Below are 576,716 nucleotides of genomic sequence, written 5' to 3' on the forward strand. Positions count from 1 at the left end.
CCAAATACACCGTGTTTACATTTTGGCACCTGGAAAAAATTCAATTAATGAGCCTTAGTGACATTTTGGTTTGCCAGGGAGAGAGGAGTAACATCACTGTCTAGAAAAAACTTAAAAACTGCGGATAGTCCTGCAGCATCTTAGGGTATGTCTAGACTACATGGCTCCATCGATGGAGCCATGTAGATGAGTTTACTAGACATAGGAAAATGAAGCGGCGATTTAAATAATTGCTGCTTCATTTCCATCAAAATGGCCGCTGGGCTGTGCCGATCAGCTGTTTGGAAGCGTAGCGCCGCAGTCTGGATGTGCCACGGTCGACAAGGGAAATGAGGTTTACTGAAGCGGTCAACAAGGGCTTGCCTTGACCACCGTGGAGCGTCCAGATTGCCCCGCCGCGCTGCCAAACAGCTGATCAGCACAGCGCGGCGGCTATTTCGATATAAATGAAGCGGCGATTATTTAAATCGCTGCTTCATTTTCCTATGTCTAGTAAACTCATCTACATGGCTCTGTCGATGGAGCCATGTAGTCTAGACATACCCTTAGAGACTAACAAAAATATAGATGGTCTCATAGGCTTTCATGGGCACAACCTAGGTGCTTAAACACACCTGAGCATCTTATGATCCTTCCCAAAGGTCCTATGACGTATGAGACTCCATTTACCTGTGGGGAAGTAAGACTTGCCCATGTTCCTATGCGGTTTGTGGTACATTAGGAACTGACCCCCAGTTTCCTGGGTCACAGGATTTGGAGTAGACCAGAAACAGAATTCCCCGTTTCCTGGATCACGAGTGCAAAGGGGTGCTGTGCCTTTAAAGGTAGCACAAGTGTTAGAGTGAACTGGGTTGTGATTAGTAGAATGGATTGGGGGCAGTTCAGAGTCTGCGTCCCAGATAGTCGGTCTGGAGCACATAACTCTGCTTTGTGTCATGGAACTCTGGTTTAGTTCTAATAATCCCCTACTTCTAAGGCTATGTGTAGACTGCATCCCTCTGTCAACAGAGGGATGCAAATCAAGCACATTGAAATTGCTAATGAAGCCAGGATTTAAATATCCCATGCCTCATTAGCATAAACTTTTTTTTCAAAACGGAGCTTTTTCGAAAAAAAATGGCAGTCTAGATGCGTATCTGTCAACAATAAACCTTTTTTCGACAGATCCGGTATTCCTCAAAAAATGAGGTTTACAGGATCTGTCGAAAAAGGGTTTATTGTTGACAGATCCACGCCTAGACAGCCATTTTTTTTCTGAAAAAGCTCCGTTTTGGAAAAAAGAGGCCACCATGTTTATGCTAATGAGGCGTGGGAATATTTAAATCCCAATTCCAATAGCAATTTCAACGTGGATAATCTACATCTCTCTGTCGACAGAGATGTGTAGTCGAGACACACCCCAAGAGTCAGGTCTGCGCCTCCTTCTTGTGAATCTACAACACCTGGTATCTGACAGGGCCAGCATGAGGCGTCTGCAGTCGGTCCCCCCACACATGGCCCCATACTTTACTATTGGCCCAGCCTGCCCGGCTGGTGTAACCTATCTGAGGTGCATCCCGAAGCCATGCGCTGCACAAGGTGGCAATGGGCCCCCCTCACCCAATGGGGGCCCCCAGCCCATGGGAGAAAGTTGAAGGCTGCCACGAGTGCTGGCGGTAAGGGCACCCCTGGCAGCCTAGCCCCCCACGCTGCCAGCCTGGGAGCTTTTGCCTTGCTGGGGGAGGAGCTGCAGCAGCCCCATGTGGACAGAGCTGGAGCTCTGGGCCCGGTGTGCGGCTACTGATGGTCCAGGCCACAGTGTCCCATTCAAACTAGGCTGCATAAATAATCCCGTCAGCCCTCGGACTGAGGTAGAAGTGGAAAAGGAGTCATCTGGCAGATGGAACAATTCAAAGCCTCCAAGGAGTAAAAGCTCTCAGGTAATGAATGTATCAGACCCCTGGGAGAGATTCAAACAGTTGGCTGCGGTGAGAAGAGAGATAAAAAAGACTGGGACTTTTCAGCTTAAAAAAGAGGAGACTAAGGGGGGGATAGGATAGAGGTCTATAAAATCAGGACTGGTGTGGAGAAAGTGAAAAAGGAAAAGTTATTTCTTTGTTCCCATAACCTAAGTCCTAGGGGTCACCAAATGAAATTAATAGGTAGCAGTTGTAAAACAAACAAAAGGAAGTTTTTCTTCATGAAATGCAGTCAACCTGTGGAACTCCTTGCTACAGTATGTTGTGAAGATCAGGACTTTAGCAGTGTTCAAAAAAAAGATCTAGATAAGTTCATGGAGGCCCATCAGTACTTGTTAACAGGATGGGTAAAATGATATCCCTAGCCATGTTTGTCAGAGGCTGGAAACGGATGACACAAGAGGGATCACTTGATGATTCCCTATTTTCTTCACTTCTTCTGGGGTTTGTGTGCTTCAGCCCCATGGTGGGGTGGGAAGCTGGAGCTCCAGCATGGGTTCCTCAAAGATGCAGGGGGAGCTCTGAGCCCCAGGGGCCAGATCCAGGCAAGCTGGGGGTCACATTGAGCCCCTGGGTCTGAGGTTCCCCACTCCTGGTTTAAACAAACTATCATTAGTATCTCTAATAACAAATGAATGAGTAAGGACTGAGGGATACACAGCTTGACTAGAGGATGTCCTGCTTCTATAGCTCTGAGCTGAAGCAATAATAGTCTGAGACCAACGTTTTATTGCCTATCGTGTTAGGGATAGAGGGTAGGGGTCACTGTTGGAAAACAGGTTACAGGGCTAGATGGACCTTTGGTCTGACCCAGTATGGCCATTCTTATGAGAAATAAGACCAGCAGAAAACAATTATCTGAAGCAATATAGGACTCAATAGCTTTAAGCTTAGTCAGGCAGAGAGAGATCAAGTGAAAACAAAATTTTGTAGAAATCTGAAGAGCGAAACTTCTGAAAGGTACAAGTTTCACCTTAGAAGACAAAAAGAAAGTGAGTCCTTGGAAGAATTTCTAGCTGAACTGGAGCTAAGGCAAATCTGCATCTATGGCAAGTTAACAGAGTCAGGTACACAGAATCAAACTTAAACTGGAATCAGAGATCCAAAGCTGCAAAAAAGGCTTTTGCAAGCAGTAGTAAGGCAAGGCTCTCACTTTGGAGAAAGCAGTGAGACTGTACAAGAGAGCAGAAGTCACTCTGAGCAGAATAAAAGCGAGGGAAGGAAACCAGAGCATTGCTACTCCAATGACAAGAGAAAAAAAAAAAACACAAACCAGTGGCAAGCAATATATCAATACAGCCCAAATGCCTCTGGGAAACATGAAAAAAGCAAAGCACGAGGGATTGCAAAGGACAGCTTCATGAACTGCACAAGATGTGGACCCAAAACCAGACCTCAACAGTGCCCAGATTTTGGTAAGTGCCATAATAGCTGTAAGAAACGCAGACATTGTGCCAAAGTCTGCAACCAGCATCAACAATGACAGGAGAGGAACCAGAAGAGGTATGCAGATGCAATAATCCAGGAAGAAAACACAAACGCAATGCAGATAAAAGTTCTACCTAGGTGCTGTGTTTGAAGAGGAAGGCACAGATGAAAGGACTATTTCTTAGTAGACTAATGGGACTCTTATAACTACACCCCAGACACTGGTGCTCAAGAAATGTTGTTCCCGATATTAGGTTAAAAGGCTCAAGAAGAAAGCAAGGAGCGTGATGAGCAAAAAGTTCAAAGTGAAAGCTTATAATGGGGAATACATTCCTGCTGGAGAGCCGGGTGTACCATAAGTGGAAGCAAAAAATCAAATAGCATGGTTACCTTCTGGGATAGCGAATGGAAACAAAGCACCTATATTAGGCTTAAAAAGATGTCAAGCCGTTTGTAGAAGACAGGGGGACTCTGGCATGCAGGCCTGGTGCAAGACCTAAGACTTGAATTAGAAGCTGTGAATTGAAGTTAGGCCGTGGATTATAATTTATAAATTCATGCTCCAATATATGACCTCTGCAGAAGTATTCCCAGTGATGCTAAAACACAGGCACTCCTAAGAAGCAATCTATACGAGGGAGGCTTGAGAGCACATTCCAAAAGATTAGCTCAAGAACATCTACACGCAACTACCTGACAGTACCCGTGAGCTGCTACAAAGAGAGCACATGGAAGAGGATGCAAGAGACACATTGCCCAGAGCATTAGATAAAACTGTAGTAGCAACAGAGGTGGGCCAGACATGGTGAACGTCAACCTGATACAACGGAATTGTTCAGCCTCAGAAAGGAGGCGAAATGAATTTGCTAAGGCTACCACTAAGTATGGGACTTTACAGAGGGCAGTTAATTCTATTACTACAGGGTGGCTAGGATATTACACTCCAAGCCCATGTTTCCAGTTCCAAGCAGAACGGTTGGTTATTGAGGGCCTATTGCTGAGAAGAAACAGAATGGTCGTGCTAAGATGTTGCCAGCTGAAATGCACCCAAAAAGAGATGAAAGGCACTTGGGCATAGAGCAATGGAAACGTGGAGCCAGAGAGATAGTGTATTGGCCACAAATGAACAGGAGAGAGAAAAATGTTTAAATGTGTGAAACGTCAAAAATAGCAACCTAAACAGAAAAGGGTGTATACTGATAAACCACGAAGAGTTTACATGGGTGTGGATTGATTTACATATGGAGGTAAAGGCTATGTTTTGATTTTGGTTTATTATTCTCATTCTCCAGACGTGGTTTTATTTACTAGACAATCACCTGGATCACCTGGATCGATCGGTCTTCAGCTATCGTTAAGATTGCGCCGATCACAACACGTCTACCATTCTTCTCACACTCTTTCCTTTCTACGCCACGTTCGTCAAAATACCACCTCCAAACCTGTTATCATGCACAGAAAATCCATACTTTCCAGGCATGGACTCCCCAAAGTTACCATGGCTGATAATGGTCCATAATTTGATGGATTTGGGTGAGAACCACCAGCCAACCATGCATGAAAAAATCCTCTGCATTAACTCATGTTGTAACTCGTTACTGACCAATGGGGACATTTTCTATTAGAAGTAACAGATCGACTATATGCCATTGCAGGCAGTCTCATCATACCATCCCCTCCATAAATCTATCTATCTCACTCTTGAAGCCAGTTAGATTTTTTGCCCTCACTGCTCTCCTTTGCTGGCTGTTCCAGATCTTCACTCCTCTGACACTTAGAAACCTTCATCTAATTCCAAGTCTAAACTTGTTGAGGGCCCATTTGTATCTATTTGTCTTGTGTCCCTATTGGTGTTTCACTGAAATAATTCCAGAGCCAGCTTTCCCAGTGACATAGATAGAAGCACCAGGCTCACCTTTGCCTTAGGTTCCTTTGTTTTAGTTCTAATAAAGCTTTCTTCTAAGAGTCTTCCTTGTGAATCCAGACGGCAACTCAACTGTCTAGTGTCTTTGCTGCAAAATAATCCTTCCGTTTGGTCACCCACTCTTAGACTACGTCTACACTACATGCTTCTTGTGCAAGAAGCCTTTTGTGCAAGAGTTCTCGTGCAAAAACTTCTTGAGCAAGAGCACGTCCACACCTCAAAGTGCATCGCAAAAGTGATGTGCTTTTGCGCAAGAGAGCATCCATACTGCATGGACTCTCTTGCACAAGAAAGCTCTGATGGCCATTCTGTGAATGGCCATCTGTGAATGGCCATCAGAGCACCTGTGCTTTTTCCCATAGGGATTTCTTGTGCAAGAAACCCCTCTAGAGCATCCACACTTGCCTTTTTGCACAATAGTTGTAGTGCAAAAGGGAGTTATGCCTCATAGAAGGAGGTTTATCTGCACCGGCAAAAGCCTTCTGTGCTGCCGTTTTACTACTGATTTACTTGTGCAAAAGCACATTTGAGGTGTGGATGCTCCACAGGTTTTTGCGCAAAAATGGCTATTTTTGTACAAAAACCTTGCAGTGTAGGTGTATCTACACTGCAGTGTTTTTCCGGAAAAACAGCCGTTTTTTCAAGAGAAACAATATTTGTGTCTACACTGCCATTGAGTTCTTTCGACAGAGAGTCAAAAAAACAGAGGGGTTTTTCCGATGATGGTAAACCTCATTCTACAAGGAAGAAGCCTTTTTTTTCGCAAAAGCTTTTTCAGAACAAGGCATGTGTGGACACAGAAGAGGGAGTTCTTTCAAAAGAAGAGGTCTCCAGGAAATAACACAGGTGCCCTGGTGGCCACTCCATCCAGACTAATCACAACTTAAATGCGAGAAAGCATTCAATCAATGTGGACGCTATCTTTTGAAAAAACACATCACGTTTTCATTGCACTTTTGCTGTGTGGACGCTCTTTCAAACTAAGCTTTTCCGGAAGATGCAAAAAAACAAACTCTCTACGCATGGTAGCTATTTAAGACATAATGTGGATAAATAGGAAAGTCAGAGCGGAAATGTGTCTTATTCTGGGAGCAAATACTGTGTCACACCAAAAAGCATTGAGGTAAGTGAATCCACTTATGGGGTATATCTAGACTACATGCCTCTGACGACAGAGGCATGTAGATTAGGCTACCCAGCATAGGGAAATGAAGCCGCGGTTTAAATAATCGTGGCTTCATTTAAATTTAAATGGCTGCCCCTCTCTGCTTCCTTGTCAACCTCGGCGTGTCTAGACTGCCCTGATCTGCCGACAAACAGCTGATCATCAGCTGGTCGGCAAAGCGCGGCAGCCATTTAAATTTAAATGAAGCCGCGATTATTTAAATCGCGGCTTCATTTCCCTATGCCGGGTAGCCTAATCTACATGCCTCTGTCACCAGAGGCATGTAGTCTAGACATATCCATGCTGTCTAGTCTCTGAGATGTAGCTTTTGACTTTTTTAAAGCAGCCAGTTAGATGTGGCATTTGTTGGGATTCCGGTGGAAGCCGGCATGACATTGTGGAGACTTGGAGGTAGCAACCAAAATGAATTTCAGGTAAAGGAGTATGGTCTGTTAGGGGCAATGGTGTTATCTTGTGAGCTAGCCCTTTGCCATTCACGTGGATCTATCGGTTAGCTCCGCTATTAGAGAGGCAAGATGGGTGAGGTAACACTCGTATTGAACCAGCTCCGGTTGGTGAGAGAGGAGCTTTCTCCTGGGGCCCACCCAGCCACAATAACACTGCATTCAGCACGGGTAGGCAATGAAATGGCAGTGGTTCACTAAGGTTAGCCCCTGCTATATTTATCTGAGCCTCTGCAGGTTTGGAGATTTCAGCTTCTGTTGGCCTCAGACCGTCACTCCCGGCCAATGGAATGGCACAGACTGGGAATGGCATTGCTTTCTGCAGCTCCCATTGGCCAGAAACAACGACCCACAGCCAACGGGAACTGCGATCATCCGTAGCTGCGGAGTCACAGATAATACAGTAGCCCGGCCCACCAGGGACTAACCCTGGCAAACCAGATCCGTCCCGCTGTTGGTATTTGCCTACCTCTGGCTGCTGATTCAGCAGCACTGATTCAGGACAGGCCTTTGAACAGAAGTGTCATGCTCTCTTGGATTTATTCCAACTCTTCCACCTTGTAGCTTGCAGAGGGATTATCTTTAAGATATATATATTTATATCCATTCCATAGAAAATGTCATATTTCATATTGCGTCTCATATTTCTGGTTTGGAATGAAAAATAATTTGGAAATGCAGAAAGTTTCCACCCTTCCAGTGACTGCTCAGCTCTAGAATCAACGTGTGAAGCGCTTTGATATTTTCAATGGTACCGGGATGCAAAGCGTCCCTGCTTTTTAGACTAGCTTGCCACGCCCCCGGGCTAGGCGTTAGCATCACACCTACCCAGCCAATCAATGGAAAGCCGTGCCCATCAGTTCTCCAGAAAGCAATTGAAATGAGAAGGAATGAATCCAAAGGCAGATCCCATCCTTGCTGATTCGACACCCAACTGGTCCCCAAACAAGGGGATTTGCCAGACCAGGGAAGGTCCCTCCCATAATGCCACCAGGCTAAGACTCCATCTTGCTCCCACTGCTGCCCCAGCCCCGCTGGGGTTCTCTAGATGCCTCCAGCTAGGAGGCAGAGGCCAGAGAGCTTCTCTGGGGCCAGAACTCCCAGCCATGCTGCTTATCCTGCACCCTCCCCACTGGGTTCCCAGCTGAGTCACCTGTGCCCCCTACTGTATTCCTGCCCAGCCGCCAGACCACCCCCTTCCTGGGCTCTGTGGTCCAGGAACATCCGTGGTCCATGCTAGACCACGGATGTTGCCAGACAAGGGACTCCCGGTTAAGGGAGGAACCAACCTGTATATTATTAATGACAGAGTGCCTTTCATCCCATTGATCACATGTTAAAGGAGAATGCTTTGCTCCTCCCACACTGCTGCTGCTAACACACAGCCAGCTTTGCAGAAGCAGGGGCTTCTTCCAAAAGACCTTTGCCCAAAGTGTAAAGATAATGCTGAATCCCATCAAAGAACCTCTTTATGTTCAAGGGAGAGATCCCCAGCACTCTACAGAGATCAAATAGTTTAATAGTCATATCTTGCTGTTAGAAATGGGGAGATGGGAGCAGGGAAGCTTAAACTGCAGCAAGGGAGGATAAGGTCGGACATTAAGAAAAACTTCCTCATTGTCAGGGTGGTGAAACACTGGAATAAATTGCCAAGGAAGGATGTGGACTATCCAACCATCAGGTTAGATAGACACCCATCAAGAATGACCTGGATGGTGCTTGGTCCGGCCGGGAGGGCAGGGGACAGGACTTGATGATTTCTCGAGGTCCCTTCCAGTTGTTGCATTCTATGGGCACAGCTACACAGCAAGGGCACAAGCCAAATTAACTTCAGCTACATCCACTGCGTAGCTGAGGTTGAAATGGCTTAATTCGGCTTTTGGTGCAGTCTACACAGCAGGAAGTCGAAAGAAGAACACTTCCTTCGACTTCCCTTAGGCTGTGTCCAGACTCAGGGGTTTTTTCGAAAAAAGTAGCCTTTTTTCGAAAAAACTTCACCTGCGTCTAGACTGCAGCCGCGTTCTTTCGAAATTAAATCGAAAGAATGCGGCTTTTCTTTCGACGGTGGTAAACCTAATTCCACGAGGAAGAACGCCTTCTTTCGAAAGTGCTCTTTTGAAAGAAGGCGTTCTTGAAAGCAAACAGGCTTTTTAGAAAAAGAGAATCCAGACTCACTGGGTGCTTTCTTTCGAAAAAGCGGCTTGCTTTTTCGAAAGTTCCGCGTGCAGTCTAGACGCGCTTTTTCGAAAGAGGCTTGCAGTCTAGACATAGCCTTACTCCTCATGAAATGAGGGCCACAGGAGTCAGAATAAGAAGTCCTCCAGCTCAACATAGTTTTGAAAAAACAGCTTGCTGTGTAGACACGCTCTTTGTTATTTCAAAATAACATAATCTATTCTAAAATAACGCTGCTTTGTAGATGTACCCTGTGATTTAAGCTAATGCTCAGATTTATTGTTGTTTAGGGACATAATGACTCTTTGTGTTCCATGCCAAGAGGTGTTGCTACATGTGCAAATCCAGTGGCCTAATGGATAAGGCATCAGCCTCCGGAGCTGGGGATTGTGGGTTCAAGTCCCACCTGGATTTAGCATATATCTCTTTAATGAGTTACATTTTCAGGTTTGGGAAAAAAGACAACTAAGGGGGGGATATGATAAAGGCCTATAAAATCATGATTGGTGTGGAGAAAGTGTATAAGGAAACAAAAGGAAGTATTTCTTGATACAATGCACAACTTGTGGAACTCCTTGCCAGAGGATGTTGTGAATAGGATTTTAACAGGGTTAAAAAAAGAGCTAGATAAATTTGTGGCGGTTAGGTCCATCAATGCCTATTAGCCTGGATGGGTAGGAATGGTGTCCCTAGCCTCAGAAGCTGGAAATGGGCGACAGGGGATGGATCACTTGATTCCCTCCGGGGGCACCTAGCATCGGCCACTGTCGGCAGACAGGACACTGGGCTAGATGGACCTTTGGTCTGGCCTGGTGTGGCCGTTCTTATGTCTCTGCCCTTAATAGGCAGCACTTCCCCTTTAGGGCTAGATGGGTGAAGAATAAGCAGATAGAGCAGTATCAGGTTGGTCTTACAAGTGGACTGGGATACCGTAGACCAGCTCGTGCATCTCTTCCACATTTTTAGAACCTCAAGCAGTGCCTGTGACCTGCAGGGGAGTTTCCAAACGTGTGTATCCCAACAATTGTGGGGCTCTGTGTTCGCATTAAAAATAGATACAGCCTACCATATGCCGCAAAACCAGATTGAGGTCACATGCCCCGTTTCCACCATACCTGAGCATCTCCCCATCTTTAATAGATTTGTCCCCACAATGGCCCGGTCGTTGCCTCTCTCTTCTCTAAAAGCACAGACCAAAGCAGCGTCCCCACTCACTGTTAATAGCATATGTCCTCGGCAGTCCTTCCACTCCGGGCAGTAGTATCAATACACACCCGGCTGCTCTTCTGTCGAGTTTCATAAAGGTACAAGCGCGTCTTGTTGAACAGAAATGTTGTCCAGGTAAAAAGAAACAGTTTATGCATGCTGGGCCCAGCACAGCTCTGAGTGAGCCAATTAGAGCTAAATGTCAGATCGATCGTTGTCCTTTCCAGGGATAGGGTGTTCGGAACGGCGCAGGTGTGTGCGCATTTCCCAGTCATTTGGCATCTGTGTTTGTGAGTCAGTGGCCTGACCCGGTTTCGATCAGGCGTGGAGGGATACAAATATCCCTGTTTGGTGGGCAATGATTAATTGGTTTCAGAGAGAGGTGGGAACCATCAGCTGCTCTCCTCCGTGGGGTGTGTGATGAGACCATGTGATTCAAGTGGCCAGCCAAATGCAGCCTGTCTTCCTGCTGAATTCTCTGCCAATTTGCTCCCCTGGAGGGGGTAGGGGGAGATTAGTGGAAATTAGTGTAAGATCTAACCAGTTTATGCTAATGTAGGGGCCAAATATACCACAAAATCAAACCGCCTAGAAAGTGAATAAGGACAATTTATTTACTTGTTCCCATAATATAAGAACTAGGGGCCACCAAATGAAACTAATGGGCAGCAGGTTTAAAACAAGTAAAAGGAAGTTCTTCACACAGCGCATAGTCAACCTGTGGAACTCCTTGCCTCAGGAGGCTGTGAAGGCTAGAACTATAACAGGGTTTAAAAGAGAACTAGATCAATTCATGGAGGTTAAGTCCATCAATGGCTATTAGCCAGGGAGTGGTGTCCCCAGCCTCTGTTTGTCAGAGGGTGGAGATGGATGGCAGGAGAGAGATCGCTTGATCATAACATGCCGCTGCTATATACCAGGCAGAACACATGTGAGTTATGTAAGAATTGTCATTAGTGAGCAGGGATAGGAGGTGATTTCGCCTGTCAATGGCATTTATGAGGCTGATACTAGACACTGCCCCGAGGACACCGAGCAATTGGAAAAGGCCCAGAAAAAAGCTAGAAAAATAATTCGAGACCTGGAGGAACCCTGAGTGACAGCGATAGACATAAAGAGCCTCAGTCTGGTTATCTTATTATGTAGTAAAGAAAACTTTTCCTGCGGCACGACAGAGTGACGTCATGCATCTCTCTGCATCCTGCAGCCTGTCCCTCCACCCTCAGGGTATGTCTACACTACAAAGTTAGTTCGAACTAACGGACGTTAGTTCGAACTAACTTTAATAGGTGCTACACTAGCGCTCCGCTAGTTCGAATTTGAATCGAACTAGCGGAGCGCTTAGTTCGAACTAGGTAAACCTCATTTTACGAGGACTAACGCCTAGTTCGAACTAGCTAGTTCGAACTAAGGGCTGTGTAGCCCTTTAGTTCGAACTAGTGGGAGGCTAGCCCTCCCCAGGTTTCCCTGGTGGCCACTCTGGCCAACACCAGGGAAACTCTATGCCCCCCTCCCAGCCCCGGACCCCTTAAAGGGGCACGGGCTGGCTACGGTGCCCGTGCCAGGTGCAAGCCTGCCAGCACCCAGCTAGCAGACCCTGCACCTGGCACGGCACAGAGCCACCCACCCGATGCCCCCCAGCCCACCCCCTCTTGCCGGGACCAGGCTGGCGGCTCCCGGGAGCTTGCCCTGGACCGCAAGAGGCGGGCACCTTCCTGGGCTAGTGCGGACATCGTGGACCTCGTCCACGATCTCCGCACTAGGCACAGGAAAGTGGCCGTCTAGGGCAGGAGAGCTGCCAGCCTGGCCACCCAGGACCAGGTGTGCATGAAAATCAAGGGGGTCCACTGAGACCCCCAACACTGAGCCCTGAGCTTACAATGGCCGTACTGGGTCAGACCAAAGGTCCATCTAGCCCAGTAGCCTGTCTGCCGACAGCGGCCAACCCTAGGGACCCTGGAGGGGATGGACCGAAGACAGTGACCAAGCCATTTGTCTCGTGCCATCCCTCTCCAGCCTTCCACAAACTTTGGGCAGGGACACCACTCCTACCCTCTGGCTAATAGGACTCCATTGACCCAACCTCCATCACTTTATCTCACTTCCCTTTAAACTCTGTTCTAGTTGTAGCCTTCACAGCCTCCTGCAGCAAGGAGTTCCACAGGTTAACTATTTGCTTTGTCAAGAACAACAACTTTCTCTTACTAGTTTCAAGCCTGCTACCCATTCCTTTCCTTTGGTGTCCTCTAGTCCTTCTTTATGGGAACTCAGGAAGAACTTTTCTGAATGCACACTCTCCACCCAACCCCTGCTTTTAGAGACCTCTATCCTGTCCCCCCTCCGTCTCCTCTTTTCTAAGCTGAACAGTCCCAGTCTCTGTAGCTTTTCTTCATCTGGGACCTGTTCCCAACCCCTGATCATGTTAGTTGCCCTCCCCTCTCCCAGCCTTTCTCTTCCCCTCTCCCACCTCCTTTTCCCAGTCTCCCCCAGTTTTTTTCAATAAAGACAGAGTCAATGTTGGAAGAAACGTTATCTTTATTTTGTACATCAATAAGAAGGGGGGCTAGGGAAGGGTAAGTGGAAGGAGGTGAGGGAGGAATGGGGTACGAGCCCCCAATGGGGAGGACTGGGCTGGCTCTGTGGGCTTCTGAGGGTGGAAGCTCTCCTGCAGCCCCCCAATTACTCCCTCTCCCCAGATGGCAGCCTGCGGCAAGTGCAGCCGGGCTGATGGCCGAGTGGTGTGATGTGCCCAGTGTGGGCACTCAGGGCACTCCAAGCCAGAACTTCTTTGCAAGCGGGGCACCCCTGAGAACTGTGTGTCCGGGGTGGGGGTCGGGACCCTTTAAGCGCAGCCCTCGGCTAGCCTGAGACAGCATCTCCACGCTCTAAGTCCTCCTTTTATGCCCTGCCAGCACTGCTTGCGGCCATCCTTAAGCCCTGTTCAGAGTCCACTCAATGTGGACTTACTAGTTCGAACTAGCAAAACGCTAGTTCGAACTAGTTTTTAGTTCTAGATGCGTTAGTTCGAACTAGCTTAGTTCGAATTAACTAATTCGAACTAAGTTAGTTCGAACTAACTTTGTAGTGTAGACATACCCTCAGTCCCTCCCTCCACGCTCCCCTGTGCTCACAGGGAGCCACGAGCCATGCCGCTTGTGGCCTACCCTTCTTTCCGCCCCCGTGCTCGGAGGCTGGGCCCAATCCCCCAGAGGCCGGGGTGGAGAGGACTGGGTCTGGCCACATGTGGTTTCGCACCGAGCCAACTATCTGGCAGCTGGGGGGACAGGGCCGGGCCTGGCTGCATGCTGCGGCCGGGAGCAAGGGGGGGAAGGGGTTAGGGTTGAGGGGGAGTAAGGTCCTGGACTGGTGGGGGGAAAAGGGGTCCAGGCTGGCAGGGGGAGAGGGAGGAAGAGGGGGGTTGGCAAGTGCAGCAAGCAGGGGGTGTAGCCCCCTAGTGCTTCCTAAAAAGACGATTCAGAGGTGAGCTGATTATGGGCTAAAAGCTCCCTCAGCCAGGAAAAACACCAGGTCCTAGAGAGCCCTTTAAGCAGGCAGAGCAAGGCGTGACAAGAACCGGCAGCTGGAACTTAAAACCAGACACTCAGGTTAGAAATCCGGCCTGGGTCTGAGGGTGATTCACTCCCGGAAGTGGCGGATTCTCCATCTCTTGAAGTCTTCGGATATGGACACAAGGACAAAGGGGTATCCTTTGGCCATCAGAAGGGTTTTAACGATCAGAGGAGTGACGTTCTAGAACCGCTTTCCAGGGGGAGGGCAAAAAACCTGACTGGCGTCAAGACTGAGCTTGATCGGGGCTGATGGGGGGATGGTCTGAAGGGACTGCCTACAACGGCATGTCGTCGACCTGTCCCCACTGGCAGCAAACATCTCCCTGACCAGCGATGGGACCTTAGCGGGGGAGGGCTCTGAGTTACTACAGAGGATTCTGTCCCACATGGCTGGCTGGTGGGTCTGGCCCACACGCTCAGGCTCTGACTCAGGGGTCCTCAACCTTTTCCTTTCCGAGGCTCCCCCGCCATACTATGAAAACACCAGTGCCCAGCGGGGCGTCCTCAGAGTTCCCGACTTCAGCCCTGCGGGTTGGGGAGGAGGCAGGATGAAAGGATTCAAGGCTTTAGCTTCTACATGGAGCAGAGGGGATGCTCAGGACTCCACATGTCTACACTGAAGGGTCCCTGTGCCTCAGGTCATTTGACGGGCAGAACACTCTGGCTCGGGGCTCCTCAGGGCTCTGCTCTGACGTCAGCCCTTCAGGGACACCAGAATTCAGGGCATGAGGCTTCACCCTGGAGGTTCTGCTCCTGGTTTCAGCTGAATGGGGGTGCTGGGGCTGAGGGCCCGGTGACCACCTGAAACAAGCTGACAGACACTCCTCCGCCTCCCCCACCCCCAACCCAGAGGACCTCAGGCAGCTGGTTGAGAACTCCTGATCTAATTTAGGTTTGGGAAGGAATTTTCTCCTGGGTCAGCCTGGCAGAGAGCCTGCAAGTGTTTTGCCTTCCTATGCAGCGTGGGGCACAGGTCCCTCGCAGGGGCATACGAGTGTACCTGGCAGATTCCCTGACATCTCTAAATCACGAGTTGAGCGCCTCAGTAGCTCCGCCAGAGGCTACTAGGCCAGAAATGGGGTGATGAGATTTTGCGACTGGCAATGCATCATAGCTGACTAGCTGGTCACGACAGCCACTTCTAGCCTGGAATGTATGAGTCGGAGATGTGCTTTAGCCTAGGGGTGATGTGTGGGGGAGAGGTGGGGGAACATCATATGCCCCAAATGCCCTGGGCAAAAAGGACCGGCCAGCAGCGGGCGGGGGATTAGTGTGTGTTGGGGGGGGGGGCTGACACCCACAGGAAGGGGCTGGCCCTCCTGTACTCACTGGCAAGCAGAGCAAGGGGGCCTTGCTGCTCTCTTGGCCGCCTTGCTGTGGGGGAGGCAAGAGGACCACCCCCGCGCTCCCCAGAGTGACACGGCCAGAGAAGCAAAGCAGCGGGGGCCCCCTTGCTCCCCTTACCTCGCCTCCGCTGGGGAGTGCGGGAGGGAGACAGCAGACCCCTGCTGCTGGGGGCAACTCAGTTGGGGAAAGAGGTGGGGCGGAGCAAGGACAGAAAAGAGGCGGGGAGAGGGCGGAGCAAGGGAAGGGAGGGGTGGACAGATGTGGGGCCCAGGCTGGGGGGGGGGGTAGGTCACATGACCTGCGTGGAATCTCCATCCCTAGAGATTTTGGAGTCCTGGATTGACAAAGCCCTGGCTGGGATGATTGAGTTGGGATTGGTCCTGCTTTGGGCAGGGGGTTGGATTCAATGATTCCTGAGGTCTCTTCCAGCCCTCAGGAGCCAGTCCCCTCTGCTTAACCAAACACACATCACTGGGCTCAGGGTAGGGTCAATGAGTACAATTCTGTGGCTTGTAATCCAGAGGAAATCCAGTTCAGTGGAGCTTCTGACCTCAGAATCCATGAACCTATGAACGAGTCGGTGCCAACGGTGCCAACGTTACCTTCCTGGGTAAATTGAGCTCTGCTGGGGAAGAGCTAGCCATTGTGGAGCACATGACCTATGAGGCGAGGCTGAGGGATTTGGGCTTATTTAGTCTACAGAAGAGAAGAGTGAGGGGGGATTTGAGAGCAGCCTTCAACTACCTGAAGGGAGGTTCCAGAAAGGATGGAGAGAGGCTATTCTCAGCAGTGACAGATGGCAGAACGAGAAGCAAAGGTCTCAATTTGCAGTGGGGGAGGTCTAAGTTGGATATTAGGAAAAACTATTTCCCTACGAGGGTGGGGAAACACTAGGATGGGTTCCCTAGGGACAGGGTGGAATCTCCATCCCTAGAGATTTTGGAGTCCTGGCTTGACAAAGCCCTGGATGGGATAATTTAGCTGGGATTGGTCCTGCTTTGGGCAAGGGGCTGGATTCAATGATTCCTGAGGTCTCTTTCAGCCCTATGAATCTAATTTTCTATCATTGTGGCTACGTCTAGTCTGCAGGCTTCTTTTGGAAGAAGCTTTTCCGGAAGAGATCTTCTGAAAAAACTTCTTCCGAAAGAGAGCGTCCGCACAGCAAAAGTGCATCGAAAAAACGATCTGCTTTTTTGAAAGATAGTGTCTATTCAAGGTGGACTCTATCTCACATTTAAGCTGTGATTACTATGGATGGAGTGGCCACCAGGGAACCTGTGCTTTTTCCTCTTTCCTCTTCTTTCGAAGAAACTCCCTCTTTCCCATCCACACACATCTTCTTGTGAAAGAGCTCTTTCAGAAAAAGGCTTCTTCCTCGTACAAAGAGGTTTACCAATGTTGGAAAACCCCCTCTGTTCTTTCAATTTTTTTTTCAAAAGAACACGATTGCAGAACGGATGTGAGTGAAGTTGTTTTTTTTTAAAGGGTCGTTTTTCCTAAAAAACTTTGCTGTTTATTCTCTGTTAGCATCTCTGTATTTGTCTTGCTGTTACACCTGGGAACTCAAGTCACTGGTCATTGTGCTAAATCCTGTTCAACCCTTGTACAAAGAGACGGGTCCCACACAGCTTACAGTTGAAGTATAAATCAAGAGATGATGGGTGGATACAAGCGGAGGGGGAAGTGCAAGAGATGCAAGGAGAAAATATGAGCCAGCATGACCAGCAGTGGTTTGATCAATATCAAATATCAGTTTATTTCCTGCTAGGTAAGGTCACCTTCAAAGGCTCCTTCCTCAATTTAGCCGACTCTTATCCATTATGTCTAGACCACTTTGTATCAATGTGAATAATGACCAAAAAACGAAACAGTCCATTTTTACTGGACACAGCACAAAAACTTCAGAAGAGCAGCCACAAATCACAGACCTGTGCAATTAATTCAGGAGCGATCATGCATGTCGTAAAAAGAGTTTAAAAAAAACCACCTCAAAATCCAACAGCTTCTTTTATGCCCGTCCAATAAGGCAGCATAAACAATTTTTATCTTGCCAATTATCAGGGAAAAAAACTAATAGAAATTCCTCCACCACCCAACGAAAGACATAAAAAAGTAGAAGAAAGGAAGATCATAAAACAATAAAAAGTAAATATCCATCCATAAAAAAACAAGCTGAGACTCATAAAAAGGGTGAATCTAAATGTAAAGTCCTTTCAATAAAAGAAGAGAAAGTAAACATTGCATTTAATTATGACCACATCTCTTTCTTGTTTCACACAACAGTTACTATGTATCCATCTATCCGTATCCACCTCTGTCTGCATCTATCTCGTAGCTCTTTTATTTCCATCAGCCACACGTTTCTATAGAGTTCCACAAATTGCACAGTTGAGATGCCACTTTGGACAGTCCATGTTCCAACATTTTTTTAAGTTAAACTAAAGTCTAATTGCCAACTCACAGAATATTAGAACTGGAAGAGGACATCAAGTTCAGTCCCCTGCCCTCCTGGCAGGACCAAGCACCATCTAGATCATCCCTGATGCATGTCTAACCAACCTGCTCTTAAATATCTCCAGTGATGGAGATTCCACAGCTTCCCTAGATAATTTATTTCAGTGTTTAACCACCCTGACAAGTAGGAGGTTTTTCCTAATTTTCAACCTAAACCTCCCTTGCTGCAATTTAAGTCCATTGCTTCTTGTCCTACTATCAGAGGTTAAGGAAAATATTTGTTCTCCCTCCTCCTTCTAACACCATTTTAGGTACTTGCAAACTTCTCTCAAGTCCCCTCTCAGTCTTCACTTCTCCAAACTAAACAAATCCAATTCTCTCAGTCTCCCCTCACAGACGATGTTTTTTTACACCGTTAATCTTTTTTTGTTTTGTTTTTGCTTTTCTCTGGACCTTCTCCACTTTCTCCATATATTTCCTCAAATGTGGTGCCCAGAATTGGACACCATGGCTGTGTCTACATTGGCACCCCTTTCCGGAAAAGGGATGCTAATGAGACACTTCGGAATTGCAAATCCGCGGGGGATTTAAATATCCCCCGCAGCATTTGTATTTACATGGCTGCCGCTTTTTTCCGGCTCGGGGTTTTTGCCAGAGAAAAACGCCAGTGTAGACGCGATTTTCCGGAAAATAAACCCTTTTCTGGAAGATCCCTTATTCCTACTTTCAGTCTACACTGGCGCTTTTCTCCGGCAAAAACCCCAAGCCGGAAAAAAGCGGCAGCCATGTAAATGAAAATGCCGAGGGGGATATTTAAATCCCCCGTGGATTTGCAATTCTGAAGTGTCTCATTAGCATCCCTTTTCCGGAAAGGGATGCCAATGTAGACACAGCCCATAGTTGAGACCTAATCAGCGCAGAGTAGAGCGGAAGAATGACTTCTCTCGTGTCTTGCTCACAACACTCTTGTGAATGCATTCCAGAATGAAGTTTGGTTTTTTATTTGTAACTGTCACACCACTGACTCATATTTAGTTTGTGGTCCACTCTGACCCCTAGATCCCTTTCTGCAGTGCTCCTTGCTAGACAGTCATTGTCAACGACGTAAAAAGCTAACTGGAGCATTTGTGTCCACGTGGAATTGACTATAGATGGCTTATTAAACAGTTCTAACTTGTCAATGACGTGTTCTTGTAGCTGCATTGGTCCCAAGATATGAGAGAGACAAGTTGGGGAAGGTAAAATCTTTTATTGGCGAGAGATACAAGCTTTTGAGCTTTAGCTTATCTCTCGCCAGCAGAAGTTAGTCCAATAAAAGACATTACCTCCTCCACCTTGTCTCACTAACAAGTTGTCAATGTCGGGTCCGTTTATGTTGTCTTCTTTTTTCTCAAACGCTGCTCATTTCATTAGGAGCCAGCAGTTTTTTATATGGAAGCTTTTTATAATGAAAAGGGCAACCTAGGTGGAAGTGAATGCATTACTGAAGCATCCTAGTGCGTTCTATTATGTTACAGGCCACGGGTGTGTTGTAAATTCTGTGTCAGGTATTTATACAAGCTTGGCAAAAAGCAGAGAGGATGTTTTTAATGCTGTTAAGTGAGTTTGGGGGGGAAGAGAAGTTAAGAACGGACATGCTGGGTCAGACTAATGGTCCATCTAGTTCAGTGTCCTGTCATCTGACAGTGGTCAATGCCAGATGCTTCAGAGGGAATGAACAGAGCAGGCAATTATCAAATGACCCATTCCCAGCTTCTGACAGAGGCTAGAGACACTCACAGCATGGGTTGACTTCTCTGACCATCTTGGCTAATAGCCACTGACAGACCTATGCACTTATCTAATTATTTTTAACCCTGTTATACTTTTGACTTCCCAGCATCCTGTGGCAAGGAGTTCCACAGGCTGACAGTGCCATATGTGAAGTACTTCTTTTTGTATGTTTTAAACATCTGGCCTTTTTATTATTAAGGGATCCCTACTTGTTGTGTTAGGCAAATAGATAAATAACACTTCCATGTTGACTTTCGCCACATCAAGCATGCTTTTAGAGACCTGTTTCATATCCCTCCTTTAGTTGTTCTCTTTTTAAAAATGAACAGTCCCTGTCCTTTTAATCTCACTTCATGAGGAAGCCATTCCATGCCCATAATACATTTTGTAGACCTTCCCTTTTCCCATTCTAATAGATTTTTTGAAATGGGGCAACCTGAACAGCACTCAGTATTCAAGGGGAGGGAATACCAAGGAGTTATACAGTAGCATTACAATATTTTCTCTTTCATTGTCTACCAAATTCCTCAGTGCTCCTAACCTTTGATTAGCTTTTTTGACTGCCGCTGCACATTGAGTGAAAGTTCCCATTGTTTTAGTGTAGGTCTGAGCCAGAAATCCCGGGAATAGCACACAAAGGGGAAGGGAACTCCAGTACCATACCCACCCATGGATCCTTTCTAGAGACAGTTAAGAATGGACAGGAAGCTTGTTGCTAGCACACGGCTGGATAATCCTTAGAGGGGCAAATGGAGGAGAGAAAAGCTTCCACCATTTTGTAGGCCTAACAGCTGGAAGGTGCATGTGGTAAGAGGCACTTCTCGTGCAGAATAAATGTCAACATGGATTTGAATATAAACCGGCACGATGTGGCCTTGGGTTTGGGTGTGGCACTCCCAGCAATAGTTCCACTCTCTAAGTCGGGGAGGGCGGAGCAAGATGCATCCCATACGCTATATCCCATCCACCAAGCCACTGGATTCGGCCCTCAGGCCCACACCCTCAGGCACCAAATCAGCCTCACACTGCTTTAAAGCGGTTGGCTGTTCCCTGGGGCTCTGCTACAGGGGAAACCGGACACTGGGAGCTGAGAAGCTTCTCCCTTCCCTTGTTCTCCCCGCCCCTGGCGCCCAGAGCAGACAGCCACAGGGAGCAGCTAGTCATTTTGAGCAGCCTGGAGCTGCGGCAGACAGAGACTGCCTCGGGGTCCTGTGGGGAAGCTGACTGAAAACCACCTAGGTAAGTGCCTCCCGGCCAGACCCTACCTCTAGCACCCCAGCCCCTACTGCACCCCAACTCCCTGCCCCAGGTCAACACCCAAACCCTGTGCACCCCCCACTCCCTGGTCACAACTTCCTCCTGGGCCCTGCACCCCCTCTTGCACCCCTCCTCCAGGCCAGAATCCTCCACTGCACCCATAGCCTCTCCCTGACCCTGCACCGCAAGCCCTTACTCCAGATCACAACCCCCTCCTTCACCCAAACTCCCCCCCAGACCCCACACTGTCTTCTGCACCCCAGTCCCCTACCCCAAGCTCCCTTCTGCACCCCACCTCCATCCCAGATCCCACAACCCCTCCATAGAAAAGTGCGGCCCTTGACCACTTACCAAAATCTTGGCGTATCCTCCTCATCAAAAATTATTGCCCATCCCTAGCCCATTCCCATGGGGGCAGGGGACTGGACTCGATAACCTCTCGAGGTCCCTTCCAGTCCTAGTATTCTATGATTCTGTGATCCCTGATCTAAACTGAACAGTTCCTTGGTGGCCTCTGGCCCACATCTCTTAAAGGGTTATTGCACTAGGGCTAGTGTAACCCGCACATCTGATGGGGGTGGTTCACTGGCCCATGGAGTGGCATTTGGACCACTTGAGAGAGAGAACAAGAGTGCTCTATTGCCTTAGCTGAGAGCCAGCTGGCTTTTAGATCAAGTGGTAGCGGCTCCTATGCTAAGCTCCAGTGGTCCCAGGTTCTAGTCCACCTGTGGATGTGACACTCGGGCATGCAAACTAAGCAGCTTTGGCTGCTGCTTAGTTTGGTGTGCTAATGCTCCTGTAGCTAGCTGTCGAGATAAGCTCTTATTCTGTGTTGAGATACAGCTGTAGGGGATCGTATGCAGCTGACACAAACAAGGGCTCTTAGTGTGAATGCCGATGGGGGTCAACCATCCTACCTACCTTTCACAAACCCAGAGGTGTGAGCCTCGTTCTAAGGTGGGTAGTGAGTCCAACCTTGTGAACTGTCATAGAATACTAGGACTGGAAGGGACCTCGAGAGGTCATCGAGTCCAGCCCCCTGCCCTCAAGGCAGGACCCAGCACTGTCTAGACCATCCCTGATAGACATTTATCTAACCTACTCTTAAATATCTCCAAAGACGGAGATTCCACAATCTCTCTGGGCAATTGATTCCAGTGTTTAACCACTCTGACAGGTAGGAACTTTTTCCTAATGTCCAACCTAAACCTCCCTTGCTGCAGTTTAAGCCCATTGCTTCTTGTTCTATCCTCAGAGGCCAGGAAGAACAAGTTTTTTCCCTCCTCCTTGTGACACCCTTTTAGATGCCTGAAAACCGCTATCATGTCCCCTCTCCATCTTCTCTTTTCCAAACTAAACCAGCCCAATTCTTTTAGTCTTCCTTCATAGGTCATGTTCTCTAGCCCTTTAACCATTCTTGTTGCTCTTCTCAGGACCCCCTCCAATTTCTCCACATCTTTCTTGAAATGTGGTGCCCAGAGCTGGACACAATACTCCATCAGAGGCCTAATCAGCGCAGAGTAGAGTGGAAGAATGAATTCTCGTGTCTTGCTCACAACACACCTGTTAATGCATCCTAGACTCTCGTTTGCTTTTTTTGCAACAGCGTCACACTGTTGACTCATATTTAGCTTGTGATCCACTATGACCCCAGATCCCTTTCTGCATTACTTCTTCCTAGACAGTTGCTTCCCATTCTGCATGTGTGAAACTGATTGTTCCATCCTAAGTGGAGCACTTTGCATTTGTCCTTATTAAACTTTATCCTGTTTACCTCAAACCATTTCTCCAGTTTGTCCAGGTCACTTTGAATCATGACCCTATTCTCCAAAGCAGTTGCAACCCCTCCCAGCTTGGTATCATCTGCAAACTTAATGGCTGTGTCTACACTGCACCCGTTTTCCGGAAAAGGGATGCAGATTAGACACTTTGGAATAGGAAAATCCGCGGGGGATTTAAATATCCCCCGCGGTATTTGCATTAACATGGCTGCCGCTTTTTTCCGGCTTGGGGATAAGCCGGAGGAAAGCGCCAGTCTAGACGTGATTCTCCGGAAAATAAACCCTTTTCCGGAGGATCTTTTACTCCTACTTTCAATAAAAGATCATCCAGAAAAGGGTTTATTTTCCGGAGAATCACGTCTAGACTGGCGCTTTTCTCCGGCTTATCCCCAAGCCGGAAAAAAGCGGCAGCCATGTTAATGCAAATACCGCGGGGGATATTTAAATCCCCCGTGGATTTTGCTATTCCAAACTGTCTAATCTGCATCCCTTTTCCGGAAAAGGGGTGCAGTGTAGACACAGCCAATATGTGTACTCACTATGCTGATATCTAAATCATTGATGAACAGAACCGGTCCCAAAACAGACCCCCGTGGAACCCCACTTGTTATACCCTTCCAGCAGGATTGTGAACCGTTAATAACTACTCTCTAAAAACGGTTATCCAGCCAGTTATGCACCCACCTTATAGTAGCCCCATCTAAGTTGTATTTGCCTAGTTTATTGATAAGAATATCATGTGAGACCGTATCAAATGCCTTACTAAAGTCTAGGTATACCATGTCCACTGCTTCTCCCTTATCCACAAGACTCGTTATCCTATCAAAGAAAGCTATCAGATTGATTTGACATGATTTGTTCTTTACAAATCCATGCTTCATGTAAGTATAGTGCACCTTCCCCAAACTCCCCAAGATTTCATTAGGAGGCATCAATCTTCATAACAGGTCTGCAAAGCACCACATTTTGAAATAAAATGCTATTCCGACAAGTCCCTTAACCGTCGTGGAACGAAGGTTTCAGAGATGCCGGAATAGTGCTCCCATTATTTAGAAATCTATTTTGAAATAACGGGCACATTTAAGGATGCAAAATAGCTATTTGGGGATACTTGCGGTATCCCGAAATAGCGCCGCTGTCTATCCGTAGCCTTAGTGGGTTTATCATCCTGCTGAAAATCACATGTATGTTTTGTTGCTATCATCCCTGATTTGTGATACGGCTAGTAAGGGACCTGGAACTTTTTTCCACCTGGTTGTGCTACATAGATAACTACCAGACGGAGAGCTGTAATGTGACCTGAGGCAAACTGGTTAAATGGCGCTCTTTGTGAGAGTGCATCTCCTTACCGATACAATGCGGACTGGGACTTCTGATTCCCCTAAACATTCCCCAAGTGTCCTTATTAGCAGCTTTCTGCTGAATCCTGAATCCCGGCGTCTTTCCAAGGGGAGGGAAGGGAGTAGAGAGAACGGTGTCCAGTAATGAGACCTTCTGGGAGAGGTTACTTCACAGTTTAAACACAGGTTGCCCATAATGGCTAGCCATCAAATTTAGCAGCATCGGTGTCAATCCGTGGAAAACCCAGCTGCTCACGCTCCGTCCATTGCGTTCATGTTTCAGTCCTCAAAGGGTCCAGGGAATTTCCCCGTCCCTGAGGAGGAAAGCAAGCTCTGGCCTGGCTACTCAGAGGATGCAAATGTTGGGGTACACACAGAATCTCTGTGAGCCTCAGTTACTTCTGACTATTGAAATCACAGGGGGGGAAATCTATTATGTAAGTATAAGCTAAGGACAGTAAAGTGCTTTTCGGCATTGTTCATCATTACAACCTCACGTTGTGTCCACTCCCAACCTTATGGGAACCACCACAAGCAAGGCTAGAAGAAAACGTATAAATAATGTTTATTCAGTGTTCAGAATGATGGAATTGCGGTGTAAACCCTTGCATTGTTATTTTGGAATAACGGCCATTATTGTGAAATAACACTGCTCTATAGACACACCCTAAGGTGCCACAGGACTACTCATTGTTTTTAAAGTTACAGACGAACACGGCTCCCCTCTTAGAGGTTGTCTCAGTAGAACATCGTTGTTATAGTTAATGGAGGGAAACGTGGTCTATGGTGGGGTTGGAGCTCGATTCACTAGTAGAGCATTGTTTAGCGCATTGTTCCATAGTGGATTTTTAAGCACGATGCTAATACATGGTGTAGTCCCCTTACTAAAGGGGCCTCTGTTTTAAGGGGTCGTACAGGTGAGGCCTTCCCCCTGCTGAAATCACAAAACTGTTTTCTGCCTCTCTGGAATATCAGACCCACAGACATTTCTTCACTATTTAATAGGTTTTGCTCAACAGGGGTTTCCCGGTTTTATGAATTATGGGAATATAATTCTCTACCCATCTTGAATGAAGTTGTTTTTTTCTGGAATAAGTCTGTTCCCTTGCTATATTTTGGACTGCAGTTTAGCATTGGGTAACCTAGTCTCCTGAGGGTGTGGAATCTCCATCAATGGAGATGTTTCAGAGCAGGTTAGACAGACATTTATCAGGGATGATCTAGATGGTGCTTGGTCCTGCCAGGACGGCAGGACACTAGACTTGATGACCTCTCGAGGTCCCTTCCAGTTCTAATGTTTCTATGATTCTATGAATCTTATGGGCATGTTTATTGTGAGTTTCGCTTCCTTTCCCTCAACATCTCAGGTTCTGTTTTGTTGTGACTTTGGAATGGAATCATGCTCCCCAGTAGTGCAGATGTTTCTGTGCTAATCTGAGGAGGCTACGTCTACACTGGCACCCTTTTCCGGAAATGCTTAAAACAGAACAGTTTTCCGTTATAAGTATTTCCGGAAAAAGAGCGTCTACATTTGCAGGATGCTTTTCCGGAAAAGCCCTTTTTCTGGAAAAGCGTCCATAGCCGATGTAGACTTGCTTTTCTGGAAAAAAGCCCCGATTGTCATTTTCGCGATCAGGGCTTTTTTCCGGAAAAGACTACTGTGCTGTCTACACTGGCCCTTTTCTGGAACAGTTTTCCGGAAAAAGGACTTTTGCCCGAGCGGGAGCAGCATAGTTTTTCCGGAAAAACACTGACAATTTTACAGTAGATCGTCAGTGCTTTTCCGGAAATTCAAGGGGCCAGTGTAGACAGCTCGCAGCTTATTCTGGAAAAGCGGCTGCTTTTCCAGAATAAGTGGCCCAGTGTAGACACAGCCAGGAGTGTTTATCTCCAAGCCACACATCTTGGGCACCATAAGGAGGCTTCTTTCCCTGCAACGTCACGAGTTCACTCAATTATCAGGCCAGTTCCCTTCCTGGGATCATTACCCATTGTCAGCTGCTCCTTCACATGGTTTGGATCAGCTGGGTTAAAAGAATATTGAAAGCTTCCTTCTCTTGCTTTGTGTTTTGGCATAAGCCACAGAAATTCTCGGGAGGCTGGACAGAGGCGCATCAATATGAGGCATAAGAAAGGCTGCACTTTCTTCCATCAGCTGTTGCTTTTTTTAATTCCGCATTTCCCGGAAGACCATGTTGAATTGCCTCTCCAAGAACCTGGCTCCTCTTTGCATAAGTGGCTGGGCCCAAGCGGCCACTTCCGATGACATTTATTTTTCACATTCTTTATCTCTCTTTGGAGAATCCTTTTTTTCATTCCCACTCTGGCGGGCTCATCCTGTATCAGCCTGATGAATGCAACTGGGCCTGGCTATATTTCAAAGCTCTCTTCACAAATGCCTCCCTCCATCTCCAGATTATGGACATAAGAACCTAAGAACAGAAGAACGGCCACACTGAGTTAGACCAAAGGCCCATCTAGTCCAGTGTCCTGTCTTCTGACAGTGGCCAATGCCCGGTGCACAAACAGAGGCGAGGGACACCATTCCTACCCACCCTGGCTAATAGCCATTGATGGACCTAACCTCCATGAATTTATCTAGCTCTTTTTTGAACCTGTTAAAGTCCTGGCCTTCATAACTTCCTCTGGCAAGGAGTTCCACAGGTTGACTGTGTATTGCGGGAAGTAGCATTTCCTTTTGTTTGTTTTAAACTTGATCACCTGGATCGAACAGGCTTCAGCTATCATTAAGACCATGCCGATCACAACACGTCCACCATGCTTCTCGCAGTCTTGCCTTTCTTCTCCACGTTCGTCCAAAACGTTTAACAATGGCATCTTCCCATCTTCTTGGAGGCCGACTGGGTGGTCTTTTCTGTTCTTGCGGGTACCACTCAGCAATAATTGCGGTCCACCTATTGTCCGTGAGCCATGCTGTGTGGCCTGCCCATCATATTTAAACCTGATACCTATTGATTTCATTTGGTGACCCTTGTCCTTATGTAAATTTACACCTTGGCCAGAAATGTCACAGGAGCCGTGGAGGTCCCCTGAACTTTTCATCCCCTCACTGCATTACTTGTAAGATGCTGCAGTCAATCATACATTAGTGCTGTGTCTACACTGGGCTTTTCCGGAATAAGCTGTGAGCTGTCTACATTGGCCCCTTGAATTTCCGGAAAAGCATTGACAATCTACTGTAAGAAATCAGCTGCTTTTCCGGAAAAACTATGCTACTTCCGCTTGGGCAAAAGTCCTTTTTCCGGAAAACTGTTCCAGAAAAGGGCCAGTGTAGACAGCACAGTAGTCTTTTCCGGAAAAAAGCCCCGATTGCGAAAATGACGATCGGGGCTTTTTTCCGGAAAAGCGCGTCTCCATTGGCCACGGACGCTTTTCCGGAAAAAGGGCTTTTCCGGAAAAGCATCCAGCCAATGTAGACGCTCCTTTTCCGGAAATACTTATAATGGAAAACTGTTCCGTTTTAAGCATTTCCGGAAAAAGGTGCCAGCGTAGACGTAGCCTGGTTATGGGATTGCCATGTAAATAATTCAGCAAATTATTCAAGACGGGGTTGGTGGGAGACGAGCAAATTGGAAAGGAGGCAACCTAACCTCATTAAGGCCCCCCACCCCATGTTCATGTAGCCAATGGCGGGGCTGACCTTACCATGAGGCGATCAGATGCCAGACTGTGTAGAAAATTGTGTAGAACATTGTGTCTGCTGCTGGTGCAGATGTGTTCTCTCTGCTCTAGATGAGCAGAGATGGTGGAGTGCTGTGCTGGAGGAAGGAGGGCACAAGAGACATAACAGGCAGGCAGGAGAAAAGGGGGCATGGAGGCATCATTTGAGCTCCCCGCCTCAAGTGGTGTATTCGAATTACCGGTACCTGAGAGAAGCTCTGAGATAAAAGCCACCAGTGACGGCTCAGATAGTCTCACGTTAGCTGTGATATGCTCCAGTGGCTTTTTATTTGCTCAGAGCAGTGTCTAACGATCCCACCCAAGCGTCAGAAGCCTGTTGGCATTGGCGTGACAAATAGGGCGAGGTGTTCGTGCGTGAGAGCCTAAACTCTTCAGGGCAAAGTCCAGCTTTTGATACCTCCTTGTGCAGCAGGTAGAACGGCGAGACCCTGACTGGGGTCCCTAGATGCTGTCACATTCCAGACAATAAATATTAAGGGACCTACGGGTCAGGGCCTGGTTTTTTGTTGCTGTTGTGCTGTATTTGTATAGGACCTACCACAATGTGGTGCTAGACCATGAGCACCCCAGCTCCGACACTCTACAATAACATAAATAACAGTGCTTAAGTGGCCTAGCTTTCACACGACCTGAGCATCTGTAAGCGGTCTCGCTTAATCCTGGGCCCCTGACTGGTCCTCAGGCCTCTAACTACTAGTCCACCGTCCCCTTTAAGATGGTGGGGCCAGAGGGCGGGGCAAGCTACAACACTGGCACCAGTCCACTGTCAATACAGCCCAGGCCCTGGTTCAGGGCGGGGCAGGCATGTAAACAGCGTCCCGGCACAAGTGGGGAGGGAGAGACTGCCACCCGATATATACGGGGGAAGGGGGGAGGTGGGCCCTCCCTACTCCACCACGTCCTGGCCAATGGGGAATCCACTCTGAAACACACCGACACACGTCAACTGGCTGTCAGATCCACCTGACCATCCTCTGCTTCCCCTGGTCCACTTCCGAACTCCCCCTGTGTCTGTCCCTGGCTCACGGTCAGCAGCGGGTTTGCAGGGTCCAGATACGCTGCATGTGGGGCAGAGCACAGAAAGTCTCCTCTTCGGTGCCTGGGCCTGGCAGTCCGGGCCAGTCATCCACCTCTTCCAGAGGCCTAAGAATGAGAGCTCAGCATAGGCCTCTGCTCCCTCCAGCAGCTCGGGCCTTTCTGAGCTCCTGGGCTGGGCTTTTATACTTCCTGCCCCGTCCCTAGGCCTCTGCGAACTTAAAGGGGCAGTGTCTGTCTCAGCCCACCCGGCCTCAGAGAGGGGTTCTTCCTCCTCGGGGTCAGTGAGCGGCCACCCCTGCTCGCTACAGCGTCCCAACGAGGGAACCAAGTATTATGACAAGAGGCAAGAAATGAGACTATTACAGAACCCGCTTACTAGACCCACTGAATCGAACTCCAGAAAATCAGTCTCCGGCGCGGTAAGTACAGACCTGGCCTCAGATCTGAATTTTCCTTCGGAAGTGAGTAAATTGCCCAAGAAAGAAACTTGCAGCTCAAGAGCAGACAATAAAATCTAGGTAGTTCCACTTATACAATGCCCATAAACACTCTGCTGTATTATGCAGCCGCTCCAGCCCATATGGGGCCATTCATAGCACTCGTTTTTATTTACACTTCCATTACTGTCTCCGTTGTTAAAACCTGGTTGCAATTGAAGCCTATTTCTTTTCATGCTTCTTTTCTTATCACAGCCTCTGCAAAAGTCTTTGCAAGGCGAGCACTCCTTCTCCAGCGGAGCCCGGGAACTAAAGCTTGCAGCTGAGAGAGTGAATCTTAGTAGCTCCTGAAAGAAATGGCCCCCTACTAAGGTAAAGTAGCTTAAAAGAAAATCAGAAATGGGGCGGGCGGGGAGAGGAGGTTGTGGGTTCCTTTTTTTTTGACAAAGGATACCTCCGCCAAAATTAGGGAAAGATGACAAACGTTGGTACTCCGCCGATAATGCTACCGTTGTTCTTAGTAGATGGGGAGAAGAGTAATTCACAATCTGTAAAAGGAGGCTTAATAACGCTTTGGTAATCAAGCCAATGAGGCTGAACTCTGCACTTGTGCTGGCATGCCAGCTGCAATGGAGTTCTGAGCACACAGATGGTCAAATTCTCCTTCACAATGGCAGAAACCCATCATGGACCTGTCTATAGTTCCTGAGGCTTTAGGATTAGCAATGAATTTAACAGTGCACAGCTGTTCCCCGCTCTGGTACTTCAAGTGCAGAAGGTGGGGCCCGCAAGGGTACATCTACACTGCACACTTGGGGTGTGTCTAGACTCCAGGGTTTTGTCGACAAAAGTCCACTTTTGTCGACAAAGCTATACCTGCATCTACACTGCCGCTGAGTTCTGGCAACAAAACGTTGACAGAACTCAGCAGTTTTGTCAACGGCAGTAAACCTCATTCTACGAGGAATAACGCCTTTTGCCGACAGAGTTCTGTCGATAGAAGCCGTTATTGCATCTACGCTGTCCTTTGCGTCTACACTCTCATGTCGACAAAGCGGCTTGCTTTCTCGACAGAACTGGAGGTAGTCTAGATGCTCTTTATCGACAGAAGCTTTGTCAACAGTGTCTGTCGACAAAACTTCTGTCGACAAAAGCCTGTAGTCTAAACCGACTATTTCCGTTATTTCGGAATAAGCTATTCCGGAAGATATATTCCGAAACAGCTTATTTTGAAATAGCGCATCTACACTGCAGGGAAGCCTTAACGTTAACACCCAATCCAACATACTTTCCCGTGCCCAAGATTTAACTTTGGCAAGCTGCAACCTCTGCCGAAATATCAATTAGAGCTCACTAGCATGTATCAGAGTATGCTCAGTGATGGATAACCTAATGGCTCCTCCCTTCTCTTTATAGTCCAGGAAGCCTTTTTGACATCCAGCCATGCAGCCCTATAAACCTATAAACGCCTCTGATTTTACAGGCTGCAAGCTCTGCGTTGATTGCAACCAAGATGCAACGTGCCTCCGCTCCCACCAAGCGCCAAGGTCATGGGGGCACCCTACTCCACACCAGGTCCTCCAGTCGGTACGGCGAGTGCTCCACACTCACTGTTCTTTTGGCCCGCCCGGAGCTCGCATCCTCTGCATCTTCAAATTGCGATGTAAATGTCAGCTGATTTGTTGTCATATTGACACCCCAGTCACATTGTAAGGCTCGGCGGTAACATCTCTGATTGTTTTTTCTTGCACATCAGTATTTCTGCTTCAGCTGGTTTGGGTCAAGGAGGTGCATTTCAGGATGAGTAATTATCCCAGGGACGATGCACATAGTGAAAAATTAATGAAAGCAGCCACCGGTTCATTGGTTTGATCTTCTCACCTTCAGAAGAAAAATCCCATCCACGCTGATAAGGAAAATACTTAGGGTTTTTTTTAAATCTTTAATTAAAGTTGTAAGGGGAGAAGCATAACTGAGAGCAGTTGGATTGAGTGTGCAGCTTCATCTTGCTAATACTTTGTTTTTCTCTCATTCCCTCCAGCTAAGCTCCTCCAACAGATTTATAAGCATTGCCTAGCAAAGTCCGGCAGGTTAAGTAGGTATTACTCTCTTCAGTTTATAAATGTGAAAATCAAGAGGAGAGAAAGGGGAGAAACATGCTCAACACCCCCAAATCCCACAGCTGGTCAGTCACGGAACATAGGTGGCTCCAACCAATAGATGGAATTCCGCCTTTCACTCTGGGTTGCTAAAGAATTCTTTGTGTTGGTTTTCTTGCTAATATTTTCATGCACCAGACAAAAGCCATCCTGGGCTAAGTTGTTTGATTTAGATTGGCGAGGTAAGAGACAGTTCCTAACTCAGTTTTCTCGTCTTGCCCTGAGACACGCAGCAAGGCTGAGAACATTTCGAAACTGAAACCACAGTTTAGATGCGGTTTTGCCAACAGTGGGGTGATTTTTCGACAGATGTTGTACTCAAAAAACGAGGAGTACGGGATCTGTCAAAAAATCACCCCACTGTCAAAAAAACCACGTCTAAACTGTGGTTTCAGTTTTGAAATGGCGCTAGTTCGAAACAGCGCCAGAACTCGATTATGCAAATGAAGCATGGGATATTTAAATCCCTGCTTCATTTGCACTTTCAAAACATCTACTTTACATCCCTTTGGTGACAGAGGGGTGTAGTTTAGACGTAGCCACATACAGATCTTTGGAACCTCACGTTAGGCTTTCACCAGCCAACCCTGCTGTCTCTCAGGGTACGTCTACACAGCAGCATTATTTCGGAATAACATCAGTTATTCCATAATAATGTATTGTGCGTCTACATAGCAAGCCCATTATTTTGAAATACATTTGAAATGACGGGTTTCTCACTCCGACTTCGGTAAACCTCATTGGATGAGGAGTAAGGGAAGTCGGAGGAAGATGCTCTATTTCGCAATACGTGCTGCGTAGACGTGCCCAAATTTGAAATAAGCTATATTGACTTAAGCGACGCAATTAGTGTTGCTCAAGTTGCGTAGGTCATTTAGAGTTTAGCCTTGTTGTGTAGATGTGCCCTCAGGGGCCATGGGGAAGCAGAACAAGGAGTAACATACTTCCTGTCTCAGAGAAGAGTTAGAGAGGATGCACTTCAGTTGTCCACCCACCCACCTGAGAGCCATAGTAGCCACTCTCTGCTTCAGATCCCCTGGGTGCTCTTAAGGCAAGTGTGGGCAATAATTTTTGATGGGGGGCCACTCCAAGAATTTGGAAAGAGGTTGAGGGCTGCCCTCTTACATGATATTAATGGAGGCGGTGCGGGTTCTGGGATGGAGGTTGGGTGCAGAAGGGAGCTTGGAGTTTAGGTGAAGGAGGCAGTTGTGACCTAGGGCACTGGACTGGGGTGCAGGGGGTTGAACTGTGACCTAGGGCAGTGAATTGGGGTACAGGAGGGGCTGCAGAGATTCAGGTTGTGAGCTAGGGCAGAGGGGGACTGTGATCTGGTATAGGGGATTGAGGTGCTGGATCTAGGAGGGGCTATGGGTACAGGAAGGGGGCAGAAGATTTGGGTATGTGGAGTAGGGGGCAGGAGTGGGGGGCAGAGGATTGGGGAAGGGAGGGACTGGGGTGCCAGAAGTAGGATCTTCCAGGAGACTTACCAGCCAGCAGCGGTTCCTGAATCAGCCTCCCTGCCTGCCCTGCCCCCGCAAAGGCTGCAGCCGTGTGCTCTGGAGCTCCTTGTGTTTTATGGCTGCCTGTTATTAGAGACCAGCACCCTCTCCTCGCCATGAGTCTTTGGCATGACCTACAGGAGAAGACCTAATGGAGATTCCCTAATGTTAGCAAGAGCCTGCAGTGAAAGGCTTTGTGCTCAGGTTTCCACCCGACAGAGCACATGTTAGGAGTGGTCCCTGCAGGAGTGCCAAGCTAATGTGATACGGGCTCGAAGCCAGGCAGGAAGCACTGGAGAAAGCTGCTAGCTTGGCATTTGTAATGAGTCTTGGTATTGTAGCAATTCAGGCCAGTGAAACAGTCAATTCAGGATTTACCGATGTGGAGTTCTGACAGGTCTCCTGCTCCGTCAGTGATGATAAACATTTAGCGGCGTGCGTTTTCATATGCTCCCTCAGTATACCATGCCAGCGCTGCGCAGAGAGCTAGTATCATAGACTTTACAAGAGCCCTCAAAGACCACAGACTCAAATAAAATACAAAGGCACCTGCGTCAGGGTTATTATTGAATGAAGTACATTCATAGGTGTCGGTAGCCAGATGGCCTGCGAGCCCCTACAAATTTGTACCCGGAACAATGGACCCGGCTCAATCAATAATATGAATTTCACTATCACCCCTTAGGCCGGCCAAAATATTAAGTTAAGGTGCTCTAATATTTATAGATAAAAATAAACACTCTATGATACATACCGTACGTATCATCCTATGCACTGATGACATGGTTGGTGCTTCCCCTTGTACTTTTCTCCAAAGCATTCACTGCCCACTGTTATGCTTTCACTCTTGTTTTCAACTATTTTATCACGTACTCAGCTGGGTGTCCCTGTACTGCCCTGATGGCGCGTAGTTACATACTTCATGTGCTTTTATCAGTGCTAGCAGTTCTAGTGCCAAGAGACACTAACTTAAAGGCAAACATTTGCTTTTAACACAGCCTGTCTATTCCTCATAGTATAACCTTTGCTTACTTTAGTTCATGTATCCAAAGGAAATTTTGCTTACCAGGCCCACGCGTTCTTTCTCCTACAGGCAGGGCTCGACAATTTAGGTAATCTACTTGCCCCGGGTGAGTAGAGTATAGTCCGGCACGGCACCACAGCACGATCAGCACATGCACAGCGTGCTGAACCACGCGGATGGTGAGTTCTGCCTGCAGGTATATTTAATCAAGGCTTCCACCTCAGGAGTCTAGCTGGTCCAAGAAGCCATCGTTGGGTAGCACGTTAGCTCTCTCCCCCCTGCGCTAATGAAGGGGGGTCTGTGGCAACAGATAACGGGACACGCCATGGGAACAGTCTGCACTGAGTAGGACACATTTCTGTTGTGTGATAGTGTCATGAGCTGAGGATCCCTAGGATGGGAATTATAGAAGATGAGATCTTCCTACATATAAATGAGACCAATTATTCACCCCTCATGTTTCTGAGGGTGTGTCTAAACTACATGGCTCCATCGATGGAGCCATGTAGATTAGGCTGATCGGCAGAGGGCAATGAAGCCACGATTTAAATAATCGTGGCTTCATTTAAATTTAAATGGCTGCCGCGCTGAGCCGACAAACAGCTGATCAGCTGTTTGTCGGCTCAGCGCACTAGTCTGGACGCTCCCGCGCCAACCTGAAAGCCCTTTATCGACCTCCCCGTTATGCCTTGTAGGATGAGGTTTACCAGGGAGGTCGATAAAGGGCTTTCATGTCGGCAGGGGAGTGTCCAGACTGCCCCGATCTGCCAACAAACAGCTGATCGGCAGAGCGGGGCAGCCATTTAAATTTAAATGAAGCCGCGATTATTTAAATCGCGGCTTCATTTCCCTTTGCCGAACAAACAAATCTACATGGCTCCGTTGACGGAGCCATGTAGTTTAGACGTACCTTGAATGGGCTTGCAAACAAGCATTTGGCCCATTAAGAGGACCACCTTGTGGGATGAGTCCTCAGAGGCCTACTTACCTCAGGTGAGCCTGACAGAAAGCTCTCTCATCTCAGCCTCCCTCCCCGCCCCCACAGCATGCAGCAATCCCCTCCCCGAAATATCCCCCCACAGCATCATGCTTTCAGCTCTAATGCTTTCAGGCAAAGCTGTGTGAAGGGCAACTTCCACTGGACGGCCGATGTGAGGAGCAACTTAAATCTCTTTCATAGAATCATAGAACACTAGAACTGGAAGGGACCTCAAGAGGTCATTGAGTCCAGTCCCCTGCCCTCACAACAGTCCCAAGCACCGTCTAGATCATCTCTGACAGATATCTGTCTAACCTCCTCTTAAACATCTCTTAAACAGATCTTCCATTGAGGCCTAATTAGCACAGAGTAGAGCGGAAGAATGGCTTTACGTGTCTTGCTCCTGTGTTTAAGCTCTGTTTGAGTATTGAGTTCTGGGCACCACATTTCAAGAAAGATGTGGAGAAATTGGAGAAGGTCCAGAGAAGAGAAACAAGAATGATTAAAGGTCTAGAGAACATGAGCTATGAGGGAAGACTGAAAGAACTGGGCTTGTTTAGTTTGGAAGGGAGAAGACTGAGAGATGATAGCCGTTTTCAAATATCTAAAAGAGTGTCACAAGGAGGAGGGAGAAAAATTGTTGTCCTTGGCCTCTGAGGATAGGACAAGAAGCAATGGGCTTAAACTGCAGCAAGGGAGGTTTAGGTTGGACATTAGGAAAATTTTCTTCACTGTCAGGATGGTGAAACACTGGAATAAGTTGCCTAGGGAGGTTGTGGAACCTCCATCTGTGGAGATATTTAAGAGCAGTTTAGATAGACGTCTATCAGGGATGGTCTAGACAGTATTTGGTCCTGCCGTGAGGGCAGGGGACTGGACTCGATGACCTCTTGACGTCCCTTCCAGTTCTAGTGTACTAGGATTCTATGATCGCCAGCGACGGCGATTCCACAACCTCCCTAGGCAATTTATCCCAGTGTGTCACACCCTGACAGTTTTCTTGCTTTGTATTTTGCTTCTCTCCCTGATTTTCACTCATTGCTTTGTCCTCGCATCTCGCACCAGCCTACAGCTCATGCCGAGTGCACGTGCCGCTTCTTGGGAACCCTCTGCCCAGGTCGCATGATATGATTGAGGGGGTTGCCAGGGTGCGCCTGGGATAGTTCTCCACCCTTCCCTCCACACCTTTCTTTCTCTGCTCTGCAAGCAATTGGTTTAGGAGCCCCTCAGCCCAGACGACATATTCCAGGGCCGTGTTTTGTGCATCTGCTGCTGCCACTTTCGCAGGCCGATCCAGCTGACTGCGTCAGAAGAATTTCAATTTCCCACTGCCCAGTGGGACGCAAATGTGTCCTCCGGGCTTGCTGAGTGCTAGGCAGGTGTACAAGGAGAGGTGCTGCCTGTAGCAGGATCACTGTTATCAGTCAACATCCAGGGGGCTGGTGAATGGAAAGTGCCCTTTGTTCGGATTGGGGGGGCGGGGATAAGGGTAGTGGGAAACCTTTACCCAAGTCAAACTGCCATTAACTTCAACCCTGATCTCGCAAGATCCAGTCCAGAGTTGCAACTACAAGAAAATGCTGCCTCTCATGGAATTCTAGGGTTGGACGAGACCTCAGGAGTCATCGAGTCCAGCCCCGGCCCAAATCAGGACCAAACCCAACTCAATCAACCCAGCCAGGGCTTGGCCAAGCTGGGACGTAAACACCTCTAGGGATGGAGAGTCCACCCCACCCTAGGGAACCCATTCCAGTGCTTCCCCACCCTCCTCGGGAAATGTTTTTTCCTAATGTCCAACCTAGACCTCCCTCTCTTAAGGCAGAGAGCGAGCGAGTTTTACCAAAGTCCTGAGCTTGTGACATGCCCTCCAGCTCCCCTTTGCTGGGTGACCCACAAAAACTGGGCCGGAGCAGCACCTCTCAGTGTCCAGTGTCCATCTGGTCACTAATGGCATTGAGGCCTCGAGCTCGGTCATGAAGGGCCCAGGCTCCGCCCTCCCCACGGTCCGTGTGGGTCACCTAAGGACTCCCGGATTAGCTGGGTCGATGCCGAGGAAGTGAGTCACGCAGGGCTGGTGCTAAGGAGGGTCGTGTTTACTTTCTCTTTCCTCTCAGTTCCAGCATCTGTGGTTCCCTCACTTGTCAGGTGCTTCTGCCACTCCCTGCTGGTATTTCTGGCCCACCGATGTATTCACCCAGCTCCTGTCACATCCCAGCACCTCAACCTCTGACACCTTTATTCCTCCACCTGCCCCTGCGGGAAGCCCGTTGCTATGGCAATGAAGCTCAGGTCACACAAGAGAAGAGATGCCGGGCGTTGTAACCAGGCTCTCTGACTAGCCGCCCGACCGCTCGGCCACCCCCATCACTTACTGCTGCCTGCTGGGTCTATCTGGCAGGGCCTGTCCCTTACAATGTGTTTTCCCAGCACCCGGCATGATCCTGACCAGGGATCTGAGGTGAAACCTCAATCCAGATCCACAGTAAAAGGCAGGGAGAGGCAGGGCCGACTTATCTTTAGGCACAGAGCCTAGGGCCCACGGTACTTTTAGGGGGCCCACGAAAACGTTTTAATTTCTTTTAAAATCAGAAGAAAAGAATGAACGTTTAGGGTCGAAGACAATGTTCTCATTGTTTTCTCACGGCAGAAAAAAAAATGAAACTTTTAGGGCCCACGAAAATCTATGACATGTTGCCTAAAACAGAAACAAATAAAATGTTGACGCATTTAAAGTTGTAGCAAACATCATTTTTAATATTTTTTTTTTATGGCGGAAGGGGCCCACGAAGGCAAAGGGCCTAGGGCCCACAAAAGTCATCCTGTGGCCCTGGGGAGAGGACTCCCTACCACTGGCGATACTGAAGAGCAGGTGAGACAGACACCTGTCAGGGATGGTCTAGACGGTGTTTAGTCCGGCCGTGAGGGAAGGGGCTGGACCTGATGACCTCTCACGGTCCCTTCCAGTCCTACAATGCCTATGAATGGGGCAAGCAATAGGAACGTGAAGGGCAAAGGAGCAGAAGAAGAGAAGGGAACATGCGAAAGCAAGAGACAAAGGAGGAGGAGGAAAGGGGAGGGGATGTAATAAAGATGCCCTGAAGGCCTGTCAGGATTTCACGATTGCTATCCCGCGGAAGGGGCCTAGGAAAGGACAGTGGCCCTTGGCGGTACAAAGCAGAAGGCGAGAGGAAAGAGAAGGGCTTGAGAAAAGGAGGGACCGAGAAAGACGGAGAATTTTAAGCAGGCAGGAGCTAAAAATAACCGCAAATAAATAAAGCTGGGAAAAAACGACTTTGATTTTCCCGACTTTGATTTTCTCCAGCATTCGAAGGCGAGCGCAAGGCTTTAATTTGCCTCCTTCCCGTGGCATAACCCCGCCTGATTCATTCAGCTCCGGGACGCTACCTGGCTGGCTAACCTACAGTATCAATTTATATGCTAATGGTCTTCGTTTGTAAATCAAGGCAGCCCTGGCCAAGGCCTCCTTTCCACGCCCCCTCCCTCACAAAAAACATTCCCTCCGCGCCAAAGGATGCTCAGCTCTGAATACAGGGCCGGGAAGAGCAGACACCGAGACAGAGAACAGCCTCCCCTCTGAAATTGGATCCTTGATGGCGCCCATCCCTGCAAGTTAAGCCCCTCACCTGCTTGAGAGGAGCCTCGTAATTATAGTTAGCCAAGCTCAGGAAGGAAAACAAATCCACCCCGGATACTAGCTCTCCCTCACTGTCGTCTGTGCGCCTGGGGTAGGGGCACTGGTCCTGTTGGTTTCTAGGTCACGGGCTCCCGGCCGGGGCAGGACGGGACGACAGTTACCAGTCAGTGGCTTCTCTAGGCCGCGTCAGTTGCTACCCGTCCAGTGGCAGGTAAACAGGTACCCCGTCCGCTGGGGCACCCAATGGCCGTTCGATAGAACAGTGGCGCTCTGTCATGGGGACAGATGTTCAGGGGAACATGGCAGCTCCCTGCATGTGGCGTTCAAAGCCAGTACATGTTGAGGTACGACACGGCGTCACCCGGATACCGGCGCCTCAGAACCGCAAGGACTCGACGTGAAATCCCATTTACTTAGCAGCAAGCGAGAGAAAGACAAAGCAACCACCTGCCCTGATTTTAACGGGATAAGAGCAGAAAGACGATCACACTGGGTCAGACCAAAGGTCCAGCTAGCCCAGTGCCCCACTTCTGACAGTGGCCCATGCCAGGTGCCCCAGACGGAGTGAACAGGACAGGGAATCATCAAGTGATCCCTCTCCTGTCACCCATTTCCAGATAAACAGAGGCTAGGGATACCATTCCTACCCATCCTGGCTGATAAGTATTGATGGATCTATCCTCCATGAATATATATAGTTCTTTTTTGAACCCTGCTAAAGCCCTGGTCTTCACAACATCCTCTGGCAAGGAGTTCCACAGGTTAACTGTGCATTGCATGAAGAAAAACTTCCTTTATTTTGTTTTAAACCTGCTACTTATTAGTGGGGTGTTTCTCAATGACCAATCCATGGATTGGCACCAGTCCCTGACATCTCCCAGGAAAGCAGCAAGCCTGAGACATGCGGGGCTAGGGAACTAGCCAGGGAGTGTGGTGACCGGTGGCTTTTCCCGGCTCTACTCTAGTGCGGGCCCTCCTGGCACTCCTGCCCCCACCCTCCACAGCCCATCTTGTGCCTTTTTCTCTTGGGTTCTGTTATTCTCACTCCAACTCATCGGAAGACATGGCTCTTCCCCACACAAGCGCATGCTCCTATAGAGTTGTATCTCTATGGTTCCCCAGGGCCGCTCATTTTTAAAGTTACAGATGCACACGGCTCCCCCTCTGAGACTTTTCTGATCATACATCCCCTGAGGAAGAGGCTGCTTTGTGTGGCATCCCCCCCCACCCCGCCAGCTCCCAGCCCGAGGGAGCGCTGATGTTAGCCTGGGCCTCTGGGCCCCTTCACGAGGCGACACCGCCTCCGTGAACAGCACACAACTGCCCGTGACATTTGCACGGTGGCCAAGGGCTGATCAAAGCCGCTGCACTCGAACGAGCCATACGGCCCAGCTGCTGGGACCGCCCATCCCCAGGGCCAAACCGCGGCCTACAAGACATCGATTTGCCTTGTAATCGACCGAGTCCCGCTGCCTCGCCTCTGCACGTCGCTTTTCTACCTCCCTCGCTGCCTGCAGCCGCCGCCTCTCTCACGACCTCCCAGCCCGGCACAGGCAAAGCTCTCCCCTCCTTTGCATGGCCAGGGCGGGCCCTTGTTCCCTCGCCACAGAGCTGGCTGGGTTTAGGGCAGGGCTGTGGCTACCTGGCAATTCCCATGGCTTTGAAGCTGGCCTTTCGGCACTGAGTCAGCCACCTAGGGTGGCCCCGCCCTGGCCCCGCCTCCTTCCCACCCCTTCTCAGAGGCCCCGCCCCTGCTCCCTCCATCCTCCCGCCCTCCCGCATCCTTCCCTCACTTTCACCAGGCTGGGCAAGAGGGTTGGGGTGCAGGCTCTGGTCTTGGGCTAAGGGAGTTGGAGCATGAAGGGGGGATGCTGAGCAAAGCCTGGGAAAGAGGGTTGGGGTGCAGGAGGGGGGTTCTGGGCAGGGCTATGTAAGGGAGTTTGGGTCCAGGGGGCTTGGGCTGGGGCAGGGGGCGTGGGGTGCAGGAGGGGGTTCATGACTGGGGTAGGGTTTCGGGATGCGGACTCTGACTGGACACTTCTTACCTCAGATGGCTCACCCCTTCCCTGGTCAGCAAACTCCTTCCCAAGTCCTGTTGAGCCCCCGCTCTGCTCTGTGGCGATAGGATACAGGTGGGAAGGGGAGCAGCTTGCCATCAGCACCATCCTCTCCCTCCCCTGCCTTGCCCAGAAAGCAGGAGGTTCCCGGGAGGGGAGAGGCAACTTCAAAGGCAGAGGGCAGGAGATGCACAGCAGTGGGGGGATGGGCAGATGAAGCCCTGGCACTTGATAACCACTTGGCCAAACCAGTCCGGATCCCCTGTCAGAGGCTCCAAGATCTACCGGGAGCTCCCGATCGATGGCGAGTGACCACGGACCTATGCTTTGGGCTGGGTGGGAGAATTCCAGCGCATTGCAGGGAGTGGTGGGTTCGAGTCTAGGCCCCCCGACCTGCCTGCACCAGGGATCTCAAAGCCCCTGCAGGCCTGACCGACAGTCACACCCCTGCCCCCACATCCTGCCCTGCCCCCCCGCTCTGTGCCCCACATCCATCCCTGCCCCCACTGTGTCCCTACAGCCAGCCCCAGCCTCCTCCGCCGTGCTCCTTACTGACCCCTGCTGGCTCCAGGGCTCCTAGCGTGCAGAGGAGTCACCTTGGATTCCAGCAGAAGGGCCTCGCTATCAGGGCAGGGCCATGCTCCCCTCCGTGTGCAGAGGTTCCTGGTGCACGGGGGTGCCACCTAAAGAGAACACTGGTTGTGTGCTTCTGGCCTAGCCTCCCGCCTGGGACATTACGGAAGGGCGGCTGGGCCCAATTCCCATGGCATTAGGACTCGTGGCTGTGTCAGATGCCCACACCAGCCTGGATTTCAGGTGCTGGAGCGCGGCCCAGGACAAAGCCAGCAGCACTGTGCCCCTGGCACCCTGCGTATCAGCCGTTCCTCCATCCGTACCTGATTCTGGGGTGTCACTGTGGTGAACCCCAAGCAAAGGGAGGTGTTGCCCTCTGGTCTGGAGTTAGTTGCCCAGTTATCTTCGAAGCTGGAGCCTTAGGCATTTCTTATTGGCTCATTTAGACAGCTGCCTGCTCAGCATGCCAGCTTCCGTCATTCTTGGGCTGCTGGCTTTTCCCATGCAGCGTAGCGGGAGCCTAGCTCACGCCAGGCAGCAGGACTCCTTAAGTCAGGCACTCAACCGCATGACCTAAGTCTCCTTTGAGGTCACCACAGCAACATGGTGGAAAAGCTAAGAACAGAATCCAGATCTTCTGGGTCTCTGACCAGTGCCGTCGCCGTAATGTCATCCTTCCCCAAAGGGATCTGGTTTCTTACCGGTGGAACCTCTCCAGTCCAGAATGCTCTGGTCCGGAAACATTCCGTGGTCCGGGATGATTTTAGGTTTGCCGGATGCCCACTTATCATGGGTGTGGCCACGTTTCCCACGGTTCCATAAAGTTTGTTGACAGCCGCCCTCCTGGCTCTCAGTGTTCTGTGCTGTGATTTAATTTGCCCCTACTTGACGTTTAACAGCCCAGTAAGCAGTGGCAGTGCTGGATGGTAATGCTGCTAGACACTATTAACCTCCCGTGGTCCAGACAATTCTCTTGTTCAGAACCAGTCAAGGGTGCCAGACTAGACAGGTTCCAGCTGTACCATGGTCAAACAAGAACCCCAGGACTTGCTCTGTCTCCCCCCGGCTATGTGAATGATCTCTGTACTCACAACCCAGCTCACATGATTTGTGAACTGCTGGCAAGCTACTGGGTATTACCAGCCGGCTCTTGCCCCTGCCCTGGAATGTAAATTTCAAACTCAGTGGAGGGGCCTAACTTCATACTTGCTAAGTGCCTGATTCTGCTCCCCCTCCCAAGAAAACAAAACCCAGGGAGACAGCCTTTGGTGTGGCAGGTGACAACTGCGTTCTCTAAGAACCATTTTTTTCTTCTGTCTGTTCAGTTCTCTCGGACCATCCTGCGGCAATTCTAGTCATTGGGATTTGGGTGTTTTTTTCACAATCATTGATGTACGACGCCCCCTCGATCTCTTTTGGTGGAGAAATCCACATACCAATGTCTTCCCATCTGTGGAAGAGGAAAAACACTTTAGCCGTGTGGCATGAACAAAACCGGCAGTGCAATCAATTGATTGCTGAGGCCTAGTTTACAGGAATGCGTCTTCCACTGCAGAACTGATTTCTGTTAGTGGTGACTTCCATGGAGGTTCATATGCCATGCTTAACTCTGCACAGTCCAGCTGTTTTTAAAGTCAGGGCTCGAATGAGCTTGGAAAATGAACTTGTTAGATTTATATGTTCCAGCAGTTCTAGGACCTGGGGGCTAGACCAAAGGTGGGCAATAATTTTTGATGGGGGGGGGGGGCACAGCAAGATTTTGGTAAATGGCCAAGGACTGCACTTTTTTATGGAGGGGGCGTGGGGTTTGGGTGCAGAAGGGAGCTTGGGGTAAGGGATTGGGGTGCAGGAGATGGAGTGAGGTCTGAGAGGGAGTTTGGGTGAAGGAGGGGGTTGTGATCTGGGGCAGGGGATTGGGGTGCAGGGTCCAGGAGGGCGTGTGGCATGGGGGAAGGGTATAGGAGATGGTGCAGGGTCTGGGAAGGAGTTGTGACCAGGGGGAACACAGAAAGAAGGTGCAGAGAATTTGGGTGGTGAGCTGAGGCAGGGAAATGGGGGAGAGAGGGGCTGGGGTTTTTCCGTTAAAAGCATTTGCAGAAAAGAGTGTCTAGATTGGCACGGAAAAGCGGAAAAGCGTCCATGCCAAACTAGACGCGGTTTTGCGCAAGAAAGCCCCGATCGCCATTTTCGCCATCGGGGCTTTTTTGCGCAAACCAGTTTTTAGCTGTCTACACTGGCCCGCGTGTGCAAATACATGTGCGCAAGAGGGCTTTTTCCCAAACGGGAGCAGCATAGTATTTGCGCAAGAACCCTGACAATCTTACGTTAGATCGTCAGTGTTCTTCCGCAAATTCAAGCGGCCAGTGTAGACAGCTGGCAAGTTTTTCCGCAAAAGCAAAAACTTGCCAGTCTAGATGCAGCCCCAGGCTGCGTCTAGACTGGCATGATTTTGCACAAAATCTTGCTGCCTGTCTACACTGGCGACAAGTATTTGCACAAGAACACTGACTTTGTAATATACAAAATCAGTGGTTCTTGTGCAAAATACTCTGACGCTCTCGCTCAGGGACAAGCCCTTTTACGCAAGTATTCTTGCACAAGAGGGCCAGTGTAGACAGCCACGTTAATTTCTTGCACAAGAAAGCCCGATGGCTAAAATGGCCATCGGAGCTTTCTTGCGCAAGAGAGCGTCTACACTGGCACGGATGCTTTTGTGCAAAAGCAAATCTTTTGTGCAAAGGCACATGCCAGTATAGATGCTCTCTTGCGCAAATACGTTTAACGGAAAAACTTTTCCGTTAAAAGTATTTGCGCAAAATCATGCCAGTCTAGACGCAGCCCCAGTATTTAACCACCCCGACAGTTAGGAAGTTTTCCCTAATGTCCAACCTAAACCTCCCTTGCTGCAGTTTAAGCCCATTGCTTCTTGTCCTATCCTCAGAGGCCAAGGAGAACCATTTTTCTCTCTCCTCCTTGTGACACCCTTTTAGATACCTGAGATCTGGTATCATGTCCTCCTTCAGTCTTCGCCTTTCCAAACTAAACAAGCCCAATTCTTTCAGTCTTCCTTCATAGCTCATGTTCTCTAGACATTTCATCATTTTTGTTGCTCTTCTCTGGACTCTCTCCAACTTCTCCACAGCTCTCCTGAAATGTGGTGCCCAGAACTGGACACAATACTCCAGTCGAGGCCTAACCAGCACAGAGTAGAGCGGAAGAATGACTTCTCGTGTCTTGCTCACAACACTCCTGTCAATGCCTCCCAGAATCATGTTTGCTTTTTTGCAACAGTGTCCCATGGTTGACTCCTATTTAGATTGTGGCCCACTATGACCCCTAGATCCTCTCTCCTACTCTGTCCTTCACCTATGATGAAATTTTAGGTACATCCTTTTGTAGGGCCTTAACTTTCCCATGAGTAAAATGGGATTTGATACAAGGTGCTTTGAAGTCTGTTGATGAAATGCATGCTGTCATTAAGCATTCGCATGGCTGAAGACATATACTTGGGGTCAAAAATACTCAACACTGCTGCATTTCTCTGCTACTGCTTTTTTCCATGACAAGAACCCAGTTTTACTGAGCTCCGAATGCTGAAGATCTCTGACATGCTGATGACCGGCTTTGTCCTTCTGTTCATCATTTGCAGTTGAAACTAACAAAGTTTCCTGCTTATATCACAACAGAGACATTTTTAATTCCTTTTATTCCAAGTGGGGCCAATAGGTCTTCTCTAGTCCAGAGATGAAAGACTCCCCAGAGTTTCCTTTCCAACCAGATGCCATGCTGTTGATTGGTCATTCATGAGTCCAGTAGTTGGGATTGGTCCTGCCTAGAGCAGGGGGCTGGACTTGATGACCTTCTGAGGTCTCTTCCAGCTCTGTGGTTCTATGAGTCTATGACAATGATGAAAGTCAGTGCAAAGATGCTTTGGCTTAACTGGGTGTCACCTGGAGGATACTCCTCTTTCTGAGTTCATCTTAACTTTAGGAAGACACCTTCAGGTTTAAGGTGCTTTCTGAAGCACGTGTTAGTCTAAAATGTGCGTGCGCATGCGTGCATGCCTGTGTTCCTTACCCCACGTTTCAGTGCGTGTTTCACAAGTGATGGGATCTTTCTGTGATTGGCTGGCGAGCATGATAAAACTCCCACAGATGGAACATGACCCTTCTGCCCCTCCTTCTTTTGGGGAGAAAAGGGGCAGTGAGAGACACTCCCAGGCTCCTCCATTCAAAAATAACTGTAATCGAAACTCTCCCCGCTTCTGTTATAAAGCAGATTGTGTAGGAGAGCTCACAGAAGAAAAAAACGCACAGGAACGTAAAATCCCTCGTCCAAGCGCACAAGTGAGGCTGAACTGTGTACATTATGGCTTCTTCTGGTCCATTCAGTACGTACATTTCCCTTGTCCCTTCCTCACCTAACCTGACACATACCAAGCTTCAGCGTACATGCCTGATTTACACGTCAGGGACACTAAGGTGGAGAGGCCGAGGTAGGGAAATCTCTAGCATTTTGTTCTCATCATGGTTAACCTTGCCATCAGCCTAGGGTTTAATGCAAGCTAGTAAACTGATCCTCTAATGATCCCTGTTCAGACTCCATTCGCTCTTGGCTGGCTCTTTCCAAGAACCCGGCATCCCTCGCTTCATTCTTAACCACCATCCAAACCATAATTGAACCAGACAGAGTACTTCTGCCCCTGAAGCATCCGCAACTCAATAGACAAGTCTGATCTTCGTGATGGCTACATCTGAGGCTATGACCCGCCCCTGGAGGAAGCCTGAGTATTTTTGCTTCAAGTGGGTTGGTGACGTTATCTCCTTCCTTAATGTGAGCTTTCATAGTTGGGTTACAACATGGCAACTACATTCCTTCCCGCCATGTTTGCTTGGTGCTGTCCCTATAGCAACCAGGCAGACTGCAGCTCAGGGCTAGGGCAGCGACGGTACGAAAGGGATGAGCCCTAACCCTTCCCCTCAGGGTACGTCTAAACTACACCCTTCTGTCGGCAGAGGGGTGTAAATTAAACACATCAATGGTGTAAATGAAGCTGGGATTTAAATATCCTGCGATTCATTTGCATAATGGCGGACGCCGTTTTTTTTTTTTTTTAAACGGGGCATTTCTGTCCTCAAAAAATGAGGAGTACAGGATGTTTTGACACAGGGCATTTCTGTCAAAAATGCCCCGTCTAAACTGCCAAGTTTTTTTTAAAAGCTCTGTTTCGAAAAAAGTGGCGGCTGCCATTATGCAAATGAAGCACAGGATATTTAAATCTCAGCTTCATTTGTACTTTTGATGTGTCTAGTTTACATCCCTCTGCCGACAGTGGAGTGTAGTTTATATGTACAGAGTGCCACAATCTTTAAATTTGGACAATCTCACACTTGGGCCACCTTTGGACAATCATCCTGGCACTCTTCCAACAATCTGCCAATAACTACGCCATTTGAATACAGATGTCACCAATGTCTAGTATCATTGTTCCTCATGCCAACCACAGCTGGGCTGGAGTCGAGTGTTCAGAGGACAGCTGAAGGGTGGAGGTGATATGACCTTAGGTCACAAAGACCTTTGAAGGGACTACATGCTTTTTGAAGATGATAGGATGAGGTGCAATGGCTGGAAGTTAAGGAAGGAGAAGTTCAAACTGAACGCTAGGACAACTATCTCAATGCTAATACAGGTTGAACCTCGCTAGTCTGGTTCTCTGTGGTCTGGCAACATCCAAGGTCCGGCATGATTTCAGTTAGCCTAATGTCCACTTATCATGGGTGTAGCCAAATTTCCTGCAGTCCCATAAAGTTTGTTTACAGCCTCCAATCCTGGCTCTCAGTGTTCTGTGCTCTTGTTTAGTTCTAATTTACCCCTAAATGTCTTCTAAGGCTGTGTCTACACTGCGGCGCTATTTCGGGATACCGCTGGTATCCCGAAATAGCTATTCCATGGGTTTGAGTGTGCCTATTATTTCAAAATATAACAGGCTGACCATGCCAATGTCCCTGTAAACCTCATTCCAGGAGTAAGGGACATTTCGGAATAGCGATTTATGTAAAAATTAGTGCGGTGTAGACATTTGAAATAAGCTACTTCAAAATAACATCGAAATAAGACACGCAATTTGCGTAGCTCAGTGTAGATACACCCTAAGAGCCAACTAGGCAGTGGAAGTGTTGGTGATGCTGCTAGACCATTTTGGCCTCCTCTGGTCTGGTAAATTCTCTGGTTTGACACCAATCAGGTCCCGAGGGTGCCAGACTAGAGAGGTTCAGCCTATAGATACTGGACAGTAGCTTTGATTCCCAGGAAAAATGGTTGATGCAACATATGTCAAGATAGGAAGAAACCAGAAGTGGGAGAACATGTGACATTATCCTACAGAGAGCCGGTCCTAGAGGAGATTTAACTGCTTGAGCACAGCAAACTCTGTGGCCCTTAAAGTCTATAGGGGTATGTCTACACTACCACCCTAGTTCGAACTAGGGTGGTTAATGTAGTCATACGAACTTGCAAATGAAGCCTGGGATTTGAATTTCCCGGGCTTCATTTGCATGTTGCCGGGTGCCACCATTTTTAAATGTCCGCTAGTGCGGACTCCGTGCCCGCGGCTACACGCGGCACGAACTAGATAGTTCGGACTAGAATTCCTTTCCGAACTATTGTTACACCTCGTTCCACGAGAAGTAACGATAGTTCGGAAAAGGAATCCTAGTCCAAACTATCTAGTTCGTGCCGCGTGTAGCCGCGAGCACAGAGTCCGCACTAGCGGACATTTAAAAATGGCGGCACCCGGCAACATGCAAATGAAGCCCAGGAAACTCAAACCCTGGGCTTCATTTGCAAGTTCGTATGACTACATTAACCACCCTAGTTCGAACTAGGGTGGTAGTGTAGACATACCCTAGGTGAAATTCTGCAATCTTAAACTCCACTGGGAAGCCAGCGGGCGTTTTACCTACAAAGAACAGCAGGATTTCTCCCTGCACCTCTCTGTTTACCACCAGTCCATGACTAACCCTCATATGCCACACACCCTTGGTACAAGAGATGGAAAAGGGCCTTTAAAAAGCAGACATGACTTGAGTTTACACTTTTTTTATTAGAAATAAGACACATTCATTTGTGCTCTGAAAACTGTACAGAAAAAACTGATGAACACAGAAATAAGGGACATGGAAATGGGAGGGGCAGGGGAGGGTGAAGAGAAACCAGAATTAACCAGAGAAACTGAGCAGAAAAAGTAGAATATCAACAGTTATTAAACAAACATTTATTTCTTCAATTACATAACACTGTTAATGTCCTGCAGCTTGACTGGAATGAGAGGCGTAGATGGGAAAGGGCTGGAAGAAAGAGGGGAGATTGGTTGGGCAGGGAAGGGCAAAAAGAATTAAAACACAGTAGAAAGATATTTGTATGCTAAAATTCATTATGTGTAATTATAATAATTACAATATTATACAACCCGGCATTTATGGGAGGCCTTTGTGCTTTCCTGTTTCATAGAATAATCTAAAATCTGACAGTTACATCACAGTTTTTATAAGTATCTTTTTTTTTTACTATTTGGATTTTCTAATTTTTTAAAATTTTATTTTATTTTTAATATTATACAGCTAATGACAAGATACGTGCCATTATACTTAAAAAAATAAACCATGTGGCCTGAAAGTAAATTTTAAAAAACTGCTTGCATATCAAGCAACCGCTCTTGGCGGGGGAGCACAATTTGATTTCATTGATTGTTTTAAATGTTATTCCTGTCGTTAGCTTTTTCCTAAAAAAAGAAACACACACACGCGCGCACACACACACACACACACACACACACGCATAAATCAAACCCTGATCTAGATTAGCTGCTGTTTTGGCTCAATGTGATTTTTCACAAATAGATGGTTAGCGATAGCCATTTTAGAGCTGGTGGAAATTGGTCAGAATTGGAATGAACATTTTTGGTGAAACAAGTATGGTGGAAAAAGAAGCGGTGAAAATTGGGTTATGTAAGAAATTCTGATTAAAGTCTTTCATAAAAAATGACAATTGATCATGTTAAAATACTGATGGAAATTATTTTGCTTAAAAATTTTGGACTTTTGGGGGGGACAAAATGTTTTGTGCAAACAACACTGGGCTTTTTCGTGTGTAAAAATGCAAATTAACGTTTTCATGAAAAAATTGAGGAAAATTTGTCATAAAAAACACCCCAACATTGAAGCCCAATTTTTGATGAAAAAATATCCCCAATTTTGTGGCCAGCTCTACCCACGTCCTTTTCTTCCACTAGTACCAGAAACCTGGTCTCTAGCTCTGTGAAATAGTGAAGGCAGGGTAGGGTGTAAGGAAAATAACCAGCCATAAAACAGAACATTCCAACCTACTGTACACAAGGGCCCGTGCGTTTCTCACCATCCTATTTTTTCCACAAGTGACTCCCACTCAACCTTGGGGCATTGGCATCCTTGCCCCTCAGGTGCACGGAACCAAGCTACAGAAAGATATTTGAAATGACAGGAGCCAAAGAAAGGAAAGGTCTTGGGTTTCAAGTTCTGTTTTTATTGAAGAAAAGAAAAGAAGAAGAAAAAATAGATTTTTTTTTCCAAGTGTATGTTACTCATTTATCAGTTCGTCTCAATGTCCTACAGCAATATTCTCCATGTCTTGAATGTCTCCAAGGTCATGGAAGCAGGTCATTGTGGCTTCCAGGGGAGGTGGCTGGAAATACGTCGAATCTCAAAACAAAACAAAACAAAACAAAAAAAGGGAAAAGACAATGAGGCCATCAGAACCTTTGTGCAAGGTTCGCGCTGAGTTTATCGCTTTGTTTTTAACAGTCAATTAAATGACCTACATTCTTTTTGTTGGTTGTGAAACGTCTCAATCTGGAGACTGGATGAATGGGTTTGTTGTTGATTTAAGAGACAGTCTCTTCCCACTCTGCGTGTCTCGCTCTTCAGAGAGTTCAGCAAGTCCTCAGCAGAGGAATGGGGAGAAAAAACCCAACATGCTTCTCTCAGTAGCCATATGCTACAACCAATATCTCTGGCATTTCCCCTAGAACATCCTCTGAGTTGGCTTGTGTCGGTCCATAGCTGAGGACCTAATTTTTCAGATTGGCGTGGGGTGGTCTTCTCAACCACAAGATGCAACAGCTTGGTAGCTCCAATTCTCTTCTTCTCCAAGATGCTGGGCCGGTGGGGGGAGAGGGGGGCGGACTGAAGTAAGCAGAATGGTTCTTTCCCCCTCCCATCATAGGCCAGCCAATACTTAGCTTTCCCCCAAAGTCCTTGGCCAGCTAGCATCCTGGCTGGTTTCCCCCTGAATTAATCCCTGTTCATTGTTTCCTGAAGATAACCCCACTCCTCTTGGCCCTTCTGCTGCCATATTTGCTCCCAGTGTCCTTTTGTAGCTCCCAGTTCCAGAGCAGGAAGACTCAACGTATCTGGCAATGGCTCCCCATCATCCTCTCACCACTAAAGTGTCGTGTTGGTTTTGTTCCCCACCCTCCCCCTCCCATTCTCCCTCCATTAATTTTCCAGGCTCGTGTCCTCTTTGGGCCCACCCAGGGAAGATCGCGTTGTTCTGTACCTACCGCTACTAAGTTCTATAAAGTAATATTTCCCTCTCTGCTGAGAACGATACAAAAGTTACTTCTTTTTTTACCAAAGGTTTCAAAAGAAACCAAACACTCTTCCTCATTCGCTTCCGATGGAATTTAATCCGCTTTTTAAAAATGTGTTTGTTTTTCTGGAAAAAAAGTCCCCTTTTTTCTTTCCTCTCAGACCTCCGTCTGAAGGTCTATAATGTCTTGTCCCACCAGAGGTATGGTGGCACCAGTTTTCTCCCACTCTACAGTTTTTAGTTCTAAGGGAGATTGTGGTAAAGGTTCCATGTCCTTTTTAACCCATGATGGTGGTGACTGGACCTTCCGGATTCCTTCCCAGGGTCTCTTGTTTGGTGTCTGCTGTTTTTCTTGCTAAAAAGCAAAGGAGAGAAAAACAGAACGAAATTACTGCCACTCTTGCAAACACCGTTCTTCAACCTGCTAGACTTCTTCTTTTGACCTTTTATTTTAAAAATAGGGTTGGGTGAAGATTTTCTATTACAAATCTTTCTTGAAAGAAAATTAGTTTTTCAAATAAACAGATTTTGATTTTTGTGTGTGACAAGTGGCTGCTGGCCATGGAAAATGTCAGTTTTTCCACAAAATGCTGAACCCTAAACATTTCAGCTTTCAGACCAATAATTTCAGTATTTGAATTCCCATGAAACAAAATCCAACATTTCCATGGAAGTTTTAGAAGAATGTTCTTTAGTTTAATCTTTCATAGAAATTTGTTGCTTAAAATCATTTGTCACCAGCTATATTTATCCTTATCCTTTCATCTATATCTATAGATACACCCAGAAAATGTCTCATAAATGTAATTGCTTCTTTTACTAACACAAAATCAATACGAGTTTCACTGATTTCAACTGACCCGTCAGAGTGAAAGAAGCTATTTGCATATGTATTTGCATGTATATGCAACCACACTTAAGTTACGGCCCTCGGCATGTGCTGTGAGTATCATTGAGGCTCCCGGGACTTCCAAAATTGAGCAGCCCTGCTTTATATGGCTTCGAAAATCCAGCCAGAATGTATTCTCCTCCCTCTAATTCCCTTCAATTTGGGGGCCTCTCTCTGCAGAGATGTTCAAAAGAGAGGCTCAAAGTGGCTGGTTGTTTTTTGGAACTGGTCTGAGAGGTATCTAACTCAGACTGCAGCTCTTAGCCGCTCTGATCCTCCTTGGTACGTCTCAGTTCATGCCGACTTTGCGAATCCCCCAGCGCATTGTTGTACTCAGGACAATTGGAACACCAGCATAGCTTTGGCATGAAAAGTACGATATAAATGAAAGACAATAAGCTAAGGTGTTTAACGTGGGTGCCTCATATTAGGCTCCTAGGATCATATTTTGACACCTCAATAAATTGCTTGATTTTAAAAAGTGCTCCCAATGACGTCAGCCGTTGAACAAAACTGAACATTTTAGCGATATCCTTTTGATGTCAATGAAAATATGTTTGAAAGAAACTGAATCCCTTTTGAATCAAAGCCTCTTGATTTTTTCCCTCAACTAATTTTCATTTCTAATTGTATATTTTTTCTTATTTTGAAAAATTACAAAAGATCGAAATCCAAGCAGAAATGTTTCCCGGGTTTAGAAAGAAAATGGGTCAGCTGACCCCAAACAGGTTTCTTTTAGAATATTTTTCATCGGATAATTTTAGATGCTGGGGGGGGGGTTTGAAAAATATTTCATCCCAACTTGGGACATAGTCCCAACATTTTTCGTGATACAGAAAATCTATTTTCGAACCAACTCTATGACTGCTTCCTCTTCCACTGCATGTGGCGTAATCTACCAGCCTCACTGCATCCCACATGCTAGGTCTGGTCAGACTGTACAGAACCAAAGAAAGGTCGGCACCATTGATGCAATTGGCCCATCATACACACTCATCATGAAGGAAGGAAGTCTAGAATACCCAGCAGCAAACCCTGATGTGCTAGCACTAAGAGGAACACTAGCAATTGGGCGCCAGCACTCTGGTGGAACAATGGAAACTCTCTCGTTGTTTTGGTTAGTATTTCATCCACCTGCACAGCCTAGTGATCCAGCACCTGCCCCCAGCCCGCTGCCTGGTTTTCACTATGCTGCATTTGACTGAGGCCCGAACCATGCAAGGCCCGATTTTGGGTGCTTTGGTTTCATGGGTGCACAACCCCAGACATCCTGGGCCTGATTATGAATGCTGAGCACCCGCAGGCCCTCTTTGGACTTCATCTGAAAACGTATGGATCCATGTTGTATCTCCCAAAGTTACACAGGAAGTCAACAGCCCAGTCAGAATTAGTACCCAGAATCCTCCAGCCTACTGCATCTTTGCTCCACCTACTCGATAAGTCAGCCCCTCGTCTTTGAAAAGGCACCTGCTATAAGATTAGCCGGGGGACAATGGGCCGAGGTTGCACCCTCGATTTCTGGAAACCATGTGAGGTGTGTGTGGGATGGTATATGGGCAACAGGGTAACTGATGGAGGATACAGGGGATGGTGAGTAGCAGGTGAGCTAGGTTGGATGCAGGATTGCTGATGGATAGTATGTGGAACATTGAATAGCTTAGAGATGTTTTAAGCCAGAATTAATTAAGGTTCTTTGCAATTTTCATAACAAAATTTATTGTAGCAATTATTACACTTTATGTAGCGTTCCCTGTAAAAGACACTCTAATTTTCCTTTTAATAGTTGCTAATTATCCTTTCATCAAAGCCTTTAAGAAGTGCAGAGAGCATTAAACATGAACTGTAGCAGGGGTGTCCTGCCTGGAAGTGGGGGGGAGGTGACTGCGGAGGGACTCAAAATGATTAGAACTAGAGTCCTAGAAACCAACTCTGTATTTTTCAAATTTGATGCAAAGACCAGCCTTGTAGCCCTGTGTGCTCAGCCGGAACTCTGCACTCTGTTCTGGCTGATGGGGAATGGAAAATATCTCCAGCTACCAAGCCAGCTAACAGAAAGACAGGTAGCCAGCAAATGAGTGAATTCGCTCTGCTGTGCACTGGTGTATGCCAGGTGCACACATGGCCCAGATTACTAATTACCTACAACAGAATGCTCTTTGAAAGATCTGAAAGCTCAGGCTGGCAGTGGGGAGATGAGCGAGACAGAGGAGAGTTTCTCCTAAAGAGCCTGTGATGAGCCTCTGCACCGTATGGTACATTTCTGACTCCATCAAGGAGCAGTGTTTCTAGCAGAAGATGTATAGACACAAAGCAGAGCTCTTGAACTTTCTCCAGAACAGGAGTCCCACATGCAGGCCCGGTTGCCGGGAGGTGTGATTTGTAATCCTTTCTTCCAGTCCGGGATATGTCGAGGAAAGCTTGTCTCCTGGTGACTGAGAGGGAGGATTGGTTGCAAAGTGGGTGGTTCAAATCATGTCTGGAGAAGGCCACACGAGGCCAGGGCCTACCCATCTCATGAACAGAGCTGAAATTTTTCAGATTAATGATTCACTTACGGTATGGCTAGACTGCGGTGTGTGTGTGTGTGTGGAGGGGTGTTCTAGATACCGGAGGTATCCCAAAAAACTACACTGCATCCAGGGAATGCGTTTGCTCTTCCACTTTTCTTTGCAGAAGAACAAACGCACTCTTTCGGAAGCTCCCATATTCCTCATTCTACGAGGAAGAAGGGGGCTTCCGAAAGAGGGGTTTTTTTCCGAAATTTGACCTAGTCTAGATGGGCCAAATGTCGGAAAAGCCTCTTCCGACAAAAGAATCGGAAAAAGGTACACAAAATGCGCTGCGCATTTTGCGTACCTTTTTCCGACAAAAGCTTGTATTCTAGACCTACCCTTACCAACAAAGTTGTTTCTGCTCAACCCAAGCTACCCATGAATTTGGATTGAATTCAATGAATAGTTTCAGCCAGGAAAAAAAAAAGACAAAATTAAAGCAAAACTTTTTTGTTTCAACCTTTTCTAAGCTACGTGTTTCAACTTCTGGTTTCTTAATAATTTTGCTAGATTATTTGCCAAAGCAAACACAAACAAAGGGGAATCCCTACCCCAGATAAGTAACATGGAAAAATATATGCATATTAAAAATCATTTCAGGCTGAACACAACTTTTCATTCAGCCTAAACAAATTCCTCTCACCTACATTTTTCTGATTTGGCCACTGAACCAAAATAAATCAATTATTCACTGAGCTCTGCTTAAAACACCCCGTCAGGAACCTGCCAGGGGTCAAGACTAGAGCTGGACAAAGCTTTAACTCTTGCTTCTATAATTTATTTGTGATGAGGCGCCTGCCCCACACTGGGCTATAAATGGTTAATAGAGCCTTAGAGAGTCTCTGCAGGAGGTAGTCAATCAGAGAAGGGGTGAGAGGAGCAGCCAATCAGGGCCTGGCAGGCCCATAAAAGATTAGCTGCAGGGCAAAGCAGCTCCAGTCATGCCTGGAGCTCAAGGAGGGTGAACTGGCTGCCTTACATTAGGGTTACATCTAAACTACACCCCTCTGTCGGCAGAGGGATGTAAATTAGACACCTCAAAAGTGCAAATCAAGCGGGGTGCTAGCATTTGAAAGAAAAGCTAAGTTACAGCAAAGTTTTGGTTCAGGCTGGGCTAGGATTCATTGCCTGAGCTCCAATCCAAACGCCACTTCAAACCATTGTTCCCCCAGCTATTTTTAGAGCATCTGCAGGAGTCCTGCTAGCTTGAGTCTATCAACCCAAGCTGGAAGGCTCACCTCTGCAGGCTCCAAAATGCTGTGTGGACGTACCCAAAGGGACCTGAGGCCCATTTCTGGTTCTGACAGGGAACATGGCCAGCTCAGACTTTATGGCAGACTGGCCCTTGGGACTTCCTTCAAATCCAAAACTCAGACCAAGGCTCAGGTGGGCTCCCATGCCTTGGGAGCTAAAATCAAAGGTGTGCACGAACTCCTGGCACAAGGAATCCACAGAACTTTACGTGGCTGCGTTGGGGGTCACATTGGCTGGTCTCAACACATTTAAAGAGCCAGAAAAACTAGACTCTGAGAGAATGAGAGAGGCCTTTTGTGTTACTGAACAAACTCTCCCAATGGTGCCAGATCAAAGACTCACCCAGGGAGAGGAACTGCAGGAGAGTCACTTCAATCGCTTTCAGAGCAGGCACTGAGCACAGAAGAACCAAAGACGACCCTTCCCTTGAAGCCTGCAGAGGCGCATCTTCTATAGCATGCTCTTGCTGAGTGTACTGCTTTCCAACACCACCCAGTGCAAACCCTAGAACCTCCGCTTAATTTACTAGGAGGAGCAGCTTAGAAAGTGACTCTGCGTGGTTCTCCTACCAGCTGTGCTTTCATGTTCACAGCGCCTGGCTGGAGAGAGACACTGCTTGGAGGAGGGGGTATCATCTATCTGGCCCCGTAGTTTGCGGCGGGCAGGCACCGATTAGCATTTGAACACAGAAATGCATTAGCAACAAAGTTTCCAGCAGCCTTATTGGGTTATTTTTAGCAGACAAGATCTCGGCAATGATTTGTATCAGCCAAAGAACGACCCAACGGGAGGGGCCCAAAGTCATGCTTTAGAACGCCACCTTCTGAGCCAGTGATAGACCAGCACGGAACAGCCAAGCAGCGCAAGTGCTCTTAACTTGCCTGACAGACACTGTACGGTCCCCTTGGCTGGGCATGAAGGTAAGGAGGAAACTGGAGGGACTGGGGGAAGGCATCAGCTGCCTCCGCTGAGGGAATATGCCCATTTCTCCCAGGCTAGAGCCCGTTGGATGCTCCCATGGCAGCCGTAGCCATGAATGCTTTTAACTTGTGTTTGCTCAAGAGGTGGCAACCACTTCCTTTGGGTGCAGATGTGGCTCTGGTTCTGTGAGCCTTTGTCCTCGCCTGGTCGGACTGCCACAATGCGCCACAATGGCCTGAGAGACATGGCAGGTTCTGTTGGGCCTGCTCATTGGTACCAGCGCGTTGCTTGCAGAGAGCGTGTTATCCCTTCGCTCTGTGCGCTGGGCTCTTTTGGTTGCAACGTAGGAGTCCTTCAACGGGCTGGATCCGCGTTACTTTAGAAAACGCGCTTCCCCATCTGCTATCATGCCAGGCAGCATCTTCTAAGGGCCCTAGGTTAAAAGTGCATCCCAGCTGAGCCATGCCAAGGGAGGTGGTGGAATCTCCCTCTCTGGAGATATTTAAGAACAGGTTAGATAGACGTCTGTCAGGGATGGTGTAGGTGGAGCTTGGTCCTGCCTTGAGGGCGGGGGGCTGGACTCGATGACCTCTTGAGGTCCCTTCCAATCCTATTATTCTATGATTCTATGATCTATACTGGCACCCTTTTCCGGAAATGCTTAAAACGGAACAGTTTTCCGTTATAAGCATTTTCGGAAAAAGCGTGTCTACATTGGCAGGATGAGGCACCCATCTTCCTCATCTACGTCAAGAGCGTAGCAAAAACATTTCCCTTCTCATAGAAACACCACAATGAGAGGGAGCTCCTAAGCCATCATGATTAGTCCACGGGCATCATGTGCAACCCATTCATGAATTTATCAAGGCCGTGTGGAACGACTTAAGTGTACAAAGTGCTTTCAGGGTTCCTAAGGAAAAGTACCCCCTACATGCAGAGGGTTCCTGTTACTAAATTGTAGCTCTTTGCTCTTATTTGGAGAAGGTTGTTTTACTAGCAAATATGAACAACTTATGTAGAGGAACCACTTGTCTTGGCTGCATTCAAAGGCCACCTTCCTAAGCCCCACCTGAGAGACCCCAAACCAGTTCCTCCCAACCCTTTCTGATAGAGGCTGCAAAATGGTTCAACTGAGAGAATCCAGCCAGATGTGAGGGTGTGCTAATCATTTTCAGACCAGTGCAAAGGAGCCCGATGGAACCCAAGAGGGATGGCCATTTAAATTCAAAACAATAGAGCTAGCGCCAATCCTAGACTTCAGCAAAGGCGTCTTCTCTCAAGTAGAGATTTGCCCTGAATTTCAGCGTCAAGTTTCTGATCTGAGCGTGATGGGGAGGAGTTGTGGAAGGATTAGGAGAAGCTTCATCACTAGGAGAGGAGCAAAGGCAATGAAACATGCTGCCCAGAAGGAGTTGGAAAATTGTCATTGCTGGAGATGGTCAAGGCAAGACTAGATCACCGCACCAAGAGGTGCTTAGGGAGAAGGAAATTGAAGCTTTAGCAATGCAGATGGAAGAGCAAGAAGCCCGATATCCCTTCTCCTTCCTGATACTGTGGAAGTTACGCAGCATTCCATGATGCTTGTGATATAATTTGTGTCCAAAAACCAAGGAGCTTTCTACCAGTGAGGACATGTGTCTGGAATCATGCATCGTGGCAGGAATTGGTACGTGTCTACAAGGCTCTCTGATGAGAAGCAGAATGCTAATGTTAGTTTTATCACCTCCACCAGAAGAAACACTCCATCGTTGTATAACCTAATCACACACAGAAAAGAAACAGGGGGATGTTTAATGGAGGTATTTGTGATGTCTGGAAGGTTGCCTTCTTTGATATGAGTCCCACCTTCTAGTGCAGACAACAGCCAATGCGAGGGAATGACAGGGATGCAGGATGAAAATGATAAGTTTTTTTGTACTAGTTTAGGATCTTGCAAAACCATATCCCACTTATGATCACTGAATACCAATGCTTAGAAGGCACCTTGTTTAATGCACGTAAGGAAGGGAAAATCATGGCAGAATGTGAATCAGGCTGCCCTGATTATATATCTCCTCAATTCGACTTCAGCACAGGTTGCTACGGCAATAAACAGCAGAAAGCTGTTATCATCCAAAAACCTTTTGATGGTGCGTCTGGAACTAAATCTTCTAACATGAGGCTACCAAATATGCTGAAATATTTATCCAAAATGTTGGAACAACCTGGATTTGTAAAGCTGGCCTGGGACTATTTCATGGAAAAGCTTTAGGCCCTTCTGCTTCCAGTCCTGGGCCAAACTGGGAAATAGGGAGGTGCATAGACAGTGTTAAGAGAAAACTGACTGGTGTTCAGTCTCAAGGCACAATCAATTCGGAGCCTGGGCAAAGATTAGGGTTGGTTCTTGTAGAAGCTGAACCTGCTTGCCAACCCGAGGGCCCTCGTCAGTGTGAACAGCGAAACTCCACATGCAGAGAATTTGCACTAAACCACCATGTGCTGTAAAACTAGGGATTTCGTGGAGCAAAACCCTGAGTCCCAGCACCATCGACTGTAAAATCCTAACCCAGATCTCAGCATTGTAGCCTGGCCATGTGTTTATAACGGACCAAACCAAAAGCTGTCACCTTATCTCTCCCTGAACGTTGGGCTTATCTGTACTTAAATCCTATCAAAATAAGACTCAGAAGTTGCTCACTGGCTAGTCCTCTTTAAAGCAACCGTCCACAGATGGCCATGAATGCCAACTCTGCCTTCTCTTGGGGAACTTTCCAACCAACGGTGGGAACTCCCACCTTAGAGCAATCCCCAAGGGTCTCATAGACAACCCATTGGCCAGCCAGCTTTTCTTTATTGGGGCCGCCAAAGTTCTTTCATGCTGGAGCCAGTTTGGCCACAGTGCATGGCCTGCCCATACTAGTCCTCCCTGGTAGTTTGCTCATTCTCTGGAAGGGGCATCTCTGAGGGAGGAGTGACGCGGAAGTGCAAGGTTTCGCTAAAAGCCCCTGATGCCTTAGAACTTGACATGGATGCATCCCCTGGAATTGACAGCAATGGCATAATTCACAACTGCGTGGGGCTGGAAGCAGCCCGTGGGCCGTCCATGTTTCCAGCTCTTATTCTTTGGCCCTGCACAAAGGGCCATGGCTTTCCCCTGTAGTCTTCCCATAACATCACCTCCCTGCCATGGAAGGTCACTCAGGAAAACTTCCCGACTGCTAGAACAGTAGGACAATGGGGCAGGCTCTCTAGGGGAGGTGTTCACTGCATATACACCTGTCTGGGATGGTTTAAACACAGGGGATGCGTCTAGACTGGCAAGCTTTTCCGCAAAAGCAGCTGCTTTTGCGGAAAAACTTGCCAGCTGTCTACACTGGCCGCTTGAATTTCTGCAAGAACACTGACGATCTCATGTAAGATTGTCAGTGTTCTTGAAGAAATGCTATGCTGCTCCCGTTCAGGCAAAAGCCCTCTTGTGCAAATGCTTTTGTGCAAGAGGGCCAGTGTAGACAACGCGGTATTGTTTTGCGCAAAAAAGCCCCGATGGTGAAAATGGCGATCGGGGCTTTCTTGCGCAAAACCGTGTCTAGATTGGCATGGATGCTTTTCCACAAAAAGTGCTTTTGCGGAAAAGTGTCCGTGCCAATCTAGACGCTCTTTTCCGCAAATACTTTTAACGGAAAAACTTTTCCGTTAAAAGCATTTGCGGAAAATCATGCCAGCCTAGATGTAGCCAGGGTGTTAGGCCGGCTGACCATTGCACCCTTCTACGCCTATGATTCTACACCACTGCACGACAGGTCGCTGCCACGAGGGACTTTAATGGAGCCTCTATCCTGAGGTCAGAGTCCTTCAGCACCATCAATGTCCCATGCCGTCTGGGGGTGCCACGGCCGCCACGGCGTAAGTCCAAACGTCACAACTTGTGGTCTCCGCTCCTGCCTTAGGACCGGGGATCTGACCCACCCCACTGCACCCTCTCTCTGTGCCCCGGCCCTTGCTGTAAAGGTGTTAGAGGTTCTATTTACTAGGCACAGACCGAGGGACACCTCAGATACACACTGAACCACGCACCCTCCCAAGCCACGGGGAACAGAATGTGGAACCTCAGCACCACAGACTGTCGCCAAATGCAGTAGAGGAGAGTGACTATTCCACAGGCAACATGCATGTGCACGCATGCACGCGTGCACACCAGTATAGCGAGTTTGAGGGAGGAGTGACACAGAAGTGCAAGGTTTCGCTAAAAGCCCCTACGTTTTCCTCCACCCCCGACCTCATCATAGTGCTTGGAGCAGGAAGCCAGGAGCTCCCAAGGCTGAACGACTAACCTTGCTCTCCATTGGTGGAGGCTCCTTCTCCTTCTCCGCGTGCTGCAGCTTCCTGTTCAGGTCCTGGAACATGTCCTGGTGACGCTTTCTCGTGTGCATGATTTTCTGAAGCAAAGACGCGTGCGACAGGTCAGCAAACCTTTCTCCCCTGAAGGTAGAGTCCGTACTGCCCTCACCAATTAGGAAACTGCCGAAGTGGGCACGTTAGGTGCCCAAATCCCTTTGAGGATCTGGGCCCCAGGGAGTATAAATCTAGATCTGGCTCCAGGAAAAATCCAGCCTATACAACGTCAGCTGAGTCTTGCGTGGTTACAGGATTTGTGACAAATCTAAATCTCAGCCTCAAAGCTCACCCAGGGTAGCCAAGCTGTGGATAAAGTGTGAGACCTAACTCCAAATCTAGCCCTAAATGTGAGGGTCAGAATTTGGGGCTACACAGTGTCCCAATTTCACACTGAGCCCAGGGTCCTAAGTCTTGGAGCAAACCTCATAGCCCAAGGTTTGAGGCAGAGAGGGGGTTGTGGGGCTGACGCCTGATTTTGGAACGAAGTGGCTCACTGTGAAGGAAAAGGATGGTTTCAACGGTCCTTCCTCTTCAAAGTGACTGCTTCGTGGCATTGCTGTAGGATGCAGGCAACCTGGTTCTGCCAGACCTTCCTCTTTAAAGCAACAGCTTCCCCCTTCTGTGCCTCAGTTTCCCCCCGCTGTACAACGTGGAGGATAATTCCTCATCTCCGAGGGGCTTTGGTGAAGGGACCCCACAGAATGGTGAGGGGGGGGCCATGGGAGCAGGTTTCCTGTTTGGGGGCCGAGCAGCTGTGCTGCTGTAGGGTTTTATCCAGGACGCTCCTAGCTTCTCCTGTCGTCATCATTAACCCACCTCCTTGAGAGATGAGAAACTCTCCTGCCGACGCAGCACCATGTACCCCAGGGTGAGGTCATGAGAACTACGTCGCTCAGGGGTGTGGACTTTTCATGCCCCTCCGTGAAGTAGCCAGCCCATGGAAGTGTATAGTGTAAACTGGGCCTAAAACTGAGGACATTGGAATCCTTCTCCCACGGGCTGGAAAGTGGGCCAGACTCCAGATGCTGCTATACGGTAGGATCGGCTTTCTATTAGCCTCTCCCGGGCCGAGGAGACTGTGTACGGGCCTTGTGCAAGCTGACTTAAAACTTTGATTGACAAACATTTCCTCAGCCGCTGCTGCCCGCTGAATGAAGCCGTGCCAAACAAGCGTCAACCCATCTATTAGGTACACAGGGAGAATATCCTTGTTCAGCCAGGCTGGCTCCAGCCACCTGTCCGTTTCTAGCCCTTTTCCCCCGCTTCTTTGGTCTCCTGCAGCAGCTGCAGCCAGGGGAGCTGCCCCCGGAAAAGCAGAGCCCAGTCCTCTCCCCGCCCTGTCACCCCTCCGTACCAGGGTCTAAAGGAGGAAACGCTCACCTCAAAATCTAGCTCTGCGTACCGGGATTTCCGTCGCTGCAGATTCAAAGGGAAAGAGAGATCGGTAAGCCACGGTCGGGGCTGATCACACGCCGGCATAATGGCTAGAGAGAGGGAGCCGGCCCTGCCTCGTCCCCCCACCCTGCCCTGCCTGCCTCGGATTCAAAGGAGACAGCTGAGGCGACAGAGGTCACTGCCCCCGGGGAGAGAACCGGCCTGTGCGCCAGAGCACGAGACGGCCAGGCCTGAAGGACGCACAGGGGAGGTTGAGAGCCACATCCTGTCACGGGACAAAGGAGACAGATGCTGCAAGCCGGTTAGAATTGGGGCCGAGCGTAAGAACCAAGAGGGACTGAGCTTCTACTAAGGAAGCGCCTGGCTGAGTGGGAATTCTGTCCTGGGGAGAGCTGTTAAAAGATGAAACCAGCTGCCAAAATACTAAATCCAGCACCCAGGTGCCCCTCTGCAATGCTACCAGCGTGAGCCGGGTTGCAGCGGATGTCTGCAAGAGAGAGCTGTAGCTTATCTCTGCAGTCATGGACATTTTCCTGCAGCTTCCCATGCCTGTATCTACCGATCTCGTCCCAGAAGGGCTGAAATCATCAAAGCCCAGCCAGGGACGTAGCCACATGCCTCCCATGAAATGAACAGAAGCGGTCTGGCTAAAACCTCATGAATTATCTGTGAATACTCTTACTATGGCCAGTTTCCATAGGGCTAACGGGAGTTGGCTAAAAAATTGAGATAAAGAGAGCACTGTGGCTTGTATCTGCTGGACTTTTTTTAAAAAGGGTGTTAGAAACTCTTTGTCTCTCTCTCATCCTCAAGCTTTGGACCACAATACCCGGTGCTGGAGCTAGGAGAGAGGAAAAGCTCTAAATGGAGATTAGACATGTGCGGGCAGGTGGTGCGGCGCTCGTGGAAAGGGTGGGGCCTCAAGTGGAATGGGTGTGGCCTCCAGCAGAAGGGGCGGGGCCTCACATAGAAGGGGTATGGCCTCACGCATAAAGGGTGTGGCCTCCAGCGGAAGGGGCGGGGCCTCATGTGGAAGGGGTATGGCCTCAAGCAGAAAGGGTGTGGCCTCCAGCGGAAGGGGCGGGGCCTCATGTGGAAGGGGTATGGCCTCAAACAGAAAGGGTGTGGCCTCCAGCGGAAGGGGCGGGGCCTCATGTGGAAGGGGTATGGCCTCAAACAGAAAGGGTGTGGCCTCCAGCGGAAGGGGCGGGGCCTCATGTGGAAGGGGTATGGCCTCAAACAGAAAGGGTGTGGCCTCCAGCGGAAGGGGCGGGGCCTCACATCGAAGGGGTATGGCCTCAAGCAGAAAGGGTGTGGCCTCCAGCAGAAGGGGCGGGGCCTCACATCGAAGGGGTATGGCCTCAAGCAGAAAGGGTGTGGCCTCCAGCGGAAGGGGCAGGGCCTCATGTGGAAGGGGTATGGCCTCAAGCAGAAAGGGTGTGGCCTCCAGGGGAAGGGGCGGGGTCAACCGGCCCTCCGCGCCACCCCTCCAGCCCTAAGCTCTGCCTGGAGCACACTGTGCCACGCCCCATCTTCCCAGGCAGCCTAAGAACCGTCCAGAGGGCACCATGGTAACGGAGGCAGCCTCTGGGATCCCTGGGCCCTTTTGAGTCGCCAGGCCCTGGGGCAGCTGCTCTCTTTACCACCCTGAGGTCGGCGGCACGAACACTGTGACAAACCGGTGTGGAAGCAGCCCCAGGTCGCCTGCTCACCTCCAAGGAGCTCATGGAGAGGGTGGAGACCGTCTCGCTCTTGGGCACCATGCCCAAGTTCCCTGAGTCGCCCGGGTCGCACAGGCTGTTGGGGAGCTGCGCCTCGCCGGAGATGTGCTGCTGCTGCTGCTGCAACATGGGGGAGCCCTGCACCTCGGCGCAGGTCATCGCCCTGGGCTCCCTGGGCGGGCTCTTGACGATGAAGCCCGGGTCGGTCGCCATGCTGAGGTGAATGAGCCGGGTCTGGGGCATCTGGTCTATGTTGATGCTGTATTTGCTGTCGTCCTTGGGGGGCTTGGCCCGCAGGGTGGCGGTACTGTTGCTGGGCAGGATGACGTAGCTGGTGTCCAGGGCTTGCTCCTGCGCCCGCGAGAGCTCCGTGTCCAGCTTCTTGAAGATGTCCCCGTCGCAGATGTAGATCGACTTGGGCGGCTGGTTCTTCTCCTTCTTCAGGGTGAGGGTGTGGTTGCTGAAGTCGTTCAGGTTGATGGCCCCCAGGTAGTGCGGGGAGCCCTGCAGGTGCATCTTGGAGACGTTGGCTGGAAGACTGTTAAAGTTCGAGGACCCCTTCTGGTGGTTGAGCTTCAGCTTCTCCTCGTCCTGCAGCGAGGGGCGCTTCAGCGTCCCCGTGATGGTCGAGGTCCTGCACGTGCTGATGTCTTTATTCAGCACTGCGGGAGAGACAGAGGGGCCTCCTTAGCATCTCAGATTCACCTCGCCTCAGCTCACTCGAACTCCATCCACATCTCACTGCACTCACACTGCCTTGGCATGGTCCCTCCACTCTCAGACAGAGGCTACCATGGCGGATCAATGCTTCCGGCTCACGGACCCGATGCGCGTGCCATCCCACGATGGCGACTGGGCCAGTGCTTACATTAGAGGATAATTATACTGGGGATGGGGGGACTTTGAAGGCCTCACTCACTGCCTTCAAGATAAAGGGCGCTAAATGAGCTCTTGTTAGTTTCACCTAGGGAAGAACCTTAATCGGAGGGTGGGGCAATCATGCCAATGCGGAGCTATATACAGCGCGCGCACACACACACACACACACACACACAGCATCATCGTTTGCAACAAACACAGCTGTTCCTGTCTCGTTACAATCTGCCTTGATCAGCTGGGTCTAGGCTGCGACCGAAACGTTAAGACGCTCGTCACATCAGCCTTGACGTCTTTGGAGGTAAAAGTGGCAGGATTCTGGGGTGGGGCTGAATGCTACTTACCCAGCATTTCAGTGTGGAAAAGAGGAAACAATTCTAGCCAGAAAGAAGCCAAAAACGAGACTCTTTCTACATAGCTTTTTTTCCCCAATGCAGCACACAGAAGAGGAGACAAAGCAGGAGCTGTGTTGTAACCTGGCACCATTCAGCCATTCTCGTTCATGGGCAAAGAACTCTACGGCACCTTGGAGGATTTCTGGTGCCAGGTAAAACACGGTGCTGCGGTTTCACTACTGACTTGTGCCAGGCGGGGTGGGTGTTGAACCAATGTGTTTCCAATTGGAGCGGGGTAGGCAGGGTCAAATCAAAGGGAAGCCAGGAGAAACCAACCAGGAAATGATGTTGAAGGCCAGACCTGCTGCGTGGAGACAGTCTTAGCCAATGTGGCTTGGCCAGAGGACAGCACTAGGATAGAACTTTGCTTGCGTGCAGGTTCATGGGCCAATTTCTGCCACTTGCTGTAAGTGAAAAGGCCACATGTCGCCCTGGACTGAACTCATCCCTGTTAGGGAACCAGGACTTTCAGCAGCAGCCACAGCCAGTGGGCTGTTGGGTGTGTTTCTACAGTATGGTTTGGATTCAGAGAAGAGCTTGGGTCATGCACGGGGCATGGGAGCTCCCTGCATGCCCCGGCTCTGGCGGAGGTCTTGTCTCACGGCAGGGTGGGATTATTTCATCTCTAGTTTGCAGGGCTTTGAAGATTTGTACTGCTGGGTGTCCGCAAAGGAAACCAGGCCAGGTTAGGGAGCTGGGGTAGAGATCAGGGGTCTTCTTTTCTGGAGTCACCTGAAATCCCATTGCTCAGGGCAGCCTATTCTGGATGCGGGAGAGATTACACATCGCAAGCAAGTCTCCTGCATGGGAAGAGCCTGTCTAGGGCTCACCACTGATTTTCTGAGCCTGCTTCTCAAAATTATACAGCTTTGCACCCCCACTGGGCCTGAGCAGCTAGCACATGTCCGATTCTCCAGCTGCACATGGAATGGGGGCCTGCTGGGCACATCTGTGGCCATCACATGCATCCCTCAGGCACAATTTTTGGACCTGCCTTTTTTTGAAAGTCAGGTCCCCAGCATCAAAAAGGAAGGGGAGAGAGAGTGGAAGAGAGCCTATTAGACATATGAGAAAGAGAGAGAGAGAGAGAGAGAGAGAGAGAGGGAGAGAGAGAGAGAGAGAGAGAGACTGACTGAACAAGGTAAAGACAGAAAGTGATTGTGGAATTGCATACCCTGAGGATAAGGGCTATAGTCAGAGTGATAATGATACAGAGAATGTCATTAGAGAGAGAGAAAGATGGGTATGTAAATGGAGAGAGATGGGTGCATAGATTATAAATATGGGTGTGTAGAGAGAGAGAGAGAGATGGGTGTGTAAAGAGAGAGATGGGTATGTAGAGAGAGAGCGAGATGGGTGTGTAGAGAGAGAGAGAGATGGGTGTGTAAAGAGAGAGATGGGTGTGTAGAGAGAGAGATGGGTGTGTAAAGAGAGAGATGGGTATGTAGAGAGAGATGGGTGCATAGATAGATGATAACGATGGGTGTGTAGAGAGAGACAGAGAGAGATGGGTGGGTAGATAGATATAGAGAGATGGATGAACTCCTCTGTAATGCGCCTAAGGAGCACACAGGATGCAAAATCCATGGCAGCGAGAGGTAGATCCTGGTTTGGAAGATGTGAGTTATACACCAGGGCCAAATGAGCTGGGAAAACTCTTGCTTGGGACAGGGGAGGCATTGAGGAGAGCCAATGGGCACTGGGCATTCTGCAAAAGGTTAGGTCATAAGCAGCCGACTGGTCAGGCGTGCCAAGGGCAGGAGGGAACAGAACCTGCAAAGAGGAACAGGCAGCACAGCAGACTGGACAGCACTTTACGACACAGCACGGTGGGCACAAGACACATGGGAGTGGGTGAGGAGGGGCTATTGCAGCAGGGACTGCTGGTCCATGCAGATCTACAGGTCAGCAGTGAATGGTTGTGTGTGGGAAGGGGTGGGACAGCATGGTCTGATCGGTGACTTCCTGCTGTGGATGGACCCGGGAGGGCAGTTGTCCATTCCAATTGCGGGGAGGATGCGCTAGATTGACACCCATTTCTCAGGGCACCTGAGGGGCGTGAGGCCAGCCCTAGAGATGACACTGATCAAAGAGAAAATAGGATCCCCTCTAGTGATAGACAGAAGATCTTGGCATCCCACCACCCCTGCCCGAGAAGGGCAGAGCCCCCGGATAAAAGGTGTTCAATTGAGGCAAGGGTTGGGCTGGGGCAAGAGGCCGAGCAAGGCGAGGTTGTGGGAGGCGATAAGCCGAGCGCAAGGGCGGGGGTAGGAATTCTCTGGAGGCGAGGGTGGGAGCGAGGGCAGCCCATACACATATCACAAGCCACCTGGGGGACGCAGACACACACAAATAGTAAGGAAAAAAATGGCCAAGTTCAATCCCCAAACCAGGTCACTTGTTGATTTCTCACCTGTGATGTGCTCACCTGATCTACAAGCCATATCCACATCCTTCTCAAAATCGGTCTGAAAGACAGAGAAAGCAGAGGGCGTGGTCAACGGGGCGGGGGGGGGAGGGGATGGGAAGTGGGACGGGAAGGAAACCTGAAGTCCAATGAACCGTTCTACTACGGATCACACTCAAAGCAACGGAAATCCAGATAGAGAGGGGCCAACAAGGGATCTGTTCACAGCCCTGGAATGAGACTCTGCCTAATGGCCCTGACATAGGAAACACAGGCCTCTGAAAGAGGAGAGTGGGGCATGGGAACCCCAAGAGAGGGTTGCCCAAAGCAGCTGTGTGCAGCCCCCCTCTTCCTAAACTAGTCTCTGCCTTGAAACACTTGGTTGCCACCATCCCAGAGAATGGGGGAAATGGAGTCACACCAGCACTTGGGCTTCCAAGTAATAATGTCAAAAAACAACGAGGAAAAGGCAGAAGTGGTCGATAAATATTTCCATTTTCCATTTGCTAAGAAGCTGGAGGATGTGCTTCTGTCACAGGAGATGCTGTAGTGCTTTCCCGTCCATTAATAACTAAGGGGGAATTTAATCAACATCTCCTAGGGATAAACATTTTGAACCCAGCAGGCCTGGGTAATCCGCACAATTAAAAGAGTCGGCCGAGGCATTTTCTAGCCTGCTGATGTTAATTGTCCATAAATCTTGAAATATTGGGCAAACTCCAGAAGACGGGAAGAACATTAATGATATTGGCAAGACGGATGACTTTGGTATCACACACTGGTTAGTCTGACATTAATGGAATGGAAAAGTTGATATGGGATTCAACTGATAACGAGTTGATAGGAGTTGCTATAGGGAACTTTCTGGGTGTCTGGCTGGTGAGTCTTGCCCACATGCTCAGGGTTTAGCTGATCGCCATATTTGGGGTCAGGAAGGAATTTTCCTCCAGGGTAGATTGGCAGAGGCCCTGGAGGTTTTTCGCCTTCCTCTGTAGCATTGGGCACAGATCACAGCTGAAGGACTCTCTGCATGTTGGGGCCTTCAAAGTATTGGAAGGCTTCAATATCTGAGACATAGGTGAGAGGATTATTCTAAGAGGGGTGGGTGAGATTCTGTGGCCTGCACTGTGCAGGGGGTCAGACTAGATGATCATAATGGTCCCTTCTGACCTTAAAGTCTATGAGTCTATGAGTTAAAGGCGAGGATTACAATTAGCACCAATCAACATGCTTTTATGGGAAATAGGTCTTATCAAACACACTTGATTTCATTCTTTGATGAGATGACAAGGTTGGTTGATAAGTAAGACATTTAGATGCCGCTCAATGATATCGCTCAATGTTCTGATTAAAAAATGAGCATTATAAAATATGAATAGAGCACACATTAAATGGATTAAGGACTGGCGAAGTGACAGATCCCAAACAGGAACTGTCAATGGGGAATCAGCACTGAATGGATGTGTTTCTAGTGGGGTTCTGGAGGAGTTAGTCCTGGAGTTGATGCGATTCAATAGTTTCATTCATGATCTGGAAATGCATATAACATCCGTGATGGTAACATTTGCAGATGAAACAAGATAGGTGGAGCGATAAGTAAGGATGAGAACACTCCAATCACACAGAGTGATCAGAACTGCTTGGTCAATGGGGCCTTTGCAAACAGAACATATCTTAATGCAGCCAAGGGCAAAGTGTCACATCTCAGAACAAGGAGTGCAGGCCAGGCCTACAGAAACGGGGACTGAATGACTGTGGAAAGGATCTTGGTGTGGAAAGGAGCTCTCATGTGATGCCTTGGCCAAGAGGGATAGTGTAACCTTTGGCTGATAGAGGAACAGGGACTATGAACAGAAAGGTGATTTTCCCTCAATAGAAGACACCACTGAGACCAACACTGTAGCCTCTTCTGGCCACATTTTTCACAGGGCACTGAAACAGTGGAGAGAGGGCAAAAACAAGCCTGCAATGCTGGAGAGGAGGTCTTAGAATGAGAAACTTGAAGCGCTCCATCTGTAAAACAGATCATAACAAGGACTAAGAAATGACTTACTGACAGTGTGTAAGTACCTCCATGAGGGCAAAGGAGAGGATAATATGGAGCGCCTTCATCTAGTTGGGAACGACGCCAAAGGGACAAAAGGTTGGAAGCTAAAGCCAGACAAACCAAATTAGAAAGAAGGCACAAATATTTAACAGTGAGCGTGCTCAACCTGCAAAGGGAAATGGTCGATTCTTTCTCTCTTGATGTCTTCAACTTAAGACTGGATGCCTCTCTGGACAATTAGCTTCAGTTATAGGGCTCAATATTAGGCGAGTTGGATGAAATTTTATGCCTTATGATCTACAGGAGGTCAGACTAGATGATTTAATAGCCCGTCTGGCCTCGAGCTTTATGACTCTATGAATATGTTGCATCTTTGGGCCTGGTTGGCTGGACACTCAGGCAGAAAGATAGAGGGAAGCCCCAACAAGCCTGTTTTGGAGCTCAGGAAAATCTTGTAAACTGTGTGATTGGCCTACTTACCCAACGCGTAAATATCAGAGACAAGAAAGAATTCTTAGGACATCCATTCCATCATGGAAGGGCCAATGTAGGGCAGTTCCCTACTGCATATTCTCCAGGACTTTATCTGGTCCAGTTCTGGAGGACTCATGTAACAGGATGAAGTTTGCAGAAAATAAGCTTAAAATAAGCACTGAAAAAGGTATGTTACGGAAAGAGGGAAGACAAGTACTTTGGAGAGACAAAGTCTCCTCCTAAAGGATGTCCTGAAAATCGTGACCATGATGTGACATGCTCCGAGAGAACAGATATTAAATTGCTTGTCTCCTTGAACCAGGCTGGACAAAACATGCAGCCTGTCCGAGGCAGAAAGGCCTGGGAAATGTCTTTTGTAGGAAAGCCGCGGCATGTGAGTTGTGTTATCCTTAGACAGAAAGGATTCGGCCTCGCAGAACAACAAGAAAGCTGTTTGCACAGGCCTAGTGGGTGGGTTATTGAGACCTCATAGTTGTCAAATGGGAGCTATATATGGGTGGAGCTGAGGCTCACTCAAGCCCCAGGATGTAAAAGAATCTTAGTGTGATGATTGCTAAGCCTAAATTGTTGAAATAGAGCCCTCTGTGCACTGGATCCAGGCTAAATACGCCTGGTCCCTTTGCAACCGGGCAGGAGGCACTTTATCCTACCATTAGCTGAGCATGTCCATTCTGGAATGACCCTCCTGAGTCTCCGTTCCCCTCTTCTTGACGATCCACCACGCGGCACTTCACTGCATCCTGGACCTGCAGGGGGAAACGGATTAGCGCAAGACTGAGTCAGACAGAGGCACCGTTTATAGCCAAGCAGCATCTACCCTGCTGGGGATAGATTGTGATGCTCATGCGGTCCCATGGTTCCTGTTTGCACAGGGCTTGACTTCACTACATGGAAGATCACCGCTGCCGCGATCGATCTTCCGGAGATCAATGTAGCGAGTCTAGTTAAGACTTGCTAAATCAAACTCAGAGGGCACCCCTGCCTGCATCTGGTACTCCTGCTCTTGCGAGGACTAAGGGAAGCTGACGGGAGCATTTGCTCCCATCATCCTCACACTGTGGGGATGCTGCCAAGCTCAGCTTAAGGTAAACTGACTCCAGCTATGTATTCTGCAGAGGTGGTGTTGTGTACCTTAAGCCAAGCTGCTAGTGTAACCCAGACACCTCGTGTGGTTATTAAGCAATGCAAGTGGAGCCTAGACCACAGCAACACTTCAGATCAAGAGACCTTACAGCATAAGCTGGGAGGCAGCTGGCTTTTAGCTCAGAGGGTAGAGGCTCCTATACTCTGCTCCAGAGGTCCCAGGTTCAAGTCCACCTGGGGGGCAGTTACACTGGGTCTAGTGTAGACCTGGCCACAGGGACTTCAGAGGGGCTGAGAGGATACATATCCAACACACTACCTCCACGGCCCTGAATGCTTACAGTATTATTACTTGGGGTAGCTCCCAAAGTAGCTAGCTGCTGGATTTGCGTAGGCAGGAATAGCCATGAATTTATTCTGTAACCCATGATATATAAGGTCAGATCAAGAGTCTATACAGTCTGCATTATGTGTCCAATCATAAGCTTGCTGAACTCAATGGAAATAATCCCAATGAGACGGCCAAAAGGGGTAATGAAATTAATTAAAACACTTTGGCCTAGGTCAATACCTGGTGTAATTCCACTAATTTCAGTGGTCTGACACTAGGAACAGATCAGGCCCACTTCCGGTAAAGGCATGACAGCGAGGTAACACGCACAGATGTAACTAAAAAGATCCTTGTCGGTGTTATTAATGACACCTCATTTTATTGCAATAGAAAATAAAGTTCCACCATCGATGGAGTTCACTAGTTTAAAGTAAAAGAAACTTTCAGTTTCTGCTCAGAGTCAATTTTAATTTATGGCACTGTTTATGCTGTGTTTGGGTTTCCAACACTGTTAGGGATTATTTCGATACAACCCCTCAAACCATATATTTGTTTTTTGGTGATATTGTCTTTAAACATGGATGAAACCTTTTCTGCAAATCCAAGGATTTTATTTTAAACCAAACTTAGATTTTGCACCAGTGATAAACTGAGGCTTGTCACCCAAACTCTGCTGCACGGTATGTTTTCAGCACGAAATCTACCTTGCTAAGCACTAAGGATCTTAAATTTAGATTAATCAGCTAATTGAATAGTCAATGCAATTTGCATCGACTGTTCAATCAGTCGATAAGGGCACCTCTGCTTTTGAAATGTGGCAATTTCAAAGGTGGAAATGCTGCCCGTTCCCCGCTGTGCTCCTGCCCCTCAACAGTGCTGGGGGAAACTGGCTTTTAAGATGACTCCTCCCAGTACCAGCTCCTGCTCCCCCCCCCCCCCGCTGCCTCTCTCTGATAGAGACAGCGAGGTGGGGGAGCGACTAGTCGAGTCGATGATCCAATGAGCATATGCTTCTCGGCTATTCTGACAAACAGAGGCTAGAGACACTATTCCTTACCCATACTGGCTAATAGCCATCTATGGACTTAACCTCCATGAATTTATCTAGTTCTCTTTTAAACCCTGTTATAGTCCTAGCCTTCACAACCTCCTGAGGCAAGGAGTTCCACAGATTGACAATGCACTGTGTGAAGAAGAGCTTCCTTTTATTTGTTTTAAACTTGCTGCCCATTAGTTTCATTTGGTGGCTCCTAGTTCTTATATTATGGGAACAAGTAAATAACTTTTCCTTATTCACTTTCTTCACACCACTCACCGAGGTCATACTCATCAGTGGGACGTCTGTCTAGCTGAATGTCATACCCCACTGCTCAAGGGCACTCCCTCGCCACACTGGGGGCAAGTTGCAATTCCCAATCCAGCCTGCAGGAGGTGGCTCACCCGCGGCTCTCTGGGCTGTGCCGTAGGAATCACCAGCCAGGCTCACCTCTCGTCTCAGGATGCAATGAACCATCACGATAACAAAACCCTCCAGGGAGTCAAAGACCGCAAAGAGGATCTGGAAGAGCGCTGACCGCCGGTCCGTGATTGCCAGAACCGCAGACATCCAGGTGAGTGCCAGGAGAGGTAGGACCACACAGGAGCTCCAAAGGGAAGCCCTGTCAGGGAAGAGAAAGCAAATCCAAGGTCAGCATCATCCCCAGCCTGTTAAATGTTGTGATCACTCGTGGGAGCCAATTCAGTGTCCTGATCCCATAGGGCAGCAGAAGAACTTTCCACAGCAACAGTGGACTTGTTCTGGGGGCATTTCTGAGCTCCTGGAGGGATGCAGGAGGCTGCTTGGTTCATCCCACTCATGCCGTCGGAGCCGGCGGCAGGCACTTTGAAGGGACTACTGCTTAGTGGTGCGAGCATGCACAGAAACTTGGGGTGAGGAGGAAGGAGGCAGGCGTATCATGTCCCCCTCATGCCCCTCCCACTCCACACTGCTAATCACATTGGGTGGCATTGTCCAAGGAAAGGAGAGAAGATGTAGCCACTGTGTGTTGCAAGAGAGACGTGGAACATCAACAGCAGAGTCCAGATTGCCTTGATAGACTTTGACACTTAGCTCATAGCTTCTGCTGCCTGGCACTTGGTAAATCAGTAGCACGTGGTGGTTTTTTTTCGGAAGGTTCAGGTGGCTAAGCTAACAAGGACAGAGTGGAGCCTGGACACTAAGGCTATGTCTACATTGCGCTCTCTTGTGCAAGAACATATGCAAATGAGCGGCGGCAATTTTCTTCGCCACACCTCATTTGCATATGTTTTTGAGCAAGAGAGCGCAATGTAGATATAGCCTAGGGCTGCTGCAAGCTCATTTGCATAGGTCGCACTCTCATTTGCATTTCCTCTTCGGATCCCTTTTGCGCAAGAGGCTGTTGCGCGAAAAGGAGCTGTGTGGATGGCTCCTTTTTGTGCAAAAAAACCCTTTTGCGCAAGAGCCGTTCTTCCTCATTGCAACGTGACGTGCTGATGTTGCTAATGGCGCCGTGATGCAGTAAGGTTATAGAATCGGCCTCTTCCATGGGTTGTCAGGGGGGCATTAAACCCAAGATCTTTGTGGCCTGACATCAAGAAATAAGGCTTTTTCCCTGCAGCTGAGGTAGACATTTATCCCCTTATGTATGTATCCCGTGCACTAGAAAGGGAAAGAGAGCAACATTCTCTTGTTTGTGGCCTGCCACTGCTATATGACTGGACAGAGACAGTATGTCATGGCATTACGCTGGTGCAGCCTCGAATGATCCCAAGTAATGGCATCACAACATGAGGTGCGGATGTCACAACGCAGCGTGATGATGTAACGTTATGATGTCATGGGACAACAACAGTCCTCGTGTTTCTTCCACAGGACAGAGAGGGCATGTCTACACTAGGAAATTATTTTGAAATAACTAAATTCTAAATAATAACTCCCGAAATAACGATTTCAAAATATGCTTATTCCCCAAGGAAAGCAGGAGTTATTCTTTCGAAATAACCAGCCCTTTATTTCTAACTCACGAGCTTGGTAGTATGGACGCTCTGCTTGTTATTTCAAAAGAAGGGGAGTTATTTCCAGATAACTCCCTGGTGTAGACCAAGGCAGTGAAAACCTAGCAAACTTAGTATGGCAGCACATGTGAAGCCATATTCAGCCTTGTCAAAAGCAAGTACAGGTTGAACTTCTCTAGTCTGTTCCAGCAACAACCATAGTCCAGAATGCTTTGAGTTAGCCAGATGTCCGCTTGGCATGGCCAAGTTTCCTGGGGTCCCATAAAGTTTGTTGACATCCATCAGTCCTGGCTCTTAGTATTCTGTGCTGTTATTTCGCTATAATTTACTCCTAAATGTCTCCTAAGAGCCTAGTAAGCCGTGGAAGTGTTGGTAATACTGCTAGACAATATTAACCTCCTGTGATTCAGCGAATTCTCTGGTTTGGAACTGGTCAGGTCCTGAGGGTGTTGGACTAGAGAGGATCCACCTGTATATGTCAAGGCCTTTAAACAGAGTATATTCACCAACAGTAGACCCAGAAGATGGCCTGTTTCATTCTTTATTATTGAAAGCTCTCAGCATTCCATTTTTGCCACAGGACAATGGAAAACTAGAGGGAACTCAGAGGACCATGGCACAAATGATACAAAGATTTGGGGAACCAAAGACCTACATTGATGAAAGTTTTAGAGGATGGGGCCTGGAGAAAAGAAGACTTAGGTGAGGAGACACTGTGATTGACTGCCGCGATGTAAAGACACGCTACAAAGAGGATTGAGATCAGTTATTCTTATTGCTCCAGGATGACAGAACAAGCATTAATGGGATAAAGATGCAGCAGGAAATAAACTTAATAACTCAAAGAGCAGCTGAGGCTATGGAAAAAGCTGCCAGAAGAGGCGGAACTGCCAAAGCTGGAGACGGGTAAGGGTCAGACTCGTCACACATCCATCAGAGAAAATGTAGGGATTGTTATGTTGGGTATACCCTGATGCAGAAAGCAGGGATTCACTGATATTCTGGAAGTCGGTCCTAACCCAAATGCTTCTTTAGTTCTACGGCTGCCCTGTGGTAGGAAGAGTGGTTCACAAACTATTAGCACCGTGACTCCCCCGGCTCAGCCCAGGTTGCGAACGTACTTACTGCACCAGGGCAATAAGTTGTTGTCTCTGTTTTAGGGACCCTCTTCAGGGAAATCTATGAGCATCACAACAGCATGACACTTTCCAAGTTGCCTTCCATGAGGGTGACTCAGAGTCCCCCAAGAATGGCCGAAAAAAAGCCAATGCTTGAGTCTGCAACCAACACGTTCTAAGGGAACCATCTGGAGACGACTGCCCATCATCCCACAATTGCTACTAGGGACTGCACTTCCCCCAGTGGTTGGTGAATGGAAGATCACAAGACCTGGCATCTCAGGACCATCAAACAGCTTCTATGGAGTCACTTTGGGAGACAATGGCTTAGCGGCTGGAGGACTGCCATTTGTAGACAGTGTGTTATAGAACGGATAGCTATGGCCATCTCTACAAATCAATCAGAAATATACCCACCAAAAGGTTGCAGGACTAGATCCAGCTAAGTGGGACAGGATTGGGATAACTAAACACCGAAGCAACAGCTAAACAGGGGCCTGAAGGGGCAAAGAAGCATTTTCATATTGAGGTCCATTCCAGATATCCTTGCTCGTGGTGCACAGCACTTAGCTCGGTGAGCAGTCCCACTGATGGTGCTAACAAAGCAGGGACGAGATAGTTAGGGTTAGTAAGAGCCACAGAGTCAGGGCCGGCAGGTTCATCACCTAGAATTTTGTGGCAGCAACCGCAAGCCAAGAAACAACTGCAAATGCTTCTGAGATCAAGAAGCAGATTGGGGCATCTCTGGTGGAGAGAGAAACAGCAACCCAGCCCCCTGATCGATGAAAAATAGCCATGGAATTCCCAGCACCGGGAACACTGTTCAAGGAGAGCATCCGAGGAAGGCCTGGCAGCCAAAGCAAGGTATGTTAGGGTCTTGGTGGGACTAGTGGACACTCATTAAGAAGAAGAAAGGCTAGGACGGAAGCAGCCATGAAGAACCATGGCATGGTACAACTCATAGAATAAGTCATACCCAAAGACAGGCTGCGACCTCACCCTTCTACATCCTACGGCCAGGGAAATCTTACAAACAAGGCAACCTCCAAAGCATGCACACATGGCTCCCTTTCGGTTATGACTGTTTTAACTGTTAATTCCTCCATCCCTTTGATAGTCCAGCAAGAGCCATCCTGGAGATGGGCGTGGGGAGGGGGGTAGCGGTAAGGGGTGGTAGCCCTTTTTAATCCTAAACAGGGACTCGCATAATGGGGGAAACTTTTAACTATACTGGGCTTGGGGTGTGGCTTTCAAATGACAGTGCCTAGACTTCGGCATCTGAACAAGTAGCCCGATTCTAGGAAATTGGGACTGGATAGGAAGAGATTCTCCCCCAGGGCAGCAAGTTATCCCATAACTGCTTATTCCAGCGTTTCTTGTACATTTCTCTGGAGCAGTCGGGACTGTGCACTATGGGAAACAAGAAACTGGAATAAATAGACCATTTGGTCTGATCTGCTCTGGCTGTTCCTAAATTCTAGGCATCCCCGGATCCCACTGCAATGAACAGAAGCTGCAAGTGTTCCTCCACAAGCAAGCTGGGAAATAAGGAGCTGATCCGAGGACCAGTGTAATCAATGGGAGGCCTCACATGGGTGGACTTTGAAATCTCCTGTCAAAGTTTCCAGCACAAGGTAAGAACAGCCTTCCCTAAAGGAATCCCCCCAAATAATCATTTGTTTAATACAAGTAGTGTGGATGAGTAGATGAGTTTACTAGACATAGGAAAATGAAGCGGCGATTTAAATAATTGCTGCTTCATTTCCATCAAAATGGCCACCGCACCGTGCCGATCAGCTGTTTGGTCGCACAGCGGGGCAGTCTGGATGCGTGAAATGAGGTTTACCGGAGCGGTCAACAAAGGCTTCCCTTGTTGACCGCTGCGCGTCCAGACTACCCCGCTGTGTCACCAAACAGCAGATTGGCACAGCGCAGCAGCTATTTGGATGTAAATGAAGCGGTGATTATTTAAATCGCCACTTCATTTTCTTATGTCTAGTAAACTCATCTACATGGCTCCGTCGACAGAGCCATGTAATCTAGACACACCCCAATGGACAACAAGGTCCAAAGCTTTCCACCTTCTCAACTCTTTCAATATTTCCCTGGCAAAGGAATCTGGCGGCTTCCGGTACCTCTGAACTTTGCCTTGCTCTCTCTTCTCTCCCTGCCAGTGGTCTGGTTTGATTCCAGCTAGTCTGAGAACAACGGGAGCTAAATTTCTCTTTCTCTGCCTCTTCATCGCTCTGATGCACCAGCGTTTTCATGAGCTAGCTGTCAGAGAGCGCTGGGATTTCCAAAAGCCAAGCAAATGGAGGCCCTGCTGTGTATTTTCATGCACCATCATCCCAGATGTGCTGTGCTACCCAGGGGACCTTTGTGTGTGGCAGGTGATGCCTGTGGCAGACAGGAAGATGTAAAAAGCAGGTACTGTACCTGCTGTTCCCTCTCTGCCTTTCTCCACCCACCACTACAGTCACTGCTAGTGTCCAGTGTGAGCCAAATTTTCATCCAAAGGCCTCAATATCAAAGGCCAATGTTGGACCCAAACCTAGCATCAATGATTTGAATGCCTAGCGTAATGGGACATAGATATTAAAAAGAGGCATGGTCAGATATTCCAGAATTTTGCCCCATTAACAACCTTTTTTGCAGGAGGCTTAGAGAGGGTAAAATGATAATCATGAACCTCAGAACCAAGTGGATAGTGGGAGTAGGTTTGGGGCCGACTGCACAAATTCTTCTTCCGGAGCTCAGACATTCTTTCTCATAGGCAAGATCACCAGCAAACAAAAACTTACACTGAAATCTGCTGATTTTGTAACTGTTGCAAGGAAAACAAGGCATATATACATCCCTTTTCTAAGACCCTTCTGATCTTTATCAGATCCTCTAAGTAAAAAAGAGCAGCTACCAGCATGGTGACATCTGACTGCCCTGTACATCCACATTTTTATATTCAATTTGAAAATGAACTCGATCACGTATCTTGTAAAGGAACAACGTCAAGTCGAACCGGACACTCTATCTGAATTTGTTTCACAAAAGAGCAAGGCTTACAACACTTTATATGAATGACATTTTTAAGCGACCAAATGCGTCATTTTTATTAATGACCAAGTTTTTGCCGGAGTTAAACATTCCTCCTCAGTGATAGGAAACTCAAATGCAACAATGTGATGCTAATTCACAAGAACTGGCACGTGACACTCACGAAAAACATGCAAGGGTCACACGCAGTGTAGTTTCACCATCCAAGCGGACGAACAGAGTAACACGGGCTCAATAATGAAAAGCAAATATGAAGGTTTTTAATCCTTGCAGTTTCAAAAAAATCTAAACCTTCTTCCTTTGGAGAGGTTGCTTTGTTTTGTTGTTCTTTCTATTGCAAATTTTGATTGGTTAGATTACTCAAATCTTGGGGATATTTTAGAACCAAACACATTCATCTTTGAAAAAAAAAATCAAAATCAAAACATTTCACTTTTGACAATTACAATCAAAATGAAAAACAAAGCAAAACAAAACCAGTGATGCAAAGTAGCTGTCCACAGAAACATTCAAAAAGCAAAACCCTGAGCCACTTAAAAAAAAAGGCAGAACAAAAGCATCCCTAACTTCATGATTTTTTAAAATTTTCAACCAGCTGCAGTTAGTACCAACATCACAACATTTAACCTTATTTTATTTTTTTCACTTGACAGTGTCCCTTGATCAAAGGCATCTAAATCCAATTCAAACTGCTCCCTGCATCCTTAAGACTCTCTGTGCCAAGGAACACACTGTGAATCAGGCTCTGTCCTTTAAAGTGATGAGCACTCTTGCATGATCCAGAAAAACACTTGGTCTTGATTCAAAAAAGCTTCAGTACATGCTTAGTTTTAAGCTGTCTGTTGTACTGAAATCAATAGGACTGAAGCACCTGCTTAAATGCTTTGCTAACCTGGGGCTCAAGCCTGGCAAACCCTGGCAAAGCCTATGCCCAGTGATAAAAAGGGGACCAGGTTGCATGATTCCAATGATCCCATCTCTCTTTAGTTTGTGCATCTATGGCCTATGAAAGTCAACGGGACTGTTACCATCAGAAGCCCAACCCCAGGTGCTTATGCTGAATTTGGGGCTGTAAATATAAGCGCACTTTTAAGCACATGAATAGTCCCATTTATTTCAGTAGAACTAGTCACCTGCTTAACTTTAAGCACATACTGAAGTGTTTTGCTGGAGTGCTTATCACGCTGCTGGGCTGAGTCTAACCCAGGCTTTTAACTTTCGTATGTCTTGCTCCAGGTATATTTTAGGAAGCCTCACTTCTAACATGGCCCAAAGGGATGGGTGGGCAGGCAGGAGGGGGAGTGGGACATGGGGAGAGAAAACAAACGGGGAATAAAACGAAAGAGGGAAATCAAATAAAGAAGGCGAGAAAGAAAGAAAGAAAAGAAGTTGAAATTAGAGGAACTAACATGGCGTTACTGGTGGCTGTGGCCGAAACTTCCGCGGAAGAAACTACTCCACACTTGGAACATTTGAGCGTCATGCCGTAAAGAGGCACTGCCATCTGACTGCAATTAAAATCAAAAGACTGAAACAAAACAAAACACTTTGCTTGTGAACACAAACGAAGGAAGGAACAGAAAAGGAAAGGAAAAAAAGGGGGAGGGGGAACCAACCAACCAACCATACCGCACCCAGTTTGAGCAAAGAGAGCAAAAGCCAGGAAGGGATCAAACTCTCCTCTGTTTCATTTCAGAGGCAGGAAGCCAAGTCGAGAACTGTGCTGGTGCCACTGGATGGGATGGAACCGTGTTGGGAAAGGGTTCGTCGGACTCAGGACAACTTCCTGGTGCTTCCCTTGGCGCTAAATTTTTACAGCAGGTTTGTGTTTCCCTCCTACTCCTGCTTTGCACGTTTTGGATGCTGAGAATATTTTCTCTACCCATTTTCCCTTTTCTTGTGTTGGTTTTGCATCTGGGACCTGCTGTGGAGTGTTGCAGCTGAAAGGCAAGAAATAAGGCTGACGGGAGCAGCGCTGGGTTGGCTGATTTTGTTTGATGAAGCAGAATGAGGTATAGATTACCTGCTTTCCCCCCTGCCCTTCCAGCCAGTAGGCACAATACCTTCCTAGTAGAATGGGGGCAGGAAAAAAACAAATCACTAGTGACAAAGAGCTAGGTTTTAACTATATTCAGGGCCTAACAATGCCTGGCCGAATTTTCAAAAGCACGTCGGCGCGCCGTTTTCCTGCTGAAATCAATGCTGTAGAACCACTTCTAAAAATTCCATTAGGCGCCTATTCGCATTTTTAGATACCTACATACCTTTAAAAATCTGGGCTGTACTCCTATGGTTATAAGCTGCAGGGGGTAGCCAAGTTAGTCTGTACAGGATGAACTTAATTTGTTGTTTTTGAAGTTTATCCCATGGTTGTTTGACACGCCTTAAGCACGTCCTTCACATTCAGCAAGTGTTTCGATGCTTTGCTGAATGTGGATCGGATGCTTCAGTGCTTGGCCGATCCAGGGCCTTCATCCTCCCATAAAAGAAGCGGGAACCTCAGGTGTTAGCAGGTTATTTTTCTGTTTCCAGCAAGTAGGGATCCTCTTTTAGGAGTCAGCCACACCTAACTCTGGGCCTTGCTCGTGAAGATACGTGTGCACAGAAGCTAGGCGGGAGAGGGAAATTCCCAGCAAGACATAGACTTGCTAGCTCACAACAAGTTAGTGCGCTAAATGTAGCAATCATAGTATAGAAGGTGGTAGCTCCGGATAGTGCTGAGTACATAATTAGGTCTTGGATGGTGATTGTACTTGGGTGGCTAGCCTGAGCCATTGGGCCCATGTTGTGATTTTTAGTGCACCAACTCAATCCCATAGGCTATGTCTACACTCGCAGCTTCTTGCATGAGAAATATGCAAATGAGGCTAAGCATGGACTATCGCCGAGCCTCATTTGCATACCTAATGAGCCGCCGTTTTGCAGAAGAGGCTCTTGTGCCAGAAGGAGCATCTACACTGCCCCTTATTGCACAAGAAAAACCCTCTTGTGCAATGCCGCTACGCCGATCATTTTCAGGAATAATGGCATTGCGCAAGAGGGTTTTTCTTCAGTAAGAAGGGGCAGTGTAGACAGCTCCTTCTGGCGCAAGAGCCTCTTCTGCAAAATGGCGGCTCATTAGGTATGCAAATGAGGCTCGGCGATAGTCCATGCTTAGCCTCATTTGCATATTTCTCATGCAAGGAGCCGCGAGTGTAGACATAGCCATACTGCGCGAACTTCTACCCAGGTTGGGAATTCGGCCTCCCCGCTGCTGTGCAGATATGCCATAGAGCAGTGTTTTCCAATTTTATTTGGCCACGGAACCCTTTTAAACTCGGAAGAATTTCAAGGAACCCCTACAGCTGGGGGAGGGTGGGGAATTTGTTGAGCAAAAAAAAAAAAACCACTACTGGGGAGTGGACCAGAGAGACTAAAATGTGGTCACGCATGTCCCGAGCAGGCTTTGGAAACACAGAGTGGCAGCAGGGGAGGGGATGCGTCTGAAAGCCGACGGGAAACCAGAGAAGGAAACGGCATCTTTGCACTGTCTCCTCTCGGTCCCTTTAAGTGGGGGAAGGGCAGAGTGATCGACTTCTCGCGGAACCCTCACTTTCATTTCGCGGAAGCCCGGGGTTCGGCAGAGCATCTTTTGTGAAACATGGCCCCAGAGTGTAGGCAATGACACATCCCAGCTGCTCTGTCCACGGAGGCCTTGAGTGACGAGTCTGTTTTCACGGTGGCACTAGTCTGAGAGACTGAGGGCACACAGGTTTTGGACACAACCCTTGCATTTTATAACGCCAGTAAAAAAGCTTAGCGGCACAGAGGGTGTTATCCCGGGAGAAAAAGCAGCATAATGTCTTTGGTGGGTGTGGCTGGCACCACTAGTGAGAAGCACTTAGCTAATACCAAATACCAGGTGTTTACAACCCTGCTCTGCCTTGAAGGTGGACTAGACCAACTTCTTTCCCTAGCATTTATAGCTCTGCATTCAGTCTCAAATCCAACGAAGCACATCCCTGTGAAAAGCAGCTCAGTATTTATGATGTGTCCAGGGGCCACATGGGCATATTATTTCAGTGGCTACTGGATCACTTTTAATTAGCTGGCATAACAGAAGCCATTACTTCCGTCAGAAATAATGACCTGTAGCTAAGATATCTCACAGCTATCACAGCCTGGAGAGAGAAAATTAGCCCTTGGCATCATTGTTTGTAGTTGTATAAATCTTCGAGGAGTGTGCTCCAAATTCATGGATAGTGTAAATCCAGTGAAATCAATGGAGTCACACCACGCATGAAATAGACATTGTATGTGCCTCTGAATGACCCCTGAAAAGGTGATTTCTCCCCAGATGTCCACTGTGGGCCACAAGGAACAGGGAATTGTGAAGAACAAAAAACCGCAGCTCTAACAAGATATGATGGGCACCCCTGCTAGGAAGGGCATAAAAGGAAGAGCCAACACATCACCAAGAAGTGGGAAGAGGTCTGCTGTCACGCACACACAGATGGGGCAAGTAAGCACAGATAGGGGTGGTTCATATTCTGATGTGTGTTTTGTGTGGGGAGGGTTGACTCCATCTATGACGGGGGGCGGTATGTGCGGTACAGTGAAGGAATAACCATAGGGAATAGTGTATTCCGAGATTTTAGTTCCCTTTTCTGCTTGCTAAAAGACCACAAATGGTCTTTGATTGATCCCAGGGCCACTACTTGTGGGGGAGGGTACTACTCAGGATACAGGGATCAGAATCTGACCCTGTTTGAATGTATCTGGCATCTTTGCAATTGCTTTCCTTAATACACTGACAGCAGATATTCACAATCCAAGCTGTGTTGCGCCTGGACGCATAGGACTGGGCCTAGGGAACGGATTTACAGGTTGGCGTGAGTATTCCAAGAGACCGTGATACACTGTTTTCTTCAGCTCTCGTTTACAGTGTGTTCGTGTACCTGGGCAGACCTTGATCTAGCTATTGATAGATCTGGATTCATCACTGTGCTATCAGACCCTGATCCTCAAAGGTACACTGGTGCCTAACTCACCATTGAAATCAGTGGGAGTTAGATGCTTACAAACCTTTGCAGACTTCAGCCTCAGTGCCAACAGGTCTGGGATGCATGTGAGGTCATTACCATTAGAAAGTCAACATTTGCCAACAATACTGACACAATAATCACAGTTATTTCCTCTTCTTAGTACAGGGGGGAACTGCTGCATCTCAGATATCATTGTGTGGTGACTGTTGACGGGTTAATGAGAAATACTGTAGGTGAGGGATTATTTTGTGCTTATTACTGTGTCACATAGCTCTCTCTCCTGCCGTGAGCTGTAATTCTTGCCTCTGCTACAGGAGAAACAAAATATACTGGTGATTCCAGTCCCTCTCCTGTGCCCAAATCCAAAAATTTTGCTGGTCTCCAGAAGTACCTTCCAACACGGCTCCCAAGCCCAGACGTTAAGTGGCAGGCTAAGATGCGACACAGTTCTCGGAGGCATTTCAAGGTTCTCAACGGGTGGGTTTCAAAAGGAGCGTGAAATTGGCAAAATCATTAAACACAGAGAACATTTAAAATCATTGCACACGCACACGCACGCATGGAAACGAAAGAGGAGAAAAGAAGAGAAAAATGGGGAAGGGGTACAACAAAGAACATCAGAAAAAAAATGGGCTTTTTCCTTAGTCAGTTTTGTTTTCATAGTATAACATTCAGTATGATCAATAACCAGCCGGCCTCTTTTAAACAAAGACTTCGGAGGGTTTCTTCGCAGAGAGCCTGGGAGACAATCACTCCTCTACTAATCCAATCAATGACTTCTCCCAACATTCACTTTCAAGTGTAATTATCTTGCAACAGACTCTTGTTCTGGGTTAAAGTATTTTCTCTAGTTCTCTCTTTGGAGAGCAGGCAATAAAGCCATCGCTCTTAGCAGCAGCAGTGTGCAGCAATGCTCTGAAGGTCACTCTCTCTGTTCTCCAGCAGTAAGGGACGGTGCCTTTGCAATCTTTACCACTGTTATACAGGTGTAAAGTCACTGAAGTCAACAATTCATGCTGGCGCAAGAGACCAGGCAGAGGCCTGAACCTCAGCTATCCTAGCATCAGGCTTGCTCTGAATAACGCTATTTTTAGACGAACGCGCTGACTCCCCGCTCGAAGGAATTATCTTGTGGCAGACAGGGCACTGGAGGGTTTAACATCTGCGATCTTTGCCTTTCTTCTCTGCAGCCTCACTTCCCAAAGTCAAGCCACAGAAAAACGTGCTTATGCGAATGTTGCAACAAGGTTGTCTAACTAGAAAGGCTCTCCTTCCAGGCAGACTGCCAGAGAACGCCTCACCTCGTTTCACTGATGACCTGTTCCATTTGGGAGCCATGATAGCTTGAATCAAAAACTCAATTGTTTTGAAATCCTCTTATTTCTTAGTGCGGATTAGGCACACCAGCAGGAATCAAGCGTATCGCCATCAGCCGAGTTACAAGAGTAGACTCTGGATTCTCGCTGTATTTTTCACCACTGCAACACCTCTGACATTTTAAGGCCTCTTCAGACCCAAGAAAACTATAAAATCCTTGGACTTAGAAGGGAACTAACTGCACAGTGAATCGATGGCAAAGATCATGGAACTTAGCAGCAATTCCACTGAAATGATCACAGGGGCTACGTCTACACTGGCATGATTTTCCGGAAATGCTTTTAACGGAAAAGTTTTCCATTAAAAGCATTTTCGGAAAAGCGCATCTAGATTGGCAGGATGCTTTTCCGCAAAAGCACTTTTTCCGGAAAAGTGTCCGTGGCCAATCTAGACGCGCTTTTCCGCAAAAAAGCCCCGATCGTCATTTGCGATCGGGGCTTTTTTGCGGAAAACACTACTGTGCTGTCTACACTGGCCCTTTTCCGGAACAGTTTTCCGGAAAAAGACTTTTGCCCGAACGGGAGCAGCATAGTTTTTTCCGGAAAAGCACTGATGATTTTACATGAGATCGTCAGTGCTTTTCCGGAAATTCAAGCGGCCAGTGTAGACAGCTGGCAAGTTTTTCTGGAAAAGCGACTGATTTTCCGGAATAACTTACCAGTGTAGACACAGTGTCTACACAGCAACATTATTTCAAAATAACTTAGTTCATGTCTACACAGCAGGCAGTTATTTCAAAATAATGTCTAATCCCCGATCCCAGTGGCTCCTGGACAAGACTCATCATTCACGAGCCCAAGTTTATCCATCTGTATAATGGGTATGCTAAGATGGGCTGCAGATATAATCAATCTCATCCCTTTGGGAATCCAGTTGCCCCCTCTCTCAATGGGCCATGGGCCGACTTTCCTGGTGTTAGAATAGGCCCAACACTGGGGTATGTGGGCACCAGCGCTCGCCTCCCCGCAGCAAGGTACATTTTCAAAATTTGTGCTCCTTATCGCAAGCGCTGGAGGGACAGGGGCTGGGCAGTCTGTATGGGAAGCGGCACAGAGAGAGCTGCAAGGCTCCATGTGCTAACGCTGACAGAGGTGCTGCACTGAACTGCCTTTGCTCTGATCTGGTTTGAAACACACCCCTGGTGACTACGGGCCGTTTCCAGCCTCTTCCTTGAAGTCACACAGGCGGCACCGGCGGCAAGTCTGGCCTGGATTCAGCCTGGCCTGTAGGGTTGCCAGGTGTCCGGTATTCACCCGGACAGTCTGGTATTTTCGAATCCCGTCTGGTAAAAAAATTCAGAAAATACCAGACACCTAAAATGTCCAGTATTTTCTGAATTTTTCCCCGGCCACAAAGCAAAAATGCCGGGCACCTGGCAACCCTACACACACTTAGCGCCCGGCCTCCCCCACGGCTCCCAACACCTCCAGCCCCCCAACCCCAGCCCCCATGCTTACCTGGTTTCCCAAGGTTGCCGGCACAAAATGGCTGCCGGCCAAAAGACCTAGGGGAAGCAATGGGTCTTAGTGCTCAACCGTTCCCCTGTTCCTAACTCTTAAAAGGGACATGCTGTTTTAATGATGTTTTATTTTAATTTTTTTTTGGCTTACTTGGAGTCCTTTTTTTTTTCTTTGCTCAATAACTTTGGTCCCCCCCCCTCCTTTTCTCCCCTCAACAGAATTTTTTTTGGGGGGGGGTTCGGTATTTTAGTTTCAACCATCTGGCAACCCTATGTCTGTGAACAAACTCATCCCAAGGCAAAGTCTGACCAAAGAGAATGGGAAAAAGCCAAGCCACTTCAGTGGAAGCAGGTTTGGGTTTGAAGCCAGCCAAGCCCTTGGCCTGGTATGTGGGGCTCAATCTGACACCCCACGGTGTTGCCCCTGGAAATCAAATTGGTAAGAGCGGTGGCTTCTGAATCACAAGGAAATTGAAATGTGTTTAAAGCATTTATTCTCTTGCCTTTATTCTCTCTGCCTCTCTCCCCAGCATGTGGCCACGGTCCACCCACTCGTGTCCCTCTGCTAGCCAGCTGCTGTCCCAGGGAGCTAGCATTAAGCAAGGCTTTTCCTAATCGCTGCTGGGTTATCAGCCTGGGCTGAGGCCATCTGAACGCCTGACCCCTGTGCATGCTAACACAGTGCTGTGCCTCGCATCTTTTGTTTCTGCTGCACCCAGCCGCAAGGAGATTAAGCTTCCACTGCTGTTTGAAATCGGTCTTTTTCTGCATGTGGGTGTTTTCCTGTCTGTCTTTCTGGCTCTGCCTGGTTATTGATCATGGCATTGTTTTTCACTCTTTGCGTAGATGTATTGGTAAGGCATACCCTGCCCGTTCCTTCAGTTTCTTATCTGTTATCCCATCTTTGGATACAAGTTTGTTAAAAACCAGAATGCCAATAACCATGTTCACCTGTTGAAAGAAAAACAACAGACAGGTTTGTTTTGAAATGGCTCAGGTCAGACTCTGTCACACAAAACCCTTGGGGAAGGCTGGCACGTGCACATCTCTTCCAGCTGGCCAGCAGAATTAACCCCCTACGCAGACTCTCTCTCACCCCTCCTCCACACCCCCACTGAATCCAGGCCAGAGGGCCTAGCAACACCCCTGGAGCTGCTAGCTGATCTGTGAGGTCCTTGTGACTCAGGACAAGGTTGCCAAGTGGTCGGATCTTTGCCTGAGCCAGGTGGGCTTTGGGGGATGCATGCCGGGTGTCTAGAAAGGCAACCATGGGGAGCTGGCCACGTTTCCAGGGCAGTCCTGGGGAACTCAAGCAGAAAATGGCCAATGGGAGAGGAGACAGGGGCTGGGTTTCAAATGCTTTTTGGCATCTCTGGCCCATGCTAAAGGAGCGGCAGCTGCAACAGTGCAATGAGACCATGCAACGCTGAGAGTCCGCCAATTGCACTGCCCTGTGGACAGCCACGGCCCACTCCTACGAACCCAGAGAAGGGATGAATGCAGCCCCGTTCAGGGCATGCGGACGCACCAGCGATCTAGCGCCCGTAGCCTGGTGTGGGCCCTGAGGCACCGTGCAGTTGCCATGGGTGCAGCCTGGGCTAGCTGTCTATTTCCAAGCGGGTTAGAGGATCAGCCCTGCGGTGAATGCAGCGGACAGGACTAGATGACCTACTGTGGTTCCTTCCAGTCCTACACTCCCAGGGGAGGGAACCACACAGTTACGTGGCATGTCCGGTTGAGCTGAGCGCCAAACTTTGTTGACCATATTCATAGCGGAGTACAGACAGCATGGGTGGGGCAAGCATTTCCAGCTTCTATGGAGCCTTTCTTCTGGAGAGCTCCGGCTGTCTGCAAAAGCATGAATTCACTCGGGGGCCGACCAGACGTATGGGGAACCAGGACTGGGCAACAAGGACCTCATCGAGTTCAGATGTCACAAGGCGAAGCCAAGTCCCTCCATGCCCGGCAGGCTCACTGCCACAAGCTGCCTTTCTGCAACCACCCCGGGCTTGCAGCATGCACTCTGGAGATGTGAACGTGCCGCCGCTGTGCAGGGTCCTCTCAGGCCACAAGAAAAGGCATTAAGGGGACAGGAAGGGCGCAGCAGCCATGGTGGGAAGATGACACCGTCCAGGTTTTGTTGCCATGAAGTTGTTGCAGTATTCTGCACTCCTCACACGCTCAGGTGAGAAATCCCAGGCATGGGGCTTGGGAGGAGCCAGGTGGGGTCAAATCCAGAGGAGACCTGAAAAGGGTGTTAGTTCCGCATTGGTCTGTGAGGGGGAATCTGAGGGTGCGTCTATGCAGCAGGGCTTAATTCAAAATAAGCTACGCAAATTGAACTACATCAATTGCCTAGCTTATTTCGAAATTGGGAGAATCTACACAGCACTTATTTCAAAATACAATACAACCCTCGTACAATGAGGGTTACAGGAGTCGGAGTAAGCAGTCCTCCACCTGGACAGTATTTTGACACTATTTCGAAATAACAGCCTGCTGTGTAGACACGGACTAAGTTATTTGGAAATAATGGCACTGTGTGGATGTACCCTAAGTGACTAAGTCTAGTGGCATCTGAGGGGACGCTTACCCTGTAGTTAGGAGATGTGGTTGCAACCAGCTTGAATACTAACAGCAGTGAGGCTCAGGCACCAGGAGCGGCAGCTACCCACATACACACCTGGCGCTGGGTGAAATCTAGCCCAGGTATGTTTGCCTGTGCAGCAATCAGACCTCCGGACTGCAACGCAGCAGTCTCCTGAGCACCTGTCCAAAGGCAGGCTCTGCTGATGTACAAGACACCCAGCAGGGCAGGAGGATGATGTACGTCACTGAGACTCACCCTCCCTCTAGTCTCCTTGAGACTTTCTGCCGTTTCAGATCACCTCTGTCTTTGACCCCTTGGCTCCAGCAAGATGAAACTCTCTGGTGTGGCGTCGCCATTGGGAGTGAACCAAGAAGTGCTGAGGGCATGCGATCCTGAAAAGTCCCACCCTCCTGCTCCGGCCAACGGGAGCGCTCAGCGCCAGGTGGTCTCCAGCACTGGGTTATTTCCTAGAGACCCTATTCATGACATCGGAGGCCACAGGAGGTGCTTGGCGCTTTCTAGGGTAAATTCTATAGGGAGATTGAAAACCAAGCATCAAAGCTGTTCGCCTCAGTGCAGCCTCCACCCAAGGGCACCAAAACCCTCACAGGTTTTCATTTAAAAGGAGCGGGGGAAGGAGGTGGACAGCCTGTACTTGCATAAATTAGCAAAGAAAAGACGGGCTGTTTTCACTGATTTCAGGTTGACCCAACAGTACCATTCAATGAACAAAAGCCTGTTTCGGTTCCCGAGGCAATCAGTCCCATTCACAGCAGCTACTCTGCCCCGTCAATAAAAGAGGCAGAATTTGGACTTGCAGGACCGGAGCCTGCCCTGCCCAGAGCCTTGTATTTAAATGACATGGGGCAAGCTTGTGCGGGTGTTCTGGCATGGTAGCTCCTAACATCCACATGGCATGGGGGTAAACGAGAGCCCCAGGGGTAGTGAAGAGGAGAATCCGGAGTATCTTTTTCTATCCAAAAGCCCAGAAAAAGTCGACCTCGGGGTGAGTTAGCTGCATCCCAAGAACCTAAACCAAGCTGGGGCTATGCTCCCACATGTTGCTAAGAATGGGAAATTGTATTTGGGTCTGGAACTGGTTTGGCTGGTTTCCACCAGGAGCTAGTTTAAATGGGGGGTGGGGCGAGGGACAGGGGAGACTAGGCCTCAGTAAAGCTACAACAGCTCCGGCTTTAGTGCTGCAAGCAGGGACCCAGCCCAAATGAGAATGTGGGTGCACCTCAATCCGATCTCGTTTTCTATGGGTTAGACATTTTTGCTTCCTTCCTTCTATCGGGCTGGGAACAGCTTCTGGGTCACAGGATTGTCTTCCACAGAGATATGAAAAACAAATCCAAAGCCACAGCGGGTGAGCGGCTCCGTGAAAACATGGGGTTTGCAATGACATGGAGCTACTCTGAGCAGCACAGCCAAAGATACCTGCAGGAAATCGATTGTGGGCTGATCCAACACAAAGGCTGTGTTCTGTTGGGGGTGCATTGTTGGTCTACTACTGAGAGTCCCTAGCATGTTAATAGGTGCCCATTTCTTGGTACATTTAAGAGTTTAACAAGTGTGTTTTGCCTGAAACACAGCTGGTAAATCCAGGGCTTATCTCTGCAGGCGGCTGGTAAATACAGCAGCATAACAGGCACATTTCACTGGGTCGCTGATAGAATTTTTAGCCGCAACTCAGAGGCGCGTATGTAATCTCACGGTAAATCATTTCTAATCGTTTATCTCCAGAAACGCGCTTGTAATTTAGTGGGACTCAATAATTGAATCAATAAAAGATATTTCGGCAAATAAAAATCACGACCGTGCTCCTTTGCAAAACAAGCATTGGAGTAAATCAGGAACCTGCTTACAAAGACAGCCGCTCTTAATTACGTGCATCATAGCTTCCCCTCTTTATCTCAGAGATGATGCCAAGAAATGAATGTGCAAGTCTGAGATCCAGCCCTTGCGATAACCAGAGGAAAGAAGCTGATAATTATTCTCTGTCTAATAGTCTCCAGGCAGAAATCTGCCACCATACTTTCACGCAGGGAAGTGTTATCCCTGGGGATATCCTAGCCAGGATCGGGTGAGTACAGCCAGAACTCAGCTTTGGGAGCACAGCCAAATTTTAGTCCTGTCAGGCCTTCTTCCATTGCTGGCATTAGTGAGAGATGCACATGCTGCTGGAGATGGGAAGATGGCCCCCTAAAGACATTTCTGAGCGTGAACATCAAGTTTGATCAAAGGAAGGATGGTCTTGTGGCCAAGGCACAGAGGTGGGGCTGAGAATTCTTGATTCAATTCCTCGTATATGAATGGAGATGCCTATCACCTAGAACTGAAAAGGGCATCATGTGCAGTCCCCTGCCTTCACAGCAGGACCAAGTACCATCCCAGACAGATTTTGCCCCAGATTCCTAAATGGCTTCTTCAAGGATTGATCTCACAACCCTGAGGTTAACAGGCCAGGGCTCAAACCACTGAGCTCTCTCTCCTGAACCAGCAACAATGACCTAACCAAGCCACTTACTCTCTCTAAGTCTCTGTTCCCCATTGATAGAACAGGGAGAACGCCACTTCCTCTTTCTCCCACCCCTTGTCGGCCTCCTTAAGCTGTAAGTTCTTTGGGGCAGAGACTGTGTCTCATGACTGGTGTGGAGAAAGAGAGTAAGGAAAAGTTATTTACTTGTTCTCATAACATAAGAACAAGGGGTCACCAAATGAAATGAATAGGTAGCAGGTTTAAAACAAACAAAAGGAAGTTTTTTTCCATGCAGCGCACAGTCAACCTGTGGAACTCCCTGCCGTAGGAGGTCGTGAAAGACAAGACTTGAACAGGGTTCAAAACGGAACTAGAAAAATTCATGGAGGTTAGGTCCATGGCTATTAGCCATATTAACCCATCAAGGGCTATTAGCCAGGTTGGGTAGGAATGACGTCCCTAGCCTCTGTTTGTCAGAGGCTGGAAATGGATAACAAGAGAAGGATCCCTTAATGATTACTAGTTTTCTTCGATCTCCCTTGGGCACCTGGCATTGGTCACTGTTGGAAGACAGGACACTGGACTAGATGGATCTTTGGTCTGACCCAGTATGGCCCTTATTATGTTCTTATGTTCTCAGTGGCTACGTGTAGGCTGGCATGATTTTCTGCAAATGCTTTTAACGGAAAAGTTTTCCGTTAAAAGCATTTGTGGAAAAAAGCGTCTAGATTGGCACAGACACTTTTGCGCAAAAGCACTTTTTGTGGACACAGCCAGTGTGAGTGTACAGCACAATGGGTTCCTGCATGAGGCTTTTGGATGCTACTTTAACACCAATAGTGATAACTGGTGTGTGCACATGGGGATAAAAAACCTGTCGCTCCCCAGGTCAGCTGGCTGGAGGTCACGGGGGTTAGACTCCAAGGCTGGAAAATCTGGGGCTCGGCAAAGCCCTAACTGAAATGTTAGCTCCACGGCCCAAGCCTTGTGAGCATAAGTCAGCTGACTTGTGCCAGCTGTGGCTGGGTTGCAGGTCATTTCTCTCTCTGTAGATAAAGCCCAAGAGAGAAACCGCCTTGAGTGGCCAGAAAAGAATAAACCAGATAAAAGGGAATGTGAAATAATGGAAGAGCTATCCAGCTAGAGAGAAGCCTGGAGAAATAGTGATATCTGTCGTGTGAGCTGTCCTGAGCTTTGCAATAGGTCGTGCTTTGCCTAAAGCCTCCTCTCCTGAAGTCACAGAATTGCACGAGAGCAGCAGCTTTGACTCGCAAGAAAGTAAATTTCTACGTGCCATGTCCACGGGGAAAAAGTCTGAAAGCATGAACCCTCCAGGCTCGAGAACTCCAAGGTGACTAAAAAGAACCTGACTTCCGGAGAGGGGGTGTCTTCCTGAGGTTATTACATTCAATGCATTCTCTCTGCTGGGCAGCAAGAAGTTCGAAGAACCAGCCCTACGGATTCAGCTTCCTCCCTGTCCCTGGGATGTAGAGAGGCCCGTTCGATTTACCTCAGCATGGACAACCCAATGCATTCAGAAATCATGAGCTTCTCTCGCAGAAACAAGGGGTACGTCTAGACTACATCCCTCTGTCGCCAGAGGGATGTAAATTAGACATACCGAAATTGTTAATGAAGCAGGGATTTAAATATCCCGCACTTCATTAGAATAAAAATGGCCGACGCTTTTTGCCGACGTGGCAATTTGCTGGCAAAAAGCAGCAGTCTAGACGGGGATTGGTCGGTAAGGAAAACTTTTTTTGACCGATCCTGAAACCTTGTTGCACGAGGCATAAGGGATTGGTCGGAAAAGGCTTTCCTTGCTGACTGAGCCCCTTCTAGACTGCCGCTTTTTGCTGGCAAATTGCCGCGTCGGCAAAAAGTGGCGGCCATTTTTATTCTAATGACGTGCGAGATATTTAAATCCCCGCTTCATTAGCAATGTTGGTATGTCTAATTTACATCCCTCTGGCAATAGAGGGACGTAGTCTAGACATACCCAAGAAGTCAGTGCAGGTGGCTGGACAGGTTCCTAAAGGATATGTACAGGGTGAGAAGCACCATGCTTCTGTTTTCAAGTCCAAGAGATTCCCATTCTAAGACAAACTGAAGGATTAAGTCCCCTCCCTCCCTTGTGTCTTGTTCAATACCACAGCAAAAGCAACAACGACTCCAGTTTCTCTGGACATCCCCAAAAATCACTTTCCACGCCCTATGCTACGGTGGGATTGTCACGCAGAGCCCATGCAGTGAAAAAAGCATCAGCTTATCAGTTTCCATTAAGGTTAAACTCTTCTGTCCTACTACAAGCTGGCTCCCGGCACACACTGGCTCCTGGCTGCCAGCCCTGCTCCTGGGAAGCCGGCTGCTGCGCCGTGCTGCAGTCACTGCAGTAGTAGACATACAGCAGACCCTGCAGCTTGGGGTGACAACCGGCTGCTTGGGAGCCACCTCAGATCCCCCAAAACAGTTAACCAAGCATTGTTACAGGCTAGGGACCGACTGGCTAAGTAGCAGTTCTGGAGAAAAGGACCTGGGGATCACAGTGGATGAGAAATTGGATACGAGTCAAAAGCGTGCCCTTGTAGCCAAGATGGCTAATGGCATATTAGGTTGCATTAGGAGGAGCGTTGCCAGCAGATCTAGAGAATGATTATTCCCCTTTATTTGGCTCTGGTGAGGCCACATCTGGAGTATTGTGTCCAGTTCTGGGCCCCTCACTATAGAAAGGATGTGGACACACTGGAGAAGGTCCAGTGGAGGGCGACCAAAATGATTAGGGGGCTGGAGCTCATGACCCATGAGGAGAGACTGAAAGATTTGGGTTTGTTTAGTCTGCAGAAGAGTGAGGGGGGATTTGATAGCAGCTTTCAACTTCCTGAAGGGAGGTTCCAAAGAGGCTGGAGAGAGGCTGTTCTCAGTGGTGGCAGATGGCAGAACAAGGAGCAATGGTCTCAAGCTGCAGTGGGGAGGTCTAGGTTGGCTATTAGGAAAAGCTATTTCCCTGGGAAGGTAGGGAAGCACTGGGATGGGTTCCCTAGGGAGGGGGTGGAATCTCCATCCCTAGAGGTTTTTACGTCTTTGCTTGACAAAGCCCTGGCTGGGATGATTTTGTTGGGATTGGTCCTGCCTTGGGCAGGGGGCTGGACTTGATGACCTTCTGAGGTCTCTTCCAGCCCTAGAATTCTATGATTGTATGATTTTTAAGCACTGACTCGGTTACTGGTTTGAAGCCTTTTTTCCATCCCTATCACGGATCCTTATTAGAGATGGGATCTAGGTTCATCTCCTCTCCTTTTGTCCCCATCTATGTGCCCTCGATTATACTGAGCCATTCTCCCGTGGGAGCTGAAAGCCGAGGGGTCTAGCCAATTCACCAAGACAGGATCCGCTCAGCTCTATTTGACCACTGATTTCAGAGCTTCACTGAGCCCCTGAAAAAGAAATTCTCCCACAGGCCCTTCCAGACTGGAAGAGCGATCGCATCCCCGCTGGCTGTACTGGCCTAGCTTGATCCAATCTCAATGGGAAATGGCAACTTTGAAACGAGGCTGTGTCAGGGTTTCCCACCATGGCCCTGCAATTCCATTCAGTTTGGGCAGCAAGGTGGCAGCTTTAACTGGCTTGGTTTAGGACAGAGGATCAGAGTGGAGATGTTACATTTCCAAGCCAAATCCTGCCCTAGGAGAGTCAGAGGGTGCATGTGGCATTTTGGGGGGGCTAGTGACACCAGCACCTTTCTGGCCTCTGCTCCTTTTGCTTTTTCCTACAAGGCTGTTTTTCCTGGAGTGGAGACAAAAAGGAATTTGGGTGGGGGAGGGGGAGGGAGATTCTTGGGGTGGAGAGAGGGAGAGGAAGGCACATAAGGGGATAAGAAGAAAACTTTCAAGTGACATTGAATACCAAAACAACTGCAGCCGCTGGTCCCACAAAGGCATAGAGAAGGCCTCCTTCTAGTGACAGCCAACAGCTGGAAAACAAGAAGAGAGAAAAGAAGTCAGCCCCAATGTTGGAAGGTGTAACACCATACGGACAGTGCTAGTACTGGACAAATAACTGATTTTGTGGCATGCTGGCAATTCTAAATATCCAGGGGAAATCAGTTCAGGTGGAGCTGAACATGAAAAAAAAAAGGCAAATCATTAAATCTAAAAAATGTGGTTGGGGGGGGGACACATGTTTTGTTTGGCCTGGACTGTAATGTCTGAAGGCTTTTTTTTTTTACACATTCTTTAATTTTTTAAAAAGGAATTTTGAACCAAAAAGTCATTTTGAATTGAAAAAAGAGATGATCCATTTAAAAATGTCAATATGAAACATGCTGATTCTTTTCAGATTCCTTTTCTTTTTGCTTTTCTCAATGCAAACAGTTCGACAGGAATTGCTAAATATTTCGGGGATTGTCGAATCTGCGCTTTTAAGGGCAAAATAGTTTCAGCCAGAAAATGGCACCCAGCCCTTGTCGGTATCGTGTTTATATACTGTCAGTTTCATTTCTGGCTTCTCAGGACTTGCACAAAGTGATCTAAGCTCTTTGGATTTGTCCGCAAAAAGGAGTCAAAAAATGCTCACATTGAAATAAAAGAAAATCTGTGTCAATTTGTACCCCCTTCTGCAAAACCCATTTCAACATGTACAAGTCATTGTTCTGCTCAGCCACGCAGGGGGAGCAAAAAGGAGAAAGCTGTTTTCACCTCACTTCTTTGCCAGAGAAGGACCTGTATGTATCCTGATCCTCGGATCGGCACACAGTGCAACCTCTTGCTCTCCAAGTTGGAGCAGAAGGGGCTGGTGTGGGGAATCTTGTCAGTGTCCCCAATATTGGTCTGTAAGCAAGGGTGCCGTTTCGGGAAGGTATGGGGGGCAGCTGCTGTGCGCTCTAGGATGCAGCTTGCTTTTCATTTGGTTCCCCATTTGCTAAGGGAGTGAGGGGAAGGTGCTTGCAATCCATGCATGCCTCTCGCAGCTGGCTGGGTGTGAAGGGAGCTCACCAGCCAGGTATGAGAAGCATGCACTGATTGCAAGCACTTTCCCCTCACTCCCTTAGCGCCCGGGGAACCGGATGAAAAGCAAGCCGCGTCCCAGAGCGCACTTCTGCTGCCCGACTCTCCCAAAACGGCGCCCTTGTCCATAAGAGACCAGCACAACAGGGCCTGTATGCTTGATTAGGGTTACCAAATGCCCCAATACTATAAGGAATGAACAGTAACAACTGGAGTGGTACATGTACCAGAATTTCAGTTCACAGGGAAATTTCACGATTGCAGAATGACTTTTCTTTTCTGAATTGGGAGGAAACTTTGGCCTTTGGAATGTCCCAGGAAAATTCCATTTCAGGTCCATCAAAACTTCTGGACCATTTCCCCCTTCTCAAAATGCTTCACCCCACTGTCTATTTAAAAACGAAATGTGGCTGGAATCGATGCATTCCCACAAGGACTTTCCATGCCATCAAACCAGCATTTTCCAAGGGGAGACTGGGCTTTGGGACATTGTGTAACCGGCTCTAACCACAACAGAGGTACAAAGGGACAGCAAGCACCTCTCCAGCAAGGGCTGCGGTAACTGACTTCCCTGACACGTGCAAGAGAGAGGCAGGGGATAATTGTGACCCAGGGATGCCTGACTCCTCCCGCCTCCCAGAACCCTACGTTGGAACGTGTTGCCTACATCCTACACCCAGCTCCGTGCTGTGCCTACGACTCAGTGCAGCCCTACCTTTGGGAGCTGCTCCCCTGTGTCACCTTTCAACAGCGGGGAGAGCGGTGGCTGAAGGGAGCTGGGAGGAGGAGGCAGGCAGTGATGTGCTACCCCGCCAGCCTGCACGGAAAAGCTTTGAGTGATGGAACTGACAGCGCTCCGTCCCGCGCTGCAATTAGCTGGGAGGATTCAGATTGACAAGGGCTTTTGTTCCCTCCACATCCCTGGCAGCCCCTCTCCTCCCTTCGAATGTCAGGCTTTCTGAAGGGGAATTCACACATCGCCAAGCATTGTCCCTCATCCTTTCTGACTGCCTGGACCGCTGTATAACAGCGCTTAATTGAAGCGCTTTCATGCAAAGCTGTCAGATGGGATGGCTGGTGGCAGAGATGTGGAGAGGGCGAGGCTGGCTTCTACAGTGGTTCCAGGCAGGAAACTCCAGAGACAGTTGTTAGCCAACTGCAGCGATTCTCAGCTGCTTGCGTATCAGGATCTTGGGATGCTACAAACCCCGTGAAATTAATGCAAATACAGCTAACGTTTCCAGAACACCTTCCACTGACGGGTCCTAAAGGGCTTTACGGATGGCATGCGCAGGGGATCCTGTCAGCACCACTGAAATGCAGCCGTATCTGGGGTGGAACATACCAGCTGTTTAGCCGCACACCACAACATCGTGACAGTTTCTAGGCCAGAAGTGAAAAATATCCTTTGGCGTTAGACATAGATAACCAATCACGAGCCACAGACCGACTGAGAGCAGCTGCTCCTGGCATTCCTGGAGCCCCCTTTGTGATCTGTTCTGTGTCCAATCCTTTTCTGAATTCCCCAGGAGCTGAACTGGTACTGTGATCTTGTACTGGCCCATTGTACAGCAGTGGATTTAACCAGTAAGTCATTTTCAGAGGCAAGTCTTCTTGCCCAGAATATGAATCTTGTGCCAGCATCTGGCAGCTGATATATTTGTAATAGAGGGGCCAGAGCTGGGGACTCAGAGCTCTGTGGCAAAGATTAATGTGGAGTGCTCCCCACCTGCATCATGGCTTCTTGGTCATGAAAAGAGGTGACTAAGAGGGGATAGGATAGAGGTTTATAAAACTTTGACTGGTGTGGAGAAAGTGAATAAAGAAGTGATTTACTCCTTCTCATAACACAAAAACTAGGGGGTCATGAAATAAATTTAATAGGTAGCAGGTTTAAAACAAACAAAAGGAAGTACTTCTTCCCACAACAAGTAGTTAATCTGTGGAACTCCTTGCCAGAGGATGTTGTGAAGTCCAATTCTATAACACGGTTCAAGAAAGAACTAGATAAATTCATGGAGGACAGGTCCATCAATGACTAATAGCCAGGATGGGCAGGAATGGTGTCTCTAGCCTCTGATTGTCAGAAGCAGGGAATGGGTGATGGGATGGATCGTCTGATGATTAACTGTTCTTTTCATTCTCTCTGGGGCACCTGGCATTGGCCAAGGTTGGGAGACAGGACACTGGGCTGGATGGGCCCTTGGTCTGACCTAGTGTGGCCCTTCTTATGACTGACACAGTATCTAGAGATGGGTCTGCACCCACACAACCCCTCTAGACACCAGCTCCAAATCTCATCAATGACTCACATGTCTCTGTAGTGGGCACGAACAAAACCCACGGCTGTACCGTGGCACCACATGGCGTGAAGCAGACCACTGCTTGACTCTCCTCACCCAGAGGGGCCCTGGGACGCCTCTGGGGTGGGGGTCCTCTCTGGGATACGTGGGGAAGTGTTCTCAAAGCTTGTCAGTTGCACTGCTCTAAGCCATAGGCATGGATGTGAACCCTCCAGTGAGAGTGTGGGGCCCTGTCTTGCTGAGCCACAGAGGCGATGAGTTGTTGCAGCCCGCATCAACAGAGTTTTGTTGCTTTCGCTCACACCCTAGCCGCTCCTGCTTTTAGCTCTGGCGGTTCCCCAGTTCAATCCCCTGTACGCTGGCTAAGAGGGTGGCTGTCACACATGCACTCAACAGAACAGGGTAAATGGCCGCTAGGCAGACGGAGGGTTTATTGCACTTGGGACACCCACGCGGTGCAGGGGAAGGATGGCAAGTGGGTTTCCCGGTAACCGGAAGGCTTTTCTATCAAACGTTGTTAAAAACAAGTCAGAAGGTTTTTTTCCCTTTTACATGGATGTTGGGAAGCACCCCAAAAGCAGAGCACTGAGCAATGAAGGAGATACGCTGGCACAGGGAAAGATGCGCCCAAGAAAACGGCCCATCAATGAGCCTCAGAAACATAAATAAGGACAAACTCTGAAGTCCTTCGTTTTTTATGCAGAACAAATTCTCTGGGATCTCAGGATGATCACATGGCTCCGTCCTGCCAGCTGAAAGAGCCCCTCAAAAATGACCTCAGGCCCTGTTCTCTCCCAGCAATATGTTGATTACATTAGCTCCCCAAACGAGGAGGTGTAGGGCCATGCACTGATTCCAAGTGCGACTGGATGATGCAGACACGGCAGCTCATTCCCACAGCACCCAGATACAAAAATGTTGCTTTGTAAGACATTTACAGATACCTGGCAGCACTAAGCCGACTCCGCTGGATGTTTCCCTTGCAGGCGAGATCAAAAGACAAGCTGCTGCCGAATGCAAGGGTGAGAACCAAAGTCTACACTCAGATGAGTTGTGTCTGCCTTACACACACAGCTCCAGGAGCATGCCCGGCTCCCTGATCTAACGCACTTACTGTTCTGGTCAGAATCGCAGCGTTAAAAAAAGCTTAGAGGGACATTGTCAAGTCCCTTACAGTTCAGATGTCAGCTCTTATCCCCTTCCGCGGTTCTTCCCTGCAAACCGGCATTTCGGAAAGCCGACCAAGGGAGTGCAGGACAAGCTATTTCATGGCATCCCATTAAAAGCTGTGATGGGCTGTCAGGTTGTGCACAGTTTAAACCAATGGGATGGCACTTCGGGGAGCATGGCTAAAGGTCCTGTCCCTTCCATTCCTTCAAGACGGCACGGGCTCAAGATGAAACATCAGGCTGACGAGACCAGAAAGGCTCCCCGAAGATCAGAACGCAGAGCATTTCACAACGACTCGGTGTCTAGCGATGGGTCTGAACCAACCCGACCCATCTAGACACCAGCTCCAAATCTTGCTGCTGACTCTCACGTCTCTATAGTGGTCACAAACCAACATCCAAAGATCCAAGCCCCCGCACGGCTCGGGGAAGCGCAGATCCAGAGCTACACTCTGAGAATTAGCTCCGTTGAGAGGAAAGGGCCAGTCAAAACCCCAAGTCTGAACAACCCTAGACCTTGCGGAAGTTTACCTTGGGATTCAAGCATTGTTGAGTCTCCAGCCCAGTGCTGATTTTATCCCCTGGATGAAAAGCAAGGGCCTCACCCTGCAGGGAGACGTGCATTTGTGCAAGAATGGGGACTCTTATTCTCTTGACCATTCGGACCACGCTCCAGGGAGGTAAGGGCTTCAGTCCGCTGTACACGTCACTTCCTGACTCTAACTGGTGTCATGCTGATGTGTCCCATCCCACTCCAGAAGTGACTGTTTTCCAGAAGTGGGCATAAAGAAGCCCATAGAGGGAGAGTTTCATAGGGTGCGTTAATGTCATATGGAAGAAAGGCACCAATCTATCAATGGGTTAGCCGAGAGAACAGGAAGTTAGGAGACCTTGACTCTGTTCCCAACTCTGCCACTGACATCTGCGGCCTTAGGGCAGTCACTTATCTCCTCTGGGTCTCGGTTTTCCTTTCTGTACAATGGGGATAATCCTGAGCCAATGCTCTGAGATCCCTGGTGAAAAGGGGGATGTTTAAATGCCAGGTATTTGCCACTCCTCAGAACTATGACCAAATGAAAGGCCGAATGGATCACTAATGACATTCGCCAAGCTCTGAGCTGCTCAGGGGAGACAGGGGCACCTGCTAGCACAGCTCTGTTCTTCTCACTGACCGTGCCCGCTGGGGCACCTCATGCCGTGTCCATCCTTGGGCACCGAGAGCAGGTCTTTAACGGTGCATGGCAGTGCCACACGAAAACAGAACTTCCTGCTCTGTTGGAGTCAAAGGGAGACAGCTGCAGGCTCAGTCCCTGGGAGGGTTTTGCCGGGGTACAGGTCACTCTCACAGGCAAGCCGTGCTGCCCAAGAGGGAGCTAGCGAGGTGCTAATGCGATGGGCCCTACAGGGACATGCCCCACTCTCTCCCCTCCTCTTCCAGAGCCACCTGTGGATTGCACATCCCTGCCTCCACTCAGCCACGCTCTCAGAGCTCCGCTAGCCTTTGCTGCCTACCAATTACAGCGAGCTCAGAGCAACTCCCAACTGGTCCTTCCTGTACCATGCTCTGGCCTGCCTCGTGTCCTGCCGCCACGCTGCGCACAGCCAGGCCCGCGCTGCGGGATGTGTCTATAGCCCCCGAGGGGTTAAACTAAGCCTGAGTCCCCCGGCACCGTGGCTGATCGGTTCTCTCTCCCGTTAACTGACGGCAGCAGATGTTTGCAGGGGACGGGCTCTTTGCAAATGATCTCCGTGCGCTTCCCTGAGCGACTCGCGAAAACAGCTGCAGTAGGCGTCACCGCAGAGGCGGGACCAGAACAGTGGTGAGGACTGCACACACACACACACACACACGAATGCAAAGCCCTCAGTGGCTTTGCAGAGCGGTGCTTTTTTTTTTAAATGGAAATGTCAGATGGATGGATGGTTTCTTCTGCCCACAGCCCTCTCCCCACGTGCACTGACCAAGATGTGCCCCTCACCCAGGCAGGACTGGTGCAGTCATCACCCACAGGGGGCTCCGAGGCCGCTCTGCCTCACGCCGGGAAGTCTGATCTCCTCTAACTCGAGCAAGGAGTGGCAGCCGGACGGCAGCGTTCCACATGGCTGACAGGCTGATGTCACAGCAGCCTGTTGGGCCCTTTGCAAGCACAGAGCCCTGATGACAGAGGAGCCGGGTGGGTGTCTCCGTTCACGGCCCCCCGTTTGTGCTGGGGCGGGAGGGCAAGGGAAGCCGGTCACTGATTCCCTTGGGGTCGAGCTCCCTTTGCACGAGCTGCAGTGTCTCTGGAGCGGTCTGTGAGGCAGCGCTCCCTTTTTCCCCACTCCCCCCCCCCCCCCGGCTCTATGTCAGGGGGAGTATCTCCCATCTCCGCCCAGGCTCCTACCGTAACCCTGCGCTCCGGAGCCGGCGCTCTCCCTTAGCCCTGGGCGGTGTCACCAGGAGCTAAGCACAGCGCGCCCATTCGCAGCTTCATTCCCTGCACTCCAGGCAGCGGCCGATGCTGAGCAGAGGCGGGGGGTGGGGTGGGGCGTGCAGGTCTGGCGAAACAATTCTGACACAAATGTCAGAGACTGCGTCTTATAACCCCTTCATTTCCAGGGCCTGCTTCCCCGTGGCCCTGCATGGGGCCGACCCGAGGAGGGCGCAGGGACTGGGGCAACACCCCTCCCCACCATAGACCCCACCCACCCCGTCTGTGCTCCACTCCCACCCCATCCCCGCTGCTGTGGGGCTGGGAGAGGGAAATGGGGAGGAGAGGAGCAGGCTGCTGGGTCTCTCCAGCTCCCACTGCTGTGACGAGTGTGTGTGTGTGTGGGGGGGGGAGCCCTGCTGCTGCTCCCTACCAGGCCCCCAGGGAACCCCACAGGCCACCCTGGCCACCATCCATAGGACAGTTCAGGCGGCCGCCACAGGGCTCCCAAAAGTGCGGGGCTTCGGGTCACTGCCCCAAACCGTCCTATGGACGGGACAGCTCAGCCCCGCACCTCAAACCCCGTGAGGGAGCTGCGCTTTGCCCTCACTTTGGACGCCCTGTGCTACCCAGGGCACAGCACCCTGGAGGACCAGGCAATGGGTCTCAGAATATGGCCGCTCCCCCTGCCCCGGCGGTGGCTGCACACGCCAACTTCCCCACGCGGATGCACCGGAGCTCGGCAGGCCCCTCTGGCGCTGCTTCTGCTGGCTGGATCTCCAGCATCTCTCCCTGAGGGCACAGGATCGCGAGGGCTTTGGGGACAGGGTGGGACGAGGGTGGGGAGCAGACAGGCGTATCGCTGCGGCAGTTGCTGTCCTCGGGGTGCAATGTGTCTATATGGCAATGGCCCCCTTCCTTTGGACGCCCTCTGACTGCTACACCTTCCTCCGTGCACTAAGCAGAGTGATTCCGCCTGGGCTATTCCCCCTTATTCTCCCCTCTCCGTTGCATTAGGCCGTTTTCCCTGCTCTCCTAGTCTCCAGAGCACATCTGGAAGGGGAGGTGTGCTGCGGCGCCCACGCCAGGCTTGGCGAGCAGGCGATTTTGCCCATTTCCAAGCGAATAAACAACATGTGGCCCAAAACGTGGAAGGGGAAATCATGACGCTTCAGGGGCCAAATGAATCGGCGGGAATCTTCGAGAACATTTTGTGAAAAAATTAGTTGCCCATGTAAGCTGGCGCGGGATCCCTGTCACAAGCCAGTCCTGACTGCATCTCCGGTTCCCAGGCCTGCAAGGACTCCTGGTCCACAGCTTTCCCCGGTCACAGCAGGACTCAGGCTCTGACCTACACCTTTAGCAGGGTCCTAGATCCGCCTGTCCCCGCTCCGCCTGTCACCTTTCCTTCCAACAGTCTCCCATAGCCTCCCGGGGGAGAACAAAGAAGTCACACAAGCTCCAGACCCCAACAGGTGACGCAACAGGTTGACGTGATGAAGCAGTGTGAAGGCTGCTTCCTTTCTCACCGTCCCCATAGTGCACACCGCAGTTGGTGTGATGGGTACCTTAAAGGTCGCGCTTCCGACAGGTGCCCCGCGAGGGAGCTCCTGCTTGGAGAAAGGGATGGTGGGTAGAAAAGGAAGACTATGGAAGAGCCGGCCTGGTACTCACTAGTTCACGGTGCCGTAGCCCTTGGCTTTCGTAAATCCCACGGAAATGGCAACCACCAAGGCGGGCAGCCCTACGGAAAGGAAACAAAACAGAGCATCGATCATTTTAGCGAATACGCTGGTTGTCCCTCACTCAACATGTGGATCCTTCTCCCTCCGCCTGGATCCGCAGCAATGACTTGAGGGTAACTCCACTGGCTGGCAGCAGCGGTTAGCTCCTATCCAGTGTGGCGGGGGAACCTGTCCCTAGAGGGGTACATACTGCACTGTTTGTTTCAGAGGGATTCGCTCCCTTCCAGGGTCTCAGAGGGGAAGTGGGTCGGGGACGTTCCGTTGCTCTCATGGCTAGTAGGGGAAGGTTTCCACCAGGAAAGCTCCTTTCTATTCATGCGCTAGCTGGTTATTGTGATGCGGGGTGGTAACAGCTTAGGTCATGACACACCCAGGCCCAGGCTGAGCCAGTAACACCAGGCCCTGCATCCCCTTAACACTCTCCTGAACCTTCCAGTCCCTCCAACAGAAAGCTACTCCAGGAGCTATGAAGGCCCCTGCCTGGCTCTCCTTTTCCCCTGCGAAAATTCCTGAATGCCAGACAGTACCACCTGCCTGCTCAGCGAGAGAGGTCTCCATGCGGCTTTTTATAGCCTGCTCCGCATGACATGGTGAAGTAAGCCAGCTAAGTGCTAAAGACGGGCAAATCCCATTAGGGCTCAGAGAGCTGCCTAGCGAGCAAGGATTAGCTCTGCTCTGACAAAGCCCCCCGACTTGTGCACCAGAGTTCATGTCAGGCGGTGGAAAAAGTGTCACAGCTTTGGCAGGTGTCCACTGGCCTTGGTGATGGCTATCCACAACGGCCATGTGTAGCCTCCAAGGATGCAGATCACTTAAAGAGTCGTCACACGTCAGGACAACCAACCCGTCTTCAGTCATAGTACCCTCCTGGCAAATCGGGGCAGGTTCTGGGAGCAGCAATATGATCGTGGGTTTCTCTTCCCACCTGACTTCTCCAGGTGAAATTCACTAGAATTGCCTGAGCCCCTGTAAATATACAAGTGGCTTGGAGAGGCTTTGCTACTTTCTCCCTTCTACTCTTGTGTCTTTTTCCTTCCACGTCCCATTGCCTATGCCAGGGAGCCCAAAAAGCTACGGGTATGTCTAGACTGCATCCTTCTGTCGACAGAGGGATGCAGATTAGGCAGGTCGACATTGCAAATGAGGCAGGGATTTAAATATCACATGCCTAATTTGCATAAAAATGGCCTTGCAGGAGGCATAAGGGTTCTGTCGAGAAAGGCTTTCTTTCTCGACAGAACCCCCTCTAGACTGCTGCTTTTTGATGACAAATTGCTGAGTCGGCAAAACTCAGAGGCCATTTTTATGCAAATTAGGCACAGGATATTTAAATCCCTGCCTCATTTGCAATGTCGACCTGCCTAATCTGCATCCTTCTGCCGACAGAGGGATGCAGTCTAGACATACCCTACGGCTGTGTCTACACTGGCAAGTTTTTCCAGAAAATCAGCCGCTTTTCCGGAAAAACTTGCCAACTGTCTACAGTGGCCGCTTAAATTTCCGGAAAAGCACTAACGATCTAATGTAAAATCATCAGTGCTTTTCCGGAAAAACTATGCTGCTCCCGTTTGGGCAAAAGTCTCTTTCCGGAAAACTGTTCTGGAAAAGGGTCAGTGTAGACAGCACAGTACTGTTTTCCGCAAAAAAGCCCCGATCGCAAAAATGATGATCGGGGCTTTTTTGCAGAAAAGCGCGTCTAGATTGGCCACGGACTCTTTTCCGGAAAAAGTGCTTTTGCAGAAAAGCATCCTGCCAATCTAGGTGCACTTTTCCGAAAATGCTTTTAACAGAAAACTTTTCCGTTAAAAGCATTTCCGGAAAATCATGCCAATGTAGACGTAGCCTACATGTGACAAGCCTTTGCCCAAGAAGGTAGCATGAGGCCAGAGGCTGCAGCACTGGTGATGGTCGAGATAGGGCTTTCCTGAAAATACAACTTTGTTCTTGTCAGAGTCCTTCTCCTATACAGCCTGCACTGAGTATACTTGTATGTGATCGTCAGGGAGCCACACAATCTGGACAGGGATTTTGTCCATTCTCAACAGCTTATACAATCCCTGGATGGGTGCTTCAGGTAGTACAGAGAATGGCGCTCATTATTCAGAAGTTCACACGCTTCTAAGCCAACATTTAACCGGTACCCAGCATGATTCTAAGGGGGTGCTGTCATAACACCAACAGGCGGAACCAAGGCTGGGATCTCTGGGCATGAGCCTGTACTGCAGGAGCTAAAAGCCGGCTGGCTCGCAGCTAAGGCTGTACAGAAGGCTCGTTATTCTTTCTGTAAGTGGTCTTGGTACACCCAGTGCATCACACCCAGGAGAAGTGTGGGTTACACTGTGCTCCCCCATGTGCCACCTTTAAAATCTACTAATCAGAGCAGGGTGACAACTAGGGTTGCCAGGTATCCGGTTTTGAACCGGACAGTCCAGTATCTGAGCTTTCTGTTCGGGAAACAAATCGAGAAAATAGAAATGAGAAAATAGAAATGTCCGGTATTTTCTAAATAAGATGTAATGTAGATTGTGATGTCATGTCCAATGTGTCCGGTATTTTTGTTGAAACCATCTGGCAACCCTAGTGATAACTTTGAAAAAATTATTTGCAAACATCTGTTTGAATATGTAAACAAATTAATCGAAAGCATAGAAACGTAGAGCTGGCAGAAGGCAGGTAGCCCCTCCTAAGCGGCGGAAGGAGTAAGTGTGTAAATTGGTAGTGCTAGCTGACATTTTTCTAAACGTAAAATGCCCATGCTTTTTTTAAACTGACCGTTTGAATTTCCACACAAACATAAGGTAAAATGCAATAATTAGACAAATAAAAATACGGAGGAACTTTTTGCAAAAAATCACAGCTATATTTTTCAAGCAGAGTCATGAAATCCACTTTTACTGTGTTCATGTCTCCCATTACATCTACTTTCCACAAACATCCTAGTATGTGAGTTTGCGGCCGGGAAAGACCATAGTAACAACAAATCCCAAGGGAATACTGAACAATGTTTGGCAGAAAGTGAATTTTGAATTTATAATTCCAAGTGTTTATGCAAAAACTTGACTCTGAGAGCTTTGCTCATCCAATCAGGCCAGAATATATTAACATGTGGCCATCACCCCAAATCAATAAGTTCAGTGTGCATATTGCTAATATAAAATGCTCAAAGCAAAGCGTGAAATGAACAAGCTTTCATTTCATGAAGGCTAGGACTATAATAGAGTTTAAAGAGAAGCTAGATAATTTCATGGAGGTTAGGTCCATAAAAGGCTATTAGCCAGGGGATAAAATGGTGTCCTTGGCCTCTGTTTGTCAGAGGCTGGAGAGGGATGGCAGGAGACAAATCGCTTGATCACTGTCTTCGGTCCACCCTCTCTGGGGCACCTGGTGCTGGCCACTGTCGGCAGACAGGATACTGGGGTAGATGGAGCTTTGGTCTGACCTAGTACGGCCGTTCTTATGTTCTTATGTTCTAACAACCCAGAGGCTGAACTATAATAGCATCAAACATTTGATGAACAACAGTGGAAACTAAGATATGGTCACAAAAAACTTGTCAGTATTAAATAGGGATATATTTGATTAAGAAATTGTTTTCTGGGAACAGTTCATCTCTCCATGTCTTAAGTGGCCTTAGTCCTTACTGGTTGCTAAAGATCCTATGGGTTTTTTTTTCTGGACAAGCAGCAGGTTTAAATCCAAGGGCATGTCTACACTAGGAAACTATTTTGAAATTACTTATGTCGATTTAATAACTCACGAAATAACAAAATCAAAATAGCGTGCCCTCACTATGGGGTAGCATCAAAATTAGACCGAGGCAGGCTCCGTTAATGTGGACAAGCCAACTTGGCTTAGAGTCCCAGGAAGTACCGGGGAGTAATTAGTTTGAATTACTCTGGGGAGTCATTATTTAGAAATGAAGCCCTACTGTGGACCAGAGCCAAGTGAGAAACAACAAGAAAGCAGAGGACCAAACTTACTACTGGTAGAAACTGATGCAACTTCATTGAAGTTGGCGGAGCTGCAACAATTGACACCAGGAGAGAATCTAACAAGGAATTCTAAATAGCAAATTCATAATTCCAACTGAAAAAGATCATGGCTATGATGAGAACCAAGTGTCTCTGGAGCCAAAAGTATGCTTTAAAAATGTTTCTATGTTTTCGTTTCATTATAAGTGTTATTTGTCCCAATATTGTGACCAAAGTCTAACTACCTTTTACACATCTAAAATTCCCTGCTGCATTCATGGGACATGGCATTCTTCTTCACTTCTCGCCCTAATCTGTTGGACAGTTCATAGTAGCAATTCACATCAGCTAATGTGATCTGGCCCAGAGGTGGCTGCATTGCAGCAGTAAGTGGAATGACACCTATTGTCAAATGAACACAGCCATATGAGGCTTGTGAAAGTTGTTTGCTCCAAAACTTTAATCTAAATGGTCAAAAATGACATTGAAACCTTTCCCTGATTACCTGAACACCTGATTATCTCAATTCATTCAAGGTCCCTCATCGGGCTTTAGTGATAAAATTGTGTGTGTGTTCGTGTGTGCACACATTCCCTTTAGCTTGTGGGGTGTATTCTATTGTTCACTTACAATATTTATTTTAAAGGTCCCGTTTTAAACTATTTTAGTTCAGAAACACAATGACAAATTGAATTGAAAACGAGTGCTTTACACTATGAATCTGTTCTGTAAATTTGAGGAAGATACGTATCAGTCCAATCTTTCAATGCCCAGTTGAGTCCAGCCTTACTTGGAGAGATGCAGTCACATTAATGGATGTACAGAAATAGCTATTAAATAGTGTAAAATAATACAACTCGGATTCTGCTTCTGCGCATATGCAGGCTTCCATTCCTGACCAATGGTATAGTGTAAAGCAGTGTTTCTCAACCTTTTTTCTATAAAGTACCCCCTTTTAAAAAAAATTATAAGTACCCCAGTACCCACAGTTTTCAGATACACAATTTTTTTTCTACCATTGCAACACATTTGTTTAAACAACTTAATTGTAGCCAGGCAGGTGATGACATTTTGGGGTGTAAAAAGTACAAAAATAATGAAAATTTAAAACAAAAAATCAGTTTTCTCCAAATTTCAGTTGTGTTGACATATCCCCCCCCCTCCCCCGATGTCTCTCGAGTTCCCCTAAGGGGACTCGTACCACTGGTTGAGAAACACTGCTATAGAGTGCACCCAAGGGCCGGATTTGGCCTTAAATGCCCTACTTCTAATCTTAACACCTTGCATTGGTCAGCTTTGACAAATCCCTTTAGCTTGTGGGGCGTATTCTACTCACAACTCTATCACTAGGAAATCTCAAGAGCTAAGAGCTCAGGTCAGGTTAGCCAGGTCAGGCAAAAGGAGGTTAGCTGCAGATTGATCATGTGGACAGGGAATCTGCTTACTCCAGAGTTGAGATGCTGGCATGAGACTGCTTCTTGGTCTGTATCACACCAAGTGATTTATAAGCATCGCATTTATAAGCATCAAATCTCCTCCCTGGGGAAAAGTGTTGGACATCTGGTTGCGTCTAGACTGGCAAGTTTTTCTGCAAAAACAGCCGCTTTTGCGGAAAAACTTGCCAGCTGTCTACACTGGCCGCTTTGAATTTGCGCAAGAGCACTGACTATCTAATGTAAGATTGTCAGTGTTCTTCCGCAAATACAATGACTCTCCCATTCAGGAAAAAGCCCTCTTGTGCAAATGTTTTTGCGCAAGAGGGCCAGTGTAGACAACTGAGAACCATTTTGCTCAAAAAAGCCCTGATGGCGAAAATGGCGATCGGAGCTTTCTTGCGCAAAACCGCGTCTAGATTGGCACGGACGCTTTTCTGCAAAAAGTGCTTTTGTGCAAAAGCGTCCGTGCCTATCTAGATGCTCTTTTCCACAAATGCTTTTAATGAAAAAACTTTTCCGTTAAAAGTATTTGCGGAAAATCATGCCAGTCTGGACGCAGCCCTGTAGTAAAATGACTCACTGGCACAGTGCAATGATTTCTCTGTCTGCATGTATTTTTTTTCACTCGCTATTGGATACACTTTTTGTAATTTTGCTCTTTCCAAACTCCAGCTTACAACATCTTTGGGTACCTCTACACTGCACACTTATTCCAAAATAAACTATTCCAGAATAGTTATTCTGAAATAGCCTATATTGAAACAGCACATCTACACTGCAGGGAAGCCTCAAAATGAGTCAGAGGCCGGCTTTCCTAATGTAGACGTGCTATCTCGATTTAGAGCCCCAGGAGGCACTGGGAAGGGGCTACTTCAAAATAGCAGCAGCGGAGCGTCTGCACACGCTTTATTTCGAAATAGCTATTTTGGAATAGGCGTTATTCCTCATAGAATGAGGTTTGCCGATTTCGGAATAAGCCGCCCATTTCGAAATAACGGAATGGCTGTGTAGATGCTCGCATTGTTATTTCGAAATAACGCCAGAGATCTCGAAATGACGGTGCAGTGTAGGCGCTCCATTTGAAAGCTGGTGCCACATGATTGCATTTGTTCTCTATGCCAAAACGCCTCATGGAAGGCTAATAAATTAAACGTATGGGGGGGAAAAGAACAGAGGGAGAAAAATTAGCTGCAAACATCTGCATGAGCCTGATAATTGATTTGCCTATGGAAAACGCTGCTGCCATGGAGACATAATTTCAGAGCTTGTTTCACTAGGAGGGCGAAAGAGTGTGAGAGAGAATATGAAGGGATGGAGGGAGAATGAGACAGAGCAGAAGGAAGAGGAAAATGCAGGGAGAATGGAAGGTGGAGAAAGAGATCCAATCCCCCAACACACACTTTCATAGGTAGATGTTTCCAGAACTGCCTTCTTCCCCTCCCTGGCTAAGCACAAAGATACATTAAGGTTCAGAGGATAAACAGGCCCCCATGTTCCCACTCTAGGCTAGATTCCTGTATGCTGTGGAGTCACAGACCCATAATTCTCACCCCATCCAAGACACAGGAAGCGCTTGCGAATGATGCGGTTCCGTAACCTGCCCGTCACGGCCATGTAGGACTGCCAGGCCTCGGTCAGCACCCAACAGAAAGAGGAGAGGAAGAAGAAATGCAGGAAAGCCGCCACCAGGGTGCATATCACCTGGAGAGGGGAGGAAAGGTATACAGGTGAGATTAGCAGCTGGGAAGGGGAGCCGCTTCCAAACTGCATTCTAGTGGGACGCACGCAGGAGTCAGATAATGAAAAGACATGTATCCTTCAAGGCCCCAATTCAGCAAACCACTCAAGCACATGCTTAAACTTTAAGCATCTCATTGAAGTCACTGGGGGGGGGAGTGTCTAGACTACAGGGTTTTGTCGACAAAAGTTGGCTTTTGTCGACAAAACTCTACCTGCGTCTACACTACCTCCGCGTTCTGTCGACAGTAAGTCGGCAGAACGCGGCAGTTTTGTTGACAGCGGTAAACCTCATTTTATGAGGAATAATGCCTTTTTTCGAAAGTACTCTTTCGAAAAAAGGTGCTATTGCACACAAACTGTGCTTTTTCAAAAGAGAGTGTCTAAACTCTCTTTCAAAAAAGCAGCTTGCTTTGTTGACAATACTGTTTGTAGTCTAGATGCTCTTTTTCGACAGAGGCTTTGTCGACAGTATCTGTCGACAAAGCCTCTGTCAAAAAGGCATACAGTCTAGTCGGAGCCTGGGACTTGAGTATATGCTTAAAGTTAGGCACATGTATAAGGGTTTTGCTGAAACACGGCCCAAGCGCCTGGGGGGAAATTATTGTCCTATCCAAGTCAACAGGATTTTTGTCCTTGAATTCAGTAGGAACAGTATTTTAGTTTATTTTTGAAATAGCCAAAAAAGTATGGGATGAGACTGTTAAAGTATTTGTAGGAGAGGTCGGCTCAGACCTTAAACTGGCATGGCACCATCTCTACCCAAAGGAACATACAGGCGATAGTACTAGCAGCAAAATCACAGAGGTGAGATCTGGAAAAAGGCTATTTACTTCACGTCCCAGCCAATCCAGGACTGAAGGAATGGATCATTCAGAGCACTGTGGGGTGGGAGAAGGAGAGGAGTTGTCTAATGGCTGTAACGAGGAGTAATGGGACGGCATAGAAAAGGTAATTTTGGAAGGAGAAATTTCATAACAGTGAGAGCAGTTTCCCACGGGAATGGGAAGAATCATGAAACAGTTAAAGCTAAACTGGAAAAAAAACCCACACCAGAAAATGTGCTACAGGGAATAATCCCACACTGACTGGGAGATTCACTGTATGACTGAAAAAAACATTCTCCAGCTTTCATTCCTGTGCAGGGGAGCTGACAGCAGGCGGTGGTGGGGCTGACACCATGCTCCTGGGAGGGGTGGAGCTTTGGGCAGAAGGGGTAGGGGTATCCAGCCCTCAATGCCACTGGGAGCGTGCCACGTTGGCCCCCTCAGCCCTCAGAGACACCCAGAGCAGGCTGTGTGGGGCTCCGGCGGCAATTTAAAGGGCCCCAGGTTCCAGGTGCTGCCACTGTTTCAGTAGTGTTGGTAGCTGGGGGCCCTGGGCCCTTTAGAATCACCGGGCCCTAAAGCAATTGCCCACCAATAGGGGGTGCAAAGGGGGGCCTGTTCCTGGATCTTTAGCTGGTAGAAAATATATAAATGTAGCACCATTAACGTTGACAGAGAATCAAGCCCTAGGATTCGAATTCAAGAAAAAGATGAAGGCAACACATTCTAGTGGCGCCCAAGGAGAAGCACTGGCAGTAATCAGAATCCGGGTACGTCTACACAGAGACATTATTTTGAAATAACTTAGTCCACGTCGACACAGCAGGCAGTTATTTTGAAATAATGTCGAAATACTGTCGAGCTGGAGGACTTCTTATTCCGACTCCTGTAACCTTCATTGTACGAGGAGTAAGAGGAAGGAAGAGTGCTCTATTTTGAAATAAGTGCTATGTAGACACTCCCAATTTTGAAATAATCTACACAATTGACGTAGCTCAATTTGTGTAGTTTATTTCGAGTTAAGCCCTGCTGTGTAGACACCCCCTGGGTGACAAATTTGCTTACAGAATTCAGGCAGGCACAAGGGGTCTAAAATAGGTGGTAAAGAGTTTCTCTTTATGGAGAAAAAGCTGTGAATAGAGCTGGAAACAAATGTACTGCTAGTGTGTAGTCACTCAGCCCTCATCTACACTAAAGGGCTACGTCTACACTGGCATGATTTTCCGAAAATGCTTTTAACGGAAAAGTTTTCCGTTAAAAGCATTTTCGGAAAAGCGCGTCTAGATTGGCAGGATGCTTTTCCGCAAAAGCATTTTTTGCGGAAAAACGTGTCCGTGGCCAATCTAGACTTGGTTTTCCGCAAAAAAGCCCCAATCGCCTTTTTCACGATCGGGGCTTTTTTGCAGAAAACAGTTCTATGCTGTCTACACTGGCCCTTTTGCGCAAAAGTCTTTCGGAAAAAGACTTTTGCCCGAACGGGAGCAGCATAGTTTTTCCGGAAAAGCACTGATGATTTTACATGAGATCGTCAGTGCTTTTCCGGAAATTCAAGCGGCCAGTGTGGACAGCTGGCAAGTTTTTCCGCAAAAGCAGATGATTTTGCAGAAAAACTTGCCAGTCTAAACACAGCCTAGGTGTGTCTAGACTACATGGCTCCGTCGATGGAGCCATGTAGATTAGGCAGGACGGCAAAGGGAAATGAAGCGGCGATTTAAATAATCGCCGCTTCATTTAAATCAAAATGGCCACCGTGCTGTGCCGATCAGCTGATTGTCAGCACAGCGCGGCAGTCTAGACGGGGATAGAACCCTTCGTCGGCAGGTCCTTTATGCTTCGTGACCCAATCAGCTGATTGGCACAGCGCGGTGGCCATTTTGATTTAAATGAAGTGGCGATTATTTAAATCACAGCTTCATTTCCCTTTTTTGTGCAAACTAATCTACATAGCTCCGTTGACGGAGCCATGTAGGTTAGACATACCCTAAGGCTTTATTTTGAAATAACCACTCTTGGGTCAAATTAATAAGAGGCGCATCCACACTACCAAGGCAGTTATTTCAATATAACGGGCTGCTTATTTTGAAATCTGTACTCCTGTTTCCCTTAGGGAATAATGCTAATTTCAAAATAGTTATTTTGAAACAGTGATAGTATGGACGCTCCGGTGCCGCTATTTCGAAATAACTACTCCCTAGAGCAGTGGTCCCCAACCATTTGGGGTTGCCGGGCGCCAGGGGGCGTGGCCGTTTGCCCCCATAGCCGCATTCCCGGGGCCGGCGCTGGCGCTCTCTCCCCCCCTCCCCTAAGCGCCGCGCGCCCAGGGCCGGCGCTGGCGCTCTCCACCCCCCCCAAGTGCAGCGCGCCCGGGGCCGGCGCTGGCGCTCTCCACCCCCCCCAAGTGCAGCGCGCCCGGGGCCGGCGCTGGCGCTCTCTCCCCCCCCCTCCACCATGTGCCGCGGGGGGTCAATCCGCGGCGCCCCCGGGGCCGGTGCTCACCATGCACCACATGCCCGGGGCCAGGCCAGCCCTGAGCACTTGACGGGCGCAGACAAATGACCGTGTTGGGGACCACGGCCCTAGAGTAATTCAAACTAATTTTTCCCCAGTGCTTCCTGGGGCTCTAAGTCAAGGTAGCTCGTCCACATTAACAAAGCCTGCCTTGGACTAATTTCGAGGGTTTCCCATAGTGAGGACACGCTATTTCCATTTTATTAAATCAGGAGTTGAGTCAATTTAAGTGATTTCAAAATAGTTTTCTAGTGCAGACATGCCCTGAATCTTCTTTTTTCTTTACCCACCAATGTCCTTTGCACCCAGAAGCTATTCGATGTACTATAACCATTATCGGAATCTGCCCAGATCAATTTCAATGGGCACAATGATGTGAACTGAGGCCATCAGACGCTGCATGCAAGATGTTAAATTCCTTTGCAGCAGAGACCATACTTTTGTTCTTCGTATGTACAGCACTACGCACAACAAGGTCCTGGTGCCGGCTTCTTTTTTATTTTTTTAAACCAGCCTGTAGCTCTGGGTGAAATTTTCACAAATTCAAAAACGTGACTCAACATTTTCAAGAAAAAATGCCAAATGATTTCCATGAAAAAGTCACTGTTTTCCTACACATTCCCCATGTTACTGATTTTATCCTATGCTAGTATGATTTTGCCAAGTTGGCCAACAATCTGTCTGGCATTTTGCTTTCTGGTTTTCTAGCATGCCAAAGAGGTGCACTGCATTTTCCAGGCACTTTTACCTTTGTCGGAGATTAGGAAAAATTCTGAGTGGGTGAGGGCAACAGTGAGGAGGTGAGTGGGTTAGAATTTTATGCTTCCAACGAATATGAAGTCTTGCATTTATCTACAAAACAGGGAGCCATAGAGGAATTGTCTCCCATGCTGAGTCATGGCTACACCCCTCCCCCCCCAGCCTAGCATGGAAAGGCCAAGCTAAGTCTGAGAAAGTGAAGGTGATTCTCTATGGTCAACTCAGCCTTCTGGTGAGGGTACCAAAAGGGCTTCAGATGGGATCATCCTTGGGGTGCCTGTCCTGCTGCTCATCCATGGTAGCTACACTTCTATTTATAGCACACAAGCATGATCAAAACTAGGGCAGACAAGTCTGCCAAAGCCAGACATTACACTTTCTGGTTGTCACAGAGGCATGTCCGTTATTCACCGAGAATTTTCAAGACCGCAGGCATCGTTTTCCCCTGCTACACTATGCTAAGTTCCAACCAGCAACTTCCTGCTCAAGCCAATTTATCCAACTGCTGTATTAGGCCACAGAAGTTCTTACATTTCTTATTTTTAAGAAACCTTTTTCCTATGCAGGACATAGACTCAGAGCGCTCAAGACCAGAAGAGACAGGTATGATCAAAGAAATGCCCCAAAATAATTCCTACGGAAGGTCTTTTAGAAAAAAAATAAATCAAGCCCCAATTTCCAAGTTGTCAGTGATGAAAAATCCACCAAGCTTTGGTAAGATGTCCCCATGTCCCTGTTATCCTCCTTATCAAAAAATGACGTCTTATTTCCCATCTGAATTTGTCTAGTTTCAAATTCTAGTCATTTGAGGATGTTATTTCTTTCCCTGCTAGACTGAAGAGCCCCTTAGTAAACATTTTCTCCACATGGAGATGCCGATTGACTGTAATCAAGTCATCCCTTAACCTTCTCTTAGTTAAGCTACCGCAGTGTTTCTTAGACTTTTTAAGACCAAGGAACACCAAACAATATTTTTTTCTTATCCAGAACACCAAGGATTTTTTTGTTGAGCAAAAAAAAAAAGTCGCCTGCCCCTTTAAGGGTGGCCATTTTGAACTCTGTTCTCCATGGCACACCTCCGACTGCCTCACGGCACACCAGTGTGCAGCGGAAGACAGTTTAAGAAACACTGATCTACATAGACTGAGCACTTTAGATTTGTCACTCTACAGCTGGTTTTCTAACCCTTTAACCATTCCCATAGTTCTTCCCTGAGCTCTCCCCAATTCATCATCATCTTTCTTGAGTTGTGGGCACCAGAAGTGGACATGGGATTCCAGCAGCAGTCGCACCAGGGCCAAATCCAGAGGGGGAAAAGAACCGCTCTACTCTTACAAGAGATTCCTTTGTTTATGCAGCCCAAGAGTTCATTTGCTCTCTTGGCCACAGCCTCACACTGGAAACTCAAGTTTGGCTGATCCACCGTGACCGACATATTCTTCTTCAGAGTCACTGCTTCCCAGGATGTAATCCCGCATCCTGTAAGACTAGCCTACTTTCTTTGTTCCCAGATGCCTACAGTTACATTTGGCCATGTTCACATGGATATTTTTTGCAGGTGCCCAGCTTACCAAGTGATCTAGATCATTACGAACCGGTGACCTGTCCCCTTCAGTTATCACCACGACTCCAATTTTGAGTCAGCTGCAAACTTTATCAGTTCTGATTTGATGGTTTCTCTGTGTCATTAATAAAGATGTAAAATCATGTAGAGTCAAGAACCAAGGCCTGCAGAACCCCACTGGAAACACAACTGATCCAGGAAAATTCCCTGTCTATAATTATACTTTGAGATCAATCAGTTAATTTTTAATCCATTTAACGTGTGCCATGCTAACCTTGTCTCATTCTAATTTTTTTTTATCAAAATACGATGCAGGATTAAGTCAAATGCTTCATAGAAATCTAACTATATTCTGTCACTACTATTACATTTATCTGCCAAGTTTGTAAGCTCAATCGTAGTTTGACAGAATATATTTTCCATAAACCTCTGTCAATTTGCAATTTGCCCTCCTTTCATTCTCTATTAATCAAATCCTAATTGATACCACATAATTGTGCCTGCAATATATTAATAAACTCACAGAAATGAATGTGTCACTGGATAACGCCGGGCTCACTGCTTTTGTACTGCCTTACAACTAGTTAGCCCTTATCCAGCGCTTTCATCTTCAAGTTTTGCAAATAGAATCAGATTCTGGCTTTGAGGTTCCACAGGTGGAAATGAAGGCAGGAAGAATTCACAATATTGAAGCTAATTGATACCAAAGAAACCCAGAGAGAAACATATAGCTACAAACCCTCGCCAAATTTATAAAGCTCCATCATCAATAATTTAGCGTTTATAAATTCCTAATTTAGACTCCGGGGAGCCCCTGCTTTTCTTCTGTCTGGTTTCTTTCTCTGTTCCCTACTGGAGACTGTTTACTAGACGGCTGAGCGGAAATCCAAGAATAACCTTTCTATTTATGGCGTTTCGTGCATATTTATGGGCAAAGAACTAATCTGCCTCTTGTGATCACACTCAGAAGCTTTGAGTCCCCACAAAAGGCTCTGATGATGGAGATCTATAAAATGGGGAGCAAACACATCAAGAGCAAACTAGCCCCTAACTTTGCACCAAAGAGGGACAGAAATTAATAAAGGCCCAGGAGCGACTCCATCAAAACTGTGGACTTTTTTTTCCCCAAGACGATCTTGATTGTTTAGCAATCAGAGCCAACCACAGCCGCGGTGGTCCAGCTTTAAATGGGAAGGAACTTGGAGAGATGAAGTTTTTCACAACCCTGGCACACCCCCCTCTTGGCTTCAGATGGAGTTCCCAGCGAAAGGCCCGGCAAAGCTATTCTCTCCACCCTCCGCGCTCCACTCCACCACTGAACAGACCAGGCACGATGCACAAAGGGGGCAAGCTCATTGCTTTGTGGAGTTTACTTTCGAAGCACAAGCTGTACTAGGGAGAGAAGCCAGGCTTGCAGGTCTCCTGAGGTTGAGCCTCTCCATTGATCCACAGACAGTGCAACCTGGGCAGCAGGGAAAAGTCTTCCACACTGCCCCCCCCCCCCCCAGAGGCACCCTAGGGATCAAAAGGCTAGGGATCAAAAGGCTAGTCAGTCACCAGCCTCATTCAGTTTTGGGGCTTCTCTATAAGAAAGAGGCAGGAAGAGGCAGCATAGCCCTGTGGGTTTGTGTCCAGGTTTTGCTCTCATAAGACCCACGTTGTAGTGCTGATTCTGGCACTAGTCCACTCCGCGACTTTGGAGCAGTTGCTATGGGACTTAATTTCCCAATCTGTAAAATGGGGATAATGCCCTATCCTCTGTCAAGTGCCTTCAGAGTGATAGATGTTGAGTGGGGTTGGTATTATAAAAGGTGCCCACCCGAGAATGAAAGTGCTAGGAAAGAGAGTTACAGAGGCATTATGATATTCTGTGGGGTAATACAGAGAAGGCGTATACCTTAGAGGTTCCATCAGGTCCCTGGCTCTTCCTAGATTTGTAACCTGGGGTAAGTCACTTAAGCTCTAAGACTTGGATGTCCAAACCAATGGGAGTTAGGCACCTCAATACCATGGAGGAGCTGGGCTCTCACTTTATAAACCTTTGCAATGTGGACAATGGGACTCGCAACACTTTCCAGTACAAGAGAGAGGTGTCATGAGAGACTTTTCATGAACACTTGCAACGCACACTGAGCATCGAGGGTGGAAGCCGCTTGAGAAGTGCAAGGCATTTACAGTGCTGAGCGGCTGGGGATTCCCCTCCTCCACAACCTGTCTTTGTGACTTTCTGGAAGATAAAATAGCTCAAGTCTTACAAAAAACCCTTCTCCTTTTCTGCACCACATGCCTGCTAACTCTAGGCAAAATATCACATTGGTGTTTCGCGAAAGCCCTGAGGATGCTCCCAAATTATCCAGGAGCGAGCACGAGAGAGAATTGAAATCTGCCATTTGGGGGGTGAGTCTCTGACATGGAGCTATTTAACAGAGGGAGGCAAAGAGGGAGGAAGGCAAAAGCTGCCTGCACAAATCATCTCAGTCCTAAATCAGAGAACAACAAATTTGTCTCCTACCTTATTCCGAGTCTGGGTTTGTCCAATCAGAATGAGAGCATTGGAGGAAATGATGGAGAGGCAGAAGTTGATGAGAATAACAGAGCGTTCTGAGCGGATGTATCTGCAAAGAGAAAAGGGGGGGGACTACTGTATTTTAAATTTGTATTACAGTAGCTCCTAAAGGATGCAACCAAATCAGGGCCCCCCTTGTGCTAGGCACTGTACATACACCTAGTAAGAGATCATTTCTGCCCTAAAGATTTCATAATCTCAATAGACAAAGGAAGGGGGAAGGGAAAGAGATACAGTGACTTTCCCAAGAAGCCACACAGCAGGTCAGCGGCAGAGCCAGTAATAGATCCTAGGACTCGGGCCACTGCTCTAGCCACTAGACAATGCTACCTTCCTAGATGAGACAGCACTATAAGTATTTAAAGCGCACAAGCTGACAAACGAATGGACTCAGCTGGTAGCCAAAGGAGGATGCTTTAGGGGAAAGCATGGGACCCCTGTTGCACAATACCATGCGAAGAGGCGCTTTCTTCCTTACCCCAGAGAATGCCCTGAAGGGCCAAGATTAGAAGACCTTGTAATTTGTACCCCAGCTCCTGTCAGCACAGATGCTATTCTAATTCATGGCACCTTTTCTGAAACTTAAAAGTTCTCCTCCGTTCAAATGACTTGAAAGAGGTCTTGAAAAGCAGCTTTAAGCCACCACCCCGACGTGCTCAGACTTACAAATCAGTGACAGAGCAGCAGGCATGCAAGCGGGAAAGGGGAGATTACGAGTAAATGCATTTTCTCAGCAAGTTGCTTGACAGCAAGCGCCTCCCCTTTTGCTTAACCTGACAAGACGTCCCTCGAGTGGAAAACAGCCGTCGCTTGGTTTCGAAAGGTGCTGCTCCCTTCCTTTCCACGGGGCATTAGGGGGCACAAATGCCTTCCAAAACCAGGCCATTCCTCTAGGTGTCTAAATAAAGATTCCGGCACTGGATTCTAGGAACCCAAAGTAGCAATTCGGTTTGGGCACCTCCCCAGTTGCTACTCCGTTCTGATTCTCACTGCAGAGCACAGCAACGCCTTGCTCCTGAATTGCATGTGTGCTGTCTAATTCAACTCACTCGTTATTTAGGGAGATTTCTAAGTGCAATTTTAATTACTTAATAAAGACAACCGTACGTGCAAAAAAATAAAGTGCTGCATTACTCAGCAATTGATTCATGGCCCCCGTCCCACGCTCACAAGCACGAGTAACTTTACTCATCTACGTACTCCCACTGGCATGGGTGGGCGTTAGCCTGAGTAGAAACGGGGCCTTAGGCAGGGAGTAAAATATAGTAGCACCCCCGGAGCTTACGGCAGGATTTCTCTCCTCGGCGTATTGCCTAGTAATTTGGTCTCAGTGACCTATTTTAGGGAACAGTAAACATGCTAGGCGTTGAGTACTAAGTTTTGGACGCCTTGCTGGCCCAGCCAAAGCAGCCATCCCTGCTCAGTGCTCTGGGTGCCTAGGCTGTGTGGAGTGGGACTGCGTGCTAGTGGTACACGGGCGGACCTCCATCCTTCCACTCCACTTCCACTTCCCTTTCCGTTTTGCAAATGTAAATGCTCAGCGGTGACACCGAGAGTCGCTAGGTTTGTGCCCAAAAGACGGAATCGGCCCAAACTTCCCTGAGACACGCAGGGGTCAGGCTGTCCCTGAAACTAAGCCCCCCATCGGCACTCTCCATAACTCATTTCCACCCCAGAAAGCCATTCTTAGAAACTTCATCCTGCGGCCAGCTTGTTCAGAAATTCAGCGCCGGTTTCCCTTCGGAAACGTTCCCAACCTTTCCATGAGCTTGCCCCAATATCCACCTCAGACTCACCTCAGCTCTGTTTCCAGGCTCTCTCTAATTCCCCATTGTACTAATCTAGGCCTGATGTTCAGGCATTGGGCCTCCGCTCGCTGACAGGTGAATGCTGCCTGTCGCAATGCAGATATTCTGGAAGTATCTGCTCCACAAGTCTCTCCTTCTTTCAGCACAGGGATACCCATGCCAAGAAACCACCACTGCAGCTTTCAGTAACCCCCCTACTCTCTGCGGCTGCCACACAGGAAGCACAAGGCAAACCCTTGCAACGGAGGGTGGTGAAGCAAGGAGCCAACATGAGCAGGGGTGGATAGGGAGCCTTGGCAAGGGGGTGAGGGTGGCAATTGAGCCTAGCCTGGCTTTGCCTACAAACCTCAGTCTGGTTCCTCCACGTTGCAGCTTCAGACCCTACCTGCCCCAACACACTGCTTCCTGGAGACTACCTTGAACCCAGGTCACTGGCCACTCCAGAAGGCATGAGACACCCCGGGGCTTGCTTGGTGTCTGACAGGTTCAATATTGTTCGAACAGTCAGAAAACCTTCGCAGTTCGGCTTTCCGTGTTATCTCCGCCTTTGCCAAGGCTGAGCAGGAAATGCAGAGCTGGGGGAGACCAGATAATTTTCACCACAGAAGGGACGTATGCATGGGAGAAAGAAAGGGGAGCGACGGGGGGACTGGAGGAGAACATCTATGCCACCTGGAAACAGTAGACAGCGGGGACCGCTGAGGCCAATTGCCTTGGCTCCACCATTTCCTATGAGTGTGCGCCAAGCACCAATGCTGGAAGAACGCCCACGTCTCCCTAGGTCTGACACAAATTAGCCATAAGACGTAGGGGGGTAAGCGTGTCAAGCTCGCTGCTGGCCACGAGCCCAGTGGAAGCTGCTCCGTGGCAGCTGACACAGTTGCTAAGATTAAGCAGGCACTTGCCGACGCAATCCAATAACCCAGCCCTGACTGGGCGAGGCAGAGGTGCCAGCAGCAAGCTGTGTACTCTGGAGAGGCCCATCTCTGCCACTTCCCAGTGCTTGGGCCTAGCAGCCCTGTCCTCCCTGGGGCAGGGCGGTGTGTTTGCAGAAGGCAACAGGAAAGCTGTGACCATCTGGGGAGTGAACTCTGATTCCCCGGGGGAGTGAGAGAGACAGCACACAGAGAAAGACTCAGCGTTTCAAGTCACAGTGACGAGCACACAGAGAGCGCATGAGAATGCAAACCGTGGTTGGGGGGAAAACACATGCTCCGGGTGGGAAGTTGTCTGGATGTTCACAGCCTAGGGAAAGAGAACTGGAGGTGAGCGGGCAGGAGGAAATTCCCTTCTTTTTGTGGCAGAGGGTTAGAGATAAGCACTCTTTCTTCTTGGTTTTCCAGCGAGGGAGGCAATGCGCAATGACCAGAGCAGGCAGACAGACCTGCGGGCTCCCTTCTGATTGGGGTGTGATACTGGGTGGTTCATTTAATATAGGCTCACAGTTGTGATCCAGATTCTTGCGTCCCTAGAGTTCAGGGCTTTTTGGATTCAGGCTGCTGGACAGATCTCTTCCGTTGCTGTCATTAACATCGACAGCATAATCGTCTTGTCAACCTCAGGGCCTGACACAACCCCCGGAGAACGGCCCTGGTTCCCCAAGGCCTGTGCCGCCTGCAGACAACTACACCCATGCAAATGGGCTAGAAATGTTCCTGTTCCCGTTACAGCTATTCTGCGCTGGTGGTAAGTGGCAGCACAAAATACAGGGCAATGGACAATGGGGCCCAGCTAGCCACGGCAAATGCCCATTTGTCCTGCATTGCCCAAGGCAGTCAGCCCTAGCCAAGTGTTGGCCAACGGTTTGTCATGGAACGAGCAACTTATCCATAATGAAGCACTGGCTGGTTCTGCACCAGCAGCGGCTACCTCTACCGTACTCCAGTATCCAGGCTACCCTAGTTTCATCCTGACAGAAACAAAACACCCTGCTTTCACCCCTCGCCCTGGTCCTAGAGTAACCCGTCAGGCAGCTGTTGTCCTCGGACTCACTCTCTGCTGGACTCTAGCTCTGACAATTCCGAGATGAGGGGACACTTGGGGCAGGGCCTCTTCTACCTACTCTGCATGCACACCACGTCCAAGGGGTGTCGCTGCCCAGCACCCTCACCACCATGTGAGGGTCACTGCACGTTCCCCTGCGCGATGGTAAACGCTTCTGCATTCACCCACCAACGTGCAGAAGATCACCCATCATGATGCTCCAGAATACTTCTGATGGGACAAAGCCCCTTCACAACTGAGGCAGAGGGAAGCATAGCTCCAGCTTCTCCAAACTGCAGGGAGAGTCCTTCCTCCCTCCCTTCCTCTCTCCCTCCCGCCTTCTTTTCCTTCCTTCTTCCCTCTCTTCCTTCCTCTCTTCTTCTTTACCTCCTTCTCTCCCTCCCTTCCTTCTTCCCTCCCTCTCTGCTTCCTTCTTTTCCTTTCTTCCTCCCTCCCTCTCTCCCTCCCGCCTTCTTTTCCTTCCTTCTTCCCTCTCTTCCTTCCTCTCTTCCTCTTTACCTCCTTCTCTCCCTCCCTTCCTTCTTCCCTCCCTCTCTGCTTCCCTCTTTTCCTTTCTTCCTCCCTCCCTCTCTCCCTCCCGCCTTCTTTTCCTTCCTTCTTCCCTCTCTTCCTTCCTCTCTTCCTCTTTACCTCCTTCTCTCCCTCCCTTCTTTCTTCCCTCCCTCTCTGCTTCCCTCTTTTCCTTCCTTCCTCTCTTCTTCCCTCCCTCTCTTCCTTCCTTCTTCCCTCTCTTTCTCCCCACTTTCCTCCTTGCTGCCTCCACTCCCTGTCTCCCTCTCTTTCTCACTTCCTTCCTCACTTCTTCCCTCACTCTTTTCCTTCCTTCCTCTCTTCTTCCCTCCTTCCCTCTTTTCCTTCCTTCCTCCCCGCCCCCGCCCCACTCCAGCATCTGAGAACCTCTAGTGAAGGGAAGCCCCCTGGATTTAAAGCCAAGCCAGCATGCAACAGGAAGCAGCAGCCCTTTGGCAGTTCACAGATAGCTACTAAAACGACACTCAGCTGTGAGGGACAAGGAGGGAGACAAACTCATGCTGGTATCTTGCAGAAAGACAAGGGACGTATCTTTCACACAACCGTCCACAGCCAGCCAGAGAACTAGCTTGTTAACTGGCTGACGAGAGAAGCAGTGGGAGAACTAATCAATAGGGAACATTGATCATGGTGGTATGGAAAGGTCACTCCAGCTCGGGGAGCTGCCGCACAACAGCGAGGCCACGGATGGGAAACACATTCGCACACTCAGGGATGCTCCCGAGCATCAGGAAGCAGAGCAAAAAGAGTCACGACAATCAAAGCTTTGCGAGAAGATGAAAATCGCCTGGCCCTTCCTCAGCCAGGGCAGAGTCAATTGCTCGCTAGCGTCCATTCCCTGGGCTTTGCCTATTTGTGGGGCATTTCGGAAAGAGAATTCTGTACTGACACAAGGCTTAGGATGCCTTGTTCGGGGAAGGGTAGTCCTCTCTTTACTCACAGGACATGTGGAGCACAACGGGCCATGAGCAGATTGCCTCTCCAAGCCTGACCTGGATGCACCTCTGCTTGGGACACGGAATTAGTTCAGTTTCCATGGTCCATTAAGTCACTGGCGGCTCTATCAAGGCTGCCAGCCAAGGGAGGGATGTACCCTTTCTGGAGAGCTAAGGGAGGGCTCCAGCAGGAACTGTACCGACGCCACCCAACAGCCCGTCAGACGGTAACAACATTCAGTTGGATGGTATCTGAAACTGGTCGCTCGAGCCTCACATCCCCTCTCTTGGGTCGCGTGGTACGTATTGGGAAGCAGCGTGTGAGGATTTGATGGAGAAGCAGAGGATTGTTTAATGTTCTCTCGGTTATCTGGCCCGCTCTCCAAAAGTCCTGAACACCAAACGCCTGCTTCTTTCCCTTTCTCTGGCTCCTGTTCTCTCTGTCTCTCTCTCTCTCTCTGCCTTCCCACACAGAAGCAAACTCTAGTTGGGCAGAACTCTGGGAATGCCTCCAAATTTATCAGCCTCAGTGAGTCTATTCATGAGCACAGGTTCATTTCCAAGTCAAGCCTACACCTCTCTGCTCTAGCTGCCTTTGTCCAAAAGATCTGCATGGGAAATTCTCAGCTAAATTTCCACAAAGCAGCTGAATTCCGGAAAGTGCTCTTCGCAGAACACCATGTGGGCAGAACGGTGTTGCCACAAGAAGCTACTTCCTCACACATGGGCACAAGGCCAGAGTTGCGGAGCTCCTGGACTTGGATGCTCATGACCCAGGAATAATACAGCTGGGCCCACTTCTGAAATCTCTCGACTGTTTGGGTACTATAACTTGCCCAAAGCGCTAATTTTATCTGGGGATGTGTAATAAATAGAGGCATGCTGAGCAGGAGCCTTTGCCTCTGCATTTCGGGGGAGAATGCTACTACAATTGTGTCTAGTCCTGATGGCCGCATGTTCAAAAAGTATACTGGAACAATTGGCCGGGCCCAGAGGTGAGTCATAAAAATTATTCAAGATCTGGAAACCTGCCTTTACCAGTGAGAGGCTATAGGACCTCACAACTCATTTAGCTTATCAAGGTGAGGTTTAAGAGGTGATCTGATCTCAGTCTGTGAGTATAGGAAGAAAATTTCTGTTCATAATGGAGGGTTTCTTAACCTAGACAAACTAGAGTTGCAGGCTCCCTTGGAAACTTGCTTGGCAATTCAGCCTCGGGTAAGTATAAAACGGAGGCCCAATCTTGCTACAAACTAGCCCCAACATTCACCTCAAACTCACCTCGATTCACTCCCCAGGCATAGGCATACCAAGACCCAGCGGGTGGAATCGGAAGCTAAAAAATTCAGGCTGGAAATAAGGTGTACATTATTAACAGTGAGAGTAGCGGACAGTTGGGACAGTTTACCAAGCAATGTGCTGCATTCTCCGGAATTTGGAGTCTTTAGAGCAAGGTTGGACTTTCTCCAATAGACCCTCTAGCTCAAGCTCTTGGGCTCAATGAAGGACTCCCTGGGTAAAGTTCAAAGGCCTGTGCTATACAGAAGGACGGATTAGGTCCCTTCTGGCCTTAAATCTACCATTAGACACATTTTATGACCTGGATGTTGGGTTGGATCTTTCCTCTGGAGACTCTATGCCAGTGCAGACCTTGGATGGATCCAACTTTGTAAGTTAAGGAGCCACAGTCACCACAAAAATGCAGCTAATCCTAGGGTCGTACACAGCAGCTGTTGAACAGTGAACCCTATTCAACAGGACGCCAAGAAGAATCCCAAATTTGAAACTGCAGGGGGGATTGAGGGAGGCAGAATGTCACGATCTAAATTGAGATTAGATCAGGACTCTCAGATTGATAGCCGTAATTTTAGGACAATTGCTGTGGGATCATTCGGACCTACATTTTCAAAAGTGACTGGTGATGTTGGATGCTTCGATTTTACCCCTCTCAAACTCGAGACACCGTAAAGCACTGTTTCTTAAACTGTGTTCTGTGGTACACCACTGTGCCAACAAGGCAGTTGGAGATGTCCCACAGAAAACAACAGAGTTCAAAAAAATGGCTGCTCTTACAGGGGCAGGCAACATTTTATTTATTTTTTTTTTGCTCAACAAAAAATCCTTGGGGTTCCTCATAAAAAAAATATTGTTTGGTGTTCCTCGGTCTTAAAAAGTTTAAGAAATACTGCTGTAAAGGGTCCTGATTTTCAAAATGTGCTGAGCCCACATCCTCAGAAAATCAGGCCTTTTAAAGTGGCTCAAGGTGGACTCCCAAGAACCCAAAGAGCAAGTCGCTTTTGAAAATGTTAACATCCATGACTCAAGAGTTCAACGCTCACTTTATAGCTTCTCCAGCCAGCACCAGTCTGGGTTACATGCCAGAGAAGGGAATGCCAGCTACTGAGTCACTAACACCACTTCCTTCAGCACTTGCTCATCAGAAAAGGGTTCTGCCTCGGATACCCGAACAGCCACAAAAGGAGGGCAAAACCTCCAGCATCCACCCAGGCCAAGTGACGACTACCGCGCCCTATGAGAAGAGTGGAGAAAGAAATCTGTACCTCCAGACAGAGACGTAAATGATAATCAAGAGCAAAAGCGTCAGGGAAGAGACTCCACAGCCTACGATTAGTGTGACAGAAGGAACCAACACCTTCTCCATGTTCTGAAAGAGAGAAAACAGGAGACAAAAAATGAGGCTCAGCAAATGCTACCAGCTTGGTTTCATAACAAGATTTCCCCCTCCCTCCCTCCCCCCACACACAACTGGCTGGGCATGTGCCAATTTGCCCAGCCAATCAGATCAAACTAAACCAACGGTATGTGAGAAACAGACACATTTTCGGTTCACTCAGCCTCTCATCGGGCCTGATTCTGTTCTCACATAAACTGGTGCAAACCAGGAGTCAATCCAGGGATGTCAATGGTGTGAAAGCCCTGGCTGGGGGAGGCGAATTGGGCCCTTCATCGTTAGCACCAGGCTCCGGAAAGGGTTAATGAGGCAATGGGAGCAAGGGGCTGCTCACGTATAGTCAAATCAGCTCTTCCGGGAGCTGCTATCACTGCAGCTCCGAGGACGAGAAGAGGGTGAAAAACCTTCCACCAATTAGAAACCACCATCTGGCAGGCAAGGAGACAAAACAAGCGAAGAGGAAAATAAATAAATAAACTGCGTGATAACATCCAGCTGGAATGGGCATTGTTTCACCAGCCTTCCCCCGGCTGCACAGGGCCTCGCTTGCCAAGCACAGCAAGCCAGGTATTCAGCCAGATCACAGTGACCCTCCTGTCCCCTCACTTGGAGGAAAAGAGAGTTAACTAGCTACCCAGTCAGAGCCAACACACAGAATCTTACGCTGGCATCTGGCACCTTAGCAGGGGAAGAAGATCATATTATGGTGATTCCACGCCTGGGCTCCTTTTTGTGTCCCCAACTCCTTTTCCCACTTATGCTTTGAATCCCATATTGCTTTGATTCCTGATTGTTCATCCCAAAGGGTGCCATGCAACATTCCTTCTAATCTTTTCCATCCATGTGCGGATTTTTTGTGTGTGCAGAATAAATTTTGTGAACTGCACCCAGGGCTGTGTCTACACTGCACCCCTTTTCCGGAAAAGGGATGCAGTGTAGACACAGCCCAAGTGTGTATGAATATGCACAATTCTAGCGGTGGGCACTCTGCTAATCAGCTGAGTGGCATTAGAATCTCTCTGGAGTGGCCATGCAGGATACAGGGAACACTGGTGCCATGATCTCCTTGAAGGAAAGGAGTTTGTTCTTCTAATTTTTCACTGTAGCTCTTCTCCACTGTAGCTCTTCTCCAACATGGGACTACATGGTGCATGGGGGCAGGGGAGGTGGAGCAAAATTAGTTTCACTCATGGAAGGAAAGAGGGGAGTTACATAATTAATTCAGACAAGACAGGGATAGGAATGGTGTGGTATGATCCACTGTGTGACCAAAGGTACTTCTACACTGCAACACTATTTCGAAATAATTAGCGCTATTCCCAAATAACTTAGTCCGCATCTACCCAGCAGGCAGTTATTTCGAAATAATACCAAAATACTGTCAAACTGGAGGACTCCGACTCCTGTTACCCTCGTTGTACGAGGAGTAAAGGAAGTCGAAGGAAGAGTGCTCTATTTTGAATTAAGTGCTGTGTAGACACTCCCTATTTCGAAATAAGCTGTGCAATGGATGTAGCTCAGTTTGCATAGCTTATTCTGAGTTAAGCCCTACAGTGTAGATGCACCCCCAGTCTGTTTAATGGATCTACCACTTGGCTGCTCAAAACAGGGCCAAGGATTGTTTTAAACTCATTAGGGGCAAAATCACTGCAAGTCACACTGCACCAAATTCAACAGCAGTAGACCAGGGAAGAATTTGGCTTGCTTTTCATGCAGAAGAAGGTGGGGCCTGTTAAACGTTAAGGCTGAGCAGGTTTTTGCTTGAATCCGAATTGAGCCAAACAGCAAGGGGCCAGGCATTGGGGGTAAACACCTTGCAAAGCAACTTTGCAAAGGTTTCATGGGTGAGGGTATAGGCAAGAGGACTCGTGTGGGTAGTCCCTCTTATGTCTTAGATCTGGCCAGCCGTTAGCACCAGTGGCGAAGACACGACGGGGGATGGGAAAGAGGAATAGCTCTCCTTAGATGTGTGACTCCACAGCTCCTGTCAGCCACGTGCCCTTAAACTGGCTCCTTGTTATCCAGTTCTCCAGATCATGGGTGGCAAATCTTCCCCTTCTGCTGACTCCACTGTGTATCCCTCTGTTGCACGTTCCTTATCCGCCATGCTCCATGCTATCCATGTCAATGCTCCTTGCTTGGAATGAATACAGCGCAGCTAGCCAAAATCCACCACACTGATGCGGGAGGAGAATGATCTCTTGTGATTGAACTAATTGAGGCAGCTTGTGGGGTGAGAGAACAGCAACAAGGGCGTTATTAGGGGTTTTCCGCTAGGCGTGTGTATTGCTACAGCTGCTGAAGCGAGGTGGTTTCGGACATAAACATCCCCCGCACTGGCTCTGCTTGGATCTGGGACAAGGACAGATGGCCTTCATCCACCAGCTGGAAACTCCTTCTTCCTGGAATGGCTTTAAGAAAAGGCGGGCTTTGCCCCATGCTTGAAGGATCACAAAGCCAGCTCTGGCTGACCAAGGGTAGGGAAGAGAATTCCAGAGTCTAAGAACCTCATGAAGAACGCCCTGCCTCCATCTTCTTAATATTGTCCTTACCATAGAGCCAAGGAGCCCCAGCATGGACCAGGACCTCATTGTGCTAGGCACTGTACAAACGCAGAACAAACAGTAGCAAAAAGACTACATCTGACCCAAAGAGCTTAGAATATAGGGGGACGTCTGCATTGACAGAGGAGCACAGAGCACAGGCAGCATGCGTGCAGCTGGCGCCGCAATGAAAGGCCGTCTGCATCCTCACTTGTCTCTGAGGCGTGTATCTCCATGCCCAGAGAAAGGCTTTGGCAGCAGCGAAAAAGCGGCAGGGGGGAGACAGCAGGGAAAGGACATGTCCCGATGCCCTATGCCACCACCAGAGCCTTTCACTGCTGTGGGGAAAGGCTCCACTGCTGGTCGGAGGGCGGGATGCAACTGCTTAAAACTAGCCGCGCAAAAGTGGCACGGCTTGGGCGTTGAGAGAGTGATGTATGGTAAAAAGCCTGGGGGCTTAGGTGTGTAATGCACTTTACCCCACTCACCTAAGCCACGGCTATTTATACCTGCACTAGGGCACATCTCCACAGCAGGGCTGAAGCCGTAACGAGCGACGCAGCTTCAGCTACGTCAGTTGCGGCGCTTAAGTCGAAATAGCTCAACTCAGCTTTTGGCGCTGTCTACACAGCAAAAAGTGCGAGGAAGAGCACTCTTCCTCTGACTTCCCTTACTCCGCATACAATGAGGGTTACAAGAGCCGAAGTAAGAAGTCCCCCAGCTTGACATTAGTTTGACACTATGTCGAAATAACCGTGTGTAGCGTAGACGTGCTCTTTGTTATTTCAGAATAACATCTGTAGAAGCTGTAGAAACCATTTTCATGTTTAGCTAGAAGCCATCTTGTATATCAGAAACCATTTCAGCTTTTCTCTCAAGCACGTAGACCAGAGTGAACTTTCTGTCACCCCGTGAGAAGAGGCCTACAGAATGGGCTATTGGTATGTGTTAATTGGGCTGGTTGGGACAGGAGATGTACTCCCTCGCACCTGTCCGCCATCTTGTTGATAAGGTTTGGTTTTTCCAAATTTAATTGAGGATTTCTGTAATTGGATGCCCTGACGTCAGACTGTTTGGCTAAGGGTATAAAGATACTAGGATTGATTGTATTAGCAGTCTTACTGGGTCTGGCTCTGCTGTGACCACGTTTGGCTCATGCTGTGCTTTATTAATTAATAAAGCTGCTTGTTAGCTGCCTAAACACAGAGGAGCGTGTTTTTGCTTCGACACATCAGTTATCCCGAAATAACACTGCTGTATAGCAATACTCCAAGTGCCTGCACTCCACACCACTGTCAGTGTAGATGTACCCGGAGGATAAGACGAAACCACATAAAGGCTACGTCTAGACTACAAGCCTCTTTCGAAAGCGAGCGCCTAGACTGCGACCGCTTCTTTCAAATAAGCAAGCCTCTTTTTCGAAAGAGAGCACCCAGGAAGTCTGGATGCTCTCTTTCGAAAAAGCAGTTTGCATTCAAGAACGCCTTTTTTTGAAAGAGCACTTTCAAAAAAAGGCTTTCTTCTTCGTAAAATGAAGTTTACCGCAGTCGAAAAAACTGGCCGTGTTCTTTCGATTAATTTCGAAAGATTGCGGCAGCCATCTAGACACAGGTGTTGTTTTTTTTAAAAAAAGTCCCTTTTTCCAAAAAAACTCTGTAGTATAGACACACCCAAAGATGCAGACACATGGGGCAGTACAACCAATGAGATACTACGGCTCAGTATGTCAGGCCGTGGCCTCAGTGCACCAAGAGCTTCACTGCAGGCAAGTAGGCTTCACAGCAAAGGAGTTTTGAGGAGGGATTCAGAGGAGGACAGTGAGGTGGCTTTGTGGAGGTCTACTGGGAGCTCCTCCCAAACCTGAGGGGCAGCCTGGGAGACAGCATAACGGTGCTTGTTTGAAAGCTTAACAAGTGGGAAATGGCCTGGAAAGTGAAAACAAGTTTCAGAAGTTTTCAGGGAAGTCCGGGATTCTCGAAATTCGAGGATCAACTTCTCTCCCAACTTTGGCAGTTGGTGTCTGCTCCGGGGCCTCCTCGTTTCTATTTAGAAATGACTTGGATGACGTGTCCCCCTCTGCTCCTCCCTGGCAGACCAGGCTGCAATCTGACAGCTCTCATCATCAGGAAATATTTATTGGCCTTCCACCTTGCTTGTGCTCAGTTCCAACCCATTACTTCCACCGCCGTTACTGCTGGACCCAGAGTTATTTCAAAATAACCCCCCTTATTTTGAAACAATACACAGAGTATCCACGCTACCATGCTCGGTATTTCGAAATACCAGGCTGGTTATTTTGAAATCGGTACTCCTGCTTTCCTCGGGAAATAACATTATTTCGAAATTGTTATTTCGGGAGTTATTATTTTGAATTTAGTTATTTCAAAATAATTTCCTAGTGTAGACATCCCCTCTGTGTTTACATTCGTGGGCACTGACGCGCTGTATACTTCTTCCACAAACAAACCTGGGAAGGGCACTTCTTTTGGTACCAGTTTGAAGCCTTCCCTCCAGAAAGGAAGGGTGGTCCTCCGCATAGGCCACTGCCTTGTGCCTTGCAAAAGCGGGGTGGAATTCACTGGTCTGCCATAGACTTTCTTGTGACGTTGGGCAAATTTGCTCTCTCTGTGCCTCACTTCCTCATCTGCAAAACAGGGACAACAACACTGCCCTGGAAGGCTGTGAGGATAAGTGTGAGGACGAGCTCTGGGAACAGGGGGCCATATTATTACCTCAGATGAATGTCCTCCTTCCCTGTCCTCCCCCGGAACATTCTCTGCCACAGCAACACCCTCCCTTTCTGCTACACAAATAGACTAATGACGGCCAGGGGTTCACAGCAAAGTGCAACACCATATTTAACAACGTCTCATTTAAGTGAATCTGCACGATGCCCGGAGAGAGGCCTACGAAGTTACACTGAAAGCAGCCCTCTCCCTCGCCTCCAGACGAATGCCTCAGAGCTGGCACTGAACCAATGCCAAGCCTGTGTTTTATGTTCAGTGAGGGAAGGGGTTTGATTATGATGCCGGGTCGCTGGGTGAGAGAAGCAGCCTGAAGGCAATTCCCACAGGTTGATGGCTTTGTAATCTGGCACATTCCCTCAAGGTGAACTCAGACTCGACGTACTGGCTCTTGTGGGGAAGTGACAGTTTGGCAGACTGGCCGGCATCCTTACATGGCTTATAGGGAACTAGGTCTGAGAGCTGAGTCTGTGTCCCGATTCCCTCAGCCAGTCCCAGTTTTAACGTGTCTTTTCCATGTCCTTAAAACCGGGGCATGCAGCAGGACAATGTCGTGTCCGGTGTTGCACCGTTCAGGTGAGGACAGGAGCCTCAAACCAAAGAGGGGGCACATCTGTATTGAATTTGAAAGTGTGGTCTCCAGTTCTGGTAGATTTATATGTGTGCATGCACTAGCTTTGATCTAACTAACATGCCAGAAATAGGTGCAGACTCAGGTGGCTGGCCTGAGCCACCGTATCCACCACTGCCGCTGTCCTCATAGTTTTTAGAGCACTATTTCAATCCAAATCAGCACACATATGTCTATCCCAGTTGGAAATTATACCAGTTTAGAAAAGAGGAGACTGAGGGGGGTATGATAGTGGTATATAAAATCATGAGTGGAGCGGAGAGGGTGAATAAAGGAAAATTATTTATTAGTTCCCATAATAGAAGGACTACAGGACACCAAATGAAATTAATGGGTAGCAGGTTTAAAACTAATAAAAGAAAGTTCTTCTTCACACAGCATGTAGTCAACCTGTGGAACTCCTTGCCAGAGGAGGCTGTGAAGGCTTAGGACTATAACAGAGTTTAAAGAGAAGCTAGATAATTTCATGGAGGTTAGGTCCATAAAAGGCTATTAGCCAGGGGATAGAAATCGTGTCCCTGGCCTCTGTTTGTCAGAGGCTGAAGATGGATGGCACGAGACAAATCGCTTGATCATTGTCTTCGGTCCACCCCGTCTGGGGCATCTGGCACTGGCCACTGTCAGCAGACAGGCTACTAGGCTATATGGACCTTTGGTCTGACCCAGTATGGCCATTCTTATGGTCTTATGTTCTCCCAGCCGTATCCATAATCGCCCCCTTGCCAAGGCAGAACTCTGCCAAAATTCCTCCCCAGCACTACCAAATCTCCCCGGATAAAAGTCAAAACCTAACCCCTCCGAGCTGACAAATCCCCAATCCACAAGACAAAATCCTTCCAATTTCACCTCCTCAAGTCTTCAGCCACCTGTACACATCCTCATACCATGTTTCTCCCTGTGGAAATGAGTTCAATAAACTGAGGGTTTTGTCATAGCACTAGATAAATGATTTCATTTCTTTCACCTAACGGATCCCAAAGCATTTTTCAGCTACAGTACCCCAGGCAGAACACAACAGAGAAGCATCCAACACTAAAAGGACACCAAGGTGAACCCCTACTTCTACAAAGCACCCAGTCGATAGGACGCCCTTTTAAAAAAATCAACAACACTTTTCATTCAAAGATACAATAGAAGGTTAACTTACTACATTGTACATTACTACAGTAGTTGCTTATTCAGAATCAGGTTCATCATAAAAGAACAGAGGCAAAAATTCTGGCTTGCAGACAACAGAAGCTCTCTTCCTCTTGGCTAAAAAGAGTGAACAAATTTCTCTTCCTCTTGGCTAAAAAGAATGACCAAACTTCTTTCTGGTATTTCTGTCATTTACCCTTATGGTGTGAAAGCTTTTCCCTTACTATGACAATACATATTTTCCTGTACAATAATTCCATAGGAGGAGAAATCACGTTTTTCTAATAATGTCCAATGCAATGTCTAGCTGCTTAATATTAAAGAGAAAAGCTTCAGCGGGGTAGCCAAGTTAGTCTGTAACAGGAAAAACTTAAAACACAACAAATAGTCTAGTAGCACTTTAAAAACTGCAAAACATGTAGATGGTATCATGAGCTTTCGTGGGCTGTGGGTTGTGCCTACAAAAGCTCATCATATCATCTACATGTTTTGTTAGTCTTTAAAGTGCTACTAGACTATTTGTTGTTTTTTAAGTTTTTCTTATTAAAGAGAAAGTAATTTGTCATTCTATTTAAAACATAGATATTTTACTAGATCTTTATTTAAGAGGCAGAGGCGTTCCAAGAAGCCAGCCTTTTGTAATAAGATGAAACCCTTCAATAATTTCCTCCCCAAACTATCTACTTCCTGGACACACCACACACACGCACAAGTACATTCTTCTTTCCCTGCAACTACTCCAACAGAGTGTCTCATGCTAGCAAAAATATGACACATTGTAACAGGAGTCAAATGCCATCTAGATAGTAATTAATAAAAAAAACTATATTAGCCATACAAATTGAAGATGTATTTCTCCTTTCTCATATAGAGACCCACTCATCCACATCAATTTCTTTGTTCAAATCCTTCTTACTTTTTTTTAACCAGATATAAAGATATCCTTCCAACATCTTTTTCAATTAAAATTGTATGTATTATAGAAATTAAACCTTTTTTTCCCAGCTTGCTCCCGGGTCAACTCCTTAAACATGGTTAAAGGGCTGAAGAGAACCATCTTGTACCTGATTTCACAATCAAATGTTTGATACATGCATACTGAAAATAGGGGAATCTTGCTATTATTTGCATTGCTACATAGTTCTTGCTATGATTGCAAATCAGGATCGAAGAACAGCTATCCAAGGTGAGTAATCTCAGTTCTCACCTGCAAGGAGCAGTCACTTTGATATATCTTAGGGATAAATTCCTGGTTATTGATGAAAGTCACCAAGGGAGAGGGCCTCAGTGACAGGAATGTAAAAATATTAGCCAAAGCTGCAAAGATCTGGAAGAATGCATGATTTTTCCTTTATTTTTGATGACCCACATTTCTTTTTAACCCACCATTACTATAAATAGCTATACTTGGGCTCCACTGTTGTTCGAGGTTTACCCCGTGTTTGCGTGGTCTTTTGTTAACCCATTTGACCAGTGACCTGGAATAAAACATAAAGCCATCACTAATAAGTTTGCAGATGACACAAAAATTGAGGGAGTGGTAAAAATGAAGAAGACAGGCCGCTGATTCAGAACGAGATAGATTGCTTGTTAAACTGACACAAGCAAACAATATGAGTTTTAATGGTGCTAAATGTATATGTATATTTCTAGGAACAAAGAAGGTAGACAATACTCATACAATGGGGGATTCTATACTTGTAAGAAGTAGCAACTCTGAGAAAGATTAAGAAGTAACAGTGGATAAAACATGAGCTCCCAATGTGACACTGACTGAAAGCACTAATGTGATCCTGGAATGCCTAAACAGAAGACTTTGAGTAGGAGTTGAGAGGTTATTTTACCTATGTATTTGGCACTGGTGCAAACACTACTACAGGTTGAACCTCTCTAATCCGGCACTCTTGGGACTTGACCAATGCGGAACCAGAGAATTTGCCAAACCACAGGAGGTCAATATCATCTAGCAGCATTACCAACACTTCCACTGCTTACTGGGGTCTTAGAAGACATTTAGGGGTAAATTAGAGCTAAATAACAGCACAAAGCACTGAGAGCCAGGACTGGTTGTTGTAAACAAACTTTATGGGACCATGGAAAATTGGGCCACACCCATGATAAGTGGACATCCAGCTAACAAAAATCATGCTGGACCACAGATGTTGCTGGACCAGAGAGTGTCAGACTGGAGAATCCTAGAAAACCCATCTTACAGTGCTAAATTCAGAGTTCAATCTAATTATCTTAACATAGAGAAGGTTGAGAGGTGACTAAATTACCATCAGTAAATACTTACAAAGGGAACAGATATTTGATAAAGAGCTCTTCAATCTACTAAATAAAGGTCTAATGCATTGGAACAACTTAGGGAGGGGGATGGTAGATTGACAATTTTTAAATCAAGATTGGCTGTCTTGCTGAAAGATTTAGGAATTTAGGAATTATTCTTGAAGAGTTCAATGACCTGTGTTATGCAGCAGGCCAGATCAGATTATCACAATGATTTCAAATAAGGATAGAAGAACAGCTATGCAAGTTAAGTAATCTCAGTTCTTGGAATCTATAAATAAGTCACATCTTTTAATTATGATGGATAATACTAATAAGCCACATTAGGAAAAGCTATTCCACTTCAAAACAAACTACTGTCTGATAAATCTAAAATTTTAGAAGTTAATATTTCCTAAAGGGTCACTGTATACTGTGGTGAGCTACTTATGTGTAAATGGGAAACAATATTAGAGGGTATGTCTACACTACAAAGTTAATTCGAACTAACAGATTTTAGTTCGAATTAACTTTGATAGGCTCTACACATGCAAACCTCTAGTTCGAACTTAATTCGAACTAGCGGTGCGCTTAATTCGAACTAGGTAAACCTCATTCCACGAGGACTAATGCCTAGTTCGAATTAACTAGTTCGAATTAAGGGCTGTGTAGCCACTTAATTCGAACTAGTGGGAGGCTAGCCCTCCCCAGCTTTCCCTGGTGGCCACTCTGGGCACCACCGGGGAAACTCGTCTGCCCCCCTCCTGGCCCCGGAGCCCTTAAAGGGGCATGGGCTGGCTACGGTGCCCGTGCCAGGTGCAAGCCTGCCAGCATCCAGCCAGCAGACCCTGCACCTGGCACGGCTCGAGCCAGCCACCCGCTGTCACCCAGCCCTCCGCCTCTTCCCGGGACCAGGCTGGCGGCCTCATCCACGACCTCCACAGTAGGCACAGGAAAGTGGCCATCTAGGGCAGGAGAGCTGCCAGCCTGGCCACCCAGGAGCAGGTGTGCATGAAAATCAGGGTGGTCCAGTGAGACCCCCGACCCTGAGCCCTGAGCTTAGAATGGCCGTACTGGCTCAGACCAAAGGTCCATCTAGCCCAGTAGCCTGTCTGCCGACAGCGGCCAACACTAGGGACCCTGGAGGGGATGGACCGAAGACAATGACCAAGCCATTTGTCTCGTGCCATCCATCTCCAGCCTTCCACAAACAGTGGCCAGGGACACCATTTCTACCCCCTGGCTAATAGCACTCCATGGACCCAACCTCCATGAATTTATCTCACTTCTCTTTAAACTCTGTTATAGTTGTAGCCTTCACAGCCTCCTGCAGCAAGGAGTTCCACAGGTTAACTATTTGCTTTGTCAAGAACAACTTTCTGTTATTAGTTTGAAGCCTGCTACCCATTCATTTCATTTGGTGTCCTCTAGTTCTTCTATTATGGGAACTAATGAAGAACTTTTCTTTATGCACCCTTTCCACACCACTCATGCTTTTATAGACCTCTATCATATCCCCCCTCAGTTTCCTCTTTTCTAAGCTGAAAAGTCCCAGTCTCTTTAGCCTCTCTTCATATGGGACCTGTTCCAAACCCCTGATCATTTTAGTTGCCCTCCCCTCTCCCACCCTCTCTCTTCCCCTCTCCCACCTCCTTTTCCCAGTCTCCCCCAGTTTTGTTCAATAAAGAGAGTTTCTATTTTTGAACACACTTGGCCTTTATTTTGTACATCAGGAAGGGGGGCTAGGGAGGGGTAAGTGAAAGGAGGTGATGGAGGAATGGGGTACGAGCCCCCGATGGGGAGGACTGGGATGGCTCTGCGGGCTCCTCGGGGTGGAAGCTCTCCTGCAGCCCCCCGATTGACTCCCCCCCCCAGATGGCAGCCTGCGGCAAGTGCAGCCGGGCTGATGGCTGAATGCTGTGATTGCCGAGTGTGGGCACTCAGGGCACTCCAAGCCAGGACTGCTTTGTAAGCGGGGCGCCCCTGAGAACTGTCTGTCCGGGGTGGGGGTCGGGACCCTTTAAGCACAGACCTCGGCTAGCCTGAGACAGCAGCTCCACGCTCTAAGTCCTATTCTGATGCCCTGCCGGCACTGCTTCCAGCCATCCTTAACCCCAGTTCAGGGTCCACTCAGTGTGGACATGCTAGTTCGAATTAGCAAAACGCTAATTCGAACTAGTTTTTAAGTCTAGCTGCGCTAATTCGAATTAGCTTAGTTCGAATTAACTAATTCAAACTAAGTTAGTTCGAATTAGTGCTGTAGTGTAGACATACCCTAATATATTAAGGAATAAATATAATGGAAAAAATGTAAAAAAAATCTTTTTATGGCAAATGTATCTTCCACTGTGATATAAAATCATGCAAACCCTAGAGGAATGGAACAAATAGGAAATTTCTCAGCTAGGTAAGTTAGCCTTGTTTGGCACCTCATCTGCAAGCACCGAGCTGGAAGAGCCCAAGCGAGGAAATAGCATGCCTCCCATTTTCTCTCCGTAAGGAGGAGCAAAGGGTCACCCAGCCCTGAGGAGGTTTAACCTGTGCTGTTAGGGTTGAAGAATGTCTGCAGGATTTGCAAAGGGGGTTCAGAATGACAAACCTGATCCCAGAAGCCCCACTGACTTCAATGGGAGAATAAAACCCAGATCCTGACAAAAATGTATGTACCTAGCCCCCAGCGAAATCTTTGAGGATCTAGACTCATGTGAGGTCCCCAGGAACTAGAGGTCTCACAGGAATGATCCTGGTCAGTTCAGGATTCTGTTCTGTTTCTTTGTTTACAAGGCTGGGTGTTTATTTTTCCTTTCCTTTTTTCTCTTTGGCATGAGAGGTGGCCTTTCTTTTATTCCCTCTGACTAACTAAAGCTCCTGACAGATAGCGATCGGCTGCTGTCAGATCTCCGCCTCACCAAGAAAATTTCCGCAGAGGAGGAAAACAGTGGGTTGGATTAAAAAACAAAAAAAAAAAGAAGAAGAAGAAGAAGAAGCAGTAACGATAACGAAGCATTCCATCCTGACAAATCAAAGAGACAGGCTGGTCAGCACCTGGGGAAATGCTCATGTGGAGGTTTAGAAGGCAACACTACAACTGGGAAGCAAAGGAACCATTTCCAGTTGTGCCAGGCAGGGACAGTGGGATGCCATCGTTTTTAGAGACACCAGGGTCTGGAAGAGATCGTGTAAACCTGCAGACATTCTGTCCCATCCCCACCCACTCAACTGGGTGCCAGGTGAAAGCTCCGTTTGTTTGGCTCAGTGAAATCCAGAAGGGACGATGCTACAGTGACCACCATCGGGTAGGGCCCTAGCTAAAGTCTCCTCTCCAATTCTTGCAATTCTGTCACAGACCAAGGACAAGGAAGGGAAGGATTTGCAATCAGCCACATCAACTAGGGTGGAATAATGTATGCTCCTGCCTCAGGCTGTTTGCTCTCCCTACTACCTAATCTCTCTGCCTGGCAGGGAAGATGGATGCTCCCTCTTTTCTCTTAAGACATCTTTTTCCTTCTTTGCTTTCTGCCTCTCCTGATTACCATCCTGTTTGCTCATTTCCTTCTTCCTTTCCCTGGCCACATCGATTTTCTTTCTCTCCTCCTCAATTTGGCCCCCTTTGCCCTCTATTTCACTGCTCTCTTTCTAAATCCTGTTTGTTTCTTTCTTACCCTAGTCCTCCGCTCTTATTTTCTTTTCTTCAGCCCTCCCCTCCATTACTTTCTCTCTCCACCTTTCCTCCCTTCCCTTTCTTATTGGCCAGTAATGATGCAAAAAGTGGTTTTTGTTATAGCTGCAGCATTATTCTTGCTCCATTTCCCTGCTCATTCCTCTGCATCGAGAAAGCTCCATGTAGAAGTAAGTCAAGGAATTATATTTTCTCAGTGCCACATTTGCTATTCTTTCTACTTCTCACATCCTCAGTAGTGATCAGGACTAAAAAAAACTGTTTATTTGACATAATCACCCTAATAATGTAACTGGTACATTTGACTGTTTCTTCCGTTCCCAAATTATCTGCAAAACACTTTATAAAAGTATGTTTTTACTTCAAAACGGTCTCATGGCTATGTTATTGGATTGATCCAATGCTCATTTAAATAAATACAAAATCTTTCCATTAATCTGCATTAGCTTTTGACCAAGCCTCAGTGGAATATATTTCGAACCCTGGATTGTTCACCAACCATTTGCTAGCATGACTTTGACCGGCCAGTATTCATGGCTTACGGGTGGTGCGCAAAGTCATATGGTATTGTTTCTGTTCCTTGTCTGGACAACTGAAACTTTGGACATCAAAAGAGTTTTTAAGATGGACATGAAAATGCTTCCAGTACAAACTCCTGCACAAACATATATTCGCAGCACTACTCAGAAGAGCGACCGTTCTCATGAACTAACCAACCAAGCAAATGTACAAAATGGGCACAACCGTGTGCAGAAAATGATCAAAAATAGTTGAATGCCAGTGAACAGAATGTGCTGTTCCCATCTGGCTGGCTGTCCTCAAATACATGTTGGCAGCATTCATTCAGGTCTACCAGCATAAAGATCCTGAGTCTAATTCTTCTTTATGCGATGGCCCCTTCTCGCCACTCCGACAGTGAAAAAGGGAATTAAAATGGGTGTCAACATAATTTACTTTCATGTTAAGGTTCCTTTCATTAATTAATATTAATTAATTGCAGTAGTCCCTACCAGTCCCTGTTGTGGACCAAGACCCAGATGCACTACGTAATGTACAAACATAGAATAGCTGGTCCTAATGAATTTACAATCTAAATTACCCTGCTGAAGCAATTTACACCCATTTTATCTAGGCCTCTTTGCATTTCCAGAGCACTGCACAGGTGTCCTGAAGCAATTCTACTGAAGATCCAAGGACTCTCCAGAGGCAAGGGGAGCTGAAGACTTAGGTTTGCCAGCAGAGTGAGCAGATGGGACTTGCATGCACCCAGAGAGCAGAGCGGTCAGATAAGCAGGCTCTGTTCTTACCCAGTCCCTGTTCTGAGCATCACTTCAGTGTTCAATGTAATTCTCACTAAAGCTCAGCTGTCCTGCTACGATCTGCTGTGCCAGTAACTAGGGCGAGCGGTGACCTTCCAGGCACAGAGGACCCTTCCAATGGGAAGGCTCCGCTTTCGCCTCTTGGACGAGTAGCTCCTGGCATGCGCTAGCATTGTGGACTCAACGCACTACAGCCTGTTCTGCGGCAGGGGAGACACATGCGCTAGATCGGGGGAAGGCCCAGGTTGCAATCGAAGCCATGGGGGAGTGTCACACTGGATTCTATGGGACAGCATTACAAGGATGAGGGATAGCTCAGTGGTTTGAGCATTAGTCTGCTAAACTCCGAGTTGTGAGTTCAATCCTTCAGAGGGCTGTTTAGGGATCTGAGGCAAATCTGCCAGGGATGGTACCTGGTCCTGCCATGAAGGCAGAGGACAGAACTGCTACTTAGTCAGTCAGTCCCCAGCCTGTAACAATTCCTAGGATTCTTCCATCCCAAGGGCAGAACTCTGCACTTGTCCTTGTTGTACCTCATCAGGTTCCTTTTGGTCCAATCCTCCAATTTGTCTAGGTCACTCTGGACCCTATCTCTACCCTTCTATGTATCTATCTTTTCCCCTATCTTAGTGTAATCCGCAAACTTGCTGAGGGTGCAATCCATCCCCTTATCCAGGTCCTTAATAAAGATGTTGAACAAGACCGGCCCTAGATCCGATCCTTGGGGCGCTGCTCTTGAAACCGACTGCCAATTCGACATCGAGCCATTGATCACTACCCATTTGGCCTGACAGTCTAGACAGCTTTTGATCCACCTTACAGTCCGTTTATCCAATCCATACTTCCTTAACTCGCAGGCAAGGATATTGTGGGAGACCGTATCAAAAGCTTTGCTTAAAGTCAAGGTATATTGCATCCACTGACTTTCCCATGTTGACAGAGCCAGTTACCTCGTCATAGAAGCTAATCAGATTGGTCAGGCATGACTTTCCCTTGCCCTGCACCACCACTCTTGCCATCTTGCCCCCCCTCATCAGACCAGGGCCTCCCTCAGCTCTGCACGTAATCCTTCAGCGAGACAGAGCCAAAGAAGCAGTACACCTTTTTTCATGCAGTAACAAGCATCTTATTTAAACGCTAATAGAAATCTTACTGGAAATGTATTCTTGGAATTTAGGGTCCCTTTTATACAATTTGGCCAGTCTAACGGGCAATTCCACATAATTATAGCAAGTAAAAATCATCCAGAGAGACATCTTAATGTGCTACTATTTATTAACAATTGCTGATTCTTCACTCTGTATTGAGCTCACTCGCCAGATACCACATGGCAATTTGTGTTTAGTAAACAGCTCTGGCAGCGCTCTCAATGCTGACACATGATCTTGCACGGTTGATTATTAATAAGCAGTGTGGAGAGATCTTCCTGCAGTCTCTCAGAAAACTGCAGAAATTAAGGGAAAGAACAGATTGATTTGGTCACCTGGTCTCTCTCGCTAGCCAAAGTGAGACGTTGCCGTACTGTATACTATGCAGAGCTTTGTTGACTGCGCTCACAAATTACTAAGGTGATAAGGCTTCCACTACTTCTCTCTGGAGATCATTCCATAGTCTTAAGGCCTGGACTTGCTCCTAAAAGACCTTGGCACAAAAGGGAGCAGGAATGAATCTGTACAGACTCTCAGGACTGGGTTTTTTTATGACTTTTTTCTACTCAGCTGAGGCCGTGACTGCTTGTGTTTCAAACGGCGATCGCTACGGCTACTGCGCCTCACAGATGACCTGCCACCAATTCCCCCCCTCACCCGCAATGGCCACTGTGATATGATGCTACCACCTGCCACCCCACGCATGAGAGGAGCTAGTGGCAAGGCCTACTTCTTCCTCTGCTGTTGGATAAATCCCGGGTTTGAGCGAATCTCACAATTTCTGAGCAGCCCATGCAAACATGGTTTTCCACAGGCCCCCCCGTCAGGTCAAAGAGTTGATACTGGCTCCTTCCTGGCACGGCACTGAAGTGCGGAGGACACTCAGGTGGCCTGGAGGAGGGGTGAGGGGCTTTTCATTTAGCCATTTGTCGCCTGGACGCTTTATAGCCTTTTGAATCTTGGCTCCTTGCCCAAGAGGTGAGAGTATCTCCCTCCCAGCCCTTCCCGTCAAACCTATTCTAAATTCCAGAGGGGAAGGAGGAAGCACTTCTAACATCTCAGCCATTTCCTCAGAAAAGCCGATAATGAGCGGCACAATCTATCAGTGCGGTCTCCTGTCCCCTCCATGGCAGCTGAGTCAGGGCAGAGGCTGAGGGAGAGCCTGGGTTGTGGTGGGAGGAAGCATCTGCCCTAAGAGAGAAGGAGAGAGCCAAAGAGTCTGTCTGAGACCAGCCATCTCAGTACAGGGTCCCCTTTCTATTCCTTATAACCCAGCCCCATCTCCTCGCTGCACTGCCCCGCCGAGGATAAAGAAAATAAAATGGGATTCCCCGCCAATCCCAGGTTCCTATTGGTCCGCACAAATCGGATCTGGCCACCCTCTGCGACCCTCAAGGTTGTGGCAGGAGCCCCTGGCAGGATTGGGCAGTTGTGCAACTTGCCATCCAGGCCCAAAAGGAGGCCGTAGCAAGCTGGGAAAGGGAATGAAAATCCAGATTGTGTTTCCCCTTTTCTAAGCGGCGCCCTGGGCGGATGCCAGTCGCCAGCACGCCACGAATCGTTCTAACACAGCGCACTGTTTGTTTTCCTCTTGCAGCAGCATGTTGGGGAAAGACACCGGATTGGCAGCCCTGGGGAGGGGAGGATGCAGAAGGAACCGCGCAAGCGTCCCCCACACTCTCTCACCCCACCGGGGGCGAGCGCTGCTCTCACCGAGGGACTGGCCGGAGGGGAACTCAGCACCCATGACCCATCCCAGCCTTGGCTTCTCTAGCAGATGCCAGTCAGCAGGCAACGTGGAAGTAGTTTTAGGATGTTGAACCATTTCTGTTGACACTACTTACTCCCAGGCAGGGGCAGCTGGTATGGGGGATACAGCCTTCCCCCACCGCCAGTATGGCCCTGCCTGCACACGCTGCCCCCCCAGAATGCCTACTGTAGTGTGGGGAGGTTCGGGCCACACGCTGCCTGCCCTCCCCATGGCTGGGGAGACTGGGGTATGCACACCCGCCCACCCACCTGCCCCCCTTCTCTGGGGCAGTGGGGGGGGGCACACGTAACACACTGCCCCAGGCGAGGGAAAGGGCCTCATTAGAAAGGGCAAGGCTGGGGGTGGGGCTGAGGGTTTGCCTCCCCCAGCTCTATCTTCCCTGGCTGTCCATGATCCCAGGCCCTGGACGTGCGCAGTACACAGCTGAGGAGGACTCCGTGTGCCTTCAGCGAGAACAATTCTGAGTTCATGCAAAGCACCCACTCTGCTCCCTCTATTCACTTGGGCACCGGTGGGACAAGCCACAGTAGGAATGACAAGCTGACTGAGCAGGACCTTCCCAGTCAGGGCCTCTGTGGCCCTACGCATGGCCAAGGGCGCTAATGAGTGCCAGTCACTACAGTAAATCTCCTCTGCTAGGTTCAAGCTGGAGACCCTGAGTGCAGTGAAGAGCTGTGATCTGGGGATGGCTACTGGGGATTTCTGACCTGAACTGGATTCGAACCGCTGACTTAGACCAACTCCGGAGCCCATTACCAGCCCTGGAGGCATCACCTTCCCTATGGGCTGATACATTCAGTCTCACAACAGACATGATCTGCTGAGCCTCAGAGGTGCTTGTAGTGTTATGGTAACAGTGACACATTCATCATTCATTCATGATGAAACAAGTCTTTGCCTTCTCAGTCAGTATGATCTACAGAAATGGGCCAGCACGTTATCAGGGAACTCTTCTACGTCCCCAGGGAACATCTACCTTCAAGTGCCACTCAAACCACAAGGACCCTGGTCTTGATTCTCATCTCACTAATGCTAGTGTCCATCAGGGATCACCTCCCCCAGTGTTAATGGTGTAAAAAGAGTGTATGGCCGATCAGAATCAGCCCTGAAAGTTTCTAGATTCCTTGATTCCAAGGTCACAAGGAACTATTGTGAGTATCCAAGCTGACTTCCTGCATAACACAGGCTAAAGAACCTCCCTGAAACCACTGCTTTTTGAACTTGAGCAAATATCTTAGAAAAAAAACCCGCCCAATCTTGATTTAGAAACTCGTAGGGATGGAGAATCTACTATGAGCCTTGGTAAGTAGTTTCAATGGTTAATTACCCTCACTGTTAAAAAAAAATCACTTTATTTCCTTTATGAATTCATCTAGCTTTAGCTTCCAGTCATTGGATCTTTTATATGGCTTCTCTTTAAGGCCTTTCCATTACGGTTTGTTTCACTAGCAGCGCTGACACTGCTACAATTCTTAGTAGAGCAAAGAGAGGAATCTCTAAGGAATACTGTGCAGCCTCTTTTTGCTTTTTAACTTTTTCGTCCTTTGCCAGTTTGTTCCTGGTTCACAGACTATCCACATGTGGCTAGCCATAGGCATTCAACACATTCAAAATGTTAACTCTGTGGGTACTTGTCCCTGGGCAGGTAACACACATGCAGGTAGCACACATGTTATTTCTTCTCCCTGATTCAATAAGCATAATTCTTAACATCAAGTGACAGGCTCAAATATGCATGTTTGAAATCTGTTTGCTGTTTGCTTTCCCTTCCTATTCCTCAATTCTGCACAAAATCTGCCTTTTCTGCAGACATTCTTGCCAATAAACACATTCACCAGGCTATTTCTGGGACCCAAAAGTATTAAAAGGCAAAAGGGCAGCTGAAGCTAAGCCATTTTGTTTTAAATTAACAGATATTGGGGGGGGGGGGGAATTATTTATCCTCTTGGCCTGAATACTTGCTAACTCAGGGCCATTGCAAAGGGGAAAAGAAGACTCAGGAAAAAGGACGTGTAAAGGTGACCTGATATACGCTCTTCTTTGAACTCAGATACCACAGAAATGGGTGCTGTATTGGATGGATCGGTGGGAGGGAGGGTGGGCGGATGGATGGACAGGTAGGAAGGTTGTTTGGCTAGTTTCTATGCCATGGATTCCTAGCATCAAGATACAAGAGAAAAGCGTATTTCAATTTCCTCCTTCATTGCTCTCTGAATCCCACCTGGAAACATGGCTATCTTAATGGTCTGGCTGCCAGTGGCTATATCTGAGCATAACCACTTCCATAATGTTGCTCTAGCAGCACTGACTTCCACAGTCAGCTATGGTGGAAATAGTACTCAGTCCTGGTCTACGCTAGGGCTTTATTTGGAAATAACCCCTCGTAGGTCGAATGTATAAGTGGAGTGCCTACACGACAAAGCCCATTATTTCCCATTACAGGCAGTCCCCGAGTTACGCGGATCCGACTTATGTCGGATCCACAGTTACGAACGGGGTTTGCTACCCGCCTCCCTGGTCTGCTGGAGACCAGCAGACCAGGGAGACGGGAAGCAAAGCCTCTGAGGACACCGGCAGCGGGACAGCCGCGTCGCATCTGGGCTGTCCGCTGCCCGTGTGCTCCGCGGCTTTGCTCCATGTCTCCCCAGACCAGGGAGACGGAGAGCAAAGCCGGGGAGCACGCAGGCAGCGGACAGCCCTGACGCGCCATGGCTGTCCCGCTGCTGGCATGTTCCGTGGCTTTGCTCCCCATCTCCCTGGTCTGCTGGTCTCCAGCAGACCAGCAAACCAGGGAGACGCGGAGCAAAGCCGCGGAGGACCCGGGCGGCGGGACCGCGGTGCGTCTCGGTCCCCCGCCCGCATCTCCCTGGTCTGCTGGGGGGGGGGGGCGCAGCTAGTTCTCCCCCTCCCCCCAGCAGTCCAGGCTTTTCTCCGGACGCCTGTGGTAGAGCAGCTTAGGCGCTGCCGGTTGGTCCCGCAGAGCCGCTCTCGGTGCTACTGGAGCAACCCGGCAGCGCCCCAGCTGCTCTGCCCCAGGCGTCCCCAAGTCAGCCGCTGCTGAAACTGACCAGCGCTGACTACAGGAAGCCCGAGGCAGAGTTGCTCTGCCCCGGGCTTCCTGGAATCAGCTGCTGATCAGTTTCAGCAGCAGCTGACTTGGGGACGCCTGGGGTTCTTAAGTTGAATCTGTATGTAAGTCAGAACTGGTGTCCAGATTCAGCCTGTTGAAACTGATCAGAGGCTGATTCCAGGAAGTCCGGGGCAGAGCAACTCTGCCTCGGGTTTCCTGTAATCAGCCGCTGGTCAGTTTCAGCAGCAGCTGAATCTGGACACCAGTTCCGACTTACATACAGATTCAACTTAAGAACAAACCTACAGTCCCTATCTTGTACGTAACCCGGGGACTGCCTGTATTTCAAAATAACAAGCTGCTCATTTCGAAATCTGTCCTCCTGCTTTCCTCAGGGAATAACACTTATTTCAAAATAGCGGCAGTGTAGACACTACAGTGCTGCTATTTCAAAATAACAACTCCCCAGAGTCATTCAAACTAATGACTCCCCAGTGCTTCGTGGGGCTCTCAGTCAAGGTAGCACCAGGCGCAGATGAGAGCGCTGTGGGGCCCTGGGCAGCGAAATTTCACGGGGCCCCCCCTTTGACACGGCGCATGCACGGGCCCTCAGGAAGTGTGGGGCCTGGAGCAGCTGCCCCGCTCGCCCTGCCCTAAATCCGCCACTGGGTAGCACATCCACATAAATGGAGCTTCCCTCAGGCTAATTTTGAGACTTCCCCTAGAGTGTGGACACACTATTTTGATTTTGTTATTTCAGGAGTTATTAAATCAATTTTCATAGAATCATAGAACACTGGAACTGGAAGGGACCTCGGGGGGTCATGGCAGGACCCAGTACTGTTGAGATCATCCCTGACAGGTGTCTGTCTAACCTGCTCTTAAATATCTCCAGAGATGGAGATTCCACAACCTCCCTAGGCAACTTATTTTAGTTATTTTGAAGTAGTTTCCTAGTGCTGGCATGCACCACAGAGTGGCATCTTCCCAGCATCAAGTTCCCCCGCCCCACGCTGACAGGGTACCAACTGCGCACTGTTAATGCGGAGAGATTTCAGAAGGCTCCCAGGGAAGGAGAGAGACGCAGCTCACCCATCCTTGCAGCTATCAGTGCATTTCTGCCTCCTTCTGGGCACAGAGCTACACCTGCCACCCATCTCCGATGGTCACTTTCCTTGCGAGAATTGATGAGCAAGGTGGGGGAGTGTGGCATCCTTGAGGGAATCTCCACGCCCCCGGCCCCTTCAGTGGACAAGGCTCCTTCGGGGTGAGCTATGACTGGGTACATGGCAGCTGCCCCATTTGCTAGCTCAGGATCTCATCCTAGCAGGGGAGCTGCTGTGCTGTTCTTTAGCTCCTCCCATTCCCCACACTCCTTCCGCCCCCCCGGAGTTTCATGTTGTGGATTTAGGATTTGAGTGAAATCAAAATGTCAAAGAGCAGCTCAGCCAAAGCCAAAAGCAACTCCCAGCTAGCCCACCAGCCCACTAACACTAATCCTGGCTCACATAGCGCTTCACCTTGTAGATCTCAAAGTGCTGGACCGAGGAGAAACCCGAGGCACTGAGAGAGCTGCTCTTTTGTATCCCTGTCCAGGGTGCTATCCATTAGGTTACACTGTCTCCCAGTGATGGAGCTGTGATCACTGCTTATTACACTGTTCATAACCCTTTCACTATTACCTGGTGTTCCCTTTGTCTGCTTGTTCTATCCACCTGTTGTCACTCTACATATACTAAGAGCATGTCTCCACGGCCACGTTACAGCGTGGCCATGGCAGAGCTGTTGCCACAGCTCTGTGACATGAGCAGTGTAGTTACTATTGCCGGGGGAGAGCTCTCCTGGCCATAAAGAAACAAACACCCTGAATGAGGGGGGATAGTTTTATTGCGAGGAGCTGTCTATGTTGGCACTTTCCAGCACTAAACCTGTTGCTGCTTAGGGGATGTTTTTTCACACCTCTGAATAACCAAAGTTTCAACGCTGAAGGGGGCAGTGTAGATATACCTTTAGGGCATGTCTACACTTGCACCCTATTTCAAAACAGGGATGCAAATGATGACATGTGAAATTGCAAATGAAGCCAGGATTTAAATATTCCGTGCTTCATTTGCATAATCATGTTATGGCGCTATTTTGAAATAAAATGCACTGTGTAGATGTGTTATTTCGAGAGAAAACCCTTCTCTCGAAATAACCCTTCTTCCTCATAAAATGAGGTTTAACAGTTATTTCGAGAGAAGGATTTTCTCTCGCAATAATGCGTCTACACAGTGTATTTTATTTCAAAATAGAGCCATAATGTGATTATGCAAATGAAGCATGGGATATTTAAATCCCAGCTTCATTTGTAATTTCGAATGTCTTCATTTGCATCCCTATTTCGAAATAGGGTGCAAGTGTAGACATACCCATAGATTTTAAGTGTGATGGGGTGGATCATAGAAGACCCTTTAGGGTTGTTATCTGATGTGCTGATCGAGCCACTGATGTCTGCCTTCCTGCCCTCAGGGACTCCCCATCACCCTGTCCTGGTGAGCCAGAAGCTCTGACCTCCCTCAGCCAACAGAGTTGGAATTACTGCCCCCCAGCAGAGCAACACAGACACTGAACCAGCTCAGGACTGGGGGATGCTGCTTAGCTATAGGGCTCTTGACATCACTCAAAAACCCAACTACCAAAATCCTAAATAAATCTATCTTACCCCGAATGCATGTTTTACACAGAAAACACTTAGATATTTGCCCCCTTTCTCAATGAAAGAGAGATATGCACAGTGGTTGTCCCTGCCAAGTAACAATTATTTACAACTGGGCTTGATAATAAATAGAAGTGTGTTTTACTAAGAGTAAGAGGTAGGATTTAGGTGACTGCAAGTGAAAATAGATCTATGTAAGTTACTAAATTAAAATAAACAAAACATGCCAGCTAATCCTCTACACTAAAAAATTTGTTACATGCAAATTCTTACCCTAACAGTTGTTCTAATTATTTCTTTCACAAGCTAGGCAGCCTCTGTGCTTTGGACCAGTCCTTCCCCCTGTTCAGTCTTAGATGTTTCCAGCAGGTATCTTAGGGTATGTCTACACTACCCTCCTAGTTCGAACTAGAGGGGTAATGTAGGCATACCGCACTTGCAAATGAAGCCCGGGATTTGAATTTCCCGGGCTTCATTTGCATAAGTGGGGCTCCGCCATTTTTAAATCCCCGCTCGTTCGAACCCTGTGCCGCGCGGCTACACGCGGCACGAACTAGGTAGTTCGAACTAGGCCGTTACTCCTCATTCCACGAGGAGTAACGGTAGTTCGAACTAGGAAGCCTAGTTCGAACTCCCTAGTTCGTGCCGCGTGTAGCCGCTCGGCACAGGGTTCGAACGAGCGGGGATTTAAAAATGGCGGAGCCCCGCTTATGCAAATGAAGCCCGGGAAATTCAAATCCCGGGCTTCATTTGCAAGTGCGGTATGCCTACATTACCCCGCTAGTTCGAACTAGGAGGGTAGTGTAGACATACCCTATGTTAGTCAGTGGGGGTCTCCTGGCATCTGGCAACTGCCCCTATTATTTGGGTTCCTTCCTTTATATCCCTTTTGCTCGGGTGGAAATTCTTTGTGCTTGGTTCAAATTTTTCTCATCTTGGGTATGTCTACACTGCACTTATTTTGAAATAAGCTATTCCGGAAGAAATAGTCCAAAATAGCTTATTTCGAAATAGCGCGTCTACGCTACAGGGAAGTCTGAAAATTAGTCTGAGGCAGGCTTCCCTAATGTGGATGCGCTACCTCAATTTAGAGCCCCAGGAAGCACTGGGGAGTAATTACTCTGAATGGCCTTGGGGAAGAGCTGTTTCGAAATAGCAGCAGTGAGCATCCACACTACTGCTATTCCGAAATAGCCTTTTTGGAATAGGCGTTATTCCTCATGGAAAGAGGTATACAGAAGTCAGAATAAGCAGTCCGTTATTTCAAATTTATTTCAAAACAAGGGAATTGCTGCGTAGACCCTCGCATTGTTATTTTGGAATAATGGCTGTTATTCCGAAATAACGCTGCTGTGTATATGCACCCCTTGAGTGGAAAAGTACCGGATTCAAAATGGGTTCCAACATCAGGTGGCATGGCCACGTCTCTTTGCAGGATAAACCACAGTTTGGGCTCACAGGAAAAACAAAACCATTCACAGAGCGTTGACTTGATCGCTGAGCCATCCAGTCCCTAAAGTATCACTAGTGGCTTTTACTAGAATACCTGGATTAACAAAACAGGTTCCCACTTAATATTTCTAACTTCACATATAAGAGATATAAGCACACACATAGGATAAGCAGATTTAGTGGATTACAACTTTTAAAAAGACACATCACATGCTAAACAACAACAAATGGTCTGGTAGCTCGGCTACCCCCCGAAGCTTACGTCACATGATGTACTTTGCATAAAGCATCTTTGAGGTATGTATAATCTTATTCATAAGCCGATGTTCAGGAAGCATGGGTGGGGAGGCAAATTAGTCTTGATAAGAAACCGCTGAGACTTCATCTAAAACTCACACCAACACTCAGCTGAACCGCAACACAAAACCCTTCTGAGCCAAGAAGAAGTTTAGCCCCTAAGTCCTCTATTGACTTTTACATTTGCCTCTCCACCTCCAAGTTCTGGATCCAGCAGCAGGCAATCCCAGAAGGTGCATTCTCTCACCAGAAACCCCCAATAGTGCTCGTGAGATTTCCAGATCAAAGGCTTCAGTTTAAACAATCCACTAACATCATTGAAAGGTGAGAATCACAGGATAAGACCCCCAATTTGAAAATTCAGGAGGTTTGCATAAACTGCTGAATGTAGCGGGGGCTTGTGTGAACTACATTTGAATCCCAAAACTTTCTTGGCTCATCAATAGCTCGTGTAGAGATGCTGTGGTCATAAAAGGTGTAGCTCTCTAATGCTCAGGGGAAATAACAGCACTTACCTCCCTGCCATATTCAAATGAATGTAGCTTTGCCAATTCCCTCCACACTCCTTTGGAGAGTGGTGCCATCCATGGGGATTAAGCCAGGACAGTATGGCTGGCCCCAGGATGAGCTGGGTTTTACAAGTTTCTGAGGGTATGTCTACATAGCAACGATATTTTGAAATAACAGCCGTTATTTCAAAATAACTTTCCTAGCGTCTACACAAGCCAACTGCTATTTCGAAATTAATTCGAAATACCGGAGGGCTTATTTCGAAATTGGTAAACCTCATTCCATGAGGAATAGTGACAATTTTGAAATTGCTATTTCGAAATAAGCACTGTGTAGATGCTTAATTTGAAATAGGGGGCCTTCAGCCCTTCCCAGGGTGCCCTGCTGGCCGCCCTGGCCACAAGGTAACTTCTGACCTGATGCCCTGCCGGAACCAATTCATAAGCCAATGTTCAAGAAGCATGGGTGGGGAGGCAAATTAGTCTTGATAAGAAACCACTGAGACTTCATCTAAAACTCACACCAACACTCAGCTGAACGGCAACACAAAACAACCAGTTCTGGCTGGCCTTAAATGTGATTCAGCATCCAATCAGTCTGGACACACTATTTAAAAATAGCAAAAAGCTATTTCGAAATGCATTTTGTGTGTAGATGCATTATTTCGAAATAAGATATTTCAAAATAACTATTTCGAAATTAGATAGTTTGAAATAACGCTGTAGTGTAGACATACCCTGAAAGACAAATCTCCAACGCCATAGCACCATCTCAGGGCTTTGCATCACTGATCCCTTAGAGAACAATCAATCCCTAATTCCTTTAGGTCTCCCATGCAAATTCTACCACAAGGTCTCCCCTATTTAGCAAGTGAGCACATCTGAGCAAGCAGCTCCACGTGGCACAGCCAGAGTCACACACAAAGTGCTAACTCTTGGTGATGTGGAGAGCACTGTGATTATTTGGGCCTCACGGCCCTTGCCCAAAAGTCCAGCTGCAAGGAAACAAGCCACGTGAGTACAAAGCAAACACGGCCAGGCCTTGGGTCTGACCTCCGCTGTTTGAACACTAAGTCCTCTAGCGTGGAGGGAATTGTAAGGGCGTAAAGGTGCTGATACCGGCGCCACTTTACTCAAACAACACTATAAACATCCTGCAACCAGCAGACTTGCCTCCCCACTTGGCAGCCGCATCAGTTTTACTGCCCGTTAAGTTAAATCGGTGCAAGACACAGGCTTAGCCTTGCTGACAGCCACCTCCATGTCACTCCGGTTCACTGCTCCTTTCCCACTCCATCATCAGAAGGAGTCCCCCGTGCCAAGGAGCGGCCCTTCACCACCAGCCCAAACCCCAGCGTGAGTGAGGCTGGTGACTTTCCCTCAGTGAGTCTCCGTGCTGGGCTCTGGTGCCCCTCTGCTTCCTGCCCCTCAGCGATTCCAAGCCACAATGGGGTTTCCACACGTTGCCATGGCAAGCGTGAAGTGTGACATCACCTCAGGACCCATTGCAGGGGAGGGTAAATACACCTATCCTCATCTTGGCCGTCACTGAGGACTGACCCTAGGCCTTGCTCAAGGATGGAGTCTGAGCCTCTACTGCTCAAGCAAAAGGGCTAAGCTCCCTCGCAAGCCCCAATAGCAGACGCATCAGGCACAGAGAGCAAGGCGGCACTCCACTGAGTGGCAGAGGATGGGCGCTGGTTGGCACAGCTGTGCTCAGCCTGGCACACTCGCACAGCTGCCCCAGGGAAGCGGGGAACTTCTCCAGTAAAACATTGGCCCGGTAGGTGGTCTTCACACATCCAGGGTTTCACAATGGCTGGGAGCAGCAAAGGATGGCACGGCTGCCAATGGAACCATTTCCTTCCAGCCATTTACAGGCCTTGCCAGGATCTCTAATTGTTCCACCACCATAGTGGGTGCTACAGTCCCTTAAAATCACTGCTTTCTGGCGCGACCAAAAGGGACACCAGGGAGTACTCCACCAGTCGGTCACGGCCATTGGGGAAGCCGTTTCGAAGTGGACGAGCAGCTGGACCTGCCTGGGCCTAGGCAAACACAGCCAACACTATGTCTTTAAAGCCACTTCAGTGCAGATGTTGTTTCCATGGTAACTAGTGGACCAAATACATTAGTGTTTCTAATAATAAACCAAACCTTTATCTTGGAAAATGTGCTTTCCCCACCCCTCCCTTTTCCTAAATTAAACCGGCATTTATCGAGCGAGGTGTAATTAGTAAATAATTGGAAGGGCCTAGTAACTCCTAGCGCCTGAGCAGATGGAAAATGTCACAAGAGGGCCGGTGTTCATTTGTGCACCTGGGATCTGCACAGAAACATATATATATATATTTAAATTCCAAACTAAAGACATTGGGATGACTCTGTGGGCCCCCGCGGCAAAGCCCCAGAACCAAGCTGGCATACGCTCCTCGTTCCAAGTGCTCAGGCATAACTCCGCTTTGCAGCTGGGATCGGATCTAGGAATCCTTTACTTTTTCAGAAGCCAACATTTGCTTCCCTTTAAATAAAGCAAAAGAAACTTCTCTCTCGCGCGCACACACACACTCTCACACACTGTCTCTGTCTGTCTGTCTGTCTGTCTCTCTCTAAACAACAACCAACAAGTCACCGGAGTAATACATTTCAGGGGCTACCGATCAGGAACGATCTGCAGCCAGAGATCACAGCAAGGTTGAGAGGGGGGAAAGGAAGGGTGTACTACTAGGGGGAGGGAGTGCTGCAAAATAAAACACGTGCAAAGATTAACGGACAACGGTGCAGATGCCAGCCTGTGCAAGTCTTCCTCACAACATTCATATTCAAATTCACTGTGCAGGGAGGGAGCAGGGTCAGGGGCATCCCCGGAAACCAACTGTTCGATCACTGCTGCAGCACCCCAAGTTATTCCGCCGTGCACATTCCGTCTCATGCTAAAACTAAGGAAGGGTGGCAGCGGGGCGAATGTGCGGCTGGAATCTGCTCTCTGTCTCCCAAGGGCTGGCTGCCCCCAAAAGATCCTGAGTGAAGGAATCGGCGGCACTTCAATGCAGCAGGCGTCCTCGGCTGGGTTTGTTTTTAGGTCACAGCCTGTCAGCCGCACATCTGAGCCGCTTTGCCGTGTTCTCGTATGTCGATATTGTCACGTCTACGCGCACACTTGCTTGTCTCTCTCACCAGCAGAAGTTGGTCCAATAAAAGATATTACCTCCCCCACCTTGTCTCTCTCTTCACACACACACACACCACACACACCCCCCTCCAGCAGCATCCTGGTCCCTCCTCCCCTCACACACCCAGGCTGGTATTGGCGATTGATTGTCATTTAAATGTCACACGCTGGATGCTGTGCCATTCTCGGCTGAGATTTTTTTCCCTCCCTCTCCTTTCTTTCTTGGCATTCGGTGGCTCTTTCTTCATTGTATGGCATTGGCAGGACTTACCATGTCTGAGCTGAGCTGGGCTAAGATGGCGAAGGTAGAGAGTCTCTCACAGAGGCATTTAGTTCGGAAGGAATCGACCGGGACTGTTCGGCAGCCGCGCCAGGACCAGGCACCAAGCTGGGAGGAGGAGGAGGAGGAGGATCTGTTAAGGGAGGGGGTGGCAAAGTGCAGAGAGGCGAGAGAGACAGAGAGAGAGAGAGCAGAGGGGGGAGAGAGGAGAGAGGGAGAGACAGAGTGAGAGGAGGCAGCAAAAAGCAAACCCATCACCAACAAAACGCAGAAGACAGGATCACAGCACTGACCCCCCCCCTCCTCCTCAGCCACTGGGAGCATCGCCTCCCCCAACAAGCTGGGCTCCTATCCGGGCACACAGCTCCTCTCCCTCTGCAACAGCTCCTCACCCCTGCAACACCCCCCACCCCTGCAATATCCCCATCGCAGCACACAGCCCCCACACCCGCAACACCCCCATCCCAGCACACCCCTCACTCCCGCGATACCCCCATCCCAGCACACAGCCCCCACTACCACAACACCCCCATCCCAGCACACAGCCCCCACTACCACAACACCCCCATCCCAGCACACAGCCCCCACTACCACAACATCCCCATCCCAGCACACAGCCCCCACACCCGCAACACACCCATCACAGCACACAGTCCCCACACCCACAACACCCCCATCCCAGCACACAGCCCCCACACCCGCAACACACCCATCACAGCACACAGCCCCCACTACCACAACATCCCCATCCCAGCACACAGCCCCCACTACCACAACACCCCCATCCCAGCACACAGCCCCCACTACCACAACATCCCCATCCCAGCACACAGCCCCCACTACCACAACACCCCCATCCCAGTACACAGCCCCCACTACCACAACATCCCCATCCCAGCACACAGCCCCCACACCTGCAACACACCCATCCCAGCACACCCCTCACCCCTGCAACACCCCCATCCCAGCACACAGCCCCCACTACCACAGCACCCCCATCCCAGCACACAGCTCCCACACCCGCAACACCCCCATCCCAATACACAGCCCCCACACCCGCAACACCCCCATCCCAGCACACCCCTCACCCCTGCAACACCCCCATCCCTCACCTCAGGATGCAGATTCCCTCTTCTAGCATGACCCCCATTCTAGCACCCACAGCTCCCCTCCACTATCCCAGCACACACAGATCCTCTGTCGCCTTCCCCCAGCAGCACCCCCATCTCAGCACACACAGCTCCCCTTCCCCTCCCAGCACACACAGCTCCCTCCCCCATCTCAGCACACGCAGCTCCCCTTCCCCTCCCAGCACACACAGCTCCCTCCCCATCTCAGCACACACAGCTCCCCTCCCCCATCTCAGCACACGCAGATCCCCTCCCCCTCCCAGCACACACAGCTCCCCTCTCCCCTCCCAGCACACACAGCTCCCCTCCCCCATCTCAGCACACGCAGCTCCCCTCCCCCTCCCAACACACACAGCTCCCCTCCCCCCTCCCAGCACACACAGCTCCCCTCCCCCATCTCAGCACACGCAGCTCCCCTCCCCCTCCCAACACACACAGCTCCCCTCCCCCTCCCAGCACACACAGCTCCCCTCCCCCATCTCAGCACACACAGCTCCCCTCCCCCATCTCAGCACACGCAGATCCCCTCTCCCCTCCCAGCACACGCAGATCCCCTCCCCCTCCCAGCACACACAGCTCCCCTCTCCCCTCCCAGCACATGCAGATCCCCTCCCCCTCCTAGCACACGCAGCTCCCCTCCCCCCTCCCAGCACACGCAGCTCCCCTCCCCACTCCCAGCTCACGCAGCTCTCCTCCCCCTCCTAGCACACGCAGCTCCCCTCCCCTGTCCCAGAACACGCAGCTCCCCTCCCCCTTCTAGCACACGCAGCTCCCCTCCCTCCTCCCAGCTCACACAGCTCCCCTCCCTCCTCCCAGCTCACGCAGCTCCCCTCCCCTTCCCCATCACACACACTCCCTTTCTAAACTCTTGCAACCTCCTCCCGCCCCATCCTCCATTCCTGCACAGGACTCCCCTCTCCTTCCCTTTCCCTCCCTATCCCTGTAGAAAACCTTGGAGTTGCTCCCTTCCTCCTGTCCTGACACCTCCCTGTTCTTGCTCCCATCTCTTCCCCACATGGCCAAGGCAGGCTGCGTGGCCCACCCCACCCTCGCCAGCTCTGGGAGAAACGGGGCTCGAGGAGGGGTGTTCAGGCACCAATCTCGCCTGTCCTGCAAAGGCCATGGGACGCCCGAATGCAGGGATCCGGACCGTCTGAGCTGACACATGTAGGGCAACAGAGGAAGAGAGAGCACAAGAGAACCTGAAGATGGAGAAATGCCCTGGGGGCATCCATGCCAGGGTCACAGAGGGCCAGGCACAGTGGAGGGTTTCTTATGTCCGTCCTGCAAGGCAGGCGGCTGGGGCTAATTGCTGCTGGCTTGGGGCTGACTGAAAAACTCTGCTGTTGCTGCTGACGGGATGGGAACGGGGAAGGGTGCCGGAGAAAGGGAAGGAAGCGTGTGCTTTTACAGGGGTTCACCGCAGCCTGCGCTGCCCCAAGCTAAATGGGACGCCCTCGACCCAGCCCCCTGCCTCCTTGTTCCAGCAGCCAGGGATGGAAGGGACCGGCCCGAGCTGGATTGTGCCCTACAAACTGACCTTCAGTGCTCGGATGGGCTAGCTGTACTGGTCAGGGAGCTGTGAGATGGGAGGGTCTCAAAGCTCAAACTCCAGCCCCTATCCGGAAGTCAGCACAGCAATAAAACGGTCCCACAGCATGAGTCCTGGAGGCAGTATTGATTTTGTTCGTTTGATTTTTTTTTATGTGGAGACATGCCCCGAGTCAACCACCCCCCAGGAATATCCTAAATGCAGTCTGGATCTGCCTGGCAGTCGAGAGCATGTCTACACTGGAGTTACTGTTGCTCTAGCATGGAGAAGCCTCGGTTTGTACTCCACCCTGTACACATACAGACAAGAAACAATGCCTGGCCTAAACTGTGCACAACCTAACTGAACAAGACAGGCGAAGGCTGGGAGGGGAACCTGAGAATTGACACCCATGTTCATTACTGAGCTTGTGCCCTCCAGCATGGCTAAGACATAAATGTGTGCTGCTGGTCATTTTACAGCAGCCTAGGGTTAAACACAACATTAGTGTCCTGCAACGCACCTTTGTGTGGCATCAGTGATAGAATTTCCAGTCCTGTTTGTTAACACATGTGAAAGGGTTACCTAGTGGGCAGTGCGTGTTCCAGGTCCCACCCGCTGCTGGTCCACAGAGATAGGAGCCCCAGTTGTAGCAAATGTTTTTAGCTGTCTGTTTCGATCTCCAAGATGGCATCACATAAGCATGACTGAAATGTCAAGTAGGCATTCCCCAAAAGGCACAGCTACCAAACTCAGGGGCTGTGTCTACATTGCATGCTTCTTGCGCAAGAACAACCATTCTTGTGCAAAAACTTGCCAGCTGTCTACACTGCACGCGTGTTCTTACACAAGTAAATTTACAGTATAGCGTTGGAAAACAGGGCTTCTTCCAGAAGAGTTATTCCTCTCCTCAGGAGGAATAAGCCCTCTTGAGCAAGAGCTCTTCCACAAGAGGGCAGTGTAGACAGGCAACATGAATTTCTTGTGATGGTTAAATGGCCATCAGAGCTTTCTTGTGCAAGAGAGCGTCCACACTGCCATGGATGCTCTTGTGCAAAAGCACATGGCAGTGTTGACGCTCTCTTGTGGAAGATTTTTTGCACAAGACCTCTTCCGCAAAACTGTTCTTGCGCAAAAAGCCTGCAGTGTAGACGTAGCCTGAGAGTAATGAGACCAAACTATATGTGCTGTGAGTTAACCATCCGTTGCCTCATATTCAAGCATTGTCTGACTAGATCTTAATACAAAGTAAAGCTCCAGTGGTCCCCGGTTCAAATCACCCACAAAAGCTCAGAAGATGTGAGTAGGAGAGACACATTGACAGACTTAAGGAAGATGACATCATTTGTAACGGATTCTTTTGGGGAAACTCCAGGCAAAATGTCACAAAAATTCCACAGCTTGAAGGCACCCACTGTAAGGGCCAGATCACCCCACGCCAATGCATTCACAGAAGGGTTGGAAACCATGGGAATCGCTGGCGGCGGGGTGGAACAAAGCTATGTGCAATCCAATCAGGGCTCCATCAGAGCAAACGGAAGGGCATAGCTGCAGAATCACAGGGAAATACTTGTGAGAATGAATGTCACACTCCAGCTGTGGAATGATTTTGCTGCACCATCAGCCGTCCTCTCAGGAGAGAGCTAAGTGCCAGCAGAGAGCCACAGGCAGGACAGCTCCAGATGGAGGCCTGCTGACATGGAGCCCGGGGTACATAACAGATGGACTGGACTTCTGCGCAGATGCCTTTGCCTTTGGCAGATGCACCATGATTTGTGGGTGCTCCTTGCAGGATTCCGGCTGTCCATAGCCCACGAGGTCCATACTATTCCTACAAAGCAGCAACTCTCTCCCCATGTGGCATAATGGAGCCTCCTTCCACACCATCCTTCTGCCTCATCAGCAGGTAGGCAAAACATGGGCCTTGGTTTCAGAGGAAGAGCTGAGAAGAGCGTTAACTGAATTGAAATTGAAATGCAAAGGTCTGAGTATGAACAGAGCAAAGCAGAATGAAGAACCTCAAACAGCCCCTTCTGCTACTGAATCCAAAGGGCAGCCGGGGGGACAGCTACACCTTTATCTGTATCACCTTCAAACTAGCATACCCTGGAAGAAGCAGAATAAAATGGCTTCCTCCAGCGAGATCAAGCGCAGCAGGTGAAGACAGCATGATGGAGGCATAAGAAAGCAGAGGAGACTGGAATGCAGGAAGAGGAAGTGATACCACAGGATGGAGGACCATAACACTCACATTCCATAATGCAAATAAGGACTCAGGGGTCAGGCAAACAGCCAAAGTTCAATGTCACTTGGTTAAAGGAAGATACATATCATAATACTGTGTGGAATTTGCAGCAGTGTGGAATTAAGAGTCCAGTCCCAAATGGCCATTGACAGGCAGGGAGGAAGTGGTCATGAATTTGTTTTAGGTAGATTCATAGATTATAAAACCAGACGGGACTATAACACAGGTGCATAGAACAGGCCAGAGAACTGTCCTCAATTAATCCCTGTTTGCACCAGAGCAGAACTTGTAGAAAAACATCCAACCTTGGTTTAAAAATTGTCAGTGCTGGAGAATTCACCACAAACTTTGATAAGATTTCAAATAGTCAATTACCCTGTTAAAACGAAATTGCAGCTTCGTTCTAGTCTGAATTTGGCTAGCTTCAATTTCCAGGTTCCTGATCTTACTCTACCTCTCTTTATTAAAAAAAAACCTCTAATAGGAAATTTCTGTTCCTCATGTAGATACTTATAAACCGTGATCAAGTTACCCCTTAACCTTTTTGTTAAGCTAAACAGGTTGAATTCTTTCAGATTTTCATTACAAGGCATGTCTCAGAAGAACAGCCATTTTAGTCTGTATCTGCAAAAACAACAAGGAGTCATTAAAGACTAAAGGTACGTCTACACTTGCTCCCTAGTTCGAACTAGGCAATGTAGGTGACTGAAATTGCTAATGAAGCAGGGATTTAAATATCCCGCGCTTCATTAGCATGATCTCGCCAGCGCATTACTCCGCTCAACAGCTGTTTCGAAAGTGAAAGTGCACCCCGGGACATGTTAATTTGAACCAAACCCCTTGGTTCGAACTAACGTTACTCCTCAATTTTTGGTAGAGGGTGGAGGGAGGGGCACCCAGACATCAGCACCCCCTCTTCCTCTTCTTCCTGTGCCCTGCACAGCAAGCAGGAGGCTCCCAGGGGTAAAAGGCACCTCCAAGGCAGAAGGCAGGAGCAGCACGGCAGTGCTGAGAGGGGCAGATGAAGTGCCAGCACTTGACAGACTCCTGGCCAAACCTCGCAGGATCACCTCTCAAAGGTTCCAAGATCTACCAGTCGATCCCGATCAACTGCTTGGTGACCACTACTTTATGGAATGGATTTATGGACATAAATATACCTAACTCAAAGGTGCTGTGAGCAAATTATTTCATGCAACCTATAAATCTCCATGTCATAATCCGTTGGTTCTGTTTATCTTATCTTGGTGTGTGTATCACTCGTGTATGTAAAATTAGACACGCGGAGAAGGGAATACTTTATGGGGTTTTTTTAAATGTGTAAATGGAAAGCCATCAAATGGGATGCCTCAGTGTCTTGGCAGTCATATGCAAATAGCCTTTTGTCCTTAAGTCTTAGCAGTGGTTGGTAGGGAGCAGCCAGGTGACTCCCCATGCAATAAGGGAATTCTTTAAAAGAATAGGAAGGTAAGAGTCTTGTCTTTGGGCTGGCCGAGGAGGGTGAACCAGAGACCTAAGGGTGAGAGACCTGGTTTTGCAGGTGCAGCTGGAACACAAACAGTTTTAGGGTGAGTTTATAATAAGTTTGTGCTGAGGATTTAATGTTCGAATTAGCTCAGCATTTTCTGTTACTTTTGAGTTTGTAATAGACTTTGCTTTGCCGGTTCTCACTTATTACCACTTAAATCCTGCTGCTTGTGCTTAATAAAATCACTTTTATTTTCTATCAAACCCAGAGGGGAGGGGGAAATGGACCAGTGTGTACATTCCCCCTTTTCATTGCTAAAGGGGGCTTACTCAAATAATTCATTGGGGGATTTGATCCCATTTGGGGAGTGGTAGCCCAGGAAGCTGGGCCCAAAGCTACACTCTCTCTGGACCTGAAGAGGTTCGGTGCCTGTACTGCTTCTTGGAGCGGGGACGGGGGCAGGGATCTCAGCTCGGGGTCTTGGTTGGGGGAGACCAGTGGAGCTGGCCCAGCAGGTCCCGGTGGCGAGAAGCCCTAGAGAGCAGAAGGCGAGTGGCAGTGGCTGTTTCAGCCCTCCGGGAGGCACCCCCAAGACATCTTCTGTGACCCAATAACATCACAATAACATCTTAAATGACTGCTTTTTGGAGCAGCTGGTTCTGGGACCCACAAGAGGAGAGGCAAGTCTTCAGTGCAGGATCTGATCCAAGAAGTGAATATAGCTAAACCACTTGGAAATAGTGACCATAATATAATAAAAATTAACATCCCCATGGTGGGAAAAACACCACGTCAGCCCAGCACTGTTGCATTTAATTTCACTTCCTCTCTAAACAAAGTTGGTTTTTTTTTAACCACTGGAGACTTTGTTCTCAAACAGTAGCATCTAATAAAATGCTCTTAATAAATTCCTGATTATCATTCACATTTTTCTAATTAAATTCTTTTTCCCACTTGCTTTGGCTCATTGCTGTTTTCAGCTTTGTGAAATTGGCCATTTTAAAACACCACATTTATATATTACTAGTTTGGACTTTATTCTCTGTGCACTTAACAACCGAATGGATACATTTGCGTCAGTCATAGGCCTGGCCCAAATTCCCAACCCTAATTACCTCCAAGCTTCAAGGAAAACAGGGCATGGATCTGGGCTGTACAAGTTTACTGGGCCAAACTGACACATCAAGTCCAAACACGCCTACAACTTAGCACAGTTCCCATCCCATTTCTAGACATAGTAAAGCAACTCATATATCTAAAGCACATAGCGGCATGCAGAAAAGGAAATGTTTTATAATAACCATGATTTGCTTTTATTGGACATGATCTAATGTCCACTGAAATCAGTGGAGAGAATCTCATTGAATTCAATGTGCATTGGCTCAAAGCCATATAGTTCTTATATTAAAAGCCACTATAAATTACTTAAGGGGCAGTGTGGGATATTCTGGGTCAGATGTTCATCTGGTATACATTGGCATAGTCATAGAATAATGGAATCACGGAACACTAACATTGGAAGGGACCTCGAGAGGTCATCGAGTCCAGTCCCCTGCCCTCATGGCAGGACCAAGCACCATCTAGATCAGTGGTTCCCAAATTTTTTGGTATCATGCCCCCTTTTTGATTTTTGAGAAACCCTCATGCTCCCCCTCCCCAAAAATATAGCAGCAAAACTTGTTGAGAAAAAAAATTGGTCTTTTCAGAGCAGAGCAGGCATTGCCCTTTTAAGGCGGCCATTTTGAAGTTTGCCCCCGCCACCCTGGATGGACAGATTGGGCTCTTTCTTGGGGGGGGGGGGGGATATTGACGGGAAGGGGAGGCTGGGTCACCTCACTCCCCTGGAATTTCTTCACATCCCTCCAGTGGGGTGCACCCCCCAGTTTGGGAACCCAGGATCTAAATCATCCCTGATAGATGTCTGTCTCACCTGCTCTTAAATATGTCCAGAGATGGAGTTTCCACAACCTCCCTAGGCAATTTATTCCAGTGTTTCACCACCCTGACAGTGAGGAAGTTTTTCCTAAGGTCCAGCTTAAAACTGCCTTGCTGCAATTTTTCTCCCTTCTCCTTGTAACACCCTTTTAGATACCTGAAAACTGCTCTCGTGTCCCCTCTCAGTCTTCTCTTTTCCAAACTAAACAAGCCCAATTCCTTCAGTCTTCCCTCATAGCTCAAGCTCTCTAGATCTTTAATAATTTTTGTTGCTCTTCTCTGGACCCTCTCCAGTTTCTCCACATCTTTCTTCAAGTGTGGTGCCCAGAACTGGACACAATACTCCAACTGAGGCCTAATCAGCACAAAGTGGAGCAGAAGAATGACTTCTCGTGTCTTGCTCACAATACTCCTTCCTATTAATGCATCCCAGAATCATGTTTGCTTTTTTTGCAATAGTGTCCCACTATTGACTCATATTTAGCTTTTGGTCCACTATGACCCCTAGATCCCTTTGTACAATACTCCTTCCTAGGCAGTTGCTTCCCATTCTGTATGTCTGAAATGAATTGTTCCTTCCTAAGTGGAGTACTTTGCATTTGTCCTTATTAAACTTCATCCTTATTCAATTTCATCCTAGTACACTGAAGTAAGTGGAGCTATGCCTATTTACCTGTTGAGGATGTGACCACCTATAATCAGAGATCCCTGGTTATTTCAAAATAACGGGCAGCTTATTCCGCCATCTCAGTAACCCTCATTCCATGAGGATTAAGGGGCATTTCAGAATAGCGTATTATTTCAAAATTTGGTGGTAAATTATGAAATAAGCTATTTCGAAATACACTTGAAATAAGCAATTTACGTAGTGCAAATTGCGTAGCTTTTTTCGAGCTAAGGGTGCTGTGCAGACACACTTCTAGAGAGCATTCTGTCTTCAGGAACTTTATAAAATGATCCAAATCCAACCTTGAGCACAGGACCAGTACAAGACCGTTAGAGCATTAAATCCCAAAGGTTTGATCGTCACTTTACTCCCTTGTGCCTGCCCTCTGCCCAGGGAGAGATTTCACCTACAAATGAACCAATTCACACAACACGCACAGCAAGGTAGGCCAGGACATAGTATTATCCCCATTTTACAGGAAGAGAAACTGAAACAGTGCGCTTCGGTCCTCCAAAGTTGCCAACTCTTGCCGTTTTTTCTGAAGGCTTGAAATGGTTGATGTTTTCATTTAAGACACAGCCCTTACAGCTAAATACTTTGTGTGTGAATCTTAGCATTCAGGGTTGTTTTTTTAAGTTTTTAGCCCTCATAGTTGCTCAGAAAAGCCTAAAAACATGACCCGCATGTGACCTAACAGCTCGGAAACCCAGGAAATTAAAATCAATACGTGTTAGTTTAATATCTTCTCATTTTTAAGCCAGTCGCATGTTTTTTGGGAGCCTGGCTCGTGACTGCTGAACATCTGGGGCTGACTGTGCTGAGGGGTCTCGCTTAACACCACCATGAGTCAACGTTATAGCAGACTGCAAACGACAGAGAATGGACGCTGCTAAATAGGCTGTCTTGTGCCGTCTTACTCATGGAAAATTCCCACTCGTTCCAATGCATCACTGGATTTCTGACTGCAGTGGGACTATGAGCAAGGAGAAGAGTCTCCACCAGAGCCAAGGGAGCCCAAGGCCGATGGGATCGGTGGGGCCTTTGCCTTAGTAAGAAACGGTAAGATGTGGGGCCCAGCCAATTCATTAGAAACCCCACTTAGTTTAGCATAGAATGAAGGCCTCAAAGTGTTTCTCCCATGCACATTGCAGCTCTGCTTAGACTAAGCCTCTGCTGGAAGTGACAGTACTGACGTTGTTATGACCTCATCCAAAGCACACAGGAGCCCAGGGGAAACTGTCCATGGATGTCAGTGGGTGTTCGAACTGGGTTGTGTTCACCCCACACAAAGCACAGCTGGTAAATTAGGTAAATAATTAACCAGATAGGCTGCCCCTCAGAAAGAGACAGGGATCGAAGGACTGGTTGAAGTTGGACACCAGGAGAGGAAAAAAAGGAGGGTCAGTTTCAAAGGTAGAAAGTTGACAGCTGAAAGTGAGTTGCAGTCATTCCCTAGGAGCAGGGAGAGGTATTTGAGGCTACTAGTCTGCAGAAGGAAACTGGAGCGGATACAACCAGTGTTCCCTCTAAGGCTACATCTACGCTATAGGGTTTTTGGACAATAATGGCCATTTTTGTGCCAAAACCCATGGAGTGTCCACACCAATTTTGTGCAAGAAAATTTACAGTAGAACGGCAGAAGAGAGGGCTTTTTGTGGTATAGGTATATTTCTTTCTATGAGGAATAACTCCTTTTTGTGCAAGAGTCCTTGCGCAAAAAGGTGTGTGTAGATGCTCAACAGCAGTTTCCTGCACAAAAAAAGCCTATCTGAAAAAGTACAGGTGATCTGATGGCCATTTTGTGAATGGCCATCAGAGCTTTCTTGTGCAAGAGCGTCCGTGCAGTGTGGATGCTCTCTTGTGCAAAAGTGCATCACTTTTGCGATGCACTTTTGTAGTATGGATGTGCTTTTGCTCAAGAAGTTTTTGCGGAAGATTTCTTCCACAAAAAGCTTCTTGTGCAAAAAGCCTGCAGTGTAGATGTAGCCTAAGATTTTCCATCCATGAGCGGAGTGAGTTTTGTCCTGTGCACCAATATTAATGTCATGTGTGTTTATTCGGATGTAGGCCACCGTGGCAGGCACCCAAGTTATTAACAAATATATATAGAAAATGTTATGCAAGAAAGAATATTAAGATTCATGAAAATGGAGATCCAGTAGTACTTTACATAAAAAATAATGCTCACAAATATTCCAGTATGTGCCAGACTAGACAGATAACCTTTTCTCCTTGTAAAACCAAGCCTCAAATAAACTGCCAGATAAGATCTGAACCCCCTTTCCACTGCCCAGTGTCAATCAATTGATAATATGAAGAAAATTCAAGTAAGCAGAAAGTTGGCATGCAGTGAGGGCGTAAATTAGACAAGAATAAGTTAAAAATGGGAAGTGTAAAAGAGGAGAAAATCAATAAGGGAAGGAGGGAGAGGAGAAGATGAGAGAACAAAACCCAGGATTAGAAAAAGAGGAAGAAGTGGGATAAGAAAGTGTGGAAAAAGGGAAACTAAAAATTATTAGAAAAATGACACAAAAAATGACGTATGTTGCAGGGGAAGGAAAGACGGAAAGGAAAGAAAGAGCAGAATTAACCCAACACAGACATGGTGGATACTTAATAGAAAGCAGCAACAGGGTCGGAGGGAAAGCACAGTTGCCCAGACTAGTGGACAGGTGAGGGTTCACCTACCAGCCCCTGGGGAAGTAGTACAGGCCACACAATGCAGCACAGACTGCCTAGTATGGTTGTCCAGTGGAATTTGGCCCCCAGAAAGGGGAGGACTACAGTGACTTGGCCAGAAGGCTAAGTCACAAAGAAGCACCCTGAGTCCCAGGGAAAGTGGAATCACTGGGCAAAGAAAGGGATGTCAGACCCGGGTGGAGGTACCCAGTGGCAAACATACCACATGACTAGGTCCTATGAGCAGTGTGTACATGTGCATTTGGAACCCACACACCTGCTGGGTGTGCCCATCTAGGAGCACCCAAACCACCTACAGGGAGAATAATGAATATCCTCTGTAGCCATAGCTGAGCGGCTACTGGCCTTTAGCTCGTGCAGTAGATGCTCAGGCACTAAACTCCAGGGCGACGTCTACACTGGCATGATTTTCCAGAAATGCTTTTAACGGAAAAGTTTTCCGTTAAAAGCATTTTTGGAAAAGCACGTCTAGATTGGCAGGATGCTTTTCCGCAAAAGCACTTTTTGCAGAAAAGCATCCATGGCCAATCTAGACGCGGTTTTCCGCAAAAAAGCCCCGATCGCCATTTTTGCGATCGGGGCTTTTTTGCGGAAAACAGTACTATGCTGTCAACACTAGCCCTTTTGCCCGAATGGGAGCAGCATAGTATTTCCGCAAGAACACTGACGATCTTACATGAGATCATCAGTGCTTTTCCGGAAATTCAAGCGGCCAGCGTAGACAGCTGGCAAGTTTTTCTGCAAAAGCAGATGATTTTGTGGAAAAACTTGCCAGTCTAGACACAGTCCAGAAGTCCCAGGTTCAGTTCCACCTACAGACAACCAGGATCTGCTGACATTACAGTGTACCATATGTGATTCAGTTCTGAGCAGGGTACCTCACCAGTAAGGCTGTTCTTTTGGGCTGATGTATGTGCCTGTTTGTACTTTCCCAGGAATGGATCAAGTTTCAGTTAACCCTTTCAGACAAAAACAAAAGGCAGCAGGGGGTGGGGAGGAGAAGTCCTCTGCAAAACCTTTGATTCCATCCACGGTTGCCCCTAGTTCTGTGAGGAGGAGGAAGGGGGTTCCTGAGCATTACCTACAAATATTAAAGCCTGCAATGCCGAAGGACAAAAGAGGAACTAATTAGGGTGTCATAAAGGTGGAGGTGTAATAAGAGGAAATTTACAAAGGGGAAAATTTACATGGGGATATCAGGAAAATTCTTCCCAACAGTGAAATATAATAGACTGTGGAACGGGCAACACAGAGGTGAGGAAAGTGTAAACTTGAGAATATATCAGTGAGTGCTGGATGCATTAGCAGCACACCTCTAAGGTCTGTGGGTTCAAATTTACACCCAGTCCATTCCACCAGGACGAAATTTGACTACTGGTTTTCAAGATGGTTGTAAACACTGAGAATCTGATTCGAGAAAGCAACTAAGGACATAGTCCCATGGACTTCCACTAGAGTTAAGTACAGGCTTACAGACCCTCCTGGACAGTGATTAATAGCGAATTAAGGGCTTTGTTGTAGGAACTGGCCTGGAACAGAAAGAAGCTTTAAAACAATGGAGTGTATACTTAAGGCTTAAATAATATGTAAATGCTTCCTGATTCACAGGGGCTTTTTTCTTCCCTCTCCAGTAAATTGACAGGTCAGTCGAGAGCTTGGCTGAGATCCATCCAGCAGCTTGATTATTAATTTGGAGAGCTGGAGACCAAGTCAAAGTTAATCCCTTTTGCAGGATTCCCAAAGCAATTTTCTTTTCCAGAGAAAGGCTACTGCAAAGCTCCTTCCGAACACTCTGGAAGTGCGAACGGGGCTGCCTTTGTACAACTAGCTTGGAATAAAATTCATTTTGTCTTGATGAGTGAGTTCTGGCCATGGTTTCTCTGGGACCTCACAGTTAGCTTCGGAGTTTAATGAATCCTGGGGAAAGGGGAAAGCAAGAGCTTTCTTCCTTTCCTTTTCTCTTTCAGGAAAAAAAATACAGGGTGAAAAAAAAATCTAATTAGAATCCTGAACCAGCGACGGAGAATTCTGCCAGTTTACAAATGAACACAAATTACACATTAAAGTAAAGAAGAGCAAAAATCAACCTCCCGTTTCAAATACTATGAAAGTTCTAAACTTTCTGATCCAAAGTCCAGCATCTATTAGAATTGATACCTATAATGTTAATGATGACTGGAGACTGACCTATTTTCGCACCTCTCCCCCTAGGAACCAGAATGAGGCCCGTAGGGTAGAAGGTCTCTCACACAAGCTACTAAACATGCAATAAACAGTAATGACTTTCAGCAATTGCTCCAATGATTTGGAGCCAGAGCCTGCTCTCAATACCATTAATTTAAATCCAAAGTGACTACACTTGAGTCAGCTTGGATTTAAATTGATGTAACTGGGAGCAAAACTTGCCCTATAGAATTGAAAGATGGTTCATCACCAGGAAAATCCCTAACCGTCAACCAGTAACCTGAATCTCTAAGGCTACATTTAGACTGCAAGGGTAAGTTGGAAAAACAAACACAATTTGTGGGACACAAATGGCGTCTCTTTTTCTGCTTTACTGTCAAAAGAGACTTTTCCAAAATTTAGTGCATCTACATGGTGCCAAATTTCAGAAAAGAGTGCTCTTTTGACATGTCTCTTATTCCTCATAAAATGAGATTTACAGGGAGGGCGAAAAAGCGCATCCGCTTTTTCGAATTTTTTTCCGAAAAAGTGGATGTGTTCCTTGGACGCGGCATTGCTTTTCCAAGATACTTCCAGTATTCCGGAAAAGCAGTGCAGTCCAGACATAGCCTAAATTTTCTGCCAGCATGTGTAACCGGTGTTACTTTATTAAATTTAGTGAAACCGAGGATTAGGGGAGTAAATATCATTTACTACAGGGGAGTAAATATCATTGGCCCCATTTTACAGATGGGAACACCAAGTCACAGAGAGGTTACATGACTCTTCTAAGGTCACCCAGAGGGCATTTAGTAGAACCACAGTTTTCCAAATTGCTGTGTGGTTCTTTATTCACAAAGCAACCGTACTTTTCAATCAACAACCTTGACCATATGCCATTTCAGTGACTGAGTACCTGAGACTAACATGTTTCTTTACAAAAGCCTTCCACTTTAAAGCGGAGATGAAAGAATTTCCATTTTAACTCAGCTGTGAAAGTGTCTACCGTTGGTATCATAGCTTCTCCCACCTTCACCGGTATTTACCTAATGTCAAGGACCACATTTCATTCACAAAGTCAAATGCGCTCTGTGAGCCAGAAGGTTTTTCCTCCAATCAGAAATATCCTTCAGTGCCAGCGTATTACCCAACATGGTTTAAAGTGGGATTTAACTGGCAGGTAAGCGTTCTGCTAGATCCCTGAATTCCATCCAACTGCAGCTGCTTCTACATATCCTTGGCTTAAAACCCTTTTCTCACACCACTTTCTGCAGCACACATCGGGCAGTGCAAAAAACAACTGGAAAGAATCTATTATTAGATTAGCAACTATTATTAAATTAACTCTTTTTTTTTTAAAGACAGATATTGATCCGCTTAGTCCAGGCACAGAAAGTGAATCCTGACGAAGGATATCACGTTTTCAGAGGCTTGTAACTGAAAATCAGCTTGGCTGATTTGCTTCAGATTTTAATCAAATAAAATAAAGGTCCTGCTGACCTGAGAATCAACTCGGGAATTATCAGGTATATGGGAAGCTTTTTTGGGGCCGGGGAGGGAGGAAGGAAGAGGGGCGGAAGTTAAAAATGAGGCTCTCTCCCAGCTGCAAATCCATAATCATGTCTAACGGAACTGCAGCATTTTGCAAAGGACAAGGTTACTTACTCTCCACAAATTAGCCACAGAAAAATGAAACAGGCCATATGCAGCTTCCACTCTGAAACCTTAATTAACACAAACAACGTTAAATGCACAAAGAAACGTTTGCATATTGCCATCAAGATAAAGCATATGGCTGGCTAAATACCCGTAAGATTATCTGGAGATAATCTTTTCAGACATCATAAATACAGCTGATGCAGAGTCATCAAGGCGCCATCAGAATGCCAGCACGTTCCACCGTAAAGGAAACTCACAGCTTACTGGGCAGCAAGGGCTTTTCACCCCATCCTAGCCCTGAGTTTAAAATGCATGCCAAAATCCAGAGCACAGGGCTGATTACTAATCGGTATCTACTTGCTCTACATCAATACTGTATCTGTGTTGTAAAGCCTGAAAGTCAACTTTTGCATAGCACCTAGTACAATGGGGCTATGGTCCAGCACTTGGCTTGTAAAGGCTACCCACCATAATAAAAATAATATTAATACAATAAACATATCGGGTGTTCTATTCTATCTTTGGAGTCTTGCCAACTCCACCTGCTCAAAAATGCGGAATCGGATCTCAACAGAATCAAGAGGTTGCCTTAACTAAAAAAAGATCATCATGGGAAGTCTTTGGATTTGCCTTCTGGCTTTTCGCCTGTGAGGATCACGTGGTCAAGCTTTTCTCTACAAGCATGAGGGCTAGAGACTGATGAAAACAGAGATTCCCATGTAAAACACATGAGTTTAGGAACTAGGGCTTGCACAAAAAGCACCCAATAAAGCAAGACTCTCAATAAAATCCCCAAAGTTGGTGCACTGCACGTGTCCGTCTCTCTCATGCCTGTCCCTTGGTTAATTGCTATAGGAGACTATGGAGTGTACCACCTATCCTGGGCCTCTGATGTAGCATTCCAACCTCTTCATCTTATGCCAACTGTCCACAACTGCAAGGAGACGATACAGCAGCTAGGAACCATAGGAGGTAAGGAAGCCCTAAACATATCCGTATAATTGGCTGCAGGAAGGAGGAGGAAAAAGAGTGACACCCTTGGGTTGTGTGGATCCTCCTGATGTGCTAGCTCCACTACTTTAAGGGCCGCAGTGAGCACAGAGAAGAAAATCGGAGGCATCAGACGGTAGAGCAGTGGACACACCATTGTAAGGGGATCACAATCTTTGCTCGGGACACTGAAAATTAGACAGTGCAAAGCACTGGGGAACACTCCATAGGGAATCCTCTGCATTGGCTTTCAGGGAATGGACAAGATGTTCACTCGGGCCAGTGGAGTCTCTCCAGTTGGACATGTAGCTCTCCCCGCCCCCCCGACAAATGAGAAGATAAGACCAGAGTGGGATAGTTCTGCCTCCATGTCACTTCTATGTGCAGTTCCCAGCCGTTATCTCAACAGCGGCTCTTCTGCATGCGGGGTCTGTCTGCACTATGCCAAGGGAGCCGCTCTGGGGCCCCAAACGCTACAGTTTGCACGCGGATATTTCAGTAGGGGCTATGAAACACGGACAGAAGCAGGACTTCACTGAGCAGCCGATGGAGCACGCAGCACGGCGGGGCACTCTCAAAAGTGCCCTTCCGTAATGAGCACGAACAGAAAGAGAGCAAGTTCCAACGGAAAATTTAATCTAGCCCCCCCCCCCCAGCTCTGCTAGGGGCTTTGCACCTCTGATTTCTCATCCACCATGGGAAGCAGAGTATGGCCCCATGCACAAATCTGCAAAGGATTGTGGGAGATCCTGCTTGAGCATGTCCTAAACACAGCTGCTCTGGTGCTACCGATAATCATAGGATCGCTGTTCTCCAAAGCGGCCCCCTCACTCAACTGCGGAAAAGGGCACACCGCTTCCTGACAATCCTTTCCTGACATTGCTCTCAGGACGCACCAAGCAGCTGATCATCCGGAGAACCCGCCAGAGCTCAGGGGTTTTGGAGAGTTAAAAAAGTTTTCTTCGTCATGCAGGCGCCAATGCGTGGCACACCCCAGTTATGAACATTAGCCCTGAAACACTTGCACTGAGTACTTCAAGAGAAAGTGTTCTCCTGGAGAAATGAAGATAGAGTCAGGCAAGCAGTATATCTAACCCGGCCCACATTTATAAGAAGGGCCCAGCGGACGTCCCAAATCTCTGGGGAAATCATGCGGGGGATGAATTGGGAAACCAGCCAGTGGCTCTGCTTATATGCCAATCCCTCCCCCAAAAGGAACGGCACGGCAAACAGCACTAAACACCCTGGCGATTCAAACGCTGGATAATAACGGCTGCACATAGAAATCAAATCAATTGGAGTTAGGTACTTCAATATCTTTGAGGACCTGGGCCTCAGATAATACAGCGTTGATGGGCAAGTAGCTAGACAGATAGCTTAGAATCGACAGACCAATTCAGGCCTTATTCAATATATATTTGGCTAGCTGGAAAATGCCAGCCTTCTAGAGTCATTGGATTGCAGGGAAATCTTTCTCTTCCAAGGGAGCGGTGATACAAACTGAAGATACCGGTCACTTCCCACGGACTTTAGAGCTCTTCATACAAGGACAGTTAGCCGGCACAGGAAGAAGGACACACGTATCATCATGTTGTTGCTTAAGCTTAATATTCACAGCTAATCAGAGAGGTGCATGAAAAGGACCTTTCTACTAGTACAGGCCTTGAGAATGACACCCACCCAGCTGGAGATCTGAAATTCTGCACGGTGCATTTCATTGAAAGACACTGAGCTCCTGGCAAAAGCAATAATGCCCACAGCCTGCAGGAGAAGAATTGTAAAAGGAGCAGGAATTTAGACCCCTTTTTCTTGAAGGCTGCTGCTTAAAGCACTGGCTGGGATTCTGGGGCCCTGCATTAAGTTCTTGCCTCTGTCACAGAATCACTAGGTGACCTTTGGCAAGTCACTTAATCTCTTTGTGATAAAATTTTTCACCTGTAACAAGGACTTACCAATCGTTCCTTTTCCTCTTCTTTGACTGTCTTGTCTATTTAAACCGCATAGTCATTGAGGCGAGGACTAACACCTCCCACAATGGAGTCCTGCTCTTGGCTTACACCTCTGGGTGCGGCTGTAGAACAAATGTTAATAAGACCCAGTCCCAGACGCGGAGAGTACACAGGACCCACGCAGCGGGTCAGTAAAAGCACCGGCTCCCTCGAACCAATCCGCACTAGTTCCTCCAGGTGATCCTGCTTCCCAGAAAGCTAAATCACACGCTTTAAATGGCTCAGTGCAAGACAACACAATAAAGAGGCAAGATGAAATAAATCAAGCAAATGAGAGTGGGGCCAGAGGGAGCCGGAGGACGGGTAAAGAAATTAAATCAAGAAGCCAAACTAAAGGTGCTTCAGGCACAGATGAATTAGAGACTAACCGTCACTGGGAGAAGATGCAGGTTTTAAAGGCACAAATGGCTATAAAGCCCTCAGCAGCATTCATGGAAATTTCCCAAGGCATAAAGTCTTCAGGGAAGCAAGGAGGTTAGGGGGCACCAGCGCCCGGTTCCGAGAACCCCTCCCTTCTTGCACGCTCCATGGCTTACCACGTCAGATGACGATTCAAAGTGGAGCCAGGCACACCGAGCCAGGCACACTAGTGTCAATGCCGCAACACCGAGCCAGGTGCACTAGTGTCGATGCCGCGGCACCGAGCCAGGTGCACTAGTGTCAATGCCGCGGCACTGAGTCAGGAGCAATAGTGTGAATGGGACAGATGCACTAGTGCTGATGTAGCTGTACAATGAATGACCAGGCACACTAGCACTTGCCTGGCCCCTGCACCTCATGGGATACCCCTGTAGAAAAGCAGGCAGTGCGATCCCTTGACGTTTCGCCCAGAGCTTATGCGGGGGAGGCAGCTTTAATTGATGGTCAGGGCTCCAATGGCCTGAATCAGCTCCCACATCGACTGCCTTGCCCCCTGCAAAACACCGCCCACGCTCCCTCACCCCCGCCCACCCCGATCATCCTCACGCTCCTGCGCTCTGACTGGCCTCAACAGGGTTTCCGAGGGCGGGGTCTGGGCCCCCCAGCTGCAGCCGTTTCGGCACAGGAGGGTCCCCCTTGCTGGAAAGCATGACGCGTGGCGGCCGCTACGTCAGCCCGGCAGCTCACAGACGTGAGGCTGTATTCACTCCCCTTTCCTCACAGCCCCGCCCCTGGAACAGAGCTCCGTAAGGATTAAACCGACACGAGGGAAGCTCCCTGGCCGAGTGACAGGCATCAGATCCCAGAGTCTCAGTTAGCTACAGCCTGCTTCCCGCTGCACTGGCCTGGAAGGACAGGAAGTGACCGGATCGTTCCTATCTCTGCTGGTGTGAGCCACTGATGTTGCCAACCAGAGGCAGGTGTGGGCTCGGGCAAACTGACCCAGCAAATTGCTTCACCTGGGCTAGCGAGGCATCGGCAGATTTAACTGGAGGGCCCCTCACAACAAAGCAGGTGCTTCAGCCAAGAGCAGGAAAGCCACATTTGCACCGGAACCATGACCTCTGAGCAGCCACAGGGATGGAGACGAAACGGAGGGCCGCATAATGCCGTGCCTCTTCTTTGTGCAGTTGTTTTGCACTCGGGATGGTAAATAACGGTTAATTGAATAGTCGATTCACCTCATGAGTTCTTATTGGTTACTCAACTATTCTATAGTCCCGTGAGCTCTGGCCCCGCTCCTGAGGAGCCCACTGCCACCCTGTGCTGCTGCTTCTGTACCAGAGGCAGCAGCACGGCGTGCCAGGCGGGAGCTGGTCCACGAGGGGAGCCAGTTTAAAAACCAGCTCCCCTCGTGGACCGGCTGCCTGTCCCCCGTGCAACAGCTGGGGTGGTAGCAGCCCTTGTCTGGGGCGGAGGGAGGGGTGAACTGCCGGACCTGGCAGACCAAGAACTGAGCTTGGCAGCTTGCCCACATGGCTCCTAATACACTTTAAATGGAGAGCCGCAGCTGGAGTAGGCCCCGGATCCGGTGCAGGCCAGGACTGAGCTGGGCAGCTGGCCAGCCTGCTAAAACATTTACTGGCCAGGGCGGGGGGAAATGCATGTAGTCAAAAGCATTAACCTATAAGCTCTTGCTTATCCATTAATTGGCTAATCAACTACATTCTCACATCCCTATTTTGCACTACAATAAAGCAGCTCAAGATGGAGTCATTGGTGCTCACAGTTTCTTTAATTCAAGCCATTCTGGGCCTGATTTTCTGCGTTCCATCTGTACTAGGGATGTAAGTGGCTAGTACTACCTGATAAGCGTAGGCTGAGGCACAGCAGTCGGACCCAGCCCGAGTGAAGAGAGCATGAGTCCCCACTCTCCCTGGTTCCCCGCTGCACCTCTGCCTTTTAAATATAGCGAGAGCCCCGCAGAGCCCTGGCTACATTTAAAAGGCAGAGGTGCAGCCGGTATAGCGAGCGCTCCTCCCTTATCGACTAATCGAGTAGTCTGGGGTGGCCAACCCGTTACAGACGAAGAACCAAAATATTGGTGGATACAGCGCAAAGAGCCAAGGGGAAAAAGCTGTTGAGCCAAAAAAAAAAAAAAGCCCCAGCCGCCACCCTTTTAAGAGCAGAGCAGGCATTGTCCTTTTAAGGCGGCCATTTTGAAGTCTGCACAGAACGCAGTGACTCTGGCTCTGCCCCTTTCAGAACCGCGAGACGTGAATGCAGAAGCTGCAATTTTTTCTTTGAAGAGCTGCATGCAGCGGGTTGGCCACTCCTGGAGTAGTCCATGGAAAATCCATCGGCTACTCGATGAGCCGATTGGTTGAAATTTAACATCTCTAATCCGTACTACAGCGAAGAGAGTGTAAGATGCTCCCAATCCTTTTAAAACCATTTTGCACTGACGTAAGCAATTACCCAAAGTGTAAGGCAATGGGGAATCATGCCCTGTGGGCTCACTCTGGCCATCCAGCCTGTCCTCCTACTTTATCCCTCTATCTGGTTATAATCCACGTTGGAAACATGCACTATAAAGAATCCTCGAGGCCACATGGAAAGCTAATTTCACCCCAGAGCCCAACATGTTGTCCCCCCTGCCAATCAGCATGTTCAAAACAGAAACAGATGTTGCTACATCTGTGCTATCTTCCACAAAACTGTCAACCCTGGCGTGCATCTTTGCTGCACTGATGAATGCCAGCGGGTTCGGGAGAAAATTCACGCAAAGGGCAGCTTCCAACTGTCACTTTGCACAAGGACATCCTAATTTAATACCAGCCAATGGCGTGGCACAGAAAAGAGAAGGTTCCTGGTTAAACCAATGGCATGGTCCCCAGGTGGAAAGAGCATTTGCTGCCCCATGCATGGGTGCAGCGCCATGAACACGCTCTTACATTAATCTAGAATCATGCAGCAGAATTCCCCATTTCAGGCAAGTAGCATCTACTGGACACCCTCATCTAGCTGCTAAATGTGAACTTGTTTTAAAAACCAAACTCTTCTAGCATTTCTGATTCCAAAGCCAGTCTTTCAAATGTATTCCTATGACCACGTGTGCCTGAGGCTGCAGCCAGCCTGGAACCATAACTTTAAGAGAAATGGGAGCTTTGGGCGTTGACTCTGAACCCTAGTGATGGCAACATTAGCATCCCTAACACTTTTGCTTCTGCTCATTGAAAGGAGAAATGCCTTGTGCTTACATGAGGGACTATTTGCAGCCATGAGTTGCTGTGGTTTTCAGACAAGGGGCTGAGCTGTCAAGCTTAAACAAATTTCCAGTTATGTCAAGTAACACTACCTGAGGATCTGGCCCTTCTGTGTATCCTGGCGGTGCTTGTTCCCAGTGTGTTTGCTTTAGAGCATAACTTCCTATCTGTAAAATTCGACAGAAGCCTCCCCCAACCCAAATATATAGCTGAGACCATGTGTCTGTTCCCTGCTAGGACCCTGACCCTGCAAGGAGATCTATGCAGTTGTTTCCCTGTGACTGTGCAGAGTTCAGCTGACTTCAGTGGGCCCCATATCCGGGGCAGCATCTGCCCATGGGGCTGTAAACACTCTGCTCACAGACCCATTGCAGGGTCAGGTCCCTCATTTGCAGCTCAAAGCTAGAGATTTTCCCCGTGTATATTTCAGCTGCTCTGTGCCACCCATGAATTGCAAACGTCACTTGGCAAAATGTCAGCTTCCTACCTGGCACCAGCCGTTACAGATTAAAATAAATCAATGGGATAAGATTATTGCGCTATTAATTTCAACCATGGGCCAAATCTTTGTCAGTATTGGGCACCTGCAGCCCTCACTGGCTCCCGGGAATGCTGTGTGTGGCCAGCAGATACTCAGGGTTTCTGAGGGTTTGATCTATTATTAAATAATACAAATTAAATTAAAGAAAGCAATAGCAGCATTTCCCCAGAGGCTCTCTCCCCTGTAATTTCAGGGCATCTTGTTCTCCCGCCAAAAGATATGAGTAACTTCCATCAAGTCAATTGGGAGTGAGTGTGGGCTAGTGGATATATCCTTGGACCTGGAGACGTAGGTTCTCTCCGCTTTCACCAGCTTTCTGGGGGTGTGACTAGACTACAGGGTTTTGTCGACAAAAGTGGACTTTTGTTGACAAAACTATACCTGTGTCTACACTGCCGCTGAGTTCTGTCCACATAACATCGACAGAACTCAGCATTTTTGTCAACGGCGGTAAACCTCATTCTACGAGGAATAACGCCTTTTTTTCGACAGAGTTCTGTCGACAGAAGGCGTTATTGCATCTACACTGTCCTTTGTGTCTACACTGTCATGTCGAAAAAGCAGCTTGCTTTGTCGACAGAACTGGATGTAGTCTAGACGTTCTTTGTCGATAGAAGCTTTGTCGACAGTATCTGTTGACAAAACTTCTGTCGACAAAAGCCTGTCGTCTAGATGTACCCTGGGTGACAGTGGATGAACTGGACTCTGTCTCTGTTTTTCTTTTAATCTCAAAAATTGGGATGCTGATGTTTTACCTCCTTCTGAGTGTATCTACACTGCTCCATCACTCAAAATAAGATACGCAATTTGAGCTACACAAATTGCCTCTCTTATTTCGATGCTATTTCAAAATAATATAGTTTGTCATTTGGCGCTGTCTACAGGCCGCCAAATTTCAAAATAAAGCGCTATTCCGAAATGTCCCTTGCACCTCATAGAATAAGGATTACAGGGACGCCGGAATAGAGTGCCCAAAATAACGGGCTTGCTGGGAAGACACAGGATAGCTATTTCGGGATACTCCAGTACCCCGAATAGCATTGAGGTGTAGACATAGCCTCTGAGAGCTACACAGGAGCAGAACTAGGTATTTTTCTTATTGTTGATGACCCTTATTGTAACCTGGGCAAATGTACTGTGGTTAGACTGGACAGGAGAGAACCAGAATCTTTGCCCACCAGCCAGCTGCCTGCAATCATGTAAAAGAGCGACTCCGTTACATTTAATCTAGGCATGCACCGGGCCAGACTCGTCCCTGCCGTAACGCCACCGGCTCCAGAGACATTCGTACAGGGACAGATTTGTTCCATTGATCTTACAGAGAGAAGCGACAGATCCCGGGAACGAGACTGACAGTCACACGGAGGTGGAGGGTGCCCGTTAAGCCGCCTTGAGTGGCAGCTGTAGCCTGAAGCAGAGGCCAGCGCAGGAAGATTAATATGCATCCTTCAGAGGGTCATTACTGTAATTGGATCAAAGTATTTGCAAAGCACCGGAAAGGGCCTTGACAAGTTTGAAAATCATTGCAAGCAGCCTTACCTCTCCGAGTCCTTAATGAGGCCTTCTGGCCTCACCTAGCTGGTCATATTTCTTCCTACAGCTACCGACGGAGGGTTAAAGTGAATTCCAATAAATCCAGGGGCCAGGGCAAAGAGGAACTGTCCTTTCAGCACCAAGCATTCACTCTCTCTGTCTCCGGGCTAAGGGCTTTGTCTACCAGGCCTTCACCCTTCTAAGAGAACTCAGAAGTGCCCACCATGTACACTTTGATGATCTTGCATTCCCATTCTCCAGCAATAGGTCAGCTGCAAGACAGTTATTTTCCCTGTGGTAGCAAGAGCCTGGCAGGTCTAAATATTGATCCAGCTGTCAGAACTGGCTCACTGATGCATGCATTCTCTAATCTGCTTTGCCATTCAGCTAAGAATCCACTTTTAAGCTAATGTAGCCATCAGAATACATGCCCTGGCATGTTGCGTTAGGCTGTGCTGTGTGATGTGGGATTTTATGTTTCAGTTCGTTAATGCTTGTATCGCATTCGGAATCTATAAAGTCGGGTTTGGGGTCTATGAGAACAGACTAGAACAGAACAGAACAAGGACTATGTTGTTTGCTACTATTCAAGCTACAAATAGGAGGTGATGGGCAAAGCCAACAAGGTTTGTTCATAAAATTCAATGCACATCGTAAAGTTCACAACTTCAGATCATAAAGCAGAGCTTAATAATAATAAAACAATAATAAAAACATTTCTAGGCACGTCTACACAACAGGGCTGGACTCGAAATAATCTACACAACTTGATCTATGCTACTTGTGTAGCTGAAGTCAAAAGAGCTTATTTTGACTTTTGGCGCAGTCTACACGGCCGTTATTTCAAAATGAGACTTCTTCCCTGAGGGTATGTCTACACTAGCCCCCTAGATCGCTCTAGTGAGGCTAATGAGGGCTACCGAAATTGCAAATGAAGCGTGGGATTTAAATATCCCGCGCTTGATTTGCATGTTCACGGCCGGTCGCCATTTTAGAAATGGACTAGCCCAAAGTAACTGCCTGCGTCTACACACAGCAGTGAAACGGGATTCCAAAATAAAGCCCTAACTCGAATGAGCTGGTGTTCCTCCTGCAATGAGGTTTCTATACCAACTGAACATTATTCCAAAATAATGCTGCTGTGTAGACATAGCCCTATGGAGCTCTTCATTGCTAGTTCTCAAGCACTGGAAAGGGATTGCTCAATATTATTATTGCCATATTGCAGACAGGGGAGCTGAGACACAGAGCAGCAACACAAGCTGGCCATGATCACCCCAGTGAGGGGTGATTAGATAACTAATATCCTCGTTTCAGCCTCAGATCTCAATGTACCTTTTTTCAGCAGGTGGAGGGACAAAGATCAATGTTCACATCACACTCCCTGTCCATATCTGACCAGTTTGTGTGGAAAGATTGGTCAGAGCTCTTTTTATCCACACCTCATGACTCCTCCTCGGTATGTTCACAACCAACCAGACCTGGCTTTTATAAACATTTCTCTGTCTCCTGGGACATTAGCCTAGATTTGTCTTCCACTATTATGAAAGATGCATTTAATGCCTGCGACGAAAGAAAAAAAAAAGGTTGATTCTGTTGGTTTTTTTCTTTTCACCTTCGTAGAATTGTGTTCCAGCCTAAGGTACCGTGGAACCGTTGTGCGTATGAGTATGTGATGTTGCCCCCTAGTGGCTGGTCCAAAAACAAGATAAGGGGCCCGCTGTCCTAAAGGAACCCAGAGCTCTCTTCTTTAGCTCGCCTGCTAGAGGCGTGTGGTTTTGCAGCTAAAAAAACAGGAGGTCTAGTCCCAGATGTGCTTGTGTGAGAGATTTTAGAGCCAACCTGACCCAGTCCTGATTTGTGGCTCTGGGCTGAAACTGTGAAATTCAGGGATGTGCTGGAAAACAAGGTGAAATTCAGGAGTATCAATTGCGTTTTCTGGAACCTCAAACCGAAGGCGTGTAAATGAAGGGGGGGCCCTGGGGAGGGGGAAACTAAAACACCCAGAGGAGAAGTGACTCTTCTAAGCCTTCACAGCCAGTTGGTGTGAGGAATCCAACCCAGGGCTCTATGGCTTTAGGACTTCGTGGCTCCTAGACCGCACTGACTTTTCCGATGATCCGCGTGGCCATTCCATTCCTGGGATCTAGCTCATACCAGTGTTGGCTCCCCTGCTCTGTTCAGCTTATAAGCGAGTCAAAGCTAAGCTGCAAAAGCTCATACATGGACCAGGTCTTCCTCAAAGCTGGGGGGAGTCGGAATCTGAGGATTTGGTTCAGCCCAAAAGAGGAGGTGAGCTGTGACACCCTGCTTGGCCTCGGAGCGACCCTAAAGTCCAGAGCTGTAGGACCCAGGGATCTGGTTGCAATGTAACAACTGCACTGTTGTCACTGATGATACAGGGGATGGCATTTGGTTTGGAAACACAGAGGCTGTGTCTAGACTGGCAAGTTTTTCCGCAAAAGCACCTGCTTTTGCGGAAAAACTTGCCAGCTGTCTACATTGGCCGCTTGAATTTCCGCAAGAACACTGACGATCTCATGTAAGATTGTCAGTGTTCTTGCGGAAATACTGTGCTGCTCCTGCTCGGGCAAAAGCCCTCTTGTGCAAATCATTTGCGCAAGAGGGCCAGTGTAGACAGCACAGTGCTGTTTTGCGCAAAAAAGCCCCGATGGCTAAAATGGCGATAGGGGATTTTTTGCGCAAAACCGCTTCTAGATTGGCACGGACGCTTTTCCGCAAAAAGTGCTTTTGCGGAAAAGCGTCCATGCCAATCTAGATGCGCTTTTCCGAAAATGCTTTTAACAGAAAACTTTTCCGTTAAAAGCATTTCCGGAAAATCGTGCCAGTGTAGACGTAGCCAGAGACTCTTTGGTTGCTGCTAGAAGGGGTGAGGGATATCTCAGTGGTTTGAGCATAGGCCTGCTAAACCCAGCGTGGTGAGTTCAATCCTTGCAGAGGCTATTTGGGGCAAAAATTCATCAGGGATGGTACTTGGTCCTGCTGTGAAGGCAGGGGACTGGACTCAATGACCTTTCAAGGTCCCTTTCAGTTCTAGGAGGTAGGCAATCTCCATTAATTTGTAGAATGGGAACCAGGGTCTGGATTTCTGAGCCTCCATGTAAATACACTCAAAGAGCTTGAGCATTAGCAAGTAGAGACAAGGCCTGCGTGCTCACACACATCCCACTGAATCTGACCAGACTCCCTGTGCTGGTACTGGTGTGGGTGTTGGCATGAATGAAAGTGGCTTGCTGCTAAATAGAAATACATGGAAGTGGCAGGAGTTTCTACTGGAGTCTGAGCCCCTGGAGACTTTTGCCCACATGTGAGATGGAGAAAGAGATAGAGCACCCCCCTGTTCCCCTGTGCTCAGCACCTTCCAGGATCGGGGCCTCAGGCTGCCATAAATTGCCTTAGTTATGAATTGCACTGGCTACTGAGCTGTGAGAGGCTGAGGGTGGGGCTGAAGTTTTCTCCCTGTGCCCTTTTCTCCAGCGCTGAATGGCCAGGCCTGGCAGCAGTGGGGGCTGTGACCCAGCGCTCACAACCAACACACAGAGACCATTGAAACGCAGTCTGCAGTGGATTACACATTCCCGGCACATACCAGGTAAACCACACAGGCAACAAAGAGCTCCGAGCAAGACGCCGACGGCCAATGCAGCCTGCACCAGACCTCGCAAACACTCTGCACCTCCCTTTCCCCTCCTGGAACCTCCTCCCTCCCCGCTTCTGCCCTGATCAGCCAGGCTGTGACAGGCGAGTCAGCGCCGCGGCCCCAGAACGTAACCAGCTGGCCTGGTTCTGCTGAAATGCCCGCCACAAGGGAGGGGGAACCACTCCACTGACCCCTCCGGGACACCAAGAAAGTGGGAGGAAAAGGAGACTGTGCCTCAAAGTAACAGGCACCGGACACACACAGTCTCAGGAGCACATGCCTGCACGCTCACCTGTGCACATATCCACCTAGCCACATAGCACACCTGGACACATGCATGCGCAGATGTGCATGCCCCCACATACACTTAAACTCTCCTGCACACAGGGCCTTGCACAGATACCCATATATGCACACTAGCGTGCACACACAAATTCACACACCTCCGTGACCATGCGCTACCACACTGGCTTCCATAGGCCTGCATGCACCCCATCCCTGGAGAGCCAGGTTTGCACACACAGATGCACACACAGACCCCTCCTGGGGTCTGCAGCTACCCACAGACACGCACCCCCGCACACTCTTGCACACCTGCCTCCTTACACAGGCACACCTCCCGCCAGACACGTGCACCTCCGCCGACGTGCAAGGACACAAGCACTGGCCAATGTGCCCTCTTCCATGCCGTCACAGTGCACTGCCACAGCCTTTAATCATTGGGAACCCACCAGTGAGCACGGCCCATTCACAGGAGACACCCTCCCCTCCATCTTTTCCTTACAGGGAAGGTTTCCAGGCCTTCTCCAATGTAAGGATGGGAGCTAATGTATTACTTCCTTCACGGAGCCCCTCCTCACTGAGCCGTTTGGCATCGAGCAGCAAAAGGGGGGCGTGACCTGTAGCCATGGCAACCCTTCATGGGCCCCATTAAGCGGGTGCAAACGGAAACCCGAGGCCCGAATGCACGAGGCTTCCCATGTGCCTCCTAAAAACCATCCCTTCCACCATGTCCCGCTCCAGGATGAGGCTCAGGGCCGGGTGAGGGGGTGGGGGGGGGGAGTTTCCCAGCTTCCTGCTGACACAAAGGTGGCATGGGACTGAGAAGCCGGGCTCCCAAGGGAGGGCCTGGCATGGGGCTGTGGGCTGGGACGAGCCAGCCAGCTGGCTAACCAGCCAAGAACCAGCGGGGCTGGAGTGGGCGGCACAGCCCAGGACAGGAGCTGAGGGGCCAAGCTGGCATGAGGAAGAGAAGTGGAGATTCCCTCGCTCGCTGACTTGGAGGGAAGCTGGGGGAGACAGGCTTAGACCCTTTGAAACCGTCTCCATCTCCACTTTCCCCTCTGCCTGGTGCCATGGTACATTGGGCAGGCAGCCAAGGCCCTGGATTGAGCAGCACCTGCCCTAGGAAAGGCGATAGAGAAAACCCAACTTCTTGTGGGCCATTCCCAGCCCCGGGGACGAGGCTGGCTCCTGCGGGCTAGCTAACCAGGGGCTGACTGAGCCCAGGCTGGGGACGGTGCCCTTCTTGCCCATATCTGTGAGTAGAGCTCGATACCACACAGCCCAACCCGGCACTGCGGCTCCCCTGACCGGCGGCACCTGCTCTTGGCAGCGCTGGGGTAGCGCAGCTGGGCTGGATGTAAGCAAGACAGGATGGTTGTGGCCAGATCTTTACCTGGACCAACTTCTGTCGGTGACCGAGACAAGCTTTCGAGCACCACCGAGCTGGCAAAAGCTCTGGGCAAGCTCGAAACCATCAGTCTGCCCTGCAGAAGACGGGCTAAGCAAAGTCCTTAACTCAGCCACTTTGTCTCACTGTGGCAGCATCAGTGTCCTTCTGAATGCAGGGATGGTTTTGAACTACAGCAGGCCGGAGGGAAGAGGGGTAATAATTTTCGCAGTGAGGCCACTTCATGAATTTTGGTACGTTGGTCACAGACCAGATCTGAGCCCCTTAGAAGGGGTGGGGCTTTGGGCAGAAGGGGTGGGGCTGGCAGCTACAGAGAGAAAGTGAGAGAATGCATGTGAGTGTGAGAGACACTGTGTCTGAGAGACAAACTTTGTGACACCGATTGAGTGTGTGTAGCACAGAGTGGGACAGCGCGTGTGTTTGTGTGTGTGTATAAGAGGTAGTGTGGCACAGACTGGGTGTGTGTGACAGTGACACAGAGCATGTGTATTCTGGATGCTGCTGGGTACATTTCTGAGAGAAGCCACACACAGTCTCTTTAAAAGTCTCAGAGGGTTAGTCTGTGACTTTAAAAACAATGAGTGATCCTATGGCACCTTAGGGTATGTCTACACTACCCTCCTAGTTCGAACTAGGGGGGTAATGTATGCATACCGAACTTGCTAATGAAGCCCGGGATTTGAATTTCCCGGGCTTCATTAGCATAAAGCTGGCGCCGCCATTTTTAAAAGCCGGCTAGTGCGAACCCCGTGCCACGCGGCTACACGCGGCACGGACTAGATAGTTCGGATTAGGCTTCTAATCCGAACTATCTGAACGCCTCGTGGCTCTCAGCTCAGTCTGTAGAGTACACGTAGTCTCTCTCTCTCTCTGTGAGTGATCTAAGTGCCACAACATGAGACAGTGACCTGCACTGGAGGTGTGTGGGTTACACTTGTTTAGAAAACTGCATAAGCACCTCTCTGTATTGTGTAAGGGGGAAAGCTGTGTGATTGTGGGGGACTTTGTTTTGGAAGGAGAATATTGTGGCTATTGTTGGTTTCTCCTCACTGTCCTCCAGCTCAGAAATGGCCTTACATGTCACACACGTGCACAAACACAAACAAACCTGTCCCAAAGTTAAGCCCTAATAGTGAAAAAATCCATGAGGAGGTGTGAGAATGGAAACAATTATGTAACATTAAGTGGTGTATTCCCTGCTGCAAACAATTATGCAACATTAAGTGGTGTATTCCCTGCTGCACCTGACACTAACAGCCAGAACAGAACCTGGCACCTCAGGGCACCTGCCTCTACCTCTTGAGCTAAAAGCCAGCAAGTGTTTAGCTAATGCTGTTGAGCACGTCCATTTGGTCTCTCTGTAAGCGGTCTCTGTGCCACTACGTAGGACAGTCAACCTCCCCCAGTAGGTGTGTGGGTTACACTCTCACTGCAAGACCCATAGCATGGGGGTTTTCTAGCAAAGCACCCAGCATCGAGCTGACCCTGCTCCCACTCCCCCTTGCCATCCGGGGCTTAAATCCAAGCCTCTCATGACACAGCAGAAAGTTCTGGGAAGGGGGGGTTGAATTTGAGGCTGACGACATGCCACGAATGCCATACATAACGCATGCCAAGTTAGACAGCTTCAAGATACGCCTGCTTTTCCTTTGGAGACGCCATAGCCCGTATTTGCTAGGCTGACAGGCCTGTCTTGAAAACACAGGCTCACTTCCGAGAGCCCAGCAGAACCTTTCCCATGCCTCTCACGGCGGACCTGTTGCATTCCTTGATACCCTGGTCCCCACCTCTCCTCTGCTAATGGATCCCAAGCCTCACCCACTGCATTCCCCGCTGTTCCCATTTTGGGGCTCTGCCCAGTTCTGTTGATGCACCCCATCCACAGCTGCACAACCTCTGGCTGCCATACCATGCAAGGCTTTGCAAGGTACCTCAATTCTCCTTTGGAACACCTGCTCTTATTCCAGTCCCGGGCTCCCACACAGCGCCCCACCCACAGATTAGGAATACAAATCTGAACTTAATCTAGGTTCCATGTTCAAGGCCCCAGTGAGGAGTCCTGACCAGTATCTCAGAAGATATACATTTCCGAACCAGAACAGATTGACGCTCCATCTGCTCTGGCAGCCGCATAAAACACCTAGTTCTACAATACTGTGCCAGATTTCTTCCTGACTCCCAGCCCTGGAGCCTGTGGGTTTGACCTTTTTACCCTAGCTAGCCTAGCTGTGCGGCTGTCCTCTTTCCTCTAAAAGCCTAATATTAGCTCACTAGAGGGTCCTTTGTAAAAGATACGATCTGCATTCCAAAGCATGTATAGGTCACAGGCTTAAGTACTGGCACAGAGCGTCTTCCTCACGGAAAGGTTATAGTGTCCTTGAGCTAAAGCCAAGCATTCCTAAAGCACCTTTCCTTCAAGGACGTCACAGCACGTTACAAACGTTTACTGAGCCTGCCAGCTCCCCTGTGCAATAGCTATTAGCATGCCACACACAGGCTCTGGAAACAGAGGCATAGGAAAGTCAGGGCTTCATCCTGCCTCCCTTTCTTACACCCAACAGGGATTTACTCCCTGAGAAGTCAGATTACCAATGTAAGGTGGGCAGAATCGATCCTTAAATGACTTGTCCAGTCTCCAAGTATCAGTCCACACTACACTCATATGTTGTACGCAGCACTCCTGCGCCATGTCTACACTACATGGAAGACGGATGCTACTGCGGTCGATTTTGCAGAGTTCGATTTAGTAGGTCTAGTGAAGACCCACTAAATCAAACTCAGAGGGTGCCCTCATCGGTGCCAGTACTGCTGCTCCTCACGAGGAGTAAGGGAAGCTGAAGGGAGCCTCCTGCTATGTGGATGGTGTGGAAACTCAATGTAAGTTACGTTGACTTCAGCTACATAATTAACGTATCTGGAGCTGCACAGGATGAAGTTTAATAAGGACAAATGCAAAGTGCTCCACTTAGGAAGGAACAATCAGTCTCATACATATAGAACGGGAAGCGACTGTCTAGGAAGGAGTACTGCTGAAAGGAATCTAGGGGTCATAGTGGACCACAAGCTAAATATGAGTTAACAGTGTGAAGCTGCTGCAAAAAAAGGAAACACAAGTCTGGGCTGCATTAATAGGGCTGCTGTGAGCAAGACACGAGAAGTCATTCTTCCGCTCTACTCTGCTGATTAGGTCTCACTTGGAGTACTGTGTCCAGTTCTGGGCACCACACTTGAAGAAAGATGTGGAGAAATTGGAGAAGGTCCAGAGAAGAGCAACAAGAATGATGAAAGGTCTAGAGAACATGACCTATGAAGGAAGACTGAAAGAACTGGGATTGTTTAGTTTGGAAAGGAGAAGACTGAGAGGGGACATGATAGCGATTCTCAGGTATCTAAAAGGGTGTCACAAGGAGGAGGGAGAAAAATTGTTCTCCTTGGCCTCTGATGACAGGACAAGAAGCAATGGGCTTAAACTGCAGCAAGGGAGGTTTGGGTTGGACATTAGGAAAAAGTTCCTAACTGACTGGATGGTTAAACACTGGAATAAGTTGCCTAGGGAGGTTGTGGTATCTCCATCTCTAGAGATATTTTAGAGCAGGTTAAATAGACATCTGTCAGGGATGGTCTATGGGTCTTGCCGTGAGGGCTGGGGACTGGACTTGTTGACTTCTCGAGGTCCCTTCCAGTTCTAGTGTTCTATGATTCTGTGATTAATTCGACCTTCAGCTGTTGTGTGGACCAGGCCCTGCTGTCCAGTCTCCTGCTGTCCCCTGAATGCTTTCAGCCCTCTGATACTTTGGCCAGGGGAGTGTAAGCACCAGCCATTTCCTGCTCTCCTCACCAGCTCTGCAGCTGTGGAGGTGAAGGCACTAAAAAGGAGGAGCAAGAGGGAGGTGGAAAGTAACCCCCCAGAATGCAGACGACAACGGACAACATCCGTGATGACTCCATCCATCAGCCCCCTGTGTCCCGCGTCAGAAAGCAGGAGAGAGAAGAACCGGCCTCGGTTTCAATGTGAACAGTGCTGTTAAGCAGCTAATAATTACTTCAGATGAATGCCTCTGGAATAAAGCCAGCCAAGCCCAAATCATTCCACAACTTCAGCTTTCAATTTACCCAGCTGTTGCCAAGCTCATTAATCATACTCACTGCACCAAACACAACACAAATTAGCGTGTGATCTTCCCCCCTCTCCTGCTTCAAGTGAAAGCCTGAGGCCCCCAGGGGGAGCGGGTGTGGGGGGGGGACGGAGGGGGGACTAGTGGGCCTCGAAGACAGTCAGCCAAATGGGCTAGGATTAATAAATCAAAAATCCATTATTAATAATGCACACTTAAATATCTATCTAAATGCAAATGAACAAACCCGGGGATTCTTTGTATGTTATTTAAAGTGCCCTGCCTAACAACTCCATCTTGGGGAGGCAGATACACAGATGACAACTGTCCGCTCTAATTGCAATTTTACGCTTCAACCCTCCCTGGCTCGTGCATTGTAAGTGGCCTTTAAAGGGCCACTGCCTGTGCCTGGCTGCACTTGAGAGCTCAGGTGGCTGCTGCCATCAGCAAGGACTCTGGCCTGGAGATTGCTTTGATTTTTCAGGAGAGAATGCAGTGGGACCTGCCAAGTCACACGTCTGCAGGTGTAAATCAGAAAGAGGACTGGCTGTGGGCGCGCTTGGGATAGCGAGAATCAAGTGAGGTGGATTTCTTTGAACACTGGGCAAAGATGTAAACCTAGCATCTGCCAGATAGATAATCATTCCCTTCTACCTGTTTATCTATTCCCTTCTATCTGTCTATCCATCCCCATCTACCCCCCCTATCTATCTATCCATCCCCATCCACCCCTTCTATCTATCTGTCTATCCCTCCCCATCCACCCCTTCTATCTGTCTATCTATCCCCATCCACCCCTTCTATCTATCTATCCATCCCCATCATCTATCTATCTATCTATCTATCTATCTCTATGCACACTATGGGTATGTCTAGACTACATGCCTCTGCCAACAGAGGCATGTAAATTAGACTATCCAACATAGTCAATGAAGCGGGGATTTAAATATCCCCTGCTTCATTAAAATAAAAATTGCCGCCACGCTGTGCCGGCTCAGCTGATCGTCGGCACAGCGCAGCAGTCAAGACGCGGATCAGTCGACAGGGAATGCCTTTGTCGGCTGCTCCCTTATGCCTCATGAAACGAGGTTTACAGGAGTGATCAACAAAGGCATTCCCTGTTGACCGATCCGCATCTTGACTGCCGCGCTGTGCCAATGATCAGCTGAGCCGGCACAGCACGGTGGCCATTTTTATTTTAATGAAGCCAGGGATATTTAAATCCCCACTTCATTGACTATGTCAGGTAGTCTAATTTACATGCCTCTGTCGGCAGAGACATGTAGTCTCGACATACCCTATCTGTCTCCATGCACCCTTTTTCTTTCTTTCTTTCTTTGTATGAAAGACGAGGTGGGTGGGGTAATAACTTTTATTGGACCAACTGACGTTGAAGAAAGAGGCAAGCTTTCAAGCTCCACCGAGCTCTTCTTCAGGTCTAGGAAAGGTCTATCCACTGTCACCACACAGTTCAGCTGTACTGCAAATCCTATCGATACCAATTGCTGGATTTCTCCTTCCTCCTCTATTATTGTCCTGATGTGCCGGGTGCTCAGCACCCCTCCGAATCATGGTTTAATACTCCCTTTTCACTCTGCTTCATTACTCGCCCATGACTAGAGCATCTCAGGGAGGTAGATGCTGGCTGGAGAGCAGTTCTGTGTGAATGTGTTAACCCCTCCTGGCCAAGAGCAGTTCCCAGGCAACTTTTCTCATGGCGCTATCGCCCCGAAGTCACTGAGAGGCGGTGCATGAACCGGGAGCAGAAGTGGGCCCTGAGTGTTTGTGTAATCCCCACACCATCTGGGTGAGGTGCACTGAGTCCCCCTAAGAAAAGGGAGAGTGGAGGCTGCTCCAAAGCCTTCACTGAGCACCAGCTGGCTCCTGGCTCATAAGGTTAGAGGTTCTGAGGTCCCAGGTTTGGTTCTTCCCGCAGACACCCTGGGTCATGGCAGTGTTGAAAGCAAAACTCTTCCCCAAACTGAGCCCACGGGCTGTCAGTCAATGATCAATAATGCCCCTAAAAGAAGCAGTCACACAGGGCACTGCCTTCCCAGGATGCTCAGATATCCCTGGTTCCAGAGCCAAATTAGTCCTCTCCATCTCCCAAGAGAGCCCCGCTGAGTGTTCCATTTACTAGTTAATCACCTATGGAACTCCTTGCCAGAGGATGTGGTGAAGGCGAGAACTTTAACAGGGTTCAAAAAAGAGCTAGATAGATTCATGGAGGTTAGGCCCATCAATGGCTATTAGCCAGGATGGGTAGGGAAGGTGTCCCTAGCCGCTGTTTCTCTGGAAGTGGGTGACAGGAGAGGGATCACATGAGGATTACCTGTTGTGATTCCCTCCCTCTGGGGCACCTGGAATTGGCCACTGTTGGCAGACAGGAAACTGGGCTGGATGGACCTTTGCTCTGGCCGTTCTTATGTTCTTATCTCTCTCGCTAGTTAATTTATCTAATCTAAATACCCACGAGGCCAAATGACTGACCAAGTGCAGCCATTTTATCTGCTACAATTGCCATGAACATCTGACCCACTCCGGATGGTTTGGCTAACTTGGACTGGCGACTGATTAAATCACACACTGCTTGAATCTCGGGCGCTGTACGGAGCCACTAAGTATTCTTGGTACGCGGACAACTCCAGTCCACGCAGCAGACTCAATTTCAGGATTGTCCTTTCCTTTTCAACCCTTCTTCACCTTGATCAAAAACACAGTGAAAGCACTGGGCTGCACAGTGACTGATTAACCCCGTTGGTGCTGCTGCCGCTAACGAGATCAGATACCTAACGAGGGAAGTAGTCACCTGAGGCCACAAAACTATTGTATTCATTAGCAGAGCCAAAGATACAATGCGGGAGGCCTCGCTCAAACCACACCATTGGCAGAAACAGCTGTCCAAGTCCTGAGCAGTCCAGGGATCCAGAGGAAGTTTGGGGGGAAAGGTCCGTCCTGATGCCCGCCAGAGGACATGGGTTACTTGGATCAGCGTCCTACTGCAGACACAAACGGCAGCACGCCAGCCTGAAAGCGTTCCGCAGGCAGCTTCGCAGCTCCCTCTGCCAGACACAACTAGCACTGGGACTCCCCCAGCGGAGTACGCAGCTGCAGTCTGCTTGGAGAGCGTTTCACTAGTTTGGATTTAAAATGCGGGTGGATGGAAACATAACACACCAGAGCCTGGGAAACAGTCTTCCAGCAGGATGGGCAACCAATCTGTCTCAGGCTCTGGAACAGACCGCTGGCAAGACAGCCCCCCACGTCAGCACCTGGTGCCTGCTTAGCTCTGAGCGAAGGACACGTCCTCTGGTGTGGCGAAGTGTTGAGCATTTCAGAGTGAAAACGCCGCTAGCATGCAAGCTGGCCAGAGACAGGGCAGGTGGTAGAAGAAGCTGCTCTGGTCTGATCACTTTGTGGACAGCGATCTTGCATGGACCAGGGAGACAGACCCCGACAGGCTGTCTGAGATGACAGTACCGCCTGGAACGCTGCTCCTGTCTCAGATCCCCGTGGCTTCAGCACCATCCCTGCGATAAATTCCATTTTTAGCCCTGCCTCAGCTCTTTCCTGTTCTAATCCGTGGCCCACTCACATGAGCCTGTAGGTCAGTTAGGGCCTGTCTACGCAGCAGGGCAAAAGTCAAATTAAACTACGCAGCCTCAGCTACGTCAGTTGTATGGCTGAAGTCGAAATAGCTTCATTCGGCTTTTGGCGCTGTCTGTGTAACCCACACACCTAGTATAGTTCACTGTCCTGTGCAGTGGCACTGGGATCTTGTGCTTATCTATCACAGCATTAGATAAGAACAAAAGACCTCGATGGCATGGGGCCAGCTGGCTTTTAGCTCAGTGAGTAGAGACTCCTACACTAAACTCCAGAGGTCCTGGGTTCAAATCCACCCAGTGGCGGTTACATCTGCACAGCAGGGAGCAGAAGGCTCTTCCTCCAACTTCCCTTACTCCTTGGCTATGTCTACACTGGCGGCATCTTGCACAAGGGTTCTTGTGCAAGAAAACATCCACACTGCCATGTGCACGCTGTGCTTTTGCGCAAGAGCATCCATGGCAGTGTGGACTCTCCCTTGCGCAAGAAAGCTCCGATGGCCATTTTAGTCATAGGGCTTTCTTGAGCAAGAAATCCCTGCCGAGCGTCCACACTGCCCTCTTGCGCAAGAGAGCTTACACCTATTAGAAAAGAGCGAAGCTCTTGCGCAAGGAGCCCTCTCTTACCAGGCCGTACTGCAAATCTTCTTGCGCAAGAGCCGGTGGGCAGTGTGGACGCTCTGCGGATCCTTGCGCAAGAATGGGCATACTTGCGCAAGAAGCCGCGAGTGTAGACGTAACCCTTGTGCAATGAGGAGTAGGGGTATGGGAGTCGGAGTAAGAAGTCCTGAAGCCTGATGCTATTTTGAAAATAATGGCTTGTCGTGGACACGTGCTCTTCGTTATTTCAAAATGATGCTGATGGGGGACTCTTCGAGAACTAACGCAGCAGCTGCAGTGACGCAGCCTTTTCCAGGACCAGCAGCACCCGGCCATTCTGGCCTCTCATTGCGCCAAGCCCACAGGTTGTATTGCTAGCCCACCGGGCACGGGTTCAATCCACATTGGCCCTCCTGTCTCCTCCCATCGGGGCTCCACAATGCTCTGGTCTTGCTCAGCAGAGTAAGGGGATGCAGGGAAACAGCCTGCTCAGCATGGAGAGCAGCTGCAACTCTCAGGTTAGTATTCCCACTCTGCGAGCAGGGGAGAGAGATCTAGGCTCCAGCCCATCCCTAAATATATAGAGCTATACCTCCCTCCTAGAGCTGGAAGGGACTTTGAGAGATCATTGAGTCCAGTCCCCTGCCTTCACAGCAGCACCAAGTGCCGTCCCTGGCAAATTCTCCTCAAATGGCCCACTCAAGAATTGAGTTCACTACTGTGGGTTTAGCGGGGCAATGCTTAAACCCCTCCCCCACCACTTGCAAGACATAGGAAGAGGGGCAGAAGGCACCTTCCTCTGTAGCATGGGGCACAGATCACAGCTGGAGGACTCTCTGCATCTCGGGGTCTTCAAACTATTTGAAGGCTTCAATATCTGAGATCTAGGTGAGAGGATTATTCTAAGAGGGGTGGGTTAGATTCTGTGGCCTGCACTGTGCAGGGGGTCAGACTAGATGATCATAATGGTCCCTTCTGACCTTCAAGTCTATGAGTCTATGAGGTGAACAGGGGTGAAGGAAACTCATCCCACCCCGCTGCAAGATGGAGCAGGCAAGAACTGTGTCTCTGAAGGACCGATCCTTTCCGGAGCTCCTCCTGGGACACGGCTCCCCGATCAGGGCTGAGCGAGGTGGCTCAGTCTAGCCCCTAGCAAACAACGTGTCCAGTCGCACCTGAGCAAGTGCCGAGTGACTCCTGCACACACTCACGACCGTGCTGCGCTGTCGGCATGGTACCCGTGTGGCGGCCTCCCAAATGGCTGTCCTCGTATATTGGAGCAACCTTCCGTATTGCCCATGAAGCCCTGAGGCACACTGGGGCGATTTCACTGACAGGGACCACACCTGAAGGCATCGCCGCAGAAGGCATCACCGGGTTCATCGGATACAGCCTGTGTATTTGGTCGTGCTAATCATCATCCAAAGTGTAACAGAGGCTGCAAATGCAGCTACATAAAAGTGACTTAACGGGGGAAGATCAGAATGGTTTATAAGATGATGATGATGATTATGAATAATAATAAATAATAATAATGAATTACAAAGCATTGTGCCAAGTTCACGAGAACCCAAGGAGTGAAACCCAACAGGAAATGAAGCCAACTGCCCGCCAGACTGAGTGCAAAAATAAGCCAAAGACGGGGGAAAAGTGATGATACATGGGAGGCTTCTGATCCTTTCTGGGTTTGTTCACAGCCCCAGACTTTTTTTTCCACCATCTACATCTTATGAGAAAGATTCTCTGGCTGACTCCTCCTCTCCCAAACTGCCAGCCCCGATTTCCTGTGACAACAACCGGCTTTTCACGTATCTGATCACCAACTCATCCCGACACCTGAAGAGACTCCTGGACAGAGCTACAGATCACACCGGACCAGACCAATCACATCCCACCGGACCAGACCAATCACATCCCACCGGACCAGGCCAATGCACCACCTACTTCCATCTGTTGAGCATGAATTTCCAAAGTGAACCCAACTCTGGACTTTTCCGGTGCCCAGCTTGCAAGGACTTTCCGAGGGGTCGAGCACCTACAACGTTACCTGAATTCAATGATTGCAGCAGGTGCCCTACCCCTCTGAAAAGCGGGGTGCAACATTCTTCATCCTGGATACCCCCAAAATAGAGGCACCCCACATCTGAGGCCACTTTTGCAAAATTATGGCTAGCACCCAAAGCTCCCTTGGCAAGTGCAACCTCCCTCTCTCGGGGAGAAAGATCACGCCTTCCTTTGCCAAGGAAGCTGAGACGAAGACAGATGCAGGATGAGAGCCAGGGGCTGAGACAGTGTCACATCATCGGTTGCCTCCTGAAACAGACACACACCTCCACCAAACCCGGACGCTAATGTCCTCCAGAGGGGAGGAGAACAAAGCAAAACCAGCTGGACTTACACATCGGCCTCGTCCCACAGGATGCAGGTCTGGTTGGTGGTTCCCTGGAAGGAAGAGAAGAAAGGGGTGGGAAGGGAAAGAAAAGGAGGTGAGAGCTGTGTGGCCAACAAGGCATCTATAGAATTGGCCAGTCCTAGACCTGTACCCCCTGCACGGCCTTCTTCCTCGGTGGCTTATGGGCCAGGGGAAAAGTGGACTGTACCACTCCCCAGTGACCACTCTAACAATAATCAGCGTAGCAAGCAGGAAGTTTGGCTCAGTATCTGATGGATCCTCCCTTTCTTCTCAGAATCCCACCAGACTCCCCTTGGCTGGAGCCGTGGGGCTGTCTGTCCTCAGCGGGCTGTCCTGCTCTTGCTGAGCTTTGCCACTAGAAGAAGGCCCCCGTGTCTGCTCCGTGTCTTGATCCTGGGAGAGAACCTCAGGGCCACGAGCCTCATCGGAGCACCAGGGAAACGGAAGCCTAGAGAGTCTGTGACTTGCCTTGTCCCACTCCTGGGACAAGACTCCCTGTCTCCCGAGTCCTGGTACCATGCACTAGGGGTTACGTTCCCTGCCTTTTGGGTTTGAGAAGGGGGGGTCCCTCTAGCGTGTTACCGAGGAGACAGGAAACCAATGCCACCCTGACTTCACTCTGCCAGTTCTGAGACCCGCCAGCCTGGGCCAGGGACATTAAAGGGTCTGGTGGTGATGTTCCCCTGCACCCCATCCCCGAGAGACCTGCTGGGCATCGGGCTATTGTAGACACACACAGCAAGAGCAAACCTCCTGATGCCTTACGTTGTACAGGTGGGAGAACTCCACCTCCAGGGGCGTGAGCAGGGAGCGGGGAGACGGCTTCACGGTCACAGAGATGACTTTGGAGTTCAGCACCGTGGCGTTCCTGGGGAAGAGACGCAAACCGGCCCTTTACGGGGGTGGTTCCACGGAGACCGTCCGCCTAGGCTGCCTGGAACAGGCCCTGGCTAGGCCAAGAGCTGTAGGCTAGGAATAGAATCGGCCCCTTCCGCGTAGAGCTGGCATTCACGGCATTTCCTGCCGTCAGAGCCCGCCCTGCCACTGATCTGCACTGAACTCGCTCGCGGAGCCGCCCTTTACCCAATCAACTCCCTGGCGCTGATGCGAGGGGCTGCCCTAGCACCAGTGACCCCCAGATCTCACTGCACCTTGCAGAATCCGCTCGCCTTCCCCCCGGCCTGGGTAGCGGCACCGCCCTCAGGTGACTGATGGAAAACTCAAGCGAGAAGGGGAGGCGAGGCAACAGCACTTTTTGGACCTGAGGGGAAGTCAGAGGCCAAAACTTTCAGTCTCAGGCGCTTCATGTTAGGTGGTTAGGTTGAGAGATTTGGGGGGGGGGGAAGGGCAGCTATTGCTTTCTGGAAATCATCTCCCTTTAAGGTGTCCCATGGCGGACACAAAGTCAGAGGTGAATGGTGGTCCTCCCGGCCTGAGAGCTGTGGTGTTCTCTCAGGGGAATACATCGCATCCATCTTCAGCCAGCCACGTTTGAAAACCCGGGCCCGAGAGACTCGCCCAAGGTGGCCCAGCTGGGAATAGAGCCTGGAACACTGCTGACCATTTCAGCACAGACCAGACAGGAACACTCCCTCCCTCTTTGGATGCTCGCCTATCCCGGGGATGTTTGAAATCATTTGCTTTTCATCAGGGGCTTATTTTATTTGTGCACCCATGGGAAGGCTTTGGGCAGCTACTTTCCAATCTAGAGGGATGGCTTTGGTACCAAGGACCTTCACTGGGAATGACCCTCCCCCCTCAGGGTAGATCTCATACACACACACACACCCGCCATGAGGCCACTATCTATGAACAGAGGGATCAAAGAAGAAATTGAAAAATAGCTAAAAAAAAAGTTTTTAATGCTATGTGTGATTAATCTGTGGAACTCACTTCTGCAGGAGAGAATCAAGGCAAATCAAAAGAGAGGGAAAATTACACAACTAAGACCAGCATTGGTGTTTATCTGTTAGGGTATGTCTACACTACCCTCCTAGTTCGAACTAGCGGGGTAATGTAGGCATACCCTTAGTGACTTCTTTTCTTTAAATTGAGTTCCTCTAGATTTAAACCAGTGTGACTGAAACAAATCAGATCCTTATTCCTCCTGCTCCCAGTACACAGACTGATCACAATTTGGGGTCATGTCATTTTTCCTCTCTTTTGATTTACCTTGACTCTCTCCTGCAGGAGTGAGTTCCACAGATTAATCACACATCGCCTTTTTTTTTAGCTATTTTTCAATTTCTTCTTTGATCCCTCAATTCATGGATAGTGGCCTCAGGGCAGGGGTGTATGAGAGCCACGCTGAGGAAGGAAGGTCAGTTCGGGTCCAGGAACACAGTTACGCCATTGTATGGCATTGCACTACTAATTACGTGATGGGGCTACTTCCATCTCCTTCTGACGTCCCTCTTGAACAGAGGAATGATGGACTTTTCCTCAGACCCAGTATTTCTTCCGGACGTTCACTAGAGTTTCAGGGCCGTGTCTTGCTAAAAAAAACTGTCCTTAATGAAGCAATGTTGTAAATCAGAGCCCAGAGGAGAATGCTCTGGCAGCCGCTCCTGCGGAAGCAGGCGAGCGAAGTTTATTCACTCATCCAGTGAAGGCTGAAATACCTTTGAATCATTTGCACCCAAGCTGTTTATTGGCCTTCCAATCTAAGTCCCGGTGCTGTAATGGACGGTATTACAGAACACAGCCCCTTGGAGGAATCACTCTCCTCCGGGCTCTCGTCTCGCCTACCGCCATTGCTGCTGCTGGATCGGTAGGTATTGAAATGCTTATCAGCGAGGAGAGAGGCCCTGGCGTTTCTGGCTCATGCTAATCAGTCCCAGTCAGATTTACAAGGTGCCTCAGGATGCGTAATTTACTGCCTTCGTACCCGCCCCAGAAAATAGAAGACGAGAGGGAAAGAAACGCCACTGCGGAGCACAAAAGCACCAGAGCCCCGCGGCGCGTTGCAGGGGCCTGGAATGCTGCAGACATGTGCAGCCATGCGTGCCATGCCGCTCCGCTCCCCGAGCCTGTCTGGAGCCGGGCGGCTCTTGACTGGCACCGTGCGACAGGCAGCTCCTCTCCTGAGTGCGCAGCCCCAGATCTGTCAGAGCCCCGGCGACCCGCGGCAGGGAGGGAGAGCGGGGGTGACTGGGAAGAAAATCTGCTGCAGGGAGGATGTCGGAGGGATGCGATGCCACAGTTCTGGTCTTGTATCATGGGCCCCCATCCTGTCCAGGACTAAGTGCTCTTAGCTCTTGCTGAAATCCAAGGGGGGCAGGAAGGGGCATTTAGCGCCTCCCTCTTTGCAGGGAATGGAAGACACGCCAGGGAGGGGGGGAAGTATTAACTTTGGCCTCCCCCGCAGCTGTTCTGTGTGGCACAGCACGGGTTGGAGAATCGGACCCTTTCCCCTTCCTTTGATGTGTGGCTTTCCACCTGCAATGGGTGCTGAGTGGTACCCAGCGCTGGCCCCAGGGACAGGGTCTGTGTCCCGAAGGCACTGTGTTCTCACTCCCTCCTGTGTCTGTGGAAGGAGATCATGGCTCTCCATCTCTCCTCCAGACAGATGTCCAGGGACCGTGGCGGCCCAGTGCCAGAGGAGATGGGTTCTCGCCTCACTCTTTGCAGGAGCATAACATCTCAGGACGTAGCTGTTACCCAGCTCTGCAGAGAGCAGAAGGCACTTCACTGGGGCAGCTGGCCGCGTGATGTGAGATGCAGCACGAAAAAAGGGAATGAATCCCTGATCTGCCTGAGAGCGATCAGTCTGTGCCTTGGCGCACGAGCTTGGGCAGAGCCGCCTTTGTATTAGCAGCCCAAAAATCATCTCCGCAGAACCAAATCCTCCCCCTCTTTACCCCCCGGCTGCTCAGGTCCTGCCTGGCCCTTGAGTTTCCAGTCGAGGAGCCGGGTGTCAGGCCGTCCGAGGGAGGAGGCCCCCTGGAAGGGAAAGGGTGTAAGACTATCCCGTCCTTACCTCTGGAGCGAGAGGATGCTCCCCAGGTTCCGGTACAACACGGTGCCCACCACGAAGACGGAGGAGTCGTCGGTCTCTGCAAGGTGGCGAAGAGGAGAGAGAGAGACAACAGCATTGTGAGGAGGAGGATGGCGAAAGCCCCGTCAGCGCCACGGGGCTGCTGCAGGGAGAGGGCCAGAGGGTGGTTTATGGGGGGCCCGTCCTGCAGGTGTTAGACTTTGATGGCAGCGCATTCAGTGGGGCAGAAGGAAGGAATGGACACACTCTGTGGTGGGGGGTGTTTGTAAGGAGGCAGCTGCACACAGCCAGGGCCTGACACGTCTCCTCGGCTCTTTACCTCCCAGCAGGCTGAAATCTGCTCCCTGCGCTGAGGTAGGGTTGCCAGATAGTTGAAACAAAAATACCGAACCACCCCCCCCCAAAAAAAAAACGGGAAAAAATTCTTTTGAAGGGAAAAAAGGGGGGGGACCAAAGTTCTTGAGCAGAAAAAAAAACAACCAAGGACTCCAAGTAAGCCAAAAACAATTAAAATAAAACAGCATTGCTTCCCCTAGGTCTTTGGGCCGGCAGCCATTTTGTGCCGGCAGCCTTGGGGAACCAGGTAAGCATGGGGGCTGGGGGCGGGGAGCTGGGGGTGTTGGGAGCAGGGCGGGGGAGGCCAGGCGCTGAATGTTTGTAGGGTTGCCAGGTGCCCGGCATTTTCGCCTCCTGGCCGCGGAAAAATTCAGAAAGTAACGGACATCTCAGGTGTTCGGTATTCTCTGAATTTTTTACCGGACAGGAGGCAAAAATACCGGACTGTCCGGGCAAATACTGGTCACCTGGCAACCCTAGCTGAGGGCCTTGTAAGGCCAAGGTACCATTTATTGGTGGGGAGCCGACTCTGGGGCAGGCTGGATTTCTCGCTACCCCCCACCCGGAAGCTGCAGCGCCTCCTCGCACCGCATAGGGGTTCCCTAAGGACTAGCCCGTGCCCAGGCCTTGAGCTTCAACTTGACTGAGCCGGGCTGAAGGTTTCCTGTTCCCAATTCCAGCTAATCCCTCTGACAAGGCCAGGGTAGGAGGCACATCGTAGGGTTGCCAGGTGTCCGGTATCCCACCGGACAGTCCGGTATCTGAGCCCTCTGCCCGGTAATATATCAGACAATACGGGACATGTGCAGTGTCCGGTTTTCTCTGATTTTTCCGGCTGGGCTCCGGACGGAAGCTTGACGTGGGCAGCCCCGCTTCTGCACAATCACAGGCTCCCAGCGGCTCAACCAAAAAATACCGGGTGTCTGGTATTTCTTGGGAGACCATCTGCCAACCCTACGCACATGTGGGGAGTCTAATCTAAGCAGCAGGGGCGGGGGGAAGGCAGCCACCGAGGAGGAAGCCCGGCTGCCCGCAGATCAGTGCCGAAGCCGCGCCGCCAAGGCGCCGTCAGAGCGATGCTCGCGGCTGAGTGTGAGAGATTTTCCGCCATGGGCTGCCAAGCCCCCGTCTGATCCAGGCCCCTTCCCTCACCCGCCCCCCGCACACGACTCTGCGCTTGACAGTAGGCCGTCCTCTTCTCGCCAGAGGGTGACACCGGCCGTCAGCCAACGCCGCACGGCTGGGGCCCAGCTCCGCCAGGCTGGCACGATGGACCCTAATGCTATGTGACGCCGCACAGTCGGGGCGCACAGCCTGAGAGGCCGCAGGCCCTTCCGTGCTGATCCCAGATGAGCCGCCGACTCATTTGTGCGACCTCTGGGCCAGTCACTTGACCGACCGTCTCCCTCGCACAACCCAGCTGTGGAAAGCAACAGCCCCCTGAAAACCAGCTGGTGCCTCTGAGCAGCGCCGTCATGGGCACACACACACGTCCTGGGCCCCTGTTCTGGTCCTGCAGACCCGCACACACACAAGGGCTCTCTCTTCCCCTTTGTGCTTGGGCCTGTGGCAGGCAACTCCCCCAGCGGGCTTGTGTGTGAACAGAAAACGAACTGCAGGGACCTGATTCTCATGTGCACTCCGTGGGAAAGCCAAGGGGACGGAGTGTCAATGAGATGGGTCTGAAATCTGCATCCAGACTTTAGCAATGGAAGTACCCCGTCTGGGTTACCCCGACAGGTTGTTTTTCAGTAGCCCAGGCGCTAGAAGCTGGTCCCTACAGCATTGGAGCTGTCAAGATTTTCGCAGGACCCGTTTTAAAGGGCCCGTTTTATGGTTGGATCCTCAGTGGGAGCAAAGCAGCATAGCTCCAGTGAAGCCCACGGCTCATTCACACGCCCTGAAGACGGGGCCTTTATTTTATAGCAAGCTGCAAAGTTGTTATTCTAGCAATGAAGGTGGCACACTAGTATTCTCCCTGTTGGAGGCATTTGCAACGATGAGACGGGTGTTAAAAAGAGTTAAACGCCTCTCCCAATAAATAATATATTGACAAGGAAACAGCCTTTTGCTAATATGATGATACAAGATAAGGCCCAGGAAATGAAGCTCCGGATGGAACGGAAGAGAATAATAATGTAAGTCCTAATTTGTGAATTTAACCATTTATTGCCCTTGTAAAGGAGGGCATTCTGTTTAGAAGGCAGTGATCTATGACTAGTTTGTGCTGCAGTCCTGGATTAAGTCAGGTCTCTGCTACTGACTCCCTACATGTCCTTGGGGCAGTCACTTAACTGCTCTGCAGTGTTCCTTGTCCGCAGAATGGTGGCTCTAATGCTCATCTACCCAATGGAATAGGTTCTGCAACTCGATGAAAGGCTGTGCTTGGAGATCTTTGGGGGAAAGGTGCACAGGGAAGCCGAGGGATCATGACAACCACTCGGCCAGTCTCCTGCCTTTGTCTCCACAGCTTGATGGGGAAAGAGCAACCGGCCTGCTCTCACTGCAGAAGCCAACCAGTGCTGGGCACAGCTACAGAGAACGGGACCCGATAGTGGCTAGACCCCTTTGCAGGGGTAGTTTAGGCGTCACTTTCTGAAATACTAGTCTCATGATACAGGCCCCAACCCTGCAAAGAGCAGAGCCCCTCCCCTGCGAAGACGAACTCTGTGGACTCACTGGGAACTGAGGCTTCCACACCCAGTACCCCAAAGACCTGCTGCAGCTAACGGATGCCCCACAGGGTAGCTACAGAATCAACGCCTGGCTGATCTCTCTACGATCCGGGCCGTGAGCTCTGCAGTTTTCCTTTGAGATTCAGAAGGCCTTGGCTGGTGCTCAAGAGCAGGCTGGATTTTCTTGGCTCGCTGCCCCTCTCCCTCCCCATGCTGCGGTTCTGGCCTGATAATAGACTGCCACGGAGCAAATGACCCCTGAGTGATTCATGCCCCCTCTCTCCTGCCACTGATGTGTGGTTACAGAGGATTACACCCAGGAAGCACACACATCATTCCAGCTCCACGGCCACTGCCTGCCTGGCAGCCAAGCACTACCTGCCCGGCGGCTGGAGCCAGGCAAGCTAATAACCCGGAACATTTCATATCCACTGCATGATGAATGGCCGCCTTTCCTTCTCTCCCTGCCCCCCGCAACTCCTCCACTCGGCACTAGGAGCCTATTTGCTTGAAACAGACCCGTCCTTACACTGGTAACAGCGCTCCCGGTGCCGCGACATCCGCCCCCGGTGCAGTGTCTTTCTCTGCACTGGCTCATGGCACTGAACAGGTGCCGTGACCCGGACTGGAAACAACGCACAATCCCCACGGAGAGGCAAGCTTGTTCGGAAGGGCTGGCTGGGACCGGGGCAGAGAGAGGGGAATGTCCTGTCCAGCTGATGTCTCGCCTCTCACCCAGCACATCAGGGTCCTCCCAGACGCATGGAGCGAGTGGGTTCGTAATGTCAGCAACGTACTGCGGCTGCCCTCAGGTGCCCAGCTGCTCTGAGGTTTGGTGCTGCCTCCGGCAGCCTCCTAAACAAGGAGCTGCTATGTCTAGGGATGGATCCGGGCCCGAACTAATCTCCTGGACTTTCTAGGGAGCTCAGAGCTGGATCTAAACCAGGCCCTATCGTTCAGGCTCAGCCCCATGTTTGGGATGGGACCTCTCGGTAGGGTTGCCATTTTCACCCAGACAGTCTGTTATTTCTGGCCCCTGTCGGGTTAAAAAAACCCAGAAAATACTGGACATGTTCGGTGTTTTCTGTTTCTCTGGGATAGAAGGCCGGCAGGACATTCTTGCCCTGCAGTGTCTGGCGAGGGCGGGGGGAGCAAGGAGCGTGGGGATATTTTTTCTCAACCAATTTTTTTTCCTGCCATGTTTGGGATTTTTTGTGAAAGTATCTGGCAACCCTCCCTCAGGCAGCTCCCCCTAGCTGGGGGCAGAGCTTGCAGCCAGAGTGCAAAGGAGGCCGGAGTTCAGCGATGCCGCAGAGGCGCTGCCTTACCTGCTAGCCCTGTCGAGAGGATGCTCTTGGAGATGGTGACCTTGTCCTCGGAGGTCCTGGCCCAGTCCACCATGCCCCTCCAGCCTTTCATGGGGAAGCTGATGTCGGTGGCGGCGTTGGCGGGGAGTTTGTGAATGCTGAGGACTTGAGGGAAAACAGAAGCAAGAAGTAAAGCAAAGCCCATGTGGGCAGCTCAACATTCGCGCTCCCACCACTGAGAAACCTGCGGGTACAATAGCAGGACAAGAGCTTTGGATGAGTCAGTGTGTGCTCACTTGGACATTGGTGTGAATACACAGTAACTCCATGGTCTTCCCTGACATTGGTGTAAATCCAGAGTCACTCTGCTGACTTCATTTACACCATCATGACTCCAGAGTGAGTCCAATGTCTTCATTTACCCCTGAGTGACTCCGGAGTGACTCCAAAGACTTTATTTACACCAGAGTTACTCCAATGACTTCATTTACACCAGCGTGTCTCCAGAGTGACTCCAATGTCTTCATTTATCCCAGAGTGACTCTGGAGTGACTCCAATGATTGTATTTACACCAGAGTGTCTCCAATGTCTTCATTTACACCAGCACAACTCCAGAGTGACTCCAATGTCTTCACTGACCCCAGAGTGACTCTGGAGTGACTCCAATGATTTTATTTACCCCAGAGTGACTCCAGAGTGACTCCAATGTCTTCACTGACCCAAGAGTGACTCTGGAGTGACTCCAATGATTTTATTTACCCCAGAGTGACTCCAGAGTGACTCCAATGTCTTCATTTACCCCAGAGTGACTCCGGAGTGACTCCAATGTCTTCATTTACACCAGAGTGACTCCAGAGTGACTCCAATGACTTCATTTACCCCAGAGTGACTCCAATGACTTCATTCACACTGGTGCAACTCTGAGTAGAAATTCAGTCCTTGACCATTCAGGGCCAAGAAACACCCACAATTCTGGACTTTCTGCTCTGAGAAAATGCTGCTGTCCGTGTGGTATATATGGTGTGAAGGGGAGCTGAGACCAGACAGATGGCATTCCTTTAGCCTGGAGAGAGGTCAAGGCTATGCCCTGTCTCAGAGAAAGATCCTCCTTGCCCGCTTGGTTAAGGGATCCCCTTGGGACAAACCCCGCTTTCGCTGGCGAGATGTTGCCTGTAAGAACAAGGAGGGCTCTAGGAAATGTCTCTCCCCGCCTCCCATGAGCTGAGGCAACTAGGGCTTGAGAAGGGAGGAGGTGTGAGCATATGGGGCTTTGCGATCTTGGTGTCCAAGAGTGTGGGTGAAAGCAGAGGAAGGCTGGAAGCCTCTGAATTAGCCTGATGCTGTCCAGGAGAGTTAGGATCCCTGGCACGGCAGGAGGTACTCGCTCAGCTAACGTCAGTCCATAAAGCAAGGTGATGCCACCTCTCCCGCAGCCTCATCCACTCTCAGGACACTAGGAAATCATTTCAGAATAACCTATTTTGAAATAATAACTCCTGAAATAACAATATCAAAGTAGCGTGTCCACGGCATGGAGAAGTCTCGAATTGAGTCCGAGGCAGGCTCTGTTAATATGGACATGCTCCCTCGACTTAGAGGGCTTAGTTAGTTTGAATTACAGTGGGGAGTAGTTACTTCAAAATAGCGGCACTGAAGCGTCCACACTGCCGTTATTTCGAAATAACTATTTTGGAAATAGTGTTATTCCTTGTGGAAAGCCGGAGTTATTATTTCAAAATAACGGATTGGGTAGTGTGGACGCTCCACTCGTTATTTCGAAATAACCCCCTGGTGTAGGCCAGGGCTAAGAGTAAGTGTGGAGCCTGACCCCAGGACCTGGGCGGGGTCCGTTCCCGTGTCTCTCACATGAGCAGAAGTCGCTGCATGGCTCCCGCTGCTCCCTCTCTGACCCTCCCCGGGCTCCCAGCCAGCCCATAAAACCTGCAGGGAGTGAGCGCATGGTTTGAATCCGCCCACAGAGCAGGGGAGGGGAGGGGAATCCGAACCAACTCACCCAGATTGTCCGTCACTTGGTAAGAGTCCCGGAAATCTTTCATGCGAAATCCAATGACATCAATGAAATCCTCCACCAGCCTGAACAGCTCCTTGGCATTCGGCCCCATCTGCAAACCCAAGGAGGAGAGGTCAAATATTTAGCAGCAGGGAGCGCAAAGGAGCTTATGCTGGAGCTCTCAGAGGGCACGGGTTCAAGCCAGGCTTAGCGCACACAGCGCCAGAAGCATTCTTGCTCTGGAATGCAGCGGAGCAGCAAACCGCCAGCGGGGCAGAGAAGTGATCCAAGGAGATAGAAACACGGACAGGAAAAGACAATAGGAGAATCCGTTTGGGAAAACAGCTGGTGGATATGGAGGAGCAACAGGAGGGCAAAATTTGGGCGTGCGGATGGCGATGCCCAGAGTTCCCTGTAAGCTGGGCACTTGGGCGCCCACCCAGGAGCGATTCAAATGCTGCCCAGCTGATTAGCAGAGCGCCAACAGCATGTGTTTCTACTGGTGGTGCACATCCGTATATGTCTCGGTGCACATAACAAAATGTATCCCACTCGCGGATGGAAAAAGTTAGAGGGAACATTGGTGATGACCAACTGGTCTACCCTCCTTACTCCACGTGACTTATCCCACTGATCAGTCTGGCCCAGGAAAACCCCGGAACATATTTATAGGTTTCCAGGCCCTGCACTAAAAGTATGTGTCAGCCAATGAGATATGCCATTTATAGCAGGTGATATAAATCGGCGCTGCTCCATTTAAGCGTTCTGGACAATCTGGCCTGGTTTGTCCACCAGCAAGACCAATGGGATTTGGAGCCACCATGTGGCACGTAAAGAGGTACTAGCCATTCTCAAGGCAAGTTCTAGAGTACCAGCCCCCAGGGGCAAACCCGAGAACTTTACTCATTCCAAACTCCTCGAGGACTCACGGGGATCTGGCTTCTGGAATATTGTGCTCGACTCCAGGAGCCAACGGGACTGGAAATACACTGAGCAAACAGAGGGCATCCAGAGAATCTTTGCCCACACCGCCGTTCCTGGACTGAGTGCCGCTAGGCCAGTCCCGACCCACCAAGCTACGCAAAGGGAACATTGTCACAATGTTGTGAAACAGGAGGCAACACCGCTCCTGGAGAATGGGTGTTCCAAAAGATGTGGGGGGAAGAGGCTGATTCCGTCAATCTGGGAACCCCAAGAGGATGTGTAAGTCCCAGCTGGGAAGCAGACATCCGAAATTCGGCAGGCAGCTTTGAGTGCCTGAATATTTGGATGTCCCATTGTAGGGCCACCATGGAGGGGTTGTTCGGGCTCTTTCCGATGTACGGTTCTCTGTTGAGAGGATTCGTCCTGAGAAGTATTGGTCTCTGAAAGGCCTGGTTGTATTTAGTGACACCAGACATGACCCTGGGACAATGGATCTAAGCGTCAGGAGCTAAACGTAACTCTCTAAGCACTCCTAAGTTGAAAATCAAGCCCAACCATGCCTAGGAGAATAGACAGAAATAAGAACTGGTTTGGTTTGGTTTGTTGATAGACCCTGTCGCAATTTTGCCTGGTACATGGATATCGACGTAATTGCATCTTAGATCTGTCGTAAGTTGATTGTCCAGACATCTAAGTGATCAAACAAGTAGCTATTCCCAGCCAAACTATACATCTGCATAGGAAGAGGATATTATTAAACGTTTGAGCTGTCATTGACCATGGAGGGACACCTGGGCCAGGAATGAGATACTAAGGTGTAGGCTACCAAAAAAGAGTTGTTGGGCTTGTTCGGCTGGGCTTTTCAAATCGGGAGATGGGAGCTAATGCCCAGTAAAAGAGGAATCTGTGTATATGGTAGGGGGGATAACATATATCTGCCCCTGTGTGGATTGAGAGCAGATCCAGTCTATGTGGCCCTCTAGCGACTGGGGTATTTCAGAGAAGCGATGCCCTGTGATTCTGCTTTTGGTGCTTATGGAGAGCAGACTCTGGTTTTAGATCTCAGTTTTAGGCCAAGATCCTATGGCATCCAAGTCCCCTAGGCAATACAGGCCATGTCAGCCATGACCTTCATGCTGTCTATAACAGTGGTGGTGATGAAAAGATTGGACATTAGGAAAAACTTCCTAACTATGGGGGGGGGGGGGGGTGAAACACCGGAATCAATTGTCTAGGGGGGTTGTGGAATCTCCATCTCTGGAGATATTTCAGAGCAGGTTAGACAGACACCAGACAGGGATGGTCTAGACAGTGCGTGGTCCTGCCGTGAGGGCAGGGGACTGGACTCGATGGCCTCTCGAGGTCCCTTCCGGTCCCAGTGTTCTATGATTCAGTGATGCTGAGATACAGGAGGACATCAAAGCCGCGCAGAGCAGAACATCCGCCGCAGGAATGAGCACCAGGAGGAACGGGAGTGACTACGTACACTCTGCACCATGTGGCAGGAGCAGGCTGTAGCACCTGCCCATGCGTTTCTATGTCCCGTTGCAAGGAAAGGGCAACACATCAGATTAGAGTCCCTGGCTCAAGCCCTGAATGCATTGTCAAGCTGCCTGGCCAGATCTGATGGTCATGGGATAGGACAACAGCAACGGTGGCTGCTGAGCCATCGTTCAGGGTACACATGTTTCGGGTGGGTCAGAGGCCCGGGGACCAGCAAGCCGGGGTACCTCAAAGGGACGCAGCTAGGAGAAAGCCACTAGGAACTCACTGCAGCTGGAGAAATCTGCCACTATTTTTATGACGATCAATGGGGTTTCTGCGTTGTCATGACAACTCAGCAGAGTCCGCGCCACAGTGACTGTTCTGAAATGCGGCTGTACACATGGATTTGCTACATTCGGTCTGTCACCTCCTCGGGAACCAGCCTGGGTTTACACCTGTGCTGGGGAAACACCCGCTTTCGAGGGGAAAGGGGAGTTCAGTGTCGAGGTGCGGCCTGTTCTTGGTCTAACCCCTTTTACCTAGGAAACGCACCCATTCCCCATCTGAGGGCCTGCTTCCCCACAGAGCCTGCCAACAAGGGTGCTAATCGGGGGCATTGCCCCCACACCATTCCTGACCTGGCCCACCTTTGAACCTGTGACCTCTTCCAGGGAGTCCTCTTCCTCCAGCCACTCCCTTCTAAGCTCATACATTCATAGACTCACTTTAAGGTCAGAAGGGACCATTATGATCATCTAGTCTGACCCCCTGCACAGCGCAGGCCACAGAATCTCACCCACCCCTCTTAGAATAATCCTCTCACCTATGTCTCAGATATTGAAGTCCTCAAATGATGGTTCAAAGACCCCAAGATGCAGAGAATCCTCCCGCAAGTGACCCGTACCGCATGCTACAGAGGAAGGCGAAAACCCTCCAGGGCCTCACCCAAGCTCAGTCAGTATCCAATGCCGGCCATGCACCAATAGCACAAGCGTTTGCTGCAACCTAGGAACAATTTATTTGCATTTCACTGTATTGTGCCCCTTTATGCAACAGTCTTCACTCCCCTCCTTGACCGAGGGGCTCACAGATGAACCCGGCAGCTCCTTAGCTGCCAGAGAAGTACCGTGGCCCTTCTGAGGAAAACTGGTCTTGAAGGTGTCCCGTTTGTGCCAGGCAATCGCCTCTCACTCCTTTGCTGCGGGCTGCCCCTTCTGAGGGGGTCCACAGGACAAAATGGCGGCTAAAAGACCCATGCCCTCATGATGCCCTAAGGGGAATGGATTCCACTTGATGGACACCTGCCAGAGCCTAGCGACAGACCTGGCTGTGGGGATGTTGAGACCCGAGACGCAGGATTGTGTGCTGAGCTGCAGGAAGGTGGAAGGGGCAGGGGAGCAGCTGGAACAGACGGGTGCCCTTCAGTCAGAGTCATTTCTGAACATGCCCTGCCTTCCAGGCAGACACATTTCACTCAGATGCGGCTCTCTGGGGCTGCAGAGAAATCAGCCCTGGTGAGCAGCGAGCGGGTCCAGGGAGAAAGGCATCTTTCAGTCCAGGTTAGGGATCGTGGGGAAGTCACCTACCCAGCCGGGCAGGAAGTGCAATCAAACAGAGGAGACGGGGTCAGGATTTGGGAAGACGTAGACCGGACAAGTAGCCGTGCCTGAGAGGATGTGCTTTATCTGCTGAATTACCAAGCATGCGCCCAAACGGACAGCATCCCTGGGAAGTCACAAGGCATCCTTGTGTGGAAAGGGCAGCTACAATATTAATGAACTGTTGCTCAGCTCAGATGGCAGGGCACAGTCTGGGCTCTTTCCAGTCCCACCTGTCCTGCAGGACGGGTTCATCTTCTCATACCGGACTCTGTCTTAGGAACCTTAAAAGGCCAAGACTGCACTTGGCTCTGAAGTCGAGCAGGGTCTGTCAACACCGATTTCTGTCAGCAGGGGTAATTCAGCCTACTGCAGTGGCTGGATCAGTTCTATCTCTTGTGGGTGAAATGGAGGCCCATTGAGTACAACACCTGTTAGACACATGGGCTGTGTCGAGACTGGCTAGTTTTTCCGGAAAATCAGCCGCTTTTCCGGAAAAACTTGCCAGCTGTCTACACTGGCCGCTTGAATTTCCGCAAAAGCACTGACGATCTCATGTAACATTGTCAGTGCTTTTGCAGAAATACTGTGCTGTTCCCATTCGGGCAAAAGTCCTTTTGCACAAAAGTTTTGCGCAAAAGGGCCAGTGTAGACAGCTCAGCTTTGTTTTCCGCAAAAAAGCTCCGATCGCGAAAATGGCAATGGGGGCTTTTTTGCTGAAAAGCGTCCGTGCCAATCTAGACGCTCTGTTCCGAAAATGCTTTTAACGGAAAACTTTAAGAGTTCCCAAACCAAGGAGAAATGCCCCAAGCCCCTCCCCACCGGCACCACATGCTGAGAGCCAGCCTGATTTGGGAGGTAGGTTTAAGCAGCAGGTCCATACCATCTGAGCTTCCTCCCACTTGTCCCGGTTTTCCTCTGACAGCAAGTTGCTGATGATCTGGACGAAGTTCTAGAGGGGCGAGACACAAAAAGGAAAAGGAAGTTGTGATCAGAAGAACACCCGGGAGTGCCCGACCACCCGCGAGAGAGCAGAGAGTCGTGTGAGCGAAAAGAGGATTTGCTCTGACCTCCCCAGAGGATCCCAAGGCCCTGAACAAACCAAAGCCCTGCTCCCAATAAAATAAATCACTAAACTCCAAGTGCCTCCCATTGGAAGAAGAGTCATCATCTTGCTCACCATTGAATGCAATGGGGCGGCCAGTGAGCATTCCCCAAAACAGAAACCAAAGGAGGGCGGTTGTCAGCAGATATAGGGCAAAATGCCAAAGGGGTTTGAATTAGGAGAGGCCTGGCAAGCAGCAGGATTGGAGAATCTGCACAGAGCTCGCCCACAGGATACCCGGCTCCCTCCGGCTGGCTCTCTCAACTCCGCCGCAGGCCTACATTTTGGAGATCTCAAGATCTAGGCGTAGTGCGAGTCAGAGTTTGGCTCGGCCTACTGCACAGCCAGCTAATGCTTCCCACACCTCAGTCCCTGTTCAGAATTCCTGGCCAGGTTCAGAATTTAGGGTTGTTCTGTCTATCTGGGAAACCTTACCAGGAGGCCTAGTGGATGCTCCATCATGTGTAGTCTTTAAATCAAAGCTGGATGTTCTTTTAAAGGATCTGTTCTAGCTCACAGAGGAGTGATGGGCGTGGTGCTGCAAGTATTGGTCTGGCTTGTGTTGTACCGGACTACTTGACTGTAATTGAAAATCCATCCATCCATTCATAGAACACTAGAACTGGAAGGGACCTTCAGAGGTCATCAGGCCCAGTCCCCTGACCTCATGGCAGGACCAAGCACAGTCTAGATCATCCCTGATAGATGTCTGTCCAACCTGCTCTTAAATATCTCCAGCAATGGAGATTCCACAACCTCCCTGGGCAATTTATTCCAGTGTTTTACCACCCTGACAGGTAGGAAGTTTTTCCTAATGTCCAACCTCAACTTCCCTTGCTGCAATTTAAGTAATTTGCTTCTTCTCCTATCCTCAGAGGTCCACAAGAACAGTTTTTCCTCTCCTCTTTATAATACCCTTGTAGGTACTTGAAAACTGCTCTCATGTCCCCTCTCCATCTTCTCGTTTCTGAACTAAGCAAGCCCAGTTCTTTCAGTCTTCCCTCCTAGATCATGTTCTCTAGACCTTTCATCATTCTTGTTGCTCTTCTCTGGACCTTCTCCAATTTCTCCACATCTTTCTTGAAATGTGATGACCAGAACTGAACACAATACTCCAGCTGAGGCCGAATCAGTACAGACTAGAGCAGAAGAATGACTTTTCGTGTCTTGCTCACAACACTCCATCCATCAATCCATTTCCCTTGCCCCCATCACCAATATATCTCTCCATCTTTCGTGGATTCTCAACACCCTGGGATATACTGCCAAATTATCCCCCTTGTACAAAAGGGGAGATGGAGGCACAGGGCAGATTAAGTGACTTGCCCAAGATCACACAGGCAAGCTGAACCAGGAACGGCACCGAGGTTTCTCCCACCCCCGTTCAGTGCTCTCTCCCTAGCTCTCGGTTGGCTCCATCTCAAACAAACGGAGCGTGCTGAAGGTCAAGCCGCTCCTGTCTCACCCCTATGCTCGCAAAAGTCTCAGCAGGTGAGGCTTGACCACTCTGAGCTAATGCACTTTCTCTGTACTCTCTGCTGGGGGCTAAGTGCACATGACCAAACCTGCACCATGCTTCAAAGAGCGGAGACGTTTCCCCTGCTGAGTAATGCACAGGAAATGCAGGCGTCCAGGAGAGACCCCATCTCCTCCCATCCACGGCTAGCACCAGGAGAGCAATCAGCCTCTGTAGCCAGCGAGCACAGGGGCTGCCGGACTAGCTCAGCCCGGACACCATGCCTTATGGAACCACAAAACCACTGACTGTGGAGGAAAGCTGCTGGGGACCCCCTCCCCTTATTACAGGGGACGAGAGAAAGGGCTGTCAGAGGAAGAGGGGCTAGACAGGCACAGTCCTGCCGCGTACGTGTGTATGAGAGATGAGAGGGTAGGGGGTGGAGAGTTCAAAACCATTGATTTCCCTCTCCATTTTCACCACCCTTGCTGATGCCTCGGGGAAGCAGCGCCCAGAGGGCAAGCTTCATGTTTCAATTGTGGGCTGATGACTTTCCCAAGGACACGTCTGCAGCCAGTTCACAGGCAACAGCTGAAAGTAAAGCCCAAGGCAAGGAGCCGTCCACCTTCTCCCACATCAATATCTAGACACCTAATACCCAAGGATCAACTCCCCTCTGTGCCATTAGGCTCCGATTCCTTCCAAGAAGGCACCGCAATCAATTAGACGCCACAGAAAGTGCGGCTGGGTTGAATCAATGACTTTGCGCTTCAAGTTATTAGTGCGTGAGCGGGTGGGGGTTGGGTGTGGGGGGAGCTCGTTAGCCTGGGCAGTGCACTTTGAGCAACAAGGCACATCACAGCAGGAAGCAGAGACATTTCTGACTTGTCTGGGCTTTCATCCGCGATACAGCGATTCCAGGGCTCGCGGTGGTGGCCCAAATGCTGGGTCTGCATGCCCATGCCGCAGGCTTGCCCACTGGCACCCATCTCATCAAAACGGTGTCACCCTTCCTCTGCTCACCTGCACGTCCCCAGCAGCGGGGCTGTAATACGCCCTGCGGAAGATCTCGGTCATGTTCCTGAGTACGTCCATGGTGGAGAGCAGGTCCCCGCTGTAGCTGGTCCCGTCCTGGGAGATCTCCACCAGGTTTTGCAGCACTTCCGACACCCCTTCCCCCATCAGCCCCCGCTGGGCTTTGGAGAGATGCTCCCTTGTCTGAGACGAGAGAAGAGGGCGGCGAGTCAAACACGCATGGCAGGGGAACTCTCAGGAACACAGACTAGAGGATCACCGCAGTGCCATCTGGTCTCAGGTCGCCTGTTCAATTCCCTGCCGTTACAGGGCCCTTAGCATGGGTGGTAGCTTGGCCTTTACCTCTCCATGACAGTTCAGTCTGCTGAGGACTGAAGCGCTCGAGTCTAAACCAAGTCCTTTGGCTCGATACAAAGGATCGGAGAGAAATGCTCTGGCCTGTGATACACGGGAGGACGCATGTGATGGTCTCAGGGTCCCTTCTGGCCCTCAGCTCTGTGCAATCAGGGAGACCCTGTGAGATCTGCGAGCTGGCTAAGGGAAGACAAGTGAATCCCACTTTCCTTGGGGCCAGAAAGGGACACATCCCTGCAGCTGCTCTGCCACATTATTCCAGCTGCAGGGGAAGATTTTGCTCACCACGGAGACCTGGTGCAGTTTTATTCCTGAGTTACAGCCATGCTAGCCCCGAGACAGCAACCAGGACAGTTCTGCGGCAGGCACTGACTTTCCAGATGAGCCACCGGAGTGTGGCAGGGGCAGGGCAGTTTTTATTATTATAACAGCTAGGGCGGGGGTTTCCAAACTAGGAAACTGGGGGATGTCGGGCACTGGGTGTGGTTGCTGAAGGCAGATCAGGTGACCAGTGGGCGGGGCTTCCTGTCCTGGCACTGCAGACTGCGCTGCGCCCCAGAAGCGGTCGCCAGCAGGCCAGGCTCCTAGGTGAGGGTGGAGGGAGCACACAGGGCTCCATGCACTGCCCCTGCCCTGAGCACTAGCTCCGCACTTCCATTGGCTGGGAACCTGCTGCCAGCTGCTCTGGGGTGCAGCATGGTCTGCGGTGCCCGGAGAGGCAGGAAGCTGCATTAGCTGCACCGCTGCCTGGGAGCCGCTCAAGGTAAGCCCCTCCTGCCTCTGCCAAGCCGGACCCCCTCCTGCACTCCAAAGCTGCATCCTCAGCCCCACCCTGGAGCCCACACTCCAGTCAAACGATTTTCTTCAACTGGGCCATGAGAAAAAAAAAATCTCTGAGCTCGAGGACCTATCCGAGACCGGGGCCCCCATCACGCTAGACACTAAAATACCCAGCGAGCGACTATTCTTCTTGCAAGGCGTTTACAGTCTAACCAGACGCATCGGGCAGAGGGGGAAGAAGGAACAACGATCCCTGTTTTACAGCTGGGAGCGCCGTGCTTTTCTGCGCACTGGAAAGGTCCGCAAGGCCGTGCGTTTACACCTTCCCTCCCAAAGTGCTTTACAAACTCTCCTGGCACGGCCACCGAAATGCAGCCCCACAGGGCACAACGGTTTAGGGCAGAACGGGGTGGCATCCTGGCTTTAACTCTGTGGGGTGAACGTCAGGAAACTGGAATTTGGCCAGGAAATGGAGGATAACGCCTAATTGCAAGTGGCCAGCCCTCTGATTTAACCACAGAGCCTTCTGCAGGGCTGCCACCCTCTCCCATCGTCACGGGACACTGGCTCAGTACAGAAGAATGGGTCACCACTGGATTCATAATCCCATTTTGGGTCTCTCTGGGGACTCTCCCATATTAATTATGGCAGGGGGAGAAACAGATCCATGCACATGAGAAGTGAATCTTTCTTACCATCACCTGTATGTTCCTGTAGTCAATGGAAACACACTTGATGTACGTCGGAGACTCCCAGTACGCTATCCCTTCTTCATCTAAAGTGCATCTTCGGAGGATCAACCCTAAAGGAGAATGAAAGGGGCATGGAAGAGAGGCCAGCTGGATGTGGCCAGGGGGATCCAGTGGCTATTGCGTACTTGGACTTTCAAAGTCTTTGACAAGGTCCCGCCCCAAGGCTGTTAAGCAAAGTAAGCAGTCATCGGAGCACAAGGAAGGCTGGAAGCTAGGAAAGGCAGGTTAGGAATAAATGGCCCATTTTCACTGTGGAAAGAGGTTAAAAGCAGGGTCCTTCAAGGATCTGTACTGTGGCGTTCAATGTATTCATCAATGGTCTGGAAAAGGGAGGGAGAAACAGTGGGGTGACAAAGTTCGCAGGAGATACTAAATTACTCAAGGAGAAAGCTGGCAGTGAGGAGTTACAAGGGGATCTGACACGACTGGGCCCCAAAATGGCAGTGGACGTGCCCTCTTCCTCTTTGAGAGTCCCCCAGGAGCAGGTTGTCCTCAGTTCACAAGCAGGGTTTTATTGCTTATCGGTTTAGCAACCTTCCTTTGGGCACACTTTCTTGCACCTGGTTGGGGTGCAAGCCACAGACCCTTCCATGACCGCTTACTCCAGGCTGGGACCTAGGCAAAGACTGGGCCATGGGAGAATATTAGACAGCACAGGCTGAGCCATCCAGCGAGAACCACGAGGGTTGCGTTTGTCCAGGAGCCTCAAAAGAACCCCCCTGGCATTCATCTCTCCATCACGCTTAGCCCCCACATCCATTCCCACAATGGCTCAGCTCCTGCCACTGAAGACCTGCCCCGAGGCCTCTCGTGGCTTGGAAGGGCACGTTCTCCCACACAGCATGGCCTCCAGAAGGCAGCGGTGCAGAGAGAAAGCAGACACACCCACCATGTGCTTCTGGAGAAAGCGTCCCAGCGGTCATGCACGTCCCTCCCTGCAACACAACCTGGTCCTCTTTGCGTCGGAGGGGACCGAGATCCGTCTGAGTTCAGGGTGACTCCACTGGCAGGACTTACCCGTGGCATTGCGAGGACACCGGACAGCCGCAGCATCTCCAGCGGGCGTTTCCTTCCACGCCACGGAACCAAAGTTATCCTCATCGCATATCTCGTGGGGCTCTGCAAAGGACAATGGGTTAGCACGGCTGTCTGCTCAGCAGCAGTATGATGGGACGAAAGGAAGTGGAGAGTTGCAGAGAGGAAAAGGCAAGAGGAAATGGGAGAGGAAGAGAAAGGACCTGGTAGCATGGAGGAAAAAGAGCTGTGCCGACAGCCAGCAGCTCCTGAGACAAACCCCAAGGCTATGTCTACACAAAGAGTTTTCTCGGCAAAAGCATATGCTAATTAGGGACTCATTTGCATGCGTTGCGGTCTCATTTGCATATTTTCTCTGATCCGTTTTTTCACTAGGGCTACGTCTAGACTGGCATGATTTTCCGCAAATGCTTTTAACGGAAAAGTTTTTCCGTTAAAACCATTTGCGGAAAAGAGCGTCTAGATTGGCACGGACGTTTTTCCACAAAAGCACTTTTTGCAGAAAAGCATCCGTGCCGATCTAGACACGGTTTTGCGCAAGAAAGCCCCGATCGCCATTTTCGCCATCGGGGCTTTTTTCCGCAAAACAGTTTTTAGCTGTCTGCACTGGCCCTCTTGCGCAAAAACATTTCCGGAAAAGGGCTGTTGCCTGAACTGGAATGTCAAAGCATTTGTGCAAGAAGCACTGATTTCAGACAGTAGAGCGTCAGTGCTTTTGCGCAAAATCAAGCGGACAGTGTAGATAGCTGGCAAGTTTTTGCGCAAAAGCAGCTGCTTTTGCAGAAAAACTTGCCAGTCTAGACGCAGCCTAGGGGTTTTGCGCAAAAACAAGCAGTGTGGACGTTTTCTTTTAGTGCCAAAAAATCCTTTTTGCAAAAGATCGGTTTACCCCCTTTTTTGGGGCATAAGGATATTGCGAAAAAAAGGGTTTTTTGTGCAAAAAGAAAACATCCACACTGCTTGTTTTTGCACAAAAACCCCAGCGCAAAAACAGATCATCAGAAAATATGCAAATGAGACTGTGACTCATGCAAATGGGTCCCTCATTTGCTTATTTTTTGCCAAGAAAACTCGTACTGTAGACGTAGCCCTGGGGTTTATCTCAGGGCAGCTGCTTGTGTTACACTCACATAGTAGAGGGCTGGCGTGGAAGGTAGAGGGGTGGGGTTGCTGGTGACTCCTGCCTAGGAGGCATTACACCCATGCTGGGCTCTGTATGCTTCACACACTGCTGCCCAGAACTGTAGCACCTTACGGGAGGAGAGGTTGGAAGGGGAAAGGGCAGGAAAGAACGGGAGAGGAGACACAGCTGGCCAGTTGAACCTAGAGAGCTCCCTCAGGCCTGACACAGGCAGCTATGGAACCATGGACACGGGGTGCCCACGGCGCCAGGCAAACATGGAAAAGCAGAGAGCGAAGCATCTCCCCATAGTGCTGAGAAACTGGGCTTCGATCACAGAGCCCATCACAGAGCCCGGCAGGATGCTGCCACGTTTAAAGGATGCCTCTGCTCCCAGCACCGGTGGAGCGCACCCCATGCCGTGGCTGCACCAAATTCCAACTTCCGTGGGGTCCAACGGGCCCGGGGCTGGGAGGAAAGGGGCGGCTGCCCAGTGAGGCAAGGCTGTGCCAGTTCCCAGAGGGAGTGAAAGCGTCCCTGGTGCGTTGAGCACGTTGGAAGCTTGTCGGCCACGCCCGGGATGGTTTCTGTGGGAGAAGATTCCGTGCGGGACATAAACCCGTGGAAGCTGTGAATCTGCTATGAAAACCATTGATCACTCCTGGCGGGGGAGGGAAACCTCATCTGTACCGGTTTGCAATTACAGCTCCTCTTTATTGTGCACGCAGAACTACCCGTCCGCAGGGAGGCTACAGCACAGCTGTTCCCATCCAGGCCTGGCAGCTCCCAAGCCAGTGATGGCCACTGACCGGCCTCGGCAGCTGTTCTCTGCGCTCTCCTCCCACGCGGGGAAGCAATGCCAGTGCCAGCGTTCGGTGGCGCCGGTGGAGGTGTGCCAGATGATTGGCCGAGCTGCCGGGCTGGGGGCAGTGGCTGCAGAGGACTGAAATAAACCCATTTCCTAGGTTCTCTGGGGCTATGTCTACACTGGCGTGATCTTGCGCCAGAGCTATGCAAATGAGGCTAAACGTGGAATATCGCTGATCCTCGTTTGCATATCTAATGAGCTGCCATTTTTCCGGAAGAGGCTCTTGCGCAAGGAGCTGTCTACACGGCCCCTTCTTGCGCAAGAAAAACCCTCTTGTGCAATGCTGTTATGCTGATTATTTTCAGGAAGAACGGCGTTGCGCAAGAGGGGTTTTCTTGCGCAAGAAGGGGTAGTGTAGACAGCTCCTTCTTGCGCAAGAGCCTCTTCTGCAAAAATGGCGGCTCATTAGATATGCAAACGAGGCTCGGCGATATTCCACGCTTAGCCTCATTTGCATAGCTCTGGCGCAAGATCGCGCCAGTGTAGACATAGCCTGGGTGTTTTACTGTGAGCTCTGGGGAATCGTGGCGTATGCCTGGTCCACAGCCCCGAGTGCATCGTCAGCATAAGGAGCACCCACAAGGCCTCCAGGATGCCAGCCGAGGGAACCCACTACTGGGTCGGGTGTGCACATCTGCCCCTTTGTTACTTTGGAACTGCCCGCAAGGCCCCTCTGAGCGGAGGCACGGCAGTGAGTGTAAGGGCAGGGCTCGCATCAGAATGCGGAGCAAACTCTGACTGTGGGGCAGATTGGCCCCAGGTCTTGGGGGTTACTCCTATGTCTATCAAGGCCCCAGACAGAAAGAGAGATCCACGGGTACCCAGTTCAGAATGGAATCTACACCCCAAACCATCTGTATTGAAACAGCCCCCTTCCCCCTCCATGTTTCCTTGAAGACCACAACCCCCAATCAATCATGATATTAGCTTCGAAAGAGCTCTCATCACGTTCCTTTTAACTGGGTGGGAGAAAGAGAGTATTATTTTCCCTGTTTAAGTGCAGGTTGTCTGAAGCACGGGGATTAAGTGACCTGCCCATGGCAGAAGGGGTATCAGTAGCAGAGCTGCGAATTGAGCTGAGATCTCCTGAGACCCGGCCCAGTGCCGGCTTGTGACTGCCTTCTCCAGGCAGTGCTGTGGGACACTGCACACCAGGAATGCTTTGTAGAAAGGCCCTGGCAGTGTCTCATCTACAAGCACAGGTGCGCTTCCCCAGCCAGGAAGGAATAGGCTGATCCTGGCACCATCTAAGATCGCTTTGTAACAAAATCCTTTTCACGCCGGGAAGCGAGTTGCACTGGGAGATGTGAATGTCTAACCTGGCTTAGCTCAGTCCTCCTGCGAAACAAAATCATGTTGCTCTTTGAGATTTCCTGGAGCACTAACGGAGCAGGTTTGCTTTTAGCCATAGACTTGCAGAGTCCTTCTTGGCACCCTGACTCCACCCCTCCGAAAAAGAATAATCACAGCAGGACCAGCACTGCTGAGATGTGCCTCCTTTTGGGTAGGACAGCACAGCTCCAGGCCTCTACCGAAATGAGCCAAAGGACGTAGCTTGCTCCGGCTCCTTAGCTCACATAAACTGAAGGTCAAGTCCAGGAAGCGGAGGGTCTGCTCCCAAGTCTGTCTATGGCCAGGGGATGTGGTGCGGCTGAATTAGAAGAGAATCCAGGTGGCCATCAACAGCTGAAGTTAGGTGCCACCTTCTGGCTACGGTTTGGGGCTTTTACCCTTCTGTGCACAAAGACCCCTGTGACCATCTGGTCTGACCACCTGTGAAACAGAGGCCACTGAATTTTCCCAGCCAACATACCCAGCAGGCTCGCCAGTGGAGGGGGGCCAAAGTTGGTGATTGCCCCGGAGCGGTGGTGGCTATTGCAGCAGTGACGGCCAGAGCCACAGGCCCTTTAAATCTGTCCCCAAGGACCACACAGAATGCTCTGGGTAGCACTGAGGGCTGGGGGAAGCATGCTGCAGTCCGGGCAGCACTGAGGGCTGGCTGCCCTAGCCCCGCCCCTTCTCCTCAAGGCCCCGCCCCTTCCAGGAGTATTGAGCTGCGCCCGACAAGCTTTGCCAAGTGGAAGCTGTTGCCTCCCCTAACGTCCAGTCTTGACTGATAGACTCTGGGGACGGAGAACCCCTCCCACTCCCGGGCATGATGAAATACCCCCACTTTTTAAAGAAATCGTTATCTTATCCCCGGTAACCGTTTTGACTCTCCAGCCTGACCTCTGTGCCACACAAGCCAGGCTCTTTCCGCCAGGGATCTCACCAGAAGAGACCCCGCCAGTGGCTGGCAAAGGAAATGCTTTCGAGCCTTGTCGCTCCTTTCTGCTCCTGGTGTTTCACACTAGACCCCCGGGTTTTCTCTGCCCTGCCCAGCCCTCCAGCCCAGACTGCATGCTGGTCCCCAAAACTGCAGCAGGTTCCGCTCCCCGGGAGCTGAGGAACTGACCAGACTCACGCAAGCTGGGCCGGCCCGGGGCTGCTCTGGGAAGGGCAGAGGCCTGTGGACGGCCCCGTGGGAGTAGTGTGAAAATGGCAGCGCATTCGGGTGCCTCTAGTATGGCTTTTGCTGGGTATCACACGTCGGTTCTTTGCCTCCCTCTAAAGCGCCGTCTGTCTGTCCCCAAACACAGGCCAGTCGAGAAGCACCGAGCAGCAGGCCCAATGGCACCGCCCTTGGAATCAAGAGGAGCCTTTGATCGGCGTTGGATCGAGCCTCACTGACAAACCTGTGCTGTGCAGGAGGCCAGGCCCCACCATGCGCGTTGCCGGTGTGAACAGTAAGCGCGTGAGATACCTACCAGGGCACTTCTTGTCATTGCACTGCTTGTACTCCTCCTTGGGCCCCTGGCAGGCGTCTCCTCCGAAGAAGGGGCCGTAGCACACTCGGTCGCGCCTCTGCGTCCCGCCCCCGCAGGAGGTCGTGCAGCTCCCCCACGGCCCCCACGCCTGCCACTTGCCGTCCACTGCAGGAGAGAAAACCGGGCCTGAGCTTCGTCGGCAACCGCCGGGAACTCGAGCCCGAGGTGGAGGCTCGCAGTGTTACGGCTGGATGGGCCGGGGGGTGCCCATTGCGAAGGCTCTAACGCTAGCTAAGGGGCGAAGGAGGCGAGGATGGGTGAGGGTCACATAACAGCCCGTATCTCGGTTGCTTTTCCCCACCGATGGCCTCACTCGGCTCTCACTCGCATGAGGGACTCCAGGAGCAGCTTCCTTGTAGCCGTCCGTGTAAAGGCTCGTTATCGCGGCTGGAAGCTGGGGATTGCTGCTCCACTATTTTAGTTGCGGTGGAAGAAGTTTGAACCCTGGAGACTTCTGGGAAGGGGAGGGGAGCGCGCAGCCTGTAAACCCCCCCGCACCCTGGCATGCTGCGCACTAGCTGGCTACCCGGACCCTGCTACTGGGCACTTGTAGTTCCCGCTGCACGCTGGCTCTTTGCGACTGGAAGCAGGAGTATGTCAAAGCATCCTGAGGAATGGATAATGCGTGGTAGCAGGATCCAGACAGCTAATAAATACGTGCCACACTGGTGTACTGTAAATTGGCATCCCCAGCTCCCTGTGTATTAACTCTCCAGGTCCAGACATACGCTGAAATCGTAGGCTTATGCCCAGAGTCAATAGTACACGTCCTTCTCCAGTGCAAACTTCATCTCAGGTCTCCCCTCCCCGCCTCAGCCCCAGCCTGAAATAGGATGACGTCCAGGGGTCTCATGACAGACACAAGAACCAGGCTCAGCTCTGTTCAAATCAGCTGCCAAAGAGCAGCATTAATTCACTTCTGACCCCTGGCCGTCGACCCCGTCCCGTTTCGTTGCTCAATGTGCAGCGGCAGTCAAAAACGCCAACAGCATGTTAGGAGCCACAAGGAAAGAGGATAGAAAAAGAAGACAAAATCTATCATAATGCCACTGTATGAAGCCATGGTACGTTCACATCTTAAATACCGCAGGCAGGGCTGTTTGACCTGTCAAAAAAGATGTATGAGAATTGGAAAAAGTACAGAGAAAGGCAACAGAAATGATTCAAGGCATGGAGCAGCTCCCACAGGCGGAGAAAATAAAAAGCCTGGGACTATTCAGCTTGGAAAGGAAGTGACTACGAGGGGATATGTCGGGGTCTATAGAATCATAACGGGTGTTGAGATAGTGAATAGAGAGGTGCCTTTACTCCTTTAGATAACACCAGAACCAGCATCACCCCATGACATGAATAGATAGGGGGTTTAAACCAAACATAAGGAAGCATTTCTTCACCCAGGCTATGTCTAGACTGCAGGCTTCTTTCGAAAGAGGCTCTTTCGAAAGATCGCGTCTAGACTGCAGGCGGATCTTTCGAAAGAGAAATCCGCTTTTTCGAAAGAGAGCACCCAGCGAGTCTGGATGCTCTCTTTCGAAGATGGCCTCTTTACATTGAAGAACGCCTTCTTTCGAAAGAGGAACTTTCGAAGGAAGGCATTCTTCCTCGTAAATTGAGGTTTACCGCCATCGAAAGAAAAGCCGCGTTCTTTCGAAATAATTTCGAAAGAACGCGGCTTGAGTCTGGACACAGGGGAAGTTTTTTCGGGAAAAGGCTACTTTTCCCGAAAAAACCCCTGAGTCTGGACACGGCCCCAATGCCCAGCCAAGCTATAGAACTCTTTGCCGGGAGGAGGGATTGTGAAAATCCAACGTTGAACTGGGCTCAAAAAAGAAATAGATTGGTTCATGGAGGATGGGTCCATCCATCGCTATTAAACCAAGATGATCAGAGACACAATTCCCTGCTTTGGGAGCCCTGAGCCTCTGACTTCCCAAAGCTGGGACTGAACATCACAGGATCGATCCCTGGGTAAACTGCTCTGTTCTGCTCATTCGCTCTGAAGCATGTTGCTCCAGCCACTGTCAGAAGACGAAATACCGGGGGGAGAAGAACCACTGATTTGATCCAGTCTGGCCATTCTTGTGTTTTTATTTCCCATCACCTGAGACATCCAGGCCTCCTGGTTCATCTCACCCAGGGCTAAGATGTTGGGGCTGCTTGTGGAAGCTCTGAATAGACAGGCACTTATATTCGTGAGTCAAGGTGGGTGAGGTAATAAACTTGACAAGACCTTTGCGTAAGGCCCAAACCTTGACCCCTCCACCAACAGAAGTTGGTCCAATAAAAGATCTTACCAACCCTCTTCTCTCTAGTGCCAACACACCTAGCACAACACCGCGTGCGTGTAATAGCCATTTAATAACCAAAGCATACAGCTTCAATCCAAATGGCCATTTCACAAGCTTCACTTCTTCAGCTTAGGGAGTGAGGTGCTACCAATACAGTAGATTTTGAGAAGTAGAAAAACCCCACAGAGACAACCAAGAAGCCACTTTCCAGCCATGGAGTTACTGCCCACTTTGGGTTCGTCTACACAGCTGCGTTATTTCGGGAAACTGACGTTATTCTGAAATAACATCGTCCGTGTCTACACTACATGCAGTTATTTTGACATAACGTCAAAATAATGTCGAGCTGGGGAACTTCTTACTCTGATTTGTGTCACCCTCGTTTTACGAGGAGTAAGGGACGTCGAAGGAAGAGTGGTCTGACTCGGACTTCTTGCTGCACAGACAGCACCAAAAGCCAAAATAAGCTATTTCAATTTAAGCTAAGCAATTGACTTAGCTGAATTGGCGTGACTTGTTTCAGCTTTTGCCCTGCTGTGTAGATGTGCCTGAGGACTTCATTGTAAGTGAAATTCATTCTTGTGCAAGGAGCTACCTCACGACCCACTCACCATGTCAAACTGTGGAATCAGCCCTCAAGAACATAAATTGGCCAGATTCCTTCCTGGATCAAGTCACTTGTTTTTACATTCTGGGCCTAAGGTATAAAAGATTTTGTCTGTGTGGGTTTGTTTCACGGGCCTTGGGAATGGGATTTTCAAGTGCTCTGAGATACAGACTGTAAGATTGTATAGTTCCATTGTCACTCCTCCGATTGCTTCTGCATCCTCCATGGACGTGCTGCCTTGTAGCTCACTTCTTACTATTCAGAATGACATTTCACATTTCCAAAGCACTGTACAAATGTTAATTAATCCTCCCAACATGCCCGGGAGGTAGGGAAATATCCTCGTCACGTCATACAGAGGGAATAGTGCGTTGTCTGTGGCCATGTAGCAGAGTGAGACGGAGAACCCAGGAGTCTGGATTCCTATTTCTAATCACATTTTAGCTACAAATCATGTAAGACATCTATTGTAACAAGACAGTGACAGGGCAGGGATTACTTTTCTTCTTTCCCTAGCGGTGGAAGAACACCATTATCATAAAACACATGCTATGCCACAACCGCTAGCCCAGTGTTTCTTAAACTTTTTAAGACCGAGGAACACCAAACATTCATTTTGTTTTATGAGGAACGCCAAGGATTTTTTGTTGAGCAAAAGAAAAGGTCGGGGGAAGTTGTTGAGCCAAAAAAAAAAAAAAAAGTCGACTGCCCCTTTAATGGTGGCCATTTTGAACTCTGTTCTTCGCGGCACACCTCCGACTGCCTCACGGCACACCGGTGTGCCCCAGAACACAGTTTAAAAAAAACGGCTCTAGCCCTTTCTACACCAACATCATCTGCACCTTCTGTTCAGGGCCATGTCCCCACAACACTCGAAACCTTGCTCGCAACCACCTGAGAACAGAAACTCAGCAACTGAAAAGGGATAAGGCCTAAATAGCGGAGCCTATTTTTGTCAGGGCAGGAAAGCCAATGCCCTGTCCAAGCACTGCTTTGTGAGAGTGGTGTTCTGCTGCTAGAGAAAGTAGTCCCTGATGGACCTTGTGATATTCTCTGAGAAATATGACCACTGCAAAGCCCTCAGTTACCCGCACCTGCCTAAAAGCTGACCTGGAGCCTGTTGTGCTGTGGAAGCCAAGCAACTGAATTCTCTCCCATCCCATAAGCCCTGCTTAGTTCCCCGCACAAAGCCCGTTCCCTCAGAGACTGGTGAAGTGCACCCGACTATAAGCAGAGCCTGGCTCAGGCAGGTAACTGAGACTTGCCGGTTTCACACTTCTCTGGCACGTGCTTCCACTCCAGTTCCCTTCTGAAATGACCTATCCTAGGCCCTCTCCCCTATGATGCAAAGTGGCTATTCCCAACCGTGAAGGACTGGTCACAATGACCTAGAAGCTACAGATCTTGTTTTTCTACTATGAGCAAAGAAAAGTGCATGATCATTTCTGTACCGTTCACGTTCAGTGTTCCCCAACCTCTCTCTCAAGCCAGACACGGTGAGGGTTAATCCTATGTCAGTCCCAATCATGAATTGGACAAGTTCATTCGTAGGCCACAAATATGATGAAAGGAGGAGGGTGAAAATGCCACAGCGCTATGGAAAAAATTCCATAGAAGAGATTTAATAGATAGGGTAAAGTTTTCAAAAGCACCAAAGTCACTTAGGAGTCTATGTCCCATGGGACTTAGGCACTTTTGACAATGTTGGCCTATGACTATACTGTTGGGACGGGAGACAAATGAGAAGTTTACAACTCAAAGACAATAATCAGAGTCCCTTTACTCATCCTTTCGCTTAATGGTAGAATAAGGGGACACTAGTGAAATGGAAAGGCAATCACTTGGAACTTTTGGTTTAAACAGTGCTTAATTAACCTGTGGAACTGCTTGCCACAAGATTTGATTGAGGCCAATGGCTTAGCAGAAGTCCAAAAAAGGATTTTAAAATTATATGAATAATGCTGACATCCACAGCGGCATGAAAGAGAATCAAACAATTGTAAAGGATATACATCATTAGTTTTCATGTCATATGGCAACCAATGACCTCAGATTAGGAAAATACTTCCCCTATGGTCAGGCTATTCTATTATTGTCCACTAGGGGGTTTCTTGCACCTTTCTCTGGAGTATCTGTCCTAATGGTATACTGGAGTAGAGGAACCATTGTTAATGGAAGGTGGACCAGTGGGGAAAATAGAACTGTTCTTCCTCAAGGGAAATAAAGGGGCATTTGTCATAGTCACGGTGCAACTGTAGAGAGTTGGGGAGGGATCCATGATACACACTAACCCATTTTCCACTGACCTGGGCACTGCCTTAGGAAGCAGTCTCGGGTTTCCACCCAGTGCCCCTGGCACTCCGCTCCACCGTAGGAGGGTCCGTTGCACTCCCGTGTCCGCTGCTGGGTACCGTTGGAGCAGGTGGAAGAACAGGAACTCCAGCTCGACCACTCATTCCAGTTCCCATCCACTGAGTGGCCCAAAGAGAGAAAAAGAAGCAGAGAATGTGAAAATCCCTTTCACCAGGATGGAGGCCTGTTCCACGAGGACTGGCCAGTCAAACCAAGGTACGGTTGTGCTGGACACAATACAGTGGGCCAAAGCCGACAGAGCCATGCTGCACATACTGAGAGATGTAGATGGGTATACAAGGGAAGGAGCACTCAAACTCTGTCCCGCCTTAGCAATATATATATATTTCATGGGAAAAACCCATCTGAGGAAGTGGGTTTTGCCCATGAAAGCTCATGATACTATAGATATGTTTAAACAAAAAACAGGACTGTGTAGCACTTTAAAGACTAACAAGATGGTTTAATAGGCGATGAGCTTTCGTGGACCAGACCCACTTCCTCAGATCAAATAGTGGAAGAAAATTGAACACATATGAATTAATTGTATCCTTTGGTATATATGGTTGTGACAATTTTCTTCCACTATTTGATCTGAGGAAGTGGGTCTGGTCCATGAAAGCTCATCACCTATTAAACCATCTTGTTAGTCTTTAAAGTGCTACACAGTCCTGTTTTTTGTTTCAGCTGCACCAGACTAACACGGCTACATTTCTACCACTATAGATATGTTTGTTAGCCTCTAAAGATGCTAGTTGTTTTTAAAATTACGGACTAACATGGTTACCCCTCTGAGACTTTCAACCTTAGCAATATAGACTATTTCAGTATCACAGATTATGTCAGATAATATTATAACAGCATATAATAACACAAACTTTTTGACTTTCATAGTAGCATTGCAAATACCATATTACAAATGATAACATATCGTCCTAACGATAAAGTATAAAAAAAAAGATATTTTGAGCCAATTGTCACAAACTGTTCTGATTCTTTTTCATTGAAAGTTTTCATCAAAATCAATAAGCTCTTGTGGAAGATTTCAATTTTGCCAAATCAGTACGTTCCAGTGGAAAAGTGGACACGTTTGAGACATTTTGACCAGGTCTAGTTCAAAGTGGTGTATGTGGAAAGAAGGAAAGATGGAGGGATGTGTTTTAAAATTCCATCTGTCTTTCAGAGAGAATATTTGCACAGGAACTCAATGTTATTCAATGGAATTCACTGTGTAGCAGGATATACCGTATGGCACAAGTGGAATGAAATAAAGATCCGCAAGTGTGTATGCATGTATATATCAAAGCACTTCTCTTTTTGAGGCAGTCTTTGCATGTATCTTTGCATGTATCTGAGTGTATTGACAGTCTTTGCATGTATCTGAGTAGAAACATCTTGGATAATACATTAGCAAAAAATGGCAAAGGGAAATTCTGAAAAGCCCAGGATAGGAATGGAACATGACTGCCTTTTATTAGTGTGATCTATTTTAAAACATTTCCTACCATGGCAGCTCCGCTCTAATTAGCCCCCAATCAACAGATATCGCATCTAACCTTTCTACCAGTCCTGCTTTGTCTCATTAGCAATGGTGCTTGTTATCTACCTGGCTAAAAACAAGCGAGGCCCAGCGGTGGGTCTACCCTTAAGGTTCTGAATCTCTCCCGAACCCCATTTTTCAGAGATTTAAGCTTCCTTCTGCATAAAAAGTTTGGCTCCTCAGACCCAGACACAAATTGATTAAAAAGTATTTGACATCTGGTTCCTTTTTTGTAATTTACAAGCTCTCAAAAGGCACCACATTAATCTCAGGGTCTCACTGGTTTTTGTTTGTTTAATTGTCTGTGCACATGAAAGACAATGCATGACAGCCAAAAATGTACAATTTCAAAGCTAATCGGAGTGGCAAGGAATCAGCCAAAAAGAACATGAGGCAACTTAGTTCAGTACCTATGTATGTATTTAGGTGCCCAGCTGTAGCCGCTCCACTAGGAAGACTTTGAACGCCTATGCTCTTGGTTCTGTATCAATGCATATGAATGCCACGGGGCTGAGTTTTAAGAGATGTAAACCCCACTGGAGTCAGCGAGATGACTCCTCAAAGGATTTGTCCCAGTAATAGCAATGATAATTGTGGAGCTGTTCCTAACTCAGCACAGCTTCATTGACTTCAACACAACTATGATTCATGCCAGGTGAGGCTGAGTTTCTGCATCTCTTAGGCTACGTCTAGACAGCAGGGCTATTTTGGGATACTGGAAGTATCCCAAAATAGCAACTCTGCATCTTTAAATGCACCTGTGATTTCCAAATAGATTTCAAAATAACGGGCATGCCATTCCGGTGTCCCTGTAGCCCTCGTTCCACGAGAGTTAAGGGCCTTGTTGGAATTGCGCTTTATTACAAAAGAACCTCGAAATAAGCTATGCAATTTGTGTAGTGCAAATTGTGTCACTTATTTTGATTTAAGGGTGCTGCATAGATACACCCTTATAGTCCATATAAGTAAAATATTGCAGCATTTATCACTATAGCTCCATGTGCGACGGTACCACTACTCTACACTATCAGGCTAGGGGCTATTCTTATAGAGCGGGGGTTGGCAACCTTTTCAAACCAAAGAGCCAAACTACATCAACATTCAGTACAAGTGGTCAACAAAGAGCCATGTAAGAATGCCTGAAATATACAACTTATTATTGACCATTGACATGATGATTAATAATAGCATGAATGAAACGTACTCACAGACTTTATTTAATGGCACTTCTGCTGCTGCATCTTTTCGCACATTTCTTTGACAGTAACATCATAACTGGTCAAATCCAGCTTCATGCACGCATGCAAGCTACATGAGTAATCAAGCGTTTATAAAATTTTCCATTTTCCATTTTCATTTTAAAAGTTGCCTGTATTTTGGGGATGATGAAAGAGCCATATTCGGTTCTGTACTGAGCCATATTTGGCTTGAGAGTCATAGGTTGCCAACCCCTGTTATAGAGGAGTGAGGCATTTGTTGTGTAAGGAGGATAAAATGGGAATGTGTCTATAGGGATCTGCCTTGTGAATCCACCCACTGAATAGGGGACCAGGGAAAAGTCATATTACATAGAGACAGGACTGCCATATTCAGTAGACTTCCAATAATCCGGCACCCTTGGGACCCAGGGGGTGCCGGATTATTGGATATGCTGGAGTATCGGGAGGTACTCCGGCGGGGTGCTGTGATAGATCTGCCAGGACCCGCACTGCATGGGAGGGTCGGCGGGGAACAGCGCGGGGAACGGCGAACCCTCCGCCATGTTGTGGGGAGGTAGTGGAAGCCCCGTGCAGCTGGCTTTCAAGCAGGGAAACTTGTAAGCAGCGGCAGTGGAGAGGTGGGGGTTGGTGGGGAATGCTGCCTGCTTTTTGCCCCCTCTCCGTCGCTGCCACTTACAAGTTCCCCCGCTTGCAAGCCAGCTGCGCGGGCCTTCCACTGCCTCCCTGCAACATGGTGGAGGGTTCGCCCCTTGCTGCGCTGTTCCCCGCTGACACCCCCCCCACCTGCCCGCCCGCCTGCCTTCCTTAAACAGCTGCCTGCCTCTCGCCCCCTCTCTGCCTCTGCTTCTGGGCACTCCAATTGTCCGGCTGGCTGGAGCACTTCCGGGTTCCAGTTGGTGCCGGACTATCAAGAGTGCCAGACCACTGGATGCCGGACAATTGGAGTTTTACTGAATTTGCTTTATTCTCATAACACTAGCACCAGGTGTCACCACATGAAATGAATAGGTTTAAAACAAACAAAAGGAAGTATTTTTTTCACACAGCACACAGTCAACCTGTGGAACTCCTTGCCAGAGGATATTGTGAAGGCCAGATAAATTCATAGAGGATAGGTCCATCAATGGCTATAAGCCAGAGATAGAGTCTTTGGTCTCTGTCAGAAGCTAAGAATGCATAACAGGGGATGGATCACTTGATGATTGCCTGTTCTGTTCATTCCCTGTGGGGTACCCGGCATTGGCCATTCTTGGAAGGCAGGATCCTGAGCTAGATGGACCTTTGGTCTGACCCAGTCTGGCCGTTCTTACGTCCATGTATTGTATTTTCAGGAAGTGTAGGAAATGAAGCCAGAAGAGCTGGCTGTGGTTCCAGGTTATATCTTTACTCATAGCTCCAGTCATAAAGGGCACCCATCCAGTACGGTGCTGAGACCCCACCATTCCTATGGACATCAGGGAAGTGAGGCGGCTCGGTAGCTGGCAGCCTAGACCACAAGCAGCATGAGGCAATGACAAGCGAAGAACGGGCCGTTCATTAGACGTTCTCCCTCTATGGTCTATGTGCACAATCCGTTGGCTCTCTCCTCTCCTTCCAAAGAGAGGCAGGGCCCATTCTGTGCCGCCAACCCCGCAGAATAAAATGCCATTGTGCCAGTAACAGAGTTTTGTACTGTGTGCAGTAATGAATCCTCCGCATAGGGCCGTAATAATTGATATGAGTGTCAAGTGTATAAGGCACTGAATAGCTCCCATTGTTGTGTTTCAATGAGCACTCATTTGGCACAAAGGAGTCAATGGTTACCTTTGTGGCATTAATTAGAGCTGAAAGGTTTCTATTAATTTCCGCCTTTAATTTCATTGCTATTTTATTAGCTACGGTATATGTATTTATTTGTCTCCGAGCAATGAATTGTGTATCAATGTTAATGAAAGAGATGCTTTAGTACCCTAGCATTGTCACCCTCTGTCCTGCTCAATTTGTTTTTTTCTGAGCTGGCCAACTTGGATTCTGGGAAGTCCTCATTCTAAGCAGAGATGTTAGGAACAAAGGGATTAGATACCTGGTCTGGGAACTGGGGAGAAAAATGGGTAAAGGAGCTAGCAAAATGTGGGGAGACATTTCACACAATTTTCACACACACATACCTTCCCTCCCTGCAAAGAACATTACATTTTGAAGATTTTTTTGGTCAACATTTGAAAATTTGCAATCAACCCCATTTTGGGAAGGTTGGTTATAGATCCAACATTGGGACCATGTTACTCTAAAACTTCCTCAAGACTTGCCGATCTCTAAGCCGAGATGGGCTAAGTTTTGGGACAGTCCTAGGCTTAATTTATTGTGTGGGAGATGAAAGCCCTGCCAAATGCAACAGGGTTTGATACGGAGGAAAAAAACAGCTACTTGTTGAGATTCGCTTGGAGGTTTTGAGATCATTCTAGTTTTAAACTGCATGCAAAAGTCAGCAGGGTGCAAATCTTTGAGAATTAACATCTGGAGGTGAGAGGGGATAGTCACACAGATCACAGTAAAGCTGCTAAGTTCCTCACAGATCAAATGCTGACTGAGAAAAATAGCTCCCAACGGACCATGTGGAATAATATATTAGAGGACAACAGAATCTTAGCAGTCAGACACTAGAACCTACCCGGTTCTATTGCATATCGTGTGCTCAGGTTCTTGCGAATGGGAGTTCTGACCCTAAGATTTTACTGGGTGCTAGACAAATTTCCAGAGGGACATCTCTGGAGACCAAATTCTGGAGGGGCAGCAGCAATACAAACTTTCCTCTCCATGGCCCTCCACTGTCCTTCAAACTCGTCCTCCAGACCCACTTCTAGGGTTGTTTATTCTGCATGCCCGCTTGTCTGATCAGGCTGATTAAGAAGCAAGCAACTGCCAAACGTCTTGGGTTTTGTAGAGAGCTGCCCCCCATGAACGGGGCTGGAGGGAAATGCTCTGTTTTTTACCGCCTTACCTGGGCAAAGTGCAATGTTGCAGAACTTAGTTTGTTTTTCAGGTCCCTCGCAGGGGTTTCCACCAAACTGCGGGGGCTTGCAGGTGCGGGTTCGATCCCTATACCCACGCCCACAAGTTGAGGAGCACAGACTCCACGGAGACCACTCGTCCCAGGTGCCGTGCACTGAAATCAAAGCAGAGCGCGTAAACATCCTTTTCTCAGGAGTCTTAGATAGCTCAAGAACCATTATATGGAACATGGTGTCTTGCCCATAGTAAGAAACCCCTTAGGGCATGTCTCCACTAGGAAACTATTTTGAAATTATTTAAATCAACTTAACTCCCAATTTAACAACATTGAAATAGCATGTCCTTGACTTAGAGCCCCAGGAAGCACTGGGGAGTAACTACAGGCCGTCCCCGGGTTACATGGATCTGACTTACATCGGATCCCTACTTACAAACGGGGTGAGGCAACCCCGCACAGCAGACCAGGGAGACGCAGAGCGGCTTTTCTCAGCAGACACCTCAGCTTGAGAATAAAGGACTGAGGGAAGTGAGGTAGGAGAATAAATCTGAGCTCTGGCGAAATGTTTGGCTAGAGTTTCCCCTACAATATGTACCAGTTCCGACTTACATACAAATTCAACTTAAGAACAAACCTACAGTCCCTATCTCGTACATAACCTGGGGACTGCCTGTAGTTTGAATTACTCTGGGGAGTCGTTATTTCAAAATAGCGGCACCGGACCATCCTCAGTGCCGCTATGTTGAAATAACTATTTTGAAATTAGTGTTAGTCCTTGAGAAAAGCAGGAGTACAGACTTTGAAATAAGTGGCCCATTATCCCATTATTTTGAAATAACGGGCTTGGTAGTGCAGACTCGCCACTTATTAATTCGACCTAACGGGGGGGGGGGGTTCAAAATAAAGCCCTCGTGTAGATCAGGGCTAGGACACCAGCATGGGTCTTAAGGAGCAAAACAAATCAGTCAGGAGCATGCATGGAACATTGTCGCCAAATGGTTCTTCGCTAGTTTCACAGACATGAAAAATCCTGACACAATTTTCACTGACTGCCTCTCTTTATATATTTGTGCTGGGGGTGGGGGAGGCATTTCTGAGCAAGCAGCAGAAATGCACAGTCGCAAAGAGAAAACCCTGGCGAAATTGGACAGCGCCAATGTCAAAGTCACTGAACGCCAGCCCCTCCACTAATGATACATAACCCAATGCTTTCGCTTTTATCTCTAAACCTTCACAAGGCAACAGGCTTTTAGAAAGCCACAGCAATGTCAGGAGGCAGACTTTTAAGTGCTAAAGCATCATTCAGAAGTGACACAATCATAGGCAGAGCTAAAGAGACTTGGAATAGCTAAATGGGCTTGCAAAACTCCAGTGTTGTTACGGCTGCCCAAGCATTGACTAGTTACTGGTAACTGCTAGAATTAGACATCAAAAGGTGCAGCATAGAGCTGGTCAGAAAGACTTGGACCAAACCATTTTCCTTTGCAAAAATGTAGCTTGAGAGAAACCAAAATCAAATGGGATGATTGAGTTGGGGTTGGTCCTGCTTTGGGCAGGGGGCTGGACTCGATGACTCCTGAGATCCCTTCCAGCCCTAAGATTCTATGAGTCTATGAAATGAAATTAACAAGCATCAGGTTTTAAACATACAAAAGGACGTATTTCTTCACATAATGCAAAATCAACCTGTGGAACTCCTTGCCAGAGGATGTTGTGAAAGCCAAGACTATAAAAGGGTTCTAAAAGAACTAGATACATTTATGGAGGAGAGGGCCATCAATGCATATTAGCCAGGATGCATATTAGACAGGAATGATGTCCCTAGCCTCTGTTTGTCAGACGCTGGGAATGGATGACAGAGGAGGGATGACTTAATGATTCCTTGTTCTGTTCACTCCCTCTGGGCACATGGTGCTGGCCACTGTTGGCAGACAGGATACTGGGCTAGATGGACCTTTGGTCTGACCCACTATGGCCATTCTTATTTTCTTATATAAAACACTTGACAAAATCAAATCAATTTTGTTTCAGAACACAAAACAAATATCCTGAAAATGTTCAAGCATCCCATTTCAGTATTTTTGGAATGTGTTCTGATTTTTTTTCAATTAAGCCCAATCAAAGCCAAATGTTTTCAGAGATCCAAAACTTTGTCTTTTCTTCAGCATTTTCTTTCATGGACAATTTTTAGATTTCACTCCAAATAGGAATGATGGCAGATTTCAAAATCTCTAAAACCTTAGAAAACAGACGCTTCACTCTCTGCACAGGTCTAGTGCAGCAATTCAGTTTGCACAGCCCACAGGAGTGTACAAGTTTATCGTAGCAGGCATTTGGGTTGTAAATCAGGCTATCTCTGTTTTAGGCTATCCAATGCTGCTCAGTTTCAGTAGAGCAATATAATTTAATCTAGCCAAGGTATTTAGGGAACATCAAGTTGCAGTGGGAGAGGTTTAAGTTGGATATTAGGAAAATCTATTTCCCTAGGAGGGTGGTGAAGCACTGGGAGGTGGTGGAATCTCCATCCCTGGAGGTTTTTACGTCCCGGCTTGACACAGCCCTGGCTGGGATGATTGAGTTGGGGTTGGTCCTGCTTTGGGCAGGGGGCTGGACTTGCTGACTCCTGAGGTCTCTTCCAACCCTGTGATTCTATAAACATTAGTCACTGTAGAACCTAGGATCCAAATGCCCCAAGAACAGCCCTGATCTCCTTGGTGGGTTTTTGTGCTCTCCAGCTCCAGTTCAGGATTAAATAAGAAAGTTCTGAGGCTGCTGCCAAAACAAAAAAATTGTACTACAAAATTGGCATGAGGCCTGTTCCAAACCTCCGAACCCAAAGCAGAGATTCTGGCTGGTTCTTAACAGAATGGGATCGCTAACCCCAGCAGTGGGTTATCTCGTGTGGGGGAAAGAATCCATTCATTTCCCATGGCGAAGCCACGCCTTATCCCCAGGAAACGCATCCGAGGCAAAGGTTTAGTGGCTTTTCCCTGAAACGAGCTGATGTGGTGGGGTAGGACTGGACAGCAATGCTGGGAAACAGAGGAGGAGAGAGCGGGCAGAGGGGTGAGCCGGGAGAGGGGAGAATTCGCCGTTACAAATGGGTCTTGGAAATCTGATTCGGCTACTTGAGATCCTCAAGGCTGCTTGGGAAACAGAGATTGCGCCAGGCTGCCAATGCTCTCCTGGCCATTCTGAGCCGGACAGCAGAAGCGCTTCCTGAGAACCCCGGGAGACACCTGGCAAGCTCAGTGGCGGGACGTGGAGCCCTGGGGGCGCACCTGGGCAGACGGCGGAGTTGTTGCACTGTCTCTGCTCCCGGAGAGGGCCGCTGCACTGAGTGCTGTAGGAGGACGACACGCAGAACCTGGTCCTGGTCTGCCAGCCCTCCCCGCAGGTGGTCGAACACACGCTCCACGGGGACCACTCCTCCGCGGCAGGGTCACCTGGCAGGGGCAGAGCAGAAAGTGAGGCCACCGCGTCAGAACCTGGCTGCAGTTTTAGGGAGGGAGGAGGTGGGGATCTCCTGGCACGCTCAGGAAAACAAGAGAAAACTCTGCCCATCTTTCCCCTTCGTCACTGGCGTCTGCCAGCCTGCACCATGGAGACAGAGGGGAGCAGAGAATAAGCATGGAGCAGACACTAGCTGAAACTGCCCCTCCAATTGTTCCTTATGATCCCTGCCGGCATCCAAACCCCAAGCAGCCCTTTAGCAGCAAAGGTCAAACAAGGTCGTGGCCCAAATGCCTGCATCACCTCTCAACACCTACGCCACGGGAAGGGCGTCGGGAAGACACATACAGGTTGAACCTCTGTAGCCCGGCACCCTCAGGACCTGACCAGTGCTGAACCAGAGAATTTGTCTAGCAGCATCACCAACTACTGTTACTCATCATGGATTTCTAATTCGAACTACCTACTCCGTGCCGCATGTAGCCGCGGGCACGGAGTTCGGACTAAGGGGGATTTAAAAATGGCGGCGCCCGGGAACATGCAAATGAAGCCCGGGATATTTAAATCCCGGGCTTCATTTGCAACTCCAGTTGCCCTCATTTGCCTACCTAGCTCGAACTAACGAGCTAGCGTAGACATACCCTTAGAGCTAAATAACAGCACAGACCATGGAGAGCCAGGACTGGTGGCTGTAAACCAAACTTTATGGGACCGCGGGAAACTTGGCCACGCCCATGACAAGTGGACGATGGCTAACTCAAACCATGCCAGACCACGGGTGTTGCCGGAGCAGAGAGTGCCGGACTAGAGAAGTTCAACCAGTAGAAGCATCCCACCGCATCGGAGCTGGGAGAGCAGAGGAGAAGGAGAGACAAGCCTGCATGTTCCCTTCCTCCTCATTACAACACGAAGGACCCGCCTGGTCCATGTTTTGTGCAGGAAGGGAGGCGGGCTGCTTGGCCGGTCTCTCAGTGTGAGCAGGTGACACAGGCTGGGGGCGGGAACAGGCTTTGGTACCCTCCCACACACACGAGAGCCTCACCCCGCAGACAGAAGCAAAACAATCACCTCGCGAAACCATGCGCTTCAAATCGAGTCTTGAAAAATGACACTCGGGGTGCCTGTAATGTACCCTACAGAGGTTTCAATATGCAGATAGTCCAGAGAGCTGGTTGTGAGACACAGCACCCTTTGACCCAGGAGCAGGGATGAGGTATGACCAATATGTCCCTCCTTGCAGTGCCGTAACAGAGACCACTAACGGCTTCTAGTGCCGCTGGAGATCGGTGGCAGAAGCCCCTGGTGGTATCACTCCTTCAGAGCTAAATGCTCTAAGTGAACCTCACCAGACTGTTAGACTGTGTCTAGACTACATGGCTCCATCGAGGGAGCCATGTAGATGAGGGTTGTAGGCAAAGGGAAATGAAGCCGCGATTTAAATAATCGCGGCTTCATTTAAATTTACATGGCTGCTGCGCTGAGCCGACAAACAGCTGATCAGCTGTTTGCCGGCTCAGTGCGCTAGTCTGGACGCTCCCGCGACGACCTGAAAGCCCTTTATCGACATCCCATTTATGCCTCGTAGGATGAGGTTTACCGGGGATGTCGATAAAAGGCTTTCATGTCGGCAGGGGAGCATCCAGATTAGCGCGCTGAGCCGACAAACAGCTGATCAGCTGTTTGTCGGCTCAGCGCGGCAGCCATGTAAATTTAAATGAAGCCGCGATTATTTAAATCACGGCTTCATTTCTCTTTGCCAAAAAAACAAATCTACATGGCTCCGTCGATGGAGCCATGTAGTCTAGACATACCCTTATAGCCCCTTATAGCCCTTAAAGTACCCTAATAGCCCCGACTGCTCAGGGCGAGCCGTGTGTACCAGCGACTGGCCAGGTAACCGGGATTTCACGTGATTGTGGCAATGTGTATCTGACCAGCTGGCATCGGTATCTGTATTAGGTGTCCTATGACACTCCGGAAACTACTGCTCCCTCCGAGTCAGTGCACGGGTTGAGTTATATTTCATCTGCTTCTGAGGATTTACGCCTTTCAGAGAGATGATACTGAATTACGTCCCACCGGGAGGATTAAGTGAAGGTCGTCGGTGTCTCTTGATTTAAGAGTTACCCTTGGGGAAAGACTCGTGGCAGTGGAAAGTTTAGAGAAAGCCGTAACCACAAAGGGGGTTGGACTTGCCTTGATTTCTCACTGGCTTCTGCCTGGGCTGACACTGCGTGGCGTGAGTAACAGGAGAGAGAGTTTATAACAAATCTTTGCCTTCTACAAATTCAGGTCCCTCTTTGCTGTAAAACAGCCACCTTCACAGCACAGATCCCCCGCAACAATTGTGAGCAGTCTGTTCTTACCGTTCTGTGTTCCCTGCTCGGTGGGAACAGGGGGTAAGGATGCACCTGACCATGCTCATTGAGCCAATGATGATAAATGCAATTTTGCTCTGTGGATTTGCACCCGGAGATTCCCCCTTCCAGCCAGTAGCACTGCTAGACTCAACCTTTGCTTCTAGGGTGCGTGGGCCTGTGTCAAGAACCCTGGGAGAGCGAAAAAGCATCTGTCTCCAGCATCTGATTTTAGATTCGGGATTGTCATGACGACGGGGCCGGCGCTCTGAGCCCTGACGGCATGCGCACAGCCCTGTCAGACAGACACAGCGTCACGGGACCTAGTGGGCAAGTTCCCCTCCTAATAAGTAGCCTTCGCCACTACCACCACCTCAGCAGCACCCTGGCCTCCTGCACCAGCGGCTTCCAAATGCCAGGCCGGGACCCAGCGCTGGGGGGTGGGATGTCGGGCGCTGGGTCTTGTTACTGCAGGGGGGTCAGGTGACCAGTGAGGGGGCTAAGGCAGCTCCCTGCCTCTCCTAGCACCACAGACTGCGCTGCGCCCCGGCAGCAGGCCCGGCTCTTAGGTGAAGGCGAGGGGAACACACAGGGCTCTGCGCCCTGTCCCGAGCACTCGCTCCACACTCCCATTGGCTGGGAACTGGCTACTGGCTGCTTCTGGGGCACAGCACAGTCTGCGGTGCCGGGAGAGGCAGGAAGCTGCCTTAGCACCCCACCTTACTCAGGGTAAGTCCCTCCTGCCCCAGCCCTGACCCCCAATGCCGGAGCCCCCTCCTGCACCTCAAAGCTCTCCTCCTCAGCCCTGCCCTGGTGCCCGCACTCCAGTCATTTTAAGTCAGCTCACGGCATCAATTATTTTCTTCCGGGGGGTCCTGAGAAAACGAGTTTGAACCCCGCTGGCCTAGCAGATGCCCAGCTATGGAAGTAATATTCCGGAAAAGCCCTGCTCCAGCTCTTAGCCTGCTGCTGCCAGTCCTCCTTCAGCCCTTCCTGGCTCTCGAGGTACATTTGCACCGCACGGGGAGGAGTACCTGGGGCAGGGGTGGTCATGCCCGAGCCCAGGGTACCACAGCAGGACAGAGGAGATGGCTCGCGCTTCAGCGCAGGTGCGCAGGGTCCCCGCAGGGCTTGGATGCGGGTGGCTGGCCCACGCAGAAGCCACGCCACTCCCTCTACTCTCCTGTTATCGCCTGTGCTCGCCAGGTCTAAACCAGCACCCGTATGCCTGCCTGGGACACAATCGCACCCTTCACTTATCGTTCGTTGCTAGCGGCTTGCACTGCTCGGAAAACCACCCCCCCATTCTAGCAGCACCACGCCTCCACTGCACCGGTGTTTAAGCAGAGAGCCAAGTCCAGGGTGCCAAGGCTTGGGGGGAAGGCTGGAACGGCCGCTGTAGGCCAACAGCGCTTGTGGGGTCCCCCAGCAAAGCTCCCTGCTCCCCTGTCGATGGTGATGGAGTTTTTCTGCTTCTGCCTCCACCCTGCTGCAGCCGCTTATGCCCCTGGTTCCTCAGCTACCCTGCGACCGAGAGGCAGGCCCTCCCTTTTATCGAGCTCTTTAAGAGCGGCCTGTCAAGGCTGAGAGCCATTGCTGAAGAGAGAGGCGGGGGGAAGCCGGCAGAGACACTCATGTGTCTCCCCTGTCCATGGTACGGCGCAGAGAGAATGGGACATGTCGGCGTCCGCTCTGCAATCTAATCACACGCCGGCTGCCGGCTCGGACGCACATTGAAATGAGCGGCCGGACGCTTCCTGCTGTACGTCGCGGTGCCATGAAAGAAATCGATGTCCTTCTATGGAGTCGGTCTCACCTCCTCCCTCGTCTTTATTTTGAGAAGCCTCTCTTTCGCCATACGGAGAGCTATGATCGGAAGGGAAAGGGACTCTGGAGGGACCTTTTGCAATGATCGGCATGGCTCTTGCATTTCCCCCGTGACCGCTTTCTAATTCAAGAGGGGGGTGTGAATGCTTTATCTCCACTGGCTGGGGAAATTCACCTCGCCGAGCCTCCAGCCCTGAAGCACTGGCATGCAAGACGTTTCCACTAGTCCTGGACCTGAGCCACGGAGCCGCTCAGAACTAGGGATGTTAAATAGCGGCTAATTGAATAGTCGATTCATCTCATGAATTCTTGTCGGTTACTCGACTATTCTATATTCCCTGGGGGTGGGGCGGGAAGCCAGTGCATTCTGGATCCACTCCTGTGGCGCCCCCTGCCACTCCATGCTGCCTTTATCAGAGGCAGCAGCACGAGGTGCCAGGTGGGAGTTGGTCCATGAAGGGAGCCAGTCTAAAAAACAGCTCCCCTCACAGACTGGCTGCCTGGCACCCCGTGCAGCTGGCTCTGATAAAGAAGCAGCAGCGTGGGATGGTAGCAGCCCCTGTCTGGCGGGGGGGAGGGTGGAGAGCTGAGCTTCCGGACAGGGTGGAGCTGGACCTGAGCCGGGCTGCCTGCCAGCCTGGCTTCTAATGCAGAGCAACAGCAGGGATAGGTCTTGGACCCATCTCAAGCGAGGACTGAACTGGGCTGCTTCCAAAGACATGTGTCTCCTAATTGGGGTTTATACCACTTCACCAGTGGACGGTGGGAGGTCATGTTAGTAGAGACACACCCCACAACTGTTTTCAGAGCAAGAGTTACCTCTGCCAGGCAGTGTTGTATAGTTTGGTTTCACTTCACCAGTCACTGCTAATTGGTTTAATCCACTTACTATGTCTTAGCATAGTAAGATCTATGGTAAGTACATAAGGCCCTGTGTCTCTCCTCTGTTACTATATAATTAATCACAGACCTTCCCAGAAGGGAGGTCTTAACAGGGACCCTAGGTCCTAATCCTAAAGGCAACCGCTATAAGCACGTCACAAGTAAGTGGACATACACACAACTTGAATTCCAGCTTTGTTTCTTTTCTTTACCAGTGAACACAGCACACCACGCTACCTAGTGGAGGAACAATGTAAGTGCAGTACATGCCTCGTGTCTGCCATGTAAAAAAGGCAAAGGCATGCTGCTCCAAGTAGATGCACTAAGATACAGCGGCTGTGTTTCTTCCTCCAGCTCTGGCAAAAAGGCAACGCCATGTTGATTCCCCTTCCTCATTCTGACAATCACAGGGCATTCAGGTAGATTTCCTCCTCCTTTTATGCCCCTGCATCATGAAGCCGTGGGAAAGACCCAGCCCTATGCCCGGAGCGACCTGCCTGGCGGGCTGAGGAAGCTTGTAGGCTGGCTCTTAAGCTGAGCAGCCGCTGCGGCTGCCCTGTGGATTCCCTGCCTCTTTCCAAGCCCTGCACCCAGCCTCCAGCTTGGCCTCCTTCCACTCCTCGCCCTGGCCTCCGAACCAGCTCTACTCCTGCTTTCTCTGACTCCACTTCTGGCTTAGTGCTGGTATTCAGACCCTGACTCCTGCTCTCACCAGTAGGCCTGCTGGCCTACAGCCCAGGAAACTGAGAGAGCCCCGTGACTGCGGGCTGGAAGGACGCGCCGCTGCTACTTTCCACACAGTCAGAGATTCACACTGTGGCATTGCCTGCTGTTTGTGGTGGATATCTGTCCAAGCGGTCCAGCACCCAGGGGACAGACGAGGCTCGAGGATTGCAGACGATGAGCAATTGTAGTCATTAGCGAGCAAGGAGACCACTGGGGTTCGGTTTGCTCCAGGGCCAGACCTAGATCAAACGGTGCCCCAGGCGAGAAGCATCTCTCGGTTAAACTTTTAAATATCTTATCTTTGATTGTAGGCCTTTTCTCGACTCTGACACACCATTTGCAGCCAGTATTTATCCCTGACATAAGACTGCCCGGCCCCTTCTATACCCACTGGGTGAGGAAAATGGAGGGGTGAGGAAAATGAAGTTCTCAGAGTCTGGAAAGTTCCGGGAGATTCTACAAAGGTCCAGAACATTCTGGAGGCTAGTGCAAACTGAGCCCACATAAGGAGTACCAGAAACATTTTACTTCGAATGCTCTGTTTCCCTTTTGTGGCTAACAACAAAAACAGCTCTCTGAGCTCAGTCCCTCCATCCCCAGCAACCCAAGTGGTCACCTAGGTTGCCTGCCCCTAAATCCAGCCCCAATTAGCTCATCCATCATCTCTTTATGCCAGTGTAGGGCCTGTGAATCCATCTAGTTATTTCCAGGGTCTCATTAGTGTGGTAGCTGGGCACAAGATACTGTTCCAGGATCTCCAGGGTTTACAGGGTCTTTCGGAAAAGGGTTGTATTTTCCAAAGATCCGCGTCTAGACTGCCGGGTTTTTTTTTTTTTTTGAAAAAGCTCTGTTTCAAAAAAAGCGGTGGCCATGTTTATGCTAATGAAGCACGAGATATTTAAATCCCTGCTTCATTAGCAATTTCAAAGTATCTAATCTACATCTCAGTCGACGGAGAGGTGTAGTCTAGACATGCTCTCTGTTATATCCGCCCCAGTTTTATAGGAGGTGGATAAAGGGAAAGGAAAAAGGTGGAAGACGGAGGATAAAATGGGAAACCCTGCTGACTCCTTCCCCTGGCCCTGTTCTCTGCCCGTGGGATAGTGGTGTCTGCTGTTGATTTCACAGAGAGTTATGTGTGTCCGTCCTACGCTTGCAGAAGAAGCGGGAGTCGAGGACATCGCTTTGCTGGATTTAACAATGAGAAACAGTCACAGCTGCTGCGAGGTGGCCTTAGCCGCGGGTGCTGATTGTGATGGGAATTTGTCTTGGCAAACAAATTTAAAAAACCCCCATCCAATCAGGACGTGAGTGCACATGTGCGCCCGGGATGCTTAATTAATTTCCTACGGGCGGCAAGTCGCTTTGTCAGAGGAGCGGCCGGTTTTGCGGCATAAGCAAAAGCTGCAAAGGACTCGGCTACAATATCCGCTGGAGACGGGCCGGGCCCTGGGAAGTCCTGTGCCAGTCAGCAGACTGCAGAGACCCCCTTCCCCAGATGGCTGAGGGGAGCAGCTTCCTCGCGTCCTTTGTCGGGCACAGCTGCATGTGTTTTGCTGAGGAGGGAGTTAGCCGAGGTGCGGCTCAAAATTCTGTCAGCGTCACCGCCCCGGCAGCTGGCTACAGCGCTCCACAGACGAGGAGAAACTCGCAGCTGGCCTGGCACGTTAGGTTAGACGGGAAGACGGCTGCTTGCAAGGGGTTGCTGCCTGCGCATCCCAACAGGCAGCACGGCCAGACTCAGGCTGTGTATCTCATCCGTGACAGTGTCGCGCAGCCTGGCTTTTACCCTCCTTGCTCTGCAAGACCAGCCGGCGCCTGGGTGCCCCCTCTCCCGCAGCATCGCAGGCATGACAAAGGTGACCTTGGCTCACCGGCTCCTGCAGGTTTGCTGCTTTCAGCAGATTCCCAGTACACAGCCAGATCCGAATGGATGCAAAGGGAAAGGGCGTTTGGGGGGGAGGGGGGATTTTTCTGTGAGAGCTGGAACGTTCCTCATTTTAAAAATATCTATATACATATATACTAGGTGGCTGTGCCCCTTGCTCGCTGCGCTTGCCAGCCCCCCTCCTGCAGGGGTGAGGCAACCCCAGCTCTCCTCCCACCCCCAGCCACTGGGGAGAACCGAGCTGTGGTCGCCAGACCAGGCCCCTTCTCCCTCCCCCCCACTGCACCAGCCAGCCCCCCTTTTTCTCTCCTCCCCTGCCTCACCAGCCCAGGCCTGGATTGACAGGAAACGATTGTTGTTGTTGCTGTTTCACAAAAAGAAAATCGAACCCTTGGGAACTCTGGTCCCTCCACCAATCTCTCCCCTTGTGAAAGGCCATTTCCAGATGCAACCTGGGGACCCGAGATCCATTCCAACATGCTGGTTCCTTCCCTGTTCACATGCCAACTTCCCCTTGCCTCTGTGCAGTCAGCAGTCCCGGTTTAATATTACAAGCTGGTGCTCCGATGGCCACCTGGCCACGATATTTGGGTGCGGCGCAACCCATGTAACCGTAACCATCACATCCTATAGGAACGGCTCACTCTCTGAGTCACCTGCAATGGTCCTGGGCCAGAGCATCAGAGAACATACTGTGGGGAGCAAGCTTGTTCTGCCTGAGGACCGACAAGGTGACCATCTGGGACCAGGTATTCCTCATCGCCACGTGATGAGTGGCTCCTTTCTGACTAATGATGGGCTGTCTATCACCAGCACCATAACACCATCCATGTGTGGAATGAGTTTTACCAAGGGCACCCTTACGGATGTTGTGTGTCACACGTCACCTCCACCCTGGTGCGCATAACAAAATTCATTCCGCACAAGACTCTGCGCGCTGGACCTCCAAGGAAACCTGCACAAAAGACAGGCCTGGGGGCTTAAATTCATAACTTTGTGGGATGCTAAAAACCACGGTCTTAACCAAGACACTGGATTTATGGCTGATTATAACAACCTGGAACCCACTAACCCCCGCTGGGTTGCTTGTCCTAGGACTTCAGGGGTTTTAACAGTCCACTTTACCTTGAAAGGGCCCTTGGAATATGCTAAGTGATTGGTTTGATCTTGTTTGAGTTCGTTTGATCTTGTTTTACTCCCCCTCCACCTCATTTTCTGTTATCAATTCTGGGTTCCTGTTATTTCCAGTCCAGCTCTGAAGAAGTGGGTTTTGCCCATGAAAGCTCATGATACTTTAAATATTTTGGTTAGTCTCCAAGGGGCCACAGGACCACTCGTTTTTTTTAACGTTACAGGCTCACACGGCTCCCCCTCTGAGGGTATGTCTACACAGCAAAGTTATTTCGAAATAACTTTCCTCGCATCTACACAAGCCAACTGCTATTTCGAAATTAATTCGAAATAGCAGAGGGCTTATTTCGAAATTGGTAATCCTCATTCCACGAGGAATAGTGCCAATTTTGAAATTGCTATTTCGAAATACGCACTGTGTAGACGCTTATTTCGAAATAGGGGACCTCTAGTCCTTCCCAGGGTGCCCTGCTGGCCACTCTGGCCACAAGATAACTTCTGACCTGATGCCCTGCCGGAACTAGTTCTGTCTGGCCTTAAATGTGATTCAGCATCCAATCAGCGTGGACGCACTATTTCAAAATAGCAAAAAGCTATATAGAAAGGCATTTTGTGTGTAGACGCGTTATTTCGAAATAACGCTGTAGTGTAGACATACCCTGAGACAGCTTGCTCTTGTGTTTAGCTGTGACGCTATTTCCCAGGCGGGAGGGAGAACTCTGTGTAGCTCCGCACAGCCTCTCTCTCACCAACAGAGAATGGTCCAATAAAAGATATTCCCCGCCCAGCTTGTGTCTCTAATAGCCTGGGCCCACCACAGCGCCAAATAAACCGCATTCGCGCAGGGTTGTTCTCGAGTGGCCTTAGCCGGCAGTAAAACTCCTGAGGTCACGCAGTGAAGAGAAGGCCACAGAAGTGAGGTGCAATTTGCTACACTTCCCCTCCTTTCTGCCGCACCTTTGTGTCTCACGCTCTTTCTTGTGCTTTGAACCAGTCTCCAGCAATTCAGCTTCCGCCCTGAGGCACCATCATCCTGGTCATGCAAAGCTGTCCCCTTAATCACAAACAGCCTTGCCCAGATGCTGCTTGGTTTCCATCGCCACACACCACTCACCACCCCCGCGCTGTCGGCGGCTCAGCGGCTGAGACAGAGATCAGGCAAAGCCAGCACCTTCTACTCTCAAGAAAATTCAGACCCTCACCGTGTCCCTGGGGAAAGCACCCAACCTCAGCCCTGTCCCATTGGCCTTGGCAGCCTTGGAAACATTTGCACTGTGCTGCACGTCGATAAGGGAGCAGATCCCAAGAGGCGTAAACCGGCATGGATCTAACCAAGAGGTGGGCAAAAGGGCCTTCACGGGCTGGATCCGGCTCACCAAGCGGGTTGATCTGACCCATGGAGGTCCTGCGGCTCCCTCGACCCCAGGCCAATCAGGGCCTAGGGGCCAGGGAGTGCAGGACGCTGAGAGCCAACCCTGGCAGTTGACTCTATGTGCCATGCACCAAAGGGCAGGGAGCAAGAGACTTTGCACTCTCCCTCCCTTCCTTCCGCCTCCAAGCCAGTCAGGGCCTGGGGGCGTGGGGAAGCGCCCGAAGTCTCTCCCGTCCTGCAAGGGGCTGCCACCCCCACACCCTGATTGACCTTGGGGGTGGGCGGGGAGCGTGGGAAGTCTCCTCCCACCACCAGGAGCACGGGCGCCTAAAGGGAACTGACATTATTTCCCGACTGCTGGAAAACGGGGGGAGAGGTGGGAAGGGGGAAACCTGCCATCCCCGTGCTACCTAACCCGCTCAGCCACCCCTTCCCACACAGACGTGAACCCGTCAGGACAACGCCTACACAGATGTCTGCCTCTCCCCCACCCCTGCCCCCACACATCCTTGGAGGTCAATGGCAGAACATGGCATGTGCATCCGCTTTGAGTTCAGCCTTGTAAGGTCCCGGCCAGGCCTTAATGGACCCACAGCCAATCAGAACCATTGACCAGGGTCAGCTCGATAGCTGGTGGGGATTCCGAGCATCGCTCCTGCTGCGGGTGGACTCAGAGCCACACGGACTGAGCTGGGTGGATTGACTGTGGATTGACTCGGAGGCCTTCCCATTCGGTGGGATTATGCTGAGCCATGACTGTCCCCCTAATGTCTTTGTCTGTCCCCTGGGAAGGAAAACAGTCAGCTGGCTCTTTAGATCATTGAAGACCCCCCCCACACACACACACACACACACACACGCACATACACACACTCTGCCTGGAAATCCAGCTGCCTCCCAGCCCCACCGAAGTTGCTGCTGGAGTTCGGAGCTTACCTATTTGCGGTGCCGGGTAGCCGTACTGTTGCAGTTCGTCAGCATCCTCTCGCTTCCTGTTATCTGTGGACCTCAGCGACTGGCTTCTGGAATTATAGCGTCCGTTGGCTACGGCAAGGCAATGGGGCAGGTAAATAAACCTGGGTTCAGGCGGTAAGGTCTTTCACTACAGCGTTACACGTGAGACAACAAACAGCAAAGTGCAAAAGCCCCGTTCGCAAGGCAGTTCGCACACTCCCCTCCTCCCACCATCGGCCTTGAACCAGTGGCTTTCGCATGTAGAAGTGTGGCAACCCAGGTCCTCCGTCCCCTAAGCATCACTTAACAGCTTTCAAAGAGGTTTTAAAACAACGCATCGTCCTGTGGCACCTTAGGGTATGTCTAGACTACATACTTCTGGCAACAGAGGCATGTAGATTAGGCTACCTGGCATAGGAAAATGAAGCGGCAATTTAAATAATCGCTGCTTCATTTAAATTAAAATGGCTGCTGCGCTGAGCCGATTAGCTGTTTGTCGGCTCAGCGCGCTAGTCTGGACACTCTGCGGTCGACATCAAAGGCATTTGTCGACCTCCCCGGTATGCCTCGTGGGATGAGGTTTACCGGGGAGGTCGACAAATGCCTTTGATGTCGATCGCGGAGCGTCAAGACTAGCGCACTGAGCCGACAAACAGCTGATCGGCACAACATGGCAACCATTTTAATTTAAATGCCGGGTAATTTTCCTATGCCGGGTAGCCTAATCTACATGCCTCTGTCGCCAGAGGCATGTAGTCTAGACATACCCTCAGAGACTAACAAAAATCTAGATAATATCATGAGCTTTTGTGGGCAAAACCTACTTCTTCAGATGAGCTGGAGTGGGGTTTTGCCCACAAAATCTCTTGATACGAAATATTTTTTGTTTGTCTCTAAGGCAGGAGTAGGGAACCTTTTTTGGGTCGGGGCCACTGACCCACAGAAAAATCAATTGGGAGCTGCACACAAGTGAGAAGCCAAAAAACCCAACCCAAATCCCTCACTGACATGGCTCACGACTGAGACAGAGAAAGTCACTCTCTACATTCCCCTCACACACCACAGCGTAGGGGGACCCAGCCTTGTGGATTTTGTGTGTTCCAGCCCCACGGTGGGGCAGCAAAGGGGCTTGATCACCAGTGTGGGGCCCCCAGTGTTGGGGCTGTCCCTGAGCCACGGAGGCCGGATCCAGGGAAGCCATGGGCCGCATCCGGCCCCTGGACCAGAGGTTCCTCACGCCTGCTCTAAGGTGCCACAGGGCTACTCGCTGTTTTTAAAGTTCCAGACTAACCTGGCTCCCCTTCTGAGATTTTCAAAGGACTCGTGAGGTTTCCTTGCCCTTCTCTGGAGGAATCGAAAGGGAGGTTTAGTGCGGAGCACGAAAAAGAAACCTTCTTAGCAGGCCACTAAGACAAGCCGGTGCCCACGGCTGTCATGGCGCATGCTGGGGTTTGGCTTGCCTTGCGACGCACGGATAATGAGGCTCACCTTGCCCTCCTCGGCACTTTGAGCGCTAATAGAAAACGCTAGATAGGAGCTTGGTCTTGATGCTATTAGCCTAACACATCCCCTCACCTGGGTTATTTCCTGAGCTGGTTTGGCTCTGCAGCTAGCGACCGGGCCTCCTGGAGAGGCCAAGGTCAGACAGGCGGTGGACTCTGGAGAACAGGGAGATGTGTAGAGGGAGGGGAGAAGTGGGCGGGGAGGGCACAGCATGGCCAGCTCCCACCACGTGACTGGCAAAGGGGAGAGATGAACTCATCGAGCCCCGAACCTCCAGGCGAGGAGCACAAGTCTCTGCTAGTGGAGCTGAAGGACACTAACACTGTTCCAAAGCACAATGGACCCAGCGAGCACGCCCACGGGGTTCAATGCACTTTGGATCAGGCTTCGAGGGCACATCTACACGGGGACACTCGGGGAAGTTACGCCAAAGTCACCAATTTACAGCACAGTAGTTAAAACGCATGAAGCCCACGTGAATATGCTCTTTTCAGAAGCAGGTGGCCTTTGCTCGCGACAGCTTAACTCATGTTTAGAAAATACCGGACATTTATATTTTCTCATTTATATTTTCTCAATTTGTTTCCCAAATGAAGTTGCAGTGGGGGAGGTCTAGGTTGGACATTAGGAAAAACTATTTCCCTAGGAGGGTGGTGAAGCACTGGGATGGGTTCCTTAGTGAAGGGGTGGAATCTCCATCCCTAGAGGTTTTTAAGTTGATGAAGCCCTGGCCGGCTTGATTTAGTTGGGATTGGTCCTGCCTTGGGCAGGGGGCTGGACTTAATGACTCCTGAGGTCTCTTCCAACCCTAGGATTCTAGGATTCTATGTTGCATTTGACTTTGCTCCTCATGTTAAGTCCTGAGCATGCCTGGAGGTAGATTCCTGAGTCCTGAGGTAGATTCATCTCCTCTCTGCCTCCGGCATGTTGCACACCCAGAACAGCGGGCTCTACATGCAGATGCCTTTAGGGGGAACCAGCAATGGGAGAAAGATTTGCTAAGATCTAAATTCTGCGCTCAGCTATCCTGGTGTCAGTCTGAAATAGCTCCGCTTACTTTATCCAAGTAGGCTACGTCTACACGACAGGGTTTTGCCAGCAGAGAGTATGCTAATGAAGCACTCATTAGCATTTGTCGCACTGTCATTAGCATATTCTCTCCCCGAGGCTTTTTACGCAAGAGTTTTTTGTGCAAAAACAAGCCGTGTAGAAGGATTCGTTTTGCGCAAAACCTCCCTTTTGCGCAAGATCCTTATGCCTCAAAAAAGGAAGTCTACACTGATCCATCTCCATGGCTTGTTTTTGTGCAAAACCTCTTGTGCAAAGAGCCTTGGGCAGAGAATATGCTAATGACAGTGCGACAAATGCTAATGAGCACTTCATTAGCATACTCTCTGCTGCAAGGCAAAGCCCTGTAGTGTAGACGTAGCCTAATGGAGAACAGAATTCGGCCCACACAAGCTCTGATCAGGCAACCGGTTTGTTTCCAAACAGAATACACCAGACAGAGGGTCGTTCTGTCCCATGGAGACACAACAGTCTCTCGGCCTTTCAAGTGTGCTGCTGTGGGCTGAAAACGGTGAGAAATCTGGTCCTGGGAACCCTGGGAAAATTAATAAAGGTTAATGGCACTTCCAGGCGTGTGCTGGTGCGAGTTTGTAATGCCATCCAAAAAGGGAAAGCAGAGGAGGGGGAGGAAAAGATGCAGAGCCAGGAGGCAGACTTCGTGTAGAGCAGGTTGGTCTGCGGAGGAGGCCAATATGGGCTGCCTAATTAAAGGCCAGTTTGAAATTCTCCCCCCCAGGTCTCCTCCCCCCTACAGCATCCAAGCAACGAAGCTCCGAAACCAGCCTTCTGTGACTTCTCTTAACCTTCCAGCATTGGCAGTCTGTAAATTGGCTGCTAGCAAAATAAATGAGAAGGCAGATGGACAGCGGCTGAACATCCTACTATTCAAGCATGTACGAGGCTGGGATTGGATACTAAAGGTAAGGATCACCTGGAAAGATGGCATCTGGACTTATTTCGAATACCTGGAAAGCTCAGGGGTGTTCCGATGTGGTGGCCAGGTTTGGGCCCCTACCTTCATACCTACCCCAAATCTACCCCTCCATCCCCAGGTGTACCAGTGCAGCCTAATCTAGTCTAACCTACCCTAGATCCATAGTTCTGAAAGGATCAAAGCCATGAGAATCTACAGTGTCCATTGGTCATCCTAAGCCAGCCCCAAAGTCCATTCATACTGGAAACAGAAGCCAGGAGAAGCAGCGACGTTTAGATATGGAGCGTGACATAGATTTGTTCTGAGACCAGAAAGCACATGGATATGGTGTAAAAAGTTTGGGTGGGTGTCACGTTATTGGATTTTAGGGAAGCAGCCAGATCACTGCTGCACCCATGGGAGGGTGTTGGCCCCAAAAGTGGTACAAAGGGGTTCATGTGCAGTGTCAAATATAAGCTCACTTTCTTCTGATTCCATATATGCTATTCATGTAATTGTATAATGTCTGTGTGTGAAGTGATAAGCATGTACTTTGTGTGGATGCTGAGGCTACGTCTACATTGGCATGATCTTGCGCAAATACTCTTTAATGCAAGAGTTCTTGCGTTAAAGTATTTGCGCAAGAGTGTGTCTACACTGGCATGTGCCTTTGCACAAGAGATGTGTTTTTGAGCAAGAGCATCCGTACCAGTGTAGACGCTCTCTTGCACAAGAAAGCTCCGATGGCCATTTTAACCATCAGGCTTTCTTGCGCAAGAAATTCATGTTGCCTGTCTACACTGGCCTCTTGCACAAGAAAAGTTGCGCAAGAGGGCTTATTCCTGAGCGGGAGCATCATAGTTCTTGTGCAAGAAGCCCTGATTTCACACATTAGAACGTCAGTGTTCTTGTGCAAGAACTCCCCGCCAATGTAGACAGGCAGCATGTTTTTGTGAAAAAGCGGCCGCTTTGGCACAAGATCGCGCCAATGTTGACACAGCCTGAATATTTCTCGGTATGTGGTTGAGCAATGGTCAAAGCTCGGACTATGGACATGCTAATGAGCAAGTCGCTATAGAATAATAGCCCTCTATAGGCCAAGGATACACCTCAAGAATGGTGACTGATACCTAAGGGCTACCAGCAGGGAACACAGGGATAGGCCGCTGGCCAAGTGACCTGCTGCAGCCAAGAAGAGACGGGAAAGAAGGCATCCTCCATTTTGTGCCTAGCTCAGCTCTTCATCCCAGTGGCACGAGTGCAGGGATCGAGGAGCTGGAAAGAACTGTGGACCCACCCTGACGTAGGATGTTCACCAAAGACTTTTAAGCCAGCAACGATAACATCTCTGTTGCAAGCCTGCATCGAGAACTGGGAGATTCGATGCATGTAATGTATGATACTTTAGCAACTTTACTCTCATGCTTTTCTTTCTTGCAGTAATAAATCTTTAGAGTTTAGATTCTAAAAGATTGGCTCAGCGTGGTCTTGTGGGTAAGATCCAGAGGGTAAATTGACCAGGGATCTGTGGCTGCTTTCTTGGGACCAGAAGAACCCATTCAGGGTAGGTGAGAGTTGGTTCTAAAACCCCTCACCTGTGTGCTAGGCCTGGGGCTTTTTGGAGCACGGATATAGCTGGGGTGTCAGAGGGGTTTTGCTCATGAGGCTTCGGGCTGGCCAGGCAGGCAGCTGAATCACTCTGTGGGACTGGTCGGTGGCCTATTTGGGAAGGTTTCCAGTCTGGGGGCTATAGAGAGCCCCAAATTTGAGCAATTCGCCCTGAGCAGATGCCCTCAGCTGTGCCCAGACACGACCCGGTCCATCACAGTGGGTGGATAAATCAATAAAGCAAATTGGCTTTTGAAAATTCGGTCAGTTTCACTAATCTCAGGATCTCCTAGCAAGACGTTCTACGGGTAGATACATGGATTTTTTTTAAAATCTCACCTGTGCCTTCCAGTCTTCCAGAAGATGCCCTGGATGTGAAATTCATACCTATGCAGTGGGGCGTGATTGAGGCCTTGATTTAAAAACCATTTAAAACCAGAGTTTCAACAAGGCCCCGCACCCACAACTGGGGTCCAGTTTTCACAAGTGCTCTGCTCCCATTCTGGCCCTGAGTGAGAACCATGGGAGCCACTGAGCACTTTAGAAAACTTGCCCCTCAGTGGAGGTACATCTGACCCTACAAATGGAAGCAGGAAATGCTACCATGGATGATTATTCATGACAAAGCATTTCAGATTTGTTCCCTCCACAGAGGCCGGTTTACTAATCTCTACATAGCATCTCGTTAGGTACGCTTTCCTCACCGGTCCATTGCTTTCCCTGGCTGTCACTGGGGCTGCGTCTACACTGCACGCTATTTCGGGATATCAAATAGCTATTCCGCGTGTTTTGAGTGCACCCATTATTTCGAAATCTAACGGGCTCGCTATTCCGACATCCCTGTAAACCTCATTCCACGAGGAGAAAGGGACATTTCAGAATAGCAATTTATTTAGAAATAAGGGCTCTAGAGACAGCGTCAGATTTTGAAATAAGCGATTTCAAAATAAGATATGCAAGTTGTGCAGCTCAAATGGCGTCTCTTATTTCGACCTGCAGTGCAGTGTAGACACACCCTAAGGGATTAGTTCCCTGACAAGACATAGCCTGGAGTCTTCCTTTTTACTAATGTCTGGCCTAGGGTCACCTAGGGTGTGTCTAGCCTACATGCTTTTGGTGACAGAGGCATGTACATTAGGCTACCCAGCATAGGGAAATGAAGTGGCGTTTTAAATAATCACTGCTTCATTTAAATTTAAATGGCTGCCGCGCAGTGCTGATCAGCTGTTTGTTGGCTCAGCGCGCTAATCTGGACGCTCCGCAGTCAACATCAAAGGCATTTGTCGACCTCCCCGGTATGCCTCGTGGGATGCGGTTTACCGGGGAGGTCGACAAATGCCTTTGATGTCGACCGCAGAGCGTCCAGACTAGCGCGCTGAGCTGACAAACAGCTGATCGGCACAGCGCAGCAGCCATTTAAATTTAAATGAAGCGGCGATTATTTAAATCGCCGCTTCATTTCCCTATGCCGAGTAAACAAATCTACATGTCTCTATTGCCAGAGGCATGTAGTGTAGACATACCCCTAATGACTAGCCTTGGTCTCAGGTAAGTTGTGGGATTGTGTTTGTGGCTAGGCCTGCCAGATCTCCTCCCAATAAAAGCTGATTAGGAGCCAGAGCTGAAAATGCCAGCCCTTTTGCATGTTAATGGTCTGATTCATCACCCTCTTGCTCCACTTTTACACCAGGGTCAAGGGAGTAAATTCAGGGTCAAATGGGTGAACTTGGCACTATTTTTACATTCATCATGAGCGTTCCCACTGGGCTTGGTTCGGAATGGCTTGGAGTGGTCATCGAAACACTAGCCAGCTGCGATTCTGAGCCATTCACATGGAAAAAAACTCTCAGTGGGATTTGGATCCAGCCCAAAACAGCATGCAGGAGCTTTCTTAAGGGAGAGACACAAGCTAAATGAGGAAGCTAAGTGATGTAGATATTGGGATAGAGAGTACGCTTATTAAGTTTGCAGATGATACCAAACTGGGTGGGGTTGCAACTTCTTTGGAGGATAGGGACATAATTCAAAATGACCTTAGCAAGTTAGAGAAATGGTCAGAGGTAAACAGGATGAAGTTTAATAAAGAGAAATGCAAAGTGCTCCACTTAGGAAGGAACAATCAGTTCCATACATACAAGATGGGAAGCGACTGTCTAGGAAGGAGCATGGCGGAAAGGGATCTAGGGGTCATAGTGGACCACAAGTTGAATATGAGTCAGCAGTGTGATGCTGTTGCAAAAAAAGCAAATATGATTCTAGGTTGTATCAACAGGTGTGTTGTAAGCAAAACTCGTGAAGTCATTCTGCCGCTCTACTCTGCAATAGTTAGGCCTCAGCTGGAGTACTGTGTCCAGTTCTGGGCACCACATTTCAAGAAAGATGTGGAGAAATTGGAAAGGGTACAGAGAAGAGCGACAAGAATGATTAAAGGTCTAGAGAACATGACCTATGAAGCCAGGCTTCATGAACTGGGCTTGTTTAGTTTGGAAAAAAGAAGATTAAGGGGGGACATGATAGCGGTTTTCAAATATCTAAAAGGGTGCCACAAGGAGGAAGGAGAAAATTTGTTCCTCTTGGTTTCTGAGGACAGGACAAGGAGTAATGGGCTTAAAGTGCAGCAGGGGAGGTTTAGATTGGACATTAGGAAAAAATTCCTAACTGTCAGGGTGGTCAAATATTGGAATAAATTGCCAAGGGGGGTGGTGGAATCTCCCTCTCTGGAGATATTTAAGAACAGGTTAGATAGACATCTGTCAGGGATGGTGTAGATGGAGCTTGGTCCTGCCTTGAAGGTGGGGGGCTGGACTCGATGACCTCTCGAGGTCCCTTCCAGTCCTATTATTCTATGATTCTATAACCAATGAAACCCGGGGACATGGAACTCAGCAAACCCTTCAACAATGGAAGGAGGGCAGTAAAGGGGTCGATGTTCAGCCCGGTGTTATTTTAGGTCTTAGCTACAGAAATGATCGGTCATTAAGTGGAGGCTAAGGAATCAGAGATAGTCATAGAGGAGCTGATGTTGAGGACTCAGAAATGACACCAACGATTCCAGAGAAGTTTTAAACATAGGCAGAAAGGAGCTGAAGGAGCCTCACTAGAAAAATGCACCTAAAATATTAGGGACAGGCGGGAATAATCCTCAGCACAGATAGTCAATGGGAAGGAAAAATTGAGAAGCAGTGGTCCTGAAAGAGACCTAGGGATGAGTGTGCAGTGAGTAAGATAGCAGCTTGGAGCGAAAGAAGTCTGCATATGCAGAGGCGTGGCAACCCAGAGCAAGGACGTTACAACCTTTCCCTGCATGGTTCCAGGGCAAACACAGCTGGAGTACTGTCTTCCACAGCTGGAGGTCCGTGTCCAGGAGCAGAGATGTATGAGCTGGGCTTCCCATTCATTTCTCTGCACTTCACTACCAGAAAAAAATGGAGGGATTTCAGAAAAAAAGCAGCACAAATATGAGAGGGGCTGGAGCGATAGATCTACGAAGAAAGATTAAAAGAGCTCTCAGTGCGGGTTAAGAGACAACTAAGAAAGAGATGGCACCACAGTAGCCTACAAATGCCAGAGTGGTGTAAACACAAAGGAGAGGCATTATCGAGAAGGAGTCATGCCCAGGAGTAATGGGAGAACATTAAGACTTGGCGGGTGCGTCTACACAGCAGGGCTGGACTCATAAGCTAGGCAACGTGAGCTACACTAATTGCGTAACTAAGTCGAAATAGCTTATTTCAAATTTGGGCACGTCAACACAGCACTTATTTCGAAATAGCGCACTCTTCCTCCGACTTCCCTGACTCCTCGTATAATGAGGTTTACAGAAGTCGGAGTAAGAAGCCCATTATTTCAAATGGATTTCGAAAGAGTGGGCTTGCCGGGTAGACGCGCAATACATCATTTCGGAATAACGGACTGTGATGGGGAGGACAAAGCCCGACCTCCCCGCTGGAGGACTTTTAGCACCCTGGCCAGCAGCAGGAGCAGTGGAGAGGTCCTGTGAGCAGGGTAGAGGGGCAGCCTTCACTGCAGCCAATCAGGATGCGGCAGGCTGCTATATAAGGAGCTGCTAGCTAGGGCTTGTCAGTTCCTTCCTGGAGCTCAACCCAGGCAGACCTCTGAGCTGACTGGGGGAAACACCAGAATGTTGGACAGCTCCGAGTAGGAGCTGGGTCTTGTAACTGATCGGAGCTAGATCCTGCGGCTAAAGCCAGCCAATGACAACCCTGCAGAACCCTGCAGAGGGGAATTCAGCAACAAGGCCCTAGAGAAGGGACAGATGAAACAGCATCCCGGGGAAGTTGCCCAGGAACATGACCGCAATTATGGACGTTGAAACTTGGCAGGTAACTGTTACATGCCAGGACCCAGAGGAGTGGGTCCCCCCCAACCTTCCTGCAAACCACACTTGAGCGAGGGGGGAAAAAGAAGAGGCCTGACCCCCGTCCATTGACTCACCCACAGACAGGTGCGTAAATATTGCGAGACCGCTTCAGCCACCAACGGGTGCTCGCACAAAGGACCGAACCTGTTATATGGACGTTATTCTGAAATACCACTGCTGTATAGATGTACCCTGACGGCTTGCACCCGTTGAGGTTCTGGCTCCAGATACCTCAATTTGTTGGGACCCCTCACTGTGCCCAGTGAGTCCGAGTTATGAATCATTGGAAGTGCTCTCTGAAGGAGAAATAGAATCAAAGCTTTGCTGGCCACAGTAGCCGGCTCCTCCATACAGGATGAGATGCTGTTCTGGCTTGCTGAGTCCCCGGCTTGCCTGCAGGGAACAGCTGTGTTCACACACCAAGGACATTTCATCTCTCACTGTGGTTCCAGCCAACGGGCTATTTTTAGTGGAATTTGGGGGCGGCGGGAGAAATCTCCTGGGAACGTCAGCCTAGGCATAGCGAAATGCTGTACCTTCGGGGCCAGACCCCACTCTCTGCTCCACCCATGTAAATCCAGAGTGATTCCACTGAAATCCGTGAGTCACTCTGCGTTTACACCAGTGTATCCCTGGGCAGAATTTGGTCCGGATTCTCCTGAGATTAGGAGCAGAGACGAATGTCCCACATCTCCATAAATGTCAGGGGGTGGTCTTGCACTGCCCCTGCCTGACCAGCCAGCTTCATTTCAGCTGGTACCCTGGTTGGTTCCATTTCCTGGGATTCAATGGGGATGCAGATATCTCGGTAGTTCTCGGGGTCCTCGCTGCAGCTAACCCCCGCCACTGGCTTCCGTGGGTGAGGCATGCTGTCTGTATTCCCCCTCCCTCCCCGCGCTGCCGTAGTGCTGTCAGTGCCCGGAGCCAGCCTCCTCTCCTGGACGGCAGCTCCTCTCAGCATGCCAATCTGTCGGCGATCAGGGCTTTTAGCGCCACGTGGCCGGGCCAGGCCGTTAGACCAAAGCCTGTCGCCCCTTCCCTCCAAAGTGGGCAGGGCTCAGCTTGCTGGTCCCCAAAGCTTTCCACTCTCCTACTCCACTTTCCCTCGGAAATAGCTGCTTTGGGTCACGTCCAACAGAGGGCAGACATCTCCCCACCCGTGTAGGGAGGGGCGATACCCCTGGGATCTTTGCCTCAAGGAACACCCAGAACAGTAACACGCACTGAGCATTGTCCTTCAGATTGACGAGTCTGAGCACCTAATAACCGCCATAGGAGAGCAGGAGACACGGGGCACAGCCGGAACTCGGCCACAGAGGAAAACGTGAGCTGTCAACAACCATGCACTAAGTGAGCAGCGAAGCTAGAATGAGACCAGATTTCCAAATGCCTAGGTCTGTGAATTGGCCAAAAGATCATCTTTCTCCTTATTCTCCCACTCACACAGCGCTGGCCCTTTCTGCACTAAGGACATTAGCACTAGCCTTCACCCTAACCCTAAACCAGGTTAAGCTGCATCTATATGAGCTGCCAGGCTACATCTAGACTGGCACGATTTTCTGGAAATGCTTTTAACGGAAAAGTTTTCCGTTAAAAGCATTTGCGGAAAAGAGCATCTAGATTGGCACGTACGCTTTTCCGCAAAAGCACTTTTTCTGGAAAAGCGTCCGTGGCCAATCTAGACGTGCTTTTCCGCAAAAAAGCCCCGATCGCCATTTTCGCGATCGGGGCTTTTTTGTGGAAAACAAATCTCAGCTGTCTACACTGGCCCTTTTGCGCAAAAGTTTTACGCAAAAGGGACTTTGGCCCGAACAGGAGCAGCATAGTATTTCCGCAAAAAGCACTGATTTCGTACAGTAGGAAGTCAGTGCTTTTGTGGAAATTCAAGTGGCCAGTGTAGACAGCTGGCAAGTTTTTCCAGAAAAGCAGCTGATTTTCCAAAAAAACTGGCCAGTCTAGACACAGCCCCAGTGTTTTAGCCACCTTGTTCTTTAGCCGCACTCAACGCGAGTTTAATTCAAGAGGCTGCTTACGAGACTCCAGCTAGAAGAGGAGGTGTCTGTACGGCAGCTGAGAAGTGTCATTCGCAGCCAGGGAAGTTGGGCTAGCTACCCAAGTACGTATGCAGGGGTCAGTCAAGGTTCACCTAAGCTGCCATAGCCACAGAACTGGCAGATGTCCATCTACCCAAGCTGGAAGTAATCACCCCTCCCAATGCCTGTGTAGCTCTCCCCACCGTGCGCGTGTCTGTGATGTCATACCAGACCCACAGCTAGGTGTTCCTGGGTGTTCCTTGAGGTCACTTGACTCCAGCTTCCAGCACTCCGGCTGTGAGGTTATAAAATTTCATTTCCCATTCTGTATGGCTACGTCTACACTGGCACCCTTTTCCGGAAATGCTAAAAACGGAACAGTTTTCCGTTATAAGTATTTCCGAAAAAAGAGCGTCTACATTGGCAGGATGCTTTTCCAGAAAAGCACTTTTTCCAGAAAAGCGTCCGTGGCCAATGTAGACGCGCTTTTCCGCAAAAAAAGCCCAGATCGTCATTTTTGCGATCGGGGCTTTTTTGAGGAAAAGACTACTGTGCTGTCTACACTGGCCCTTTTCCGGAACAGTTTTTCCAGAAAAGGACTTTTTCCCAAACGGGAGCAGCATAGTTTTTCCGGAAAAACACTGATGATTTTACATTAGATCGTCATTGCTTTTCCGGAAAAGCAAGCGGCCAGTATAGACACAGCCTCTGTGTGCAACGGAGTGCTCCTTCCTCAGTGGAGCACTGTGGACAAACTAGAGAAATGGTCTGAGGTAAATAGGATGGAGTTTAATAAGCACAAATGCAAAGTGCTCCACTTAGGAAGGAACAATCTGTTTCACCTGTACAGAATAGGAAGCGACTGTCTAGAAAGGAGTACTGCAGGAAGTACTAGGGTCAGAGTGAACCACAAACTATGAGTCAACAGTGTGATGCTGTTGCAAAAAAAACAAACATGATTCTGGGAGACATGAGCAGGAGTGTTGTGAGCCAGACACGAGAAGTCATTCTTCCGCTCTGCTCTGCACTGATTAGGCCCCTGTTGGAGTAGTGTGTCCAGTTCTGGGCACCACATTTCAGGAAAGCTGTGGAGAAATTGGAGAGGGTCCAGAGAAGAGCAACGAAAATGATGAAGTCTAGAAAACATGGGCTCTGACAAAAGGCTGAAAGAATTGGGCTTGTTTAGTTTGGAAAAGAGAAGACTGAGAGGGGACATGAGAGCAGCTTTCAAATACCGACGAGGGTGTTATAAGGAGAAGGAAGAAAAATGATTCTCCTTCACCTCTGAGGATAGAACAAGAAGCAGTGGGCTTAAATTGCAGCAAGGGAGGTTTAGGTTGGACATCAGGAAAAAGTTTAGGGTGGTGAAACACTGGAATAAATTGCCCAAGGAGGTTGTGGAATCTCCAACACTGGAGCTATTTAAGAGCAGGTGAGACAGACACCTGTCAGGGATGATCTAGCTGGTGCTTGGTCCTGCCATGAGGGCAGGGGACTGGACTCGATGACCTCTCGAGGTCCCTTCCAGCTCTAGAATCTATGATTCTATGATTGCAGGGCATAGATGTTTGCTTAGGCTGGAGCCAGGACTCAGAGTCCCAGAGACAGCGCACCAGCCTACATTCAAATATCTACCCTGCAACGTTCTAGCCCCGAAGGCCTATCCCAGCAAGCTCGAGTTAGCTCATCCAGGCTGGTCATGACATGCTTTTATTGCAGCATAGATCTACCCAGTGTGGCTGTTTGCAAAAGAAGCATGTGAAAGACAGCACCTCTCTACGCTGCAGTCAGAGAGGTGACTGTAACACGTATGGACACACCTGAACTAGCTTTGATCTAGCTTGCTTGGGTAACAAGCGCAATGAAACCATGGCAACGGGGAAAGTTGCCCTATCTGGATCAAAGCTTGCTCAGGTATCTCCCTACATGCTGCATGTCTATAGTCCTCAATCCTCAGGACTTGGACCTTAGTCAGGACTCGGACTCAGATCCACTCTCCTAGAAGGATCCTAGGACGTGTGACTGAAGATTAGACATGCCTTTAGATAGTGCAGAGACTCTGCTACTGGCCTTGAGCTAACAGAATAATAGGATCACAGAATCTTAGGGCTGAAAGAAACCTCAGGAGTCATCGAGTCCAGCCCCCTGCCCAAAACAGAACCAGCCCCAACTCAATCATCCCAGTCAGGGCTTTGTCACGCCGAGACTTAAAAACCTCTAGGGATGGAGATTCCACCCCCTTCCTAGGGAACCCATCCCAGCACTTCAACACCCTCTTAGTGAAATAGTTTGTCCTAATATCCAACTTAGACCACCCCTGAGAAGAGCCTCTCTCCATCTCTTTGGAACCTCCCTTCAGGAAGTTGAAGGCTGCTATCAAAAGGAGTTAGTCCTTCAGCTCAAACAACTTTGTACTTTTAGATTCAGAGGTCCCAGGTACAATGCCTAGAAATGACGTGACCGAAGGGAGAAAGTTCAAATGCCAGCAGCCCATCCCAAAGCAACAGCGGGAAATGAGAACCAAATTTCCCTCGCTAAGACAGAGTCTCAATGACAAGTCAGCCGATGGAACCAGAGAAGATGAAGCTTAAAGCACGGGAGAGTTTCTTTAAAAGAAAAAATAAACCCTTCTTGCAACATGATTTAACTTTATGGAAGTGGTAAAAAATGCATGAAATCGTTATAGCCCTTATTAGAGAAATCCATTCACATCCCTTGATTTGAACTTCCCCTTTTTCAGTTAGTCCACCTCCCTGCCTTTGAGACAGCTGAACTTTCCCCAGTTATCTGCCTCATCAGAGGACCTAATCAAACATAATTATCTGCAAATTTGAAACAAAAAATGAAGGGAATAATTATAATCAGAGCCGGTCGCTCATGGTCGCCAGTCCCCGATTTTATTTTTCCTGCTTGGCTAATGCAACAGAAGCCTTTGGAAATGAACGTGCCTGTAGGCACAGCCTTGAATCCTTAACATCCCTCTACTGGCTGGCACTGGCAGATTGTCCTGCATCCTCTAGAGAAAGTGGGAATGCTAAGGGTTTGTCTACGCTGCACTGGATATGTGAGTCTGTAGGTGCTGGGCTCTGACGCATCCACATTGCATTGCAAACCAGGGCTGAGCATTGCTGGCCCCAGGTCGCAGAGCCATGCTGGCCCATCTATGCGGCTTGTCCACATTGCAAAACAACAGGTCTTGGACCTCTGTCAAAGCAGGACACGGGCTTAGACCCACCTCCCTTAGCACGATCCTAGGAGCCCAGTCCTACCTGCTGGCTGACCCAAGTCAGACTGATTTGTATGCAGAGGGAAAGGCAGCTTCAGCTCACACCTGAATCAGAGCTGAGGCTTTGTGTGTGTGTAGACAGGACTGGGTGTCCAAAGACAATTCTAGTCTCTACGTGGCTCTACCCTTCTGCAATTCTATCCACTGGGCTAGTAACCAGGTCTTGCTCTGTTTGTCATTATTGCTGGGCATTTCTTACCTGTAAATCTCAAAGCGCTTTACAAAGGAAGGGGAACTTTTACAGAGGGGGAAACTGAGTCACAGAAAGGCAAGACTGTCTAAGACCACTCGGTAAGGCAATGATGCCACCAACAGCAGAATGCCTTCTAGCTGCAGTCTCTCTCCATTGGGCCAGGCCATTGCAAAGTGGTTGTTGCTACACTGGAGCCTTTAAAGATCGTGTTCTGGCAAACCTCTCAGAGACTATCCCTTTGCCTTGTTTTTTCAGGTGCACCCCAGTGTGGTTTAAGTGTCTCCCAAAAATGCCCCTCGGAAGTGCGCCCAGAAATGTGCTCATGCATGTGTGAAAGATGGACATGCAGGCCAGGCTGTGAATATGTGCACTTTGCACGCTCCGGTGGCACGTTTCCTGGGCATGTTTGCACACGGTGACTCAGGCGCTGTCTTTGAACAAGTCCCCCCGCCTGTGTCTGAAACCCCTTCCTCAGTGGCTGTGAGAGGAGGCCGGATCGCTCACCCGCATGCACTGGAATGCCTCACTTACTATTGCAGGCTTTTCGGTTGCACAGTCTCCCTTCCTCCAGCACGCCTTCGCAGATCAGGCCTTCCTCAGGCACGGGCTGGCAGGTTCGGGTGCGCGTCTGGAGACCGCCCCCGCAGTCTCGAGTGCAGTCTCCCCAAGCCGACCAAGGGTTCCAGCCACCTGAGCAAAACCCAGAAAAGGCCCCGTCAGCGTGAGCATTCCAGGGCGGTGGGGATGGAGCAGCAGAACAGGGAGAGAAGTAAAGAATTCTGCAGCTGTCCCTAAAGGCCACCAAGTAGCATTCTAATGCACGGGGCAAAGGATAGCTTGGTGGTTTAAGCATTGGCCTACTAAATCCAGAGTTGTAAGTTCAATTCTTGTGGAGACCACTTAGGGATTTGGGGCAAAAATTTGTCAGGGATGGTACTTGGTCCTGCTGTGAAGGCAGAGAACTGGACTTGATGACCTTCCAAGGTCTGTTCTAGAAAATAGGCAATCTCCATTAATTTTAATTTTTTTTTAAATGTTGTAGCAAGATGAGGTCCTGAAACTTAAGCCCAAGTATTGCAGGCCTGGTGTGAGGCCTAGGACCAGGAGTCAAGACTTTGCTCAGATCAAACAAAAATCAATTTGTGAACAGGAAGCCAGCATAGGGTACATCTAGACTACACGCTTCTTTCGAAAGAAGCAATCCAGATGCTCTCTTTTGAAAAGAGGCATTCTTCCTTGTAAAATGAGGTTTACCGCTGTCGAAAAAACTGCCACGTTCTTTCGATTTAATTTTGAAAGAACGTGGCGGCAGTCTAGACGCAGGCCACTTTTTTTGAAAAAACCCTGTAGTCTAGACATAGCCGTAGTGAACAAGATTAAACATAAATAAGATGGAGAGTCTCAAACAAACAAGGGTGTCGGGGACAGATTGTAAGAACATTTCAGGGGGACAATAATAGGAGGTTTCATTGAGAGATGACTTGGTGCCAACCTTTTCCCCAGCAGACCAACCCACCTTCATGACCAGGTCTAACCTAATGGCATGAGCGATGGAGATCAACCCCTCCTTGTAGGAGGTAAGGGGAGGTAACTAAGCAACCAGAGATGGCATCAGGAGTGAGCGTAACTTGTTTGGACCTGTGTATAAAAGGGAACCCCGAAGAGTTGTCTGTGTCTGGCCGAGGGGGCAAGAGGGAAGTCCATGCTATTGACTGAGTTGGTCTATTGTCACAGAGGACATAGTGACTCAGCGACAGGTCTGTCTGCTGAGAACTATCACTGTACTTCTCCTGACAGTAAGCCTGGCCTGGGGCCTTCGATCCTTATCTGATTCTGTGGTCTTTGGAGGCTCTCTCGAAGGCTGTCGCGTTGACTAATTGCGCAGGGTTAACATGGTAGACAGGGGAGCACATATTCGCACACATACACACACAGAAGAACGTTTAACAACATTGACAGAGCAGAAGACCTGTCAGAACACCACATCAATGAACCCTGACTGCTACACCCATTGCTAAAGCAGGGTTAGAAGGGGAGTAGGGCATATGAAGGGGGTCTCACACGTGGGGGGGAGGGCTGTAGCTGCACTGCCCTTGCTAAAAGCAGGGGGAGACCCCCCCCACACACACACCCCTCCTTGATTAGTATCATGAGGAGAACTCCCTGTCCAGGTGGTGCTGCTTTCTCTCTAATTACAGGAAGCTGGCACAGGTTGGCTTGGCGTCAGCTGGGGAAAAAGCCTAGCGACTGGACCGCAATCAGGGATGCAGATAATGAGCTCGTTTGCTTAATTTAGATTTTTTAAAAAATCAAATACAGGAACTTCACTTTTAAAAAAAAATTCTTCCAAGGCCCTATAGAAAGCAGAGAAGCAGACGAGCCTCTGAGTCCGCCGGCCTGTTGTCCCACAAGCCGCTGCGGGAGTCTTGCCTTCACGGTTGTAATTTACACAGCCATGGCACAGACAGTGCCCAGCTGAGCTCAGGGCTGCATTAGGCTGGGTGCTGTCCAGAGACAGGCGACTTCTGAACTTACATCCTGAACGGACGAGGCAGCAGGCAAAGAGGGAGAGAACAGGACTATATTATTAGGCTGTTTACAGCGGGGAAAATGATGCATGGAGAGATTAAGTGATGGACTCAGCATCATACAGCGACACCATGGCACACCCCCGCCGTCTGAATCTCGGGGCCTATTTTCCCAGGCTTTGTCCATGCTCGCTTGAAGTCTTCCGGGAAGGGGCTTAGGTGCCCTGTTTGGGAGACTCTTCTGCAGGCTAACTCGTTGCTGATATTCAGGGAAGATTTTCTTGTTCTATTCCAAACAACCCCTCCCCCCTTCGCACACTTGCACAGGAATTAGCACGTCCCTGTTCACTAACACACACCCGCCACAACATGTATTTGCAGAGGGGTAGCTGTGTACTCCTCCCTACCTGCAAATAAATAAATAAAATAAAAAGAATCCTGTGGTATCTTCAAAACTAACAGATTTATTAGGGCACGAGGAGATTTACCCAGCATTACCTGGGTCCTTCAGGAGGAGGGTTCAGGAGCGAGGGTAGAGTCCTGGGGTTATGGGGAGCAATGCAGGAAGCTGGGGTTGGGGGGGCTGCGAAAGTGAGAATTAGGGAGTGAGGAGGGGCTCAGGGTGGGGGGGTGGTCTGTGACGGACTGGGCCAGGTCTGGGCGCAGCTGAGGGTCTCCACTCAGGGCGAACTGCTCAAATTTGGGGCTCCTTACAGCCCCCAGACTGGAGACCTTCCCAGATAGGCCACAAACCAGACCCACAGAGAGCTTCAGCTGCCTGCTTGAAGCGTCACAAGCAAAACCCCCCTGAGACCCCAGAAATATCCATGCCCCAGATGGCCCCGGGCCTCATACACCGGTGGGGGGGTCTTAGAACCCGATCCCACCTACCCCGAACAAGTTCTGTCCGGTTCCAAGAAACCAGCCACAGATCCCAGGTCAATTTACACTCTGGGTCTTACCCGCAAATCACGCTGAGCCAGTCCTTTAGAATCTACCATCTAAAGGTTTATTGCTACAAGAAAGAAAAGCCTGAGAGTAAGGTTGCTAAAGTATCATACATTACATGCATCGAATCTCCCAGTTCTCGATGCAGGCTCTAGTGGAGATGTTACAGCTGCTGGCTTAAAAGTCCTTGTGGCACATCCTATGTCAGGATAGGTCCACAGTTCTTCCTGGCTCGTGATTCCCTGCGAGGCAGCATCTGGGGTCAGAAGCAGATCTGAAGACCCACCTGGAGTCGACCACATGGCCTATTTATCCCTCCTTCCTGGTCTCTTCCAAGCTGGCTAGAGTCACATGGTCTCTGACTAGGCACCTAGATTCCTTCATAGGTGGGTCTTAGGTACTTAAGGGAACTATTGTCCCTGGAACCTTGCTAATTAGCATGTCCATAGGGCGAGCTCATCGCTCAACCACATACAGAGAAAGATTTTGTATCCACACAAAGTACATGCTTATCACTTCACACGCAGACATTACATAATTACATGAATAGCATATATGGAATCAGAAGAAAGTGAGCTTCTATTTGACCCCTCACATGGCTCCCTTTGTGCCACTTTTGGGGTCAACACCCCCGCCCCCATGGGTGCAGCAGTGATCTGGCTGCTTCCCTAAAATTCAGTAAGGTGACAGGGTCCCATTCAGTTTGGGCCTTTTCTTCACTCCCCACCCAATCCCTCCTGGTCACCTGGGGCATTTTATGTCCCCTCAGATCTCTCGCTCTGGCTACAAGGGCACTTTCTCTTCCCCCAGCACTCCTCCTGGCTGCCAGAGGGATTTCCCTCTCTTCCCCCCGTGATGGACCTGCAGACAGACACAGACACACAGATGCACTCTAGCTAGATGCCACAGATCTCCTCATTTTTAACATGTATTTTGTTCTTATTTCCTAAGTCACTCCTTCCAGCCCTTAATCTGTAGTCTCCCATGTGCTCCCAGCATGCCTACAGCTGTACACAACACACAACAGCCCATCCCTCCCCCAAGCTGCTCACCTTCCAAACGAGAGCAATAGTTTTAGTCACCCTCTCTGACCTCTCTCCAGTTTTTCTACCTCGGTGCATTACAATTGTGTTTAGATTTGTACCAGGGATTCTTTCATTCAGGGCCTGATTGAAATTGATGGGAATCTTTCACTTTGGCTCAATGGGCTTCAAATCAGGAATTCTAACAATGCATAATCACTGTTTTGCTGTTCCTCCGTAAATAGGACTCCCAGGGTCACCTGTGCTCTGAATTGCAGCAATCATGGCAAATAATGCTAGCAGAGAACAATCAACATGGCAAATGTTGGCTATGTTGCTTAATGTGTTGTTGGAAAGTATTCAGGTACAAGAGTGATGAGTGCAGTAGGGGAATCTATATAGCACAGGATGCAATGCCAGGATAATGATAGTGTCAGCAGCGGGACAGGTAGTGTCAGCAGTGGGATAGTGTCAGTAGTGGGATAAATAGCTTGTTACTGGCCCATGGCAGAGAACACCAGTAACAGCCTACTTATCCTACTGCTGACACTATCCCACTTCTGACAATATCCCACTGCTGACACTATCATTTATTTATGACCTTTAAGGAGATTTTCTTTCCTTTGAAAGTAATTTTCTTTGCCAATGTCATTCTTAATGGCATGCCTTAATGGGAAGGCTTGTCTCATCCCTTTCCTGATGGGAGGTGGATTGTGTTTCAGGCATATCACAACCTAATGGCAGAATGTCAGGTCCCTGATGTCTTGCTCAGGCTAATCAATAGAATATCTGTAACCAGACACATTTAACCAGATAAGGGCTAATAAACAATTCACACACACTATCAGAAAAGGGGCTTTTTTTCCGCCTCCTTTTAAGTCAAAGTGGGGACGGGACGGCAAAGACAGGCAGTGAACAGCCTCTGTTAGGTTAGGGAGTATCTCTCTGAGACACTTTTCAATTGACTGTTAAGCAAAATGCATAATTGCTATAATGCATTAACAGAGAATTTCATATCGGTGTGTGAACCAAAGTACACAGCTGTCATCCAAACGGATTGCCAATCAAAGGGTCCCCAGCTTAACGATGGGTTATTGAAACAGGCCTGCATTTTACGATGCAATCCATTATGATGGCATTAAAACCCATAAAAACTATAAAGTGAGGCTGGCTTCAATACTCCTGCTTACTCTACTTAATTAATAGAATTTCCCTGGTCTCTAGCCCTGGGAATGAGATTCCTTCGCACTAGCCTCTCCCTTCAGGTGCCTGGCTTCTTAACTCTTTGTGCGCTGCTCAGATAGCTGGGCACAATCAGATAAAATAAGAACTGGCATAAGAACAGAAGAATGGCCAGACTGGGTCAGAACAAAGGTCCATCCAGCCCAGTATCCTGTCTGCCGACAGTGGCGTATGCCAGGTGCTCCAGAGGGGGGGAACACAAAAGGTAATCCTCATGTGATCCCTCTCCTGTTATCCATTTCCAGACAAACAGAGGGTAGGGACACCATTCCTACCCATCCTGATTAATAGCCATTAATGGACCTAACCTCCATGAATCTATCTAGCCCTTTTTTGAATCCTTTTAAAGTCCTAGTCTTCACAACATCCTCTGGCAAGGAGTTCCACAGGTTGACTGTGCACTGCATGAAGAAAAACTTCATTTTGTTTGTCTTAAACCTGCAGCCTGTTAATTCCATTTGGTGACCCCTAGTTCTTATATTGTGGGAATAAGTAAATAACTTTTCCTTATTCACTTTTTCCACCCCAGTCATGATTTTATAGTGTGGGATCAGGAGGGCAGTCAAACTGGGCAAGGTCATGCCATTGCTACCACCACTAACACCACCATGGACAGAGGAGGCGGTGGCTGCGGGAGGGGTTGACTCAAGTAGGAATAAGAGATCCTCCGGAAAAGGCTTTATTTTCCTGAGAATCACGTCTAGACTGGCGCTTTTCTCCGGCTTATCTCCAAGCTGGAAAAAAGCGGCAGCCGTGTTAATGCAAATACCGCGGGGGATATTTAAATATCCCCCGCGGATTTGCCTATTCCAAAGTGCTACATTAGCATCCCTTTTCCGGAAGGGATGTCAGTGTAGACACAGCCATAGTGTAGACATACCTCAACTGCATTCTATGATAGGTGTCTTTTAATAGCATGCATACACTGTATTAGACCCAGGAAGAAGTGTTTGTTGCCCAGTATACCTCCTATCCTTTACAAAATTATTCACTGAAAAAAACTGACCCCCACGGTACTGAACAACTCTCAACAGTTTTTTAGTGCTCGGCTGGCCTACTTCCTCCTGGACCTCTGTCTTTAAATACAGGCAGTCCCCGGGTTACATGGATCCGACTTACATCGGATCCCTACTTACAAACCGGGTGAGGCAACCCCACACTAGCTGCTTCCCCTCAGCAGACCAGGGAGACGCGAAGCTAGCGCTCCCCCCAGCAGACCAGGGAGACGCAGGGCGGTTTTTCTCAGCAGACACCTCAGCTTGAGAATAAAGGACGGAGTGAAGTGAGGTGTGGGAGAATAAAACTGAGCTCTGGAGAAATGTTTGGCTAGAGTTTCCCCTACAATATGTACCAGTTCCGACTTACATACAAATTCAACTTAAGAACAAACCTACAGTCCCTATCTTGTACGTAACCCGGGGACTGCCTGTAGTAAACATCTTTGGAAAAGCTACGCTAAACTCACAACACCGTGCATGGCCTTTCCCCCAGTGGGAAGATGTCAGTGAACTGAACTAAGTTACCATATCACTGCTTGAACTTTGAGGCAGTTCACATCAGAATCCGGAGAGAAACTTCACAGCTGGCAGCTGTTCCATCTCCCAAAATCCAATCAGTCAATCGTGCCTTTTAATTTAATGACAATTATTTTAATTGGCTACAGACAACAACAGCAAGGAATTAAAGAAACCAAAACAACCCAGTCAGCACAGTGAGACCGTCTTTGTTCACAAGCCATATCCAGTCCCACTTCATTTTGATATTCAGACTCCCACCAGCACCAGCTGTCGCGACTTCCAGATGGTAGGTCTCTTCTGAACGGGGCATCCCAAAATGCTTCGTGTTTTAAAGGTGCAGTAACCGCATGCTGCCACTGTAGCTCTTAGAGCTCCATATGTCATCTGTCTTGGCAACTCTTCAGCTCTTCTCACCAGAGTAGAAGAGCACCTCAGAGTCACTAATATATTTTATGTTCACAACACCCCTCGGAGACAGGGAAGTGCTACTGTCCCCATTCTATACCAAATCCGAGACAAAGGACAATTGAAGTGACCAGCCCAAGATCTAGTGGGAAGAACATAAGAGCGGCCATACTGGGTCAGACGAAGGGTCCATCTAGCCCACTGTCCTGTCTTCCAATAGTGGCCAATGTTAGGGGACCCCAAAGGGAATGAACAGAACAGGGAATCATTAAGTAATCCATCTTGTTGCCCATTCCCAGCTTCTGGCAAACAGAGGCCAGGGACACCATTCCTACCCATCCTGGCTAATAGCTATTGATGGGTCTATCCCCCTTTTTTGAACCCTGTTAAAGTCCAGGTCTTCACAACATCCTCTGGCAAGGAGTTCCACAGGTTGACTGTGCACTGTGCGACAGAAAGCTTCCTTTTGTTTGCCTTTACACCTGCTACCTATTCATTTAATTTGGCGATGCCCCTAGTTCTTATGTTATGGGAAGAAGTAAATAACTTTTCCTTATTCACTTTTTCCCCATCAGTCATGATTTTATAGACCTCTACCATGCCTCCCTCCCCCTTAGCCTCCTCTTTTCTAAGCTGAAAAGTCTCAGTCTTTTTAATCTCTCTTCATATGGCAGCTGTTCCAAACCCCTATAATAATTTTTGTTGCCCTTTTCTGAACTTTTTCCAATGCCAAGATCTCTTTTTTGAGATGGAGCAACCACATCTGCACACAGTATTCAAGATGTGGGCGTACCATGGCTTTGTACAGAAGCAATACGTTATTCTCTCTCTTATTCTCTATCCCTTTTTAAATAAAATATGCAGTTGAGTCAATTCCTGAACCCAACACCATCCTTCCTTACTAGAGTCATAGACATCAGGGCCAGAGGAGACCCTCATGAGCTCCAGCATCCCGTAGGTCATAGAACCTCTCTCAGGGATCCCAGCATCACGCCCGTAACTTAGGCGTGAGTTAGAGCAGGTCTTGTATAAAGATGTCTCGCCTTGATTTAAAGAACCCAAGGGATGGAGAAACCATCACAACCCGAGGTATGTCGTTCCAGCCGGCAATTACCCTCAGTGTTAACAATGTGCATCTTATTTCTACTCTGCATTAGTTTTGTCTCCACTTCCATCCATTGGAGATTATGCTGCTTTGCAGCTAGAATAAAGAGCTACCCCATTCCAGGAATCTCTTTCCCGTGTAGCTACTTCTAGTGCCCACTTAACCTTCCCTTTGTCAAAAACCAGGAGAAGGGCAGTCAGGCCTAGGGGTCGGAGCAGGAGTTGGGTGCTGGAGCCAATGGGTCAGAGCTGGCAACAGGAATAGAAGCCAGGGGTCAGGGACAAAGTCAGGATGACCCCCAGGAAGTAGAGCTGGACGGATGGGGACAGGGCAAGTGCAAGACTAGGAACAAGGTAGGCACAGGAGAGAATGCAGCTGGGGACACACACACATAGAGCAGCCAGAGATCAGCTGCCGCTGATGGGCTTCAGAGGAGACTTGCCATCAAGCCACGCTGCTGTGGTTCAACTGTACCCACGGGGCTGAGACAAGTTTTCACTCCTGACGCACTTCAATAAACCAAACGGTCTGACCTTCTTCAGGCGTGTTTCTCAGACCGTGAATCATGCTCGTCGCTCTTTTCTGAACCCTTTCCATTTTGTCAACACCCTTAGCGATCGGTGGACACCAGACCCGGACACAGTATCTAGAAACGGCCTTGCTAACCTATAGCCACTCTTGCGGTAAAATGGCTTGCTGCATGGCTGTGTTGTTGGCGCCAGGATATTAGCGAGACAAGGTGGGCAAGAAGACATCTTTGACTGGGCCAATTTTTGTTTGGGAAAAAGACATGCTTTTGAGCTACACAGAGCTCTTCTTCAGGATCTGAGGAACAGGATCAAAGGTTGGTCCAGAAAAAGGTGTTACCTTGCCCACCTTAGATACCTAGAAACTATCAAAGACCTAGACTTCTGGGAAAGTTTACATCTGGCTCTGAACTCTGGTGTTCACCCCAGAGACACCAGATATGGACATTTCCTCTCCTGTTTGGCCCTGCCGTGAGGGCAAGGGACTGGACTTGATGACCTCTCGAGGTCCCTTCCAGTTCTAGTGTTCTATGAGCCTCTTGTGTCTCCTTCCAGCCAACCTTTCCCCTGTCCCCACTCAGACCTCTGTCTTGTAATGTCTCTATCTCACAACTCATTTCCCACTAATTGCCTTCATTACTCCCTCTCTCCGAAAGCCTTTTGTGAGTCCCGAACATTTAAGCAGAGGTTGGAGACAGCACATCCGTTGTATTAACATTAATCATGCTCGGTTGGCTCTCAATTAGGAAAACGAAACTTTTTTTTTTTTTTTTTTTTGCGATTCCCACCGCCACTCATAGCTCTGCGGCTGCTTTCAGCTAAATGGCAGCTGTCTATGAGACAGAAGCCTCGAGGTTGAAATAATGAATGGAGTCAGATCGAAACTTTGGGATGTGAGTTGATTTCTTCTTTTTGTTTTATGATTATTACTTCCTTTAGTGTCCTTGGCTCTGAATATCCTTTACAACAGAGCCATGGAAGACAATGGAAATGAAGGAGAAAATCATAACCTCATTTAATTGGCCAACATTGGTTGGAAGGTCAGCACTCTGAACGGGGTGACTAGCAAAGGCATTGTCATGAAAACCATGTGGGGATCATTTTCTGTCAGCATTTCCTCTGAACAGTGTGCTTTTTTTATTACTATTAACATTCAATAGATTTCTTCTGCTGGAGGCATTTTATGGAACTGCCTAGTGGAGCGTGCCAAGACAGGTTTTTAATGCATGCTTTCTAACAGGAATGGTGAGGAGTTGACATCAAGTAGTCCATGTTATTTCAACTGAAGGCCATCCAAGCAGTGTCACTTGATGCTAAATAATAATAGTTTGCAGCTTCATTCTGAGGATTTCAAAGCACTTCGCGGACATGAATGTTTTACACAACATACACCTCTTCTGCAAGCCAGGTGAATGCTGCAGTAAACTAGCTCATGTGTATGTTTCACTACTGACCTCTACTGGATAGAATTGTACTGTTCAACTGTGGTATCCTAAGTCCCATATTGCTAATGAAGATTCTCCTTCAGATCAAGCGTTAGGCGTATTTTTGAGCAAGCGATATGAAATCTATCTCTGCTGTCGCGGCAAAGTTCCAACTGGCCACTGCTTATGATAAGTGATCACCATAAACCCTTCAGTGTCTGACGACTTGTGACTATATTATCATTATTTTACATATGGGATAAGGGTGACACAAAGTGGTAAGAGGACAATATTCAGATTGGGTGCCAAAATCCACATTTAAGTACCTGCATAAATAGCCTGATTTTCAAAGCTGCTGAGCAAATGTTGCTTCCATCAACATTATATATATGGCCAACAGGATGCAATTCAATGAAACATTTAAAACCTGTTTACGCCCGTCTGTACTCTACAAGCCACTTACTAGGGACAGGCTGCTGAATCAGGGCCGTAGGGTTTCACTTTCAAGGAAACTCAGATCACATATAAATCCAGGCTTATTTTGTGGGATACTGAATCCATGGAAGTGAAAGAGCAGTGAAAATGAGGGATTATTTATGAGGAGGCTTGACAGATTTTTTTAAAATCATTACAATGGATAATATTAATGTTTATTTGAAGCATGTTTTTAAATTTTTATCTATTTAAGGGTGTGTCTAGACTACAGGGTTTTGTTGACAAAAGTCGACTTTTGTCGACAAAACTAAACCTGCGTCTACACTACTGCTGAGTTCTGTCGACATAACGTCGACAGAACTCAGCAGTTTTGTCGACGCTGGTAAACCTCATTTTACGAGGAATAACGCCTTTTGTCGCCAGAGTTCTGTCGACAGAAGGCGTTATTGCATCTACACTGCCATGTCGACAATGCAGCTTGCTTTGTCGACAGAACTGAATGTAGTCTAGACGCTCTTTGTTGACAAAACTTCTGTCGACAAAAGCCTGTAGTCTAGACGTACCCTAAATGTGCACAATTGTACAACATGGGGGGCTGTAAATACTGTTGCCATTTATTTTCTATTTAAAATTTCACAGTTGTCAGTTGTGAGACATTATGGGGTAGGGTCAGGTTCAGAGGAGTGTTCAGATAATTATTTTATGACAGTAGATATTAAAACTTAAAAAGTTAAAAGTTTTATAGCCATTAAAACACCATGGGTATGTCTACACTGCACGGCTATTTCGGGATACCATAGGTATCCTGAAATAGCTACCCTGCGTCTGCAAGCCACCTGTTATTTTGAAATATTTTTTTAAATAACGGGAGCTCTATTTCACCATCCTGGTAAACCACATTGCACGAGGGATAAGAGATGGCTCAAAATAGTGCGTTATTTTGAAATTTAGCACTGTGTAGATGCATCAAATTTCAAAATAAGTTATTTCTAAATAGATAAGGCAAATTATGTAGGGCAAATAGTGTATCTTGTTTCAAGTTTAGTGTGCTGTGTAGACACACTCACATTTTCAACACCATGTGGCAAAATACACTACATAAATGTCCTTAAATCAAACTCTGATAAGTTTTCAAGGGTACTGCTCTTACTTTGAGTTTTACCCATGAAAGCTCATGATACTATCTATTTTTGTTAGTCTCTAATGTGCCACAGAACTACTGTTGTTGTTGTTTTTTTAAGTCATCGTCTAACATCCTCCCAACCCCTCAAGACTTCTTACTTTTCCTATCTAAAAACGTTGATTATGATCTACGGAAATATTTTTTCATTGGCGTTTCTGTAAACAGTGAAATTGACATTTCCTGACATTTGCCAGTACAAATCTAATCCTATTTATGAGGCTGCAGGAATAATGGGGGGACATGAGAAAAGGAACATTAATCAAGAATGTGAGAGCAGACAACACTGTGGAATAGTCTCCCTAGGAAAGTGGTGGAAACCTTATTACTGAAATTAAGAAGCTTCAGGGGGTAGCCAAGTTAGTCTGTACAGGAAAACGTAAAAAACAACAAATGGTCTGGTAGCATTTTATAGACTAACAAAACATGTAGAAGTTATCATGCGCTTTTGTGGACACAGCCCACTTCTTCAGGCGATCACTTCTTCAGAACATAAGAACGGCCAGACTGGGTCAGACCAAAGGTCCATCTGGCCAGTACCCTGTCTGCCGTCAGCGGCCAATCTCAGATGCCCCAGAGAGAGTGAACACAAGAGGTAACCCTCACGTGATCCCTCTCTTGATACCCATTAAAATGTTATTTTCAAGTAACGTAGACCAAACATCAAAGGACAGACTTGTACAGAAAAATCCAGCATTCACTACATGGAAAGAACGAGCTGCCCTGATGTGTCTTTCCACCCTTGACCACCACGGAGGAGATGTGGCTTTATCTAATACCTTGCTTCTTCCCTTTAGTCAAAAGCACAGCAAGGAACAGGAGGAGGACATGTTGACATAAACACACTCATACATTTATGGAAAACAAATGAAGACCTACATTAAAATCTAGCCATGTACCGTGAGCTGGACAATACCTTTCCAGATCTAAAATCCCAACAGCCTTTCCGAGCAAAATTTGGACAAAAGCAGAGGACAAAATGTGACCAAAAATTCATTTTCATTTTCAACCAACTCTGTGGTGTCTCACTTGCTCCGATTACAAACCAGGAGCAGTGATTCTTGCCTTCCTGTGTAAAGCACTGTCAGATTGTGAGATACGACAGACTCTTTGATGTGCACATTATCATTGCATACTACCCCATCCTTACAGAGCATGTGTTAGTTGCAATTTGGTTCCTCAATGTAATTTCTCTCTTAGGTACTTATCGGACGCCCATCCCCATGGTATCTGACTGCCTCATAATCTTCAATGTCTTTATCCTGGTTATACCCCTGCAAAAGGCAATTCTATTCTTGCCATTGTCCTGCTGGGAAACTGAGTCATGGTGTGTATGTCTACACAGCAGCTAAGAGCAAGCCTTCCAGACCAAGCAGGCAGAGTCATGGTAGCAAGGCTCAGCTACAGCGCTAAAAACGTAACTGTGGATGAGGTTTTGAAACCCACCTGACCTCTGAGAGCCAACCTCCACACCCACCCTGATGTTTGTATCATCCTAGCTCAAGTCAGTCTATTCAGGCTGGGTAGCCTGGCCAGGGGTGCAGCGTAGACACACCTAAAGAAGCTAAGAGACTTGCCTACAACCATGTAGGAAGTCTGGGACAATCCAAGTCCCCCAAAGCATAGCTAGTAAGTTCACCACTAACACATCTTTGCTTTTGATGCTCCATACCTCCCTCTAACATAGGTAGCTATTAATCACCCCATTTGATAGAGTGGTAAGTCAAGTGCAGAAGGGTTAAGTGACCTAGTGTCACACAGAGAAAGCATTGGGAAGAGAACTTCACTCCCAGGCCCCTGCGTTAACCATAGGTATGCTCAGAGAGACAGAGCTATGTAGATCCCTCTTGCTGAGATGACTAAAACTATTAACTCCCCCCACCCCCCCGTGTCCATGAAAACCCACGAAGCAGCCATCGAGCTGCATTAGGGACGCCGGCTTCAGAGCCGCGATCGGGACAGCTGCTTTGCAGTTATGAAGCCAACTCTTTAAGGACAGTTTGGTACGTGAAGTCAAGCCCCCTTCACACAGGGACGTCAGGATTCGGGACTTTGCCCGGCAGGGGAACGAAAACAGTTGAAAACCACACACCGGCGCTCTGTAGGCATGCACTGCTGAGGAACGTTAGCAAACAAACAAGCTGTCAGCCGGCATCTCTCCCCTCCGTGTCTTTGCCCCTCTGCCCCTGTCAGCCGCATTTCATCATGCAGTGGACACGACTGACCATGGCTGCCTCCACGGGCAGAGGTTGGTGCTGCTGACGCATGGCTTGGCATGTCACTGGTGGTTTCCCTTAGGCGGGTTTAGCTCACGTGAACAGAGCGATGGGCAGCACTGTCGAGTCAGGGACAGTGTAGGCCAGGTGATCAGTGAGACAGCTCAGCCAGGGGCAGACGGGCAATCAAAGTAGGCCCAGGAAATGGGTTGAGAACGGCCTACTTTTTCACATTAAAGAATTTTTTTTAAATATACTCTTTGACCCCATTAGCCACACCCTTGACCCCTGTTAACCACGCCCTTGTCCCCCATTAGCCACACCCCCTGACTCCCATTAGCCAGGCCTCTGGAGGTAACAATCTCGGGGCAAGATGGACACATGACCAGAAGTAAAAGATGTCACGTGACCCCTCTCTAAGGACTTTTCCCACCATCCTTCTACCAATAGGGATTAGTTTGGCCCCCACCAACCCCCCCCCCCCCCCCCGTGCAACGATCCTGCAATTGCATTTACCCAATGTGTGTGACATTAACTCGGGGGCGGAGAGGCTGAGGGAAGTGTTCCCTCTAAGAGTTTCCTCTCATGAGCAGAATGAATTTTGTGTTGTGCACCAGTACTGAGGTCATGTGGCTTGTTTGGATGTGCCACTGTGGCACCCAAGTTATTAATAAATATCTCATAAACCTTTACCTTTTCCCTCTCCTGCCATGTCTCCTCCCCTTGCTCCATCAGCTCCCCTGGTGCCTGCTGCTCCCCAATCCCTTACCCTCCTCTGCTGTCCTGACTCCTGCCCTTCTCACTGCCCTCAGCCCTCCTGAAACCTGCCCCCCTCCGCCAGCCCTTCCTTCCCCCCTGTGCCCACTCCTCCAGTAGCCCCACTCTGATCATGTGAGCTACCCCTCCTCATCCCCTCTCCTAACACCTCCCCCTACACACCTGCCCTGCCTCTCTCCTCTGGTGCTGGTCTCTCCCCTGCAGGTGTCTGCCCTTCTGCTTCACCCTCAGAATCCCCTGGCACCTGCACCTTCCCTTACCCCTGCACCCTCCTGGTGCATCCACCTTCCCTCACTGCTCCTGCCCCCTTTGCCTTCTTTTTCCCTGATGTCCATCCCCTCATCACCCTCTGTCCCCGTTCCCCTCATGCCCCTGTGCCCTCACACATGCCTTGCTCTGTCCCCACCTTCCTCATGCCCACCCCTCCTTTCAAGCCTTCTCCCAGCACCTCCCTCCCCCCGCTAGCCCCCAATGCCTTTACCCTCTCCCCTCCCAACATCACCCTGTCCCCCCTCCCACTGACACCTCCCCTCCCGCCCTTTTCCTCATTGTCTCCAGTTGGCCCCCTTGCATTTGTCTCTCCACCACCTTGTCCCTTGGTGCCTTCCCCTTTCTTCTCCTGACCTGCCCCTCTCCCTTCAGCACAAGCCCCTTCCTCTCCCACCCTTTCCCCCTATTTTCCCCTCCCCCACCTTCTGCCTTCCAGTTTGCAGCGCTGGAGTCTGTGATCAGGCCCCAGAAGTCCCTGCAGCCCTGGCCCCAGCTGCTTCCGGGGATCCAGACCACGTGCCAGGCCTGGAGCTAGGTCACGCGGTGCAACTCTGGGCCGGGCGGTTTTAAAGTCCCAGGCCGTGATGTCACACCACGCCCGGGCATCTCCCCTCTCAGCTGTTGCGTGGTGTTTGAGCACGTCGTGCATGCACTCCCACGGCCCCACTGTGCCCCGTACATGGCTGGCGCCGGGGAATTTAAAGTGTGGGGCTGCAGCGCCCTGTCACAATCCCCTCCTCTCCAGCAGCCACCAGCCGGCCCTTCGGCCGGCCCTTCGGAGGATGGCCCACCGGGAAATCCCTGGGGCCACCCTTCCACCTTCTTTCCCTCCCTCGCCCCGCCCAGCTGTACATCCCCACACTCATTGACCCTGTTACCACTGGGATTTTTAACCATGAGCCAGTTACCAAGTTTAGCCCTTTCTTACCCCCCTCACTGAGCCCTGTTTGGCTGCCTCCTTAGCTCCTCGGACCCCTTTGCCAGTTGCTCTCTTCAGAGATCATCTGCAGGGCTGGCTCGGATCCCTCTGCTTCCCTGGGGGACAGTGGGAGCCACGTTGCCTACAAGGAGAAAAGACTCCGGCCAGCGCAAGTCCTGGAGGCTTCCACCCACAGGGCTGTGCTTGATTCTTTCATCTTCTCTGGCCTGCCCTGGTCGGCGTCCACCCTGTGCTTGCCTGTGTGTTCATTGCCTGCTGTGGGGGCATGAAACAAGGTCACACCGGGTTTAGCAACCTGGCTCCGCAGTGCTTCCCCTCTGCGGACGTGGGTAGGTCTGGGCTCCATGTGGAAGTGGCAAGAGGGTCATTCATGGTCCTACCAGGCACCTGCAGGAGCTTAGGGTGGGTCAGGGCAGAGGAGGTGAGGGGGCTGAACGAACACATGCTGGCAATGGTAATAGTAGTTCCTGGGGACATGGACACTTGTCCACCGGGCAGTGGATTGAGGGCCCACTATTATTTCACCACCAAGTGAGAGCCATTAGGGCGATCGGGGGGCATGACCCAAAGGTCATTCTTCTCACTGCCTTCACACAGAGGACAACAGCCCTTGCCCCCTGATTTTCATTCAGCCCCGCTGCGTCCCTTCCACATCCCCCAGAGAGGATGAGACCAAGACTTTAACAGGGTTTTAAAAAGAGCTAGATAGATTCATGGAGGTTAGGTCCATCAACGGCTATGAGCCAGGGTGGGTAGAATCACAGAATACTAGGACTGGAAGGGACCTCGAGGGTAGGAATGGTGTCCCATGCCTCTGTGTGTCTGGAAATGGATGACAGAGGAGGAATCGCGTGAGGATTATCTGTCGTGTTGCCTCCCTCTGGGGCATCTGGCGTTGGCCGCTGTCGGCAGACAGGACACCGGGCTAGATGGACCTTTGGTCTGACCCAGTGTGGCCGTTCTTCCGTCCTTTTAATTGATGTGACTCCGGCTGGTTCCAAGGACTTTGGCTGGCCAGGCTCCTCCCTGGTTCTCACACCGTCAGCTGAATCAGACTGGCTTGTACAGCACTTTCTCGGCTCCCTTGCGATAATTCCTATTTATCATTAGTATTCCACCTGCCCCTGTCAGCCCCCCTTGATATCCAGGCCCCTTTGTACTAGGGGTGGTAGAGACAACAGTAAGGGACAGTTCTAACCTCCAGAGCTTACAGGAGAGACTGTGGCGTTTCAGTGCTTAGATGTGACCGTGACCGGCAAATACCAGAGAGAGAGGGAGAGAGATTCAAACCAAACTGAATCAATTGTGCAGCTTATTTTGAGCTCCGGGTGCAGTGTAGGTGCACCCCAGTAATCATAATGTATGAATTCTTTCTGGGAAATAATGGAGCTGAGCCGGCAAACTCCACAAGGGGCAACTCCAAGAGACGGGCCCCTTCAGGTGGGAAGTTTCCAAGACAAGTAGCCATGGCCGGGGGGAACGTGGCTTCCCAAGCTTGCACGTGGCCAGGAGAAAAGCCTCCCCCAGGGGATGCGCTGCTGTCCTGCTAGTCCCCCCTCTGCCTGGAAAGGGTAGGGTTGTGGGTTCAAGTCCCCCCACCCCCAGGAGCTGCAGGATAGCCAACACGCAGGCTGCCCCTGGGATACAGCTGGATCCTGCAAGTGGATGGTGGGATAAGGGATGCCCTGAGGGTAAGGTGGACCTGGCCTGCTGTGAATGGGGACTGTTTAGCAGTCAGTGCTAATGGAAGCAGAATTAACACCCAGCAGGATAACTGCATAGATAGAGCTACAGACCTAGTTCCCCATATCTCCAGGCCTTTAACCTACAACCTGCTGCACCTGCAGAGTGACTTCTGATGAGCCCAGGGAATTGTGGATAACTCCAAGAGGCAGCTATGCCCCTTCCCCACCTCTAGAGGGCTCTCTGCCTGGTTTTGGAAACCCCCTCTCCCCCAACACACACACACCCGTCTACTCAAATTAAGTGGCTAGGGTGCTCTGGGCCCATCGTGTCTCTTTCTGTATAAATAGCTGTCATGCTTTTGTTAAGCAATTTAATAATTCCCTGGAAATATCGATCGATTTCAAGCACTTCTCATTAAGCCCAAGACAACAGCAAGTCGTTATTTTGCTGGGTAATTAGAACTGATTGCGTTTTCCTTCAACCTCCAAAATGGACCGAGATTGGAAGGAGCAGAGAGTGGTCCTAGGGGAGACAGCTTGAATGCAGCTAAGCAGTAAGCCCCGGGGAGGAGGGCTTTAAGGAAAGTAGGAGTTTCTCCATATTGGACAAAGCATCCTGCTAAGAAGGAAGCTACTGTCCACACATGTCAATAAGCACACACGTGCAGCTCCTTCATACTGCACACGGCTCCAATCACGCATGCTCACGGAATGGGTCAACACGTCTGGTTTATGCTTAGGTGTTAGCATTTGGCGAAAGGGGCCGAGCTAGCCTGGAACCCGAACCTCAGATCCAAATGGGCCTGAACTTGATCCGATGGTTGCAATTCAGGCCCCGTTATGTGTGAGATCCTGGCCTGCGAGTTCCTGTATATACAGGAGCTACGTCTCCTGGTCCTCACTCCTGTAGCTGTGGTCCTTGGATTACCCCTCCACTACACCCGGAGCAATCCGTGTCCTAGTCTGCCTCCAAGCAATCTAAAGGCAAGCAGCTCTCAGCCTATGCCATCCCGCACCCAATACACATCCACGGTTTCTTGTCACGACCCATCCAATCCCCACAAGCCTTTGGGGGTCAGGGTAAGAAATGGAGAGTGGCTTTGGGGGACTTTGGGGGTTACGTTCTCTTCCTCAGTCACCCGCCATCACTATCACAATGGCATGGATTGTACCCACGTGGCTTTGCCTCCCAGAGGGGAGTGGAGGGACTGAAATGGACACTCCAAACACACTTCCTCTCCCTATTCGCTCCTGTGAATTAAAACTCCCCATTTCAGCTGGTGCTTTATTCATTCCCACAGCCTCTGCCTCTGCCTTTCAGTCCCCGACACCTCCCAAAGTGCTTAACTCCCAAAGCAATGGCCTGAATTCTAGTCCAACACCCCCCTACACTCTCTCTCTCTCTCACACACACACCACACACACCTACACTCTCCCTCTCTCTCTCCCTCTCTCTCACACACACACCACACACACCTCCACTTTCTCACACACACACAAACACCCCTACACTCTCTCTCACACACACACACCACACACACCTCCACTCTCCCTCTCTCTCTCCCTCTCTCTCACACACACACCACACACACCTACACTCTCCCTCTCTCTCTCCCTCTCTCTCACACACACACCACACAAACCTCCACTCTCACACACACACATGAAGACCCCTACACTCTCTCTCTCAATCTCACACACACACACACACACACACACACACACACACACACCCATACAGTCTACCTCTCTCTCTCTCGCACACACACAACACCCCTACACACTCTCTCTCTCTTACACACACACCCCTACACTCTCCCTCTCACACATACACCCCACATACACCTACTCTCTCTTTCTCTCTCTCTCTCTCTCTCACACACACACACCTACACTCTCTCTCTGAATCTCTCTCTCATACACACCCCTACTCTCTCTCTCTCTCTCTCTCTCTCTCTCTCACACACACACACACACACACACACACACAACCCCAGAGCTGCTCTGAGAAGAAAGAGCACCCAGCTCAGAAATGCCCCGTCTGTGAGGAGAGATGATTCTGGAAGACGCAGGCACTCTTAAGAGTATGCCTTGAAACAAACACCAGGGCAAAGGCTACATAGCAAGGTATGGCAGCTGCGACGCCCTGCACCCTACGAGCGGGAAGGGAGAGCTGGCATGCTGGTTACAGGCAGGGGAGCTTTAAATTGCACCTTTCTCATGGGACTTCAGTGACCTTGACAGAAACTCCCCAGCCACCAGTGCAAGCCCTGAATACTAGTGCCAGAGGGGTAATCTGGCGTAGTGGGTTTGACCCACGAAAGCTTCTGCCCGAATAAATCTGTTCGTCTTTAAGGTGCCACAGGGCTCCTTGTTGATCTTAAATCCATGGTCTCCCCCATCCTCTGCATGAAACGGGATGTCTGCATGCGCGTACAAACCAGAACCTGGGTGCAACTCACAGCTCGCCTGGTTGTTCCCAAGGAGCATCGTCCATCGGAACTCAGAGTCTCGGTGACCCCGCGGGGCACGTCGCTATTCCAGCGGCTGACAGGGAGCAGGTGCAGCCGTCTGCTGAGCGCTCTGGCACTGCCACTGAAAGACAGGCCTCTGAGAGCCTGCAGAGGGTAAAACCCAGATTCCCAAGCGTGACCTGAGAGCGCTAGGAAGGGCTAGACCCAAGCGCTGGACCTCAGTGAGAAGCTGGAAATGAAGCATGTCGGAGTGGGTGCAACGACACTGCCCTGAACAGATGGAATAAGAACATAAGAACAGTCAGACTGGGTCAGACCAAAGGTCCATCTTGCCCAGTATCCTGTCTGCCAACAGTGAGCAACACCAGATGCCTCAGTGGGAGTGAACACAGCAGATAATTGTCATGTGATATCTCTCCTGTCATCCATTTCCAGACAAACAGAGGCTAGGGACACCATTGCTACCCATCCTAGCTAATAGCCATTGATGGACCTAACCTCCATGAATCTATCTAGTTCCTTTTTTAACATTGTTAAAGTCCCAGTCTTCACAACATCCTCTGGCAAGGAGTTCCACAGGTTGACTGCTTTGTGTGAAGAAACACTTCTGCATGTTTGTTTTAAACCCATAGCCTATTAATTGCACTGCATTACCCCTAGTTTTTGTGTTATGTGACGGGGAAAATAACACTTCTTTAGTTGCTTTCTTCACACCATTCCTGGATGTATATAAAGCAAAATGCAGGACTATGTAGCACTTTAAAGACTAACAAGATGGTTTATTAGATGATGAGCTTTTATGGGCCAGACCCACTTCCTCAGATCAAATAGTGGAAGAAAATAGTCACAACCATATATACCAAAGGATACAATTAAAAAAATGAACACATATGAATTTTTTAATTTTTTTAATTGTATCCTTTTTTTTAATTGTATCCTTTGGTATATATGGTTGTGACTATTTTCTTCCACTATTTGATCTGAGGAAGTGGGTCTGGCCCACGAAAGCTCATCATCTAATAAACCATCTTGTTACTCTTTAAAGTGCTACATAGTCCTGCATTTTGCTTCAGCTACACCAGACTAACATGGCTACATTTCTATTACTATTCTGGATGTATATACTCTTTCATATTCCTCCTTAGCCGTCTCTTTTTCAAACGAAATAGTCTGTCTCTTTAATTTCTCCTCTTATGAAAGCTGTTCCATACTCCTACTCATGTTTATTGCCCTTGTATGTACCTTTTCCAAGGCTAATAAAACTTTTTTGACATGGAGCAACCTGAACTGCACACAGTATTCCAGGTGTGTGTGTATCGTGGATTTATATAGAGGCAATATGATATTTTCTGTATTACTATCCATTCTTTCCTTAATGTTTCTTAACACTCAGTTCACTTTTTTGCCTGCCACTGCACATTGAACAGATGTTTTCAGAGAACTGTCCACGGTGATGTATTTCTCGAGTAGTAACAGCTAATTTTGTACCCATCAGTTTGTACGTAGAGCTGGGATTATTTTTTCCAACATGCCTTACTTCCCATTTATCAACACCGCATTTCATCTGTTGTTGTGTTGCCCAGGCACCCAGTTTTGTGAGATCCCTTTGTAATTCTGTGCACCCAGCTTTGGACTTAACGATCTTGAATCATCCACAGAATTTGAAGCCACACTATTCGCCCCCTTATATAGATGATTTATGCATATGTTAAATAGCACTTGCCATGTACAGATTCTTGGGGGATCCTGCTCTCCTTGTCTTTATCCGACGCTTGCCATTATGAAAACTGACCAGCTATTCTTACCCTTTGTTCCCTATCTTTTAACCAGTTATAGATCATAAAATACTAGAACTGGAAGGGACCTTGAGGGTCATCAAATCCAATCCCCTGCCCTCACGGCAGGACCAAGCATCAGCTAGACCATCCCTGATAGGTGTCCATCTAACCTGCTCTTAAATATCTCCAGAGATGGAGATTTCACAACCTCCCTGGGCAATTTATTCCAGTGCTGAACCACCCTGACAGGTAGGAAGTTTTTCCTAATGTCCAACTTAAACCTCTGTTACTGCAGTTTAAGTCCATTGCTTCTTGACCTGTTCTCGGAGGACAAGAACAACTTTTCTCCCTCCCCCTTGTGACATTCTTTTAGGTATTTGAAAACTGCTCTCACGTTCCCTCTCAGGCGTCTCTTTTCCAAACTAAAAAACCCAATTCTTTCGGTCTTCCTTCATAAGTCCTCCATGACCATGAGTGGCCCTTCCCTCTTTTCCAGTGACTGCTTATTTTGCTTCAGATCCTTTGGCGTGAGCCCTTGCCAGAGGCTTCCCGAAAGTCCAAGCATCCTACATCCACTGTGTCTCCTCAGTTCACATGCTTGTTGACCGCAGTGACAGTCTGTACCCCAGTGTCCTTCCTTTGTGTAAGATGATGGTACATTCCGCACAACGTGTGCCTTGGGAGCTACCATCTGAAAACCCACAATGTGCTGGTCATTAGCGTCCTGCTACAGTGTGTGGGGTGATACTGTAGGTGAAGGAATAAGATTCATCTACGTGACTTTACTAAGACAGGCTCCAAGTTTAGAAAAGAAGCCACGTGACACTTTCCTGGGAGACAAAAGGCAAACTAATCCCTCAGCCAGGTGTCATAGGTGCAGGAAGCAGATGGGCGGTGCTGCAGCACCCCTCAGATTTTGTGCCACTAGCCCACATCTGAGGGCACCTGTGGTCCTGGCCACCGGCTCCAGGGGGTCCCAGACACCCGCCTTGCAGCCATTGAGGGTGCCGGATGCCAGCTTCTCTGTTAGCCCCGGGTTTCCAGAGGCCTAACCCAGTGACTCTGCTACAAGACCCAGTGTTCTGACCATCAGCCACCCCCAGCAGTGGCCCTAGTCTGGGCGGGGAGTGGCAGGGACAGGGGAAGACAGGGAGGGAACAGTTCAGCACCCCAACCCTAAGCATTTTTCCAGCGCCATTGCCAGGTGTCGTCAAAACCAAACGGGCCATCCACTGGTTAAGCAGCCACTGTTTGGCAGAAAGAAGGGGATGACTGAGCCATCGACCTCTTGGTAACAGAGCAGCTGGTGGTTCCCCTGTAAGCGGATTGGCTGTCCCCCAAGCCCAAGCCAGAGATGAGTCTCAAAAAGGAGGAAAAGACATAAAAAGGAGGAACGGGGACCCCAAATCATGCCCCTTCCCTTGTCTCTACTCGTAGGATCAGCAATGTTTGAAAGACAAAGGAAGCAACCCTGAGGCTACGTCTAGGCTCGAATGCGGCTTTTTCGAAAGAGAGCTTGCAGGCAGTCTGGAGGCGCTCTTTCGAAAAAGCACTGTTTGCATTCCATAGCACCTTTTTTCAAAAGAGCACTTTCAAAAAAAGGCGTTCTTCCTCGTAAAACGAGGTTTTCCACGGTTGAAAAAACTGACGCAGTCTTTTGATTTGCTTTCAAAAGAACATGGCAGAAGTCTAGACACAGGGGAAGGTTGTTTTTTTTTTAAAAAAAAGGCCACTTTTTTCGAAAAAACCCCGTAGTCTAGACACACATGGGAGGTTTAGGTTGGACATTAGGAAAAACTCGAGGTAATGCACTAAACCAGAAGAGCGGCTGTCACAGCATGAGCAGTGGGAGGGACTAGATGCCCAGCACATACCCAGGTCATATCCAGGCAGCCACCCCCAGTTACACTTCTATGTTTAGCACACTTGCTCCAGCAAGCGTAAGGATGTCCACCTGACCCGCAAATTACACCTCCAGCTCTGGAGGCAGATATATGCCACGGGAGGAACAATGGTCTTGTAGCTACAGGACACAAGCTGGGAGTCAAAAGACTTGCGATCTCTCCCCAGTCCTGCTAAAAGTAGCCGGTGCAATTTCGGAAACGTTCTTTTCTTTATTTGTCAGTTTCCTAGCCTAGTCTACAAAGTGGGGCGGAGACAATAGGGGAGGAGAGGGATATATGAGGCTATGTTTGTTAATGTCAGCAAAGGGGTTGGAGATTATGGGATGGGTGACAGAAAATGCAGCCTCTCTGGTTGTTGGACCCAGTGTGTGAGCGCGAAGTTCCCTCTGAGCTGGCCAGCAGGAGCGGTGCTAAGCTTATCCCAGCCGGAGGCAGCTCTGTGCTCACATTTGGCAAACTTCGCTCATGTCCTCACCTGCCACAAAACCATCAGCATCCCTGTCTTGCATCCCTGTCTTTGGTTCATCGCGAGCACTTCAAGTAGGAACAGGCCATGAGCCTGGTTGACCATTTTTGAGAATCCCGGTTTCTTTATTCGGCAGGCAAGCCAGCATACCGTCCCTGTCGGTGGATACTACGTTTGATCCACGAGCTGAGATGCGGCAGGATCCCATGGGGTACCTTTCATTCTCACAATGCATCCTGGTACTGGAAGGGGGGGGCAATTGCCATTAGCGGGAGGTGTGATGCACAGAGACAAACCTACGCTGATTTCAGCTCAACTTCCCGGTTGTCTGGCTGAACCCAAGGGCCCTGTAGTGATGTCATTATTGTGTGTTCCACTGATTGGCCAGCAGAGAATGCCACCGGTGAATAAATGGTGGGTGACGAGGAGGAAGAGAATTGAGTTCAAAGGGAGGGTAGGGAGGGAAAAAAAAGTTCCCTGATTGCGTTGACTGTAGATGATTTCGTTTGGTTCTGTGTTTTAACCACCTAGGGTGCCTTGCTTTTAACCCCTGCTTTATGGATCCAACTCTGATCTCCACCTGGGTTTATGTGGACATAACCTCACTCACTTCAATGGAGCTGTATCGCCCTTACATGGTGTGACTGCAGAATCCGGCCCTCCTCTCTCAACCCTGGCTCCCTCTCACTGCGGGAGCAATTGAAACCTGGCTGGGAGGCTTCAGGAGATAGGGAAGGGGGATGTTAATCCACCTGAGTAGGCGGGGTCCCTTCTTGGGTTGAACTGAAATGTTAAGGGGAGAATTAAGACTGCGGAGGCATTTGAATCTGGATTCAGATGCCTGCTCCCAAGCCGGTCCCTATTTCGCAAATGGGCCAAACTAAACCACTGCATCCCACTGGCACGAAATGGGGGACTTCCCCCACCCCAGCTGGGCACAGGGGTCCGTTTGTGCGCAGGTAACACAGCTAAGGAGACAGCGGAGCCCAGGCCAGAGAAGGCAGAGGCGCAAACCTGAAGGGACAGGTTGAGCGCGCGTGTCTGCCTGAATAATGCAAGGAGTGAAATATTCTGTTACCAGCCTAGGGAGCAGGCAATTAAAATGCTACTTGAAGCAAATGTCTCCTGACTGTGGCACAGAATCTCAATTAGCCCGAAACATCTTACTGCACTTAAGTGCACGTTAGCGACATTTAGGGAGGAGAGACGGCTTCTGCCAGCCAATGAGGATCATGGCTAGGGGCCTGTCCTGAAAACAATGTGTGATCGCGGCATGACATTTTCCCAGCTTAGCACTTCTACTCGTCTATTAGTATCCTCTAGCAGCCAGAAGAGCGTATGCTCCATGCCCCTTCATTTAGAACAATCTCTCTCCTCCTCTTTTCTCTTTCAGTCCCCTCCACTCAAAACTGCATCCTTCTCTCTTGCCCGGGAGTCTCTGGACCACTCACATTCAAATTCAGGACGCTTTAGTGACCCGGCACGTTCCCCGAGCGCTGTGAACATATGGTGGGTGGGAAGGGCGGGCACAGAGCAGCCATCAAGAGAGAAACGTTGATGGCTGCATTTACAGCGTGCTCCTCACCTGGCGGCAAACGGCAGCCCAGTTCTGCTGCCTGTCTCCTCTCTCCGAGAGCCGTAAACTAGTTTTGCTCCTCCGCTGTTTAGCACCAAAGTCTGTCAGCTCCGGAAAATCTCTCCCCATCCTCCTTGCATTCTAATGAGCAAGTCGCGTAATGCTGCTCTCTCGCTCCACGCCTTTGTGGCTTGCAAAGACCAACCGGTTTAATTGGTAGGGGCCAAATCCCATCCCTGAGCGGAGGCAACAGGTGCGGTGTTGGGGCTGGGGGGCTGTTGGGAGGTGCAGCACCAGTTTAGGGATCTAGACCAGCGTATTTAAACACGCTGTTTAATCTGCTCTTTCTGGTAATCACCCCCAAATGATAGACTCTCTGGGGCAGTGTCCCAGGAATATTGTTCACCGCTGTGGCCCCCCTACCAAGTCATGATAGTTTTCCCCTTTTGGGGTATCAAAGTCCCTGTGAACACATAGGTCTCCATCTGATCCTTTGCTTAGGCTGTGCCATTTCCCCAGTGGCTGGTAGAAGATCCTGGACACCCCTGTTATTCCAGGGACACTCTGCCCAGCAATCTCCTGTTTCCCTGGGCAACCTTTATTTTCTGGTGCACATCTGGCCTCTTTATATGGGAGCTTCCTTCACCCCTTTGAGCTGCTTCACCCTTGTCAGCTTCTCGTCAGAGGCCAGGTCTACATTCTGGGGAAGATCGACTCTGCCATGATAGATCTTCCTGAGTTTGATTTAGCGGGTCTAGTTAAGACCCACTAAATCAAACTCAGAGGCTGCCCCAGTTGGTGGTCAGTACTCTTGCTCCTGCAAGGAGTAAGGGAGCATTTGCTCCCATCAGCCTCCCACTCTGGGGGTAGCAGGAAGACCCCCTAGATATACCAGTTACAGTCTAGGCCAATCAGTATTCAGAATGCTGCTATAGTTTCCCCAATACAGTTTGGTAGAATGGCCTTTCTGTGCTACAGAAAGGGGCGGGCAGGTCTAGGACAGGAACATCTACTAGGTTGCCGTGGGTGATGTAGACCCAGTGTATGTAAAGGATAATCTTCAGCTCCGAGATGGAGACGGGGGACTGACAGGGCAGTGCCTTAGCTATCAGGAAATTCTCTGCCAGCAGGACACACAGGAAGCAGAGCAAGGGGACCGTCTGAAGCTGTGGAATGAACTAGCCCAGGACTGAAGGGCCAGCCAAAACCTCTCCCCTTTCCCTCGAACTGTAGGACTTGCTTTCTCGAACGTACACACGGAGCAGCAAGTGTCTTTTAATCCCCTCGTCCCCCCCAACCCTACCAAAACAAACCACGCCGCAGCACCCACAAGTCCCCACCCCCTCCCCTGCGAAAGGACAAACCCACGTGCCAGGAGTCACGTCACTTAATGGAGTAACATTCATGCCATGCTCCGTCAGTCCCTGGCCCGGGCCGGAGAAGCCAATGAGCCAACCAGAGCACGACATTCGGTGGTGAATCCTGGTCACATGCCACCTGAGGCACATTGTGGATAAGCTAAGAAGAACCTCAGGGTAGACCCAGGCAGGCTCATTGTATTACAGTAGCATGGAACGGCCGCAAACATACTCGTGGGACCATTGTGCTAAGTGCTGTCCACGCACTGAGGGTGGGAGGGGAACAGAGGTGAGGAGACTTACCCAAGGCCACCCAGGACATGACTGAACTGGAAATAATCTCTGGACTCCCTTTCCAGTGCTTATCCACCAGGCCACACCGCCCCGCTCGTTGTAATTATTGAAATGAGGCCTTCCAATGGGACCCAGCTTTCAAGAGTACGATCTATCCAGCTTGGATACTACATGGCTACCATCAAAGCATCCTCTGTGTGCCATACAGTCTGTAATCATCAGTCTGTAATGCATCGTCCCTTTCCCTGTGAGCTAGGGAGGCAGTTCCAAGGCACACAAAGACTAGGTGACTTGCCCAAGGACATGGGAAGTCTGTGGCAGAATAGGAAAATGTTATCAGCGTCTTAACCTGAAACTTTTCATTCTGGGAGTGATGAGGTCCACAGATCCACACTGCACAGAGCAGAGACGCCAATGTCTTGGGTTTGTGAATTTCATTACGCAGAAGAGAAGAGCACAGACCTGCATGTGCCAGAATTCCAGCCTAGCACTCTAACCACTACACCATGCTGCCTCATAAGTCCTTACTCATTAACAAACTAGATTCCACCACTAAGGGGCATGTGTCCCTGAATACCTCCACTCTGCCGAGTTCAAAGCACCAGTGACATCTCAGGTACAGATTACAACTGAACCTTAAAAAAAATCCCTGAATAGTATCCATTTCTAAAACCACTGCTGAACCGACAAAGGTGCGTGTTGGACTCGCTGTGGCCGGAGATGGAGGGGGTGCAAAAGCTGATCAAGTAGCTCAGTGAGGCTGGAGGGTTCTGCATAGACAGGGCTATTAATCTTCCACCAGCAGGACCTATTACACAGTGAGATGCACATGATCAATACCAGCTCTGTTATTTTTTCACACTGTCAATTCATCTTGTCTCCACGGCACCTGAAGAGGCTTGTGTGTGTGCGTGCGTGGGAAGACACAATCAATGGTGCCAACAGGGACAGGTGCCGCAATGGAGATCAGAGGAAATTCACAAAAGGTTAAGATACTCTTGACCTAAACAAGAAAAGAGGCAAATGCAGTTAAAGACATTAGTCAGTCTCCCTGTCCCTCTGCCCCATGTGACCTTCCACTGGAAGGAAAGTTCCTCTTAACGCCTGTCTCTCAACACACAGTCTCCCCTCTCTGAGAAGACCAGCACCCAATTTGCAATGGTGAAGAAGACCCAGGACCCTCCATGAATGGGATTTCAGCAAAGCAGGCTCAGATGAGTCCAGCTGTCATATGCTCATGTGCCACAGGGGGCTTCTAGGAGTGCCCTATTCAAACTTAAAAGGAGGGTTGATCTGATTTCCCTGCCTGGGATAGAGTCAGCTTTCCCTGGTGCTGCTTAATGCTCCCTCAGGCGGTGTCTAGACTATGCAGAAGACTGACGCTGCGCTGCGGTGGTTGATCTTCTGGCACTCGATTTAGTGGGTCTAGTAAAGACCTGCTAAATTGAATTCTGAGGGTGCTAATAACAGACAGAGACTATCATAATGCTCCTGTTTAAATCCATGCTACACCCACACCTTAAATACTACACGCAGATCTGGACCCCCTCACCCTCCAAAAAAATCTATTAGAACTGGAAAGGGTTCAGAGAAAGGCAATGAAAAGGACTAAGGGGATGGAACAGCTTCCATTAGAGGCGAGATTAAAGAAGATGGGGACTGTTCATCTTAGAAAAGAGACATGATGTAGAGATCCATAAAATCCTGAATGGTGTGGAGAAAGTGAATAAGGAACAGTTATTTACCCATTCCCATAACATAAGGGCCAGGAATCACCTGAAAATCAGTAGAAGCAGATTTAAAATATAAGGAAGGACATATTTATACTGCGCACAGTCAAGCTGTGAAACTCATTGGGATGGGATATTGTGAAGGCCAGAAGTAAAACAGGTTCAAAAAAGAAGTAGACAAGTTCCCGGAGATTAGGTTCATCAATGGCTATTAGCTAGGATGGTCAGAGACACCCCAGATCCGGGTATCCCTAAGTCTCTGATGGCCAGAAGCTGAGAGTGGACTACAGGGGATGGATCACTGGATAACTGCCTCGTTCCCGCAGATGCGCCTGACATTCTCCATTGAACGAAAACAGGGTACTGGGCTAGATCGGCCATCGGTCTGCCCCAGCCTGGATGGTCTCATGTTCTTACACCTTTGGAATTTGGAAGGGACCAGATGCACTGAATGGAGGATATTTCCAGAAGTCATCCTCTTCAATCACCCATAAAAGATCTTCCCAACACACCCCATGCTGGGCTATTAATACGCCCTGTATAGTAGGTAGGAACAAAAGAGAAACATGCTCCTTAATCTAAACTATCCACTGAACAATGCTGCCCCCTCTCTTGGGCATGGCTATTAAGAAAGCATTTCTGTTCAGAAAGCAGCTACTAGAGAGAGCTCTTCCCCAAGTCACTGCTATTGATTGGTAAATAACAGATATTTTGGGGGGCTTATTGGCAATTTTGAAAATTGGGAAAAATAATTTTGGATCAAACAGATTTTTTTTCTATTTTGGTAAATCATTGCAGGTGGAACACACAATTCATGCGCCTAGCATGCTATTCTGTTCGCCACCGGCTGCTATATCACCCTGGCCTCTGACATTTCATGTCTGTTTTGACTTTATGGAAACGGTTTTTGAATCTTTAAGGCAATTAAAAGATATTTCAAAGTGATTTCGAGCCAGACGGAACGTTGCAAAGGTCAGAATGAAACACGGCACTTTATTTTCTGTGTATTTAGCAATCAATCTGGCAGAGCCAAGGCAAATTCGCAAAGTGCTTTGATATCACTGGATCTGTGGGTTTTGCCAGACAAAAATAGCTCAAAAATGTTCACCCAGCTCATATCACCAAGTAGTGAGTATCCACTTCTCTCACACTCCGATTGAATTTCTACTCTCCCTGATATTCCCAAAATCCCCCTAAAACCAATCCTCGTCCTCCTGCTCTTCCCTTTCTGGAGCAAACTCTCCAGGTGTCGTCTTTCCTTTGTTAAGACCCTCTCTCTCACATTCCCCTACTGCCAGGGACTCCTTATTTCACCTTGTGAGCTGTGCCTTGCTTTAGACCCAAACCAGGAGAGACTCGATCTGCTGTTCGCTAAAGATCATGGCAGTTTTCAAACACATTCCCGACAGGTCCCCTGTTCCTCTTTGCTCCACTGAGGATGACTGATCCGTGGGGTACTTTTTACCCAACAGTTATTGACACCCACTCGGTACTATTTCATTGGAGCGTGGACTTGCTGCAAGCATGTAATATTTAATTCTTATAATTCCTCCTGTGACAAGCAGAAGCTGCTGGGAGTATGAGATTACATCTCAGTGGGTACACTCTTGCATGCATAAACAGCATCTCTACTGCTGACCCCTCACAAGGCAGCGGTGGTACGTGGTTTTGGATTGTTGCTGTTTTTTTCTTTTTAAAGGAATCTCTTGGCAGCTATTCTGAAACAGGCCTCTGTAGTGTAGCGAAAGCTCCATTTAAATGCAAATGTTGACTTTTTCCCTGGCACTGAAGGGAAAAATGCTCTTCTAATGACATACATACAGAAAGTCCAACCAATATTTTTCAGATTGAACTGTATCAAAAGGGGGTCAGGCTTTGGGTGCTGGTTGTCATGTAGATGATTACCAAGTTACATAGTCGGCCAACAGCTGCCGTACAGGCAAAGAGGGACTCTTAGGGCTTCATCTTACAGTACTGAGCTCAGCGGAAGTTTTGCCATTGCCTTGAACGAGTGCCGAGTCAGGCAATTCATTCCAGTATTATGCAGAAGGCAGGAGAGAATATGAATGTGAAGAAGAGAGCTGAGAGAGAGACAGAGAGTGGAAGGAAGGGAGGACAGGGGAGAAGGAAGAGTGAGAAAGTCTGAATGAGGAAAAAAAGAAACAGTCTGGAACAGTAGGTGGATTTCCCCAGATTGGGTAGCTGGTGATGCTAGTTCTATTCCCAGTTCTGCCATTAGCTTGCTGCATGATCTTAGGAAAATCCCTCCTGCTCTTTGTCTGTTTTGATGGTATTGCCTCCTGAGCAGGGGTTGTCTTTCTACAAAGCGGTTCTGGTCTTGGTTGGTGAGTCCCCTGTGCTCAGAGCTCCTGTATTCATAACAGTAAGAGGAACAGAAAGGAAACAGGGCGACTTCCAAACCGGGCCCTTGGGGATGAGCAGCATTTGGTCTATCTGTGTGGCTGCTAATAATAGAGCTCCGCAGACACGCCTGAGCTGAAAGGCACAGTGTGTTGCTTTCTCTGCCATGCTCTTTTCCTCGCCCCATGCTGAGCTCTGGGTCAGAAGACACCGAAGGTTAGGACATGCCTTCCCTAGGAACTGAGAAAGGACAGGCGGATTCCCTGTTCCACTCATCACCTCCCCCCCCAAAAGCCAGGGATTCTCACGAGTGGGCCCCGGGGTGCAGGCAAAGCACCTGGAGCCATGAACAGGCAAGCCCAGATTCCCCCAGCTGCTGTGACAGGCACACACGGGACACACACATGAAAACACACAGCGTCACACACAGGGTCACACCACAGCCATGAAGAGAGACACACACATACACACAAAATACCCGCGCTCATCACAAACTGGTTGTCACCTCCCGGCCTCCCTGACTGGCCCACTCAGGAGCAGGGGTCCAGCAGTGGGTTTGTGTGGGGGTTGTGTGTACTCCCACTGCAGTGACCTTTTGCCAGGACCTGTTCCACGCACTGTTCGGAGCCTGGGGCTCCCTTGCGAAGGTGCAGACTGCCCTGAGCAGAGACCGGCAAGAGACCACACAGCTATGGGCTGTTGTCTTTTGTGTGCCAGGTTCAAACTAACAAGGAGCAACACGGCCAGGCTCCACACTGAAATACCATGACCTACACGCATGACCACCCCACCAGGCTGGTGTTTGAAAGCAGATACTTTTCCTGGTGTGAGTGTTGAGTTATTTCTGCTGCTGCCCAGACCACCCCACCAGGGCTGGCCACACACAAAGATTGGTGTCGGACCAGTGGGCCACAATTCCCTCTCAGCCGCGGTCTCATCTGCACCTGGGACATAGCCACAGGATTGACCAGGACTCCCAAGGGCTGTAGGTTACTCTCAGTGTAGCAAGAGAAGGATTCTGGGGTTAATTCCTGCTTCTCCAAGAGAGATTTGGGATCTACGAGGTGGCAGTTCTCTGAGGCACATGGCTTGGGAGCTGGGCACAAAATTAACCCAACCTGGGACCCTCACCCAACAGCTTTCAGAAAAGGTTCCCATCACAGACCAGAGAGAGAGAGACAGGTTGCATTTCCAGCCATATGTGCATCCATCCAGACACCCATGCAAAGTCAAATACAGGGAGCTTCACAGCTCTTCTTAAGCCAGGCAAAACATTGGCCTCTCTCCTGTCGTCACAGACTTTCCTCTCTCGGTGTGAAGGGTTTCTTGTTTGTTCACGGTTTCTCCCGGTCTGGTTATATTTAACAGGCTTTGGTTACTATGGGGACCATGAGTTATACGTGCATAGCTTCAGGACAGCCACAGGAGCAGAATACAATCCATGGAGACCTGTTAGGGATCGAACCGGCCCATCTGACCATCGACACAAGACCAGAGCTCGGGCAAGTTTCCTAGGTCCTGAGGATGCGTCCCGGGTATGTGGCATACTCTCTTTCTGGTGATCAAGGCTTGGTAACTCAGGAGAAACCGGGATGTAAACAGGAGACTCATGAAGTCTGACAGCTGGGATTCCTGGCTGAGGGAAGATAGAAAGTTTGAAGCCTGGGGCCTGTGATCAGATCGGGATGGGGAACCTCAGGCCCGGAGGCCGGATGAGGCCCCCAGCTTGCCTGGATCCAGCCCCTGAGGCTCATAGCTCCCCCCCCCTCCAGCATTGAGGAGCCCGTACTGGCACTCCAGGTCCCCCTCACCTCCCCACAGGGCTGAAGCACACAAAATCTACTAGCCTAGCTCCCCCCCCCCCCAGGCTCTGGTGAACGAGGGGAATGTAGAGAGAGTCCTTCTCTTCCTAGGTTGGGAACACAACCCTTGCGGGTTGGTTTTTGGTTTTGTTTCTCACGTGTGTGCAACCTCCGACTGATTTTTCTGTGGGTCAGCAGCCCCCACACCCAAAAGGGGTCCCTCCCCTGGATTAGATCAACCTCTGGTGACTGTTTTGGCACTAGTTGAATAGAGCAAGTGCTGGGCCATCAAAGTCCTTGCAATGGTGGATGAAAGAGGCATTTTCCCCCTCCCTGCAACACATTCGATTAGCCCAGGTGTTGGCTTGGCCGCCCTGGGAGAACTGAGCCCTCTCTTCATCCACAGATACGACAGCAGCAGTACAATTCCCCCCGGGGTGCTCCTGACCTCTACACAGAGAGCTAAGAGGGTCGTCTCCCTCTCGCAGCCTAGCCAGGCTTGGGCCTTTGAGATGAGGTGGGCGATGAAGGGTGTGTGGTTCTCTGGAGGGAGGAAGGACGGCTTTGAGGAAGCCAGGTTCCAGCCCCACTTCTGTTACTGGGCTCCTGGGAGACCGTGGGCCAGCAACCGGGACCCAAATGTTCAGCCGTGGTGCACAGGGGCTCTACTCGCCACAGGGAACCTCTTTGTGGCTGCTCTGGGAATTAGCTCTCCTCCCTCAGGGGCCCCCTTCCATTGGGTGCTCATGCCATGGCCCCTTCCACAGACCTCAGGCTGCTCCTGCTCTGTGACTTGGCCCTCTGGTCACTGTACAGCCCCTCTCCCCACTGCAGGGGGACAAAGTACCACCAGACAAGGGGTCTGAACACTGTCGCAGGCAGCCTCCACGTCCTGTGCCACGTCGCCAGTGGCCGGGAGGGGAAGCCTGACTGATGGGGTTGCCAACTTTCTAATCACACAAAACCAAACGCCTGAACCATCCAGATCCCGCCTCGGCTCCACCCCGTCTCCGAGGCCCTGCCCCATGCTCCGTTCACCACCCCCCGCCGGAGTTTCCATAGCTCCCATTGGCTGGCAACCATGGCCAATAGGAGCTAGTCCTTGGCCAGCTCCCTTTCCAATAGGAGCTGCCAGGGTGGTAACCACCACTGGGTGGATTTGAACCCAGGATCTCTGAAGCGGAGTATAGGAGCCTCTACCCTCTGAGCTAAAAGCCAGCTGGCTCCCAGCCCCTGCTGTAGAGGTCTCTTGAGCTTAACTGTTGCTGTGGTCTAGGTACCACTTGCATCACTCAGTAACCACACTAGGGCTATGTCTACACTGGTGGGTTCTTGCGCCAGAAATATGCAAATGAGGCTAAGCGTAGACTATCGCTGAGCCTCATTTGCATATCTAATGAGCCACCATTTTTGCAGAAGAGGCTCTTGCGTCAGAAGGAGCTGTCTACACGGCCCCTTCTTGCACAAGAAAAACCCTCTTGCGCAATGCCGTTCTTCCTGAAAATAATCCGCGTAGCGGCATTGCACAAGAGGGTTTTTCTTGCGCAAGAAGGGGCAGTGTAGATGCTCCTTCTGGCGCAAGAGCCTCTTCTGCCAAAATGGCGGCTCATTAGATATGCAAATGAGGCTCAGCAATATTCCACGCTTAGCCTCATTTGCATATTTCTGGCGCAAGAACCCGCCAGTGTAGATATAGCCTCGGTGTGTGGGTTACACCTGCAGGTTCGGGCAAGTGTGTGCAACCACCTGACTATGGCTCCACTTAGGAGGTGGAAGGACATGCCAGCCACTTCCCAGTAGCTGCCTTGGGTCAGGCCAGCCCAGAACCCCCACTCTGAGTCCTCTCCTGTACCCCAAATGTTCTGTTCATTCCCTCTGGGACACCTGGCATGGGCCAATGCCAGAGGACTAGATGGACTTTTGGTCTGACCCACTGAGGCCCTTCTTCTGTTCTTATGCTGGCCGAGGGTGAAAGAGACGGTCAAGCTATTTCTTCCTGACCCCGACATGGTGATCAGATGAGGGCCCCAACGATAGGGACTGGAGGTGCTTGTTAGATAGTAAAGGAGAGAACTGGGAGAGAGAGTTTGTTTATAAAACTAAAGAAGAGGGATTAAAACCAATAACTCAGCGGTGAGTCCTTCTCCAGGCAGATGAGGATGAGGGAGAACATATTTTAGTTCTACACAGCTATATATTCCCATCGCCCCAGGAAGGCTCCGCAGTAGCCGAAATGTCAGCTTTCATCTCCTTCCAACGTGTATTTTGCAAATTGCTCCTTTGCTCCTTTTAAGTTCCGCGGCTCCTGCGTCGGCGCGGCGACGGTCCCCAGCAATGATTTAATGGAACAGAGTGTGCGTTCCCCGCATGTCACATTTCAGATGCATTTAATTCAAAAGAGGCACCAAACCTAAAGAGCCGCGCCGTGGCGCCCCAAAGCATCCGCAGTGGGTCGGCTCAGCTGACGCTGGTGCTTGCTGCATGCTCCCGACAGCACCGCGCGTGTGCAACGTACAGGGGAGTAAAAGGGAATTGACGGGAGACAGGAGAACACCCGCCCCGGCAGTCTGGTGCCCTGGCTCTGACGGATTTCAATGTGGGATGGTGCGAAGCAAACTCTAAACTGCCAACATGAATCTAATTATCTAATACCGCCCCTGAGCTTGTGTAACTCACAGGACAGACCCCGGATTTGGATGGATTTCTGATCCACGATGGGTGATCAAATGATGACCCAGCCATGAGAACAGAATGATAGGCATGGCGGAGCACTGAAGGAATTCATCCCAGTGCTACAGCAGGGCTACGTCTAGACTGGCATGATTTTCCGCAAATGCTTTTAACGGAAAAGTTTTCCGTTAAAAGCATTTGCGGAAAAGAGCATCTAGATTGGCACGTACGCTTTTCCTGTGGCAGTGAGTTTCCAAGGTTAATGTATCTCTCCCACCCAGAGCAAGCAATCCTTCTCTTGCCACATGCATCACTGCTGAACACACCTCTTGGACACGGGTAAAGACTGTGTGAGAACCAGAGGAGAGTGATAGGGGTGGACCTGCATAGTGAGAAGCTGTGGGTTGCCCTGGAGATACCCATCACTTCCAATCCATCTCAATTCAAAGCCGCAGCACCTTCTGCTGCAGGTGCTGGCCAAGGAGCATGAGACTCTGAAGAGTTTTGCCTCCAAATCAGCTTCTTGCTACGACATTTAGGCCTGACCCTGGTCAGTGCTGAGCAATGTTCCCAAATTGGTTTTTTCCCCATCCACGTGCGGAATAAATTTTATTATGCACACCGAGGCATGTGCAGATGCGCACCACCAGTAGAAACACATGATGCCGACGGTGGGCACTCTGCCAATCCATTGGGCAGCATTTCAGTCTCTCCTGGGTGGCTGCCCATGTGAGCACTGGTGCTCGCGGGCTCCGAATCAGAATGAACCTCCATCTTGTCTAGGGAGGAGACTCTGGCTTTTCCCTCCACTGTTCCGCCTATGGCCCTGGCACTTCCAGAATCTCTGCTCCCTGCCTACCTCTGGCCTGCTGAGGGCAGGCAGAGAAAAATCCTGACCTGTCACCTCCATCCGCCCCTTGCAGAGCTGACGATGCGCAGTCAGAGCTGAGAGGCCTCAGACAAGCAGCCTCCTTACTCCCTGCCAGGAAGCAGGACTGGAGGACTAGGGTCCCGCAGCTACAAGGAGAGCTAAGCCCCTTGCTCCAGGAAAGAGAAGCCGGGGCCCGAAGAGGGACTAGACGGAGGGGCCGAGTCTTTCTGGGCGAGGAGGGTTGATTTCTGCCGAGGGAGGGGAGTTGATTGTGTGGGTCCCACGCTGCTGAGCAAGGAGACTTTGCTTAATTATATAAGTGGTCTGCAAATAGCAATGCTAATTTTATGCAAATGAGTTCCCAGGCATCTTGGTGCCCAGTGTAAGCAGCTCTAGTGCAAGCTTGTAATTGTCCCTGGCTAGCTGACAGACACACACTGTGATGCCAGATGCTCAGGGCCTGCCCACCCATGCCTCCAGCTTAGAAACTCCCGGCTACCCTACAGTTTCCCCAGTTACACTAAAAGAATCCACCATAGCAGCATGACAGGAATACAAAGGGCCAGTTACCTGGACACGAGGAGTTTCTTGGTGTATGGGGGGGTGTCATTACTAGTAACTAATACGGGGTGAGCAAATACCAGCCTGCCAGCCAAATCTGGTTCACCAGGGCTAGCCCGCTATATTACTTGCACCTCCGCAGGTACAGGCGATTGCAGCTCCCGATGGTCACGGATTGCTGTTCCCGGCCAATGGAAGCTCTGGGAACACATGCCCCGGTCCACATCGCTTCCCGCAGCTCCCATTAGCCAGGAACGGCGATCCGCAGCCCACGGGAGCTGCGATCACTGGTACCTGTGAAAGCGCAGATAAATTTAGCGGTGGTGGTCCACTAGTAGCTTACCCTGGTGAACCGCTGACGTTTTATTGCCCACCCTTGAACTAATAGCATGTGGCTCTTATGTCGTTTTGTCCATCTAAACAGATCACCCAGTATCAAAAGGCAGCTGCCTCCAAAAGAGGAAGGCAACAGGTTTTTTATTGGAAAGAAAGAAAGAAAGAAAGAAAGAAAGAAAGAAAGAAAGAAAGAAAGAAAGAAAGAAAGAAAGAAAGAAAGAAAGAAAGAAAGAAAGAAAGAAAGAAAGAAAGATCTCGTCCATGCAGACTTTCATCTGAGGAGCTCAATGTGCTTCACAAAATTAGCCTCCACTCCCTTTGAGGAAAATATATTTTTTACCCTTTTTAATCATGGGGGAAACTGAGGCTCAAAGGGGTTACATGACTTGCCCAAGGTCACACCAAGAGTCAGTGGCAGAACTGAGACTAAAAACCAAGTCCCTACTCTAGCCACTAGTCCTGCTCAATCAAATAGGAGGCATTGAAGGGCGAGGAGCGGAGGGAGAAGAAATCCAGGCTGCAGACTGAAGGGGGCATGTGCCAACTCCATCAGCGGCTGACTTGAAAAGGCTGCCTCTGCAGGTCAGCTCCTAGTTGCCTTCATCTCCCAGACAGAGAGCGGCATTGGCTTTGCAGGGCAGAGAACAGCTTAGTGGGGGAAAAAAGGTGAATTGCATCCCTAGCGCTCCAGGATAGAAACCAGGCGAGCGCTAGCCTCGCGCCACGTATCTCTGCAACGCTTCCGTGGGCTTGTGTCTCTCCGTGTATAAATATTGGAGGCAGTCATAGGAGGCTGTGAAGAGCGAGACCTCTTCAGGCCTGCATTTAGTTAACGAGAGCAGGAGCAGGGAAGGGGGAGCATGAAGCCCACAACCCTTTCGACCTGATCTCACAGGGTATGTCTACACTACAGAGTTTTTTTTGGAAAAAACTGATGTTTTTCTGAAAAACAAAAACAAACGTCACTTATGTCCAGACTGCAATCGCTTTCTTTCAGAAAAACAAATGGAAAGAACAGAGGGTTTTTTCCGACGTTGGTAAACGTCTTTCTATGAGAAAGAAGCCTTTTCCGAAAGAACTTTTTCAGAAAAAGGCGTGTGTGGATGGGGAAGAGGGAGTTCTTTCAAAGAGGAGGAAAGAGGAAAAAGCACTGACACCAGTGTGATGGCGCATTGGGGTTCCCCCGCCTCCTGCACCCCTGAAAAGGCACGAACAGACTCCACCAGCCGGTAGAACAGAAGGAGTTTATTGCCTCCCCAGGGTACAGCACAGCACAGATGTCATCTGGTTACAGGACAGGCCTAGGATGCCTCAGCCCCCCTTGATATGGGGGGGTCCGGCTTCTACCCCCAGGCTGTTGCTGAGGCTGCTTCCTCCATCCTCCCAGACAGAAACTAACTAACTCTCCTCCAGCCCTGCCCCCCAGCCAGGGCAGCATTCCCCCTTCCTTTGTTGCTCTCCATGGGGGGTGGCTGGTCAGACAGGTTGAGATACCCTCTTTGCATAATGACTCATCGCCTGTCTTGCTCGGTGGTGCTCCAGACAATAGCCAGTGAGTTAGCAAGTTACCCCCCACTACGTCACACCCAGAAGAGAGTCAAATGCTGCCCAGTGGATTAGCAGAGCGCCCACAGCTGGCACGATATGTTTCTACTGGTGGTGCACATCCACACATGCCTCTGTGCACATAACAAAATTTATTCTGCATGTGGCTGGGAAAAAATTGAGAGGGACCATTGATCCACACGGACCCAAAGTTCACAGCTGGAGCTGAGGGTTCAGTTCAGACCATGACTGACGGAAGAGCCGTCTGCAACATTCCCCTGAGATGTGGCTCAGGCCATTCTCTGTTCATGTGCAATACAAACTCAGCCAAGAACTCCAACCAAAGCTGTCAAATCCCCGAGCAGCCTCAAGCAGCTGCCGCTTTGCAAAACTGACCCACCTAGCAGAGAAAACACTCCCTTTCTCCCACTGCATGTGGAGGGTCCACCCCCCAGATTACACCGCTGTGAAATGCACAACCGCACCGCAACATGCAGACTTGCATTGTGATAGACTTAAGAAGCCCCAACAGAGGGTGTGGCAAAACTCCAGCCTTACCTCGGGGGTCCTGCGCTTCTGGGCAGACAGTGTTTGCCTCCGAGGCTCGCGGTGACCCTCCATATAGCCCCTCACCCTTAACTAGAGGCAGGGGTCACAGCCAACTGAGCCATCCTCATCATAGGCCAGTCAAAGGGATTTGGGCTGAACCCCTCGTTAGTCCCAACCTCCCCACTTCAGAAGTGACCTCCGCAGCGGTGCAGGGAGAGTTGGGGGGATCTTTGGCCTGCCCTCTGTTCTGGGTTCCGGCCCAGGGACTCAAATAGCAGTGGCAGCAGGTAGTAATTCCCCCACCACCTAAGTGGCAGCTTTTCTTTGAGTGTCTCCCCAACTAATCCCTCCCAGCACCTTTCTCCTGGCCCTTGATCACGTCCTTCTGCTCTTCCCCAGCACCTCTTCACTCCCAGTCCTTGGCCTGAAGGGAGCTTTTTAAACTAGCCCCTGCTGGTGCTTAAAGGTCTGTGGGCGCTCTGATTAGCCTGCTGCTTCTGGCAAGCTCGTAACTAGCCCCAAGTGCCTGCCTGACTCAATCGACTCATAGCAGCCCCTGCTCTGGTCACTCAGAAAACAGAAAACGATTCGCCCCGTGGCCAGCAAATCTACCTTCTAGTAGAGTGTGGTAGCCAACTGGTCGGGGTCTGTCACCATAGAAACCAGCAGTTGCGGGCATTGGCTCGAGGCGGGCTTTCCAAAGGAGCACACAACACTCGTGGCCGTCCCTAGTGGATCCCGTAGCAACATCCCGTAGCATCACGGTGTCGCTATGTCGGTGGCCGGGTGGAGAGGCTTTTACAATGTCGCACTTATCGTGTTTCTCTCCTTCCGAGGCCCGTGCAGTTGGAGTGATGGCGTTGAGGCCACGGGGCCACCTGCAGGGCTGAACCCAGCGAGGCTGATGGGACACGAGAGCCTAGACCGACCCAGGTGGAGGGATGCGAACGTGCTGTGCCGAGAAAAGACGTAAAATCTTTCTGATGCCTGAGCAGAACAGCCAATAAGGGGTAGGTCGCTCCCAGGCATGCAGACCAAAGGGAAGTCACTTCAGGCCTGAGATTCGACTCCATCTTTGGCTCTCTGATCCTCTCTCGTTCCCAAAGCCGCTCCCCGCAAGACATGCATGAGGCGCCCTAAACACAACCATGGGCTGGAGATCAGCACCACTTCACTGCCTGCGAAGGGATTATGCTCATTTACACCAGCTGAATACAAGGCCCAGTGAGCAGCAGGCACGAGCGAATCCGCATCTCGCTATTCCTTGCCAGGCACCAGACAGGCCCCGGCTTGGACCCGAAAAAGGAGGTAGCATTCCCCCTACTGCTTGGTGCCCATTCATGAGAGCTATGCAATAGGGATGTTACATTTCAATGAATCAACTAATTGAGTAGTTGATGGAATTTCCATCGACTACCCAATTAGTCGATAACGGTGGAGAGGGGCTCTCGCTATCCCTCTGCACCTCTCCCTTTGAAATATACAAGAGGCTGTAATCCCCAAGTCTTTTTCTGCCAAACTGCTGCTTGGCCAGTCAGTCTCCAGCCTGTATCAATGCCTGGGATTCTTCCGTCCCAAGGGCAGGACTCTGCACTTGTCCTTGCTGAACCTCCTCAGATTTCTTTTGACCCAATATTCCAAGTTCCCACTCTGGGGAAGGCAACTCAGTTCTACTCCAGAGTGAATCAGCAACTAACTAAGGAAGCCGCAAGGCTAGAGCAGTAGCCTAGATACCTACTATTCATGGAGGTTAGGTCCATCTATGAGTATTAGCCAGGATGGGCAGGGATGGTCTCTGAAGCCTGTTTTCCAGAAGCTGGGAATGGGCGACGGGAAGGATCACTTGAGAATTGTTTTGTGCTGCTCTGAGGTACCTGGCGTTGGTCACTGTAGGAGAACAGGGTACTGGACTGGATGGACCATTGCACTGACCTGTAGGGCCGTTGGTACGGTATTATCCCCGTAGGTGTGAAAGCAGAGCACATCTCTGCTCCTAGGTCAAGTTCCACTGTCCACTGGACAGGGTGACCAGACAGCAAGTGTGAAAGATCAAGAGAGGGGATGGGGGCAATGGGGTTCTAAGACAAAGCCCCTAACATCGGGATGGTCCCGGTAAGTTCAGGATACCGGGTGACCCTACTCCAAGCGCACCTGTAACACTGACAGGAGGAACTGAACCTGGGAACTCTGGAGTTTAGTGCATGCGCCTCTACTGCAGGAGCTAAAAGCCAGCCGGCTTGCAGCTAACGCTGTCGAGCACACGCCTTCTCTCTCTGTAAGTGGTGTAAGTGCCACTACACAGACCCACACAAGCAGGTGTGTGAGTTACACTCCCAGGCCAAGTCTATAGTAGACCCGGCAGGTTGGGGAAGGGAGGCAAATCCAGCCATGTAAAAGGCGGAGCTGGAGCTGGCTAAGCTTAAGCTGAGTTTGGAGCCGTCTTCATAGTGGGAGGCCGACAGGAGCCAATGCATCGAGAGTCTAGCGACAGCCTTCTCCTTCACCGAGCCAAAGTCAGACACTCCCCACCAAGGCAGACAGCCAAACCAAAGCAGGGATTCCAGAGGCAGGATTCCAGACGTCTCCTTCTGGCTCTGCCCTTAGATTATCTGATGCATGTTGATGGGAGTGGGGACAAACATGCTGGGTCCCGAGGCAAGGTGTGTGTGTGGGAGGGAGGTGGATCCATGCTCCTGGAGGGGGCGGGGCTTCAGGCAGAAGGGGGTGGGGCTTAGGGCAGCCAGTCCTCCGCACCGCCCGGAGCACGCCACGCTGGCCTCCCCACCCCCAGCCAGCCCTGAGAGCTGGCCGGTGCGCACCACCCAGCACTCCAGCTGCAATTTAAAGGGCCCAGAACCCCGGCCGCCACCGCTCCAGTGGTAGCTGCGGTGCTGACCAGGAGCCCGGGGTCCGTTTGGAATTGCTGGGCCCCGGGCCAGCTGCCCTTGCAGCCAGCCTGCACTTTGGTGTGATCACAATAATGCAGGGTAATTCCTGCGTGCACAGTGTTTGAGATCCTTGGACACACATCATCCCTGCTGTGCGAGTGCAATGGATTGAATTAGCACGGAGCTAAGTCCTGGAGTTCCCATTCCTTCCTCAGGCACCACGCTCAGCGAACTCAAGGGAGCCTTGCCCGAGTGAGGATTTCAGGATTTGGACCATTCATGCTATTAGGCCCTTTGCTTAGCAGGGGGCAGATTTCCCCGTGCCAGCGCTGTGCGGGGCTTTGACACACGCGGGGCTTGGCTTTGCTCAGAGTCCCAGACTGAGGGTCGGGGATTTCCTGGGGTGCCGTGGCAGAATCCCGCCAGAGGCTGTGGGGGATGGAAGGAACTTGCCAGCTGGGCTGTCAGCCATCTGAAGACTCTGACTAAGTGCTAGTTCTCTGCACAGCAATGGGAGTGGGATAGAACCAGTGGGGGCAGATACGGAGGAACAGCCGGGTTGGGGGTGAAGGGACAAAGCAGAAAGAGGACAGCAAGGGGGGACATGTAAAGGGATGATGGGTGGGCAGCAGGGATGAAATGTAACTGGCCGCTACCTGGCATGTGCTCGCATTCACCAGTCCCTGGAAATGGGGCAGTGGTGTGTCCTGCTGGCACACACCAGGGACTGTGCTGACAGTCCGGAAGGGGGAGTAGCCAGACCCACACGCTGCAGCTTTGGCCGGCCACCAGCTTTGCAGCCCTTTCCCCATCATCCGCCACTGGACACCTCTAGACCACACCGGTAGGCAGGCAGCAGGACCCGCCCATACTGATGAGGGGAAGAGGAGACACAAAATATGGGACAATTTACCCATTTTTAAGAAAAAACTGGGACATCTTTGGGAGGGCTGAAAGATAGGACCGTCCCTTTAAAAACGGGACAGCTGGTCCCCCGACAGAGTGACGTATACGCTCTCCAAGGGCCTGACGATACAATTTGGCCTGACCGTGCTCTTCACCCACCCTGGTGTCAATGCAGGGTAACTCCATCTAAGTGCCAGAGTTGCCCCAGGTTTATACCAAGGCAACTGAGAGCAAACATGGCCTTTTAGCTCACCCTGTAAAACTAGGGCTCAGGGCAGGATGAGCAATGCAGCTTTCACTGCTTGTCAGAAATACAGCCAAGCAAATTGTATGTAAAACAGAGGTATCCCCACGACAAGGTGCACATTTATCATCAAAGCAATGAAATAACGATAGGAATGTAATTAACGAGTGTCCCCTGCCTCAGTCTAATGTTGGAACAGCCTGGCAAAAGACAGTCCTAAGACAATAACACTTTCTCTGCCACGTAGTCTCCATTCTGGGTTCCTGAAAGAGCCACTCCCATTCCAAAAGAAATTTTGAAGCTCTGAGAATGTAACTACTGAGACCAATCTGGATGCTAGTTACATTGGTAGATTATTATTATTATTTACATTACAGTAGGATTAAGAGTCCAGCACACTGTTCTTCCCTGCTGCGTGTGTAGTAAGAGATAGGCAATCTGTGGAACTCCTTGCCAGAGGATGTTGTGAAGACCAGGATTTTAACAGGATTCAAAAAATAGCTAGATACCTTCAGAGAGGATAGGTCCATCAATGGCTATTAGCCAGGATGAGTAGGAATGGTGTCTCTAGCCTCTGTTTGCCAGAGGATGGAAATGGATGATAGGAGAGAAATCACTTGATGATTCCCTATTCTGTTCATTCCTTCTGGAGGCATCTGGCATTAGCCACTGTTGGCAGACAGGATACTGGGCTGACCCAGGATGGCCATTCTCATGTTCTTATGGTCTTTGCCCCTAAGAGCTTGCAGCCTACATAGACAAATGTGGGCGGGTAAACAGAGGAACAAGAAATGAACTGACCACTAAACAACACTGCCCCAAGGTGCAACTCCCAGAACACCCACTGCAATCTCTGAATCCGATTCTCCACTCAGCTGCACCACTTCATATCCCTGTGTAACTCCAGGTCCGGTGGATCTACTCTACTGCGACCCTGAGAGGTCAAGGTGGCTCAGGCCTGGTCTACCCCAAAAACTCAGCTCAGCCTAGCTCCACTGCTTCAGGCTATGAAAAACGTCACACCCTGAGCAAACCTAACCACCAGGTGAATGGAAGAATTCCTCCGTCAACTCAGCTACCACCTCTCAGAGTGGTGGAAAAGTCCCTTCCATGGGTGCCGACAGGATTGCTTGGCCCCTGGCCAATGTGCGTGGAGTGGCTCCATGTGCCAGGAAGGGGTGGCGCCTCAAGCGGAAGGGGCAGGGCTAGGACAGCCAGCCCCCAGTGCCGCTCACAGCCAGCCAGTAATTGCCCCTTCCCCCCCTCTGCTGGCCTGATCCTTTGCATTGATGGAGGAAGCATCTAGGCTACAGTGGCACAACTGCAGTGTCGCAGTGAAATGGTCCACATGGATTTTCATAGAAGCATAGAACACTAGAACTGGAAGGGACCAGGAGAGGTCATCAAGTCCAGTCCCCTGCCCTCAAGGCAGGACCAAGCACCATCTAGATCATCCCTGACAGGTGTCTGTCCAACCTGCTCTTAAATATCTCCAGAGATGGGGATTCCACAACCTCTCTGGGCAATTTATTCCAGTGTTTCACCACCCTGACAGTTAGGAACTTTTTCCTAATGTCCAACCTAACCCTCCCTTGCTGCAATTTAAGCCCATTGCTTCTTGTTCTATCCTCAGAGGCCATGGTGAACAATTTCCCCCCCTCCTCCCTGTGCCACCCTTTTAGATACCTGAAAACCACTATCATGTCCCCTCTCAGCCTGCTCCTTTCCAAACTAAACAAACCCAATTCTTTCAGCCTTCCCTCATAGGTCATATCCTCTAGACCTTTCATCATTCTTGTTGCTCTTCTCTGGACCTTCTCCAGTTTCTCCACATCTTATTTTATTGATTTATGTTCTGATTATAATGAGTGAATAGGGTAAGAATAAATAAGAGTAAGTGTGGAGGTGGTAGGATTGTGGAATGGACAGAAGAGGCTGAAGGCAAAGAGGCAAAACACCAAGTTGGGATTGGTCCTGCCTTGGGTAGGGGGCTGGACTTGATGACCTCCGGAGGTCTCTTCCAGCCCCAAGATTCTATGATTATATGATCAGGAGTCCCGATGGCGCAAAGTGGCCATGGGACACACAACATGAGAAAAGCATGACTAAGGAGAACGACTATTTGTGTGATGCCCAAAGGAAAGTCCGATGCTGCTGTTTCACAGGAAAGTTTTACACAGCAGTTCCTGAGCGAATCATTGACAGAGCTACTGATTAGAAGTGTCTACACTTGCACCCTCTTTTGAGAGAGGGATGCAAATGCAGCTGAGCAAAATTGCAAATGAAGTGTGAATTTGAATTTCTTGCACTATTTCGAAAAAAGAAACGCTTTCTAGACGCGGTTATTTCTAAAGGAAACCCTTCTTCCAAAATAACTGGCAAACCTCGTTGTAGGAGGAATAAGGGTTATATCAGAAAAAGGGTTTTCTTTCGAAATAACCGCATCTAGACAGCGTTTCTTTTTTCAAAATAGCACTATTTCAAAATAGCACCATAATGTGATTATGCAAATGAAGCATGGGAAATTCAAATCCACGCTTCATTTCCAATTTTGCTCAGCTGCATTTGCATCCCTCTCTTGAACGAGGGTGCAGGTGTAGACATACCCTAAAGGTCCTTTGAATCAATGGAGACGAATCAACAGAGAAGTTGAGGGAGTGTGTGCACCACCAGATCTCCAGCCTCTTCCAGCTACAATCAGAGTTGGCCACCTGATCAGTACGCTTGTGTGAGTATGCTTGGAATGGGAGACAGAACACCTCACAATTACATGTAAGTGATCCTCACATCTTTGTCTATTGATACTACTCTCATTGCGTCTTCAGCTCTCCTCTGTAAGATCCCTGGAGTGGTCTGATCACCCACACCCACAAGGACAGATTTGTAACACTGCTGTAGCCACCAGCCTGTCATGATCTCCACAGAACGATCAGCGTTAGGAACGCGAGAGCTGTGGCGAGATCTTTGACTAAGGACCTGCTTCTTAAAGGTATTTAGGCACCTCCTTTTGAGGAACGTCGGCAAAATGACCTACCAATGCCTTCCCCATGTGTCTATCTTCCCGATGTTTGTGGAGGATCCGTGTTAGGCCTTTCACTTCCCGGTCCCCTTTCAAGAACAAACAGAATACTACGCTGTGCCGCGGGCAGTCTTTTTATTATCTAATGTAGAGTTCATGCAATAAAGTCCGTTAATTAAAACATGAATATTTAAAATGGCTTTCAAGAGCGGCGGCCTCATCTCACCAGAGGGAAGAAGAGGGAGAGAAGAAGAGGAAAATGGGAAAAAAGAATCACACCCAGAGAAAGTTGTAAGGTGTGAGGAAGGCTGGCTAGTTCGTTTTTGCCAGACGAGCATTCAATTATTTAATTGCTGAATGAGTCAATTTCCCCAGTTGACATTCGAAGTTCATTCGTGCCCCTCTGGAGGGGGGAGGGAGGGAGGGGAAGGCAGGGAGAGGCGGGAGAACACGTAGAATTTTAATTAAAATGTTATGAGAGCTAAGTTATCATTTTCGGCAGAGTTGCATTTCAAAGTTGCGGCTGTGTCCGTGGGTTGATGCGTGCAGATCTAGTGCGCCCGCTACATACTTACAGCAACACCTCCTTGGGATGCTCCATCTCTCAGTGGCGGGGAATGACATTCGTACCCACTTTAAGGTGTCTTTACACTGGCTCAGGCATGCAAAGGGAGTTGGTGCCCATGAGATTCGGGCGCCAGGGGGTGTCTTTCTGGCTTTAGATGCTAGGTGTGCAGGTGGGCGGTTGGGTGGGCGTCTTGTGTGTTTACATATGGAAGTGCATGTGCATCTGTGGGCTGGCATATGCATTCAGATGGACTACATGAGCTGAACGGGTTACTATAAGCCAATCCCTGCTCAGCACTGAATAGCATTGAACAAGGTCCGGAGCACGGTAAACAGAGATTTCAGCCCGCTTAGCATCACGGCAGACCCACCATTCAGCTTCCTTTTCGGTGTCTCTCAGGCTACGTCTACACTACGAGGTTCCTCGGCAAAAAATATGCTGACGAGGCACTCATTTGCATGAGTCGTGATCTCATTTGCATATCGTCAGCCGATCCATTTTTGCGCTAGGGGTTTCTGCGCAAAAACAAGCAGTGTGGATGTTTTCTTTTTGTGCAAAAAACTCCTTTTTCTGCAAGATTGGGATACTTCCTCTTTTGCGGAAAAAGGGGGTTGGGGGCAAAAAGAAAACATCCACGCTGCTTGTTTTTGCGCAAAAACCCCTAGCGCAAAAACGGATGGGCTGAAAATATGCAAATGAGATTGCGACTTATGCAAATGAGTCCCTCGTTAGCATATTTTGGGCTGAGGAAACTCACAGTGTGGGCGTAGCCGTAGAGATCGAGGAAAGAGGCCAAAGGGTTAAAACATTTGGAAAGTAAAGTGTTCAGTCGGGCTTCCATTCTAGCAGCACCCTTTGGGGGCCTTTGCCTGGAGCTGGGGAGAGGATGATACTGGAGCTGGTCGGACCTGCCCTTTTGGAGGAAAGAGGGGGAGTAGAGTCGGCTGCAGACAGCACTGCGGCGGCTGTCATTCAAGCCCAGTTTTCAAAGGGACGGCTCTCTTGTTTGGCAGGCTCTTTGATGGCTGGAAAGGTGGCAGCAGCTGTCCTCTGAGGTGGTGTCTGGGATTCAGCTGGAGCTGCTAGGGCCGGTGGTGATGTCTGCTGAGTCCCTCTCTTTCTGCCCTGGTCTGGGCAGGATGGGACACCTCTCCAGAAAGCCAGGGCCGTAGGAAATAGGGCTGGTGGCAGGCAAGATGCTGAAGGTCTTTCCAATGACCTCCCCCTGGCTCATTCTGTTCTTTGGGGTTTGTGTTTCCAAATTTCTTCACAACATTTCTTTCTTTTAAGGATCCGAAAAGGGAGTAATGGGGGGAAGCGCCCATCTCCTCATTACATCGGCTACTAATTAGGCCTAATATCCAACATTACTCCTTTGGGCTTATTCACTTTTGGCTCTACAGCTCCGGTTCTTACGCAGCATCATTCTAACACAGGCTTTGGAGTAACGTCACTTGGCCCGTTGGTTTGGACTAAGTCAGGCCTTGCGTCTCGGTTTCGTCCCTTTGTGCGGATATTTGCTGTTATAGGTCTCGTACGGATGTTTGCCAACTTTCTGCAGTTGAGCTTTCAGTTCGGATAAGTCGGTAGGCCTGAGTGTCGCAGCCGTGCACGCGTCTGTCTCTCTGGCTATCCAAGATGGCTCCCGTTGACCTAATTGCAGTTATGGCCGCGTACACACTGCAGCTTTTTCACGGCTCCTTGACAAAAAAGCCAGCTCCCAAACTCCAGCTGGCTGCTGCCCAATGTCCCTCCATGCCAGACTGTCACTCAGGCTCCGGGATCAGGTTGCTCCCAGAGTATCCTGCTCCCTGCAGGGAACACTGCTGTCCTGGCGCCGATCCAGGCTGCAGCCCGAGCGCTGAACTCCCCGCTCCCCACCAGAAACGGGCAGCTGCATAAGGCGTGTCGGCTCTAGGGATGTAAAATTGTGACCGTTTCCATGGCTTATCAGTTTATCGGTTTCTTCTACAGGTATACTGCAGAGCCTGCAGCGAAGCCAGCTCCCTGGAGGCGGGGCCAGCAGCTGGGAGCTGGTGCATGCTGGGAACCCGCTTATAATCAGGCTCCCGGGGCGTACCTGCTCCCGGTCCCCACTCTTGGGGAGCCGGATATGCAGCGGGCTCTGCACGATAAAACTTATAGAGGAGCTTTTTGGTGCAGAGCTCGCAGCGTGTGTAACCGTGTATCCGCTAGGATTTGTAACGGATGCCAGGTTACATTTTTAGCTGGTTTTTCATGTCCCTTGTCTGCTCCCCGTTCCCAACAGGGCCAACATACACTAGGCCCGGATCTCCCCACCAGGAGCACAACGCCCCTCCCCGACTCTCAGTTCCCCGCTCCCCACCGAGAACGGGGACCACAGAGCAAACAGTCTGGGGGGGAGATCTACACGCAGTGTCTGGTCAGCTGCCCCATTTGCAGGGGGAGCAGGGAGCCAAAAGCCTGGTGTGGCTGCCCCGTTCCTGGCGGGGAGAGGAGAAGCCCCTTGTGGCTGCCCCGTTCCAGAGAGGAGCCAGGGAAAGGGAAGCGGGGAACCTGGCCGCCAGTGGGGACCTGTGCATGGAGCTGAGAGCAGACTCTCACACTGCCCCTGCTATGCTGGTGGAAGCGCCAAGCGTGCCTGTGGAGGATGTGTGCCAGCGAGGCAAGTACATGAACCACCACAGTAATCCCTGCAGGACCGTAATCCACCTAACATCAGTTGACTGAAGCTGACGGTGTAGACAGGCCCTTAGAATGTGTGTGCACACCTCTATGTACACTGGTAGTGTGTACACCTCTATGTGTACACGGGCGTGTGTGTGAACAACTCTATGTGTACGCAGGTGCACGTGTGCACGCCTCTATGCGTACACAAGTGTGTGAGTGCACACTTGTATCTGTCCACAAGTGCATGTGTGCACGCCTCCATGTGTACACAGGCATGTGTGCACACATGGACCTGTCTGTGCCTACCAAGGTGTGCCTCTCCATGCATGACAGAGAGTGCATAAACATCTGAGCACGGTAGTGCACATGAGTGAGTTTCTATGTGCATGTCGAGTATGCGCACGTGTCCTTCAGCATGCATGTATGCCCGGACATAGGGTATGTGGGTGGGTGTCCATGTTCCAAACAGGCCCTGTGAGGGGGAAGATAAAGCAGGAAAGCAGAGATAGGAGATGAGCTCCCAAAGGGCTGCTCCTGGCAGAACGTAGTACGCACTGCGGGTCCAGAGACGGAAGCTCTGACATGGACCACAGGGTAGAACTCGGATGAGCCCCAAGCGAACAAGGCGCTCTGGGCGTGAACAGGTCCCTCACGACCGCGTGGTTCTCACACTCTGGCTCAGCTTTCTCGCCTTGCTGGCTTTTCTCCGTCTTTCACAACTGAGCACTGGCAAGAAGCGCGTCTCTCTGCTCTGCCCGAGTACAAGCAAGAAGCTGACCAGGCACCACCCCTGCCGGCGTGTGCCCAGAATCCTTTGCTCTCTCCTGGAACTCCTTTCTCTGTTCTCTTTCCCGGAGCAAGTTTTCTTCTGCTCTGACCCAGGGACAGGGCTCTGCCGTGGGTTGAGACATTTCCAAGGGTGGGCTACAGGCTTTGGTTTAATTCACCGAAGACTCGCCTGGAATTTTGCTTCCACCCAGTTTCAGCAGGAACCGATTCCTCTCTAAAGGGCTGGAGGTTATCCACAGCTACCCCCAGGCACAGTGAAGACTTGGGAGGGAGAAAGGACATCCTTAAAGCCATATCAGACACTCGCCGCTATAAAGAAGAAGGCTTTTGCATCGGCAGTAGCAGCATTCAGGAAGACGAGACCGTGCCCATCCTGGGTCAGCAAAGCACTCCAGCAAGGGCTGACCTGGAAACGTGTATCTGGGCTGTGCTGAACAAGAAGGGACCAAGGCATGTGCTTAAACACTTTGCTGAAGTAGGCAGGGAAGCCGACAGAGATAAGTTCCATCAAGCAGATGGAGATGGCTCCACCGAGGGCCCTGAAAACCAGGCAATTTTAAACGGTGGAAATCCATGCCTAGCACAATTCACTCAAGTCAACTGGAATCTCAGAAGGGGAGAATTTGGCCAGAAGTTTTCTCCGAGCTCTGGTTTTTCTGAGTACCCAGCCTCCCCAGAACAACTTTTTCCAGACTTCCAAAACCACTCCAACACTAACAAACAAGAACAGGGCTAGGGAGACCATCAGCCTCCTACTGCTCTCCGTTAAACTATTCCTGGAATAGCCCTGCAAGCACAAACCAAAGGAGCATTGTTCCGAGATGCCGCAAAAGGCCTGCCTGGGAAATCAATCCACCAGCCAGCAAGGGACTTTCACCATCCACCCAGGGACCCTAACACCTACAACAACAGGATCTGCATGAGTCAGACCCACATGCTGTTAAGGGGGTCTCACCCGAGTCGGGATTTCACGTGTGTGCCTGTGTGTTAATGCATCTCTCAGTGCACGTGGGTGTGTGTTTGTGTCTGTTGTGTGTGAGTAACCCACACATCTCCTGGATGCGGTGCACTGCCCCCTCCAGTGGCCCTGAGTCCACTTACAGAGAGAATAGTGAGTCTGTTCTACAGCCATGGGCACCCGTTATGTAAGGCAGGGGAAGGCTTTGCCTTCCCAAACCGCCAGGCATAGCCCCGCCCACTCTCCACCCCCAGAATGCCTCCCTGCTGTGGGTGTTCTGGGGGCAAACTGTTGCTGCTCCCAGTGCCCGTCTTCCCGGTGTGCCACGGTGCACCCTCCTCTCTCTCCTCAGTGCTCCGGGGCTGGAGAGGCTGGGGCTGGGCTGTGCAATGCGCCCACCCAATCCCCTCCCATCCCCATGGTTGGGAGCGGGAAGCGTGTGCCCGGCGCGCTGCCCTGCCTCCGCATGAAGGGGGTGGGGTTGGGAGCCTGCCTCCCCCAGCTCTGCCTTCACCAACTGCCTGTGGCTACAGCTGTAGCTAACAGGAAAGTGGCTTTTAGCTGATGCAGTAGAAGCTCATGCATTAGACTCCAGAGGTCCCAGGTTCAGGGCTGCCCACCGCCGGTGATACCGCTGTCTGTCTCTGGACAGCACTAGCCAGGTGCCCAAATGTGTGGGTGGGTGATCCCCCAGGCTGCCTGTGTAAATGCCACCCGGCGGATTTGAATCTGGGACCTCTGAAGCTTAGTATAAGGGCCTCTGAGCTAAAAGCCAGCTGGCTCCCAGCCCCTGCTGTAGAGGTCTCTTGGTCTTAACTGTTGCTGTGGTCTAGGTACCACTTGCATTGCTCAGTAACCACACGAGGTGTGTGGGTTACACCTGCTCCCATGCACAGCAGCGGCAGAATTACAAATTGAAAGTGATAGCAGGGCATGGGCGCCACCGTCCAATAGCCATGGGAGACACCCGGGAGACACCCGCCATGGAGAGAGGCAGGAGCAGCTTTCTCCGCCCTCTGTTAACAGTGGGGACAGATTAAAGAGAAACGGGAAACGGGGGTGAAAATCTCCTATGACAAACACCCAGCCCAGCCCACAGCTCTGGCCCTCCACCGCGTTGCTGCTGTCTCAGCGCGGGAAGAGCTGCAGACCAGTCATGGAGCGTGTCCCCAGCTTGGGTGGGTGCAATCCAGACCACAGCGGGGCTCGGTCTGGTAACCCTGGGTGCCTTAAAATGCTCGGCTGCTCTAGCTTCCAAATCTGGCTGCTCCCAGCCGACACCCGTGCACCGCATGTCGGTGCGTGAAGCAGCTCTGAACCTGCAGCGCTCACCGCCAGCAGCCTGCTTGATGCATCCCTGGCCTCCACCAGCCTGCAACACACCTGGCAAGATGACATCGCCGTCCTCCAGCCCCAAATGCGCCGGGCGCACGGCAATGTCCAGCCTTTTCCTGGACCAGTTAGAGGGATAACAAGGATCGTTTGTTTGCAAAGTGACAGGCCTCATAGAATCCTAGGGCTGGAAGAGACCTCAGGAGATCATCAAGTCCAACCGCCTGCTAAAAGTAGGACCATTCCCAACTAAATCAACCCAGCCAGGGCTTTGTCAAGCCAAGACTTAAACACCTCTAGAGATGGAGATTCCACCCCCTCCCTAGGGAACCCAGCCCAGTGCTTCCCCACCTGCCTAGGGAAATAGTTTTTCCTCATATCCAACCTAGACCTCCCTCACTGCCCCATGAGACCACTGCTCCTCAATCTGCCACCTGGCATGGCTCTGCACTTGAACTCTGGTGGACTATCTCTGGAGGTCCAACAAGAGTGCCAGTTGGGTTAGCGTCAAAATAAGATGGGTTTATTACCCAAAGAAGCCAGGGTTTGAGACCCCGCAACGAGGCAAACATGACTGCTAGCAAATTAAAGGGGGAACATGCTGTCTAGAAACGACGACGTACGCAAACCGCTGTGGCTCAAGCTACGTTCTTGCCATGCTGCGTTCCCACAGGACAGCTGGCCACTCCCTCTGCCAGGCTCTCTCCAGAAAGCCATCCTCTCGCCGGCTGCCCCTTGGAACTACAAGTGGTCTCCGCACAGACTGAGCAGGGGGCACGTAGGCTGCAAGCGGAGCGGAGGCGGCTGGACCGGAATCCTGTTCCGGGTTCTGTCCAGAATAATGCCTGTTCCAGGTGGTTTGTCTGAGTGGCACAGGTCTGAGGTGCGCCCCCGTCACGCAACACAGAGCACACGACGGAGCCTCCGGCCTAGTCTCCCAAAGTTGTGTAAACAGTCACAAGGCTTCCCCTAAGTGGAATAACCTCACGCTGGGCTAGTGAACAGGAGGGGCTACGCTACCGAGACACTTGGCCAAGACCAGGCAGAGGAGGTAGAAACAGGGGCTGTATATTTTTTCACAGTTCCAGTTTCCTGCTCTCCCACCTCTCCTTTCATGGCTTCTTTCCACGAAAGCAGGCTCGCCGATGGGAGGGGCCCACAAGGGGTTTCCACCACTGCTTCTGCTGCTATTGCAGCCACAGCGAAACCCTGGGCCCTTTAAAACTGCTGCAAGAGCAGTGTGCCCTCTCGTTTTCCATCCATGTGCGCAATCAACGTTGTTCTGTGCACCAAAGCAAGTGCAGAGGGGCACCACCAACAGAAACACGCGCGACCGGCTTTCGGTGCTCTGCTAATCAGCCACACGGGCATCTGAATCTCTCCTGGATGGCCGCCCAAGTGCTGAGATTACAGGAAACGCTCCAGCCAGCTCTGAGGGCCGGCAGAGGAGGGCAGATACCGCACCATCTGGCCCGGGAGGCTGCATGCCCTCGCTCTGCCCCAGTCAGACCCACGCCTGTCCTTTCCCCAGCCCACAAGCTCATTTTGGACGCTGCTAATAAGCACTTTGCTTTGTGTTTCCTTCTTGATAATCAGCAAGAGCCTTTGGGGCTGACAGTTACAGCAGCTGGTACCAGAAGCCAAATTAAACCATAATAAAATTGCCGTCTCTTTGTTAGGGTGTGTGTTCACCGCTCCCCCCTCCAATCTCCAGACGGCGAGTTAGATGCTAACTGCCTCCTTACAGCCCTGCTTTGTGATGAATAGGATGCCTACAAACCGCTTGACAATGGCGAGCAGTGGGTGCATTGTGACCCCAGCTTCTCACGCTGATCGGTATTGTAATTGGGTATGCCCCTCATGCATGCACCGGGTGTGAGTGCAGCTCGAGTAGACATATACGAGGTAGCTTTAATCGAGCCAGCCCATATATTGGAGCAGGGAAGCCCTAGCAACAGATGCTTCAGAGCAGGCCAGCCATGATAGCAATTAGTCAAAGTTCTGGGTAATTTCATCTACATAGCTAGATTAAAGCTAGATCGGGTAGGTCTAGCTGCAATTATGCCCTGGGTAGACATACCCACAGTGTATCCTTGTGCTTCCCTTGTCTGTTTCTTGTAGCCATGTGTCGTTTCTTGTCTGGGATTGTACAATCTTTGGGGCAGGGACTGTCTCTTTATTATACGTGTGCACAGCACCCGACACAATTCAGTCCCAATCCCCATGGCGTTGCCGTCATGCAAATCGTTAATATTAATTACGGCTGATCTGGAAGGTTTCAGCAAACGGTTGCTGTGCCGAGCTGCCCAAATCAAAATGCTTTGCGAAAACAAGGCTCAGGTTCAACACACTTCCCGACGCCAAAGGATGCTGAAGACTAAAGTTTCAACAGCTTTGAAACAAAACATGCCGCTGGTGTTTGGTTTGAAATAACCTTTTGCTTCAAAATTGGAACTAAGTGGATTGAAAAAAAGGTAAAAATGAAAAAAAATTAAAATCAAAACGCATGTTTCAACTGATCCAAAACGAGCCGGGAAGAAGGGAGATGATCATTTGGTTGGGGAGATTTTGACTTTTCCTCCGGACTCAAGATAAATAAAAAACACCGTTTCCAGCTCTGATACTAATTTCCACTAAAGCCGAGATTTCCTTGTAGCTCAGAAGATAGAGGACTATGCTTTCTGAGCTGGAAGATCTGCGTTCTAAGCCTGCTGCTGCTATTAACCTCCAAGAAGCTTTAACAGGCAGCAAAATAACAACCGTGAAGTCCCCATTGGCTAAAGCTTTGTCACAGCTGTTACCTTATAGTCTATACAGCCTTCCTTCCAACATGCTTCACAAACCACCTGCATACAGCGCCAGAGAAATGCAACCAGCTCTGGGGTGGAAGAATGTTCTGTTGAGTTTCTGAACACAGCAAACATGATCCTAGCTGAAGAGCCATCCAAAAGAACCCTCTGTCAAGCCACCATGTGGTCCTTATCAACATGGGAATGATTGAGCGCTGGCGTGACCTTGCCAAGATTAGAAACACACACACACATGCCGCACCATCTAAAAGGCATCACACTGCCATACACATACAGATGTGATCTCCTCACCTCAAAAAAGATATTTTGGCCTTGGAAAGGGTTCAGAGAAGGGCAACTAAAATGATTAGGGGTTTGGAACGGGTCCCATACGAGGAGAGGTTAAAGCGACTGGGACTTTTCAGTTTAGAAAAGGTGAGACTGAGGGGGGATATGATAGAGGTCTATAAAATCATGAGTAGTGTGGAGAGGGCAGATAAAGAAAAGTTATTTAATAGTTCCCATAATATGAGGACTAGAGGACACCAAATTAAATTAATGGGTAGCAGGTTTAAAACTAATAAAAGAAAGTTCTTCTTCACACAGCGTGTAGTCAACTTGTGGAACTCCTTGCCACAGGAGGCTGTGAAGGCTAGGACTAGGATATAGTTTAAAGAGAAGCTAGATAATTTCATGGAGGTTAGGTCCATAAAAGGCTATTAGCCAGGGAATAGAATTGGTGTCCCTGGCCTCTGCTTGTCAGAGGCTGGAGAGGGATGGCAGGAGACAAATCACTTGATCATTGTCTTCGGTCCACCCTCTCTGGGGCACCTGGTGCTGGCCACAGTTGGCAGACAGGCTACTGGGCTAGATGGACCCAGTACGGCCGTTCTTATGTTATGTTCTTATGCCACAGATTATTGAGGCAGCTGCTGTAAATAGCATTACTGGATGCCTCCAATCCAACTTCTGTCCCTAGGTGACTATTCCTCCCACCCTGGAGGCCCGGCTGAGCAGTCACTAGACAGGAGGGCTTAGGTATGTAACCCCGAACCTTGGACCTCTGGAGCTTAGTGAAGGAGCCCCCACAGCTTGAGCTAAAAGCTCAGCTACAGCTGTAGAGCAAACTACTTCTCTCTCTGTGGGTACATCTAGACTACAGGCTTTTGTCGACAGAGGCTTTCTCGACAGATACTGTCGACAAAGCTTCTGTTGACAAAGAGCATCTAGACTACATCCAGTTCTGTCGACAAAGCAAGCCGCTTTGTCGACACGAGTGTGTAGACGCAAAGGACAGTGTAGATGCAATAACGGCTTCTGTCGACAGAAGGCGTTATTCCTCATAGAACGAGGTTTACCACCATCGACAAAACCGCCGCGTTCTGTCGACGTTCTGTCGACAGAACACAGTGGCAGTGTCAACGCAGGTACCGTTTTGTCGACAAAAATCCACAGTTGTTGACAAAACCTGGTAGACTAGACGTATCCTGTGAGTGGTCTCAGTGCCACTCCACAGAATGGTGAAGCACACCCCGTCAGTGGGTGGGTGACACGTACTGCAGCACAGAGCCCAACGTGCCTGTCCTTCTCCTCAGGCAGTGGCTGATTTCGCTGCAAGGTGTGAAGGGGGCTGAGGGCCCACAGAACTGGGAGCTGCCTCCTAGCCCACCAGGGCACAGACTACCAGCTTTCTGGGTCAGGCCTGCAATGCATGGGTGGCTCAGGTCTGGAGCATCCCCTCCTATGCCCCACTTAAGGCATTTTGTTTTCGGGGGGGACGTAAGTGATGGATTGACCTTGAACTGACCCTCTGCATTGGGCTGACCTTCACCAGGAGGAGCTCACTGAACGCCCCACAAGTCCTGTCCTGTGGAAAACCTGGAATGGATACTCTTCCGGGTCCCCTCTTTGCTGCTATTTCCAAAGACTGGATCTGGAACCCGGAGGCGGAGGACTAGGTGTGCCCTTCAGAGCAGGGGTGGGGAACTGGATTTGGGTCAGGCGCCACTCACAAACAGAAAAATCAGTCGGGGGCTGCACACAAGTGAGAAGGAAAGCGAGAAGCCCCTGACGGAGAAGGAGAGAGGCTCTCCCCACATTCTCCTCGCACACCAGAGCCTGGGAGGGCAGGCTAGTAGATTTGTGTGCTCCAGCCCTGCGGGTGGGTGGCAGGGGGCCTGGAGCACCCGTCTGGGCTCCCCAGTGCTAAGTCTTGGGGGCCAGATCCAGGCAAGCTGGGAGCTGCATTCGGCCCCTGGGCCTGAAGTTCCCCACCCCTGCTTTAGAAGATCCTATGCTATTAGACTAAAGGGGCTAGGAGAGCAACTCCCTCCATTAAGCCCCAGAAATCTGGCTCTCAGCAGCTTTGGATGCTCCCTCTGTTCCACTGAGCACCATTTGCAGAACTTCGCTGCATCCCAATAACTCAGGCAGCTCGGAGAGAGAGATTCCAAAAAGGGTAGAAAAACCCACAAGAGCCCAAGGAAACGCCAGTTTGCTGCCAAATGAAAAAATAGCACCGGGGGAGCTCTCCTGTGTACACATTAGAGGCTGCCAAGGCATTGTGATTCCAGCCCAGAAACACGTGCCGGTGCATCGCCCGTGGTGGGGAAGGGTTTGGGGACCTGCCATCATTCCCAACTCGCCACCCCCCGTTTCTACACATCACCCCACCCTGCCCCCGCCACACGAACACACTGTCTTTGCATGCCAGCATCTGGAATCAAAAGCCAGCCCCTTCTTTTCCCACTGCCGCGGGTGTTCTTTGGTGCCAACGCCGCCTGTACTGCGCCTGTACTGTACCCGTCTCGGCTGCGGCACGTAGGGGCGCGGTGCAGCTGATGCCGTGCCGTTCGTTAAAAGCAACGAGGCTGCACATTTCACAGCTCCCGGATATGTGAGCTACGCTGGGCTGGGCCTTTTTTTATTACTTTCTAGCCGTCTGGGTACCATGGGTCAGTAATTGTTCATTGGCCTGTATGCGGCGCTCAGTGAACATTTGGTGTAATGAGCTCGGCTGTAATAGACTGTTGCTGCATTATTGAAAGCAGAGCAAAATCCACACCCAACCGATATATGATGATGAGATGGTCTTAAAGGACGTCCCGTCCGATTAGGCTGCTCTGTGATGCCAGCGCCGGCAGAAAGGCTGACGCGTAGGAGATTTAAATAGGTCGCACGGTTCTGTATCGCTCACTTTGGCAAAGGCCAGGCCCAGCGATGCCATCCGCAGGCTCGGCGCTTTCCGAGGTGAGGGACACCGACACGGTGAGCGCATGGAGGGGAAAAGCCACTCAATGAATCATTCGGCCGAGGCCGGTGTAAATTGCCTTCGCGCCGCTGACCTCCCTGCAGCTTGATCGAGAGCCGCTGAGGTTTGGCCGATCATCTTCAAAAGGCGTTCTGCCGGGGTTCATCCAAAGGGCAGCGAAATCCTGGGATGATGGGGGAAGCCTGGAAATTCAAAAGCGACCGGTGCTCCTGGCCGCCACCACTACTACTGTGGCAGCAGCAGCGGCTGCATCCCGTGGTCCTTTAAATCGCCGCCGGAGCACCGCACTGAGGGCTCTGAGGACTGCGGGGAGGGAGCTGTAGTCTGGCCAGCACTGAGGGCTGGCTGCCTCGGACCCGCCTCTTCTGCCTCAGGCCCCGCCCCTTTCATATGCACGGTGCCAACCCCCCACACACGTTGCCCAGGGGCATATGGAAGCTGTTGGATTCACTGTGTGTGGTCACAGGAGGAAGAGGCCAAGCCAGGGCAGAGCTTCAGAGTGGAGGGTGAGTGGCCCACCATCCAAGCACCCCTTATTTTGTTTTCCCAGTGGGAGCTTCCGCCCCAGCGCACACATGGAGTCGGTGCGAAGCCGACAGTCACCCGGCCATTTTAAGATATAAGGGAGGAAAGCGAGAGAAAGGACGGGCTTTGTTCCAGTCTCAGCTCACCAGCTTGCGGACACGCTCACAATGCACAAAGATCAGCAGTTACCTTCAGAACATGCCTCCGCTGGACCAGAAAGACTAAAGGTGGAATTTACATCCAGTTGCTCAGGGAGTTTTCTAGGCAACTATTCCCATGATTGCCATGAGGGGACTTTTCTGTGTAATTTAATGATCAGTGAAAGCTCAGCCTTTTGGTGATGCATCTTTTTTTTTGTTGTTAAGTTCATCATTATTTAACATCCTCTCCTATTCCGGCTGGCGAGCAAATGCCCCTAAGTGCTTTGCATGAGAAGATGCTGGAATCGAGATGCAAAGAGATGCCAAATGCTGGATTCAAAGCCATCATATCCTCAGGGTGTGGATTTACACACCTGACCTCTAGCACAGCCAAATAAAGATATTACTCCAGCTGGAAAAAAAAATACACACATAACCATTCACTGACTAACTGTTGGAAGGAGGGGTTAGTAACTGACTAGCAGTTGGAGGGAGGGGTTAGTAACAGACTAACTATTGGAGGGAGGGTTTTGTAGGAATAACTGTTGGAGGGTGGGGCTAAAAATTCGACAAGAGGGGTTAGCAACTGGATAACGGTTGCAGGGGAGCAAAATAATTGAATACCCACTGGAGAAAAAGGCCAACAACTCAGTAACCATTGAAAGGACAGACTAGCCTCTGAATAACCATAAGAGGAGGGGTTTAGCAATTGACTAACCATTGGAGGAAAGAGCTAATAACTGAATAACCAGCGGGGGGGAGGGAGAGTGCAGCAACTGAATAACCATTGACAACTGACTCCTTGTTGGAGGGAGTGGCTAACAAGGGAATAACTCTTCCAGGCAGTGGGCAACGTGGAAACTGAGCAATATGGCAGGTCACAAGCACAGGTAAGTTTTCAGCCACCAGCTCTTGTGCACTCAGACACATCTGCTGGAGAGATTTTAAGAGCTAGAGGGTGGATCCCTACAAAAGTATTCTGAATATCACAGAAATCTCGCCTCTCAGTTATATCTGCTTCCATGACACAGACATGCCCCAGCCTACACTGACAGGCATGTTATAGCTGTGTCCAGCTGTTTTCTCGCTATGACACTGATGGAGGTCACGAATGGTCCCTGCCAAGAGCTATGTATTAACTGACTGTCGTGGTTATTGCCAGATGTGTGTATGGGGAATTATTTACAGTTATGCCACCTGCAGGTTATCTGCAACCCTGCTCGGAGAGAAACCTACCAAAGCAGAGTAGGTTGGCCCTGAGCCAACGAACCTGAGAACAATGGATGCCCATGAACACAGCCTACGTTTACTGCCTGGAGTCTATGCAGGCTGGAGATGTACAATGACAAAGGAACCCCAGAAGCCTTTTGAGAAGTGAGCCCCTTGGCTAAGAAACAATAGCCTGGGACTGTATGCAAGAACCGTCCCGAGGGATTGTCCATTACAGGAGAGAACTTTCAGTCAGTGCGGAAGGTCCCAGGAACAGTGGACCCCAGCTTCGTAGACTGGATAAGCACCAGAAAGATGAACCATGTGGGTCAGAAATACCTGATGAGACAAGACAGTCACTTGCTTATAAGTATAGGCTGTGGATTGTGTTGTGTGTGGGTTTTTTTTTAATCTGGTACCAAATCCTTTTATGTGCCTTTCTTTTAAATCTTCATCGGTTACATAAACATTTTACTGTCAGTCAGTCCGAGTGCCTTGTGCTGAACTAAGGTGAAACGGGGGGACTGCTGTCTCCAGAGAGCCAGTGGATGCTGCAGGAGCCCAAAACACAGGGAACTGGGGGCCGGCGTGTCATGAAGTGGGGTGTGTAAATTCCTGGCTTGCACTGGGATAGAGCAGGGCTCATGGAGCCTAGTATATTACAAATCAGCCAGTGGCTGGGGAGAGTTTCACCTGATGGGCACAGACAAACCTCCCTCCCGCTTAGAGCAGGAGGTAGCAATTCATCCCGCACAATTTGGATAACCCCAAAAAGTGTCACCGTTTCTCGCTCTAATGGGAGGGACCCACATACTTCAGCATCAGTTTTGTGTGCATGAGGAGTAAGGGTTTGCAAGCAACAAGGATTTAAAATGAAAATATTTTGCGGGGGGGAGGAGACTTGTTTTTTTCCCCTCTTTTTCCTGTATCTTGCAACAGAAGGGAAACGTGTTAGCTCCGAGTTTGGCCAGCTCAATAGAGAGTAATTAAAAAGGCTTTTATTTTGTGAGCACTTCTACAAGAATGACTTAAGGTCTGAAACACATGATCTACAATGAGAACACTGTTATAGTCTTGGACTTCACAACATCCTCTGGCAAGGAGTTCCACAGGTTGACTGTGCATTGTGTGAAGAAATACTTCCTTTTGTTTGTTTCTTTGTCTGCTAGTAAGAACTGAAGTCTATTGACTTTATCAAACAGAAAGATGCATGGTCTATAAATGCCTCGATGGATAAAAGAGATCAGATGGCTCTTAGATCTAGCAGACAAAAGAATAAAAAGGCCCCATTGCTAGACATTAAAATGAGACTACCTCAATGGAAATAAGCCAGAACTTCTTAGCAACGAGGATAATTAATCATTGGAACCGATTACCAAGGCATGTAGCAAATTCTCCATCACTTTGGAGTTTTGAAATCAAGATTCCGTGTCTAAAAGATATGCTCTGGTTCAGCCACAAATTATTCAGCTCAATGAAGGACTCGTTGGATGAAATGTAATGACTTGTGCAAGGCAGCAGCTGAGGCTAGACTATCATCATGATCTCCTGAAGTGTCACAATTCATGTATTTTTAAAGCATCCGATGAAGGGCCAAATGCCAGATTTCAGGGTCATACAGCAGCTAAATGGAGGTTTAGAAATTAGAAGCCCCGAAACAGCATTGTGTACACATTGAAAGTAGACTATGAAGACTGAGGGCATCACTGCTGCTACCAGTTCTTATGGCCTTCCAAGAATTTAAAATGTTCTTTCACCACGTCTGGAGTACTGCGTCCAATTCTGCCCCCCTGTAGAAAGGATGTGGACACATTGGAGAAAGTCCAGCAAAAGGCAACCAAAATGATTAGGGGGTTGGACCACATGATATACAAAGAGAGGCTGAGGAATTTGGGCTTGTTTAGTCTGCAGAAGTGAAGAGTGAGGGGGGATTTGAGAGCAGCCTTCAACTCCCTGAAGGGAGGTTCCAAAGAGGATGGAGAGATGCTGTTCTCAGTAGCGGCGGATGGCAGAATGAGGAGCGGTGATCTCAAGTTATAGTGGGGGAGGTCTAGGCTGGATATTAGGAAAATCTATTTCCTTAGGAGGGCGGTGAAGCACTGGGCTGGGTTCTCTAGGGAGGTGGTGGAATCTCCATCCCTAGAAGTTTTTATGTCCTGGCTGGACAGAGCCCTGGCTGGGATAATTTAGTTGGGAATGGTCCTGCTTTGGGCAGGGGGCTGGACTTGATGACTCCTGAGGTCTCTTCCAGCCCTGGGAGTCTATGATTCTATGACATCTATTCTTCTTTCCTCGTGTAAGTAAATTTGGGACAGAATTAGCTAAGTTCCAAATTCAGCAAAACACTTAAGCACCCACTTAACGGTTTGATTACTGTGCCCCATCGGGGTCCTTTTGAAAGGGTCACATCTACCCTGCTGTCGACAGTGAATCCAGTTGACCCCTGGGCTTTCCAGTAGAGACTGCTGGAGTCAAGGCAGCACCCAACTCCCCTGGAATGTCACCAAGAGCTTGGAAGCACCCAACTTCCCTGGAATGTCACTGAAAATCTGGCAGCACCCAACTTCCCTGGAATGTCACTGAGCTTGGAAGCTCCCACCTCCCCTGGAATGACACAGACCTTGGCACATGCCTGCCTTTCATGTGAAAATCTCCCAATTTGTATGTTTATTTCCTACCATCCTTCCCTTTCCCCTGCACTTTATTTGTGTGTGTCTCAAATCACCGTTTGCCCTTGGGATTACCTCCTCTCCGAAGGTGCAAATACCTTTTCCACCCCCAATTCAGTCTCCATCGACACAGCAGACCCATGAACAATGTATTCTGCACAGTCCCCTGTAACCCTTTGCCCCCACATGGCTCTTGTCATTCAGGGAAGGCACCATTTGATTTTTCTTCACTGCGACCTGATGAAATCCTTCCCCTCCTACTCCTCACTAGCGTTCTCTCCGGGCAGCGCTGTCTGTCAGCGGCAGCATAATCCTGCAACTCACAAGGTACCTGCAGCTACAAAATGGGTAATGATGAGCAAGCTGCAGCTGCCAGCCCACGTCAAAGTGCTGCTCGTCGCCAGGGTGAGCTCCCCGGGCAGCTACAAGCAGGACTATTGTCACAGCAAAAGCCCTCTCTGGCACTGGCCAGATTCCTCCCCCTCCCCCATAGCCTATGCAAAGCGATCTCTTTGGTCCAGTAAAATGAATCCACCTGCTGCCCTTGGAAATGTCATTGAGAGTCGCTGCTGCGGGCAGAGGAGGAGGGGGCCTGTGCCTTCCGTCTGAGCCATTCTGTACATCTGACATTACGCTCCCCCAATGATGTCGGGGGAAGCACTTTCCAAGAAGGCGGCATTAACTCTCAGCCCACATAAGACACATGGGGGAGGCCTAGGTTGGATATTAGGAAAAACTATTCCCCTGGGAGGGTGATGAAGCACTGGGATGGGTTCCCTAGGGAGGGGGTGGAATCTCCATCCCTAGAGGTGTTTAAGTCCCGGCTTGATAAAGCCCTGGCTGGAAGGATTTAATTGGGGTTGATCCTGCTTTGGGCAGGGGGCTGGACTCAATGCCTCCTGAGGTCTCTCCCCGCCCTAGCATTCTAGGATTCGATGACCCTGTCTCCAAGCTTCATCAGTTCAGCTGTCAGCCCCAAATGAGGCCAGATGGAGCGGCAAACACAGGGACTAGGTCTGGGAAAAACTCATTCAATCCGTGTAAGTCCGTTCTTCCCACGTTCCAATGCTGCCTTGCTCTCTAAAGATCGTCTTCAATGATGCTCAGTCTAGCTTTAAGGTCTCTTCCGATCTCATGCGCTGGAAGTTTTACCCAGGGGTTCCTTTTCCAGACTCTGACCCCTAGTGATCCCCTCATCCTAAACAGCCCCTCAAGCACCTGGATATTTGCACTCCACAAACAGAGCAATGTCCAAAGATACCTCCTGTTGCAGACCTCTGGCGGACAACACTCCCACGCTCAAAACTTGTCACCTCAGGGTTTGTACTAGGTGCCATGGTGAGTGACGAGCCGGGTCGGCGCTGTGGTGAGTGACAAGCTTTGTTCCTCGCTACTGCCGTCCGTCTGCGGCTCTCACGTCACAGCCCTTTTATGAATTATGCCTCTCAAGACATAGGAACATAAGAATGGCCAGACTGGGTCAGATCCAAGGTCCAACTAGCCCAGTCTTCCATCAGTGGCCATTGCCAGGTGCCCCAGAAGGAATAAACAGATCAGGCAATCATAAAGTGATCCATCCCCTGCTGCCTATTCCCAGCTACTAACAAACAGACACCATCCCCACCCATCCTGGCTAATAGCCACTGATGGACCTAACCTCCATGAATGTATCTAGCTCATTTTTGAACCCCATGAAAGTCCTTCCCTTCTCCACATCCTCTGGCAAGAAGTTCCACAGGTTGACTGTGCACCGAGTGAAGAAAAAGGTCCTTTTGTTTGTTTTAAACCTGTTGCCTATTCATTTCATTTGGTGATCCCTAGTTCTTATATAGTGGGAATAAGTAAATAACTTCTCCTTATTTGCTTTTTCCCCCACCAGTCATGATTTTATAGACCTCTACCATATCCCCCCTTAGTCTCCTCTTTTCTAAGCTGAAGTCTTGGACTTCACAACATCTTCTGGCAAGGAGTTCCACAGGTTGACTGTGCATGGTGTGAAGAAATACTTCCTCTTGTTTGTTCCTTTATCTGCTAAAAAGAGGCCATAAGAGGTGTGTGTTACTTTACCAGCTTCTCAGATGGGGAAAGCAAAGCAGTGACCAAGCAGTTTAAGTGACGTACCCAATGTCTGCAAGGGAGTCGGTGACTGCCCTCATGGCTCTTAGTCCTATTCTTCGGTTCTAAAGCCGTTCTTCAGAGACAACTGAACAGTGTCATCCACAAGCCAAGTGCATTCACTGCCACGGCGCCTCCTGCTGGTAGCCCTGGGAATTAGCTTTTGTTTGCTTTCTGGAGGCCTCCCTCTGGCAGGTGTCTCCGCATGTTCTCACTTCACTCTCCAGTCTGGACCCGCTTCACTCTTGCTACTACACTCCAGCTGTGCCTGCTCCAGTGTCTCTCGACCCCCTTCCGGGGGGTCCTCTCTCCACACCAGAGTCCTCCCTTCCTAGGGAACACCCAGTTCCCCTGGACCCTTCTTGCCTCGGTGACCCACAGCCAGTCTTCAGCTAGCCCCTGCCTCAGGGCAAACTCCAGTCTGGAATGGCCACTCAGCATTGTCAAGGGGTGTGGACCTGCTGCCTTTGCCTACCACGGCTGCCTCCCTGCAGCCCTAGTAGCCTCAGGCCTTGCTTCAAGCCCTGCAGCCTGGGGGCTTGCCTACCTAGAGTTTCCCCAGCTCTGCCTGCCTGCCTCCAGGAAGCCTCTTGCTTCCCAGACAGCTAGGTCCCACCTGCTCTCCAGCCAAAGTGAGCCCTCCCCTACTCCCTCCTGGAGGCCTTCTTTATGTAGCCTCAGCTGGGCCCTAATTGGCTACTGCCTGCCACAGCTGTGGGTTTTGCACCCCGCTCTCTCCCAGGATTCCGGGTTTTACATTTAAAGGGCCAGGGCGGGGCAGATGCCTCCTCACAATCCGGAGTGGAGCTTTTCCTGACGATTCCCGTTAGCGACAATGAAGGGGGAGAGGATGACGTCAGACCCTGGCTGATGGCCACATGCAGTCTCAGCAGATACACAGGGTGGCCAGGTGGCCAATATTCACCCGGACAGTCCGGTATTTTCGGCTCCTGTCTGGTAAAAAAATTCAGAGACTACTGGACACCTGAGATGTCCGGTATTTTCTGAATTTTTCCCCAGGCTAGGAGGCGAAAATGCCGGGCACTTGGCAACCCTACAAACATTCAGCGCCCGGACTCCCCCCCCCCCCTCGAGCCTGCACCCTCCCCCGGCCCGCAACACCCCCAACCCCCACGCTTTCCTGGTTCCCTAAGTCTGCCGGCACAAAAGGGGACATACTGTTTTAATGCTGGTTTGGGGGGGGGGGTTGTTTTTGTTTTTTGGCTCAACAACTTTGGTCTCCCCGCCTTTTTTTTTCCTTTCAACAGAATTTTTTCCGGGTGCTTTTTTTTGCAGGGGGGAGAGGGGGGAGTTCGGTATTTTTGTTTCAACCATCTGGCAACCCTAGATACAAACGGGAGTCACCACCTGAGGATCTGCCCCCCTTTGAACACATCTGGTGCATTCTTCTGCACCACAGCCAGAAGTCACATGGGTGAGAATGTTGGAGGTAGCCCAATAACCTAGGCCTTAGGGACACCTCACGTCCCCACTTGCTGCTGAAATGTCCCAAGTCCAAATGAGAATGGGAAGTCAGGCCTATCTGCTCCCTTTGAGGTGGCATCTGAAATTCAAGGAACAATCACTAAGATGACGAGTGAATGTTTCCTCCTTGTCCCAAATAATTTATCAACATTTTTAATGGCCCAACACGCCTCCCCCTTGTTTTAATAGCTCTGCAGTGAGAAACAACAAAGGAAACCCAACTTTGGGAAAGGGAAAATGTTACTCATGCAAAACAAGAACCACCACCATTAACTGTGGAGCTGAGTCAAAGGTTCAGGCCGAAAAATACTGGCAGAGATCATGTCCCGAGATAGAACCACTACATTTTCCTCACCAGGCTTTTGCAGCAACCAAAATTTCACACCGGAACATAGTCAGGCCGGCTGCATGCAGAGACAGGATACTTTGTGAGTGCTAATCAGTTGCATATGGTGGCATTCAGTCAATAAAACTACGAGTTCTTTATCTTTAATATTGTGCCGAGATGACTAGGAGACCCTCAAATCCCCAAATATTTGACATCCAAAAAGAACTTTGATTCATTCCACATCGGAGACCCTTTCATATTTGTTTTCCAGGAACGTTCAAGTGCTCAGACTTTGCTAGAGAGCCTCACAAAAAGCCAATATAAAGTTTTAATGCGCCAGTATTTGCCGAAAAGCTAATTTTGAATTTCACCTTCAATTGTAATAATAAAATAAAGGAAAAGGTCATGCTGAATGCATAAATCATGCTATAAGGGAATGGCGTGACTTATGGAACGAACAAGTGCTACACAAAACCAGCCATACGGGACTCTTTGCACATTCTTGATGTAGAGAAAAACCTCTCGCGGAGACATTGGTGACATGTTTTTGAATAACAAATTTCACGATCAGCTCATAAACAAGAGGAGAGACAAATGACTGCTTCGTTAGGCTGTATTTGCTTAGCTCCAATAATGAGCATATTGATTCAAAACTCAACAGTGAAGCACTTATAATGTTATCACTTGTACAGTAGATAGAGCCAAGTCAAGATTAAAAGGATACCCTGAAAATTTTAGGTGCTACAAGATAAGTCAATGTCCAGCATCCTCACTGGAAATTCTCCTTTAAATACAACTAAATCTTGTCTCTTTCTCTCCACAGAGATTAACCCAGGGTTTTATGCAGAGCCAGGCATGAACCACACATTTCAAATCTAGATTCTAACTTTCCCAGGATTTGGGAAGTTGTCTGAATGAAAGAGACAGGAATATTTAACTCAGAGATCAAAACTTCTCCGAAGTGTGGGGATGTCTAGGTCAGACCTCATGCCTCAGTTTGGAACCATCTGCTTACTGAGAGCTGGGTCAGGCACGGAGAAGGAATAAATCAAAATGGGCCTTATCCGGACACCAAAATAGATGCAAGAAGTCCTGTTTCCTGATTCCCCCCAGCACTTCACTGGAGAACCGGTGACTTCTCGTTCCCGTCTAGTTGAAGGAGATTAATGGAATCTATCCTCAAACAGCGCCACTAACACAGGCTGCTTCTGAAAGCACAATACCAATCCCTTCACACCAATAATGCAGAAAGGCTAACGACTCCAACACAAGCAGGTATCAGCATGAGAGCTGAGATTAGAACTCAGGTGTGCCTGACTTTGGCTCTTATGTTCAGTCCCCTTTCATCTCACAGACCTTTTTTGAAAAATCTCTTGCCATGCACAGCACACGCTGTGGTTCCAGGAATCACTAGAGAAAGAAACCCAGCAAAGAAAGAGGACTATGTACCACTTTAAAGACTAACAAGATGGTTTATTAGGTTCTTCCACTATTTGATCTGAGGAAGTGGGTCTGGCCCACGAAAGCTCATCACCTAATAAACCATTTTGTTAGTCTTTAAAGTGCTGCATAGTCCTGTCTTTTGTTTCAGCTACACCAGACTAACACGGCTACATTTCTATCACTATTCAGCAAAGAAAGGAGAGAGAAAACATTGATCCTCCACTTCCACCTCCCCATATGGATAATATTGACAGGCTTTTACAGACAGAGATGGGACCAGGATTAACATCTCCATTCATGCTGCTTTGATTCAGAGCCAGTCCTATCCGGCCCAGGAAGTCACTTCAGATTACGTATTTCCTATGCACTAAAAGCGCCTGGGGCGGCGTGGTGGAACCTGACGCAAGAGGTGACATGTCGCGGCCCCTTCCCGCCTTGGTTTCTTGTGGAGTTCGGGGGTTTCTGAAACTTACTTGTTTCAATTACAGGTTAATAAAATGCCACTGAAATTACTGACCCTGCTTATAAACGGTAATGGGTTTAAAATCAGGGAGCAGGAGGGCTCAGATACCATGGAGATGGGCACAGTCAGCCAGAGCTCTATTGTACATGCCCCCCCTTTCACCCAAAACACGGTCTTCAACACCGCCTTGCCCACCGCTGCGCTCCACTTACCCAGAAGCTCCACCCGGCCGCCGCTCATGCAGTTTTCCAAATAAATCCCATCCTTGAAACAATCTTCCTTCCTCTTGGGTAGCCCCAACATCTCGCCGGGCAGGTCCAGCACCTCCCCTCCAGAGCACGAGCAAGGCGTCTGCATGATGCCACAGGGATGGGAGCTGCTGCTGGTGGTCAGGCAGGTGTCCAGCCATTGGCACAGCATCTGGCAGGCGGCTTTGCTGGGGCTACGATTGCCCACCACCAGGTACTCCACCGAGAAGTCCTGCTCCTGAGGCTTGGCGGGCTTCCGCCGCCCGTGCCCACCTTCTCCCGGTGGCGTGGTCTGCTTCATCTGGAGGAACTGCTTGTTGGACTGGAGGAAGGCGTGCCTGGTGGACGTGTCGCAGAGTTTTAGCACGTCGTCGAAGCTCTCCATGCCCAGGTAGGTGCGGGTGGACTCCAGGAAAGAGTCGAACTGGTAGGTGCGTATGGGCTGGTGGCCACATAGGCCGGTGGGTTTCAGGACCTTCATGTACAAGGTGTACCTCCGGGGGTCCGGGTTCTGGATGATCCAAGAGCACCGGGAGGAGTTCGATGGGAAGACAGCAAAGGAGGAGAAATAGCCAAAGAATTTCCCCTGGACCAGGGTGGTGCAGGGTGTTTGTCCCAGGTCCAGGGCGACCACAGTCCACAGGAAGAAGAGGGGTGATATCAAAAGCAGGTTCAGGGCAAAGCCAGTGCTCCTCATCCTAGGTCTCTGGTCCTATGGAACTCAAAGTAAGTGTCAGGCCGGCGCCAGATCTTGGACATAACAGGTGCCCGCTGGAGAGGGAAAGAGCGAGTTTAGGGGACTCTATGCGGAGTTAAGCCGATCTCCCCATCGCCGGACTTGGGCGCCCCTTTGTGGCCATACGCGGCACCTGGGGAAGAAAAGAGAGAAGGGAGTTGGTAACTCGCAGCGCACCGACCGGCTCTGAGCTCTCCCCGCGCTCGCAGCCCCGGGCAAGGCTGCGGGAGACGGGCCGGTCGCTCCCAGGGAGGGAGGGGCACCGGGCAGGCACCGATCCCGCTGTTCGCCTTTGGCTGTCTCCGCCCGGGCGCGGGGGAGCTGGGGGCGGGGAGAGTCGGGTTTACTCTCCGGGAGCCTCCGACCTGCGCCGCCTCGCCAGGCCGGCTGCAGCGTCCCCTCGCCTCCCTCCGCCCGGGGCTGGCGCCTCTCGCCTGCTTTGGCCGCTCGGGTTTCCCTGCGCCGGGCGGCGGCCGGGGCCAGGAGAGGTGCCCGGAGGACGGCAGAGGAGCAGCCCCCGCTGCCCAGCCCGAGAGCCACGGAGACCTCAGCCCCGCTCCCCTGGGCAGCCAGCAGCGCCCTGCCCTGCGCCCGGTATAGACCCTGCCCCGCACAGTCCCCGGCCGCCCCAGCGCTGCGCCCGGTATAGACCCTGCCCCGCGCCCGGTGCGCCGCGCCCCGCACAGTCCCCGGCCGCCCCAGCGCTGCGCCCCGTATAGACCCTGCCCTGCTCCCGGTGCGCCGCGCCCCGCACAGCCCCTGCCCCGCACAGCCCCCTGCCCCGCACAGCCCCCGGCTGCCCCTGCGCTGCGCCCCGCACAGCCCCCTGCCCCGCACAGCCCCCGGCTGCCCCTGCGCTGCGCCCCGCACAGCCCCCTGCCCCGCACAGCCCCCGGCTGCCCCTGCGCTGCGCCCCGCACAGCCCCCTGCCCCGCACAGCCCCCGGCTGCCCCTGCGCTGCGCCCCGCACAGCCCCTGCCCCGCACAGCCCCCGGCTGCCCCTGCGCTGCGCCCCGCACAGCCCCCTGCCCCGCACAGCCCCCGGCTGCCCCTGCGCTGCGCCCCGCACAGCCCCCTGCCCCGTACAGTCCCCGGCTGCCCCTGCGCTGCGCCCCGCACAGCCCCCTGCCCCGCACAGCCCCCGGCTGCCCCTGCGCTGCGCCCCGCACAGCCTCCTGCCCCGCACAGTCCCCGGCCGCCCCTGCGCGGTGTCTGCAGATGAAGGGAGCAGCCGGTAACCTGCGCCCAGCGCTGCGCTCCAAACCTCGCTGGCCAGGGCGTAAGTCTCTCTCCCCCCCCCCCCCCCCCCGCCTCCCTCTCAGGGCCCGTCCTCTGCTCGCCCTCACACTGCCCCCACTGGCCCGAGCCCCTTCCCTCCGTGCTCCCCACACACCCCAATGTTCCCTTCCCGCATCCCCCGTGCGCCCTCACACTGCCCCGGGTCTTTCCCCCTCTCCCGTGCGCTCCACACTGCCCCACGGTCCTGTTGGCACAGCCCCCGTGTGCCTCACACAGCCCATTGGGCCCTTCCCTCCTTTGCACCGTCCCCTGTTTGGCTCCTCTCATGCGCCCCTCTCCACTACCCAAGAGACCCCCTGCCCTGTGCCCCCTACTCATGGGACCCTTCCCCTGCCACATTCCCCTCTCCACTCCTCCCCCGTCCCTGCCGAGGTGAGTTGGAGAAAAGGAGGGGGAGAGGGTATCAGAATAAACTGCAGCATCCTGGCCTGGCTCCCATGAGTCTGGGTGCAAAGCCCCCCAGGGCTCCCCAACTACTCAGGAGTGGCTGCAGCAGGTGAAGGAGAGCAGGGTGCACCCTCAAGCCTCTTTAAGGTTCTGGGGTACAGTGGCCCACAGAAAGGTGGGGGACCAGCACTTTTGAGGAGACCCGGTTCCTTAAAGGTGGGGAGACAGGGTATCCCCCTTGTGGGGAGCCGATTGCCTTACCAGGCCCTGCCCTCCTTGGGTGTGGTGGGGGTAGGGACAAGATTACATCCTCACCAAACCAACACTCTGCAGCCCCTCTAGCGACCTGACCTTCCCCTGGGACGCTCGGAGAGTCCCTGTGCCATGGTCAGGCTGATTGTGCAAACTGGAGGCCTGGGCATGGGGGTGGGAACGGTGCCACGCACCCCCTTGAGAAAGGGCAGATTAAAGCAGGTCACCCCAGTGTAAGGACCGGAAGCCTGGCAAAGGGCATGGCAGCCCATGAGGGACCTACCAGCATCCTGCTGACACGTGTACATGGCTGTCCCTTGTCTGAAGGCAGTGATTCTCCAAGGGTGGCCCCGTTGCACCAGCTTCACAGATTTTAAAGCCCAAAGGGGTTATTATGTTTGTCTAGCCTGACCCCCTGCATCACACAGGCTGGTGAACCTGATCTAACAATTCCTACACCTTGCCTTAACTTCTGGTCATATTAGAGCAGGTCATTGTGAAAGTCCCTTCTCAACAAAAAGACTACAAGCCATGGAAAACCCACCACCGCCCCGGGCGAGCTGTTCCACCACGTTAAAACTCTGCATGAAAAGGCAGTTTAAAATACATCAATACTCCCTTAGTGTGCATTGGCCATGCAAGCAGGTGTGGTAATTCCCACAGGGATGTTACAGTGATCACCAAGGAGGAGAAGTGAAGGGTTTTGTACAGGACTCTTGCTAACAATGTAGTCCACAGGGGGAGAATGCTTGAGAACTCCTGCCTGAGGACTGGTAGGGGTGTGTCAGTGTTCAGACCACATCCTATGTTCAGCTCAAACCCAAGACACCGCGGTTCCTGGTATTCCCAGCCAGGGTGAGAGGCGGTGACCCATTCAGCCCATGCATTTTCCCCCTGTGCAGTCAGCACCTCAGATCTTCCTTTTGCCACTAGACAGAGCTTCCGTACTCTATTTCTGATGTAAGACTGTGTTTAGACTTCATTGGATGCTTGTACCTTGCTGCATGCGTCAATCTCATTTCTAGCATCGATACCCAGCATCGGAAGGGACAATTTGAGCAGTTGCATTATGGGGCGCTGGGACTAGAGAAATCGCCAGACAAGAGGAAGACGTTGAGTAGTAGCAGAAAGTGTCACGTGCGGCCCAACAGGAAAGGCCCATCAACACCAAATGGACCATGGTGAGACATTAAAGAGGACAAAAGACATTGCTCTACTCTCTCCACATTATGAAGATGAGTTAGTGGATTCTTCCTCCCAGCTGAGTTCACACAGGAGGAGGGGAATAAAATCCCATCAGAAGAAGGAGCCTTATCTCTATGCTGCTTGGATTGATGGGGCAGGACGCAAGGTTTTCTACACCTAAGCAAGAGACCCTCACTGTTCAGCCAGCGTTAGCTCTAAAGGACTGATACAGCTTGTGTCTATTGCTTTTTAAAACTTGAAAGCGTAATTTGTGTGTGCATATCTGTTCTGTTTTAACCTTGTAAATAACCCTCTTGTTTCCTTTTCCCACTTAATAAACATTTTAGTTTCTTATAGGACTGGCTACAAGAGATGTCTTTGTGTAAGATCTAAAGTGCAACTGAGCTGGGGTAAATGACTAGTCCTTTGGGATTGGGAATAGCCTGAATATTGCTGTGAATGTTGGTGTAAGGGACTGTCAGTTACAAAAGTAAGCTTACCGGGGGTAGGGAGTGGGGCGGTGAGGGGTTGACATAGATCCGAGTATGCAAGGGGCCTGTCCATGACTCCATGCTTAGGATGTTATGGTGGCTGAGGAGTTCACACATGATAATCAATTGGTGAAAGCTAAATATAGAACTCACAGCCAATTTGGAATTAGGCTGGGGAACTTTGGCTGAAAGGATGCGACTCCAGCTACGTAAAGAACACAGCTGGAGTCAGTGTACCTTAAGCCGAGCTTGGCACCATCTCCACAGCAGGAGGTCAACAGGAGCAAACGCTTCCCTCAGCTTCCCTTACTCTTCACAAATCAAGGAGTGACAGCACCAATGGGGCCACCCTCAGCATTCGATTTAGTGGGTCCTTACTAGACCCGCTAAATCAAACACCAGAAGACTGATCTCCGGTGCGGTAAGTATAGATGTGGCCTTAGTGCCTTGCTTCCTTGCAGGCTGCCCCAAGATTGGTCCTCACGCTCTTGAGTCACTGCAGGCAAAGTGAAATCACAGGCTTGGACATCTCTGAGCGTTGCAAGGGTTCAGTGGTAGATCTGACTTCTGCAGCCTGGGTTTTATTTCCACTTCAAGTGCTGGGAAAATTATGCAAGCAGAGCGCTGGGTGTCCTAGCATTCAGCTAGGGCCTGGAAATCCAATCCAGCTGTACTTTAATCTGTTAGCAGTCTGAATCCCCAAACTCGATAGCCCAGATTTGGCTGTGCCAAACGCCACTGACGAACGAGATTTCTAACGTGCTTTACTACATGCCAGGTTCAAGACCCAGATTTATTCAGGAACCAGATCCATGTGGGGACAGAGAGCGATGTTTAAGGACAGTGCAACTTGCATGCCTCAGCCAGGAGCAGGTGAGCACCAAGGCAGGTCACTATGATTAATGAGTGCTAGGGCTAAGGCTTCTCTTATATCCTGAGCCTCGGGGGGGAGGGGAGCCCTGCCTAAGTAGCTTCGAGATCGAGCCACAGTGCTTGTGAGAGGGGAGAGCCTTCATCCATGACATCCTGGCATGCTCTGTTTCTGTGGGGAAGCCTCAAGTGAGGAGATGCTGATGCACCTAGGAAGAGCCGGGTCATCTCACAGCAAAACACCCTCCGTATGGGATTTTGGAAACAGTGACTGGCAGGGATGCACAAGGTGGAGGGGGTGGGGGGAAGAGGGTCAGGAACAAGGGCAGGTGGGACGGGAGAGTGAGGAACAAGGGCAGGAACAAACGTCCGGAGATCTGGTAATGTAAAAGCTGAACCCCAACGAGACTCTACAAGCTGGAACTCTCTGTTCCCTGCAAAGCAGGTTTTCCTGCCTAAGAGGCAACCTGGCCCAGGTAAATAATAACCGTTTGCCAACCTCTAACTGCCTCCCACACTCCAGGATTTGGGTTGTAAAAGCCAACAAACTTTAACAAAGCAGCCCCGCTAATAGGACGCTGCGTTACGGCTGTTAGGCCCGAGGATGGATTTCCTCCGAATGCAGGCCCATCTGGAAGGGTTTACCTCAGAAACATAAACACATTTTTTCTCCTGGCAGAAAAGGGAGATGTGAAGAGGAAAAAACCCCCACAAACACCTGGATCTCCAATGTAGCACGCTAGAAACCCAGTGAGGTATAGGAAGAACAGTGGACTGCAATATACTGGCTACGGGCCCACTCTTGCAAGCTTAACACAGACCAGACTTAAGAGTGCAATTAAAAGCAGTTTGGCTGAGTGTGTCCAGATAGAGTTACCATGTGTCCGATATTGAACTGGACAGTTCAGTATTTTCGCCTCCTGTCCGGTAAAAAATTCAGAAAATACCGGACACCTAAAATGTCCAGTACTTTGATTTTTTTCCCAGCCAGGAAGCAAAAATCCCAGGCTGTCTGGCTCAATACAGAGGCAGCCTGTCAACTCTAGTGCTTCCCGGATTCTGCAGGGGAGCTGTCCGGCCCCACGCAGGTAGGCAAGATGGCAGGCGGACATCTGTTGGGTGTTTTTAGCTTAACTCTCGGGGTCCTTTTTTTCGGTATTTTTTCTGAAACCATTGGGCAACCCTACGTCCAGGGAAGTGTTGATCTGCTTTGTACCGGCATGGAAGGATTGGGGACCATGGGTGTGTCTACACTGCAGATTATATCTGGGCCCTGATCCAGGTTTGAGACCAAGCTCCCACTTCTGTCCACACACAAAGCAGTCTGATCAGCAAGCACCCAGGACTGACTCCCTGGACCCTGCTAGGGAGTTGGCCAGAGCCTGAGTCCAAACCTTCTCGTTTTGAAGAACAGATCGAGATCCAGCCGCAGACCCAAGTCGAAGGTCAGTGTGTATAGTGCAGGAGGGGCACTTTAGCACAATCGTGAAACCTGGATCCTGGTTTACAGTGCACTGCGAGTACTCCAGCATAGACTCAGGGGGAGGGATAGCTCAGTGGTTTGTGCATTAGCCTGCTAAACCCTGCATTGTGAGTTCAATCCCTCAGGAAGCCATTTAGGCATCTGGGGCAAATCTGTCAGGGATGGTATGTAGTCTCACCATAAGGACAGGGGACTGGACTTGATGACCTCTGAAAGTCCCTTCAAGCACTATGAGATAGACTTAGAAACATTGAGCCCCTAGGATCTACAGATCCAGGATTAGTATGCAGTGTGGACAATCTAGAGGTACAATTTGTCCTTCGCAAGGGGATCATGCACTCACTGCTCTTCAGCTCAAGTGCAACACAAGCCCAGAGCAGGGGACAGAATGGTGACCTCTAGTCCCCCACCTTAGCAAGGATAAACATTTTGAAGAGGAACCAATGTCTTGCCCCCGTAAGAGTCCAAATTTATGCCTGACAATCTGAAGGTAAGAACGACTTTGACGAGGTCAGAGAGAAAGTGTCCACCCTGGCTGAGCAGCGCATGTCACTGAGCCAAAGCAGTGAGCTATGCTACCCAGACACCTAGAAACGGCCAGAAAAGACCATGGCCCCAGTTACATATGCAATCAGCCTAGCACAAGGCTACTGCCGGAGCCAGGGCAAGGAAGCCACCTTGGGTTGTTTCTCTCCCTACTTATTAATCATCTTTTTTCTAGTAGCCACTGGCAGCCCCCATCAGAGTCTGAGCCTCTGCGCGCTAGGAGCTGTACAAAGGCAGAGCAACAAACAACCCTTGAACAGCTGACAGTCTAACCGGACAAGCCCTGTATTTCTATCCCCTTTTACAGGGGCAGGGCGACGACGTGCCTGGCTCACTCCCATGAGCAAGACTCCACAAGGAAAATAGCCATTTGTCCCCAGGGATAAGTTATTCCAGAGATCTAAATTCTCCTCTTGGGAGCATCAGCTCAGTCTTTTCCTCTTTCCGAAGAAGTCAAAGCCTTCCTGATTGTTTCTGTCACTCCTCTGGGAACTCTCTCTGATTGCCTGCATCTAGCGGCTCGCCCTGTTCGACTTCACAGGGGGGCCTAGCTCAGCTCTTATGCTCTCTCTTGCCTTCCCGGTGAGATGGTAACGCAGCCGTGTCCACCTAGCAGACCACCGAGGTCACCCCACAGGCAGTCAGCATGTTTACGCTGATATTACCAACCGGGACAGCACTCGGGCAGACCTGCCACGGAAGGACAGGGGCCAACGCCACAAGTTAATGGGGAATCTTTCTCTGGAAGGGCTGGAATTAGGGTTTATGACTCATAGTTTGGGAGTTCTGATTCTGACCAGCAGAGGGCAGTGCCACCCCAGCGTTAGCTACCAGGGAGGCAGTGGCATTATTGCTGTTAAATGACTAGAGAAAGGATCTGTTTGGATCACACTCCTCAGCAGCTTCCCATAAGGAACTCTGCCGTTCCCCCTTCGCCGTGGCTCCCCAGCTCAGACGTGTCTTGCAGTACACCAGGGACTTCCTGCTCCTCCATTTCCAGCCCTGGAGCTCGGCTTTGCAGTGTGGCCCATGACAGAGCTATCTCTCATCCTGTGTCCCTTCCCACGTGGAGCCTGGCTAACACCCTGCGGAGATATGCCTCCCATCACAGAGCACTCAGTCGTCCTCCTTTCCCGGGAACGCCAGCTGCTTTTAAAGACATTGCTCAGGATCAATCAGCTCTCCTTTCTGTTGGCCCAGCCTTTAAAGGCTCCTGTTAAAAAACCACGACCTCGTTCATGCCACAGAAGAAGGAAATACAGGAGGAAACAACCCCATGCTCCCAGGAAGCCAGAGGAGAGAACTCCGCTGGCTCAAAGTCTCTAGTTTTTCCCTTGCTTTTCGCTCTCTAGGGTGTGTCTAGACTACAGGGATTTTTCGAAAAAAAAAAAAAACCCAGCCTTTTTCCGGAAAATCTTTACCTGCGTCTAGACCGCTGCTGCATTCTTTCGAAAGTAAATCGAAAGAACGTGGCAGTTTTTTCGACGGCGGTAAACCTCGTTTTATGAGGAAGAACGCCTTTTTTCAAAAGTGTTCTTTAGGAAAAAGGTGCCATGGAATGCCAACCGTGCTTTTTCAAAAGAAAGCATCCAGACTGCCTGGGTGTTCTTTTGAAAAAGCGGCTTGTTTTTCCAAAGTACTGGTTGTAGTCTAGACGCTCTTTTTCGAAAGAGGCTTTTTCGAGTGATTCTTTCGAAAAAGCCTCTTTCGAAAGAGGCTTGTAGTCTAGACGTAGCCTCTGAATTGCATTTTAAATGCCCTTTGCTATCATGGATGCGCTCCCCACGTCTTCCCCTCCCAGGGACCCTCCTGCTGCCTACAGAATCCATGCATTCCAGGTCGTTCACTATGAGCACGTGCGCAGCCAACAGGGGTGTCCCAGGAAGGCGCATGGCTGATCCGCTGGTTACAGTAATCTGCCATGTATTTTAAGAGAGTTTGCCTGTCTGTGAGTCTGCCTGTCCATCCATGTTTTTTTCATGAACTCCTCTGAAAGGGTAAGAGCTGTGACCACCAAATTTGGCACACAGCTTCCGCTCATCGGGATTTAAAGAACTGTGAGGGATCGGTTGTGCCAGGACAATGGGCTGGGCTTGGAATGGGATTCTCATAAAACCAGACAGAAAAGAGAATCAGCAGGCAGGTGAAAGGGGCTGGCTGGGGGTGCTCCCTTCTCATCCAGGACGGCCTCCCCACTCCTCGGGGACCCTTTAGGGAAGGTGGGGGGCTGAACCCCCCCCCCCCACGATTCATGTGGCATTGCTGGCTGTTCCCCTTGCTCCTTGACAAAGGGGAAAGTGCCCAGCTGGCTGCGTTCCTCACTCTGGCTGGGGAGCCCAAGGGGCAGATGAACCTGGACCTGCCTCAGCCAGGGGACATGCACCCCTCCCCGGCTGTGCCCGCTGGAGCTGCAGTGGCCATGGAGAGGTACTTCTCACTCAGCCCAAGGCTGCTGCGGTGAGAAAGGGCCTGGGGTTGTCCTCTCTCCCCAGGGTATCCTGCATCCTGACCCCTCCTGCATCGTCACCCCAGAGCCAGGATTTCAATGAAGAAAAACCAAAAATTAATCGAGATAGGGACCCGAGCAGCCCGGGGTAAATCTAGTGACTTATGCACTACTAGACGATTTACTCAGCATTGCTCGGGTCCTTAACTCAACTAAGGGGCTCTGGATGTTGCCAGCCACGGTACCCCACAGCCGCCTGGGCAGCACGGTCCCCGTCGATCCAGTCAGCCCTGGGAAACTGCTGTCTGGCAAGCGTGGACCCCACCACTCTGGCCTGCCCTGGGCAGCCACGGCCCTCACCCCCTGCCCTGAGTCCCACACAAACCAAATTGACTCCTGCACCCCCGACATTTCTGCCCTGAACCCCCACCCCCTGCCTAACTCCTGCATCTCCCCCCCTGCATCTGCCCCACACCTCCCCTGAGTCTCCCCCACACCTCCCAACCCTCTGCTCTGATTCCTGCACCCCCACCACCTCCCCTGCATCTCCCCCACACTTCCCAACCCCCTGCCCTGACTCCTGCACCCCCACCACCTCCCCTGCGTCTCCCCCAAACCTCCCAACCCTCTGCTCTGATTCCTGCACCCCACCACCTCCCCTGAGTCTCCCCCACAACTCCAAACCCTCTGCTCTGATTCCTGCACCCCCACCACCTCCTCTGAGTTTCCCCCAAACCTCCCAAACCCATGCCCTGACTCCTGCACCCCCACCACCTCCCCTGAGTCTCCCCCACACCTCCCAAGCTCTGACTCCTGCAACCCCTACCCTGCCGTAAGGACCCAAGCCACGCCAGCTCCATGTGCTCGTATTCATACACAGCAGCATCTTTCATCCCCAAGTGCTTCAGGTCCTTGTAGCCAGACAGACTATAACCCCATATCATCCATCTTATTTGCCTCTCTGAAGCACAGGGCAGAGAAGGAGCAATATAATATCAGCATAGTCTATGCTGGCTCATCTGATCCTGAGAAGCTGAAACACAGATATGTGGATAGAGAGCAGCTAAGTCAATAAGCTGGCCTCGAGGCTGCGGCTGGCACCTATGTTGATTTGAACACACACAGTCCCAGGAAGAGGAATTTCCCACTGAGAAAACAATGTCCAGTACTTCAAAATTTAATCATCTCAATTCTCTCTTACAAGTGTAAATTAAGTTCACAACTCCCTTGTAAGAACTGGTCTCACAGCAGACAGACCAGCATCAATTGGCATGACAGATAAGAAAGAGAAATACGTGACCTCATGATTATAAAAGATGGGCCCAGCACACACTCACTTTGAGTGTCATTCTACCCTCTACCTGCTGGTCGGGTTAGGTGTTTGACCTCCCGAGGTTCTATGGGGACGCCCACCTCGTATTTTCGTCTTTCCTAGGAATTGAGGGACCGGCCCTGGCCTGACATGCTGGAGTCGAGAGGCACAGAAGGGAGTAAAAATGGTACCTGGATGTGGTCCTCTGTCTTAAGTGTACACATAGAAAGAGTAAGCTGTTACTTGGTACCATTATTTCTATTTTTCTATCTTTATCTTCTTTGTAACCATTTTTAAGACCTATATTTTGCTAATAGTTAAGAAATAGAGCAATAGCCATTGTAACCATATGATTTATAAGCTTCCTCAATAAACCTGTAACTGTTTAAGCTTTAACCTGACTCCTTCAGTTGCTGTAACAGAACCAAGCACAATTTAAAAGAACTGCAGCCGGTCATAAAGGGACAGATATAGGGAGAGCTTGGGCGTTTGGATTTGTGTCACACCCAGGTGGCAAAATTCAGTTGGGGCGCTTCTCAGTCTCCCCGAGGCTGCCCGCTGCGAAGGAATTATGAAATTCTAGCAGCTAAAATCTGAAGCGTAATAAGCTCTTCCTATAAACTCGGGGCGTCTGTTGGCCTGCTGGCCACCCTCTGCGATGGGACCCCGGTCCTAGCAGTAAAGACACGGACGTTAAACCTTTTCTCGGAAACATACACACACACACTGCCCTGACCGTCGGCTGACAGTCCCCCCGCCAAAGGCAGTCAGGCTCTGGGACGAATTGCCCCAGCCACCACACAGCTCCCAGGAAGAGCCCCCAGCAGCAAAGCTGAGAAGTGAAGGAGGGGGTTCAACACAATGGAACCTGCCGGGGATTTGGAGAGGGCGGAATGTAACTCATCACAGCAGATGATGCAGATGCATACGCCCGGCTCTTGCAGAAAGAGCTGCAGGCTCTGTCACGGTTACGGGGGGTCAGTGCTTATTGACAAGACAGGCCGCCCTGCCTGCATGAGGCTGCGTAAGGAGACACTGGGGCATCAGCTCAGAGGGAAAGGGGCTATGGAGCCGCTTGGGTCATCAACCTCACTTCCTGCAACAGGGGACTCTCCATGGGAGCTCTCCGGGCCGTAGTTTATCCATGAACCGAGTGATCGGTCCTGTTACTGAACCAGTAATTTTCTTAGATTCAAAGTCACGTTTGGGAAACAACAATCAAGCACAGGAAAGGAATACACGAAAAGGGAGGAGGGGCAGGACCCAAACTGGGCACCCCTTCCTTCTGCTGGCCTTTGCCAAGATGAGCTGAGCTGACCCGATGGGTCTGTAGCCGGAAGTGGCACCTCGGGCCGGCCTTTGGCTGACTTCTACCCTTTATGGTTCGCCGCAGATGGCTCCAGAGCCCGGAGGCCGGAGATCCGGTTCGTAAGACACACTTTGTGCCATGGAGCAAAGAGAGCCTGCTAAAGCACAGGGAGACAGGAAGGGGCCGAGCCCACCAGGGATGGGGAGCCCTGGGTCAGGAGGTGGGCGGGGGGGAGGGGAAGTAGGCAAAGGATCATGATAAAATGAGTATGGGCCATAGTGTGCAAGAGATGGTTTAGCTGAATCCACCCCAAAAGCTGGAAAAACAGAGCAGAGGCCCAGACCCAACCTCCTGCCCTGACTCCTGCACCCCCCCCCACATCTCTCTTCTGAACTCCCCACCCCTGCCCTGACTTCTTCACCCTGACTCTGAGCCCCCCCACACACCCATACTCCAACCTCCTGCCCTGACTTCTTCACCCTGACTCTGAGCCCCCCCACACCCATACTCCAATCTCCTGCCCTGACTTCTTCACCCTGACTCTGAGCCCCCCCCACACCCATACTCCAACCTCCTGCCCTGACTTCTTCACCCTGACTCTGAGCCCCCCCCACACCCATACTCCAACCTCCTGCCCTGACTTCTTCACCCTGACTCTGAGCCCCCCCCACACCCATACTCCAACCTCCTGCCCTGACTTCTGCACCCTGACTCTGAGCCCCCCCCCCACACCCATACTCCAACCTCCTGCCCTGACTTCTTCACCCTGACTCTGAGCCCCCCCCCACACCCATACTCCAACCTCCTGCCCTGACTTCTTCACCCTGACTCTGAGCCCCCCCACGCACACCCATACTCCAACCTCCTGCCCTGACTTCTTCACCCTGACTCTGAGCCCCCCCCACACCCATACTCCAACCTCCTGCCCTGACTTCTGCACCCTGACTCTGAGCCCCCCCCACACCCATACTCCAACCTCCTGCCCTGACTTCTTCACCCTGACTCTGAGCCCCCCCCACACCCATACTCCAACCTCCTGCCCTGACTTCTGCACCCTGACTCTGAGCCCCCCCCCACACCCATACTCCAACCTCCTGCCCTGACTTCTTCACCCTGACTCTGAGCCCCCCCCACACCCATACTCCAACCTCCTGCCCTGACTTCTCCACCCTGAGTCTGAGCCCCCCCCACACCCATACTCCAACCTCCTGCCCTGACTTCTGCACCCTGACTCTGAGCCCCCCCCACACCCATACTCCAACCTCCTGTCCTGACTTCTTCACCCTGACTCTGAGCCCCCCCGCACACCCATACTCCAACCTCCTGCCCTGACTTCTTCACCCTGAGTCTGAGCCCCCCCCACACACACATACTCCAACCTCCTGCCCTGACTTCTTCACCCTGACTCTGAGCCCCCCCCACACCCATACTCCAACCTCCTGCCCTGACTTCTTCACCCTGACTCTGAGCCCCCCCCACACCCATACTCCAACCTCCTGCCCTGACTTCTTCACCCTGACTCTGAGCCCCCCCCCACACCCATACTCTAACCTCCTGCCCTGACTTCTCCACCCTGACTCTGAGCCCCCCCCCCACACCCATACTCCAACCTCCTGCCCTGACTTCTCCACCCTGACTCTGAGCCCCCCCCCACACCCATACTCCAACCTCCTGCCCTGACTTCTGCACCCTGACTCTGAGCCCCCCCCCCCCCACACATACTCCAACCTCCTGCCCTGACTTCTGCACTCTCCAACCCCCCTGCCTGGAGACCCCCATCCTGAATCCTGCACCCTCCACCCCCAGTCCCCTGCCTTGAGCCCTCACCCCCCACACCCAAGCCCCCTGCCCTGAGTCCTCACCCCCAACCCTGACTCCTGCCCCATCCAACCCCTCCTCTGCGGCTCTTGGACAGCCTTTCCCGCAGGTCACAAAGCCGCTTCCAAGCTAACCCAAGCCCCAGGATCAGTCATAGACTCATAGAATACTAGGACTGGAAGGGACCTCGAGAGGTCATCGAGTCCAGTCCCCTGCCCTCACGGCAGAACCAAATACTGTCTAGATCATCCCTGATAGACATTTATCTAACCTGCTCTTAAATATCTCCAGAGATGGGGAGTCCACAACCTCCCTGGCAATTTATTCCAGTGTTTGACCACCCTGACAGTTAGGAACTTTTTCCTAATGTCCAACCTAAACCGCCCTTGCTGCAGTTTAAGCCCATTGCTTCTTCTTCTATCCCCAGAGGCCAAGATGAACAAGTTTTCTCCCTCCTTCTTATGACACCCTTTTAGATACCTGAGAACGGCTATCATGTCCCCCTTCACTCTTCTTTTTTCTAAACTAAACAAACCCAATTCTTTCAGCCTTCCCTTATAGGTCATGTTCTCTAGACCTTTAATCATTCTCGTTGCTCTTCTCTGGACCCTCTCCAATTTCTCCACATCTTTCTTGAAATGCGGTGCCCAGAACTGGACACAATACTCCAATTGAGGCCTAACCAGTGCAGAGTAGAGCGGAAGAATGACTTCTTGTGTCTTGCTCACAACACACCTGTTAATGCAGCCCAGAATGTCTGCTTTCTTTGCAACAGCATCACACTGCTGACTCATATTCAACTTGTGGTCCAATCTGAGTCTACAGCTGCCTGTCCAGAGCCTGACTTCAACTTCAATCAGCAGACAGTGGCATGGGAGGGGAAAATGCAGCGTGATGCTCGGGTTAGCCACAGATCAGCTCAAAACCTGGGGAGAGGGATTTCAACCACACAAGGAGGAGATGCGGAGTTCCAGTCAAACCTGATTTTTAAAAATCCCAGGAGGCAGAGTCCTTCATTTAATCTTGGCCAACAGTCAAGGCCTGGGATTGCCCGGGTCTCAGTTTCCCATCTGTAAAATGGGGCACCAATGTCCAATGCTTTCAGATCTGAAAAGCTCTGGAGGACTGCCAAGTATCGTTGTTATTAATGTTATTGTATGGGTTTAAACTGCAGCAAGGGAGGTTGACGTTGGACATTAGGAAAAACTTCCTACCTGCCACGGTGATGAAACACTGGAATAAATTGCCTAGGGGGGTTGTGGAATCTCCAACACTGGAGATATTTAAGAACAGGTTAGACAGGAACTTCTCAGGATCATCTAGGCCAGTGTTTCTCAATCTTTTTTATAAAGTACCCCTTTTTCAAAAAAATATAAAAAAACCTACAGTTTTCAGACACATGGGCTACGTCTAGACTGGCATGATTTTCCGCAAATGCTTTTAACGGAAAAGTTTTCCATTAAAAGCTTTTGCGGAAAAGAGCGTCTAGATTGGCATGGACGCTTTTCCGCAAAAGCACTTCTTCACCCTTTTCTGCAAAAAAGCCCCGATCACCATTTTTGCGATCGGGGCTTTTTTGCGCAAAACAAATCTGAGCTGTCTACACTGGCCCTTTTGCGCAAAAGCTTTGTGCAAAAGGACTTTTGCCCGAACGGGAGCAGCATAGCATTTCTGCAAGAACACTGACAATCTTACATGAGATCGTCAGTGTTCTTGCGGAAATTCAAGCGGCCAGCGTAGACAGCTGGCAAGTTTTTCCGCAAAAGCATGCGGAAAAACTTGCCAGTCTAGACGCAGCCACAATGTTTTTCTACCATTGCAACACATTTGTTTAAACAACTTAATCGTAGCCGGGTGGGCGATTAATTTTTTGGGTGTAAAAAGTACAAAAATAATAAAGCGCTGCAAAACTTCAAACAAAAATTCAGTTTTCTCCACATTTCAGTTGTGTTGACGTACCCCCCCAGACTTCTTTCGAGTATCGCTAAGGGGACTCATACTACTGGTTGAGAAACCCATGAGGGCAGAGGACTAGACTTGACCTCTTGAGGTCCCTTCCAGTGCTAATGTTCAATGAAAGACACTGGCTTGACACAGAAACCTCTCCACGGAGCAAGTTAATTACCTGTATAGGAGGATATTTAATCTGGGGGCCAATGCTCTGGGCCGTTCTCCATCTCAGGTACTTATATGCCCTCCCTTACTAAGTACCCCACAATCTTTAATGCATTAACTTTCACAACCCCCCCTTGAGGTGGGGCAGGGCTGTCATCCTCACTTTACAGATGGGGAACTGAGCTCCATCCGTTCCTCTGCCGGTGCCTTGATTTGGAGGGGCAAGAACATCCTTGGATTGCAGATCCTCCAGGGTGGAAACTATCTTTTAATTGGTGATTGGGCAGGGCTTTCGGCGCTGCTGCAACGAATGGCAAGTCATCTCAGGCACAGACGTTCACGCCCCCAGACACACACACATGCGCACACGTGGGTGCACCATCGTGGCACAAGAACAAAGGCGCTTGGACGAGTTCCTGCAGGAATCATACCCCAGCCAGGAACTCCAAGATGCAGCCACCCAGGGCGGGGGTGTCACGGAAAGGACGGTAATGCACAAAGGTTCCCGTTTACTTGACTTCCTCTTCTTCAGAGCCCCGGCGAGACAGGCACTTGGGGCGGACCGAACAGGGAGAAGGGGCTAGCTGGGAGGAGAGGCACAGGGCACTTTCCCGGGCTTCTTTAATCACAGGCAATGCCCGCAGATGTTCCTGAATGATTTGTGCGGCATGAAGAATGTGCTTGAGCGGGCTGGGGGTTAGCTGGCTGTCAGCACATCACCTTGATGAAGATGAAGGATCAAAGGAAGGAGGTTTGTATTTATTTGGGGAATGGCTCGGGTGATGCTTCATCATGGAAAGTGACAGGAGAGCTCGTGCTTTCAAACACTCCTTCACTTGTCTGGGTTTCCCCTTCTGGCTGGGAAGCAGACAGGAGTGAGCAGGAGCGAGTTGGCTTTTAGCTCATGTGATAGAGGCATGCGGCTTTAGCCCCTAAGGCCTGGGGTTCAATTCCACCTGCTGATAACCAGGGTCTGTTGCCTTTCCTCAGCTGTGCACCTCAGGACAAAGTTTGGTGAACTCTCCAGAGCATTGGTAACCAACTGTGGAGTCCCTCATTGCTGGGTCACCAGATCAAATCCAGTGTGGGCTGGTAATGAATGAAAGCTCCCCTCCAGAGCGAGTTACAATAGACAAGTGCTCTCCACTTTCTTCGTGAAGGATGAACACGGCTACAAAATGCTAATTTGCCCTCTTGTAGCCCATCCCATTAGAGCGCAGGAACTCAATGGGTGACAGAGTCCAAAAACTTGTCTACACAGGAAAGTGTCACCAGTAAAGTTAAACCAAAATAGCTAGTTACAGACTAACTCAGCTACTCCTCTGAAGCAAAATCACTATGTACGTATAACTTCCCACTAATTCCAGAATAGGCCTGTCCATACAGGGAAGAGTATGTTTTACATATTCCACAGCTGTTTTACTTTACATCTTAGCGGACACCAAAAGAACTGTAGGCAAGCTCTGAGAAGAAGGCTGGCTGGTCTAATAGAATTATAGAATAGAACTGGAAGGAACCTCAAAAGTTCATCAAGTCCAGTCCCCTGCAGTCATGATCATGAGAGATGGCCAGCAGCCTGGGGACTAAGAGGTTAACTATACCTAACTCAGGTAGAGTTGGCCAACAGGAATGTAGGTAGGAATTTCAAACTGGGACAAAGGAATTTTTGTTTTTTCCCTCTCCCTTTTCCCTGGGCTGTTCCCTGCAGCTACTGAAGGAGACAGACATGTCTCTCTCTCCAAGAAACAATTCTTCACTCTTCTGTAAGTAGGGTAAAGTTTAGATAAATCAGTTTTATTGTTTTATGGTTTAGGAAATGGGATCTGATGTCTATGCACTTTTAAAAAATGTTTTGGCTTCCCTTTGTAACTAAAGGTACGTCTATACTAGCCCCCTAGATCGTGTAGAAGCGGGCAGTTACTTCGGGCTAGTCAATTTCTAAAAATGTCAACCAGTCGGGAACATGCAAATCAAGCACGGGATATTTAAATCCTGGGCTTGATTTGCAATTCCGGTCACCCTCATTACCCTCCCTAGATCGATCTAGGGGGCTAGTGTAGACATACCCTAAGTTCTAGGCCCATGGTGGAGTTTCTCCATGAGTATTACTTTATTACTTTTCCATCCAGTCATTATGCTTGCAACAGGAATATTGTGGTGATACTAAAAGTTCTTTCACTTTCCTTTTTATTAATCTGGTATTAGTTAATGGTTGTGTCCTGGTTTGTACTTTAGGGGTGAGATTTCCCAAGTGATCTCTCCCCTGATTTTCTTATCAATACATGGATGGTGGCAGCAGAGTTTTTTATCCCCAAAATTTAGGTTGTTAAGATTCTGGGGGGAAGTTTTATACCAAAGCCTGGTAGATAAGGTTTTGGGGGACTTTTGCTGGCCCCCACTTCTGCATTTATCATGCCAGAGTGGGGAAGGAGCCATGACACCTGTCCTCACAGCAGAACCAAGCACCGTCTTCTAGATCATGCCTGGCAGTTGTTTGTCTAACCTACTCTTTAAAACCTTCAATCATGGCGATTCCACCACCTCCCTTCCCCCCGCACTCCATCCCACCAGGCAATTTATTCCATCGATTAACCACTCTGACAGTTGAGAAGTTTTTCCCGATGTCCTAATCCCTTACTGCAGTTTAAGCCCATGGCTTCCTGCCATATTATCAGAGGTTAAGGGAGAACAATTTTTCCCTCCTCCTCATAAAAATCTTGTAGGTACTTTTAAATTGCTATCATCTCAGTCTTCTCTTTTCCAGACTAATGCAACCCAGTTCTTTAAACCTTCCCTCATAGCTCATGTGTTCTAGATCTTTAATCCTTTTTGTTGCTCGTCTTTGGACCTTTTCCAGTTTCTCCCTATGTTTCCTGAAATGTGGTGCCCAGAACTGGACACAATACTCCAGCTGAGGCCTAATCAGTGATGGGTAGAGCAGGAGAATGACTTTTTGGGTCTTGTTCACAACACTCCTGTTAATGTGCCCTAGTCTGATTAGCTGCCAAGTGCCACCACGTTTTGCGGTTAAGGAACTCGACTAGAACCCAGGAGTCGCTTGGCTTCCATTCCCTCTTCACTGGCCTGTTCTATGGCTGTCAGATCTTTGGAGACAGGATTCTCCTTTGCCACAGGTGGGTTTTGAAAGCACCGAGTGAATTAGGATAAAAGCTCTCACAGGGACTTGTGCTCTTAGCTCCTTTGGGTGCTTCTGAGTGTCCCGTGCTGTGCATTTGTACAGCACCTAGCACCATGCGGCCCAGAGATGCTATTGTAACATGGATAATTAACTGATCTACTTTTTACCCCCAGCAGGTGGCAGCAGGAAGGGGATGTTTGCCTGAGCTGTTCACAGAACTGGCTACAAACAGAAAACTTTGGTCGCTAGTGACAATAATCCAGCTCCAGAGGAAAGCTGTCTTCCCAACCAGGCTGCATACACCAACAGTTCCCCATCAGTCAAAACGTTTGACCCCAGCCTTGGTGAGAGAACCAGCAGCAGTTCACAGGGGTCTTATTCTAAAGGCTGCCTACCAGCAATTTAGAAAAGGATCCGTAAACCCTGCGCTAATGAGTTGACCCTGGTTCGTCTAAGCAGCAGCCGAATGCGAGCTGAAAATGCTTTTCATGAGACTTTTTTTTCTCCTCCTTTCCTTCTTCCCCTTTGCAAGCTGAGTCAAGCAATGCAGCACAGGGATGAATTGCTTGATTGTGCGCTTCTCCGTCTCCCCATGGTGCTGCCCTGACAGACGGGTTGGGGGATGGAGCGAGAGCCCAGCTGCTCCTTGCGGACTGTTCTCTCTCCGCCCACCAGGCATTTTAAATCAGATGCAAATTGACACCAACTCCCGGGATCATTCCTTTTTTTAATTGGCTCAGTGCTAGTTTGCTTTGCTTTTATATTCTATTTTAATTGTTTTCCCAGCCCACCCGCCAGAAGAAAGCACCTGCCAATAAAACTGATCAGAAACGTACCTGGAAACAAACATGCTTCCGCAGCATTCCAGACAGGGCTAGTCTGCATAGACAGCTGAAGCTTTAAAGGAATCACCGTGACCCAAAAGCGGTAAGCCACCTTCCAGCAAGCTTACATTCATTCATCATTTCTTATCCACAACCGGTTCAAGCGATTTACAAGAATCAATCTCTGAAATGCAGCCACCTCTTGGGTGGAATGCAGCTGCCATTTAACAGCTCAATAGCAAAACACTTTGTTTCCCCTGCATGAGGAATTTAGATGGATGGAAAGTAATTGCCTGAGGAGGATACTGGGGTTTGAACTATGACTCCTGCAAAGAACATCATGGACTATTTAACGGACACAAGTGACCAACATCACCAGATTGCGCAGTATAAGGACCGGAATAGATAACACTGTCTGTTTAACACACCCTGCAAAAGCTGCCTTCTGTCCACACTACAATGGGGCACTGGCTTAACTCAGACTCTGAAGGAAATACCATCACTGAAACACCACCCCAACTTCATGGGCTTTCCTTGGAGATCTCTCCTTGGAGTCAGCTTCCAAGCTCACAGCCCAAGTGGCTGCAGGTATCCTAAAGAACAACACTCACCCACCTTTTCTTGCTGCTCCTAGTTCTGGGAAACTGGAACATGGAAATATATATGTCCTTTAAGTCTTACTGCCACTTCATCTTCACAGCTTTGCAGCTCCTCCGTGCTCTTTGTAAGTCTGTCTCCTTTCCATCCCTCAGCAATATGGGTTATGAGAGTAGGATGCAAAGACCCAGGATGGAATGATCAAGCTTACCAGGGAAACAGCCTGCCCCTTTCATCTATCTGTATGGTCATGTTCGCTAAGCCCCTCAATCCAGCATGCACCGTTCGGCGACGAGCAAACCTTGTGTGGATTTCCGTCTCTGCAATATTCGTTTCTTAGCAACTCTGTTTGCTTTTAGCAAAAACAAAATGTCTCTGCCGGAGGTAGGCTATTTTGAGCAGAAACGGGGCTGTTTTGGGTCCAGGCTAGTCATAGGGATGCTGGTTAAATCGGCTTCACCCACCAATTCGTTCTTCATAGCGGTGTGGGGAGGAGGGCATTGACTCCGCCATTTCACCCACAGAACTACTGGACCCAGATTGTGACAGACAAATAATCTGATGCTGCTTTTCTGGAGTGTCTTCCAATCTGAGGATCGCAACATGTATTACATGCATGAATGTAGGAAGCCTCACTACTTTGGTGCATATTTTCATCCCCATGTTACAGATGGCAGGGGGCAGGGGGAATCTGCAACCCAGACTTGTCCAAAGCTGCCTAGCAGATCAGAGAACACCACCCAGGAGTCCCAAGGACAAGTCTAGTGCTCTACCCAGTGGGTAACACTGCCTCACTTTCTAAACTAAGGAGGAAGTTGGCTGTGACAAGGAACAAGGGTAGCATGATAGAGAAGTTGGAAAATGACCAGGCCTTTGGGCTAAGGATAAGAACAAACTAAAATGGGAGAAGGGGAATCCCCAGAAATGAAGGATTGGATCATAGAAATTGCACATGGCAGCGATCAGAGATAGGGCTGAACAAAAACCACAGTTCTGAGTTGGCCCTCAGACCAAGAGAACACTACAATGTCCATCCGAATGTCACAGCCAGGAATCAGTCATACAAAGGGCCACATGGGAAACACATGTCTGAACTTCTTAAGCCATTTGGAACAGCAATCTGGATCCCATCTTGGCAGCACAAGCCTGACGGTGGGGAAAAGCCTCCTTAGATCGTCTCCTCCATTTCCCCTTGCCAGTTCACAATAGTTTCCTACACTTCATACTCCAACACTTTGGTCCAGTTGGTTTTCAAAAGACTTAAGCAATAGCACTGCCACAATTTCACTGAAAAGATGACTCAACAGTGTATTAAACATTAGGATGCTTATCCAAAACTTACCTACGCACCCTTTTGAGGTTTGCCAATGACAATTCTTTAAATACCTGACACCGCCTAGAGTTTAGGGAACTTTCATCTGCCATTGAAAACAATGAAATTTGAAGATATTCAGGAACTTTCTGAGTGAAGTCCACATATTTATCTGCAGTGTAGGAGTCAGCCAGTAGATGTCTCCAGACACAGTATAGTCCCCGGTAAACAAGGAAAACAGAGCTGGAACTCAAGCTGTGGAGAAGCCTACTATAGTTTGTAGCTGTTTTCTTTACTAAACACCTAAGATGGATTGTGATTCCATGAGTGAAATTCTGGCCTCAATGAAGTCAATGTCAAAATTCTCATTGCCTTCCTAGGACCAAGACTTAATTCTATATATCATGACATTCAGTGACCATATATTATTCTGAGGCAGATCTAAGAATGTTCTCTATGTGCTGTCATGATTTTTGCTCTCCCGTTCATACTGATTCATCCTCCTCTGCTTGGAACTCCTTGCTTATGCTGTAACGATCCCACACACTTAGACAATATTCTTGTCCAAGCCCACATCATAGTACATTTGTCCAAATCTTTTTTTTATTTTATTTTAAAAAAGTTTACACTTTACAAAGCTGCCAAGAGCAATTGTTTTAGTGAATCATACATAATTCTGAAAGTCAATGTTGGTTCAAGATTTTTTATTTCTGCCTTTTGGCACATCAAACATTCAAAAATATTCCCCAAGAAAAGAGGTATTTTAGTTCAGATCACAAAGTAGATAATAACAGCATTGGCTCATTTGGACGCCTCTGTAAGCCAAGCTCATGCAGAAAATCTAGCTGCTGTATACTTGGGAGAGACTGTTTTGATCTCCTTGGAATTTCTTTGGAATGCAGATGTTCTGTGGCAGGTGTTTTATATTAATAGTAGATTTTAAATTGTCAGCTCTGTTTAGCAGGAGATTGTGGTTTCTTTTATGCTGGCACAGCTACTCTTGTTTGGGTTATCAACAGGGTTTGAAACTAGGACCTGCAGCTGAATCTGCAGAGATGGTACTTGGACCTGCTGTGAAGGCAGGGGACTGGACTCGATGACCTTTCAAGGTCCCTTCCAGTTCTAGGAGATAGGCATCTCCATTCATTTATTTTATTTATTTAATCTCTATGGTTTCAGCTCATGGCCAATATCTATTCATTTGTAGCAGTAGTAGACTCTTATCCCCTTTGTAACCACACACAAGAGGGAGGCAGAAAACCTGCTCTCTCCTAATCTAGCATTTGAGCAGTGCCTCCCAAGGGAGAGATCCTGACTGGGACCTCTGAACATGCAAATAATAAACAGTAACAATGAATTCATGCTGTAATATAGTGACTATAATCACACTGTAAGTAAAAAGCAATTACAGTGCAATAACAATGTAGTTAAATAATAGGTACAGTGTAATTACACTATATGTGTATTTTCTGAGACAGGGCATCCACGCTATACGTCCAAGATATGTTAAAAAAACATGGACGAATAACGAAAGGACATAAAGAAGGAATTTTTTTTCCCATGGCTGACTTCCATTTGCGCAAATTGGTCTTTTTTGTGTGTGTGTGCAATGGAATAGCATGGAATGGGAGGACTTAAAAAAGAACAGTTCCCATAAGCGTCAACAGCACTAGTACAGAACCAACATATACTGGGGCTACTTATAGAGGGGACGCCCTGTACCTTTAATTACAGCAAATTAAAGTAACTGAAGTGTCCGCTGCGTGTCTGCGAATAAACACACTGTAAATGCAGTCTTGTTAATATACCTGGATTCCAATACCATCTGCTTGAAGAATCCCAAAGGGTTAATAAAAATTCACTCAGGCAGTTAACATCCTTGTTATATCAGTTAGTAGTAATTATGGCCGTGAATAAATTTAGGTTAGGAATTAGGTGTAGGTTTCTAACCATTAGAGGAATGAGGCTCTAGGACAGATGGAAGAAGGGTGGGAAGCAGAGAACAGGGAACAAAAACCCACCTAGCTTTAAGATGGAGTTTGCTATCTGGGCAGGATTGTATGACGGGACTTGACTCAGTGAGAAGTCACTTTCTGTCTTGTGTTCCTATGTAATGACTTATTGAGAAACAAAACCACAGTGTAAGGGCACGTCTAGACTTGCTTTCACTTTCACTTTTGGCACAAATTTGCATATCTTCTTCCAATCGCTTTTTCGAAAGAGGTTCTTTCAAAAAAGAAAGTAGTCTAGACGTGTTTTTTTCGAGAAAAAACCCTTTTTCGAAAGACCCGTTCTTCCTAAAAAATGAGGTTTACCCGGTTCTCTCGAAAAAGAACCTCTTTCGAAAAAGTGATCGGAAGAAAATATGCAAATTTGTGCCAAATTTGCATATCTTCTTTCGAAAGTGAAAGCAAGTCTAGACATGCCCTAACTGTGCAGCAATTACACTTGCACCATTATTAAGTGTGACTGACACGAATCAGACTATAGACACAGACAAACCATCCATGGCTTTAAAAGATTATATTGGTCTGTTAGATTGTAGAACTTTCCAAGAGGCTAGACAGAAATACAGGAGGAACCTCTATAGTCCGGCACCCTCGGGATCTGACCAGTGCCAAACCAAAGAATTTGCTGGACCACGGGAGTTCAATATTGTCTAGCATCACTCCTAACACTTTCACTGCTTACTGGGCTCTTAGAAATCTCAGAGGGGTACTCGTGTTAGTCTGTAACTGAAAAATCTTAAAAAACAATGAATGGTCCTGAAGCACTTTAGAGACTACCAAAAATGTAGCTGGTATCATGAGCTTTTGTGGGCACAACCCACTTCTAAGACATTGAAGGGTAAATTAGAGCTAAATAACAGCACAGAACATTGAGAGCCAGGTCTAGTGGCTGTAAACAAACTTTATAGGACTGCAGGAAACTTGGCCACACTCATGATAAGTGGACATCCAGCTAAGTAAAATTATGCCAGACCATGGATGTTGCCGGCCAGAGAGTGTGGGACTAGAGAGGTTCAACCAGCACTATTGATTGATTCATTGGACACAATGCTGATCAATATACTGCCAGGAAAAGACTGAAGCGTCTCCTAGAACATGACCTCCAGTCCTCACCATCTCTGAGGTCAACGATTCCACAGCACATCAAAGCTGCAGAGTCCAAGTGACACAGGGGGCTTTTCACTGTATGTGATTACAAACCAACGGTGAGTTAACATGCGCTGTAAACAGCATCTCAACAATCAGGGGACCATCATTCTCCTTTTCTCTGAGCAAAAGCCTTTAGGCACAAAACTAATTAATAAGAAGCCGTGATTTTTAGGAGAAAGACCCTTTCCTTACCTGGTCTACCCTGGTCTCCTCCGCTAGACCTTCCTCCCCCTTTTCTCGCTGAGGGGACTGTGAACAGGGCACATGCAGTAGATAAGGATGCTGCTGCTGTTCCACAATGCCCCCCACAAAAAAAATTTAACCTTCCCCAAGATACTTACTCACCCCACACTACCACCACAAAAGCATAGAAATAAACACAAAAAGGGAGGGGTCCAGGGACATGCTGACTGAAGTCAACGGAAGTTGAGAATTAGACTCAATATGACATTCAACCAAAAGCTTCTCTGACCAGAATCCTGTAGCACAGGGATGGGCAATAATATTTGCACGGGGGACACTTCTCAAATTTTGGTCACGGGCTAACCCCTGAAGGGGCGGGGCCTTGGGCAGAAAGGGGTTGTTCCCGCTAGACGTGGCCAGCCCCTGGCAGGGGGAGGAGACTTCACACACTCTCTCTGCCCCCGGGGCAATCGGAGGATGAGTGGAGCACTCCTGAACTTGAACAAACCAGATGTTTAAAATCTGGATCCAGCTCTGAATTCTGTGTCTTAGGCATATCTCTCATGTTTTGCAATGCACGTTATTGCGACAGTTCTGTACTTGGAGCATTGTTAGTGTTAGGCAACTAGAGCTTGAATCCTGCAGATACTGAAGACAGTGGCAGCTTTGCCACTGGTTTTCACAGCTGCAGGCTCATCCCCTTAAGCAACAAGGAACGATGTGGGAGAACAGCTCGTAAGCTGCTTCACTCTAGGCCATCAAACTGGTTGGTCACTGTTCTCAGCCTCGGGAAATGCCAAATCATGGGTTGCGTTGAGTGTGGGGGTGTCATTCTCTCATGAAAACACAAAGCTAGGAGGGAGAAACAAAAGGTGGACTCTTTTGTGGGCTGAGGAGTTAAGTGACACTGCAGGTTTCCATGGTTACGATGTGGGCCTAGCATCCAGCAGGAAAGCATGACTTCATTCGCCTTCCCATTAGGTTAGACAGTTTCTTCACTGGTAGCAAAGGAGCAAGGAAAGGGGAGGGGAGAAAGAAAGATACTCACTTTTTCCTCCCAGTCCCTCTCTGAGCCTAAGTCACAAAAGTGCTTTTGGGCGCTTGGCTCTCAGCTGTAAGACATCACCATGGTCACCCGAGCCAGTCTCGCATCTGAGGGCAGGTCTGTGCTTCAAACGTTTCAGTGACGATGCTACTACACCGAAGGGTGAGCGTCTCCCTTCGGCATCACTAATCCACCTCAGTGAGAGGCGGTAGCCATGTTGGTGTGGGAAGCCCTTCCAATGACTCAGTGATGTCTACACCGGGGGCTAGGCCAATATTGCTGCATTGCTCAGGGGGTGGGTGGATTTTTCACACCATGAGTGATGTGGTTACACTCATGTGAGTTTATAGTATAGATATGGCCTGAGACACATCACTGCAATGAGCTCTACCTAGAACCCTTCGGGAGCCTCCGTGAGCTCCACCTTGCCCTCCAAGGGCTCTCCGGAGGATTTGTGAGTGGTCAGTGTTTCCCGTGACGAGGTCCACGATGTCCGCACCAGCCCAGGAAGGTGCCCGCCTCTTGCGGTCCAGGGCAAGCTCCCGGGAGCCGCCAGCCTGGTCCCGGGAAGAGGAGGTGGGCTGGGGGACATCGGGTGGGTGGCTCTGTGCCGTGCCAGGTGCAGGGTCTGCTGGCTGGGTGCTGGCAGGCTTGCACCTGGCACGGGCACCATAGCCAGCCCGTGCCCCTTTAAGGGGTCTGGGGCAGGGAGGGGGGCATAGAGTTTCCCTGGTGTTGGCCAGAGTGGCCACCAGGGAAACCTGGGGAGGGCTAGCCTCCCACTAGTTCGAATTAAGGGGATACACACCCCTTAATTCGAACTAGTAAGTTCAAACTGGGCTTAATCCTCGTAAAATGAGGTTTTCCTAGTTCGAACTAAGCGCTCCGCTAGTTCGATTCAAATTCGAACTAGCGGAGCGCTAGTGTAGCGGCTATGAATGTTAGTTCGAACTAACGTCCGTTAGTTCGAACTAACATTGTAGTGTAGACATACCCTGGAAGATTCAGATTCAGGCCTGAGGAACCCTGTGAAAGTAACACCAGATGAAGCTTCCTTCTCTCCTTGGGTTTGTCTAGACTATATGGCTCCGTCGACGGAGCCATTTAAAGTAGTTTACCCGACATAGTCAATGAAGCGGGGATTTAAATAACCCCTTCTTCAAAATAAAAATAGCCGCCACGCTGTGCTGTCAATCCGCTGATCCGGCACAGCGCGGCAGTCTAGACACAGATCAGTCGACAAGGGAAGCCTTTGTCGACTGCTCCTGTAAACCTCATTTCACGAGGCATAAGGGAACGGTCGGCAAAGGCTTCCCTTGTCAACTGATCTGCGACTAGACTGCCACGCTATGCCGGATCAGCTGATTATCGGCACAGCGTGGCGGCCATTTTTATTTTAATGAAGAAGGGGTTATTTAAATCCCTGCTTCATTGACTATGTCGGGTAAACTACTTTACATGGCTCCGTCAACGGAGCCATGTAGTCTAGTCACACTCCTTTTGTGGTGCATATGCAGGTAGAAAAAGGCAAAGATCCCAGAGAACCTCCACAAAAGGGCAAGGCATAAGCCTGCCAGACTTTCCCTGACCAACATTCCCTTCCCAGCAAAGTCTGTTCTACTGTGCAACAGATGAGCCATGCTAAGCTGGCTGGTCCATTTGCTTCCATGGCCATGCCACTTGGAAAAGTTTGGAAAAGAGACGACTAAGGGGGTGGGATATGATAGAGGTTTATAAAATTATGACTGGTGTGGAAAAAGTGAATAAAGAAGAGTTATTTACTCCTTCCCATAACACAAGAACCAGGTGTCAGCTAATAAAATTAGTAAGTAGCAGGTTTAAAACAAACAAAAGGTAGTACTTCTTCACACAATGTCAACCTGTGGAACTCTTTGCCAGAGGATGTTGTGAAGTCCAAGACTATAACAGGGTTCAAAAAAGAACTAGATAAATTCATGGAGGATAGGTCCATCAATGGCTACTAGCCACGATGGGCTGTGATGGTGTCCCTAGCCTCTGTCAGAAGCTGGGAATGGGTGACAAAGGATGGATCCCCTATGTTGTAAGACTCAGAGTAAGAGACTGTGCTCTCAGATACCCAGTCATCCCACACTAAACCCCACCGTTGTTCAGCAGAAAGTTATTGTAGAGAGAGGCCTGCCAGAGCCAGTAAAGGTCAAGACAGGGTGTTATACTTAGATGCTTCTCCAATAAACTCTTGGATAAGACAGCCAGGCACAGGATCTTTTAATTCTCCAGGGATTTGTGGTGTGTGTGAGCCCATGTGTATGTAAATAAATGCAGTTAAAGGGTATGTCTAGACTACAGGGTTTTGTCGACAGAAGTTTTGTCGACAGATACTGTCGACAAAGCTTCTGTCGACAAAGAGCGTCTAGACTACATCCAGTTCTGTCGACAAAGCAAGCCGCTTTGTCGACATCACAGTGTGGACGCAAAGGACAGTGTAGATGCAATAATGCCTTCTGTCGACAGAACTCTGTCGATAAAAGGCGTTATTCCTCGTAGAATGAGGTTTACATACGTCGACAAAACTGCTGAGTTTTGTCGACGTTATGTCGACATAACTCAAAGGCAGTGTGGACGCAGGTATAGTTTTGTCGACAAAAGTCCACTTTTGTCGACAAAACCCAGTAGTCTAGACACACTCAAACAGATACACTGCGCCCTGGCTCCTTGCTATTCTCCAAGGACATTCTAGGTAATAAAGAATGGCACATTTTGAATGATAGAGTGGAATGAATGCTCAGTGGCTTAACTCCAAATCCTAAGAAAGTCACATTCTCGGGATCCAGAGAGAGAGAAATGGCAAATCCTTGGTATCTGGACTTTGCAACTGGAGGGAAGCTAGATGGAGAAGTGAAGAACATCAGACTCAAGCTGAGGAGACTCCCACCATAACCCTTGAGATCACATCATGCTCTTATATCCTAGCACATGATGGGGATGTCCCTGGGGATCAGGAGAAGGGCAGAGAGGGGACAATATAGCTGGCAGTGGGAAGATGATGGCAGACCAGGATTCAGCGCAGTCAGTATTGGAGGATAAATCATCAGGGAATCTTTCACAGAGAGGGAGAAGACAGGATGAGTCCCTTCAGGGAAGAGTTTGATGGATTTGGTAGAGAAGACCAGTGGGACATTAAGGACACATCTACACAGCAGGACTAAATCCAAAATAAGCTTCACAACTTAAGCTATGTTAATCATGTAGTTTAAGTCAAAATAGTTTATTAAGGCTTTTGACACTGTCTACACACCAGGAAGTCCGAGTTAGAGCACTGTTTCTCTGACTTCCCTTTCTCCTCATAAAATGAGGGTTACAGGAGTTGGAGTAAGAAGTCCTCTGGCTTGACATTATTTCGACATTATGTCGAAATAACTGCTTGCTGTGTAGACACGGACTATGTTATTTCGGAATAACGTCAATTATTGCAAAATAACATTGCTGTGTTGACATATCCTAAGGCTATGTCTAGACTGTGGTGCTATTTTGGGATACTAGAAGTATACCGGAATAGCTATTCCCACATCTTTTGAGCACGCCCATTATTTCAAAATAAAGGGCGAGCTATTCCAGAGTCCCTGTAACTCTCATTCTATGAGGGTTAAGGGACGTTTCAGAATAGCGTTTTATTTCAAAATTAGGTGCTGTCTACAGAGCACCGAATTTTGAAATAAGCTGTTTCAAAATTACCTGGAAATAAGATACACAATTTGCGAAGTGCATATTGCGTAGATTATTTCGAGGTAAGGGTAAAGTGTCGACGTACCCTAAGAAACACTAGCAGATCCTGAACCTCTTTCACAAAGCATTTAAGCATGTGCTTCACTTTAACGACCTCAAAGTAATTTAGGGCTTGATCTAAAGCTTACTAAAGTCAGGGAAGATCACCCTGGAGTGATGATCAGCTTTGGATCAGCCAGAGGCCTTTAAAGTGACTGCTGATTGTGGGTGCAAAGCCTGAAAAGCCAGAAGGGGACTAAATTGTGCAGAAAGAGTGCTCCACACTTCCCCCAAACCAGGTCGCTTTAAGGTATCTAAAGCTGAGCCCTAAAAGCTGGGATTGTCAGGAATCCGCAAGCCAAGATCCTCAGCCCTCCACGGCAGAATCACTTCTGCCTCCCAGGGTATGTCTAGACTACAGGTTTTTGTCGACAGAGACTTTATCGACAGATACTGTTGACGAAGCTTCTGTCGACAAAGAGCATCTAGACAACATCCAGTTGTGTCGACAAAGCAAGCCGCTTTGTCAACATGAGCGTGTAGACGCAAAGGACAGTGTAAATGCAATAACGCCTTCTGTCAACAGAACTCTGTCGACAAAAGGCGTTATTCCTCGTAGAATGAGGCTTACCGCCGTCGACAAAACTGCTAAGTTCTGTCGATGTTATGTCAACAGAACTCAGCAGCAGTGTAGACGCAGGTACAGTTTTGTTGACAAAAGTCCACTTTTGTCAACAAAACCCCTCTAGTCTAGACACACCCCTAGACTGCGCCAGAAAGGTAAGAGGACAGAATGTACTTACCCAAGTTGGTATTTGGTCAGGACTCACTCCCTTACTCTTTTGAAGACCACTACGTTCCTTTGAGCATCAAAGCAGCCAGGACCTTAGGTTCTACCTGTCCTCCACAGTGCCCAGTGACATCCAGCCGGGGGATTAGCTCAGTAGGGAGTAGGAGGAAAGATTGAGAGACACTGCTTTAAAGAACTCCCACCAAGCTACGGGACCACCTTTCCGCATAGCTTATGGACTCCCAGGTGACATCCTATGAAGCATTTATTTTTCTGCACAGATCACAATCAGCTGCCAAACCTCGCTGGGATTCCACACTTTGCAGAGGAGAATCATGTGGCTGGATGCAGACATTCAATCTCCCTTTCTCACTAGTTATTGTTATTATTGTTTCCTTAATGATATGACTGCGGGGTTGCAATTTGTCTGCAAGACACAAACTCTAAAAATAATCCTTTCTTCCTTTCCGAGTCTCCCTCACCAGCAGCAGAACTTTGACATGATTGAATTTCAAGGGAGAAAGGAAGGGACAAGAAAGGGAAGGGGGAAGGAGCCAGCCTTAACCTAACATCACCATGGAATTGAATTCCTCAAGATCTGCGCCATAACAGGATTTGCTACCAATAGCATTTGTACAGGGAAGCACTGCGGGCACTTTTATTTAGTACTTGATGCTTTTCATGTATTTATTTCTTTGTCTGCCTTTAGGTTTCCTTTCCTACACCTAGCACAACTGGAGAGGATGAGAATTTGCCAGAGGTGGTTGTGAAGTCCAAGATTATAATAGGGTTCAAAAAGAGCTAGATACAATCATGGAGGAGAAGTTCACCAATAGCTATTAGCCAGGATGGGCAGGGATGGTGTCCCGAGAGATCACTTGATGGTTCCCTTTTCTGTTTATTCCCTCTGGGGCACTTGGCATTGGCCACTGTTGGAAGACAGGACACTGGGCGAGATGGACCTTTGATCTGACCCAATATGGCCGTTCTTATGGTTTTCCAGTGCTAAATGGCTGGTCATTGCACCAGGTGTCTTGGCTTACTACAGGCACTGCTTTCCCAGAAGAGCTGAAATGGGAACCATTCACAATACCCCAGGCTCTGGAGAAATACCTTCATGAGGAATTAGATGGTTTAAGGAAGTGAGGAGAGAACTATGAAGGCTTTCACCTCTACAGATCTGTCTTAAATCCTGCTCAGGAGGAATGGAGCAAGAAATAGGTTCCCAGTTGATTTTGTGGGTCACAAGTTTATTTTCTACTACATTGGAGTTCACAGCACAAAACCTACCACGGATAAGCAAGCCCAGATTATCCCTACTGCTTGGCGACTGATCAAAGCTGCCAAGGAATGAGTAGGCGTGGAGAGGGAACTCCTCTCTAATCTCCACAGGTGATCCTTAAGCTTGAGATTAGCAGGGCAGCATGGAGGAAGGGTGAACTTCCTTCTGCTTGGGTTGTGGATAGACATAAGGCTCTCATTTTTCTTCCCAGCACCATTCTCCAGCACTAGAATCCCCTTATAGACCAGCTCCTCGGCCGGCACAAATCAGCATAGCTCTAGTGAAGTCAACCAAGCTTTACACCACTGGAGATTCTGGCCCATTTTTAGCGAAGAACCAAAGACAAGACAGATGGAAACCCTTTCCTTTCTGAAAGCAAGCAGGCATTTTGCTACCTTGGGAGGGAGAAAATACTTCCCAGGACACCTCCTAGAACACCAGATGATGCACTGCCAAAGAGCCAGCAACAATAGGAAGCAGACAGTACTACCAAGGAGAACTCTCTCCTTTCTTTAAAGAAAGCTGCTTATTTCATGCAGTAATCCCAGGAAAAGACTGGTCATTTGCCAACATCTAATGACAAGTGTGTTAGTTAATGGCCCAGAGCAAAGCCAGGGGTGATTAATAATCTAACAAACTGGTCAATACACCTGTGACAAAGACCAATTATAAACAGTAATCAACAGTCCCACCCCCAATAGTTTTGTTGGTGTTTTTTTTTTAAACTTACCCCTTCTTTCCTCTTTAGGTTTCAGGACAGGCAAGAGACTGTTTCAAGGGAATCAGTCACTGCCTGGCAGTCGATAACCAATCAACGCCCGGCATTCACTCTGATAAATGCAGAGAGCACAACGGAAGCCCACTAAGAAACATTTTACCCTGGAAAACAAATGAGCAGGCTAGATAATGGGACCTGTCCTGGGCTCAGCTGTTTAACACCATGGTTGAAGGGATTAATTAATTGAAAAAACATTTTGAAGAAACTGAGGTGCTGGGAAATGCACATTGGAAAAGCAGCCCATTTTCACGGACGTTCATTTGAAGGCAACTTGCAAGAGCAGACAGCACAGGATCAAGGAAGAAAGAAAGAAAGAAAGAAAGAAAGAAAGAAAGAAAGAAAGAAAGAAAGAAAGAAAGAAAGAAAGAAAGAAAGAAAGAAAGAAAGAAAGAAAGAAAGAAAGAAGACCTGGTCTTTTGAAGTCTGAAGCATTTCAAAGGTCAAAATCTCAGAAGGTGGTGAGCATGTTTTACTCTCAGGGTACGTCTAGACTACAGGCTTCTGTCGACAGAAGTTTTGTCGACAGATACTGTCGACAAAGCTTCTGTCGACAAAGAGCGTCTACACTACATTCAGTTCTGTCGACAAAGCAAGCTGCTTTGTCGACATGGTAGTGTAGACGCAAAGGACAGTTTACATGCAATAACACCTTCTGTCGACAGAACTCTGTCAACAGAAGGCGTTATGCCTCGTAAAATGAGGTTTACCAGCGTCGACAAAACTGCTAAGTTCTGTCGACGTTATGTCGACAGAACTCAGCGGTAGTGTAGACGCAGGTATACTTTTGTCGACAAAACCCTGTAGTCTAGACACACCCTCAGTGACATGAATAGGACTTGAGGGAGTCTCAGTCCCTCTCGAGAACTCCCCTAGATAATTTTGATTCTCCATCATATTTCATTGTCCTACTAGTCTTCACATGTTGTCATTTGGGCCCAAAGCACGCACAGAAGTGCTCAAAATAACCTGGCCGGATGCAGGGCATTGGTCTCATCTCATCTCTGGGTTCCACAGGAAGTCTGAGACTTCAATGCCCTGAAATTCCCAGCTGGAGTGGTAGGTGTAAGAGTCTTTGTGATGGTTCAGAGAAGCACCAGATCAGATCAGACCTCCGAACCACTTGGCTACGTCTACACTGGCATGATTTTCCGGAAATGCTTTTATCGGAAAAGTTTTCCATTAAAAGCATTTTCGGAAAAGAGCATCTAGATTGGCAGGACGCTTTTCCACAAAAGCACTTTTTGCGGAAAAGCGTCCATGGCCAATCTAGACACGCTTTTCCACAAAAAAGCCCCGATCGCCATTTTCGCGATCAGGGCTTTTTTGCGGAAAAGAAATCTCTGCTCTCTACACTGGCCCTTTTGGAAAAAGACTTTTGCCGGAACGGGCACAGCATAGTATTTCCACAAAAAGCACTGATTTCTTACAGTAAGAAGTCAGTGCTTTTGCGGAAATTCAAGCGGCCAGTGTAGACAGCTGGCAAGTTTTTCCGGAAAAGCTGTTGATTTTCTGGAAAAACTGGCCAGTCAACACACAGCCCTTAGGTTCACTCCTCCCTGAGGGATGCACATCTGAAAGGCCATTCCAGAGGGGAGGGGAGTCTAGTGGGGGAGAGCACGGGATGATAGGTTACAATAATGGCTAGTACTCCATTCCAGCTTCTGTCATTGATCTGCCATTGTAGGAAAAGTCATCTTCAAAACTAATCAGTTTCTGTCCTGTGTCCCTAATGGTGCTGCGCTTCATCAATTTTAAGCCTATTTCTGCATTGGTAGATATCCCAGAATCCCTTGCATTGTTCCAGGTGCACAGCATCCTGGGTAATTTTCATGTCAGCTGGTGGGATGCTTCCAGCAGGTGAGGGGAATTGTGAATGGAGGATTCAGCCTCTCTGGGTTTGCCTATCACTAGAATGGGGCGGGTAACGTCGACCCATTCATAAAGGTAAAGTGAGGCTTCATTCATTAGCATTTGTAAAATGCTTTGAGATCCTAGGGTGCAAGGGACTATGGGAGAACAAAGGAGGGTTATTACTAGTATTTTTAACTTTCCTCACCATGGATATTATTGATCTATTCACACTAACTTAATCTCTCCCCTAGCTGAATGTGGGGCTTTTTGTCGGAAACAAGCCATGGGAACGGAAAGCCTCATTAACACTCCATGTGCGACTTACAAGATAAAGCCTAAATCCCATTTACCAGCTGATTATGGCAAATTGGAGTTTGTGTTTGGTTTTTTGCTTTCTCTTTGAAAGGACAGAATCATCGGGCTACGAGTGGCCCTATTTGTCTCTGTCCTTTGTTCCTTGCTAATCAATTTGACTTCATTTTCTTGCTTTCCTTCTGTTGATTCCCAAATCCTTTTTCATACAGCACACTTACAATCTTTGCCAAGCTTTTCCATCCCTCTCCCTAATCTTTATTAATTAAGTGGTTAATAACCTCCAATTATTCTGTAAATAAGCGAATGGCTGAGTCACTTCTCTGCTACGCTTTCCTTGTGCCAAGCAGCGTGGCACCAAAATCACCACACAACAACGTACAATCTTTTTGAGTGATCATTTTAAATGGAGGACCTTCATACTGGGAGAAACTTTCAAACCTAGTGCAGCCCTGATATATCTGCTTGATACCAGTGGACTTATATCAAAGGTAAATTTAGTCCTCACATTCACAGTCACATTCACAGTGGGACTCCCCCGCCAGCTCCACACACACACACACACACACACACACACACACACACACACACACACTTCAATGTTCGGATTAAGCCCATTATAGGTATAAACATAATACTGTGATACTCAGATCTGGATCCAAACCCTCCCAGATTTCAGGATGAGATTGGATCTGGCTTTCCACTTTGAGACCATTTGTACAGACTGAAAAAGTTGGTCTCAGTTCTACCAGTATAAACCCACAATAGTCCAGCGATCAATGAATCTAGAGTACATCTACACTGCGGCACTATTTTGGGATACTTCTGGTATCCCGAAATAGCTATTCCGTGTCTTTTAAGCAAGCCCGTTATTTTAAAATATAAGAGGCTTGCTATTCCGATGTCCCTATAAACTTCATTCCACAGGGATTAAGGGGCATGATGAAATAGCGGTTTATTTCGAAATATGGTGCTGTGTAGACAAAGCCAAATTACAAAATAAGCTATTTTGAAATTGCCTCAAAATAAGCTACGCAATTTTCATAGCTCAAATTGCATATTTTATTTCGAGCTAAGGGTACAGTGTAAACACACCCCTACAGACTAGTGGTCAATTCCCTTATCTTTCACTTTTTTTCCTTCATATTTCCTTTGTGACAGGGTCAGGCCAGAGGGACACAAAAGGGTAATGGAAGGGAGGCATATTAGCCTTCGACTGAGTAAATCTCTGTTCCCAGGGTAAACTAACAGGGGCTAGTTCAGAACCAGTGAGAACTTTCCAAAATCAATCAGGGCAATTAAGCAACTGGAGCTAATTAAGTGGGCTTGCAGAGTGAGGTGAGCCAAGGCTAGCTGGAACACCTGGGGCCAATTAAAGAACCAGTTAAGATGGGTTATAAAAGGAGCTTCTCTGTAGTTAGAGTGTGAGGAGTTGAGAGGATAGAGGGAGTGCTACAGAGAGTCTAGGAGGAGCAAACACAGGGGAGTCCAGTAGGAAGAGCCTGAGAGAAGAAAGGTCCTGGGGAAGGTGGGGGGAAGTAGCCCAGGGACTTTGTAGCTGTCTCACAGCTGGTGTTGGAGACTCTTATAGGCAGCTGCTATTACAGAGCCCTGAGTGGGGATCCAGAGTAGAGGGTGGGCCCAGGTTCCCCGCAACACCCTCTTCCCCATTTCTACTCCGGGAAAAGTCTGGCTGGGGAGAAAGGGGATTACTCAGCCCTGTATCATTTAGGGGTCCACCAGGACTGTGGGGTTTGGTTTCCCTTTATAACCTATGCTGGCTAATCAGGAGTGTAGCTCAACAAACAGCAAGATGATGCCTTAAGTGTGGTGTCTAAATTGAGGGCTGCTGTGAGACTCCGAGGCAAGCACCTGAACGTGTGGGACCCACCAAGTTTGAGTAGGAGCTTTGTCACACCTTTTAATAACAACGCTTCTTTCCCCTTCTACTGCATCTTCCAACCAGCTTGCCCAAGGACCCCAAATGCTAATTAATTGAGTGCACAATACCCCCACTCCTCTCCAGGAGGCAGGGATTATTACAACCCACTTTACAGATGGGAAGACTGAGAGAGAGGATCATCGAATCATAGAAATGCAGGACTAGAAGGGACCTTGAGAGATCATCAACTCCAGCCCCCTGCACTAAGGCAGGACCAAATATTCCTAGACCTTCCCAGACAGAATAATAGAATATGAGGATTGGAAGACAGCTCAGGAGGCTATCTAGCCCAACCCCCCATGCTCAAAGCAGGACCAACCCCAATGAAATCATCTCAGCCAGGGCTTTGTCAACCCCAGCCTTAAAAACTTCTGTCCAATTTGTTTTTAAAAACCTCCAGTGATGGGGATTCCACAACCCCCTTTCGAAGTCTCTATTAGAACTTAACTACCTTTATAATAGGAAAGTCCTTCCTACTACTAAATCTAAATCTCCCTTGCTGTAGATCTCATTACGTCTTGTTCTACCTTTGATGGACCATGGAGAACAATTGAGCACCATCCTGTTTATAAGAGCTTTTAACAGATGTGAAGACTGGAACCAGGTCCCTTCTCAGTCTCCTCTTCTCAAGACGGAGCATGCCCAGGGTTTTTTTAACTCTTCCCTCAAAGTCTCATTTCTAAATCTTTGACTCTCTCCAGTTTCTCCACATCTTTACACAGTTTTTTTTCACATCCACAAAAAAATCTTCAATTACGTCCACACTGCAATCACGTTCTTTCGAAAGAAAATTGAAAGAACAGAGGGGTTTTTCTGACATTGGTAGTTCTCTTTCTACAAGGAAGAAGCCTTTTTTTGAAAGAGCTCTTTCAGAAAAAGGTGTGTGTCGATGGGGAAGAGGGAGTTCTTTGGAAAGAAGACAAAAGAGGAAAAAGCACCGGTGCCCTAGTGGCCACTCCATCCATAGTAGTCACAGTTTAAATGCGAGATAGCATCCATTCAGCGTGAACACTATCTGTCGAAAAAGCAGATCACTTTTTCGATGCTCTTTGGCAGTGTCTTTCAGAAGAAGTTTTTTCAGAAGATTTCTTCTGGAAAAGCTTCTTCCGAAAGAAGCCTGCAGACTAGACGTGAGTTCATTTCAGGGCTGGGCAGCCTGAGAAAATGAGCATGATTCTCGCCCTGCAGGCCACGGTTCTGCTCTCACTGAATTCCTGGAAAGGGCATTTCATGTGGGTGAGACTCTGATTGTGTTCCCAGGGGCTCACTGGCAAAGTTCCCAGAGTCTCCAGGATCATACCAAGTCCTACTCCCTCAAAAGTTGACAACATAGCTCCCATTAACTTTCACTGAGAGCAGGATAAACATTTGTTCCTCTGTAGAAAGAGTCACTTTCTCTCCCTACTCTATAGAGTAGAGGAATGATTTTTTAAATGGTTTTTTTTAATTATTTTTTTTACCACTGCACTGATGGAAGAAATAGCTAATGAATGCAGATGGAAAAAAATATGAGGTCATTTGGTCACACATGAAGAATTTACCTATCACAATGGTTTAATACAGATTTCTTCTCCTGGAGAGCAACTTGATTAGAATATTACTTATTCACTTATCAGCCTATTTAATCATAGCAATGGATTGTGCCCTGCCTGACCTCTCTGGGTACTGGCTAATTCCTTTATTCTTTTATTCTGCTTTTAACTTTTAGATGATTTCCAGGCAGGTTCCCTTAATAATGAACCATCCATTATATTATTTTATCATCTGCAAGCCATGACATGGTCACTGCTGATCTGTTGCGAGCAAGACATGAGAACTCTTTCTTCTGCTCTCCTCTGAGCTGATTAGGCCTCAGTTGGAGTATTGTGTCCAGTACCGGGCACTGCATTTCAACAAAGCTGTGGAGAAATTTGAGAAGATCCAGAGAAGAGCAACAAAAATTATGAAATATCTAGAAAGCATCAGCTATGAGGGAAATTTGAAGGAATTGGGCTTGTTTAGTTTAGAAAAGAGAAGTCTGAAAGGGGGACATGAGAGCAGTTTTCAAGCATCTAAAAGGAGAGGAGGAGGAGTCACTCACAGGGAGGAGGGAGAAAAATTGTTCTCCTTGGCTTCTGAGGATAGGACAAGAAACAAGGGGCTTAAATTGAAGCAAGGGAGATTTAGGTCAGGCATTAGGAAATATTTCCTACCAGGGTGGTTAAACGCTGGAATAAATTGCCTAGGGAGATTGTGGAATCTCCATCACTGAAGGTATTTAAGAGCAGGTTGGATAGAAATCTGTCAGGGATGATTTAGACCAGTGGTTCCCAAACTTTTTGGCATCATGCCCTCTTTTTGATTTTTGAGAAACCCTCACACCCCAGCCCCAAAATAGCAGCAAAACTTGATGAGCAAAAAAAAAAAAAAAAAGATTGCCCTTTTAACAGCAGAGCAGACATTGCCCTTTTAAGGTGGCCATTTTGAAGTCTGTCCCAGCCAGCCCAAGCTGCACATGTTCTGGCGGATGCCCAAGCAGACAGACGGACCAGTCTCTTTCTTGCGGGGGGATTGACGGGAGGAGGTTGGGTCGCCTCGCACCCCCAACCCCCCCGGAATTTCTTCATGGGGGGGCGTGCCTCCCAGTTTGGAAACCCATGATCTAGACAGTGCCTGGTCCTGCGGTGAGGGCAGGGGACTGGACTCAATGACCTCTCAAGGTCCCTTCCAGTTCTAGGATTCTATGATTCTATGACTCTAGCCAGAGAGTCTTAGAATATTCCCAGTATCTGAGCTCCTCCCTAACATAAATTACTCATTGAGTCCAAGATTTTAAAGCTAAAAGAAACTGATGCATGGAATTTTACACTGTGTCTTGGTCTAGACTGCAAGGATATGCAAACTGAGTATCTTTTCCCACTTTATTGTCAAAAGAGGCTTTTCCAAAATTTGGTGCATCTACTCAGCGCCAAATTTCAGAAAAAAGTCCTCTTTCGATACATCCCTTCTTCCTTGTAAAATGAGCTTTACAAAGATAGCGAACGAGCATGTCCACTTTTTAAAAAAAAATTCCAAAAAATCAGACGCGTTCTTTGGATGTGGCATTGCTTTTCATCCTGGACAAGCACGGCAGTCTAGATGTAGCCTGTGATTTCTCTCAAAGCCCAATCACTTTTGGTGAGCTGCAAAGAGTTGTTTAGAAAGATCTTGACTGAAAATCTTCCAAGCAATGTGAAACAGGCATATCATAATTAATTCTACAGGGAGCTTGGAATGTGCAGTTTTCCTCCCGCTTCAATTCCATGGTTCACCATCACCAATTCAATCTGCTGACTTTCGAAGACCATGCTTGCCCCCCATGACAGCCTTTTCTAGCTGTAGATTGCACAGGGCGATTATGTATTATTGCACTAATTTTGAAGATGGGAAACTGAGCCTTGGGTACATTAAACGTCTGATTTCCAAAAGATCTGGAAGCATCTTTCAATTGACTTGAATTGGAATTTCAGAAGCTGAAGAACTCTGAACATGAAGGCCTGTTGCCCACATTCCCAAAGGTATTAGGTGCCTAACTCCCATAACATCACTGGGAGTTAGGTGACTAAATACCTTTGAGAATCAGAGCCCACGTAAATTGACTATGGTTACACAGCAAGTGAGTGGAAAAAGCAGGCACAGAACCCAGGTCCCTGGAGCCTCAGTTTTAGCTCTCATTCTTCTAGAACCCAATAAGATAATAGAAAATATGCATGGGGTGAAGCTAAAATTGGATCTAAAACCAAGCAGAAATAGGACAAATGTGCAATATTCTGAATTACAACTAGGGTCCGAGGATACATCTACACTGCAGCACTATTCCAGGATACCGGAGTATCCTGAAATAGCTATCCTGTGTCTTCACAGCAAGCCCGTTATTTTGGGCTCGCTATTCCGACATCTCTGTAAACCTCATTCTACAAGGAGTAAGGGAGGTTTCGGAATGGTGCTTTATTTCTAAATTAATGACGAAATAAGCTGTTTTGAAATAGCATTGAAATAAGATAGGCAATTTGCATAGCTCAAATTGCGTCTCTTATTTCGAGTTGCCGTGCAGTATGAATGCACCCTGAATGACCAAAATCCACAGTGGGGAGAGTTTGGCTGATAATATAGACATCCACTGCAAAATTTGGATCCTGATCAAAGCTCATATTCTGATAGTTTGGGGGATTATTTGTGTCTAGATTTTGGTCCAAGACAATAATATTAAAGCCATTCTCTTAAATGAAGGACAGTTGATGTGTAGGATAATAGCAGAAAAGGGACAAAGATAATGATCAATGGAATTTCAAGACAACAATGAAGCACTTGGAATTCAGTTATTTTGCTACGTCTTCTGGGCTCTACTGACCACTATCAAAATTTTGCCTAATATTATAGACTGGTCTGTAGCAACCAGCATGGAATTTAGAGGGAGGAGCACAAATTGCAGGAGGAAAGAATATGGAGAAGGCAAATCTGCAAAGCATATGGCTAGGAATGGTGAGCTGCAGCTGGAGTGAGTCTGTAAATTGTCCTATAAAAAGGCTTGACTAGTTTAATGACAATAAAGTCCTTTATTGTCATTACCCAGCATGTAGTATATGAAACAGGGCCATCACAACATACATGTGGAGGCATGATGCCATTCTATCACTAGCAAAGCACTGCTAGTATAACCCACATACCTACTGGGTGTGGTTCACTGTCCCATGTTGTGGTACTGAGACCACTTACAGAGAGAAAATGAGTTTGCTCTACAGCCTGAACTGGGAGCCAGCTGGCTTTTAGCTCAAGCGGTAAAGGTACATGCAATGAGCTCCAGAAGTCCCAGGTTTGGTTCCAGCTGTTGGCGTTACGTTAGCACCCAGTTTTGGGCTGGACGGATGTTGCTTACACCGACTCCTTAACATTTTGGAAGACTAAGCACAGCATCAAGAAGCAGACTGTGAGAGATTCCAAGAAGATCTCACCAAACTCAGTGATTGGGCAGCAAAATGGCAAATGAAATTTAATGTGGATAAGTGTAAAGTAATGCACATTGGGAAAAATAACCCCAACTATATGTACAGCATGATGGGGGCTAATTTGGCTACGACAAATCAGGAAAGGGATCTTGGAGTTATCGTGGACAGTTCTCTGAAAACTTCCACGCAGTGTGCAGCGGCGGTCAAAAAGGCAAATAGGATGCTAGGAATTATTAGGAAAGGGATAGAAAATAAGACACAGAATCTCTTACTGCCCCTGTATAAAACTATGGTACGCCCACATCTTGAATACTGTGTACAGATGTGGTCTCCTCACCTCACAAAAGATATTTTGGCCTTGGAAAGGGTTCAGAAAAGGGCAACTAAGATGATTAGGGGTTTGGAACGGGTCCCATATGAGGAGAGGTTAAAGCGACTGGGACTTTTCAGTTTAGAAAAGAGGAGACTGAGGGGGGATATGATAGAGGTCTATAAAATCATGAGTGGTGTGGAGAGGGCCGATAAAGAAAAGTTATTTATTAGTTCCCTAAATAGAAGAACTAGAGGACACCAAATGAAATTAATGGGTAGCAGGTTTAAAACGAATAAAAGAAAGTTCTTCTTCACACAGCGCGTAGTCAACCTGTGGAACTCCTTGCCAGAGGAGGCTGTGAAGGCTAGGACTATAATAGAGTTTAAAGAGAAGCTAGATAATTTCATGGAGGTTAGGTCCATAAAAGGCTACTAGCCAGGGGATAAAATGGTGTCCTTGGCCTCTGTTTGTCAGAGGCTGGAGAGGGATGGCAGGAGACAAATCGCTTGATCATTGTCTTCGGTCCACCCTCTCTGGGGCACCTGGTGCTGGCCACTGTCGGTAGACAAGATACTGGGCTAGAAGGACCTTTGGTCTGACCCAGTACGGCCGTTCTTATGTTCTTATGTTATGTTATCAAGACCTGCACATTTAACAGAACGGCAGAGCTTCTCTGGGGCTGGTCCATCCATTTCACACACACGGGGGCATATGAACCGTGCTCAACACATGGCTGTCTTATTTGGGCATGTTAGAGTGGAAACGCAACTGGCATGTGGGCTTCTGCCAAAGCAGAGAGAGAGTGAGAGATGGATGAAAAACATATAGCTTCGTCTGGAACTTCATTAATCAGTGTTCGTTCCACAGTCAGAGAGAATTCAGAGCTGATCAACAAAAAAAATGATTAAGGAGCTGGGGGGAGTGATTTATGAGGAAAAATTATATAAAGCTTGGCCAAATGACAGCCAAGGGTGGATGTGACAACTGCGTACAAGGATATGGATGCCAAGTAGACAGAGGAAGCCTTTCATAGAATCATAGAATGATAGAACACTACAACTGGAAGGAACCTTGAGAGGTCATCAAGTCCAGTCCCCTGCCCTTACGGCAGGACCAAGCACCGTCTAGATCATCCCTGACAGGCGTCTGTCTAATCTGCTTTTAAATATCTCCCATGATGATGGAGAGTCCACAACCTCCCTGGGCAATTTATTCCAGTGTTTAACCACCCAGGCAGTTAGGAAGTTTTTCCTAATGTCCAACCTCAACCTCGCTTGCTGCAATTTAAGCCCATTGCTTCTGTCCTCAGAAGCCAAGGAGAACAATTTTTCTCCGTCCTTCTTGTGGCACCCTTTTAGGTACTTGAGGGTAGTGCATGGAGGAAAATGTAACCACGGCACATGTAAAGTGTGTGGTGAATATCAGGACATATTTTTAATGGTAAGCCTGCTAGACTGTGATATAGTCCCCTCAAGGGAAAATCTGATCATTCTACACACTGAAGGGGAGGAAACTCCGTCATTCTAGACACATAGTAGGGGATAAGACTTTATTGACTGGGAAAGGATGGTATTGGACAATATGAGCTGTTGGGATCTTTCACAGCTGTACTTCCTACCAGTTCCCCTCTGGGAAAAATGAACCTGATTCCTTTGTGTTAATATCACAAAGGAACAGAAGTAGAAAAATAATATAATCTGCACTACAATGGTTTTTATGAAAATCTGCAGCTTTGGGGTTCTATTGGGTGCCAGCCAGGAGTTTTACAGTATCTGATCTGAAGTCTGAACAATAATTCGAGTGTGAATATATGGTAGCAGACAGCAGGGAGGGGAAATTATCAGGCAATGCCACAATATGAGACCAAAAAAAGCTCCATGAGACACAATTTGTTCTATAAACACATAAGTGACAAACAATACAGCAGGCTATGACAGATCACAGCACATTAAATACCACGTGAGAGAAAGGGAAGGGAGTTTGGCAGAGGGAGAGAGGGAGGGAAGAGAGGATCATACATTTCCTGTCTCAAAAAATCCCACCACTCTGAAACAAATACGTCCTGTTAAAGGTTTTATTACTTCAGCTTCCTGGCAATTTACTGCTGTCTTTTCCCTCTTCCATAAAAGCACAAGACAGCATATATTGCGTAAAGTGTCTATTATACAGTGTCAAATACAGCTTCCCAAGTGAGATACAATCTGAATTGCCCTGGAGCAATGAGTCAAACGGGGAAATATTTTTCGCCCATGGCTGCTGTTGCCAAAAACAATCACACAAAAAGTGCCTCACCTGGAAGCAACTAGATTGGACAGTTCAGAGGGTAAGGCTCAGGGCGAGAAGAGGGTTCCCCTTTGCACTTCATAAGCATCATACTTAGCTCTGCTTCATGGATGTAGGAATGTACTAGTGTAGTCGGGGGGCAACAACATGGGGCTGAGAGACACGAATGCCCATATTCTCCTCTTGGCTCTCACTCCCTCAGTAGGTTGGTCATGCCCTAGAAGCATAGAGAGGCCTTGAAGATGATGGACACAGCATCCTGAGACTACTTCCTCTTCCAAGAGCCTCCAAGCCAGCATGGAGATGGCATAAGAGCTCACTACAGCTCTGAGTTTCCAGAAGAGGAGGCGAGGCTAGAGCAAACTGCTTCATGGGAAGTCTCAGCTGCCCTACAGCACATAAAGGGTCTCTGGAAAGCACAGCATACTGTAGAGCAGCCCTCAGGTTGCTCTAACTTACATCAGGGTCCAGATACACCTCCCTCCATCATTGCCCTATGCACAGGAGAGAAACAGCTGGAAATCAGGGCCTTGGGTACCACTGAGTACCACTAGGATTGCTGATTAACTCCTTGCTATCTAACGAGGTCCTCACATGCACCCACTGGAGAGTCTGAGACTCACACAATTATTGCTCACAACATTCGTGTACGGTGGGAGAGGGAAATGGCAATTTTGTGCAATATGCTTGGAACACCTTAGTGTATTAAGTGCAGGTATTACTGTGGGATGGAATGGTAGGTCACTTCTCTGGGGAGGAAGACGGAACAGATGTAAGACCCAGGAGTTCCAGAGACTATACTGGAAATGCGCCAGACAAGTATGGACTCTGGGGACAACGTGGCAATCCTTTCCTGGCAATCCTTAGGGAGAGAATACTACAAATTCCTCCACTCGGTTTATGCAAATCACCAGCCTTTGGTAGCCAACCCCGGGGGACAGATCACTACCTGCGGGTTACCTGCCACAGAAGGCTAAGAGCAAAGAAGACAAAGTCAGGGTTCTGTTTCTGGATCTAAGATGGATGGACTTGTAACCATGGGGGAAACCCAGTGATGGGTTTTAAAGGAATGAGACCTACCAGCATCTGAGGCTGGTATTGAGGGTGACCTCTGGTAAGTTCTGTAGCACACTTATGAGTTCTTTTACCATTTTAATGCAGTTTCTCTGTAATGCTTTTACCTGAAGAATAAATGTGCTTGCTTAGAAAGAGCTGTGTGGCAACAGGTAACCACTGGCTACCTGGTAACCATTGGTAATCACTGGCTACTTGGCAACTGTTAACCACTGTTAACCATTGGTCATAGTCCTGGGACCTGTTTAATCTGGGGATAATATATTTCCCCTCCAGCACTCTCCTGTAGCCATCTCACCTGACTCTGTCACAAAGGCTTCACAGCTCCCTGCATTATATTGAGGGAACTGATCCCACCTCTCTTGAATCCCCAGCCACTCTCTTAGCCCCCAGAGCAGCCTCCCCCTAAGAGAGTCTGCCTCCGCAAGTGCAAGAAGTGAAGTTTCCAAGGAAGCCTTTAATGTCAATGGTTGGGAGCACACTCACAAAAACGCCTGCTGTTGGGAGACCACCTGGTTGTGGGTTGCGTTTGCACTGAAAACACACACCGTGTGCGCCTGCAGGGTACAAAATCAATTACTCTCAAAAAATTAAACAAGCTCTTGGATTAAAAGAAAAAATAGCTGTGGGCCCCAATGGAAAAACATTTCCTATTCGAGACAACTTCAAGCCCCTTTGCCCGCCTTTTACAAGAACTGTGCTAGCCATCAAAGAAGGATTTCACCTGCCTGGGGTAGTAAAGGATCATTACCCCTTCAGCTTAACTGCTGCTCCACTTAATGCATAGGGTTTGGACTAGCAGGCAACTCCATTACAGTTACTTTAGAGAACAGAATTCATATAAGGCGACTTTTATTCCGGGGCTCTCCCACAGCGCTTGATAAAGCAGTAGATAAGATATTGATGATGCAATTCTAGGGAGCAGCGTTCACCAGCACTGCAAATTGCTCACACTTATGCCTGGACATTCGATGCTGATTTCTAAGTGACGGAATATAGTCCAGGACACTGGGGTCAGCCCTTCGTTACACACGAAACAATGCTTAGCACATAGCTAGGCAGCACTTTGCAACTTCAAAGCGCTAGGCAGACATTAACTATATTTTCTGTGGCTGTCTTTAGTCCTGGCAGGGATATGCAGTCTAATGAAACAGTTCAGCATGGTAAATCCATTCGTTATGACAGTCAGAAAAGGCAGACTGTTTTCTTTTTAACCCGTTGAAATGGCAACATTTCGATATCTAACAAGAGATGTTATTTGATTCTGTTTCCCTAAATTCTTCTCTGGATACCTGGTACAGCTCTTCTCCGTTAAAAGAGAGAAACACAGTGGTGATGAACGCTGAGAAAGGGGACCCATAAAGCCAAACTTGTCCTCCCAGACAATACAAAAAGGCCAGTTAATTATAAAATCAAAGAACGGGTCATTGAGTCCAGTCCCCTGCCCTCACGCCAGGACCAAGACTGTCCAGATCAGGGGTGGGCAATAATTTTTGCCTGGGGGCCACTTCACAAATTTTTGAAGTAGCCTGGGCCACCCCGGAAGGGGCGGGGCCTAAATGGGAAGGGCCGAGGCTACCCCAACCCCAGACCCCCTGGGGGCGGGGGAAAGCGCGAAGCCTCTTCCAGGGCATTGGTGACTAGTGGGAAGGGGGGATAAAGGGGCTCCCCAAACCCCAGACCAATCAGGGTCTGGAGTTGGGGTAGCCTCACCCCTTCCCGTTTAGGCCCCGCCCCTTGCGGGGTGTCCTGGGGCTACTTCAAAAATTTCAGGGCAGGGGCAGAGCAGAGGCTAATTGGCCCGGGGGTGGAGGAGCAACAGGGCCTCTACGGGCCAGATCCACCCATTTGGCAGGCTGAATCTGGCCCGCAGAGGCTCTTTTGCCCATCCCAGGTCTAAATAATACCTGAGAGGTGTCTCTCTAATCGGCTCTTAAATATCTCCAGTGATGGAGATTCCACAACCCCCCTAGGCAATTTATTCCAGTGTTTCACCACCCTGACTGGGAGGAAGATTTCCTAATGTCCAACCTAAACCTCCCCTACTGCAGCGTAAGCCCATTGCTTCTTGTTCTATCCTCAGAGACCAAGTAGAATCATTTTTCTCCCTCTTCCTTGTGACACCCTTTTAGATACTTGCAAACTGCTCTCATGTCCCCTCTCAGTCTTCTCTTTTCCAAACTAAAGAAACCTAATTCCTTCAGTCTTCCCTCATAGCTCATGGTCTCTAGACCCTTCATCATTTTTGTTGCTCTTCTCTGGACCTTCTCCAATTTCTCCACAGCTTTCTTGAAATGTGGTGCCCATAACTGGACACACTATTCCAACTGAGGTCTGATCAGCGCAGAATAGAGTTAAAGAACGACTTCTCGTGTCTTACTCACAACATGCATGTTAATGCATCCCAGAATCATGTTTGCTTTTTTTGCACATGTCACACTGCTGACTCATATTTAACTTGTGGTCCACTTATGACTGATCCCTAAATCCCTTTCTGCAGTACTCTTTCCTAGACAGTCATTTCCCATTCTGTATGTGTGAAACTGATTATTCTTTCCTAAGTGATATGGTTTGCATAATGTGGGATCGCAGACTAAAACTGTGAGATCATGATCAATGCACTGACATTTCTGAGGAGAAAGGGAACATCTATCAGAGTAATGCTTAAATATTAAAACAGACGGACAGTCCTCATTCATCCCAGTATAAATGGATTAGCCTTGATTTTTCCCTTCTCTGTTTTATATCCATAAGATCTTTCATTTCCCATTTTTACTGAAAAATTCCTGGATTTTACAAAAGAAATGTGCAATGTTTTTCACCCAAATTTTGGACCACTTTAGTAAATAAAAATACTGTTTATGTTAAGCAAATCTAATACATTACGGCTACGTCTAGACTACATCCCTTTTCCGTAAAAGGGATGTAAATTAGACGTATCGCAATTGCTAATGAAGCGGGGATTTAAATCTCCCCTGCTTCATTAGCATAAAAATGGCTGCCGCTTTTTTTCCGCACGGAGCTTTGTCAGAAAAAAGCACCAGTCTAGACACTGATCTTGCGGAAAATAAAGCCTTTTCTGAAAGATCCCTTATCCCTATGAAATAAGGGATAAATAAAGCCTTTTCCGAAAGATCCCTTATCCTTATAAAATAAGGAATAAGGGATCTTTCGGAAAAGGCTTTATTTTCCGCAAGATCAGAGTCTAGACTGGCGCTTTTTTCCGACAAAGCTCCATGCGGAAAAAAAGCGGCAGCCATTTTTATGCTAATGAAGCGGGGGAGATTTAAATCCCTGCTTCATTAGCAATTGCAATATGTCTAATTTACATTCCTTTTACGAAGAAGGGATGTAGTCTAGACGCAGCCTACATGTTTATGATAATTAGTCTGAGTGTAGATGTGAATATATTTACATACCATTAATGTACAGTTCAGAAAAAACAGAACATGAAACTACTTTTACTTTCAATACTCTTACTGTTGTCTCTTTGTGGCTTTTCTTCCTGTCCTCTTCACACCCAATAATAACCAAGATATTTACCCAGAAACCCGTGAAGTAATCGTTAGCACCGATTTTCAGCTATTTTTTTTTCATTTTTGTAATAAGCACTGATTTAAATACAATGAGAACTGAAAAAGAAGGGCCTTGCCTGTCCTGAAGATTTAGCTCACACCACAGTGAGAGAGCTGTATCTTGCAGGGACTTAAACCTCAGCGCCCACTTCCTTATGCTGGAAGTAGAGGGTCTCTCCGATACCACTTCACAGGCTCTGACCCCATATGCGGGGATGCCGCGACACACCGGTCACGTTAGGGTCCATATACAATAGTGCCTCATCAAAAAGTGGTGCAGTCGCCCTGCGTGGAAGAGGCCCAGCTTGTCATCCGTTGATTTAGCACCCTGGCACAAAGATGCAAGCATTGCAGTGCACTGCGGAAACACCTGGCTGGTTGTGCTGGCTGCTTGCAAGCAGGCAGCAAAGCAATGATGCTAACAGGGATATTCCAAGGATGTAGCGGAATGTCATCTATTCTAAAGCCCTGTGCGCACTATGACTTCATTTTAATTCACGTGATAGAGTCAGGCCAGAGGGCTACAGGAGAGTAGTGGAAGGGAAACATATTAGCCCCAGATTAAATAGGTCTCTCTTTCCAGGGTAGACTAACAAGAGCTGATGCAGGGGCAGCAGGAACTTGCTAGAATTAGTCAGAGCAATCAGGCCAATTAAAACACCTGGAACCAATTAGGAGGCTTCCAGATTCAAGGGAGTCAAACTAATTAGAACACCTGGGGGACAATTAAAAACCAGTTGAAATTGATTTTAAAAAAGGCTTCCCTTCTATTTGCTCAGTGTATGAGAAGAGGCCCCTTGAGAGAAAGTGTGCTGGAGAGTCTGGGAGGAGAAAGTACAAGCAGGTACCAGGAGGAAGAACCTCTGGTAAGGAAAGTGATCCAGGGATTTGTAGCTGTCACTAGAAACATTACAGACAGCTGCTATTACAGGGACCCTGGGCTGGAACCTGGAGTAGATGAGCCCGGGTCCCCCCAGTTCCCACCAACTTCCCATTTCAGGACTAGAAAGAGACTTGTTTTGGTACAAGGGTTTGTCCTACCCTGTACTATTGGGATGGGCTGCAAAATTATGAAGTTTGGTTTCCTCTATTTTCCCCATGCTGGCCAGTGATGAGTGTTGCTCAACAAACAGCAAGCCACTGTCTAAACTGAGGGCTGCTGTGAGCCTCTGAGGCAAGTAAATCTGCCTGAAAGCGCAGGACCTACTGGCTGTGTCTACACTGGCATGAATTTCCGGAACTGCTTAAAATGGAATACTATTCCGTTTTCAGTTTTCCCGGAAAAGGAGCGTCTACATTGGCAGGCTGCTTTTCCGGAAAAGCCCTTTTTCTGGAAAAGCGTCTGTGGCCAATGTAGACGCACTTTTCCGGAAAAGAGCCCCGATCGCCATTTTCGCGATCAGGGCTTTTTTCCGGAAAAGACTACTGGGCTGTCTACACTGGCCCTTTTCTGGAACAGTGTTCCGGTATAAGGACTTATGCCCGAGCGGGAGCAGAATAGTTTTTCCGGAATAGCGGCTGATTTTGTACAGTAGAGCATCGTTGCTTTTCCGGAAATTCAAGGGCCAGTGTAGACAGCTCGCAGCTTATTCTGGAAAAGCGGCTGATTTTCCGGAATAAGTGGCCCAGTGTAGACACAGCCACTAAGTTTAAGAAGGAGATTTGTCACGGCCATTAGTGGCAGTTATGTCTAAGCATGGTTTGTGTCCACGCACAATATGGCTAAGAATGGTAAAAAGCTAACAGCCAGTTGCCTAAGGTGGCATATAGTTTCCTTTCTGTTGAAACATAAATTCCTAAATGAGACCTTGTCTCTACTTACTAGGAGATTGACACTGTGGAGATCGATCTCCCGGTGGTCGATTTAGCGGGTCTAGTAAGGACCTGCTAAATTGACACCTGATCATGATCCCATCGAATCCAGTACTCCACCAGGTCATGAGGAATAAGGGAAGTTGATGGAAGAGTTTTTCCCATCGACCTCCTGCAGAGAAGATGCGACAGAAATTTGAATTAAGGTAAGTTGACGCCACCTATGCTATTCACATAGCTAGAGTTGCATGTCTTAGTTCAGCTTTGGCCCCTAGACCTGGCCTGAGCTTTGGTAATTAGTTTGGGCGTTCTTCCTTTCTCCCTTTTGTGTGTGCGCATCCCAGAATGCACTGCCCCCTGTACTGCTAGGTTAGCTCTTTATGCAAATCCTCTGGGCTGAGGCACGAGGGGGTAGCTGCACAGTCTTTCCCACAATGTACGAAGACAGTCCAGAAGCACAGACTTGGTTGCGTTGAAAAGCAGCCACACCAGTTGTGGTGGCACCTCGGGTACCCCCCGATCCTGCACCCTGTCTGCAGCAAGATGAGACTCCACCCACCAGGAGTATAGAAAGTAGTTTATTGCTCCTTCAGGATACAGCACAGCACAGACGTGATGTGGTTTCAGGAGTCAGGGCCAGGATGCCTCAGACCCCTTTGATTAGGGGGTCCATTGTCATTATTAGACCCTCAGCTAAGGCTGCTTCTTTCATGTTTCCCAGCCAGCAACTGCCCCTTCCCCTGAAACCTGGTATTGGTCTCCGCCTTTTTCCCTTTGTCTCTCTCCCTGGGAATCCCATGTTATCCTCAGGCTGAGCCTAGGGCTACGTCTACACTGGCATGATTTTGCACAAGAACTCTTTTGCGGAAGAGTTCTTGTGCAAAAACTCTTCCAGAAGAGAGCGTCTACACTGGCATGTGCCTTTGCACAAGAGACGTGCTTTTGCGCAAGAGCATCCATGCCAGTGTAGACACTCTCTTGTGCAAGAAAGCTCTGATGGCCATTTTAGCCATCGGACTTTCTTGCGCAAGAAATTCATGTTGCCTGTCTACAGTGGCCTCTTGCGCAAGAACAGTTGTGCAAGAGGGCTTATTCCTGAGCGGGAGCATCATAGTTCTTGTGCAAGAAACACTGATTTCTCACATTAGAACATCAGTGTTCTTGCACAAGAACTCGCAGCCAGTGTAGACAGGCAGCAAGCTTTTTTGTGCAAAAGCGGTCTCTTTTGTGCAAGATCACACCAATGTAGACACAGCACTAGTGGCTGAACTAATACACATTTGGGTGAGTCGGTGGGAATCACACATCACAGCGCAGGAGGACCCCGGGTTACAGAGCAGACAGCACCCCCACTATGCCACACCGGTACAACGCCACCTGATTTTGTTTTGGCCAGATTAGATGAGGGTGCTGAGCTGTTGACTAAAAGAAAGTCGGACGCATTGCGCCCTGAATCACCACCAGGGAGAAAATGCCACAGGGATGAAAATGTGGGGTGGAGAACCTGGCAGACGCATTTTCCCGGAGAACCCCGCAAGGAGCTACGGGGTGCTCACCATCGGCTCCTCTCCTGCCATGTCCATTGTGAGGGAAGCTCACAGATCTGTGTGCACCTGGCACCATTCCAGACGGGAGCTCTGAACTTTGAGTAGCTCCTGGACAGCTGTATAGATCTGACAGCATGCCTAATAGGAAACACAGGCCTCACTAATGCAGTAGAAATGTCAGGCTTGTCTGCTTTCAAACAGGTAGAAAAAACAAGGGCAAAGGCTGCTGGGTCCTTTACGTTGATTCCATTTGACTAATAATTGGATCCATGTTCTACCAGACCTCACACTGACAGTGCAATTTAGAATGTGCCCAACATCGCTGGCCTTAGACACATCTTCCCCCTGGAAGCCCAGCACTGAATAAAATCAGAAGGCACTGGGGCCCTGTATCACAGCAAAGACGTACAAAATGGCATATGCACTGGCTTGGAGGGAGACTCAGACTGGAGGGTTTATTGAAAGAGAAAGAAAAAAACTTGACTCTGCCTGTGAATGTCATTCTCAGGAATTTAACAAGCTCCATTAAGCAGCTTTAGATCCTTCTTCAGTTAACTCGAATGCACCCAAATGAGCCGTATCCCTTCTGTATTTTAAACCTGGCCTTTTTTCTACCCACCTGATCAGTACCTCCATCATCCTTTCAAAGATTACCGTAGATTTTAACTGGAGGAGAGGCAACATTAAAAGCTACTGTCAGAATAATGGCACGGTTATATATTTACTTTTCAAATCATGGCCCATCGTTTGTCTGTCTCAATGGCCAGTTTCCAAGTCTAAATATGGTATCTCTTTGCCTAAGAACATAAGAACAGCCAGACTGGAGCAGACCAAAGGTCCATCTAGCCCAGTATCCTGTCCCGATGCCGATGCCAGGTGCCCCAGAGGGAATAAACACAACAGGGAATCATCACACGATCCCTCTCCTGTCATCCATTTCCAGACAAACAGAGGCATGGGACACCATTCCTAATGCAGCAAACTCCACCTGGGATCTGAAAACTAAGCTGAGGTTTTCTTCTGTTTCTGAGTTCAGGGATCCTAGCCTGAGAAAATTCAGGAGGCTCTCTGATAAGTATATGGCTTTTTCCAGTGGGTCAGTATGAAAGACCAGTTGCTTTAGTCAGTTAAGAGAACAGATATGCCCCAGAGAAACAGAAACTGAGTAAGAAGTTGTTGTTTCTTTTACAATACTACTTTGAGGCCGTTGATTTTGTGCATTAATTACATCAGTTCCACTTGGTAGTTAGGCACGGCACCTGTGCAAAATAGGACTTGCCCCAGTGTGATAGTCCAGCATAAATGGCCTAGTGAAAAATCTGGCTTTAAATTAGTGCAATGTTTCCACATTGTGGGGTTTACATTACATCAATGCAGGCCCTTCCCTCCTGGTAGCCCCCAACCGGCAGGGCCTAAGCTAAATATTTCTCCAATGAGGCTTGTAATGGGCCATCCAACAACGGCTCCCTAATGTGCATGATGAATTTGTTACCTAAGGGGACAGGCTGCATCCAGTGACCTTTCAGACGCAAGACTTCCTTGCCTGCCACAGCTTGAGTTACTCTGTGCCGCCTGCAGACAGGTCCAGGGAATCTATCCTTATAAATCCAGTGCAGAGCAGACCCAGGCCTTGGATTGCTTTGTTTGCAGACCCGGGACCAATGTTAGCAGGCTACTGTGGGGATGGGGACCCTGACTGTTTCTATACCTGTGGGTCTCTAGCACCTTCCCTCCTTTCTCTTCCCCCTCCTTCGCTCTGCTGGTTTTCTGCTTGAGAGCTCCTTCCAGTCGACCTTTCCAAAACACTGACCTAGTGACACCATTCCCTTTCCCCTCCCCCACCTCCAATTGAAGCCCGAAGGCTTCCGTACAAAAGGAGCTCTGTTGGGTTCATTCACGGAGGAACAAGCGGCCTGAATAGGTTCAGGCACATTGGAAGCCGTAAAACAGTGTGGTCTTGTGTGAAGATTGAATGGCGGCATGGGGGAGGCGGGGTGTTGATTCAGTGAAAGTAATTATTGAGTCATTCTGGGAAGTCGGAGGGGGCAGGGGAAGAGGGAAGGGAATGGAGGGGGAGTTCCATTTAACAAAACTCTGCACCAAACAAATGAAACACTTCTCCCTGTCAGACGGAGAAGGGAAATACCGGGTTTAAACTGGTTAATTGTAACAAGCACTGTCCAGACCTGTTGCACTGGCAAGGCCCTCTGTAGGGATGAAAAGGAGTGGGCCCTGTCACATCTTGACAACCCCTTAAACCAAGGAAGAGACGAGTCCCCAGAGAACCCTTCTCTGCTCTTGCTATGCATGCTTAGTGCAGGCTGGGTAGATACTCACCCAGTACACAACTGTGGTCTGACTGTCCATTGCTTTACCCCATGTAGAATCATTTACACAGTAAAAGTTGGAGAACTAACTTTCATAGGGTACCCAGGAAATTCTTCGGGAATTGTCACAGCACAATTTCCCAACCTGGCACTTTGAGTGTAGATATGGGAGCCAGCTAGCAGAATAAACTCTGTAAGAACCTGTCTCTGTAACTCCCAGAAACAAACTTGTCGGGTCTCAGTTTCCCTGAGACCCAAAAGAAAGACCATTGGTCGCTGCCACCAACCAAGTGTAATTAAAAAATATATAAAATAAATATATAAAATAAGCCCTTTCCCAGGGAAGAGATCACTTGGAATCCCCTCCATGAGGCAAAACTCCCCCCCTTACCCTAACCTTCATTTCACTTGGAGTTGGGAAAACAGACAGAGGGAATCCACAGAGAACAATGGGGCTCTGCTCCTCCCGTGTAATTTAGGCACTAGTTTTAAGGACACAAAAATCAACCAATACCGGCTAATCAAAACAATAAGGAAAACACTTTTATTATCAAAACAAGATGACTGTTGAAAGCATAGTAAATGACTATGTGTTAAACAGCCATGGAATGAAATAGACTCAGGGAGACTCCCTGAATTGTAGTCTTTAGTTACAAAAGAGACAAAACAATTAACCAGCTCAGATAGGATTTCCAACTCCTCCCCTCTCCCCCCCCCCCCCCCCAGGAAAACAATAACATCTGATAGACTATCTAAACTTTTTCCTACTTACACATTTCAAGGAGTCCATTCCTGGGAAAGCCCATCTACCCTGTTACCTGGGGAAAACTGCACTGGTCCTTTAAAAAAAAAAGAGAGAGAAAAAAACCCTCTCTCCCTTTGAAATTCCTATCAGCATTTCATTGGCTGAATGCCTGCATCCCTCTTCCCCCATGCCCAGATGCATCTCTAGAGTTGCGTAAGCCTTTCCTCGTTCTCCAGGTAAGTCAGGCTATGTCTACACTGCAGTTTTTTTGTCAGAAAAAAACCCTTTTCGCAAGACCCTTATTCCTCAAAAATCAAGGTTTACAGGATCTTGGGGAAAAGGGTTTTTTCACGACAAATGGCCCCGCCTACACAGGGCTTTTCAGTGGCAAAACCGCTTCCAAAAAATAATTGGAAGATATGCAAATGAGTGCTCCATTTGCATATCCTCTTCCGCAAAAAAACCCGCAGCGTAGACATAGCCTCAGACTCCCCATAGCAGCTCCTATTTATGATAGGGATCACATCATCACGTACCCCACTAGTTGATTTAGGTCACCTGCAAGTGAATCCTAATTTGGCAGCTCTCTGAGCAATGTACCACATAAACAAGAGGCCTGGCAGGATTCCAGACATAATCATTGCTCTTGAAAAATACATCTATTCTGCAGGAAGTGAGGGGCTGTCTGTACAGGTTCTCAGTGTCACTCACTAGAATTCACCCCACAGGGCAGGAACTGTTCAGCAGGAGAGGAAGAATTTATAAATCCAGGACTCTAATTCTGCAGCAAGGGGAGGGGAAACGGTTTTACACGTGACAGCTCTGTTTAGGACAAGCTGCTCCCTCGTGCTCTCCTCCAGTTCTGTCAGGGTGCAGGCCTCAGGTCCTTTCTCCTTGGAAGAGTCCATGCTTCAGGGCCAAGAAACTGAGAGACGCTGTTTTGCTGGATAAAACTGGACATTGGCCAGTTCCATCACAACAAAGTTTTCCCTTGTATCCGTAATGAGGAGATTTACCTGGCATTGCCCAGGTCCTTCAGGGCAAGAGGCTGGTGGTGTGGTGGGTGCAGGAGTCAAGGGAGGGCCTTAGGTATGGGGGGCAGGAATTTGGGAGTGTGGGTGGTGTGAGTGAAGGTTGGGGGTGAGGAGAGGCTCAGGGTGGGAGGGTCCCATCAGGCAGGGCTTTCTCTCCCCCTTAGTCTCCTTTTGTTTCCTTCCAGGATCCCTGGTCGCCAGGGTCCTTTTCTCTCCCCGACCTCCAGCGCTGTGGCCAAGAGCTGAGAGAGTGAAAGGATTTAGGGCAGGAGGACTACTTAGCGGTGAGCTGGCAGGCAACATGGCAGAGCCACAGCCCTGCTGGCCACATCCTTAATGGTGTGGCTGCCCTGAGGGGTTGCTCTGCAGAATAGTGGGGTGAGGAATAGCTCAGTGATTTGAGTATTGGCCTGCTTAACCCAGGGTTATGAGTTCAATCCTTGCAGAGACCATTTGGGGTAAAAATTTGTCAGGGATGGTACTTAGTCCTGCTGTGAAAGGAGTGGACTGGATTCAATGACCTTTCAAGGGCCCTTCAAGTTTTAGGAGATAGGCAATCTCTATTAATAATAAAATTAAAAGTTCTCCCCTGCCCCCCAGTGGCCACTCTCAGTATCACATCTCTCTTCTCTGTGCCCCTCCCTTTCCATGTTATGGAAAAGAGTCCCATTCCCAGCACTTCCTGTTTTCTTGACACAACCAAACCCTGGCCTTGCTTTGTTAGGAGAAGAGGAAGTTGTCTACCATATGGGATGGTCCTAGCTCTTACCATTTAGGAGGAGTTCTTGAACAAGTGCACTCCCAGACAGACACACAAATACAGACAGACAGATAGATAGATTTAGATTAGATAGATACCTCTGCATGGCAGGGGATACAGTATTGATGTGAGGTGCTGCTTGGCAGTGATCTATCACAGGGATGCCCTATACATGGGTCTAATGCATCAGAATGAGAGGAATTAGAGACTTAAAAGCTCCATAGCAGTTGGTTATTTTCTCCATCCGGCCCCGCTCAACACAGGCTCATTCCCCAGGATATATTTCCCAATGCTTGGCCAGTCTAAATTTAAACGTAGAAAGCAACAGTTCTGAAATAGCGATGCAGACAAATACACGAGCCAACAAATTCAGCGTTTTTTTTCACGCGGAAATTAAAATGTCTTGGAATTTGTTCATTATTTTCATTTAATTCTGCTGATTATTTCCAGCGCTGCGTTAATCAGTTACACTTCTCTGTGATGAGTTAGTTACGCCAGGCAAGGAAGCTGGTATTGGCAAGGGGGCTGACAAACTTCCTGGGCCTCGGGGCAAGCCGGTGGGGGGACAGCTCCATGCTCACAGAAGGGATGGGGCCATGGGCATAAGGGGTGGAGCTGGGGCTAGCTTCTCCTCACCAGCCCTTCAGTCCTGTCTGGAGTGTACTGCCCAGGGCTCTGGCCATGATGTAAAGGTCCAAGGACTCCAGCAGCACAGGAGCAGCAGTGGCAGTGGGGAGCCATTGGCCCTTTTGAATCACCAGACCCTGGGGCAGTTGACCCCTTCCACCGTTGACAGTGGGCCTGGCTATTGGTCAGATAAGTCACATGTTGTTGCTAGTCTTCCTTGATTGGATAAGTATGAATCATGGAACACTAAAACTGGAAGGGACCTGGAGAAGCCATCAAGTCCAGTCCCCTGCCCTCATGGCAGGACCAAGCACCGTCTACATCATCCCTGGTAGATGTCTGTCTAACCTGCTCTTGATATCTCCGGTGATGGAGATCCCATAACCTCCCTAAGCAATTTATTCCGGTGTTTATCCACCCTGACAGTTAGGAAGTTTTTTCTAATGTCCAACCTAAGCCTCCTTTGCTGCAGTTTAAGCCCATTGCTTCTTGTCCTATCCTCAGAGGCCAAGGAGAACAATTATTCTCCCTCCTCCTTGTGACACCCTTTTAGATATTTCAAAGTGCTCTTCTGACACTCATATGTTTACATGTAAAACTCGATTCGTGCTAATCCTCGCACAAGGAAGCTTGTAATTCATGCCAATGAAACTCAGCCTCGTGGAAAGAAAATGAAAAAACAGGTTTAGCACAATCATTATTATAGAAAAGGGTGAACAACAATGATTAGGGGCTTGGAACGGCTTCCTTATGAGAAGAGATTAATAAAACTGGGATTTTTCAGTTTAGAAAGGAGACGCCTAAGGGAGAATATGATTGAGATCTATAAAATCATGATTGGTGTGGAGAAAATAAATAAGGAAGCGTTATTTTCTCCTTCTCATAACACAAGAACTAGCCAGATGAAATTAATAGGCAGCAGATTTAAAAGAAACAAAAGGAAGTATTTTTTCAAATAATGCACAGTCAGTCCATGGAACTCCCTGCCAGAGGATGTTGCGACGGTCAAGGCTATAAAAGGGTTCAAAAAAGAGCTAGATAAATTCATGGAGGATAGACCCATCAATGGCTATTAGCCAGGATGCGTAGGAATAGTGTCCCTAGCCTGTGTTTGTCAGAAGCTGGGAATGGGTGACAGAGGGTGGGTCACGTGATGAGTCCCTGTTCTGTTCACTCCCTCTGGGTCACCTGGCACAGACCATGTTGGAAGACAGGCTCCTGGGCTAGATAGACCTTTGGTGTAACCAAGTATGGCCATTCTTCTGTTTTTTCTTATTATTTATTTGTACTGCAGTAGCACTGAAATGGCTTCATAAAGGACCGGGTCCCATGGTGCTAAGTACACACACAAATCACAAAGAGTGTCTTTGCCACCAAAACTGCAAGCCAAGAGACACACTGGGGCCATCAAATCAATGACATGGAAGAATCGGCGTGAATACCGGCAGACGATTTTTATTTTATATTATGCAATATCTACCTACTTCTGTGCCTTTGGGAAACTGGTCCACATTGAACAGACTTCTTTATCATGAAATATTTCTTACTATGGAGGGAGATTTTCAAAAGAACCTGATTTAGAAGCACAGATCCCACGGATGTCAGAGCTGCAATGGCATGGCTGCCCCTATTGCGCTTAGCTGTTTTTGAAAACTGCACCCCATAACTGTACCAGGTCCTTTTCTTTCTTCGCCTTTTGCTCTTTCTTATAGCCCTTGGTGCCAGCACCCTACACAATCCCTCTTCCTGCAAGACGTTTAAATTCTTCAGGACGTATTCCCATTGGCTCAACTAGATGTGTCGCTGCTGGATAGTTCTTCTGCTACAGCCCAATGTAGCAGCCTGTGGCTGGACACCAACTGCCCAACCCACCCAGTAACAGTGACAAAGTGTTTTCTTATTGAAAGGGGTGTCAAGTGTGCGTTGGAGGGCAGCAGAGGAGGCTGGTTGCAGATTTCACTCCAAGGATGCTCATCTCATGGCGTTGCTCCCATTGGACATTACAGAACCATAGAGTTCAGGGCTGCAAGGGATATCAAGAATCACCTTCCGCCCCCATCCCATACACAATGTTGAGGCAGATGAGCCTTGATTTCTCAGAAAGGTCTCGTTACAGACCCTAGAATGAATGGAACCAGCTAGCAGGATCCCGCTGGCCCAAATCTCAAACCATGGCCCACGTGGTCCACAGGATGGTCTCCTACTAGGCTGAGGAAGTATTCGCTGGAGCTGGGCGGAGCACCTCTCAGATGAAAGATGCTCTCTGTATATTGTGCTAGAAGATTTACCTGGGAGTTGCTCAGATCCTTGACTCAATTAATTTTGGGGATTTGGGAAATAAAATGAACACGGGCATGCTTCATTTGAACCATGGCTTGGGTGTGGGGTTGGGGGTGAGGGGTCAGGATGCAGGCTGCCCTGGAGAGAGAGGACAACCCCAGCCCTCTCTCACCATAGCAGCTTGGGGCCAGATGAGAAGCACTTCCATGTCTGCTGCAGCTCTAGCAGGCAACACTAGGGAAAGGGTGCGGGTTAGGGTTAAAAGGGGGGGATGGAGGTTTAGGGGTGGGGCATTCCAAGACAGGGTGGGTTGTGCCCCCAACCAGTCCCTCTTACCCGCCTGATGATTCTGTTTCTTCTCTGTACAGTTTTATGAGAAGCAATCCCATTCCAGGCACATCCCATTTTCCTGGAACAACCAAACCCTGACCTGGCTTTAAGTTATGATAAGCGGAAGCTGTCCACCGAATTTGGTGGTCCCAGCTCTTACCATTTAGGAGGAGTTCTTGTACAGACAAATAGACAGACACACAAACAGATGCACAGTCTCTCTCAAATATATACTAGATGTCAAGGAAACCAAATAGCTTACTGTGACTGAATCGGTTGGTGCCTAAGGGAACCACTGGCCTTTACTAGTCTAAATAAGAATGGCTCAAATATGGGCCATAGACCCTATATTGCTGGAGAGTCTCCTGTCGGTCAAGTGATAGGGGGAAACTCTTCTGTTAAGGGATCTGAGTTTGTACCCAGCAGCTGTACAGCAGAATGATTAAGCCACTAGTCTATGAATTAGCAAACCTGGGCTTAATTCCCAGCTCTGCCGCAGACTCCCTGGATGGCCATGAGCAAATCACACTCTGCTCCTTATCTGTAAAACAGAGACAATGCTTCCTTTTTCTGCCTTGTCTAGCTTGACTGTCTCATACGATGTGACGGCACAACGCCTCACACAATGGGAGACAGTCTCGGCAGGGACCCAGCATATAAAAAGAATAAGTTATAATACTGTAAATTACCTCCAGGCTCTCCACATCTTCCATGAAAGCAGAGAAAGGGCAAGCTCATGACACTCCTAACGATACATGGAACAGGAGCTGGGCCTGGGCTGCACGCAGACGGGGACATACCGTCGTGTGAACACTAATGCCATGAGATCACTTTCGAGCACAGAGCTGGGCAGTAATTTTTGGTGGGGGGCCATGCTGAGATTTTTGAAAAGTGGTCAAGGGCTGCACTTTTCTGTGGAGGAAATGTGGGGTCTAGGATGGAGCTTGGGTGCAGAAGGGCTCACGGGGGAAAGAGACTGGGGTGCAGGAAACAGTGTGAGGTCTGAGAGGGAGTTTAGGTGAAGGAGGGGGTTGTGGCTTGGGTCAGGAGGTTGAGGAGTAGGGTCAGGGAGGAAGTATGGGTGCAGGAGAGGATTCTAGCCTGGGGGAGGGTGTAGGAGGGGTTACAGGGTCTGGGAGGGAGTTGTGACCTGGGGCAAGGGAGATGCAGAGGGTTTGGATGGCGATCTCTGGGAGTTGGGGTTCAGGAGAGGCAGGGGTGCCAGAGGCAGGTTCGGGTTGGGAAGTGTCTCCTGGCCAGCAGCCCTGCAGCACTCCCCCAAGGCTGCCTGTTGCAGCCCCAGATCACTTTAAACTGCAGTCTGCTTCCTCCACGTGGCGCTAAGCTCCAGGACGGAGAAAGAGGCTTGCGCTGCCCCCAATCGCCAGGCCAATCTCTCAGCCCCTATTGGCTGGTTGTTTCCAGCCAATAGGAGCTGAGGACTGGGCTGGAGGCGAGGAGATCACACAAAACCTCCCACTCCCTACAGAGCAGAGAGCTGCATGGACTGCGCTTTAAACCATGGCATCTATGCACCTAAGGGTGCTCCGCCGACCAGATCCGGTGGCTTGGAGGGCCGGATCCAGCCTCATGGCTGTATTTTGCCTAGTCCTGTTCTAGCAGTTTATCCGAACCACAAACATAGACAAGCCATTAAAATTCAACTCCGTAGCACGGGAAATCCATTAACTCTGGCTTACTGGGCACCACACCTCTCCTGCGCAAGCTTTCCCTTCTTCTGACAGTCAGATAGAACACTCTGTCCGCTGGCATGAAAAAGGAATGGCTCGCCTCTTTCCCTGACACTATTTCATTACTCCCCCGACAAGTCAAATGTGAGCCATAAAGGGAACATGCTGAGATGCGAGGCCTTGTCAAGCTGAATGAAATGAATTATGCCAGAGAAAGGTACAACTAGCTGTATCATTATCAGCCATTGGTAATAAAAAATGCAGCTCTCTCACCTTTAGGGGATTCAAGTCCCTGACATTTTAATTAACAAGGTTCATTTCTTCCTGCGCCGGATCTGGCTTCCACACGCTCCCTCCTTACTCTCAACCATGAGTGGCAGCTGTCCTTTTCCCTGTACGACCACCCGGCTACGTAGAGACAGGCCCTGAAACGCCACGTTTGGACTGGCCTCAGAACAAAGCCTGCAGGAGAATAGCTTCCTGACGCTGACAAAACTCCCTCCATGAATGCCAAGGAAAAACCAGATGAAAGGAAACTAGCTGCTGCCAGCCCACCCGTGCTGTCAACAGAGAAAGATCGCCGCAACCTCTGGCTGAGGGATGTACAGACATAGGGGTAACTGGGGAGACGTGTTGCCTTTGAGGGAGGCTGTGGGTCAGCATAGCTTTGCAAGAACACTGGACACTGTTTACACCCCACTCATCTGAAGAAGTGGGTTGTGCCCACGAAGCGCAGGCTACCATCTACATTTTTTGTTAGCCTCTAAGGTGCTGCAGGACTATTTGTTGTTTTTTAAGTTTGTTTCAATACACGGGAGGCAGAAGAGAGGCCGGGAGAGAAGACGGGCACAAGTCCAATTTAAGCAGCACACAGGACTTGCGCTGGCTCCTTGCGAAGGGGTGGATATTGAATTATACTCAGTGGCTGTGTCTAGACTGGCCGGTTTTTCCGGAAAATCAGTCGCTTTTCCGGAAAAACTTGCCAGCTGTCTACAGTGGCCGCTTGAATTTCCACAAAAGCGCTGACTTCCTACTGTAAGAAATCAGTGCTTCTTGCGGAAATACTATGCTGCTCCCGTTCGGACAAAAGTCCTTTTGCGCAAAACTTTTGCGCAAAAGGGCCAGTGTAGACAGCTCAGATTTGTTTTCCGCAAAAAAGCCCTGATCGCGAAAATGGCGATTGGGGTTTTTTTTGCGGAAAAGCGCGTCTAGATTGGCCACGGACACTTTTCCACAAAAACTGCTGTTGCGGACAAGCATCCGTGCCAATCTAGACGCTCTGTTCCGAAAATGCTTTTAACGGAAAACTTTTCCGTTAAAAGCATTTGCGGAAAATCATGCCTGTCTAGACGTAGCCAGTGATTGTCACAGAGTTTAAAGCCAGAAGGGACCCACAGATCATCTTGTTTGACCTTCTGTAGAACCCAGACCACAATATGTCCCTCCGACAGCCCTGTACTGGGCCCAAAGACTATAGTTAGACCAAAGTATTGCAGTCCTCAGGAGACTAACCTGTGGGCCACAGGCACAGAGCAGGAAAAACCCTGCAGTGATAGGGGATGGATGGATGTCCAGATGACCCCAGACATACAGATGCAGAGGAAGGCAAAGAAAAAAAAATATCGTGACTTCCTGACCCCAAATCTGGAGATCAGGAGGACTCCCAGCAAGTGAGCAAGACACAGGGGCCAGGAAAAGAGATTCTGGATCACTCAGTGCGCTAGTCTATCTCATCTGGTTTCCAAGGTTCCTGCAGAGATACACGCCTGCACGGCCATGCGCAAAAAACTCTTCTCCCACCCACCTCCTCTGGAAAGCTCCGCAGCAGCACTCCTGTGGCAGGCGGCTGCTCCAGCGGGTGGGGCCAGCTGAGACGGCGTGTTGACGGAGCCACTGGGGTGGGGGGCTGGGACCTGCCATGGCCACATAGTGGGGGTGGAGGCCTGATCTGGTGGCTGAGGCTGCTACATGGCAGGGGGGCCAGAGCCTGTTCTAGCTGCTGGGGCTGTGAATGGGACCTGCTGCAGGGGAAGAGAGTGGGAGAGGAGGACAAGGTCTGCTCCAGTGGCCAGGAACAGGACCTACCACATGGCCAGGCAGGCAGGGTCTGCGCCAGCACCTGGGAAAGTGACATGCTGCATGGCAGGGATGGGAGCAGGTGTCTGCTCCAACAGCCAGGACTGTGTGCGTGTTACTAAACTGGGTGCCGCGGTGGAACTCATCTAAACCAGCGCACATGACCTCCATGTTGGTGCACAAGCCAAAACTCACTCCACTCATCGCTGGACAATCTTAGTGGGAACACTGCAGGTTCCCCATCTCCAGCGGCAGCCAATCACTGAGGCTGTGAAGGAAGGCGGGAAAAAAGCAACAACCACCAGAATGCTTCCAGCCAATCGTGCATCAGGGAAAAAATTCCTTCAGTATGGTCTGGAGCCCTGAAGCAAGGGGTTTGAGTGTAGCTATTTAGGTACTGCTGCCAGCGTCCTGTTCTCCCCAGGATGGAAGGAGATGAGCAGGACTTATGGGCTGTGTCTACACTGGCATGAATTTCCGGAACTGCTTAAAACGGAATACTATTCCGTTTTAAGTTTTTCTGGAAAAGGAGCGTCTACATTAGCAGGCTGCTTTTCTGGAAAAGCCCTTTTTCCGGAAAAGCATCTGTGGCCAATGTAGATGCGCTTTTCCGGAAAAGAGCCCCGATCGTCATTTTCGCGATCGGGGCTTTTTTCCGGAAAAGACTACTGGGCTGTCTACACTGGCCCTTTTCCGGAACAGTGTTCCAGAATAAGGACTTATGCCCGAGCGGGAGCAGCGTAGCTTTTCCGGAATAGTGGCTGATTTTGTACAGTAGAGCGTCGTTGCTTTTCCGGAAATTCAAGGGCCAGTGTAGACAGCTCACAGCTTATTCCGGAAAAGCGGCTGATTTTCCGGAATAAGTGGCCCAGTGTAGACACAGCCATGGATTCCCAGACTCCAAAGCCAAAAGAAAACACCATGACCATCCAGCCTGACTCCACCCACCCAGGCCACAGAATTTCTCCCTGAAATGGGAATAAAGCAAAGCCTCTCAAGATGTAGCTCATCTCATTTTCAGAGTCCAAGAGCTGCCAAGTTCACCGCCTCCCTGGCCAGCTGTTCCAAATGTTTAATTGCCCACACTGCTAGGTAATGGCTCTATTCCAAGATGGAATCAGTCTAACTTCATCTTCCAGCTTTTGGGTCTCGTTATGCCTTTGACAGCCAGGTTGCCAAAGCCCCTGCTCTCGGATCTCTTTCCCACGGGTCCAATCCTGCACACAGCCATCGCCTCTCTTGCCCTTCTTTGATGAGTGGAATAAGCGGAGCTCCTTGGACCTCGCTGTGTAAAGCCCGTTCTCCAGCCCCGGATCATATCTGCAATTACATGGCCAGCACTGACCTAGAGGTTTAGTTCCTAGATAATACCATGCAACAAACCTCGGTGCCAACTCTGCCCACATATATACACCAGCAACACCATCACAGGACCTAACCAGATCAGCCATACGGTCACTGGTACGTTCTCCTGCACATCTACTAACGTAATATATGCCATCATGTGCCAACAATGCCCCACTGCTATATACATCGGCCAAACTGGACAGTCCCTACGTAAAAGAATCAATGGACACAAATCAGATATTAGGAATGGCAACATACAAAAACCTGTAGGGGATCGCTTCAATCTCCCTGGACACACAATTGCAGATCTAAAGATAGCCATCCTGCAGCAAAAAAACTTCAGGACCAGACTTCAAAGAGAAACTGCTGAGCTACAGTTCATCTTCAAGTTTGACACAATCAACTCTGGATTAAACAAAGACTGTGAATGGCTCGCTAACTACAAAAGCAGTTTCTCCTCTCTTGGAATTCACACCTCCAGATCAGCTACTAGAAGTGGGCCTCATCCTCCTTGATTGGATCCACCTCGTCATCTCCAGCCTGATTCTGGCCTGCATATTTATACCTGCCTCTGGAAATTTCCACTACATGCATCTGACGAAGTGGGTCTTTGCCCACGAAAGCTTATGCTCCTACACTTCAGTTAGTCTATAAGGTGCCACAGGACTCCTCGCCGCTTTTGTAGATAATACCTATTTGCTTTCCCCCGCAATGAGCCCAAGGAACACCGCATAACAGAGCATGGCCATATGCACCAGGGTTGGTACTAAGGCGTGAATATAGAACCTCCAGTGGGAGGAAAACTCCCGAAGATGTGAGATGGTAACAGGCTGCCATAATCACTAGGGTTGGCCACTCCTGAGAAGCATCATCGCAGACACTCAGCCAAGCTATTGCCGCTGGTTCTGTGACCTGCGTGGGATGGCTTCTGTAGGTGGGATGATTTTAAAAAAGAGAGTTATGAACCATTGAAACTTGTCTAGGGACACGGCGAATTCTCCATCACTGGACATCTCCAAATCAGGCCTGGGGATCTGTCTAAAAGAGATGCTAAGGTTCAAGCAGAAGTTGTGGGTGTGATGCTGGTATTGCTGTGTGAGGTTTGGTTCCTTCTGGCCTTCAAAGCTATTAATCTAGAGTCAGCCTACTTTCCTGAAGGGCTGTGAGGTTCTTCTATCCATAGCACGTGTTAATACAGGTTCATAGGCTCCTAGGGCTGGAAGAGACCTCAGGAGGTCATCAAGTCCAGCCCCCTGCCCAAGGCAGGACCAACCCCAACTCAATCAACCCAGCCAGGGCTTTGTCAAGCCGAGACTTTGTCAAGCCGAGAGCTTGAACCTCTCTCATCGGGGACTCTGGTCCGGCAACGTCCGTGGTCCAGCAGCACCACAGAGGTTGAGAGTGGCTGGGAATAGAGCCAGTCTGGCGGGCTGCAGCTCACAGGGGCAGTGACCTGGGGGCAGAGAGCCCTGGGAGAGGCTGGTGCCCTGTGGGGGATGGGAGCAGGGAGCCCCAGGAGTGGCTGTACCCAGTGTGGAACCAGGTAACCCCCCTATCCCCCAGAAGCAGCTGCTGTCTTGTGCAGGGAAGCCGGAGGCAGCAAACCCTGCTTTGTGCAGGACCAGGCAGCCAGGAGCAGGAAGCCCCAGGAGCAGCTTCCACCCCCCGCAGGGAGCAGAGCCCCATAAGTGGGCTGGGGGAAGCAGGACCAAGCAGATGGGCTGGAGGAGGTAAGACCTCGGGGTTCTCCTGGGGCAGCAGCTAGGAGGGGAGCCCCAGGAGAGCCTGGAGGCCTGACCTCCCCTAATTCAGCAAATTCCCTTGTTCAGGACCACTCACATCCCAAGGGTGCCAGACCAGGGAGGTCCAATCTGTAGCATGAGCGTCCCTTCAGTTAGGAAAATGTGTTTTGGGATTTGCTACCCCCTTGGAGAGAAAAAATATGTCAACGGTTTTCAAAACCTGGTGTCCAAAGTCCTGGACGCACCTAAATCCCACTGAAGACAGTCGGAGCTGCAAGTGAAAGACAGGCCTTTGATTTAGGGACAGCAGCATGGATTTAAGTGCCTCACTTTAGGTACCCAGCTATGAAAAAGATAGCCCATGCATTTTAAATGACACAGGGGAAGGGTTGATTACTCCCGCAAGCTTTGTTTGCAAGAAGCCAAATTGCCTTGACTACATTCCTCTTCCCAACGACAGAGTATGTGGTAACGGTAATAGACACCTGTCCAGCTCTTTCTTAACGGTGCATTTACTTTGTCTCGACTTGGTCCATTTTGAAATTCCAAAGCTGCCTGTTAGAATGGCACCAAATTGAGTGTCTGGAAGCCAGGGGGCACTTTGAAAGAGGAGACAGCTGTATTTACAGTAGCAGCCAAAGAATCATCGCCATCAAATTCATTTTAAACACGTTTTTTTAGATGAAAAGGTTTTAGTCCTCTACCCAATTTAGTGTAAATGTCACTGCCCAGGTATTTGTTTTAGTTCTTCAAAACCCACTGATGTCTTCAATGCCATAGTCTCCTTCTTCTAAAACATGCACAGAGCACCTATTTACTGTAGGGTCACTTTACAGTATTGTTTGGAGCCCTGGGCTTTGTACGTTTACTTGTTCTTGGAAATTGGGCTCACAAACAGCGAGTTATGCAGGTCGATTTGTTATCTTCGTGTTTGCTCTCCAGGTGTCGAGCTGCGGGGATTGTTAGATGTTAGAAAAATAAAGAGCTGTGGAGTGATTTTCTCCGGTGATTGAGACCCTCGATAAGGACTTACGTAGGCTTCCCAGACAGACCGAAAGAGGGGGAACAGTGAATCAAATGGCCGCATTTTGGAGCTCTCGGCCTTGACAATGTCTCTCTAACTTACACAAGACATGAAAGAATGCAAACCCAGTGAAATGAGGGACCGCAGCATGCGGATGCCTGGTTGTTATGTTAGTCACTTGGCTCTTCATTGAGATGGAAAAATAGAAGTGTGTGGAGTGAAGGGTTCTTATTGTAACCATACATTTTATTTGTGGAATAAGGAAGGAAGGGTGAAGGCTGATGGCTTAGGATTTTTAAAAATGTGGATTCTGCTTCTACCTCTACCATTGACTTCCTGACTTTGGATCACTGACTTCACCTCTCTGGGCATCCAGAGCACTTTTGAAGAAAGGCAGTCTTCCTCGTAAAATGAGGTTTTCCGTGGCTGAAAAAACCTGTCACATCCTTTCGATTTACTTTTGAAAGAACGCGGCAGCAGTTTACATGCAAGGGAAGTTTTTTTGAAAAAAGGCCACTTTTTTCGAAAAAACCCTGGGCTGCGTCTAGACTGGCATGATTTTCTGCAAAAGCAGAAAAAGCTTTTGCAGAAAAACTTGCCAGCTGTCTACACTGGCCGCTTGAATTTCCACAAGAACACTGACTTCCTACTGTCTGAAATCAGTGCTTCTTGAGGAAATACTATGCTGCTCCCGTTCGGGCAAAAGCCCTCTTGCGCAAATGCTTTTGCCTAAGAGGGCCAGTGTAGACAACATGGTTTTGTTTTGCACAAAAAGCCCCGATCGCGAAAATGGCGATCGGGGCTTTCTTGCGCAAAACCGCGTCTAGATTGGCACGGACGCTTTTCCGCAAAAAGTGCTTTTGCGGAAAAGCGTCTTTGCCAATCTAGATGCTCTTTTCCGCAAATGCTTTTAACGGAAAACTTTTCCATTAAAAGCATTTGCGGAAAATCATGCCAGTCTAGACGTAGCCCTGTAGTCTAGAGACACCCTGAGACTGAAAATTGGAAGGAAGACATTGAGTCTGGACATCTCTGTTATTAGAAATGTATTGAAAGTTAGGAGAAGTGTTGCTCCATAAGGGGTCAATCTAAGTAGAAGCATGTGAGGATACCAAATTGGGAACAGCACATTACATTGGTATCCACATCCATATCCACATGTGCAAAAGTGATCCACGGATATCCACAAATGTGAAGGGTTCTAGATACAAAAATGAGCTGTGACTATCCGCATCCCCATCCGTGGATGCGGATACCCGTGGATATAAAATGAATATCCTCAGATCTTCAGGACTCTAATTAAGACTGAGGTGTTTTATAGAAGTTATCTATTATAACCCCCTCTTTCCCACCTGGGTTACTCGGGATCCAGCTGTGCTCACCTGTGTGCCTGGTGTTTTTAACATAAAAGGAGATCCTGAGTACCCCAGTGGTGATGTTTAGTTGGGGATTCCCTATCCACCCCCTTGCTGCAGTCCCTTGCTCATAACAAATATACAATGGCAGTGCCTCCACCTGGCTGGCCCTGTGCACACTTAATGGTGTGCCTTAGGAGCCTGCAGGAATAAACTTATTCTGGTGATAATCTAGATCTAACTCCAAGAAAAACAGTTATAAATAATATACATTAACTGATTACATTGGAATTAAAACACCTTTACTTAACAACTTAGAGAAACAGAATTTACCAGATTAAAAGTGAATAAAGTCAATTGGCAAAGTAGACCGAAATAAAGGAAACTTTATCTAACTGGCATTTACACTGCCACTATTTATCCCACCCCAGAGTATGCACTGGTCTGGATTCATTTGCTTGCGTGGGTGCACTTGCAGGTCTGCAGACGGCACTGGGCAGGTTTTGTGTGTGTTAGTCCAAGCTGAGCAGTCAGCAGCAAAATCCATCTGCCACTGGAGCAGGCCCCACCAAATGCCAGCACCTCTGGTTCACTGGGCTGCTCATTCTGCCTGTCTTTGGACCCAGAGTCAGCCTATTTTCTGTGCTCTGTCCCAGGCAGCACCTTTCCAAATAGCCACAAGTACTTACCATACCTTCTATGCAGGGTTATGTAGGCCCTTCTCAGCCACAAGCACAGCCGAGTTTCTCCCCTCCAGGGACAAACACACTAACTCCCCCTGAAGCATCTTGCTAGCTTCAAGCCCCAGCAGGCTCTCAGCAGCGGCTCTTGGATTGGAAAAAGGCTCCACACCAGCAATCTGGTTGCTCTCTCCAAAATGCAGCCCAACAACTCTCTCTCCCCATGCCTGAAAGAGCCATTGTTCCCTCCTTTTTTTCCCTCAAGGGCTTATGGGAGTTGTAGTCTTTAGGGCTAGACTGCACCACAAAGGATCCCCCCAGTAAAAGTCAGGGGCTCCTTAGTAAAAGGGAGCCTATACTATAAAAAAGGATTAACCATAGAATGTATTTTGGAGCAGTCCTCTGAAGCCATCTTGAGAGATGTTATTGCCTGGCACCTTTTTTCCCCAGTTGGTGAGCCATTTGCCTCTGCAAACCTGTTGTTAATTACTCCATATCGTTCCAGAGTTTAGATAAACATCTGGGATGTGAAACCTATTGCATGTGTTTGTGTGCTTTTGCTTTAGTTCCTGCATGAGCTTGTCTAGATGGGAACGGGGATTTTAGATACAGCACTCTTGCATGCAGTTCATCTCTGATCAGATGGGATTGCTTTGTTCCCATTGATTTATTCCTGACGTCGCCTGGAGTGAAATAGTTAAATTGCCACTGTTGAGGATTCTGAAAACCCTGGGTAACACGTTAGACATTCATCATTCTTTTCTCTGCCTTTAGGCTTCCAGTGTGACGGTTTCCTTTTGAAAGGGCAGGACTCAGTAATCAAAATTCAGAATTCTCCGGTCTCTGCTTTGTGAAGCTACAGCATAGATGATCATTTTCTTGTTAGATCTGCCTTATTCCCACACAACCTCTTTACAGCCTGCTTTTCGGTATGCAAAAGTAATGTACTGGATTCACAGTTTTCCGCTAGTTACAATACAGTAATTTCCATCCATCTGACAAGCTACTTATGAGCTCAGATCATCTCTGTTATTAGGTCTGGGAGCATGCTGCCCATGAATGAGGACAATGTTTTATTCCCCATTCTCTGCTTTTAGACTGGTCTCTAAGGGCAGCGTTATTTCAAAACAATTTCAAAATAACGGCCTTCCTATTTTGACTTCTGTAACCCTCATTACACAGGGAGTAAGGGAAGTGGAAGGAGGAGTGCTCCTCCTTTGACTTCCTGCAGTGTAGACAGTGCCTAAGGCTGAGTTAACATATTTTGACTTCAGCGATACAATTAACATAGCTAAAATTGCATATCTTAATTCGACTTTATCCCACAGTATAGACGTGCCCCTCATGATAAATGGACACAGGTCTGACAACAGAAATGGTAACACACACACCTGTAGGGGAATGTTTTAATCTGCCTGGGCACTCAGTCATGGATTTTTAAATAGTCATTCTTCTGCAAAGGAATTTCACAAATCAATTACAGCGAGAGTGCAGAATTGACCTTCGTATGCAAATATGACACTGTTTCCCTAGGTTTGAATAAAGATTTTAACTAGATGTAGAATTATAAAGCTAGCCTTTCTGGCATTTAACACCACATTTACATCAAAAGCTAAGTATGGGACACTTCTGGCCCACTCAATTAGCCTCAATAGCACCGGCACTACAATTGACAGGTACTTTTTTTCTTCCTTCTTTTTCTGTTATAAATTCTGTGTTCCTGTTATTTCAACTTCAGTTCCCAGCTCATCTGAGGAAGTGGGTTTTGCCCACAAAAGCTCATGATATCATCTATATATTTTTGATAGTCTCTTATGTGCCACAGGGCTACTCGTTGTCTTTAAACCTAGACATACATTGGTGGTGTAAGTGCCTGGAGCCGAATGTAGGAGGAATTCAACCTAGTGTACTGCATTTATCACACATACACCTCTACTAAGAGAATCAGTAGCCATCACATGACTTTTCCATGCTTTCCCCCATCACAAAGAAGGAAAACACATTAGTTCTTCAATTAGGAATTGATCCAGCATGAACTGACATTAAAGGGAGTCTTTCCATTCATTCGTATGGGGTTTGTATCAGAGATTTAATTTTTTTGCCTCTTCCTCTCATCTATAATGAATCTTGTGTACTTCCTGGGTGTGTCTAGACTACACCTCTCTGTCAACAGAGAGATGTAGATTAGGCATGTCGAAATGGTTAATGAAGTGGTGATTTAAATATCTCATGCTTCATTAGCATAAACATGGTTGCCACTTTTTTTTCGAAACGGAGCTTTTTTGAAAAAAAACCAGCAGTCTAGATGCGGATCTTTCGAAAATACAACCCTTTCTTGAAAGATCCCTTATCCCTCATAAAATGAGGTTTACAGGGTCTTTCATAAAGGGTTGTATTTTTGAAAGATCCACGTCTAGACTGCCGTGTTTTTTCAAAAAAGCTCCTTTTTGAAAAAAGCGGCGGCCATGTTTATATTAATGAAGCATGAAATATTTAAATCCCCACTTCCTTAGCAATTTCGACGTGCCTAATCTACATCCCTCTGTCGACAGAAAGAGGTGTAGTCTAGACACACTCCGGCTACGTCTACACTGGCCCCTTTTTCGAAAGGGGCATGCTAATTTTAAACTTCGGAATAGGGAAATCCACGGGGGATTTAAATATCCCCCGCGGGATTTAAATAAACATGTCCGCCGCTTTTTTCCGGCTTGGGGAAAAGCCGGAAAAAAGCATCTAGACTGGCCCGATCCTCCGGAATAAAGCCCTTTTCCGGAGGATCTCTTATTCCTACTTCAAAGTAGGATATTTAAATCCCCCGCGGATTTCCCTATTCCGAAGTTTAAAATTAGCATGACCCTTTCGAAAAAGGGGCCAGTGTAGACGTAGCCTCCTAGTGTGAAAGACATGAGAAGGGAGAACTGGAGATATTTAAGAGCAGACTGGATAGATACCTGTCAGGAATGATTTAGTTGGAGCTCGGTCATGCCATGAGGGCAGGGGACTGGACTTGATGACCTCTTGAGGGCCCTTCCAGTTCTAGTGCTCTATGATTCTATGATTATGAGTATTGGGTTCCAGTCCATGACCATGGCCCAATAAATCATAATGCCAAGACATTTAAAACCTGGCAGGACAAAGCAATGGGCATGAATAGGATGATCTAATCTCTGATCAGCTACCATTTAAAGGGTAAAGAAGGAAAAACAATGTACCAAACAATAGGGAAGAGACCTGCCTATCAAGAGGGAAAACTCAAGTGCAATATTTTGTTTTAGTGAAACATTTGGCATGTCCTATAGAGATCAATGCCAGAATTTCAGAAAGAATAACAGTAGTGGACTATAATTAGCGTTGATAAATCCTTACAATAACAAGTATATTATGTGTTGAATTATGCATGAGAGAGAATGTTATTTCTGGCTTCCTCTAGCCTTCCCCCCCCCCCCAGTAATTTTTTTGTTTTTGGCCAGACACAATATTTTAGCTACTAAGCCCACACACACAAGTAGCAAAGAGTAGGAGATTTCAGCAAGTATCTGGTTCATGAGAAGGACAACTTTCTACATACTTCATCAATCATCCATCCCACTGACTAGATGGTAGTATATGGGCAACTTAATTAAGAGTGAGGAGAGATTTCTTCTAGGACAAGAAGCTGCGCCCTCAGCTTTATAAACATGTTTTCTTCTCATCAAGAGGGAGGATTTCACTCATTCCCTGAAGTTTGCCTCAACTCAAGTGGCCAAGGAAACACCTGGCAAAAGTTCTGTGTCTTACTTCTCGTACATTGACCAGTCATTGCAATTTATGCCTGTTTATCTAGAGAGAGGTGTATTATTTAGTTAAGATCCAACTAGCAGAAAGAGTGTACAGTTTATGCATTATAATTTAATCTGGATTAACATCCCAGGAAAATAAACTCCTTGGGTACGTCTAGACTACATCCCTCTGGCGACAGAGGGATGTAAATTAGACATACCGAAATTGCTAATGAAGCAGGGATTTAAATATCCCATGCTTCATTAGAATAAAAATGGCTGCCGTGTTTTGCCGATGCAGCATTCTGACGTCAGAAAGCAACAGTCTAGACAGGGATCAGTTGACAAGGAAAGCCTTTTCCTACTGATCCTGTAAACCTCGTTGCATGAGGCATAAGGGATCAGTCGGAAAAGGCTTTCCTTGTCGACCGATCCCCATCTAGACTGCCGCTTTTTGCCAGAAAAGTGCCGCATCGGCAAAAAGTGGTGGCCATTTTTATTCTAATGAAGCACGGGATATTTAAATCCCTGCTTCATTAGCAATTTTGGTATGTCTAATTTATATCCCTCTGGCGACAGGGGGATGTAGTCTAGACATACCCGTTCTGTTTATTCACAGAACAAGTGGCAGTGACTGTTGCCTATGCATTGCTATCTTGCCTCCCACCAATGTCTCCAGTCCCTATCTGGACATCATGTCTATGAAGAAGGGTTCCATCTCTGCCTTCCTGCAAAGACTGCCCCAAAAGATACCAGTTACTGCCTACGTGGGGAGGTGGGCTTTGATATATGGATGTGTGTCCATTAGAGACTCAGCCCCTACCCTGTAAACACATAAGATACCAGGAAAGAAAATCAATATAGTTAGTTGCAGTGGTGAGGTGAAATATGTACACAAGTGTTTGCAGGATTGGGGCCAAGGACAACCATCCAGAGATAGAAACTTCCCTTCACTACTGGCCAGAGCTAGACCAGGTCTACATTAGGGGAGAAAGTTGAACTAAGATATGCACCTCCAGCTATGTGAATAATGTAGCTGAAGTCGATTTGTATAGCTTAACTTGAATTTCTGAAACTCTCCCATCAACTTCTTTTACTCCTCATGACCCAGTGGTGCACCAGAGTGGATGGGGATGTGATCAGCTGGCGATTTAGTGGGTCTTTACTAGACCTGCTAAATCAAACCTTGGGAGATTGATCTCCGCAGCATCGATCTCCCACTAAGTGGAGACAAGGCCTTTGATTCAAACCACCAACCCAGAGCAAAGACACTTGATTTCAGAGGTTTTCTATATACAGATTCCATTATATGTGACTCACATTTGTTTAAGAGGAAATTAATCACAGAGGCTGCTCTAAACCAAAGCATCTTGTGGCCAAGAGCATGAGCAATTCCCTGCTTGTCTGCTAAAGCATGACTTTCACTTCTCATCCCACCCTCCTGAATGACACATGATACCTGGCACGTCTATGAGCATGGCCTTGCATCCAAACTGCTTTAAAAACGTCACTAACAGACTGTGTGAAAATCTACCTAATTTTGTATGTAACATTGTAACCAGAATATGGAGAGAGCCCTGAGGCTAAGTCCTCAAAGCATGAAAAATTGTCATGGGATATTTAATAACCAGATTGTACATACTCATGTAATGCAAAGGCCCTGGGCAGTCATCCAAGGGATATATATAACCCAAGATCCCTGGCTCTAAAGCCATTTACCTCTAGAGCCTGAGCTAAAAGACCCAGTTCTGTTAGCCCAAAAGTTGGTTGTTCCAAACTCAAAACTCCATATGGGCCAGTCACCACACTAATGCAGGGGTTACGCTCAGGACTTCTCTTTTATATCTCACTTAAACATCAGAACCTCTAGCAGCACGGTGCCCCATACATAATACTGTGACTTGATTGCCCCACCCTGGCTAAGGGAGGAGCACCCTCACAGCTGAGCGAAACTCAGAATTTCCCCCTCCCACCAAGAAAATCCCGACCTCAGAAACATTTTCCTTCCAAAACAGGACGAAAAGTTGAACTTCCAACATTTTCTGCAAAATGGAAATTAACGAGCCTTAATATTTAGCGCAGCTCCAGCAACTAGCCTTTCGTGCGAGCTGTGAATCACGACAGCAGTTGGATCAGCTGACTTTGCACTCTTCACCCTCAATGCTGGGTGTCGCCAACATGAGCAATCGGGGCAGAGGACACGTTCAATTGCTACTGAATATAATTAAGTCTAATTGCAACGTTAATTGTAGAGGAGGATGAGGGGAAAGATAAACAAACAGCAGGAGATGAAGAAAGACTACCAGAGTCAAGAGCTCCCTGCATTTGTAAAGATATTGTAAGAATTGATTTTCCCCTCGTACTAGCTGTGTCCTTTGCATGCCCGCACACGTATTAATTGTCATCTTTCTTCCCTTTAGGTGTTGATGTTGCATGCCAGCTCCAAACCACCCCACAGAGAGGGGATAACCCTGCCAGAAGTAGGACTAACAGGAAGGAAACAGTCATCTATCCAAGCTGACAGCATTCACCTGAACAGTCAGACCACCTGAGGTCAGGAAAGAAGAGATGTCTCAGCACTAGGAAGAAACTCTTGTTTCAGGAAAACCCGTGATCATGTAGGGACCAGATTTCCAGCTGGAGCACCCTGGCAGCACTCCACTGACTTTGCTTGAGCTACACTGATGTACAGCAGTTGAAGGTGCAGATTCTCTGTACCTCCTTGGATCAGGATCCATGTGGAAATCTCAGAACAAGTTCCCTCAGCAGATTGCAGGGCTTTTGCTTCCAGACAGACTTCACAGGTTCCAAGACCAAAAAGGACCATTACGATCATCCGGTCTGACCTCCTGTGTAACACAGGCCTGAAACCTGCCTTCAAATCGTTCCTAGAGCAGATCGTTTAGAAAGACATCCAATCTGAATTAAAAATCGCCAGTAAAGGAGGTTCCACCATGACCTTTGACAAATGGTTCCAATAGGTAATTACTCTTCATCAGGGCTTGACAAATGGCGGCGAAAGCCGCTCGCCAGCCCCGCACTGCGCATGCGCAAGAGCCGCATTGCGCATGCACGCGCTGCAGGCAAACAGGGTGCGTGGCTGAAATCTACTCGCCACGGGCGAGTAGATTCTATAGTTTGTCGAGCCCTGCTCTTCATCATCATCATCAACAACCATAGGCTCAACGCCCGTTGGTGTCCAATGCCTCCCTCACTATTTCCTTCCATCTTTCCCTGCCCAGTGCAGAGTGGCTTAGTTTCTGTAGACTAGCTCCGCACCCATCTACTATATCATTTACCCATTCTCTGTGGGGTCTGCCTCTCCTGTTCGGATCATTCATTGTGCTGAATACCAGGGTCTTAACTTTCCGTTCATTGTTCATTCTGAAGATATGCACGAATAGCTGTAACTTTCGTTGTATAACTTTTTGCAGTAGGTTCTCTTTTGGCTGTATTTTCCTATAAAATTCCTCGTTGATAACCTTCTGCATCCATCCTCCCTGTTAAAAGTGCTTGTCTTATTTCCAGTCTGAATTTTTCTAGCATCAACTTCCAGCCATTGGATCATGTTATATCTTTCTCTGCTTGTCAGATGAGCCCATTCTTAAATATTTCTTTCCCATATAGAGACTTACAGACTGCAATCCAGTTATCCCTTCACCTTCTCTTTGTTAAGCTAACTAGACCGGGTTCCTTGAGCCTACCACCATAAGTCTTACATTCCGGTGTTTTTTAAAGGGGAGGATCCGAGTTCTACTTTTGCTGTGGCCATGTGGGTCTGACTGGCCATGCTTTGGAAACAGAGCGGGCCCTACCGAGAGGCAAAGAAGGCAATCGTGTAGGGCAGCACAAAATTAGGGGCACCAAATTGCCCCAAATCTCAGGATGCCCTAGGGAGCTGCATACAACCCTGCTCCAGGTTGCCAGCTCTCCTGGACTGGACAGACTGGAGGTCGCTACTGTAAATGGCATCCTGTCCGGAAGAGTTGGCAACCCCTTTGCCCCACAACTTCAGCCCCTTCCCCTTCCCGGGATGCTGCATAGGACACCAGCACCGGTAGGGACGGCCCTGTCTGCAAAGCAGTGACAGCTACAACATCTTAGGTGGCTGCAGCTTCGGCACAATACCTTGGCTGGTTCTCCCCTAAATAAGTTCTGCTCCCAGCCTGACAAGTTCCAAGGACCTCCCACCTGTGGGAGTTGATATTTGGTACTGGCCAAAACAGCGCACGAGAACACAATATAACAACAGAAAGAAACAAGCCCTTATCGATATACGGGACTCTTTGAATGAAAGGAATGTTATATTGCATCACAAAAGCTAATGGATTGCCCTTTGCTGGCACACACAAACATCCCCAAGGCAACCGTTCTTTCTCTCTGCAACATGAAATAATACTCCACTTGTCAAGGCAATAGGAACCTAATTCCTGTATAACTGGGGTGATTGTTCTTGATAGGCTATTCCAGACAACTTTGGGGTCCCATCATACAGAACATTGTGACTGATGTGGAGAAAGTAAATAAGTGCTATTTATTCTTTCTCATAACACACAAACTAAGGGCTCACCCGAAGAAATTAATAAGCAGTAGATTTAAAACAAACAAAAGGAAGTATTTCTTCACACAACACATAGTCAATCTGTGGAACTCCTTGCCAGAAGATGTTCTGAAGGCTAAGACTATAACAGGGTTCCAAAAAGAGCTAGTTAAATTCATGGAGGATAGGTCCCTCAATGGCTACTGGCCGGGATAAGTAGGCATGGTGTCTCTCACTTGATCCATCTGTTTTGTTCGTTCTCTCTGGGGCACCGGGCATTGGCCACTGTGGGAAGACAAGATAACGGGCTAGATGAACCTTTGGTCTTACCCAGTATGGTCATTCTTATGTAAGCTACATGTCGACGGGCCCACTCCTATTCCCTGGAAGTCCATAAGAACTTTGTCACAGAATTCAGTGGGAGTGGAAGCAGGCTCTTCAATCCAAATCAGAAACAGAATGCATGGGTATGTCTTTAGAGAGCAGAGTCTCACTTAGGCTATGTCTAGACTGCAGGCTTCTTTCGGAAGAAGCTTTTCCTGAAGAGATCTTCTGAAAAAACTTCTTCTGAAAGAGAGCGTCTACACAGCAAAAGCGCAACCAAAAAGCGATGTGCTTTTTTCGAAAGATAGCATCCACATTGCTTGGACATTTTCTCACATTTTAGTTGTGATTACTGTGGACAGAATGGCCACCAGGTCACCTGTGCTTTTTCCTGGAGGCCTCTTCTTTAAAAAAAAAACCCACTCTCTTCCATGTCCACACATGCCTTTTTCCAAAAAAGCTTTTTCGGAAAAAGGCTTCTTCCTCGTAGGTTTACCACCATCAGAAAAACCCCTCCATTTTTTGACTTTCTGTCAAAACAATGCAATACCAGTGTGGATGTAAGTATTGTTTTTTCTGGAAAAATGGCTGTTTTTCCGGAAAAACTCTACAGTGTAGACATACCCTCAGTCCCCAGCCCTGAAGACAGACGCATGGGCTCTATAGTAAACATGTGAGTAGGCCCATTCACTTCTGCAGCACTATTCATGTACTTTAAGGCCAGTTCTACACTAAAAGGGAAGGTCAAATTAAGATAAGCAACTATAGCTGCATAAATTACGTAGCTAGAGTCCACGTACCTTAATCTGAGTTTCTGTATAGTCTCAACAGTGGGAGGTCGATGGGAGAAAACACTCCCATTGGCTACCCTTACTCCTCACAAGGAGCAGGACTACCAGTGCCTATAGGGTGCCCTCTGGATTCAATTTAGAGGGTCTTTATTAGACCTGCTAAATTGAACTCCGGAAGATGGATCACGGCAGCTTCGATCTTCCTTGTTGTGAAGACATGACTAATTTAGGTAAGCACGAATATTGGCTGGAATGGAGCTACAGGTCTGTTTTACAACTGCAAAGCACTGTTAGCTTCAGTGGAGTTTCTTCCGATTAGCACAGTGGTAAGCCACAGCAGAATGCAGACGAGTGTGCAGAGTACAACTTCCTCCCCCAGTTCAGGTGTTGGAGGACCATACTAAGTTCAAGTCATGAGAGGTCCCAGACCTACCTCAATGGCATCCTTCTCTCACTGTGCAATATAGCATTAGCACAACTGTGTATTGCGTAGAATCATAGAAACCTAGGACTAGAGAAGACCTCAGGAGGTCATCGAGTCCAACCCCCTGCTAAAATCAGGAGCAACCCTGCTAACCTATCTAAATCATCTCAGCCAGGGCTTTGTCAAGCTAGTGCTTCAAAACCTCTAGGGATGGAGATTCCACCCCCTCCCTGGGGAACCCATTCCAGTGCTCCACCACCCTCCTAGGGAAATAGTTTTTCCTAATATACAACCTAGACCTCCCCACTGCAACTTGAGACCATTGCTCCTTGTTCTGCCACCTGTCACTACTGAGAACAGCCTCTCTCCATCTTCTTTGGAAGCCCCCTTCAGGCTGCTATCAAATCCCTCCTCATGTGAATGGGTGACACCCTAATTTTCAACAGGAGAGAGAAGGAAGCAGGTGTTTCTTTCAGGAGGATCTCAGGCTACATCTAGATGGCAGGCTTCTTTCAGAAGAAGCTTTTCCGTAAGAGATCTTCCAAAAAAACTTCTTCTGGAAGAGCGCATCTACATTGGCAAAGTGCATCGAAAAACCGATCTGCTTTTTCAAAAGATAGCATCCACACCGAATGGATGCTATCTCACATTTCAGCTGTGATTACTATGGGTTGAGTGGTCACGAGGGCATCTGTACTTTTTCCTCTTTCCTCTTCTTTCGAAAGAACTCCCTCTTCCCCATCCACACACGCCTTTTTCTGAAAGAGCTCTTTTGGGCCGTGTCCACACTCAGGGGTTCTTTCGAAAAAAGTACCCTTTTTTTCGAAAGAACTTCCCCTGCATCCAGACTCAAGCCGTGTTCTTTCGAAATTATTTCGAAAGAACGCGGCTTTTCTTTCGATGGCGGTAAACCTCGTTTCACGAGGAAGAACGCCTTCCTTCGAAAGTTCTTCTTTCGAAGGAAGGCGTTCTTCAATGTAAAGAGGCTGTCTTCGAAAGAGAGCATCCAGACTCGCTGGGTGCTCTCTTTCGAAAAAGCGGATTTCCTCTATCGAAAGATCCGCCTGCAGTCTAGACGCGATCTTTCGAAAGAGGCTCTTTCGAAAGATGCTTTCGAAAGAGCCTCTTTCGAAAGAAGCCTGCAGTCTAGACACACCCATGGAGAAAAGGCTTCTTCCACATAGAAAGAGGTTTACCAATGTCGGGAAAACCCCTCTGTTCGTTCAATTTTTTTCCGAAAGAATGTGATTGCAGTGTGGACGTAAGTGAAGTTTTTTGGGGAAAATGGCCATTTTTCTGAAAAAATGTTGTAGTGTAGACAGAGCCTCGGACTCTGGATTTCACTCCCAGGCCAAAAGGGATCTCACCAAACCCAGATCTGTTATTCCCCAGGGACAAAGCAAAGCCCAACTTCAATTTGACTGGCTGTCAGGGCTGGCTGGGAGTGAACAATGACCAACTTAAGTCACTGTTATTAATGGGGTGATCAGTCTAAATTGTTCAGAGGATCATTTCTGTTGTACCACAATTTGGGTGTCGCTTAAAGTTACAGAGAACTATGCGCAGCTCCTAAAACAGGGGTGGGCAAATACTGACCCGCAGACGGGATCCGGGTGGCCCCTAGTGGGCCACCACTGCTATATTTACCCGAAGATTGCTGTTCGTGGCCAATGGAAGCTTTGGGAAGTGGTATCCCAATCTGTGCTCCTTCCTGCTGCTCCCATTGGCTGGGAACTGCAATCTTCGGCCAACGGGAGCTGCAATTGCTGGTACCTGTGGAGGAGCAGGTAAAAATAATGGTACCAGCCCGCTAGGGGCTAACCCTGGCAAACCACCGCCATTTTATTGCCCACCCCGTCCTAACGGCGAAAACAAGAGCTGTAGACATGGGAATTGAATACAACACATGGCTGCCATTCTCCTTGATAAGGATTTCAGTTAGGAAATCCTTAGATTTCATTCAGAAGGGCTTTTCTTCCTCTTGTTGCATTCTGCTCCTTTTCACTCTTGTTCTGCAACCTGCCAGAATTGGTTCCTTTGTTCCTAGTTTCCAGCCACTCTGTTTCTCGGGTCCAGCACTGGATTGGGACATGGTCAAACTATCAAAGGCAAACTTAAGTTCCCCGTCGGGATCAGAGCTGCTTCCCACGTGCTGAGTGGTAAACCCCTCTGTTCTGGATGCTATATTAATGGGTAGCCCATTCACTAAGAAGATAAGGAGAGGCCATCCACAAAGTTCAAATCTGGATCCAGACTTCACCAGAGTCCACATTGTTTGGCTCTGAGGTTTTCACTGATCTTGAGCTAGAACCTAGTTTAAAGGACATCCTATGAGCTAGGTTAATCCACAAGTCTAAGAAGACTTGCAGCACCATCAATTTTCCACACCTTGCCCCTTTCCATTTTTAATTGCATCACCGATGGGCAGAGCTCAGAAGACATTCTGGGCGTGAGCCCTCGTTGTAACACCAGTGCGCAGCGTGTCTAGAAGGTCTCTAGACTATAAGAACTAGAGAACACCAAATGAAATTAATGGGTAGCAGGTTTAAAACTAATAAAAGAAAGTTCTTTTTCACACAGCATATAGTCAACCTGTGGAACTCCTTGCCAGAGGAGGCTGTGAAGGCTAGAACTGTAACAGAGTTTAAAGAGAAGCTAGATAAATTCATGGAGGTTAGGTCCATAAAAGGCTATTAGCCAGGGAGTAAGAATGGTGTTCCTGGCCTCTGTTTGTCAGAGGCTGGAGATGGATGGCACGAGACAAATTGCTTGATCATTGTCTTCAGTCCATCCCCTCCGGGGCATTTGGCGCTGGCCACTGTCGGTAGACAGGCTACTGGGCTAGATGGACCTTTGGTCTGACCCAGTACGGCCGTTCTTATGTTCTTATGTCCTCACACTGAGGTAGCAGTCACACTGCCCGACAGTCACTGACCACAAAAGGTCTGTACAGGACAATGGAGAAACAGAGCCTCCTTCCTACACCCTGTTTCCATGGAGAAAAACACACTGTGCGCTCTCCTGGAGACTTCACTTTTGGTCTTTTGGGAACTCTCCCTGAACCTAAAACAAACGCCAGCTCTTTTCATCAGGAACCAGCCCAAGAGGTGCCACCCACTGTGACCCACCAAATCATGTCAGAAATCTATTCCGCAAACAGCTCCATTTCACTTTAAAATATGTTCAGGGCCCTGGAGTGCACTTTGCTTTGCAGGGCCCTGTCTGTCACTGGAGGGAAAACTGAACAAACCCTCCACGATCATCATGTAAAAGCCAGGAGACACTAGCGACATACAAGTGCCTGGAGAGGGAGACTGGAAGGGAGGAGTCCGTCATTGTCTTATTAGCACATTCTCCGTGGGGGAACCCAGCTGTTGCCATGGCAGCCCCTTCACGCTGGTGAGATGTGCTACCTTCCTGGGAAAGGTACTGCCGGCTCATGACTCTCCCAGCAGAGGCGATTTCAGACTAGGTCTTGTAGGGAGGGCAGATGCAGAGAGGGTCAGTGCAAGGCGGAGGGAGAGGGCTGTGGAGGGGAATGGAAGGAGGCTGTGGTGGGGTGTGGATGTCTATGAATGGGAGGAAAGGAGTGAAAGGAAGGGAAAAATGTTCATGGAGGGAGGATCTGCAGGAGGGGTGGAGCATGCAGGGGAAAGGGTACTGGCTAGCTGAGAGTTGTGGGGAGAAAGAGGGCAGCGGGAACGGGCCTGAGGATGCAGGGGAAAGATGCTAAATGACAGGGTGTCGAAGGAAGCTTTGAGGTGAATCATAGCATCGTCGAATACTAGAACTGGAAGGGACCTTGAGAAGTCAGTCCCCAGCCCTCACTGCAGGACCAAGCACCATCTAGATCACCCCTGACAGGTGTCTGTCTAACCTGCTCTTGAATATCTCCAGTGATGGAGATTCCACAACCTCCCTACGTAATTTATTCCAGTGTTTAACCACCCTGACAGGAAGATTTTCCTCGTGTCCAACCTAAACCTCCCTTGCTGCAGTTTAAGCCCATTGCTTCTGGTCCTAATGGTGTAGGATACAGAAAAGGATAGGGAGGGACAGGAGGGAAAGCAACATGAGGTGAATAGTCATGATCAAGGGATGCAAGGGTATGCGGAGAGGCGTTAGAAGGGTAGGGAAGAGATGTGGGTAGTGGTGGACGTGAATAGGCTGTAGGGATTAAAGCGGGCGGCGGTCGCTAGGAGAATGGCATGAGCTGCACATCTATGAGCTCACGCTGTAACTTCCCTCACCGTCAGGCTCCGAGCCGAACGCAGCCCGGACTTTAAAAAGTCATCGGCCAGCAGCTCCCCTTGGTGCAACGACCTGTTTTGCTCTAAGGAGGCTGGCTCAGCGAGTGCCTCCTAAGCTAATCATAGGCTGCCACTGCTGCAGATGGAACAGGGAACATCTTGCTCCGAGTTCACAGCTTCACTCATGAGCAGTCACCCCCTCCCTTGGCGAGGCTTTCACTAGCTACCTCTTTACCCCTCACTGTGAGGGGAAGGGAGCGATATTGGGCAAGAGTCCCCAGGCAGGTGAACAAGCCCCCCTCCCAGTGCACCATGGAAATCCACACTCATTCCGTCAGTCCAACCAGATGAGATTTGACAGCAAATGAGTGAGCGGTGACGAGCCTGGTTAACCAGCTGGCTTGTGGTTTTGGTGCACACAGGCGTACACGAGCGCCCTCTGTTGGAGAACATAGAATCATAGAATACTAGGTCTGGAAGGAACCTCGAGAAGTCAGTCCAGTCCCCTGCCCTCATGGCAGGGCCAAATACTGTCTAGACCATCCCTGATAGACATTTATCTAACCTCCTCTTAAATATCTCCACAGATGGAGATTCCACAACCTCCCTGGGCAATTTATTCCAGTGTTTCACCACCCTGACAGTTAGGAATTTTTTCCTAACGTCCAACCTAACCCTCCCTTGCTGCAGTTTAAGCCCATTGCTTCTTGTTCTATCCCCAGAGGCCAAGATGAACAAGTTTTCTCCTTCCTCCTTATGACACCCTTTTAGATACCTGAAAACGGCTATCATGTGCCCCCTCAATCTTCTCTTTTCCAAACTAAACAGCCCCAATTCTTTCAGCCTTCCTTCATAGGTCATGGTCTCTAGACCTTTAATGATTCTTGTTGCTCTTCTCTGGACCCTCTCCAATCTCTCCACATTTTTCTTGAAATGCGGTAGCATGGGCACTACAACTGTGACTTGGCTCCTTACCCTGCTAGAACTAAACAGAGGTTCTCTGTTCCTTCAAGCAACAGGCCTCAGGCATTTGGAGAAAGGGGCCTGAATTCTCTCTTCATGGCCAGCATGAAGTTCCAACTGGCTGAGGGTCCTGAATCATATCGACAACTGCAGACCTGCTGAGCAGCCGTGCATTTATTACTGTATATTTTAAAATCCACACATTTAGTCACAATGATTTCTGAGCCAGCTGAGACAGGTGGCCCTCCTGATGAATCATTGGCTGCTTGGGAGCCCAATGGAAAGGGCTGCAAACCAATGTTCCCTCTAATGCGTTTCATCCAGTTGCAGAATAAATTTTATTGTGTGCATTGAGGCATGTGCAGATGTGCACCACCAGGAGAAACACATGCTGCTGAGTGTGGGCACTGAGGGTGCTCTGCCAATCAGCAGGGAAGCATTTAAGTCTCTCCTGGGTTAGCAATGAGCTTAACAGAGACAGAGCTAAACAAGCCCAAACATCCAGGATGTTTGGATTCAGTGTCCGAGACCAGACCCACTTGCAAAAGTCAGGCCTGAGTTGAGAAGTTTGGTTCTGGACACAGATCCAGGCTCCTTTCTGTCTATGAGCAGCATAGATCCAGGGCAGTGATACTAATCCATCTTTTCTTCTCTTAATCCGTTTGGCACTCAAAGAAACTCTGTCTGCAGCATGTGTCAGAACTAAAGGAGGCCTCCTCCCAACTAGATGGCCAACCCCCTCAGCTGCTTCCACGGTGCTGGTTCAGACCACAGACTTATTTCACGTGCAGTTTACAGTCGAGCCAGGCAACACCCAGTCCTCTTGATCACAGTCACCCAGCGGAACCATGGCTGCAATTTCCTGCAACTAAAGCGGAGCTGGGACGAACCTGCAATTTCCTGCAACTAAAGAGGAGCTGGGATGAACCAGGAGCTGTTTGTGTAAAAATCCAACCTGCCCTGACTTGCTCCACCTGGCATCACCTCGTCTCTTAAAAACCCTTCCACTCAATGACCGGCTGGTTTGGGGCAGGTTCTGCTGCCCAGTGCAGAATCTATCCAGCTCCTAGCTGAAAGCCATGGGAGAAATGGTGAGACCTCAGCTTCTAACAGGGGATTGAGGGACTCAGTGACTAGCCAGCTCAAGAAGGGTTGGGCTCTGATGCTGGGAACCCCATTGGCCCTTTGCCCTCCGGACAGCAGGCAGCATTGTAGAGGCAGTCGGCGAGGGGGTAGAACATGGCAGGGGGTCATCAAAATCTTCCTCTTCCAGCCTAAATCGGAACTGATATTGACAACCTGCAGAGGAAGGTTTACTGTGGGGTGGCAGGGGGGGGGGGGGGATAGAGATATACATAGTGATCCTTGAAAGATACATGCCCTGAATAAAACAATACTCTTAATAAGCTCTTTGGTCTCTTTTAACAGCATAGAGTTCCTTTGTAAGGTAATATCAGCTGTCCCAAAAAGGGCACCTTGTAGGGTTGGGGAGAGAAAAGGAGCATCCTTGGTTTGAAGAGAGACTACCACTAGGTGGGCAGGGCAGGAGCCGTCATCTGCTCTATTCCTGAAGCAGCCCTGTCTGTGATTCATGATGATGGAAGGGTGTCTGTTCCCCAGGCTGTGCTGAAACGGGTGTGTGGATTAAATACAGCCGTGCTGGTCTTAGCCTGAGTAGGGACAATGGATACGGATGTCTAAATCCCCACCACACTCTGAGATAGAATCATAGAATAATAGGACTGGAAGGGACCTCGAGAGGTTATCGAGTCCAGCCCCCCGCCCTCAAGGCAGGACCAAGCTCCGTCTACACCATCCCTGACAGATGTCTATCTAACCTGTTCTTAAATAACTCCAGAGAGGGAGATTCCACCACCTCCCTTGGCAATTTATTCCAATATTTGACCACCCTGACAGTTAGGAATTTTTTCCTAATGTCCAATCTAAACCTCCCCTGCTGCACTTTAAGCCCATTACTCCTTGTCCTGTCCTCAGAAACCAAGAGGAACAAATTTTCTCCTTCCTCCTTGTGACACCCTTTTAGATATTTGAAAACCGCTATCATGTCCCCCCTTAATCTTCTTTTTTCCAAACTAAACAAGCCCAGTTCATGAAGCCTGGCGTCATAGGTCATGTTCTCTAGACCTTTAATCATTCTTGTCGCTCTTCTCTGTACCCTTTCCAATTTCTCCACATCTTTCTTGAAATGTGGCGCCCAGAACTGGACACAGTACTCCAGCTGAGGCCTAACTAGTGCAGAGTAGAGCGGCAGAATGACTTCACGAGTTTTGATTACAACACACCTGTTGATACATCACGAGTTTTGCTTACAACACACCTGTTGATGGAAGTCCAGAGAAAATCATCGGCAGAGAGAATTTGTCTAGAGCCCTCCTTCTCTCTCCAGAGATGCATTGGAATCAAAGACCAGAGGTCCTGAGTGGGAAAAGTAGCAGATCAAAGTACTGAGAGGTAACAGGAGAGAGTCAGAGATCTACTGATAGGGGAAAGTCCTGGTCATCCCATCTACTCCATTATCCCAGGCCAGAACCAGATTACCCCCCATAGTCTAAGCTTTGCCCTACCTAAGGAAGTCAGGTGATGGGACTTCCCTTGGAAGACTATTGCACAATGCACCAGATCAGGAATCTATCTCCTTCCTTTCTGCTGCTGGGGCAGCTTGTGACCGCATTCAGTTCCTGGACAGGATATCGCCACACTTCAAACCTCTCCTTCCCCTTGTCCCCTTCTAACCATGGCTTGCATTCCTGCTTCCCCAGTGCAACTGGCCTAGTTTGCCAAGCTGCCAGCTGGTTTCTCCAGTCCCCTGGCTCAGGATCATGCATGTCCACTGACACCAGGCGTCCTACGTGGGCCTTGTTGTACCCTCCACCTCGGGATGAGCCATCGGAGCTGCGCTAGTCTCAGACGGGCATTGCTGCCCGCCATTTCTCCTGCCTGGCCATGGTCCCTGTGAGCTGGCAGCAGGAATCAGCTGCCCAGCAATCGTCGGTGCAAACAACAAACTCTCCTCACCGGTTATTCCATCCTTCATTGATCATCATCCAAACTAGCCCAGGGCACAGCTTGGCCTCTGACCACAGCCCACCGTTTCTCCTACCTCCCACCCAGCTGCTTCCAAACAACTTCCTATATCCCGTTCCCCATCACGTGCCCAATCACCGTTCCATGGGGGTTTCCCCAATTCAGACTGAGGCTATCACTCTTGCTGCAACGGGTCCATCTGGAATCTCTCCCCACCCTCTCCAGTGTCTCCTTATTGCTCATGACCACAGACGTGTCACTCTCCCTTCCTCCTCCTGGACCCACCACCCTTCTGGCCTTTGCTCAGCCATACGTATGCAAGAACAGGAAGCAGCAATGCCAATCATCCAAACACCCCTACATCCCTATCATCCTGCTGCTCAATGGGAAATGCACAGTTCAGAATTGCAAGGCTGCATTCTTCTTGCTGCTCCCATTGGTCAGATCCAGGGTCACTCACCTTTTGTCTTCATTGCTGCCGTAAGAGTGATAACTGTAATCAGTCCACATCCCCAGTGAAAATACTATAAGCTCTTGCAGGGGGAGGGCCAGAAAGGTCTTTTTATCCTAGAGCCATACACAAAAAATCATTGATCCACAATCCGTTCCCAGAGACAATCCTACAGGCTGCTACGGTGGGGGTCTCTGGAGCAAGTACTAACCCTACAGGGAGGAAATGAGCCAGGGAAAGTGGAGGGTAGCAGGAGACATCTCCTGAAGCTGAGATCTGTTCAGGAGTGGGAAAGTCTCCCAGGTACTGAAAGATTCCTGGGACTGGTGTGATCTAGAATCATAGAATCCGAGGGGTGGAAGAGACCTCAGGAGTCATTGAGTCCAACCCCCTGCCCAAAGCCGGATCAACCCCAACTCAATCATCCCAGCCAGGGCTTTGTCAAGCCGGGACTTAAACACCTCTAGGGATGGAGATTCCACCCCCTCCCTAGGGAACCCATCCCAGTGCTTCTCCACCCTCCTAATATCCAAACTAAACCTCCCCCAATGTAACTTGAGACCCTTGCTTCTTGTTCTGCCATCTGTCACCCCTGAGAACAGCCTCTCTCCATCCTCTTGGAACCTCCCTTCAGGAATATGAAGGCTGCTACCAAATCCCCCCTCACTCTTCTCTTCTGCAGACTAAACAAGCCCAAATCCCTCAGCCTCTCCTCATAGGTCATGTGCTCCAAACCCCTAATCATTTTGGTCGCCCTCCGTTGGACCCTCTCCAATGCATACACATCCTTTCTACAGTGGCCCAGAACTGGACACAATACTCCAGATGTGGCCTCACCAGAGCCAAATAAATGGGAATAATCACTCCTCTAGATCTGCTGGCAATGCTCCTCCTAATGCAGCCTAATATGCCATTAGCCTTTTTGGCTACAAGGACACACTGTTGATTCCTATCCAGCTTCTTATCCACTGCAATCCCCAGGTCCTTTTCTGTAGAACTGCTATGTAGCCATTCAGTCCCCACCCTATAACAATACTTGGAATTCTTCCATCCCAAGGGCAGGACTCTGCACTTGTCCTTGTTGAACCTCATCAGATTTCTTTTGGCCCAATCCTCCAATGTGTCCAGGTCACTCTGGACCCTATCCCTGCCCTCCAATGCATCTACCTCTCCCCCTAGCTTAGTGTCATTTGCAAACTTGCTGGATGCAAGATCTTTAGGGAAGAACCCGCTGGAAGACCCATTGAGAGAATGGCCACCAATTGGGCTTCTTTCTACATCCAATGGGGCGCGAGCATGTCCCACCATATCCTGAGAAGAGTGCCAGGTCTCCCGAAGGGGGCCTGCTGTGCTGGGGGACAAAAGGGTAGTTATGCCAACACGCCTCTGCTCTGGTGGGAGTTTGGTGCTTTCATCTCCTCTCATGAGAGAACGGACCGCAGCATCTTCCCGTTGCCCGCCTGCTGAGGAAGTCCCTTGGGCCTGCTCAGCTGCAGGCAGGAAGGTGCCACGGGCCATGAGAGCTGGCTGGGGCAAGAGGCACCCAGGGTCAGCTCCTGTCGTCTCCACTGATGTGGGCGAGCACTGGTGGAACTCAAAGCAGCAAGGAAATAAAGAGGGTTCCGTTTTCATTATGTTGTGGGCGGGGCTAAGCTTCACTGGGAGCTGCAGCCATTGTAGGGTAGAACTCAGGGCAGGGCAAGCGGCAGCCCGGGGGCCAGACCCAGCCTGTCTATCCCTTTGTTCCAGCCCGTGGACGGCATCTGGCTGCTTTCTATTCATATCCTGCTGCCCACACCACCGAATTTCCAGGTGGGGGGCTCAGGCAGGATCCTATTTAAATGGCTCGGTGCTACCCTGACAGGGGCTGGAGCTGCAAGCTCTTTAAATAGCCGCAGCAACCTTGGGCAGCTGCCAGGCAATGTGGTTGTGGTGGGGCTGGGCGTCGTTTGCTGTGTTTTGAATTCAAAGCCCACAGCCCCAGACAACTCTGGGGGAGGCTCGTCCTGAGCCCCGCCCCTTCCATCGCAGGCCCCGCCCCTTCTGGGGTGGAGCCGGCCCGTAACCACGTACCAAAATTCATGAAGTGGCTCCCCAGCAAAATGCATTGCCCACAGGGCCGCATTATGACTTCCATGGCCCGTAGCCACTTTTGCCTTCGTGAGCCCCTCCCACCATAATCATATGAATATTAAAAATGATTTTTGATATAACTTTGAATACTTCAACATTTTATTTTTTTTCTGTTTTAGGCAGAATTTAATCGATTTCCGTGGGCCCTAAATGTTTCATTTTTTTCTGATGTGAGAAAAAAATTAAAACATTTTCTTCCACCCTAAAAGTTCATTTTTTTTCTTCTGATTTTAAAAGAAATTAAAACATTTTCGTGGGCCCCTAAAGGTATCATGGGCCCTAGGCACTGTGCCTGCTGTGCTTAATGGATAAGTCGGCCCTGATTGCCCATCCCTGCTCTTATTGACTTTGGAGAAGCCCTGCCCAGAAGCAGGGAGTTGGGGGCTGAAGGAGCTTTCATTTCAGGCTGCAGTTCGAGAGTCCCTGCCTACGATGGCAGGTTCACCCCCCGCCAAAAATCCAGCCACACCTAGACTGAGGTAAGCAGGGATGTTGCCCCTAAGCAGTGTTTATCCTCTCCCTGCCCTTTGCTGGCAGCTGCAGTAGCAGAACCTGTCCCCAGAGGCAGGGCCGTGCCTCTCTCTCGGCCACCACAGCCTGCAGTCTCTGCTATGCCAGAGGAGGTTGGGAATCTGTAATTTTCCATTATTGCTGCTTATCGAGAGTCAGCATTCCAGTGACCTTCAAGAGTGTCCGTTCCCCTTGTCACGGCTGGGACCAAAACTCTGCTGCCACCGCACGTACATCACACTGGTCTGCATCTTGTTCACTGTGCAGCATTTACATGAGGGAATTCAGGGAGCACTGGGACTCTAGGTCTAGAGGGGATCCAAGACCTCCCTCTTCTTCCCTTCATTGCGCCTTGCTCACCACGCAGTTCGGCACATGCCCCAAGTTCCCCGTGGGGCCATTCTCTCCGAAAAGTTGTCCTTCATGCAGTGTGGCTGCTTGAGACAGGTTTCCCACAACCCTTTGCAGCAATCTGCCAATGCAGAATTTGTGACCATGGCTATGTCTAGACTGCAGAGTTTTTCTGGGATACTCTGCCGCGTCCAGGGAATGCGTCCAAGGAACATGTTTCCGAAAAAGCGGGCACATTCTTTCAGCATCATTTTATGAGGAATAAAGGATGTTCTGACAGAGGAGGGTTTTCCAACATTTGTCCCCGTGTAGATGAGCCAAATGTCACAAAAGCCTCTTCCGAAAAAACAAGCGGAAAAAGATACGCAAATTGCAGTTCGCAATTTGTGAATCTTTTTCCGAAAAAACCCAGCAGTGTAGACATAGCCTCCATCTGAGACTTAGCCAGACATAAGGTATAGGGTTGCCAGCTTTCCAGATGGAACAGACTAGATGCCAATGTCGTTAATGGTATCTGGACCATCCCATTGGGAAAGCTGGCAACCCTGATAGGTAGCCACCTAGTTTTTCCAGGAGGGTCCATTTTTCTGGAAGTAGCTGTCCCAAAACATCTGTAAGGGTGCTCTGTACACACTGGAAGCCATCCGGATAGGCCCTGGATCATCTGAGATGTCCTGATATGTGGACCTCAGAAGCAGAAACTCTAGCTACGTATGAACTCAAAAGGGATGGACACCCTTCTGGAGAGGGAACGGGGTGATAAGAATATCCCCCTAGAAATGAGATGCAAACGGGGACTGGCCTATGGATGAGTGACCCTCCAGGAGCATTCTCACCTCTCTATCATCCAGGGAGGGCAACAATGGGTGTGTACACAGGCCTGGATGTTCCAGGTGAAATTATCCACCTAATTTCAGGTGCCCAACTTGGAGCTGGATTTTCACAGGCACAAAGAAACTATGACTCCACTGGAAGTGGTGCTGCTAAACCCAACCCTTTGGACAGGGGGCTCTAGATGACCCAACAGGAAACTGGAGGCACCCAAAATTGCTGGACCGTTTTGAATATTCAGGCTTTAGCCTGGGTCTGAAACTTCTACTGTCGACTATAGGGGGAAATATTGCTGTGAAAGCAGCAACTCCCAGGGCTGCGCAAATAGACTCTCTCCCCACAAACCAATATTTGCCCTGTGTCCTTCCTACAATTTTAGACAGTGAAATGCTCCTTGCACTTGACTTTCGTCTACTCCCCAGAGGCCTGCGGGTAAGCAGAGCCCGGCACATGAGCCAATCAATATTGACACTCCCTCTCTGTATGAAATTACCCTTCTGAGTGAAGGATAAGAAGCTACTATCAATGTCCCTTGCAGTTAATCTTACCAGCCTCTTAATCAGAAGTCAACACTTTCAATATTGTTTTAGAACAAGAGCGGCCCACCTCCGTGCCACCTGCAGATGCCTTCGCAGAGCTCCGGTGGAAACCACAGATCTCAGCCTGAGGTCCTCTGTTTTGGGTCACGTGTCAGGGAATATGGTCTAGTGATCAGAGCTCAAAGACTGGACTCTGAGTTTGTGTGCCTGGCTCCGCATAAGAACAGAAGAATGGCCACACTGGGTCACCAAAGATCCATCTAGCCCAGTATCCTGTCTGCCAACAGTGGCCAATGCCAGGTACCCCAGAAGGAGTGATTAGAATAAGTAATCATCAAGTGATCCCTCTCCTGTCACCCTTTCCCAGGTTCTAACAGAGGCTAGGGACACCATTCCTACCCATCCTGGCCAATAAATATTGGTGGACCTATCATCTATGAATTTATCCAGTTCTTTTTTTAACACTGTTAAAGTCCTGGTCTTCACAACATCTTCTGGCAAGGAGTTCCACAGGTTGACTGTACACTGCATGAAGAAATACTTTCTGTTGTTTGTTTTACATCAACTACCTATTCATTTCATTTGGTGACCCCTAGTCCTTACATTATGGGAACAAGTAAATAATTCTTCCTTATTCACTTTGTCCATATCAGTCCTAACTGGACCAAATATGTGATATGGAAATTAATAACGTAGAGCACTACACAAAATGCTAAGTTAATTAGCATTTAGAAAATATCTTGAGATCCTTCCACATAAAGCACAATGTTATTATTAGTTTAAAAATGAGGGTGGCTGTAATCTGCTCCATTTAAATTAGGTGCAACCCTGAGCCTCCTTACCAACAGCCATTGGGATTGTTGCTTGAGCCAGCTGTTGACTTCCCTGTCCTAGATGATCATCAGAGGTGAGAAGGAAAGATGGTTTATCAACCAAGCCATCAGATACAAATGTAACAGATATTTCCCTACCCTTTCAGCTTTGCTTCACCTACCACAGACAGCCCATATCAGGGTTTCTTAAACTGAGTTCCGCGACACACTGGTGTGCTGGGGGGCAGTCGGAAGTTTGCCGTGGAGAACGACAGAGTTCAAAATGGCCACCCTTAAAGGGACAGGCGACCTTTTTTTTTCCTCAATAACTTTCCCCCCGACATTTTTTTTTCTCAACAAAAAAATCCTTGGTGTGCCTCATAAAAAAATATTGTCTGGTGTTCCTCGGGCTTTAAAAGTTTAATAAACACTTTTAAGCTATGATGCTACTTACTACACCTGAACTTACTGAACTTCAACAAGTCCATCTGCTTCTCGATGAAAACAGAAGGCAACATGCTGAGGAGGGGTTGACGGAAACACCTACCACTGGAGCTGGCAGTTGCAGGATATTGCTAAGGCAAGTGGCATAATGTGATTAAAAAATGATTTGCCATTAATAATAATAAACACCCAGCTATGATACAGCATTTTTCAGCTAGGCAAGAACAGTGTCTGTAGGTTACACAGTTACATTCTCCAGGATAAAATGATCACAGATTGTAAATTTTGTGGGGTAGGGGAAAGGAAGAGTCCTGCACTTGGGACAGAAGTTTCCCATGCATTGTTACAGGCTGGGGACTGACTAGCTAAGCAGAAGTTCAGCAGAAAAGGACCCGGGAATTACAGTGGAAGAGAAGCTGGGTATGAGTCAACAGTGTGCCCTTGTAGCCAAGAAGGTTAATGGCATTTTGGGCTGCTTTAGTAGAAGCACCGCCAGCAGACATAGGGAAGAGATTATTCCCCTTTATTTGGCACGGATGAGGCCGCAACTGGAGTAAAGAGTCCAATTCTGGGCCCCCATTACAGAAAGGATGTGAATGCATTGGAGAGGGTCCAACGGGGGGCAACCAAAATGATTAGGGAGCTGGAGCACATGACCTACGAGGAAAGGCTGAGGGATTTTGGCTTAGTTACTCTGCAGAAGAGAAGAGTGAGGGGGGATTTGATAGCAGCCTTTAACTACCTGATGGGGGGGGGGGGGGTTCCAAAGAGGATGGAGAGAGGCTGTTCTCAGTAGTGACGGATGGCAGAACAAGGAGCAATGGTCTCAAGTTGCAGTGTGTGAGGTCTAGGTTGTATATGAGGAAAAACCATTTCCTGAGGAGGGTGGGGAAGCACTGGGATGGATTCCCTAGGGAAGGGGGCAAATCTCCATCCCTAGAGGTGTTTAAGTCCCGGCTTGACAAAGCCCTGGCTGAGATGATTGAGTTGGGGTTGGTCCTGCTTTGGGCAGGGGGCTGGACTCGATGACTCCTGAGATCTCTTCCAGCCCTTGGATTCTATGTTCATTGTATGGATCAGGAACAATTTCTTTCCTCGTTACAGCAATGCAGTGATAGATTTGTAACAGGAATTTTACACTGAGGCATTCAGGCTTGGCCACTGTCGGTACCAGGGTGCCAGACTAGAGGTTCCATGGATCAGTTTGTGCATGGCAAACACTATTATTCCTCTATGTTCTCTCCAGCTGGTGCTTCTAAAGCCATGATGTGGAAATTCCCAGTGATTCTTAACCTCATCTCTGTCTGAAGCTCATACTGCCTTTGATTCAATCATGCCTCTCATTTGCATATTCTGCATATCCACAGCCTTTCTTATCCTACTGGTCCTCATTTGATCATTGCACAGTTTTTCTTGGTGGAAAAGTATTTTCATGAGTGGAAAAATCTCCATATTTCATAAAGCTGGGTCAGCTATGGTGGGGAAAAGAGATTTGCAGATATATTGATGGTACAGGGGGCGTTCTTTCTTCCACAGCTCTAGATTGTTTGTATTATTCATTGCTCATGACTATTCAGCCAGCAGACCCTTGCAATATTCAGAGGTACATTTTCAGCTCCACCCCAAACATTTCACAAGAGGATAGCAACGGTCGTATAATGTCAGACGAAGGTCCATCTAGCCAGTAGACTGCAGCTAATGTCAGGTGCCCCAGAGGGAGTGAACAGAACAGGGAATCATCCAACGATCCTTCCCCTGTCAGCCATCCCCAGCTTCTGGCAAACAGAGGCCAGGGACACCGTCCACCATCCCACAAAGTGGAGCACAAATGACTGTGTAACTTAGGTAACAAGGTGGCTATTTGTTCTCCAGCGACTTGCACATCTATAGAGGTTTATGAGTCTTCTACTGCCCCTTTGCTAAGAGACCTGGCTTATCAGTTCAGACAATAGAGCAGGAGTGGAGAACCTACAGCTTGGGGGCTGTATCCAGCTCCCAGCTTGCCTGGATCTGAGCCCTGAGGCTCAGGGCTCCCCCCCCCAGCATTGGGGAGCTAGCACTCCAGCCTTGCGGTCCCCCTCCACCTCCCACTGTGGGGCTGGAGTGCCAGAGCCAGTCGCCCGCTGTCAGGGGGAGCGCTAAAGCTCATGGACTGGAGTCAGGCAAGCCAGGGTAGCATACAACCCATGGGTGCTTCCGGTCAGGGGGAGGAAGGGGATCCGTGTGCTCCTGTTCCCCCTTCACTCCCCCTCCACACACACACACACACACACACACACAGCTGGGGAAACAGCAGTGCAGCAAAGTGCTGCCTGAAGGCTTTTCCTCAGCTGCTCCGATTGGCCATAACTGCAGCCAATAGGAGCAGCAGGGGGTGGTGCCGGGGAACAGCGGGAGACACAGAGCCTTGTGTGCCCCCTGGGGGCTGTGCCAGGTGAGCACCTCCCCATTGGCCAGACCCCGCATCCCAGTCCGCTCCTGCACCCCTTCCTGCCCAGACCCCCCACCAAGACCTCCCACCCCAGCCCGCTCCTGCACCCCCTCAGTCTCAGCTCACTCCTTCCCTTCCCTCTGCCCAGACTCCCACCCTCACTTTGCTCCTTTACCCCCTCCCACCCAGACCCTACACCCCAGCCTGCTCCTGCAGACCCCTCTGATGCCACACCCCGTCCCATCCTCACTTCGCTCATGCACCCTCCTCCCACCCAGACCCTCACCCTCACTCCCCAGACTATTCCTGCAGCCCCTCCCACTGAGACCATGCACCCGCACTCTGCTCCTGCACTCTGCTTTTCGGCCAGCCCTCCCACCCCTTACTCACTCCTGTACCCTTCCCTCCCCTGCCCAGATCTCACACCCCAAGCCTGCTTCCCAGCAGTGCCTTCCCAGAGCCTGGGAGGGCCCACAAACTCTACCAAACCAGACCCCTACATGGGATCTGGTGTATGAGGGGGGAATGTGGGGAGTGTCTTTCTGCTTCTCAGGAAGGGGCCATGTCAATGAGGAGCACTAGAGGCTCCTGACAGCGGTCACAGGTTCAAATCCACAGCCAGCCCCTCTCAGAGCATTCTTACTATGGGATATAGGAAAGCTTCCTATACAGTAATCATGACTTATCATTTGTTAACCCCCAGTCTGAAAAGCTTCAGTTGCCCACCCAAGGAGGAGAAGCCATCTGTGATAGTATTGCTGATCACCTGAATCCAAAGAGTGGAAAAAAACAGTCTGTCAAACCCCCACACAGGCTGCAAACAGTTAATCTGCGCTCTTGAAGGAATCGTTATGAATAACCAAATGAGTTCGCAGAAATGCAGGATCCATTCACCACTGAATATCAAACAGAAATAAAACAGGAGGGCAAATTCCCCATGTGTACTGTTTTACAATTCATAATTCAAGCTACTCAAATATATTATTTTATCTAATCAATTTATGAGCCGTGTATAGCGCCGACTAAATTCTAGATGAAAACTCACAAAGTGGAACAAGTCTTGAAAGTGGCTTTTCTCACCACACTCGAGCAGGAACAGCTCAGAGGCCAGAGAACCTGTCATAGGACAGTCGTCCTGGGTTTGAATCAGTCACCTAGACGTACAAGGTTGCCCTAAGCACTTCCAGGCTATGGCTAGACTGCAGGCTTCTTTCGGAAGAAGCTTTTCCGAAAGAGATCTTCCAGAAAAACTTCTTCCAAAAGAGAGCATCCACACTGCAAAAGTGAATCAAAACAGTGATCCGCTTTTTCGAAAGAGAGTGTCCAGACTGAATGGACGCTCTCTCACATGTAAGCTGTGATTGCTATGGACAGAATGGCCACCAGGGCACCTGTGCGTTTTCCTCTTTCCTCTTCTTCTGAAAGAACTCCCTTTTTCCCGGTTTCATGCAAGTGCCCCACAAGCTCAGAACGGGAGATATCTGATCCTTTAAAAAGACAGAGAGCCCATTGTACAATCAGATGCACCCGTCGGGCCCAATCAACCAATGCTGGGTGTCAAGTAAGTGATGAGCCATTCAACAAACCGCAAAGTACACTTCTGACGCAGGTTTTCGTGCTGATTTCCTCTGCGCTAGGCTGCAGGCCACTAGGATGGTACGAAGCAAAATGAAGTCCTTTGTGGTTGGGTATCCCCACCTGGTCTCATCTGCTGCATAGGCTGTCGAACCTCTCCCACAACTCTTACATTGAGCCCAACAAGCTGTGGCAACTCCATTTTCCCTACTTTTCATTTCTGTTTTCCCTTCTGTAGTGACCCATGGTCGGTCAATGGCAGAATTAGCACCTAGGTCTCCTCGCTCCCACTCCAGTGCCCCATGTGTTGCCTTCAGTCAGAAGAGTTAACGACCCTGCATAACTTCTGTCTCGCCCACAGCACTGGGTACCAGTGAGCGCTGTTGATTCTATCCACAGCTACAATATCCTGTGTGCTATTTCCCCCCTTTAAAAGCACCAGTGAAAAGAGACAGGGACAGCCCTGCAGAGGGAAATCTAGCCTTGATCCAGCAGACAGGTGCGAAATGGCTAGTGCATGTCTCCTACTCCATTCCCTTGTATCTCAAGTCTGGCCTGAAAGCACGAGCTATGAGAATGACCTATTTCAAAGGGGTAGCTGGGTTAGTCTTGTTTTAGCAAAAACAACAAGGTGTCCTGTGGCACCTTAAAGATGAACACATTTATTTGGGCATAAGCTTTTGTGGTCTGTAGCTCCCTTTGTCAGATGCATGTGTGTTCATCCAGCTAACAAAGTGGGTTCCATGTATGTTCATGCATCTGACAAAGTGAAGCGCTGAGATGGGTTACCTAGGGAGGGGGTGGAATCTTCATCCTAGAGATGTTTAAGTCTCGACTTGACAAAGCCCTGGCTGGGTTGATTGAGGCATTGGTGAGACCCCATTTGGAATACTGTGTGCAGTTCTGGTCTCCCATATTTAAGAAGGATGAATTCAAACTGCAACAAGTACAAAGAAGGGCCACTAGGATGATCCGAGGAATGGAAAACCTGTCTTATGAAAGGAGACTCAAGGAACTTGGCTTGTTTACCTTAACCAAAAGAAGGCTGAGGGGGGACATGATTGCACTTTTTAAATATATTAGAGGGATAAATACCAGGGAGGGAGAGGAATTATTTAAGCTTAATACCAATGTGGACACAAGAACAAATGGATATAAGCCGGCTAGTAGGAAGTTTAGACTTGAGATTAGACGAAGGTTTCTAACCATTAGAGGAGTGAGGTTCTGGGACGGCCTTCCAAGGGAAGTAGTGGGGGCAAAAGATCTATCTGGTTTCAAGATTAAACTAGATGGGTTTATGAAGGGGATGGTTTGATGAGATAACATGATCTTGGTAACTAATTGTCCATTCATTATCAGTGGGAATAGGTCAATGGAGGGATGATAGGAGTTACTATAGAGAATTTCTGGGTGTCTGGCTGATGAGTCTTGCCCACATGCTCAGGGTTTAGCTGATCGCCATATTTGGGGTCGGGAAGGAATTTTCCTCCAGGGTAGATTGGCAGAGGCCCTGGAGGTTTTTCGCCTTCCTCTGTAGCATGGGGCACAGATCACAGCTGGAGGATTCTCTGCATCTTGGGGTCTTCAAAGTATTTGAAGGCTTCAATATCTGAGATATAAGTGAGAGGACTATTCTGGGAGGGGTGGGTGAGATTCTGTGGCCTGCACTGTGCAGGGGGTCGGACTAGATGATCATAATGGTCCCTTCTGACCTTAAAGTCTATGAGTCTATGAGTTGGTGTTGGTCCTGCTTTGGGCAGGGGGCCGGTCTCTTCCAGCCCTGGGATTCTATGATTCTAAAGTGGGTTCCAACCCACGAAAGCTTATGCCCAAATACATTAGTTAGTCGTTAAGGCGCCACAGGATTCCTCGTTATTTTTATCTATAAGGATGAGACTAAGTCAGTGACTTGTGGTCCTTTCAGGCACTGGCCTCTCTGCTGAGACCAGCAAGAAGGATGTTAGAAATTAGTTCCAGTTGTAACTGGATGATGAACAGCACCTCAAAGGACTCATCTGGGAACCAGAGGTTTCATAATCTTCTGGTACTTATCTTATGGCCTGTTTTATCAGAGACTAATAACCGTCAAACAGCAGCTAAGTCCTAAATCCAAATATTCCAATCGGTATGGGCCAAGTTTTCCCTAGATTCCAGCAGGCTGTTCCCATCCACTTCAGTCAAGGCTGAATTTTATTGTCGATCTTCAGGCACAGTGGCCGTGTGCATGCAAGGGAGTCCCCAAGGAACCCTGCCACTGAGAAAACTTCCTGGGAAGGATTCACATTGTGTCTTTGTAGTGATGACAGGCAGAACCAAACCTGCAACCTCTGGAACTTAGTGCATGAGCCTCCACAGCTTGTGCTAAAAGCCAGCTGGCACTCAGCTAAGGCAACAGAGCAAACTCAATCCATCTCTCTCTCTGTAAGTGGTCTGTGTGCCACTCTATGGCTACGTCTACACTATGAGTTTTCTCGGCAACTAATATGCTAATTAGGGACTCATTTGCATGAGTCGCTATCTCATTTGCATATTTTCTGCTGATCTGTTTTTTGTACCAGGGCTGCATCTAGACTGGCAAGCTTTTGTGCAAAAACAGCTGCTTTTGTGCAAAATCTTGCCGCCTGTCTAGACTGGCCTCGAGTATTTGCACAAGAACACTAACTTTGTACTATACAAAATGAGTGGTTCTTGCGCAAATACTCCAACGCTCCAGCTCAGGGATAAGCCCTCTTGTGCAAGTATTCTTGTGCAAGAGGGCCAGTGTAGACAGACAAGTTAATTTCTCACGCAAGAAAGCCCGATGGCTAAAATGGCCATTGGAGCTTTCTTGTGCGAGAGAGCGTCTACACTGGCACAGATGCTTTTGCGCAAAAGCAAATCTTTTACGCAAAGGCACATGCCAGTATAGACGCTCTCTTGCGCAAATACTTTTAACGGAAAAACTTTTCCAATAAAAGTATTTGGGCAAAATCATGCAAGTCAAGACACAGCCCTAGGGGTTTTTTTGTGCAAAAACAAGCAGTGTGGACATATTCTTTTTGTGCAAAAACCCCTTTTTCTGCAAGATCGGTAAACCTCCTTTTTTGGGGCATAGGGATCTTGCGGAAAAAGGAGTTTTTGCGCAAAATCAGATTGGCAGAAAATATGCAAATGAGATCGTGACTCATGCAAATGAGTCCCTCGTTAGCATATTTTTTGCCACGAAAACTCACAGTATAAATGGAGCCTTATGGAAGAGTGACCCACACCCAATAGGTGTGTGGGTTACATCTTGTGTAGGTTTGACTGTCACACTGTGCCACAAAGAGAGATTTTCCAGCCCAGGACTCCAACAAGATAAACCATGTTACTTCTTTAGGGCCGAAGGATGCAATGTTTCCTGGCTAATTAGACATGGTGTGGGGTGGCTTTCACAAATCAGCAGGCTACAGGGAGCTGCAGAAATTCACCCCAGTTCGGTTTTCCTGTAGGGAGAGTTCTGCCCCCCAGCTCTGCAGCAGTTTTGAGATCGAATCCCAACTTGGGTCACAAATAGAATGAGCTCAGGATGTTTCAGCACAGTCTCTGGCCAAAATCCATCCTGCTCACATACACGCGGAGGTAAAGATTTATTGGGACCCCCAGACTCCCCTTAGGATAGGACTCTGCCCCCTGCTCCTCCACCCACCCTGGGCTGTGCACCCCAGGGAGCAGGGACACAGACTGGGGGCTGCTCTCAGGTCCCCCAGGACTCCACCCACGACAGGTGGAAGATTCAGGTCTCCCCACAGCAGCTCAGACTACTTGGTTAGCTCTCATCCAGCTCCAGCTTCTGGCCTGGCCAGTGGGCAGGGCCTTGAAGGAGGAGAAGGAGCAGGAAGTAGGGCCCCAGTCCTGGCATCGGTGGCCTCCCACTTCGACACAGGTTCCAGCATCCTTGAGGGGGCTCCCCAATTCTCTGGGACCTATGAGTTAATCCGCCCCGCATGCACATGGCTGGCACTTTCGGGCCTACAGGGCTGTCTGGTCTCGTCCTCTCCAACGCGCTGCGACATCCCCTCTGGCCTGCTTTCCCTCCCCAGTGCCAAGAAACCAACGCCAGCCTCGGGGCGTCGGGCAAGCATCCCCCGCCTTTCCCAACTGGATGTGTCACGACTTGCCCCGTTCTGGACCATGGCCGTGCCAATTAGATTCTTTCCATTGTGCGGCCAGGGACAGCGAGCCTCAGGGGGTGCCCTCTGGCAGATCTGACCCCACTCTGGCATGTGAGGGAGTTGCCAGGCCACAGGAAAACAGCTGGGTAAATGCAGCTAGCATCTCTTTTGGCTGTAGGAGGGGAGCACTGAGGAAGAGCCCTAAGATGGGAAATCAGGAGCTATGAGGACAGAGGACGTCCATTGCAAATATTTCCATTGCCTATCACCTTCCTACGAGGCTCTGCATTTTCAGTGACAGAAATACAGCTTAGGGCAAGCATCTCTCCCACCTGCCCCCTCATGCAAACAAGGCCAAGGGCCCTGTTGTTCCAGGCCCCGAGCGCAGAGACCACTGATTACGAAAAGCCCCCCCCGCCGCCTCCGGCTGGCGTGTGACAAGCCAGCAGTGCTGCCAACCATGGTGACTGAGGCCAAAGAGAGAGGAGGCAGAGGGACACAAGGGGCTGCTTGTTCGTATTTTGTTTGGGAGTTATTTGAAATTCAGCAGCAACTGGGGCTGGAAAACAGAGTCCACTCAAAGCCTCTCTCTTCCCATTCATCCCTGGCCTGGCCAAAGTGGGAGGCGGGGTGGGGGGGCGGATATAGGCTGGCTAGCAAGAAAAATATCAGTCTCCTCACAGTAACGCCTGCCAGAGAACAGACTCGCCTCCCAAGGGGAGGGGTGGAAACCCTGTCCCTGGAGTCGTTTAATCTAGTCTGGATTAAAACACTAGGAAATGCACTGTGGAAGGCAGCACACCACCAGCAAGGTACAACATGGCTGGTCCTGGGGGCCATCTCCATCTCTTTGCTAGGAGCCCTTTGCTCAGAAGCTCCCAGGCTGCCTCCACTTAATGGTGGGATCTGATCACTGTTCTCTCCACACACCTGTTACTTAGGGGCACATGTACACTTCTGGGAAGATCGATACTCCAGAGGTCGATTGTTCAGCATTTGATTTATCTGGTCTGGTAAAGACTTGCTAAATCAAATGCTGAGGGCTCCCCCATCAACCCAAGAACTCACTGTAGCGAGGAATTAGGGACGTTTCTCCCATCGACCGCCCCGTATGTAGCTGGAGTTGCATGTCGTACATTGATTTTCTATACCAAGGTAGACCTGGCCTGACTTGGGGGGGGGGGAGGCGGAAGGAGGAGAGGGCAGGAATGGAATCTCACTAGCTACGGATGTGAGGAGCCGGCGGCATTGACTAGGATGCAGCTCTTAGTATCACAAGAAATGCTACACTGAGGCAGCCAGACAGTCCATGTAGTGCAGTAGCCCATCCCAAACTGTGGCCAGTCCCCAATGCTGTACCTGTTACTGAGCCAGTGCAGTCTGGCGCAAGACACACCTTGTATTATGCACTACAGGGTGACAACCTGCAATCCAGACTTCCCTAGTCCGGCATCATCAGGGTGACCCCAGGGGGTCCAGAGCATTGCCAGACCAGGGCAGGTGGAGCACGGCTCCCCGGCTTCAGCGGGGCTGCCGGGCAGCGTGTGGAGTCTCCCCTCCCAGACAGCAGCAGAGCCATGAGGCAGAGACAGAGCTTTTTGATTTAAACAACATTTCCTTCATATACTCTGCACCTGATGTTGACCATCTTTGTTTTGAGTTCTAAAGCTTTAACTTTTTGAATCCCAACAAGTACTTAATAATTAACCTCTGAATGCCACCATTTTTGGACACAAACACCCCTGATTTTCCAGTCTGTGAACATTTAAATGGGCCAAAATAGAAAAAAAAAGTGCTTAAAAATAAATGATCCGTCAACGTTTTTTTAAGAAATCGAGTTTTGCCAGGCCTGAGTATAAAGGATGTAGGGGAGGGAGCTCTGGAGATGGAATTTCTCAGAACGCCTCACTGGGAACCTGGCACGTCGGAGTTCAAATCCCAGCTCTAACCCTGCCCGTTGTCACCGCAGGCAAGTCACATCACTCCCGTGCCTCAGTTTCCTCCTCTGTTCACTAAGGATAATATTGGTACTAATGCACCGAGTGAGCCAGGACACAGGGAGCTTTATTACTTCACGACTGCAAGGTGCTACTAACGTGGAAGGACTAGTGGATTGTGGCCATGCCCTAAGGGCAGATCTCCAGAGAGCAAGACCAAGGGGAGAGCGGGCAGTACATTATTAATGGCGTCAGCGAGTGGTAGCGTTGCAGGCAGCAGGGTGGCACAAGATTAGCTGTTCGAATAGGTGGTGCAGCAGCCAGGTGTTTTCTCCTCATATGGGCAAAGTCCTGAAGTCCTTACTCAAGCAAAGTGACCCCAGCTCCGTTGGCTTTATGACAGATGAGTATGGCTCTCAGGATCCAGCATTTTTTGCTGGGTGCACAGGCCCAATACTCGTACCTTAGCTTGGCTGGGTCCCCTTCAGTCTGGCTACGGGGCTATAGAACCAGCAAGTTCCAGCCTCTGCAGAAGGGAGTTGCAGATGAGTTTAAGAACAATAGAGGCCTATTGGCAAGGAGACGAGCACTTAACCCTCTAGAGCTGTCACATGAGAGAGAGAGACAGCCAGACAGACGAGAGCAGGCTCTGTGATGCATCAACTTCAGCCAAAAACTTCTGCCTCTCCCCAGCCAGGGACACCACCCCTACCCATCCTGGCTAATAGCCACTGATGGAATAAACTTCCACGAATCAATCTAGCTCTTTTTTGAACCCTGTTAAAGTCCTAGACTTCACCACATCCTCTGGCAAGGAGTTCCACAGATTGACTGTGCGCGGCGTGAAGAAAAACTTCCTTTTGTTTGTTTAAAACCTGCTGCCTATTAATTTGTAGGGAGAGTTTGGGTCAGCAGGGAAAAGAAAATCATTAAGTATTGCTCCTCCTCCTTTTCACTGCGTAGTCAACAACCTCACAGGTGTAAGGAGGGAAGAAAGAGGGCTGATTAGATAGAACGATGCTGCATACGCCTTTTAGCTCCTATACACCCAAAGGGAGGGTTTATAAACTCTTTCTCTTGCTGGGGGTGCAACTCTTTGCTGGGAAGGAAAGCACAGTGAACCCGTAATAGGGGGGTTGAAATGCCAGTAGCCTGGGATCCAGCTCCAGAAACCCCTTGAGAGTGAGTGCTGAGTGGTAGTCCAGAGAACATGGGTCTTACCGCATGAGCGAAAAGCCACCTGGTTCTCAGCTACGGTTCTAGAGCAGACTCATTATTCTCTCTGTGTCATGAGCTGGTACCGCGCACCCCAGCCAGGAGGCATGTGGGTTATAGCGCCAGTGTCATGAAGCTTTTTCTTTTCTATATTGGCCCCTTTAAAATGTTTAGGAGCCTGCTGTCGGCAGCCGTGGGAAAAGGCAGAGTTCCCTGCAGACAGTTACACAGGAGACGCACGCCAATCTGCTCCACCCTGAAAACGTTCCTGGGGCCTCCTCTCGTTTTCCTGCTCATTTTGTGCATGGAAGGGTAAATCTGGTGGCCTGATGTCAGTTGGTTCCAACAGGAAGTAGCATCACCAACTCTCAGGATTTTAAGTCTTGCACTATCTGGTTTTTTTATTTAATGCACCAGCTTCTGGAGTCATGTGATTATATAAGAATCTCCATTTTCATTAAAAAAAAAGTGTTTCTGGGCTTCATGGCTAAGGGAGAAGCCTGAAACTACCCTAAAGGCTCTAAAGATAGAATGCAAATAAAAAGAACCCAACATTTGGTTCATTTTTTTTTAAATAATCTTGTGATATTTGGTGGCCTGTCCCTTGCTTTGTGAATATATGGCCTTAGAAATGCTACGTAATTATGTGACTCAAAAAAGGACAGCATGCAGGGTATTAACTACTTCTATCCCGTGCAAACAGCTTTACACCCCACATTCAAATTGGACTGTTTGTGTCCTGGCACCTATGGCTGAAACTAACCAGGAGATATGTTTTAAAGGGCAGCATCCCGAAGCATCAATGTGCACCCCTGAAATGAGAACCCACTTTACTTATTCATTAAAAACCATACAGTCCCTTCTGTTATACAGAGACAGTCTACAGAGACGTCTACACTGCATGTACGTTTCGAAATAAGCTATTCCGGAACAAATACTCTGAAATAGCTCATTTTGAAATTAGTCGATTTAGAGCCCCAAGAGGTACTGGGGAGTAATTACTTTGAATGGCCCTGGGGAGGAGCTATTTTAAAACAGCGGCAGTGGAGCGTCCACACGACTGCTATCCCGAAATAGGAATAGGCTTTATTCCTCAAGGAATGAGTTTTACAGCAGTCAAAATAAGACGTCCATTATTTCAAATGTATTTCAATATAACGGAATCGCTGTGTAGACCATGGGTTCCCAAACTGGGGGACGTGAAGAAATTTCAGGGGGAGCATGAGGTGACCCAGCCCCCACTCCATCAATTCCCTCCCCCCCGCCCAAGTTTTGCTGCTATTTTTGTTTTTCGGACTCCTTTTTTTTTTTTTTGCTCGACAAGTTTTGCTGCTATTGAGGAGAGGGGGGCATAAGGGTTTCTCAAAAATAAAAAATGGAGCATGATGTTGAAAAGTTTGGGAACCACTGGTGTAGACGCTCGCATTGTTATTTCGGAGTAACAGCCGTTATCCCAAATTAACGCTTCCACGTAGATGCACCCTACACAATAAAACCACACGGCCTTGTGTTTCTATTCCTTTCCCCAGTCCTTTCCTTCTGCCCTCTAACAAGGCAGGTTAGGAGGTAGCATTCCATTTCTAGCCACCCAGGATCAGATGCATATCCCAAACAGCCAGTCATATCCTTCCTGGTATTTAAAAACACCTAAACACCATCTATGCACTGATTAACTGGGGGGAAGAGGGAGAGCAGGGGAGAGACAAACTAAGAATCCCCATGACACAATGAATCTGGAGGTGGGGAGTCTTTACAACATGGCTACGTCTAGATTGCATCTCTTTTTCGTAAAAGGGGATGCAAATTAGACATATCGCAATTGCTAATGAAGCGGGGATTTAAATCTTCCCCCCTTCATTAGCATAAAAATGGCGGCCGCTTTTTTTCGGCATGGAGCTTTGCCGGAAAAAAGCGCCAGTCAAGACGTGGATCTTTTGGAAAATAAAGCCTTTTCCGAAAGATCCCTTATCCCTAATTTTAAGAGAAATAAGGGATCTTTCGGAAAAGGCTTTATTTTCCAAAAGATCCGTGTCTAGACTGGAGCTTTTTTCCGGCAAAGCTCCGAGCCGAAAAAAAGTGGCTGCCATTTTTATGCTAATGAAGCGGGGGAGATTTAAATCCCCGCTTCATTAGCAATTGCGATACATCTAATTTGCATCCCTTTTACGAAAAAGGGATGCAATCTAGATGTAGCCCATGTGTTGGGCACTCAAGATTAGGCAGAACTCTAAATGCAGGCTATCAAGTTAGAGAGGCTTATAAATTAAGCTCATTCTGTCCCTTTTCACTACGAAAGTGACCTGCCTGTGGAATTAAATGTGTTTTGCATCTTGTGCTCTATGGTGCCATAAAAGGGGCTGATTGTTACAGTTCCGTGTTGTAGAGCAAAGACAACCCCCGGATAAATACCTCCATGAGACTAACACACAGCTCACATGGGCACTTCCTTTACCGCTAACTCAATGCCATCCATTTCTCAGGGGAGCATAACATTTGACTAGTTATCATAGAATCATAGAATAATAGGACTGGAAGGGACCTCGAGAGGTCATCGAGTCCAGCCCCCCACCCTCAAGGCAGGACCAAGCTCCATCTACACCATCCCTGACAGATGTCTATCTAACCTGTTCTTAAATATCTCCAGAGAGGGAGATTCCACCACCTCCCTTGGCAATTTATTCCAATATTTGACCACCCTGACAGTTAGGAATTTTTTCCTAATGTCCAATCTAAACCTCCCTTGCTGCACTTTAAGCCCATTACTCCTTGTCCTGTCCTCAGAAACCAAGAGGAACAAATTTTCTCCTTCCTCCTTGTGACACCCTTTTAGATATTTGAAAACCGCTATCATGTCCCCCCTTAATCTTCTTTTTTCCAAACTAAACAAGCCCAGTTCATGAAGCCTGGCTTCACAGGTCATGTTCTCTAGACCTTTAATCATTCTTGTAGCTCTTCTCTGTACCCTTTCCAATTTCTCCACATCTTTCTTGAAATGTGGCGCCCAGAACTGGACACAGTACTCCAGCTGAGGCCTAACTAGTGCAGAGTAGAGCGGCAGAATGACTTCACGAGTTTTGCTTACAACACACCTGTTGATACAACCTAGAATCATATTTGCTTTTTTTGCAACAGCATCACACTGTTGACTCATATTCAACTTGTGGTCCACTATGACCCCTAGATCCCTTTCCGCCATGCTCCTTCCTAGACAGTCGCTTCCCATCTTGTATGTATGGAACTGATTGTTCCTTCCTAAGTGGAGCACTTTGCATTTCTCTTTATTAAACCTCATCCTGTTTACCTCTGACCATTTCTCTAACTTGCTAAGGTCATTTTGAATTATGTCCCTATCCTCCAAAGAAGTTGCAACCCCACCCAGTTTGGTATCATCTGCAAACTTAATAAGCGTACTCTCTATCCCAATATCTACATCATTGATGAAGATATTGAACAGTACGGGTCCCAAAACAGACCCTTGAGGAATTCCACTTGTTATCCCTTTCCAGCAGGATTTAGAACCGTTAACAACGGTGGAAGGGGGGCGCAGCCACTCGAAAGCACATCCTAGCAGCCTGGGACAGCATCTCTGCCTCGGTTTCCCTGGGCAAGGGCTTTAACAAGTCCAGTGAGGCTCCGCTATTGGTCAGCACCCCTTCCAGGGGCCTCGCTTATTGAGCCGCAAAGGCTGAACATTACACAAATAAACCTTCCCCCTCATCTGCTCTGGCTGCAGGCTATCTGCCAATTGTCCCTCCTTAAGGCAAGAGGGTCTCACAGTTTTCCTGCAGCTGCAGGGCTTTAGCCAACCTCTCCTCCGGCTGTCCTCCTACCTTCAGGGCGGGAAGGCTGAGCAGGCCCTGCTGCTGTCTTCGCCCTGCGAAAACAGGGTCCTTCAGGAATCAGCTGGATCCCAGCTGCACCTATGGGTATGTTGTGCCCTGCTAGAAAGGAGGAAGCCCCATTTATGCAGCTCCCTCGTCCCAGCTTTTTCCTTGTTGGCTGGGAGAGAGGGGAGTCCTGGCACCCCCTCTCCGTAAGGCTCCAAGTCGCAGGCCCTCCAAGAGACTGAAACAGATTCCTTTTAACTGGTACCTCTTCCCTGAACCTTCTTCCTCTCCTCTCATATCTCCTCAGGCCTGTCAATCAGAGCATCCCAAACTCTCAGGCTATGTCTGCACTACGGAGTTATTTGGAAATAATAACTCCTGAAATAACTATTTTTAAGTAAGCTTAGTCCCCTTCCCAAGCAGGAGTTATTATTTCGAAATAACAGGCTTGGTAGTGTGGACGCTCACCTTGTTATTTTGAAATAACTCTCCAGTGTAGACATGTGAAAGGCCATGTCGTGGGATGGGGTAGGCTCACCAGTAGGCCATATAGATCAGACGGCCCCATCGTGCTTGCATTGTGTGTAGCATGTTCTTTAGAATGAGCTGGGATATTTTCCTTCCCAATGTGATCTTTTACCTGCAAAAATCATCAACAACACTACTTTGCCACTCCAGGCAGTGTTGCCTAGTGGGTAGCACTTTGGCCTCAGGAGACCTGGGTTCCATTCCCACCCTTGCCTCTGAAATGCTGAGTGACCTTGGACAAGTAACTGTATCTCTGTGCCTCGGTTTTGCTGTCTGTAAAATGGGAATAATAATACTGCCCCCCCCCTTCCGCCTTTGTAAAGCCCTTGTTCATCAGCAAAGCCGAAGACCTGTTAGGTGTTGTTAGTGGTAATCCTTTGGACCAGTCCGGCTGGGCTTTTCTCACCACAGAAGCAAAAGCAGCAAGGTATGAAGCTCTGTTTTTATAGTCCTTTTGTGGGTCCCTGGAACTGGGACTCGCTTAAGTTGTGACTGGCTGTCCATTGTTCTCTGGGGCCTCTATGAGCTCCAGTGACCCTAAGAATCAGCAAAAGCAGCGAGGAGTCTTGTGGCACCATATAGACTAACTGAAGGGTAGGAGCATAAGCTTTCATGGGCAAAGACTCACTTCGTCAGATACATGTAGTCGAAATTTCCAGAGGCAGGTATAAATATGCAGGCCAGGATCAGGCTGGAGATGACGAGGTGGATCCAATCAAAGAGGATGAGGCCCATTTCTAGTAGCTGATCTGGAGGTGTGAATTCCAAGAGAGGAGAAGCTGCTTTTGTAGTTAGCGAGCCATTCACAGTCTTTGTTTAATCCACAGTTGATTGTGTCAAATCTGAAGATGAACTGTAGCTCAGCAATTTCTCTTTGAAGTCTGGTCCTTTAGAAAAAAACTTCAGGACCAGACTTCAAAGAGAAACTGCTGAGCTACAGTTCATCTTCAAGTTTGACACAATCCACTCAGGATTAAACAAAGACTGTGAATGGCTCGCTAACTACAAAAGCAGCTTCTCCTCTCTTGGAATTCACACCTCCAGATCATCTACTAGAAGCGGGCCTCATCCTCCCTGATTGGATCCACCTCTTCATCTCCAGCCTGATCCTGGCCTGCATATTTATACCTGCCTCTGGAAATTTCCACTACATGTATCTGACAAAGTGGGTCTTTGCCCACGAAAGCTTATGCTCCTACACTTCAGTTAGTCTACAAGGTGCCACAGGACTCCTCGCCGCTTTTGAAGATTCAGACTAACACGGCTACCCCTCTGATACCTAAGAATCAGATGGACTTTGCCCACGCTCATGTGGAGCCATTCGGAAGTATACATCTTCATTTTTTATTTTTGGCCGGAAGACAGATATTTTCTGCAGAGACTTCCCTATTTTCACAGCCACCGAGAGGGACTTCTTACGACAAGAAAGGGGAGGGACAGTGTCTGAATACAGTTCTCAAAGAACAGCCAGCACGATGTACTGTTATTCCTTGCACACAATGCAGGTTTTCTTTAGCACATCCAGACAAGTCCATCAGCTTGGGGGCTTGTGCACATTTCTGGTTATCGACATGGGATGCTTAATAAAGGTCAAATACTGCAGCCATCTTGCATTTGGCTTGCATTTGGAGGGCCTATACATAACTTCAGAGAGGCTTGCCTATAAATATACTAGAGGGTTTGTCCAACATTGCTCAGGTCCTTAACTCAAATATTTTTTGTTTTTCTTCATTTAAATCATTGCTCTGGGGTGGGGCTGGAGATGAGGGGTTCAGGCTGCCTTGTGGCCTTGCGGAGAGAGAATAACCCCAGTCCTCTCTCGCTGCAGCAGGTTGGGGTCAAGTGAGAAGCACCTGTCCATGACTGCAGTGGGTATAGCTGTAGAAGGGGTTCATGGAGTCTTGGGGACAGACAGACAGACACACTCACAAACTCTCTCAAATATATAGTAGATAGATGCCTCTTTTTCTGCCCTTGCCCTCTGCTGCCCCAATGGGCTTATAGCTGTCCCAGTTCCCATCTCAGTCCCCTTACTGCCCCCCTGTGGTTACTATACAGTATAACTGTCCCTTCTAACAGACCCCTCCCTTTCCTTTTATGAGAAACAGTCGCATTCCAGGCACGTCCCTTTGTTCTGGCACAACCAGACTACTGTCTTGATCGAAGTTAGGATCAGAAGAAGCGGCATACCGAATTTGGTGGCCCTCGCTCTTACCGTTTAGGAGGAGTTTTTGAACAAACAGACAAACCGATTCTGTCAAATATATAGCAGATAATCAGATCTATGCCAAAGCATTTCTTTGGTCCCATCCAAGCACTGAAACTCCGCATTCAGGCTACACTAGACTGCCCAGACACTAATCGTTAGGCAACGTGGCACCACGGCAGGTTTTGGCTCTGCTGTCGTTATTATCTGTACGACAGGCATGTGGAGAAGCCCAGCTGACAGCCAGGCCTCATCCAGCTGAGTGATGTACACACATTTTGTAAGAGACAGCCAGAGCTGCTGACAGAATAGCAAACGGTGCAGTTGCCCTGGGCCGTGGCGATTTAAAACACACCAGAACTCTGGGTCCTTTAAATGGACAGCCGAGCCCCATGTGGCGTTGTCTGGGTGGTGCTGGGGGCTGGCTGGGGAGAGCTTGGCATAGTCTGGGCAGTACTGAGGGCTGGCTGCCCCTAACCCCACTCCTTCCAACCAAGGCCTCACCCCTTCCAGGGGGCCTCGAGCCAAGCTCCTCCCATACACATTGCCCAGGGCTTGTCGAAGCCTGTCACTAGTCCTGGAGACAGCTCCTGCCCCAAGCTACAAAATAAGAACTTAAGAACAGCCATACTGGGTTAGACCACAGGTCTATCTAGCCCTCTAGCCTGTCTGCCGACAGTGGTCATTGCCAGGTGCCTCAGAGGGAGCAAACAGGATAGATAATCATCAAGTGATCCCTCCCCTGTATTCATTCCCAGCTTCTGACAAACAGAAGCTAGAGATACCACTCTCGCATCCCATCTAATAGCCATTGATGGACCTACCCTCCATGAATTTATCCAGTTCTATTTTTAACACTGTTAAAATCTTGGTCTTCACAACATCCTCTGGCAAGGAGTTCCACAGGTTGACTGTGCACTGAATGAAGAAAAACTTCCTTTAGTTTGTTTTAAACCTACTACCTATTCATTTTATTTGATGACCCCTATGGTATCAAGTAAATAACTTTTACTTATTTATTTTCTCCACACCAGTCATGATTTTAACCACTCTCATATCTCCCCTTAGTCTCTTCTTTCCTAAGCTAAAAAGTCCCAGTCTTTCTAATCTCTCCTCATAAAAGCTGTATCAAGGGTGGAATTTGAACCAACACCTTTTTTCAGATACCAAAACACTCAACTGAGAGAAAGCCAACTTCTTGGCTGTGTCCAGACTCAGGGGTTTTTTCGAAAAAAGTAGCCTTTTTTCGAAAAAACTTCACCTGCGTCCAGACTCAAGCCGCGTTCTTTCGAAATTAAATCGAAAGAACGCGGCTTTTCTTTCGATGGCGGTAAACCTAATTCTACGAGGAAGAACGCCTTCTTTCGAAAGTTCCTCTTTCGAAAGAAGGCGTTCTTGAATGTAAATAGGGCTTCCTCGAAAGAGAGCATTCAGACTCGCTGGGTGCTTTCTTTCGAAAAAGCAAGCCGCTTTTTCGAAAGTTCCGCGTGTAGTCTAGACGCGCTCTTTCGAAAGAGGCTCTTTCGAAAGATACTTTCGAAAGAGCCTCTTTCGAAAGAGGCTTGCAGTCTAGACATAGCCCTTGGGTACATCTAGACGACATGGCTCTGTCGACGGAGCCATGTAGATTTGTTTGTTCAGCAAAGGGGAAAGGAAGCCGTGATTTAAATAATCGCAGCTTCATTTAAATTTAAATGGCTGCCCCGCTCTGCCGATCAGCTGTTTGTTGGCAGATCAGGGCAGTCTGGACATTTCCCTGCTGACATGAAAGCCCTTTATCGACCTTCCCGGTAAACCTCATTCTACGAGGCATAACGGGGAGGTCGATAAAGGGCTTTCAGGTCAGCACGGGAGCGTCCAGACTAGCGTGCTGAGCCGACAAACAGCTGATCAGCTGTTTGTCGTCTCAGCATGGCAGCCATTTAAATTTAAATGAAGCCGTGATTATTTAAATCGCGGCTTCATTTCCCGTTGCCGATCAGCCTAATCTACATGGCTCTGTCAAGGGAGCCATGTAGTTTAGACACACCCCTTGAGACTGGTACTAAAGTTTTGCCTGCTCAGCCACCCTGACAGTGACAAGGAGTGACAAAAGGTGAAAGACAGCAAGAGACCAAAGGTGCGAGAAAACAAGCACCATGAGCATTGTTTTCAGAGGGGGAACTAAGGCACCAATTAAGAGATTAAGGGTATGTCTACATTGCATTCCTCCTTCAAGAGAGGAATGAAAATGCAGACAAGTGAAATTGCAAATGAAGCACATATTTGAATTTCCCATGCTTCATTTGCATAATTGTGGCTGGCCGCTTTTCGGAAATAGAATATTTTGAGAAAACAAGCGCGGTCCACGCGGGAGTATTTCAAGAAAAAACCCTTCTTTTAAGGAGTAAGGTTTATTTCGAAAGAAGGCTTTTTTCTTGAAATAACCCCACGTGGACCACGCTTGTTTCCTCAAAATACGTTATTTTGGAAAAGCGGCCAGCCGCAAGTATGCTCCCACTCAGGAATAAGCCCTCTTGCGCAACTGTTCTTGCGCAAGAGGCCAGTGTAGACAGGCAACAAGAATTTCTTGAGCAAGAAAGCCCGATGGCTAAAATGACCATCGGAGCTTTCTTGTGCAAGAGAGCGTCTACACTGGCACGGATGCTTTTGCGCAAAAGCACATCTCATGCGCAAAAGCGCATGCCAGTGTAGACGCTCTCTTGTACAAATACTTTAACGCAAACACTCTTGCGTTGAAAGTGTTTGCGCAAAATCTTGCCAATGTAGACATAGCCCAAGGAGTTTTAACAAACAGATTTTAACTCTTTTAGAAAGGGCACCTGAGTGCCTGTGTGTCATGAAGTTTGCAAGACCCCGTTCGGGAAACCGTGCTGAATAGCAGGGGCGGATATAGGGCAGGGCGAACGGGGCAGCCGCCCCGGGCCCCGCGCTTCAGAAAGCCCCGCGCATGCGCCGTGGCAAAGGGGGGGCCCTGCGGAATTATGCTGCCCGGGGCCCCGCAAAACAGTCATCTGCCCCTGCTGAATAGCATCATTAATTCACCACCCCACCACTGCCATTTGCACCAGAAACACTGATTTTTTCCCCTGTGTTCAAATAACTTCCGAGGCAGATTATGTTGTCTGCTCCCTAATCAGCAGCAACTTCAATAGGGCTTAGCATTAAAATAAAGCCACAGGGAGCTTTTACAATAGCCAGCATTAAATAGGAAACAAACAGGGTGTTTGGGTTGGGACTGTCGGTGGGAGATTTGCGTTTTAATCGTGCTAGAGCTGTGCATGCACATTGTGCTGCTTGCGGTTTGCAAAGCTTATGCAGGGAGGAATCTCATTCTCACATGTGGAAATTCAGCCACTTCTGAAGCAAAACGTAGCCCCTGTTAAACACTAGCCACTGATCATTATAAATAACAATCATTTGCATTCCTGTAGGACCTTCCTATCGTAGCTGCTTAAGAACCAGAACCATTCAATGAACAGGACACCTGGGTTCCCTTCCCAGCATGCCACTGGGTGATCCTGGGTAACTTTGCCTCAGTTTCCCCTTCTGTGAAAAAGTCATGAGGCTCTGAAATTGTGAAACTTTTATATAGTGCTTTTCCATGATAGATTTCAGAGCTAGTTATTAATTGTACTTAGGCAAGTATCTTGCCTCTCGGTTTCCCTTCTCATTCCTTGCCTGTCTCATCAGTGTGGATTGTGAGATGTCTGGGGCACGGACTATCCCTTACTGGGCTTATATGGTTTACGCACAATAAGGAAACACCTATGGATCACCACAATAGATATATTATCTGTATCTTCTAGCTGAGAGCCTGCCTCGGGAGGTAACTATTGAGACACTATTACACAAGGAGACAGAGAGAAGGTAAGTGACTTTCCCAAGGCCATGCAGGGAGGCTGTGCCAGAGCTGGGAAAGCTCACACCAATGTCCCTGCTTTTGATTCTAGGCTCTGCCACTGGGCCACACTTCCTTCTGCACAACATGATTTTAGGACAGAACCTGAAACAGAATGTAGCACCCCACAGCAGGGGGAATTTTACGTCAGGAAAAAGCAATGGCTCAGATTGGAATTTGGCCATGTGCCATGGCCAATACAACTGCACTCTCATTGGGACCTTTGATGAGAGGAGAGGACTAAGTGACAACACCTCTCTAGGGGTGTGTCCAGACTACATCCCTTTTTCGAAAAAGGGATGTAAATTAGGCATGTCGATATTGCAAATGAAGCCGGGATTTGAATTTCCGGTGCTTCATTTGCATAATGGCGGACGCCGCTTTTTTTTCGAAATGGGGCTTTTTTGAAAAAAAAACGGCAGTTTAGATGAGGATCTTTCGAAAATAAAACTCTTTTCCAAAGATTCTGTAAACCTCATTTTTTGAGGAGTACAGCATCTTTCGAAAAAGGGTTTTATTTTTGAAAGATCCCCGTCTAAACTGCAGTGGTTTTCTTTTCTTTTTTTTTCGAAAAAGCCCCATTTCGAAAAAAAAGTGGCAGCCGCCATTATGCAAATAAATGAAGCACGGGAAATTCAAATCCCAGCTTCATTTGCAATATCGACGTGCCTAATTTACATCCCTTTCTCGAAAATAGGATGTAGTCTAGACACAGCTTAGTAGCAGTCCAACATGCTCTGCAGTGCTGGCTCTGAGAAAGAGGCGCTCCATCTACTCTATGGCCAACACAGTTTCCTAGGATACCTTGGAATTTCCCCTGGAAGGCTCCTCCAAGGTCTAACCAAGCACCCCGCCCCCTTAGCTTGCAAGCTCAAAATCCAGGGTAGAACAGCTGCAGGGGTCCAGTAGCACGGTCCTGGCTCAATTAATTCAGCCCATACCTGGGGTATAGGCCCATGGGAGTCACAGACCACCTGGACCTGACATCCTCAAACTTATGTTGGAGGAATCACGGTAGAGGCTTGTGTAAGCCACACACCTCCTTGACGTGGGGGTCCTGTCCCATCTAGTAGGTCCACTCTTCTTTTTAGCTCATGCAGTAGAGGTGCATGTTCTAAACTCAAGAGGTCCCAGGTTCAAATCTGCCTGTAGACAGCCAAGGTCTGCCAGGATCACCCTCGTATGCTGTTAAGTCCCCTGAGCTAGATACAGGCCTCTCTCTTGTCTGCTGGGACCTGCATTGAGACCTTCGCACCAGGGCATGGCCTCTATCAAGACAGCACTGTCAGAAGGCAAGCAGGGCCCTAGTAGCCCGGGTGAGGATAGCATCTGTTTGCAAGTGTTTGTGCTTCTAATCAGCCCGAGCCTTGCAAATCACCGACAACAGCCAATGCCGTCTCGTCTCCCTCCGACACTTGTTGAATGATCATTCCCATTATTGTTCTGCATCGGAGTGACAGGAAATCCTGTCCTTTGCCTCCCCCTCCTTCCCGCTCCATGATCTTCACGCCTGCTGCTCTGGCACAAAGCACAGAGATTGGTGCAGCCGCCAGTTAAGCCAGGGCCATGATGAGAAACTGGCGGATGCCCAGTTGTGCTCCCAACTTGCAGCCAAGTCCTTCTGTCGGGAGGGAGCTAGAGACCCTGCGGTCCTCTCTGAGCTAAGGGCTGGCTCCCCAGCTTACTCCTCGGCAGAGGAGGGCATAATGTCCCAGTGCAATCAGTAACCAGAGCAGTGCTGCTACACAGGGGCAAGCAGCCTGCAAATGCAGATTCTGAGTTTGCACCAAACACACAACCTGCAGAGTTTGGAAGGGGAGGGCAGCAGGACCAGGCTAGGAAAGGGTCAGAGCTGGTGCAGGTGGACCCACTAGCCATGAGCCCCACAAAGCTGGGGAGCAAGGACTACCCCATCTGCTCTATTGAGGGCCCACATAATGGGGGTGCCCTCTCCCCTCTCCTAGCCACTGCAATTACCTCCTAGAATCATAGATTTTGAGCTTGAGCCAAGCGTTGCTATTTGGTGGTCATATGGGCAAGGAGAAGGGTGTGCTCAGCGAAGGAATTCAGAAAAGAGATGCAGGGTGTCAGATGATGGCCAGCTGCAAGAAGGGAAGGAATTCCCCAATCACAGATGAAGCATTATGAAGTCAGGCCGGGAGCATTAATATTGTAGAGCCAGGACTACGAAGCCTATGTTAATGGCCACTGTGAAGGGCAGAGTTAGTTTAAGAAGCTAGATGGATGGAGAGATCCTTAGACTTTTCCCCCAAGGCAGGTCTCACAGAGAAGGTGACAACACAGGCAGTGAAGCAAGCAGAAACTTGGGTTACCAAGGTCAGGGCTGCACTGTCCTGTAAGGTCATCCAGGGAAGCCCTCTACACCCAAAACCGCGCCATGCTCTCAGGCGGCACTCTTCAGATACACTGTTCCGTAGCTTGACAAGGAGGAATGAGATGGGCATCTAGGGGTATGTCTACACTGCGTAGTTTTTCCGGAAAAATGGCCATTTTTCCGAAAAAAACTCACTGACGTCCACACTGCAATCGTGTTCTTTCGATTTTTTTTTTCAAAAGAACAGAGGGGTTTTTCCAACATTGGTAAACCTCTTTCTACAGGGAAGAAATCTTTTTTCTGAAAGAGCTCTTTTGCAAAAAGGCGTGTGTGGATGGGGAAGAGAAAAGGAAAAAGGAAAAAGCACAGGTGCCCTGGTGGGCATTCCATCCATAGTAATCACAGTTTACATGTGAGATAGTGACCATTCAGTGTCGATGCTATCTTTTGAAAAAGCAGATCGCTTTTTTGATGCACTTTTGCTGTGTAGATGCTCTCTTTCGGAAGTTTTTCCGAAAGATCTCTTCCGGAAAACCTTCTTCTGAAAGAAGCCTGCAGTCTGGACATAGCATAAGTGATAAGCCACCAGACCTCTTTCCTTCTACAGGTTGAATCTCCGGCACCCTCGGGACCTGACCAGTGCCCACTCAGAGAATTTGCCAAACCACAGGAGGTCAATATTGTCTAGTAGCATTAACAACACTTCCACTGATTACTGGGCTCTTTGGGTATGTCCACACTGCAAGCTTATTTCGGAAAAAGCGATTCTGGAAGATATCTTCTGGAACAGCTTATTTCGAAATAGAGTGTCCACACTACAGCAAAGCCTTGAAATTAGTCCAAGGCAGGCTCCCCTCATGTGGACGTGCTATCTCGATTTAGAGCCCCAGGAGGCACTGGGGAGGAATAACTTAGAATGGCCCTGGTGAGGAGTTATTTCAGCATAGCAGCAGTGGAGTGTCCACACACACTCTTCCAAAAGAGCATTTTCAGAAGAGGAATTATTCCTCGTGGAATGAGGTTTACAAATGTCGGAAAAAGCCCTCCATTATTTCGATTTTCTTTCGGAATAACACAATTGCTGTTGGATACTAGTATTGTTTTTCCAGAATAACAGCTGTTATTCCAGAATAATGGTGCAGCGTAGACGGACCCTTAGACAACATTTAGGGGTAAATTAGAGCCAAATAACAGCACAGAACACCAAGAGCCAGGATTGGTGGCGGTCGGCAAACTTTATGGGACCGCGGAAAACTTGGCCACACCCATGGTAAGTGTACATTGGGCTAACTCAAATCATGCCAGATCGCAGATGTTGCCAGACTAGAGAGTGCCAAACTAGACAGTTTCAACCTGTAATAGTCAAAAGGCCTCACAGATCGAACCCTACAAGCGGTGAAAAATGCTCACGGAATTCTAATGGTTACAGATGGAACAGACCTGGTGGCTAGTCAGTCCTACAAGGGTCCATGCAGGATTCTTCCTTACACTGTGTTCCCTAACTCAGCGGTCTCCAACCTTTTTAATTTGTGGAGCCCTAAATGTTTTCCAAATGGAAGTGCAGACTCCTTTGGAAATCTTAGGCAGTCTGCAGATTACAGGTTGAAATGGCCATGACAACTTTTCTCTGGCCCCTTCCACATTGTCCATGGGCTCCCTGGGTCCATGGACCACAGCTGGAAAGCCACTTCCAAGGGCTGTCTTGAAGTCAAGTGGAATGGCTAACAGATCTCCCTGGTCATCATTCATACAGCCTCGATGTGCTTGGCCCCAGCTGGGAAGCTGGGAAGCTCAGCACGGCAGCTGCATCCAAAACTGATGCTTAGGGTGAGCACTGTAACTCAATATAAGAGACGCAATTTCAGTGACGCAAATTGCGTATCTTATTTTGATGCAATTTCAAAATAGCTTATTTTGTCAGTTGGCACTGTCTACACAGTGCCACGTTTTGAAATAAAGCGCTATTCTGAAACGACCCTTACTCCTGGTAGAATGAGGTTTACGGGGACATCGGAATAGAGAGCCTGAAATAACGGGCTTGCTGTGAAGATGCGGGATAGCTATTTCGGGATACTCCGGTCTCCCAAAATCGCACTGCAGTGTAGACATAGCCTTAGACAGCAGATTCACTCCTTGTCAGGACTAGACCTCTTTTGGTGGAGGGTCTGCAGCCTGGCGGTAGCTCAGACCAGGACTCTGAGTTTCTCGTGGCAGGATACAAAACCTACCTCTCCCCTCAATTGTCCAATGGGATGAGCTGAGTCAATGTGACTGACGGAGGCTGCAGAACAGAGCTATTTCAAAACATGGGATCAGATTCCCCACAAATATTCCTCAACATCCTTCTCCTGATTTTTCTACGTGCAAAATGTGCAACCCAATCTGGGTGGGAGGCAGAAAGACACCTGAGGCCCTTTCATGCATTTGTCCAGTGACTGCAGAGAGGGATGCTTTAGAGCCATATGCAACAACAATCACCACCTCACTGCTCCCTGATAGGTAACAGCCAGAATGGATTTGTAAAGGACAAATCAAGTCAAACCAATCTGACAGCTTTCTTTGACAGGATAACAAGTCTTGTGGGTAAGGGAGAAGCAGTGGATGTGATATACCTAGACTTTAGTAAGACATTTGATACAGTCTTGCATGATATTCTTACCAATAAACTAGGCAAATACAATTTAGATGGGGCTACTATAAGGTGGGTGCATAACTGGCTGGATAACTGTTCCCAGAGAGTAGTTATTAATGGTTCACAATCCTGCTGGAAAGGTATAACAAGTGGGGTTCCGCAGGGGTCTGTTTTGAGACTGGTTCTATTCAATATCTTCATCAATTATTTAAATATCGGCATAGAGAGCACACTTATTAAGTTTGCAGAGGATACCAAGCTGGGAGGGGTTGCAACTTCTTTGGAGGACAGGATCATAATTCAAAATGATCTGGACAAATTGGAGAAATGGTCTGAGATAAACAGGATGAAGTTTCATAAGGACAAATGCAAAGTGCTCCACTTAGGAAGGAACAATCTGTTTCACACACACAGAATGGGAAGCGACTGTCTAGGAAGGAGGACTGCTGAAAAGGATCTAGAGGTCATAGTGGACCACAAGCTAAATAGGAGTCAACAGTGTGACACTGTTGCAAAAAAAAAGCAAACATGATTCTGGGCTGCATTAACAGGAGTGCTGTGAGCAAGACACGAGAAGTCATTCTTCCGTTCTCCGCTGCACTGATTGGCCCTCAGTTGGAATATTGTGTCCAGTTCTGGGCACCACATTTCAAGAAAGATGTTAAGAAATTGGAGAAGGTCCAGAGAAGAGCAACAAAACGATTACAGGTATAGAAAGTACAAGCTGTGAGGGAAGACTTAAAGATTTGGGCTTGTTTAGTTTGGAAAAGAGAAGACTGATAGGGGACATAGTGATAGAGATGCAGCCCTGTTAGTCTGGTCTAGCTGAAACAAAAGACAGGACTATGCAACACTTTAAAGACTAACAGGATGCTTTATTAGGGACATGATAGCTGTTTTCAAATATCTAAAGGGGTGTTACAAGGAGAGAGAAAAATTGTTTTCCTTGTTCTCTGATAATAAGACAAGTAGCAGTGGGCTTAAACTGCAAGGGAGGTTTAGGTTGGACATTAGGAAAAACTTCCTTGCCGTCAGGGTGGTAAAACACTGGAATAAATTGCCTAGGGAGGTTGTGGAAACTCCATTACTGGAGATATGTAAGAGCAGGTTGGAGAGACATCTACCAGGGATGATCTAAATAGTCCTTGGATCTGCCGTGAGGGCAGGGGACTCGACTTCCTGTTCTAGTATTCTATAATTCTATTATTTTAGCCTTACTTTTTATTTTGATTAACTGAATCCCACAGCTAACAGGCAGTGCATTGGGATTTCCCATAACCCCCTAAAGGGATGGTTTGTCTCCTACTCCTCCTCTCCACATTTCACATCATGAACAGCTGTTCTGCCAGCAGCAGAAATGTCTTGATTTTAAGAATTAAAAATCCTGGACTATCTTGTTAACTAAAACCATTTTAAAAAAATGCCCAGAAGTTGGCAGGAGCCATTGGGTCAGTACAAGGTATACAGGATTTTTTTTTAATGTAAAACTGTCTTTAGCTATTAAAACGTGCTGGACACAGATTAACAGTCCATGCTCAGTATTTATCACTTGCTTAGAAATTGGAACTTCAGGCGCTTTGATAAATGGATTGGAAGGTTTGCCTAGTTTCACAAAGGTGCTTCTGCACCCCACTTCCCTGCTGAGATGCTAGCCTGCAACTTCTTGCGGCAGCGCATCTCAGGGAGTCCCGGGGAGAGTTTTCTGTTGTCTATAGCAACGACGCTAGGGAAGGTGGGAGGGTAATGCGTCACAGCTGCTTATATACAGACCCCCACAAGGGGATCGTACCTAGAACCATCAGCACAAGTGTTAGCTCCCACCCCTCCACAGCTAAAGGAGAAACTCCAATGGCTCTAAGGAGTGGACTCTTATCCCCGGAGAGGGCAGTCACAAGGAGGGGACATGTGCACAGGCATTAACTGCATTTGTCACAGCTGCATATCCACACACGTTCGTGCTGGGCCAAAGCACTGGCTCCATCTATCTCTATAAGTACCAACTGGTCCAGCACTTTAGTTCATGATACCTTTCAGGCTCAGGCCATGTCTACAGTCCAGGGAAGATCGATGCTGCCACGATCAATCTTCTGGAGTTCGATTTAGTTGGTACTTACATAGATAGAGGCAGCACCTTGACACAGCATGGACTTGTGCTGACATGCAGTTGTGACAAATGCAGCTAGTGGGTCTATTTAAGACTTGCTAAATCAAACTCCGAGGGCACTGCAGGGAGTAAGGCAAGCCAATGAGACCGTTTGCTCCTGTTGTAGGGAGGGTGGGGAACCTCAGATCAAGGTACGTATTCTCCAGCTATGTAACTAACATCGCTGGAGTCACGTATCTTGAGTCAACCTTCCCCTTTAGTGTAGCTCTGGCCTCATAAAGCTGTGTTCACTCTGCCAAGAAGGCTGCCTAAGTTCCTTGTCCCATCATGTCAGCTTCCAAAGCATACAAAGAGACATCCCTTTAGGGTAGTGATTATATGTCCCCTCTGCATGCAGATGAGGGCTATGAAGGCAGTAGGTTTAAAGCAAACAAAAGGAAGTATTTCTTAACACACACTCAACTGTGCAGTAGCCCCCCCGCCCCCAAAGTCTGAGCCCCCTGGATTTCATATTTGAAGTCGGCTTAAAGCTGCATGCCCTGGCTCCAGAGGCAGTTCCTAAATGCAACAGAGTTTGAGCGGCTTGCAGCTATGTCTTTGAGGCAGGGAGTTCGTTATAAACAGAGGGAGGCAGGTGATCAAGAATAACAAAAGACTGGCCATTTAAGTAATTGAAGGATTCTTAGATCATCATGAAACTATTGCCAAGTACTTAAAAAATAGGGGTGGGAGAGCAGGAATGAGTGTTGTGCTGTTGTGTTGCTGGGATTTGCATTTGGACTGTAACACGCTAGACCCCACTCTACTTCCAGAGTTGAGCTAGAGCCCAGAAGTCCTGTCAATCTCTCTCTCTCGCTCGCTCGCTTGCTCTCTTTCATTAGTAAGTAAGAATATACATTAAAATTGTAAGGGTAATCAGTGTCTCATAATGGACTTACCACAAGAAGTCAGAATGTTAAGATTAGAGCTGAGTGAGTCTAATATTTATTTTAATGTTCTTTCTTTTATATAGGATTTAGATACAGTGCTCCTGTCAGCTAATTGCTAAGTTATCTGCCAGAAATAGCATTTTCCAGTGCCTTAGCAGCTCTAGTAAGAGGTGATATGTGTGTACGGGAAGGGCAATTTCAATGCCCCCTCCCCAATTTGCTGCTTGACTTATACTGAGCTTGCTCAGTAACACTGTGGAAGCTGCTGTCCTCAGTCTGCTCCCTGCCCCATGCGCTCACTCTCTTCCTCCCACCCCCTCAGGGCACACACAGGTATCCCCCCCTACCAAAATCTGAAATGGCAGCCCTGTGGATCTCCTTGCCAGAGGATGTTGTGAAAAGCAAAACTATAACAGGATTCAAAACAGAACTAGTTAAATTCATGGAGGTTAGGTCCATCAATGGCTATTAGACAGGATGGGTAGGAATGGTGTCCCTAGCCTCTGTCAGAAGCTGGAAATGGATAACAGGAGAGGAATCATTGGATGATTCCATGTTCTGTTCACTTCCTCTGGGGCTTCAAGCATTGGCCACTGTGGGAAGACAGGACACTGGGCTACAGGGCCTTTTTCCAGTAGGGCTGTTCTTATGTTCATATGTCCATTCCATAGCGTTTATTAAGTGATGCTGTATATCTCTATATACATTTCAGAGTATGTGTGTCTGTCTGTGTGTCTGTCTGCAAGTCCATTTGTTCAAGAACTCCTCCTAAATTGTAAGAGCTAGAGCCAACAAATTTGGTATCCAGCTTCTTCAAACTTAAAGCAAGGTCCAGGTTGGGTTGTGCCAGGAGAACTGGTTGCCCCCCAAAAAGGACTGTTTTCCAGAACATGCAAAGGGAGGGACTGCTGTTCTGAGGGATGCAATATGAGAGTGGCCATTAGGGGCAGCGAGCCAGCACGGGAGAGCAATCCTGCAGGGTGTCCTCGGGGGGCAGCCACTCCACAAATGGCACTTACCATCTTGCTTGCCAGCACACTGAACCCTGGTCTACACTAGGGAGTTATTTCGAAATAACCCCATTTAGGTCGAATTTATAAGTGGAGCATCCACACAACCAAGCCTATTACTTCGAAACAATGGGCTGCTTAATTCAAAATCTGTTCTCCTGCTTTTCATCGGGAGTAATGCTAATTCCAAAATAGTTATTTCGAAGCCGCGGTAGTGTGGATGCTCCAGTGCTACTATTTGAAATAATTACTCCCCAGAGTAATTAGAACTAATTACTCCCCAGTGCTTCCCGGGGTTCTAAGTCTGAGGTAGCACATCCATATTAACGGAGCCTGCCTCAGACTAATTTTGAGGCTTTCCCATAGTGTAGACACGCTATTTTGATTTTGTTAAATTGGGAGTTACTAAGCCGAATTTAGTAATTTAGAAATAATTTCCTCGTGTAAACATGGCCGAAGTGAGTATCCCCCTTGACCCAAATCCTTATCCCCCTTCCGGAGTGGGAGAGAGAACAGCCCCGGGCCCCAGCCTTCTGCACACTCCCCCCACACTCCCAAGGCCCTGCCCTGAAGGACTCAGGCAATGCCGGGTAAGTCTTCTAGTAAATAAATAAAGGAAACATTAGAAATTTGGAAGGGCCAAACCCCACCAGTTCCCTCCTCCACAGAAATAAACTGATTGTATGGGATATGCCTGTAGTTTCCTTGTGTCAAGGAACAGACAGGAGTTGACTGCAGTGAACAGACTGGGGTTGGAATGCTGTGTCCGCACTAGCCGATAAAGGGCTAATGGCACAGCTGGGCAGCTAAGGGCCAGTTAACCAGCGAGGCCACACCTGAGGGGAATTAGGCAGCCTAAGTCGGGCCTTGTCTCTACTAACACCCACTGTCAATCCACTCTATATGACTGCAACTATATGAATTGCAGCATAGCCAATAATGCCTCACATGACCCAACATGGTCTGCCTCAGTCTAACCAAGACTTCACAGTCCTGGAATGGCTGTCTTACTACACTATGGTCTCCCAAGGGCACGCTGTTCCCACTTGGTACAGCAGAGGAACAACTCAGGAGCAATGTTCCCTCTAATCTTTTCTACCCACGTGCAGATTTTTTTCCATGCATGTGCGGAATAAATTTCCTCTGTCCACCAAGGCATGTGCACCACCAGCAGAAACAAAACCTAGCTGTGAGTGCTCTGCTAATCAGCTTGGCAGTATTTGGATCTCTCCTGATTGGCTGCTCGAGCGCTCCGCGAACAGGGAACACTGCTCAGGAGGACTTGGCCAAAATACCCTCGCAGATCTTAATACAGAATTCAGTCCAACCTCTTTCACAGCAGCAAGAATCACTGCAATTAGAGATGTCATCCCATACTGACCCTAAACCATCACTGGTGGCTAACTATTTGTCCAATGTGATTATTCTTCCCTGCTTCTCTTGAATCTCTGGGTCCTGCCGGTGCAACTATGTCTTGCTACACTGGTGAAGGTGCCCACAGAAACTGGAGTCCTCCTACATTCTCCCATGTGTGGTGAGCAGGCAGTGAACTCCACAATGCTACACACTTCCTCCATTCCCTTCTTCCTGAGCACAGACACGGAGAGTTTTCCATCAGCGATTAACCCGCGGTTCAGCTCGATAGGACTGATTTGATTGTAGCACAACATCTGAAACGTAAAGATTAGCAGGGCAAGCTCTTTAATGCTCTAGGCATCGGTGCAGCTACTTAAAATCAGATTTCGCTTCTCTTCCCCTTGGTGCTTGATTAAAGGTTTTTCAAGCTTTCCTTTCCCATTGGCAGAGGCTTAAGTATGGTGGCACAGGGAAATATAGGAGCACTGAAATGACAAGGGCTCGCATCTCAGGTGTCTTCAGGACAGTAGAGTCTGTATGGACAACATTCTGTGTGCGCTAATGCAACGGTCAGGTAGTGCTGATTAGCATGGAGTGGTGCAATGGAATTAGCAGCGCATTTCAGGAACAGGAAACATTCAGCAAAGACACACACTCAGTACAGAAATAGACTCAAAGGATCAGCTTAAGTGCATGCTGATTTATTCAGATTTTGTGTGGTGGCAAAATCGGTGACAATAAAATATCTGATTAAAGCAACACGACCATAAATCCAAGCCCCGCAAGGCAACATCTAATAACTGACTTGTACAGCCAACAAACCTGTGCAGTAAATCCATCCATCAACAGGGCTTTCAACACAAGCAAGCCCATCAAAACAAATTCCCTTAGGAAGGAATTCTGACCTGATGAAGGAAGCGAATGTGCCAGGAACCAATGGATGTATGTTGCAAAGAAAGGACACTCTTGCTTAATAAGGGAACTTGAAACTGACTCCTACTCCTGCCTGAGTAATGTGCAAAGAAAAAGGGTGTGGGCTATTAGCTAATGTATAGAATTAGAGCAAATGATTCCTGAGTGAGATGGCTTTGAAAAGGGTTATACAGAGCCAGTCTGGAAGGCAGAGGAGGAGCAGCTAGCTAGTACATGGAATAATGTGCCCTGTTTTAGCACCTTTTGTTTTCATAAAAGAGGTATCAAGATGATAAAGACTGAGAGAGGCGACAGAACAGGACCCGAGAGGAATGGCTAAAGGAAGCATGTTAATGGGATAAAGTAAATTCATGTGTTCTGATAAGGTGGTACCTTCCATCCGAGGATCTCAAAATATCACTTGGACAAATTCGTCCCTGGTAAAAACAATGAGCAGTCCCATGGCAGATTAAAGGCTAACAAATTTATTAGGGCATAAGTCTGTTATTCTTTAAAGGCATGTCTACACTCAGAAATTATTTCAAACTAACTACATTTGAAATAACAACTCCCGAAATAACTATTTCAAAATAAGCTTTTTACCCGAGGAAAGCAGGAGTACAGATTTTGAAATAAGCAGCCCATTATTTCGAAATAACGGGCTTGGTAGTGTGGATGCTCTGCTTGTTATTTCGAAATAAGGGGGTTTACTTCAAAATAGCTCCCTAGAATGGACCAAGGCGAAGGTGCCACAGGACTCCTTGTTGGTTTTGATGGATCAGACTAGCACGGCTACCTCTCTGAAACTTGTCTTCCTCTCTGGTGGCACTCTAGCAAGGTAAATGGAGAGATAATGAGGAAGAATGTAGCCCACCATTCCCCATTTTATGGAGGGAAACACTGATTCTCAAAGTGGCCAGTCTAAATTAAGGGTGTGTCTAGACTACAGGGTTTTGTTGACAGAAGTGGACTTTTGTCGACAAAACTATACCTGCGTCTACACTGCCGCCGAGTTCTGTCGACATAACGTCGACAGAACTCGGCAGTTTTGTCAATGGTGGTAAACCTCATTCTACAAAGAATAACGCCTTTTGTCAACAGAGTTCTGTTGACGGAAGGCGTTATTGCATCTACACTGTCCTTTGTGTCTACACTCTCATGTCGACAAAGCGGCTTGTTTTGTCGACAGAACTAGATGCAGTCTAGACACTCTTTGTCGACAAAGCCTGTAGTCTAGACGTACCCTAAGCGTCCACTGATCTAGGCCACATCAATGTTTAGACTCCCAGTCTGTGATACCTAAGGCCTGATTATCAGAGGGGCTGAGTACCTCCACTGCCAAGTGGCATCAATGGGAGCTCACCCTCTCTAAGCATCAGGCCTTATGAGACTCTCAAGATTGGTACCCAAACCTAGGGGATGATTTTGCAATTGTAGGCTTAAGTGATCAACCTCACTGCACCCTGAAAGGCAGTAGCACCCCAGCAACTGGGATCCAGGTCTCTCTATGCCCTCGTCTGAGCTCTAAGCACAGGGACCAGGCTGCCTCCCCTAGCAATGTGGGATTCTCTCCACAAAAAAGGAGCCACGGGCATCGGCCATGCACAATGTCAAAACTGAGTTAATCTTGAAAATGAGGATGAATTTCCAGGCAGTCAAGGACAATCTGAGAGCAGAAGCAGAGACCAGAAGGCAGAAGCACATGGACAGGAATAATGGAATGCGGAACTCTGGAGACTGAATGAAGTGACATGAGAGATGCCTTCCAAACCCTAGCTTAACACATACACATTTCTGAAGAATCGTTCTGCAACAATATCTACAGCGGCATGCAGTGCTGTTGCTTTGTGATTGCTGATGCTCCCGTGCTCAGAGTCTAATTGATGGCCATACGTCGGGGCAGGAAAAAAATTTCCCCCAGTGTCACATTGGTTTTATCTCCTTCCTCCTTCTATATCTGGTTGTAGGTCACTTGCAAGCATGATCTAGGCATCTCTCATTGAATCATTTCCCTGCCATTGTGGGAGTCTGTGGCACATGATGTAGGTAGCAATATTTGGTTGTTATTTCAATGGTCTGGTTTAGTGTACAGGGGCTAGCTGAGGTTGGTAGCCTATGTTATAAAGGAGGTCGGCTGAGATGATCCAGTGGTCCCTTCTGGCCTTAAACTCTATGGCTACGTCTAGACTGCAAGCCTCTTTCGAAAGAGGCTTTTTCGAAAGATACTTTCAAAAAAGAGCGTCTCGACTACAACCAGTACTTTCGAAAAAGCAAGCTGCTTTTTCGAAAGAGAGCACCCAGGCAGTCTGGATGCTCTCTTTCAAAAAAGCACAGTTTGTATTACATAGCGCCTTTTTTCGAAAGAGCACTTTCAAAAAAAGGAGTTTTTCCTCGGAAAACAAGGTTTTCCGCAGTTGAAAAAAACTGCCGCGTTCTTTCAATTTACTTTCAAAAGAATGCGGCAGCAGTCTAGACACAGGTAAAGATTTTTTTATAAAAAGGCCACTTTTTCAAAAAATCCCTGTAGTCTAGACATACCCTGAGACATTATGTTCCTAGAGCTACTGTCAACTTCTTGGGCCACATTCATCCATGAAGTAACTCTACTGAAGTCAACACCCTGGTTCTGGACCTCTGTCTATAATAGGTATAATCCATGCATCTTCTGGGTGTGGTTCACTGTCCCAGCTAATGGTATTGAGACCACTTACAGAGAGAATAATGAGCCTGCCTCTACAGCCTTAGCACATATGGTAGAGGCTCATGAAGCTCATGAGCAAGGCTCCGGTGTTCAATTCCACCTGTTGGCATAGCATAGACATTTCACTCTAACAGGTTGAGTGCTCTTCTTGTGCTCTGAACACGGTGCCTGTATATTAAGCGCTCCAATACCACCAGAATGGAATGTTACATCTCACTGTGTGATATTGGAACACGGTCCTATTGAAAAGGGTGTAGACTGGTTACACCAAATTTTCACTTTGATGGGGTAAAGTACAATTTCATCTCAGGAGCTCTGTATTTAATCCGCCTCAAAATACTATTTCCATCTTTCATGCCATGTTGCCCCACAGATCTCACATGACTTCATAGACAACATGGGTCAAGAGCTCTATCACTCATTTCAGGTCAGCTGGCCACTTCCTGAACAAAGCTTCTGAAAGCATTTCACAGAAAAAAAGGAAGACAGTGAAAAAGAAAAAAACCTCCCTCTGGTTTAATTTTGAAAACACAGGGGGGTAATGGAGGAAAACTCACTCTACCTCCTCCCCCCCAAAAAATCAGCAAATAATCTCTCATTTTCTCCAACAGAGGTAACCAATTTAAATTTTCATAAAGGAGGCAGTGATGTGTGTCTTTGGGAGATGAAATCACCAATCAAGCAGTCCCCTGGTTTTAAATATTATCTTTTTTTTATTATTTTCTGAGGGCTTCCTGGAGCAACATAAAAGATTATCTCAGAGTAATCAAACTAATATAAAACCCTTGCTCATAGATTATCTGTAAGTAATTTGCAAGACCAAGATACAGCGATAAACAGTCTGTCTGGAGGGTCCTAATTTGTTGCTAATTCTCTTTTATAAAATTCCAAGTATATTTCATACCTGAGTGCCTATTCAGATTTTACTGAAGGTAACCCGAAATGGCTCCGCTGTGTAAATGTAGCCAGAGACTAACAAAAATATATCAATACAAGTGTCATGAGCTTTCGTGGGCACAGCCCACTTCTTTGGATAACAAATATGGAGCAAGGGGCCCAGAGTTTGAAATATAAAGCAGAAAAAGAGGGGAAAGGGGGAATAAAAAGAAAGGGAAAAAAGGAAAAAAAACCCTGTTAATTAAAGCCCATTAAACATGATAGCCACATGGCTTTCTTGCCTCTCTCTGGCTTCACTTTTTGTGTGTTCTCTCACCAAAAAAACCAACAATAAAAAACTCCCACATACCCCTGGCTACAATAGCCTGTGGAACCCCTGCAATGGGGTCGCTCGTTACTGGGCAGTCTCTATTAGATCTTGTTTGGGGCTCAGCCCCTTACCCATGCCTTTCACCTATCTTAAACAAAGGGTGTGTCCCCACTTCAGTTTGGCAAAGGCAAGCTCAGCCCATAACAAGTTTTCACTCCCTCCAGAACAGCAAGGACTTTTGTTCAAAGGACACATAAGGAGAGACTGGTGGCTTCAGTCTTGCGCCACATGACTGCTTCTCTGCAACATGAGACCACCGTGCAATCTTGAATACACTGGTGCTGTTAGCAAACCAGGTGTGGAGGAAGCTTCAGGCCTGAAAACAGAATTATCGCAAGACAATTCAGGGGTGCACTATGTCTGGGACACCCCCTACTGGAGAAGCAGAAGATCCTAGAGAGCAGAATTATGATGGCTTTGCCACAGCAGTGCAGTGCTCAAGGACCAGGAGAGTAAGAGGAGCTGAAGGGTAAAAAGCAGTCTAATGGGGCCTAGAATCCAAGCTACTCACCTGCAACTCCTGTCTCCGGTGTCGCCTGTTCTATCTCCACCCACCTGCCCAACACCCCCTGCAAACATGGCTCACCAGGCAAGCCGGGTGCACAGGGAGCAGAGGGGTTCTAAAATGTGGTCTCCCCAATGCACAAAAGCAAGGCTTTCTAAAGAGAGAGCTCTGGCGGGCTTGGGAGCTGATGCATCCTGCTGTCAGATAGCACACAGCACTTTGTCTGCAGACATGTTGTGCTAGTTCCATATAATGCAGTCCGATCAATAGAGACTGTTTGCTACAAATCACCGGGCTAGCTGCCAAACCTTTTACTTTTGGTTTGTTGGGGTTTTTTTTAAGACTCACATTGCTATGTGTTTACTTTAGCTTTTGCCTACAAGAAGGTGCCTTCAAAGGGACCATTCAGACCCACCCCCTCCCCCCTTGCAAGTGGGCAAAAACCCTGCTCTCTTGGCTCACCCCTGGAGATCAAGCAAGAGAGGTTTGAGCACCCAAGAAGCCCAGGAAAAGTCTTTGATTCATTTGTGGATTTTCTGCGGCTAATTAATTAGCCATTCCTATACCCAGCAACAGGTGGGCACGGGCTTGTCAGAGGAAGAGGAATTTCATAGCTTCCCCACTTCTGCCTTCATAGAAGGCAAATTCGTTTGCACACTAAAAACAAAAATAACCCTGAACACATCTGCATTTCTAAGAAAAAAAATGCATTTGATTTTAGCCTTGCCCAGGAAGAGAATTCTGCCTCTTTACCACCAGCAGCATCTACCCCCCATGAAGAAAATAAAGGTACGATTCCTGCAAAACATTTGCACCCATGAGTAACTGGATTGCTTAGGTGAGTAAAGTTACTCAGCTGAGTAAGCCTCTGCACCAGTGGCCCCAAAACATGCTTCCTCCTTTCCATCTGACTGCAGTTTATCCATTGCATAGGTAGCATCTTCAGACATGGGCGGGGAAGTAAGCAGGGAGACAGTAAACACACAATCCATGGCCCTGGTCAGACACATGCTCAGTTAATTGGCTTGGATATGAAATCTATGCACTGCCTGTTATGCAGCTAGAGAGCCCTGCCACTCAGACAGCCTGGCTTCACCCAGGAGAAGAATCAGACCAGAGTCTCTGTTTTCCAAGCTGATGTTCAAACCCAGGCAATGCCGGAAGGGGAGAAATGGTTGATTGCACAGCGTCAGGAAAAATCTCTGAATTGGGAAGGAAATGTTTTTATAGGGGGGAGGGGAAATTAAATCGCCTTTCATATTATCTCTGTCGCTGGAGGTTTTGAAGACTTACTTCTTGCATTTCCAGCTCTCCCCCTCCTCCTTCTCTCTCTCTCTCTCTTTTTTTAAGTGCAGGAAAAGAACCAATTCTTTAGTGGTATTTAACTTAAAAAAAGTGAGAAGTGGGCCTAAGTGGAGTATCTCTGAGCCGCTAGCGCCACCTCTCTCTCACTCTGTGTCATCGGAAATAGTTTTAGAGCCAGCCAAACAGACACCAAGCACAGCCAGGGCCAAACCCATCCGAAGTGTAAATCCACTGAAGGCAGCACGAAGGGGGATTGTGACCCACGGTCCTTTGCAGCAAGAAAGGGGGAAAATGGATCTACCAACCTCGTCCCCTCCTCCCCTGCCAAACATATACATATTTATCTGGAGCTGTGCAGTATTAAATGCGGGAGCCTGTAATCATCCTTCCCGAGTTAACCCCTGGTCATGGTAAATCCCCGGTGTGGTTTGCTAAAGTGGGTTAGAAATTGAAGATTTGGCTGGGTTCTTAGCTCGGTTCAAAAAACAAACCGTCTCTTCCCGAGGGGGCTTACGGAGGGAGGCAGGGAAAAGCAGGCAGGCGCCTTGCAGTTCCTCCCAAGCTTAGGTGACATGTTCCCAGCTGCGTGTCCCTCTTGAGACCAAAGGCAGGGAGTGACAAAGCAGGTGGCTTTTTTCTTTGGGGGGGGGGATGCTGGGGGCTCCGCGCAGATGCCTTTAGCTCGCTCACAGCGGGCTGGGACCCATCTCTCCCCCTCCAATCTGAAGCGTCTGGAGAACGCAAAGCCCTGAGGACTCATTTACGGCCCCTGCCTCAGTTTCCCCATCTTTCGAACTCGAGAGGGGGAGTCTTTATCTGTGGGGGTGCTGAGGGGGCTTCGCTCCCGCCCGGGCAACCCCTTAACCACGGGCCGCCACGAAGAGAGATCCAGAAGCATCAGCTTGTAGCCTTCCCGGGTACCTAGCCCCGGGGGAAGAGCGCAGCCCGCTCCAGCCCCGCCGGGGGCTTTCTGGGGAAGGGAGGGGGGCTCGCAGGGGAGCTGGGATCCTGCAGAGGCTGCTCGATCCGAATTGCCCAGGGAGCGTCTCATCGCAGGTGAGGCCCCGCAGAAGTCCCCGCTGCTGGGGGTCCGCTCCGTGCAGGGAGCCCCTCCGCAGTGAAGTAAGTTTGGGAGGCCTCATGCGCACTCGGCGTGGAACAGCTGGGGGGGGGGGTTAAATCCCTGCTCCTTGAGGGGGCAGCGAAACGCGATCGCTGCCCGCGGCTTGGGTAGCTCCACCGGGGGACCCACCGCTCCGGATTCTGAAAGCGGTTCACTCTCCCCTCTCTCCCCCCGCCAAAGGATTATGGAAATCGCGCTCCGTCCTTCGCCTTCCCCCCTCCCCCAGCTAACCCGCCGCTGCGATTCGCAGCAGCACCCGGAGCCAAAGACTTACAGGGCTGGCACGGAACACGCTCCGCGCGGAGCTGGCCCGGAGAATCCGGATGGCAGCCGGAGTAAGCGCTACAGGACCCCGCTCCATGAATCCATGTCATATACATTGGACTGGGGGGGGGGGGAGGGAAGGGAGGAGGAGTTGTTGCCTTTCCATCCTCCAGGCTTCCTCCCACCCCCTCCAATCCCATCGGGATGAAGCTTCCAGGCTCATCTCTCAGCTGATCCGTTTTCTCTTTACCCCCCCCCCCCCCCGCAGCCCCACGCCGGTGGCCGCCTTTCCTAATAGCCCCTCATTGCTCTGCCCTCATTAAGGTCGCCAGGGTCCCCTCCCCAGCCGGCCGGGGGTCACGGCGAACGCTGCACCTGCCGCTTGAGATACAATAAATAATCAACAGGTAAAGGCGGAGGGAAGGAATGCGGGCGGGGGGGGGGGAGGTGAAGGGGGTTGCCGGGTACCGAGAGCTTCCAGCGGTCTCCCTATTGGCCCCACAACAGAAAACCGGTGGAAATCGCTCCGTTGCCCAGGCAGGATTTAGCCTGGATGAGCTTTGCGCTTCTCTTCCCCCCGCCGGCCACCCTTTCCATTGAGCTCTGTTCCTGGAGAATTTGAAACTCTCTAGGCTGCTCGGTTATACCCTCCTCCCCCCTGCCCTTGCCTGGATATTCCCATCCCTCGCTGCCATTCATCCACCCGCGTTATTGCGCACGAGCTGGGGGCAGTGGGGTGTATAGGCACTACAGGGGCCAGGCACTGAGTCGTGCGTTCGCCTCCCTGCGCGCCAGTCAATACAAAGTACCAGCTACCTCTCGGAGTTTATTTCAGACCCGGGCCATTGTTTATCCTGCTTGCGCCTCTTGGAAGCCGGGGCTTGGAGTGGAGCGGGTTGGACGTTGCTGGGGAAGTCCAGATTGATCCTCCGCCTTCCGTTTCCTAATTGCCATCGAAGTGCCATGGCTGAAATAGCTCTGTATGATCCATCCCCATCATAGCGTCTCCTGCACGGAATGCCACGCAGTGAAATAGATTTTAAAGGGGAAGGGGGCGGCGGAGGGAGGGGGCGAACCATTCTGCTGTGAATTGCCACACGGGGTGATTTAGAGCAAGGTGCCTAATAATTAAGCATCCTTGACGGAGTCTTCTTTTTTCACAGTGCTGGCTAATTCATGCTGGTTGTGAAAACACTGGAAGGGGAAGGGGGGTCTCTCTCCAGCCGCACTGGGGAATGGGGGAGCTTTGATCTGCCGCTATGCCTAGGACAATTTTCTCGAAGGTGGGATGTGTTGCTGGGGATGGGCAATACCTTGGAGACAGAGAGACAGGAGAGGGCTGCTCCTTTCACATAATTGCCCGCAGCGATAATGATCCACACAACCAAACAGCAAAAAAAAAAAAAAAAAGGGGGGGGGGGGTGGCTCACCAAACTCTAATGGAGAGCGAGATGGTGAGGAGGGAACACAACTCACTCGGGCGGTGCGTCAACACAACCGCGATTCCATCAGACACTTTTGTTTTGCAACCTCGCAGACTAAACACGGTCCGGGGCATGTCCGCTTGAAACCTGCGTCTCTGCACAACCCAGAGCTCCCTGCCACTTTGCGCTTTCCACCACGCTGGCTTTGCAGCACTGGGGAAAATCTTTGGATGGGGCGAGTTTTTCCTTTCTCTCTCCCCCCCCCCCCAGCTGTTTGCTTTCACATCCCCTCCCCAAAAAAGCATCCCTATGGAAGAGTTTACCATTTCCCCGGGAGCTGCGTGTACTTTTTTGTATATTTTCCACCGCACTTGTGTTACCCACAGGACCCGCGCCTGCAAAAACTAAAAAACTTCGAAGCGAAGGTAAGACGATTTGGTTTTCGATCTGAAGCGAAGGGAGAAAAAGGGGCGAGGAGAGAGAAAAGGGGTGGATAAGATCTCCGGGTCTGGTTCAGGAGGAAACCACAGGCATTTTCTCATTCTCGGGTCCAGCTTTTCATTTCCTTCCAATGATCAGAAGCCCCCGCGCAGCATCCAAAGAAGAACAAACCGACTAAGTGCCCGTCTCTTTCGCCCCCCCCCCGTACCCTAATAAACAAGAAATAATTTTACCTGATGGACTTTCTAGCTTATATCCTGCTCCCCCTTTCTGTCACATTCCAAGTGGAAACCATCAACAAATCCAGGGGCAGCCAAACCCACATTTGGCCCCATGTGCAGTCCTGAAGAGTGACACAGCGCGGTAGCTGACCCGCTCCTCCCACCCCCCAACTCGCTCCCTTATTAAAAATATTTAACTCTGGTGTCTTTAAAAAGAAACGACAAGAAAAATACCTTTGGCGTCTCTGCAGCAAGGCGGCTGGGAGTGAAAAGCGGGAACCAATAAATAAAAGCCTTGTGGAGGAATCCTTAGTAGAGCGGGGAAACCACAATTAAAATCCAACACCTGATTAGATCCAATGAGACAAGCGAGTCTTCTACCAAAAAAATAAAGGAAGGTTCAGCGGTAGCTTTCCCAGCAGCGAAGATCTTCCCCGGAAAGATGGTTTGGTTAAGATCCGCTAGGTCTGTCTACGGGTTTTTTTGTTTTGTTTTGTTTAGGGTTTTTTTTTTTTTGGCTTTCCCTCTGTTTAATTTCCACTCCGCTCGCTCTCCCGCTCTGTGCGTCTAGATCCAGTCTGTGTAGCCAGGGGCTGCATTAAGGATTACATCAGGCTTTTATAAGCTTTCCAGATCACACATTAGAGTGAGGGAGCGGGAGGCAGGGAGGGAGGGGAAAGAGGGAGGGATAAAACACACGCAGGCAGACACTCGCTCTCACATACACACACACCCCGCCGGCCTCGCTCGGGGAAGGCAAGGCTGCAGCAGCGAAGGGAGCGCTCCGAGCCGGGCCCCGCAGCCTCTCCGGAGAACTTTGCTGCGCCGGAGAGCCGGGAGAGGAAGGGGGGGACCAGGGGAAGGCTGGCTTGTGCTGTGGATGGCACATCCATCGCCCCAGCCAAGTGTCAGCCTGGGGAGGCCCCCCCAAGTGTCAGCCTGGGGAGACCCCCCAAGTGTCAGCCTGGGGAGGCCCCCCAAGTGTCAGCCTGGGGAGGCCCCCCCCAAGTGTCAGCCTGGGGAGGGCCCCCCCCCCCACACACACACACCGGGAGGATTGAGGAGCTCTGCAGCCGCGGCGGCGGAGCGGGCTCGGCTGGAGGACAGCGCCCAGGAGGAGAGGGGGAAGCCCGCGGCGGGCTCGCTTTGGAGAGGCTATTCCCCGCCCGGGGAGCCCCACGGAGGAAGGGTTAAGGGGGGGCAGAAGCGCCGCAGGGATGGAGAGAAGCCGAGCGCCAGGGGTAAGGCGGGGAGGGGGGCTGGAGGAGCCGCCTGGGGGTCAGCCTGGCGCGCTCCCCTTCGCACCCGGCGCCCCCTCTCTCCTCCCCTGCCTCCAGCTCTGGGTCTTCCTCCCTGCGCCTCCCTCCGGACCCGGAGACAAGGATCGTGCCCGGGAAATGCCCCCGGGGCGGGTCGCCGAAGATCCAGCCCCTCTCGCCAGGGAGCAGGGTCCGGGCTGGGACCTTGCCCGCCGGGACCTCGCCCCGGCCCAGGGAGGCTGCAAGTTTCCCTCTGACTCGGGCTCCCTGGGTTACGTGCACCAGGCAGAGGCTTTCCCTGGCAGGGGGAAGAAGCGAAGATTAATTCTCCTTGGGGACACACACACACACACACCCTTTGTGGGTGGAGACACACACACACACCCCTTGTGGGCGGACACACACACACACACACACCCTTTGTGCGTGGAGACACACACACACGCCCCTTGTGGGCGGACGCACACACACCCCTTGTGGGAGGACACACACACCCCTTGTGGGCAGACACACACACACACACCCTTTGTGGGTGGACACACACACACACACCCCTTGTGGGTGGAGACACACACACACACAAACACCTTGTGGGCGGACACACACACACCCCTTGTGGGCGGAGACACTCTCACACACACCCTACTGGTGGCGGACACGCACACACACACACACACCTTGTGGGCGGAGACACTCTCACACACACCCTACTGGTGGCGGACACGCACACACACACACACACACATACACACACCTTGTGGGCGGAGACACTCACACACACCCTACTGGTGGCGGACACACACACACCTTGTGGGCGGACACACACACACCCCTTGTGAGCGGAGACACTCTCACACACACCCTACTGGTGGCGGACACACATGCACACACACGCAGCTGCCAGATGTAGGGCGTGTCGGACCCAGAGAAGGGGAAGGGAGGGAGGAGAGCAGGCTATGGGGAAGGTGGTTTGGGTAAAGGCAGGCCCCCTGAATGGAGCCACCTGGCTGGGATGGGCCCTCTTGGAAGGGTGGGGCAGGGGTGTTTTGAGTTGAAGCAGCAAGGAGGCAGGACAGGGCTGCACCCTCCTGGCCAGGAGCTGCCTGTGCATGGAGGGAGGGGAAAGAGCAAGGGCGAGGGGGGCCTAGGGGGAGACAGGAAGCAGGAACCACCCACAAGGTGGATGCTGGCTGGCTGGGAAGGGTGGCTTTCCCCACTCCCTCCCTTGCATTCCTCTCCATGCTCCTGAGACCCCTTCCCCCCACCTTTCATTCTGCTCTCGGGCCTCCTCTGCCCTTCCCCCTTTCCTCTCTGCTCTCCTTTGTCCTTCCCCTCCTCACCCTCAACAGCCTCCCCCATTGACTTTCCTTCTCCCCTTGTTTCACCCTCACTTCCTCTGCCCTCTCTCCCCACCCCCTCGAGGTTGCCAATGACAGGACATGGCTTGCACAGAAGAAATGGAGGGAGCCGAGCAGCAAATCCCCACGTGAAATGTGCACCTGCAAGCCCCCTTTCCCCTCCCCGTCAGAAGGACAGTGCTCTGGTCCAAAGGGTTCTCTGACATCCCCAGGCTGAGCAGGGACTGGAGCTGGGGCAAGGGGGTAGCTGTGGGTGGAAACGGGCCAGTGTGTAGCTGAGAGGCGGCTGAGCCCAGAGACTACCAGTGGGAGCTGACCCAAGGCCTAATGGGCACAAAGGTTAACCCACTCCATTGTGAACCCATGTCGCTTGGACACCCCCTTGTGGACTTAGTGTCTCCAAGCCCACACTTTAGACTCCACCCTGCACAGTAAACCTGATTGCTGGCCCCGGGTCTCACATGTGAACACGTCCACACTGCCCTGCACAGACCTTCTGACTTGGGGCTGAGTGTCCTGAGTGTGTGCTGATCTGAATCATTCTAATTTGTGTGTGGACAGAAGCAGGTCTTGGTCTCAAAATTGAGTCAGAGACTGGGCCACATCCCTACTTGCCGCACTGGAGATTGATCTTCTGGCTTTCGATTTTGCAGGTCTAGTAAAGACCCACTAAATCGAACACTGAGGGTGCCACCGGTTGGCACCAGTACTCCTACACCTCATGAGGAGTGCGGGAAGCCAACAAGAACATTTGCTCCTGTTGATCTCCCGCTGCAGAGACAGCGCCAACCTCAGTTTAAGGTATATCAACTCCAGCTACGTTATTTACATAGCTTGAGTTTCACACCATAAGCAACCTTCTGGGTCTAGTATAGACCTGTCCTTAGCGTGTACTGTAGATAGACCCACAGTGTCAGCGGATGACGAAGGACGCTAGGGATTCAGTGTGCTTCATGGTGAATTACTTATCGATGAGGGAGAAGGGGCAATTAGAATCCTTTCTGTACTGTTTGTAGCTACTACAGGACAAAGGCATGAGAGTGGTATACATTAATTTATATTGGGGTAACCCTCAGAGCTCCAGTCGTGACCAGAACCCCACTATACTAGGAACTGTACAAACACAGCACAAAGAAAGTCACTGCTGCCAAGAGTTTACAATCTATGCATAATAGGCAGATCACACCTATTCATCCCGTGTCATGAGCCAAAAGCTAGGGAGGCATTCAAAAACACGGAAAATAATTAAAACAAATGAAAGGAAATAGCTTTTCACACAACATGCAATTGCCCTGCGGAACTCTCTGTCACAAGATGCCCCTGAGGTCCGAAGCTTAGAAGGATTAAAATAAAAACTGGATGTTTAAATGGGTACCACAAATGTCACGAGTATGTTAGTCAGGGTTTCTTTCTTAAATGAAATGTTTTGGAAGGGTTTTCTATTCGGAGGCACCTGGGCATTAGTCAATCCTGTAGTTATATGGGTTTAGGGAGAAATTAATCCAGTGTGCAGGTAATCTCATATAGGGCTGTGAATGACTAGTCGACACACTAGTCGACTAGTTGCCCACCCCTGCCCCCACCCCCTTACTTTGCCTCTATCAGAAAAAAGCAGCAAGGGTGGGGGAGAAGAAAAAGGGGTGCTTCAAAGTGGCAGTGCTGCATGGAGCCTGGGGTCAGACCCTGGGCTCCACACGGTGCTGCCACTTTGAAACACTGTATACAGCCCTGGACAGCTGGGGACTCCCCCACTGACTGTGGCCTGCATGAGGCACTGCCACTTTGAAACGCTGCATGGAGGCTGATGCTGGGCTCCCCGTGGCATTTCAAAGCGATAGCAATACATGGAGCCCGGGGTCAGAGTCCCCAGCTGACCCTGGGCTCCATGTGGCACTGTCGCTTTGAAACACCACGGGGAGCACGGGGCCAGTGGGGGACTGCTTGAGTCCCCCGCTGCCCCATGGTCCCTGCAGCGCTTTTGCTGATAAGGGCGGAGGCACCCTTATCGACTAATCAAATAGTCGATGCAAATCGCATCGACTATTCAATTAGCCAATTAATCTAAATTTAACATCCCTAATCTCATAACTACCTAACACTGAAGCATTTGATACTGGCCAGTCTCAAAGGCCAGAAACTAGACTAGATTGACCACTGGTCTAATGAAGTTTGGCAAATCCTATTTTCCTGGGTTACTCTTGTTTTGGAGGGGAACAGAGAAGCTGTTGCCACGCTGCCCAACCCAGTTTGGTATTACAATACTCACAAGGATCAAGCCAGTATAAGCATCTGCAACTCCACTAGAATCAAAGGAGTTGTGCCCACTTACGTCCACAGTCAGTCCACCGCACAGATCAATGAAGAGGGTTAAAGCTCAGTTTGGGCCAGTCTGTGCTGCAAGGCGAGGGGTTTAACCGTGTGGGATGTCACCGCTGGGTTCTCCAATACACTCTGGCTTATTGTACCGATGGAACCTAAGGCGAAGGGAGGAAAAATGAGAAACTTTGAGATGACAATCAAGAGACTCCTCCGATAGGCTGTGGAAAATCTCCCAGGAGAAGTGGCAAAGCCTCCTCAAAAAACTACCCTGGCTACAATGCCAGAAAATGTACTTTAAGGAGCAGTACCTGCCGGGGAAGAGGAGTGGAGAGACGCTAACCTACCAGGGTTTTTCCATCTCCAGTTTTAGAGCTCCAGATGGATGGGGGTTCCAGGGTGGGAGTTCCAGGGTGTGCTGGACTAGTCAGTACTGCTCATCTGGGATTTTTCTGCAGATCTTACTCTGTGCAGGAGCAGGAGCATGCTGCTTAGAGCAGCGGTTCCCTAGATTCTGATCCACCCCCCTCTTGATTCCCAGGGGGAACCCCCCTCTCTCCATTTCCCAAATTTTTCCTAGGCCATGCTGCATTCGGCGGAGAGGCAATTGTCAGCTTTACAGATTTATGGAGCAGTTGTGTCTCACCTTTCCCCTCTGTGCAAGCCCTCATTCCGTTCCTCCATCATTATGTTTCTCTCTGCAGGTGGAATGCAGCCACATCATTTAACCAGATTCCACACTTGCCTAGGCTTTTAGGTACTATTTATTGCTATTGCAGTACTGCCTAGAGGGCCCCATTGTGCTGCACAGTGTGCAAACATAACAGAAAGACAGTCCTGGCCTCCAATGGCTTACATTTTCAATATAAAATGAGACACAACAGTACAGACAACAAATAGATGCCCACAAAGTCACGGTGTCACTGCACTGATCAGCGGGCAGCCAGTGGTCAGAGGGAAATACAGCTGCCTAAACATGGCAACAAACACCAGAGCTGACTGTCTGTACCAGAGCTACACAAAACGTATCCGCAGGGCTTTGTGGAAACCGCAAGCCAAGTGAATCATGTCTGGGTTTGTTGCAAACACTGTGCACAGCTTTACTCCGTGCCCCGTTACCAAGAGGTGCAGGGACAGTGAGCTGTGGTTCTCCCCACCTCGCAACACAGGAAGACGGGGACAGTCCAAGGTGACAAATGCCAAATGTATAAACACAAGGCTTTTTTTGTTCTTGCTTCATAATTACCCGCAGAACTCATTGCCAGAGGATGTCGTAGAAATCACAAACTCAGCCTGATTCAAAAAGCGGTTGGACGTGTATGCAGATCGCAAGACTGTCCAAAGCTATGAAAATGAAGGTAAACAGAAAGGATGGAAGATTAATTAAACCTCCTGATTCAGAGCATAAGCCAGGCTCTGATGACTAGAAGATTAGGAGAAATATACTGTGTAGGGCAGGTTATCTTGCATTTGTCTAACATGAGGTTGCTAGCCCCTCCCTGTGGGACATCTGCTATTGACCATTGCTGGAGACAGGATACTGGTGTCTGATGCAGTCTGGCAATTTCTATGTTTCTTTTGAAGTGGGTGATTCAGCATTTGCTTGGGATTCAGTCCCGCTCCAGTTTATCAAGAGAGAAACTTTTGGTGTCTCTCCTCTATTCATGTGTGTGTGAAATATGCAGGAACAATTTCCCGCTGAGACAAGCTTTATGGAGGTTCACCTGGGAAAGCCACTACCTATTAATTATGGCCACACCTACACTATGAGCTAGGGGTGCTTTTCCACGCATAAAAATAGCAGCACATCGGCTGTAGTACAGATGCTGGCAGCAGAAGTGTGGCTGAACATGCCAAGTGCAAACTGTGATGGTATCAGGCTTATGATGGTCCCAGTTCAGGCTGCAGGACCTGTGTGTTCTGGTGTGAGTTGTCAGGCCAGGCTGGGAGTTCAGCTAACAGGTTAGCTCCACTGATGCAATAGATTGGTAATGAGGCCCAGGAGGAAGGAAAATTGCTGGTGTAGGTGCCCATGACCTTTTTAAAGAGGATTACTGCACCGCATGGCAGCTTATAACTGATCGATTCTATCTTCCCTCCAGCAACAGGTACCAAGGTTTATACTGGTAATACCTTGCGTCATGTCTGGCTAAAGATTTTGCGCAGCAATTTCCAATTACCTATAAGCTGGGTACCTGTTGATTATCACACAAGAGCTGTGCTCTTAACGAGAATGGCCTTCTGCCCAGATTTTGACAAGCCTAGCTGGTATTCAGCACCTTCCCCAAGCTGTGGAAGATTTATGGTTTGATTTTGGTTTGAAACAAGCTTTTGCCCTTCTTGCTAGATTTTCTTGGTTCTTAAGTTCCCCCACAATTCCCTTGCCAAGCGGCCGTTCCAAAATATAACTGTTAACAATGCCGGCAATCTGACAGAATAGTCTTCCGACGTTGACATGCTCCTTCCAGCCTATTCAAAATGCCAGAGGTGAAATCCTCTTTCTAAGGATGCATCTACGCTGCACCCTAAACTCGAAATAAAATACACAATTTGAGTATCTTATCTCGATTTTATTTCAAAATAGGCTATTTCGAAATTTGGTGCGTCTACTCGGTGAGCGAGCGTAGAGAGCACAGTGTGCAGCCCACTAGTGTATATAAAATATCATGAGCCAGGGGTCGGAAGGATTGCTTGAAATGCAGTTGGCTGAAGTTGTTTAGCCTTGCAAGATAAGTAACTGTTGATATGTAAATACAGCTCATGCTGGGATGTGAAAGGAATCCGGGGTGTGGCTATGTAAATCCAATTCAGCCAGGGCTGAAGGAGCATGGGTTGTTAGAATGGAATGTGATGTGTTGTAACTAATTTGGGCTGTTGTGGGGGGTCACGAATCATGCTACCCCTAAATGTGGGAACTGTAAAATATGACACCAGTGCTTGCAGGAGAGACACCAGGGCTACATCTAGACTGGCATGATTTTCCACAAATGCTTTTAACGGAAAAGTTTTCCATTAAAAGCATTTGCGGAAAAGAGCGTCTAGATTGGCATGGACGTATTTCCACAAAAGCACTTTTTGCGGAAAAGCGTCCGTGCCAATCTAGACGCGCTTTACCGCAGAAAAGCCCCGATTGCCATTTTCGTGATCGGGGCTTTTTTGCGCAAAACAAATCCGAGCTGTCTACACTGGCCCTTTTGCGCAAAAGCACTGATTTCTTACATGAGATTGCACTACCTGATGTCGCCTGTCAGGAAAACCTTTTTATATATTGAGAGAGCAACGTTTCTTAAAGTGTGTTCCGCGGCACACCGGAGTGCCACGAGGTGGTCAGAGGTGTGCCACGGAGAGAACAGAAAAAATTCTGCTCCCCTGCCCCCTGCAGAGCCCATAGACAGCTCCTTCTGTGGTTGTCCCCCTCCCCCTCCCCTTCGCTCTCCCCCTCCCAGTCCACAGGATGGCCTCTGTCCCACGGGGCTTCCAGTACTGTGCAGCCTCCTCCTCCTCCACCTGTGCAGGTGGCAACTTTTCCAGTGGTTGTTACTGCTGCTGAGAAGGGGGTGGCCGGAGCTGAGGAGCCACTCCTGGATAGCGGCGTTTAAAACTGTTGCCTGCGGGGAACCCGGCTCAGACTCTGCTGCCCCCCCCCCCCGCCCAACCTGGGGTACGCTTGGGCTCTGCTGCCCCCCATGGGCTGCTGCTATAATATATAAATAATAATGGAGATTGCCTATCTCCTAGAACTGGAAGGGACCTTGAAAGGTCATTGAGTCCAGTCCGCTGCCTTCTCAGCAGGACCAAGTACCACCGCTGATGAATTTTTGGCCCAAATGGCCTCTGCAAGGATTGAACTCACAGCCCTGGGTTTAGCAGGCCAATGCTCAAACCACTGAGCTATCCCTCTCCAGTCTGCTGGGGAAGTGGCAGAGTTTAATCTGGCGGGGACAGTCGGGGTTTCTACTCTCCCCCACCCTGCCAGCAGGAAGGCTGGCCCGGTGCTACAGCTGTGCTGGGTTCCCCACTACATGGGTGGGGGAAGGAGGGAACTGAGCTTTCTACCCCACCCCCTCCGAGGAACAAGAGCATGCTCCCTGGAGGCTTTCCCTGCTGCAGCAGAGTGCCAATCCAGGTAAGCATCCCCCCTCATGCCCAGACCCCGCACCCAAATCCTCCTCACTTCCCTTCCCCTGCCAAGACCCCATATTCCCAACTTGCTCTGACACCCTGCCCCAAGTTCCCTCCCCTACCTTTCCTCCTGGCCAGACACCCTGCCCCAAGTCCCCTCCTCTACCCTTCCTCCTGGCCAGACACCCTGCCCCAAGTCCCCTCCTCTATCCTCCCACCTGTCCAGACACCCTGCCCCAAGTCCCCTCCTCTACCCTCCCACCTGTCCAGATGTGACCGTATTTAGAATTTGTTTATTACTATCCTTACTTTTCTGTGGTCTACATTTTCAGCTCCAAGTACCAGACTGTTATTAGGGCAGTCTTCCTGGGGGATCATGGCGCATTTTGACCCCCAGGTCTTCTAGGCGATGGGTTTTCTTTTTTTTTGCTCATCAAATTTTCCCTAGGAGCTGCTTTTTATTTTCTCGATGAAAAATATCCTTGGTGTTCCCCATAAAAAAAATTATTGTTTGGTGTTCCTTAGTCTTAAAACTGATAAGAAACACTGATATATAGAGAGAGATATTTTGTTAGTCTCTTGGCTCTGGTCTACACTAGGAAGTTATTTCAAAATATCCCCCTTAGGTCGAATTTATAAGGGGAGCATCCACGTGACCAAACCCGTTATTTCGAAATAATGGGTTGGTTATTTCGAAATCTGTATTCCTGATTTCTTTAGGGAATAACACTAATTTCAAAATAATTATTTTGAAATAGTATTAGTGTGGATGTTCCAGTGCTGTTATTTCGAAATAACGACTCCCCAGAGTAATTTGAACTAATTACTCCCCAGTGCTTCGTCGAGGTAGAGTCTTTACATTAACAGAGCCTGCCTCAGACTAATTTTCAGATTTCCCCATAGTATGGACATACTGTTTCAATTTTGTTATGTTGTGAGTTATTAAATCATTTTTATTTATTTCAAAATAGTTTCCTAGTGTAGACATGCCCTAAGGTAGTACAAGGCTACTCGCTGGTTTGTTTTTTTTTGTTACAGCCTAACACAGCTGCCCCTCTGAGACACTTAAGATAGTTATCAAAAGCCACAAGGTGACCAAATTGGAATTGGGGAATAAAATCCAGCAGTTTTGCTGCATAGTTCACTATTCTAACGTCTCAGCAACACTGCCTCCCTGTCATATCTCATGTCCCTCTGACACCTATTGCCTTCTTTCTCCCCAGCAGATGCAAATGGGCCAATCTCTAATGTATAGGATGCTCCATGATCCCATGACAATGGCCCAGTTAAAATAATATGATGGGTGAATGCCCAAAGCATCAAGAGACTGATTCAACACTCAATTATGCAGATAGGGTTTAATCCAGCTACTATATATTGGAGAGTTTGTCTGTGTGTCTGTCTGTTCAAGAACTCCTCCTGAATGGCAAGAGCTAGGACCACCAAATTCGGTAGGCAGCTTCCTCTTATCTTAAAGCAAGGTCAGGGGTTGGTTGTGCCAGGACAATGGGATGTGCCTGGAATGGGATTGCTGGTCATCAAACCAGACAGAAAAGAGACAGAATCGCCAGGAAGGTGAAAGGGGCTGGCTGGGAGTGTGCCTCCTTCCATCCAGGACTGCCCCAGTCCTGATCCTGCCTCCCCCCCCCCAACACTCTTTAGGGACAATGCAGGAGTGAGGGGGGCTGAAGCCACCCCCTTTTGTATGGGGACATTGCTGGCTTTGTCAGGGAACGAGGGGAAAGTGCACAGTTGGCTGCATTCCTCACTTTGGCTGGAGGGGGCGGGGCAGATGAATTTGAACCGGCCCCAGGTGGGGGACATGCACCCTACCCCCCCGTGCCTGCTGGAGTTGCAGCAGCCCTGGAGAGGCGCTTCTCACTCGGCCCCAAGCCACTGCAGGGAGAGAGGGCTGGGGTTATCCTCTCTCCCTAGAGCATCCTGAACCCCTCATCCCCAGCCCCACCCCAGAGCCGTGATCCAAAGGCAGCATGTCCAGGTTCGCTGTATTGTCCCAAACACTCCAAATAATTCATGCCCCAGCGAGGCCAGGTAAATAATCTGGCCTCTTTCTCGAGATCGCTCAGTCAGCTCCATGGGCCCGAGTCTGCAGGAGACCTGCATGTTCACATCGCGCTTCCTGCCTGGGGGACCCATGACCAAGCACAGCGCAGGCAGGTGGGGCTAAACCCCGGAGCCCCATGGGCTTCTACAGGAGCCAGAGCAGGGCCTATGCCCAACGGCAGCCCTGCCTGAACTCGGGCAGCCAGTGCGTGGCCAAGTGGCTCAAGGTGCAGTACAGTGAGGGGTTCCCGGAGTCCATGTGGCTGGGGCTGTGAGCAGCAGGCAGCCTCCAGGCCCTGCCTGAACAGCATGGGTCAGAGACCCCCCCACTGTGGCTGCTTTCTCCCTCTGCCCCCCCCCCGCCTCCCTGCACCCTTTCCCCATGTCCACAACCCCACCTCAGCACTAACCCAGCTGGCAAACCCCCTGCTACCCAGTGTCCCCTCTCCATGGGCATCCTGCCGGCCAGAGCCCTCCCTTCCCCCATGAGCCTCAGCCCCAGGGTCCAATCCATTCCAGCACAGCTGGAGATGGGCTTGTTTAGGCTCCGGGTACATGGGAAAGCCCCAGTGCAAAAGGGGGGTTTCTCCTCCCAGCGCAGGGACTGAGGGAGTGCGATCTATGGCAGAGATTTCCTGGGGTGACAGCAGCAGGGTGTTTTGTTTGCTTTGGGTGAGACATTTCTGATTTACGCCGGCAAAGGTTGGCACCTGCTGATCACCACTGGCTCTTTCTGCTGGCAGCCACCCACGGCAGCCAAACCATGTTTTGAATGAGACAAATCAAGAAGGTCCTGATCATGCCTGGTCAGTGCGGATCTAGGGACACTTCCAGTAAAAGGCGCTTGGTTGCCTGGCCAAACAACCAGCTACTTACCGTTTGCTTCCCTAAATTCCCCATTCTTCACTTCCTACAATCACAGAGTTGGAAAAGACCTCAGGAGTCATCCTCAGGAGTCATCGAGTCCAACCCCTGCCCAAAGTAGGACCACCCCCAACTCAATCATCCCAGCCAGGGCTTTGTCAAGCCAGGACTTCTAGGGATGGAGATTCTACCACCTCTAGGGATGGAGATTTCACCACCTCCCTGTCCAAGACTATTGCAGGGAGCTGTTTAAAAGATGAGCATGTTTTCAACTGAAGAAGGCTGCATTTCCATGATGGGCAACGTAGTTACTCTCTGAAAATTTAGGAACAAGCATTTCAGGATACTGAAAAGTCATCTATAAGGAAGCCTTCTGGCTGTTCATCCGCTAAAAAAATAAAATTCTCTTAGGCTGTGTCTATACAGAGCAGTCTACACTCGAAAGAAGATATGGAATTTGCGCTATGCAAATTGCATACTTATTTTGAGTTTATTTCAAAATAGGATGTCTACACAGCACCAAATCCTATAGGGTATGTCTACACTACCCTCCTAGTTCGAACTAGGAGGGTAATGTATGCATACCGCACTTGCTAATGAAGCCCGGGATTTGAATTTCCCGGGCTTCATTAGCATAAGCGGGGAGCCGCCATTTTTAAATCCCCGCTGCTTCGAACCCCGTGTAGCGCGGCTACACGGGGCTCGAACTAGGTAGTTCGGACTAGGGTGCCTATTCCGAACTACCGGTACACCTCGTTTCACGAGGAGTAACGGTAGTTCGGAATAGGACCCTAGTCCGAACTACCTAGTTCGAGCCCCGTGTAGCCGCGCTACACGGGGTTCGAAGCAGCGGGGATTTAAAAATGGCGGCTCCCCGCTTATGCTAATGAAGCCCGGGAAATTCAAATCCCAGGCTTCATTAGCAAGTGCGGTATGCATACATTACCCCGCTAGTTCGAACTAGCGGGGTAGTGTAGACATACCCATATATAGTAGCCCAATGTCTGTGACTCTGTAATGCTGAAACGCTGACTGTTCCCTCTAGGTGGCGCTGTTGCCTCCCACTGTGGTGGTCAGCTGACTTCTGTGCCACTCAGCTGGCCACCACATGGGAGCGAGCCGCTCAAGCGGCCATTTGGGGTCTGCACTCCCCACGCAGCATGGGGGTGCTGCATGGGGAGTGCGGGGCCCAAACAGCCGCTTGCACCGCTTGCTCCCGTGTGGCGACCCAGCTGAGAGGCGCAGAAGTCAACCGAGCGCCACAACGGGAGGCAACAGCGCCGCCTAGAGGGAACAGCCAGGGGACGGGGCCTGGACGAGCTTGCGTCTCTGACATCAGGAAAGGGCGCCAGATTCCAAAGGAGGAAAGCGGAGCAGACACAGAGGACGCAGAGGAGACAGAGAGGAGAACGGAGGAGGCAGAAGACAGCAGGAGAGAGAGTGAGAGAGACGCAGCAGCAGGAAGAGAAGAGAAACACAGAGTGAGAGGCAGGAGGGGGAGAAGAGAAAGAGAGAGAGACGGAGAGAGAGGCAGGAGGCACATGAGAGCTGAGAGAGAGAGAGGGCGAGGCAGTAGGACGAGAAGAGAGATAGAGGCCGTTTGTGTCGCTTGCTCCCGCGTGGCGGCCCGACTGAATGGCGCAGAAGTCAGCTGAGCACCACAGTGGGAGGCGAAGGGGGGCGGGGAGGTAAATGTACACGCCCAGTGAGTGGGGCCTGGACGAGCGCACATCCCTGATGGACACAGAGGAGAGCGGAGAGAGAGAGAGAGGCAGGAGGAGGAGGAGAAGAGAAAGGGAGAGTGAGAGGCAGGAAGGGGAGAAGAGGAAGAGAGAGACAGAGAGAGAGGCAGAAGGCGGAAGAGAGCTGAGAGGGGGAGGGAGACAGCAGGAGGAGGAGGACAGAGAGAGAGAGATGAAGAGAGAGACAGGCGGCTCAGGAGAGAAGACCGACGTGGAGGAGAGACCTGAAAATCCCGTCTTATGATGGGCTAATTGGCTAGTTTTGAAATAAAATTCTATTTCGAGACATCCCTTAGCCCTCGTGGAATGAGGGTTACCAGGATGCCAAAATAGCGCACCCATTATTTCAAAAAATATTTCAAAAGAATTGGTAGCTAGTGAAGATGTGGGGGAACTATTTCAGGGTACCTTTGGTATCCTGAAATAGCTTTGATGTGTAGACATAGCCTTACTGACCTGGATGTGCCAGGTACCACATGAAATCCCATAATCTATAGATGTCAAGAGTGGTTTCGTTCCTTCCATATTGGTGATTATGTGCGGTCGTCAATGGTTAAGATATTCACATGTAATTAGTGGCGTAAGCCTCCATTTTTGGGTGCTGACTTGAGACACTGGGAAGGGGTCAGATTCTTACAACACTTTCTGAAAATCTTTCAGGAATTTCAAGCGGGCCTCTGAAAACCACATGCCAGTTTTGAAAATAGCAGCCAATGTATCAAGTTGCTTCTATGCTCTCGTACGAATTCACGCAGAACAATGATAAAAGACGAGAATGCCTTCTCAGCCATGGGCAAGGATTTAATCTCAAAACGGTCACTCCAGAGCTGACCTCTCAGTCCTCATCTGCAAAGGAAACCTGCCCAACATCTTCCAATGGTGAGCCTGGGAGTTTTATTCAGACTTTTTCTAGAGATTAAAATAAGTCTTAATAAGGACACTGGATTTATGGCTTATTATAACAATCTGTAAACAACTCACTTCCAGCCCTTTCGTTTGTCCTGTGACAAGAGAGGTATTAAAGGGCCACTTCATTTTGAATGGTCCCTAGGAATATGTCTTAACTACTAATGCTGAACAATTTGTTCCACCTCGTAGTTAGTGCCTTCCTCAGTCCTAAAAAAAAAGTTCTGTGTTGCTCCAAACCGTGTCTCATTCACCTCCACAAGTTGGCCCAGTGAAAGATGTTACCTCAACCGGCTCATCTCGCTAACATCCCGGGACTGACTCTGCTGCAGAACACTGCCAATACAGATAATCAGTGGTCAATCCAATAGACAGGTGGAGGCCTGAACAGGTCAGGGGAAGAAATTCTCTTCTCACCTGTGCTGTCATTGTTTCTGTTTCGTGGGTAAATGCAGAGATTGGAGGTCCTCAATCCAGCACCTTTCACCAACACTAAAATCACTGTAAAATTAAACTCCCCAATCTTGTATATAATTAATTATATTCTTTAGTGACCTTACAATCGATCGCCCCAGGATAAAGCTCAAGTCTTCTGCTGAAGTAGAGTGTGGGGAAGGACAAAAAAAACCACACAAAGGATAGAGAGTAAAACGGAGAATATCTTATTGCCATTATATAATCCATGGTATGCCCACATCTTGAACACTGCGTACAGATGTGGTTTCCACATCTCAAAAAAGATATAACTGGCATTAGAAAAGGTTCAGAGAAAGGCAACTAAAATGATTAGGGATTCGAATAGGTCCCATATGAGGAGAGATTAAAGAGACTAGCACTTCTCATCTTGGAAAGGAGGAGACTAAGGGGGGATATGATAGAGGTCTATAAAATCATGAGTGATGTGGAGAAAGTGAATAAGGAAAAGTTATTTACTTGTTCTCTTAATATAAGAACTAGGGGACACCAAATGAAACTAATGGGAAGCAGGTTAAAAACAAATAAAAGGAAGTTCTTCTTCACACAGTGCACTGTCAATCTGTGGAACTCCTTGCCTGAGGAGATTGTGAAGGCTAGGACTATAACAGGATTTAAAAGAGAATTAGATAAATTCATGGAGGTTAAGTCCATTAATGGCTATTAGGCAGGATGGGTAGGAATGGTGTCCCTAGCCTCTGTTTGTCAGAGGGTGAAGATGGATGGCAGGAGAGAGATTGCTTGATCATTACCTGTTCCGTTCATGCCCTCTGGGGCACCTGGCCTTGGCCACGGTTGGCAGACAGGGTACTGGGATGGATGGACCTTTGGTCGGACCCAGTATGGCCGTTCTTATGTTCTTATGTCTCAGATGATAAGGTATGAACTTAAAAAACAACAAATGGTCTGGTAGCACTTTATAGACTAACAAAACATATAGATGGTATCATGAGCTGTTCATTTTGCTCCCTTTCCTCTCACACAGATTTGGAGGCATCTCCCCATCTCTTCTGTGCATGCCTGACATCACACACCCAGATTCGTACAACTGAAGTTAAAGAAAACTTTGCAGATATCAAAGGAATGAATCCTGCTTATACGTCCCTCATTCCAAACCTTTGGCCAGGTGTTGACCTTCCCAGTGCCCACTGGAGTGGTAAAAAATACAACCTCTTCTCCTCAACCTTGAACCCAGCCAGCAGCCGCACTCACCACCTGAGCCAGACTTCTTGCTAAACTGATCCCACTAGTCACTAGACATGGAATCAGCTGGTGTCCACTGGCACAGAGTCACTGAAGTCAATGCTCCCCATGAAATCAATTGAGCAATGCAGATTAACACCCCCTGAGGATTGGGTGCTCTAGCAGAAATCTTTTCTGAATGAGGTTTCCAGGCCAAGTTTGCAAACTCAGGCAGTTGGGTCACATTTCAGAGTCTTGATCCTAGGCGGGACCCAGGGTGTGTTCGCACTGCTGCTGCTACAGCAGAATAGCTATGATGATGCAGTAATAAGACAAGAAATATATCCTGTAATAAAGTCACAGAGGGGGCACCGGGTTAGTCTGTAACTTTAAAAACAACGACTAGTCCTGTGGTGCCTTAGAAATTTGTGTTAGTCTCTAAAGTGCCACAAGGACTATTCATTGTTTTTATGTTCTGTGATATAAATGATGACTATCCTAAACCTCCCTTGCTGCAATTTAAGCCCATTGCTTCTTGTCCTGTCATCAGAGGCCAAACAGAACAATCCCCACCCCTTTCCTGTGACACCCTTTTAGATACTTGAAAACTGCTATCAAGTCCCCTCTCAGTCTTTTCTTTTCCAAACTAGTAAGTCCAGTTCCTTCAGCCTGGCCTCATAGCTCATGTTTTCTAGACGTTTCACCATTCTTGTTGCTCTTCTCTGGACCTTCTCCACATCTCCACATTTCTCTTGAGATGTAGTGCCCAGAACTGGACACAATACTCCAACTGAGGCCTAATCAGCGCAGAGTAGAGCGGAAGAATGACTTCTTGTGTCTTGCTCACAACACTCCTATTAATGCATCCCAGAATCATGTTTGCTTTTTTTGCAACAGTGTCACACTATTGACTCATATCTCCATTATGCCATCATCTAAATTGTTGATGAAGATTTTGAACAGAACCGATCCCAAAACAGACCCCTGCGGAACCCCACGTGTTATGCCCTTCCAACGTGACTGTGAACTGTTAATAACTACTCTCTGAGAATGGTTATCCAGCCAGTTATGCATTCACCTTATTGTAGCCCTATCCAAATTATATTTGCTTAGTTTATTGATAAGAAGGTTGTGCAAGACCATATTGAATGCCTTACTAAAGTCTAAGTATACCATGTCCACTGCTTCTTCTTTATTCACTTGTTAGCCTATCAAAGGAAGCTATCAGATTTGTTAGACATGATTTGTTATTTACAAATCCATGCTGGCTGTTACCTAGCACCTTATTTTCTTCCAGATATTTGCAGGTGAATTCCTTAATTACAATGCCCCTTTAAAGTTGCTCTGCATTTTGCACTTTGTTACTTAGCCTAAAAATATTCTAAAACCATTGCATGTGCTCATGGGAAATACAGATGGAGACCTCCTCTCCCCTCGCCCCCAGTATGTGAAGACCACACCCCCTTACAAGCCTATGCCCTCCCACTTGAGTAAGACAAGTGCTTACATTCTTAAGCATGTGCCTGAAAGGCTGTTGGGAAATTCGGAGCTAGGTCTGAGAGGAGTGTACGAGCCATTTATGTTCCATTTGTTCAGGGAAAAGCTGCTTATCTGCTTTGGAAAACAGGGGCCTAAGGAGATTAATACAGAGAACAATCCTGAACTGGGGGGATGCGGCAGATGACCCAGAAGGCCCTTTATAGCCTCATTAGCGTGTATGATTTTATGACCCACCATAGAATATAATATGACGCCTAAAAGCCCTGAATTCCAATGCACTGGCCTCTTCCTGGGTCCATTAGTGACATTTGTATCCTACAGCAATATTGATGAGACAGGGGATCAGGTTTTGTGAAGCCTGATGCAAGGCAGAACTGATTTTAAAATATCAGAGGGGCAGCCGTGTTAGTCTGAATCTGCAAAAGCGGCGAGGAGTCCTGTGGCACCTTATAGACTAACCGGAGTGTTGGAGCATAAGTTTTCCTGGGCAAAGACCCACTTCGTCAGACATGCATCTGACCAAGTGGGTCTTTGCCCACGAAAGCTTATGCTCCTACACTTCAGTTGATTTTAAAATGGTTTCTTTCTATAGACAGGTGTATTTTAAAATCAAGATAGGAATTTACAGTCAAACGCTAAAAAGCATGAAAATAAATTTCCTCTCCTTTTGCCTTCCCTCTTGCCCACCCTGGTTACAACTGCATGGGAGACAAAAGTTTGTTCCTGAATGGTTAAAGATTCAGGCCACATGCTCACTTGGGATAAATCAGCCTAATTTCACTGAAGTCAGAGCTATGCCAGTTTTCACCAGCTAAGGATCTGGCATGCACACGCATGAACATTAACACGCACACTATGATTGCTCAGTTGGCCAGCTGTGGAAGAGAGCAGATTTTAGGTTGCTGATCTAGGTGGAGCTGGATCCATCAGGAACTACCAACCAATGCACTAACTAACTCACAGACTCTCAGACAGTCTGCACTTCCCCTACTGCTAACAGGGATGGTAGTTCCTGATAGATGGGAAGGGAGACTCAAGGGTATCCTGGCCAGGAAAAGCTGAGAACCTATTAGACTAGTGACTGCGTTGTTGTTACCCTCCTCAGCAGACCACTTCCACACCTGTTCTCCTTTTACTCATCACACCCATCGCTTGTTTCAGGGTAGATGGGAAGCTCCTTTCAGGTACCATGTCTTCCTGCACATTGGCACACGCCTATCGCTACAGAGCCCTGATCTCTAGAGCCCTGCACAGATACTACATTTTGTATCTGCAAAAATGAGCCACGAATATCACACCCATTAGAACATAAGAACAGCCTGGGTCAGACCAAAGTCCATCACGCCCAGTGTCCTGTCTGCCAAAAGTAGCCAATGTCAGATGCCCCAGAGGGAGGGAACACAACAGGTAATCATCACGTGATCCCTCTCCTGTCACCCATTTCCAGACAAACAGAGGCAAGGGACACCATTCCTACCCATCCTGGTAGGATCTATCTAGCTCCATGAATCTATCTAGCTCTTTTTTTAGCCCTATTAAAGTCCTAGTCTTCACCACATCCTCTGGCAAGGAGTTCCACAGGTTGACTGTGAGCTGAGTGAAGAAAAACTTCCATTTGTATGTTTTAAATCCATATCAGCAGATGTGGATACTTGTGGATATGAAGTAGATATCTGCAGATTTGCAGGGCTCTAAATACAATTTTTTTTTACCCGCATCTGCATCTGCAGCCACAAAAATGAGCAGCGGATATCTGTGCAGATACTTGTGGATATAAAGCAAATATTGATGGATTTGCAGAGCTCTGATGATATGAACTGGAGATTTAGGGTATTATCACAGTATAAATACAGGAAATTGGCATACCAGCATGTGCTCCAAAAGGCAGAGCAAGTAAGGGCATGTCTACACTAAGAAACTATTTCAAAATAACTACAATTGATTTAATAGCTGCTGAAATAACAAAATTGAAATAGCATGTCCTCTCTCCCAGGAAGCCTCAAAATTAGCCTGAGGCAGGCTCAATTAATGTGGACACACTACCTCGACTTACAGCCCCAGGAAGCACTGGGAAATAATTTGTTTGAACTATTCTGGGGAGTCGTTATTTCGAAATCACGGCACTGGAGTATCCACACTACTGCTATTTCGGAATTAGCGTTATTCCTCAAGGAAAGCAGGAATACAGATTTTGAAATGTGTCCTTTTAGATTGAAATTAGGGGCTTGGTAGCGTGGCTTCTCCACTTACTAATTCAACTGTAGAGGTTGAATATTCAACTTTTATTTCGTAATAAAGCCCTAGTGTAGAACAGGGCTAAATGAAATCCAATGAAGCCACGTCTAAAACACAGTCCCCATGATTCCAGACCTCACTTCATTAGTCTTGAATTGTGAAGCAGGGGTCATCCTTCTGTTGCATTTGTACTGTTCCTAGCACAGTAGGCTCCTGGCCCATGACTCACGGCTCGCAGGCTTTACTGCAACAGAGACTATTAATAATGCATGCTGATGTGCTGGCGAGCATACCCATGCCTAGGTTACTCTCCACCGGATGGAATCAAAATCTGTGTGACACAGCCCCTCTAGTGCTGGCTGCTAATGTGGATTCTCCTCAAGTACAAGTGGGCGCACGCTCTCCTTTGGATTTGGGTTCTGTCCCCACAATCACAATCAGGCCGCTGACGGGGGTGGGGCATGCAAAGGGGGCAATTTCCCCAGTCATTTAAAGAGCCCTGGTCTGCCACTGCTGCAACTGGCGGCACCCGTGCTCAGAGTCCTGGGCCCTTAAAGTCGCCACCGGAGCCGCATGCAGCACGCTCTAAGGCAGGGCTAGGCAGTGGCTTGGGGGCTGGATCCGGCCTGCCCAACACTTTGATCCAGACGGCATCTGGCTGCTTTCTATTTATATCCTGCTGCCCATGCCACCGAATATCCAAGCGGTGGCTCAGGCAACAGGATCCTTTTAAATGGCTCATGGCTCCCAGTTGCTGCGCAACCCTAGCGGGGGACAGAGCCGTGAGACCCTTAAATAGCTACAGCACCCCCTGGTGGTTGCCAGGCAACGCGGTAGGAGCAGGGCCACCAGCTCGCTTCTGTGTTTTGAATTCAAAGCCCCCGGCCCCAGATAACTCATGGGAATAGTCTCCATCCCTGCCCCTTCCATCCCAGGACCTGCCCCTTCTGCCCCACACCCCGCCCCTTCTGGGGTGGACCCAGGCCATGCCCACATACCAAAATTCATGAAATGGCCCCCTTGCAAAAATTATTGTCCACCCCAGCTCTAAGAGCTGTGTGGGCCGGTGTGGTGCGCTCTTCCGAACTTCTCAACCTGGGGAAAATAATAAAAACAAGCTTGCCTCAGGCCGGAATTAAACCTAGTAGGTAACGCGACTAACCCATCGTAACACCATGCCCTAGGGTTAGAATCATGGAATTCCTGGCCAAGTAATAGGTCTCTAGTGCATTGAGTATGGGTGGACCAGCCTGCAAAATTCAACCCACACATCCTGCCAGATGCACATGCCCCGGCGAAGGTAAAGACACTCCTTTCCGCACAGTGTTTGCAAGACTATACACTGCACAAGATAGACACAGCCTCTTGCTCACCGTAGCACGGGTTGAAAATAAAACAACTCTTTTCCCTCCGTGTGTCCCTCTTGCTTTCATTAAGGTCCAGCCGCCGTGGGTTAACTTGCACAGCTGTGTAACCGCCATAAGAGTCGCCAAGGGAAAATAGGACAACGCTCCCCGTGGAAGACAGGCAATTGCTCAGCTCCGAGATTAACATGTTTAATGCTGAGCTTTGCTCGCATGGCCTGTATTAGTCAGGAGGTCAGAGTGAGCCCTTGCTAACTGCTGACTCGACCTTTCCTGTTATACAGTGTGTTTGTGGGGGATGGGAATTTCTCAAAGGGCTTGTGTTTGATGGAGCTAAGACACTGATTTACTCTCCTATTGCATGGGTGGATGTTTTGCCTTCACCCCGATGTGGGTGGCTAAGGAGTGGACAGGACCTTATCTAAGTTCCGCATGTAAGACCAGGCAAAATGGATATGGGCGAATGTCTGGCACAAGCTGGTAATGCAGAGGAGAAAGCTGGCCCACTGTGCCTTGGCAGAAGTAAAAAAAAAACAGGACTATGTAGCACTTTAAAGACTAACAAGATGGTTTAATAGGTGATGAGCTTTCGTGGGCCAGACCCACTTCCTCAGATCAAATAGTGTAAGAAAATGGTCACAACCATATATACCAAAGGATACAATTTAAAAAAATGAACACATATGAAAAGGACAAATCACATTTCAGAACAGAAGGGGGATAGAGGGGGGGAAGGAGGGGTAAATGTCTGTGAGCTAATAATATTAGAGGTGATAATTGGGGAAGCTGTCTTTGTAATGGGTAAGATAATTAGCACCTTTATTCAAATTTGAGTGTAAAGTGTCAAATTTAAGCATGAATGACAGTTCAGAGGATTCTCTTTGAAGTGAAGTCTTAAAAGGTCTTTGAAGCAGGATGCAGGTAATCAAGTCGTTGAGACATTGTCCTTTCTGGTTGAAATGGCAAGAAACTGGTTTTTCTTTGTGATCCTGTCTAATATCTGTTTTGTGGGCATTGATCCTTTGACGAAGTGTCTGAGACGTTTGTCCAATGTACATAGCGGACGGACACTTTCGGCACATGATAGCATAAATTATATTTCTGGATGCGCAGGAATATGTGTTCTTGATCTTATAACTCACTTGGTTAAGAGGGTCTGACGAGGGATGTAAAATCCCAGTGAATCAGTTAACTGATTAAACATTTAACAGGTTAACTGACTACTGGGATCTCACTGCTCCAGCCCCCTACCCTGCGGGGGTTCTGCTCTCAGCCCCTTTTCTCACAGCCAGCCTCAGGAGGGGGCTGCTCCCCAATGAACCAGTTAACCATTCCCAACCCTAGTTCTAGGTTTCTAATTATCTCAGTATGTCCCCTCAAGTCTATAAACCTTCGTCTAGTTCTGTAGATTGTAAGCTCTTCGGGGCAGAGACAGTCTCTTTGCTTTGTGTTTGTACAGCGCCTAGCACAGCAGGGTCCTGATTCATGCCTAGGGCTGGTAGGCACTACAATACTGATACTAAATAATAATCAGATTGAGATCTAGTCTGACTTGCATAATACAGACCTTACAATTTCACCCTGTACTTCCTGCAGTGTATTCTTGCATCTAGTTATCCTGTCAGTAGGTGCACGTAAAGTACATAAGCTAAGCACAGTAGAAAATAAATCTATTATGAAAGTACAAACACACATTACAGACCTTTACAAACTACATTGTACATACAAGGATTGCTCCTCACTGATGGATTAAGAACAGTAGCAAGAGGCATGAACTCTTGAGTTCTTATCCTGACTTCAACCAGGCCGTGCCTCATTTTCCTTACGTACGGAATCAGAATAACAACACTTCCGCTTCTCAAAAGGAAGGAAGATTAATTAGTGTCTGTGCAGCACTTTGAGCATTTATCCCTGGGATGGAATAGGGCAGCCAGCAACTCTACATAACAATGTGAGACAGGAAGTGAAGTGCAGAATAGTTACTGCCAACTGGTCATTACAGACATAACCATTAGGGCCAAACAGGTAAGAGCAAATCGGTAACTGCACTCTGAGGCTATGTCTACAGTAGGAAACTATTTCAAAATCGTAAATTCAACTTAACTCCTGATTTAACAAAATCAAAATAGCGTGTCCACACTACAGGGAAGCCTCAAAATTAGCCTAAAGCAGGCTCCATTCATGTGGACGCGCTACCTCGACTTAGAGCCCCAGGAAGCACTGGAGAGTAATTAGTTTGAATTACTCTGGGGAGTCATTATTTTGAAAGAGCTGCCCAGGAGCAGCCACACTCCCTCTATTTCGAATAATTAATTCCAAAATGAAAAGCAGCGGTACGGATTTTGAATTCCGCATCCCGTTATTTCGAAATGATGGTCGTGTGGACCCTCTGCGGAGGGACCCTCTGTGGAGGGTTTATTTAGAAACAAAGTCCTGGTGTAGAATAGGGCATCGCGATTATCAGTGAGGCCCCAACTAAGACACTAGAATTAACGCTACTAACTCTTATAAAAAGTGCCAGGTGAAATCGTTAGTGGCCATAGCTTTGCCAGCACCTCTTTGTCACATTTCATCCAAACCAAGAGCCATACTCAGTAGCACAGAGACCCTGAAGATCACAATGCATCACTTGATCCGCTGCGATGGCAAAGCAAGTACTAGCTACTGAGTCAGTAGCACAAGACAATGAGGCTGCATTAAGAGAGAGCCAGACATCTGTAGGTTTTCACTTCCTGTAACACAGGGTATTTTAACACATCTATCTACCTTTAATGTATATCATTCTACTATATTTATCATGTGCCTGTCTGCCTCAGAGATTTCCTACTGCCTGAGGCTTGAGAGGACCTGAACCATGATCAAAAATTAATGCTGATATTTAATTTTGGGGCCACAACATAAAATGCAGATCCAAACTTTTACCGAAGTTCAGAGGAGTTTGGTACCATGGTTTTAGTTCTGGTTTTCAGTGTCATCCTCCCTGAAATGGGGCAAATGGTGGCTTGTATGAAGGGATCTACCACATGTTATTGACTTGAAGGACTTTCTGGTTTGATGCAGACAGTTTTGTATGCTACATCATCCCAGAGGAAGGCAGCTGTAACTACATCTCACCTCTACTTAATGGGGGAAAGAAAGATGCCGAAACACTTACTAGCTGGAAAGCACCAGGGAGATACAAAATGTAGCAATCAGATTAAAATAGGCTTTAAATCTGTCTCTTCCAGATTTAAAGGGCCTGCCATCAGAGCAAAGAATGATGAGACAGAGCTCTATAAAGGGTGAAACAACAGAAGAAAACCGTAGGGTAACCAGTGAGACAAGGAATTAATATTATGGTGAAATGAGCTAAATTCCTACATTTTTGAGGGCTAGGCACTTACGGGAAGGATGCCCTCAGCTTTTCACAGTATTTCTTCATACATAAAGCAAACCAAAACCTTCATACATACCTGTGGAACTCCTTGCCAGAGGAGGCTGTGAAGGCTAGGACTATAATAGAGTTTAAAGGGAAGCTAGATAATTTCATAGAGATTTGGTTCATAAAAGGCTATTAGCCAGGGGATAAAATGGTGTCCTTGGCCTCTGTTTGTCAGAGGCTGGAGAGAGATGGCAGGAGACAAATCGCTTGATCATTGTCTTCAGTCCTCCCTCTCTGGGGCACCTGGTGCTGGCCACTGTCGGCAGACAGGATACTGGGCTAGAAGGACCTTTGGTCTGACCCAGTATGGCCGTTCTTATGTTCTTACTTACTCAAACCAAACAAGCAAGCAATCCAAAACCTCACCGATGAACCAAGCTACTTCTCCTGTTGATTGGGAAGGAGGAGAGAGGGTTCTTCCTGGTTTGAAATTTCTGAGTAAGAGAGGGCATCGATTATGCTACTGTGATGGAGGCCATCCAGGTGGTAAGGTACAGGGAATTCTGTTTTAGGTGCTTGGGATATTTATTTCCACTTCTTGGACTGCTCAGCTCTGATATCATCGTCATCCAATGACAAATGAGCAATTTCTTTCTGATACTATTCCTCATCAGTGCTGTACCTCCACCTCCTCCCAGTCCCTGCCTGAATAACAGGTGCATTCTAAATGTCTAATTGTTATGCCACTGGCTCAAAACCAAAATTTGACTGCAGTCCCAAGGAAAGTTGTGTTTATTCTGACGAACTATGTGGCACAACCTCCAGTGCTTAATAAAGCAGGAGGGGGTCAGGGCGGGCCGTTGGAGATAATTCAAATTCAAGAGGGCAGAGGTAAAATCCAAGACTGCATTGCAAATTTAGAAAAAAACAATTCCCTCTCCAAGAGAGATGGGCTTGCTGACAATTTGAGCTCGTTTGTATTCCATGCACGCCCAAAGAGACCCGAATGCAAGGCGATCCAAAATAAATTATTATTTATAAGCTGCCTCGCAAGTTTAGAACATCTCCCCACTCTTCTCTCATTTCCTTTCGAAGCAAAAGTGCAGCGCCTCAGTGAAATTGAGTTCAGGGGAGATTCAGCCGAGGCTCTGGCCCTACAGTTCTGTCTGGGTTGGTCGGCAGGTTTCTCTTGCTGAACTCCAGATGTCCAGCACAGACCAAGGACCGTATGAATGTCTCATAGACTCATAGACTTTAAGGTCAGAAGGGACCATTATGATCATCTAGTCTGACCCCCTGCACAGTGCAGGCCACAGAATCTCAACCACCCCTCTTAGAATAATCCTCTCACCTATATCAAAGATATTGAAGCATTCAAATACTTTGAAGGACCCAACATGCAGAGAGTCCTTCAGCTGTGATCTGTGCCCAATGCTACAGAGGAAGGCGAAAAACCTCCAGGGCCTCTGCCAATCTACCCTGGAGGAAAATTCCTTCCCGACCCCAAATATGGCGATCAGCTAAACCCTGAGCATGTGGGCAAGACTCACCAGCCAGACACCCAGAAAGTTCCCTATAGCAACTCCTATCATCCCTCCATTGACCTATTTCCAACTGATAATGAATGGTCAATTAGTTACCAAGATCATGTGATTTCATCCAACCATCCCCTTATCATAGAATCATAGAACTGGAAGAGACCCCAGAAGGTCGTCAAGTCCAGGCCCCCACTCTAGGCAGGACCAATCCCATCTAAATCAACCCGGCCAGGGCTTTGTCATAGCCACAAGGCATCTGCTGCCAGGCAGGAGTAGACTGGAGGTGATTTGAGATCACATCTTTTATGCAAGCTGTGACTTGGTATAGCAGAGTGTGTGTGTGTGTGTGTGTGTGTGTGTGTGTGTGTGTGTGTGTGTGTGTGCGCGCGTGCGCGCGCACACGCGCATCAGGATCATGTCTGCTCTTTGCTGGCAATGATGGGTGATCACTGGTTGCTGAGTATGACCATCTTCCATGGGAGTTGTGGACCCTCAGGTGGCTGATAAGGCCGATCCTTGAACCACAAGTTCTATTACAAGGAGGACAGATGTTTCCAGGTGCAGCAGGGGGCTGGTGTTCGTGACTAGAAGCCAGTCTCCCCTCCTCCTGTGTCTCTCCTCCTGCTCAGCTTGTTGGCGGGCAAATTCAAAATGCCGGGGGCTATCGCATAGGACTTCTCTCCATTTTGAGCCATCCTGGGCAAGTGTCTCCCATATGTCAATGTCAATGTTGCACGTATCTAAGTTATCCTTTAGCAAGTCCTTATAATGCTTCCGTTGTCCTCTCACGTTCCGGTTCCCTTCCTTCCACTGAGAAAACAGGACCTGTTCTGGGAGGTGGTGGTCTGGCATCTGAACAACACAACCAGTCCAGGGAAGTTGCTGACGGATGATCATTGCCTCAATACTGGTGGTCTTTGCCTCTTCCAGAACACTAATATCAGTGCGCCTGTCTTACTGTCAGATTAAATATGCTGGTGACCAAGTGATTCTCATAATTCACAGCTGAGCTTGGCTCTAAGGATCAAACTATGATTATAAGTCACAGCCTCGGCCATTTCACCCTACCTGGGCTATGTCTACACTGGCAGCTTCTTGCGCAAGAACATCTTGAGCAAGAGTTCTTGTGCAAGAACTATTGCGGAAGAACACGTCCACACTGCCATGGGTGAGATGTGCTTTTGTGCAAGAGTACCCATGGCAGTGTGGACGCTCTCTTGTGCAAGAAAGCTCTGATGGCCATTTTAGCCGTAGGGCTTTCTTGCACAAGAAACCCGTGCCGCGCATCCACACTGTCCTCTTGCACAAGAGCTCTTGCGCAAGAGCGCTTACACCTGTTAGAAAAGAGCGTAGCTCTTGCACAAGAAGCCTTCTCCTACCACGCTTTACTGTAAATCTTCTTGCGCAAGAGTGGGCGGGCAGTGTGGACGCTCTGTGGAAGAACGGCCGTTCTTGCGCAATAACCCACCAGTGTAGACGTAGCCCTGGTGTGCAGGGAGAAGCTCTCAGCTGAGACAAGCTCTGCATAGCTGTGCCTTGCTCCGCTGGGGTTCCAGTCCCTTTCGGCTGCTCCCTCTGGCCTCACCTCCAGTCTGACGGATGCTGGTGCGCAGGATGGCAGCTGAAGACAAGCCCCGTGTGCATCAGAGAGAGAAAGCAAGCAAGAGGCACTGCTGCTGCCCATAACTGTTTGCCACCGATCGGGGCTGACTTAGGCTGGTGGGAAAATGAAGGGCTCAGCAGCGGCAGAAATACCAGATTCCGCATGAAGCATAGGGCTTGGAGGAAGCATCTGCCGATGCGGCCCCCAAGCTGTGATGGATTGTAGCTCTCTGTATCCCTGAGGGTTGTGCTCTGAGTCCGACCCTGGTAGGAGATCGCTGATTGCTGGCCTGTTTGTTTATTATTGTGAACATTTATTTTCTAGCAGGGTCTAAAGTCCTCAACCTTGCCAGGGTCGCCTGGTGTGAGACATACAGTGTAGACAGAGACTAGATCAGCCCTTTTCAAACTTCTTTTCTCATGACCCAGTTGAAGGGAATTGTTGATGCTGGGATGCAACATTATTTGACTAGAGTGCGGGCTCCGGGATGGGGCTGAGGAGGGGAGCTTTGGAGTGTAAGAGAGGGCTCCAGATTTGGGGGCACAGGGCTGGGGCAAGACAGACTTACCTTGAGTGGCTTCCAGTCAGCGGTGCAGTGGGTTCCTGCCTCTCCTCGCACCGCAGGCCTCAGAACCAGCCGGCAGCAGGTTCCCAGCCAATGGGAGTGCTAGGGGTAGGAGCCGTGCATGGAGCCCTGTGCATTCCTCCGCCCCGACCCTCACCTAGGAGCCAGGCCTGCTGGCAGCCACTTCTGGGGTGCAGCACCATCTGCAGTGGCAGGATGGGCAGGGAGCTGCTGCAGTACCTCCACTGGTCACCTGATCCCCCTGGGTCACGACCCCTAGTTTGAAAACCACTGGTCTAAACACAGAATTTCTAGATACCCATCGACACATCCACATCCAGCAGCATACTGCATACTGAGGCAACTTCCCCCACACGTTCATTTGTGCAGCTCCACAAGCTTTGGGGTCTTGGGAAGTCAGCTCTGGACTTTAGGATTGACTGTAACATTTTTAACCATCCTAACTTCCCCTCCTCCCCGCTGAAAACTTTTCCAACGCCGCCTGTCAGGACTCAGAGTACAGGCCAACACGTTTGGAAGAAATGTGACCACTGGTTCAGAAACTGCAGAGAAGCCTCTCGAAAATTAACTTCCTGGCAGGTTGTAAAATGCATCCAATTAATAATTTAGTGCTAGCTCCTATGCCTTAATTAATACTGTATGTTTCTGTAACTGTCAGGTACATTATAACACTATGGATTCGCATTATTGCAATGTGAAACTTTGCATCCAGTAGCATTAATTAATAATGCAGATTATTAATGAATTATCAGATCATTTTAATAAAGGAGTCACTGTTTGAGGTGCAAATCCATCTTGTTAGCACTTTTACTTTTTAACCTTTCTTTGAGAGCACCGACGTCGGTGTGCATGTCTCCTACGCTTCTACGTAGTTCCGTGCACGAAAGGATGGAAAACTTTCAGAGACAAGATCTGGAGGTAATCAGTTATGATGGGGGGAAAGCTTTGTGGTATGCACTGGGGATGAGCAGAAAGCGTGGAGCCAGGACTCGAGTTTTAGACTCCTCTCTGCTATTTATGTTTGCAATGGGACTTTGGGCAAGTCACTTTAGACTATGTCTACACTAAAGTTAAGAATCCATTGCTGGTCTGTGTCAGCTGACTTGGACTCACAGGGCACCAGCGGTATTCAAACTTTTTTTCTCATGACCCAGTCGAAGAAAATTATTGAGGCCCGCAACATATAATTTGACTAGAGTGTAAGCTCCAAGGTGGGGCTGAGGATGAGAGCTTTGGGGTGTAAGAGGGGTCTCCAGCTTTGGGAGGGAGGGCAGGCTGGGGCAGGAGGGGCATACCTCAAGCAGCTCCCAGTCAATGGTGCAGCTTCCTGCGTCCCCTGGCTCTGCTCACCATGCTGTGCCCCAGAAGCAGCCAACAGCAAGTTCCCAGCCAATGAGAGTGCGGAGCTTGTTCTCGGAGCCCTTTGCACTCTTCCCCCACCCCGCATGAGCCGTTCCCACGGCTGGCCACTTCTACAGCGTAGCTCAGGATGGGCAGGAAGCTGCCTTAGCACCCCCACCGGTCACCCTACAATAACGAGACCCAGCACCCGACATTCCATGACCCAGTACTGGGTCACGACCCCTGATTTGAAAACCACTGCTTTAGACTTTTGGCTGGAGCTTGAGTTCTAGGACCCTACAAAGTGGAAGGGTCCCGAGCTCAGTCTGCAGCCTGCACATCTACACTGCAATCAAACAGCCCCTTAGCATGAGCCCTGCAAGCCCAAGTCAGCTAGCGCAGGCCATCTGCAGGTGTCTAGCTGCAGTGGAGACATCCTGTTTAGCTTTACTCTTACAAACTCTGTTTTTGGTTTGTTCTGTAGCCGGTTCATTCCTTTCCCAAAGTGCAGGTGTAAACCACACCCCTAGTATGGGTCACTGTCCCTTGGGGAATGACTTACAGCGAGAGATAAGACTAAGGGAGCTCTATAGCCTAGCCAGCTGGCTTTATTGCTCAAGCTGTAGAGGCTCTTACAATAACCTCCAGAAGTCCTAGGTTCAAATACACCTGGAGATAGTTACAAGTGGATCCTTGTCCAGGATCTCAACTGGGTCTCTGAAGACACTTCCTCAGGTAGAGGAAGTATGTATCCAGCCCACCTAGTGAGTGTGGTTTGCTGTTCCACTTGTAACTGTCCCCAGGCAAATTTGAAACTGGGTTGTTTAGGTTTAGCATGGGAATCTCTACAGCTTGAGCTAGGAAGTCAGCTTAAGCTGTAGAGCTCCCTTGTTCTTATCTCCTGCTGTAAGTGGTCTAAGTGCCATCCCTGAGACAGTGACCCACACTAGGGGTGTGGGTTTCGTAGGTAGGGTCAGAGAAGCAACCTTAAAAATGGTTCTGTCCTCATCAATAGGTCTGCAGCTGCATCTCTGCTCAATTCCCTAGCAAAAATAAGTGTCCATTCCTAATATAACTGCAGAGTCATTACATTTATGAACTGGTGGAAGGTTAGATCCCATAGAGGCTTAGTCTACACTGCAGGGTTTCTGCGCACGAAGCCTTTTGCAGAAGAGATCTTCTGCCAAAACTTCTTGCACAAAAGCGCATCCAGACCTCAAAGCACGTCACAAAAGTGATGTGCTTTTGTGCAAGAGAGCGTCCACACTACATGGACACTCTTGCGCAAGAAAGCTCTGATAGCCATTCTGTGAATGGCAATCGGAGCACCTGTGCTTTTGCCGATAGGAGTTTCTTGCACAAAAACCCCTCTGAAGCATCCACACCTGCCTTTTTGCACAAGAACTGTAGTGCATAAAAGGAGTTATTCCTCATGGGGAGAGGAATAACTCTACCAGCAAAAGCCCTCTGTTCGGCTGATTTACTTGCACAAAAATGCGCTTGAGGTGCGGACGCTTTGCCGGTTTTTGTGCAAAAACAGGTGTTTTGCACAAAAACCTTATAGTGTAGACAACCTCAGAACAAATGTCAGCTGCTTTTCTTTCTGGTGGCAAAGATAAAAGGGACCTGAACAGGATCAACATGCTTTGGGAGAATCCAAGGAGGCAAGAAATAGGGAGCTGTGTGCTGAGCGCAAGTGGAGAAAAAAAAAAGATACTGCAGAGATGAAATCCACAAAGGCACTTGTGGTGTGGAGACAGCAGGGGAGTGGATTCACAGAGCTCTGGAATAACTTCCACTCTGAGAGACTGGTTAGATGATCTTCAGCAAACGTGCCGATGATCAAAGTTCTAAAACTGGCCGAACTTGTTAGGGAGGGTTCAAATCAGGCCGCAAAGTGGAAGAAAAATGATTCTGAGGTTCAGAAACAACAGGAAGACCCCACTTCTATTGCAATACCTATGATCATTTGCTAAATGATAATAGCTATGCAGCTGGGATTGCTGATATGATGAAAACCTCTTGTCTATTTATATCTTAAAAAAACAGGACAAAATAGCCTTCAGTCATGCAAACTGGCACATGTAACCAGTGTCCTAAACCTCATGACTCCCCACCCTCCCTCTGCTGAGCCTGGGACTAGAGGTGGACAAGAAGTTGTTAACCGAATAGGACTCTAAAGAGAATGCCTCGGAAATTTATCCTGTTATTGATCGTTTGGGTTATAGTAGCACTTACAGGCTCCAATCACGGCTCTGATGTGCTAGGTGATGTATGGACACCTGAAAACATCCACTCAGCGTGCAGCAGCTGTCAAAAAAGCAAACAGAATGTTGGGAATCATTAAAAAAGGGAAAGAGAATAAGACAGAGAACATTTTATTGCCTCTGTATAAATCCATGGTACAATCTCATCTTGAATACAGTGTGCAGATGTGGTCGCCTCATCTCAAAAAAGATCATTGGAAAAAGTTCAGAAAAGGGCAACAAAAATGATGAGGGGTTTGGAACAGATGCCATATGAAGACAGATTAAAAAGACTGGGACTTTTCAGCTAGTAAAGAGGAGGCTGAGGGGTTATGTGATAGAGGTCTATATTATTGCAGATATGGAGAAAGTGACTAAGGAAAGTTATTTACTTGATCCCATAACATGGGAACTACGGGTATGTCTACACTACCACCTTAGTTCGAACTAGGGTGGTTAATGTAGGCAACCGAAGTTGCAAATGAAGCCCGGGATTTGAATTTCCCGGGCTTCATTTGCATCTTGCCAGGCGCCGCCATTTTTAAATCCCTGCTAGTTCGGACTCCATGCCCACGGCTACACATGGCACGGACTAGGTAGTTCGGACTAGGCTTCCTATTTCGAACTACCGGTAAACCTTGTTCCACGAGGACTAACGGTAGTTCAGAATAGGAAGCCTAATCCGAACTACCTAGTCCGTGCCATGTGTAGCCGTGGGCACGGAGTCCGAACTAGCGGGGATTTAAAAATGGCGGCGCCCGGCAAGATGCAAATGAAGCCCGAGAAATTCAAATCCCGGGCTTCATTTGCAACTTCGGTTGCCTACATTAACCACCCTAGTTCGAACTAGGGTGGTAGTGTACACATACCCTATGGGTGACTACATGAAATTAATAGGTAGCAGATTTAAAACAAACAAAAAGAAGATTTTCTTCATGCAGTGCACAGTCAACCTGTGGAACTCCTTGCCAGAGGATGTTGTAAAGAGCAGGACTTTAACAGGGTTTAGAAAAGAACTAGATAAATTCATGGAGGCTTGGTCCATCAATAGTTATTAGCCAGGATGGGTAAGAATGGTGTCCCTAGCCTCTGTTTGTCAGAGTATAGTAATGGATGACAGAAGTGGGTTCACTTGATGATTCCCTGTTCTGTTCACTCCCTCTGGGGCATCGGTCATTGGTCACTGTTGGAAGACAGGATACAGGGCTAGATGGACCTTTGGGCTGATCTGGTGTGGCCGTTCTTATGTTCTTATGATGTTTAATCACAAAGACAGTCACTGCCCCAAATAGCTGCCAATCTTTTGTCAAGCTACAATGGGGCCATTGGCCATCACTTTTGCCCGCTGCTCCCATCTGTAAGTGGTCTAATGCCTTTGCAGCAGCAATGTAATAATAACACACCCCAGAACTTTTGCTGCTCAGGATTTCATGTTCTCCAACGACCAACTCCCAGAATTCCTCTGGAATTCAGAGCTGACTGTCCGAAGGGAGAGGATTTACATTCTAGAGCACTAATTGAAACTCATCAGGTTATCTCAGGTATCACAGCCACACGGCTACTGAGTTTCTAATGGGAACTCTTGTCTCCTGAGCCGGGTTCTTGTAGAGATAATAAGGTTACTTTAAAAATAATCATCATAATTGGCTTACCAAGCCTTGGTGTTTTATTACATTCAAAATGCAGTTGCCTGATCTTTCCGATATCTAATAAGTGAGTGGTCATTTATGTACAGATTAAGGCCCATTGTCAGCAACTCCTGAGTGAATTAGCCAATTCGATTAGCTGGCTCTTGCATTCATGTAAAACAAACATATACCAAAGGCAATTCAATGTGCAGTTTAATCGTACAAAGAAGGACACAATTACTTGGAGGGACATTGCTCATTCTGCTTTCCCCCCATACCCAGCATCTAACACGGCATCTCAATATGCTTTGGGATGGATGTTCTTCATGCAACGCACAATCAGCTGTGTGCTAGAGGATACTGTGAGGGCCAAGCCTATAATCGTGTTCAACAAAAAACTAAATAAGTTCATCAATGGCTATTAGCCAGGATGGGTAGGGATGCAAAACCACTCGCGGAGGTGTCCCTCACTTCTGGTTGCCAGAAGCCAGGAATGGGAGACAGAGCAGGGATTACTAGCTGATTCTCTGTTCTGTTCATTCCCTCCAGGGCACCCAGCACTAGTCACTGTTGGAAGACAGGACACTGGCCTAGATGGGCCTTTGGTTTGACCCATTCTGGCCTTTCTTACGTATCTAATTTACAGAACTGCTGGTGTCAAATCAAGTAGTTGTTTGGGTTGGGAGTAGGTCACTGTGCTCTGTGTTTCTCAACTGGTGGGCCGTAATCCCCAGGGAAGGGTGACAAAAGACATTGGGGAGATGCAAGGTTTTGAAATGTTATCACAGACTAAAGCAAAAAACAAAACAAAACACACTTCTGGCTTCCCTATTCCCTGCTCACGAATTTCCATTCAGAGCTAGGACATTGTGACACATCCCAAGTCAGTGGCATAGTTACTGCTAATTATTTTTCCACTTTTAAATTTACTGTAAATGTAAGAGGCTTGAGAAAATGTTTAAGAACATAAGAATGGCCATACTGGATCAGACCAAAGGTCCATCTAGCCCAGCAGGGGCCAATGCCAGGTGTCCCGGGGGGAGTGAACCAAAGAGGTAATGATCAAGCAATCTCTCGCCTGCCATCCATCTCCACCCTCTGACAAACAGAGGCTGGGGACACCATTCCTTTCCCATCCTGGCTAATAGCCATTAATGGACTTAAAATAAGAGGTCACCAACTTGAAAAGGTGAAGAGATAGATATAATCCGTCCACCAGCATTGGGCCAGGAGTCAGCTGTTGGAGACACAGCATTGTCTCCAGGGGGCATGGGTCTCCTTTTGGACAGTAGCTGGGATGAAATTTCTTCCTGGTTAGCCCTGACCCATGGGTTTTCCGGCAGGAGGTGGAGACATGGCCTTGCACTGAAAGATTATAATTATAGTGTCTTCCTTGCTATTTATCCCTTTTTGCCTTAGTAAGTCTCCTCTCACATCTCCAGCCTGTTACTTCTTGTTCCATCCTCCTTAACTAATGAGGGTTTATGATCCATGACCCCTTTAGCACATCCTTTTCTGCATTGCTGGACAATTCACCTATCTCCCTTCGTTTCCTGCTTTCAGGCTGAATGTGCCCGGGTCTCCTGGTTCCTGTTCTCTAGCCCTTGTTTCCAGTGTCACCCCAATCTGTCTTCATCTCCCTTTCAAAGCCAGGCCCTGTCCTGCGCCAATGAGTTAGCAGCATTTCAGGAGCAGCGTTGGACGGTGTCACGTTACTGGAATTTGAGGGAAGCAGCCAGATCATGGCTGCACCCATAGGTGGGGGTGCTGGCCCCAACAATAATATAGAAGGGGGCCATGTGGGGTATTGAATGGAGCTTGTTGTTTGCTGATCCTGTGTACGCTATTTATGTGAGTGTATAATGTCTGTGTGTGTAGATAGGAATCTGTAATCTGTGTGGAAGCTGAATATTTCTCCGAATGTGGTTGAGTATTGCTATGGACAGGCTGATTAGCGAGGCCCTGTGGGACAATGGCACTTGATGGGCCAAGGACACACCTAAAGCATGAGGGTGGAGACCTAAGAGCTGCCAGTAGAGAGAGGCTGAGGACCAGGTGACCGGCTGAGACCAGAAGAGGCCATGAAGGGGGTATAAAGAGGCCATGTGGTCAATGCCATTTTGTCTTCAGCTCAACACTTCATCCCAGAGGCAGCATTGCAGGGATTGAAGTGCCCGAAAGACCTGTGGACCCATCCTGATCTTAGGATGTGCAATAAGAACTTTGAAACCAGCAGCTGCAACATCTCTGCTAGAGCCTGTATCGAGAACTGGGAGATTCGGTGCATGTAACGTACTGTACTTTAATAACCTTACTCTCATGCTTTTCTTTCTTGTGTTAATAAACCTTTAGTTGTTAGATGCTAAAGGATTGGCCCAGCGTGATTTGTGGGTAAGGTCCAAAGGATAAATTGGCCAGAAATCTGTGGCTGGTTTCCTGGAACCGGACAGAACTTGTTCGGGGTAGGTGGGATTGGGTGCTAGGACCCCCCACCTGTGTATGAGGTCTGGGGCCATCTGGGGCACGGTTATTGCTGGGGCGTCGGAGGGGTTTTGCTCGTGAGGCTTCAGGCAGGCTGCTGAAGCGCTCTGTGAGACTGGTTTGTGGCCTGTGTGGAGAGGTCACCAGTCGGAGGGCTGTAAGGAGCCCCGGATTCGAGCAATTCGCCCTGAGCGGACGCCCTCAGCTGTACCCAGATATGGCCCGGTCTGTCACAGACGGTACCAATCCAAGTCTTTTCAAAGGTTGCCACGGCAACCGCTTCCTTACTCCCAACATCAGCATTCCATTTTCGCACACCCTGTCTGCACCCTCAGAAGATGGAGGTCTTGAAACTCTCAGGCCTGAAAGAGGCATTTTTGGGAGGGTTATCAGTCCCCTTCCAGGCTTGGGTGGGGAGGCATGTCACTGTAAGCCCGAAGAAGAGTTCCAGAGATTACCAGATGGTCTAAGAGCTTCACAAATGTACCAGCCATTTAACATGAGGAAGCATCCTCCAGTTGCTACCAGCTCCCTCTACTTATGCAGCAGCTGCGATTGGCTGTCCTTTCCCAAGAGGCAGAGGAATATAAAAAGGAGCCAGTCAAATGGCGATTTTCCGTTCCACTTTGGGGCTGTCCCTATAGACCGATAGGAGTGTCTGAGAACCCGCCAAGGGAAATCCTACTTAAACTGGGAGGTCTGGAGTTCAGAACTCCACCTTCAAAATTCAGGATGCGCTGGCTAGTTATGATTGGTCGTTTGGTCACATGGTATCATTTATTTTTCTGGATTGGACGAGAGTAACTCTCACAATCAGAAGTCCCTGGGGTTTTGAAAGGAGCATCTCAAGGAGAAAGTGCAGAGGGAACAGGAAAAGGGGATCTTAGAAATAATGTTCCATGTTCCCTTTGAGGGCATCAGGTTGCTGCAGAATACAGTGGCTGGGAGCAGAGTTCCCATTCCTGTTTCCCTCACTGCAGTCATTGAAAGTAGTTCTCTGTGTGTGCCAAGTTCTGTGTGCCAAGGCACTATCCAATCTTTGCCTGGCTCCTTTAATTGTCTCTGTTCCAGGACTGCGGTGTGGAGTTTGGAGAACTCGGCCTCCCTGGTGAGTGACACCGCATCTCATCCTGCTCCCATTGCAAAGGAGCTCAAAATGTGCTGCCCACATGTCAGCTTCAGATTCAACAAACACAAAAGGGGCCACCGCCGGGGCTGGAATGAATTCCTTTTAAGTCTGGTGTTAAAGGCTTGGGGAAAGCTTTGTCTAAGAGGTCCCGAAACAAACACAGGACTCTTGTCTTTTTCACTAGTGCTTGCAAGACCGAGCTCAAAAAATCAAGTCTGTGTGAGCAGTCTTGGAATGGGACAGCCACCTGCTCATACTGCATGCTAGCCCCTTTATGAAGTTTTCTAAGAGCCAGTCACTTTTGTCCTGAGAGGTACAGGAAAAAGAAAGTATAACCACCACCTGGGCAGATTTGAACTGAGGACCTCTGGAGCTTAGTGTAGGAGCCTCTGCAGCATAAGCTATGAAGCCAGCTGGCTCTCAGATTAGGCCTTGGAGCTCCCTTGTTCTTAGCTCTCACTGTAGGTGGTCTAAGTGCCACCACCTGGTACAATGAACCACATTAGGAATGTGGGTAACATGCTTCCCCTTGCTGAGGAAGCAAGTCCAGAGCTTCAGAGACCTAGATGAGTCCCCACTTATAATGGCCGTTAGATGGATTTGAACCTAGGACCTATAAAGCCAACCAGCTCTATAACTCAAGCTGTAGCGTAGAGGGTCATACACTAAACTCTGAAGTATCCCAGCTTCAAAGCCACCTTGTTGTGGTTACAGAAACACAAAACAATCCTGAGACAATCAGGGTACGTCTAGACTACAAGCCTCTTTTGAAAAAGAACGTCTAGACTGCAACCACTTCTTTCGAAAAAGCAAGCCGCTTTTCGAAAGAGAGCATCCAGGCAGTCTGTATGCTGTCTTTCGAAAAAGCCCTGTTCACATTCAAGAGTGCCTTTTTTCAAAAGAGCACTTTCGAAAAAAGGCGTTCTTCCTCGTAAAATGAGGTTTGCTGCAGTCGGAAATACCGCCGTGTTTTTTCGATTTAATTTCAAAAGAACGCGGCGGCAGTCTAGATGCAGGGAAAGCCACTTTTTTTTAAAAAAAACCCTGTAGCCTAGACACAGTCTCACAAAGTATGGCAGAACAAACAAAGAACAGGACCCAGGTCTCCAGACCAGCTCCCTGGCCTGTAATCAAACCACTAAATACTCTGTTGTGGAGGAAGAAACTTAGGCCTTAATTCAGAAAAGCATATGTTTAAATTTAAGCACGGAAATAGTCCACTAAAGCCAGTTGAAGCTGACTGATCTATAGACAGCGTGTTCTTTATGTGAAACCAAAGCAGTCTCAGCGAAGGTTTAGTTAACCAGCTACCGAATGCAAGCCATCACCCCTTGGGAATTTCCCCATTGCGACTGTGAAATAGAGGACATCTTTGTGTATACTTGCGTCCACATAGGAATAGTGTAATACAGGTCTCCACCAGTGGGTGGAGCTGATACATACACCCACTCCCACACACAAGTATAAGGCTCATATTTCAGTCTTAGGTTACATCTACACTGCCGAGTTTTTCCGGGATACCTAAGGGAACGTCTCTGCTGTTTTGAATTTTTTTTGGAAGAGCAGATATGCACTTTCGGAAGGCTTGTAAACCTCATTTCACAAGGAAAAAGGGCTCTTCCGAAAGAGGAGCTTTTCCTGAAATTTGGCCCAGTGTAAACGGGCCAAATTTCAGAAAAGCCTCTTCTGAAAAAAGAATCGGAAAAAGGTACGCAAATTGCGCTCTGCAATTTGCGTATCTTTTTAAGAAAAAATGGGCAGTGTAGATGTAGCCTCAATGTCCTTGCAGCTTGTGCTGTTTCCACTCACACTACCAATTATCTCTCCTGTGTGAAAAGGGCTCAGAGGGACGAATATCAGCTCAAGTAGCCCAAATTAAAGCTTTGCACTTTGCTGCAGAGTCCAATAAACGGCTTGTATTTAATGTCATTATCGCCCGAGGTTCTGGTATATTGCATGGGGAGAAAATGTGATGGGTGTGGTTGCAAGGAGGACATGGAACATGTGCGGGACACAGACTAGTCAGTATTTACTGCTACAAGTGTGGGAGGGCCACGTGCCCCGTACTCTAAAGTGAACGATTGTCATGGGTCATGCCCCAAAAGCAGCAACAAAAACTCAATAGCACGCGCCGCTCCATATGCCTTCTTCGTTGCACTGACTGAGTTCATGTTTGGCTATTGGCGCTTGCTGTAGTCTCTCACCCAGTTCTGAAGTAGATTAGTAGCTACAGCAATGCCGTTGCTAGGGGGGAAAGTTAGTGGCATCTGCAAGTGGCAGATAAAGTCAGTTTCATTAGCGGGTTTGAATGTTACCCTCAATTTTAAAATAGAAGAATTTATGGGATGGCTTTCATGACTGTCTACTTGGTGTGCGTGCGTATGTATAAGCAGGGAAAACATTTATCAAGGGATTGGCAAACTCCAATGTGTGGTCCACGGTCCAAGCGGGTGTTGGAAAGAATATGTGGCTGCGGTATTCAGTAGTCATTGTAGCAAAGTATGTTAGACTCCAGGATAGAACTTACAATCCTAGGGTTGAAAGAGACCTCAGGAAGTCATTGAGTCCAACCCTCTGCTACCATCATGACCAATCCCATCTAAATTATCCCAGCCAGGGCTTTGCCAGGCCAGGGACTTAAAATCTCTAGGGATGGAGATTCCCCCCTGTCATGATTATGAGGGTTAGCCAGCAGCCTGGGGATTAAGGGGTTAACTACACCTAGCCAGGTGGAGTGACCAATAGGAATGTAGGTGGGACTTTTCAAACTGGGACAAAGGAAATTGGGTTTTTTCTTTTCTCCCTTTTGTCTCTCTGGGAGAGTTCTCTGCAGCTACAGAGAGGGACAAGCATGTCTCTCTCTCTCTCCAAGACACCATTCTTCATTTTCTGTAAGTAGGGTAAAGTTTAGGTAGTTTCGTTAGGCTTTATTGTTTTAAGGATTGGGTATGGGATCTGAGATCTGGCACTGTTTAAAAGATGTTTTGGCTTTTCTTTGTAACTAAGTTCTAGGCCCATGGAGTTTCTCCATGAGTATATTTTGTTACCTCCCTATCTAGCCATTATGTTTGCAACAGGAGTATTGTTGTAAAAGTTCTTTCTTTTCTTTCATTAATCTGGCAGTGGTTAATTGTGTGCCTTGATTTTTATCTTAGGGGTGAGATTTCCCAAATGATCTTCCCCCTGATTTCTTTATCAACATTTGGGTGGTGGCAGCGGAAGTTTTGTTCCCAAAATCTAGGTTTTTAAGATTTTGGGGGAAGTTTTATACCAAAGCCTGGTAGATAAGGCTTTGGGGTACACTTGCTGGCCCCCACTTCTGCATTTATCATGCCAGAGTGGGAAAGGAGCCATGACACCCCCTCTCTAGGGAACCCATCCCTGTGCTTCCCCACCCTCCTAGGGAAATCTTCAACTGGTGAAATTAAGTTTATCCACACTGAATTCAACAAAGCTCTGCTGATTCTCTCATTTGACCAGCTGACCCATGTGTTCAATGCCAGGTGTTTCTCCGGGTACACAGCATCTCTGTGTCATCTCATCCTTTTTCTGGAGAAGAATCAGAGAGCAGCTTAAGGAGCATTGCCACCCAGGCCTCCTGGAGACTGACAGAGAGGGGGCATGTTGTTCCTGGCCATCATAGGCCTGTATGGGAGAAGAATGGGAGCAAATCAGTGCGTGAATTCTGGGATGTCTCCTTCAGTTGGTGGAGACAGGTATATTGCACTTATGCTACCAATCTGTTGCCGAAAAGCTGCTGCTTGGCAAGAGATTTCTGACTTGTACATACAAGGAAAATAAACAAAGGAGGGGTGCAAGGCGCGCGCGGACACACACACACACACACACACTGTCCCTCTGAGCCAGCAGGTCAATTTCGGGAGAAAGCTTGCCCTGGGGCTACTCTGGGTGTGTGGATCAGTAGGGGACTTCCTTCCTTAGAGCTGTCTATGCAGCACTTTTCACTAGCATGACATTCACAAACACAAACCGCACCGTGTCCCACACTGGGACAGGCAAATCAGAAGCAACGACAGAAACCTGCAGCGGCCACATTCTCTTTCACCTCTACCATCTGCTCCTTTCGAGAACCGAGAATGGACACCCGCGGGGTTGCCCCAGAACATCTCTGCAGTTCAAATCCAAAACGAATGGCTGAAGTCCCTGAATATTTTTTTCCCCTTTCTTCTCAGAACTTTCCTGGCTGGAAATCAGGGACAAGGTTGTAGTTTCATTCTGTTCTCAGCTGCCGTTTTCACAGCTCTCGGTATTAGGAAACAGTGTTACCCATGGGTTTTCCTAACAGAAAGAATCATGTAACAAGTAGAAGTACAGGTCAGCTAAAAGAGATGTGAATCTCGCTAAGCAGGTTATTAACTGTTACGCTTGGGCTGCCGAATGACTCAGGGATTTAGTAAATGGGTTGAGGAGTTTTCGCATCTAGGTCAGTGATTTGAAGCTAGGGCAAGATGGTGGAGAGCAAAAGTCGTAACTTTATGGAAGGGCTTGCTGGCCTATGTCAAGCTGATGTGTTTGGAGGAAGGCTGTTCTCAACTACCAGCTCTTACTGACGAGGTCCGAACATCACAAATAAAGCCCATAACAATTGCCCCCTTTTGGAAGGTCACAGCAGACCGGCTATAGACTGGCTGGATGTGGAATGAACTGATGCTTAAGCCATCTGACTTTAGGTCAGAAGAGTGAAGATCCATATCCTTTCTTAGGGTTACCATATTTCGGGTTCCCTAAAAGGGGGGGTAGAGGGGTGCTCATTATAGGTAGGGTTGCCAGGTGTCCGGTTTTAAATGGAGAGTCTAATATTTGAGCTTTCTGATCGGGAAACAAATTGAGAAAATAGAAATGTGAAAATATCAACGTCCGGTGTTTTCTACATAAGATAGAATGTAGATGGTGATGTAATGTCAAGTGTGTCCGGTATTTTTGTTGAAACCATCTGGCAACCCTAATTATAGGTGGGGGGCAGGGTGGATTCATCATGATGGCAGACAGCTGGCTCAAGCCAAGGACACAGTGTCAGCCGTCAGTTAGTGCCTCCTTGAAGGACCCCCTTCTCCAGGGTTATGGGACCCCATTCTCCAGGGTTATGGGACCTATGAAGCCAGGCTTCATGAACTGGGCTTGTTTAGTTTGGAAAAAAGAAGATTAAGGGGGGACATGATAGCGGTTTTCAAATATCTAAAAGGGTGTCACAAGGAGGAAGGAGAAAATTTGTTTCTCTTGGTTTCTGAGGACAGGACAAGGAGTAATGGGCTTAAAGTGCAGCAGGGGAGGTTTAGATTGGACATTAGGAAAAAATTCCTAACTGTCAGGGTGGTCAAATATTGGAATAAATTGCCAAGGGAGGTGGTGGAATCTCCCTCTCTGGAGATATTTAAGAACAGGTTAGATAGACATCTGTCAGGGATGGTGTAGACGGAGCTTGGTCCTGCCTTGAGGGCGGGGGGCTGGACTCGATGACCTCTCGAGGTCCCTTCCAGTCCTATTATTCTATGATTCTATGACCCCCTTGCGCGACCCCCCCCCCCCCCCCCCACGGCTCAAAGCTGGTGCTTAGGTGGGCCAGATCCAGCAGCTGTGGCTGACAGAGGGCTGGACCAATCAGCTACAGAGGCAAGGGAGGGACCAATAGCAAAGAGGACCAATTGGGGCTCTTTTTTTTTAAACAGGCTTTAAACCTCAGAACCTCAGAGCTATGGTATCTCCACAAGTCATGGTCACAGCTGTCAATGTCCTAAACAGTCCCTGCAGTGTGATCGGTTAGCAGGTGTGGATACCTGCCGAAAGGTTGGTGGGTTGAGCCCATGCAAGGGTTTCGCTTTCCTTGGCAGGTCAGAGTAGATGAGCATGAAAGCAGGGGATTGGATTTGGTGACTTCGCGAGGTTCTTTCCCATTCTATGATCACTAAGGTGCCTTCTGGCCTTCACATCTATTACTGTCTGCTTTCCAGGGCTAGACTCGGTGGCAGTGCTTTGGAGGGAGGATGGGAAACAGACCTAGCTGCCAGTAATACATCTCTGTAGACTGATCACACGTTAGTCCGTAGGACGCCTTTCCCTATGATCTTCAGTAGCTGCCTGTTGGCTGAATTTAAGGTGTTTGATTTGTGCTATCAAGTACCAGCTAGCTTGGGGCTGCCCTTCTTCAGAGATCTCCTCTCTTCTTGTGCCACCGTGGAGGTGGGCAAAGGCACTTGAAGGGATCCCCTTTGGTTTGGAAGACAGATAGGCTGGAGTCAGAGCGTTCTCTTTGAGAGGCCATCAGTCAGGAAAGAGACTTTCTGCAGGTCCAGAATAGCCAGGCCCTGTTGGCCTTGCAGACATGCTGCAAAGCACAGACATTTGCATGGGCTACTGCTGAGGTCGGGTTGGGATGAGAGAGGGCCTGGTTTTCCTGTGCTCCGCTGGCTGTTTAATGTATTCCTGTCATTTCCCGCAGGGTTGCAGAGAGCACTGGTGTGGTGTCCCATTTTATTTGTATACATGAATCTAAATAAATGAATATGCATGGCAGGAAGGCCCATCAAGAGACATTTAGGGCCCTTGCACATCCCATTCACCCTAGTTACAGATGTGTGGGGGCAGCTTGATGTTGGGGCCCTGCTCGATTTGTTTCCCTTTCCCCCCATCTTTTGTCAGCTCTGATCACGGTTTTTCAGGCCTAAGAAATATCTCCTTCGCGAAGGGGGAAAAAAATCTCCACCGGAGATGAATGCTTGGTTTGTATCTGCAGATGGAGATTCTGAACGTAGCTCTGCATTAGCATTGTTCATTTGCATGGGACTAGTCAGAGAGAAAGAGACCCCACAGGCCTGGCTGCCAACAATATGCAGATGATACTCAACTATGCTGATGTTCCAGAGATGCAGCCTCCACCCCGCTCCCCAGTAATCTGCGAGGATGCCAGCAAGAGATCAGCTCCTGGCAAAAGGGCAGGCTAAGCCAATGCAAGGCTGAACTGATGCTGGCTGGAAGGGGGAAATAATCTAAATAATTACTCCGGACATGGTTCTCCCTTTCTAGGAAAGGCAAATGGCCTCTACTGGTCACTGTGTACGTCTACACTGCCACATTATTTTGAAATAGCTTAGTCCGCGTCTACGCAGAAGGCAGGTATTTCATAAGAACATAAGAACAGCCATACTCCGTTAGACCAAAGATCCTTCTAGCCCAGTATCCTGTCAGCCAACAGTGTCCAATACCACATGCCCCAGAGGGAGGGAAGACAATAGGTAGTCATCATGTGATCCCTCTCCTGTCACCCATTTGCAGACAAACAGAGGCTAAGGGCACCATCCCTACCCATCCTGGCTAATAGCCATTGACGGACCTAACCTCCATGAATCTATCTAGTTCTTTTTTGAACCCTGTTAAAGTCCTAGTCTTCACCACATCCCCTGGCAAGGAGTTCCACAGGTTGACTGTGCTCTGCATGAAGAAAAACTTCCTTTTGTTTGTTTGTTTTAATCCTGCTGAAATTATGTCAAAATACTATCAAGCTGTAACCCTCATTGTACAAGGAGTCAGGGAAGTCGGAGGAAGAGTGCTCTATTTCGAAATAAGTGCTTTGTAGATGCTCCCAATTTCGAAATAAGCTATTTCGAAATAAACTGCACACTTGATGTAGCTCCATTTGCATAGCTTATTTTGAGTTAAGCCCTGCTGTTTAAGATGTACTCTGTGTTACCAAGTGTTTCCCTGTTCACCTCAAGCACCTGTGAATGTCAAAAATCCCGGGGCTGACATTCCTTCTGAAACCCCTTAATCCAGAAAGTCACTTGGGGAACACCCTCAATAAGCAAAAAGGCCTGGGGCGGGGGAAGAGGGAGGAAAAGGGAAATAATTGAAATGGCTTCATAAAGAGGAAATGGACATTAAAAGAAAGAAAAAGAAAACTGTGCAAAATGTAATGATAATAATATAATAATCAACCAAAGAAAAGTATGTAGTTGAAAAATAGAAAACAGAGTAATGGGAAATAGCCCCCGACAGGTTAAATATTTGAGTTCATGTCAGACATGCATCCTGTACATGCCCCCCCCCCCCCGGTTTTATACATAGAACAATAGTTCAACAATAGTAAGAGTGGATAAGATTCACTGGCAGCTGGACAGGTGCTAAATCTGAAAGTGCCAAATCTCAATGTTCCACTGGGGATGGAGGGTTTTTTAACCTGTATTCAAATACCAACCCATATGAGCTAGACCTTTGTTGTTATTATTATTATTATTGTTATTATTACTCAGTTACAATACAGCATTGTGTGTATCCATTACTTTCCCCCCTAAAATTCCTGGAGTGTTGTATTCCTGCCTTGTCCCACACCAGAAGTGGCCGCATTTCAGCAGCGGAGATTTAAGCCTTATATACTGGAGCTCATTATAAAGGGTCATAGCAGTGTTGGGTTCAGTGCTGTGACCCGTATCTTCCAGTCACTTTAAGGAGCATGCAAACAATGCAGTTCCGAATGCGAGGAGCAAGCAATCATCTAAACAGTAAATAAAGTGACAGGATCTCATATTCTGTGATCTCCATTCTCAAGACGCTGTCAACATCCATAAAACGACATCGCTTTCTCCCGTATTAAACCAGATTTTCAAAAGATACATAAGCAAGCATCTACTGGGATTTTCAAATGCGCCAATGTAGATTAATTGTCTAACATTGACTTTCAGCAAGACTTAAGCTATGTCTTCGCTGAAAAAAGATGTGCTCTTAAATCAGATTAACTATTAGGTTAAAATAGCAGTGAGGAAGAGGTAATTCAGCTTTTAACTCAGGTTACAGGCCGGGTTTTGGAATAGAAACTGCCTTAGTCACCTTGGTAGACAACCCATGCCGGGAGATAGACAGGGCAGTTGATTCTCTTGGACCTCTCGCGACTTTTGATACCATATACCATGGTATCCTTCTGGAGAACCTGGTGGAGTTGGGTATCAGAAGCACTGTTCTGCGGTGGTTCTGGTCTTACCCATTGGGATGCTTTCAGAAGGTGGAGCTAGGAGGCTGCTGCTCAACCTGTGGCAACTGTGCTATGGGGTCCCACAAGGTTCAGTCTTCTTCCCTATGCAGTTTACCATCCACATGAAACTTCTGGGAGAGGTCATAAGGAGACTTGGAGGATGGTGCCATCAGTATGAAGATGACACCCAAGTCTATTTGTCTGTGACATCAGATCCAGGTGTGGCAGCGCCTGATCTCAACCGGTGTCGGGAGGTGGTGATGCACTGGACGAGGTTGAATAAGCTGAAGCTGAATCCAGACAGGACTGAGGTAGGAAGGGATCAGGAAGCCATCTGTCCAGGAATGTGGTTACAAAGAACAGATACGGAACTTGGGAGTCCTCCTGGACCCTTTTCGAACATTTGAGATCCAGATTTCCTCTGTGGCCAGGAGTGCTTTTGAGCAGCTTTGGCTGATCCGCCAGCTGTGACCCTTCCTGAATAAGCATGACCTGGCTACGGTGATTCATGCTCTTGTCACATCCTCATTGGACTACTGCAATGCGCTCTACGTGGGGCTGCCTTTGAAGAGTCTTCGGAAACATCAACTGGTCCAGAATGCAGCTGCTCGAGTTTTAACTAGCCCTTGTGATACAGAGCACATATGCTGGTGCTCCAGCTGCTGCACTAGCTTCCGCTATGTTTCCAGGAGCAATTCAAGTCCTGGTTACGACTTATAAAGCCCTAAATGGGTTGGGACCGGGGTGTTTGAAGAACTGTCTCCTCCCATATGAACTTGCCCAGGGACTGAGCTCTGCTCCGTGTTCCTCCACTGATGGAGCTAAGACTGACATCTTCAAGGAGCAGGGCCTTCTCAGCTTTTGCTCCCAGGCTATGAAATTCTTTTCCCCGGGGACATTTGCCAGGCGCCAATGCTGGCACTGTTTCAGTGCCAGGCTAAAGCCGTCTTTTTTATCTGTGCTTTTATTGGTGTTTGAGTTTGCATGTGTGTCCTTCCTCTCAAGGGGTATGTCTAGACTGCATCCCTCTGTCGGCAGAGGGATGCAGATTAGACAGGTCGACATTGCAAATGAAGCGGGGATTTAAATAATCCTGTGCCTAATTTGCATAAAAATGGCCGCCGTTTTTGCCGACTCAGCACTTTGTCGGCAAAAAGTGGCAGTCTAGAGGGGGATCTGTCGAGAAAGAAAGCCTTTTTCGACAGATCCTGAAAACCTCCTTTTTATGCAAATTAGGTGCAGGATATTTAAATACCCAAGGGCTACGTCTAGACTGGCATGATTTTCCGCAAATGCTTTTAACGGAAAAATTTTTCCATTCCATTTTCGCCATCGGGGCTTTTTTTGCACAAAACGGTTCTCAGCTGTCTACACTGGCCCTCTTGCGCAAAAGCATTTGCACAAGAGGGCTTTTTCCCAAATGGGAGAGTCATTGTATTTGCGGAAGAACACTAACAACCTTACATTAGATCATCAGTGGTCTTGCGCAAATTCAAAGCGGCCAGTGTAGACAGCTGGCAAGTTTTTCTGCAAAAGCAATTGCTTTTGCGGAAAAACTTGCCAGTCTAGATGCAGTCAAGATGTGCTATCAGGTTTTATGCCCCCCTTTCGGGGTCTTGTATTTTCATTTTTCATATATATTTATATTGTGTTTTTAAAATGTTGTAAGCCACCTCAAATATTTTAAATAGAGAGGTGGAGTAAAAATATTTTTAATAATAAATAGATTGCCACTCAAGTGACTGTGTACAGTGAGCTAATATGGATTTAGAACATCCCCTGTTGGCAGTGTACACATCCCCTCAGCCCTATTAAAAGCACGAGCAATACAAAAATTGGGGGAGCAGTAAATAACAAAGGACGCTCATTGCAACAGAGCTATCTGCATCTCTCGGTAACTGTGCACAAGCAAACAATATGCATTTTCATATGGCCAAATGTAAATGAATACTTGCAGGGACAGAGAATGTAGGCCATACTTACAGGATGGAGGACTCTGTTCTGGGAAGTAGTGCCTGCTGGCACTTAAAATTAAAAAGGTCGTAATAGAGCAGTTTCTAAACTAAGGGCTGGGGGAAAGCACATGGTTTGGGCAGAGGCATCCGTTAGGGAAGGATCTATTAATGGAGATTCTCTATGTCCTAGTAAGGAAGAGAGGATGGAAGATGACAAAATACAGGTAGGATCTCATGAGAAACAGTCACATGAAAAGAAATCCCCTTGAATTACATCTTATTGTTTCAGAGGGTGGCCGTGTTAGGGTATGTCTACACTACCCCACTAGTTCGAACTAGCGGGGTAATGTATGCATACCGCACTTGCTAATGAAGCCCGGGATTTGAATTTCCCGGGCTTCATTAGCATAAGCGGGGAGCCGCCATTTTTAATTCCCCGCTGCTTCGAACCCCGTGCAGCGCGGCTACACGGGGCTCGAACTAGGTAGTTCGGACTAGGGTGCCTATTCCGAACTACCGGTACACCTCATTTCACGAGGAGTAATGGTAGTTCGGAATAGGAAGCCTAGTCCGAACTACCTAGTTCGAGCCCCGTGTAGCCGCGCTGCACGGGGTTCGAAGCAGCGGGGATTTAAAAATGGCGGCTCCCCGCTTATGCTAATGAAGCCCGGGAAATTCAAATCCCGGGCTTCATTAGCAAGTGCGGTATGCATACATTACCCCGCTAATTCGAACTAGCGGGGTAGTGTAGACATACCCTTAGAGTGTAATAGAAAAAATGTAAAAAAAAATAAATAAATAAGAACCGAAGAACAGCCACACTGTGCTAGAGCAAAGGTCTGTGTAGCCCAGTATCCTGTCTTCCGACAGTGGCCAATGCCAAGTGCTCCCAGAGACAATGAACAGAACAGGGAATCATCCAGTGATCCCTCCTCTGTCGCCCATTTCCAGCCTCTGGCAAACAGAGGCCAGGTTCATCACCTGCCCACCACCCCTTTTCAGGTTCTGTTGTGTAAATCCTGCTGGGCTTATCTACATCGTTAGGCCCCTAAATACCTTTGGAAGCTGGGCCCTTAGTGTCTGTACTGATCACTTTTCCTGTTAAAGGGGTTTAAGTAATGTACAAGGCTTACAGGTTTCAGAAGCAGGCTCTGTTTAAAGCACTCGAAGTGGGTTTCATTTCATTGTTGGCTGATATTGTTTTTACAGATTTCCATGGTGCGACAGAGAGCCTTCCGCGGAATTTGTATAGACAACCTATTCAGTGACTCTAGTGCTTGGGAAGGCTGTTGGCATGGCAGCACAGATGGCTGAAAGCCTCTGGTTTTCATAAGAACATAAAAACATAAGAACGGCCAGACTGGGTCAGACCAAAGGTCCATCTAGCCCAGTACCCTGTCTGCCGACAATGGCCAATGCCAGGTTTCCTAGAGGGAGTGAACTGAACAGGTACCGATTAAGCGATCTCTCTCCTGCCATCCATCTCCACCCTCTGACACACACTGTTCTACACTTGGGTCTATTACATTCAGCCTTGTCCATGCCAAGTTCTGGAAGCAGAGGCCTGCCTCTCTGTCACAACTTAGTTTTGCTTTATGTTAGCCATGTTTTGTCTGTTGTTAGCTAGGCCTCAGACCAGGCCTGTGCTACATGGGCTTATGCTTCAGACCCTCATCTTACTACAACTGGATGTCACATTATAAAGCCTTCCCTTCATTTAACCCCTCATTTTGACATAGAAGTTAAGTATGGGACACTTCCAGCCCACTTAACTAGCCTCATTAGCACCAGTCCTACAATTGGTAGGTATCTTCCCCTGTTTCTTTTTCTGTTACAAATTCTGGGTTTGTGTTATTCCTCTCCAGACCACCTGAGGAAGTGGGTTTTGCCCACAAAAGCTCATGATACAGTGTATATTTTGCTTAGCCTCTAAAGTGCCGAAGGACTACTCATTGTTTTTTAAGTTACAGACTAACCCCTCTGAGACTGTATTTTTGGATCAGCTATATTAGTAGACAAGGCAGACAAGGGTCATCAACAGCTGATCAATAAGTGACTTTCCCTGATGGCATTCATAGCTCTGAGGTCCCCAGCCATCAGCCCTGCCAGTTCTTAACACATTGCAACTTCCATGGCGTTGCCACAGCAATTAATTTATCCCATTCAGCCTAAGTTCTCCATGCATTGTCTCCTGGAAACAATAAATTACAACAAGTGAATGATCGGATAAAGTTAAAACATCCTCGGACTCATTATACCTGTATGTCTAAAACCCATTAACGTGACAGCCGCCAGGGCGTATTCTAGAGAGAAGACTATAAATCAATTTTATTAATATCATCAATCAGTCTTCATCACCATTATTGTAATACGGCCATACTTACCTGCTTAAAGATAAGCACATGCTTAAATGCTTTACTGGATCAGGGACATAAAGAAGTCAGACAAATCCATAAATTAAAAGATAAGCCCTCATTACATGATTATGACTATTCAGATACCTATTATTTCATTACCACAGAAGAGAAAGAGTGCAAGGCATTGATTAGCTAGACGCCAGAAGCATTTGGCTGAGGAATTTGAAGTGGGAATTGATCGGGAGAGTAAAAATGAAGGAAAACAATACAAAAGGGGAGGGGGGGGTCTAGCAAGTTCATTCCAAGACATGTCTCTGAGAACATGGAACACATGCCTATTGTGCAGGGCAAAGTTCCGAAGCCATCGACTTCTAAGGTCATCCTTGGATGTCGATGCACCAAATGTTTTGTATCAAAGTGGTTATTTGCGGTAATTCCTAGGAACCCTTGTCATAGACCAGATCGTGGAATATCAGGCCCTGGGTTGCTGGGCTGTAGGGTGACCAGGTGACAGGCAGGGGTGCTACGGCAGGCTGCCTTGCTGTACTGGCCCTGCAGACCCCGCTGTGCCCCAGAAGCAGCCAGCAGCTGATCCAGCTCCTGGCAGGGCCGGATGGGGCTCCCTGTGCAGCCTCCACCCTGGGCATTGTCTCAGGGGACGCATGCCTGTGGGCAAAAGAAGCGTGCAAGGTCACTTGTGCACCTCTGCCTGGGAACAAGACCTGCTGCTGGCCAATACCAGGTATCAGATTCCAACACCATAGAACCAGGGGGGTCGCCATTCACTGCATTCTTGCTCCTCCCCCACAACCCCGAATCTCAAATCCAGCAAAGGGAAGATGTGCTTCTACACTGCAACCTGTTTGATTTTTAATAGAAAGCTGACTTTATGTTTCATGCACTGACAGCTTATTCGGGGGGAGGCATTAGGGGGAATCATAGAATACTAGGACTGGAAGGTACCTCGAGAGGTCATCAAGTCCAGTCCCCTGCCCTCATGGCAGGACCAAATACTGTCTAGACCATCCCTGATAGACATTTATCTAACCTACTCTTAAATATCTCCAGAGATGGGGATTCCACAACCTCCCTGGGCAATTTATTCCAGTGTTTGACCACCCTGACAGTTAGGAACTTTTTCCCAATGTCCAACCTAAACCTCCCTTGCTGCAGTTTAAGCCCATTGCTTCTTGTTCTATCCCCAGAGGCCAAGATGAACAAGTTTTCTCCCTCCTCCTTATGACACCATTTTAGATACCTGAAAATAGCTATCATGTCCCCCCTCACTCTTCTTTTTTCTAAACTAAACAAACCCAATTCTTTCAGCCTTCCCTCATAGGTCATGTTCTCTAGACCTTTAATCATTCTCGTTGCACTTCTCTGGACCCTCTCCATTCTCTCCACATCCCTCTTGAAATGTGGTGCCCAGAACTGGACACAATACTCCAACTAAGGCCTAACCAGTGCAGAGTAGAGCAGAAGAATGACTTCTCGTGTCTTGCTCACAACACACCTGTTAATGCAGCCCAGAATCATGTTTGCTCTTTTTGCAACAGCATCACACTGCTGACTCATATTCAGCTTGTGGTCCACTATAACCCTTAGATCCCATTCTGTCATACTCCTTCCTAGACAGTTGCTTCCCATTCCGTATGTGTGAAACAGATTGTTCCTTCCTAAGTGGAGCACTTTACATTTGTCTTTATTAAACTTCATCCTGTTTACCTCAGACCATTTCTCCAATTTGTCCAGATCATTTTGAATTATGATCCTATCCTCCAGAGCAGTCGCAACCCCTCCCAGCTTGGTATCAGCTTGGTATCATCTGCATACTTAATAAGCATACTTTCTATGCCAATATCTAAATCATTGATGAATATATTGAACAGAGCTGGCCCCAAAACAGACCCCTGCGAAACCTCATTTGTTATACCTTTCCAGCAGGATTGTGAACCATTAATAACTACTCTGAGTATGGTTATCCAGCCAGTTATGCACCCACCTTATAGTAGCCCCATCTAAGTTGTATTTGCCTAGTTTATTGATAAGAATATCATGTGAGACCGTATCAAACGCCTTACTAAAGTCTAGGTATACCACATCCATCACTTCTCCCATATCCACTTAGACTTGTTATTCTATCAAAGAAAGCTATCAGATTGGTTTGACTCGATTTGTTCTTTACAAATCCATGCTGGCTGTTCCCTATCACCTTGCCACCTTCTAAGGGTTTACAGATGGTTTCCTTAATTACTTGCTCCATTATCTTCCCTGGCACAGAAGTTAAACTAACTGGTCTGTCGTTTCCTGGTTTGTTCTTATTTCTTTTTTTATAAATGGGCACTATATTTGCCCTTTTCCAGACTTCTGGAATCTCTCCTGTCTCCCATGATTTTCCAGAGATGATAGCTAGAGGTTCAGATACCTCCTCTATCAGCACCTTGAGTATTCTAGGATGCATTTCATCAGGCCCTGGTGACTTGCAGGCATCTAACTTTTCTAGGTGATTTTTAACTTGTTCTTTTTTTATTTTATCTTCTAAACCTACCCCCTTCCCACTAGCATTCACTATGGGTATGTCTACACTACAATGTTAGTTCGAACTAACGGACTATGCCCCCCTCCCGGCCCCGGCCCCCTTAAAGGGGCACGGGCTGGCTACGGTGCCCGTGCCAGGTGCAAGCCTGCCAGCACCCAGCCAGCAGACCCTGCACCTGGCACGGCTCGAGCCAGCCACCCGATGCCCCCAAGCCCACGCCCTCTTCCCGGGACCAGGCTGGCGGCTCCCGGGAACTTGCCCGGGACCGCAAGAGACCTCGTCCACGATCTCCGCACTAGGCACAGGAAAGTGGCCGGCTAGGCCAGGAGAGCTGCCACCCTGGCCACCCAGGAGCAGGAGTGCATGAAAATCAAGGGGGTACACTGAGACCCCCGATCCTGAGCCCTGAGCTTACAATGGCTGTCCTGGGTCAGACCAAAGGTCCATCTAGCCCAGCAGCCTGTCTGCCGACAGCGGCCAACCCTAGGGACCTTGGAGGGGATGGACCGAAGACAGTGACCAAGCCATTTGTCTCGTGCCATCCCTCTCCAGCCTTCCACAAACTTTGGGCAGGGACACCACTCCTACCCCCTGGCTAAGACTACTCCATGGACCCAACCCCCATGACTTGATCTCACTTCCCTTTAAACTCTGTTCTAGTTCTAGCCTTCACAGCCTCCTGCAGCAAGGAGTTCCACAGGTTGACTCTTTGCTTTGTGAAGAACAACTTTCTGTTACTAGTTTGAAGCCTGCTACCCATTCCTTTCCTTTGGTGTCCTCTAGTCCTTCTTTATGGGAACTAATGAAGAACTTTTCTGTATGCACCCTCTCCACCCAACTCCTGCTTTTAGAGACCTCAATCTTCCCCCCTCCGTCTCCTCTTTTCTAAGCTGAGAAGTCCCAGTCTCTTTAGCCTCTCTTCATATGGGACCTGTTCCCAACCCCTGATCATTTTAGTTGCCCTCTCCTCTCCCAGCCTCTCTCTTCCTCTCTCCCACCTCCTTTTCCCAGTCTCCCCGAGTTTTGTTCAATAAAGACAGATTCCATTTTTGAACACAATTGTCCTTTATTTTGTACATCAAGAAAAGGGGCTAGGGAAAGGTAAGTGGAAGGAGGTGAGGGAGGAATGGGGTACGAGCCCCCGATGGGGAGGACTGGGCTGGCTCTGCGGGCTTCTGGGGGTGGAAGCTCTCCTGCACCCCCCCAATTGCCCCCTCTCCCCAGATGGCAGCCTGCGGCAAGTGCAGCCGGGCTGATGGCCGAGTGATGTGATGTGCCCAGTGTGGGCACTCCGGGCAATCCAAGCCAGGACTGGTTTTCAAGCGGGGTACCCCTGAGAACTGTCTGTCCGGGGTGGGGGTCGGGACCCTTTAAGCGCAGCCCTCGGCTAGCCTGAGACAGCATCTCCACACTCTAAGTCCTCCTCTGATGCCCTGCCGGCACTGCTTCTGGCCAGCCTTAAGCCCTGTTCAGAGTCCACTCAATGTGGACATGCTAGTTCGAATTAGCAAAACGCTAATTCGAACTAGTTTTTAGTTCTAGACGCGTTAGTTTGAATTAGCTTAGTTCGAATTAACTAATTCGAACTAAGTTAGTTCGAACTAACTCTGTAGTGTAGACATACCCTATGTTAGGCATTCCTTCAGACTTCTTGGTGAAGACCGAAACAAAGAAGTCATTAAGCATCTCTGCCATTTCCAAGTTTCCTGTTACTGCTTCTCCCTCCTAACTGACCAGTGGGCCTTACTGTCCTTGGTCTTCCTCTTGCTTCTAATGTAGTTATAAAAAGTCGTCTTGTTTCCCTTTATTCCCGTAGCTAGTTTGAGCTCATTCTGTGCCTTTGCTTTTCTAATCTTGCCCCTGCATTCCTGTGTTGTTTGCCTATATTCATCCTTTGTAATTTGTCCTACTTTCCATTTTTATAGGGCTCCTTTTTTATTTTTAGATCATGCAAGATCTCGTGGTTAAGCCAAGGCGGTCTTTTACCATATTTTCTATCTTTCCGACACATCGGAATAGCTTGCTTTTGGGCCCTTAACAATGTCCCTTTGAAAAACTGCCAACTCTCCTCAGTTGTTTTTCCCCTCAGTCTTGATTCCCATGGGATCTTACCTATCAGCTCTCTGAGCTTACCAAAATCCGCCTTCCTGAAATCCATTGTCTCTATTTTGCTGTTCTCCCTTCTGCCCTTCCTTAGAATTGTGAACTCTATGATTTAATGGTCACTTTCACCCAAGCTGCCTTCCACTTTTGAATTCTCAACTAGTTCTTCCCTATTTGTTAGGATCAAATCTAGAACAGCTTCTCCCCGGTATCTTTTTCAACCTTCTGAAATAAAAAGTTGTCTCCAATGCAGTCCAAGAACTTATTGGATAGTCTGTACCCCGCTGTGTTATTTTTCCAACATATATCTGGATAGTTGAATAGGCTATGTGATGCACAGGGGACTTCCAAAGACTAGATCGATAGGAAATATTTTACTAAAATTTTCATGGGAAATCTCTCTTTCAGCACCTGTCAGTCTGTTAAAGACTACCCACTCAAATAAGGACATAGTAGGTGTCATCCTATTGTTTAATCAAGGTTGCTCTTCTTTCTCCAGCAGCGCCTAGTGCTTCAGGGGAATCACACATCTTCATTTTGCCACCTGTCGTGGCTCCTTCCCCACTTTGGCATGATAAATGCAGAAGTGGGGGCCAGCAAAAGTACCCCAAAACCTTATCTACCAGGCTTTGGTATAAAACTTCCCCCCAAAATCTTAACAACCTAGATTTTGGGGATAAAATCCACTGCCGCCACCCAAATAATGCTAAAGAAACCAGGGAGAGACTACTTGGGAAATCTCACCCCTAAAGTACAAACCAGGACACAAAAATTAATCAATACCAGGTTAATAAAAAGAAAAGAGAAAGAACTTTTATTATCACCGCAATATTCCTGTTGCAAGCATAATGGCTAGATGGAAAAGTCACAAAGTAATATACTCATGGAACCCCACCATAGTCCAGGAGCTTAGTTACAGAGGAGAAGAAAACCCATTTCTAATTGCACAGACCAGATCCCACTTTCCAAACCATAAAACAATAAAACCTAACGGATTTATCTAAATTTTACCTTACTTACAGATAGTGAAGAGTCTATTCTTGGAGGCAGACATTCTGTCTGACTCCCTCAGTAGCTGGAGAGAAAAAACTCAGGACGAAGGAGGGAGAAAGCAAACTTTCCTTTGTCCTAGTTTGAAAGTCCTACCTACATTCCTTTGGCTAACTCTACCTGTGTTAGGGATGTTAACCCCTTCATCCCGAGGCTGCTGGCTAACCCTCATGATCATGACATGAGGGGGGACATGATAGCGGTTTTCAAATATCTAAAAGGGTGTCACAAGGAGGAAGGAGAAAATTTGTTCCTCTTGGTTTCTGAGGACAGGACAAGGAGTAATGGGCTTAAAGTGCAGCAGGGGAGGTTTAGATTGGACATTAGGAAAAAATTCCTAACTGTCAGGGTGGTCAAATATTGGAATAAATTGCCAAGGGAGGTGGTGGAATCTCCCTCTCTGGAGATATTTAAGAACAGGTTAGATAGACATTTGTCAGGGATGGTGTAGACGGAGCTTGGTCCTGCCTTGAGGGCGGGGGGCTGGACTCGATGACCTCTCGAGGTCCCTTCCAGTCCTATGATTCTATGATTCTATGACACCACCAGAGTAAGAAAACCCCAGATCCAAACTCCGTACGACATTTGGCAATCAGACCCTGGATTTTCTCTGTAGTGGACAAAAAAATCTTCCCCAGACCAGCTGCCCCTGAAATGTGCATGTATTCTTTCCCGGCTCCAATGTTTGAAGTCTTAGCCCCACTCCTAACACACCATAAAGCACTTCTGGCTGGTCCATGTCTATGCTGAGATGCTGCTGGAAGGACCAGCAGAAACAAAGTATTCGTGCTGGATTTTTTTTCTGGTTTCATAACCTAACAACTTTCTGAGAGCTGTGACACCCTGAAGGGTGTCAGAATTCATTTGAAACACCTTTTGAAGGGGAGAGTGAAATGGCATAGAAATTGTGGGTCGCAAAGTCACTCGTGCGAGGGCGATCATTGCTAAATTGTGCCAAGTACTGTACTTTTCATTTTCGTCTTTCATAATCACCTCTTCTTTTAAAAAAAAAGAGTTGAACCTCCTGCTTTCACACAACTCAGAAGTACTTGCCCTCATTTAAGGCAAAGTCAAGAGCAAGCTTGAAGTTTAAAAACTAACTTCTTTTGGAGTTGCAAAGTCAGAGATTTCTACCGGAGACCAGTGCTTGGATGAAGAGCAGCAGATTCAAAGTGTACCTAGGCAAGACCATGGTGGGACCTAAAGATGCTGCTGCACAGAGAATCCACTGGAATCATTCAGCCCTTATTTCTCAAAGCAGTGTGAAGCTTCAGGATCCTGTTTGGATGATCAGTTACTGCCAGGATCTGAAAATCTCCATGCACCGTGGGAACCTTCATCCTTCCTCCCATGAAAGAATCCTAGAATTGGAAGGGAACTCAAGAGGTCATCAAGTCCAGTCCCCTGCCCTCACAGCAGGACTGAGCACCATCTAGATCAACCCTGACAGATGTTTGTCCTGCTTTTAAATATCTCCAGTGATGGAGATTCTACAGCCTGTCATGATTATGAGGGTTAGCCAGCAGCCTGGGGATTAAGGGGTTAACTACACCTAGCCAGGTGGAGTGACCAATAAGAATGTAGGTGGGACTTTTCAAACTGGGACAAAGGAATTTGGGTTTTTTTCTTTTCTCCCTTTTGTGTCTCTGAGAGTTCTCTGCAGCTACAGAGAGGGACAAGCATGTCTCTCTCTCTCTCCAAGACACCATTCTTCATTTTCTGTAAGTAGGGTAAAGTTTAGGCAGTTTCGTTTTATTGTTTTAAGGATTGGGTATGGGATCTGAGATCTGGCACTGTTTAAAAGATGTTTTGGCTTTTCTTTGTAACTAAGTTCTAGGTCCATGGAGTTTCTCCATGAGTATATTTTGTTACCTTCCTTTCCAGTCATTATACTTGCAACCAGAATATTGTTGTAATAATAAAAGTTCTTTCTTTTCTTTTATTAACCTGGCAGTGGTTAATGGTGTGCCCTGATTTTTGTCTTAGGGGGAAGATTTCCCAAATGATCTTTCCCCTGGTTTCTTTAGCAACATTTGGGTGGTGGCAGCGGAAGTTTTATTCCCAAGATCTAGGTTTTTAAGATCGTGGGGGAAGTTTTATACCAAAGCCTGGTAGATAAGGCTTTGGGGTACACTTGCTGGCCCCCACTTCTGCATTTATCATGCCAGAGTGGGGAAGGAGCCATGACACAGCCTCCCTAGGCAATTGATTCCAGTGTTTCACCATCATGACAGGTAGGAAGTTTTTCCTAGTGTCCAACCTAAACCTCCCTTGCTGCAATTTAAGCCCATTGCTTCTTGACCTATCATCAGAGGCCAAGGAAAACAATTTTTCTCCCTCCTCCTTGTAATACCCTTTTAAGTGCTTGATGTACAACATGACACCTCCTCTTTCTTCCCACACCTTCCCATACAGAACAAGCTATATCCCTCAATGTTGTTACTTCAATCGTGATGTTCAGGCTCCAGCCAGTACAGACTGTGGCTGTCTGCCTTCTCCTTGGCTCAGGATCTTTGAGCCAGTTCTCAAGTCCCTCAAGTCTCAAATTAAAGGCTTTGGTTCTAATTTTCAAAGTAATTAATGGATAAAATCCCAGCTCTATTAAAGACTAAATTTCAATCTATGAACTATTGAGACAGTTGGTACAAGGGAGCTGGGCACAGATCTTGCTTGGTCAGTTGGCCCAAGAGGATGGAACAAACTCCCAGAATAAGAATTTGTAGGGTCTGGGAACCAAGGCAAACCTTCCTCTTCAAAAAGGTTTTCCACTGTAGCAAGAATAACACGCGCTTCTATCCAAACAACCCCTCAAGTCCCAGCGATATGCTTCCATAACTAGATTGGCTCATATACTGATACTAGAATAATATTAATGCTCCGTGGTGTCCCATATTAATTTAACTTGTGCTCATATAATTTACAGTGTATATCTTGCTCACATATTTAGTGGCCATCACAAACAGAACAATCCTGTTGTGGCACAATCATTATCCAAAAGCTAAATAGCACATGTAACTTTTCCTGCTTGCAGTACAGTTGGCTTAACTTGGCTTGCCTTTTTTAGCCATCTAGACACTGTTGACATGGCTGTCTTGAAAAAACAAAATGAGATACTCAAAAAGCATTTTGCTGAAACTCTTCTAATATGTTCCCCTTTAGGCAGAGTGAAACCAGGAGAAATTTCAATGTAAATGAAAGTTATGGAAGCAATGCAAGATGCTTAATAAGGTTCATCATAAATGGACAGAGATCCTGAATCCTGTATCACCCAAGAAGGTCCCAAGCAAAGGCTGTGGAACAGCATTAAATTGAATTATTGGACAAAGATCAGAATCTTGGATACAGAGTGGAATCTAGAGAACTTTTGGACAGCCCTTCAACAGGAAAGATTCTGCCCATAGCTGTGACCAACTGTGATAACAAGGTAGGCTTCCACAGAATCTTAGAAAAGGAGAATGTTGATAGGTAGATTCAAAGAAGATGCAGGTTTTCCATTGCTGCACAATTTTGGGTGGAGCCAGTTGGCTTTAAAGTTGGCCACCCAGAATTCATTGTCATTTAGCAATTCCATTGGAGTTGGGAAGAAGGTGAGCCTACTCGCAAAGACAGCACAACAGTTGTCTTTGCATGCTGGGCAAGGAGAAGGGCTGTTTAAAAGAACTTGTCACTGGGTTCTAAGTGGAATGCCAATGCAGAATGCAACAGCCATGCGACCTCAGATGTTAGGAACTCTTCATAATTGATGTGTTTCTTCTGCTATAACGTGTAGGTTTATCCAATTCAGCTGTTACTTCATTAGTCCAAATGGTGGTACAAATCTCTGTGGATAGGCTACATCTGGTGTATGAATATGTAATGATATTTCTCTGTAAGCATAGTATGAATGCTTGGGTAATTCTGGCATTTGGGGTGAGGAAGAAGATGCTTTTTCTAGGTCAAATGAAAAACAAAAAGATAAACTTCCAAATCAGCTGAGACTATAAGCAGGACATATTCAGGCCACCAGCTTCTCTCAGGTATATATTTTCAGAGATTAATTTTTCTCTATTTCCTGTCTAGAGAAAGGAAGTACAAACAAAAGGTATAAATGCGCCAAGGAGTTCTAGAGGGGTTCATTTGCTTTCCTTTGTGTCCTGTTCAGTTCCATTTTGTGTTTCAGATTCAAATGGATCCACTTCAAAACAGAACGGCGTCGGAACTGCTAAGTTGCACCCCTATTTGCACAGATGAAATCTATATATGTCACCTGGTGTTGACACCAAATTGCAAAGTTCATGCTACATGTCCCTCCTCCACCCATCTTTTTTTTTTTTTCATTTGCAGAGTTTTCTGTGCTCCCAAGATCTGGAGCAGCATCAGAAGAGCTGAAATAGCACAAATAAACCTACCCTTTCCTATCCCCGCCATAGAACATGTCTACGCTATCATGAGAGGTTTCATTCCCAGCTTGGGTCAATGTACAAGCTCTAGCTTTGATTCATCTAGCAAAGTAAAATAGCAACGTTGCCATGACAGCTTAGGCTAGCTGCTCAAATCCAATCCAATCTGAGCTTGGGAAGCTAGTCCCTACCACAGCAGGCACACTGCTATTTTTAGGGCATGTCTACACAACAGGGCTAAAGCTGAAATAAGCTACGCAACTTCAGCTACATCAATTGCATACCTGACGTCAAAACAACTTATTTAGGCTTGTGGCGCAGTCTACACAGCAGGAAATCTGAGGAACAGCACTCGTCCTCTGACTTCCCTTACTCTTCATAAGAAGTCCTCCAGCTTGGCATTATTTCAACATTGAAATAACTGCTTGAAGTGTAGACATGGACTATGTTATTTTGGAATAACGTCAGTTATTCTGAAATAACACTACTGTGTAGATGTACCCTTAGTGATCTAGCTCGACCAAAACCAGCACGTGTCCATCTACTCATGCTGGAAGTTACACCTCCAGCTGCGGTGTAGACATACCTCAATGGCTGCTCTACAAACCCTAGGGTATGTCTACACTACCACCCTAGTTCGAACTAGGGTGGTTAATGTAGTCAATCGAAGTTGCAAATGAAGCCCGGGATTTAAATATCCCAGGCTTCATTTGCATCTTGCCGGGTGCTGCCATTTTTAAATCCCCGGTAGTTCGGACTCCGTGCCCGCGGCTACACGTGGCACGGAGTAGGTAGTTCGAATTAGGCTTTCTAATTAGGTGTAACGATAGTTGGAATTAGAAAGCCTAATTCGAACTACCTACTCCGTGCCGCGTGTAGCCGCGGGCATGGAGTCCAAACTACCGGGGATTTAAAAATGGTGGCGCCCGACAAGATGCAAATGAAGCCCGGGATATTTAAATATCCCGGGCTTCATTTGCAACTTTGATTGACTACATTAACCACCCTAGTTTGAACTAGGGTGGTAATGTAGACATACCCCTAGAGATCTGCCCCTCAGTCTCTATCTTATGCTCTCCAGCCTCCATCTAGCAATGTGGAAGGTCTTGTGGGCAGGGCTTTAGAAAACCTAAGCTCAGGTCCCAGTTCTGTCATCAGTTTTTTGTTTGTGGATATATAGAACCATAGGATTTGAAAGGACCTTGAAAGGTCCTCTTGTCCAGTCCCCTGCACTCACAACAGAACTAAATATTATCTAGGCCGGTGGTTCTCAACCAGTGGTATGTGTATCTGTGGGGGAACAAAGATGTTTCAATCAGTTCATTTGGATACTTGTTAGTTTTACAACAAGCTACGTGAACAGCACCAGCAGAGTCAGAATAAACTGAAATGTCATACGTCGATTTGCTTATACTGCTCTATCTACTATATATTTGAGAGAATTTGTGCAGCTGTCTGTTTATGTGTCTGTCTGTCTGTTCAAGAACTCCTAAACAATAGGAGCTAGGACCACCAAATTTGCTATGCAGCTTCCTCTTATTATAGCTTAAAGCAAGGTCAGGGTTTGATTGTGCCAGGATAATGGGATGTGCCTGGAATGTGATTGTTTCTTATAAAATGGAAAAGGAGAGGTCTGGTAGGACGGACAGGTTTACTCTGATTTAACCCACCTTTCCTCAAGCATTAGCTTTCTAGGTTAATTTTAAACAAAATTATTGCTACTATTTAGTATAGCACACAGTCAAACTTTGGAACTCCTTGCCAGAGGATGTGGTAAAGGCCAGGACTTTAATAAGGTTCTAAAAAGAGCTAGATAGATTAATGGAAGTTAGGTCCATTAATGGCTATTAGCCAGGATGGGTAGGAATGGTGCCCCTAGCCTCTGTTTGTCTGGAAATGAGTGACAGGAGAGGGATCACGTGAGGATTACCTGTTGTCTTCCCTCCCTCTGGGACATCTGCCATTGGCCACTGTCGGCAAACAGGATACTGGTTTAGATGGGCTATTGATCTGACCCAGTATGGCCGTTCTTATGTTCTTATTTTTCATTGCAAATATCTAGTATTTCAGCTACTTTTGTGGGCTAGGCTGGGAACTGAATTACCATTTATAACATTGTTTCCATTGAAAAACGCATTCCGAGTTCCAAATGAAGACAACCCATTCGGAAGTTGGGGACTGCCTGTACTTGATTACAAAATCAGACATAAACCCACAACAGTGTTAGAGCACACTGCTACTGAAAATTGCTTTCTGTCTCATTTTTCCATATAATTCTAGAATAAGTCCATTGAAATACAATGTACTTACATGGCAGTACATAGTATACGAGAAGATTTACCCGACATTGCTTGGGTCCTTACCTCAAATAAATTTTGGTTTTGTTCATTTAAATCATTGCTCTGCAGTGGGGCTGAGGACAAGGGGTTCAGGATGCAGGCTGCCCTGGGGAGAGAGGGCAACCCCAGACCTCTCTCACTGCAGCAGTTTGGGACCAGGTGAGAAGCTCCCCTCTATGGCTGCTGTAGCTCCAGCAGGTGCAGCTGTGTCTCTGGAGGGCAGAGAAAGGGTGAGGGTGCTGGGCAGTGGGGGAGGCCTGTGTGTTCTGAGGTGCTAAACACAGGGGCACCTCTGGGAGAGGCTGGACAGTGGGGGAGATCTGTGTGTATTGGGGCTCTGAATGGGGGAGGGGCATAAAGCAGGGGGTGTGGTGTGTAGGATGCTGTGGTGGGGGGTTGTAGTGGGGTCTCTGGGTGGAGGGGTACTGGGCATAGCAGGTTTGGTGGAGCGGAGGGCATAGGAAGCTATGGGAGGGTCTCAGCTGGGGAGGCTGGGCGTTGGAGCGTGAGGGGGTTTCTGGGAAGGAAATGCTGGGCATAGGAAGTCTGGGAGGGGGGGCACACACAATGCAGGCCCTCCCCCAAGGAGAACAGACACCTGCCAGCGCCGGGCCATTGTGTATCTGGTGGCTGCCGGTTTGTAACAGCGCCCTCACGCCTGGCTGGGTGGAGTGGGGCCAACCCCTCCATGCTGTGCCCCATTACATCAGACTGGCCCCTTGCTTTGAGGACCAACCCCTTCCGCCTTCCCACACCAAGACCTGGGGCCTACCCTAGATTAATCTGGCCCCTGCCACTCAGTCTTCTCCAAAGGAAACATTGCTCGCAACATCTCTTCTTCGCAGCGATGCTGTGAGGATCAATTCATTAAAGTTTGAGCAATGTTCCCAGCGGGGCCTGGGTAAGTACCTCTCACGCTTAACAGTTTCTCACCTCCTGGGTCGATTATCTCATGCCGGTAGAGTACAGCATCTGTCCTTTCAATAGTGATAACTATCTTACCTTCACACAGCACCTTTTATCCAGATGGATCCCAAAGTGCTTTTAAAACTCGATGTACCATAAAAGCAATTTAACTCACCAAAGGAAAGGAAGCTGACTCCAAATCAAATGTCAGTGCACATAGCCACAGAACATACAAATGTGTCTGACACATTGCCAGACGTTGTTTTGCAGCAGGCCGCAATATCATGAAATCAAATAGGACAGGAAGTGAAGAAGCAAGCACTTCCTGTTTCATGTCTCCTTATCCCATCATGTTGGTTGCTTTTACAGCTAACGTGAATGGACCAGACTGTGCAAGATTCATTCATTTATACTCATATGTTACCAACCTCTAACCTACACCTTCATGTACGGAGTCTAGAACGTGCGTTCTTTTCATTCCTATCCAATGTCTGAATTCTGAAAATTAATTTGCCTCTTTCTAGAACCTTATTGTATTAAATGTTCCACAGCTGTCTTCTTTTGTGTGCCTTGTCTTATCAGTTTTAGGACATCGCCAAGTTACTCTCCATTGGTCAACAGTCTGGAAAATCCTTTTGAAAAAGACTCAAAACATTCAAAATGGTGCTGTCTGTAAAGTTTGATTGATCTCTATACAAAACTCAGGAAGATGTTATGGGCATGAACCCACAAAAAAGCTGTCTCCAGCTGTAGGAAAAATACTGAAATCGGTTACTTTTAACTGCTCATGGTCAAGAATTATGCTCTGAGGCCATTTCTAAACTGCCCTGCCGTTTGGCCTATGGGGATGCAACTAGCCATTCAGGCAAGAAGTGCTTCCTCATTCACAACACAGTCCACTGCTAACAGACTCCATCAGGGGTGGCCAACCCGCAGCTCATGAGCCACATGCAGCTCTTCAAAGAAAAGATTGCGGTTCCCGCACCCGCAGCTCTGAAAGGTGCAGACTTCAAAATGGCCTCCTTAAAAGGGCAATGGTCGCTCTGTTCTTAAAAGAGCTGCAGCCAGCCCCCTTTTTTTTTTTTTTTTTTTTTTTTTTTTGCTCAGCAACTTTTTTCCCTTGGCTCCTTGCACTGTATCCACCGCTATTTTGGCTCTTCAGTTGTAATGGGTTGGCCACCCCTGGACTACATTAATGGGAAGATGGACCCTCTAGTTCACATCCACTGCATCTACATGGAGACCCAATTTGGTGTGTATTGTTATTCATACCCCTTGCTGTCCAAACACTGGGGCATTGCAGACAAGCCGTTCGTACTTTCTTCAAAGTGCTCCCCCTCCACACACACACAGAGAGATAGAGATAAGCAAAACTGATTTTGAAAGTGAAAGGATGGTCTTGTGCTGGTCTGGGAATAAGGCGATCGGACATTTCACTGGGGGACAGATTTTTAAAGGCAGTTAAGCACCTAAGTACCTTTGAGATCTGGGCCTAGCTTCTCTATGCCTCAGTTTCCCATCCTTAAAATGGGGCTAGTAATACTTCCTTTCTCTCCTCCTCCAACTCCTCCCTGTATCTTGTCTACTAAGATTAAAAGCTCTTTGGAGCAGTGACTGCCTGGTAATATGTGTTTGGACAGCACCCGGTTCCATCAGAGCCTCATCTCAGACAAGGTCAGCTGGAGATACAGAAATATTAATAATCAAACAATAACAAACCCACTTCTACCTAAATGGGGTGAACCAAAAATCTGGATCTGAACTTTAGGGAAGCTTGGAACAGAGGGAATCTAAACTTTGTTATTGGTCTTATCCCCACTAAATCTCGCCACCTCTGTGGCACGGCAGCTCCTGTGTTGTTGCAAAACCCTAGCAAAGCACAATCACTCCCAACATAACACAAGAAACAATAATCCGACACATGGCTATTTGGGAAAGAGGAGAGGGGGCAGGGCAGTGGTTTGCTGGTGCCATAATTCTTATTGCAGGGACAGAATGAAAAGAAGCCAGATTCTGGTCCCGCCATGGATTATGCACAAAGACCTTCTTGGTCAAGACGCTGATATTTTTACTCACCTTGCTCCAGGTTTGGTCCCATTGGTACTTCCTGGAGTAACATACTAGTCTGTGTAAGTAAGAATCTTGATGTAAGAGTACCCCACATTGCTGTCCCATCTAGTGGCACTGAGACGTGTACAGAGAGAACAATGAGCATGCTCCACAGTCTGAGCAGAGAGCTGGCTGGCTTTCAGCTCACGGGGAAAATGCTCATGTACTAAACTCCTGAGGTCCTGGGTTTGATTCCGCCTGCAGATAACAAGGGTCTACCTAGTGGCATTACATAAGGAAGAAAGATGAGGTTAGCGACATGTGCTAATAATTCTATAGGGGGGCTTCATTTCAGAAGTACATGGTGATGCACAGTGAATTTCCATTTACACCTCTCTTCCTGGCCTGGACAAGTGAGCATTCACAGAGTTCATCAAGCCACCAGTTGTAGATGAATCTCTCCTTGGTCTACAATGCCATCGCTAGCCAATGAACATATACTAGAATAAATACCATTTTTTTGGCAGCTCAGCCAAAACAAAGCTTAACCCACTCCTTGCTGTGGGCTGAACTCTCTGTCCACAAAATGCAAAGGGTTCTGTGCTGGAGTGCATTAAGCTAACGGTGGAATGGAAGGGGTTAAGAGGCAGTTCCACCCTTAGAGCTGGCTCCCTCTGGAGGAGGAGGTTAAAACAAGCAGACCACTCAGAAGTGGGCGGACAGGAAGGGAGAACACATCTGTCTGGGGAAGCTTCTGAGTGAGGACCCAGCTGGAACTCTGGCTGCAGGACAGACGTCTGCAAGTGGCAGCTACCCCGGGCCCAAGAAGAGGAATCAGCCGTTCCTAGCACTTGGGAACCATTCACTCTGACAGCAAGTGGAGCATTTGCACAGCTTTGGACCATGCCCTGGACTGGGAGGATCAGTGGCAGGAAGTGTCCAAAGGAGGCAGCCACGAAGCATTCTGCAGTGTTTGCTGTTGTAAACTGTTGGGGACATTGGCTTGCAGGAACCCAGTGATGGAGGGCCAAGGGTCACCTACCCACCACCCTCTTGTGAAGGGGCAAAAAACCTCTCTTCTGTTCCTCCTCCGGAGATAAGGTGGAGAAAGAGACAGTGTAAGCCTTGAGGTCGGCTGAAGACCCGTGTGTGTGTGTGTTGTTGGACTCTGTTGCCTTTTGAGGCTGCCAGAGGCAGGGTAGAGCTAGACCCAGTGATCTAACTACTAGGAAATGCCACCAGTACACCCAGCCTCCATCACGGGGTCAATGTCTCACATGCAGCTAATCCAAGGAGGGCCACGCATCAGCTCAAAGAGGAGCAAAGAGGTAAAGGGGATGCAATAGTCACGGAGAGATCCAGTCAAGAGTGACACCTCAAGGACATTCTTAGAGCTCTTTGGGCTTCCAGTACCTGGAAGGCTGCTGCCCATGTGTCTGGGGGGACCAAGTCACAACGAAAGCCTGGTCGCTGCCTTGTCGATCCAGCAAGATCTGATTAATGATCCGCATGGACCAGGTCCCATCCACCCATGTTCCAAGGTGGAGCAAGGTTCTGCTCCACGTGGTGCAGTTAAGGTCTTTGCTATAACAATGGCTCATCGGTGACAACTGGATGTGCTGTACGGAAGATCCTGTCTGGCTATGGGCTGCATTGAGGTCTTATCATAGAATCCTAGGACCATAGAGCTGGAAGACACCTCAGAAGGCCATCAAGTCCAGCCCCCTGCTCCAGGCAGGACCCATCCCAACTGAATCAACCCAGCCAGGGCTTTGTCAAGCCAAGACTTAAACACCTCTAGGGATGGAGATTCCACCCCCTCCCTAGGGAACCCATCCCAGTGCTTCCCCACCCTCCTGGGTATTTGTCTCGAAAATAAAGTTCTTGATTTTCATGAATCAGACTCCTGACACATCAATCTTGTTCTTTGCAGCTGTTTCCCCTCCCCCTTCCCCACACACCCCCCCGAACCATATGCACTCCCCTGACACCTTTTGTTTCCGCTGTATCTAATACTTTCTGCACGCCCGTCCTTGGTTCTATCCCACTGGTTTTCATCATGGGATGTGGGGCGCTGGGTCTCCTTGCTGCAGGGGGATCAGGTGACCGGGGGGGAGATCAGGTGACCAGTGTGGGAGCTAAGGCAGCTCCCCGACTGTCCTGCTACCGAAGAAGTGGTCAGCAGCAGGCCCAGTTCCTAGGTGAGGAAAGAGGGGGGCGTACCCAAGGGTCTGTGCACTGCCCCTGCCCTCCGCACTAACTCCGCACTCCCATTGGCCGGGAACCTGCTGCGTCTGGGTGCAGCCTGGTCTGCAGTGCCAAGAGCAGCAGGAAGCTGCCTTAGCACCCCCAATGGGAGCCGCTCAAGGTAAGCCCCTCCTGCCCCAGCCCTGTACCCCCAACAGCCGGAGCCCCCTCCTACACTCCAAAGCTCTCCCCCTGAGCCCCGCCCTGGAGCCAGCACTCCAGTCACACTATGCTGGGTCACAAGCATCAACAATTTTCTTCCATTGGGTCATGAGGGAAAAAACCAGAAAATCACTGGTCTAATCTATGCAAACTGCACTGCAGGGCTACCCCGAACCTCTCTCTGTAGCACCCAGTGCAATCTATACTCTGTGCAGCCCCTCCAGTATTTCTCCAGCATCCTGTGCACTTACTTACTGTGCATTTCTCCACTATATTGCAGTGCTCTCTTCTTATCACAGCCCTGTCTGGGCATCTGCATTCTCTCTCTCTCTGTCTCTCTCTCTGTCCCCCACCCCCTTTCAGTCCCTCTCTCTCCCCCTCTCTCTCCGGTATTTCTATGCCACCTGCTGCCTTACTTTCTGAGCCTTAAGGTGCTGCCCTGGCAGCTGTAGGAAAGTGGAACTTGTTCCATGCACACACACAGACACACACACAGACAGACACACAGGCGTGGTAGTGGCGGCAGATTTGGCTGGCAGAGCGCGTGCTTTCGAAATGCCTCTTTCCGAGACAGAAACCAGTTGAACTTTTCTCTCTCCTATGAAGTCACATCATTTCTTGTGCTTCCCACGGCTGTTCCTTCTGTTGTACCTGCCCACACAGTCTCCATGCTGCCCAGCTACTCAGCCGCGCAGCGTGCTGCCAGCCAAAGACAGGCTCTGAGCGGTTCCAGCCCTCCTCCCCTCTCCCTTCCTCACCCTCCTCTTGTTCCACTGGCCTGGTCAGAGATTCAGCTGCATCCTCTCACCTCCCTTCTCATCCCCAGTTCTCCTCTCTCAGGCACCCACACTCCAGCTAGTCTTTACAACCCCCGCTGGACCCCATCAGCTGATCCTACAATGTCCCAGCTGAGCCCTACCATCCCATCCCCTTGGACTCCATCCAATGCTTCCAAATCTGTCAGACCTCTGCAATCCCCTGGGGTCCCTGCCGTGACTGGTGTGGAAAAAGTGAATAACATAAGAACTAGGGGTCACCCAATGGAATTAATAGGTAGCAGGTTGAAAACAAACAAAAGGAAGGGATTTTTTTCCACATAGCGGACAATTGACCTGTGGAACTCCTTGCCAGAGGAGGTTGTGAAAACCTGGACCTTAGCAGGGTTCAAGAAAGACCTAGATAAATTCATGGTGGATAGGTCCATCAATGGCTATTAGCCAGGATGGGTAAGAATGGTGTCCCTAGCCTCTGTCAGAGGCTGGAAATGGGTGAGGGGAGAGGGATTGCTTGAAGGTTTCCTGTTCTGTTCACTCCCTCTGGGGCATCTGGCATTGGCCTGTGTCACAGACAGGATACTGATGGACCTTTGGTCTGACCTAGTATGGCCGTTCTTATGTTCTGCCACCTTATCTAGTCCCTGCTGTCTGAGTTGATCTTTGCAATCGCATCTGAGCCCTGAAATACCACTCAACCCCACTATCCCTCATTCCTTCTATTCCCGGCACGCCTTCCCCGGTGGAATCCGCCCATGCCCATGCTTTCGTGTCATCTCTTGGACATCCCCTGGCCCCCAGGAGCCTAGCCATTCCTACCCGATCCCTGCAAGCCCATTCCTGTGATCTCATCTAATCCCCTGGCCCTCTTTGACACCAGCTGTCTCCCCTTCACTAACGGAAGTTTTGTGGGGTTGTACCTGGGAAAAACGTTGCTCTTGCGGCTGCTGTTCACTGAAGGGCTGCTGGGAAAAAATGAGATTCACCCTGAAAACGTGGCCCCTACGGAGAACCGGAAAACGTCGCGCCCCTCTCAAAGCCTTCGGCCTGCCTTCTGTGTCTTCTCCCTCCTAGTGGCGCTGTCCTGGTCCTGACACCTTAATCCTGTCTCCTATTTCCTCCTCCAGATCCCACCTCCTCCCTCCCTTCAGCTGGGTCCTAGCCCTTTGCGGGACTCCGGCCCCTTCTCTCTGCCACTTTTGTCTCTCTTCCTTGTTGTCCCCCCTCCTTTAACGCCTGCTTCCCCCTTCTCTTCTCCTCTTCGCCCTTCTCTTTCCAGCGCCTCCCCCACTAGGGTAGCGTTTACCACCATGCACAGCCTACCTCAGCAAAAAGCAACGCAGCAAGCGGATGTGTGTTTGCCAGTTGTCACCACTGCCAGCCGTATTCTCTGGCATCCCCTGCTCCGTTTGCCCAGGGCTTTGCTAAGACAGCTGCTCCTGGGTTCCCCCTCCAGGTTTTTTCCCCCATTCATATGGAAGGGGAATTTCTCCCTGTCGTCACACCCTGAGCATCAGCAAGGGAAGCCTGAGCATCCAACAGGGAAAGGGCTTTAAAAAACCCTCCAGCAGCTCTGTGTTGTGTATTTTTTTCCCCATTGGGGCTTTCTCAGGGACGGAAGGAATTGAAATCGGTTTGGATCTAGCTGGATGTCACAGTGCCCCCAGAACTGCCACCCCATGTAATAACAAAGAAGCCTTGATTACTGACTCACTGTGCCGGGCGAAAAATATACATCCCTGCCTAATGGTGGGTTTTTCATGTGAGTCCGGCCAGCCGATTGGTTGGCATTTCAGCAGCTGAGTGGGCTGCCCATGTCGGAGCTGTCAGACTGACTCACCTGCCACAGCCACAGCAGCCAGGAACAGGGGCTGGGGGGGAGTGGGAGAGAGACGGGGACTGAGCAGAAGTCCTTCTGAGGACAGCGACACACTGGAAGAAGCTGTCCGCTGCCCCCACAGCGCCATGGTTTGCCTAGGCTCCTCTTCCCTCACGGTTCTCAAGCCACGCTCTCTATCCCCTTCCTCATTCGAAAGCAGTGCCCGTGGAAACGAATCTCTGTGTGGACAATGCCCAGCCCAATTCTGCTGCCTTCATAAACTCCAGGCCACCGTCTGGAGGGGTGCCAGGCTGGCGTTTCTGCGGATGGCAGAGAGGTGAGGGCATCTGGCGAACAGCACCAGAGCCGTGCTTACTAGGGTGCCTCTTTCCATGGAAGAGTTCAAGGGCCTGTGTGTTGTGTTGCGCGACTCACCCCCGTGGCGCCTCCTACTGGTAGCTCTGGGGAATTCGGCCTTTCATCTGCAGGGCGCCACCGTCAGGTTGGAGTCTCCCCTGTCCATGCTCCACTTGCTTGTTCCAGACCTGCATCGCTCCCGGATGACAGCGTCCTCTCCGATGGTGTCTCGCCCCCTTCTGGGGGTGTCAGCCGTCCTTGGTCTAGCACCTGCCACCGGGGCCAACTGCAGCCTCAGGATAGCCCCTCACTTCAGGGGCAAGCCACGGTCCTCTCAGGCCACACATCAGAGGTGGCTAGACACGGTGCAAGAAGGATTGTACACAGGCAATCCAGGAAGTGTTTGGAGAATGTTGGGGATAAATTCTTGGTACAAGTGCTGAAGGAACCAAACAGGGGCCATGCACAGCTTGACCTGCTGCTCACAGACAGGGAGGAACTAATAGGGGAAGTAGAGGTGGGTGACAATCTGGGAAGCAGTGATCATGAGATGGTAGATTTCAGGATCCTGGCCAAAGGAAGAAAGGAAAGTAGCAAAATACACACCCTGGACTTCAGAAGAGCAGACTTTGACTCCCTCAGAGAACTGATTAACAGGATCCCTTGGGAGGCTTACACGAAGGGGAAAGGAGTCCAGGAGAGCTGGCAGTATTTTAAAGAAGCCTTATTAAAGGCACAGGAAGAAACGATCCCGATGTGCAGCAAGAAAAGCAAATATGGTAGGCGACCAGATTGGCTTACCGGGGACATCCTTGGTGAGCTCAAACACAAAAAGGAAGCTTACAAGAAGTGGAAACTTGGACAGATGACTAGGGAGGAGTATAACTATATTGCTCGAGAATGCAGGGGAGTTATCAGGAAGGCGAAAGCGCAATTGGAATTGCAGCTGGCAAGGGATGTGAAGGGGAACAAGAAAGATTTCTACAGGCATGTTAGCAATAAAAGGGCGATCAGAGAGGGTGTGGGGCCCTTACTAGATAAGGGAGGTAACCTAGTGACAGATGATGTGGGAAAAGCTGAAGTACTCAATGCTTTCTTTGCCTTTGTCTTCACGGACAAGGTCAGTTCCCAGACTAATGCACTAGGCAACACAGTATGGGAAGGAGGTGGGCAGCCCTTGGCGGGGAAAGAACAACTTAGGAACTGTTTAGAAAAGTTAAACATACACAAATCCATGGGCCCAGATTTAATGCATCTGAGGGTACTGAGGGAGTTGGCAAATGTCATTGCGGAGCCTTTGGCCATTATCTTTGAAGACTTGTGGAGATTGGGAGAGATCCCGGATGACTGGAAAAAGGCAAATGTAGTGCCCATCTTTAAGAAAGGGAAGAAGGACAGTCCAGGGAACTACAGACCCACCAGCCTTACCTCAGTCCCCAGAAAAATCATGGGCTGTGTCTAGACTGCACCCCTTTTGCAGAAAAGGGATGCAGATTAGACACAGCGCAATTGCAAATGAAGCAGGGATTTAAATTTCCCCCGCTTCATTTGCATGAACATGGCTGTCGCTTTTTTCCGGCTCGGGGCTTTGCCAGCAAAAAACGCCAGTCTAGACACAACTTGAGACCATTGCTCCTTGTTCTGCCATCTGTCACCACTGAGAACAGCTTCTCTCCATCCTCTTTGGAACCTCCCTTCAGGAAGTTGAAGGCTGCTATCAAATCCCCCCTCACTCTTCTCTTCTGCAGACTAAACAGACCCAACTCCCTCAGCCTCTCCTCAGAATTCATATGCTCCAACCCCCTAATCATTTTGGTTGCTCTCCACTGGACCCTCTCCAATGCGTCCACATCCTTTTTGTAGTGGAGGGCCCAGAACTGGACACAATACTCCAGATGTGGCCTCATCAGAGCCCAATAAAGGGGAATAATGACATCTCTGGATCTGCTGGCAATGCTCCTCTTAATGCAACCTAATATGCCATTAGCCTTCTTGGCTACAAGGGCACACTGTTGACTCATATCCAGCTTCTCATCTACTGTAACCCCCAGGTCCTTTTCTGCAGAACTACTACTTAGCTGGTTGGTCCCCAGCCTGTAACAATGTTTGGGATTCTTCCGTCCCACGTGCAGGACTCTGCCCTCAAGCGTATCTACCTCTCTCCCTATCTTAGTGTCATCCACAAACTTGCTGAGGGTGCAATCCATCCCCTCATCCAGGTCATTAATAAAGATATTGAACAAAACTGGTCCTAGAACCGAATCTTGGGGCACTCTGCTAGAAACCGACCGCCATCCTGACATCAAGCCGTTGATCACTACCCGCTGGACCCGGCCTTCTAGCCATCTTTCTATCCATCTTACTGTCCATTTATCCAATCCACATTCCCTTAACTTGCTGGCAAGAATAGCGTGGGAGACCGTATCAAAAGCTTTGCTAAAGTCAAGGTATATCACATCCACTGACTTTCCCACGTCCACAGAGCCAGTTACCTCATCATAGAAGGTAATCAGATTGGTCAGGCACGACTTGCCCTTTGTGAATCCATGCTGACTATTCCTAATCACTTTCCTCTCTTCCAAGTGCCTCAAAATAGATTCCTTAAGGATCCCTTCCATAATTTTTCCAGGAACCGAGGTAAGACTGACCGGCCTATAGTTCCCTGTATCCATTCTTCTTCCCTCTTTTGAAGATGGGTACTACATTTTCCTTTTTCCAGGCATCCGGGATTTCTCCCGATCGCCACGACTTTTCAGAGATAATGGCCAAAGTCTCCTCAATTACATTTGCCAACTCCCTCAGTAACCTCGGATGCATTAAGTTCAGACCCATGGTTTTGTGTATGTTTAGCTTTTCTAAATAGTTCCTAATCTGTTCTTTACCCACCAAGGGCTGTCCGTCTTCATCCCATCTTGCGTTACTTAGCGGATTAGTCCGGGAGCCCACCTTGTCCGTTAATACAGAGGCAAAGAATGTCCTTATGTTTCTATGTAGTGGCATTTAAATCACTGAAGGTAAATCTAGACAATAGCTCTATATCGGGATACCTCCGGTATCCCAAAATAATGATTCCACATCTTTTAAGCAAGCCTGTTATTTCAAAATAAAATAGGCTTGCTATTCCGACATCCCTGTAAACCTTGTTCCACGAAGATTAAGGGACATTTCAGAATAGCGCTTTATTTTGAAATTTGTCGCTGGGTAGCCAGCACCAAATGACTAAATAAGGGATTTTGAAATTAACTCAAAATAATCTACGCAATTTGCATAGCTCAAACTGTGTAGCTTATTTCAAGAGAAGGGTGCAGAGTAGATGCACCCCCATAGAGAGAATGAGTCTACTCTACAGGCTTAGTTGAGAGCCAGCTGGCTTTTAGCTCAGGCTGTAGAGATCAGGAACTCAGCTCCAGACATCCCAGGTTCACTGTTACACTTTCTGTCAGTGTTATACTCTCCATCCAAGCTCTCTCCTTGCACCTCTTTCTCCCACTGCACTTTTGCAAGTGCCTTGCCATGCTCTGCTGGGCAATTCAGTCAAGTCATGGAAAGGCAGACAGAATTACGCTGATTTGATTGTCCTGTCTTTCCAAGTGGGGCGGTAACTTTTGTGTGCCAAAGGTTGGGCTGCCACCGTTCAGAACTCAAAATAATCCACTTGGGCCATTAGGATGATCCGAGGAATGGAAAACCTGTCTTATGAAAGGAGACTCAAGGAGCTTGGCTTGTTTACCTTAACCAAAAAAAGGCTGAGGGGGGACAAGATTGCACTTTTTAAATATATTAGAGGGATAAATACCAGGGAGGGAGAGGAATTATTTAAGCTTAATACCAATGTGGACACAAGAACAAATGGATATAAGCTGGCTAGTAGGAAGTTTAGACTTGAGATTAGACAAAGGTTTCTAACCATTAGAGGAGTGGGGTTCTGGAACGGCCTTCCAAGGGAAGTAGTGGGGGCAAAAGATCTATCTGGCTTCAAGATTAAACTGGATGGGTTTATGAAGGGGATGGTTTGATGAGATAACATGATCTTGGTAACTAATTAACCATTCATTATCAGTGGGAAATAGGTCACTGGAGGGATGATAGGAATTACTAGAGAACTTTCTGGGTGTCTGTCTGATGAGTCTTGCCCACATGCTCAGGGTTTAGCCGATCGCCATATTTGGGGTTGGGAAGGAATTTTCCTCCAGGGTAGATTGGCAGAGGCCCTGGAGGTTTTTCGCCTTCCTCTGTAGCATGGGGTACAGATCACAGCTGGAGGATTCTCTGCATCTTGGGGTCTTCAAAGTATTTGAAGGCTTCAATATCTGAGATATAAGTGAGAGGATTATTCTAGGAGGGGTGGGTGAGATTCTGTGGCCTGTACTGTGCAGGGGGTCGGACTAGATGATCATAATGGTCCCTTCTGACCTTAAAGTCTATGAGTCTATGAGAACCCCCTGAGATGCCTTTGTCACTGGCAGAGTCTGACTGGAATATGGGCCCAGGGTGATCTGAAGGTGTTTGGATCCAGAAGGGAGCTGATGAGATGTTTAATGAAGGAAGATCAAGGAAACCCTGAGGAAGGATTAGCTGGAGGAGACCAGGAAAAACAATAAACATGTCCGGGGAGGGGCAGTTGGAAATGGATGGAAACAGCCTAACAACTGATCAAATAAAGGCAGCCCTATGACCATATGAATCCCCCCATACCTAGGCTGTGTCTACACTGGCAGGTTCTCGCGCAAGAATGGCCGTTCTTGCACAAGAACCCGCAGAGCATCCACACTGCCCGCCTGCTCTTGCACAAGAAGATTTATAATATGGCGTGGGAAGAGAGGGCTTCTTGCGCAAGAGCTACGCTCTTTTCTAACAAGTGTAAGCCCTCTTGCACAAGAGGGCAGTATGGACGCGTGGCAGGAGTTTCTTGCACAAGAAACCCCTATGGTTAAAATGGCCATCAGAGCTTTCTTGAGCAAGAGAGCGTCCACACTGCCATGGATGCTCTTGCACAAAAGCACATGGCCGTGTGAACCTGTTCTTGTGCTAGAGTTCTTACACAAGAACCCTTGTGCAAGATGTTCTTGCGCAAGAACCTGCCAGTATAGACATTGCCCTAGTGTGGTTCACTGTCCCAGGGAGTGGCACGTAGACCACTTACAGCAAGCAATAAGAACAAGGGAGCTCTACAGCCTAAGCTGGGCGCCAGCTGCCTTTATAGTTCAAGTTGTAGAGGATCCTCTACTAAGGTCCTAGGTTCAAATCCACCCAGTGACAGTGACAAACAGATTGCTCATTGTGGTAAGAATTGATTTAGAAGGGTCTGACTCTGCTGAACGCAAAAAGTCTCTTCAAACTTTCCATCAGCATTATGCTTATTTTAGAATAAGAAAAACAGGGAAGACCAAAAGGCAGGTCTCCATGAGAGACGACAAGTGAGCACTGCGGCATTCTTCCCCGAAACAAACATACTATGGCTGCTGCCCTTACAGACTGAAGAGGCCACAGAAATGTGAAGGCTAAACACCCAGTAACTAGACCACAGCTGCAAGATAAAAGGACATTTCCTTCAAGGCCACTCCTTTTGCTTGCTACTTATTCGTATCCTGAAAAAAAAGGCAAATCTTCTTTGCCGTGTTGTCTACACAATATTGGACATAGTTAAGCCAGTGGAGAGCAGAGACCACGGCTGATTGTTGTCTCACGGGTTCCTTGTTTCCCCTTTGTGTAGCCACCTGTTGTCTCGTAGTTAAACTGGTAACTCTTTGGGGCACAGATCAGCTCCTTTTTCAGTCTGTACAGCATCTAGCACCTCAGAGACATGACTCTGTGACTGCCATAACACTTAGGTGTCATAACACTATTTACAGAATTTTAAAATTAACATAATCTAAATCCATCTAGTTTTCCCAGGCTTAGCTGAGTGGCTATTGCCAGAACATATCTGAACCAGAAAAATATTCTTAGGGCCCATCACCAGGCCTGCTCCTTCTCCCTGGATCCAAAGCATGCATTGCCACTTTGTCTATACTTACCCGGAGATCGATCTTGCAGGGTTCGATTTAGTGGGTCTAGTAAGGACCTGCTAAATCAAATGCTGAAGGCAGCCCCGTCAACCCTGGAACTCCCCGGAGCTGCGACATCATGGAAGTCGACAGGAGCATTTCTCCCGTCAACCTCCAACTGTGGCGCTGCCCCAGAAAATTGATTCAAGGTACGTCGACTCCAGCCACGCAAGTTCCGTAGCTGGAGTTGCATATCTTACATCGATTTTCTCCCCTCGCATAGATCTGGCCTGAGTCTTTCCAGAGAGGTTTGTTTCTTTACACAGAGATTATCAAACAAAATAGAAGATAGTCTGAATTCAGTTCTTAGCCTTGGGTTTCAGGGTGAACCTTCCCAAGGGCCTCTGGAACTCCTGGTCTCGGCAGCCTCTCTGCCTCAGTCCGTTCTGCTTCACTCCTGGACCAGCAGCCCCTTACCTGCTTCCCTGAGACCCTAGCACCTTGTTCAGGGACCCACAAAGAGTTAACATTTTGTCCCCTGTGAGGCATTTTGTGCCCTGTCTCAGCCCTCCCTTTCCAGCTGCCTGCTAAAAGCCTTGATAGGCCCAAGTGTAGCCCAGCCTGCTTTAATGAGCTGGATTGGGCTCCGCTGCTGTGGAACCGAGGCTCTAGGCTTTGTCCGTCCACAGGCACCAGCTACCCTGTGCCGGGGATTATGCATCCCAGGAGGCCCATTATAACTGAATGAGGGATATAACTCCCATCTCCTGTAAGGTGAGACATCTAATTAGCTACACTCCATACCTGGGAGGGGACTGATTAATTGCCTCTTGGCCAGAGGAGAGGAGATAGGCTGTTTAAGGAGCTGAAGGAGCTCAGTTTGTGTGGGGGAGTCTCCAGGAGAAAGGAGCTAGAGAGAGCCCCCTGTTCCTAGGAAGGGGCAGGAAGAAGGCCTGGTAGTTTGACCCCGACTGTGGCCAGGAAGCAAAGAGGCAGGAGCAGGGTAGCTCTAGAGCAGAGTGGAGCCTCACGCGAGGGCCTGTGGAGACCAGGAAATGAGGGAGAAAACCTAGGAGGGGCAAACAACCTTTTTTGTTCAGAGCTGAACTCCAGAAGGGGACTGAACTTTGAGGGACTGGGCTGGAGGGCTGAGCCACAGAAAACCTAGTGTGGCTGGGTGAGGCAACCCCGCCCCTACCCAGAACCAGAGGAGGCACGGGGGATGAAATACGCCGATGCCCACCATGAGCATAAAGCGGCAGAGCTGGCTTTGGAAACGCCGCTCGAGGAAGGGGGAGGGGCCGTGCGGGCAGCGCGAGTCCCGGAAGTGGCCGCAAACACAGCGCCGGGAGATGATGTCATGTGCCAATGCGGCGTGACGTCAGACCAATACCGGGGAACGAGTGAGGGGGCGGGAGGAAACGCCAGGACCAGCGTGATATCACACGCCGACCGCTGGGACGACTATAAAATGGAGAAGCCCGGGGGATGAGTAAAGGTGAATCAGGAACAGGAGGAGGGGGCGGTGGGGGCACAAAGAGTATGCCCCATCTCTCTAGGTAAAGACTTGGACGGTAGAGGTAGGAAGTGGCCCAGGTCGGGGTCGTGAAGCCCGCAAGCAAACACGTTTTGGAGCATCTCCCCCATTTGCTAGAGTAGGGAGCCAGACTCCCTACATTATGGCCCTGGGCCGGGGTCCGGGAGAGAGGGTGGTCCCAGGCCCCCCTACTCTGCCGTCAGAGGGCGGATATTGATAACCCGGCCAATGCGATTATTCCCTGTACGCAATCTTTAAGCCGGTCTGGGCGAGAAAATAGATTGTAATGGGTTAAAAAGGGGACGGAAAGTTCAATAAAAAATGGATGTTTGAATGGAGTACGAGCATGGACTCGTCACACCTGGTAAGACCCTCCCGAGAAGAGACCAGCTGGGACTGACCATTGTAATCAAGAAAATGGCCACCAGAGACAGCGCGAGAGGCGAAATTCCCTGCAGCGCTGTGTCCGGGCATGAGGGGGCGCCCTAGCGGTAAGGGCAGGCACCTACACAATGTAAACAAGGAGACACCAGATTAAGGGAAACAACGGGAGCAAAAAGAGAAGCAAATGAAACAAACTAATTCTGAGACGTGTTCTTCTTCCGACACGGCACGCTCCGGAGGCCTGCATTGGAAGCTGTTTGCTATCCCCCACATGGAAGGCTACGGTGTTTGATTTACATCCAAAGGCCTTGTTTACTAGCTTGCCTCTGAATCTCTTTTGAACCGCAGAAGAGTTATCAGTGAGATCTTGTTGTTTTTTCTCCCCAGGCAAGAGGGAAGGGGAAAAAACAGACCGAAGCCCCTTCACACTTGGGTTTAAAAGTGCTGAGACTTTTAAACAGCCTATGGCTATTTTTCAGGGATTGCCATCTTTACGGCTGATCAATAGTTAGCTGGGACTAAATCTATGGCACTGACGGCTCTGCGGTGCTGAGTCATTTTACTTGTCCTGCAAGGGGAAATCATTTCAACGGTGTCTGTGTGGCTGTGACTCTCTCTGCCTCCGACATCCGCACATAAGAAAGTTTGCCCTAGTAGCTCAGGAGTCACTTGGCTGACTCTTGGGGTCAATTTCTGTCTAAGGGTGGTTTTTCGAAGGCCCTAGCAGCAGGATATGCACTGCACATGTGTGTAAGTGAGACCTGGGACAAGCCATTTATCGTTGGACCTCGCTTCTCCACTCACAGCATTTCCCTTCTTCACAAGGCTGCTATGAGGCTTCCTTACTGTCCACGAGGCGCTGTAGGTTGCCTGGCAATATTCTTGCTATTTACATGATTGCATTCAACAGCGATGGCTGCCTAAGCGCAGTATCCACTTCTCGTCTCTGCAGCTCCTTGCAATCCATTCCTGGCCCGGGCCTTGTCTCCTTCGCCACCTTGAGCCTCCAAGTCCCTGCTGTGCACACCGCTCCTTGCACTCCAGTGTAAACATGATGGTGTGTGTGTGTGTGTGTGTGTGTGTGTGTGTGTGTGTGTGTGTGACATGACATAACATAAGAATGGCCACACTGGGTCAGATCAAAGGTCTACCTAACCTAATATCCTGTCTTCCAACAGTGGCTAATCCCCGGTGCCCCAAAGGGAGTGAACAGAACAGGGATCCCTCTCCTGTCACCCATTTCCAGCCTCTGACAAACCAAGGCTAGGGACACCATTCCTACCCACCCTGACTAATAAGTATTGATGGACCTCTCCTCCATGAATTTATCTAGTTCTTTTCTGAACGCTGGTTCAGTCCCGGTCTTCACAACATCCTCTGGCAAGGAGTTCCACAGGTTGACTGTGTGCTGTGTGAAGAAAAACTTCCTTTTGTTTGTTTTAAACCTGCTACCTATCCATTTCATTTTGTGACCCCTCGTGCTGATGTTACGGGAATAAGTAAATAACTTTTCCTTGTTTGCTTTCTCCATACCTGTCGTGATTTTATAGACCTCTATCATATCCCCCCTTAGTCTCCTCTTTTCTAAGCTAAAAAGTCCCTGTCTGAGATGTGGTGTCAGCCACTTCCTGAGACCTAGGACATCCCAAGCCCCGTGAGTGTTAGAAACATGATGCAAAGCAGGCTGGAAGCAACAGAAAGACTCTCATTGACTTAAATGAACTTTGGGTCAGCCCCTAACTTGCTTATTTGCAACAGCAGAGAATAAAGAGGGAGTGGTAGAATGTGGGTGGAGAACAGGCGCATCTTGGAAGATGCAGGCTTACGTGAGATCCTCATAGCTGCAGGCTGCCCTATCAGGCCTTGCTCCTGGCGGCTGAGCAGTAGCATGTTCAGAGGCAGGACCTTGCTGTCCCACGCCTACTCAGGTCTCCTAATCTTGGGTTCACAAATGCACTTGGTACAGCCCGATCTGGCTGGGATGCACTTGATACAGCCCGATCTGGCTGGGAAGTCCTTCTTTGTAGACAGGGACAAATAACCCTGAACACTGGGAAGCAGCAGGAGATCAGGGTGTGGAGATGAACGGGGAGGCTGTTTTCCCTCCCTGCTCAAGCAGCACCCAGTCACCCTGGCCTCTCCTGCAGTCATATCGTGTGGCTTGGCTGTCCACCCTCACCTCTCTTTCAACAACACTTACCTTCTCCTATCCACTGCATAGCTGTCTTCAGGCAATTTGTCTTCTGCTGCGTTAGCTTGCATCGCCCCAAGCATAATCACATTTTGCAGTTTTCTGCCCTGATTTCTAACCTCTCTGGAGGCCTTTCTGTTGTTTTTTTCTGTCTTCACCGGTATGCCCAGCTCCTCCCAGGCTAGTAGAAGCTAGCAGTGTCATTAACAGTTAATTCCTTTTTGTGCATCACTAAAGAAGGTGTTAATTAAACCCACCCCCGGCACCAATCCCTATGGCACCCCGTTACTTCTCCCAACTCCATACATGGCCCTTCGCTTCCAGCCCATATGTCAGTCAGGAGACTCAGAGCTTTGACGAAAACTGAAATATCTGGCATTCCCTGTGCCTGAATTAACCCTTTCAGTTGCAGGAAGAGTCTGAAAAATGTCAGCTTCTTAGGGCTCATTGAGGAGGGAAAGGAACTGGATGTGATTTCTGGTTCTTCATCGGCAACAGCCTCTGGGTCAGTCCCCACTATCGCTGGGCCTTTTCCAAGGTGGCTGTAGTCTCCGTTGTGAAAAGTAGCTCAGGTCCGGTTCAGCGAGGACGGTTAAGATGTTAGCTGTGAGAAAGTGACTCTCTTTGAGGAAGGTTTTTAAGGCAAGAGCATCAGTGGGGTGTGGCAAGGCCTCGGTGGCTGCTTCTCCCCACGTCCTCCCTGTCCAACCCTAGCATGGTGGGTCCCCAGGCTCTGCCGTTCTTCGAGCAGCAGCAGCAGCGAGGCCTTGCCTAGGGAAGCGAGGAGCTGACCTTTCTGCCTCCGCTGCCAGAAGCAGCAGGAGAAGTTTCTCACCCACACACATGGTAGCTGACTCTCCAATTCCTCTCCCACCGGGAGTGCAGGAACAGGACACGCCCCCACAGGCCTGGAAGGAAGGAAGCTGCGCTGTGGAACTCCGAGATGCTGTTACCTAGGAAATTGTTGCTGCCAGTCGGGGCGGGGGGGAGCAGGGGGAAAGAGGGTTGGAAGGAGAAAATCAAGCCACCTCAACAGTCTGTGAGCTCAAACCCAGCAATGAGGGGGCCAGGCCTGCGACACTGGGACTGCAACTACAGCAGGCTCTCAGGGAACGGGGGTTAGATTTGCACGTGCTAAGCTAAACCAACAGCGGAGGGACTTAAACCCTTTGTGCCCAAAACAGGTATCTCCCGGGAAATAGCAAGGCATGGCTCTGTTCTGCTGCCGTCTGCCAACGTGCTTCACCTCAGACCTGTGCTGGCCACATCTGGGCTGAAAGAGTCGCCCGGAGGCTAGTTCTGGTCTTGGCTTCACTTCTGGAGGGGTCTGTCTAGCGCCAAGGCTGGCTGTGGCTCTACGAGTTAGACTTGTCCGCTGCAGAGAGGAGCCTGAGCCACGTTGGCTGGAGTCACGTCTCAGTTGGATCTTCTCCCTCAGTTCCAAGGGTACTGATAGAAATGTAGCCGTGTTAGGCTTAGCTCACAGACATTTACCTCCCCCCCCAACCCCCTTCTGTTCTAAAATTTGATTTGTCCTTTTCATACGTGTTCATTTTTTTGATTGTATCCTTTGATCTATATGGTCGTGCCAATTTTCTTCCACAATTTGATCTGAGGAAGTGGGTCTGGCCCACGAAAGCTCATCACCTAATAAACCATCTTGTGAGTCTTTAAAGTGCTACTTAGTCCTGTCTTTTGTTTCAGTTCCAAGGGTGTTCACTTGGGTGGCTCTCTGATCTCCTGGAACTTGGTCTTGTTGGACTAAGCGCCCATCAGAGGGCAACGACTTCAGGCCTCTAGCAGAATCAATCTGGCCAGGAAGGAGGCAGGGAGAGTTTCCGAGTGGTTAAGCCTGCCAGGAAAACCAATTCCTCATGACCTGGTATGGCTGCCTTCCAACTCAGATTACCATCAGCCTCACCAACTACGCCACTTTTATTGGACTTGCTGTTTGTTGGCCTTTAACTCTGAGACAGATCCTCAATGCGGACATCAGGGTAGCGTCACTGACTTCAATGCCAGTTTATACCAGATCTCCTATCTGCCAGTTCCTCTGGATCCTGTCCCCTGGAAAAACACCAAATTTGGGGGGGAAGGGCAGCTTAGGTCCAGAGCCTGCTACTTTGCTTAGGTAGCCCCAGTCTTGGGGGGGGGGGGCACAGTTCTGTGTCTGTGGGACCATTTTTGGTCCCTCTCATTTCGATGCTCCACTGTCAGGGCCCTGGTGCGAGAAAGTGTGACGCCAGCCCTCGGGGCATGCATTCCTGGGGATCAATTGAACTGAAGGGCCGAACGCTACGCTAATGACTATCTGCCGAGCCAAGAAGACCTCCTGTGCCAAGGTCCTTCCACAGTGGAACAGCTACGAGCAAGTCCTAGCCATGCAAGATCACCCACTGCACTTCTACTACCCTGGGCATGACGAACCATCCTTGCCACCAGACAAACCGCCCCATCATGAGACCTTGTGGCAATACCACACCCAGGAGATGATTGCCCTGTGATCAGGTGCCTACGGCGAGTTCTCCTCACATCCGTGTGCACCAGACCAGCATCACAATGCAAAGAGACATCCCACAATGATCTCTCTCTGCAGCCAAGGTTTACGGCTTGCCGCACGCACCCCAATGAGATCTCACCAGAGTGAAAGCCTTCTGGGTGTGCTGCGGGCGGTGACACACTCGGTCCAATGGGAGGGTCCCAGGGACAGGACTGGAAGGAGGATGTCGGTCTCAGCACCGCTCCTTTGAGCGCGCTGCGTCAAGGAGCTGTGTGGGTGACGTGGGAGTGCGAGACGCAGAGAGATGAAATCCTTCACCTTGCTTTTCACATATTTCAATAGGGGCAGCCAATGCACGCGGAGGTGGGGAGTGGGGGGGGGGGGGGATGCTGCTGACAGGTTTCATTGTTGGAGCCCGGCAGTCGGTCTTTCTCATGCAGCAGTACGCGAGGAAAACAAATAAAGGAGGACATTTAGAAGAAGAAAAAAATCTTTAACCACACAGCGCACAAAATATCCCCCCGCTCGCCGCTGAAGTGCTGTGGGGACGGGACAGAGGGTTGATTGCCGGCACATTTCCTGTGTCCGCCTCCCCACCGGGCCTTTGTGGTTCTGTGAAAGGAAAAGGATGTTGTGGACAAAAAAGACCAAACTGCCGGGGCGGAGAGGCAACGGGGGAGGGGGAGAGGAAGGAGGAGGAAATAATAAGGGACGCACAAATGGCTGCAGACAGTAAAGGGGATTGAAATGTTCAAGCCCCTTGTTTGGTTGCTTTTCTCCTTTCCTGAGCAGGTTGTGTCCAAAAGGAAATTTCAATGGTAACCGGGGTGGGGGAGCCAGCGAGGGAATGATGCGGGTACTAATGCGCCGGGGGAGACCAAGCATGGGGGGGAAACAGGGAGGCCTTGTTAATGGGGCTGCGGGGTGGCCCCGTGACAGAAAATCTGGACAAGAACCGTTGGCATTGGTTTTGCTGGCGCACACTGGCTACCTCACGCTCTCCGCTGCGGAAAGAGTGACGGATCCCTGCAGAACCCCTTGGGAGCCCCCGGGGAGCTGTAAGAACACAGCATGGGATCTCCCAAAACTTCCAAGAATTGTGGGGGCAGGAGGCTCGAACGGCCTCGGAAGCCAGCCCTGTAAACTGTAGCTTTACTTCTCTCTACATCTCCATTCATGCCAGCATAAGACCTCCCCTCAGCAAAGCTGAATTCCCATTGGCATTATGTGGCAAAATGGCTGTTAACTACCTGCAGAGAGGCCATAGAGGCAGAACTCGTCTCTCATCCTAACAGGCAGTCTCTCAAGGTCATAGGAGCAGGGCAGGACGGGGGAAGGCTACTGTATCTGTTCTATTTCCATCTCTCTTTGGGTAGAGCTTCAGTCCTCAGTTCTCTTTGCCAAGCACAAACTCTCTGATGCAGCAGCAGGGCTTAGCTCTGTGCACCTGCCAAAGCAAAATTGCATTTGATTGGGTTGTTTTTACCTTTAGTTTCTTGTATCTGTTTATCCCTCTTTCAGAGGACAGTTTGCTCTACATAAATGGATTGGCAGCATGGCTCCTCTAGATAATCTAGAAGAAAATATGTACGCAGAGTAACTCAAATGAACCAGGAACTAAAAATGCCCAGACTCCCTAAACTGCTGTTCAGTTGTAGAGTATCACTCCTTGCTGGGACAGACAAAAGTGTGCTCTAACTTTAAAAGTCACAAAAAGAATGTCTGTGCCATGCCATCTGGATGCTGGTGGTTCAATAGGTTACATTCTTCCCACTGAATCACTGTTGGAACCAATATTCAGTGTTAACAGGAGTGTTGTGAGCAAGACACGAGAAGTAATTAGGCCTCATCTGGAGTATTATGTCCAGTTCTGGGTGCCATATTAAAAGGAAGATGTGGAGAAATTGGAGAGGGTCCAGAGAAGAGCAACAAAATGATTAAAAGCTTCAGAGGGGTAGCTGAATTAGTCTGTAAACGGAAATACTTTAAAAACAACTAATAGTCTAGCAGCACCTTAAAGACAAAAAAACTACATGTTTGTTAGTCTTTAAGGTGCTGCTAGACTATTTGTTATTTTTTAAAACAATTAAAGGTCTAGAAAACATGAGCTATGAGGGAAGACTGAAAGAATTAGGTTTGTTTAGTTTGGAAAAGAAAAGACTGAGAGGGGACATGAGAGCAACTTTCAAGTACCTAAAAGAGTGTTACCAGGAGGTGGGAGAAAAATTGTTCTCCTTAATCTCTGAGGATAGGAGAAGAAGCAATGGGCTTAAATTGCAGCAAGGGAAGTTTAGGTTGGACATTAGGAAAACCTTCCTAACTGTCAGGGTGATTATACACTGGAATAAATTGCCCAGGGAGGTTGTGGAATCTCCACCATTGGAGATATTTAAGAGCAGGCTAGACAAGCATCTATCAGGGATGGTCTAGATGGTGCTTGGTCCTGCCATGAGGGCAGGGGACTGGACTTGATGATCTCTCATAGTCCCTTCCAGTTCTAGTACTCTATGATTGTATGATTACACTGTGGCAGTGTTTCTCTAAGAGGTCCATGGACCCACTCTGAGAAAGCTACGACCGGGTCGCTCCAGTTTGTCACGCTGCTTCTCAGGGCTCCCCTTAGCTGCAAACAGCAAACCACAGCCAATGGGAGCTGCAAAGCTTTGTGGCTGAAGAGGTGGTAAGTAAACAAACCAGAGCAGCCAGGTAGCAAATTTCTCAGAGTGGGTCTGCAGACCACTTTGAGAAGCACTGCATTAAGGGTTGACGTGAAAATGATTAGGGGTTTGGAATAGGTCCCATATGAAGAGAGATTAAAAAAAGTGGACTTTTCAGTTTAGAAAAGAGCAGACTAAGGGGGAGGAGGGATATGATAGAGGTCTATAAAATCATGTCTGGTATGGAATAAGTGATTAAAGAAAAGTTACTTATTCCCACAATATAAGAACTAGGGGTAACCAAATGAAATTAATAAGCAGCAGGTTTAATACAAACAAACAAAAGTTTTTCTTCACTCAGCGCATAGTCAACCTGCGGAACTCCTTGCCAGAGGATGTGGTGAAGAGCAAGACTTTAACAGGGTTCAAAAAAGAGCTAGATAGATTCATGGAGGTTAGGTCCATCAGTGGCTATTAGCCAGGATGGGTAGGAATGGTGTCCCTAGCCTTTGTTTGTCTGGAAATGGTTAACAATAGAGGGATCATGTGATGATTACCTGTTGTGTTCCCTCCCTCAGGGGCATCTGTATTGGCCACTATCGGCAGACAGGATACTGGGCTAGATGAACCTTTGGTCTGACCCAGTATGGCCATTCTTATGGTCTTATGATGTGCTACTGGCTTTCTAATGACAAGACTCAAAGCCAATGTCTTGGGCATTCTAGTCATTAAAGATCTCTTGGTATGAAGTCTCTGACTTGCCATGGGACTAGTTGGGCACTGATTTGTTTGAATATTAATCTTACTTATTAATCTTAACATTCAGTAACCCAGAAAATATGCCCTGGAATATAGCTATATTTTCAGAAGTGTGACTATAGGAGTAAGTACTGTAAGAGGGTATAGAAAAGCTTTCTCCCTACAATGGGGAATGAACTGATGGCATCTGACCTCATCCAGTATCATTTGTTGCCATTTATAAAGAAGGATGGTTTATACTTTTATAGACTACCGTCCTACAGTTAATCAGCTAAAAGAAGGGGTGTAGGTCAGCGGCTCTCAACCTTTACACACTACTGTACCCCTTTCAGGAGTCTAATTTGTCTTGATTACCCCAGGTTTCATTTCGCTTAAAAACTACTTGCTTAGAAAATCAGACAAAAAACCCACACAATTGTCACTGTACTGAAAAAATTGCTGCTGACTTTCTCCTTTTTACCATGTGATTATAAAATAAATCAATTGGAACATAGAGCTTGAACTTAAATTTCAATGCATGGCCTATAGAGGAGTGTGAACAAGGCATTGTGTGAAAGTTTAGCTTGTACTGATGTCGCCAATGCTTTTTCTGTGGCCTTCTGTAAAACGAGGCTACTGCACTTTGCACCTTAGGGTATAACTGTGCAAAGTGGGCCTGGTGAAGTATCATTCTAAGGGTGTGTCTAGACTACAGGGTTTTTTGAAAAAAGTGGACTTTTTTCAAAAAAAACCTTCCCCTGAGTCTAGACTGCTGCCACGTTCTTTCAAAAGTAAATCAAAGTTTTTTCAACCACAGAAAACCTCGTTTTACGAGGAAGAACACCTTTTTTCGAAAGTGCTCTTTCGAAAAAAGGCATTATGTCATTCAAACTGTGCTTTTTCAAAAGAGAGTATCCAGACTGTAGGTGCTCTTTCAAAAAAGCGGCTTGCTTTTTCGAAAGTCCTGGTTGTAGTTTAGACGCTCTTTTTCGAAAGAGGCTTTTTCAAAAGTATCTTTAGAAAAAGGTTCTTTTGAAAGAGGCTTGCAGTCTAGATGTAGCCTAAAAGTCCTAACCTGGTGAACATCTATTTCCTGTCAAGTGGCATGTGCTGTATATGATATGATAACGTTTTGCTGTGTATGTGCTAATAAAACATGGTATGAGCTTGGGAACACCCACAAGAAGCCTTTCAGGTACAGCAATAAAGAGGCCAAGCAGTGCTGATGGACTGCTAAGGAAATGCACATACTTTAGTCACTGAAATAAATACTTTAGTCACAAGGATGCTCCCAAGGACTGGGGGCAATAGAAACCTCTCAGAGCTGGCACTACACTGGGGGTGGCCATATTCCCAGCACCGACAGGAGCCATAGAAAGTGAAGCAACCCAACTCCCACTTGTTCTGCCATCTCCCAAGTGGGTCGCTCCGCTTCAGCCCTGGGGTGAGGACCAGAGCACCCCAGCCTCACCCCACTCTGCTCTCCTGAGCAATGCAGCAGGGAGCTGGTCTCAGGGGGAGCAGAGTGGAGCAGGGTGGAGCTAGGTCATTCTGCTTCCCACCACTGCGGTTAGTGCAGGGGGGTCAGAACCCTGTGGCTGGTGTCAAGCCCTGGGTAATCTGCCAGGTCACATTGCTCGGGGGGAGGTAGGAAGCGGAGTGATGCTGCTGAGAGCCAGGGCAGCAAAGTGAGCTGGGTCTGGGTTGTTCTGCTTCCTGTCACCACAGTGAGTGTGTTTTTGGAGGGGTGGGGCTCCAGTTCACCCTTTGTCTGGGCTTATTCCTTGGCTGGTTCCAAGGCCAAGTAAGTGGCAGCCCTGCACTACACAATGGGAACCATTTGACGCTGGTCACACAAGAACTTTCCAAAAGGTTGGAAGAAAATATAAAAGTGGGAAGTGACCTCATGACTTACCTCATGCTCCCTACAACACCCAGGCCTGACAAGGCTACAGGAACAAAACCTGCAAAGGGAAGTGCCGCTCCCAGGAAAGAATGAAGGAAGTCTGCTGTGTATGTCAGAGCTAGCCTGCTTGTACTAACAAGGGGAGACATTGCTTGATTTAAATCCTACCTATTGCATTAGGGTAGATTGCATTTTCATTTTCTTTCTTCTGGCAAACAACTTCAGTCTGCTTGCTGTCACTCATAATCACTTAAAAGCTGTCTTTCTGTAGTTAGTAAATCTACATTCTATTTTTCACCTAAAACAGAGTAGTTTAAGCAAAATGGGGAAAATTTTATCTCAGTGAAAAGTTTTGTGCATATTCCTCTTCACATTGAGGAAGGGGTGTAGTAGGTCATTGTCATAAATTTACACTGCTCAGGTTTTTGACCGGGGCCGGATGGCACAGCTCTGGGGTCCTAGGTTGGGGAGATGGGGTATTTTGTCTGGTTCATGCCATGATAGTCCAGAGGCTTCATGTAACTACAGCTGGGGGTATCCCTGGCCATGAATGCTGGTAGGAGTGTAAGCCTGGGAGTGGTCTGCAATTTGTCACAGCAGCACATTGTGAGAGGGAATCCAGGCCGGTGAGCTAGGGGGCTCAGTTGAACCCCACTTCCAGGTGGTACCCCAAGGTGGGGATACACCAGAAAGGCAAACATTTGATGTACACACTGGAAAACTGCTGCATAGCCCAGGGGTATGCATACCTCTGCTTGAGAACCGCTGATAGCGAGGACTGTGCCTGTAAGTGTCAACATAGCGGCACATACTGGGAAGTGCAAACAGTTGGATCTGGGTTTGGTACATGAATGTGAATGAACTGCATAAAGATCAGGCCAATGGAAATTCCTGGGCTGTGTCTCATTTTTGACTCCTCCTGGGTCCGACAGTGCTAGATGGGTGCCGGGTTGATGTTTCCCAGGAACATAAATACTTTAGTCACTGAAATATGCAGTTGCAGGTCGACCAAAATAATTCACAGAATTGCCATGAATTTGCTGAATACTTTTGGCCAAAAACATATTCTTAGGCTGGAGTCACAAGGGGATTTGGGCACCCTTTCTGGGCAGTGCCGCTCTGGAATAGCCATTAGCCTGGCAGTTAGAGAATTCAGCCGAAATAGAGAAGATCTATGTTTGAATCTCTGTTCCAGAGCAGATTTGAATCATGCTCTCCCATGCGCCTGGAGATTGTCACAGCCCCTGGGCTACTGGATTGTGATGGGGTGAGTCTCCTCCGCACTAAACCAGAAGGGGTTAACTCAACTCTAAGGGTAAGGGAGGCCACACCCCTGGTAGCCTGTTGGCCATGCTCCAGCCATGCTGGGATAAAAGAGGCCTACACGGGGCAGTTGGGGTGGAGAGCTGGAGGAGAAGGAGCTTGGCTAGGGGCTTCTGACCAGCTACTGCTGCAGCAGGCCCTGCAGCAGCCGCCGCAACCTCAGCAGCGACAGCCCAGCTCGGGAAGACTGCCACGAGGCCCCGACTCACCAAGCCAGACCCCGAGCCCGGAGCCAAGCCCAGGGATGGTAGAAAGGAGCCCAGGGCGGAGGGTTACGCCTCCGGGAGCTCAGCGTGCTTCGGGTGAATCCCCGCTGAGCAGGCAGCCTGCGCTATCACTGCCGACAGGGCCCTGGGCTAGGACCCGGTGGAGCGGGAGGGCCTGGGTCCCCTGACTCCCCGCCCCATGGCAACCCAGATCCCAGGCTCATCGGGAGGCCTACCTGGAACCAGCCCTTCAAGGTCGTCCATACCCTGAGGAAGGGGAGCTGTGTTTGGGATAGGCTGCAGAGTCCATATTAACTCTAATAGGGGTGCAATGGACTAGTGATTAGGCTCCAGAGGCCATATTGACCCTAATAGGGGTGCAATGGACTAGTGACTAGGCCTCAGAGGCCATATTAAATCTAATAGGGGTGTAATGGACTAGTGATTAGGCTCCAGAGGCCATATTGACCCTAATAGGGGTGCAAGGGACTAGTGAATAGACCCAAGAGGCCATATTGAACCTAACAGAGGTGCAATGGACTAGTGAGTAGACCCAAGAGGCTGTATTGACCTTAATAGGGGGTGCAGTAGACTTGTGACTAGGCCCGAGAGGCCGTATTGACCCTAATAGGGGTGCACGGGACCAGTGACTAGGCCCAAGAGACAGTATTGACCCTAATAGGGTGTGGACTGGATTTGTGTCTAGGCCCTAGCAGCCATATTGACCTTAAGAGGGTGTGAATCTGATCTGGGCACAAAGCCCGTAAGGCTGAGCCACCCCTGACATTAGGGGCTATACCCCATGGGGAATGACTAGGGGTGCCCCTGGCACAACAAGGTGATCCCATGACATGGATATAAAGATGGCTGTCCCCTCCCCCAGCTGTCTTGTGAATCTAGCCCTTCATTTCTTTGGCTTTTATTATAATTAAAAGGATTAAACTGCCAGAACAGAATCTTTCATTCTGAGTTGTTCGTGGCCCCTTGGGCTCAGGTCTGAGGAAGGCCACTCTGTGTTGCTACGTCAGGCAACAAACATCGCTCAGGCCCTCTGGCAGACAGAGCAGGCTCTTGTCCATGCCTCCCAGCTAAGGCATCCCACAAACACAGTGTGAGCCCAGTCTCCTGGCTGCAGCAAGCCACAAGTCACTGAACAGCCTTCTGCCCTAGGGGTGAATAGGTGGCCACCCCAGGGATGGGGTTGGCAGGAGAAGGTAGGGGGACCAGGGCCTCCAAACTTCACAGCATCCTTAACAGTGGTAAATGGTTCCACCGCGGGGTCAGCAGAGGTCCCATAGAAACAGTCCCGGTGGAGGGTTCCATCGTTCAAGGCTCCTTCATCTCCTCAGGTTACTCTACAGCTAGCAGTTCGTGGCAACTCCTCTCCAGGGTCAGTCTCCTCCGCAGGCAGGGAGCTGCACAGCGCAGGTTCAGCTCCGGAGTTCAGCAGTAAGTTGGAGAAGTCTGCCTTCTTCCCCTGCCCTGGCCCACCTGAACTGCAGGGCTCAGCTTTTCTACTTCTGGTTCTGCCCCTCTGTTTCCAGTGTGGGGGGACAGGACTGGCCTGGCTCTGCCCATCAGGGTGGTGTAGTGGTCCCTCAAGCTCAGAGGGAGGTCACTTTGCCTCATGACAGGTTGAACAAAATGTTCCATTCCACCTGAAGCAAAATTTCTCCAACTTCTATTTGCCTAAAATTCTGAGAAGAACGGTGGTTTGGGGGTGATTCGAACCAATTTTTCCCCCCAGTTTTCCAGAATTTCCTGTGAATAAGAAAAGCCAGGTATTCATACAGCCCTGACCCAGCTATCAACCCCGGGGCATTCCAAGTAAGAAATGGGCCAAGCTTGTCTCAGTTGGAAGTTGCTGTGTGCACGTCTTATTTGACGTATGCCAGCACTCCTGAGAAATCCACATGCCTCTTACTCATACTGAGGTGCTTCACTGCTATTATCTTCCCACTTCATAGCAGTTAGGCTCCTGGTTGATTTCCCCCACTCCACTTCCAGAGTCTTTGAAAAATAAAAAGATGTTGCACCTATTTTAATAGCTCTAAGGAAAGCTATGAATAAGAATCCTCGCTCTCTGCAAAGGACGTCTTAGAAAGCCTGGGTAATGGAGACTGGACTGTGTCCTCCCACGCTCTCAATTATACTTACACCCCCTTCCAAGACCAGCGAGGAGACAGTGGGAGAGTGGAGTCAAACAATGCAAGGAAGGATAGAGGCTGCTGTAGAGCGTATACAAAACGGAGTGAGGCTTTTAACATACAGGGTTTTTATTTTATGTTGGTGTAAAGCATGGGCAGTGAGTGAAGGTTGGGCTGGAGGACGCAAGATCCCAACCACACCCTAGTCCCGCCCCTTCTGGCCAGGCTCCACCCTAGCCCCACCCCTTCTGACCAGGTCCTGCCCTCAGGATCACAGGAAGGTGAAGTGGTGCACAGCCTCAGCCTCCCCACCCCGGAGCAAGGGCAATGTGTGGTCTGAGCCTTTTTGGCCCCGGAACACCTCTGTAGGCATTCTGGGGGGGGAGTATGGGTGAGGCCAAGCTGGCGGTTTGGGAAGGCAGTGTCTTCCTTTGCCTAGCATACCCGCCACCCATGGAATGAAGGTTGCCTTTAATGTTCATGGCAGTGAGAAAGTAAAATCACAGACCAATAGAAATCTCCCTGGTACCTCCCCACACAAAATCTCATGGGAAGTCTGGACAATTGTGTGAAGTCAAAGCAGTTAATCAGAATCCACGGTGCCCATCTCATGTTAGAACATTATTAAAACCAAGCCCACAATGTCCTATTCTGACCACTCCTAAAAGCTAACATTGAAGATAAGGGACTTGATTCTAGTGTGCCTTGCATCTTGGGTAGTAACTTCCACCGGTGCAAAAGGAGTCCAATATATTACCATATCAGAATGGCTGTATTTTATCCCCACCATGCACAGAAATGTGTATTAGCAAGATGCAAATCAATAGGGAAGTAGAAATGTGTGAAGTAGAGAAGTGTGACATTAGCAATAAATTCAAGAAGTCAAGTGCAAAAGAACCACCAAGCCCAGATGAGTTTTCCAGCCACCGTTGGTCCAAGCTTGGCACAGATCTAGGTGAATTAACAAGAAAGATCACCCATTGGTGGCTTACTCCTCCAACAGAACTCTTAGGGTGTGTCTAGACTACATGGCTCCGTCGACGGAGCCATGTAGATGAGTTTACTAGACATTTCACGAGGCATACTGGAGCGGTCGACAAAAGCTTCCCTTGTCGACCATGGCGCATCCAGACTGCCTCGCTGTGCTGCCAAACAGCTGACTGGCACAGCGCGGTGGCCATTTTGATGTAAATGAAGTGGTGATTATTTAAATCGCCGCTTCATTTTCCTATGTCTAGTAAACTCATCTACATGGCTCCATCAACAGAGCCATGTAATGTAGACATACCTTGTAGAACAAAAGCTTCAGAGGGTTAGCCAAGTTAGTCTGTACAGGCTAAACTTAAACAACAAATAATATGGTAGCACTTTAAAGACTAACAAAACATGTAGATGGTATCATGAGCTTTCGTGGGCACAGCCCACTTCTTCGGAGTGTTGTACGTCCAGTACCAAAATAAACAGGGAAGGGTTGGAACTACAGTTCATTTACAAGTTTAATTCTCATGCTAATGGTTTGAATCGTGATACCGGATGACTGGGACATTATCAACCAAACAAACAATGAAGGTGCCAATGGTTCTTTGTCTGTGTGTAGATTCTGGTGTTAGTACTCTTCCTCTCTAATTGCTAACTAATGGTTCTTAATCTGCTTCTTTTAACTATCCAGTTGTTAGTTGCTTAGGGTATGTCTACACTAGCCACCCTCGTTCGAACTAGGATGACTAATGTAGTCATTTAAACTTGCAAATATAGCCGGGGATTAAAATATCGTGGGCTTTATTTGCATGTTCCCAGGCGCCGCCATTTTTAAATGCCTGGTAGTTCGGACTCCCTGCCCATGGCTACATGCGGCATGGGTTAGGTAGTTCGAACTAAAGCCCCTAATTCGGACTAAGGGTACATCTACATTGCAGAGTTTTTTCGGGAAAATGTCCATTTTTCAAAAAAAAAATACACTTACATCCACACTGCCATTGTGTTCTTTCATCAGAAAGTTGAAAGAATGAAGCGTTTTTTTCTGACAGTGATAAGCCACTTTCTACGAGGCAGAAGCCTTTTTCCGAAAAAGCTTTTTCAGAAAAAGGTGTGTGTGTGGATATGGAAGAGCGTGTTTTTTCGAAAGATGAGTCCTCCAGGAAAAAGCACAGATGCCCTGGTAGCCACTCCATCTGTAGTAATCACAACTGAAATATGAGATAGCATCCATATTGGACGCTATCTTTCAAAAAGCACATCTTTTTCATTGCGTCTACACAGAAAAAGCGTTCTCTTTCGAAATAAGTTTTTCCAGAAGATGTCTTCCAGTAAAGCTTCTTCTGAAAGAAGCCTGCAATCTAGATGTAGTCTTGGTGGTGGTTGTTTAATTTAGGATGACCTGTGTAGAAAGAAAGAAAGAAAGAAAGAAAGAAAGAAAGAAAGAAAGAAAGAAAGAAAGAAAGAAAGAAAGAAAGAAAGAAAGAAAGAAAGAAAGAAAGAAAGAAAGAAAGAAAGAGCTCGCAGTTCCCTGTAAGCGCCCCATGCCCCTGGCAGGGCGGAGGTGGGGGTCAAAGACTTCACCCACTCCCACATCCCCAGACCAATCTGTGGGCAGGGAAACATCAGGGCAGAGAGAGCAGAGCTGTGTGTCACATCCTTGTTACAAGCAAAATACCCCTTGTATGAACCCTGGAACACACCTGGAATATCTAACACTTACACCATGCCATCAGCCAAAATCTCTAATCACTGAGATGATTGAATCAGTGCGCACCTATTTGTGTGCTAAAGTTGTTTTATCCCTTGTCTCCAGTAGGAATGCATTATCTTTATCTCCTCTCAGAGCACTTGACATAAGGGGAAAGCTGTTGAAAATAAATTGAATAAACTCTGATTGGAAATGCTAAGTACTGCATGTTCCTGCCTTAGTCAGATGAAATAGCTAACTCACATTGTTGAAACAGGACCAGGGATAGTTTCAAGTGTTGGGATCTTTCTGGAATCCACCAAAAACAGCCATTGGGTGTTGTAAATTACATTTTTAAGAAAACGAACGCGTCCAGCATTGGTATATAATGAAATTTTGCTGTTTCAGTGTTTTATTCAGCTGATTTGTCCACTCATCGCACCTCATTTTTATCAAGCACATTATCTCATGCTCTACCCGTCTCCCTGACTTCATTTTAAGAATACTTTGCATTTGCATAGTGCTTTCTATCTAACGATCTCAAAGCACTTTTGAAATACACTTACAGTCATTCTGCTATCTGGTACACTGCTAAGAATTTCATCCTAAATCATTAATATTAACAACACCCCTGTAAATGCTATATGAAGGGAAGGAAGCTGAGGAACAGGAAGTCAGTAACTTGGCCAAGACTACAAAATTAGAGACTTAGAACACATGCCAGAACTCTCGACTCCCCAATCTGATATGTTAATTACTAGACGTCAGGAGCAGCATTAGACTTGACTAGAAATAAGGTGCAAATTTTTAACTATGCGTGTAATTAACCTTTGGAACAACTTACCAAAGGGTGTGGCGTATTCTTCATCGCTGGATATTTTTATATCAAAATGGGATGTTTTTTGAGATGATCTGCTCTACTTGAAACAGGAATTAATTCAGAGAAATCTCCTAGGGTGCATCTACACTGCACCCTTATCACGAAATAACTATGCAATTTGAGCTATGCAAACGGCGTAGCTTATTTCGAGTTAGTTTAGAAATAGCTTGTTAAAAGATGCGGAATAGCTATTTTGAGATACCAGAAGTATCCCAAAATAGCGCTGCTGTCTAGACGTACCCCTACAATGCTCCCACCTGGCTTTATAATCTATGAATCTATTTGCCACTACTAGGCCTGGTAGCTATATAGTGAGATATATAAGAGTGATCCGCATTCATCGTGTCTGTGTTGTATTAGTAGAGACTAAATCCCCAGATTCTTGTCTGATCTCATGATGGGCTCACTGTAAATGGATTCTCTGGGCGCAGTCTCTACAGTAGTTGTTCCAGAGTCAGGGTCCCAGGTCTGCAGGGCATGTTCTCAGGATGCCACATAGAGGCATTGTGGGAAGGGTGGTGAGGCTGCACTGTAGAACTCTATTATGAAGCAGATCTTGCAAATATTAATTTTTTTATGGCAGCTGCGAGCCGAGTCATGCGGAGCACCGGAGACTCCAACTCGCAAGCAAGTTGTCCCCACTTGCAACCGGGTCAAGGAGCACAGAACACACCTTCTGTGCTGCTGGAGACAAGATTCATACAGAGCATTGGTTAGCCAACCATGAGGTGCTAGAGTATTCACACAAGGAGGGATTCTTGCTGGAGATGTTTTCATGGGCTGGAGGGGTGGGTTTCTCTGGGCAGAACCTCAGCAAACTAAGCGAAGAGTGACCAAAACTGACATTGGGTGTTGACCTTCCAGCCCCTTCTCCCTAGGGGCGCAAAAGAATGATGGAAGAGGCTGAGCTTAACAGCATAGTGGGGACAAGATCTCAAAGGGCAAGGGAGATTCAAAGCGAGCCCCCAACCACTCTATTCCTCCTTCCCCACTAGAACTGCAGTCCCCTGTCTGTTTCCCTTCTAGAGTTCCCAGTTCTTTATACTCAGTCTGCCCCCAAAGTTCCTGCTGCCTCAGTCCATCTCAATCCATTCCTCCCTGGAGCACCTGTCATAGAACCATGGAACCCTAGGAAGAGACCTTAGGAGTCATCAAGTCCAGCCCCCGGCCCAAAGCAGGACCAACCCTCACTCTGGGTATGTCTACACTACCCCGCTAGTTCGAACTAGCGGGGTAGTGTAGACATACCCTCAATCATTACAGCCAGATCTTTGTCAAGCCGCGACTTAAAAACCTCTACGGGTGGAGTTTCCACCCCCTCCCTACGGAACCCATCCCAGTGCTTCCCCATGCTCCTAGGGAAATAGTTTTTCTTAATATCCAACCTAGACTTCCCCAACTGTAACTTGAGACCATTGTTCCTTGTTCTGCCATCCATCACCACTGAGAACAGCCTCTTTCCGTCCTCTTTGGAACCCCCCGACAGGTAGTTGAAGGCTGCTATTAAATCCCCCCTCACTCTTCTCTCCTGCAGACTAAAGCCCAAATCCCTCAGCCTCTCCTCGTAGGTCATGTGGTCCAGCCCCCTAATCATTGTGGTCATCCTCCACTGGACCCTCTCCAGTGCGTCCACATCCTTTCTGTAGTGGGGGGCCCAGAAATGGACGCAATACTCCTGATGTGGCCTCAGCAGAGTATAATAAAAGGGAATAATCACTTCTCTTGATCTCCTGGCAATGCTCCTCCTAATGCACCCTAATATGCCATTAGCCTTCTTGGCTACAAGGCCACACTGTTGACCCATATCCAACTTCTCATCCACTGTAATTCCCAGGTCCTTTTCTGCCCAACTGCTTCTTAGCCAGTTTGTCCCCCGACATGCTTCCTCTTGAACTCCTACCTTCTCATTCTGTCCTTCTCTTGTCCTTGCCTATAATACCACGAGGCAGCAAATTGCTTCCTTGTTCCCCAGAGCCGTTCCCAGTTTGGCTGGGCACCTGACTTGCATCAAGTGGGCATACTGAGAAGGGACCTGAGACTCAACTCTCAACACAAGTCCTGTCAGGGTCCTGGAGGAGTCAATGCAGAGGAATCCAGTCCTCTCCCTGCAATCCGGTCGAATGCCCATGACTAAAGCCCTATGCAGATACAAATATTTGTATCCATATCCACATGTATATGTGCAAAAGTGAGCTGTGGATATCTGCGGATTCCCAGGGGTCTACCCATGACAGACTTTTCCTGGAGCCTGAAAAGTCCATAATGGAATCTATTTGGAAATCCTTCATCTGGGTTCTCTTCTTTTCACGGTCGTCAATAACGGGGAGAAGAGAAGGGGTTTCTGTTCCACTCAGCCCCAGCCTCGCCATTTAAACAGGTCTGATGTAGAACAAGGGTTACCTGCCAGAAAAAATGGAGCCCATAATGCAAACATAATCAACCCTGGAGAGGGAATCTCAGTTTTTAAATTACACTTAAGCAGAATCATAATTACAGTTGTGAAACCCACTGGATGATGAAATCAAATCAAATATGACTAGGAAATGCAAATCTGTGTTTGGGGTTGCACGGGTCGCATCAGAATCAAATTGCAGGCCTGGGATTCTATTTTTAGTAAGTTTAAATTGTTAATTCAGGTTACAGTAAAAGTTCATTAGCTCTCACGTAGTGCTTTTCATCCATAGACTTCCAAGTGGGCAGGTGAACTAAGGATGACTGTTCCCACCACAGAGAGAGGTTAAACAATTTAGTGGCAGTCACTCACCGCTTCCTTCACAACCATCCTTAAGATCCTCATCTGCCATGATACTTATCTGTCGCTCCCATGACAAGCTGCAACTTACAATTTTCCGATCAACTGCATTTGTTTTATTGTTACCCATTCCTTCCTTAACCCAAAGCCCTTAACCAATACAACATTCGTCTTGCCACCAAATTGAAGGCCTACGGTCTAACATCTCTCCAGGAAGGATCTGAGACATAGACTCTTTATAGATGTCACATTAAACAGCTTGAACGGTCTCACATGTGTTCCCTCCACTCAATAAGGAGCATTCCCTGGAAGGACAGTGTGACCAATATTAAGGTCCGCTAGAGAGCATACACAACCAGCATTGAGGAAATGTTGAGTACAATTTAGGCAGACCAGACATGTCATCAGAATGGAAGACCATCATCTCCCAGAACAGAGCCTCTACGGGGAGCTGAGTCAGGCCCAAAGAAAGAAGGACCATCTGTAACAGATTTGAACAGAATCCAAAAAATCATCTCCAGGCCACACATGGAAGGCACCACAGAGCTGCATCGTCAAACCTCAGAGATACCGATTTCACGTGTCCTCAGTGCGGCCAAAGTCAAAACCAGGGTAACATTTAAAAACAATGAGTAGTCCAGTACCACCTTAGGGTACGTCTAGATTACTTGCCTTGACCCGACATAGTCACTGAAGCAGGGATTTAAATATTGCCGGCTTCATTAAAATAAAAATGGCCGCTGCACTGTGCTGGCTCAGCTGATCGTCGGCACGCGAGTCAAGATGTGGATCGGTTGACAAGGAATTCCTTTGTCAACCGCTCCCTTATGACTCTTGAAATGAGGTTTACAGGAGCGGTCGACAAAGGCGTTCCCTATCAACCGATCTGCATCTTGACTCGCATGCTGTGCAGACGATCAGCTGAGCCGGCACAGCGCAGCAGCCATTTTTATTTTAATGAAGCCAGGGATATTTAAATCCCTGCTTCATTGACTATGTCGGGTAGCCTATTTTACATACCTCTGTCGGCAGAGGCATGTAATCTAGACATACCATTAGAGACTAATGAAAATATATAGAATCAGAGAGAGAGAGAGAGAGACTGCAGAAATGGAATTCATCTACAAATTTGTCACTGTTACCCTGGGCTTGAATAAAGACATTAACTGGTTGGCCCACTACAAAGCCAGTTTCTCCTGCCTTTAGCATCTACATTTTCACATTAAAAATGATGAATGGGACACATCCAACCCACTTAATTAGCCTCAATAACATGAGTCCTATAATTGACAGGTACTTCTGTCTGTCTCTGTCTGTCTGTCTGTCTGTTATTTCCACTCCAACTCATCTGAGGAAGTGGGTTTTACCCACAAAAGCTCATGATTCTATATATTTTTGTGAGTCTCTAAGGATACATCTACAGAGCAGTGTTATTTTGGAATAACAGTGCATCTACACAACAAGCCATTATTTTGAAATAACGTCGAGCTGGAGGACTTCTTATTCTGACTCCTGTAACCCTCATTTCATGAGGACTAAGGGAAGTCAAAGGAAGAGTGTTCTTCCTTCAATTTCCAGCTGAGTAGACAGCACAGAAAGCCGAATTAAGCTATGTCGACTTTAGCTATGCAGTTGATGTAACTGAAGTTGCGTATCTTCATTCAACTTTTGCCCTGCGGTGTAGACATGCCCTAAGGTGCCACAGGACTACTCAGTACCATCATTGTCAGCAGTGGACTACAAGCACCCATTCCTTCCAATCCACACTACAGAACTGCTCTATTCTGACCCCCTGGTGTGTCCTGTCTAATCTGCAGATTGTAAGCAATCTAGGTTAGCGACTGTCTTCTTTGTTACTTGTCTGTTCTGTACCCCACATAATGAGGCCTTAATCTTTGATTGGACATCCTCAGGACTACACCAATACAAATAATAATAAAGTCCTTGGCAAGGCTGGAATAAAACAGACAATTCCTAAGAGCAAATGCTGCCATCTAACCACTGGACCCCACTACCTACTCTTTATATGCTAATTTGTTGCAGGGACTCAATGGATTAGCTCTTTGGGACCATGTAGCTTTCATAGGATGCATCTACACAGCACCCAAAACTCGAAATAAGATATGCAATTTGCGCTGTGCAAATTGCGTAGCTTATTTCAAGTCTATTTCAACATAGGCTATTTCAAACTTTGGCACTGCCTACACAGCGCCAAATTTCAAAATAAAGCATTATTTCGAGCCATCCCTTACTCCTCTTAGAATGAGGTTCACAGGGATGGCGAAATAGCATGTCCACTATATTTCGAAATAGCGGACGCATTCAAAAGATGCAAGGTAGCTATTTCGGGATCCCAGAGGGATCCCGAAATAGCATTGCAGTGTAGACATACCCACAAAGAGACTAATCCTGAGGTCCTTAATTCATTTTTACTGAGTCTTTATTTAAGCAAACTGGCTTGTCTACTTTGAAAAAAATGAAGAGTCACATGCACCCAGTATTGTTCAGCTCATTAGGAGCAGTGCAAGCCATGTAGAAGAATGCATCTGATTATAAGAGCAGATCCTGGCTCTCCGCTTGTGAAGTGCACTCAGCGCTCTGAAGCAGATTCGTAACGACAACTCTGGCAACAAATGGCCGATGAAATTACATCAAATTGAATAAACAGCACAACGGAAAAGAGCGAGGGCGTCCACGCCAGAGTTTGTCACTGCAACATTTTTGGTGGCCTCACAGTTCAGCCATTGTCTCTTGCTAGTGGCCACTCTGGCAATTTTTCCAAGACTAAGTTCTGCCACCCCCAGCACTGAAGCCAAAGTCCAAGTCCCGCTGCCCCAGGGATGGTGGGTGGGTGGGTGAGGAACTCAAAAACCACCAGCTCCAGGGTTCCGCATGCCTCAGCAGGGTGGGAGCCGGGGAGCAGCCTAGCAACTGAATGCAGCAGCCTCCTGTCCTGACAAGAGCTGCCTCCGGCATCATGCATCTCCAAAGGCGGATAAATACTTGGCTCTGCTAGGAAAATGGTGAAGGGGGCATCCAGGTGCCAGGCCTGAGAAGCGGTAACCCAGGGTGACATGCCCCCAAAGGCCAAGGGCGGAATTGTGAAGATTTTCTTTTTGTCACTTCGGCTACGTCTACACTGCCGAGCTATTTCGGGATATCTCCAGTATCCCAAAATAGCTATTCCGCAACTTAAGAGCAAGCCCCTCATATCGAAATATAATGGGATCACTATTCCGACATCCCTGCAAACTTCATTGCACAAGGGTTAAGGAACGTTTCGGAATAGCACTTTATTTCGAAATAAGGTCGAAATAAGCTACGCAATTTGTGTAGCTTATTTCAAGGTAAAGGTGCTGGGTAGACGCGCCCTTAGAAGTTGCACCTCCAGGGAGGGAAGAGGAGAGGGGATATTCACAACTTTTCCTCTGGCCTTACCAAATACAGGTTGAGCCTCCCTGGTCTGGCACCCACAGGATCTAACCAATCCCAAAGGATGGAATTTGCTGGACCAGGAGAGGTCAAGTCCAGCCCCTCTGGTGACAGCCGCTGGGCTCTCTTGGGGTCCATCAGCAGACCCAACCATGATTTCCTGGTGGCCACCAGGCTCTGCTGATGGCCTAGCTACCAAGATCCATACTCACAGCTGCTGGGCTCTGCAGCTCCTGGCTGCCGGGCCCCCAGGGCTCTCTGGTCCATGGGCAATCTGGTGCAGCAACATCTGTGGGACTTCCAGACCAGGCATGAATCAGAGAATCAATCATAGAATCCTAGAATCCTAGGCTTGGAAGAGACCTCAGGAGATCATCGAGTCCTGCCCCCTGCCAAAAGCAGGACTTCCGAGTCCCACATCTTTGGGGATAACAGTGTCAAAGGAACAGAAACTCTTCCATCCTTCCTGTAATCAGTACTCGGCATGCTCTTGGACCCTCTCCCAGGCTCGGCGCAGTGCCTCCTCACGTTGCCACGGAGCACTGCCTCCCACAGCTTTCTCCTTGCATGCTGAGACCTCTCCCACTGAGTGAGGACCTGTAATAGGGGTAGGCCCTAAGGCCAAAAGGGCCATAGAGAAGTCCTCTGGATGGCTAGAGTGGCTAGGAGGAAACCCACCGATCAGAGGCCTGGGGGGACTATACAAGAAGCTGCAGGACTAGACGCAGCTCAGTTGCAGCCCACACCAGGGAGAAGGTCCGGTGGATGGTTGGCAGGACCAAGGACAGCTCAGAGTCCGGAGCTATTAGATCATGGGTTCCCAAGCTGGGGGGCATGAAGACATTCCAGAGATGGGCACAAGGCAACTCAGCCGCCCCCATCAATTCCCGCCCACCCCCCCCCCCAAGTTGTGCTGCTATTTTGGGGGTTTGACCCCAGTCAGTTCCTTTTTTTTTTTTTTTTTTTGGCTCAACGAGTTTTGCTGCTATGGGAGAGGGGGGAGGGCAGTAGGGGTGTGAGTGTGTCTCAAAAATCAAAAAAGTTTGGGAACCACTGTGTTAGATCCTCTCCAAGAGGAAAATCCCTGGAGGCACCTCGCTCATCCTGAGTGAGGAAACCGATAGAGAGAATGGTCTGAATTTAGAGACACTCTATAGAGGATGCTGGGATGGGCCCTGTTAGGGTACATCTCCACAGAAGTGTTATTTCAGAACAACTGACATTATTGCACAATAACACAGTGCACGTCTACACTGCAAGCTGTTACAGTAAACGTCCGATAATCCGGCACCTTTAGGACCCAGAGGGTGCCGGATTATCAGATATACCAGACTATCGGAAGTGGGGGGGCTATGAGGGGTCTGGGGTGGGTTGGGGTGGGGGGGATGCTCCTGCTAATCTAAATTTCACGAGTAGTAAGGGAAGTCGAAGGAAGAGTGTTCTTCCTTCGACTTCCTGCAGTGTAGGCAGTGCCAAAAGCCGAGTTAAGCTATTTCAACTTCAGCTATGCAACTGACGTAGCTGAAGTTGCTATCTTAACTCGACTTTAGCCCAGCTGTGTAGCCATACCCTTAGAGGTATACCTCGGAAGAGGTTTGTGATTTCACACGAGGCTGTATGACTCAGCTGCAGGGCTGAGTAGCCGTAAGGTATTTTAGACTGACAGTGCAGGAACCCACTTGGCCAAATGGGCGTGCTCATGGGAGGTGGATGCAACCCCATTGCAACAATCAGAACCATTGCTCCTCATTCTACAGTGATCAGGTTCCTAGGGCATCATGTCCAGCCTCTCTCTGTCAATGGATAGACGGGAATGACAATTCTCGTGATTTTCTCATGGGGCCACAGTATGGAGGAGAACCCTGGGATAAACTGCTCTCCACCTGGGGTGCATTAATCAGTCAGGGAATGAATGTATCTCCTGGTGGTGCCAGTACAGTCACCTCAGTCTCACAAGGGGCCCAGGATGAAAAAGCCACACACACACACACACCACGCTCCAGGGCTCGTAAACATTTCTTGGGATTTATGACACATGGTTGCTTCATGAGAAGTTGAAGAAGAATGTTTTCAGAGTAGATTCTCCTTCCCTACATGATGACCCTGTCGTATCCGCCCCATTCCTAAATGGAGCCAGGAGTATCTGAACCTTTCTGCCTGTCATCACTTTTGTCCTAAATCTTTGTATTATACATGCCAGGCCTTTCTGTTCAAAACAGCCAACTGCAAGGGGAGCTCAGTTGCTCTCCCTCCACCTTATCAGTATTGATTAAAGAGAAATCCAACAGTATTGATTAGGAAAATCCCTCCCACTCTCCACGTAAATGATCACAAACCAAAAATCAAAGTGGACGGCCCTGAGGATCAGAGGTATAACCCTCTCATTGCACTCAGGGATTTGGCTGGCAGTCACTAACTACCAGACAAAGTATGGAAAAATAAATGAGTTCCATCAGTAACCAAGATGCATTGCTAAAATCTACCCACGTCCTATATCTATAGCTCTCTCAGAAGAACTCTGTAAGTGAGGCATACAGGCAGATAGTGATAGATATATCAGGCAGATGGCCTGAGTTCCAGGCAATGTTATTAGAGGAAGCAAAAAAAGTCTTTGAATCAAATTCTGCTTTCAGTTGCAGTCATGAAGCCCTATTAATAGCAAGCATGAGTGGAAATGATCTTCCAGGGTAAAGCAAGAGGCCCTGGCTTTAGTTACTCAGGGTACATCTACACAGCAGGGCAAAACTCCAATTAAGCTACACAACTTCAGCTATGTCAATTGCATGGCTAAAGTCAAAATAGCTTAATTTGGCTTTTGGCACAGTCTGCACAGCTGGAAGTCGAAGGAAGAACACTCTCCCTTCGACTTCCCTTACTCCTTGTGAAATGAGAGTTACAGGAGTTGGAGTAAGAAGTCCTCCAGCTCGCCATTATTTCAAAATAATGGCTTGCTGTGTAGATGCGCTCTTCGTTATTTTGGAATAACGTTGTCCTGGTGGAAGGCGAGATAAGGGAAAGGTGGTGGGGCGTGTTTGGGTGTGGCCTAGGGAATAGAATCATAGGACTGGAAGGGACCTCGAGCATCAAGTCCAGCCTCCTGCCCTCAAGGCAGGACCAAGCTCCGTCTACACCATCCCTGACAGATGTCTATCTAACCTGTTCTTAAATATCTCCAGAGAGGGAGATTCCACCACCTCCCTTGGCAATTTATTCCAATATTTGACCACCCTGACAGTTAGGAATTTTTTCCTAATGTCCAATCTAAACCTCCCCTGCTGCACTTTAAGCCCATTACTCCTTGTCCTGTCCTCAGAAACCAAGAGGAACAAATTTTCGCCTTCCTCCTTGTGACACCCTTTTAGATATTTGAAAACCGCTATCATGTCCCCCCTTAATCTTCTTTTTTCCAAACTAAACAAGCCCAGTTCATGAAGCCTGGCTTCATAGGTCATGTTCTCTAGGCCTTTAATCATTCTTGTCGCTCTTCTCTGTACCCTTTCCAATTTCTCCACATCTTTCTTGAAATGTGGCGCCCAGAACTGGACACAGTACTCCAGCTGAGGCCTAACTAGTGCAGAGTAGAGCAGCAGAATGACTTCACGAGTTT

At 48.7% G+C, this 576,716-nt stretch overlaps 1 protein-coding gene and 1 non-coding gene across 11 annotated transcripts; one reads left to right on the forward strand and one right to left on the reverse strand.

The window, feature by feature from the left end:
* Positions 1–9,455: 9,455 nt before the first annotated feature.
* TRNAR-CCG (transfer RNA arginine (anticodon CCG)) lies at positions 9,456–9,528 on the forward strand. Its single transcript has one exon. It is a non-coding gene; the product is annotated as a tRNA-Arg (tRNA).
* Positions 9,529–47,892: 38,364 nt separating this feature from the next.
* On the reverse strand, positions 47,893–471,077 carry ADGRB1 (adhesion G protein-coupled receptor B1). Of its 10 annotated transcripts, none has more exons than XM_075920015.1 (33): positions 470,725–471,077; positions 333,215–334,119; positions 263,245–263,403; positions 247,711–247,818; positions 236,420–236,584; positions 233,130–233,294; positions 227,344–227,508; positions 222,083–222,247; positions 217,270–217,371; positions 216,196–216,302; positions 214,355–214,549; positions 211,654–211,722; positions 206,767–206,875; positions 204,773–204,916; positions 200,416–200,491; positions 197,202–197,304; positions 196,422–196,465; positions 156,144–156,285; positions 127,304–127,407; positions 126,024–126,092; positions 119,411–119,513; positions 111,054–111,204; positions 104,026–104,095; positions 95,369–95,435; positions 87,259–87,344; positions 79,943–80,041; positions 72,815–72,986; positions 70,565–70,660; positions 67,379–67,433; positions 63,686–64,356; positions 61,959–61,994; positions 60,515–60,619; positions 47,894–50,943 (listed from the first exon to the last, which is right to left on the reverse strand). In XM_075920015.1, exons 2-33 carry the CDS (start codon positions 333,945–333,947, stop codon positions 50,746–50,748), a joined length of 4,833 nt encoding a protein of 1,610 aa, XP_075776130.1. In that variant the 5' UTR covers positions 333,948–334,119; positions 470,725–471,077; the 3' UTR covers positions 47,894–50,745. The 10 variants fall into 10 exon arrangements, with proteins under 10 accessions (XP_075776133.1, XP_075776130.1, XP_075776131.1 ...); XM_075920016.1 differs by lacking the exon at positions 470,725–471,077 and adding an exon at positions 468,415–468,537; XM_075920017.1 differs by lacking the exon at positions 470,725–471,077 and adding an exon at positions 334,352–334,688.
* Positions 471,078–576,716: the final 105,639 nt, after the last annotated feature.

Source organism: Pelodiscus sinensis, chromosome 2 (genome assembly GCF_049634645.1).
Source record: "Pelodiscus sinensis isolate JC-2024 chromosome 2, ASM4963464v1, whole genome shotgun sequence".
NCBI classification, from domain to species: Eukaryota; Metazoa; Chordata; order Testudines; family Trionychidae; genus Pelodiscus; species Pelodiscus sinensis.

Coding starts and splice junctions, on each gene's coding strand:
- ADGRB1 (XM_075920015.1), bottom strand. CDS start 333,947: ATGAGGAGCACTGGCTTTGCCCTGAACCTGCTTTTGATATCACCCCTC. Junction 95,436..104,025: donor GGCTACGGCACCGTGAACTA/GTGAGTACCAGG, acceptor CTTGTTTTCCAG/CTGTTGGCTGTCACTAGAAG. Junction 50,944..60,514: donor CTCCACCAATGGAGAGCAAG/GTTAGTCGTTCA, acceptor TTTGCTTTTTAG/CAAGAAAAACAGCAGACACC.